The 473,194-nt window shown below is 45.3% G+C and overlaps 4 protein-coding genes across 10 annotated transcripts; 3 read left to right on the top strand and 1 right to left on the bottom strand.

Annotated features, from left to right (window-relative positions):
* The first annotated feature begins 36,799 nt into the window (after positions 1–36,799).
* Positions 36,800–459,561, top strand: LOC143353350 (uncharacterized). Of its 5 annotated transcripts, XM_076786599.1 has the most exons (14): positions 36,800–37,443; positions 38,059–38,504; positions 117,189–117,276; positions 300,622–300,658; positions 334,265–334,378; positions 446,349–450,479; positions 451,051–451,365; positions 451,458–451,530; positions 451,765–452,177; positions 452,576–454,546; positions 454,631–454,753; positions 455,072–455,238; positions 455,321–455,535; positions 455,673–459,561. In XM_076786599.1, exons 6-14 carry the CDS (start codon positions 446,367–446,369, stop codon positions 456,092–456,094), a joined length of 7,812 nt encoding a protein of 2,603 aa, XP_076642714.1. In that variant the 5' UTR covers positions 36,800–37,443; positions 38,059–38,504; positions 117,189–117,276; positions 300,622–300,658; positions 334,265–334,378; positions 446,349–446,366; the 3' UTR covers positions 456,095–459,561. The 5 variants fall into 5 exon arrangements, with proteins under 5 accessions (XP_076642714.1, XP_076642709.1, XP_076642710.1 ...); XM_076786594.1 differs by lacking the exon at positions 300,622–300,658; XM_076786595.1 differs by lacking the exon at positions 300,622–300,658 and having other exon boundaries at positions 36,800–37,447.
* Positions 459,562–461,897: 2,336 nt separating this feature from the next.
* On the top strand, positions 461,898–465,489 carry LOC143353341 (ribitol 5-phosphate transferase FKRP). Its single transcript, XM_076786582.1, has 3 exons — positions 461,898–462,519; positions 462,603–462,860; positions 463,203–465,489. The coding sequence occupies exons 1-3, from the start codon at positions 462,055–462,057 to the stop codon at positions 463,968–463,970; spliced, it is 1,491 nt and encodes a 496-aa protein (XP_076642697.1). The 5' UTR covers positions 461,898–462,054; the 3' UTR covers positions 463,971–465,489.
* On the bottom strand, positions 464,553–469,065 carry LOC143353342 (dynein intermediate chain 2, ciliary). The gene is made up of 14 exons (XM_076786583.1): positions 468,771–469,065; positions 468,585–468,695; positions 468,278–468,479; positions 468,070–468,192; positions 467,854–468,005; positions 467,703–467,786; positions 467,445–467,631; positions 467,223–467,384; positions 467,011–467,154; positions 466,839–466,945; positions 466,587–466,764; positions 466,220–466,451; positions 465,911–466,144; positions 464,553–465,847 (listed from the first exon to the last, which is right to left on the bottom strand). Exons 1-14 carry the CDS (start codon positions 468,819–468,821, stop codon positions 465,670–465,672), a joined length of 2,145 nt encoding a protein of 714 aa, XP_076642698.1. The 5' UTR covers positions 468,822–469,065; the 3' UTR covers positions 464,553–465,669.
* Positions 469,066–469,234: 169 nt separating this feature from the next.
* LOC143353889 (uncharacterized) lies at positions 469,235–470,823 on the top strand. Of its 3 annotated transcripts, XM_076787495.1 has the most exons (6): positions 469,236–469,534; positions 469,643–469,734; positions 469,837–469,954; positions 470,063–470,144; positions 470,236–470,422; positions 470,561–470,823. In XM_076787495.1, the coding sequence occupies exons 3-6, from the start codon at positions 469,886–469,888 to the stop codon at positions 470,772–470,774; spliced, it is 552 nt and encodes a 183-aa protein (XP_076643610.1). In that variant the 5' UTR covers positions 469,236–469,534; positions 469,643–469,734; positions 469,837–469,885; the 3' UTR covers positions 470,775–470,823. The 3 variants fall into 3 exon arrangements, with proteins under 3 accessions (XP_076643611.1, XP_076643610.1, XP_076643609.1); XM_076787496.1 differs by lacking the exon at positions 469,643–469,734 and having other exon boundaries at positions 469,235–469,534; XM_076787494.1 differs by having other exon boundaries at positions 469,236–469,734.
* The last annotated feature ends 2,371 nt before the right edge of the window (positions 470,824–473,194 follow it).

Raw genomic sequence — 473,194 nt, 5'->3', positions numbered from 1 at the left:
AAGAAATTGTTATAAACATTAAACAGTCAGAAATAATAAATTTATCAGTGAAATGTGTTCGATAAATTAATACGTGCGAATATTCATGGTTCAAAAGTTACTCTGTATCTCGAGATCTATTAGGTATTTTTATTAAAAAATTAGATGGCAAGATGGTCAAGGGATTGCTTGTTGATACCATTACCAAAAGAAATTGTTATAAACATTAAGCAGCCAGAAATAACAAATTTATCAATAATTACTATCGCGGCGATCGAAGTCTGGTGAAGTTAGTTTGGGGTGGGGGAGTTGCGCACCGCGCACCGCGCACCCCACCACGGCGTCCGCGCTCAGTCAGTCAGTCGTGGTGCGCACTCAGGACGGAACGGGAGGGCTCCGGGACCAGAAGGACGAAGGTCCTTGGAGTTGACCAGAGGTTCTCCAGAGCTGCCCTGGCCCACCCTGACCACCCTGGCCTACCCTCACCTACCTTCGAGTGGACCAGGGATCCTCCAGAGCTGCAGTGGACATCACTGGTCAACCCTGGTCCACCTTAAGCTGGTTCGCGGTCGGACAGCGGTTCCTGGAAGCCGTCTCCGCTCACCTTGGTCAACTTTCAACAGCTGGTAAGTGACAATACAAATATACATTTTCTATTTTGGTATATGTGTTTATTCAACGAAAGCCGTCAATTACACTGTCCAACACCAAAAAAATTTTGCAATACCTGTTGGGTGATTCTTATACACTTTGTCATCCTAAAACCGAATCTGAAAGTAGAATTGCTCCATCACGCAACGTTTTCGAAAAATTTTGGTTTTTGTAAAAATGCCCGATTTTGATACGAAACGACGTGTTACGCAAAAACTAAATACGCGAGAAAGTTCAAATTTGAGTCAAGAGATAGAGGGGACTCTCCTCTACATATTCATATAGTCAATTATATTTTTATGTACTTCCTAATAGTTGTAAATGGTTGTTAAAGTTTGAAAATGTGCCGACGCGGGTACTTTGTACGCTCTATTTTTGTATTTATGTGAAAAATCCTTTATCTAGCAGGAATTTACTATACAGGAATGCATTCTACAGACTTTTCTGGTAAAGAAACCATTCACGAAAAGTATTTGGTTCCCTTAATGTACGAGAAGGATCAGAAAATGTTAATTGACAGCGTGTGCGCGACGCGTTCGCGCCAGACGGCCATTGCAGCCTTTTCGCGACTCGCCAGGGCCGTCGCTATGCGTAGTCGACGTTGGTACCACTCAAGTATGTCTTTGCTTACTATGCTTAATTAAATACATTTTTTTTTGTCTTTTTGGGTGCCAATCATTACAAAAGATTATAAAAATACGAGTTATATTCACATTTCATTGTGGAAATGCTTAATAAAGAAACTTGAATACAAAAACTTACCTGTTTCTGATGTAAACAAATCAAAAATGTTTCCGCCTTGTTTGACGTTTGTTCCTGGTATCCCGATTTTCAATAATAAGTGTCCAGCAGTAATCAGCAAGCATCCGCACATAAGTCTTTTCCTTTGTAACGTTTTTCCACTGTTGAAATATCTTGATGAAAGATTAATGCTGGAATTGTATTCCTTGTTTTGATTTTAAAATAATTTCGTCATGAATATAACAAAAACAGTCCGGCTGATTTATACACTTCCGCGAGATTTTATCGATTTAATATAGAGCGATTTATGTCTTAATTATGTACTTCGATCACTAAGATCGATAAAAATAGTCCCATTTACATAGTGTTTGGACTTATTTTAATCGGAAGAATCTTGAATGTCCATTGGTATTACAATTATAAAGATAAGACAACAATTACTGAAAATAAAATTGCTGCGGTCAATTTTCTTTATTAAGCATTTCCACAATGAAATGTGAATATAACTCGTATTTTTATAATCTTTTGTAATGATTGGCACCCAAAAAGACAAAAAAAAAATGTATTTAATTAAGCATAGTAAGCAAAGACATACTTGAGTGGTACGAACGTCGACTACGCATAGCGACGGCACTGGCGAGTCGCGAAAAGGCTGCAATGGCCGTCTGGCGCGAACGCGTCGCGCACACGCTGTCAATTAACATTTTCTGGTCCTTCTCGTACATTAAGGGAACCCAATACTTTTCGTGAATGGTTTCTTTACCAGAAATGTCTGTAGAATGCATTCCTGTATAGTAAATTCCTGCTAGATAAAGGATTTTTCACATAAATACAAAAATAGAGCGTACAAAGTACCCGCGTCGGCACATTTTCAAACTTTAACAACCATTTACAACTATTAGGAAGTACATAAAAATATAATTGACTACATGAATATGTAGAGGAGAGTCCCCTCTATCTCTTGACTCAAATTTGAACTTTCTCGCGTATTTAGTTTTTGCGTAACACGTCGTTTCGTATCAAAATCGGGCATTTTTACAAAAACCAAAATTTTTCGAAAACGTTGCGTGATGAAGCAATTCTACTTTCAGATTCGGTTTTAGGATGACAAAGTGTATAAGAATCACCCAACAGGTATTGCAAAACTCGAAAAAAGTTTAATTTTGTTGGACAGTGTTATTATTTCTGTATTTTTAATTCGAATTTGCTTCGGAATTTTTCACAAGTTTCTTTTCTTGAAATTACATTATATTATATTTTTGACATAAAATTGGTATTTTGAAATTTTATTATATTATATTATAATTTTGACATAAAATTGGTATTTTGAAATTTTATTATATTATATTATATTTTTGACATAAAATTGGTATTTTGAAATTTTATTATATTATATTATATTTTTGAAATAAATTTGGTATTTTGAAATTATATTATATTTTTTACATAAACTTCGTACTCTGAAATATTATATTTTTAACATAAAATTGGTATTCCTCCGAACGGAGGTCCCTAAGGGGCTCACTCACGGGCCGGGCCCGTGGGTGAGTACGGGTATTAACGAACTCGGGGCGACCCGAGCTTGTAGGTCGTTGCGTCCCAATTTCGTTCGATTTATTTTTGCTTCGGATTGTCCATCTTTTCGATCGAATATTTATTTCTAAACTTTCGAAAGTCCTCCTTGTAAAATTTGTGTTTATGGTTTAAAATTGGTATTCCTCCGAACGGAGGTCCCTCAGGGGGCTCACTCACGGATGGGGCCGTGGGTGAGTACGGGTATTGGCAAACCCGGGGCGACCCTAGCCTTTATGTTGTTGCGTCCCAATTTCGTTTGATTTATTTAGGATTGGAATTGTTCATCTTTCCAATTGAAATTTATTTCTGAACTTTTTAAAAGTTCTGTTTCTTAAAATTGCTATGACCCTAACCTTTATGTCGTTGCGTCCCCATTTCGTTTGATTTATTTCCTATTGGAATTGTTCATCTTTCCAATTGAAATTTATTTCTGAACTTTCAAAAGTTCTTATTCTAAAATTTATATATCTGGTTTTAAATTGGTATTCCTCCGAACGGAGGTCCCTCAGGGACTCACTGCTGTGGGTGAGTACGGGTATTGGCGAACCCGGGGCGCCCCGAAGCGCCACCTCAGTAGATGGAAGTTCTGACTTCATCTACTCTTAGTTTGTTGTCGGTTAGGCCGTACTCGTGTACGGGGTTGTTATGGCTCTCGTGAGCCGGTTAGATTCGCACTCTCGTGCATATTAGGTAGGCCGTACTCGTGTACGGGGTTATTTTGGCTCGCGTGAGCCGATTAGATTCGCACTCTTGTGCATATTAGGTAGGCCGTACTCGTGTACGGGGTTAGCTTGGCTCTCGTGAGCTGGTGTTAGGTTTGGCTCTCGTGAGCTGGTTAGATTTCGCACTCTTGTGCATATTAGGTAGGCCGTACTCGTGTACGGGGTTAGCTTGGCTCTCGTGAGCTGGTGTTAGGTTTGGCTCTCGTGAGCTGGTTAGATTTCGCACTCTTGTGCGTGTTAGGTAGGCCGTACTCGTGTACGGGGTCATCGTTTGTTCTTTATTTCGTCGTCTTCTATTACTTCGATTCCTCCGTTGTGTCTTGCCTAATTATTATTAGTCTGTTTCAGAGCGAGTACAACAGATGAGAAATTTTATCGTCGAACGAAGACAACACGTGGTACGAAGACGTCATATTATTTATAAGTTAGTATTAGTTATCGAGCAATTATTGTGTTAGATTCACTTTGTCAAATTCGCTTGCTTTTATTTTGTCTCGCATTGTTCAGAGACTTGTCTGATTCAGTTTCCTTCTTTTGTCCACAATAATTGCTCGACTTGCGTGCGTACGTTAGTTTTTGAGATTTGTTTATCGTCGTTGTAATAATGTCGAGTAATTTTTGCCATAATTTCACTTTGCTCGGTTCGATTTTTGACTCCGACACAGCCTTAGGCTGTGTCGGCCTTGCTTGTATGTACCAGACCGGTTGGTACCGGTACTCGGCGAAGAAACATTGAGAGGGATGTACGAGAGACCTGTTCACTCGTGTAAAATCCTCCCTGCCGTAAGTCCACCCGAGTCGCCTCAACGCTAGTCGTTGCCTGGCGACAGGTGGGTGGGGGAAACTTAGGGTATCGTTTGAACGCTTCTCTCGGCCATCGTTCTTCGTGTGGACACGACGGGTATCGGTACTGGCTGGAGTTGGGCTGCAAGCATTGTACGCGTCGCGTCACCCTCGAACCAGAGCCTTCTGCTCTGGTTCGGTTTTGTTTCTCTCATTGAAAGAATCAGAGCCTTCTGCCTGATTCGTTCTTGATCCCTCGTGGATCGGAGACTTCTTCTCCGATTCACACCTTTTGCCCCGCAACAATTACTCGACATACGCTAAATGGTAAAGTGACCTTTTCCGTCTGTGGAAAAGTAATCTTTCCCATTTAGCGAACTGCGAAATTTAGTTAATAAGTTTGAAATCATCGTTGTAAGAAAGGGAGTCAGAAGGAAGCGTGTTGAATTCGTTCTGGCTTCCTTTCGGGTCTCTTGTGCGGCAACCTCCTCGTGGTGAGACCCGGGCAATCGGTATTATTCTCTATTTGTAACAACTTCAAGTATCTTACAAATAGAGAATAATATCGAGCTAATAGCTGCTCATTTATAATTTGCGATAGCATTGTGAAATAGAATTTAAAACTTACAAATTATAAAAACTTGTGGATTTAATCGAATTGTGTCTGAATTTACTTTCCTTGTTTACCCTTGGCCCACATTCACCTTCTCGGTAAGCCCCTTTCAATTGTTAACCGAAACACTCAGTTTTTGTTTCGGATTACCTTCGGGTTACGGATTACCTCATTCAATGAACATCGTAAATTTTTTTGTTTATTTCTCATCGAAATTTACCCCTGAACTTACAAAAGTTCCTATTATAAAATTTATATATTTGGATTTAAATTGGTATTCCTCCGAACGGAGGTCCTTCGAGGGGCTCACTCACGGTCGGGCCCGTGGGTGAGTACGGGTATTGGCAAACCCGGGGCTACCCTAGCCTTAAGTCGTTGCGTCCCTATCTCGTTAGATTTATTTTCGATTGGAATTGTTATTCTTTCCAATTGAAATTTACCCCTGAACTTACAAAAGTTCCTATTATAAAATTTATATATTTGGTTTTAAATTGGTATTCCTCCGAACGGAGGTCCCTCGAGGGGCTCACTCACGGTCGGGCCCGTGGGTGAGTACGGGTATTGGCAAATCCGGGGCGACCCTAGCCTTAGGTCGTTGCGTCCCTATCTCGTTAGATTTATTTTCGAATGGAACTGTTCATCTTTCCAATTGAAATTTACTCCTGAACTTTCAAAAGTTCCTCTTTTAAAATTTATCTATCTGATTTAAAATTGGTATTCCTCCGAACGGAGGTCCCTCAGGGACTCACTGCTGTGGGTGAGTACGGGTATTGGCGAACCCGGGGCGCCCCGAAGCGCCACCTCAGTAGATTGAAGTTCTGTCTTCATCTACTCTTAGTTTGTTGTCGGTTAGGCCGTACTCGTGTACGGGGTTGTTATGGCTCTCGTGAGCCGGTTAGATTCGCACTCTTGTGCATATTAGGTAGGCCGTACTCGTGTACGGGGTTAGTTTGGCTCTCGTGAGCTGGTGTTAGGTTTGGCTCTCGTGAGCTGGTAGATTTGCACTCTTGTGCATGTTAGGTAGGCCGTACTCGTGTACGGGGTTAGTTTGGCTCTCGTGAGCTGGTTAGATTTGCAGTCTTGTGCATGTAGGTAGGCCGTACTCGTGTACGGGGTTAGTTTGGCTCTCGTGAGCTGGTAGATTGGCACTCTTGTGCATATTAGGTAGGCCGTACTCGTAGACGGGGTCATCATTTCTTCATCGAATACTTCGGTGTTCCTTCATTTTGTGTCTAATTATTATTAGTCTGTTTTAGTTGAATTACAACAGTTCAGCCTGTTCATCGTCGAACGAAAAAAAGGAATCGTATGAAGACTCCTCGTTATTAATAAGTTAGTATTAGTTGTCGAGCAATTATTGTGTTCGATTTATTTTGTTAGTTTCGCTTGTTGATTTGGGTCACAGCCTTCTGCTGTGACCAGTTGGTAGCGTCACTCTCGAACCAGAGGCTACTACTCTGGTTCGCTTCTTTCATTTTTCTTTCTCGTAAATCTGAGCCTTCTGCTCCATTTTTATTTTCTCTGGAATTGTTCAGAGACTTGTCAGATTTAGTTTTTTTTTTGGCTCACAATAATTGCTCGATTCGATTGCGTGCGTTAGTTATTAAGCTTGTTTATCAGTATTGTATAAATGTCGAGTAATTATTGCCGTAACTTCACTTTGCTCGGTTCGATTTTTGATTCCGACACAGCCTTCAGCTGTGTCGGACCTTGCTTGTATGTACCAGACCGGTTGGTACCGGTGCTCGGCGTAGATCCATTGAGAGGGATGTTCGAGAGACCTGTTCACTCGTGTAAAATCCTCCCTGCCGTAAGTCCACCCGAGTCGCCTCAACGCTAGTCGTTGCCTGGCGACAGGTGGGTGGGGGAAACTTAGGGTATCGTTTGAACGCTTTTCTCGGCCATCGCTCTTCGTGAGGACACGTCGGGTACCGGTGCTGGCTGGAGTTGGTTCTGCAAGCATTGTACGCGTCGCGTCACCCTCGATCCAGAGCCTTTTGCTCTGGTTCGGTTTTGTTTCTCTCTTTGGAAGAATCAGAGCCTTCTGCCTGATTCGTTTTTAATCTCCCGTGAATCGGAGACTTCTTCTCCGACTCACACCTTTTTCTCCGCAATAATTACTCGACATACGCTGCGAAATTTAGTTTGTAAAACTCGAAAGCGTCGTTGTAAGAAAGGGAGTCAGAAGGAAGCGTATTGAATTCCTTCTGGCTTCCTTTCGGGTCTCTTGTGCAGCAACCTCCTCGTGGTGAGACCCGGGCAATCGATAATATTCTCTATTTGTTAGATCTTCTATTATCTTACAAATAATGAATAAAATCGAGCTAATAGCTGCTCATTTGTAATTTGCGATAACATTGTGAAATAAAATTTAAGACGTACTGATAATAAAAACTTGTGTATTTAATTGAATTGTGTCTGAATTTATTTTAAACTTGCATGGGATGGGCCAAGGGTCTTTCCTGCCTTCCTTCTCGCTTTCCTTGTTTACCCTTGGCCCACCTACGCCTTCTTGGCAGCTCCTTTTAATTATTAACCGAAACACACACTTCTTGTTTCGGAATACTTTTTCATTCAATATACATCGTACATTTTTTCTGGATTTCTAATTGAAATTTGCTTCTGAACTTTTTAAAAGTTCCGTTTCTTAAAATTGCTATGACCCTAGCCTTTATGTCGTTGCGTCCCAATTCCGTTTGATTTATTTTCGATTGGAATTGTTCATCTTTCCAATTGAAATTTATTTCTGAACTTTCAAAAGTTCTTATTCTAAAATTTATATGTCTGGTTTTAAATTGGTATTCCTCCGAACGGAGGTCCCTCAGGGACTCACTGCTGTGGGTGAGTACGGGTATTGGCGAACCCGGGGCGCCCCGAAGCGCCACCTCAGTAGATGGAAGTTCTGACTTCATCTACTCTTAGTTTCTTGTCGGTTAGGCCGTACTCGTGTACGGGGTTAGTTTGGTTCTCGTGAGCCGTTAGATTTGCACTCTTGTGCATGTTAGGTAGGCCGTACTCGTGTACGGGGTTAGCTTGGCTCTCGTGAGCTGGTCGTAGGTTGGCTCTCGTGAGCTGGTAGATTTGCACTCGTGTGCATGTTAGGTAGGCCGTACTCGTGTACGGGGTCATCGTTTTGTCTTTATTTCATCGTCTTCTTATCCTTCGTTGTTCCTCCATTGTTTTGTGTCTAATCATTACTAATCTGTTTCAGATTGAGTACAACAGTTGCAGAAATTTATCATCGAACGAAGACAACGCATCGTACGAAGACTCGTTTCTTCTTCGATTACTTCTGTGTTCCTCCATTTTGTGTCTAATTATTATTAGTCTGTTTCAGTTAAATCACAACAGTTCAACATGATCATCGTCGAACGAAGACAACGAATAGTAAGAAGACTTCACAGTATTTATAAGTTCGTATTAGTTCTCGAGCAATTATTGTGTTAGATTCACTTTGTTAGTTTCGCTTGTTGATTTGGGTCACAGCCTTCTGCTGTGACCAGTTGGTAGCGTCACCCTCGAACCAGAGGCTACTACTCTGGTTCGCTTCTTTCATTTTTCTTTCTCGTAAATCTGAGCCTTCTGCTCCATTTTTATTTTCTCTGGAATTGTTCAGAGACTTGTCAGATTTAGTTTTTTTTTGGCTCACAATAATTGCTCGATTCGAGTGCGTGCGTTAGTTATTAAGCTTGTTTATTAGTATTGTATAAATGTCGAGTAATTATTGCCGTAACTTCACTTTGCTCGGTTCGATTTTTGATTCCGACACAGCCTTCAGCTGTGTCGGACCTTGCTTGTATGTACCAGACCGGTTGGTACCGGTGCTCGGCGTAGATCCATTGAGAGGGATGTTCGAGAGACCTGTTCACTCGTGTAAAATCCTCCCTGCCGTAAGTCCACCCGAGTCGCCTCAACGCTAGTCGTTGCCTGGCGACAGGTGGGTGGGGGAAACTTAGGGTATCGTTTGAACGCTTCTCTCGACCATCGCTCTTCGTGAGGACACGTTGGGTATCGATGCTGGCCGGAGTTGGGCTGCAAGCATTGTACGCGTCGCGTCACCCTCGATCTAGAGCCTTCTGCTCTGGTTCGGTTTTGTTTCTCTCTTTGAAAGAATCAGAGCCTTCTGCCTGGTTCGTTTTTAATCTCCCGTGAATCGGAGACTTCTTCTCCGACTCACTCCATTTGCTCCGCAATAATTACTCGACATACTCTGCGAAATTTAGTTTGTAAAACTCGAAAGCGTCGTTGTAAGAAAGGGAGTCAGAAGGAAGCGTATTGAATTCCTTCTGGCTTCCTTTCGGGTCTCCTGTGCAGCAACCTCCTCGTGGTGAGACCCGGGCAATCGGTATTATTCTCTATTTGTAAGAACTTCTAGTAATCTTACAAATAGGGAATAATATCGAGCTAATAGCTGCTTATTTGTAATTTGCGATAACATTGTGAAATAAAATTTAAGACGTACTGATAATAAAAACTTGTGTGTTTAATTGAATTGTGTGTGTCTGAATTTATTTTAAACTTGCATGGGGTGGGCCAAAGGTCCTTCCTGCTTTCCTTCGCGCTTTCCTTGTTTACCTTTGGCCCACCTACGACTTCTTGCCAGCTCCTTTTAATTATTAACCGAAACACACACTTCTTGTTTCGGAATACTTTTTCAATCAATAAACATCGTACATTTTTTCTGGATTTCTAATTGAAATTTGCTTCTGAACTTTTTAAAAGTTCCGTTTCTTAAAATTGCTATGACCCTAGCCTTTATGTCGTTGCGTCCCAATTCCGTTTGATTTATTTTCCATTGGAATTGTTCATCTTTCCAATTAAAATTTATTTCTGAACTTTCAAAAGTTCTTATTCTAAAATTTATATGTCTGGTTTTAAATTGGTATTCCTCCGAACGGAGGTCCCTCAGGGACTCACTGCTGTGGGTGAGTACGGGTATTGGCGAACCCGGGGCGCCCCGAAGCGCCACCTCAGTAGATGGAAGTTCTGACTTCATCTACTCTTAGTTTCTTGTCGGTTAGGCCGTACTTGTGTACGGGGTTAGTTTGGCTCTCGTGAGCCTTTTAGATTTGCACTCTTGTGCATGTTAGGTAGGCCGTACTCGTTTACGGGGTTAGTTTGGCTCTCGTGAGCCTTTTAGATTTGCACTCTTGTGCATATTAGGTAGGCCGTACTCGTGTACGGGGTTAGTTTGGCTCTCGTGAGCCTGTTAGATTTGCACTCTTGTGTATATTAGGTAGGCCGTACTCGTGTACGGGGTTAGCTTGGCTCTCGTGAGCTGGTCGTAGGTTGGCTCTCGTGAGCCGGTTAGATTCGCACTCTTGTGCATATTAGGTAGGCCGTACTCGTGTACGGGGTTAGCTTGGCTCTTGTGAGCTGGTAGATTTGCACTAAGGATGCATGTCAGGTAGGCCGTACTCGTGTACGGGGTCATCGTTTTGTCTTTATTTCATCGTCTTCTTATACTTCGTTGTTCCTCAATTGTTTTGTGTCTAATCATTACTAATCTGTTTCAGATTGAGTACAACAGTTGCAGAAATTTATCATCGAACGAAGACAACGCATCGTACGAAGACTCGTTTCTTCTTCGATTACTTCTGTGTTCCTCCATTTTGTGTCTAATTATTATTAGTCTGTTTCAGTTAAATCACAACAGTTCAACATGATCATCGTCGAACGAAGACAACGAATAGTTAGAAGACTTCACAGTATTTATAAGTTCGTATTAGTTCTCGAGCAATTATTGTGTTAGATTCACTTTGTTAGTTTCGCTTGTTGATTTGGGTCACAGCCTTCTGCTGTGACCAGTTGGTAGCGTCACCCTCGAACCAGAGGCTACTACTCTGGTTCGCTTCTTTCATTTTTCTTTCTCGTAAATCTGAGCCTTCTGCTCCATTTTTATTTTCTCTGGAATTGTTCAGAGACTTGTCAGATTTAGTTTTTTTTTTGGCTCACAATAATTGCTCGATTCGAGTGCGTGCGTTAGTTATTAAGCTTGTTTATTAGTATTGTATAAATGTCGAGTAATTATTGCCGTAACTTCACTTTGCTCGGTTCGATTTTTGATTCCGACACAGCCTTCAGCTGTGTCGGACCTTGCTTGTATGTACCAGACCGGTTGGTACCGGTGCTCGGCGTAGATCCATTGAGAGGGATGTTCGAGAGACCTGTTCACTCGTGTAAAATCCTCCCTGCCGTAAGTCCACCCGAGTCGCCTCAACGCTAGTCGTTGCCTGGCGACAGGTGGGTGGGGGAAACTTAGGGTATCGTTTGAACGCTTCTCTCGGCCATCGCTCTTCGTGAGGACACGTCGGGTACCGGTGCTGGCTGGAGTTGGTTCTGCAAGCATTGTACGCGTCGCGTCACCCTCGAACCAGAGCCTTCTGCTCTGGTTCGGTTTTGTTTCTCTCTTTGGAAGAATCAGAGCCTTCTGCCTGATTCGTTTTTAATCTCCCGTGAATCGGAGACTTCTTCTCCGACTCACACCTTTTTCTCCGCAATAATTACTCGACATACGCTGCGAAATTTAGTTTGTAAAACTCGAAAGCGTCGTTGTAAGAAAGGGAGTCAGAAGGAAGCGTATTGAATTCCTTCTGGCTTCCTTTCGGGTCTCTTGTGCAGCAACCTCCTCGTGGTGAGACCCGGGCAATCGGTATTATTGTCTATTTGTAAGAACTTCTAGTAATCTTACAAATAGGGAATAATATCGAGCTAATAGCTGCTTATTTATAACTTTGCGATAACATTTTAAAATAAAATTTAAGACGTACTAATAATAAAAACTTGTGTATTTAATTGAATTGTGTCTGAATTTACTTTAGGCTACCTCGGGATGAGCCGAAGGTCCTTCAATGCACTCCTTGTTTACTCTTGGCCCATCTTCACCTTCGAGGCAGCTCTCTTTCAATTATTAATCAAAACACGCTGTTTTTGTTTCTGAATACCTTTCTATTCAATGAAAAAGGGTTAGCTTGTCCCTGTTGAGCAAGTGTTAGGTTAGTGTTAGGTTTGCTGTCCTCAGCGGGTTAGATTTACACCTGTTTTCACCCGTGTGCGTGAACGGTCGTGTATTGGGTTCAGAGTCGTATCTTCATCATTTATCATAGGTATATGGGCTAAAGTTCTCGTCGATCTAGTTACAAGATTTATCGTTCGTCAGAGTAGAGGGCGTAAGAAATCTAGTTGTTGTTAACGCTGTCGGTATTTCAGATCGTGAGACGCGAAACCCCATATGGTGATTGGTCTACTCCTATACCTCGTCTGTGGTCGCACGAAGCAATTTCTGATGCATGGTAATGTCACATGAAGGTTTGGTTGCAGGTAGTTCTGATTCACGCCGGAGGCTAAAGATGATGCAGGTTCTGTTCCAGACCAAAAAAATGATGCAGGTTTTGTTCCAGACTAAAAAAATGATGCAAGAAATAGTGGGGACACAAAAACCCCGGGCATGAGCTCTCTCATTTCCTCTCTGGTGACAAGTTTAGTCACGCTGTGTGGCGTACGGACGTCGCCCCCCCCCCCGCGCTATCGTGACCTACATTATCGGCTTCGATGAAAGATAGCTTGGTTATCAGCCGAAGTTGTGGAATAACTTTGTTGTGGGATCCCTCCTGCAACACGGAGTTACCGACCGAGTGAGGCGGTTGGTGCAGCCGCACTGGAATTCATGCGCGCGAAAACCTAATCAATCCCCCTATACATAATTTAACAGGAAGAAGTTATTTCAAATAACTAATTATCTCCAATTACGAATATTACTTTCATTCTCTTTAGGAATAATTTAATTCTCAGCTTCGTTAATCTTTTTAACCATTCAATATTCACTTACTTTACTTTTTATTACTTTCAGAAAATTATAATTATTATCTAAAAGTGCTGTTAGAACCCTAGAAATAATAACAATTATAGGAATAATAAATGCGTAATAAACAAAAGTCATGTATAAAATTGATAGCTAAACTTTTGTATTATTATTATTATTTTTTATTATTAATGATAAAAGATGAGTTGGTTGATGAAATTATTTATCATATTCGTGTATTTACGGCTAAACTTGTTCTGTTGAAGTCATTTTGTTTTAAAAAACGGCAAAGTAATTAATAATCGTATAAACTTGGTTTCCTCTAAGTATTAATCGCAATTAAGTCGCGTGGATGGACAGACAGACACTTTACGGTAGAAATTGCAGAAGGCAGAAATGTCGAAGTTGCAGGTTACTATGGATACCAGCTTATCCCATATAGAACCTTGAATCTCGTATCCTTGGACGGGGCGACCGTTTTTCCTTCTCCCTTCGATTCACGTCGCACTGCAACTCCCTTGCCCCAATAACCCAGTTATCAGTATGATTGCGAATCGAGATTTCCATTTCGCGTTTCATCGATTCGTTTTCGCAAAGTTAAAAATGATTCATCGTTGTAGCACGATCAGCTCTCTTTTCCACTTTTATGTAATTCTATTTACCAAACACACGGATCGGCTTGAAAGATTCATCGAATTTCCTTTCGCCGCGCCGAAAAGTTGTTCGTTCGAAACTCAGCCGATGAAAATTCATAGAAGCTTGTTCGTCCGCTATGAAAATGTTCATCGATCGTTCGTGTGAATGCTGTTTATGTTACTCGGACACCTCTTTACTGGCGTTAACGTGAAAATACTTCGTGCGGTCACGAATATTGCGTAGAATACGTTCATTAAAAGTTTGTTACCTTGTTACTGCGGAGAAGGCTACCACTCTGTACACGTGAAACGAGTTTCGCTGCCTGGAGAGTTACACACGTGGACTTACGTAAATACGTTCGAGCACGTTTACACAGACGCTGATCACTATCTGTGCCTCCGAGCTTCGTCACTTCGGAGGGTAGGCGGTCATTTTGGTTAGATTAGTTGGTAACCTACCGGAAAGTAGGTCTTTTCGAACTCGCACCTCGATTTTGTAAATACATCTCGCTTTCGAATAACTATTAGTGACGTTCTCAATAGACTACGCTGCAAATGGCGAATGTGCTTATCGTACAACGGGTGTTTTATTACAATTATACGCATACTACATCCACATTACTACCCTGAATTTCTTCTTTTTAAGTTAGTGGAGCAACGGTGAACTAAAATTCGTAAAAGCTAGATCTTCACTAGGAAACAGTTTAATATTGTATGATTTCTTTATTAACGTCCACATTTGCTTTGAATGTATAAATTAGTATAGACACATGCGAGTCATTCACATAAGTCCGCTAAGTTACTGTACGACTATTCGACAAAGATCGACGGAGCAGAACATTGATTTCTAGGATTCAGTGTAACCGACTGACAAGGGCCTTGGAGTTTTTAATTAAACGTAGGCGTGAACTGCTCGTATAGTCAGCAATCCTAACAGTTCTGCAGAGGAATGGGCACAAACGCGATCGGCACACATAAGGGTAGAACGTGCACACTGCTGCGTTAAAACACGGACAGACAGAACCTGTATGGCGAACACGATCATGTGCCTATGACAGACAATTAGACGCTACGCACCGACACGGGTAATATCGATTTGCATATCTCTACGCGAGCACGTGCACATGCCGATGTGGGAACCGGGTACATTTATAGTTCTCCCAAAGCACAGGTGAAACATGGTCCCGAAGAAAAAGGACGACCTGTTCGAGTCGCTGGTTAAACATGTTGTTTATTTCTATTCAAGTTCAAAAACAAGCAAGACGTGGTCTCAGAGTTCTCTGTGGAAGTTTTGACACCAATACTAATTCGCCTGCAGCTATTACGAATAGAAGTATAACAGTGCTGTCGAATGTCGACTCTGAAAAGTAACGAAAGATTACCATACTGAAAAGTAAGCTTTACGTTATTAAGTAAGAGTAAATATGCTCAAAATACAGTTTGTCGATTACGGATAAAATTTGGAGTTTTATCGATCCTTATTTCTAGTGTCATCTAGTGTCTGTGATTTATTGCGTAGGGTCCAAAAAGCACTAGCTATTGGACAAACGATTGGAATGTTCGGTGTTCTCATTGGAGAAACGGTCCCCTTTGATCCAGGACTTCTTTCAAGCAATGTTAAACCGCATGCACTAATGCTCATCGAGCGGCGAGCAGGATGCGAGGAGTGTTTACAACGGACACGGTAAATACGCGTCGTTGTAAACGACTTAACGCACCGTGATCGGTTCTGGATCAGCGGCGGGGGTCTATTTCTGTACGCCGCGGCGTACGCGTCAGTTTCGCAGCTTTTCGCGCGACTGTCTTCGCTATCGGTGTGCACGACGGGTGTCGTCGCAGCGAGGTCAGTGGAACGCCGACAATATAAATCGAGCGCTCGTTAAAACGTGACTTACGGCACTTTCACGAGCGACCGAAGTTAGCGGCGTGCTTGCAGCATTCCCCGTTATCCCCTCTCGTCGTTCGATTCCCGCTCTACCCGCTGTATTCTCTCTCCCTCTCTCCTTGGCGACGAGTCCTCGTACGAGGGTCGCGAAGAAAGTTCGAATTTCGAACTGTATCGCCCGTAATTATCTGACCTCTTATCGAAAACCATCGACCCGTGTTTTTGAAATTCTGTTTACTAGCTCGCGGGCTCTGTCAATATAAAGGCTTATCAATATTATCACGCAGCTATCAAAAATGAAAACTGCAAAAGGTATTGGACGTAGTGAGATAATCCAAACCTGTGTTTTAAAGCCCATACGTGAAGTAATGGACTTTTTTCATAGCTTTCTTTCTCCTATGGACAACGTGAAACTTTTCTTTTTATTTCATCTTCTCCATAACACATAAAACGGGCGAATTTTCGCCCGAAGAGCGTGCAAGGTAAAACTGGTTTGTCGCGTATAGAGATAGCTGTGACGAAATTATGAACCGTCTTAAAAGCTGTTAGGCGTTACTCTTTCGGCTTTGGCGAACAATATCCCCCTTAGTCCTTCCCTCCTCGTTACAGAAGTGTTTTCTCTCTCAAAGGGAAACGTATGTCATCGCAGACGCAGTGCACGCTATCCTACTAACACATCGGCTAACAGCGCACAAGGAAGGTCAGTCTATTAATAGAGCAACATGGGATCATCGGGCTCTCGACCATCGAGAGCTCTATCGTTGTCTTACATAATGAAATATTGCGCTCGTTCATTTAAGGCGCAGCTATCCGGATTACCGGGGAATCCTTGCCAATGTCCACGGCGAAAGTGCAGGGACCATTTGACCCTAGACTCATAGCAAACGACGCGGGTATAAAACTGTATTTTCAAAATCATTCAGAAACCTGAATATGCTCCGATTTCATGGACAACGGCGATGAAAGTAGTAGGAATTTGATTCCCCGGGCTCTGACAGAATTAAACGGCATCCGGTTGCTCACATATTATTCTTTCTCCGTCTCTTTCAATTATTTCACTTATCTCCATTTGGCACATCTATTTCTCCTTCATATTTCTTCCTACTCTGTCTCTTATTTCCTCCCCTCGTTTTCCTTATATTTTTTCTTATTCGTTTTCTTATTTGTATACAACGAAGAGAATTCGACCCGTCGCGCGTCGTCGCCACGTGAACGGACCCGACGCACTCGTTCGTCGTTTGCATTCGGTACGTATGTCCTTCGAGAGCGAAACGCAACACCGTAGAAGGAGGAAGTTAGAGTAAGGACTAGAGAGGGGACGGCGGCGGGGGCGTAGCAGTGGGAACAAGAAGGGAAATTGTGTAATTTATTCAGCCGAGCAAGGGGCCAGCGCAGTTCGGTGTGCACGCGTAGGTGAATCGGATGATGTAAGAGAAGGGTGGCGCCAGCGTTTATACCGCGAATAAAACTTCGCGTGCTTTCGAAAATTGCGGCAACCGGCGAAACAACAAAACCGAACGCAATCGCCGCTCCGCCCTGGCTCGCAATCCCGACGCTTTACGGTGCACGAGGGGGAATCGTCAGATTGAGGCTTTTCAATTTTTACGTGGCCCGTACATTTTCCGATCCACTTACAGAATTGAATCACTCTGAATTATTCCCGCGGATCGGAGACTTGATTATTCCGGCCCGAAAAAAGTTATCTTCGTTTACTCCGTCTCGCTGTCACGTTTCGGGGATCGATCGCTGGCGAATGTAGGTCGGAAATCCTCCACCGTCGCTTCTAACCACAATTTTCTACATTATTCAATGAGAATGAATTCGTCGAAGTTGTCGCTGTTAACGTAAGCTGATTGTCTTGTCCGAAATGGATCGATTTCGAGGCATCGGGCGGACATGTATTAGGGGGACCCATAAGTAATCAATTATTTTGAAATCTAAAACAAACTTTGTAGTAAATTCAGGTTTTTATTTCCTAATTTATTATATAATTTTCGTCCTTATCAAGGACAGTTTGCCATCTTTCCTGCAAATTTTCAATCCCTCTCTTATAGAAATCCAGGGTTCATAAAGCAAAATATGACTCAAGGTGCCTCCAGAAGTGAATGTTTTATTTCTTAAATAATGCTCCAGAGATCTGAAATGATGATAATCAGGGGGGGCAATATCCGGTGAGTACGGGGGGTGCAGTAAAACTTCCCTTTGTAATTCTTTGATTTTTTCCTGTGTGAGTTTCGCTGTATGGGGCCGGGCATTGTCAATTTGCAGTATTACACCTTTTCTCTGGACTAAAGATGCCCTCTTTTTCAATAGTTCTGAATACGGCCGTTGTAATTGCTGACAATACAACTCAGCAGTAACTGTTTCTCCAGGTTTCAACAACTCAAAGTGAATTATGCCATGACAGGTTGTAAAAAAAAATTATACTTTTTAGAATATTTCGAAGACGATCGGTACAGAACTAAAGGCAAAACAAATTCTTTGCAAATAATTAATTACTCATGGGTACCCGTAATAGTTTACCGATGGCTGCTCGAACCTATTCTAATTTCTGTATGTCTGGTAATAACAGAGGACAGCTTTACGGACACTTGGCTCTCGCATATCCGGAGCAGCAAATGGTTCCACTTTCTATCGCAGGATGACTCGGTCAAGCCAACGTTCAATATAAGGCTAGGATCGCGTAATCAGCGATACCTTCGGACTATATTTAGATGTTGATCCTTTAAACAAGGACAGTCTCGGGAACAGACTATCCTTGCGGGGGGAAAATCGATCCTTCGTAAAAGAAGCGTAAAGCTTCCTCGTCCCGGGGTTTACCAATACTCTGGCCGGTACACGAGAGATTGTCGTGGTTGTTAATCTACGATAGTTCGACCGGTTCATTGTTATCGACGCGTCGTCGTCTCGGTGCAAACGATATCCGCTTAAGAATCGAGTTACGAGACCGCAAAGTAGCGAGACGAGTACCACTTCTGATACCAAGTACTCGCGATCCCTGTGTGTGGGATCCGTGCGCGCGTGTGTATGCGGTGTGTGTGTGCCGTGCGTGTGTGCATCGTTCCTTCTTTTTCCGCTTTGCTCTTTCTCCCGACGTAGCGAGCAGTCGATCGGTCGGTCGGTCGGTCACTGAACCGCCCGCGCCGCCTTGTAACTCCGTGCCATTCCATCCCATCCTGCCGCGATCGAGCCGGTACCGTTAGAATCTTGTCCCAGTCTACCTGGAAACCAATTCGTCGACCACGGCCGCACCGACTGCTCGTCGTCGGGATCGTTCCTAACGACTCCGAACCCGTCGAATCCGAGCCAGACCAGACGACGAGCTTTAGGCATCTCTGCCGGTACACGCCGGACAACCTTGAAACTATGGCAACGAAAGTAGCCGTTCCACGAGTCTGCGTTTCCGACATGCACGGTGTAGAAAAATCATGCTGCGACCGGCACCAGATTTGGCCCTGCGGTTCTGTCTTCTCGTAACTTTTACGCTTTCAAACGCTTACGTTCGAATATAAAAAGAGAATGATTAATGTTTACATTCGCCGTGTAACCAACTCTGAAAAGCTTCGTCAACTGATGTTCACTGAAGTCAAACAGTGAAAGTGAACTGTTAGGTTGCTGCATAGAAAATGTACAATTTTTAACAGTTACGTTAGACGAACACAACTTTCTTCGAAGCAAAACTTGTTGGTCAAGATAGACGCTATTATAATCAATCGATTGTATCAACGAATTACAGGTTTCTTGATTGTATTATGATGGAAAGTGAATTTTTTTGGTCGTTCACGTTCATCAATCGTAAAACTATCGTCTTTACTTTTGAGTTTATTCTAGCATCTAGTGCGTTCATTTGCCATTAGATTTTGACCAGAAATCACATACGTCAATAACTTCACTTGTCCACTTATATGCAAGGAATACGTAACAATCAGATTAACATTGAAATAAATTATATCGGAAATTGAAATTAAATATCGGAATAAATACTGGATACAGTACCTTTCAGCTTTGTACTTTAAAACAGTGTATAATAAATCTGTAGCCTGTATTACTAGGTCAAGAGACTTCGTTCTACATATTTGCATTCTAAAATCATACATTTCATATGCATCAACCTAATACAAAGAATCACTTTGCACGGTTCGTAATGCGACGGCCTGGCGATCTGCCTCGAATGAAATATGCAATACAGTGCTTCAATAACAAATTCGCTTCGCGATTCTGGAATTAAATTTTCCTTGTAGCCGTTTCGTTCGTAATTATGCGTCGGAACTTTCGCGTAAACTTTCTTGCTCACATCTCGTTCTCTCCCTCTCTTTCTCTCTTTATCTTCTCCCTTTCTCTCTGTTTCCCTCCCTCGTTTTGTTTCCCCTACTCAACTTCTTATTAACTGACCTGGTTAGTTCGGCCTCACTTGCGGCAGATACAAAGTTTGCGGAGTCTAACGAGGAAATCTCTTGGAAATTCTAATCGGACGGAAACGGTGGATCCGCGCGGGGACATTTTATTCCGTGATCTAGAATTTTTTCCCAGTGCGAACCTGCAATTTCGGTTTAATAACGAAACGCGGAGCGTCGGCTACCGCGCTCGGTATTAGAATTCCGATTCGAATTACGTTCCATTCGGCGGGAACGATCTCGGTTCTCCCGTCGATCATCAGATTCAACGCGCGCGCGCGCACACGCGCCGCATTTTATTCGTCGCGCGTAAAAGTTGGCACAATGGCGCAACGGAAATCGTTACAGACGCGGGATACGCGTGCGTGCCAGAAAACCGTAACCTTTAAGCGTTCTTGCTAATTGGCGGGAAAACGTTGAAGTTTCCTCACCTCTTTCCAATTAAGCGCACCTTGCTTACAAACTAGCTCCGCAAACCCGAATTACTCGAACGGTCCTCCAGGCCGTTCCGCCGAATCGTTACCGCTACGTTGTACGACACATTCGTTTGACATTCCACTAAATAACGTTCGATTAAATTTGCCTTCCTTTAACCCTTAAGTGGTACAGTGTTCACTCGGTTTACAAAGTACCATACCGGGATCTGTTTAAAATTCTGTGTAAAGTTTCTCGGACACCTCTAAGCGGATACATAATTGAAGATGTGATATTTGCAAGTATAGAAATTTTTCGGTGTCATCGACCTCCGGTATACGAGTTAAAGGTTAAAGTGCACCGGCAATTGTTTACTTACCCATAAAGCTAGGATGCAAAACAAAAATTCGCAAACCACACACTGGTCGCGCGAATGCGAACAGTGGAGCTGGAACGATTTTATTTTTCGAAGATCCCCTGTGCTAGATTCTTTTGAAAGCGTATCGGTCTATGAATTTCATCGCGAAGATTGTAAAGAGACGCGCGAGAAACAAGGAGAGACAGCGCGACCGCAAAGGAAACGCGTGAAGTGCGTCGGCAACTGCATCGAGGCCGCGTAAAAAGTTTCGGAACGGCCGGATAAAATCTAAAATTCAACCGTCGCAATTTCCGCGAAGCGATGCGAAAGCTCGTGGAAGTTCGCGGGGATGCTTAGGCGGGACACCGTGTATTACGGAGAAACTGTGGTTCGGGCGTGGAAATCATCATCAATCAGATAGGAAGGAATAATTGATCGTGAAGCAATCGATACCGTAAATTGATACAGGCCGATCGTCGAGTGATACCGCGAGCCCGAGGAGGGATGAAAAATGAAAAAGACGGTTAAAAGGGGTGTGGGGGAGGAAAACACGATGGTAGGGGATGGACATCGGTGGTGGTGGTGATGGTGGTGGTGGTAGTGGTGGTGGTGGCGGCGATGCTGATGGCGGTAGTGTGGGCGTCGGCAGAGCAAGGGGTGGAAAATGGGCTACGGAGGGTTGCACGAGGCAAGTAGGAAGAGGGGTATGGACGCGGTCACCATGGCAACCATGGCTGGGTTTCAGGGCCCCGGCCGATGGTTTGGGTAATGTTCCGCGCCTTGGAATGGATTTCTCTCGCTTCGCTACCAAATGGGGTTAGTCAGTGCTAAGCAGACGCCTGTTCTCTCTTTTCCCTCTTTCCGTTCTCTTCCTTATTCCTTCCTCCTCCTCCTCCTTCAGTCTCCTCTCTACCCGGCTCCTCGCGCGGCAGATAAATCACGCGAAACAGAACACATAAATATCTCCGCTAGTTTTGATAATGCAAACGCAGTTTGAGACCGACGTCACAGCGTCCCGAAACGGGAATGCGATCAACATAAGTTCCTCTTCTCCGAATCCTTTTTCGATATAGTGGAGTCTCTGGGCAACAGGAAATCCCATAAACTACGCGTACTTTTTTATTTCGTTAACTCCTCGGCGGGACAAAGGTCTCCTTTCAAAAAAAGCCAATAAAAAGAACGAAATAATGTTCAGAAAGTGAATTTACCACATTGTCCGATATGTGGTGAAAGTGTTGAATTTACATTGAAGAGCACTTTGTTCGCGTTGATCAAAGCCTTTTTCATCCGTGTCACCGCTAAACTGCTTTCTGTGCGTTTATAGCTTTCAAAAAAGTTCGATGCTAATAAAAAGCAGACTTACTGTTGGTCTCTTGTAAAATAAGAATGAACGTTTGCATAAGCTCCGGCAATGGTAGTCATCATACTGCTCTAGACATTAAAGCGCCCCGTTGAAAAATGAGTATTTTATTTTCAATTTAAACTCCAGATGACGGAGGTTCGATTAATCAACGTTTCGCTGTGTACTCGTTAAATTTGTAGAACACGAGTTACATGAAAATCAATTTTATCGTGACGCGATCTCGTTAAAAACTTATGGACGTCCATAGAGGAATCAAAAGCGTGCGGGGTACGGCGATGAAAGCCGATCACGCGTAGAAATCCATAATTTATCGCAACGGCGAATACCAAAGCGTTCCAATCTCGAATTTCTCGCGGAAGATGGCGCGATCGAGGCTCGCGCCGATAACCGTTGACTTTGCCGCGATAAGGTCAAGATTGTCAGACGTTGAAACTTGTTGATTAATTTCCAACACGACGTCGTAAAGAGTCCTTTGAGAGGCCGACACAAATGGGCTCTGTCCAGAGTCCCTTAATTACCCCGCGTACCAACGCGACGGAACGCGATATACATAAACAGAAAAATATGACGGTCTGTTTATTTTTCCGGGAGTCCCGGCGATCGACGCATTTCACGCCGTGTCGTTTCTCTTCAATTCGTTCCGGAGCAAATACACAATTTCCTGTGATTACTTTAATGGGGCTTTGTCTTCGGAGTGGCGAGTGACAGCGGGCGCATTGCAATCATTTTTTACGGTGTGATTCTTGGTGACAATGGCGTGTTGATCTTATCTCGCCGACGTCTTGTCGTCTCGTCGTCCGAACTAGTGCGCAACATGTCACCGAGAACGTAAATAAGAACAAACACGAGCCGTTTAAAACGAGAGCCAATAAAATACAGTCGAAACAATCGATAGAGAAAAGAATATTAAAATTTGAATTGAACACCGACAGGCGGCTGAGTGCCGCGTCAACGCCTTCATTACGTGCCGCTAATTAATTCTTCCCATTACGTGCCAATTTGATACAGTACTGTGTCACCCGAAAGAGAAAGCCGTACGCGCTTTGACGCGGTATCGCGTCATCCATCCTTAAGGTGTTAATAAACATTGGAACGCGGATCTTTATGTAACGTAGCAGTATAAACGAAGTTTAAGAACATTTCTACTTTGCTTTCACGCGAAGAGTCGTGAAGAGACTTCAGAAGAGTATCCTGTGACCGGTGGTATGAAATTGTCTCTTTTTTTGTTGTCCATGAAATAGTAAAACTGGTAATTTGCATAAAAATCCGCAATCTAATAATCACAGTGCGTTCGATATTGAGACTGTTGTGAATCATAATACTGTTTTATTTCGTGGAGAACGTTTAGAAAGTGGGAAATATTTGATCTTGAATTCCGAAGTTGGTAAAACGATTATGGTTTCAGGCAAGGTTCTTTAAACGAGCGTCCGCTTCCGGGGTTGCATAAATCGGCTGTGAAAGCCTCGGAGGAATTTTTGCTGGCGACAGGTATTCGGTTCGCGACACAGTTTCGCCTAGTCCGTCGACTCGCTTTATTGGATAATTACTCGCGAGTAATAACAATAAGACGCCTAAGTATGGGTCATTGAGGCGGTTTCTCGGGCCGCGGGTCGTATTGTTAATTCCACGCGGAGGATTGCGGCAGCACGTTGCGCTGGCATAACGAAATCAGCCGGCGGTGCGGTGCGGTGTGGCTGATATACCGGTGTAGTCATGTACTTGATGGGCTTCCCGCTAACGAGAGTTAATTGCAGCATAAATATGCCCGTTATGAATGGGTGAAGTGATTACGATAAGCTGGAGAATTGTAACACCGTGCCGCAACGAAGGAAACGCTCGTAAAATCATGTGGGCAAATAATGAAAACCGATACGCGCCGCGTCGCGTCGCGTCGAGTCGCGTCGTTGTTGCGCACCGAAAATCTATAAACCGGCAAAACGATTTATTTGTTTCCTATCGAGTGACCGCGATCGTTACTTTATCACGCTCTGCCATTCGACACGTGTCCACGGGCTCCATATAACCCGCCATTTTTGCTCGGAATATTCTTGGACAAATTAATCGGCAGAAAATACGACCAAATCCTTTCGGGATGCAATTATCTTCAATAGATACAAGAAGAATTTATTTAAACCTTTCATCTATTTCGAGGCAGTTAAATCTTCTTCGGGATCCGATCGTTAAAAAGGTTCGCGCGCGCAGTAACAAGCGTTAACTGCCTCTCATGTTTTATTAAACAAATACTGGGAGAATGTTCTGTATCGGGTGTAACATTACATTATTGATGGCCACATAACTGAATTTTATCGTTCGTTTATAAGGACTGATCGATAGTTCCCAAGTATGAAACTTGAACAGCTTCCCACCGCTTTTGGGGAAGGTTCGGAAATTGTTATTCACCGTTCATAACATTTTGTACGAGCCTGAATTCATTAGACACTGGCTATCGGTGCATTGATAAGTACACGTGAAAGAAATACTTGTTCACTTTGCCAGGCATTTGACCTGAATACCTACGGCCTGTTTTCAGCTCACCCTCTCTCACTCTCTCTCTTTCTCTCTCCAACGGGCGCGTTTCCTCTCCTTGTCCCTCGGTCTCCGTCTCTTTCTACCTCCTTTTCTCTTCTCCCTTCTCGCACCGTCGCGCGTCCCGTCGCTCTGTCTTTTCTCTCCACCCTTTCGTATACCTTTTTTCCTTTAGCAGCTCGTGCACACGGGAAGCTTCTGGCCACTTTACATAAATAACACGGCTCATTTGTTTGCCACATGAAATGTTAACGATAAAACTACGCCCGTGTCTTGGCAAAACGATCGGTTCCGATCTACGGCGCACAGTGGTCTAAAACGCGAAATTTAGTAACATTTTGGTATAATTTCTAAACTATTAAAGATATCGAAGTGATATTTGGGGTGTAGAATATTAACAAGTAATCTTTTTTAATGGCGCATAACTGTACCATACTTTTTGTTTATTTAATAGCTTTTTTTACTATGTTTTAAGTATATTTTTCAAATCTAACGAATTTTAAAAACACATTCAGCTTAGAAAAATCGCTGTTTAAATAAAATTTGCTTTAGTGCCTAAAGTGTTTTTTAGTCGTCAAAGAGTCCCGAAGAAGAACCCGAGAACCTATACGCATAGCCGCACGGACGCGGGTGACTTTAAACAATAATATAGAAGAAAGTGTGATGAACATATTCCATTTTATAAAATTCCATGATCTCTTCTGTCTTAGAAGATATACTGAACTAACGGATATGGGACGAAATTGGAAATAATTCTTGCATGATTGTGTAGAAGAAAGTATGCTGAAAATCCTCCATTTTGTAAATTCTTAATCCATTTTTTAAAATTCTTTGTAGAAGTCTTAAGAATTTTGAAAATTTTCAAATGTTTAATACATTATTAATAGTAGTTTTTAATCGACAATGGTAATTTACAGCTTAAAGATAAACCTTTCATTAAAAAAAAAAATTGGAAGGAAAATATTAAAAGGGATCGTCAGAGCATCTCACAGAAGAAAAGCAATTTTTTCCGTGAGAAAGGCTGTCTTCAAAACTTCCAACCTTGACCGTTTATTACAGTAATGGTATTTATTACATTTTATTAATTTTTTCATTTTCAAGATTGATGGATGGCAACATAAGTCAATACGAGACAGTTGATTTTTTGGCAAAATGTCACTAAATTTCGCGTTTTAAACCACTGTGCGGCGGCGCGTTCGTAATTTCATCAGATTGTATTCGGTCTGCGCTAAAATACGCGCGGTTTTAAAACCGTTAACCTTTAGCGGCATATTAAGTTGGCAAAGCGACATCTTTCTATAGCGAAACTGCGAAAATGAAGCAAATTGTACAGATCAATGAAGCGTAGTTTGCGTCTTAAAATAGCCCAATTGCACGAAATATGTATTAGCGCTTTGAGTTTCAAATGCGAGAAGGTTGAGAGAGTGCTCGTTATTAATTGCGTGGAATTTTCGACGCTGCTGGATTGTCGGACAAAATGTTAAACGATTATTCTGAAATAGGCGCGACGATTTAAAATAACCGCGGTTACTAATGCACGGGAACGATCGATCCTCTCGCGGTACAGTTAGATTTTCTATGGAGGCAACTTCTGTTCGGCTCGTCCAGGAAACGAAACGGAAAGCAAACAATCAAGAGGCTCGGCGGAGGAGGAGCGGAGGTCTCGTGAAACAGCTCCGAGGATCTTGTTGTCAGGCGTCTTGCTGGCCGCGGCACGCGGTTTCACTTTCACGTATCGTAACAGCAGCCGATGAATCGTACCACGGCCAAGTAAACCCAACCGATCGTCGTCGGAGGGAATAGCCTTTCATGCTTTCGTCCGCGCATCAAATATAACGTTGACGTTCGTGCACACGTGACGACTATCGGGATATAATAGGGGACGCGGCGCGGAGAAACGTTTTCTTCTACCGAGAAACTTCTCACAATACAACGGGCGGCCCGGAGTTTGTCGAGGGAACATTTCAAAGTCTTGACTCCTTTCAACTTTCGATATTCAAGCGGCGTTCGCGGCGGCTGGGACCTTGACCATTTTTCATCCGGGACGACCGAGCTAAAGTAAGAGTGGGAGGAAGAGAGAGAGAGAGAGAGAGAGAAGGGAGGAAAAAACATATTCGGGGCTTGTATTTTTCTTACGGTTCCGCGGGAGACTTGGTTCTCTAAAAGATTGCCCCCGAAATTGCATCCGCTGCTCGGACGCCATTTTCTTGCTCCGATTCAATTCCATTTCCGCGTCAGACGCACGGCTAACATGCGGACCCCGCGTTCGTGAGAGCGCCGGATGCTCGGTTGCGTTTCTTTCCGCAGAAACGGAGCCGATCAAGGAAGCGGGAACCGCCGTGGAAAGCGGAGAAGTGGCACGTGGAATCGCGAGCACAAGCTCCCGGAAACACCGGTGGAAACACACCGGGATAATCCGTATCCCCTGTTTCGATAAAGTCACGGCCGTGCCGGCTGGTTCAAGGCCACGTGTTCTCCTACGTCCTCCACGACTCGAGACGATCTCCTCCTTGAATTGCAGTCGCGATCAGAGTGTCGGGTTTAGACGTGACTTGACCTGCCTTGACCAAGTATTACTTGACTCGCATTGACGCCACGCCGCGACAGCTTTCCTCTTTCCCCTACCATTTCATCAGACACGAGCACTACGAGGATACGTTTCCCGTTAGGAGTGCCATTCCTGAATGAGAGCCCATCATCTTCGCCAACTATCAACACGTTTCATCCCTGCCTGGAGAAATAGCACTTAGCACTCCTACTTTTACCGATGCCGTCTGCATTCTGGGTCGTTTGAGCCTGTGCAATTTTTCATAGCGTTTGTATATCGTGAAACTCCCTACAAACTTCTCGAGTAGTCTTTCATCTTTTTAGAATATCGTCCGACTTTCTTTTCGAAGTGAAATTTAACCCTCGACTACTATAGCAGACCTGCGAGACCATTCTAAATTTTCATTCATTAATATCTCCCTTTCTGCATAACTTATGACTAGACTAGACTAGTTTCACTAATTTATGACTGGATTAGTTTTAAATTTCGAGTACCAATTTTTGCCATGAATACGTAAAGTTCTCAGTCCACTTATGACCTTCTCACGCTACATTATTTATAAAATTACTTATATGTTTGCAATTGTTAGTAAGATTTTTTAATCTTAGGGTCCTCAAGCAAAGAAACATTTGGATCTGACCTTCCGGATTTGTAAATTACTAGCCATGAGAAAAATTCCACGGCAGCTTCGAGAATTAAGAGTTTGTAATTTCCTGGAATCGTTAGCGTGTCAGATAATAAATGTTAAATGATTACGTGACACCGAAAATAAGACGTGGTATGAATAATAGATCTCCCCGTTCAATTATTCAGCGGTGTGTTGCGAGGAAGGCGAGCACTTGTTTCTACTATTTCACGGTCAAGGTGTTAAGATAATGTAGGGTCTTTGCAAATAGTTTGCTGCTCTGCGTGCAACTTAACCTCTGCGCTGGTGCTACGTACAACAGCAGACTTTATGCAAACGTCGCGAGCACAGCAGCAGGTGTTCTAATTTTTGCGAACGGGAGTGTGTACCGTTCTTAAGCCGAGCTATATAATTAAGCAGGAACGTGTGACGCGTTGAGAGGGGCGGATAAGCATGTGCGTTTACGTCGGACCTCTTGCTCGGTGTACTGACCTACCCTCGGTTAGTCTTCGAGGCAATTTTCTGGTTTATCCCATGATTTTTTGGATTCTTTCTCGTCTGGAAGATCTGAACGATTTTTATCGAAGCACATCTCCGTGTTTAATCTTGTCGGTCCCGAGTCGTAAAATCGCGTTGCTAAATTTATTGAACGCAGAGACCTGTCCGACGGCTCGTTCAAACCAGTCTTTTATCATGTTTAAGTACAGGTTTCTCGATTTAATTTTAGCCACGTGCGCGAGGCACACAATGTTGCTGCGAGAAACTTTTTCCCGAAAATTGCACGAAATCGTAAATATTGCGGCTTCGTGAAACGCTCACAGTAGTTTGATCTACTTTTACCGCGAATCACGACGCGGGGCACGGTAGACGGAAGAATAGTCAAGCGAAGGAAACAAATCGGAATACACCGTTACGAAAGTTATTACAGTTACAGGTATATTTAGCACAGTTGACTGCCGCAACCGTGGCCCTCGACAGTGGACTCAAACTGGCATTCAGCCACTATTCCCACGTGCCGTCACATCGTCAAACCGCATTATCCAATCTGTCGTGCCATAGCGCATTATTTATTTTGCTAGTGTCGCCCGTTTACACGGTTTTAACAGGTTTCCGAAATTCCGAAATCGTTAGAATACCGAGGCAACGAAACTCAAAGAATGGAACTCTAAAAACTTAGAGTAAGTAATTGCTTAGTAAGTAATTCCCAATTTTTAGCAAATTAACTACAGCTCGCTAGTCTGATCTACTAGGGGGTAGTGGGAGTTTGGACGAGTCCAGTAGGAATTCTTAGATGTTACTAAGGGTTGATGAGTAAGAGGTTCAAAGGCATGACTCAGGATCGGTAATATGCGAAAGATAGGAGAGAGTTTTGGAACTACTTAAACTAAATCCTAAATATTATCTAGGTTAGAGCGGTACTATTGTGAAAAGAAAGCCTATTAGATACATCTTCCGGTAGACAAAGTACAATCGATATTCCCGTGACAAAGGTATTGTACTCGATTTCGTAATGTCCGAACGAGAGTGCCGAAGTGAGGTACGCGTTTCACATGTCATCGCACCGCTATCGTCGTCCGCATTCATTAACCTGTACACGGTAAATAAAAATCGCTATGAATCTGAACGACGAGATCGAAGTACGAAATTTCAGTGGCTATGAAATAACGAGGAGTGTAACAGGAAGGAAAATGCATTGAACGATTGGTCGGGCCTCGTTGACGCGAAGTTCGAAGGCTAAATAAATACGCGTGGTGCCCGTGGTTGTATGGGAATGCCGGCGAACCGAGGGCTTGGCAACAACGCGCTCGGTGCAACGGTGCACCCGCTCGCCACGGGAGGCAACGTTGCAGTCGTCCGATGCACGGGCAGCGTGCACACGTGGATCGTTGCCGCGTGCGTGCGTTGCGTGCGTGTGCGTGAACGCGAACGCGAACGCGAACGCATACGCGGCCGGCAGTCGACGAGAGATCGAAAGAGCGGCCGACCGAGCTGAACGACTGACGGAACGTTTCTGAACGCATCGACGACGAGAGCGTTCTCGCGTGTTGCCTTGCGCTTACGGGGCACGCGCTCTCGCGAATCAAGTGCACTCTCAAGGCTGCCGGCAGAAATTTCCTCTGGCCTCGTTTGAAAAACTCCCAGAGACACGTGTTTCCGCTTGAATCGCTTCGTACGGGAAATAGTTTTCAGTGCGTGCACACCGACCAAAGCCCCGGCACTCTAATTAATACTTTCCATCGAGCTTCCACAGTACGCGCAACAAACTTGTTACCCCGACATTTTGTGTCATCAAAAAACGACGCAAACGAGCCCTCGATCCGTGCGCCATCGTGCCGTGTCAAGCGCGCCTTCCCGAATAAACAGCCTCGAGGTCGCAGCGGTGAATGAATTTCCGCTAATTATGACTACTATCGAACCGTTCCCCGAACCCGGTGCAACGCGAACAACTCGGCAGTCGTAAGAAACCGCTCGTCTAAGCAGCTCCGCCGCTTACTGCGAAGATATGAACAACGTTTCATGCGCCGCATGAAATATCTATGCTTAAGTACCTGACAAGGTATATATAGATAGGTAACGTGTACGTATGCCCGGATCGGTCTCACTCGAGACCAACTCGAGATTCAATCGGAGGAAACGAGGGAAGCTCACGGAAAGCAAAACAGTGTATTTGGCCGAGCGAGGGGCTTTCGAAACGCTTTGGGCACTTTCGTGCATTGCGAAAGATCCAAACGGAGGCCGGAGAAGAATGATTTGGGTCGTGACCCAGATTTGCCATTCTGTTTCGCGCTCTTTCTCGCTCTTTCCCGACGTTTTTGCATCGTCTTCGTCTCGCGCACCGTGCTTCTCGCTCGCCGCGCATTGCTACATCGTCGAACGCCGTAATTGGCCCCGCTTGATCGGCCGTCTGTCGAACAGGGATTGCCGACGATATAGCAGCGTCGCGAAGTCGAACGCAAACTGTCGAAACGCTACAACGGGTGCATCATACACGGAACCGGCGCGGCGCAATTAATTTTAGCAGTAAACGGGGCCAAAGATCCTATTAGCGCGACGCTGCGCGCTGTCGAGTTCGATGGGAGGTAGTTTGCCCCTTATAGTTCATTAGTGTGTACCGTTTGCCAGTAACAGTAGAACATTGCTACAATCACACAGACCCTTGCCATCAAATTGGGACCACTCAACAGCATCTGCATTTTTCACGGTTCGACGACTCGATGGAACTTCAGCGACGAAGGTGTTGCCACAGTCTTCGTGTCTTCATTGCACGTTCATGCTTTCAAAACGGGTGCTTAAATGATACGAGTAGAATGAAAACTCTCTCAACAGGATTCGAGTTATTCGAGTCACTGCAGCCTGATTGTTTGGGAATGAATCAAATAAGTTTCACCATTTTTTACATAAATGTATATTGCAATTTTTCTTGTGTCATAGTTAGAAAGTTGTATAAAAATGGACTCCATCAATGGACATTGGAAAGAGAGGTTTGTCAACCTATTATGTGCTATCACCTATTTAACACTAAACCTACCAACCACAAGACATATGAAAGTGAAACGTCTTATAGAAAGGAGAAAATTGAATTTACTTAAACTTTGTATGATTTTCATTATAATATGTGCTTACATAGAGAAGTCAATTCAGCAATTTCCTATGAAAACATTTTTATAATTTCAATAATTGCGAAATAGAAAACCGGCCATTTTGACCGTGGTAGGTTTAGTGTTAAAAAAAATAGTAGAACAATTAACCTTTGTTGGCATCCAACTCACAATTTTGTCAATTTTGCCCTTGAACTTGTTTTCTATCTTGACCAATTTTAGCAACAACGTCTTGCAAAATAATTCTGTTTTTCAATAGAATACTTGTTTCGTTCTATTACACGTGTTACACTTCGGACATTTATTTGCAGAATATTCACTCATTTAATGAAATATTTCGATGCAAACGACACGAACGGCAAAAACGGGCCGGGAAACATTTTAAACGAGGATCGATGTAAGTTACTTCGATATCCGTCAGACGGAAAGAGTGAACTAGGCACATCAAGAGCTAAAGCAAACGAGGTGGAGAACTAAACGATGAAAATGTTGCGAAAGGCTACGCTAACGTTTATCCGGGGGTGAAATCGTTGCGCTAATCCGGGGCTCCCTTTAAATCAACGAATCACTACTTACTCGAAAAGCTCCAGGGCTCCTTCCAACTTCTGATTAGTGAAATACGTATATAGGCATGATCAGTACATTCTACTAATTGGAAAGTCTGGCGGTTTCCTGCAGCTATGATAGGGTAGATAAGTTCACGAGTTAATTCAGCCTTGACTTTGGCATCGCACTACTGAAATATTGGCAACGGAAAAATCGCAGTAGCGCGACGAATAACAATATTTTAATATTAGTATCGTAATAGGGAAAAGTCTCCTAATTTAGACCGATTTTTTAAATCGGACCGTTGTCAAGGTTTGGAAAATATGGTTTTCAACCAGTTACATGATGTTTTGGTCAATTTTTTTAAGTTTATATACATTCATGATGCTACGATTGTTCTTCATTTTTTCTGCTCAAAAATATTAAATACAGTCAAACCTGCTTTTGTGCGATAGATAGGGAGGACCGCATAAAAGAAACCACACAAAAATAATATTCAGAAACTTTATAAATAGCTATAACAAATAATTTGTTACAATATATTAAAGAAAATTTTTTTGTGCGGTGGAGAGGGACCATAATCAACAACACCGTTGGCACTCATATACCGCACAAAAAAAATTGCATAGGAAAGGACCGTACAAAATCAGGTTTGACTGTATTAAATATTATAGCTCGAAGTAGCTTAATTAAAATAACGTAGAAGATATAAGCGAGAACCTTCCGAATCGATGGCTGAACAGTTGCAGATTTGTAGTAGGTATTATGATGGCGGTTGCAGCAAAGGACACGACCTGAATCCCGAACGTAAGATTCCGTTCACGTCGTTTGTCATTGCACTTGCTCCGTCTTCGGTCACGGGGAAGACTTACGAGTGTCTTCTTCGGAAGAGATGAGTCAGAATTTAAACGGCGCTGCTTGTTCTCGCTTCCGGAAATCCGCACGCGAAATTGGCGCTTTGGAGGGACGCCAGTTCGTCCGTGCGTGTCCGGAGCGCGAGTGATCTCTTCAGAATCGACAGCGACGTCATCCGCGGGATCGAAGATGAGGCGGATCACGTCTGTTCCGAGTGATTAATGTCGTGCAGTCTCCCGGATCGGTTGCCGTGTTTACCGGCGCGATGTCTACAACTTGTTGGACATCGCCGCGAGTCGTGACTAGACACGTACGAAAGTTACTCAACACCTTTGGTAAGTCGGCAAGGTTTCGCGGGACCGTATTATGCAGCCGGTCGCGGCCGTGCCTCGCCTCCGATGCCGACTGAAAAAGTCGCGCACGCGCGCAACCTGCAATTTGCCGATCCGCGACGCGATTATCGCGCGGAAACAAAACGGGATTGCACGGTATCATAATGACCGTGTGTGACTTTAACTTTGAATAATGCAAGGACACCTATCTATACTCCTATGCACAAGGATGCTCTCGCCTATTCCCCTTATTATTACATCCTCGTGGACGAGCTGGCAGATTTTATAGAATAGCGGTTCTAATTATAACCTTATGAATGAAAATGACCGACGAAGGTTATTATTTATGCACGTGGGCTTCTACAAAGTGCTCCGTCGTTTACAGGAAACCTGCTTACATGTTATTCGTGTTATTTTCAGATTTTCTCACCTACAATTCGCGAAGTTGTAGACATGTTTTATTGAGAAATTTTTTTATTTACTTCTGTATTCAAGTACATGTTACGATAAAAATTCTATTTAATCTTGTTATTATTATAAACGAGTGTGCATCAGCCTCATTTAGGGCTCGGTAGTTCCAGTGTTAATTCTTAAGAGAAAGTTCGTAATTCTAATCGAAAATTTGTAATGGCATGCTTTGCGCATTTCATGATCGGAAGAAATTGTTGGTTTCCCCAACGGAACGAATATGTTTGAGTTTTATTTCGGCGTTTTGAAAAACAGACCTTCGACGGTATTACACGAAGAGTCAATGCTATATATCTTCTGGAGAGCTTCCAGGGGCAGCCAGGAGCCACGGCAAAGTAATGATCTCTTTTTTTGGAAACATTCCAATGTTTCTCGATTCGATAGTTCTTACATTTCCCAGAACCTGCGATATTTTACGTACAGAGGAACTCCGGCTTGTATTGTTTCATAATACATCTGTAGACCCGGGTTCTCGTAATGATACGCTCTTCGGGCGTTACCTAAAATACAGCCAGCACCCTTAAAAGTTATTACTAAAATTTCTTCAGACTGCGGATTTTTATGGAAAATAAAAATTGTTTGTCTCGTTTGCAAGACACACGAGCTACACACACATGTGTATCCTTTCTGAATAATTGTAATGAGTTTGTATCTCTGTATTGTTTTTCACTCGATCCACTCATTTTTCTCAAAAATGCGTAAAATCCACAGTCTACGCACGATGTACAATCCATTCTACTTTGACGTCGAAGCACAGTGCTCACCGAGATAGGCATTGTTTTCATGAATATATTCGCAATTATTCTGATTCGATTTCCTTTGTCCAATCCGTGTCAATCTAAAACACGTATAGCATGCGTAGCCAATTACCTGTGCGCATTCCAGGAGAATTCATGTAGAAAAAAAGTAAATACCCAGGGCGACCGGTAAAATTGTGTTCATTTGATCTTTGATTCTCGGCGTTACTGCTTTAATTACGTATCGGATGTTGGCTCACCCACGTGCAGCTAATTCCATAGCAGATATTTTTAAGCGCGTATATTAGCACATTCTTTTTAGGGAAGAACGCACAACTTCCTTTCCCGGTTCTGCGTTTCAATTAATTAACGTAATCCGATACGTTATGGCGACCATGTAGAAGCACCACGGACCCGTGCACGAGTATTCGGCAAAATTGCGCCGGTTCACGTGCGGATAGGTCGCGTGATATTTATAATTTAATAAGCACGCGTGTATACTTGTTCAGCCGGCGATATGTAGTCGCACATTCGCTCGGCTTTTGTCAGCCCCGTTAGTCACTTTTCTTCTCCTCTTCGCTGTTACGTATTGTATCTCATAACAGAGCCGTGTAATAACCTATCTCCGCCTTGTATCGTTCATCGTATCATTCCTGCGCAAACGGGACGCGGAGAGAGCGAGCGAGAGAGGGAGAGACAGGGAGAGAGAGAGAGAGAGAGAGAGAGAGAGAGAGAGAGAGAACAAGAGAGGAGAGATAGCGAGAGGCACGAGTGTACAACCCGGTGCGCCATTAGTATTTGTGGCTAAACCTCCTTACCTATTCTCCCGACAACAGTTTCCTCAGCAAGCGTCAAACAACACGATGGCTTTTCACGGTAATCTCTCGACCGAGAACGATACCACGCCAATTATCGAATAGAGCTTACCGGTGTTCTCGAAATCCGAGTCTGGCGAAAGTCGTTACAATGAACCGAGTCGAGTATTCGATTATTCAAGCCGACAGAGAAGAAACCAGGCAGCTGGGTCACTGAATATTCGAATAATCGGATAGCTTTATACAAACTGAATTATATTGCGGTCCGTTCTGCAACATTTATTACGAAAAATCCTGCGGGCGTTTGCGCGCATTAAAACTTTGAAACAGACATGCAATTTGTACCCCGTGCGAAATAATAGGGCATTCTATAGGTATCGCGAATTTACTTCCATGTTTTTCGAAAGCGAAACGCGAAAACATAATCATTACCGTTGGTCTTCTACATCGTTCTACAGGCCGTCGATACGAAGAAAAATATACAGGGTGTATGTAACTATTAACTGGGCCGATTTGAAACTCGGTTGTTGCCGAAGATACAGAAAAATTGTAGAGTGAAGTTTTGTCCGTTCGCTTTGTACAGAAGTGAATCGGCGCAGTTGCAAAGTGCAATTGTCAAAATATATTTCTTTTTCCAGCATCTAAGACCTCCGGTTCAAAACCGCAGTGTGCAATTTACAATTGAAAAAAACACAACTAAACAATTGCCTACGATACCTATGAATGAAGAATGTAAATTTATTGCAATCGTGCAAAATAATTTCACTCGCAAAAAGGCCGGCGTCGAAATGTGCGAGGGAAGCAAGGATTTCCCGCGTCGGACGCGGCGCACATGGTTCGAGATACATAATGCTAAAAAGTCCAATTTTCGAAGTATCACCTTTAAACAAATGCCTATCGTAAGACATTAGTAATATAATGTAGTATGCAATACTACCCGTAAACAAATATTAAAAAAAAAGAAGTTGGTCAGTAATTATAATCAATTGCAATAAAAAAAAAAAATGAGCAAAACCGTTTTCACTTGATAAAAAAGAAATAAAGATCACTTCAATTTTTATAGCATAATTGTATCTTTTTTCATTAATCGACGTACCTTCGTGTCATCTTGAAAAAAGTAGTAGCGGTCTAGGGTCAGAAACGGATCAGCTTGGAAGTTATTAATTTTCCGCCGACTCCCATAAGAGTCCGGAGACGCTGTGCGGCGATCGGATCGCGCGGCGAGCGGGGCTCCGTTCGTTCCGCAATTAATTACCGAGCGCGCCGCACGATCGACAACGTCTCGGGAACCGAAACCAACACCCAATTACCGTATCCTGTACGGGATCGGCGGATACGATACTTTCTTCGTCGATTTCTTGAATCCATCGTTGCGCGGTGCGGTTTCCCGTATCCCGATATTCCCGTGCGCGTAGCAGCAACAGCAGCAGCAGCATTAACGTGGCGCACGCGGTCGCTCACGAATTCGGAGTAACGAGTAAATTCCGATAAGTTACCGGTGTGTCGGAAACTTTGGTGGGACGCGGCGAGGAAGAGGGTGGGCGACGCGGGCGAAGCGTGGAGCGGGTTGGCGGGCGGGAGGGGGGTTGGTGTGGAGCGGTGAAGCACGACGGCTTGTTTCAGAGGGGAAAGAGCGGGAACGCGAGACTACGAGAGCGGGTGGACTATCGTGAAGCGCGGGGCGAGGAAGGTGAGCCCGTGTGTTCGTGAGAGGGAAGAGCAAGAGGCAAGAGGGTGGCGGCTGCGAAGCATTGGCTTGGCGAGGGCGTGCGGGACGGTGCGGAGGGCGAGGGCTGCGGGGGCCCGGGGCGGGGGGTGTAGGGGGAGGGAAGGAGCGCGCTATCGGCGAGCGCCTCGGTTCGGCCGAGTCGGTCGAGTCGGCCGACGTCGGCCTCGATCAGCCGCTCGGCGCTCAGTTCGAGTCGGACCTCCGTCGTAGTCGGATCGTGTCATACTGCCGCGCTGTCTCTCTCTCTTTCTCTCTTTTCTCCTTCTCTCTTTCTCTCATTCCCTCCCGCGGGCAGCACGCGCGCGCGAGCGAGCGCGTCTCACAGTGTGTATATGTGTGTTCCCTGTTCTCCCTCTGTGTTCTCCCCTCCCCCCTCCCCTAACCCCCGCGACGACAACGAGTTCCGCCCAGTGAGAAAAGAGTCGAGCGGAGCTTTCCTGCAAACAAGACGCGTCCTCGACACGGCAGTTGTTTGTTTTCTGGTTTCGCGGTGTCGCGGTTGACACAAACAGCGAAGCCGAACGAGAAAAGGGTCCCGTGCCGACGCGCGTCGCGAGGAGAGGAGGAGAAACAACGAGGAGAGCCCGCGCGTGTACGTTACCGTCGTGTGCGGCCACTTGGTCCGTGGTCTTTGTCGTCGTCGTCGTCGTCGTCGTCGTGTTCGTCACCCGGCGACGTTTGTCGTCGTCGACGTGGTCGTCATCGTTGTTGCTGGTCAGAAGTGTTTCCCAGTCGACGAAAGGAGAGAAGTAGGTTAGCACACCGGCGGCAGCTTTCGCGTCCGCGGTAAAACATCTATGCCTCGGTACACCGCTTCTCTAAGACTTTTACCGGGCCAGTCCCGCGCGAGTGTGTACACCGTTCTGATCTCTGATGATGTTCAACCAACGCGCACTTCTTTTACGTAACGAAAGCGCGTTAGAACGCGCGCGTGCGCTCTATATGGAGTCCGTCTCGGTTTCTGTCCTTCTCGTTTCTCCGTTGCGAGCGAGAATCTTCGATCATCGTTAGTACATCGCGTTCCTCGTACCCGTTCGTGTTCCATCGGATCGGCCGATCGGTCGTTTTCGTCTCGTTACAGCCCAGTGTCTCTTGTGAAGTTTCTCGGTGCCGCGAGATCGCTAGTCGTTAACAACCGCTCTCCGATTCCCCCCCACCGGTGCGTTTCGATTTTCCCGCTGTCTTTTCTCCCCCCACCCCCCGCGCGGTTCGTTACTCCGATATAATCGAGACCGTTCGATTTCTTTCGATTCTCGAAGCGTAGCCGATGACGGAACGAAGCGCGCGTCGACTGTCCCGCGTACGCGTCAGTTCCTGCCGAGTATCTGTCGAGTGCGGTCGCGAGTAACGTTCGTGCTTTTCAGTAAAGGAGTATTCCTCGCCCCGGATACAATAGCCTAGACGATTTATGTACACACGCGCAGAGACGTTGGAAACCCGGCGCTATTCAATCAACGACTCGTCTGCCGCATCGAGTACTCTTCTCATTGATGCCCCAGCCAGCCTTGTATTGTTTGTGGTGGTTCTCTCTTCGTGAAAGGTGTGCTTCGTTTAAACCTGCAATGGTGGTGCGACTGTTTCTCTCAATGTGCGTGATTTGAATCAGTGATTCGAGAGAAATAGCCGATATAAAAAAAAAAGAAAAGGAAAAAGTAAGATGGTAATATAAAAAGAAAAAGAAAGTGAGAGTTTTATTGTAAAGTGTGCAGTACTACGTTTGTCGTTCACTGTGGATTATTGGATATACTTTACGCTCTCGTCCCAGCGACCTGCCGACGGAGCGCAACGTATCGCCCGCCGCACGATTTATGTAAGTAACGAAATACTTTATATATTATCTTAAACGTTCATTTTCGCGATTGCGATCGATACCGGTACCTACACGGTCTGTCGCGAGTGATATTCGGTCTACGGTCTTCGGTAGACGGGGCGCTATCGTTCCCGGGATGCTTTCCCGGAAACTCTGATCCGTGTTTGCGTTTTCGTAAACTGCGTTCTCCTCGTCTCCGTCGTTGTTTACCTTTTTCTATCGGATCCGGAGAACCTCGTCGGAAGACGAGGATAACCGAGCGTGTAGAGCCACGAATGAAAAGAACCTTCGAGCGGTTGCGTCATCGACAAAGTCGTACGTCGCGAACAGGTTCGTATTTCGAGCGCAATATTCGTTACCAACCTTCGAACATTGTCGCTTCGGGTGACACGATCAGAACGACTACCGACACGATCGTTCGCGTTACATTGTGTCGGGTCGATCGGAAAGTTTTGTCTCTTTTGATCGAGACATAACCATGTTTCAGGATTTCCATAAATTGTAGCGAGTCTAGTGCTTCTTTCAACCGTCGATGCGTAAACTACAAAATGGCGGTATAATCTTGTTAGGAGAATCGTTTGCTATCGAGAACGAGAACCGTAAACACAGAATCCTATTGCATTTTGTATGAGAAATCGGCAACGGAGACTGTTGAACATTTCTGCTGACATTTCGAAACTGATATTGACGGTACAGGTAGCCGATAACAATTACTATACTGCGAACATTCGCGCATTTATAGCGTGCACTCCTTTCTCGAAAAGTTATAACGCTTCTTTTCGATTCTTGAGTATAGTTTCGAAAAAACAGTTTCGTTTTGTATTGAATATTATTAATTAGGATTCGAGGAATATTAATGGCCATTTCTGTTGAGCGGAAACAACTGCCACACAAATGCCTCCTGGAATTATTTTTATAATATCATAACCTTCGTGATCTACTAATGAACTGTAAAAAAAAGTATGCAAAATTTCCGATTAACCTAATATCTTGAAACCGTGGAATGTTTGAAAATCGTTTTTAACCGTTCGCGGGATATCGATGCCGTGGGAATAATGATTAGGTTAGGGCCAGTTTCTGGTACTAGTAGAGAAATTGAATTGGCTTGGTTACTGCTCTTGGCAACAATCATGGCAGTCGAATATAATCCGCAACCACTATAAATTCTCCGTTCGGGTGACTAGAATCTCGCGGGCCCACCGAAAACTGTATTTGTAAACAAATTTTTCTGCAGTTTTGGACACGAAATATTTTTCCACGCCACGCTGACTTCATTTTGTTTCTTTTTTTGCTTGTTCCGGATGAAGTTGATAACGACAACCTTTTGTTGAAACTCGTATCGGTTCGCTACACGTAAAATGTCATTTTTAATGTCATTTTGGCGAGAGAGCACGTTACTGTTTTAACGGATCACTTGTAAACAGAGAGAGAGGGTACACGTGGTTCTCAGAGTATTAAATGATAATTATTTAAAGAACGGGAATACATGTGTTATCGTACAACAAGATCAGCATTTATTTAATTCATTAAATTTAAAATACGCGCGCCGCGAGTCCTTTCTCTTTCGTACAAGAATGTACGAATGAATATCGCCGTAATCTGATTCACAACTAAATGAGAAACTACACATGTTTACAGTTCATACAAACGCCGGAAGTATACAACAAAACTATCGTGGAAAGTGTACCAACCTCTTTTTATTTTTACTGAAACAACGGAGGTCAGCGATGGCCGCAATTTATTTAAATAATATGTACAGCAAATGACATCGGTATTTATATACAAAAAGCGAGATTGTACTCTAATGCAAATGATTCATTTCAGCGAATAAGAATTCGCATAACGTTGGTTTTCCAGTGGATCGCAAAATTTAAAAAAATGGAGGTTACGTTTCCCGCGCGACGACCTAGTAAATAATATCCAGTGCTCCCGCGAACAATGCGGATATTTTCCAACAAATTAAATTTCTTTCGTTTACAGTGCTCCCTCCGAACAACGCGGTTTCTATTATACGCCAATTTTTTGTATGGTCATTTTTTTAATATGTTTGTTATAGCACACGAGGAAGATGAAATGCGAAATTCCTTAAAAAAATGCCCAAACAAGGCGACCCAAAGATCATTTTTGTGCGGGGGTGAGGGGAAGTTGTTCGAGGCGGCATTGTAGTTCCTTTTTTCGCTCGGCTGGGTGGAAATTGTTCGCAGAGTTTCTAATCGGTTACATCCGACGCTGTAGGAGTGGTTTTAATGATTTCGCGCGTTTGGGGAACGTCGATCGCCGTTCGACGATCTATTTAAGATTCTTCGCACGGAAGCGTTATCTTATCGGGGAAACGAATGTTCCCGGGAAACGATACTCGCCTCGAAAAGTCGCGTCGCCAGCCGCCGCGTCTCGATCTCTTTTATTCCCCCATTGTTTACGTTCTGTATCCCGCCGTTGCCAGAGTATTATTACGAATAAGTGCAATGTCATCGGTGTCGAAGTCGCGCGGCGCGCGTGTTTTTCGGCCAATCAAATTTCTGACTTCGACGAAATAAAAAACCGTACCGAAATGAATTTTTATCATGGTGAAACGAAATAGTAATAAAGTTCATTTCGCTCTGCGATTGATACTTGGAACTGCGAATATTCTACTGTTGGTTGAACAATATATTTTTCTGCTCCATTTGAGATGTAAAAAAATACTCGGGTTTCGTTAGTATTTATTTGATTTATCGTACTAACGCAATACAGTTTCCATCAATTTCAACAGCCTAGAAAAACCATCCACTTTCACGGATGAAAATTTTGAAGCTCACTGCATGAATTTTTAGAACTGGAATGCAGTAGAATCGCAATTAACTTTGATTGAAGTCGAAAGTCGTACTTTCTGTTTAATTAAATTGATACGTGCATTTTTGCGAGCGTCACGCGATTTCAACTGGAAATGTTTATAGAGTAGCATAACATCTTTGGGCGTACGAGCCACCGATTTATATGGCATATAGAGGAAAAAGTCACGCGAAAACGCCTGGGCACGGAACGCGTTGAGTAACACAATCGAACCACGCGTACAGGTTAAATTAATTTTCATTAGCCTGCTTACACGAGGAGGAACGTTGTTTGAATAATAAACGATCGAGAGACTCGTAATATTCTTCGACACGGGAGATTGTGATAAAACGGAGAAGAGAGAAACGCATGAAAAATAAAAGGTAGGCCGGTGAATGGGGTCGTGCTCGCGTGGATGTTTGAAGAGCCTGCATGGAAATGAGATTAAATTGAAAGGTCCCCACGATACGAGACGAAATTCCAGAAAGTGTAATTAAATATGAAAGGAACTTTTAATACGTAACCGCTTCACACACAGAGGGGATATCTCGCGAATCCCGTTCGAGTTTATTCTTTTTTCTCTCTCTCTCTCTCTCTCTCTCTCTCTCTCTCTACATCCCCTCCACCACCCTCTCCGCGTGTCACTATTTCTATCTCTCTGTCATGGTGAACGTTTTCGCGTAATCGGACAAAATTTTAACGACGCGTTCGAACAGCTGCAATCACGGGGCGGCGGGCCTCCTTTTTAATTGAATTTTAATGATGCTCGCGCTCGCTTTAATTGACATCTATTGACTGTCGAGTTTATCGAACCGGCCGGCTACAAAAAGCACCGATTGTAGGGTTACAGCCCGAAAGAAAATACTCTTTATCATTCCGATAATTGTCAGTAAACCGTGCACGTTTACGCGGAATCGCGTCTCTTTCAGAAGTTTACAAAACCAATTTCATTTATTTGCTCGGCATCTCCGGCGAGTTAAAGTCACTCGGGAAATTTAATAAACTTGATTAACGGTGTTTCGCTTCTTCACAGTTTTTCGTTCAACTTGTTCTACCATTTTTATTTACCGCCGACTCTCTTCAGCGCGCGGTTGAAGCGATCGTTGCGTAAAGTGTAAAATTGTCGAAAATATGGGATTCCAAAGTAATTTCAGGCACGAATTCGAAATCGGTTGCCGACACGAAAATGAGAATAAAATTCCAATTATCGAAACGCATTGTTTCGTACGTGGCCAGTAACACGGCGCTAATTATTCGTATCAAATTTACCTGCTCATTGTTCGATACAAAGCATCGTAGAAAATGCGCGTCTCGTTCACAATCATATCGGAGGCTGGAACAATAGACAGCCGCTAATTGTTCGTACGCGAGCGTAGATGTTCGAAAAGTTCGCTAGTTAACAAGTGAACGGGGATCGTCTATCGCGTTTCATTCGAATTTCGAGAACTTTTTTTTTTATTCCGACTGGCTCGTCTATCAATTTACGCCGGGGCCTTTCTGGCGAAACCGTCCAGTGTACTGCCATGTGGTCCTGTGATTTCTTTTATGGCAAGTTGCCGCGTTTTAATGCGATATCGTCGATGCGTCGTCGTCCCAACCCCCCTGAGTGGCTGCACTTTGCACTGGCGGAAGCTAGAACTTTGAATAATTATTCGCAAAGCGTAACCGTTTGCAAGCAAATTAATTGTGGGATGTCCGGGTAACCTCGTTACTTGTTCACCGCGTTCCTCTGCCTTCTTCTTCCTCCGCCGCTCTCTGCTCCGCTCCGCTCCGCGCTGCGTCGGGAGGATACGCGCGCGTGCGGACGGATCGAGCACCGGGCCGGCCGTAAAACGACGCCCTATTACACGGTCCCTGCAAAATTATCGAATTATTAACTACACCGTTTCTTCGTAGCGGGTGCTGGTGCTTTCGACGCTTATTACTTTACGGCGAATCGAATGGCCTAATTTTGGCCCTTCGATGCTTCGTCCCGGCAGAATGGCGTGCAATTTATTGCTCGAAATATTGGGTCGTTTCGCTTGCTGCTCTTTTTCACTTTAACGCTTCCGCGACCCGTGACTTAGGATCCAATCATTTATTCCCTCGGTAACACGATTTTCCTGGAAACGAAGCTTCCCATCTGCACAGTCATTTGCGGGAAATTCTAGACTATAGTTCGCAAAACGTTGAAACATAAAGCCAAGGCAAAGGTCGAGAATAAGTTGTACACAATTCGCTTTCGTTTCGTTGATGAATGAAGCTTGCTCAGATGCTAATTTTCTAGATAGTTATCGAGGTTCACAAATGATCTGTTTACAGATATCACTTTTTGTTCGAGAAGAATGACATGCAAAAATTTACGCGATCCTTCTCTACGGCGCGAGTCTCGCGAAAATGGCGGGAAAGTGTTCTGTCCACGGTTACGCGCGGTTAAGTAATTCTGAATATAATTAAAGATAGTCTCCAGCCGCGGCGCTCGATTGCACGAGACATGGCAACGATGCGTCCGGTGCTTATTGTTCTCGCACACGAGTGACGTGTTAACCTTGTATTTTTATCTGGCCTGCTCGGCGATCAACGTTCTCGCAACGAAACAGGTATGATAGCGTTTACAAGTATGGTTTACTTTTGACGTTTCTTAATCGAACACAATTAGTGCTCCAACTACGGTACGAAACGGGTTTTAACGTTATCTAATTTACTCGATTTGGAACCGTTTCCGGTCGATGTTGTCCTCGATGTTAATGTATTGCTAGACCCGTCCTGTTTAGATGCTTTATTTGTTCGATGATGTTTCACTTAACCTCAGTGTCCTGTATTTTTGCCCTATTTCTTGCTGCCTTTAACTTTTCGGGCTACTTAACGGCCGTGTTAACAACCATTTTTACTTCGAACAATTACCTGAACTCGGCAAAACGGATTCGAATATTTGGTGTAATGTCAAATTTCTAAAGACCAATATTAAATTAACTAGAGTTGTTAGTCTGGTTAAAGTTTAACGTTGATCTGTGAAAGTTCGGTTTCAAAATCGGGAAATCGCGTATAAATCCTTAACCCATCCGTAACACTTGCGCAAGTTGATTTTACTAGGAATTTCAATGATTCACGTTGAACGATGATCTGTACGCGTCGGCCGGGCAGCGGTAGCATAAATCTTTCGTGCACAATGTAGTATTTTGTGGGAATACACGCATCGCGGAGGCAGGTTCCTGGAAAATGATTTGGTTAGGGGGTAATTTATCGATTCGTTTTCACGCGACCGGCAATTGGCCGCAATTTACGCGGTCTGTAATTTGACACGTCGCGCTTACGCGGCTCCAAGATATTTGGCGGGAAAATACTCTCGAGCGCATAGAATTCCGGGAACGAGGTTTTTCGAGGAGTGGGAGGAGGAGGAGGAGAAGAAGAAGTTCGACTGAGATGTTGGGAACAAGGTTTCTAGGAATGCAGGCGTCGGAGTGGCTGAGTGGCCGCTCGAGTGTATGCTTGTGTGCGAGTGCGGGGTTGAGAGTTCTTCAGGATGGCCGGTGCGTGGTGAGAAATGTGCAGTCGGGTCAGATCTTGTGAAAAGAATACGAAAAGCCGTTAATCTACGCGACCCGATCCTTCTATATTATTATTCACCTCCGACAATCACCGGTTAAATCCCTCGGCCACGTATTAATCAAAGGAAACCGCGACTTAAATCACGACCTAAATTCTCAAAACTTCGGACGCTTCGCTGCACAACATTTTTTATGAAGCCTGATGAAACTTTTTCAGCATGTACATTGGATTGAATGCATTTATTTCTGAAATTGTTTTAACACACCATTGGACTACAGATCCTTATGCAAATATTTTTATACGGAGATTTGCATGTCAAAAGCGTGATCCTCTTGATTATCCCGATGGTAGTTACGAGCACAAAATAGTGACATTGTATTTACATAAATTCTGTGGTAATGACTCGTGGTTCGCTTAGGCGGGTCGCCATCTTAAACGTATACGTACCTCCCAATGGCAATCTGGACTCAGGTCGGATCGTGAAGGGTCATCGAGTCAAGGACACGATGCTCTCGACAAATGGGTCCATGGATTCTTAAGTAGAACGGTGGACCGGCGTAAGAATGATGGGGACGGTAAACGCGTTAACCCAGTGCCTCGTTCAACGACCGAAACACAGTTCCCTTTTATAGTAATACGAAAACTTTCCTCTTTCGCTTGAATTCTGCGGCGGCCGCGCGGAAGGCGCAGAGGTCGTCAACTTTCCTTTTTCACTCGCAAATTTACCAAGAATCCCAGCGTGGTTTGTGCACTCGGAGCGTTGCGGCTCGTACGTACCGTCGAGAAATAAGTATGAGAATGAAGATATACGCTCCGGCGTGCGCTTACACACATTCGAAAAAGGATTCTCCGGTCGCGTGTTCAGCATTGCTTCGCCTAAGCCGACGAGATTTATGCGGTAAGCTTCGAGGCGACTTCGTCATAAGGACGCGCGTCTTCCTCTCTCTCTCTCTCTCTCTCTCTCTCTCTCTCTCTCTCTCTCTCTCTCTCTCTCTCTCTCTCTCTCTCCTGCTCACCTCGAAATCGATATAGGCCCTTACGATGTGTCCCGCTACGTATCCTCGGCTCCCTTTCGAGGGTTTTATCTTCGGTGTAATAAATAGGCCTAACGCCACAGTTTTCTCCCTTTTACGATCATCCATCTTATACCGGGTGTTCCATCTAACAGCCTGAACGTTTCTCCTGTTCCCGATGATGACGAAAAAACGTTGGCTCGAAGCATGATCAGGTTCGAGGCTTTATCGGGATTTCAAGGTCAACGGTATTTACCTCGAATGTCGCGAATATAGCAAACTTGTCTCGCCGAATTCATTTAACTTACCGTTAAGTAAACTTTTTCGAGTTGATACGTGCTCATCGGAGCATTTGTTACAATAAATTGTCTTAATCTCCGTTTTGGAAGTTTTTATAATCGAGGTGTCGATGAATTGGTGTTGATTTAGACTAAGTAATCAAAAATAATACAGAAGGAACGTTGACCTTGAATCTCGAATGGTACGACCTTGAAGAAAATTCTTTGCTCTTCTGCTTGAACGGAAAGAGAATCTCGCAACGAGCATCGTCTTCCAAACGATAAAATGATCCGCGTCTGCTGGATCGTCCGGCTAACGACCAATTACAGGGAAAGAATTCCGTAATTTCTTCCGGGAGAATCCTCGCCGTTGAAAAGTGTTGCATCGCCGAGGCGAATTCGAACGATGAATCGCGGCGTTTCCTTTGACGATTCTCGAGAAGTTCCGCGCGGCTGATAACGACCTGGAAATAATTGGAATAATGAGATCGAGAGTAGGCGAGTCGAACGGTAACAGATTTAAAGGTCAAACAAGCGATCTCGTGGGGAAACGGATGGGTTGGGAGAGGGCGATACACGTAATTTTCCGTCATCTCGACGTAGAAGACGGTGTAGGGAGGGGGGGGGGATGTTCGTGTCGTGGCATTTTCCGGAAATGCGAAAAGACTGCTTTTATGATAAAAATTCAGCCCGATAGAAAACGCCATTAACGTTCGTCGTTCCGGGAAGCTCGGTGCTCTTTTTTCTCTTTCTCTCTTCTTCTTCTTTGTTCGACTTTACGGGGATACTCGCGTCGGCGAGCGAGGAACCGTTCCATTGTGCGACCGTGTACGTATAATAAAAGGTTACAAAGGTCAGCGAACATTCGAGAAACCCGGCCCTGCCCCGTCCCTCTTTGGGAATGAAAGCGGCGAGCAGGGAAATTTTCCAAACGCCAGAAAAATGTCCTAGCGATCTGTGAGCAGGTGTCGAGAATGAGGCCCTAACCAAAACCCTGTTCCACCCTTCTCAAACCAACTCTCTGCGACGCGTACGGGCCTATGTCAAATCGTTCGCATCCTGTATCACGTGGCAAGTGCATTTTCTATGGAACGAAACAATTGGAACGCTCTTCGACGTCCGCATTGCACGATAATATAAGTTGTAGCTCGAAAGTAATTCGATTGTCTTCTAAATACTTGGAAAATGCTACATTACGATCTAAATTTGTATCCATTTTATCTTAAAGATCTATTCAGGTTATTCTTTAAAGGAGCAATATAATTTACCAATTGTCTACCAATTTCATGTTTGAAGTTTCAACTTTCTTTTTTCCTTCGTTTCTGTGGATCAGCATGAATACAATCTCAGATTTAACGTTACAAGAAAGTGTGGTAGTGGATCGATATACGTCGTTGTTAGTTCTAGAACGAAAGACAGGAAGAGTTACGCAATATGTTAATGCAATGACTAAGTTTGTTTGCATAACAAGCATATGTCAGGTTAGGTAAAAGTAAGACATTACAAATTTCGAAGGTCGAGAATTAATTTCTTTCTGTTCCACTCGGATAGATAGGTATTGAAGTGAAAACGCCAGTAATCTATATATGTATAATTAGCGCAGGCACTATGAGATGCACGAAGCCCCACCATTCCGTTGATAACAAACGTATTTCACAATTGAGTAACTAAGCCTCGCGAAAGTGTAACTCCGAAGCCGGAAATAGTCTTTCGTAACGCTTGATCTCAATTATTTGCAAGTCCGTAAGCCCGACACAATTCCATAAATCAATTTTAAAAATCTCAAAAAACAAGCATTTTTAAAAAACAAATCAAAAATCAATACAATTTTTCGTAAAAACTGCGTTCTAAAGCCGTCGTCAACTTTGAACTTTAGCCCGCAGGACTTGCATTCCACATGAGGCTAATATTGTTTGTATCATCGAAGGACGCGATGCGTGTGAATCATAGGTCTCGGAGCCATTCGATTATGCACAAATCGAGAAAGGAATCTCACGAGAAAGGTGTACACGAGTCCTTGCCAGGTATCAGAAGTTTAATCGAACCACCGGCCGGTACTCGAACAATACATGTGTATTCGCGTGTCGAGGAGAGGATGGTAGGGGGCGGTTCTTCTTTGTCGTATCCACTAGCCTTGAGTAACTGTCGGGGCTCTCGAAGGTTACCCGATCGGTTCGGCGTAAATGAATCCAGCTAATCCGCCCCGAGCCAGTGCAGGCTGCTTCAATCGCGGACTTCCATCGTCCAGGTACCGAAAAAGTGCGTCCCATCGTGCAGATATCGGATCCTCCTCTCGAACCTTGAAGCTCGAAGTGTCCTGGATCGACATGGATATCAGGAACACCTCTGCTAACTTTATTCGACCCGAATTTCTTGCACTCTGTACTTTCAAATTAAATTGCTTGCACTCACGTTGGTACAATCAAAATTTGTTTAAGTCTCCATCAAATTACAAATACACACATTCAACCTGAATCTTGTCAGTTTAAAGGTTCATGATATAGGGAAGAGCACTGAACACCACGTTAATAAATCACATGCAAACTGAATTTTGTCAGTTTAAGGGTTCATTACACAAGGAAGAGTACGGAGTACCTCGTTAATAGATCAGATACATATTCAAGCTGAATTTTGTCAGTTTAAGGGTTCATTACACAAGGAAGAGTACAGGATACCTCGTTAATAGATCCCATACACATCCAAGCTGAATTTTGTCAGTTCAACGGCTTATCACAGAAGAAAAAGTACAGAATACCTCGTTAATAGATCACAGCGTCAAACTCGAATAACATTTCTCGTGCGAATAAAATCTTGCGCTCGGACAGAACCACATAAACATCGGTGATCCGTGATTGAAACTCCAGAGGGTACAACCAGTGAAGTATTACAGCCCGCGGTAACTCGTCAGGGAACTAATACGGGGCGTCTGGCTGACGAGCGGACAAAGGGCGTAGAAGCGTGGAGATTTGAAAATACAGTCGGACGCTCATTTTTTACAGCCTTTATAGGATAGCAGGCGGATTATCATAATGGTAGCCAGTTCCGCGAAACTTCTTTTGATCGTACTCACGAGAGACGGAGGCTCTCCATTGTTGAGCGTGGAGCAGATTTATGATGCGATCCACTTTGCCCTCGCTTCTCGCTTCCGGTTATTACGCGAAAGTCGGGCAAGAAAAGCCCAACTAGGATACGCGCCGGTAGTTGGCCGGAGGTGGTGCGATGCCCGGGGGTGTGGGGAAGGGAGGGCTTCTTAAAAGAAGGAACTGCAGTGAACAGATCCAATCTGGGAAGATTCGTTTCGTGTTCGGCGTGCTCTACGCCCCCCCCCCCCTCTGCCCGAACGATCCAGTAAAGGAAAACCGAGGGTGAATTCCCGCGAATCAACCGGGCTTCCTTCGACGATATTCGTCGGTTTAATCGTGTGATATCCTTTGACGGTGATAAATACCGCCTCCGAGAGCCCGTTCACGTTCTTCAAAAGCGTTCGACGGAGCTCGTTCCCCTCCTTCATTGCGACCATTCGTCATCTCCTTGCACCAAATTATAATAATGACTTCGCCAGATAGTGTCTACAACAAATGCTGAATTAATAGAAAGAAGAAAAGTTTTTAAAACGAGTATACAATTTTCAAGAGTACGAGACAAAAAATTGCAGGTTGAGAATGGAAGCAAAGCATTTGTTATCAGCGGCGAAGCGACTCGAAGGGCGGAATTGAAAAAACACTCGGAATGTGAAATCCCGGTACACCGCTATCTCCACTTTCAACGGATTCTTCGTTCTCGAAGTATTCCAATTATCCATCACTATAGAAAGTATTCCCAAATTAAGGATTCCGTTCCCCTTCTGGCCTTCGGAAGTTTTTATTGCGGAACTTCCGAGATCTTCGCGGGCACGGTGCCGCCATTTTAGTCTCGGAGAGACCGCGTTTCAGTTCGCCTTGTACTTGTTGTGATCGGACAAGGTGAGACCAGCCTACGAGCACGGAAATTCGACGGGAAGAATAACGGACCGGGAGATTCGTGTCCAGGAAATGGCCAATTGAACGTGTTCACAGTAAACGTACTGTTCGGTGAGTTTTGCCGGCCTCCTCGAAACATCTGCTACGCAGAGTGCTTTCGAACGTCTAGCGACACTCGCCGAAGAAGTGCCGTTCGTTTTTGCGATTGAATAGCCAAGGACGGTTCCCCAGTGCACGGCATAAAACAGAGAAAAAAGCGCAGAGCACGCGGCCCGCGGTGCATGATTATTTCGGACGCGCAGCTTATTCTAGACAATGTATTTCCATCGTTTAATCTTTATTCGAATTGTTTGCGTTGAATACCGACGGGCACTGCGCCCACCACATCGGTTCGCATTAACAGAATTCGTATCCTGATATTTATAAACCATTCCAGCCGGCAGAAATAATCCAGAAATAGCGTTCGACCGTTAACTTAATTGCAATCCACCGTGTCAATCCATTAACCGTTTCTCTCTGCCGTTCTATTTCCGTTCCTCTTTCGACCTACCTTTCTCTCGCTCTGTTTCCATCGGCTTTCTCTCTCTCTCTCTCTCTCTCTCTCTCCCCTTTCTTTCTCCGTCTCTCTATCTCGCCGTTACCACGCAGAACGTTCTCCATGCAAATTCGCTGGAACACCGTAACAGACGTTCCTCCGGTGAATCGTTTCTCCCGAAGCGAACGCTACCAGGACATAAGCTCGCGCGTCCCGCTATCAGTTCCGAAGGATAGAGCATATAATGGTGAAATAAAATGAACACGAGCGAATAGAACGCCGCCAGAAATGGAGACATCGAACTACCAGATTTATCGTCGGGACGGGGACGCGTACACGCGTCCTTCCTCCTTTATATGCGCGCCTACATATAACGTGCGTCGTATGGATAGCGATGGGATCAAACGTCTCGTAAGTGTTGTCGAGATGTAACCGTTCGAGTTCTCGAGAGACGAAACTCGTGCTTGGTACTTTCGTTCTCGCCTCCTTAGTGTCGCGAACTAACGACGGAAACATGACTGATTTACAGTCGGTCACAGAAGTTTACGTACACCTGTTGAAGTTTACATACACCTGTTGAAGTCTACATATGTAGAAGAGAAAGGGAAAAAATACTGCACATCGGTACATCTGATCACGCAATTAAATCGATAACCCAGAGTCCTCACTCTGAATAACGTGAAGAAATTTTATTTGCTCGAATAAATCCGTGACGATATTATCGCAGACTTTTCCGTGTTCCTGTTTTCAGCTGAACCGATAAAGTAACCCTCCGTGTGCTATAATATTGCGGAGTCATTTGTGACCCTTTGCGGTGGTGGGGATAAGCTCGAGCGGTCGCGTCAATATTAGTGAAATATTTGCGCGGGTCAGAAATGACTCCGGCATAGGCCCGGAACTCGCAGAAGCCCGAGGGCTAATCAATGGCCACAGATAGTTAAAATATTTCTATGCTCGGTATATTCGAAAGGCGAGCGCAGACTTTTGCGACCGGCTGTATATTTAAAACAGTTGCTTACCTTGATACATGGTTGTCTCTATACGGTCCGAGCTCGGCGCCAACTAAAATGGCAGCGTTTTACAAGAAGCGACGAGCTGGAGAGGAGATGGTTCGCATTAGATTACATTGTAGCAATTCTCGGGAAGTTTCCGAAGTGTGTTTCTCGGCGTTACGTGTGTACAGGGTGTTCCAGGTCGAAACGTGCTAAAAAATGCCTGGCCCGACACCATTGTCGACCTCTCACGCACTTACGAGCAGGGAGAAGGGGTCGCTACGGAAGGGACACCGTGTACGTCCCTCGTATTCCCCTCGGGAAGGCAGGATGTTGGGTCGGTGGATGTTTGACGTTGAACAATGCTTGCTCAGCCGCGCTATCCGCGCCGTGATATATTCGTAGTCTATCGTCGGAGGTGCGAGAGGGAGAGAGAGAGAGGGAGAGGGAGAGAATGTCCGTGAAAAATCGTTCCGTGAGCGTTTCGCCTCACGCGACGAGCAACAGAGACGTCGACGCGACGAGAAACGAGGTCTCGCCCGTGTACCGGTGACGCCAACCACCCCCGCACTCCCTCGAATATACATATTTACCGGGAACCGAGCCGTTTATCGAACGAATTGAAAAGAGTTTGCGTAAAGGAGCGTCGGCCCGAACGATTAGATAGCAACTTGAAATTGATAGTTCCCGTTCGGCTTTTCAGGGCCAGAAACTGGTATATCAGCCCTTCGGTTGTTTCAAGCCGACGGTTGACGACCTTTTCTGCTACTATGCGCCATTACAAAAGCATGTATCATTGATTGCGGTGGCTGCTTAATCATTTAGACTGTTCTAGTGCTAGCATGATTATGGCCCTCTGGAGCATTGTCCTAACTCCTCCAAATTCAGCTGCAACGAAATTGCATCTGCCTAGAACAGACAGAGGAAGAATGGGAGAGCATGTTTCTTTGATTAGGACGGTTATTGTAATTATCTTGACCGTTTCGGTGCAGGCTTGTTCATAGATTGCCTTCCGGAGCACCGTTCTCTGATTCCCTAAAATTCGACGGCAACCAAATTGTGTCTGCTCAGGCTCTGTGCAGGGAAAAAAAAAATAGAAAGCAAAATTGTCTATTCTCAATTCACAAGATCAAAGATTTTTTCTTTGTCTGGCGTCCATTAACCCTTTGAAGATGAGGATTTTTAAAAAATACTAATAATCTTCCTCGGAGAACTAAATAACGATAATTGTCGATAATATCCACTTTTGGGGTCTCGCGTAGTAGTTTTATTATTTTATGATAGTCAGGTCTCCGGAAGAGAGTTGCGGAGTTTCATTGTGTTTTTATTAGGATGATTTCAGGGAATGTGGACAGGCAATAATAAGTACGATGATGACTGGTTGTACAGTTTAAATTATCGGAGTAAATTGGTGTTTAAGAAAAGGAGAATCAGATACGGATCCGATATTAATTTTTGAGGATGCCGACTCTGCGGTCAACGTGCTAAGGACGAAGTCCTTGCGGTTGTTTTCGTTGAGACTTTTTGGTTGGACACGATCGAAACGGTGATAGGATGCCGCAGAACCTTTTGCGGCAGATACAGTGACGAAGCTTTTTCAACCCTCGGCTCGAGGCGGAGTCGAAATGATTCACTGTGTCCTTTTGGGTGTCGTCTCCGCTCGGTTATAAAAATCGTCTGGCTGAAGACATTGTTCAAGAAGGTCCGTCGGAGATTACCCAAACGGTTGACTCATTTTTCCAAATTGAATCTCCGTTGTAGTTCCCTCGCTTGAAACCACCGTGTACCGAACAAAAACTTGTCGAGAATTGGTTGCAGCGTTACGCCACCACGGGTCGAACGGGGCGAATTCTTTTCCACCGAATCGGTTTTCTTGTCTGTAATTGCGCAATTACGTTTAGCACCGTCGAAATATCGTTATTGTTCGCCTGCCGGTCGGAAAGTGAAGGTCGATCGGAGTTTAATGACCACAGAAGCATTGGTGTTTGGTACATCGTCGTGAACGCGGAAGTTTGCGCTCGCATCCAATCTCCAATCTTCCGGCGAATTTTCTGCAGGAAAGTTAAGCAGCCAATAAACAATCGAATGAGAATTTAAGTTTACTGCTTCGTAATGAGTTAACGTCAATTTTGCATATTTTTTCAGACGGGTTCCATTTTCTCGCCCCCCCCCCCGGAATCATTTGAATTTCCCAAGTCGTTTGCAATCTCAGCGATGTAATATTACGTCCGAATTTATCCTATTACCTGGATAATCGAACGGAAAGTTGTTTAGCGTGGAAAGAATTAAAAAGCAATAAGACAAGAGTTTCGCATGCATAATGTCCACTGTTAAACTTCGTACACGTGGAATTGAAGAATGTTTATGGTCAAGAAAATTGGTTAACATTCTTTTGCGTTTCCGTTTTTATCTTTTATTCCGACAGATTAACGCGGCCGGCATTGCGGGTCTTCTATTCCCGGGCTTAAATTTTTGTTATTCCAGGCTGCAAAATTCTGAAATACTTATCGAAGCCTCTAATTTCACGCATAAGTGTAAGTTAAACGAGCTGTTTAATCGTAATTATTCGATTAAGAATTATTCGTCAGAGAGGCAATCTATGTTGCAGCTCGTATTGTCCTTTGTAGCAAACCGCATTATGATTCGCAGAATTTTTAACGAGCGTAATTCCATTAAGCTCCCCGGAAAGGAGAAAAAACGTACAGGTGCTCGCCGGGATAGGATAAAAGAGAGGCCATTGATATTTCCGGCGGTATAATCCTGCTTGTCGGACGATTCCGAGAGTGGTAGGGAAGGGTCGGTGCGGTCTGGGCAGGGACAAACCATCGCAATAAAGGATTCGTCGACCCTGGAAAACCTTCCCAACGGAGCGACAAGCGAGCCTCGGAAAGGAAACGAATAGGGGAAGGGAGAAAGAGAGAAAGGGAGGGGCGGGAGGGAGAAGGAGAGAGAAAGACGAAAAAAAGAAATGTCGAGCACCTCGCGACTGACACTAACCGCGGAAAATAATTCTCCCGGAAACTAATTTCAATTTATGATTCCGTTATCAGGGGGCCGGTGGCGCGCGAGCGTACAACCGCGACCCGGTTGGTTTTACTTCGTTTCACCTAATTAGGGACCGCGTTTCTCGGTGTAACCTCCGCATATTGTATTCCTCAAGTGCTTTCGGGCGTGCTGCGTGCGCGACCTCGCCGTATAGCGGCTCGGAAAAAACGGTGCCGCACAATCGTATGATTCTCTTAACAGCACGCTCGATCTCCCCGTTCGCTGAACACATTTCGTAGGAAGTTTTAATAAACGCGCTAATATTCTCCACCACGACCGCTCGAGAGTGGCACAGTATGTCATACTGTGTTTAACCTTCGGCTACTCGACGCCGCCGCCGTTTCTTCCGTGCTTGTCTGGGGTTCCACGCGGCCCTGAGATAGTTCTCGATCAAATAAGGCAACTGTCTTAATCCAATTGAAAGATTTGGTGACGCGGCAATTTTGTACACCGTCGTGTTTCATTCTCTGTTTTATTTGCAATCGTTACAAATACAGTGAATTCTCGTTACGAGTCAGTTCCGCGGTTCTGGCGACAGACTCTTAGACGAAATCCCAGGTTTTCGCCGAGCGTCGCATTTCAAATACACAGGGCACGCTGGAAACCTAAGAGTCACATCCTATGACTACTAACCGATACTGACAAGCAGACTGAGGAAATGTCTTTCTCCGATACAATGTTGCCCCTCACCGCGGTGGTGTGGTCACCACTGACTCCAAATCGTAAGGTTGGCACTGACTCGTAACGAGAATCCACTGTAGAACGTGTTGAATAGTATAGGATGGTAGAGTATCTTTGTCCATCTTGATTCAGTCCATTAAGAGAATAGTTGCCCGACTCGAGTCGTACCTCGAGTTTTGCGATCAATCCGGCCGAAGAAGGCAACAATCGGCCGCGAGCCGGGGATCGATTAAAATTTCAGCGGAGTTGAACAAATGTCAAGAACTCTCGACTCGATTTAATGAAAATCGAGCGGAATCGGTGGATATCGATCAACCTATCCGCAACTCTCCGCGTTGCGGCGTTCTCGCGCGACTCTCTCTCTCTCTCTCTCTCTCTCTCTCTCTCTCTCTCTCTGCCGATGCATTTCGCAGAAAAACTTTCCCCTCTGGCCTGTCACGGGGAAAATCGATCGATAATACATGACCGTACGCTGCGGCGATTCGGAACGGTGGCGAAAGTCGGGGAAAGACTCGACGGGGACTTAACGAGTAGAGGGAAAAGAGGAGGTGTAGGGGGACGGGCTATCCGCGTGCGATTGATCGATTGCGTGTCCCGCGAGAAGTGACCGACGAATAGAATTCGGGAAAGAAAACGTGGCCCGGGGGTGGCCGAAGGGGGCATAAAAGCGAACCCGACCGTTCTCGGATGGGAGAAAGCACAGAGATTTGTTTATACGGCCGTGATACTACGGCAATTTATCACCGCGATTACGGAGAGCAAGAGGAACGGGTGGAAAAGGATAAGAGCGCAACCATGGCGAGGGACCTGGAGGGGAAGAGAGGATAATCGCGGGTCCTTTGGTAAATAAGGTTATTCCTCCGCCGAGTCGGCACCCATTCCATTCTGCTCCGCCACTATCTCGACCCATCTTCTCGGGCTCTCCCCGCTTTTCTCCTCTCTCTCTCGCTCTTTCCCTTCCCGTTTTCTCGTCCATATTCACACTCGGCCACGAGCGGAAACGATTTGTTGGAATTAAGCGGTATTTCAGCGGACCGCGACCACTCATGACTTCCCGACAAGGAGTCTTTCTTAAATTCTAATAATCGCTCGGTCCATTTGGCCGACGAGAAGTTTCAAGGGTAGTCGCCCCGGAGAGCGTCTTTATTAAGAAAATCCGATCCAGATCGATGTTATTAAACTTTGGAGGGAACGAATCCCAAAATTTTCATTTGTTCCCGACGGATTTTACCTATCGTCGTTTTATTTCGTGGCTCCCTGATTTCCTGCTTCCGCGTCGAACGAATATATTTCCGTTCAATAGAAACTAATAAAGAATCTTCGAACGCTGCGCGGCCAACTTATTTTCTTTGCCGAACGTCCAATTTAATTAAATTCAAACTACGTATTCGGCGGACATTTGGAAATCGATAACAATCTTCTTATTCGGCCCTGTGTTGCGTCAGTTTAAAAATGAGTTGCAGGTTCAATATATTTTTCATACTTATTCGCTTGAATTGCCAGTGACACGTCCGCTTTTGATTGATACCGTGACACATTTAGGACACGAGACTGTCGACATTTCGAGAGAAATGCGGCCAATGTCCGTAGAGCTGCTCGACATAATTAATATCACATAAATAGTTAGGAAAATAGATGGTACGGCGCGGAGGCAATAGAAATCAATGACCAGAGTACGAACAGAGCAGAAGCACAGGACCAATCGATAAAACAAAAGATCGTATCGCCTGTCCTCTGAAATTTCGTTACCCCGCGTATCCCCGAGCGGTGCAACCGGGACCGACTATAGCGAAGCTATGCCCCTGCCGGCGCAGGTATTACAGTGAAAGCTTTCGGTACTTTTATTGCCCCCTTTTCGACAAACAAACGACAGCTTCAGAAATTTCTTTTTAAACTTCATTGTACTCGAAATTCAAGTTGTTCGGTCGTTTCAACGTCCGATCGACGAATCGTTGTTGCACCGGCACGCGAGGCACCGGATAAAAGCCCCCCCCCCCGTGTACACACCTGAGCGTACGTTTCGGTTTTTCTGTCCGTCCAGGCCCGTGAGGCTCGAGCCTCGTCCTGACCAGTCCTCGGCAGTTTGTTTTCCGGTTTAACGAGCAGTCCTTGCCACACGATCGGGTCCTTTGACTCACCGTTTTTTGCCTGCTTTTCACTGTCTCTCCACCCCCGCTCGCTCGGTCCCTTTTCTCGCCCCACCCCCTCACCCCCTTGCCAGTCGCGTCGCTCTTTCATCGATCCTTTCGTCCCTTTCTGTTCCCATGCAATTGCCTTAACGAACTGTTACTCGCTCTATTAGCGCGTTTTCGATTATTCCAGTTACGTCGTTCCGCTGCTCGCGAGAATCGCCCGCTCGACGATCGGTCGATCGATATCGCGGGACCTCGGTTCGTTTACAAAATTTTTCCGCCGAGTTGCTTCGTTTCAAAAAAATATTTGATTTCGACCCGACGAAAAACCGTACGCGCGGCGATCAAAGTTTTCGGCATTGTTGTATCGAGAATCTCGAAATAACCTACGTGAAAAATTGAATTTTTGTTGATTCAAATTCGTGATGTTTGACTCGATTCATTTGTCCGATCTCAACATTTCAGAATTCGGGCGTTTCGTATAACCTTGAACGTTTACCGATTTATTAAACGCAAAGTCATCTAGTAATGTAGGAATTGTTTTGAATTACAGTGTAAATCATTTTTAGTGGTGCCTCAGAGAGAACAGTCGAGTGCAAAGAGTGAAAATACTGTGTTACTAAACTAGGGATGTTTAGGAAAAATGAAAATATAATAAAATTAACAATAAATTACCCAATAAAGATGAGAATATGTATACTATTTCTCGTCATTTTATATGTTTCTTCAAAATCGGAATTTTTATCTCCGATCTCCCCTACTTCTAAATTCAATGTTTTTACTGCTTCGCATTCGACCTAGCCATTTTTGTCATAAATGCATAAAATCCGCAGTCTATATGCTACAAATCAATACCACAACTATCTTTGCGCGGGCCTAATATGCTCCTAACGAAACTTTAACGGAAGTTTCGGAAGGTAACAAGTTCCTTAGCTCGACGGGCCATCAGGCGCGCATAATTCGAATCCCCGAATATTCTCCGCTCTCTCGAATGATACTAATTAGTCTCGTCGAAGTTCCAGCGTTGCTGTTTATCCGCGTTGCAAGCCGGAAACGGAGTCTAATAATCGGCCGTGAATTCGCGTCGTTAACGTTCCGCGGGTCTCGCCGAGGGGAAACAGAAACGGCTCGCGGCCATTAGGCGAAGAAGAGCTGATAACTCGGTTATCAGCGATTCGTATCGCCCTGGCACGATAACTATATCGGCCATTGTCTGCTCGGCCCGATTCACCGAGCGAGAAACGATCACGCGATGCCGAGAGGTCGACATTCCGTTCGGTTATTTAAATGTTCCGGCGAAGGTTACTCAACTATCGTCCAATATTATCATTCTGCCGCCGCATTGGTTAATAAGATATCGCCTGTAATCGTATTGTCGCGCAATAATGAGATCAGCGGACCGGCGATCGATCGTACACGTGCTCCGGCGAAAGCGACGCTCGGTGGCGAGCGGTTTTCTCTCGGGCGTCGCGACGCAAAGCGTGTGGAACGCCTGCGAAAACTTTAAAACCGTTGTTCGCTGTTCAACGGGCATGTTTTCAGAATTTCGCACCGTTGCCGAGCGCCAAATGCGAAAATTCGCGAAAGCACGGTCAGCCATTGAACATGACACAGTTGGGATTATTGTTTGCAAAAAGGATTAGACAAGTTACGCGCTTATTTCGAAGCGCATTGCATAAAAAATGCATGGATTACGATTATCACAACAAACTGGGGCTTGTAGATTTATCAGTGTATTAATTATAGTTTCATTTGCGTGTCTTGAACTTCAAACTCCTTAACTTCTTCAACACGTTTGAAAACTTCTCCGAACATCTCCTGGATCTTCTTAATGCATGAAATCGAATTTTTCCCAGCATGCTACCTCTTTAGCAAGTCATTTCTGACCCTGCCAGGACATGGTTTATGTATTGCTGCGTCACTTTTCTGGCTTGTGAGACGTCAATCGCTGTGGAACCGGGACGCTGAAAGCACGTGCTAGTCGAAACGTGTAGCAATAAGTTCTCGGTCCGAGCTCGAATGTTAATAAGTCGCCGCTAGAAAAACACCTCTTATCTATATTCTGTAAACCGGCGCAGTCTATCTCGAACTGGTATCAAACGCACAAAGTTGTATCTAATAAATACAAGTCTTCAGGAACACTGATTGCTCCATCCTCGCGTCAAGGATAAAGTCATTCGACGATTAAGGCCGCGTCGGACACGAAGGGGCACGGTTACCGTTGCCAATGAGTTTCTCCGATTTCGTAAGCGTTCTACGATCAAGAGAAGTTTTCACGGCAGGTATTATCCCGCGAAAGATCGAGCACAAGAACTCAATCGGGAGAAGGCAGAAATATTAAACAGAAGGTATCAAACTAAATTTAAGGTTCGTTGATTTGCAAGCGCTGGCGAGCGGGACGAAACTGTGACTCCGGTAAAAAGTCACCGGTCGGATGCAATTATCCCGCGGGGCCGAGCGACCGGCCATGCACAAACAATTAAACGATTTACTCGATTAACCGCTTAACCGTGTCTGGGAAAAGATAAACGATTTAGCAGCGAACGGGCTAGAGGACGGTCGACGGCCTAGGATCGCCTAGGATCACCGCAGAGAGAAATGAATGGTCGGGAGAGAGGGACTGTGTTTCAATTTCCGCTTTCGCTTTTAATTTCACTACCCGGTTTTCCGGCTGGCTCTCGACGGCTGCCTGGCTGCGCACCTCCGCCCCCGCACCTTCCATCCTCTCGCAGTCTGAGCCTAGGATCTCTCTCTCTCTCTCTCTCTCTCTCTCTCCCTCTCTTTATTTGTCCCGTGTTTCGAGGGAACCGTAACCGCTTCTTTTCCATTCCCAGGTTTTCTCGTTTCCCGTCTCCGTCCCGCGCGACGATTCCCCCCGCAATAATGGCGGCAGGAGCAGCCCGGGACTCTGGCGGCTTCGTTGTTGGTTCCCTAAACGCATACGTTCTCTCCTCTCTCCCCGGCTGGCTCTCCTCCTTCGTCGGTCGGCTCGTCCACCGAGACAGACTCGCTGGTTTCTTTTCACCCTTCATATCCGCCCGTTGCTCTCTTTGTCAAGAAGCTTCGTTTCTTGTTCTACCGGACTCGCCGCGGAAGTCTTTTACTTACGTTCCCGAGAATATTCTGTTCGAGAGTGATTTTAGCGAAATGTGGTTGAAATTGAAGTGGAATCCTCGGGGTTTCTTCCTACCCTCCCCGCACCGTCCTCCCCCCCCATTGTTGTTTCTCTGATACGCGTTTGGCTTCGTGTTTGCGACTGCTTCTTTTTTTATAAGCGTCGCGTAGGCTTTCGTTTAGAGCGCGACGTTGAAACGCGAACTTTAATTATCCCCTTCTGAACGTGATGGAATAGTCCTGAATACGATTAATTACTTTCCCTTTGTACCGCACTATTCCCCACTCTTTCGCCGTGGCTCGGTCGCGTGACGCAAGAGGGTAACTTTTTCCTCTCAGTTCGTGCTCCCTCCCCTCATCTGGTGACACTGAATTTATGTCATAGCACGGGCCGAGGATTGGGCATGGATCAAGACTTTACTGTAGTTGTGATTGGTCACCAAATTGTTGAAAGTCACTTTACGAAGATTCGCCAGAAGATCTGCAGTTTATCGGCAACGGTGAATAAAGAAACGGTGAATATAGTAGATCTTGTTAGAAAGAATCGACTGGCGGCGAACAGTTCCTCGATTCGTTATTTCGTAAACGTATTTATACATATTTTCGATTGGCGGACGCGCCGGGATAGGAGGGGTGGATGGGAAATCGATTTCACGGCGTGATAAAGTTCTTTTCCCGGGTACCTGGTTGCTTCCTTTATTCCAGGCTCTCCTTCCCGACGATTTGAGCGCGCCAATGTAAATGCAAATACGTCTCCTCTGTAGCCCGTCGTCATCGTCTCCGTTGGTCCTCTTTAAATTCCTCCGTGCTGAAGGACCGTCTGCCTTTTCTTCCAGCTTCGTGCTTCCCTTTGGGAATTATTACCGCGGCTGACACGTCGCTGACTGGGAACGAAGGTAACGCGTTCATCGCGCCAATAATTTCATCCGCTGTCACGTCTCCGTTTTCCGCACTGTATTCTTTCGTTTCGCCGTGCGACGAGTGCTGGCACTCGCTAACGGATTCCCGTGTAATCCTTCCTCCATGGAAAAATCAACCGGAAACTTCCAGTAAAGTATTCTCTCGCCTACCTTCCAAGACAAATACCCGGACGTATCGATAATGGTGAGGAAAGAGTCGAACAAATCAAATGGTAAACCAGTCTTCCAAATTGGAGCATCATTTCTGGAAAAAATTGGGCTTGAAAGTGTTCCGTCGCTATTTAATCAAACGGCAGGGGTATGCTTCGGATATGTTCAAATTGGATTTCCTCGAAAACGAAGTTTCCGCATAGAGCAACCTCCTCGCGTTTATGCCTCCCGTATCCCATTTAAACCAGCTGCTCTTCCATTCGAGGACTCGATCTTTTGAGAAAAATTTTATTCGTACGCATAGAATAAATTCTCCGTAGAATATTCAGCAGTAATCAAATATTTTCCCGAATAATCATCCGAATCGTATTTTTTTTTTTTCTACACCGCCTGGCAAATCCTGGTAGCTGCCGCTTACTCTTTTCACTCGCGTCGATCGATATCTCGCCGACAGACGCGTGTCGCATCGATAAATAAAACTCCCGCTGTAAAATGTAATCCGAGCCACGACACCGTTCGAAAAGAAATAAATAGATATCACTCGACGAGAGAGTGAAGGAGAAAGAGAGGGGGAGAGAGAAAACCCGACCGATCGAACGAAAAAAAGAGGAAAATATCGCGCGGAAAATCCACGAGGCGCGGCGAAACGAAATCGATTGCAAAGATAGAATTCGAGGCACGAACATCGAATTTACGGAAAGTTTTTATCAAACTGCGCGGCATATTCTTTTGTGTTTTGTCATGGTCGCGCCGCGCCGCCGCTATTAACGTGGAAGCGAGCGTTACACGACGGATCATTGACCCGATGTCGGAATATTTTTCGTTCGATTAATAATACATTATCGATGGAAAATGTTCTGGCCGCGGCTGATCGGCAACCGCCGCGTTATCGTTTTTATTACTTCGTCGATTATTCATGACCTTCGATCAATTTCAACGACTCCAGAAGCAATATGCATTTCGAAAATAGACACCTTCCTCGCGGCGAACCAAGGCATCTCCATTATATGTAGAACTCCAAACATTTAGACAGCCAACAAGATTTGCAATTCCATTCGTTCGGAATCGGGTATATTTGGATTGCCGTTAACGTCCGACTATTTTGATCTAGGTAAAACCGACCCTGAAAACGTATGTACGTTGTCTATCTCGTAATACAGTTATTGTTCGTTCTAAAGTTCAGTTCTATTCGAGCGAGATTAAAAAAAGGTTGATTAAATGTCTTCTATTAATGAACTGCGGATCTTTGGTGTTAAATAAAAACGTTCAACCGCGAGAAGCGAGACCCAATTCATTCGTTTAATCGATTGAAAATAACATCTTCATCATCCCAATTCTGTCGTAAATGCATCGTAATCCGCATAGTGTATTAGCCGTGTCACTTCAGCTAGAGAGTAATCTTTGCAACGAGAGAGCTTCCTTGGAGAATAGTGTACATAATTCATAATTGGAATGAATAATTCTGCGCCGTCGTGTACGATTGTACGTGGACCGCGATTGAGAGAGAAACGGCGAATTCGCAGTCGATAGGAGCGGTTTTCGTACAGTTTTAATACACATGAAATTTCCAATGAGTCGAAACAACCTCGGGGATCGTTGAACGACGAGCGATCGCGGGATCGTACACGCGAGAAGGCACGAGCGATTATCGTAACAGCGGGGTTGCTTCGATCGCCCATTACCGTGGACGTAGCTTTTGAAACCCGGCATTCATCGGAGTCCACAAACTATCCGCAAACTGCATACAAATGGGAACGTGTTCCTTTGCCGTTGGCTGAGAAGTCACAGCTTCAAAGGAAAACTCGAGAACCAGCTACTCGAGCCGCTTCTTTCACGAAACTCGCCTGTACTTTCTGCCATCGTAATCCTCTTACCCTACGATCGCGATGGCCTAACTATTAAACAGCACATTCTGATGGTGAACTACTTTACCAGCGGAGTTTCTACAAACAGTAAGAAACACAGTGAATTCTCGATATATGTCAACAACACGGGTCTTGCCAGCGACATGTATCGAACAGGAGACCTCTCGAGCTTCCCGACCCCTGACGGAGTATACCCCGCGGTAGTGGGAATAATTCCGCGACGTTTATCACCCAGGCCTTGGCGACATATATAGAGAAATCACTGTGGATATCTTCATTCTCGATTGCTTAAATTATTTGTGCCTGTCCTCAGATCCGTCTATTATCAATGATTGTCTCATAGTCAAAACACTGAGACATCGAAAATTTGATTCAACCGTCCAGCCAATTGAAAAGGTTCATAGGCTCGGAATTGTAATCTCGGTTGCAGGAACATCGAACGCAAACGCGAGACGAGCACGAAGAGCGTTTTGGAGCGACCGATGAATAACAGGACGACAGGAATTTTTAAAAAGACAAATCACATTCGAGGAATGAATGTTTCAACCGAGAAAGCAGCCGCGTTACATTGTAATATATGAACTGTTTCGTTCACGTTCCACAGGGAGTAGCGTCTAGCAATTATTCAAGGAGAATAGCTCGGGCATTCTGCAAATCATATTTCACGAACAAATTATCCGCACAATGTTTGGACCGAGAAAGCGATTGCATTCGATCACGTGTTAATCGTTTCGTCCCGAATTCATGCGAGAACGGTGGCTTCCACACGCATTCCAACAAGAGTCCAGCAATTATTCAGGGAAACGGGGCTTGGCCAATCTTTCGCTATCATTGAATCATCCCGGGCCGAGCGTGGCAGCCTCGAGGATTCCTGGGGAAAGGAAGGAGAGACGACGGGATAGAGAAAACGCGTAGGAACGTGGACACGGGTACGATTCAAGGTGGAACTCGGACGGCAGCGAAACCCGTTCCATCGGATACCGAAGAGTAGACTGTGCACGAGAGAAAGAGAGAGAGAGAGAGAGAGAGAGAGAGTGAGAGAGAGAGAGTGAGAGGGGTGGGGGGCGAGGACGGAGCCGCGTGCCAAGAGTGACGATGTAAACGACATATATCTAGAGGGAAGGGAAGGATATTTCGATCTCAATGGGTGGGCCCGGCTTGTCCCACGGCGTATCCGCGCGCGGTCCTCCACGAATTCCTGCGTATCGGCCTCTGCGCCGTCCGCTGAATCGGGAAAGACGCAGGGTTGCATCCTTTGGCGAACCGGGAGCGATGCAACCGTGTCGAGGATCGATGTGTTTCCTCGTTCTCCTCGATCACACAAAAAGCAACCCGTGGAGGATCGAAGGGTTGCAACGTGAACCCGGATCGATGAAACGCGAGGAGAATTGCAAGGTTTCGTCGTCTTTCCGATTCAAGGGAAAGCGGCGAGTCCTCTCCCCCTCTTCTTCTCTCTCTAAGAGGCAGAACGCCCGAGGATCGAGGGACTGCGTCGTTTTTCGGCGCACGATACCGAGGATCAAAGACTCTCCCCGTCTTTCTGGCTTGGAAAAATGAGGAGGAGGACCGAAGGATTACGTCGTTTATTTTGGATGGGAAAGGGTGCGAGTTGTTGACGGGGTTGAGACGACTCTGGGATTCGAGGGTGTGTAACATGTGGAGGAGGATTGCATCGTTCCGTCGGATCGAAGGATCGGAGCGTTTTAGAAACCCGGGAGGAGATGCAACGCTAGAGAGAAGCGAGGGATTGTATCGGTTTTTGGGTGAGGAATCTCGCAGGTCGTGGAAGATTGAAGAGTTGCGCACCGTCTCGATCGGATCGTGTACGATCAAATGAGGATCGAAGGGTGTGTCCGCTTGAGCTTGATCGAAGAAAATGGAACACGCCCGGGAGGATCGAGGGATTACACGACTTCGGGAGGAAGGAAGCATGTGGGTTTGCCGAAGATCGAAACGGGTTGCGGAGTGTCTTCGGGATCGAGGAGGGGGTGTAACGCACGGTGGATCGAAGGGGTACAACGCGTCGTAAATCGAAAGAACACGTCGCGTCGCTCGATTCCGCGGAAACGGCGGATCGCGGCTTCCGCCGGCGATCGATCCTAGAGCGTCGCGAGGTTCCGAGACCCGGGCGGGCCGTAAACGAGGAATCCGCGGGGTTGAAAGTTCGCCGGGTAGCGTGGCGGCAAGCAGCAGCGGGGAACGCAAATTGCCTGGCCGAGAGAAAGTCGTTTCAATTTTCGCGGTTTCGAGGTAATGAAATTTACCGGCGGCTTGATTCCGTTGACGAGCGCGAATCGAGTTTGCCGCCGTAAGTGGGACGAGTAACGGCGTAACGGTGTCTCGCGACTATCATCGCTGCGCCGCGCGCGAGCACTTCCATCGAAGCCTGTTTTCCTGGGATTTCGACGATTCCGAGTGGCCTGTTTTTGTCGCGCGGCTCTCTCCGCTTCCGGGACTCGAGGACAAGACCGAGCTGGCACGTGTCGACTCCGCTCGCGTTACAGAAAAACGTTGTCACTCCTCGGCGTATAATGCTAGTTCGCTTTGCTCTTCTCTTTTTTCGTCCCTGCTCGGTGTAGGTTCGCTCTAGACGTGCGATGAAGAAATCGGACTTCTCCGTCAGTTATCAGATAAACTTTGATGACTTTGCTGATCACTTCTCGGTACCTTTGTGTATCAGTTTTTAACCCCTTCCCGTGCTATTTACCTCGACGAAATCCGGGCCCAAGCGGTAGGGGTCAACGCGCGGTAAACAGACCAGAGTGAAGCTCGAGAACGGTCACAATACGAGCCAAAATGTAAATACCTGTGATATCTGTGACTCCTGATGTTTACGTTTGGCAGATTTTCACTTCACGAGTCCTACTCGTGATGTTTACGTTTGTGTCATAATCTTCATCACGAGCCAGACTCGTTAAAATACGGGAAGGGGTTAAGCTAGTCCTTACGTATCAATCCTCTTCTAGACATTTTCGAATCTACCCGTTAGCTACGCTTTAATTTACTCTCCTAAATAGCTAACAGTCTTCAGGCTGGTTGCTAGAAAATCAAAATTTATACGATGTTCGCAAAGATAGGAGTCATCGTTTGCCCGCTTAACAAAGTAAAAAATAATTCGAGTATTTTGTACCCTGCTGCTTACCAGAATTTTGTATCAATCAGATGCCATAACGTGTTCTCATACAAGATTATTTCCGATTCTGCATGATTCTGAATGGTCTACAATTGATTTTGTCTTTACAAAATCTGATGTGAAGTTAGAATTGCAGAAGTTGAATAGAAATAGAAATGTTTTAGATTTGGAATTGAGATTTTAATCTTAATCTTCGTGGAACATTAATTATAAAGAATTTGCCGTGTTGCGTCACGAGCGTTATTAAGAACGACGTATAGCCGAAGATATATCGCTGAATTTGTGGTGTGAGTTCGGTCACCCGTGAAAGATGCAACGGGCCTGAATTTAAAGAGAGGTGGCGCGGCGTTTACGGGAAAAATGCCGTAAAGAATACGGGGCATTTTTATTATTTCCGTGACCGTTTCCGAAGATCCGCCACTTTTCTAAAATACGGTCGCGACGGAGGCATTTTCAAGGGGCAGGATGATATATATTTTTTTATTGCACGATGACGTAGCGTCCTGGTTTTACGTGACCGGGAATCGCCGTACAGTCTGCGAGGACCGTGTGTGTTTACGACGAGTAACGTGACGCGCGTTAAACGAGTTCCACCGGCGGAGCACCGTGAGGACGAGTTTCGAATAGTCCTCGATAAGAGAACGTCCTGTAATTACAGTATACAGAGAGAATTGCATGTCGGTCGGAGGAGCGATCACTCTAGCGAATCTACGTGCGAGCACGGGTTATTGTTTCGATCTCGATTAGTGCTCCTTGAAAATGGGGCTGAATCACATTTTTACCGAGTATTCGCGAGAGTAATCTCCACCTGACAACTTCTGTTGAAAACTTAGTCACTATGAATCCGTAAGAGGTGCTAGATAAATCTAGCACGGAGCAACGTCTGAAAGGGGATAACTGCTCCTAAACTGCTAAACCATAACGCCCCGATGGCCTCGACGGTCGTTACAGCGTTAACGAGGTTAGAATTTACGCACAACGTCCTTGCGACTTCAAGTCTAAGTAAATTCGAACTAAATTGAAATTTATTGAAGGCGAACGAAATATTCGAACGATTTGATTTTTCTAGCACCAGTTGGAACTAGTATTATTCATTAGGGGGAGAGCAGATGTAAACCAGTTTCTCCGGTCGATACGGAACAGAGCTTTATAACATCGTTCCGAATTTTCTATATGCGTACAGCATCGACCGTATCGATCGAAGTGTCGTGTGTGATCGATAGCTTCTCGCGCGCCTTAACCGTGCCTCGTAAAGCACGCGCAAGTGCACGTAACACCCTTGTGCATCCTCGTGCGTAAAATTACAGAGTCGAGCTGCATCGGCGTGTTTCCCTTGTTTTTGCGTTCTCCTGTGTTCCCGGTGTTTTTTCCGCCGTTCTTCCCCTCCAGAACCAGCTCGAGACTGAAACTTTAATTGGGGGACGTTTGGGTATTTCGCCCTGCGTGAAATTATTCCGCAAATGGACGAACGTGAAACTTTAAATGTTGGACCTCGTTGCCTGGCTACTGTGCATCCGCGCAGATCGTGTTCCCTTCGTAATTATGCGCGTAGCGCGGTTTGTCGGGCAGGTTTTAATCATTTGTTAACCAACCGGCCAGAGCAAGAGAAAGTGTGCGTGCATATATAGTGTTTGTCGTGCTGGAGGAATTTAATCTACCCACGCGGATACATTTAGTTTATCGATTAACCACTTTTCGAAAGAAAGCTCTATTGGAAAGTACAGTTCGAAGGACCGAGATATACAATGCGATAAGATAGCAGTCGGACAGCTCCAGCTTTTGTTCGACTGTCAAACGCTTTGCAGTCTGACGGCGAGCGATATTTCTCTCCGGTATTATAGGTGAATGTCGTGTTACGAATTCCGTGGTGCTTAGTGTTCCTCGGATCTAATTTAGGCTGGGATTTTTGAGTCCCAGTGAGATGTCAAACTAGGGTCGTCGGGTTTGAGGTGTTTTCAGCCAAGACAGTAGGGCTTGATCAATGTCAATGGTAAAATCCTTAGACCGAGGAGTCTCGAAATTGGATCCTCGAGTCTGAAGCGTCTTAGGCTTTGATCCTTGGGTCCCTGTTGTCCTGGGTTAATGAATTAGAGGATCCTCTTGGTTAGAGCCCGAAATTTGGCTCTGAGACACCGATTGTTGAACGGGATCAGAGTTACGATCTCTTGTCGTCGAACGTGTCGCCGCAGCTACTCTTAAATTTCAATTGAGAGCGCGAAATAACGGCGTTTTAAATTACCACACGACATATTAAAGCACGCGTTCGCGTACAGGCATTGTCGGGCCGGTATAAAGGACGCGGGTTCCTGTGCTATACTCATTTTTCAGACATCACAGTCACACTTATATTTGCTCCTTGTACGAACGGTTTCCAGATGCAGCGAGGAAAATACTCACCGAAATCCCGTTTTTCCTCTGGCAGCGTTCCGCGCGCGAGTTTCTTTCGTTGCTCGTAAATCAGCGACGTAAATAGCACGCTCGAGGTCGCGTGCACATCGGTTCTCGTGACTCTCGCGGCCATCGGGAAAATCGCCTTAATTAGAAAAACGCGGCGACAATCGACGCGTGCGCCCAGCACGTGCGAGTTCGCGCCTCGGAAACCGGGAAAACGCTTCCGCTCTGTTTACGCGTTGTATTCGATCGCGGCCGGCCCGGATCGTTCTGCGCGTAATTAACGCGAACGGAATCTCCGCTCGACCGAACCATACTTGCTTGATTAATGCACTTTAGAACCTGTCCCCTCCCCTCCCGCTGCTCCCCCCGCTTCCCTTCCCCCCGCACCACGTACCGGAATTCGCGTCGATACGAATTTGCGGAACGATCGTGCAAAACGTGCGCTGCATCCGGGGAATTAAGCGCTCTTGTTTCGAAAACTAATTCGGAGTTTCGGCCCCGTGCATAACTTCCCACCTGAATGTGTCGGATCATTTTGTGCGTCGAGGTTTTGTCTCGTCCCAGTTAATTTTATTTAATCAATGGATGTATGTGCCCGCACGACGCACGGATTTCCTGTTTATTGAGTGCCCGCGTTTTTTTCATTCCCGCGAACGGATTAATTGGCCGTTACCGGACTGCAGATTTCGCGCGTTCGCGCGACGCAGTTCAGAAAGTAAGCGCCGCCAACTAGTATATATTGTTACTGCTACAATACAGCGTTTCACATTTTTAAGAAAGTCCAGCGAAATTGCATCTTCTATTCGGTTCCGTATTTTCTGTTTTACAATCACTCGATTTACAAAGATGCTATCGTGGGAATTAATTAAATAGACTTAATAAATAGTGCACAGTCGAAAAAATTCGATCTTGTCTTCAATCTTATTTTTCCAGTCGCTTTCAAGGCTTGACCACTGAATGCAGGTGAAATTTCGTTCATCTTGTATAGCCAATTTGTAGTTATGTTCTGGATACCTCTTGTATTGCACACGAAGTTTTTGGTTTGTTTTGAATCCGACGGAAAGCATAGCACAGTGAATAAATTACAATTCTAGCCTTCGCCTGCACGTACTATATTTGCATGGGTTCACAGTCCAGCGCTTAACATGGTATCATCCAGTACGCATTCGTGGAAAAATAGTTTTCCATGTATCGTATGTTTCCTTTACCAATCATTACGGATGTCTAGTTTGCAATTATAAAAGTCGAGAATTCGATAGAAAGCCGTTGCGAAACGAGATCTTGCGAGTTCAAACGTCGACCGTTACGCAGACGATGCATTTTTGCATTTCTCGAGTTGCGATGCTCGAGCGAAGAGCAGTATCGGGGGAGGGGGGGGGGTTTGAACATTGTTGAGATGGGATCAAGAATGTATCACATTTTTTAGTACTAACGATTATGAATTAGCAATCCGATAGAAAGCCGTCGCGAGACGAGATGTCGGGTTCGAGCGTCGATCGTTATGCAGACGATGCATTTTTGCATTTCTCGAGTTGCCGATGCTCGAGCGATGAGCCAGGGGGACTCGAAGGGGTGGGACTAGTCAACATTGTTGAAATGCGAGTCAAAAGAGAAAGTCGATGGCCGTGCACGCTCGTCGGCCAGACGTCCGCGGGTATAAACGCATTTATAATTGTATGCGGCGCGCCGCGCACGACTGTATGCATTAGCGCATGCCAACTAAACTCGAAGCAACTCGAGCCCCGGTGACAAGTGCCCTCGTGGCCGGCGCAACTGCGACGCGGGGGACCAGTTATTACTGTCATAGACACGCGCGCCCCGCCCTTCCTGTTCCGTCCACCCCCGCGTTCTGCTTCCCATGCTTCCCGTTCCGCTGAAGCTCCTGGCCGGAGCACTGAATCAACGGGGTGTTCGCCGCCCACCCCTCGCCCCACGATCAAACATTTTATTAGAATAATCGGTACGTTCGATAAGCCGGACGGTAACCGCGTGAACCGTTCCGCAGTCGCCGACAAGAAACAATTTTCCACGGATGCAGATATTACGTCGCAAAGACGCCGCCCGACCTTCGGTAGATCCAAGCACGATCTTGACAAAAATTTTTCAATCTTGATAAGATCGTCGATATCGAGGCGATGGAAGCAACCCTGAAATTTCCGGATTAGAAAATATTTCTTTCAATACTTTGCGTTATAGGGGGTGTGTTTCATAACAGGTGCTTAGGAATAGAGGGAGAGCCCTTTGAAAACCCAGCTGATTTTGTTGCTCACAACGTGTGCTACTTCGAGAAACGAAGAGGCCCGAAGAGACGTTTCTTTGTAAATTCCTAAGGAGCTGTGAGAGGGCTGAAACACTCGAACATGCCGAACAGAATTCAGCTTTCGTCGTGTGGGACTTGCAGAGGGAAAGCGGTGGATACTTAAGGGTGCCATAAATTAGTCGTTGGTGTACTGCGTGGTAAAGTCGGGGTGAAAGGTCTGTTTTATGTCACAGATATAGTGTTCATTCGTTTCGTTGCACGCTTGTGGCCCACATGTGGTTCTAATGGACTCGATCCGTAAGTCTGATGTTTCTCCAAATTTTGTACACTCTTATATTTTCTAAAACTAAAGGACAACGAGTAAGTTGCACAATAAATCGCGTTGTATGTGGATCGTCTTATACTGAACTATTTGCAAATGCATTGTAGACAACGAAGGTTCGGAAAATCGAGATTCTACTGTAAACATAGCGTGTGCGAACACTGATTTCTGAATGAATCTGAACACTGATTTCCAATGATTGTGTTGTACCGAAAGGAGACTGAAAAATCTTCGTTTACATAACAATACCAGACGAAATTACTAGACTACGTTACTGGAGGTGAGTTATTGGTTTGCTGTAGAAGTTGCTGTTGCTATTGAGGGATCTATTAAAAAGTCCTTAGCCATGAACCTTTAGCTTTCAAAGGCGTTACGAAATAATCGTCGGCGGATAATGTGTTAATCTCGTACAGCTCATGTTCCAAGGTATCAATTAGAGTTACGGGTCGACGAACACCGGGTGTTTCGGTCGGAGTTTGTTGTGACAGTGCGGATGAGTAATGTGGCGAAAGTTGCGCGGAAACATAGTCTTAGTCACGAGTATGAGTTTTCGGAACTATCGCGGCAGACGATCTAAGATCGATCCGTATTAGCAACGTTTTTTCTCTCGGTAAATTCCCATTTGCAATGAAAATGTCGATGAGAGGACCGATAAGCGAAACAACATGGCCAGCCAACGAATTGGAAAAACATATGCGGAGGGGGGAGAGGTGTGCAGCGACCGGTGCTAAGGTTTTCAGGTGGTTCGCTCGAAGGAAGAGAAGCAGCGTGGCCTTGAAGGCAGGACGTGAAAGGAGTCGAGCTCTGGAAACGCGCATCGAGGGCTAACGGTAAAGTTACGATCCGCCGTGCGAGACAAGAACAATCGGAAACGGCCCGGTGTTATGGATTGTCCCACCTGGCAGACACTTCGCACGGAAAAACCTACAAGAAAACAATGACACAACCGCCTATTATTCGCCTGGAGCACACGCACACGTCCGCGCGCGCGCGCTCCAACGATCCGCCGGTCCGAGAAAAACGAAAGTATCGCGGGCAGCTGGAACGAGAAGCAAGCAGTGACAACAATTTTTTATTTTTCATCATTTGCGAAGCGGTGAGAGATCAGCTCGAGCGATTCCTAGACCACCTGGTTACTCGGATAAGTGAACCCGCGACACTTCAGCGGACAATACTGGTTCTCGGTGTACCTGGTCGTTGATCGTTGGGGCCGGACACACCAGACCCTTTGGAGGTTTATGTTTATGGCGTGCAATTAGAGATTCAGAGGCGACTAGTAATAATGGATTACGGACATTTATTTCCTCAAAAACTGCTGCACTGGCTTGCGCGTCATAAACGCGCATCTGTGTACCAGGTGTGGCCGACGCTGACCGCAGTGTATCGTGGAAATCGACGCAACGGAACAAGATGCTTAAATTCATTTCGATAGAGTCCGATCACGTTGGAAAGCATACCGATCAATCGTTGGATATAGTTAATAGAATACGGGCGGATCCGAGCGTTTTCCATCGGCGCTGTTTCGGGCAATAAAAGTCACTCGGTGTCCCTGCTTCGAGTTTCCACGAGCGCGCTGTTACTCCGGAAAAAATACAGCGACGCGAAAGAATGTATGTAGGAGCCGTCGGGGGCTGATCGGAACAAAGATGAGAGGACGCGAGCGTGGCAGGAGATGAAAGACAGAGGGCCAAGGGTTTCCCCGACCTTTCTCGGGTTTTCTTCTGTTCTTTTTCGATCCCTTGTCTTCTCCACGCTCGTCTCGCGGCGGATGTACGCGTGTGTTGTCGTTCGCAGAACTTAGGTCGAGTGCACAATGCTTCTCTCGTTTATGAGAGGGATCCTGAGGTGGGTTTACGACTTCAGGTCGGCCCGAAGACCTGGCGCTGTGGGACGAGGGGCGGTCGTATACGGTCGGCCTGATTGGTCCGGACGAACGGGGGAAAAAGCGATCTTCGAAATTTCCTGACCGGAGTCGTCTCTTCTCGGAGCGATATTCCAAAAATCCTGAAGCTTAATTGCCCTGCGCCCGACCAGGTTGATACCCTGTTTTCTCCCCCCAATTTTTATCGGCGTCCTCTCGGCAGGGGGTGGAATCGAGTTCCCAAAGGGTCCGCGGAGAAATTTCTCCCGTCGGCGCAGGATCGATCGCTCGACCGTGAGGAAGGATTTCATAAGTTTGCCTTTTGAGGAATAATAATCGCGTCGATCGATCGCTTCCCCGGTGTCATCCGTCTCTCCGGCGGGTCGCCTATCTCTCTTTTTGGAAAAACGTAACTCCGAGCAGCGGAAGTTCGGATTTAGAGTTTCGTCGTTGCCCCGGAGGGTGAACGCAACCAATCGAAAGTAAAACTCTCTCCGCCAACTAGTCTGCTCTCTTACTCTTTCACTCTCTTTCTCCATCTCGTTCTCTCTCTCTCTCTCTCTCTCTCTCTCTCTGTCGCTCTTTTACTCTCTGTCTCTCGCGTCGAGTACAAGTGGTTCGCACCACTGGGTTCTCTCCTTGCACACGCTCGGAGAGACAGTTTCCTCGTTAGGACGATTTCCTCATCGGCCGCCGATCGAGGCCTGGATCGTCGCCGCGTACCATGAAGAATCCTTGTCGTGCGTTCGTCTGATTGCTCCGACGGGTTACGTAACCGATACGTAATTTTCTGTTGGCTGCGGTGTCGAGTTCCGGCCGCATCGTGTGCGGTTATCGTTGAATCATACCTCAACGAATATACATTCTGTGATTAAGTGTCGATCGGAGACTCGAAAAGTGTTGCTATTTGAAACATTTGGAGATAAGACTTTGGCGTACGTTTTCGAAGAGTTTTACAATCCCAGTGGCCGAAGATAGATCATAGTTAATTAGCACCTCTGGCAACACTACAAGTATTTTTCTTTCTGAATATACGTGGCGTACAACCTAGGTGATGGTTAAAATTTCAATGGTACAGAAAGCGGTTTATATCAGCTGTAGTAGTTCTCGCAGTATTCTCACTGAACAGTTCAAAATTGAAAAGTGTAAAAAAATTCGAGTGTTTGAAAAATTTGAATATTCGATTTGGAACTTATCAGATCTTGTAAACCTTGTTTCGGAAATGGTAAAAGAATTAGAGAGAAGAGATGGAGAAATATTGGAATATTAAACTCGTAGTTTGAAGACGCGAAAGTTATTGGGTTTCGTAAAGTTTGCATGGGAGTTTTAGCGGAGTGCAGAAGAGTGCGACGCGGTAAGCGAATTAGAAGTATGAGAAGTTAATGTGTTTCCCGGGTTCAGCCAGTTGTATATCCGCCACCTTTCTGTATTATATTCTTAGGGAAAGGAATATATCGTCCTTCGGGGACGCATCTGTTGCGGGGTCATAAATTTTCACCCCCGTTTTCGCAGCGCACCACCTTTCATGCTCTCCCCTCGGTCCGGGGCAGCGCGACCGTTCGTCCGCGACTCGTAAATCATCCTGATCACAATTTTTCTAATTTGATCCCTCCCTCCCTCCTCTCCCCGTCTGGTCGGTCGGTCGGATTATCGGTCCACGTCACGATCCGACGGCCGCATAAATGTTACTAGACCGCCGGCAAATTGCTTCGGACCTTCGGAGGCCGACGGGTTCTCCCTCGGAACCCGAGAACGCGCGAGCCCGCGGTAATAGTAGTTATCGTTCCGAGGAGAAAAAGCGACGAGAAACATTGAATTTGTAATACGCCCGGGATGAAATAAGAAATTCAATTTCGATTTTAATCGGAGATAAAGAATCGGACGAGATTTCTCTGGAAACGACGAGAAGAGACGCGGACGGATACGCGAAGATAATTTCAGCATTGATCTCTCTCTCTCTCTCTCTCTCTCTCTCTCTCTCTCTCTCTCTCGCTCTCTCTCTCTCTTCCGCTCCTCGGGATCCAACCGGCTACGTCGGAAATGATGTCTATTCTCAGACCCGTAACGAGATTCGCGTCGTTATAACCGAATGTTTTATTTATAACCGATGATCCCGCAGCCTGCATTCGTAATCCGATGCACTTAAACGATCAATGATATTCGAGTTCGAATCGGCTCCGCGGTGCAACGGTCCTGCCGGTACTTCCGTTGCAATCGAGACCCCGGAAAAATTCGTTAAACCTTCAAAACCGTCTCATTACTCCCATGACGATCACGTTACTTTGAAATTGTTGTATTTAATGCGGTAAAGAATAGTTATATATTTATACGATATACTTATATTTAACAAAAGAATATAACTTAAGACTATTTATGAGCTATCTTCTCTACGACTACGGAACGAATCTAATTATGTGTTTATCTCTTGACGATTTCGGAGCGACTGCCGAATTACGCCGGGCGTCGGTATGACCATCCCCACTCTAACTACGGTGCTCATCCTAATACTTATTACATGTGCGTATGTACGTGTAATTGCCTACAGAAATATCGATAGCCGGTTGATCGCATCGCTTATTTACCGCGTATTCGATCATACACGGTTCCCGTGGCCAGTCCGTTAGTCATCGAGCAACAGAGGAAATGACATACTAACGCGTTAACCCACGACATTCTCTCCATCTTTTATACTGTCAGAAAATTCAACGAATTCGCTTCTATAGCGAAGCTTCGTTCCAAAAAGAGAAAATTAGAAATGTCTGCGAATTTCTTTACGTTTTCTGCATCTTTCTTCTATCTGTGTAAAAATCTTCTAAAAGTTCTAATATACGGTGTTTAGTGGGAATTGATAGGCTTCGCTTTGCGCGCATAAACTTTGCACAGTCTCGTCGCGACAGGCAGGCACTCTCGCAGACATCTCTATAGCAGAAATAATAACTGGACAACCGCAGTAAATTCTAACGGAAGCCCGAGAGAGCTCCCTGTTCACCCAGTTCATCGAGGTAATCGGTTTCCATTCGACGGCGGCGCTCGTAAAATGAGTCTTCAAGGAAGCGAGTTTACATAAACATCAGCTGTTTAATAGCGCCACGTAACCGGTAGCACGTTGATAGCGTGACAGCGGATTTGTCCCGTTCGTCAAACGTGTCGGGGGCAGACCGTTCTGGGAAGGGGTGAGATTTTATCGACGCAAGGGGGTGAAGCGAGAGACAGGCGGGGGGAGGAATTAATGATAATCGACGGAGGCAGAGAGAGAGAGAGAGGAGGGGGAGAGGGAAAGAGAGTGAGAGAGCAAGCCGGCCGGTATCCTTCGAAGGTCTGGTTCAGGGCTGGCCTTCTGGAAGGATACATACAACGGTGTGCCGGCGGCGATGGCGATGGGCGATGGTAATATCGATTTAGCAAAGGTTCTTCTTCGCCTCCTCTGCCTCCTTACCTCTTGTATATACTACGTGCTCCGTAACCGAGATAAACTTCCACCGTACTTCTCCAACCTCCGCCGCCCCCCACTCATCGTTCCCCCACCCTCTACCTCCCCCCTCCGTCCCCATCCTCGCGCCGGTACTCCCTCGTTTTATCTGGTTATTTATTTCTCGTTGCTCGGTTCTTTACCCGTTACGCGTTCCCAGCTTCTTTCGCGAGACCAGCTCGCTTTTAATGCGCGCCGTTCGTAAAGAGCATGAACCAGCGGACCGGAGGGTGAACAATAATTAGGGTCTGTCGAGACCATTTTCGGTTCATTAAAAAGTCATGAACGGTCCTCTCTTCACCTGACTCTGTGTCTCTCTCACTCTCTGTCTCTCTTTCTCGTCCTTTTTTCCCGTCGTGTCGGGACCCCTCTTCTCTGCCACCTAGGAAGATGTTCCACGCGATTAGCGTACCCGGCGGATGCCCTCGGCCGCTACGCGCGGGGCAAATCGATACGTTGTTTATCGTGTCGTACGCGGCTGCAGACTCGCGTGCTACGTGTTGCTCGATTGTTGATCGAATCTGTGCTAACGTTTGCCCTGCACCGACTACGGGCACACGCTTGTTCGTCAGCGTCGACTTCTCTCCGCAGCTTTGGAGCTTCTTATCGCTTCGCGGAATTGCTCGATGAAACAATTACCGCGGCTTCATTATACTGTACGGTAGACACTCGTTGCACCCCCGTATCGAAGCCATTCGTTGCCGTTTCACCAGTAACGATCGAGTTTCTCGATTAACGCTAAACCTACCACCACCGGTCAAAATTACCGGTTCCAGATTTTTGATTTTACAGTTATTGAAATGATAAATATTATTTCATAAGAAATGCATAGACACCTTTAGTGGAGCATGTATTACAGTAGGAGCCGCACAAACGCTAAATCTTGTCATTTTTATAAGGGAACATGCAACAGTTACTCTTAAGGCTCGGTAGGTCTAGTGTTAATCGCGGCAACCTACCACCACTGGTCAGAATTACCGGTTCCAGATTTTTGATTATACAATTATTGAAATAATCAAAATTATTTCATAAGAAATGCATAGACACCTTTAGTGAGCATGTATTACAGTAGGAGCCGCACAAAGTTTACTTGAAATCAATCTGGTCAGTTTTATAAGGGAACATGCACCAGTTACTTTCAAGGCTCGGCAGGTTTAGTGTTAAACGAATATGAACGAGCAAGTAATACCTTCGTTACGATTGTACAAGCAAACCAATCTACCATGTAATTAACTCGGAAATTCGATAGAAAAGAAATGTACACATAGCAGCGAACCGATCAAATAAAACGATTTACGAACGCGTCCACGGAGGAGCAGTTTCGCGAGGCAACCGGATAACGTACGGCGGTAGAAAATTGCAATAGCCCCGGACGATTCTGCCGCTAATAAAGGTTTGTCCGAGGGGGTTAATAGAATTATCCAGTGAAATCTTCTCGGAGGAATCGGTCCCGATCCGGCGTTTCCTCTTCATTTCATTAGGTCGGTTAAAACGGCTCCCGCGGAAATTCATCGATCGCCATCGAGCCGGATTCGAGAGTTTAGGGGATCAGGGGCGGCTCGATCGATTTTCGTTAGGTTCGAGCCGCGGCGAATTCTCCGGCCGAAGGATAACGAGAAGTTACTGCTCCGGGTGTCGCCCGTGGAAATAGCGGGCTGCCGTTTCGGTGTCGTTTTATCCCGTGTCGGAGTCGGTAAAGTCCGCGGAAGCCCTCCGCAGCGTCGCGTTGAAATATCAGCGCCGTTTCGGCGCACCGTTTCGTTTCATAACTCAAACCGCGCCTTCTCCCAGAGCCCGGCCGGCAGCGCTGCTGTATTTCTTGCGGGTATCGCGGGATTATTGATACGTTTCCCGGCGAGGCCGACGTGTCGACGATTCGTCGAGCACGATCGTGCCGAGAAATCGACGGGTTTTTTCGCTCGGCGATCGCGGATCGCTGTGATTTCGCGAACTTTCCTGCCCGGCTGCGAACCATACCGAGAGTTATGCTTCTTGCTCTCCGAGGCTCTCGCGTCCACTCGCTAAACAGGTTCTCATTAAATGATTGATGACCGGAGCCGATCTTTGAAAGTCGATTACCCCGTAGATTACATCGTTATTAATGCGAGTGTCTTTATCGCGGATCGATGTTTCCTACTTTACTTCGACCTTCTTTTTTCTTTCGGTCGAAACTTGGCATTAGAATGTACGCGTTCGTCGTGTTCCTGCGATCGAACGCCGAAATTTATTTTGTACAAATAATGACACGATGTTCTTGGTATGTACACTTTTCAGTCGGAGGATAAACGAAACTTAGCGGAAATGCCTCCGGGCATGACCTCAATCAGTTTCTTTTTCCAGACAAAACGGACCGCGGAAAAACATATCAACCTTGACAAATGTTTACGTGGAAAATATTGAGAAATTATGCGGTGATCAAAATAAACATGGAGTTCCCTTCCGCGAAACACGAATTCAGTGTTGTGCACCATTGTTTCCTAGGTCCATACTCGTAGTTGAAAATGTTCAAAGATTGCAAATTTGATTCCGAAATTTCACGGTACTCGCGGTACTCGAAGTCTCGGTAATCCCGACATTATGTGGCGGGAATGCTTTCGGGAATCCAGAGGAGTTCGATTCCGGGAAGCGTTTCCCAGATTTTCGGGTTCCCGAAAGTTTCGGTACTGTCACCCGAAGTCTTGCTGAATCGGAGGAGAACGTTGAATAACGACGCAAAAGACGTTTCTCAGGCTGGGGAGCGTCCTCGTCGAAAGCCGAATCGCGCGGAGTCATCGAGCGGAGTCATCGAGCGCGGTCCTGTAAGGAGGATAAAACATGTTGCGAGGGTGAACGATAAACTTGTTCCGTCGGTGCATCGTCGGAACGCAGCGACTCGTGCAACAATTTGCTTAGGATAGCGACAGGAATAGAGACAGGAAGGAGGAGATCCCGAGGGAGAGGCAGGAGTAAATGGGAAAGAGAAAATTACGTCTGGTGGCGGACGAGCTCTGGAGAGAAACGAAGAATAAAGAGAGAGAGACAGAGAGAGGGGGGAGAAGGGGGAAGACTGCCGTCTTTCCTCCCATCCCCCGCTATTGTCCCCTTCGCGACTCTCTCTCTTCGGCAAAATCGTACTAGTAATGAGGAAGCAAGTCCTCGTCTCGGGAATTAGAACCTTTACCATCTCTCTCTCTCTCTTCCCCTCTCCTGTTCCATTTGTGCAAACCATAACGTTTCGTTGATTTTCAAACTGTGCTCTCTTGGCTGCAATTGTTTACGCGGATGCGTACCTTCGGGTTAATCTCATTCGAGAGTGAGACTTTCCGATTTCTCGTGATACTTTGTCGAATTTTTCCTCGGTATTAAGCTAGTAAAAAATCAATGTGGGACAGAATAGATTTAATGTGGAATTAAAAGACGCGTAGAACACATCGGTCTTTGAGGGACAGTATGTTTGTTCAGCTGCGGTATTTTTAGTATGCAAATGAATGATTGAAAATAACATTGTTGATGCAGTTTATGGCTGCGTTCGCAACCGAACGTTCGACCTACATTCTCCGAAAATAAAATGATTTTATGCGAACGTTTTTGTTGTTCGCGATTCGAATAATTCATTTCGCTGTCGGGAGTCGCGAGAAGCGCAATCATTTTCAAAAGCGACGATTAACGATTGGTAACAGTTGGATAAGGAGGTGCTCTTGGCGAGCAGCGCGAACTGAACGGAGCAGAAATACGTTTTTCGACGATTCATGGAACGATCTTCGTGTTTTCATCACCGATTCGCTCATTGTCGCGTTTAACCTTAGACCTTTAAACCCTATCTGAGCGCGCGCAACGGCGCGAGCGAAGTTTCAACACTTTAACGACGTTATAACCGTTGTGTTTTATCACGGCCACGCGTTCCTAAACTGTTCCCGTAACAAATTTAGTGCCTCTGCTCAGTTCACCCTCTGCTCGTTGCGAACGGGAAACTCGCCCGATCTAGAAGAATACTACCCGCGTATTTATTTCTCGCGATAAAATAATCCGCCTCGAAATAACAAGTGAAATTACTCGAATTTTTACGTATGCAAGTTTTTACGTTTATCGCCTGACTTCTAGAACCCCTGCAACCATTATCCATTCCCTGGATCAATTAATTAGCCTACCCGTCCAGATTTGTTTAAATCCTCCGCCTGTAAAGCGAAATTGAATTATTCTCCATTTCAATTTCATTTTGTTTTGTATATTCACAGTATCATTCGATTGCACGCAGTGAAAAATGACTGTGTTCGTTAAAGATAAAATTAAGTTAGTCAAATTGGTTTTTACATCGCTTCCATTTGAATTAGGCATAAGTTGCAACATTTTTACATCTTTATGCGTTCGCGGCGTATGTAAATCTTGAAAACTTGTAAAACACTAGATGGGAATCGGAATTTGCATAAAGTTCCGCAGTAAAACATTTCTGAAGTGCGTCTCGTGGACTCGGATTGTTCGTTGAAAATCTGTCCGGCGTAGAATCTTCGCGAGAAAACGGTAGCGCTCGGTTCTTCGAGTACACAGCATTGTTATCGTCGCCCGGATACTATCACTCCTGACGTCATCGTTACTCCGTGAACGCTGTTGTGATCCGTCGTCGACGAGGCTACAAAGAAACGAACAGTGCCACTTGTATGTTCCGCACGATAGCCGGTTGTGTATCGAAGTCCCGGCGATATCACCGTGTTTCCAGCACGGAACGCGATAATCCGTTGATAAAACGGCGTACGATTACGGCGGTGACGAACGCGCGCGCATAGTCGGTTCACGAGCAAACCCGAGTCCGGGTTCGACGCACAGAAACTCCCGCGGGAGAGCCCGATTTTTTGGCAGCCGTAAAATAATAAAAATAGTTCCGCCGTGGTAATGGAATCTCCGGCTGCTGGCAACGGGATCGAACGTATTAATAGCCGCTGTATTTTTGGCCGGCGAAAAATACGAGCCGGTGCGACTCTTGGTTTTTGTTTGAAAATTCGCCGGAGTTAGGTCGGACAAATCGAATCGCCGCGAATTTGTTGCTGTTCCTCCATCGAGAAATTTACCGTCGATCCACTCTTCCCCGACCCACGCTTGCGTCGGCGATTCTTCGCGTGACTATTGTTTCGAAATTATCGAGGAAAAAATTCTACTCTGAATTTCTGTCGCGGAAATTCTCGAGAAATTTATCGACTATGTTTTGCATAATTACACTCGAGTTAACATCGTTGCGAATCGGCATGTAAATTGTTAGACTTTAATTCCGCACTATTTACCGCACCCGGTAGCTTTTTATTTTATGTATCATATTATTTATTTACAGTGAACGCGTGTGGTACATTAAATGTACATATACTTAGTATATTAAATTAGTATATAAATACTTAGTATATAAATATTGTTGACATTTCGCTTCGGCACAATGTTTTTAACACTAAACCTACCAAGCATTAACAGTATCTGGTAAACATTGCCTTATAAAAATGGCAACCCTAAATTTATTGAAATTGTTTTAATTTTAAATATAATAAATACTTGAACAAAGAAATTTATTCCACTATTTTCCATAGGTGAATTTTTATAGTTTCAATCATTGTAAAATATAAAACCGGTCATTTTGATCGTGGTAGGTTTAGTGTTAATAAGATTGATTTCTCTATTCTCTGAAGCTGTTTGTTTCGATTGATCTCGATGGAACAAGTTTTAGCAGAATGAGGAATGAAAAACGTTCCTTCGAAAATCAGTAGTATGTTCGAACGATTGGTGAGTTATATATTTCGGTGATTTGAACGCGTGGCGCGAAGCTAGCTCTGGTAGCATGAAATAAATCGAGTTTGAAAATTCAGCGAATACGCGCGCTATTCGATAGGATTCACGACCCACCGGTTCTACTTCCTGCAAACTACTGGAGCACGTGAATTCGTTTTTCTCGAAAACGTGGCGTCAAACAAAAAACTGTTATTCCTTCTTTTTGACATTGTTTTTCAATGTAGAATCACCGGTTGTCCGCTGGTAGCACGATTTCGAAAGCAGATACGTATTCTCAAAATAGGAAGGTGTAGAATAACGAAATCGATAAACTTTCCCGCGCATACGTTTCCGAAGCGTTAAAATGGAGTTGGAGAAGAAGGTAACGACATAAATTGTGTTTTTTTTTTTTCTTTTCGTCGCGCGTATTTCAGCTGGACCGAAAAGTTGGTCGCGTCTGAATAAATTGCGAGGGCAACTCGTGACCATTTAGAGAGATCGCGGCGGCACGGAGCACCGGCGGAAAGTCTGCAGCAGTGCGCCGGTCGTTCCAGCTTTTGCTAACTCATTCTCGCGGTCGCGATAACTTCTAACCGTCCATTCTTTCTCCGGCAGCGGCGGATATCGTTCCCCGGCATCGTATCGAGGCGTGCTCGAGCGCGCGTCCATGAATAAGAACCTGCACGCTCGCCGTCGCCGAGTGTGTTTCGCTGTTTACGAGCCGTTGGGTAATTAGTTTCAAGGTTACGCTAGTCATGCATACAGAAACTCGATCGAGATCGGAGCGGCTTTATCGCCGAACCACTCGAATCAGCTGTGCGGCCTACTATGTCAGAGATAAAGATGTCGAATCGAGGGGGACCGTGGCCGCGCGGCGAGCCTCCATTATTTATTTATTCCATCGAAATACCGAAGAAGGGCGAAGACGACGACATGGTCGACGTAACGAAGCGAATCGATTCGCGTGTTTGCTGCGTTTAATTAGAGGAGAAAGGAATTCCGTGTTTTGCGTGTGGCCCGCGTTTGATCGCCGGGCTTAAACGTCGACGACAGAACGATGTCGGCTTAAAGAAAAGAATATTAGTTACGTCGATTATGCACGGTTCGAATTCTTCGCAATCTTGATCGCAAAAAATATCGGCTACGGGTATCGGGTCGTGTCGTGCGGAGCACACGATTTCATTTCTATTTGCGAAACAAGAAATTGTTGTGCTTCGAGGCAGCAATTAGTCAAGCACAGTCTTCGACTCGGCTTTTTGTCTAATCCTAAGGACACCGGCTGCTGTTCTTCAAAACAAACATTCCGGGTTCAACAATTGTTCGCGCGATTCTACACCCGGCAACGGCTCGTCAGCCGTGTATATAGAATGGTTTTTCTGATCTAATGTCAGCCTTGTCTACACAAACGCGTCCCAATATTTGTCTGCTCGGAGTGCTCCGTATCTCCGGCCATTCATTTCAACACGATGTTCGACGCGTTTCTCCAGACAATGCCGTTCCGCGTACAAAGACCTTCGTCGGCTGTTTATTATTGTGCTCTCTCGAAGAGAGACTGATAAGCTATTGTGTCACGGATTTCACACGCCTCGCTGGAGTATAATTCGAAGTCGATTAGCTTCGCGAGGCTTCGCTTTTTCGCCGGGACGCGCAACCCGAGTTCGGTGTTAAACATTAACCTTCGCGGCACTGGGTCCGTTCTGCGCCAAGCTTATGTCAACACGTGAAAAATCTATACAGACTACACGAAATTAAGAAATGAATAATCTGTACGCTAGAAAATTTCTTGTTTGAAACTCGCAAACATGCGTAACACAGCCCGTTGCAGAAATATGATTTTAACAAAATTAAATTTGTGATCCGCTGCCGTTGGAATAAAATTCTTCAAGAAAATTTTACAGTGGAGAATGACACTTCTCGGTGATAGCGCGAAGATTACAGAGTTGTAATGACTCCTCGCGCGAGTAATTGAAGATTAAATACGCGGTATTCCGTTATGAATAAAAAGGTGAGATCTGATGTTAGACTGACATTAATATTCTCGAACCTCTTTTACCTCCGCTTTCCATGGGTTCATTTATAAAACAGTAGACCGGCCATTTCTCGGCACGGTTCTCTGCGAAAATAAATCATTCAAGGATACAATCTACATATTGAATTTGTCCCTTCCATTCACGATTCCACAATAGACGAGGAATTTTACTGGGGAACCATTGACAAGATGCCAGAACGGTGAAATATACCTCCGTATCGAATTAATATAAATCCATCTAACTAGATGTCGAATAAAGGACACACAAAGAAGCAACAAAACCACCGAACAGATCAGACAATGCCACGAAGACCTGCTATACCGGGCTCCCGCGGGATCTTTTCATAAATCACGGGCCACCATTGCCGGAGTTTCCTGCACCGGAGCCGAACGATGCACCGCGTCGCAGATAAAGATACCGAACGATCGCCCGGACACGCATTCGAGATCCTTCAGCGGCGCGTTAGGCTCGCAGCACTCTTGCCCGTTCTCTCGCTCTCTTTCTCTCTCTATTTCTCTTTTACCCTCTCCTACCCCCGACCCCCGTCACGGAGAGTCGTTATTGGATTCCAGTTTCCCGACAAATTAACAAGCGTGCTCGCCCATGGTGTACATAAAGTCCGTTTCGCCGGGCTTTATCGTAAGCGCACGGTAATTACACGAGAGGCCGGCTCGTAGCCTGTCGAGGTTTGCACGCTGGTTCGTGACGGTGTTGGATAACCATCCTCTGTCAACCGTGAATCATAAAAACCTCCAGCGACAAGAGATCTCCCTCCAAAAACGCGTTACTCATCGCCACACTGATTTTCGGTCAACCGAATTTTCTTCTCGACCGTCTCCCAGACCCGCTCATCGAAAAACAGGGCTGAGTCATCGTCCAACCCTATTTCCGAGGCCGCCAGACAAAGCGAAGTGAGTCATTTTTTAACCCTTCCGCCGATAAGTATAACTTTCTTCGATGTCCAATTATACCCTCCCTGTTTAGTCTTGCAACTGTAGGTAACCCCCTTTTGCGGCCTAATTTTAATTACTGCGTTGCAAGAGAATTTTTTAGACTCGAACTAGATATTTAATGGTATTTTATTAAATTTTTGGAAAAGGACGAACCTCGTACTTGTACCTGTCACTCGATGTATGAGCAGCTATCCGGAGAAGGAGGATCCAAGATAGCAATCGATCACTGGCGTAAAGGTTAGGAGTCGTTTAACTTTATTTAACAGAAACTTATTTCCTACATGTTTCGTCGGAAGAAACTTGAAGCAGCAGCTGTAAACACTTTCGAAATAACGTGACGGGAAGAGGACGCTTCAAAGGAACTCTTCTCGAGATAACACAACAAGTAGATCGAAGTCGATAGCCTAGAATAGTCACTGCGAACTTCAAAACAGTAATATCATAGTTGAGAACTGTACAACAGTCAACTCCAATCTAACGGAGCTATTTTCGTAAGACACAGTCCGGTTGTACCAACTTGTCGTGCACCTCGGTTTTGCTCTTCAGCCACGCGATCTCTGTCGGCTCAAGTTCAATCAGGTAATCGGTGCCTTTAAAAATGTCGCGTTAATCTACATAAGCCTCATATCCGTTTGAAGTCGCATTTTCTCAACAGCGGCGCTTGATATTCGAGATCACGAGTGTATGAAAGTTATACCAACGCATATCAAGTAATTGAAGATACGCGTTCTTAATATATAGTCCCCTTTTCCACCGGTACGCGTCAAATTAAGGAATTCCCGTTTTAATTAAAAATTTCTATTTCGCGTGTGTGTAACACGAGAAACGCGGACCTTAAATACTCGAATAACCGCGCACTAAAAATGAAATGAATAGCAGAACGTTTTATGCACACACGTGCACACTCACGCGTGAAATAAGGATCGCTTGACATTCGTTGAACCTCTTTTCACGACCTTTGTTCCGTATCATTTTATTCTTGCTCGATCTCCAGAGTTGTTATTCATTCGCGCGTTACACGCGTTTCTGTGCTTTTTATTCCGACTTACGAACTTCTCATACCCTTTTAAGCTAATTTTCATTTGCAAGAGATCTGCTTGAAAATTCCTTGGTTGACGCACTCGCATGAGCAGCAGCACTCTATTGTTATTACGTAACTCGCGTCTCGCCTTGCCCTACACCCACGAACCAAAGTCGCAACCATTCGTTCGAGGGCAGAAAACGTAACCGCGAGAGCTTCTCTCGGCGACGAACGATCTCCGTTTCCAGGAACACGGGGTATAATTTCCGATTACGCCAACTCGTTCGTATCCTCGCGGACCGTGAAATCGTGTATCCGTCGGCGCAAGACTGAAACAATAAAGTCCGCCGATACAAATCACCGGTGAATTTCATCCGGACATCCAACACCGGTCATTGTGTTGGGTACGCTCGGTGTACGTACGCGAAGTTATTTTGCAGCGTGTTCGCACGCGCGCGCGAAATAACGCTCGAGCGCGGTTCGCGAGACCCGCGTGGGCCGCGAAGGACGACGACGCGGCGAGAGCAACGACTTCGTTCGTTATCGGCTTCATAGAAAAGGTTCGCGGACCTCCGAGACCGCTCGTTTCTCACCGCGGCGTCCATTTTCGGTATTGCGAGCCGCTATCCGATACCTCAAGGGGAACTGGTTGCCACGCTGGAACGCGAAACTCGATTTTTCGGTCGGCCGATAGAGCCGCTCGGCGCTCGGCCACTGTCCCGTCGCGGAACAATGCGAATTGTGCGTACAATGCACCGATAATGGTCCCCACCGATTTCATCCGAGTCAATCGTACTTTTAATCCCGAGTGAACAAAATTGGCGGCTACGTTTCGGAAAAATGAAAACATCTATAACGAAGCACGTTCTTCAAGATTCTTCAACCATTCTTACAGCACTTTATCCGGAATATAATTGTCATCTCAGGAATTATTTTTTGAAGAGGTTTCTGCAGGATCTGCATATTAGGTTGCTTTAGAAGTAACGCGAGCTTCCTTTCGTATTTTCAGAAGGGGAAACACGGAAAGATCGTAACAAACATTTTATGCTTTGTTCGTAAAATCGTTTCAAAAGAATCGTCAGGTTCCCATGGTTTACTATTCACGAGAAGTAGAATCGATCGCTCATGATCAGACCAGCCGTTCCTATTCAACAGCACGCGTACTTGCTTGCTGCAAAATAGAAAATGTGTGTCTTGCAGTGCAAGGAACATACAACTTAGACAGCAAAAGTATTCATACCCGAAGCATTAGATATCTTTTAAAAAATTACAAAAATTGTAAACAGTAAATACCAACAGTGCAATATGTTATTAACGCTAACTGTAACACTAAAACTATAATATAAATCCAGGTGATTTATATGTGCATTGCATAAGAACAAATCCTGCAAATCCTCCTGTGCAAATCTTGCAAAAATCCGAAAAGTCCGATCAGCCTGTTATCGTTACATTTCCCGAGAACATGAACTTATCTCGTAATTTTGAAAAAGACTCGTGTTCTCCCCGGTCGGAGCTGCTCCCTCGTAAGTCGACAGCCTCGTATCCGGCAATCCCGCGCGATCTATCGGAAAGCGTAAATCACGAATCGAATTATCGCGCGATCGCCGCTCTACCGTTTTAATTCAATTGTCGGGGATTAATTCGCTGGGAATAATCGTGACTCGCGAGTCGGTTTCGTAGCACGCCAGAGGTCGAAGCTGGGATTTACGAGGCCCCCGGAGTGGATTTAAAAGAAAATCCGCGGAGCGATCGCGCACGCAACAGCCGCCGTAAACGTTTCCCGAATGGAAAGCCTTTATCGGCGTTGCACGGCTCCAGATTCCTGGCGTCGATAAGAACGCTGCGATATTTGCAGCGCAAGAGAGAGAGAGAGAGAGGGAGAGAAAGAGAGAGAGATCGGTAGCAAGGTGGCGGAGGGTGGACCCGTCGCGAGAACACGGCGACAAGTGAAACGACCGAAATTCCTTTTGATCGAGGTTTCAGAGGCCGGGGCGGACAGACTCGAGAGGACGAAAGCTTTCGAGAGCACGACTCTCTCGGCGCTCGTTGCTTTGTCGCCGGTCTTTTGTGTACCTCCGCCTGCTCAATCTACTCGGGCAACCGGTCGCCAATTGTATCGGAGCGTACAATAGCGGAAAAATGAACGCGCCCTGTACACGGATTTTAATTTCCTCGCAGAGGTTAACTTTGCACGCTGTCGCCAACCTGCTCGAATTCAGCGAACAATTTTCTGCCGTCTATGGCGAATTTGAGACGCGTTGGTTTACGCTGTTTCGTTCGACGAAATAACCGAGCTGAATAAACGAGTGACGATGTATTTTTTAAATGTTTTTACTGTTCGATCTACACGCTTCTTGTCGTAAATGCATAAAATCCTCGGCCTAATGTGAATGCAATTTCTATCAGGAACCTTCGAGTTTGAGTCTAGAAAGTTACGATATCGGTAAATGTTACTACAGCCGACGCAAACCTGAGAAAATACCACAAAGACTTCCGTGTTCTTCAAATCCATTTTGTCTTAATAATTCGCTGCAAAAGATAATTCTACGCTAGCCCGCGTTTATTCCGCACGATCGAATAATAATACCCACCGGAAAGTATTTGAGTTGCGTTTCGGAAGTAGAAGCTCGGTTAGTAATTCCGTGAAGATTGCAAATTTCCAGAAATATCGGAAACGGCCAGCGAGAAACACTGGGTACAGAATCACGGACAGCGGCCCTCGGAACCGTAACAATACGATCGAACACGGTATAAACGTGCTATCGAGCCGGGGAATCGAGTCGCTCGCGTCTATTCGGTCGTGAACAAGATATACGCGCTGGTGTGTACCTGCTATTCGTGTACCTGGAAGTCGGGAAGAGAGTGGCGGCGCGGCGTCTCGAGGATGAGGACGGCGGGAAGAAGGTGCGAGGCGGGACGAAGACAGAAAGAGAAACAGAGGGCGGGAACGAACACGGAGAGGGGAACCACCTGTAACCGCTTATCCGCCGGTACTTATCTCCCGGTGTTTACAGATCGGGGATAAGATTACATGTTCGAGATAACGCGTCGGGAAACGAACGCATCAACGGAGTATCGTTCCTGACCGCACGCGGATCGAACGCGGCCCGGTCGCCGTCTCTCGGAAACTCCGACAAAACGGGAAAAATTCTCCCGCCGAGTGTTTGTAAATAGTCGAGATTCGTAAATAGAATGACCGTGCGGCAAGTGTATGCATATCGGTATCAACAGTGGATTTATATTAATTACAGAACGACGGTAACTTACTGTAATTATTCATCGCGACTCCAGAATTATTAGAGCAAGCAGGAGCACGTGCCTCTTCTTTCGATCCTTGAAATTCATATTCTGCAGACATATTCTCCAAAATATGAGAGTTGTTTCGTTTAACCTTTACAGATAGCTGAAACCGTCGAGCACCGCGCAGCGGTAAAAAAAAGCGCAGGATTTAAAAACAAACAGAAGAGACTTCGAAGCCTTTTGCACCTGCCGCTACCCGCGCAAACGAAATACATACCTGCATGACTATGCGTTCCGTTCCGTATCGTCGTTTTTGCATAAAACAGCTTCCACGAGGTCATAAATAACAAAAATATTCAGGACGGACAAAGCGATTGCTTCGCTCGAACGATTTGCCAGCCGAAGATTCCGTTTCTCGAGAAACCGTCATAATAGACGTCTTCGTTGATAAAGCGCGTCTAATTGAGTCTGCACAAAGGCATCGAATTCCCCACGGAACGTAATAAACAAATATAATTGATTTACTGCTCGGAGTAGATACGGGAGCGGTTCTCGATAAGATAATCCCCAGCCGTCGCTCGTATTTTACGATAAGCTTGTGCATTGGTTTCACCAGTCCGCATAAATTGATCTACTCGATTCCCCGGTGCAACTGCGCAGCTTCTCTTTTTTTTTTGTTTCTGTGTCGATTGCTATGATAATGATCTTGGCAGGTTCGTAGCACAGTTTACAAATAATTGAACTGGAACTGTCCGATGGTGAATTTTGATTTTACTGGAAATCTTCTCAGGAATTACCTCCTTCTGAAGTACAGTGAATTCTTGATATATGTCAACAACATGGGTCTTGCCCGGGACATACCCGAGCCATGTTATGTTTACACTCCTCGGCGTCCGAGGCCACTCGAACTTCGTGCCCGCTACGAGGTATACCCCGCTGAGGTATACGTAATCGGTAATACAGGTAATTGGCGACATATATAGAGAAATCACTGTATTATCATTTTCTTCGGAATCTCTAAGAATTCTTGCAGTAAGACACAACCTCGTAACATTATAGTGGATTCTGAATGTTTGGGACTGATCAGGTCCTTCGGTCCGATTGAGCAAACAGAACTAGGGCCCTCTGATTAGGTACCTTCTTAGCACCATGCGCCAACTAAACGGTGGCTCGAACAAGCGGAATTAACTGTATTAGTGAACCTCGCGTTCCGATGCGTTAAAATAAACGGTCTTGCGCTTTATTGCGCGGTGGATGCACGGATTTTACAGTGGCGCGTTTAAGGAAGGACGAAAGAAGAAAATGGCTGGAGGATCGAGGCCTCGAAGCATGAAAGCCGGTGCGCGCAGGTGATCATCGAATTTATTATTCCTCGAGCATCAGAGACAGTTGGTCGCAGATCGCCGGGGGCACGTGGAAAACAACGATATTTTCGTTGGTATAAACGGGCGCGTTCGGGCCTAATCTTAGAAAGTCGTTCAGCGGCGGACAGCGGCGAGGACACGCGCGCGGAGCTCGCGAGATACGGCGCAACGGTATTTCAAAAAGAACAACATTCGGGCGGCGCAGCGAGGATTTAACCGCGCGCGCTGCATCGAAACTGCATCGCGACGGCATGGCACGGTTCCTCCCTCCTCGCCCCGCCGTCGCGGCCGCTCCGCACGAGTGCAAGCGTCGAAACAACCGGCGCTCTAGCGGCTCGACCACGCTCGAAACAGCCTCTAGTAGACGCGCTGCACCGAGGACAGAGCGTGGTAGTGGTGAACGCGCTACTTTAGGGTCAACGCATTGCCAAGGTGGCGGCCATGTGGCACGTTCTGGCGCATGGCAGAGCGCTTGCGTGCACACTCGACCCGGCTTATCCTCGATTGGCCGCCTCTGTGCATACAACAACGCACCCAGCGTGCTGCGGTTCTGCACTCACCGCTATTATTAAGCCCGTTCCGGGGGACCGGCTACCCTCAAATCCCAGAAAAGTGCGCTTCTTCATTCAGTAATCGGTCTCCACTACAATCATCAATCCAGGCGACTTCAGGCCTCCATGCGAATTCACGTTTTCCAATGCCTTACAGCTGTTACGCCCCGCTCGCTCTAACTACACTGCGGATCTCTCTGTGCAAAAATCTCCTCCGCCAATTGAACACCTCGCTGCGGAAGTCCTGATTTTGAGAATTGTGTATAATTCTTGTGGCAACACGGTCGGGAATGTGCAGAAATATGTGAAACCTTCGACAAACGGAATTTGACTAATGAGTGAACTTTCTCGGTTTTCACATCGAGGTCTTCAGTCGCAGAATAGAAGCTTTACCCCTTTACCCTCTTCATATACAATCATTTTGCTATTTGTAACGAGAATAAAGCAATTTCATTTTTCAAGACTTTCTAACACAATTTAGCAAACCTACAACCTTGCACCTAACTAAACAAACTCAGAAAATTGACCTTCATAATATTGAAGCCAATACAGTAGACCTGATTCTGTTGCTCCGGTATATAAACAAATAGGAAGCTTCGGTATTGAAGGTTTGCTGCAAAAAGTTACGAAATAACTTTTACTTTGAGAACGTACCTTCGCAAGAATATGAATTCTTTGTAAATGTTTCTGAGGAACAGCGGCTGTTAACAAAGTCTTGCAATAAAGGACGCTTGCTTCTTTATCGTTAAAGAAAAATGCCTTGCTAGCGCAGCAGGAGGCGACATCAAAGACGTATCGAGCCGAGGTTGAAATCGGGGCAAACGTCGGCGAGAATCTGGCCAGCGAAAGGATTAAGAGCATCGAGGCCATCGCATAAGTAGCGCATAAACGATGCGACGGTCACAATGCGACGTAACACGCGCAGGATCTTTATTGCTTCTCTCCGCTAGAATCCGGAATGACCGTCCGCGACCGCGACGATGGTGACGCGACTCTTAATCGCGCGGTATCGCGTCGTAAACGCAACACCGAGACAGACACTCCTCGGCGGTCGGTGCCTGTAACGCATCGATCGTAAAAGATAAATGATAGAAAAGTGCTTTCACAGAATCGACGCGCGATCCCTCAATTACCGCTCGAGCGATTTATTTTATTGTTATCTACGATCTCATCCGTTGCCTCGCGAAAAACGCTATCAGAGAATCGACGACGATTTTCGCTCTAACTGCGGAGATTCGTGTAAAATTGATATTAATACGACATCGCACAATTCTCGCAAATGCGCTTCCTCTATTACGCCTTCTATGAAGCTGAAAGTAGTATGATACGAGCAATATGCGTTACACATTCATGTTTCTTTTTGTTGGGTTCTCCAGCCTGTGACCCGCAACGATCTTTCGCGTATCTCAGCCATACTTTTGAAAGGGTGCTCTTCGACGCAAGATCCCGGTGCACGTGTTCTTCGTGGAAGCGACTTTCTAAAATAGTTGGCGAATAAATACGCGTGCCAAATCGAGTATTGTGCCCGGTTGCTCGTGTGCTGTTATCTAAGCCCCCCCCCGAGAATGAAAGTCGAGAATGGCGCGGCTCGGTTTACTCTCGGCTGCATTCTTGAACGTATTCCAGGGGAAAGGGGATGTTTCGGAACTTTTGGACCCCTCTTGCTGATTTATTGACGGCGTTTAACACCCGGCCGTCCTTTCTTGCGCGTTAGTTAACGGGTCGCCTTTTTTCACTCCCTTTCTGGAGCAAACAGCCATTAACACCTGACAATGAAACCCGACGGACCATTTCCTAACAGTTTGTCTCACGGATCTAACAAATTCAGTTGCCCTCGAGTGCTGACCAGTTTGCTGCTACTGACTCATAACGTCCCGCATAGGCTACATTATTAACCAGTGTAACTGTAGCAAACACAAACTATCAATTCGACTGAATGGATATTCTCTTGCTGGAAATTTACCATTATCTCCAGCATCGGAGACAACAATTATCATTCGACTGTTAAACGCGTAACGCTTCCAACGATAATGAAAACTTTTCTTCAAGATTTCCGAAGCTGTCGTCATTTTTTGTCTCGACCGTGCGCACGCAAGGTGACAAATTATAAGAAATGAGGTCCTCTTCGGCATACGTGGGCAGTTAATCGCTCGAAAATTGAAAATTGTTTTATCAGATTTCTCGTTTCCCGTCACCTGGGAAGAAACGATCGACGCAGAAAACACGGGAACAATTACCATTTTTACGGTTGTTTCATTAAACAGGATCGAGGGGCTCGTCACCGAGACAGTTCCCTCATTAACGATGTGGCATGGCCGTTTCGCAACCGGCGTTCCGCTGCAACACCTCGTGAATAGATCAAATTAAATTCGTTTAAACGGAGAATCGCGTGAAAAAGATTATTTTTCTCGGTCCCGTTTGTTTTATTGCGTGCCGCAATAAATTCCGGTAGAAACGACGACGTTACGGCTGCCGAGCTGCGAGAAATCTCGTTCGAGATAGCCGACGAACGGTCGGCTGAATTAAATTTAAAGCCGTTTTTTTTTCTCCCCCTGGACCGGGAAGCGTATTAATTAACTGGAGCTCCTATTGGCGTGAACGCGGTTACGGTGTTTTTCGCGATTTATGAATGAATGCGATTTCAACCACGGGAAAAACGGACACGATTTACTCCGTTTGCTAATTACGATAGTCAGCTGTAGCAACGCAACTTTCATTCGTAATCTGACTCGTTTCGAACTTAAGGAGATGGAGTCTCTTGCAGTTGGAACACAGTAAAATGTTTAATAATTCCATGCCAGCTACGAAGGCTTCCATAATCTCGGAGAAAGTTTCCAGACTGTTGTTTCCATAGCACAAAGTGAAACTTTTGTGTCAAAGCGTTTGATTCTTTTGTGCAAAGCATCAGTTTGTGACCAATGTACGATACTCTACAAGGCGAACCCGAATTTGCACGTCAGACGGATATAGCAAATCAATCATTGGGAAAGTGCGTATTCTCGTTCGAAAAGTCTTGTTACTCGATGGATATAATTTTGACGCAATCATCTTCACCGCGCCGTTCTGATCGGAGGTGTCGCAACATTGGTGAACAGATGCGAACAAGGTTCGACCGGTGCACCGGGCGTATTGTCGAGCGGAAAGAAACAGAGGTAGAGTCCGGATTTGCGTACCGTTACGCGGAATCGTTCTGACAATAGGGTCGTGCGAAAGCGGCCGCCGCAAGTCGAATTGTTACCTGTAAACTGGTACATACCCTCTGTCGTAACGGAGTGTACCCACAGTGCACGTGGCTCCGACGTTCATTCTACGCGCATAAAAGCGATTTAAAGTGGTCATTTAGTTTTATCTCGTGATCGCTGCCTCGGCGATGCGGATTTCCCCTTACAAGGCCTTCCTATGAATCGGGGGCGTATCTTTCAGCGTTGCCTCGTTCCATCTCGCTTTTCCTGCCTTCGAAACGGCTGCCTCTCCAACAGAACGGAGCAATCTATTTTATCCGTAGTCCACCGGCCGTAAATTTCTTCGGGAAACTTTGCAAATACCTTCAGAAACGTTCGGAGAGGTTTCTTCTTCAAAAAATTGTTAGTTTTTGGGAAAACGCAGAAACCTGCTCAATATTTGCCTGCTCGCTTCAACGCGACATTTCTAAGGTAACGTTCTTCGATGTTATTGTGTTTTATAAAAGTTAATTCCTCGTATTGGAATATGGGTAAATATTATAAAACCATACTCTATTATAAAATACGAAATAGAATTTATATTTTAATAGCTTCTCTAAAAGCACGTTGTCAGACACGTCTTCACACTTCGAAAGAAACGCAAGAGATCGAAAACAGAGGAGCAACAGTCCAATATGAACAACTGAAGATCGAGGGTCCCATGCCGGGGACAACATACAATGTATATTAACTGTAGATACAATATACAGGTCAAGATGCATATACAGGTCAAGAGCCGATTCAAACGATCCTTCCTTCTAAAGAAATAATAGATTAATTTTGTTCTATATTTATGAAGTAAATTCCAACACCTAAATTCCAATTCAACGATTGTGTTAGCTCGCATAATTTTTGCATTAAACGGCTCGCACTCGTCTGTACGTAATTTATTTTCTGCGCCAGTCTAAGGCATTTCCAGTGCCTTTTGCCAGCTGTACAATGGGAACGGCATCGAATCGGCCAACGCGCGTCATTATCCGTCATCACAGTCGCCGTCGCAGCATGCGACGCACTTGGCATTGTTCTCATTCCATTTTTTTCCCATGCCGGCCGGATCGGCGCGCTGCTTTTCGTCCTTCGACTCCATTTCCGCGTCTCTAATCAACGATTTACCGAAGCGGAACGCGATGTACCGTCGCTTAATCACCCGACGATTTCGCTCTCGGCGCTTTCTTCCTCCGGTCGGTGCCTCGTTGCTCGTTTCGACGCTCTCTCTCCCCCCCCCCCCTCTCTCTTTCTCTCTCTGTCTCTTTCTCTCCTTCTCGACGGTTTTTCCGTCCAGCCCCCGCAACCCCTTCAAAGTTTTCTCTTCAGCGGCAAGGACTCGACTAACTGGATGTTGGCTCCTTAGCCTTAGCTTCTGACGCGGAACTTCCATTTAATTAACCGGCAACTCGCGTCGCGATACTTGACTATCGTCTGCCGCCCGCTTATCCTCGTTCGTCGTGACGTCGTCGCCGACGGGAAAGTTCGACGAGAGCGCTCCGAGCTCCTTTTTCCACCGTCTCCGGGAACTAGCATAGTTTCCACGGTTAAACGCGTTCCCGCGACTGTCGTCGAAAATGGGTCCGCGCAATTGAAACGCTCCCACGAACTTCGCGCGCGTACGACGGCCAACGACGGAAACACCCGGTTATCCTGAACACGACCGTGCATTTCGACAACGTTTACGCAAACCACTGACAATTTTCCACGGTGTTTTCAACGCAGTTGCAGAGTCCTCGTGCTCGGAAACTTTCGGTGGATGTTTTCAGCTGAAAATCAATGGAAAAGAATAAGGGGAATAAGGAGAATTAGACATACGCCCGTTATCATTCGGACTGCTATTAAAATTGTTCGAGCGATGCAAATGATATTAAGAATTACCGTTACGAAACAGAGAAATGCATTCTTCAATTTTTCCACGGACACGATAAATTTGAAATGTTTCAGGCTATTAACTTTCTCCTTCACCGTGGAGAAAATGATTTTACCGCCTTAGCGAACGGTTTAAAAATCAAATTATTAAACGCTGAAAGCAGGAGCGCAATCGCCACGGGTGTTCCAGAGAAAGAATAGTCTGGCGGTAAGCGGGATTCGTTATAAATTCGTTCATAAACGCTTAATCCCCCGAAGTGGTATCTACAGCTCGGCGCGTAACAGAGATTTGTTCGTGCGCAGCCTTTCTTTTTTCTCTCTCGCGATAACAATACCGCGGGCAACACGTAAACGCCCGCGAAGTGTGTTTCTGTGTTACAGCCGGTACACATGGCGGAATCGAGCCCGCGGATAAATTTACCGCGACCCCACGGTTTCGAGCAGAGCGACGCGTCCGTTTTGTTTCTCCAGCTCGCGCTTATTTCGTTTGGGATTGCCCGCCGCGCGGGAACCGTTCCGCGATTTACGCTCGGTTTGCGTTCCGTGTGCACACCGTTTCCCGATGGTTCCGGATCGAGCGCGGCCCTCTCGAATGTTACCTTTTTAATCCATTAAGCGTGCGATCCCGTTCCGAGTGTCGTCATTAAATTATGCCAACGGAGATATCGAACGGTCCCGGGGGCGAGGTCACGGCATCTCGTCGGAAGCTCGACCGACGAACCAGTGAAATCTTTTCCGGAGTTTCTTCCCGATTCGGGTTACGGTTCAACGACATTGCCCGGAGAGGTGATTACGAGCAATTATGCTCGGAATTAGAAAGTGCGGAGCTGTCAGACCGAACGCCAAGATCCCTTGCCTGTATCTCCGCAAATTGTTCAACGGTGATGCAAATGGGCACTTTTAGCGACTGACGGAAATTGCGAGCTCGGGCTAAGCTGTTCGAGCCGTGTAAACAGATCGAGGAGCGACGGATGATTTGTAGGAAATCTTTAATTGCTCGGATATGGGTAACTACTGTCTTACTCCGAGTCAAACAAGCCGGAGAAAGTGGATTCAAATCAGCCAATACATATTCATTTATTCGCCGCGGATTATGCTAGCTCTGCGAAACCTACTTTCCACGATCTTGGGATCAAGCTCCTGGACTAGTCTCGGATCTACTACGGTGTATCGGGTCCGAATCCTTGGATCATAGAAGAAAACTTGGAACAGTCTTGAATGAGTGCTCGTTTACTTGAGAATAGATGAATTAGTCTCTAATAGCGAGTCTCAGGAAAGTTTCAGGCTCAACGTCAAAGCGCGGAGAATTTCCTGACGCGTCCGCATTATCAGGATTAGCGGTACGCGCGTATTCTGTGATATTTGTTTATTAACGCCGCGTATTAGTTGATTTTGTGAAAATGGCTACACGAATTATTAATGATGATCGCGGCGCTCGGTGAACGTTCGTTAATTCCACCAATTTACGAGAGATATTTATTCCATTAATTAATCGCTCGACGTTCGGCCGGCATGCTCGTGAAACGATTAAAAATCTTTCATCGTCGATACACGCCCGGGGTCTCGTTCCCGCGAGTGCGAGACAGATATCGAAATCCGTTTGATTCGGTCGGAGGCGGGCCGGCGCAGAGTGTATTAACGATTCCTCACGGTCGGATGGCGGGATAACGAGGAAACCGGGATGCAACGGTGCCGCCGTAGCCCGGCAACGGGACACACAAACGTTCCCCTCCTGTTCTCCCTTTTCTTTTTCCCGTTCGCTCGAAATCTGTCACCATTAACCTTCCTCGCCCCCTATCTCCTCTTGAATTGTTAATGTCACGTCTTTCGCGTTTCCCCAATCCGTTCGGAATCTTGATTTATCTTTCGTCGTCGCCGGCGCATCATCGTTTCGTCGACTTTTCTTGGATCTCGACTTGGAAATCCTCTGCCTCCGCTTCGCCCGGAGTTTACGCTCCACTCGGTTTCTGCTTTACGAACGAAGCCGCGCGGACGATCGAGTCTTTGTCCGTCACGAATCGCACAATGAAATTGAACAATCGGCCATTGCCGCTGGTAACGTTATAAACAGTTGGTCTTTGACAGCGAAACTCGGGGGAACGTTTGAATACAATGTAAATAATCGCCGTCGACCCGGGATCGTTGTTATCTACAACACGGTCGCGGTGCACCTGAGCTACTTTCCCGATTGCCCGTTTGTCCCGATGACCGTTCGTTCTCCGTGGATACAACGTTGCGTCGAGAAATGCGAGACAACAACATTATTCTATTACCTATATTCAACGAAACACGTGCTTCTCGATTTTAACTCGAGGCAATCCTCGACCCTGTTTACCGTCCGGTTAAACAATCCAACGATAAGAAACAGACTTGATTCTACGTTTTTCTAGTCGAACGTTCTAATCGATTTTTCTGGTGGCAAACTTTTACAGTTTCCGAGACGTGAAAAACCACTTTCTGGCAAAGTTGCAGCGAAGCGCCAAATTTGCAGACGAGGTGAATGTTTCTGGTGACAGCGGCGCTTCCTTCGAGCACGAGCAGAAATAAAATTACACAACGAGCAAAGAAAATACAAATCGGCGGACGGGGCACGTAGCCTCGTCGGTGTCCGAGAATCGACTGGGAACGGCGCGCTAATGCCGCCGTCGGTAATGTTCGCTCTTACGCAATCCACTTCTTCCTCGTTTTTCTGCGGCGGCCGTTTCCTCGTGCTGCCTCGTCTCCGCTGCGCTGCTGGTCGGCCTAGCGAGCAGGAACGGCCTGGCTACGTTCAAACAGTGGATAAATATAGACCAATCGCGGACTGCCTCACGAACGACGTTGACGTCGTCGACGACGACGGTGGCGGCGAACAGACTCCCTGGCTGCGCGCGTACCGTAATTACACGACAATTAGAAAGCAAGGACATGCTTCGCACCGACGTCGCCGACGACGACGGATCGGCGGTAGACGGGCCGGAGGTGCGTCCCGTGTGTCCCCTCGGAACCCCTCTCTTCCGGGAGCCCACCACACACATCTCTCCCATCGGGTCTCTGTTTAACGAGACTCGCCCGTTGGAATTCAAGGGGAACCGTTTACCGGCAAACAGTACCGCTAATGCTATCAAAAGTACACGGACAACGGCCTTTGCCGGGCACGGTAATGGTCCGTGGTCGTAACTTTGACGATGGTATCGTTAATGCAGTCGAAACGATGATTACATCAAGAGGCTCCAGCCGCGACCTACATGGTACACACCCCGGCAACAACATCGTGATATCTTTTAAATACAGTCACGTCCAGATATACATATACGGCCACGAGCTATCCCCACCAATTGCTGGGAGCCTTCGCTTGAGGCCTGCTATGATACCAGCCGACCTATTGTGCCCCCCCCCTCTCTCTCGCACGGCCTACTTCTCATTCTTACCAGTACCAAACAAATTTCTGGAAAATCACCTCTCCGGATATATGGCCACCGACCGGCAGTAACAAGGACTGAAATATTTATTAGGGGCACCCATAAGTAATCAATTATTTTGAAATCTAAAACAAACTTTGTAGTAAATTCAGGTTTTTATTGCATCATTAGCGTATATATACGCTCAATTTTCCTGGTCACTATCACCGGAGCCGTATGCACACGCTCAACTTTGTTGGTCACTATCATGGTTCGTTAGCTAAAAAATAGAAATGGAGGGTGTTGTTGGAGATGAAAGTAGTAATTCTGATTTTTTTTTATAATGCTGAAATATGAAGTTCTTTTACTTGTAGTCATTTTTGTACTTAAATATAATAATAAAAAAAAAAAACAGTTTGGTGATAAAGGACTTCTTTTCATATTTCCTTATGATGCAAACGGGTTAAGGTACACTGAATAAGACCCAATTATCCCACAGTATGGAGATCAATGCCTGGAGAATATTGGAAAATTTTACAAATTGTGTCAATGCATTCCCAACTTTCTCCTTCTGGCATTGTGTCGAGTGTTTCGCCGCCTAAAAAATGTCATATTGACAGAATATTAATTTGACTGGCTGTGTTAATCGACCGACGCAATAAAATTGTTCGTCTCGACTTTTGTCCAGCCGGATTGTCAATCCGTCACGCCGGTGCGTCGTTTTGCCGCAGAACTCCATACAAGCACCGTTTCCACCGTCACGACCACTTTCTCCTTGAAATTTATCGACTGTCGCGACCAACCCGGTCCCATACGCAGCGTCTCGCGAGTCCCGAACAGGTTTTCGGCATCATCCCGCCGGGCCCGTTTCGTTCCAGCTCACGGGATACTTGGGAATAAGTAGCGGCGGAAGCTGGGCCCCTCGTCGTTAGCCTTGTTCCGTGGACCTTTCGGTTTAATAGACTCGTGATCGTTGGATCCCCGCGATTTTTATCGGCGCCTCGCCTCCTAGCCTTGTTTATCGCCGTTATGATGGGAACGGTTACTGCCTTGTAAATCTCTTTCAACGAGTGCGGCTCGATCGTGTTCGTGCTTGCATGGCAAATCGATTCGAATTTGCCGGTCGGTTACAAATCTCCTCCCGAGCTGTGTGCAACGTGATATTGCTGTGCGAAGTTGCAATTATTGCGATATGGCCGCGTGGTGTTCGACTCTGGGGTTGTGCCAAGAAAAGCAATTTGGATAGTATTCGCGTATTTCAAAACAAAGCCTTGAGGACTGCGGCGGGTTCCCCGTGGTGTATTTCGGTGGCAATGTTCCTCGCGAGTATCGAAGTTCGTAAGAGAACGAATAAAAGTGGCAACGGAAGGAAACGTCTAAATGAGCTGGCTAAAAATATTAACATAAACTTCATGCGTTAACCCCTGGTTGAATTTCCGCCTCAATTCAAAGCCTACATGCTCCTGGATTATATGCTATTAAGGTTAAGCAATATTTTACATCAATGTGTGCAATGTCATGAAAAGCACATGAGAGGTCTGAGACACATCTGGGGTTAACACTGAAATAGCTAAGGAAGTTCTAAATAGTAGAGGAATGATAAAATGTAAATATACCGCTGATTGGCTTAATGAAACTACATGCAACGGTGGTATAAATAAAAAGGGAAAGAGTACACAGATCTTGGATGAAAATGTTAAAATAGGTTTCCTGCTACTAATTCATGATTCTCACGACAAGCAGCGCGATGTTCGAGATAGTTGACGTCCAGCTGTTTAAATATGGGACAGACGAGCGTGTGTTTGTTCTTGCGATTCCTGGGTAGATACGGTTTTAATATTTCATAATTATTGATTGACTTCTATGTTGAATAATTCTAGAGTTATTGTGGCATGTTGCCCGTAGATAATCCCGCGCCCATTGAATGTTAATGAGTTTATTTTATTAATTGGATTAGCGAAATGCCTACTGCACCAACTACTACGTATACGTTTCATCGTGCATCCTTCTTTTTATCGTAACGCAATTGTAAATTTAATGATGCGCCAACGGTATAAAATTACATCGCGATCTAATGGGCTGCGCTCGATTCGCATAAATTCTCTATGGAAATTTCGTATAACCGATTCGAAAGATATTAAAGGTCTGGCAGTCATGGAAAAGAGGACAAGAATTGTTAAATAACAAAAATACTCGTAACGTAAAATGATAAAGTAAGGAACGTTTACTCTGTCGTTTTTTGAAACCGGGCGAAACGTTCCAGACTCGATAAAAATAAGCAGAGCAGAGCAGAGCAGAGCAGGGCACGGGCAGGGCAGGGACGAGAGAGAGAGAGAGAGAGAGAGAGAGAGCTGTATAAATATTTGTGATGAATAGTTGTGACATGAATTTTGCGTGGATTGCGCTCGCTGAAAAAGAAGAGCGAGTCCGGCGAATTCAGCAAATCCAGCAAATCCAGCAAATCTTACGCACGGTCATCAAGTTCGCCTATCGCATCGTCGAATTCGCGTTTCGCTCCCGACAAGCCCAGCGGCTCGTTACGGTGTCCTGAAGTGACAAAATTACAATCGATCGTGCCCGGTTGCTGCGACACTAGTCACGTTCGCTCGCGAAATAAATATCTCGAATTGAATATGTCCGTGAATCGTGCTCGCTGCCTGGTTAATTGCGTTCGCATCGATATCGTATAGTATTGATGCGCGGGTGATTACCGAAAACGGAATTACCGGGCAAAACAGGTCTCGTACGTTCCGCGGCCAGTTTATCGGTGGGAATCAATGACGGTGAAATTTTAATACCCCGCTGCGAAAGAAACCATATCGGCCCGCCCCTGCAAAAACGTCGGGTTAATCGATTTTTAAAAGTCCTGACGGAGCAACGAATATCCAAAGCGCATACGCGCGTCGGAGAACCGTACAGCGAACGATTTACGATGGCGCTGTGAAATAATATTATGGTAGCCGACCCGTGGACGTCGATATGCTAAATTCCTCGACTATCCGATTAAACTAAACGGTTATACGGCGACTTCTTCGCATCGTATTTTAAATCTCTGTTGTAAACTCCATTAAATAAAGGTACCGACGACAACAACAGCTCGGCGGCGGTCTTCAACGAAGAATTCCGCTAGAATTGGATTCACAAACTAATTACGACCAAGAGTCGTAAGTCGTAAGAGACAAAGATTAAACAATGGTACACGGCGGCAATTTTATTATTTTTATGGGCCGAATTCGCTTCGAGAAGCGTACACTGTTCAGTGAATAACTTGCCGGGCGTATCCGAGCGTTCAAATATTTACCGATATCTCGCTGCTTCGTCGCGTTTTTCGTATCCCACAATATTTTCACGGAAAGCGATTAGAGTGCTGACGTACTGCAACCGCTACAAAGGGTTGGTTAGCGCGTGTCGGGGCTGCAAACAGAACGGGTACGGAGAGAGGAGGAGAGAGAGAGAGAGAGAGGGAGAGAAAACGAGAGAGTTTTCACAGATGTTCCGAGTCAGCCAGCAGCGAAGGGAAATAATCGGTTGAGCGGAATCTCTGGCAGAAATTGCTAAAAGCGGCGCGAAGAGAGTCGTCGGTTCGCGTTTCTCTCTCTCTCTCTCTCTCTTTCTTTCTCCCTCTCTTTGGTTTCCTTTCCTCTCGGTCCCTCTCTTTGAACGAAGCGGCGAGATAGCGATCCTTCCGCGGTACCCTAATTAAATTGAATCACGAAATACCTCGGGGCAGGAAATACCCAATGAAGACGTACATTAACAAATTAAAGCGCCTTCTCGTTCGAGAGATCCTTGGACACTTGCCAGTCTTCGCTTTAAACGCTCCGCGAGAACCGTCTCGACGGGATCGCTGTTCGACTCGGCGGAATGTCGCGCGGCCCGACGTAGCCGGTTCTTGAAAACACCATGAACCGGAGGTGTTTTTGCGGACAACGGTGTCGGCCTAATTGCCGAAATAATTGTTTGCCGTTCTGGTCGCGTGGTCGCGAGACAATCGACAAGAATCATTTCGGTTTCGCGCGCGCGCGCGATGTCGGTCAACGAATCGCGTTGTTACTGGAGCGGAACGCATGAAAAATCGATCGTGTTACGTGGATGTTGCTCCGTCGTGTTTTACGCGACGTATTTACATATTGATCGCGCACCGCTCGAATTGTCATATGTTAATCGGACCCAGTAGCGGCTCGATTAATTGTTGCACAGTGCACTTGATTCGACGTATCGATTGCCCCGTGCTCGACACGGGATACTTCGTATGTACATGTGTAACTCGGTAACCCGCAATCAATTTTCCGTCACTTCGTCTTGCGAATTAGCGTGACACAACAACTAGACCTCGGACTTTATACTCGTCGCAGTATAGCTTCGCGAATTGAGACAGAACGCGAGCATGGAAATCGGTAGTCGCGGTTCCCACATTCTCGGAGCTCGTAACGAGGTCAGCGCGAATGAACTATCGCGCGAAGGAACTGATCAACTTTAATAGAATACGGTTGTGAGTTTAATGCTCAAGCTAAAAGGAAATTCACACAATTTTTATCGATTGTCTGGCGAGGTTCGACGGAGAAGTTAATTGTTACTTTCATCGTTGCGTTCGCTGCCGAGATTTTGCGCTAGATTCCTACGGTCTTCGATAAACGTCTGCAGAAGCGGAGCAGCTTGGTCGCATTGGCGCAGCAGCGCGGAGAAATTGCCACGTTTTTAGCACGCTTTCTACAAATTCCGTTCTCCCTTCTCTCCGCGGCGCTCTCTGTCTCTCTTTCGCTCTCCGTTTTGGCGGACGGAGTCGTCGCCGGTTAAATTTGGTCCGGCGTTACCTCTGTTTCTGCGTCGCGCGAACTCTGATTCTGACCTGTTTCCAACGGATGTTATCCTGCCTGCTCGGGGTTATGCTCGGCACGCGTATCGATCGGTTTCGCCCCACCGTTACCGGTCTTGTCCAGTGATTTCCCCGATACCGGAGATCCCGGTGAAATTTGAATAAAATATGCGAGCGATCTTTCGCCGTTCAATGAGCGAGACCGCACGCCGTTCAATTCTCCCTGTCGCAGAGTCTGCAGTTTCTTTATGTGCCGCAGTTTCTCGAGATTGGACGTCGTCACCGTCCACAGAATCGGAATCCACCGAAACTATTAGCGGACCTCGTTCCGTTGTAATAGTATACCATTCGGAAGCATCGAACGATAATAATATCGGGTCAACTAGTTAAACCCCTTCGATGCATCGAATGCTTTCTATTCGCCTCGACGAATTCAAAATCGATTAAATAAATCTTATCCTCGGATCTTCGGTATCTTGAGATCAAATTTTGAACGTGTACTCCGAAAACTGAAGTGTAACCTCGACGATTCCCTGCGCTATAGTCGTCGATCTTTGTGCGGAACTTTCACGGTTAATTTTATAAATACAGTGATTTCTCTGTATGTGTCGCCAAGGCCTGGGTGATAAGCGTCGCGGAATTATCCCCACTACCGCGCGGTATTCCCCGAAGCTCGAGAGGTCTCGGACACCGAGGAGTGTAAACATAACACGGTAGTGTTGTTGACATACATCGAGAATTCATTGTATCAAGATAAGGCACAAGCTCAATTTCTCGATTAGAAAATTCCTTCCGGTAAGCGTAGAGTACAGATGTTATCAACACGTTGACTGCCACGGTACTTTCCAGGATTCCGGTGTAAAAATCCAACCTAATTTAATCATCGTCGCGAAAGACTGTTCTTCTTAAATAATGTATCATTCTACACGCGAATGTCATTGCTTAATGGAAAAATATTATTAATCATATCATGGCTAGTAAACAAACTACGAGATAACTCGTAGTTGGCGTGCCAGGCAATAACGCAAACTACGAGTTATCTCGTAGTTGGCAGTCGGCGTGTTAATGTCTGCTACTATATTTGTTTTCTTGTCTTTTAAACACGTACTGTAAATGCAAAAAGATTCACAGACTATTCGTCGAATTCCAGTTAGCATGTCGATTACCGAATCATCAGCTACGCGAGCTACCGCAAATCTGCGAACTTCGGAACGAAATGGAACCCGGTGCGAGCTTCCCATGAATTTTTCGCGAAATTGTTTGCGATTCATTAGAATCATTGGTATGCCATCAGATGCATCCACGCGAGAAATAACGGGAATGGATCGTTACGAGCCATTCGTCGAACGTTGCATGCAACACGTCCAGGTGTGGTAATCGATTATATCACATGTAACATTGCGGCGATGTGGACGCAACCGTCTTTGTGTTACCGAATTGGGCCCAACAAGAGACATGTAACGAGGGAGGCATCGTTCCTGTTCCCACAATCATTTTACACTTCATTGATGGGTCATGCGTCATGTCGATAAATCGCTCTTTACGTGTTGTGCACAATCAACGCCAGCTCGTTCGACTATATCGCTTGGTTATCAGCGTGCTCCGATGACCACGTTTTAACAATCTTCTGCGTGTCCGTCTTCCGTACTGCGAAGAAACTTTCGCTCCCTATTCCCATTGTTGATCGGATAATAATTGAAGTTTGAAACATATAGGCGGAGAACTTCTGGTAAAAAAAAAAAAAAATAAATATTGCGCCACACTTTCATTTTACAAGCGTACTTCTATGAAATGCCAAGATTTGTTCCATATGTTTTTCAGACAAGTGGTTTATTAGTGGATCCGTGTACATGCATTTATAATGCCTTGAAAATTTGTTGGACCCAAGGAGACGCGTATTTCAACGAAGACGAAGAGCATCTTCATTTTATTTTCAAGATACATCCAACATAGTCAATGAAACAACTTTTTCCTCAGCTTTATATGATAAGTAAAAGATGTTATACATCGTTTTCAAGAAACAAGAGCTAAATAGACAATTTTTTCATTCTTTAACAATTGTACTAAATCAAAAGCAGTATATCGACATTCTTAAACTCACTGTTTTAAGTTTCACCGTCTCATTTTTGTCATAAACGTATAAAATCCGCAGCCTAATGATAAATAATAAAAGCTTGAATTTGCGTACAGATCCACGATCTACCGATTGCGAACGTCGCGAGCGTAGATCAACGTCCGCGTGACATCACTTGATGTTGATAGCCGCGAGAAGGGAGGGGGGAGATCGTCGAGCATTTATCGAGGCGTGCTAAACTTTTCCGCCTCGACGCCTCAATTTCTTTCATATCTCGTTTCCTTTTATGGAACACCACTAAATTTCGGTCTCTCGATCGCTATCGACGATCCAGCAACCAAGGAGCTGGAATAGTTTTTCAGCTATCGATCGGTGTCCGTCGACGTTTCCGGAGAGTACGAGGCGAGCCCGAACGGACGCCTGGGAAACGCAAATCACGAGACGGCCGGGGCCGCGAATACGTCGGGCGATGGGATAAACGGACATCGTCGGCGGGACGAAATGAATCAATAAACCACGACATCGCGATCGCCGGGGCTGTCGAGCGTTTACGCGCGACGCGACGCGGCTCGGCTCGGCTCCGCTCCGCTCTCTCTCTTTCTTTCTCTCTCTCCCTCTCTCGGTTCAGCGTCCCGCCCGCTTTATCGTTTATTTTCCCTCCCCGAAAAACTCTAGGAAAATACACTCGGCCCTAAAACCCTCCGGGCGGCCGACGCGCGTTGCTTTTCAGTCGATCCACTTTTTACGGTATCCGTTCGTCCTTTTCCACCCCGAAACGACGTCCTTCTACGTCCTCTTCGCTTTCACTGGCATCAGCAAGGTGACTGCTGTTCGAAGCCCACTGTTTCTTCACTAGAACCAAGAGACTTTAGTTGCTTCATTCTGGGGTAACTGTTCCACTGGTCGGTCTTCTTAAGCGTTATTATAATTGCCGTTTCTGAAATGTTTTATTTGGGGAAGCTACATCTTGGGAGTGAAGTAACTGTCATTTTTAAGTAAATCGTTTTCAGAAAGGTCGACTGAAATAGGGCGCGTTTATCTTGAACTATTTACTCTTTCCATAAATTGCACCGACGGTATATCTCCCCGTATAAATATATTACGAAGAGACTGACAAAGGGTGTTATCCAAGTAGCCCCTGGCTTTTTAGCGCCCATTATTCACAACCATGGGGCGAAAGCAGCCCCTAAGGAGGGATTAGTAACCATATTTGGTAGTTTATCTTGGCGGCTGTTAATCTTCGAGAAAAATTACACGATTATCGATGCTAAATTGATAAACAGATTTTTAGAAGATTAATTCCTCTAGATTACAATCAACCCCGAATTTGAATAGCTACTTTCATCCCCTGAATAACCATGGAAGCGGCTAACCAAAATATTTCTTCAGGTTCGAATGGCAGGAGGTTGCGGAATAACACCTCTTGTTCGAAATCTTTTCCGATCCACTGGAAAATAAACTTGGCTCCGTTTTCGCGTTCCGCGCGCGAAGTGGTGTTTTGTCGCTGATTCAAAGATTCGTCTGTTTGCAGAATGTGTTACTGCCACGGTTGCAAGGTCAGCCATTAGCGTCCCAATAGGTTTGCCGGTTACTTACGATTTTACGATTCGACCCACCGTCGAGTTGCGTCGCCTTGCGTAATCCGTTCAGCATCGGCATCCATTCAAGGCCGGTGACGCGTTGCGAACGCGCGTATGCCAATAAAAGCTGTGCAATCAGTCGAACCCGAACATCCTGTAGTCCTCTGTGTAGTATGTACCTGTCTTGGTCGCAGGATCCGCGAAACGGGTCGTAGGTGGACACACGAGAGAGCCGTTCCTACCTGTAGGTATACGTGGGAAACCGAAGTTCAGAGTTCGCCGGTGTTCGTCCGGTAAATGTCAGAGGTTGATTCGCCACGGAACTTCGCCGGTGTTTGTTCAGTTCTGCCGATTGTCCGTGCAGTCTCTAAACTCGCCTAAACTGGTTAGGAATTCCGCAAAGAGAATCCTCTGGCACGATTTTGGTACGTAGCTCTGCGCCGGCTATCTGAAACAATAAGCCGGCCAGTCTGGAACGATGGAGAAGTAAATATTAGGTCGTCCCATGAGTTCGTGCCGTGGATGTGTTTATATTATTCACCATTGAAAAGTATTTTAATGAAAAACTGCAGAAATTTCATATCGGTATGATGTCTTTGCCAAAAAGGTCAGAAGAGGTTGTGGAATGAAAGGGTGATTACATATTTTATTTTTAGAATTTAAATGGTACAAGAGTAAACGGCACGAACTTATGGGACGACCTAATACGTACGATGTTCCTCTGTACGTCCAGTAAGATTTTCAGGCGAGTTTGAGGACATAAGTTGGTCGTACCTGACGATATTTATCCTGAAAAAGTGTGCGACAAAGGAGGTTTGCACACGATGATCAGATGTCCGAGGAAGTTCGCGACCGTACGACGGTCGTAACGCAACGGCTATGGAAATCTAAGGAGATTACCATCGCCGGGACGATCTGGCTTTTTACTCCGGCAGTTGCGAGCGATTCGAAAGTCAACGATCGAACATGTTCGGTTCCCGTGTCTTCTCGCGGCTCGCCGGAGTAACCGGTTGCGCCCCATCAAACTTACATCTATAAAGCAAACTCCGGCGGACGTAGGTCTCCGTCGTGACCCATTTTGCTTAAAATTTCCGCGGTCGTTCCTCCGGGGCGGGACGGCGAAGACACCGGAGATCAGGCGAGAGAGAGAGAGAGAGCCATTAAAGGGTGCTTTGAAAGTATCCTCGTCGTCAAAGACGATGACGCCGGTAAGGGAAGAAGATTCGCGACGGAATCGTTCTCGGACGCGTTTTACAGCTTTCGCCGGCTCGCCGTGGCCCCGTAAGGCGTCCTCGTGGGCGGAAAAGAAGCAGCAGCGAGAGCCCGTAAACTTCTACGTTGGCTGGCACGTCGGCGACCTTTTCGAGTGCGCCTGCAGTTTTCAGCTTTGCTACGGATTTTATCTCTCCGCTCGTCGCTAATCTCCTCTGTCGCGACGACGCTGGGAAACACGACGCTTGTTGTTTGAACAATTATGTGCCCACCCACACAACGCTGGATACGATTCATCGTCCGACACGCAATGTACCATTACGGAACGTCAAGATTCAATTCCGACGTCCGAAATGAAATTGTACGCGGAACTGCGGACCGCTAATTGCTAGTGCTATCGGGTTGTAACATAAATTCGTTTGGTTGCAATGCTGCGGATACAGGGTGTCGTCGAACCGGTGGTACGAGCCCCAATGAGGGGCGAGTCTGCGCGAACAATTAGTTGAAAAAGAATGCGTAATCAACTGAACCGAAATTGTCTACGTCACGACTTAGTAGGATAAATAGTGTCCAATTAGTATTGATATCAGTACACGGTACACGCTGTGCTGGTGACCTCGGCGATGCAGGTCGCGTCGCATTATTCTACACGCGGACGTATGCAGGAGATTTACGTACTCCGAAAAATTGTTTCACCGTTCCAGCCGCTGCGAACATGTAAATTCCACTAATTTTACGAATGTTAGAATGATAGAAATTGTTTAGGTTCAAGGGAAATGACGACAGTATTATAATAAGGATATACAGAGACTTGGAGACACATGATTTACTGAACAGACATGAATGTGACAGAGGCGTGCAAAGATAAGATTAGAAGAAATCTAGTCCCTACATCGTACGGAGCTGATTTGAGCACTAACGATGTTAGAGGAAGGTTCAAATTGAATAATGTTGGATTAGGACCCCGCACGCGTTGGAGATTAGAAAAAGTCCCCTAGTTCCCCTTTTTCCCTTTTTCCCTACGATAAAAAAAAAACTATCGTGCGACTACATATTGTGGAGTAAATTGCAGGCGTGCGTGAGAAACATCAAATAAACAACACGGAGGGAAGGGTTTCCGCAATTTCAGAAATTGTCAGGGATAACGGTGAGTCGATTAAGGGGACAAAATACGTTTATTAAGCGGATATTACTATAGTTCGAGAGCCTGATTACAGGCTAGTGTGTTTCCTCGCCTCGTCGTGCCCCGAATCGATAATCCCGTCGATGACGGAAACGGTATGGAACCACGATCTATACCTACCTTCTTTTCGTCGGGAGTTTTCCACCGACGTCAGCTGCACACGCAGCCGCTGGTCGCCGGAAACACTCGATGTAACGCGTGGATTATTCCGCTAAGTGTGTACACAGGGGACTACGCGGTTAATTGGCTTTGGTTCGCGAGGAAACGTACGTGGTAAATGGCACTGCTAACACGTAGCTCGAATGCGCTCGATGAAATGTTGCGGAAATATTGTTCCAACTATCGAGATAAAACATTACCGTGTCTTGGCAGGAGAAAATCGGCAATGAATTCAGGCCGAGTCAAATTGTGTTTGACATCTGCGAATTAACGTGGTCAGAAAGGTGCTTATTAGGCGGGGAAGCTTAAGCAGCTAATATTTACATTAATTCGTGAAGCGTATTTACGACAAAAGTGAATACGCCAAACACTGAATTGAAAATTCGAGGAACTTAAGCAAATTGCTACGCACTATTGTCGATTTTTTACCAAGAGAAAATACATTTTTAACTTTCAGTTCCTCGCAATTGACTCGGGCAAGTTTTATTTTGCACACAGATCCGCAAACTTTCTTTTCCACTTCAACGCACGTTCCGTTCTGTCCTGTCCAGAAGGAAACAGCGACAACCTGTTCGCGGTGAGCAATTTCTATGCCCCTGACGATAAGGATACATGAAAATTCACAAGTGTGGTTTGAACACGCGTAGTTAGCCGAACAAAATTCTACCAAAATACAGTGTTTAGTCTGGTATACTAAGATATGATAAATATGCATACGCAGTATGTGCTATGAGATATGTAAAATATGTAAAAAGCAGGCAGATAAAAGTACGAAACGAATAGTAAACCTATAGGCAAAGAAATGTAGCAACGAAGCAGTTGATGTTAGCGGGTCGTGACTGTTGGAAAGGGGGGAGGAAGGAGAAGATGATCGCGGCACGCTAAGTGTATATTGAAGAGTAAGCCGGTATCTTGAAAACACTTTGGAGAAATGGAGATTGCCGAGCGCAGGACAGTCGCGGATAGCCGCGCGGGCATGACGATAGCGTTCGTCGAGGCATGTTCGTTGCGATACCGGGGATCGATAATAGCCAGCAGCGTGCGGCACACGCACGTAGCCGCGGATGCGCCGGGCCTTCGTGCGTGTGTGTGTGTGTGTGTCGCCGTGTGCACGCTCGTGTATTGGATCGCGTACGTGTCGCTACGTAGGCAGACAACCGAGAACGGCGGATGGAGAGAGAGAGAGAGAGAGAGAAAGAGAGATAGCACGACAGAGGGAGGGAGACGGTAGAAAGTGTACGAGGCTGGTCGCATTGGTTTTACACTCTTCCTCTATTTCCCTCCCTCTCTGTTTTTACAGTTCGTGACTCGTTCCTTCGTTTCCCGGGTGTTTCGCGACATGATCCGTCGCGTGTTCCGCGGGATCCAGGCCGTTGAAAGTTAATCGTCACACGCCGTGACGCGCCGCGCCGACAACTATTCGAAATACTATATGAGCTGGGATTAATGCACCGTCCCGGACCGTTCTCGCTTTTAATATCGAGAACGGTAATTAGGCTGGCGGCTCGGCGCGCGCTCGTTCTCGAAAGAGCGTCCAGTAACGAGATCGGCCGATTTTAATGACTTTCCACCGATCCCGACACCCGAGATCCCTTTCATCGATAGCCGCGCCGCTGTTTAATGCATCCAATTTGCGAGGAAATGCACTTTTACTTTCCGATCGATCCTCCGTGCTGATTGCTGCCCGCGTATCTCCGGCTCCGGTTCGGGCATTGTTCGTAGATCCTGGTATCCCGATCATATTTACGATGCGAATAGCAACGATAGTCTTTTCCCGTCGGGAACGTTGTTTTCGTAATAGGGCCTTGGCCGGAAAGTAAGAACAGATTGCGCATGCGGCCGTGCAGGCAACCTCAAGTGCACCCTGGTCACGTGAAGTCGTCTGTTTTGCGTCTAGCGAAACACATGTGCGAACAGCATAGTTCTTATTGATCTACAGGCTAGTTCAGTTATTCCTGATTCGGTGGAAGTCGATTTGAAGAATACTCGAGAGGATTTAGAACTAGTATCGTTAACTATTATTTGCCGCCGCGCTGTGCGCTAAATACGTTTCAAAAAATCCTTTGTACACCGAGACATGTATTTTCTCTGCTCCCCTACTTTCCAGCTAATATTCATAACGCTCGTTGACCCCTTAATGACAAAGTGGTTCAAAAAGTCGATATTATTGGTAGAAAATAGCTTTTTCTTTGGAGAAAGTAAATGAAGGGCGTGCAAAACGTACGAATGTAATTTATTATATTTTTTCCAATATGTGTAGGTATTAAAAATTTGCCGGCATGCGTTACGCGAGCTCGTGACTGCCACGGGTTAGTCGCTTAAGGGGCTTTACAGTATTCATGCGAAACGTAGTTTAAACCGAACCAGGACACTGGCGCATCATCGTTGTGAAAGCAGAAATCCCTGCACGTAAAATCGCGATCCCACGCGAAACTTGGTCTCCTCGCCGGGAATAACAGAATTTTTGGCTGCGGGCTCGTAATCGCATATTTAAATTTGCCAGCTCGGACGGTTTCGCATTAGCGAGTCGCGGGACGGCTGGCCCGGGCTGTTCCGTTCAGTTTACCGAAATGGATGTTAATTTTCGCCATAAACCCCGAGTAACGATCTGTAATTTCAGGTGGCGCAGCCAGTGTGCCGCAATTCGACGTTGGTCCGCGCGTGCACTGTCTCTCCCTGTTCTCTCTCTCTCTCTCTCTCTCTCTCTCTCTCTCTCTCTCTTTCTCTCTCTGCCTCTCCTTCTGTCTACGGCGTGTGTTTCAGCCTCTTCCTCTGTCCGTCTGGGTCTGTCCTTTCCCCCCTTCACGCCCCCGCGTTCTCTCTTGCCGCGCGTGCTCGTCCCTATTCATCTTGATTATTATACTCGGCGCGCGGCCGACGAACCGGGATTTCATAAAAGCCTCGGCGCGCACCGAACGCTGCGCGCCAGCTGAACCGCTTTCATTATTTCCTTCGCTCCTCCCTCTTTTTGCCCGGAGCCGCGCGTTTCGTTGTTAATTGTCCAGAGCAACAGGTTTGTCTAGGAGACACGCGGTCACTACGACCGACCTCCGATCCTAGATCGATCCCGATCAACGCGGACCTGATCCTGAACTGTTCAGTTCCTATCCTGAATCGTATGATCGCTTCTGAAAACCATACGCGGATCGCTCATGTTACACAATTCTCTAGTATTCACAATCGAAATTCCATTATTGAAGCATGCAGGCCCGAGGAGATCGTGGAATTAAGAAATTAAAAATCTGCGTGATTAATACGGGTTTCCATTTCACAGGTGCACGCGAATTTGAAGTATTTTAATTAGAGACCCCCATTTCGTGCGTGTGTGTGTGTGTGTAGCTAGCGCAGTACTACACGCGTAGTTAATAGGTATACGCACGGAATACAGATCGTTAAATGCACGGGTTTCTGTGTACTAAAAATTATGTGAATTTCAGTGCGGGTACACATTTTATACGCTGCTCCGTGTTGTGTACGCGTGAAATGGAGATACATACTTTGTACGCTTTTGCTTAAAAATAAATGAGCAGCTAGCTCGTAAAAATAGCCGGCCGGTTGATAAAGATCTGAATACACGGCTCGGTCGTAATTAAAGTGTGGATCGTTGTGCATTTATGGCACGCGCGAGATTATAAAACACCAGGAATCGTGTGCATTAATAAAAATTTATGCTACCTTTATTCAGTCCTGGCTGCAAGCTACTTTGCGAGAGACCCTCTTCCTTATTTAATATTTGCACGATCTTCGGAATAATAGTTGAACGAAAACTCCTCGGGTCATCTGTTTTTGCTCGACGGTTTAAAATGAAAAACCGTGGGTCGTTTATAATCTTACAATTTAACGCTGCTCGGTAATAAATGCGACTGATGAATATTGCCTTGTGGAAAACGACCTTGAACTCTGAGGAGCGTACGGGAGTTAAAAGCATCTTGTGAAGCATCGAATTTACTTCGAGCGAAGTGTGCAAAGCGGTTGATATAATTCCGCTGAGCAATCAATATCGAGATCGCGACCAATGATCATTCCGAGTTCGTTTCTCCGCGCGGGACAGAGTTTTCACCAGGATTTCCGGGGCTGTACCGCGACGCTGTGCTTCTCTCTCTCTCTCTCTCTCTCTCTCTCTCTCTCTCTCTCTCTCTCTCTCTCTCTCTCTCTCTTCATGGTTCGATTGGGATCGGCGAGACGTGCTCGCTCGATCGACCGGCTGCTGGAAAAGCACGGATAACGAAGCCGGTAACTGGAAGTCGATTGCGAAAGCCTGGTTAACGAGTGCGTGGTTGCGTCGACGAGAGCCTCGCGGTGACTTCTCGCTTCGCGCCGCGCCGCGCCGCGCCGGTTTCTCCGATCATGATCGAGACCTCGATGATGCCCACTATCGTTTTCTTGCGCGTTTCCAACAAGAAAACGCGATTTCTATCCCCGCAATCGATTATTTCGCGTGCAATTAATTCTGCAAGTAGGCTGGGATCAATTACGAGGTATCTGGGTCATTTATGCAGATCGTTGCGCATCGAGAACAGCGTTTCCTCGGTAGCGTCGTGCCTTGGTGACGCGCGCGTAGCGTTTCTACCCCCACCATCTGGCAGCTGAGCCAATAGCGCCGAGGATACAATAGGTTCCGCTACCCTCGAGCGTCCCGTGTCTCCTTGAACCCCGCGACGTTACGGGAGAAATATATTGAGCACTAAAAGCGGCCGATCCCCGTAGAAATGAATGTATGCGTACAATTTTCTTTTTTGTAATTATTCTCATGAAATACACCTGTCTTTCCGGCTGTTTGCAAATTGATTGCAGAAACAGTTTGCCACGATGAGACGAATCGGCAAACCGTGGTATTTTATAACTACACCGGGAGAAAAAAAAAACCGGACGAAACAACGTGTGCCGGGCAAAAAATGAATTCTTTTCTTCGGTGATCGATTCTGTTGCGTTTTGTCTACCCGCTGGTCCGTTCTGCCTGTACCAATTAATTCTTCGGCCGTGTATAACTCTCTGTATCTCTCTTGTTAAACTACGCGCAGCTCGATCCAAATCGCATTAAAGATTCATCCCGTTATCCGTACCACCCATGTTCACCCTCTCTCCCTCTTCCTCTCTCTCTCTCTCTCTCTCTCTCTCTCTCTCTCTCTCTCTCTCTCTCTCTCTCTCTCTCTCTCTCTCTGCGTTATTCGAGCCGATCTCCGAGAGATAGAAACTCGCCGGAGCCGATAATCAGTTCGACAGAGACTATTCGAAGTTCCGTCGATTACAAACACCAGCTTACCTCGCCGCGCTACCTGTACTGTTTCGCTCTCGAAAACTCGTCAACTCCGTCGCGTCGACGGGAAGGCACGACGAAAAGTTTTTCCTCCGGCCCGTCGAACTTCTCGGGGAATCAATTTATACGTTAACGAATAGAAATTTTGATTTGTTTTCTTTGCGCTCCGCGACGGACGCGGAAAGTGTTTAAAACCCCGTTTCGTTGATCACGTGCTTATGGTACGGGATAGAAGAACAAGATTCCACGAATCGAAAACTCGAACCGTTATATGTAATCGTTAAACTTAAAAAGATTTATTTAAGAAACGTTCGCGTACAGTCGGACAGATTACGGACCGGATCGGCATAAAGAACAGTTAATTTGATATTACGTGACACTGATAAGCAACTTGCTGACATTTAATTAAAACGAATATACGATCTCTATGTGCGTTAAACTCATTTTAAAAAGTCGCCTTTCATGCGCATAAATTTAGTACTGGTGTAAGATCGAGACCAGAGATAGACACAGCCGTGGAGGTGATAAGGTTGAATATTATTTGTTGTAGAATATTATTTTACTGGTACGCTAACTCGCGCTTGTACGTTTCTGTTGCAGACGGAAGGTCGAGACCTGTCCCATTCTGGAACATTACTGTGTTACCAGTCGTTAGCAACAGTGCTACAACGGAGCAGCGTTAAATGAGGTAAGAGTCTCGCCGCGCGCATCGAATCTTGTCAGTTATTATACTTTCTCTCTGCCGAGGTTCCTCTCGCAATCTCTTATCGAAAAGACCGATGCGTCGTTACGGAACGTCACATCATCCGCTTACTTGAACGCGTAGTTTACAATATCGTACCTGTTGCTCAAATGAAAGTAGAGAAAGTGCGTCGACTCAAGATCCACGCGCTGGTACTCATCGAACGAAAAGGAATGATGAAAAATTTTATACAAATTTTCCCCGACGAGGACATCGAAGCTAAACTCGAGATACCCCTAACAATATTTCTCGAACATGTGTTCCATCCCTATAATCGCGTTTCGCCGATTTCTTCGTAATTGAATCGGCAGTCGTATGTATTAGGGGGGACCAATGAGTAATAAATTATTTTGAAATCTAAAACAATCTTTGTAGAAAATTCAGGTTTTTATTCCTTAATTTCCTGCAAATTTCCAACCCCCTCTTATAGAAATCCAGGGTTCGTGAAGCAAAATATGACTCAAGGTGCCTCCTTGCATCTTCTGCAGAAGTGAATGTTTTATTTCTGAAATAATGCTCCAAAGATCTCAAAAGATGATAGTCAGAGGGAGCAATATCCGGTGAACTAAAAGAATACGTGTTTCCTCTTCAACGGTCGGTACAGAACTAAAGACAAAACAAATTCTTTGCAAATAATTGATTACTCATGGATACACCTAATATATCACGGTCTTGCATCAGTCTTCGGTTCCGAAATCAGGCAACAGCCAACGAAACCATAGTATCGTGTCCGCTGTGCTCTATAATCGCGTTACCGGTCCCCAGCGATACGATTATAGAGACGGAACACCCGCTAAGTTCAACACGCACCGTCAAGGATACGAGCAACGTAACAGCGATAATCGTTCTCTGCCTACAAACCGGGGAATTAGCTCTCCCGAGGAAAATGTCCGACACGTGGCAGCATTTCGAACTATCAAGACAAACGGGGGATCGATTCTGACCAGCACGAGCTGGCTACCGCGATCTTTGACGACGCTTGCGTACTGTCTCATCAGCATTGTACATCCAGTGTTGTACACAGTGAATTCTCGGTATATGTCAACAACACAGGTCTTGCCAGGAGACATACCCGAGCTGTGTTATGTTTACGGCATCCGAGGAGCATACCCCGCTGTAGTGGGGATAATTTCGTGACGTTTATCATCTAGGCCTTGGCGACATGCACGGAGAAATCACTGTACTCTCTCTCTTAACACTAAACCCATCGAGCCTCAAATGTAGCTAATACATCTTGTCTTATAAAAATGACGAGATTCAATTTATTTGGGTTTTTGCGGTTCATTTCATTTCTTTGGGTTTTTCCCGCGAAAGCATCTTTATAACTTCAGTAATTGTAAAATAAAAAATTTGGAACCGGTGGTGGTAGGTTTAGTGTTAAATATTCTAGTATACTATCGGACTCTGCTGGCTCCAATTATTTTAATTACAATAGTGCTCGATTGAATTTACACGAGCCCGGCCCCACTCTACTCCCACAATTCACTTGACAGTGTCTTGACCAGGATAGAGAATGGATACGATGTAAAGAAAGGAGACGAGGAAAATGTAGTCGAGCACTACTGCAGTTGCTGTATTTCATGGGAGAAATTAGGCTGCGTGGATGAAGATCAGCCGAACGTTTTTCAAACGGAATGATCTGTTTTTTCGTAGCGAGAAGAGGGCGGCTGACATAGGAATCCTTTCAATAATGTATCGCACAACTTTGCGTAGAAAATTCCACGAGCGAGTAATCGCTGCGGTAGCTCGACAAGGATGAATGGTAGCAAATTGAGTACAGCATGATCAGCAGAATGTAGCGCGGAGCGCGTGAGATAGGGGGAGGGGGGGATCGCTTACAGTCGGTTTGGTACTTTTCGGCCGAGTGGAAATTGACCCAGGCGGAGATTAAAGCGAGCGAAGCCGGGGATCGCGTTCGAAACAGCGGCGGACAGGAAGAATCCGGGAATAATGAAGGTGTTCCGCGTGACATTGCCCGCGATCATTGGGCTCTCGAATAATCAAGGAAATTAAATCGTAATTAGCGGGGGCCCGGTGTTCCGAAAATCGTCCGACTGGATTTTCGTGACGCAATCGACAATGATGGGAAATCGATTGCCTCAATTTGTCCGATTGAAACTATCCCGAGACTATGCTCGGAATTCCTATTAACCTTTCTCCGGGTCTCCGTTCCGTCCCCCTCCCGTAGCCGCGCGCCGCCACCCTGCGCTCGCCCATTGGTCGCGGCCGTTTCCACAGGCTCGTTGTATCCCCATGTCCATCCCTACCGAGAGAACCAGTTCGGGGTCTAGGCGGCGCGATATTTCATTTGGAATGCCGAGAGGGGAGAATCCTTAGGCCGATCCTTTAGGGTCCTCCCGCGTCCCTTCGTTACTTGCATTTATACACGTCGCTTTTACTTCTGCCACCGGTCTTCTTCTTGTTGCGTCTTCTGCTGTTACTGCTGCTGCTGTTGCCCCTCCACCCACCACTCAGCAGCATCCCCTTCATCTTCGACCCCACGGAATACCGGCGATTTTTTAAACGGCAACGCGTCCCCCGCCACCTCGAGCTTGATATTTCCTTCCGGGTGGAATTAGGCTTACCGGGGGCTGATTTATGCGTCGCGCCTTCGGCCGAGATGATATCGCGATTAAACGCGAACACACCGGATTGAGAAATCGTTTCTTCGTGGGTGTTAACGCGATCTCCGGGCGAAACTAGTCGCCCGTTGAAGCAATCATTTTTCATCTCGGGTTACCGGCTCCAACGGAAGTCACCTCGGCCCGGTGATTTTAATCGAAAGTGGACGCCAATTCGAACGGCTGCCGCGCCACCGGTTTAATACGTTCCCGCTGTCGTTGATAGGCAGTCCGCCGGGGCACTAATAAATGGTGCTGTTTCGAGTAATTCCCGATTAAACGTCGTTTATTAAGTTCAACATTAATCGTACCTCTCGGAAGCCCAGGCGCTTGTAATCGCTGCCCCAACTGTATATTTTTCTGTTCGCTTTCATCGGTGTACCGCAATGCGGTATAGACCGCGATTGAACTCTACATCGAGCTCTGATAAAAGAAGAAAAAGTAGGATTAATCGTTGAACAACACGGCGAACGTGAAATAGCAAGCATCGCGCGAAGTTTCTCGAGCAACAATCCCAGTATTGGGTTGCAGCGAGGTTGTTTCTTGAGTCGAACGCAAGTAAATTGCCGGAGAATTAATAATTCCTCTCGTGGGATTGGTTTAGCATGTCCAGCAAGATTGAAAGCCTGGTTACAATGTTGCCGACCATTTATAACGATGGACGTCAACGGTATAACGTATTAATCGTCGAACGGCTCGGCTAGAAATCAGTTCGGATCGATCTTGGCGTGATATTTCAGCTGGAAGACAGTCTCGCTGGCCCCTCGAAGGCGTTCGCATTTATTACGAGCTTTATTCCGTCGAGCTTCCCGTGATCGGCTATATAACCGGCGCAAACACAGCCCAGCCAGCCCGCCTCGCTTTCATTCACGGCCCGGAAATCAATTATTCATGCAGGATTCCCTTCTCCGTATTCTCGACGGCCGCTTCTTCTTCCACGGCCGCGTTTCTCCACGGCACGATTGGATTCGAATCGCTGGGAAGATGTGCGAAAAAAATCAAAATACGACGGAAGAGAAAGGTAGGAGCTGCACGGGGGAGAATCAGTAATTAATATTCGATGAAAGGCCGCCGCCGCCGCTGTCCTCGCGCGTTCTCGAAACCCCGATCATTTCCTCCGGAATGTATTCTTTCCACGTAATTTGTACGGGCGAAGGGAAATTAGCTTAGAATGTCAAGATGAAAGCGATACTCGCAAAATTGATGGCTGGCGAGCTCGAGGTCTGGGCAATCTTCAGAGAACGTTGATTTATCTACCAGAGTTTCGGAGTACTTTCTACGGTTTTGGAAGTTGCCATTTTCCATCTTATATTTGCACCATTTTTGTTTCGTCGATGAAGGCTCGATTTTCCGTGTTACCTACGAACTGTCTCCACTTTTCATTTATTTTTCTCAAAATTAGAACTATCAGGATGATTAAATCGTACACGCCTTTGTGGGAAATTCATGAGCGCGGTCATCTATTGCACCACACGTTGAAACGAAAGTCTTGGTAATTACGAATCTTGCGAAACGTTTGTTTAACCGTTTGTAGAAAGCGGAAACTACACCAAATATATTAAAAGAGCATTTTTATTTCCCGAATCGTCGGCGAAATCGTTTTAATTTCATACGAATTTCACATTGTGTTACCTTTCAATAAACGAAGTTAGTACATAGAAGACCAGCGCTCTCTTCGCTTCCTTCTTTGATCCTTTCGCGTGCAGGATCTTTGCGCGAATAGACAAAGGCTCGTCCCGCGAAAAGAGATGTAATCAGTAGTCGGCATTCGGCGGAGAAACGTCGCAGCAGCCTGGAACGTTTTCCCTGAATTGCACCGGGGGTGAGCAACGTTGGCTGCTGGGAACATTCTTAGTATTCATTAACGACGCGAGGGTTTCTCCGAGGGTCCAGGGTCCGCTTTGTTCGCCCGGAGGGTTTCGGACACATAAGAGCGGCGTTTGTACGTCAGCATAACGGATGACTCTGCTCGGTAATCCGTTCGGGCTCGTCCCTGCCAGCCGATGACAAGGCAATGCCAGTAAGACTCGACAAGGGATAGAGAGGCGAAAGAGAATCGTGAGAGAGAGAGAAGCGAGGCCAGAAGAAGAGCGAGCTCTCACGGGTCATTGGTTTTCGCGAGAGTGCCGACCTAACGCGCGGATTATTGTTGCGCACGTGTTCGTTTCACGGACAAATTGCCTCCTAACGAATCCGCTCGACTCGGCTGAATTGAACCTCTTGTCGTCGCCTTTCGGATTTGATTCGACGAATCGACGTTACCTTGTAACGATCGGAGTGAAAAAATCATTAGCAGAATGCTCTCGAACTTCGATCGACTAGTTCGCATGAAGCGACGACGAATTGAAAATTGCGTGTGTGCCACGTCGGGTATTTTTATAGGTCCGCGCGTAGAAAAACAGCTCAACGGAAAGTGCAATTTATTAGAAGTTTTATCGTGCCGACGAAGCAGTAAAAGTATTCTTGAAATACTTCTGCGAATAAAGTTGTTGCTTTATTGCATCCTGCACGGGTAAAACTTGCCATTCGCTAACGAGTTACATTTACTTCTGCTTCCAGACGGTACACCGTCCTCTTTCTACAATGTTTATTGCTCTCGCGCGCTGGTATGCTTTTTAAAGTCATTTGTCACTTTAAAAAACCTACGATTAGTATTAGGAAATACGCAAATTATTTTCAGCTGTTAGACACCGTTCTAACCTAGATTATATTTAGGATTTAGTTTAAGAGAAATAATTACTCATCGCTCCCGAACCATACTCTTGGACCCCTCACCCACCGATCCCGAATCGTGCCTCTGAACCTATTATCGATCAACCCTTACTAACCCCCCACGACCTCGTAGATCAGACTTCCGAATTTTCGTTAATGAGAAGCTACGTAATAAGATCAAGGTGCTCGACACATAGAAATTTGTAAGATTTCGTGTATATACTTCCAATAAAATAATTGTTTTATAAAATACTAACCATCGGCATCCAACGCAGGTGCATTCTATGCATTCAGCGGGCGTCGCAGCCTTAACCGTTCGGAACAGCCCGGAAATATAAGAGGACATTTGCAGAGTGTCACGTGGCGCTCAAGGTGCGCGCGTCCCGCTCCGATTTCCATCATTTCGTGGACAATCGCGCTCGTTTTCGGGTCCAGTCGACGAATCAATTAACCCGAATTCAACTGGTGTAACGATTCCGCAGCGGTGGGCGGAGATTTATCGCGTCCTCGGGCGAGCTGCAATTTTTCATTATTGATACATTGCCCGGGCAGCGCCGCGACAGAGTACAGGATGTTCCCTCCTCGGACAGGCCGCGCGCCCGTAGGATAGATTTCGGGATCGTGTGGCCGTGTTGCTCCTTTTTCCCTGCGAACTCGCTGCCCCGGGCATTAATCACGAAAGTTTTCAAGGTTGCGCCCGGATTTCTGGCAGTCGAACCCCCGGCGGCCAGAGGAATCCGTAAAACCTTCTACGGCTTCTAAAGACTCTTCTTTTCGCTGCTTCTTCGCATTAGCTCGGCCCCCGTCCCTTCGTATCCCGTGTTATAATATTTTGTATGTTGATCTGTATCTACCTGACCTGTTCGATCCTCGAAAACAATTGTCCGAAAGATCCTTCCGCGATTTTTCGTCGATTTTACTGTTACACTCCTATTTTAGTATTCAGAAATTAATTTAGAATTTCCGAAATGCGAACTAGGGTTCAGAAAGTTTTCGTATTGCGAAGAAAATATGATTTGCAAATTTATTACCACAGCCGCGAGCAGTTTATAGTTTCCGCGTGACTATGATTGTCCCGTGAAAAATAGTTCCAGTAGTTTTCGAGCATTGAATATTGAACAGCCATATATAATCATGCTTATGAAAAAACTTGGTTGTAGCGCATGTAAATTCTTTCTCTGTTATTATCGTTCGCTTTCACGTGTTCACTGTTTATTCTTATCGGTGCTATTTATTCGCGCAGCGAATTAATAAGGGTCAAGCTAATTCCGGAGTGTATTGCGCAACGTTCGAAGAATAATAGCTAGCGATGCTCCGGCTAGTGTTTAGCGTTAGATTGTATGGCAAATTGTCGCGTTTGCGGTCGTGGGAAAATCTCGGTTGAGATTATGCGATGCCGGCAGCCTTGACCAATTCGTGAATTGATCGGAAGTTATTCCGACTGTGATCGGTACTGTTATATAATTGAAGGAATAATATTGTGGATATAGTTAACGGAGTGTGCTTGAAGTTTCCACAATTTTCGAACGTTCTTGAAAGTTTGGGGAATCCCACAATATTAAATGTAAAACAGTAATTGCGAAGAATGTATAATTATAATAGTCCCTGAAGTTGAATCATTCAACTGAAACTCCTCCAAATGACCCCTATAAAACTGCCCGAATAATTGCTCTTCACTCTCCAACTCTCTCAAACTCCGGCTGCGCTCTTCGATCGCTACCAGTTCATTCATACCGGCGTTCACGCCTCGCACACGTCATTAAAAGCTCAGTGTAGATTTCGGTAGAAGTATTTTTACCTGCTACAGAAATTCCCTGAAAATGTTGGTCGACGAACCCCGTCGAAGTGCGCCGCGTTTTCGATCGATAACGCACAGAACATCCAAGAATAATACGGTAAACAGGCGGAATAGCGTTCTACAATTTCTACGGATCGATTTACCAGCGATAGCATAAAATTTCAATGAATTGCAATAACATCGATAAACCGTGTGCCCTCCGGGGTGGGGGAAGGATGTCTGGCTCGAGCGCGGGATGGAAAACATGTGAAAACAACACGTTTATCGACCGATAAATACGTGTCCTCCATACCTGACCACCTGGTAATTTATAGTCGCTTACGCGGGGCCGAAATTAATTATCGGCTCCCTTCCCGGCTCGAACTTACCAATTCATTTCGCGTGCGCGCGCGTAACTAATTTAAAGCCGCCATTATTAATGGTCCACCGAAACACAATGTAATATTAATAACATTGATTCGAACCCGCGCTCAATAATTCGAAAACAAAATTCGCAGAAAAAAAAACCGTTCGCGCCATCTGTTCGCCAGACGGAGATTAGAAAGGCCCGACATAGTGCCGAAGCGAAAATTAGAGTACACGCGACCAGCGATCGGCGATTACATGCTCGGATAACAATTTTATACCTCTCGCTTCCGGTATTAGAAATTCCTTTTTAGAAGAAAAGAGAATAGGTCGAACGAGGTCTTTAACGGGAAAATGGTGGCGTAGAGAACGGAACGGAAGACAACAGGTTTCACGCACGTCGGAACATACTATAGACCTATAGAAATTGGAACAATCTCGGAATAAATTATGGAAATTGTTATGTTATACCTCCTACGGTAAGCCTGTGTACAGACAGAATTGCTCATAAATACGTAATCGTCCGTGGACTATGCAAATAGAAAAAGATGATAATCAACTTATAATAATGTTAATATTATTTCACGATAGCGTATTTGTTATTCCGATAAGAAAAATGACAATGATGTAGGACAAATCGTGGGAAAAATAATGTCTAATTATCTGTATTCGAATTGAAGACGTACGGAACTGTCTATGATAAATGCGGTATCGTTAGACGCGTCGAATATGACGATACAAACGATTTTTTTATTTGAAGGTTAGATTAACGGTTAATAACATAGAAGGGAAATATTCTAGGTTGGAGGAAATGTTTCGTTTTGGAGTTAAAATAGTTTCGAGTGTAAAGGGTTAATATGGTTACACGTAGAATTAATAAACTAACACAGCATAACAGTTGTAACACAGTTGCGTAAATCGAATTTTTAAAATATTTGTAGGATCTATAAGTGTCAACACTCGAATGGCGGTCCATTTGGTCCAGCATTTAAAAGCCATCGTCTAGCTGCTCAGCTCCTGGCGATTAATTTTGACAAGAAGAGAAGTATAAAACATATACAGAAAAAAAAAAGAAAATAAACGACAACTTCTGAAATGAAGCTGAACATGATCGCCGGTACAGCCAACAAAAGTCCGTCTGTCGTCCGAGCGATAAAGAAGCAATTACTGCGACGAACTTTGCAGTCTCGGTCTCGCGGACTAAATTACTTTGACTTTGCAGGACCTTTCTCGCAGCATGTGCCGCGGTAAAGGTGTCATTTTCGTCCAATTGCAATACGCCCACACGGGAGTCCTGATTCTTTCGACCCGGCGGATCACAGCCCCGGCGTTAACCGGATAAAGATACAAAAGGCTGGGAGTTGATCGAGCGTTGGGTACCCGAGGCGGATCGATTTTCCCGCGTATTCGAGGAGGGCTTTCGCGCGTCCCGTCGCCGGTCGGGCTTCCAGAGGCCGACGGACGGACTTTCTCGGGATCTTTTATCACGGCGTTTACACCGGAAAGGCCTCTCGGGGAACGGCTTCTCGGAAGGTTGAATCTCGTACATGTGTTTCGGCCTCGTCGTATTCTCCGCTCCAACGAGCCTCTGGCTCACGCTGCCTCCTCCGCCCGGTGCACTCTGCGCCCTCTCCCTCTCTTCTCTCTCGTCTACCGCTCTCTCTCTCTCTCTCTCTCTCTCTCTCTCTCTCTCTCTCTCTCTCTCTCTCTCTCTCTCTCTCTTTGTCTCTCCCGTATCCTGCCAGCTCCGGATAGTGGTATCCTTCCAATTACTGGATGCAAATATTGCCGGGGACGTTGCCTGAAAAGGCTCCCCGTCCGCGCACTCGAAGGCTTTTCTCCGGCTCGCTCTATCCTCCCGGCGATTACGCGGCAATTAACCGATTCGCTCGATTTCGCGATCCATCGCCGTCCGGGGCTCGTTCGCTCGGTCTGCTCGTTTGCTCGCTCGATCAGGGTCATTAGTCCGCGCGATTTATTCTTAGCGCGGCGTCATCGTGGCTCGAATTCTTGGCACGGCCGGCCGAGATGATAAAACTTTCGATCCGCTTTCGGCGCTGATAAATCTGTTATATCGGCTCTGGACGGGGGGGGGGGAGGAGAGATCGGCTCTCCCCGGACGACCCGTTCCGTCGCCTCGTGGATTTTCGACTCGGCCCTCTCTCTCTCTCTCTCTCTCTCTCTCTTTCTGCCCGCGCTCGCAAGCCGTGCCAGTGTTTCGTAATGGGTTTCGGCGGCTTTCAGCGTTCCCGACTCAAATAATTTCTGTGTATTCTTGCGCACGCGGAAAGGTCGCAGCGCGCCGCGGCAAGGCCGTTTCGTCGCCGATCAACGGGACTTTTGTTCCTCGAAGCGGATAGAGAACCATTGTGCCCACCTGGCTTTCGTTACCGATAGGTTTTTTCTTTAATTGCGAACACGCATTGAAAAATCACGTTCGAGACCACCTTTTCGTCGGTGGTCCTGCCAACGCTGAATTCAATACTTTTCCTGTTTGCGCGTACGATGCGGTTACGAAAATATTCTGATTAAAACGATTGGCAAAGTGTTCCCGATATTTCTCGCTCAGAACTTCTGCCAGCCTCACTTAATTCGTGCACTAGTACGTCAATATGCACGCGCATTTATCAGTTCGGTTCCAATGTTTATTGTGCGCGGAGATCGTGGTTACATCATTATCGCTCCAAGTAAATAAAACAGACTGACTAACATACACTGTCGCGTATATCCACTGCTATTTGTATTGATATGTCAAATGCGTCATAGAGACAGTCTAATAAAAACGGTAGAATTTAGCGTTTTTAAAAAGTTAATAATATAACCTTCTTTTAGTTTGTATCACATTTTCGAATAGTACGTCTAAGATTAACCATCGAAGTGTCGAACCATGTTCTGTCGCAGAACATAATAATGAACAGAAAATAATAATAAACGAACAGTATAAGGAAAAATTTCTCTCTATTATTTTTAGCATTCTCACGGTTCGATACACTATAAAATATCCAAAAAGATTAGATACATGAATCGGCTGGAAAGGTTACGAGTCAGTTGCGCGGTTCTGGTGACTGGGTTTTGGACGAAATCTGAGGTTGTCGCCGAGCGTCGCATTTGAAATACACAGGGCACGCTGGACACCTAAGAGTCACGTCCGTCTACAAGTCATAAAAGCCTATGACTACTAAGCGATAGTGACAAGAAGACTGAGAAAATGTCTTTCTCCGATACAATGTTGCACGTAGCTCGAGAGACGGCTCCTGAGCTTCCGGCCCCTCACCGCGGTGGTGTGGGTAGTTCCACCGACTCCAAATTGTAAGGTTGGCACTGACTCGTAATGAGAATTCACTGTAGTATCTTCTCTAAAATACCACAACATTGCGAACCGTTAAGAATTCGCTTAGGTGTTGGAAACGACGAGGTGCCAAGGTGTTAAGGAGCGTCCTCGAAGAGTGATTTTTCGATTTTCCCAGGGTCGCGGTCTATCGGGCGAGTTTCGTAACGCGGTATCGCGGAACAAAGAGCGCGATATGATCGCGCAGCGACGCGGGGTCTCGCGAAGGAGCGCGTAAAGATTTCGAGAAACCAAGGTCTCCGGCGCGGTTGTTTGGAAAGTTTTCGAGCCGGCGAATTTACTCGGCAGCGTCGAGCAAATGTTAGCCCGTGGTGTGCTGTAACCGTTACGAACTACCGGTTTCTCGCGTAATAACGCGGAACGAAGGTTTAACTTTATCGCGAATCGATCCTAAACAGCAGCGGCGCGCGGCGATCGGCGTCGGCGGGTACGGAGCCGTGTGCGGTTCCCTTATCGCGATGTCAAGTCCCGCGCGTAAGACACGAAACCTTACTCGGATCGTAAAACTGCTAACGATTCCGGAGACGGGGCACAATCCGCGTGCGCCCGTGAAAAATTGGCGAATAAAATTTTAATACTCTCTGCCGGCTGATTCTCGTATCCGCGAGTGAGTGAAAGAGAAATAGAGAGGGAGAGAGAGAAAGGGGGAGAGAATATGCGAGTCTTTCATCCGGCGCCGGCGGCGTGCACGGAATTCATATTGTGCCCGTTATTTTCGCGATACTCGTGTTCCCGGTAATGCTAACATTAGTTGAGACACGTATCAAAAGCGTTCTGTGTATCACGGACGGCGAATCACCGTAGGAATCGTGCCGGGAAATCGTTGGAACGCGGCCAATCCACCGCGTCGGCCCTTTTAGAAGCGAATCCGTCGCGTGCTACGGAAATCGATAGACACTCCGCTCTTCCCCGGGCCAAACATTGATTTCGTCTCATTCGTGTAATTTGCTTCGCTACGGGTAAACGCGCCGCGCCACGCCGCGCGACGCGACGCGAGATACGCCTCGTCGAGCGCTTCCTCGATCTCTCCTCCCTCTGCAAAATTCTCTTCCCCTTTATGCCCGATCGTTCGCCCGCACGGCTATAGCAGAAACGAATATTGCATTCCCTTTCTATAGTTGCCGCGCTCGGCTCCGCTCTGACACGATTATAGAGAACGGCTAGATCCTATTCCGACCACCTATAGCCGTTGTTCAAAGATTTATCTCACTATAGAAAATAAAATGTCTGGCTAATGCGCGGCACGGAAAAAATGCGATCTATTTTTATAGCCGCTGCACCAAATGAAATATTTTGGGAAGCGCTTATAGGAAATTCCGCGAGTTGCTGGCGCGCGAAAAATTCTCGGCCTTGACAGTTTATTAGAAACAGTAACACGTTGGTAACAAATGTTCGTCCGGCCTCCCTCTGACTCGTGAAAATCCGCAACAAGTCACACGATCCTGTTAAAAATTAACGAATTCTCAAAGACACTTATGTCGAAATCTGTTTTAATTTCTACAAGAAGATGTACTACTCTCGTGGTACTGCACGCTCAGCCAGTGTTGCATTAAGTGTCACCTAAAAATGCACCGACTATTTGTAAAATGTTCTGAATAGTCTAGTACAGTTACCCATGGAAATATAGTTGAATTATTTAAGAAAACAAATTCTCGGCCTTGACAGTTTATTAGAAGCAGTAACACGTTGGTAACAAATGCTGGTCCGGCCTCCCTCTGACTCGTGAAAATCCGCAACAAGTCACACGATCCTGTTAAAAATTAACGAATTCTCAAAGACACTTATGTCGAAATCTGTTTTAATTTCTACAAGAAGAGGTACTACAGTTGAATTATTTTCTAGCTAAGGGTTAATCGATTCGGAAAGCCCGCCGCAGGTTTTCGGAATTCCGTTTCGCACCTGGAGGATCGAGCATTCTTGTTCGTTATCTTCCTCTAAGCATCGTGGAAGCTTGTACCCCGGAGACCGGTGTCCCGATAAATCCGTTTCCCCCGGTAGAGCGTGTCGCGCACCTATAGAGGAGGGGGGCAGAGTACTGTTACGACGAGATTCCATCGCGGCGGAGTTCGTCGACGCGAGCGAGCGTAATTTCACGGTGAAAAGTCGCGGGACAGGCGGAGGAACGGCGGAGAAGTTCGACCAGTCGGCTAGCTGGCCAGCGAAGCTCTTGTAGAAGGGGAAACGGAACTCGGCAGAAGTCGGTCGTAACGACAAATCATAGAGCCGAGCCGGTGCTTATCCTCGGACTGGTCAGCCAGCGGGTCTGTGGCACACAGCCGCCGGCGTAAACGCGGTTCGCCGCACTCGTGGATGCCACCCAGATCACCCGGAGAAAGAGACACTCTAACACCTAACTCTCGCGGCTGATCCGTGTCGCTGATCCCTCCGCGGCGAATCCAGCCGCCGGTGATCTCATCTCGACACGCCGTGACTTGGTCAAAAACTTTGCAACGTCTTAACGATTCCCACACTTTTCCTAATTTATCACGAAGAGATCACACTCGCTGATCAGCGAATTTACTAGTTGGTAGTACCAGCGCAGGGAAACGATTTTGAAAGTCCACCTCGCTCATCGTTCAATAATAGCTCGAGTACCCTAACAACCTCGGTTTTATCCGTTAATGCTCGATCAGAGCCACCGAATGGATCGCAACAATTTTAATTATCGAGCGACCGGCTCCGCAACGTGCAACTTTCACTGACGTTCGTTAGCCTCGCCGAGAGTCCATCTTCTTCTATTACGGCCAGTTCGTCACGGAGATGGTTTTCAAGGATAACTAAGATCGCGTATTCCACGGAGAATCGTTATCGCGGCTCGTTTCACCGCCTCCGGGGGTTTCTGGATTTTTCAGCGGATGGGTTATCAGGGTTTCGAAAAATTCCGAGACGCTCCTGGCTCTCCCGCGCGCAGGCAAATTGCTCGAAAATTTGGCGAGGGGGAGAAAAGTTGGAAGAATGTCGATGATTAACTGGCCGGGGATCCGAGTGTGGGAGCATCCGCGCTCAGCCGCTGGAGAACGGGAAGGCGAAGAGAATCAGCCGACCATTCCAGGCATACTTTACGTCCGGCTTGATTTGCGACGAGCCCACGATATTAATAGCTGATTCGAGGCGGGAATTGGAGCGAGCATTGCCAGCCTGCCGGTTGGATCGCGCTTGCCCGTGTGCTCTAGCTCGCTGTCCTACCCAGTCGGTTTGCTCCCTGCCAGCTCGCGTCATCCTTTGCTTGTTTACATCGCTCTTTTCCACGCCGGCCACGCCGCCTCTTCATTGTTTAGCGATGCCATCTGCAAATCGCTCCTTCGCAGCTGCGCTTCGAACCCCTTCTCCCCTCTAGAACACTTTTCATCCCGCCAACTAAAATTTCACGAAACCAACAATTTTTCTAGATTCATTTCGTTCATCGAGGCGTTCTTTATTCGAACATGAAACGGGACTCTATAGTTTGGCCAAATCAGTCTGTTAGATTCTGTACGGAAAGATCGACAAATTTTAATCAATTGTAATAAGTCTCTAGAACAATTTCGTAGAACTCCGATTTTCTAGATCTGGTCAGCTTAATTTAAGAGAGTTGTGTCGGAGCTTGTTAGCTTGTTCGAACTGCTCGTTATTTTCTCGAAAGTGTGGCACACGTCGCCCGGATCCTTCAGGTGCACGCACACCCGGTCGCATCGGTTCGCACTTATTCAGCGGCCGGCTACTTCGCCCTTCGTTACGCTGCGCGAGCCTCTTCTGCATAGCTGCATCGCGTTGCACTTCATCGCACCGCACACTAACCAGTGTTACACGACAGGCTTGGTCCTCCTCCGTTTCCGCTAACGACCGCCGTCGCCCTCTCAAAAGCGGCGTTTCTCACCCTTCGAAGTTGCATTCGCAAGTGAAATCGAGCACGCCTTTCGCCACGCTTCGAACTTCGAAACGTCCTCTACCCTGTTCCCCCACCCTTCTAACCTCGCTTTCTTTTTATTCTGTTAACGACTTCGACTCCGGACGGCTTCGTTATTCTACCCCTTCCTGATCTTGTACTGCATTTGTTGACTAATTCCCGCGGCGGCGTGTTAAACACGCAACTCCTCGGCGACGCTCGGAGCATCGTTCACTAAATCATTTTTTTTATTCGTTAGACCGTGGAACTTGCCGGTTCAGTTGTGAGTACGAGCTTTGATAATTCTTTACTGTCAGATTGGAACAGCACCCTTCGCGAAAGAAGACGTGCTCCGCTGAATTTTCCGATAGGTTGAACACGCGTCCATTTTTCCACAGATCAGGAATGTGTACTGATAATGATGCCGCGTTTGATAAAAACTTGATATCATTTCTTTATCGCCAATAAGAGCTGACACTCGGTCCGCGTAGAGTCAATGTGGGACTTTTGCCAGGACGGGCTTTGTTTTCGGTTTAGAGACGCGCGTAAATGTTGTAGGCAGTGCAAAACATAAAATTGTTCTAAAACGGTCAGGTGCGAAAGTAGAAGTCGATTTTTTCGAAGTTTCATGTTCGAGTAATAAGATGAACGCGTGCGACGCGAGCTCCGCTCGGTTCCCGTTGGATCTCAAGCCGGCGCATACGTTTCTTCAGCACTTACGAAAATGAACGGGCGAAATTGTGCCGGGTACGCGGGAAACGTTAACGCGGTGATTCCGTAATATCTGCGGGAGAGCAGGTAGGAGGAGGACGAGGAGGAAGAGGTGTTCAGCTCTCTCCCAACACAGTCGCCGGTGGTTTCCGTTCGGAGCGGCGAAATTGCCGGGGAACAACGTAGACGCGGTAAACTGCATCTGCGGTTTTACGGAATTGCTCGTGGATCATTCGCGCAATGAAAAGTTCCAGCCGTAATCCCGTGAGAATCGTAATGCTTATTCGCGACAAATTGAGCGGCCACCGTGCACATTTCCGCGAGCGGTTTTAAAACCGATGACAGGGAAAGACAGAGAGAGAGAGAGAGAGAGAGAGAGAGAGAGAGAGAGAGAGAGAGAGAGAGAGAGAGAGAAAACACTGCACGAAGATGACGTTACCGATTTTTAAACGAGTAACGAGTTCTCCCGGCATTCAAGTGGGAATTCCGCTCGGCGAATTGAAGCGAACGCGGTATATCCGCGTCGAAATGTAGTCGGCAACGCTCTTATCGGCCCGACGACTTCGTAATCGTCGAGTCGAGGAGTTCAAGGTCTTGGGAGAGGATTGCCAAGTGGTCGTACGTACCACTTCCCGACGCCAGGATCGTAGCTTCCGGCGGAAATGACGTTAAGCCGAGGGCTGCTGGTCGACATTGGAAATCGATGGTCGCGCTGACGGCCGAACCGTAGACAAGACTCGACGCGAGGCGACGCGATCGTCCAATTCTTCGGCGAACGACGACATCCGGACGCTTAGACACTGCTCTCTGTTAGATTCCTTCTCGGATTGACGCCTCCCGACACCATTTTACGCGTGACCGACGACCCCGTGATATTCTTTGATGCGATCCGGACTCGGAGCTTCGCTCGCGAACGGTAATGCTCCACGGGTAGATCGTTCACCGAACTATTCGATTGCGAATCCATTTGCCCGCTGACCGGGGAAACGGATTGCCGCGTTATTTGTCCATGAATAGATTTCCCGATCAGTTTCTTCCCAAACTTCGTCCCTCTCTCGAGTATTTTCTACTGTATTTTATCGTAACGCGGTGCCAATTTCTAACATATCTCAGAATTTTGTCCGTTGTACGATAATAGACAGCGGATTTTTCCGTACAATAAAAATTGTCCGCATTCATTCAATACAGAAGAGCTGTACAGGCATATTTCTCTTTTGTTAACCCTTAACGGTCCGGAAGTATTTCAAGCTTACTTCATACGAGGAGAAACAGTGGACTCAAGATTTTTGTATCAAGTATAGAAAGGAAAATATTTATATTTTATTTCTTTTTTTTTTTTTATTTTTGCCGCCATACACGCGGCATTGGACCCAGTAAGTAATAGTGCCATGTCGCTTATACGGCGGCATTGGTCCGTTAAGGGTTAATCGTTTAACACTACGGGAATTCGGTGCACGAACGCCGTGCATCATCGATGAAAAGTGTTGAGGGGTTATGTGGAAATAATTATACGGGAAGACGGTGGAAGAAATATATTTAAACGGAAGAAGCCGTTGTCGGAGGTGTCTACAAGACGAGCGCACAGTTAGAACTAAAGCCCAAACGCGAGGGCGGCGATGCGTACCTTCATACCTGAAGTGAGGACGACCTTCAATAAAATAACGGGGAATCAGGTATTTCCCAATAACCATAGGATGTGGGGTTTTCCACAGGGTACGGTAAAAGGCCTAACGTTTTACTTTAACAAAAAGGTGCGGTGGAACTCGTGCCGTTGCGTAACAAAGTAATTTCACAGTTATCGCGGCCGCGGTAGAGGCGGCCAGGCTCGGAGTCACCGGCGTTCCCACCCAATTAGCCCTCCGTCGGATTAATCCGGTTCGATCGCATCTCCTCGGAACTCATTCGCGGTGCTCGCGTGAAATTGACTCACGATGACGCGGGAACGGTTTCGAGATCGGAATATCGCGTCGTCTCCGTGGACTGGAATCAATAGGGTATTCTGTGATCCTATTCTGTCCGGGATGGGGCGCTGGCACGCTGTGTCCCTGTGTGCACGGCGAGAGGAGGATCCGTGTGCGTCGGCTCGCTCGTGTGTACACGGCCGGCATCGCATCGGTGTCGTCGACTCGAGTTATCGGCCGACGATAATGGAGGCACATTATCTCTTGTTACTTTACCACGGTTGTTATTCGCCCTCGTGTATGTGGGTCACTCATTGTTCCTCGTCCCCGCGTTTCCACCTTGTCCGTTCCGCCGATGTTCCCTCGTGTCCCGAGTTCCCCGACCCCCGCGAGCTGTGTGTGGCCCGCAACGCACACACCGGTTCGCCGTCTACTTTCTACGTTACCCCTTTCTGCGTTCCTTTCCTCTGTCCGTCTCTGTCTCGGTCGCGTCTGTCCGCGCTATCGGCCAAGTTTCGTGGCCCGTTTAGATGCGGTTTAGCTTAGGTATATATTTAGCTGCATTTGTGGAGCGGATGCTGTCGTTGGCCCGAGTCCAGCGCCGGTCGCGGGGATTGCACAGAACGGCCGTAGACCGGCCCTCTCTCCTCACCTTTCTTCGCTCCACCTTCCGTTTCCCTTTGTCACGGACATCGCGGCACCGCACACACACACACACACACACGCACAGGGCCCCCCCGTGCCCCATAGCTTCGACGTTCCCGTAACTCTTGTCGCCCGGCGATCCTCCAGCCTCCCCAGTTCCACGCGCGTTCCGCGGTCTATTGTCCACCGTCTCTCTACCCACACGACGATGAAACTTAAGTGATAACGGACGGAGATAATGCTTTTATCCGCTGTGCACGTGCTGGTCTTTTCCGCCCCTGCTTCGAACACCCGGGGATTTTCGTCCCGGAGGCTGCGCCACGCTGATGGACAACGTAGACAGTCGCCATCGCTGTCACGGGCATCCGAGATACCCCTATCGGTCAAGTTTCTTTGCCTCCGCCAATTCATCTGCTATGCGATTTCGACGTGGTCGAGGTGCTGCTAACTGGATTATCACAAGGTTGTACGGTAGAACCTCGTTCGTTACACCTCTGGATCCTTAAAAGTCCTGGAACTCGTGACAGGGATTGTGATGTCTATCGCGTGATAGGTCACCCCTTTCGCAACCTCGAATTTTGCAAGCATTCTCGGGCCCGTTACGCGCAACCAGCGAGGCTCTACCGTGATATTGTAGCTATGCAATTCGCGAGCCCGCGTCTTCCCACGTTTTCGCTGAAAGATACTTTGAACCGTGGAAAATCGTTTGTCGAGAATCTACGGTGTAAAATCTTGTCACCGCAGGCCGCGTGTGCATTCAACGTAAAAAAGACATCAACGGTCGGTCGCTTAGCAGAATTTACGTCGTCACGTTTGGCAACCAGACGTTTTCCTACGCCAGAGAAATTGCTGTGCCCAAAACTAGTGACAGTTTCCAGACTTTTAGCTCGTAAATCGTCGTTGCAACTGCGACTTTCACTTTCTCACTTTGGTCGCCGGGGTTTTCTCGCGTCTCAATATTCACGTTCTATAAGTCTCTTAATCAGCATTTCCGCGGACAGCCAGCTCTTCCAGTACCGTATCGCGAACAAGGAATGCGAGATTGTGTCAAGTGGCTTACACTCGCGGACCGAGTGTAGCTGCATGCTTCAGGTGACGTTGAAAAAGTTGGAACATGAATATCGGCAATATCCTCTTGTATCATTCTCGAACACGTAGAAAGCCACCTTTGTGTACGGCCGAGTCCAAAAACATTACCGACAGCCTTAAATAAAAATGTGTTTCGGCGATCAACTCTTATCTATCGGATCTGAAAATGAAAATCCCTTATCACTAGGTTTGCGGAGCACTAAAAGTGACCATTCTAAATTACTTTCTAAAAATAACAAAACTGAGTCCACCCAAATTTTTAGCCATCTTTTAAATTACATACACCTTGAACAATTCCTCATGCATCTCTGCAATTTCAACAATCCTAAATTAAAAATATTTCCGCTCCGAAAATAAATCTTTTAATCGTCCCCGTAGACCCAGTGTATGTTTAGATGTAAAATGAAGCAAAATTTGTACCGTCGCAGCACTTTAACTTCGACTAACAATGCATGCGACTAGATGAAACGGCGTATGTCACGAAGCTACCTCGAAACTTGAAACGATAAATCCTCGAGATCGAGAGCAAACGCGGCAAGGTTTACATCCCCATCAGCGTGTTCGACTTCCGTGCATATCCGGCGATCGTTGCGTATCCCAGGTCAATCGACATGGCTGCGCGCGCCAAACCACCGGGTCCCCGTTTGTTCGCATTCAGAGTTTGAAGCGCAGGATCAAAGCTGAGAGATCAAAGTTAGGGGATTCAGCCGCGCGAGATCGGTCATTTGAATCCGTGGAACGCGACGAGCCGCATTCATGGAGCAGTGCGGCTCGGTACCAGCTGGAATTAGACTCGTAGGCTCGACGATACTCGTTCCATTAACGATTGCAGTTTTATTAATTCGCCCGTAATATCCTCGTGCAAGCGGCGGCGCGTTCTGCTCGTCGATAACAGGGTCCCGCGAGCTTATCTCTCTATCTCGGTGCATCGATACCCCCGGCGCCGGCCGACGGGCGTCTTATCAGTGTCTTATCATCGGAAACGGGTCCTGCGACGCCTGGGTCCTCGATCCTCTGCCAGACGGTTTCCGAGATACAGAAATCGGCGTGCATCGCGCGCAGCAATGGCCGCGTTTCGTAATCGACCGGCATAAATCATGAGCCCGGCTGGAGAGAGAGAACGTCGTCGTCCGGTTTCGAACGCGTCCGCGAGGTCGACGAGTTGTTTCGCGGTCGTTGGTATTTCGGTACTGTCCGTCTTTCCGTCTGTCTGTTGTTTCTCCTTCGTTAACCCTGCTGCTCCTCGTATAGTTCGTAAAAGTTCATTATAGTCAAAAAAAAAAAAAAAAAAAAAAATGAAACTTTTTCGTTGATTTTGAACGTCGTACAGCCTCGAGAATGGAACTATACTGTTGGAAACTATCGAGTTGAATATACAGACTACTATGACTCATGTGGCAATTCCTGCCTCCTTTTTAAACTTGGTCCTACTGATAGCTGCAATTAGTGTGTAGACGCTATTATACATTCTTTCGTACACTCTTTCGAACACTTCTCTGTTAAAACATGTCCTTCATGCATCAAAGGATCGCGCCAGTCTTGCGTCATTAAGGATCCTTAGTCTACTTATAATGTACCGGAAAGGATGCTTCGAAGTCGATTGCTGATCGAGTTAAAATTGTTCTCCAGTTGAAAAGATAACCTACATTTTATATGGAGTGTATCGTTCGAAGTAAATGCTCCGCATCTCGATCTTAGTCTTCTTCGCTTTTCACACATCCCTAAAGCTACATTAGTAATTAAAAGTGGTTCTCCCAGGACTTTCGTAGGCAATTTTCTTAGAAGCGTTCTACAAAAGAAAGAATAACTCGAAGATCCGAACCAGGAAAAAGGAACTATTATTCCCACAACGCGAAGGAATACCATGTAAATTGCGGTAAACTCGTCGCGAAAGCTTGACATCTGATTTTGTCTCCGAACCTGCTCCGCCGACTTGGTCTTCAAGTCGCTCGCAGCTTCGTTGTGCCGTTCCTCTGGCTTTTTTATTTTTTCCGAGCTTCATCGAGGGATTCGAAGGGGAGAATTAGAGGAAGAGAGACAGTCGAGCAGGGGTGGGATGGGGAGGAAGGGAAAGAGCTGTGCGAGGAGAGAGCTGCGTTTCTGGTTGACCATGAGTACAGTCGGCCATAATCTGCAGGTAGATCCAGCGCCAGAGAGAACGTCTTTGCCACGGTCCCCTCTCGCTCCCCGAGTATTTTTCTCTCTCCGTTTCTCTCCTCTATCTGTTCGAATCGCCTTGCCCCGTACTTTGTACCATCTTCTCGGAGTCCCCGTCCTTCTCCGTCGTTCGGCTGACGAAGCAACGCAGTCGGTGTTGCCGTAGCACGCGGGCCACCGCCGCTCGATATAGCGGCACGAAAAAAGGATCAGATTAGAATCCTCCGGAGAGAACATAAATCTACGCTTGGCAATCCCAGCGACGTTCGTCGGTGGCGTCGTTTTCGTCGTGCTTGCTCGCCCGTCGGACCGGGCCGGGCCGGGCCAGGCCGGACGAGAGTCGGGCCGGGATCGGGCTGAGACGACTTCCCCGGCAGCGCCCACGTATTGTGCAGCAACCAGCGAAATTACGTCACTGCCCGATTCGTTATCGACTCGACGACGCCGCAGCCGCCGCGGCCGCGCCGGTTCGTTGCATTGTGCCGAACCAGAGTCGTTAGAGGATGATCGCGAAACCGCTGCGATCGTCTTATGCACCGCGATGTCGCGCCGATAAGCGGCCGCGTGTCCGACTATGCTCGAAATGCAGCCGGAATCTCGATTAAGAAACACCGCGACTAACGAACCCGCCTGATTGGCCGTGGCTAATGAATCACCCGGGAACGATTATGGGTCTTGTCGTACCACGTAAAGAAACTTCGCCGTGCAATTCTGCGGTTCTTTGGACGATAACTAACAATATTTTTGCGATCGCACACGAAATTTTTGCAAACCACTTCGGAAGCTCGCCGAGTGCACGCGCACTTGAACTTCGCTTCGATGCGTAGTGGAGTAGATCAGCTTTCTTCGTGTTCGTAAATCTTTTTCGATGTTTACAAACGCATCGGACGGTGTTTCAATGCTTCTCTAAGCACGCACGACTTGAGTTTAGATAAAGCTTAGAGTCTGCTGAATTGAAGCACGATCAAGTGCACGTGTACTCTATAAACAAAGTCGATTTTCTCTGAAACCCAGACGCCCATCGATACATTTCTGTCGAACCTTCCCATTTGAAATATTCCTCGAAACGATTTCCACTAATCTTGGAAGCCGTACTACTGAACATACGTATATTCCCATTTGTTTAGAAAAATTTGCGAGAGAACCCGCTTCTTAAGGTTAGGTCTTAAAAAATTATTTTAAAGACATTAAGGGTTATTCATTTCCCGGGCTAAATTTGTATTGTTCCAGGCTGTAACAAGATCTGAACAAATTCCCAGACACTTATCGAAGTCTCTGATTTAATGTGTATACGAGTGTCAGTTAAAAGAAATGTATAATCAATTTTCCAACAAAGATAAAAATAAAAAGTAATACCGGCGGTTGAATAAATTTGTTGGAAAACAACTAGACTGCGTTTCGCGAAGTTGTTGGAACAACAAACAATCGATGCCAACGATAACAAGGCGGGAATAAAAAGTGCACGGGCGAAAGGATTTTCTTACGACTTTCGTGGCCGAGATAGGATTCAGCAACGAACGCAGAGAGCTGCGAGCAATCAAAACAGCCCCGGATTAAAAATACAGCTCGGTACGTGCATGAGAAGCGTAAACTCGGCGGGCGCTCGTTAAAAACGCGAGTTTACGTTCCCGTGTATCGCCTTGGCTCGACCCACGATTATCGAAGCGACGCTATAAATAATCCAGCCCGCGATTACAAAGGTTAGCGGGCGCGTAGAGCTCCGGAGTGCACTCGATCCGCGACCGTCGCCATGTACAGATCTATTTCGTCGGGAACAATATTCCCCGGGGAGCCGTTGCGCCGCGCAGACTCGCGCAACTTTGATGAAACAACTGAGATCTCGCCGGATTAACTTTTTAATTCTTTCTTCAATTCATTTGGCTTGGATTTGCTTTGACATTCCGCCTCTGAGACGCCTCGTCGGAATAATTTGTTGCCTGCGATCCTCATTCCTCATTTTTTTCTGAAAATCTAATCGATTATACTCATTTCTATTCTAACGAGTAATTACTGTTCCTCAAATTTGTAGAATATGTTCGTCTTTCTAATGAACATTTATGAAACAGCAGACACTACCTCTGCTAAGCCATTTTGTTAGGGTATTAAATTACTTACGGTATGTAACTGTAATTCAAACTACTACTGCGTAAACAGTCATCATAATGCAAATTAAGTCTCCGGTTATAAAACGAACCATCCATAATAACAGAACTAATTACACAGCGTTCATTGTTTGCTGCGTCAGCAATTCGCTATTCTATAAATTCGATACCGCATCGTGTTTGCGGAAGATAGCAGAATGCCCTCCGCTGCGGAATGCTGATCGCGTCTCTTTTCAGTCTATCCTCTTGCTCTTAGAGTTTGTCTGTGTTTTTGATGCTGTACTTTCTTTTTATCAGCATCTAATAAAACAATTTCAGCAAGTCATCGTTCAACATCGAGCTCGGTGGTAGAATAAACATTGTCTCTCTTTGAAAAACAGATGGTAGGTCGGTAAATAGACCGCGGAACCTCGTACATATTGATTTATAAAATACGATACAACTTTGCCGATTCACTTGACAGCACACTTACAAAAGAGCAAGCTACTCACAGAGTCTCATGATCCAGTTAGCCAAGAAAATGGGAAATTAACTCAATATTACAAACGTTCCACTTAAGATTAAAAGAAAGAAAGAGTACGAAACAAAATGATTTAAAGATTCAGACTAGAAAACTGTTTTAGAGTGTCCTTGAACGTCAGTTTAAAATTTAGGCTCGAAACCGATGACTATTCTCTGCTACAGTTGCACAGCTGACCCTCTGAACTTTCACGCAATACGGAACTTCGTTTGTGGCCTCTCAAGCGTTTTTCTCTTCCCGCAGCTCGGGATGACAGGCCAGCCGATTACTATTGACAGAGGAATTTTTAAGTAATCTTACGCTAAATTCGTAGTGATTACGCCTTTCTAAATTTTTTAGTAGTCATTTTGAGACTGTAGGCGGTCCGTTTTCTTGAAAGACGCGATCGGAAGCGGGGTTACGTTGGTACGCAGTCGGCGAAAAGTGTCGGTTGCGAAACGAGCGCGGTTGCGACGATGAAACACAGCGGCGTGTCAGCGTATGATATACCGGTCGGGCGGCTGGCTGGGCTGTCGGCCGGGATGTCAAGGCCGCATACATTTACATGGAAATACACACGGTGCACGAGCCGATCGCGCGACTTCGCGCTCGCTCGATTCGTTCTTGTCCGCAAACTTGATGATCCGTCTTACACGGATCCGAATACAGTTCACAGATACATGTGTCTCCGTAACTGTCGCACCGTCGGGCCTGCCGAGCGACAGTCCTAGTGGAGATGCTACATTCTTTGAAGTGTGCCGAACGTATTGAAAAATTCTGCTTCTCTCTCTTTTCGTGGGGAATTCTGACGGTTACGGTGGAGACCTTAGCGACAGTTACGGAGATAATAGAAAGGTTCCCTGGGAAAACGGAATGCTTTGTTATTGGTGGAAATATTCGTGTCAGTGAATTGCTAATCACTTAGTCTATATGGACTCGAAACTTTCCTTAACGATAATAATTATTAATAAACCCTGCCGAGTTAAGGCACAACGAAAAATGTGTGTAATAGATAGCAATAGCATCGAAATAATGTTCAGTCCATAACCACGTCAGGACCAAACGCGTCGATAAAGTTGATTAAACTCCGTCGCAACGTGGTGCTCAAGATGAACCAGAATTTAAGTCCGAAACTGCGAGTTCAGTCCCTTCATGGTAGACTGGAATGACTTCCAAACGGTCGCAGGTGCACAGAAGTGTATTTCAAAGTTCATACGTACACCAACGGCCAAAATAGTTGTTCACCGAAATGCAATTACACCGGGATTATGACTTTTAGTTTGTCGGAGCGATACGGCGGCTTACTGTCTTGACTGTCGACGTGCCAGTTTCAAAAACCGCACAACTTTCCCCGCAGATTTCAAACCACCGGCGCGAAAGAAATATAAATCTGTGCGACTGTAAACCGAAGGTACATGTATACGCTGCTGCTAGCAAATATTTGTTCGCTAGCAGACTATGCGCGGTTTCGTAGAGAAATAACTTGTGCTTTTAGCGTACCGCTTCTCGAAAAATAAGTTCTGCACATTTCTAAATTTTTATTGTTCGTAGAATTGTTTCCTACTCGATCGTTCTACAGGTCACTTTGTATTAAACATCTCCGACATGTTGGAGAGTATCCGCCAAGAATCGTCAGCCTCGGCTCATAAGAAAATGAAATATCGACAGCCGGGAACCTTGCCGACCCGAATTGTGGTATTTCATCGGAATATCGTTCGATCTATTCCGCAAATATTTCCATCCGCCATAGGCATGTTTCCTAATGTATTAATTCCCGATTGTTCGCGTACATATTTCGATACTCCGACGTGGAACCAAAATAATCCCGGGCGAGTGTTTTCCATTAATCGATCCCGCAAATACAGTCGAACCTCTATGATTCGAGAACCTCCGTTCCACCGTAATTTCGTTCACCCCCTTCCACTCCAGCTTGAAAACCTTCGCGAATCCAAATACAAATTCAAATCGAATTATTCACCTCTCGTTTAACCACGTTATTTCTCTGTATCTCGAACTTGGGGACACTCGACCTTTGCAAGTCAGCTCTACCTCTATTAATCAATGGTTTATCGCAGCTGCTCCGAAATAGTAACTGCCGCATACTAATAATAGTCCAGATACAGAATAGGAAACTGCAATTTATGTCGTTTAAAATTGGTCCCACAATTCGTGCTACCAAATTCTATGTAGCTATCCAACTCTACTATTTTTATTTTCTTACAGACTGTTAGTTGTGTCGGAAGTTGGTCACCGAAAAACTCCCTTAAAGAGATCACACGATCTCACAAAAGGGTCCCCACTCTGAGCACGAATCGCGACGTCACTTTTTGGGTTAGACTACACTATAGCTTCGTGACGTCACTCTAACTATAGCATTTGTCCCAGAAATCCCTCGATCTGGTCACGCATCGCGACAACGTCATGCTTCCAGGAAAAGCTCAGGCTACTTGATGGTGCAATAAAGTTGCGTTAGTATTTTCTTTAACTTCTGTTTTAATCGGTAGTTTTACATCACATCTCGGCGAGGTCATTAATTCATTGAGTATTGTTGTTTTTTTTTTTATGAAACCAAGTTGATTACGCATTTCGCCGTTACTGGAGTATCCTTGAAGTTAGGGTTCCAATTTGCTGGATTTTTATTCATTCCCACACGAGAACCGTTTTATAATAATGCGGTGGCGCGAGCGGAAGTGGATTTCAGCGTTTTACGGAGAGGCAGAGCCGCGTTTAGAAGAGCTGGAATTTATTTCACGGTACGGGTACAATTGTATGTGGGGGGAACGAGGTGGCGGGTTGTCGAGGCGTGTTCGGGTCGGCCGTTCTTCAGGAACGATAAAAGGAGCTCGACGAGAGACCCCGGTATATCCGCGACCATACGAGAAGCTGATGGAGCGATCCGGAGGAACGTGGCCAGGCTTCCGTGCGTCGGATTGCCGTTATTTCAAACGCGCCACGTTTCTCGTGACAATTCGCCGAGGCCGTGGCCCGCGGGCGAATAACCCGATAAAAATCGTTCGTGAGCGGAACAGTTGATTATTCTTTCGATTAAAACGGTACGCAAGAGCCCCCTCTAGCTCCTTATGGCGATCCACGATAGCCCGGAACCGTTATTTAGAAGCTCGCTAGAATGGACCCTTGTCGAATTTCTCTTTTTGCGAAAGAGGCGCCAGTATCTTGACTGTCTTACGCGGAAATAATTAAACTGGCTGTTATTCCTTCGGTTTTATGGCGTTCATTAATTCGAGAGAGTTTGTGGTAACTCCGTATCCGTTGACGTTACCGCGATGCTAATTGCTTCGTTGTCTCGTTCGTGTGTGCACAGGCGTTAGGTTTTATTTGTCTAGTAGCGAGAAGCTGCATGTTCATGCGGTCTGATCTGTTCAGCAATATTTCGAGACAGTGTTTGTTCTTTATTTATGCGTTGACGCTAAACCTACAGAGCATCAAAATTAGTATGTATTGTCGTATAAAAATAACAAGATTGTGTTTATTTAAAGTTTGTATGATTTTTATTAGAATATATCAGAATCAATTACCTTGAAGCCTATAACTTCAATAATTGTAAAATAAAGGATTTAATAATTGTAGAATTTGACCGGTCGTAGGCTTAGCGTTAAAGAAGGAAAAGTAGCTTTGATTTTTGTCTCCGGATGATTTCTTAAACGTTTTCTCTGCAGATTTAAGCTTGATACTAATCAATATTCCGTATGCATCTCGCGTTTCTGCAAAACTAGCAAAATGAAGACAATGTCGAGAAAATGTCGTACAGAAAATATCTTTACAAATCGTTTCTCCTTGAAATAAATAATTGACCTTGTAGACATTTTTGTTCATCTTCAGTTCGAGGGACAGAAATTTATCCGCAATACTTTCGTCATCTTTTCGTGGTAGATTATTACCATTTCAAAAGAGCACGCCGTCGGAAGATAAAGATTGTACGAACGTACGGCTTCTTTGACTCGATTCGGAAAATCCGAGAGCGCAAACACATCGCGGGCTGCGCGCGGTCCGAAAGAAGCTCGAATGACGCACGTTTTCGGATCCATTGTATTTACGCGGCCGCCAAAGGCATAGCCGATGAGTTAGCTGTTTAGCATCGTTGCCGGTCGAACGTATCGAAACGTATGCCTAGCTTGGTCGTAGCGAGGCACCGGCTCAAGGCCGAGTTTGATCCGTGACAAAACGAGAGACCGGCGAACAAGCTGGCTTCGGGAATAATTGGTCCGAATGCAGTGACAATCGTGGGCAATCGCGTTTCTCTGTTAACGAGGATCATTGTCAACGCGCGGCCGACCTGAATCCATCTGGCTCTCGCGCGGCACGGTGTCCGTCAGTGTGTCAAGGTCTTCCACCGCGAAGGATGCGCGAGATTGCATCGGGATGCACACGCTCGTGGCGTATTTAGCGGTGAAGGTGAGCTAACGTTTCATTACCCGTAACGGCGAGCATGTGCTTTTTTAACGACGACGCGACACGGCTGCTTCGGCTTCGGTTCCTCGTTTGCGACGCGACGCGACGTCGCACGCACCTTTGACCTTCGCGTCGCCGCCGCGCCGCCTGGAATCGCGATACAGGAGCAATCGAACGCTTGCGTAATCATCCGAGGACACTTGCCAACTTGCTTCGGTTTTTGCATTATTCCTCGCTCGCGCCTCGGAAATACTGCGGGAAACAATAGCGCCCGGAGATCCTACGATAAGACTTTACCATTTCCTGCTTTACATTCTGAAATTTGGTATTGTAAACGAAATTCATTGATTCGAAGAAACACGCCTTAGAACTCGAACAGAAAGAAATATTACAGTGCGGAATATGATTTGCATCGACTAGACATAGGAAATAGCTGAATGTTTACTCTGGGCAACGACCGAGGGTTGAACATCTAGAAATTCATTCATATGAAATTCTTAATACATTAGTTTAGCGGAGGCTGTTTAATGGATTTCAAACGTTTATCATTCACAGTTGAGGATTTTTTAAACATTTATTCAACAGCAATGGCACCCCCTGGAACGCAATGCAATCATTTCTTTTGGGATGTTTCTTCTGAAAGAAGATTTTTCAATATTTTTGATATTGTACAGTCATTCAGGTGATCACAGTCTAGCACCGGGATTGGACAGTGATCATGTTAATGTGTGTTGATTGTTTAATGATTTACTACGTTTTTAATTCTGTTAAGTGGATTTCGTTCATAAATTTAATGGGAATCAATATTCAATGAATTAATTCAATTCAATGCGGAAACTCCATTTAAGGGCATGATAAACTATGCATGTTGTAAACTATAGAAATACTAATATGTAACGATAATACTAAACAATACAATAAATAATTTAAATTCCATTGTTACTTTGTAAAACGGGGCGAAACTAGAAAATCAGTAAAACTGTCCGAGCGCTACTAACAACACATTTCTGACAGAAAATAATTCTGTACAAAATTGTGAAAAGTGTAAGAACTAGAGGGGGTAGCAATCCTTTAATCCTTCGACGACGGGCCCCGGGTCTTTTTCGACCCGAGGTATTAAAATCGTCACTCAATTACTCAGCCTCTGGCGATTCCAAAGAATGAATACAGTTTTAAGAAGAAGAGAAAAACTAATGGGTCTGTAAGAAATATCTTCACAAGTACGTTTAGAAAAATTGATAAATAAAGTTGAGCAGCATCCTAAGCAATATCAGACGGGTTGAAAACAGTATCTCCGAGTCAGACATTTCGAAAGAAGCAATGTATCAAAACAGTCGCAGAGTTATTAGAGGGAAGGCGTCCCGGAAAAAGGGTAGCGGTCTTAATCGATTCTCGATTGGAGTCGTCGATTCGCGAGCGTATTATTGAATTAGCCGATAACGATGCAACCAGGATCCACTCCGGACAAATCTGTCGTTCGGTCTATTTGACCGTAATCACCGTAGGGTAGGAGAGAGAGAGAGAGAGAGAGAGAGAGAGAGAGAGAGAGAGAGAGAGAGAGAGAGAGAGAGAGAGAGAGAGGGAGCGGGAGAGAGAGAGAGGAGGCTCGACAAAAAGGATGACGCAGATGTAATCTTTTTACCGCGGTTGCTTTTACCCGGGTTATTATCGGTCGGCGTTCGGGGTGGGTCGACGCACGGGGGCGAAAAAGGTCAGGGGTGATGTAGAGCAGCATTGTGGGCGGCCCCGGGGTCGCTGTAACAGAGTTCATTAACGATATTAAGCAGGAGACCGCGACGTTATAAAGCGCCGGGGATACTCACTCTGTCACTTTTATTATTCACCGTGTTATTGGCCAAACGGGGCTCGTTGCGAAACGTCTCCGGCAGCGCGGAATACTTTCCGTGCGGCATGAATCGCGACGCCGCGCTGCGGCACGCCGCCGTGAAGTTGTAAACTCAAGTATGTTGCCGGGGCCATAGAAAATGGGAAACTTTTGCCTGGTATTTTTGTGGGCGCCGATGAATTCTGGATGCCGCGCGGTATCTCGCAGTAAACTACGCCGCTCGAAATACCGGTACAGTGTCGTTTACAATTTAACGCCCCGAGCTTAATAGATCATTGTACTTTTATGTGCTTTCTTTTAATGATGTTCGATCAGCTCGTGCGGATATCGAGCTGCGAAATGTTGTGCAACTCTTTCGTTGCCAGTGATCGATAAACATGTTTTCAGTCTTCAGCAGTGTTTATCAAGAATAACAAACGATCAAGAATCAAAATTTGCAAATACGATTTTCTAGAGGACGAAGCTTCCTCCGGATAAATTGAATTATTTTTGCGCGCCGACCCCTTCCCGCCTTGTATGAGTAATCAAGGGACACCTTGAATATTCAATGTACAATGCCCCTCGATTTATGCGAGTCGGATAAATGTAGAAGGGGGAGCCGAGTAATGTGGTGGGGAAGGATAGCCCAGTGGCCTTGAGAGACCAATTAATTCTGTTCCTCCGTAAAGGACCTTCTAAGAGGTTCCTGGATAGAGCTCTCCCGTTTTAATATCTCACTTTTAGGAGGGTCCTAAAACGCGTCGGAGTTTAACCTTTTTAACATTAATTTCACCCGTTCGTACACAGTCGGTGCAGCTTGAGGACACCTTATCTATAATGCATACATTACCGTGGCGTCTTTTGTTAAGTTTATTACAGTCACATTCTCGCTACAATACTCGACAATGGCTCTCCGGGGAATCGTGTCCATTGTTCTTTACAGCTGCCAGTTCCCAGTGCTCTATATTTTAACTAATTAAAATTAACGCGTCGATGCGATACCCGCAAATTTCCTCAGTCGTATCGGCTTTGTTTACTCCTCGCAGCGTTTGGCTATCGGGCCAATTAAATGAGAAATTCATTAATGCGATCACTGGTTCTCTCTTTCTCTCTCGAAGAGTATACACTTTTCTACAGTTATTTGCAAATGAAGTCGATCGTTCAAATGGGTAGAATTTTTAAATACATCTTGGACTGTGGGATGCTTCTGTGTAATTGAATGGATAACCTTGTGCAGTTAGTATGGATGAGCAATTTTTTTTTTGTTAAGCCGCGCAACGAAAATCCTCCGATTGGTGATCATTGAACCGAAACATGAGCAGGGTACTCTTTAATGGTGAAACACTATATGACCGACCGCTAGTATCGGCGTGTCTTTCGACCCGTGATGAAGCTAATTTTAATGTTGGCATAACGTTGTCAGAATTTTTGTAAAATGATACGTCTTGCGTCAGGACGGTGATAACTGTACGATGCCAGGCTGAGATAGCCTTAAATCTCTAATGAAACATGCACTGCTGGAAATATTTATTGCATCACCCCAACATTTCCGTGGGATGCACGCTGTACGTAGAAATGCCATTGACAATACACAATCACGCGGCTTCGATGCTTCGTCGAGTAACAAGCACTGAAACTTGGTCGAAAATTACAAAAGATGTCTTCCTAATAGGCTTGGTCAAAACACTTTTATTAAATCAATTCAAGACTTGGTAAAATTGACTGCAATATCATTTCACTTCTAATCATCTTGTTATTCACGTTAGTTTTCATTCAAGGTCTATCGACGACGCGACACTCTATCGTAATTTATCTTTTCTTTTTAATATGGAAACGCAGATTGTAAAAATCCACAGCCTATTTTAGTAACTTGTGCCACTGGTAAACTTGTACAGTCTTTTCTCGATATATGTCGCAAATACCTGAGTGATAAAAGTCACAGAACTATCCCCACTACCGGGGGGGATATACCCCGTGAGTGGCCTCGCAGCTCGAAAGATCTCGGACGCCGAGGAGTGTAAACATAATCGGGTACTACGTTCAGCGTGGATTAATAGTATCTGCTGGACGATATATGTCGCTGGCAAGACCCGTGTTGCTGACGTATATCGTGAAACCACTGTAGATGAAAGAATGAATATATACAATTTAAAACAGCAGAAAAATGAAAAGAATTGTCAGTGTTACTGTCGGCCTGCTGCAATTCTTAAAGAAAGAAATTCTTAAGTTGCTTGTACCTCTTGGAACAGACGCGGAACATTGTTTTACCGTCGTCAACGAACGTTTCACTTTTGTATCGATTGCGATGCAATTGTGGAAGATCGACTCTTACGTACTGGCATGGCGTACGCAATACGGAAACGCTTTCTCGAACGAGTGACAAGCTCCTAAGGGTTATCCAGTGTTTTGGTGGCGAAGCCAGTGGCCCGTTTCGGTCACGGCACCGCGTGCAACCGAAACTCGGGCACGAAGGCATCCCGTGGCATCGCGCACATACGCACACCAGCAAATTCCCCTGGTCGCTGGATCGTTGCCAGCCTCGACGACGCAAGTGAAACCAATCTGCTGGATTTAAGTCACTCCCGTGTCTCGGCTACGGAAGCTGAAGCCGCGCGCGAACATCACGCGCCTCAAAATTAATTCCTCGAACTCTCCTTTTTTTTTCTCTCGCGGCATAACACGCAAGCGATATTTGCTTAATCACTCGCGATCGCGACTTCTCCGTTCCCAGGGTGGTGAACCCCCGAGAGAATATTCCGAGAGATTCTTCTGCTCTCCCAACTAAACCTGCTACATCGCGCGGAAATATTAGCTCTCGCAGTTATTGCAATTGTTGCGAGCGTTGCACGGCCTTTTCCGAGCAAATTCTTACGCTTCAGAATTCCCGAGCATAACCGAGGATTTTGTATCTCGTAGAAATTGCAATTAAATAATCGGTACGACGTGCAGGTATATTATGATGTATGTCACGCGAAGCGCGTGAAGTGCGTCCTGGTTTTGTAGCCAGTTGTTGTCCTGATATCGCAATGTAAAGACATCCGTCGTTTCGTGTATCGATTTCGTGTTACCGTTATTATATTAAATTCATTTAACGATTTTGCTCTCCATTCGAGAAAGAACAGCTCAAGAACTTCGTGTTTTAATTCATACGTCGCTCATATTTCGAATGAATGGAGGTATAAAGAAATATATAAATAAATGGAAAATAAAGCTTCGCCGTATTATTAAGTTTACATATGAACGATTGGAGGATAGTGACAACTGTTGCAACGGGTAACGCGAAAAAAGATTGATATCTTTCAATCGGTCGTTCATTTTCCAGTAATTTGATACACGCGTCGCTGGGCGATGATGCGATCAAATTGGCATTGGTCCGCCGCGTTTCGAAAGGGAATTTATGATGCGGCGAGTTAATGATACTTCTCGATCAACGTTATTTTTATGAATGGAATGATACGACTGTCGGATATCGCGATACTCGAACTCCGGTTATACAATACGCGATGAGTTTTGCGGGATGTGTTGCGCGCTTCATCCGTCACGGAGATACATGTACGACGAGCTCGTAACACGACGCTACTTGATATCCCCATGCCGATCGGTGCGGACCGATTGCCGATTTTGTAAATACAAATATTTCGATCAGGACCGGGGCCCGCGAGAATGAAAATTAATCGCGTCACGGTTGATGTTCAATCGGGAAATGCGCAACATGAAAATGCCGGTGGAAGTACGGCCGGAAAAGCTCGGAAATAAAATATGCCGGAATGAAATTCCTCCGTCTGTTCGAATCTAATTCGCGGCAGAATTCAGCTGGCTCGTTCAATTATATACCCTACAATTAATAGGACATTTCGCTAATGCCTTTAGAACTGATTCCGTAGAATTAAACGTTCCCTATATATAAAATTCAATCTTGGCAGATTTTATTACTTTCTCTTTGCACCCTACGGCTTTCGACATATAGTTAACCAAAAGATTATGTAAAAATGACTATTCCTACTACCAATGACTATTCTATCTATACCTACGCGAAGCTAACAGCGGGAGATCGGATTTTATGCATTCGTAATTTGAAAGAGTAGAAAGATTGCAGGAATTTACGAGTATCAATGTATTGTTCTCCCTTTTTCGAAGTTATTAACTGGACGGCTAGTAGCTTGCATGCAGACAATTTTTATTTTGCGTAAAGATAGAAATAACAACTAATGAAAACCGCATTCGGTCTAAATTTTCTCACATTTGAATTGAAAAAACGAGGACGCTAATATTTGTCGCCGTCGGAGAGTACACCGGGACGCGAGTTTAATTTTCATTCATAGTCGACGAACACGACGGAAGATAGGAAAACAGCGTGTCCCGAGGTCAGGCGAGCGGGCACGAGAAATAAAACTAGAGAGCCGAACGGCAACGGAAGAGAGAACTGGCTGCGGAACAACAGTTAAAGCGCAGCTGGAAACATTTCGGAACAATTTCAATTGAACGGGGGACGAGTCCGCTCGGTTTGCCGCGCGGAAGTCGGTCCGGGCCGGGCCGGGAGCAGCAGCGTTTCTTCGGCGTACGTGCGCGATACGCGTCGTTAGAAAAACTTCTTAACCGTCGTTTCCCGTGGGTAATTTTCTGCGGTAAATTAGCCCAGCGGGGCGAGCCACCGCGATTTCTCGCTTCCGTTCCCGTCGGCGGCGTTCCTTTTTCCGTCCCCGTTCCTCCGACAATCTTCCGGAAGTTCTCGCCAAAGACAACATCCGCGAGAGAGAGAGAGAGAGAGACCCGCCCTCTCCCCCTCGGGGCTTCCTGGACCCAGGAATTTTTCCGTCCCGAGGAACAGCGGCACGCGTGCGTCGGTAATCGATGCTGAAACTTAAATCAGTTCGCCGAGTTCCGCGACGCAAATCGACCGGCGACACGGCGGATGAAGTATTAATGTTCTTTCTCAGATATATGGGCTAGGGTCGCCCGGGGGGATGCCGATGGGATGGGGGCGCGTTCGCCAGGTTATTGGATTTCGATACTCGTCGGCCGTATTATTCCCCGGCCTGCGAATTTGTCGGCTGCTTTGGAAAATTTCCGTGCCGGTTACAGCGCGAAAGTTTTTCTTGCCTTGCTGTCTTTTTACGCTGCCGAGCACGTTACGATCGATTTTCGACGACGACGGTGGTGTCGCGTTACCGGAAAAGATAGGAATTCGACGGAATATTAGCTGCGCTTCTCTAGGACGTTCCCGAGCGGTTTCATTCTGCTCGAACACGTAAATATCTGCTTCGCGCAAAGAGGACGGTGTGGAAACTGGTATGAAATAGTTTATGTTGTAGATTGCAGGTTTTACGCAGTGACTAAGAACTCCTTTTAGTGGTCTATAGATATATATATTTTGTACGTTACGCTTCGAACCGGACTGAGTAAACATAAATGACTTTCTTCGCACACGGCTACACACAGAGTGAGGGATTCGCACGCTTTGCTACATATGTTGTTCCTTACTACAAACGGAGATGTCGCGATTACGATTATGATCGGTAACGCAGAATCCTGGTTTCCAACAGTTTATGATAAGATATCGGCCCAAACAACGAAAACTACTAATAAACTAATGAAAACAATTTCATCCTTCGTGACAGAGATCGCCAGTCTTTGTGCTGCTCAAGATTTATGCGCCCGGGAAGTTTTACGTGTCACTCTACCTCGGTTACCCTACATACTTTGAGAGTGTTCGCATTTTCACGGAAATGCAGGCGCGAAGAACATCCGTTGCATTCATAATGACGCAAGTTCGTGGCACTTAAAGAATCACTTGTTTCTCCGGCAATTCATTTACGTCTTCTCAAGGAGACAGTTCTTACAGAAATGTTCAAAACACAGTATAGTACGGGAGATTCGATAAAATTTCGTACGATTTAAATGTAATTTAATCGAATGTAAATTACAGCCACTTCTACATTATTTAATTATGTAAAGACAAAGATAGTACCTGGGCGATCTAACTTTTGTAACTATTTCTGACTTCGATGAAACGGTTGAAGAGTAGGGTTTCAGTGAAATTTGTCGATCACAATCGAGCGTGTGCGCAGCTATCCGACTGAAAGTTCGATCTTCGGAGCAGGAATTCTCAAACTTTCCGGAAGCATCAGGATTCGTCGAGAATTGTCCCGCATATTGAAATCGGGGCTGATCCGATCGTTTGACGAAGCCCGATAGCGGGGCGGGCTTTATTCCCCGTTCGCGGTACTCCGTTTTAACAGTCGGCACGGAGCTACTACCCTCGACAGTCTGCGCCGTTTGTTTGCACACTGTAACTCGTTGTACCGCGACGTTGCAGCACGCTTTCGTCCATTGGGATCTGTCTGCATCCTACGCTTCGGTTACCCAACCTCGTTTCGCCGTATCGGGAAACTTCGAGCAATGCTTCCCAGCTGAACATCGTTAGCAGCAATTAGACCGACGTCGGGGCACTTAATAATGAGACAACGAACGGCGATCGTTTCAGCTGTCCCGATCTCGGGGATTAAAGGTCGCCGAGTATCGTTTTCCAGTTCACGGATATTTACATATTAATCGACGACGAAACCAATTTATTATATTGTATTAGGGGGACCCATAAGTAATCAATTACTTTGAAATCTAAAACAAACTTTGTAGTAAATTCAGGTTTTTATTTCTTAATTTATTATATAATCTCCATCATTATCGAGGATAGTTTGCCATCTTTCCTGCAAATTTTCAATCCCCCTCACCCCCCTCAACTGGTCGTCCACTTCGAGGCCTGTCAGAGAGATCATAATCACTAGCAGCAAATCTTCCGAACCAACGGTGATACTTGTTGACCTTCAATGCATCTCCATAGACATCGCAAATTTTCTTCGTTGTTACCGTTGCATTAAATCCCGCATGAAAATGAAGATGTATGCAATAACGAATACATATGATCCTCGGAAGGTACGGACGGCCGTCATTTTATTACAGGGTTGTAAAAAAAATTATACTGTTTAGAATATTGTGAACACAGGCTGCTTTTTCCCTCTTCAACGATCGGTACAGAACTAAAGGCAAAACAAATTTTTTGCAAATTTTTAATTACTTATGGATACCCCCAATATTATGTATTTTCGGATCCGAACGTCGGATCCGAATCGATACAGAAATATAAAATTAATATACCCAATTTCATTTCAGATCGCGCAGAGGCATTAATCCCGTTAATATTTCAGTGGATAAACCTTTGAAGCTCCGTGCGAGCTGTGTCACGGCGTCATGTTCGAGACACGATATGGATCGCGTATCGATCGTTCCATTGAAAAATTCCAATCACTTTTCCACCGTGTCGGGAACGCCCAGGCAGCCCGAACGCGCATAATTAGCCAGCGAGATCGGTCCTCGTGTCGGGCATTATTCATCGGTTAGGTAACCCACGGTTGTCGATCGTTGAAAAACGCGCGTACAATGTGTCGCGCACGCCTAACGGCCGTGCGGATTCGATTGTCGCGTGCATCGACGAGGCATTCGATTTTCTCTCCGGGGCGACGATTCACGCCTCGCGTTCTCGAGCCGTATCAAATGAACCGTGCGAACGTCGAGCAGGGAGCAACGCCCGAAGATCAAATCGCGGAAGTTCCAGAGGAAAAAAGACGCGGCGTGCAATCGAAACTGGCAATCAATCGGGCGCGTTCAGCAATTCGGAAGCGAAGCGGCGGAGAGCGATGCCTCCTCTGCTCGAATTTCGACGGTACATTAAAACGGAGCGGTGCTCGCACCGTTTTCATTCACCGCCGGTAACGGGATATCAATGTTATCGTTGTATCAAAGGGGCCTCTCTCTTATCCGCGTTCTCCCCGTGTCCCAGGAAAAGGCTGCGATCCTGAATGATTTAGCTCGCATAAATACCGGCCGAAATACCTGTTAGCGGCAGCGTGTAATTACAGTTGCCGAGTGCGGTCGTATTGGCACACGGGTTAGCCGAGGTGTGCGGTGAACGCAAACCGGTGCGAGCCTCGTCCTCCCGGCGAGAGTCGTCGAGCCCGCTTCTCGCTCGTGCGTGTGCACGAACACCTGCGCACAGGTATATCCGGTAACCAGCGACCAGTGGGAATCTCCATATGCTGGAATCCGTCAACGCTCTCCCAGGCGTCGCCGCCACCGACGCTTCTTCGTTGAAGGAGCTCTGATAGATTAGATCGTTATCAGCCCGGAATGCAAACGACACGCGTGTCATTGCGGATCCCTCGACACCCGGTGATTCATTGGTTATAACGGGCCCGAGGTTTCACTCGTTTAGGCGAACGCTCGCCCGCTGAGAAATCCACCGTATTTCGCTAATTTATAGACTTCTTTATGCTGGAAGGTGACCAGCAGTTATACCGTTCGGAATAGAAATATACAGTCTACTAAATCAGCAAAGAGTGCTTTAAATTCTCTAGCAACGGTGTATCGCTTAACAAACAGAAGTATATCTCTGTCGTGCATAAATACAGCCCTGAACTGTTTGCGTGGGGAAGAATGTGGAACTTTCCTGGTCGACCCTGTTAAACAACGGCTATCTTTGGAGTTGGCGGGCCGAGGTTTCGTATAGAGTCGGATCCGGTTGAGCCGGCTGAATATTTCACCGTTGTGCGATACATAGATCTCCGAGGCGAGCGGTGCGCGAATGTTCGCGGGTTAGAGGGCGCACCGCGAGCGGGCAGGAAAGCGGCGCGCGCCGAGATCTTCCGGTGGGCAATTTTCCTGCGGGTTAGCATTATCAGCGAGGTAATTACCCGTTCGCTACCGTTACCGGATCCTCGTCGAGCCGCAGCCTCGACCAGCCAGGGAATCGCGGTTGGCAAAAATTACTGGTCAATTAGCGGCTCGACTCCTCTCCCTTCCCTTTCTTTTTTCCTCCTCCGTTTCGCCTCGAATTGCGTGCTAAAGGATATCTAGAGTTGTCTACGCGGCTGCACCTAACCCGATTACGGGAGAAAAAACAGCTCTGGAACTCGTTGCACTCTCTCTCTCTCTCTCTCTCTCCTCTCTCGTTCTCTTCCCCTTCCCGATCTACTCGTCCGAGCCGGTTCATTAAAATTAATCAATGGTAATTTTACGCTTTCGGTTAACGAGCGTCTATTTAATGAATCCTCGCTCCGCCGCCGCGCGCCGGGAACGATCGATTTCGATCGGACAGATCGAATCTACGGCGAATGATATGTATAGGATACCGAGAATGGGACAGCGGCTCGAAAACTCGAACGACAAGAAAGATAACGAGATTTTATCCGTGAAAGATATGTATGTGCGTATCAGAAATCCGAGCTTCTTGCAACCCGATACAAATAGAGATTGCTGCTATCTATCTGCCATATTTTAATCTGACTTTTATGTGCACCGAGGCAATCAAAGATGCGGTACTCTGCAAAAACATTTCAATTGCCTCGAATGATAGCCATTACTCGAGCTATGCCGGAATTTTTTAGATGCGTTGCTTGCCAGCATTACCAACCGGTAGAATCATTAATACGTTTACAAAAACATGAATCAGTTGTTGGTTTTATTTGGAGAGGATTTCACTGTCTACTAATTCTCGCAAAAATTAATATCAATGTATCGAAGTTTTGTTGTAAATACTCCGACGATGTTACCAGAACGTGTACGGTACAACTGTGTTGATAGTCTCCGATGTAGATCACAGTATGTGGCACGACGTATCGAGATAACAACTGAAAAGAATAGTTGCACAATGAAGGACAAGAACTAAAGATACAAATTCGGAAACTCTTACGTACAGAATTACATCAATATTTCCAAGATGTCGCCAAGATGTAAAACAAAAATTTTACCAACAAGTATAACGCTATTCCAAAGTGAAAGGCATCGAGTAATCTGCCACCCAGTGCTAAATCTACAGGAAAAACTCGTCGGTGAACAGTTGCTATAATCTCTTTGACGATTCCTCGTGCTGGCAAAGAGAAAACGTCCGTCGTGGCGACGAGCGACATAAAACAATAACCACTCCTCCGCCGTCAAGATTGTCTTTCTCCCGAGTCATCTCGGCTGAATCGAGAGTCCGCGGAGACAACGTATGCGAGCGAGCGGGCGAGCCGAGCCGAACCGAGCCGAGCCGAGCGGAGCGGAGCAGGAACGAGTCTTTGCGCAGCGGCGCAAAGTGGCGAGGAGAAAGCGACCTACTTCGCGGGCCGAGTAATTATAAGCCTTGAACCGAGTAAACGAGTCGTTGAGGCGAGTAGCGGCGTCGCGGCGGCGCGGGCAACATCGCCGACGCCGACGCCGACGCGACGTCGTTTCACGGGGGATGTAAACCGACGAAAATAAATGAACCTTTAGGAATTTTTTGGTGCCGATGGATTCGACCGATCGTGTAAAAATTTTTGCAACTATTTTACCACACTATTTATGTAACTGGAAATATTTTTTTAGATCAAAAGCGCTAAGCGTACAAGAGTTACAATAAATTTTACCTCATAAGTATGCCCATAAGTGAAAAATTGAAGGAAATTCGTGTCTCTTAAAAATTTCGCAATGAGAAATGAATTATTTCAACAACACTGACTAAAAAGCTAGGTTAACGCTGAGGGGAGAATATTAACGAATACATGTACAACAAATCAAATTAATTGAATTAAACTTGAATACCGCTCGGTACCAAAAGACAAACCATTTTTCTAAATTTCATTAAACGTTTTTGGGAGAGTATTCGCGTAGGGTTATACTGTCAATTTATGCAAACAGAAATCAATTTTTCGAGCCGCTACATTCGATAATCTCGGGTGCTCGTCGACAGGCATCGAGCGCTGTTCGAAACGTCACCGTTTTGTTTTCGCGCGTTCGCTCTCAGCTGTCGGCGCGCGATACAATTTTGCACAGTGTCGTCGCCGATTGATTTATCGGCCGGTGTGGATCAGGCCTGTCGCTGTTGCGCCGCGCGACGCGCGACGCGGAAACTCGTTCCGTTTCATAAACGCCATAATAACACGGAGGATGTCGGAAACGTTCCTAAATTATAGCTAGACACGGAATAGGAGCAGGGAGGACTCCATGAAACGGGAATTATGTGAGTCACGGGACCGTGGCTACGCCCACGTAAGAGTTGACAAACTATTGGCAACGCAGGAATCGGTGCGGTTGTCTGGCACGGAGTTTAATAGATCCGAATAGATCCGAGGAACACTGCAATACCGTCTTCCTGGTGCTTTGACATTTTGATTGAAAGCATTGTTTTCGACTCGATCAAATTATCAAGAAAAGAAGTAAATATCTGCGTAGCTCCCTGTACCTTGCATTTGATACAGACAATTTTTATTCTGCACAAAAATCTGCAGTCTAGTTGTTACATTCGTCAATAATGCCACGGTTACATGGCACACGCAGTTCTCAATCTTTTTAAAACCAGAGCAACTGAACTTTCTTCTAACTTAAATTGTAGAAATTATAAGCATATTAGAATAAACAAGCACATATTAGAATAAACATTGTACGAAGTCTAATTGAGTATGTACAAATATAATTTTCGAGCTTGGTACACTAAATACATCAGTAGAACATTTTTAAATCTGGACAAACGGTTGCGTTCCCCATTTGTGAGATACACAACAGTATGGAAACTGTTAAATGCCTAGTGTAGTCATCAAACGCGATCTCCGGTTGCGTGGAAACGGTAAGCAGCTTGATCCCGGATTCAATAAATCCCTGTGCAGTAAATGCACCGAGATACATACTTTGAGCTTTGTGTTTCGATCTACGCCGTCTTGCGCGGGTAGAAATTCGAGGTATCAACCTGGCATCAAGATTATCTAGAATTACAGAAGCTTTGTTGCTTGAAGCAACGTTCGAGAGAGACTTTCGAGGCTTTTGAACAGTCCCAAGGGAATTAACGGCGCCTCCGGAGTTCTAAGAGTTCCGGGAGAGCTCTGCGAGCCCGTGGACTTCACGGTGTCAGGAGTCCCAAAGAGTGCTGAGGGTTCGCATTTTACAACCATGAAACCCGAAACCCATAGGTCCTCTAGATCTTCGGGATCCCCGGCTCTGCGGAGACCAGTCGCGCACTTGGAACCTTTGAGATCTTCCAAAACCACGACTCGGGACGCTCAAAGACCTCAATACCCTTGGCATCCCCTAAATCTCCTAAAACGACCGACGTTGGTGTAATCCTTCAAGTCCACAAAGGCGCGTCTCGTGTGTGGTATTATTATGCGATTCGAAAATATTAGCACGCATTGCATATTGCACACGGAAATGATTAGATACAAAAAAAAAATGTAACTAATTTAGATGATCTCGAGCTAAATCACTTCTACCACTCTTCAGTCCAGGGTACATTGATTTTGGACGACGCTCACTTTCTAAATTCGAATCTCCATCTCAGAATTTCACAAACCGTCGCTGACATGTTCTATCCTAGCTGGCATCTTCGCCAAACACAGGGTGTACATTTTCCTTTGCTTATGCTGAAATTCGTGTAATATGCAGCGCTGCAAGTGCACCTTGTTAACCGTCATTTTCACCGTGTTACTCCTGCCAGCAGACTCTCTCCGGCCCTTTCGTGTAGCCTGGTGTAGATTAAGTATCGTAGATCAAGCTATACACAGAGGAATATTAATCAAAACGTATTATCGATATTATCTTCTATCATTATAGCATCAGTTATGAAAGGTATAAATAAAAAGTAAGATATTGTAACGACTTTTCGTTAATTATTTAAACAAACTGGAAATTTTGAATGGGGGTTCATTACGCGTTTCGGTCAAAGTTAAATTATTAACAAAGTACCTTTGTTATGCAGCCCTTGTTGGTCGTTTCAGTGCACACAAGTTGCAGACGATGTAATTTTCGACACAAAAGCACGTTGCGGTTTGAAAGTTATGGTAGAAAGATCCAGAGATTGTTTCAATGAAGTAAGGATCTAACATAGATTAGGTAAATTAAATACCGCTTTACCAAACACGTGCCGAGCCATCTCGTCCCCAAACAAGAATATTCCTTTTACTTTGTCCCTAATTAGGAGACGGTTCGATGTTTCCAGTAGATCCAATAAAATGAAATCTCGAGTCGACAGGACCTCGAAGGATTAATGTCGGTTGGTTAATCGAAGAATGTTCCTCCGATGAGAACAAGAGGGGAGGGGCGCGCACGCGTGTGCGATTATGCTCGTGCTCGTATGGCAACGCGGACCGCAGAACCGAATTAAAAGTTAACCGGGTATAAAACCGAGCTCGCCGGCTATGAAGTATCAGCGCTTGCTCAACGATGCGTCCTTCCACGGTTGTTTAACCGTAGAAAGGTCGACGCTCGGACGTATTACTGACCCGTAGGAGATTGTCGCGGTTGTGCCAGGTCCGGGCCCCGAGGCTTGTTGCCCCGGAACACCTTGCTAAACCGGAAGCGAACGCTTTCCCCCGGCAGCGTATCCGGTAGCTTCGCGCGCGCGTCTGTTCTTACTTTAATGCGTCTGAGCTTACGCAAGCTCTTATACCGTGTACCCAACCTCTAACGGCCGTGCGAGTACACGCAGTAATTTATGCTCGAACGTGCACGCGCGTCGGTGTAAATTACATCACGTCCCCGCGAGAAAAGCGGCAGGATTAGCTTCGTGCTTCGCTCTTAATCAGAGTCGGAGTGCATTTTCAGCGGCGGAATTGAATGGAATTAAATTATATTCCGTGGCCGGATGCTACGGGTACGTGTACCGTATCGCTTGCGGATCTACGGATCCAACGTGCTCGGCAGAGTCCCGCTTGATAAACAATCGCCGATCGACTGTATGGGACGTTTCGATATCTAAGCTCGTGGAACTTCGGACCAGAAACACAATGATAGGTCTTTTCGACAATAATCCTGCCAAATTTCATTGTTCAAGCACGTGTTGTAAAAACCGTACCAAATCTGAGGAAATCCAATCTTCTGATTTTCACTCCTTTCTCTTTAATTACGACATTCTCTATGACATTCAATTATGTTGCGCTTTATAGTTTCCACGTACATTTCTTTTTGCTCAAATGTAAATAAGTATACGGTAATCTTGCTGTTGGTAAAAAAAAAAACATTAAAGTTTCAAAATCGAAAGTGGGCTTATTTACGTAAGTGTTAAAGAAGATCGATAGCATTCCAGCACTTCCGACAGGGAAGTTTTTCGCTTATTGGTTATGTGTCGCTGAATAACAAAATCTGTTGAGGGTTTATGTGAAAATAATTATACAGGGTGGCCCACATAACCCTTAACAGCTCAATATCTCGAAAACTATGCCATCGATTTTAAAGTTCTTGATCTTAAATTGCATAGATCTGAAGCGCTTCAAGTAAGTACCTACAACTCGAAACTTCAAACTGTTATATCTCATCATGGAAGTATCTGACAAAAAAATGTTTCAGACAAAATTTACTTGCATTTTCCTGTAGAATCAAAATATGTAACGCTTTGTAGGGGGTTCCATTTAAAATTATAAAGGTACCCCGGCCCCATTTAAAGGGAAAGGGGGGCACCACTTCACGCTTATGTAATTAGAAAGGCCCTTCAGATCCATGCAATTTAAGATCAAGAACTTTAAAATCGATGGCATAGTTTTCGAGATATTAAGCTGTTAAGGGTCACGTGGGCCGCCCTGTATATGAAGACGGTGGAAGAAATTTGATTATAAGAAGACATTGTCGGAGGTGTCTACAAGACGGGCTCACACAATTAGAACTGATGCCCAAACGCGAGGGCGGCGGTACGTACCTTCATACCTGAAGGGAGAGGACGGCCTTCAATAAAACGAAGGGGAATCAAGTATTTCCCAATAATCCTTCCCAATAATACAGTAAAAAGCCCAAAGGTTTACTTTGACAAAATCGTTGCCGTGAATTAGAGGATTGTTGTTCAAAGTTCGTCGAAAAATGGAGTTCCTCTGTTTGTTTTCGTTTCATTGTAATTCCCGCTTAGGTGGCCGGTCATTACCACGTGTCCTAAGACAGGCCGCATAAGCGCGCCCTTGGTGGCTGGTTGCGAGGAAGGAGGCCGGTAACGAGACGGAGGATCCATAAAAATTGGCGTGACGCGACGGTGAGAACCATCGGAATCGAGATATCCTCATCGGCGGGTGGGCAGGCTCTCCATCGGCTATCGGATGTTCGGAGCAGCCCGCGTCCGATATGGTATCGCGTAAACCGAGCTTAAAGGTGACGCGTGTGTCTGCCTGCGGGGTACCTAACTATCCCCGTCGGCGTTCACCGGCGGCGCCTCCCCCTTTCCATTCCGGCCACGATTCGAGCACAGGGAGTCGAGCGGTGGCGCTTGGGGCTGCGGGGGCGGACAGGGGTCGGTATGGGTCGGGAAGGGGGTGGATGAACCCTCCCGATCAATGCAGCAGCCCTGACGCTCGACGATCCCGACGGGGGATCCGCTATCCGACCACCGTGCCGTGGAGAGACAAAGACCGCGGCCACGGGGGTGCGAGGGGGCGAGGGGGCGAGAGGTGAACCAGAGGAGGACCGGGACGGCTCGCCGGAACCGGCGAAAGGGAAACGAAGAGAGAAACACTCGCGTTAACACGTGCATGCACACGCGTTTACGAGGTGATGCGCGATGCGTGAGTGCATCGTCTGCATATTGCCCGGATCTCTTTCTCTCTCTCTCTCTCTCTCTCCCTGTGTCTACGTGCCAGAGCCAACCCTCGCGAAATCATGGCACGGTGTGTTCCCTCTGCATTGATGCCCTGGGGAACTACCAAGGAAAAACGATCGGACCGGTGAAATTTGTTTATTTATTAGCGTACTACTCCCCGTCGGGCACGATGGACGGTCTGGAAAAATATTTTTTTACTGTGGCTTCACCGTTCACAGCGAAGAGCCGTTCAGCGAAATTCTGTTTAAACCTTAACACGTTGAACGGCCATGGTGGTCACCGGAGACCGGCACCATTCTATTGGTTGAAAATGGTTCTCATAAAATTAACGGCATTGAAGAGGAAAGGCGGAAACCCTGAGGGGAATCAATAAAGTATCTATCTATCTATCATTAATTTAACCCTTAACGGACCAATGCCGCCATAGAAGCGGCATATGGCACTTTTACTTACTGGGTCCAATGCCGCGTATATGGCGGCAAAAATTAAATTTAAATCATCTTGTTATCCTATCACTCTGTATATATATTAATAAATTTTCACTAAGATATAAATATTCTTCTTTCTATACTCGATATAAAAATGTTGAGTCCGCAGTTTCTGTTCGTATGAAAAATAGCTTGGACATGGTGGGAATTAATTAATTAGTTAAGGGTTAATACGGCCGAGATTAACTAGATTATAGTGTGAAGTGAGAACTTCGTTATCCAGTAACTAACAATTGTCCTTAATAACACTAAATAGACGAGAAATAAATGCGACTTGTGTGAAGCAGACGAAATTCGCGCGGTATTCAGAGTGTCAATTGATCGCGCCATTTGTGGCTTGTCCCTTTAGGATCCAAAGAAGCCTCTCGGAATTTGTTACATTTACCTTCGGCTAATTAATACCCTGCTATCAATACATCAAAGAGCATCGGACTAGTACGTATCAAACGGTATCGGTTGTCGATTGGGATCCAGTGGGTGCATAGTTCGCTCTGGAAACAGGAGAGGGTAGACAAGAGGGGCGGTGGTTGTGAGCGATACAGAGGCTATTAAAGAAAATTGTTCTAACGAAACAAGGGGGAAGGGAAGCATTCCGTAGATTGGGTCGAAGGAGCCCGGAACAGGATTTGGGTGTTAGGGTCGGGATGCTGTAATAAGGGCTGAATCGTAAGGGGGCCCGTGATGAAGTGGTTATGGCTGTAGAAATGGTTCCGTAAAGTCTAGCTTGATTCAACTTCCTCAAGTTTCGAGCAACAAAGCCTGACTGGATTGCTGATGTACGATTAAATTAGAAACCTCTCCAACTCATCAGAGAACTTCTGAACGTAAAGGAGACGATCGTTTCACCTTTTTCTTTTTTTACATCGCCAGTGTGCGAAAGACGTGAACGCGTATAAAGGCTCGCAGTCTATTCAGGAACGATTATATTCCGTCGAACTACGTTCCGGTAACAATGGACCTATTTACACGCGAAACAGTGGCGACAGTGTTCTCCGGTCGGCGCGGGCGGGCCCAGTCTAGGAAATCGATTTGCCGCGGCGAAATTTTTGGAAAACCGATTGTAACCAAACACAGCTGCGTGCCTCTCGTTTCATCAATCTTCAATTGAATACGGTTTCCGTCGCGAGGATCAAAAAACTGCAATCGAACGGCGACTGTTTGACAACGTTCCCCATTGTCCCCGACGGTCTCGCGGCGCCGCCGATATTCGGGCGCTCGCTGATAACAGGTTGCCGAGCGCCGTGGCACCGCCGATCGAAATTTATAATCCCGGGTCTCCGAGGACACGGAACCCACGTTACAGAATGTTGAGCAGGTCCAGGACAGTAGGCTACGGTGAGAGCCTATATCGATCGCGAGCTCCCTAGTTTCCATGGTCTCCGTCTCCATGGGGTTGCTGCACCCACGTCTCTCGTTGCCCCGTCCCCGAGTGGAATTGCCAGCAGCTTCCGCGTAACACGATCGTCCAGCCGTCCCGACGTTCCTTGCGAATCTTGGATCGTCGTTTTTGCGTTCCCCGATGAAACGGGACGCTTGCCTCGGTATTTATTTCCCCCGACTCACCGCACTGCACCAGCAAACGTTTTCACTGTGAAAGCTTCGTCTACACGATGCTTTTTGTCTCTGTAAATTGGCATTTACAATAATTTTACCGTATCTTCCGAATTGTAGACAGTAGAAATTGTTCCTTGAAACTTGAGATGACCTTGGACTGGGAATTTCAGGTTCAATCAACAAAAGCCACTGTAATCGCGTAATCCGTTATCTTAAGACACCAGATTTGATCGATCAATTATCAGGAGATTACAGGCACGTACAATCAGTTGTTCCTACACATGTGTTCGCAGCTGTTTGCCAAGGTCGTTTCAAGGTTACAATGAACTAGATCGATAAACCGGTTTCGATATCGGTTGCGACACTCCGCTCGAATAACTTTGTTTAACCGTTCTGTTTTTCACATTTCACATCCGAGCTACGGAGCAGTACATTGAAATCGATTCGTCACGACGAGCCCTCGATCGAACGATCAACACGCGATCACGCTCGCCGTCGTCCCGAAACTAATTACTCGTCCGTTGGTTCGTGACAGAAGCCCGGGTGTCGTCGTAAAAGAGCGCCGGTGAAATTTCGCGGAGGAAACGCTCGGTCCGTGCCGGTTAGCTATAGTCTGAAGCGACTGTTTTCTGCTCGCGGCGTCAACCGAGAATTTCGTGAAAACGAAGGCGACGCGAACTTCGCGGAGCCAAAGAATTGGAAGTTTTCCTGGGCCTCCGCTGGGACAGCCGCGGCACGGACGAACAATAGAGGGAAAAGGAGAAAAAGGGAAACGCCGGCTCCCGGGATGGAAATTTGATGAAAATTGGGGACGAACGGCGGCGAGAGAGAGAGAGAGAGAGAGAAAAACAGGTTTTCCAGTGGATTACGTAAACCAGTAATTACCTGTTACGCCGACTTCTTTTAATTGTGAAACGCGCGAGCCGTATTCGCCGTGATCTATGGATTAGATAAGACGCTCCTCGACATTCTTCCAAGCTGTTGATATCAACGCTGTAATAAATGCAACGGTAAATCGATATATTCCAAATATCGGCGTTACAGTGCAGAAAGACAATTTCTCGAAATAAGCTTCGTCAATCGTAGTATCAGAACATGAGTTATAGTGTAACGATTAATAAATATTCAAACGATTTGAAGGTATCTAAATTTCATTTACAGTGATTTCTCCATATATGTCGCCAAGGCCTGGATGATAAACGTCGCCGAATTATCCCCACTACCGCGGGGTATAACCCGTGAGAACCCTCGGACGCCTCGGACTGTAAACAAAACGACGCAGACAAGATCCATGTTGTTGACATATATCGAGAATTCATTGTACTGCGATAGCATGAGTACTAGAATCGATCCTATTTATACAAATGTACAAAAGGTATAGGTAAGAAAAATGTATAATTAAAAGTTAGATTCTGCGAAGATATGGCCGTGCAATATATGTCATGGCCAGTCCAACAATTCGTTCTAATTATGAAAATATAATTGTCCCACGGGCAGCAGTTAAATTTGTTTCCCTAACGTGGATATTAACGATTTCGATTGACCACGTGGTATTGAAGAGCGGAAGACGTTAATAGCGGAACAGTTCGAAAGCTCGTGCTCTAGCGAGTCGAAAGAGAAATTATGGTAACGATCCCGGTGAACAATTTGCGTTCGCGGTTGTGTTTCACCGGGACCCACCGAAATACTCGGGCCGCTCCACGTGGAAGCCGCAGAGCGCGATGAATATTTCACGAGACGCGACGAAATCCATGGAGAAATACGTGTATTTTTAAACGTGCGCCGCGGAAGAGCTTAATGATAACAGCGACGACGAGAATTGTTTGCCGGCCGTTCTACGAGAGGATCGCGGCAATTAAACGCGGAGCGTAGAAAGCCGCCCGGGATCTTCGCCGGTCGCGCGTTCATCCTTCTCGTTTGACGTCAGTTCCTCGACCGAGAGAGCTATTGTCGTCGAGGACAGAGGGACCCGGCCGCGAGAGCAGTCTCGGAAACCCCGGGAACGGACACGGAATCGAAGAATTCGAACGATAAGCCGTGGCGACGCGCGAATTCTCATGTAAATTGCACGAGCCCGTCCGACAACCGTACCCGGATCACCCGGCGATTTATTAAAATTTATTCTTCTTTGATCTACTCCAAAGGATGACACGGTAGCTCCACGTTCTTCACCCGGTCGTGCTCGGTTTCTAAGAATTCGGATCTTTGTGCGGGCACAGCGTGCGCGGAAAATTAACGGTCCTGTTATTCCAGTTTCGTCTGAAAGATTTCTTTGGTTGACGAAGGATTCGTTCCGAGGACAAAGGTGCCGTATCTCTACGTTATTATTAGGTATTATAGTTATTAGGTATTGTCTTGAGAAATATTTCTTTGTGTTTGACCTAAAATGTAATTTTTGCTTGATTATTCTTGGATATATCTGCTACGAAGGATTTCTTAAAAAGCTCAAGATCTCTTCTATGGAATAAGTCAATAAATAAACAAGTAGACACAGGTATACACTTGTACTAAAAAAAAAACTATACATTATAAATAGACTACGGATCTTGTTGCAACAAATTTTCTTCATCAATTGCAACGAATGGAAACCAAACGGAAAGTTCTGCTACTGTTTGATAATTTGAATAGATAGAAAATAGCGTGTATTGACGTACTTCAATCCGTTTAACCTCCTCGCTATTTTAAACTTCGTCTATCCAATTTTCTCATAAATGCATATTTAGATTTTATGCATTTATGACAAAAATGGGTAAGCACAATTTGAAGCAGTGGACATATTAAAAATATTTAAAGCCACCAGCGTATTGGTTCCAGCTTAATAAAATAATTAAAAGAATGGAGAAATTTTTATTTCGCTCCTGTGTCTTGTAATCAATGCAAATATTTTTTATGTCTACCAATTATACAACACGATTGTGTACAACTGAATACAGTCAGATACAGTACATTCTTTTCAACGAACTGTGCTAGAAAAAGAGCAAGCATTTTCAGAAACAATTTTCCCGAGATCGTGCCGTGTTTGTTCGACGAACGAAACGATTTTTAACCGGATGCCATAGTTTTGGCGTGCAAGAATCAAGCAGGTCGGCCGAGGACGTGGTGTAAACTTTCGAAAAACCGAGCGCGCGAAGCGTCGCGCGTCGGCTAGCCGGACACACGTCGGTGTTCGTGTGCACGACAAAGATGCAACTGCAGTTGTTACGGGCGCGTGCAAGCGCAAGGGCCGTCGAAATAAAAGGGCTCTCGAGCGGTGACGGCGGCGACGGCGGCGGTGGCGGAGGCGGCGGACAAAACCTGAAACCGACGAAGGCGACGAAACAAAGGGAGGAGGGAAAACGTCCGCTTTGAAATGAAAATTCCATTTCGGCCGGTCTCGCGCGGCGGTTCGCGTCACGACAGCCGCGAAAATGCCGCAGGTGCCCGGGAATCTCGTTGGCCCGGTTTTCGGTCCCATCCCCCTTCCCCTCCCCTCCCCTCCCCGTGTATCCGACCCGACCCGACCCGACCGCGCGGAAACGTCTCGCGTTCTCCGGGAACAAATGTTTGCGCCGACGTTTGACGAAACCGGGGAAACGCTCCGGAAAGAAGAAATTCTGTCGCTCTCGGAATTAAACCGTCCGGCCCGCGGAGCCGGTTTGTCACCGGGAATTTTATAAACCGGAGAAACGCGACCGCCGAGACGAGATCAGGTGCGCGCGCTTGACCCCGCTAATTTTTTCATATCCTCCAGCGAATCTCAAAGACTGCCGGGATAATGCACTGCGACTGCTAAAGGAACATTGGAACTTCATTTGCTCGTTTATCTCAGCAGGTGTCCCGCGGAGCCCCTCCTCTTTTTACCTATAAACCTGTCCACCGTATTCCGTTAACGATGCGGTTACACCGATTCTAATCTTTAATACTAAACCTATCACCAATAATTAAATGGTTTTATTCAAGCATTCTGCGGGTTTGATTATGTCAGACCGACAAAACAACACGTGCTCGGTAGGTTCACGACTATTGTAATAATAATATTAAGCTTTATTTATTCTGTTCACGACTGACAATCGGGCTTGGTTTTACAATAGATCTAACTTAACCTACGTACACATTCATCCACTTCTTCTTTCTCCCCATTCTTTCTATTCCTGATTACCTTGTCTAACCTGCCTTCAAAAAGAAATAAAACAACTTGTGGTTAATACGTTAACTGCCACGTCGATCACATATGACTGACAGTGATTTTTGACTAGGTTTAGACATTCATTTTAGAATTATTCTTTAGAATTATGAAAAATAAAAATATCTATAGAATTCTAAAGGGTTAAAACAGCATCCCGTGTAGTACATTTAAAATTCCTAGTTTCGCATTCATTAATTAAATTACTCTGATTTTGTAAGAATTTCTAGGAACGATATTTGCCCCTTAACGTGTTGAAGCTTCGTGTCACAAATTAGACAGATAATGTCAGAACTGGAAAGGGCTTTAACCTTCGAATGGCGGTACTCGAATCAACTGGTTCTCTACAATATTTTTCTGCAATCGAGCCTAAGCACGTTTACACGTTTGTTTACACTTATAAGAAAATTGATGACCGAAATAAACACACCTAAATCTGGTCACGTTTGAAGCCTGAAAAATGCAGGGATTAATCTCCCCACCGGCAGCTACGAAGGTAGAATAGAAATGTTTTTCTAATACTGTAGACAAGACGTTAGCGATCAAAATTCTAACAGCTGGGACGAAATGCTTAAATATGCGCCCTCGAGCAAGTCGCGATCGCTCCCTTAAGCGCCCTTGAACGAACTCGATCCAAACCCTCGTCACGAAGTCTAATAATCTATGGTTCGACGATTCCGAGGAAAATACCCATAGTACCGGGGAACGTCTTCCGCTCGATGGAACAGGCGAGTAAAAGAGGGGGAGGGGTGGATCGTGGAAAACTAAGATCAGGTAACGGGTAACGACATTAATAATCTTTTATTCGGAACAAGGAGACGCGGCCCTCGAACGAATCCAGTATTCGCGTCCTTTTCAAGCCGCCTCTCGCGGCCGTAATCCTTATTCGAAAGTTACTCGAGGCTCCCAGGCCCGTAGTATTCCAGCATCGGGGCGGGTAGTCGAGACAGAAGAGGGTTTATATGACGAGGGACGATATTCCCGGGAAGACTGCGGGAGCGCATAGTGGGTGGCTGCTCGAAATTTCCGTGCAAGACCGAACTACGGTTCGCGCTCCGCTGAACCTGATTTACTTCGCTCGACATTCTTGAAGGCGAATGCCGCGCCGAGCATCCGAAAACAGCCTGTTCCCGCTATTTATGTTTGAAACGCCTTATTGATACACCGCAGACGTCTCGGCTACCGGGCGGAATCCGCGTCCATTAGCGCGTCGTTCGATTTTACAAAGAGATCTTTATCTGCGGGACGAATTGGGACTAAAACGAAACCAATCGACGCACAAATTCCAAACTTTGCGGACGCGATTTAAAAAAATTTTCCATTCACGCATAAAATTATTGTCCCAATAATTAGCTATTGTAGTATTTTGTGAAGCGAGGGAACAAAGAATGTTATTTATTATATAAATGGGGGGTAATGAAAAAAAGATTTTTCAGCTTACAAATATTGAATTGTGTGAACATTGCTCTAGCTCTTAGTGTGGACAAAAAAGTTTCAAGTGAATTAGACTATTATAAAATTTACCAGACACGTTCACCAGTATATTTTGAAATTGTATTCTCGTGTGCAGTGTACGTCCCGCCAGGACGAAGTTTCACGTAAATAATATTTCGAGTTTGGAGAACGGAGCGCTCGCACGGAGACGTTGCCGTGCTTGAAGGACCGGTGGAGCATAGTGTTTCCGGAGATCGTACGACCGACTTTCCGCGGGAGCGGCCTCCGTTAACGAGGAAAATCGTTCTGGTAATTGTCGAAGAGGAAGGAAAACTTTCTTCCCTCCTCCGTGTCTGGTCTCTCCTCCGGCTTTCTCTCTCGTCGTTGCGTTGGTCCGCTGTCACCTCGCGGAGGAAAGTTGGGACGAGGCTCCGGCAACAAGTCCGGGAAAAGAAGGACACCCCGCGAGCTTCTGGGTAGGGTTGGCGAGCTTCACGGTATCCGGAGATTCGTATAATTCTCGTGCTAACGGGGATCCGTAGTTAACGCGACACGCTTTCGAAAGAGCGAACTTTTTCTCGCTCGAAATATCGCCAGGCTGGAAGACCTAATTACGGAACGAGCGATCCCGCGAGGGAGGACGGGGGAGAGTTTGTTTTTCCACCGCGGAACTCGAGGACCGAGTAAACGGGGGAAACCTTCCCGTTCGAGGAAAGTTTTTAATGCTTCTGTCCTCCCTCTTGCTCGCTCGCTCTCCCCCCACCCCCTCTCTCTTCCCCTCTTTCAACTTCGCCGGAAATTTTCAATCGGCAGCGTAACGTTAATCTGTTGCGACCGTGGCTGGAAATATTTTCCAGCGGCGCTCGACCCCGAAGTTTGGGATTAACTGCGCTTTGCGGTGAATTACTATGATCGTTGACCAGTTTTTCAGAATAACGCGATACCAGGCGAGAGTTCTGGTTAACGCTACAACCGCCGGTGCGATATAACGCGAACACGAATTGTTTTCAAGGCTGGGTCTCTGCTGTTGTTACAGGTTGCATATGAAGTATCCGATTTGCAACGGTAATGCATAACTTTTGCCGAAACAAAACCTATCGATCAAAGTAAGCCCTATTTTAACCGACATATTTCCACAACGAAGAAATAGTTTCAAACTGAATTTTTTGGTCGTTCACGTTGTTTATCTACAAGACGTCCAGTTTCATATTGTATTTATTTACCGCTGCGTTCAGATTAAACATCGCGCAATGCTCTCGTGAATATATTTGTTTTTCTGCTGATATGAAAAACATGCGCGACAATCACATTCAACGAGATTGAAATAAACATTCATTACAACCAGAGGAAACAACATTTATTAATGAAAATGTAGGTGAAAGATTTTCTGTCCAGACAGTGTGAGGCGTTATTTACCCGTGCACTAACACTTTACAATTGTCAAGTCTTGTTCAATTTTATCCCTGGAAGTTAGTGCAACATTTTCGAATTTAGTATGACATCGCCTCGTTGTAACCAACAGATTTTTGTTTTATTATGCTTTCGCAGTGCTGTTTTAGCTGCAACCATTTTATACATTTTCCAAACCATTTTTCACGTTAAGTGCAGGTTGTTTAGATTTGAAAAATGGAGGTATAGGGGGCTTAAAATAATTGTTGACCGTTAGTAGAACATACATAGATAACATCGCTGTGTGCAAACTAAAAATCTTGATTGATTCGCTGTTGGTGCTACACTCGGATTCTTTCGTACGCAATTTTATAATTTTATTATTTGAATATTCCGTTGCTCGAAGTCTCGGAACGAACGTGTTCGTTCATCCTTTAATATTGTACCAGTCATACTGCTCGCGAGATACGGCTTTTTATTAATGTTTGCTTGATTGATGGTGTGCTCCGTGGAAGTTTGACGTTTGCACGGAATGGAAATTTTCGGTTGCTCGGTCTGCGAGTGTTGTTTGCGATCCCGGAAGTTTGCCGATGAAAATTTAATTAACATTATGACCGGACGGGCGGAATATTGCGGCGGGCGTAAAATCGCTAATGGACAGCCGCGGCACAGTTAAGATCTCCTCCGAGGTATTCGAGAGAGTGAACATTGCAAACGCGGAGCAAATGAATCATGTGCATGATTCATCCGGATGCTGCCGCTTCTAATTTCTACTGTCGAATTTGCTGTTGAGTGGACTAGCAGTACGATTAAAAACAAAGTACGGGACGCTCCAAAATTTCCTTGTTATTATTATGTTATTAATTATTTTATGCCGATATTGGGCAACGAAGCAGCGTTTCTGAAATTTAAGCAAATTGTCTGATTTAATCGTACCAGCAGGAAAAATCGACAGTTTATACCGGCGGTAGTTTTGCTACGTTTTAAAAAGTAGTTTCGACTTTAATAACATTCGTTCACGCTACCGTGGGAGACTAAGAAGGTGATAAAGGAACGACATAAGTGAAAAGTTCCGTGTTAATATGCGGCACGGACCAGTGCGGCGGCGAGGGATGCTTAATAGCCAGCCAACACTCAATCCCCTGTACCCCGGCTTTTTTCTCTTCCTCTTTGCCTGACCTTCGTTCCACTTCCACCTCCGGTATGATAAATCTGGGGTACCGTAAAAACCGGTAATTATCATAGGCAAACAATTCCCCGGAATCCCCCCCCCCCCCTCCTCCCGACCTTTCTGTCCCGAATACCCGCTACGAATTCTGACGATTTCGCCATAGAAAACCGTTCACGGACACCCACGCACTCTAATTTATTCTTTTTATACTTGCGAAACTTTCTGTTTGACTTTAAACCTGCACCAAAATTCGGGCGATTCTTCTGGGATTATGAGGTCGGCAAAAACTTAATTGACCGCGATTTCAACGTGGATGTATTGAATCACGCGCGTCATTCACTCTACAATGAAACAATGGGATAATAAAACATTCGTACAAACTGCAGGAATGCAATTATATTCCTTTGCGACTCTTCTATTGAAATAAATGCACACAGCTCTACCAACACTAAACCAACCAAGAATTTACAGTAAAAGTGCCTTATAAAAATGGCAATATTTACCAGATACTGAAAATTCTTTGTTGGTTTAGTCTTAGTATTAGAATTTACGGTATCTGGTACATATTGCCTTATAGAAATGGCAACTCTAAATTTATTCAGATTGTCCGTACTTTTCAATAGAATAAATGCTTGGACAAGGAAATTTATTCCACTGTTTTCCATAAATGAATTTTTATAGTTTCAATAATTGTAAAATATGAAACCGGTTTGGTTTTGATTTTATTTTGACCGTTTAGTGTTAACGAGAAGAATACGGGACTATCGTAGCTCGTAAGTGACTAGGATAAAAACAAATCGCATAACTGTGCACCGCTGCACAGAATTTTCATAGAGACATTTTTTCCACATCTATTACAGCAAAGATAACGGTCGATTTACGTTCGAGCTCGGGTGCGCAGCGTGATCGCTTAAATAACATTCAAGTAGCAGCGTGCGAAAACAGTGGAAAAAAATTCGCGGCGCGTTGATACACAGGGGATATCGCGGAATAAACGGGATCAACGATTTCCGAAATGATATTCGACGCGGGCGTATCTGGAAATGCGCGTGCAAACACGGTCCCGCGAACGACGATTTTCTCTCGGCGCGTGAAATTCAGCCCAGCCAGCGAGAGGTTTCTTTTTCTCTCTCTCTCTCTCTCTCTCTCTCTCTCTCTCTCTCTCTCTCTCTCGTTGCTTCGTAGGGCTGCCGTCGCTCGAAAAATATTTGTCGACGCGACGGTGCACCCCTATATGTCCCCTCCCGTGCGCTACGCACCCCTTCGATCCAGACGAATTTCGCGAATATTCGCGGTCGAATATACGCAGGATATTTAAACGATGACGTTCGGTTTAACGGACCGTCCCGATCCCCGGCGTTTATTTCGTACAAATGAATGTTGCGCGGTTTCGCGTACAACGTGATCTACATCCGCTCGTTAATTTCGCTCGGGAGTAATCCGAGCGAGATCGTTGCCACCGTTCACCGAGGCCGGGATCGTTCCATCGATCGTTCCCATTCACCCGGCATCGTAAAGACGCGCCAGGACAGCTGCGAGCCATGTAGACACGCCGATCGAGTAATTGTCAGTAGGGTATACTGGTATTCTAGCGCCATAATCGCGGTTTGTTGACCGATGCGCGATCGCATTACCGTACCCGGTGCAGTCGAGGCAGCTAACAGCCTGATTTAGGATGGCCCAGCTATTATTGGGAGCTGAAAAGAAGTCACCTTCGCTCGGCACGCCTGACCCCACCATCGGTGCTTCCGTACTCCCAATGTTTACGCTCTCACGGCACACGCTACGTAAGACGTATGTAAGTGTGGCCAATGTTTCGCTAGAGCTGAAAGCACGTGTGACTCGGCTCGTGCTCTTTCTGCATTCCTTCCAAATAAACTTCTTTTCAGGTCCCAATAATGCCTGCTAGAAATTCTGTGGCAGGGGTCACCCTGACCTCACCGACACGATTTCATCAACACAGCCGAGAACCAGGCAATGTTTTCATCGGCACCGAGTTTCGTCGACAATGTCAACGTCGGGTAGTCGACTTGTACCGTGTATAATGAAAATACCGTCGCGGGCACTTGGTGTCGATGAAAACGTTGTCGGTGAAATGTTTGATGGAAAGGATTGTCGGTGAGGTCAGGGTAACCCCTCTGGCGCCCCTTAGGCGAGAATTTTGAACACCTTAAGCCCCGCCTTCTCGAGGGAGCGCGCGTGCGATTGGCCGCTCGATAAGTGCGACTACTGCCTCGAAAGTCCCGAGTCTCTTGTTTATCGAGCGGCCGCCGTACTCCTCCTTTTCTTTGAGAATATTAATGCTTTATGTGTAGTATTATCGGTATGAGTAGCGCGTAGTAATAACAAAGCGCTCGATCTAAAACCGTACCGGTTTGTTCGAAATTTTTTATTCGTTTACTGGCTTCTGTAAAAAATTGTAGAAAGTGATGATTGAAATCTAAGCATTTTAGATCTTTGCAGTCGTTGTTTCTGCATCTCCGTCTCGATTAAGCTCGAGCGAAGTTAAAAGTCGATAACGATCGAACGCGATTGAAATTCATTTGACGCGATCAAACTAACTTTGTCCGTTCTCTTCTGTTTCAGGTAAGTTCTCCAGCCAAATTGTTCTTGGATCGATCCTGGTCCGTCTCCATTGTGAATTTCGATGCGGGATGCATTGCTGTCACGGCACAGGTATTTCGAGTATCGCAGCTTTCCGATATGACACAGAGCTATTGTGCTAATTGGGTCGAAATTCGGCAATACGGCTTCATAGCGTTGCAATTTTCCGATATATTTTTACGCTAACTGTTTGCACCGCGCGCCGCGAAGCCGCTTAGTTAATTTGTGGCCGGAATGTGCAATAACTTCATATTAATCACAGGAAATGTGTGTCGCTGTGAAATATTGCAGACACACACACACACACATACACGTGCATCTGTCTCGGCTATTTTTTTTCCTGAAATTTATCGACTACCGGGAATAACGTTTTTATTATCTGCAACCCGTTTGAACAGTTATCACGTCGCGGGTACAAATTCGCGGAGATATAGAAAAAAAAAGTTTAAATATTTCCCAACAAAACCCCATCGTGCGTCGACGGGAATGTAATGGGTCAGAAATAAATGTGAATATAAATACGTGGGTCACTGCGGTTCAACGTGTTGACCATTAAATGATTTTTCATTCTATTTGCAATATTAATGCCTTCTTCACCTATTTCTGCTGGATCGTCGAGTAAAACGCCTGCGATTCACTCGATCGCGATAAGAAATTTCTACACACAGAAAACACTTGTTCACACAAGACAGACGTATTTGTTCTGCCACCGATGCCTAACATCTTCGTTCGCGAATTGAAAATTTGTTAATGCCTGGCCGCACGAAGGCTACAGGAAAAAGCTATTTCTGTCTCCGACCGACAGCTACAGCGTAAAAAATTTTCGAAATTTCTTTGTCAGCTTCGGAACAAGTTAGCATGGCCAAAAGTTCTAAATACAGTGAATTCTGGATATATGTCAACAAGCCATACCCGAGCCGTGTTATGTTTACACTCCTCGGCGTCCGAGGCTTCTAGAGCTTCGCGACCCCTCGCAGGGTATACCCCGCGGTAGTGGGGATAATTCCGCGACGTTTATCATCCAGGCCTCGACGACATATACAGAGAAATCACTGTACCTTAACTTTTTATCAGCGATTTTCGATAAGTGAAGGATGGATGTAAGTGTCTGCAAAGCCGCGGCATTGTAACTTTTTATTTTATTCACCGACCAGGGAAAAGTACACCGAGCCGAGTGAAAAATCGACAGGGTGAATCAGAATACTCGACGGGACCCGGGCGATCGGTGCGATAGGAGACCCCATAGACAAACGATTCCCCCCCATTCCCTGTTCGTTATTCATCCCCTATCGGCGCCGTTCCCGATTCATCGGAAACAACAGCCGGCCGGCAAATCGAATTCATAGATTCGGGCTGCGGGGGCGGTGATGCGCCGGCATGGTTCCTGAATATTTGAAAACGGCCGCGTTACAAGTTTCTTGAAATCGCGTTGCACGGGGGTTGGTGGGGCGGGTGGTGGGGAGGAACGACGGGCAATAGGTCCTTAGACCGTTGTCGGCGAGTCGCGTTCGCTCGAAGTCGAGTGCACGGCACGATGCATTATGCAACCGAGCGGAGCTGCCGCCGGCGACGGAGATTCCCAGCTGTGGACTATCTCGTCCACGAGAACCACGGCCATCTCTCGAACCGGGAAATTTCGGGCCGGCTGGCTTCTCGTCCCTCCTGCTGACACACCGACAAAATTTTTTTTTTTATTTAGCATTAGGAGGTTGCACCCGTTCCGCTGGGAATAGACGGTTCAGAATTTTACTGCAATTCGTGACATAGCCGTTAGAGATTGTATCGTTGGTTATTATTTTTAACCAACATCAACAGACTTCAAACAGTCTGCTTGGTTATCTCTTTCGTTGCGCTACCACGATTCCCGTTTTCGGTCCCGTTTCGTGCAACCAGCGAGGTTCTACCCGTATAAAAAGCAGACCCGGACGAATTCCATTTGAAATGAAAATAAAAAACAAATATTTCTTTACTTCAAGTTTGTCGAAATAATCCTCGAAATCATATTCAGCTAATATAAATATTCAGTCGACATAATTCTGGAGAATAATTTCACCGTTATCTCAAACGGTTATAACATAGACTAATATGCTATTTGAAATAGTATTTGAGGTGATGTCACTTCAAAAGCGATCACAGGCATGGAACAGATCATAAAATAAAATAACATGTGCCCAGGCCTGGAGGAAAGAGATTATAAGAGATTAAGTGTTTTTCCAATGTGTGCTCCGTTATTACATTGATATGAAAAAAGGACAGCTTATCAATTAGTTATGGACGCTTGTGGCGAAGCTGCTCCTTCGGTAAGGGCGTGCAGGAAATTGATGCAACGGTTTAAGGAAAGTGAAGTTCATGGAAAAAGATATGCATTCGGCGAGATATAGAAAGCGTAGTGTATCATGAGCTTAATGCAAAAAAACGAGGACGGCTGAGATTATATCCCGTGAACTATTGTTCGGTCGGAACACTTGGCACGCTCCGTCTCGTAATCAGAGCTCGTGAATATTATAAGGATTCGTAGAGCGAGTCGCGAAAGGGACTCGTTAGTCGAAAAGATACTTCCATTGTTGGGAATTTGATCGGATTCCAAGAGAGGTATTAGCGATAAACAGTCGATGAATATTTATGGACGATCTTGCGGACGCCGGGCTCGCTCCTGTTTGTTGTAAATACATCCGGCACAGTAACATTTCGCGAACACGAGCTCGTCATTGTGGAAATTCATAGGGAGTTCGTTGAAAGGAAATTGGTGCTTGCGTCTTTCTTGTTTATCGTGTATCTGAATTTCAGACGAGTTTCAATTCGGACGAATGCTCGCTGTGCCCCGGAACGAATTCAATTTGTGGTTGAATGTATGACATTTTTAAAGCGACCATTCACATTGAACGAATCTGCGCAGCAGAATTTCACGTAGGGTTAATAGAATATTAATAAATAGAATTTGGCGAATCTGTATTGTTTAGAGTGAAGTGGATCGTTGTTTTTTTAAAATTCTATTTAGGAAATGGTTGCCCCTCGATTTTTACTTCTTGGTCCTTTCGTAACAATCGAAAGAATTGAACGTCCACGCTTACACGGACGACCACGGCAACCAGGTAAAGTTTTAAAACCACTCGAATCTTCCGAGCCAGTTAACTACTCTATCCACTCTAAATATTTGATCGCCTACTTAACCGAGTTTAATTTCTCCTTCCTAAGTGTATTTAAACTTCGTAAAGTGATATACACATCATTCCTCCGACAGACTCGGCTCTAACCGTTCCACATTTGTGTATTCCATTCTCCTTACAGTTTAAATTCCGTTATGCATATACCGTTTAGGCATTTCTAAAGGCAAATATTTCTTGGGCAAATTTAGTACCTAAAACAAAATACTATGCTCTCGAGATACCAAAATCCTCATGGTTTTAAAAACTCGTCTGACATAGAAAAATTGTTTAGCAAACACACTACCGAGTAAGTTTCAAAAGTTCATCAAAATTCTCAAGGGTAAAAATTAGCAGGAGCGCAGACAAAACTAGAAATCAATTTTTCCTATTCAGAAAGCCCCTTTAGCGGCGATCAGTCTCCCGATTTACCCCCTCGTAGCGAAATCGACACGGCTCCGGTTTCGTGGCGACCTCGAACATCGGCCTAGAAGAAACGCAAAAAGGATGATCGAATCCCGAATCGGAGGAGCGGACGGTCCTGGATGTCTGGACAATTCCGAGGCAGTTCTCGATTGAAACCCGCCCCACGGGGGCGAGGGAGCCGGTAGAAATACGCGGGTTCCGAAGTATGCCGCGTTGTATGGCCAATTAATCGTCGGATATACAGCGACCCGGGCCGGGCCGGGTCGGGCCGCTGTTGGCCCTTGTGCGTGCGTTCGCATGGAAAATCGATATGCCGGCTGTCGCGTTTACGCGGGCTGTGTGCGAGCGTTTCGCGCGTTCCGCCGCCGCCGCCACCGCCCAAACCCCGTCGAAACCCCGTCGAAACCCCATTGTCGCCGACGAGACGACGCTGGGACGACGGCGCCGTATCGATAGCCCCAGCACACCGTCATCGGGACGCTCGTATCGCCGCTTTCCATCGGGTTCCGGGACAAGAGGGAAACGAGACGGTCTCGAGACGCTACCTAACCGCCCAGCCTCTGTCGGCCCATTCTCCGTTCCTCCTCTTCTCCTCTCCTCCTCTCCTCCTCTCCTCCTCTCCTCCTCTCCACCTTCGTCGAACCCTCGTCTCCTCGTGTTTTCTCTGTCGGTCTTTCTTTCTTTTTGCCTCCACCCTTCGTCGTCGTTTTTACTCGTTTTAGTCAACGATCTCGTCCCGTCCCTACGGGAGGCAAAGTCGGTCGGAGGAACGGAAGATTACGACGAGAAACGCTGCGCGCTGCGACGGAATGCTGGGAAAACGGGCCCCATATATCGGCCCGGCCCGGCCCGACCCGGTTGCGACGTCGTCGTCGAGTTCCGGCAAATATTTACTGTTACGATAATCGCCGCGCCGCCGCGGGCAAACTTAATCGTTTTAGCTAGCGGAGCTTGTTCGACGGTCTTTTCGAGATCAATGACTGACCTATTGTATTCTGTTGAACTTCGTTGTTATGTTTAACAAGTCACGGAATTTTATTCTGCAACTTCAAGAAGAAACCTGATTCTTCTACCTAATATGAGTTACTGCAGATGTGCAAAAAGTTTTTCGTATGGACTTAATTTCTCGTAACATGTTATGATCAGGATTTCATGCATTCCTGACAAAAATGGGTAACCACAATTCAAAGCAGTGGACATATTAACCCTTTGCACTCGGCGCTATTTTCATTCTAAAACTACATTTTTCTTCCGTCTTAGAATATTTTCATTTTATTCATACGAAACTGATCCGATTTCCACATATAATATTTAAATGTTTAGTAATCTATTAAATACAAATTTTGTACTGTAACACATATTTTGTAATATTTCTAGTAATTTCTTTGAAATAATGCCACAACAATTTCTAGTAGTGCTTCAGAGTCACCACTCGAGTGCAAAGGGTTAGAAAGATTTAAGGATATCAGCGTATCGGTTTCAACTTATTAAAATAATTAAAAGAAGAAATAAATTTTTATTTCACTCCTGCGTCTTGCAGTCGATGCAGACATGTTCTATTTTGCATAAAGATACGCAGTCTAGTTATCATAGACGAGGATAAATTGTTGCAAGTTGTTAAAGATATTGATAAATTTCCTAGAGAAAATAATAATGGACTTTGTAAAGTGAGGACGCAGCCGTCGAATCTTACCTTTAAAGGGTTTCGGCACGCACAAAATGGTGATCTTAATTTTGGCTCACTCCGGATACGTAATCGCTTGGGGACCAGGTTTCGAGGTTTCAAGTTCCTTTCGTGGACGTTCCGTGGGTTCAGATCGTCGACGCGGTGACTGGGTCAAGGCTGCAGTTGTTTCACTGCCTTCGTTCTTATTTTCGTCCGAATGCTTGTGGATCGATGCATCGGAGACTGAATTCCGCGAGAACTGAAATCAACAAGAATTTTCTTCGTCCAGACAATATTTCACTAACCATTCACATAATACTTGTTTCTAGCGACTATCATTCAAATTCAGGAATTCAAAATAATAATCCATAAATTTCGATTTATGCGTTACGTTGACGACTTCGCCTTAGCACATTGACCACCAGTAGATATTTTTTAAAACTCTACTATTCGCAACTGTAGATTGTTTAGCCGGTTTCAGTAACGTTATCTAACAAATTTTTGCAGGATCGTTATTTAGAAGATTATTCGTAAGCTTCTTCCGATTCATCGAGAATTTTATGAACGCGTTAAGTGCCAAAAATCAATCCCAGCGATTCTCACAAAATCAGTGTAACTTAATTCACCCATTTGCATCATTAGCGTATATAGACGCTCAATTTATTTTGTCTTATAATGCTGAAATTGAAGTTCTTTTACTTGTAGTCATTTTTGTACTTAAATATGATAAAAAAATAAGTTTGGTGATTAAAAATAAGTTCTTTTACTTGTAGTCATTTTTGTACTTAAATATGATAAAAAAATAAGTTTGGTGATAAAGGCCTTCTTTTCATATTTCGTTATGATGCAAATGGGTTAATGAAACCGAAACTAGAAATCTAAAATGTATTATAGGCGATGCAGTCTTAACCCTTCCGGATTCTAAAGATCCTAATAAAATTCGATTTATCTGGACATTAACTTAATACTTAACGTGCAGTTAACGTGTTAATAGGTTTCCGATCACTAAAGTGCTAATGATTAAAAGACAAGCGAATAAATATCAAAGGTCTTTTCAGAACGTTTCGATACGATTCTCTACGGTACTCGATGTTCGTACGAGACATTACATTTTATTCGAAATGAAACTTAATCGCGCGGGTCACCGACGACCACGGTCGAGGATAAATAAACTCCGATCAACGGAACGACCACCACGGCCGAAGTGGACGTGTTAAAACGACGGATTGCGCGGCAACCAGAGGAATTGTGTCCGTTTCAAATTCGTTCTTTGTTACTCCAGCCGGCGCGGCGATTCGGTATCAAAATAAAAGCGTTCGTTGCCAGTGAAACACGAGACGCTCGGTTGCTTTATGCGAGCGCTTCGATCCCGACACGAGGAGAGCAGCCCTGCTTTATCGAACGGCTGTTTCGCGAACGTAAAAATAGCCCCGGCTAACACAGTCCGTGGCCAGGATCGACGGCATATCGCGACCGATTGAATTACGCGGCCCCTGCAGAAATTCGCGTCGCATCCCGTCCTCGTAATTCCGCTTCTTGCTGGGCGACCTTTTCCGATCGATCACCCACCGGTCCCGGCGTATTTTCACGCTGTTGTTTCGATTAATAACAGCCTCGGAAAGAACGGAACCCGATCTCCGCCGTCTGCGAGTAATGAAAGTTTCGTCCGCTGACTCGACTGCTCGCCGCGTCCTCTCTCCCTCGATTTCTCTCTTTTATTCATCCTCGTCCTCATCCACGGGCTCCTTTGTTCCCGGGCGCGCGCGCGCGCTCGCGCGGCCGCGATCGGCCGAGGTGAAGAATCCCGAGACGTTCTCGAAACAAAAAGGCGAGAACGAAGAAACGAGCGAACGACCGAAGCGAGTCCTAGGGGCCCCGCGCCGCGCCGCCGGCCTGCTGGACGCTAGGCGAACGCTAGAATAAATTTGCCGAAGGATCTCCCGTATAACGACTCTCCTCCGGTAATTCAATGTGAGAGATCTCCCGGCTTTCCGCGTCTCGCGGTCGATCCGCCCCTGTAACTCGATCGTGAGAATCGTCGACCCGTTTCCGGAATCCGATTGCAAAACCTGGATCAGGAAGTTCGACGCTGCCGTCGCACACGCTCTTCCGGCTTCGGCCTCGTTATCGTCTCTACTTACGCTGGCCATCTAACTTGACGACCTTAAATCGCTCGTGAGTTGCCCACTCTTCCGAAGAATTTCACCGTTTCGGACGGAACTCGCATCGAACGGGACAGGGAATGTCCTGCGGTTAAATTTTTAATTTAATACGTCCGCTATCAGGATTTGTTTCAATAACAACCAGCCCAGTCGCAATATTTTATCAAACGCATTCCGTTGTAAGATATGCACGAAGATGTTGTCATAGAAAAGCTATTCAGTTTTGAACGACTAGGGGTGTGTGAGAACCCGAAATATCGGGTCGGGTCGGGAACACGAAAATTTCGAGATTCTCGAAATAATCGGGATTTCCTAAAGGGAAATCGAAATTTTCGGGAAACTCGATTCTTTCGCGAATTTCGACATTTTCGGAAACCCGACCCGACCCGACCTGACCTCTTCCCGACTCGCCCTGACCATCGGGTTCTCGCACACCTCTATTAACGACATATGCAAAATTATTTTGACTTTCTGTGCTTCGCTGTGCCAACGAAGTTGGCGAACTTTTCAACTTGGTTACGAAGAACCCATTTTGGGAAGCTGTCCGTTCGTACCGAATCTTGAGGGGAATTGTGAAAATGCTCCTGCGAAATGATCTTCTGCCGTTCTTGTCTCGTCGATGTTAACGAACAGCATTCCTTTTTGTTTTCATTTTATCTCAGGGATCTGAAACATGGCATTAGGACCAGATACAGTCGGTAGAGGGAGTGTTCCAACACAATTGTTCTTTTAGAAACAAGCTGCTCGCTAGAAACTCCTTTACAAATTCATAATTTGTTGGTGAAAAGTTAGCTGCTGTGTAGAAGAGAGTTTCCAGTCGGTGAAAAGTTTACTACGTTGAAACTCCGCTATCTTTCATTAGACTGTGGATCTTAACGTATCTATAGCTAATGAACATTTTTAAAGACCAGTAAATTACAGAGTTCAACTACGTATCATGCGCCTTGTGGTTGGCTTCCTCTTTTAAAATACATTCGGTAAAGTTGCACCTTGAGAACTTCTTTCTCGTTCATCACTTCTTAGAAAAAAAAAAGAAAATTTACGTCTATTGTATATCTATGTGTTCTCTAAAGACCACGGGTACTAAAACAAAAAAAAAAAAAAACAACAAGAACGTGTCTATCCAAAATTTTCGTAATTTTTGTTACAATACATACCCGATACATTTGTTAAATAATTCCTCGTGGATGCGTCTTTACAATCTCAATAATCGTAAATTAAAAATAGAACCTAAACCTGTAAACCTAAAGGACATTAATAATACATTTTTATTTGGTCGATTCTGTTTGAAGTCTTCCTCGCGAGTCGCAGTGCCAGAGGTTAACACGTTGACTGCCAACCACGAGTCATCTCGTAGTTTGTTCACTTGCCGTAATACGATTAATAATATTTGTGCATCAACACGTTAAGTACCATATTGAATTCGAAAGACTCCAATAAAATTCGGTTCGTCTGGATATCTTATGATAAAAATGAATTTCTAAACCCAGTCAAAAATCACTGTCAGTCATATGTGACTGACGTGGCAGTTAGCGTGTTAAGAAACGACGTTCGCGTACAAAATGATAAATTATTTAAGAAGAACAGTCCTCTGCGATGATGATGAAATGAAATTGGATTTTTACACAGGAATCCGGAAAAGTACCGGCGGCAGTGAACGTGCTAATAACGATTCACCTAGCGACGTGCTACATTTCAATTTTTCATCGTAAAGTGGAAGCACTGTGTGAAATGTGCTCGCAGACCAGCATTCCCAAGCCGAGCTAGGTTACAACACCTTTCTTTATTCCCCTATCTGCTCGCCGTTATCCGAAATCCCTTATCGGCGTGAGTTCGAAGTTCGGTGCTCACGGCGATTAGAGCTACGTGAAACGATTCCCTTCAGCCCTGAATGAGGGCTACAGATCATTGTACCGTCGGAGAGTTTTACGAGCACGAGTCCTCTGGTCCTCGAGACCCTATCTGGGGATCTCCAGCGAGGACGAATCCGGATCCGGCGCGGCGTTCACCTTATTACCCAGTGCTTAATAACGACGGCATTTTCGCCATTGTGCCGGGCCATTGTTTCCCGCGAAACTGCGGCTTCTATTCGATCGTAGTTGCATAACGAGTCCCGACGATTCACGACTTCTCTCTTCCTCTATGCTGCGCCGCTCCGCACCGCGCCGGCCGTCGACGCAGTCTCTCGATGGATTGTTGTCCGGGAGACGACCAATTACCGGCGAGTTTCCTCTCATCTGGCTCGATCGATAGCTTTTTGTCTCGGGAATTCGTCGAGTCGCGTTCCACCGGCGCAGCGCGGACTGGCGTGGCTGGACGAAGCGCGTCACGACGCGTCGCGCCGCGTCGCTTCGGCATCCGGCCGAGCGCGGCTTCAGAAATTTGCGAAATGAGGAGCGCTCTGCGATCGCGATCTTTTCGTCGTTTAATCCCCGCCGTGCTCTTGTCCCACAAATTTATTTACACTTTACGGATACGATAGACCCCCCTCCTCTCCCTCCGAAATATAGGAAAACCCTCGAGGAATGCACGCGAACTGCACGCTGCGAATGCTAGACTTCTCGTTCTTTGCTGATCTATTTTTCCGAGTCTGGACGTTCTTCTTGTAAGTCGATCCGAAGGATTTATCCGGTCTATTTTGGTGTGAAATATTAGGGATAATTCTTGCAGGAATTACAAGAGATTTCTTATTTAACACGTCGACTGCCGCGCGATTTTTGTGCGTTTCACACAAGTCTTGTCTATTTTATTCCCACAAACAGTCAGAGTTACTAACAATTATTAATTATTACTAGTCATTTGACAATGAAGTGCGCACCGTCTAAATCTCGTCCCTTGTTCTTGGATATTCCAGAAACCCGCAAAGTTCCTTGAAATCGACAAAACACGATTGCATAATGTTCCTCGTCGGATCAGCATTTTGCCAAACAAAATTCGTCTTGTTTTCATTTGGAATTATAGCTGGGCTGATGGTTGTTGCCGATAGAAAAATGGTTGAGCTCTCATCCCCGCAAATAAAAGAACACGTTCTTGTTCTTGCACCTTCTACTCTCCTCTCTCATTATTGAATCTTCAACAAATTTGCAGACTTTCGTGAAAATCGACGAGGAAGGGTTGCATCATCAGTGAAGTTTCTCGAGCTCTATCCACCGCGTTTCCAACGCGCGGATCCGTCCGCCGCGCCGCGAGCGAAATTCGTCTTGTTTTCATCTGGAATGACGGCCGGTCTGACGGGTATTGTCGGTTCGATTCGCGCTTAATGAGACGTACAGTCTACCGTGCCGCCTCTAAACTTAGATCTGGGTCGTCGGTTTTATTGGCGCGATTGAACTTGAACGTGTTCCCGTTTTCGCGACACACGGGGCCACCGGCTAGGCGAGCGCGCGCCCGCGCGCGTCGCGATCAACCAGACGCGGATCCGGAGAGGATTCGATCTTTTCGCGTCGCTCGGTCGCCGCGCCGGAGCTTATCGCCGCGGAATTATCGGCCGTGGGAGCGGAACCGCTCGATGTTAATCTCCGCTCGCAAGTCACGATAACTTCGGGCTGGAAATCGTTCGAAAGTAACGGCCGATTAATGCGGATCGATCGGCTTCCTAGAAATTTCGCCGCGCCGCGCCGAGGCTGGCGAACGCGCGGCTGAAACAATTACGAAAAGATAACTTTCGACACCCCGAGCTTCCGTCGGCCCGTTAACAAATGTGGGATCTAAAAGTGTCCCGAGCTCGTATCGATCGGGAACGGAATGCACTTTCCCAGTTTAATCGGCGCGAGCCCGGCCTCCTATTGTCGATAACAATTTGTCCGTTTCGTTGTTACCGCTGGTTGGTTCGGCTGGCTCGTTACAATACGAGATAGTCGCTAATTTTTCGGAAATCGAGACTAAAGTGCAGGTTTTCAAGCTTCTTTTTTCTCACATATTGACTTATGAGTAGATCTTCACGCATTTGTAATAAAATTGAGTAGATAAAATTTGAGATAGTAGGAAGATTTAAAATATTTCGAATGTTAATATACTATTTCTCATCCATTATAATTAGCAAACGAAGAAATGACATTCTACTTGATTTAGATTTCTTCTAATCGATGCAGACAATTTTTATTTTGCGTAAAGATCCACAGTCTACTTATGAGATTAATCTCAAGCTTTCTCTGAGATTTCCATACTCCTTAAAACACTGTTGATTCTTCAACGTCAATGTAAGCCTCTTAATCCCACTGATGCACCACCTCTCTGATAAATCACGAGTTTTTTATAACTGGGCTGCCCACCTTTTTATAAAATCAATAAATCAAAATCATAAAATTTTCTCAGTTAATTGACAGAAACAGAAGTTCAGAAAATACATTATCAAGCTTACAAAAACGACAAGTCCAACAAAATAAATGATATATCTTCGGTCGCATCGAACTTTATTTCACCTCTATGCGAAGGGGCTAGAGATTCAATTTCCCCGGGATTGAAATTTTTGTAAACCATTGCGGAAGATCTATATTTGCACAAACATCCGCAGTGTGCTCGTTAGCGAAATCTTGCCGTTCTCCAGTTCAAGGGCATTGAGATGATGATGCAGCAAGTATGGGGTCGCTAAAGCACAATTACGAGGAGAGAATAGCACGGCTCAAGGATGTCAGCGAATTCGCTAAGAGATTGCGAGGTTCTGCGCGTTCAACAACAACAACGCCTCCATTCTTTTTTCATTATAGGAGTTCAATGGAAACCAGCATCCGCGAGGCTCGTACGGATCTCCGCGATAAGAGTTTCCCCGATGTTTCAATCTCGTCGGGAGAAAAACGCGTCGGTGGTTGTGTATCCGACGGAAACCGTGAACCGACGCACACACTCTCTCTCTCTCTCTCTCTCTCTCTCTCTCTCTCTCTCTCTTTCTCCCTCTCTCTTTGCTGTGTGCGTTACCCTTCTCCGGGAACGGGAACGCGAAAATAATCTCATTCGCTATTCACGCTTGCAGCTCGTCCCATTGACTCGCTGACGCGGCTGCGAGCACGATGATGAAACGAGGGAGGAGAAGGAGGAGACTATAACTGCGCGTACACGCGGAAGAGATCGTTTATTACTTGAAGGTTTTCACTGCGCCAACTGGGAGACGCGCTAATGTCGCCAAGGAGAACCCGCGCGAAACTGTCCGTCGAACACCTCGCGTTAAATATATTAGGGGGGCCCATGAGTAATCAATTATTTTGAAATCTAAAGCAAACTTTGTAGTAAATTCAGGTTTTTATTTCTTAATTATTTATATAATCTAATCTTAATTTATTATATAATCTCCATCATTATCAAGGACAGTTTGCCATCTTTCCTGCAAATTTCCATCCCCCTCTTATAGAAATCCAGGGTTCGTCAAGCAAAATATGACTCAAGCTGCCTCCTTACATCTTCTACAGAAGTGAATATTTTATTTCTTAAATAGTGCTCCAGAGATCTGAAAAGATGATAGTCAGAGGGAGCAATATCCGGTGAGTACGGTGGGTGCGGTAAAACTTCCCATTGCAATTCTTTGATTTTTTCCTGAGTGAGTTTCGCTGTATGAGGCTGGGCATTGTCAATTTGCAGTATTACACCTTTTCTGTGGACTAAAGATGCCCTCTTTTGCAATAATTCTGAATACAGCCGTTGTAATTGCTGACAATACAACTCAGCAGTAACTGTTTCTCCAGGTTTCAACAACTCGAAGTGCACAATTCTTTGCAAATAATGGATTACTTATGGGTACCCCTAATATCATACCTTCGATCGTTAAATATCACTTATTCCGCGCTCGCGCCCCGTATGTTTGTACTCTTCCATTCCGGGTGACTCCGAAGTGCCCATTAATTTTCGGGAAACAGACTGCACTCCAAAACGCTATGCTAATACAGTCGTCCTGCACACATCTCTGTACAACACCCACGTGTTTATCACTTTCCAATCGTGTTCTGTATTTTTGAAAAATATTTCCCTCTCGAAAGCCACTATGTGAAATGAAATCGAAGAACAGTTTGAAAGGAGGTTCGATGAAATAGTCGGAACACGCGTATTCTGTAGTAGTGGTGCGTCATGCTGCGTTTTAACGGTTCTTTTAAGGACATCCTGTACTTGAACGTAAACGTTGTTAGCTGCACAGGTTTTAACCGAGCGGTAAACATTCTACTGTTAAAGGAGACCGCACCGGTTCAATGTTTGACGGACGAGCGAAATAAATTATTCACCGTATCCGACTTTTTCGAAATAATCCCCAGAATTGGAGTTTTTTTTTTTTATAACAGAAACTTATGAAAACATGTAAAACGCGATCCGCTACACGCGCGCGACGTAGTTACACGAAGAAAAAGTTTTCGAAAACTGCATTCCATATATTCAATCCATTTTTTGTGAACGTATTTTCTGCTTTTGTTTCACCTATTCCACCCTATCTGCGGACTGAAAGGATACAGCCAGTGTACCGATCGAGAACATGGAAATGTTTTTGAGAATTTTCTAAAAATAATAGATTACAAATGCTGTTATTTCAAAGAGCATGAAAATAACGAATTGCTGGAAAAAATTCAATTTTTCTAGTTGCACCACGCGAAAGTGAGCCTTTAATTAACACTGGCTTCACGAAGTACTAAAACTGACCATTTCACATTACTTTATAAAAATAACAAGAATGTGCTGCCCAAATTTTTAGCCATATTCGTTCAATAACACATATCCGAGGAGATAAATTTATTGAATAATTCCTTATGGATGTATCTTTAGAATCTTGGTAATAGTAAATTAAAAATATTAGAACCCGTCATTTCGACTGGCCTCGTGAACCTAGTGTGAAAAAGCCGCTGGTATAGTATTGATTTCTTTTACCCGTGTGCTATCAGCTGTTGGAGAATATTTGACAAACCTATAAATAAAAGAGTTAAATATAACCACGAACCATATTCGCCGTGAACTGCCTGCGCAAACGGAACGATGTGTGCGCACAAGTTAATTACGCGACACGTCCCGAAATCTGTTTGACAGATGCCGATTAGCGCGACCGTTGTCAACCAAGATTTCACCGATTAGTCAAGGTTACCGAAACGGCAGTGTTATCATACTCGGGGCGCGTTCGATGTCGATGGCACGATTAGGATAACACGGTCGACGGGTCGGAAGACATTTTTGTCGGGTGCGAGAGATTTCAATTACGGGGCGCGGATCAATCACGACAGGTGAAACGTGCACGTGAATGGAATCGAATAGGGCTTGACGAACAATTCACGAGACGGCATCCGAGGGATATTAATCGACGTTGCGCGGTCTCCCTTACATCCGTCTCTGTCAGTCTTTCCGGTGGTTCGGTCGCTGCTAGTATGCTAATGGGATTACCAGGAAACCCGTACTCATCCTGAATATCCATACGACTGAACGATTGTTCTCGCTTTATTTCCTATGGGCGTCCAAGGCACGTTCGCGTTGACCCAGATGCGTACCATCCTCGACTTCCCCCGGTATATTAGATTGTTGCGTATGCAGCGATCGATCCCACTGATTGCTATATTATACCGCTCGCTATTTGTATACTGACCTTTCATTATTCCCATATTAACGCGATATCTGCTGACACGCGCATTGTTTTCGGTGTGCGGCTGAAACTCGCGAGATATTTTTACCTTTGATAGACACGGCGCAATGAAACAGTTGTTCGCATCATTATTACAGGCGAAAAAGTAATTGATTTTTATCAAATTTTATAACATGTTTGGTTTTCGATACGCGTGTTTTAAATCTCATTCAATTAAAACACAACTGTTTGGAATTTCACCTACTCAATTTTGTCCTAAATTCATAAAATCCGCAGTTGTCCGGATAGAGGAGGATACATCTACAACACTGAGCACAATCGAATATCAAGCATCAAGGAACATCAAGTGCCGGAGCTCTTAAGGTAATCTGGGGGTCCGATTGATAAGGTGTCGACTAATCGATAATTAATATCCACCAACACGGGGCAGTCGTTTGACCGATCATCTCGGAGGCGATTGTCCACCACGAGATACCAAGATCGACGTGCGGTAGTCCCCTAAACGTCGAAGGTCTTGTTAGCAGATCCACCAGACACTGGTAGGACTTCGAGACACAGTTGGCACGCATCGACCGAGCGAAAGTGATTTTCGCCGGCCGGAGAAATGCCAGGAAATCCTGGAGGACGCGTCGAGTTGCTCGGCGACGTTTCGCAACGTCCGCGCGAGTGATGGCGGCGGCGTCGAGAAGAAAAATGTTGTCCGCGGTCATCCCGTCCCCGTGTCGTAAACAAGCGAGTTTACACGGGTCCGAGGAAATTTATTTAAAACTCGTCGGATTCGCTGGTTTTTATCCGGCGCGGCGCACTCTCTCATTCTTCCCGCGTGTAATTTACACGCGCCCCGATCGTAAACTGGTTCTGGCAGAACCGGAACGCTCGAAACGAAACGCGGAATGCAGAAAACGGAGCGGCACGCTTTTTCCAAGCGACGCCGGTCCGGGCCGGGCCGGTTATTAATCCCCTAACTTCGGAGAATCTGATCCCGGAGCGGTCGGGCCGTTGAAATTTCAATTTTCTGTCGTTTGCTTCGCGAGTTGTTCGAGGTGAAGGATAATTATCGAGAACAAGAGAGATAAGATCGCAATTTGTACGAATGTCCTCTTGGAGATTACAGGATTTCTTGCGAGCGTAAACTGGCCGTTGACGTTTCTCGAACGATGTCGACCTAGTGAGATGCTGCTTAGTTTGTTCGCTTTGTGTACGAGGTCCCGCGAGTAGGCGTGGCTTCGTTGCTCTTGGCTCCAAGGCTGCGCCCTATAGGGCGACCTCGTGCTTGGCGTAGGTAGTCTAGTTGTATGGCTTCTAAACATTCAAATACATAACAGAAGGAAAACAAATTTTATTCGTCCGAATGAAACACGGTTTTACATAGATAAATATTAATGACATCCCTCTGTTATTTGCTCCAAGGTTTCCGTTATGTTGATTTATGTAAAATCACCTACCAACATCGGATTTTATCCGAGCATGTACACACTATTGTCTTATGCCTGTTACGCAATTTCTATGTAGTGTCACAAGCTCCCAATTCATTAGTGCTCAAGCATTAATTTGTGTCCTTTTCATTGTAGATGAGGGGACCATTGTTCGGTACAATTAATCCAGTATTTGTGATCGGCAGACTGTGTTTACTACAAACTAGTATTAGAATAGAATCGGAACAATGCTTCTACTGATCAGCTTCCTATAATAATTCATGTAAAGTCTCTTAACCCTTCATTGGCAAAATGGTTTTCTTACTAACGCAGCCAGCATTACGGGTCTTAAATATTCATCGAAGTCTGCGATTCAATGTACAAGTGTGCTGTTATTTTTCAGAAAAGTATAGTTGCTATTATTTTTGGGAGATTGCTTCGCGCAGAACGCAACTCCGGTAGCATCGGTGCTATTAATCTTACGGCTGATTATTTCGAGACGAACAGACCCATCGGAGATTAAACTTGGTAAACAATGTTTCAAACCGGACGACGGGGCCGGGATCGTGGAAGCAGCCGAGTGGCGAAGGGGTTAACTGGTAAGGGGGAAGATCCGCGAACCCCTAGAAGCGCGAAAGTTGCCGCTCCTTCTTCCCGTCTTTCCTATCGATTTCCCCGGCTGGCCGGCGCCCAGACTAACATTTTTGGTTCGAACGATCCGCGGCGAGCCCGGCTTATATTCCAATTAAAAGTTTCCCGAGGCTTGCCGACCGTGGATATCTGGCAAAGCCCGGCGAGCGGTGTTCGTGATTTAAAGCGATGCTTTTTCGCGATCGTTATCGCTCCATTCCGCTTTTACGCCGCGTTACGTTGCCACGCGCGAATAAGGACACGTCCGGACCGGGTTGTTTTCAATCGAGCCCGTGGGCCCGCTCGATACCCGCTTATTCTGCCCGGGTCGCATTGTTTGACGCTTTGCCCGTTTCATTAAACCCGATATTCGACGTGAACCGGCGATCCGCGCTCGTCCGAAATGCGAAAAACCCGCCGCCTGCCTGCTTGGAACCATTTTTTCTCCCAGGGACACGATCTTACGACCTTTTTCTGCGATAAAAGTGTGAACAGTGGATTTTAACAACTTGTCGACAAGGTCCTAATTAATACATTGAGAGGAATTTGATCGTGATAGGGTGTACACACAGAATTAAAAATACCTACAAATTGGTACAGGTCTGAAAAACGAATTTCATGGAGGTTGATTGATTTGTTGGGTAAAATTGAATTCTGGGAAAAATTACGTGTGTTTGCTCCGTGCGTTTGCCTACGAATCAGAAACATACAATTCTTTTGGTACGATTGGTACCGCCCTTGCAACGATGAATTCAAATTCGTGTCAATGTATTCGTCATAATCGAGCCTTTTGTGGTTACGGTAAAAATGTCCAAGAAAAATACAAAATAGTGGAAGCATTGAAAAAACTTGAAAATATTTGTATTATTATTTTTAGAATCGTTTTCTATTTCAAGCTTATTTGTTGCAATCATGGTACAACATTTTTATGCCGTATAAAGACCCACAGGATAGTTGACACCTGTTTACAGATTTGCAATCTTTCATATTTTCTGAAACAAGCTCCTTTCTTCTTGACAAGCAAATGGATCAGCGTCCATAAAACGTGCGAATTCGTTTCAGAATGTCAGGCACACTAAATTCGTCGAGTGTACGTAGACATTAACGACCGCCTGCATAATGTATCGAACACACACACAGCCGAATGTACTCTGAACGTCATTACACGATGCGCACCGAATGTTTGTGCAACGTCTTCGGCTGCTTGGGCTCGATCGTTCCTTATCATGGGCGTTCAAAGGTCGTCGGAATCAACCGATCAAACACTTTCACCTTAATTAATTATTCAAGAAGCGCCGATATCCGCGATAACGTATAAACCGTACCTCTGTATGCAATAATTAAAACGAATGGGATACAAGCGAGCGCAGTGATGTCATCGATCCGCTTCAATGTCCATTATTTGTACAACTTGAAAAATGAAATATCAGCGACTGCAGTGATAACGTCGATCGACTTCAATGACTAACGCGTCGATTGCTCGTATGTGAGCGTTAACATTATTTGCACAGCTTAAAAAATGAATTTCTCCGCCAATATACATCGATCCTGAGAAGTTCGTACATTTTTCGATTTTTCTTTCATTAACACTAGGTTCACGGGAGCCGTCAAAATGGCGGGTTCTAGTATCCTTAATTGTAAATACGCGCCAATGAGAAATTATACAACAAATTTATTTCTTTGGGTATACATTGTGAGAGAAATGGCTAAAAATTTGGATAGATACATTTTCGGTATTTTTCTAAAGTACTGTAGAATATTTAGTGACCCGCAGACCTATTATTAACCTTTTGACTTAAAAGCCCGAGAATACTGGGGTATTATACACACTTTTACGAAATAATTGTTAAGTTAAGAGGTTAAGTAAATTCCTTTGATTCCATGGGATATTTGAAGTTGCCGGTGTGGCAGTCGGTAGTGTTAATAAAAAAAGAAACGAGCATGCCGAGCGAAGTCAATCGGGCAACGGCTAATCCACCCGGCTCTCCGGATAACCTTGAACTCGTTCAGCGTCGCTCGGCGCCGGTCTCGAAGGACTGATCGAACGTCACGAATAATTTTTGATCGGGCATCGACGGATATCGGGCCGCCCTCGCGTGTCGGCCTATCTTTTCAATCCCAGCGTGGCACAAAAAAAAAAGAAAAGCGGTGCCGTTCGAAATGAACTCTTTCTGCATCGCGGTGCACACGCAGGCACACTCCGCGAGCTCGATCCATTGTGCAACACCTGTTGAATCGTTAGCCTGTCTAGCCTTAACGAGGATGCAGGTAAGTCGGTGAATGACACGAATAACACACGGTTCTGAACGCACTAATTGTTAGTTGCTGTTAAACCGTCGCGACGCTCCGTTCCGTCTCCGTTCGACAATCTTGTCTTCCTGCTATCGAAGAATGCAAGTCGAAGATTCGTAGACTATCCCTGCTACAATCTTTTTTTTGCAATAGAAAGAAGGGCTGTAGATGCGCAAACAATGTGAAAGTGAAATTAAAAGAGGTTATAGATGCGATCTGTGACTTTAAATTGATTAAAATTTTTAAAGTAGAAAACTTTATAACGATCCTCTAAGTTTTACAAAATATCATTCGAACATTTTTCAAATGAAATATTTTTTATTTTTGGGTTTGGCAATTACAGTAGAACGACACATGGTTCGTGACATGTTTCATCAATAAAAGTGGAAGCTGAATTTTTCTCATTCGAACACTGAATTTTTAACAATTTGTTTGGACACTTTTGTGGGCTATAAAAAGTAATTAAACTTTTATTCCGACGGATTTCCTGTACGGAAAAAACGAAGAATGCGTTTTGTAGATGTTTTGATGAAATTTTCAGGTGAATTAGTTTAAGAGGCAGACTTTTATTTTCAGAAAACTTATCGTTTCACCACAGTGGATGAAGAGAGTCCTCGAGTGTAACCCTGCATTGGGGTAGCAGCATCCTCTGTTGACAAACACTTGGCGTCATAATTTTTTTCTGTATTCCCCACGGAAGCGTGCCTCCTGTATTTTCCATTCGCTGGGAGAATAATCGCGAGATAAGTGGGAACGAGCTGTAATCACCGCGGCGCACGCTTTATCTATCGTCGGACGTTATCGGACGTCGTTAAGGTTTAACTGGCTTCGCCCACGTAACTCGACGCGCGCCTACAGCCGCGAGTAATTATCGGACAATAAAGCGCAAGGTGAACAGGAATCGCAGCCGCCCGTGAGCGTCCCGTTTCCCGCGAGTGTAAACTCGTTCTTTAACACTCTAACGACCGCGGACGCCGCGACTTACCCATGTTTATTCGCCGGTTTCTCTTTCTCAGAATTCAGTACTTTCTCAATTTTTATCGATTCGTAGCCGCTGCATTTTTTTTTATATAAGGTGCAGTGGGGTAAATCCGTACACGGGGCAAATCCGCACCAGGCCCTTATTTATTCGAATATACGTTGAATTGTACCAACTGTAAGTTGTGATTTCTAATCACAATTGCATGAACTGGGTTTGTGGAAACTGCAGCGAAGGATAAAAAAAAAACAATATGAATGTGAGAGATGTCTTGACTAATAATTCGTTAATTCCTAAATCCTCGACGATAATTCCGCTTTTGCCCCCTAATATAAGGAAATAAGATTCAATAATTTTTAAACAGGTAGGTGCAATTTTGCCCCAGTTCCGGGGAAGTCCGCCCTAGCAGCACTGTTTTTCATTTATTAAGAAAATCATAAGTTTCAGAAGATATTTTTAATCCAAATTAATGCAACTTAAAGAATAAACCATGCGCTAAATAAAACCACTAAGATTATTAGGTTTTAGTGGAATAGATAGAAAATACATCAGTCTAAAGTAAACTTTACAATTTCTGAGTCGGTTTTACCCCACTCCACCTTAGCTAAACTGGCTTTTAGGAAACTCTTGACAGAAATTGCCAGCTCCCGGTGGAAATGACGTCACAGTGGTGTCCCGCGAATTTCGTTTTTCTCTGCCCGCTGACGCCGCAACTTGCCGATCACCATGTATATTCGCCAGTTTCGCTCTCCAAGAATTCAGTGCGTTCACCGCCTCAATTTTTACCGATTCACTGCGTTTTCTTACGTAGCTAAACTCGCTTTTAGCAAATTCTTGACAGAGATTGCCAGCGCCCGGTGGAAATGACTCTCGGAAGTCGTTACACTGTTAACGAGCGGCGCATTGTGCTCGCCGATCGTCTCTGGCAACGGAACCTCCGAGCCGAGGAAATTGATTCCGGCTCGCTCCATAATATCCGACGCTGCTCTTCTTTTCGAGCGCGGCTCTCCTCGGCCACGCTGTTTCGTCCGACGGCGAGAAACTTGTACGCGTTACTTGATCCCGAGTGATCGATGAGAAGCGTACCACCTCTGTCCGACTATACATTGATTCCGACGCTGTACTTCTCTTCCTTCGAAACGATCGATGGCTCTGTCACCTCCTACGCGCGGGAAACTTTTCAAGCGTACTTCTGCCTGGATCGGGCCGAACGTGTTTCCCGAATACAAAGGGGAATCGTGCGCCGAAGTGTCAGGCACGTGGTACGTATCAACGGACAACAGTTTTAAGGCCGCCAGACCGAGGATTTATTATTCGTACCGTGGTGACGGCGGCGCGTGTTGTCGCCCGACGTTATAGTTTATTTACGAGGTGTTATGATTATATGGCTACAAACGAAGTCGAAGATAGAAGTGAAAATTTGGCACCGGTACAACAATCCTGCCGAACCACGGGTCTATGACCAGCTCGCGTCTTTACGCGTGTGTATTAGAACCGGGCAAATTCGTTATCTGGACGTGCGATCTCAGATTTACATTTCTGCGGACAGGCCGGGACTAATCGGTGTCAAACGGTATCTCGTTTTCCGTGATAGACCCGACAAATTGAAAATAATATTATCTACTTTATCATAGACTGAAGGATAAAAATTTAAAGGAATTAAGAATGTCGATATGATACTTTCAATTTTTTGAATTTATTACTAATGGCTTGTTAAATTATTAAAATTTAGATCAGTGCTTCACAAAGTGGGCGATACCGATCCCTTGTGGGCGCTAGAATAGCCTATTATAGGGGATCATTAAAATTCAGCGAATACGCGTGCTATAACATGGGAATCGGCTGGCGCGTCTGTTCATGACCCACAGATTCTACTTACTGCAGACGCCATAGCTCGCCAACCTAACCGACCTGCGAACCGGTGTCGCCAGATCGAGACTCGTGCCCCCACTCTAACTTCCCCTTCTACCGCGCTTCCTCCGCGGCCAAGTCACGTGACGCGTTCCGTCTCTATCATGCATACTTCGGTACTAGGAGAGAGAGGGTAACACTTTCCCCTCAATTCGTGCTCCCTCCCCTCAGCTGACGACACTGCTTCGAACTGACTTTTCACGAAAACGAAGCCTCAAACGAAAAAACATCGATATTTATTTTGTCATGTAGATTCACCACCTCTGTGTACTCTAAAGAATACCGTGTCACTGTGCGACCGTAACTGTAGGAGGCTTGAATATTTTTCGAGTGGTTGCGCAGCATTGCTACTATTATGCGGCATTAGCTTGAATAAGCGCCCGTAGTCGCAGATTATCCACGCAACACGGACTCATCTCCGCACGCCGGCGAATCGAAAACACGCTAACGAGCTGTCGTAAGCACCAAACAAGCGTGGCTGTTCTGCTCGCCAGGCTGGCGCAAGCGCGCGGGCACGGAGCCCCGAATAAAATTACAAGGCGAAATTTTACGTGGAAACGATCGACTTCACGGTGGCGTGCCGGCAGAGAAATTACAAGGAGCGGGCGGATAAGTAAGATAAACGGGCCGGGAGGGTAGACGACGACGGCGGCAAGAAACCTCGAGCAATTCGTAGGAGCCGGAGCTGCGGGTGGCACGAATCAACAGTTTATTCGGGGCTCCGTGACGATCTCGCCACGTCTGATCGTAATGTTTGCTGAAAGTTCACCAGCCGCCCGAGGGTTGTTAGAGGATCGAGTCAGGCAAGTTTCGCGACCGGGAGCGAGAGGGAAAATGAACGATGAGAGTTTCAGCGACGGAACTTCTGCCGCGCTCTCTCCCGGATAATCCACTGCCGGCCGCCGCAAAAATATTCCCTTCTTGCGTTTGTCCCCACCGCCAGGCAACTTTCCTCCGACACCACACATACCTGGAAACGGTAGTCGTGATACGCTTCTGCTCGTTAGCGAGATCTTGTTAGCCTCTAAATGGCCCAGCATACATTCGGGATTACACGAACGGCTTAGCCGCGTCTTCTGGACACCCCTGGCGTCTTGTCCGGGTGTTTCAGGGTCTCAGACAATCGATTTCGTCCTTTCATCGTCAGATACATATTCGGAAAGCCTATCGACCATCGCAGGAAGGTTTCTAATCGCTGCTACGATTATTAGATGTTTGGGAATTACACAAGTAGCTTAACCGTGTCTTCTTTCGCATCCCTGGCGTCTTGTCCGGTTATTTCAGGCTTTCTTACCGCCATATAATGGCAGCATAGCACTTTTACTTACTGGGTCCAATGCCGCGTATATGGCGGCAAAAATCAAATATAAATCATCTTGTTATCCTATTACTCTGAATATATATTAATAAATTTTCACTAAAATATAAATATTCTTTTTTCTATACTTGATATAAAAATGTTGAGTCCACAGTTTCTCTTCGTATGAAAACTATCTTGGACCTGGTGGGAAGTAAACTTGAAATACTTCCGGACCGTTAAGGGTTAATCTGGCGACACCGCGCAGCGCTGCTCGTGCCATCGCATCGGAAACGTCCTGCACGCGAAAACTGTAAAAATCATCACCTTCCGCGGCGAACCCGTCAGCGAAGGAACCGTCATGCGTCAGCTGCGTAAAGCAGACCATCAGTCACCGGGATGACAGACCCTAGCCGCCGATCCGCGACGAGTGCAACAAAGAAGCGTGGATTCCGACGATGTCGCGAAACCTTTGACACCGTTGCGGGCTGCGTGTCGCTTGTCGTGGCTCGTCAGCCGCGAAACCAAACCCGTATTCAAGCCGGTGGATCCCGTTCCCGGAGCTGTTTCTGTATCTGTTTCTGCTGGCAGCGTGTCGCAGCTGCCGCGCCGCGTCGCGCCGCACCGTGGCCGGTAATTTTTCCGGGGACACGAAGATTCGCGGGGACGATAAAAGGCGAAGCGTGAATGCGAGGCGATGCGTCGAGCGAAGGACGAGGCAGACTCGCCGGAGGAGATAAAATCACACGACACGCACGAACCAAGCGCCGCACCGCACCGCACCGCGCCGCCACGTGAAATCACATTCGTGGAAACGAAAACGAGGCAGGCGCTTGTCACTGCCAGTCTTGTAATTTTCTCGTGGGACGGGCACCGCACCGTCTGCGATGTCCTCCGTTTCGCTCGCACGACCAGCGAAACGGCTCGCTCGCTCGCTCGCACGCGGCCGCGATCCGCGCGAGGCATCGCTATTTCCGAGCACGCTACACGGCCCCGCGTCCCGTCCGCTCGTTCGAGGAAACTCTATATGACCGAGCGTGTTATTTAGCGACCAGTCGGGGAAACTCTCGCCGACCGCTGGAATCGGGAATGCGAAGCCGAGGTCGGCCGTTGTCCGCCGGCGGAACAGGGTTGCAAAATACGGTTGCCCGCGGTACAATTTATCGCGGGATCCCTGCAGTAAACACAACCGTTATTGTTAATAACTTTGCCCGGCGTTTGTTTCGGCCAACGCCGGCGCAACCTGTCCTCCAGCGGGCCCTGCCCTTCGACGCCACGCCGATGATCGACGCGATAAGCTTCTCATTTCGCTGCCGCCGGATCTGGCAAAGTCGTTTCAAGGGGCTTGCATTTATCCTTCGATGAAATAAAAAGTATCGATCTCTCCAAAATGATAGATTCTGTCGTACCTTGTGAAATACTCTCTCGAAGCTTTATTTCGACGTTCGTGAAAGTGGCTCCGAAAGTGCAGACGCATTCGGACCGTTCCACGCGAAATCGTACACCTTTCGGAGTACTGTTTCGGATTTTGTTCCAATTCGTTTCTGTTGTAGTACTCTAGCGATATACAAACGCATCTCGAAGGATTTTTCGAAATTTGAGAAATCGCCGTATCCCACTGCTAAGGTATACTCGTTATGAGTGGAACAATCATTAGACTGGGGTTCTGTGTGCAAAATCAAAATAGTTGTGTTAAGTCGTAACCATTTTCCACTACTTTCTACCGGAAATAGCGTCCATCCATTTTTGTCACAAATGCACAAAATCCGCAGTCTAACAATCATTTTACAAACACATTTTACGGAATTCTGTGAACAGCCCCTTATCGGGAGCAGCATTATCTGCTGGTCATTCTTCATGCGTCGTGCAAACTTGCACTTGCAGCCAAAATTGCGGCCATTTTGTCGGGTCAGACTCGGCTGCCCTTCTGGTTTTCTTTTGAAGCTAAAATTGCTGTTGAACGGAAGCGATCGCAAAAAAACTGCGCGGAGTGTTTTGGAACGTTGCGCGGACAAGTGCGCGCGGTCCCGAGGAGAATGATTCGACGGGGATTCTGAGGCCGTTGTCCCGTGTAAGTTACTTTTTTGTCCCCCGGTAGTATTAAGTGGCCGGATACTTTTCGAACAGGGCTCGTGTTATCGCCTTCTCGTTGGACTTTTTGCTGGTTTCGAACAGAGTTGCATCCGAGTCCTCTCAAGCGGTAAATAGCCTCTAACACGGTTCGGGTTGCAAGAGATCTTTGTCGATGTTTTCTTTCGTCGAGCTGCTGCCCTGCTATCGCGTGTAGATCTACAATGGTGTTGGGATACGGTGTAATTTAATAAAGTCCTGTTGTTACTGCAACCGGTGGCTGCCCGTTGATTCGATTAAATCGCGTTAAGGACGCTTCGCTTCACGACTCGAACAGATAATTAATTAATCATGTCCTTGTTTTGCCGGGGTCATAATTACGCTTCCAAATGAAACAAAAATCATACAAGTTTAAAAACATGAATATTGCTCCCAGATTTCTCTATTAATTTCCGTGTGACGATGTGATTCCACTGTTAACCACTAGCCCTTAAACGACGTCTCAGCGACGTCTAATATTTTTAACTTTCATCCGTAGTTTATATTCAATACTTAGTTCATAGTCAATACATGCGTCGACAACGGAATTTTACTTCGATGTCAAGACAATTTACACGTTTAGCAGATTCTGTTCGAAATCTTCATCGCTGACTTAATGTTCCAATGCAAGGGGTTAAAATCGAGTTGAACGAGCGAGCTATACTTTTTCTTGCTGTTTTTTTTCGTGCAATCGGTAGGTATTGCGAGTACATTAATCAGGAACAAAACGGGATAAAAAGGTGGCGGTGACGCGGGTGACCTCCGGAGAGCCGGCGCAAATGAAAAGCGATTGTTCGGCCGGAGATCTCGCGTAGTCGAAAGTCCACAGGTTGCCCCAGACTGCCGAGCGACACTTTAATTAATATTACGATAATTTACGATACGAATTTATCAGGAGAGCAGCGATGCATCGCGAGAAAGGTCATCATTCATTGTGTCTCCGAGCGAATGCAACAAGTCCTCCTTCGCCAGCGCGGTGGTACTTAACCATCCGGCGGCGGCGGCGGCTGTGCCCCCTTCGATCGGCCTCCGAAAGTGTGAGAAATAGAGCCGCAGAAACCAGACGATCAAACGTTAGCGAACGATTGAGATCCTATTCAGATTCTATCGCGACGCTCGATGCACCGTGACTTCGCAATTTCCCATAATTTCCGATCGATCGCCGTTGCGTCCGCGAGACGAGATTGTTCTATTTCGAGGCGATATTTTAGTCGAGAAAAAGTAAATCTGCTCGGTGTCTACTTAACGCTAGGCTTACCGAGCACTGAAAGCGACTATTTTATACTATTTTATAAAAATAACAAGAATATATTTACTCAAACTTCTAGCCTTTTTTTAAATAATATTATATATAGTACCCAAGGAGATAAATGTACCATTTTTGGGTCCCGGAAACCCAGTGTCAAGGAATGAAGCATTCGAAAATGTGTTCCACAAAACTGTGTTCTTAAACTCACAAACTTGAGATCGTGCTTCATTCTTTTCGCATCTGATCGTTTTCAACAATCTTGATTTCGTCGAAAAATTTGCTATTTTCTATTTTTGCGATGAAAGGTCTAGAAGTCGGGCTAAAATATTACAGCGCAGACTATAATATCTCCTCGAGGAAGGTACCTAGATCGTCGATGATCGAGATGGATGCGTGATCGCGCGGAGTTATGCGCCCGCTCCTTTCGTCTGACTGGTGTACAAACGAGCGCCGCACCATAATTTGCGTGTATCCGTTCATCTAATGACACCCACCAGCTGACTCGGCGTGCCTCTCTTCCTGCTTCCGCCAAGAATTGAATACCAATCGGGTTAGTCAGCTTAATCCTTCTTTTCTTTGATGAAACCTGACTACGACATCACACTACTACATTTAACGGAAACCCCGAATTTTCGCTTGTTGTCAATAAACTTTCATCCTCGTGTATAATAGATTGCGAAAACCGCAATACTGTGAACATTATACAAATCTGTTTGGATAACATACTAGAGCGTTAATTTGCATGAGCATCTGCGGATACGTCGATGATTCATTGGCAGTGATCGAATCGAGTAAGGAATGATCTCACGAGGTCGCTGTTATGTTCTGGAGGCACGTCGCTTCGCTTATTATCTTCTACAGCTTCCCTTAGACAACTATGAAATTCTAGTATAGAGTTCGTTCGTCTATAATTCTTGACTCGAACAAGCCCAAACGCAAAGTCCTCTTTCCACTCGTTTCGCGGTGTGAATTCTCGTTACGAGTCAGTTGCGCCGTTCTGGCGACTGACTCTTAGACGAAATCTGAGGTTGTCGCCAGTTTGACTCCAAATTGTAAGGTTGGCAGTGACTCGTAATGAGTCACAAAACCATCTAAAACCGAGCACAAACATAGATTTTCCTCGCAATCGATCAGTGAGCAGACATTTGAAAAATTTGGCTTCTAGGAAATTACTTCAAATTAAACCAGCCCACACCAACGTGAATATAAATTGTTCTACTAATCTTTTCACGAACGGACATCTTCGACAACTGCTTCATCCTCGGCTCTGAACTCGAAACCGACCGAGCGTAAATCTTCGAACGGTTCCACAGGCCGGAAACTTTCGCTAAACGTTCCCGGATTAATTGCTAAAAAAGCAAAGGAGACGTGTATGCGCGGAGAGTCGAACGCGGGTTCGGAAAATCGAGCGAAAATCACGTTCTCGGGCTGGTCGGCCCGTCGGCTCGTCGATCACTTTCGGGACAATGTGCCAGGCCGCGCTCCAGAAACGCGGTAATCCAATTAAGAGCAACACCGAGGGGCGGTTGAATTAATCGCGGCAGATAAATCGCGCGAAACGTCCGCCCGGCGAATCGGGTGCTCTCCCCTCTTTTGTGCGGGCTTTAACAGACCCCCCCGTCGGATGTCCCGGGTGTCGCCTTTTCAGAAGCAAACGGGCCGGGCTGTGCCGAGTCACAAATAGCGGGCGGGCGGGCGGGCTTCCGCGCGAGGAACGGCTCGCATTACGCTCGTCGCGATAGTAATTGCCGAAGCGGCTTCAGAAAGGACGAGCAGACACGCCGCGGATCGAACGAGACGCGGGAGACGCAGGAAGGAAGACTGTTCTCAAACGAGAGACACCTCGTTACCAGCTCGGATCCGCCTGACGTCGCTCCGCACCGGCTCGTTTCGCTTGCGCGCACGTTCTCCGTCTTTCTCTCGTTCTCTCTATTCGTTCATGCGAGAGAGCCAGCCCGTGTATGCAACCGAGCGGTGCATGCCTCGCCTCGTCCGGTACGTTGCCGCGGGTGCATCGCGAAATCCCGGCGGGATCGACGACATTAGAGCTCGGGTCACGACAATGGTCGTGCGGTTCAGGAGCAACGGCGATGATGCGATACACGTGTTCAAGGACGCCGCTTCCGCTGCAATCCGCGCACGCCGGTGCACACGGTCAAGGCTGCGACCTTGTCAACTTGCACCGCGCACTAGTTTTTCCATGCACCGGCACGTGCCGGTCCGACGCCGTTCTCCGCGGCCCGAATTCAATTTTAATGTCCCCGGAAAATTTGATTTCTCTTTCAATCACGTACGTTCCTTCGGACGAAACTCTTATCACGGATGTATGCTTATCACATCCTACCTTACTTCCGAAGAAGGAATTTTTTGTCTTTTCAGCATATTGATTCTTTACTGTCGCGTCAATTTGATGCCAAGAGCGAAATTAAATTGGAAAGTTGAGAAGCAGGTGGGGGAATTAAAGTGTCGTGTCTTCGAAGTATCGAAATTGGATTGTACCAAGTACTTCCAGAAACGAAGTTACGAAGATCTAAGTGAATTGATTTATTGAATGAATTCGACAACGTGCACCGTGGCAGTCTTCCAAAACGGGACGCCGCGAGAAATAACTTTGTTAATACAAATAACGCTTGCATGAGAATCGTTCTGTCCGTTCTGCATACATCAATCAAATCATAAGTAAATTCTCCAAGTTCATCAATTCTTAACCTAGTCTTCATAATCTTTCAGATGGGATCTAATAATTAATTGATCAGCCTTCGTAATGTTCTGCCTACTTAGCACCTTCGTTACGCCGATTATTGTTTCCTGCAAATTCATATATTCGTAATAAGCGTATTGTGTCAAGCTTAACAATGAGTTATTTTTCTCCAGAGCTACATACTTGGCTATTATCAAATTTAACAGTCACCGTAAAATTTAATTACTGTCGTCATTATTCGCGAAATTTTCACCGTCTGCTCCGGATAACTATTTCCGACTCGACCTAATTTCTACGCCGGCGTTCGCTGCTTTAGGAGCGGAGCGCGTTGATTATCGTACTGCGGATTTTATGCGCTTATGGCATTCACCGAGCGTGTAAAGCTTAAAGAAAAGTTAGCATAGTTTCGCGGAGTTTATCTTTTACTTCTATACTCGCTCCTCGAAGACGAAATGAATTTCCGAATGAACTTCCGGCGTCTCGGACTAGTCCGTAACAGTTCTGTGTTACCCAAAGAACAGTTTAATAACTACATCCACCGAGTACAAGAATTAGTTCATTCAATAATGAATTATCTCGCATAGTACTTCCGTATGAAACGGACGAAACGGAGCTTAAATTTTCTCTGTTGAAATTCATCGCTTCATTTCCTTGCACTCGTTCTCATCGTAATGTTTTACTCCATAAATTATGGAAATTTGATGGAAAAATCTATGGGAGTTTCATAATTTTTGAACATTTACTATTCATAGCTAACCACTTCTTAAAGGATTTCGCAATTTTTAATCGCGAACCCATGAATCCTTGTCGGCAACGTGATCCTCTATTTTATTTCGATATTGTTACTTAAAAGAAGATTTCCGAACGCCTTTTTAAAATAGTACAATTATCGAGGGTCCATCAATAGGTTTCTGATAAAGTGTTCAATGAGATAACAATTTTCAAATATTCTGTCCACGCATGCTAAATTATATCTTCAATAAACAAATTCGGCGCACTTGTGTCGGGGGTGTAAAAGTTCTGCGATTTTCGCACAGAGAATATCCCGACTCGGGGTACGCGGGGTGGATCGTATTATACACGAAGGCGTCCCACTTGTTTCTTTTATTTCGTTCGTTAGGGGCGATCCCCCGTTTCGTTTGAGCCTCGATCAAAGGAGGGATCGCTCTTGATCGCTCCTTTATGTCCCGTAAATTGCGTGGCAGCACCTGATCCGGATATCGTCTAGCAGGTTTCACGATCCACTCGCTCGTCAGGGGAAAAAAAAAACGCTTGCACCACTTGCTCCACACTTATCAAACTTTCCACGGGCCGTAACCCCGAGGCAAACATCTTATCTCCCTCTTTCTCGCGACGGAATTCCCAAAGAATAATTTGGACGATATTTAAATCCCGTTTATCGCGATTTCAACAGACTCCGTAGCTACAAGACATCATTAATCGTTTAGCTTGCAATCGGAACACAGATCTAAGTGGTATAGCATTTTCTCAGACCACAAAGTATCGTACTAGGATGTCTTTGAAAGTCTGTACAAATTTTCTGTAAGACGCCACTAAAAATTGCTGTATCATTATTCAAAATATTTTTTACATTATTGAATTTGTTTGTATTTAACCCATTAGCTGCCACGATCCCCATTTGGGGATTTTGGAATTTTTCGTACATCACTCGGCGCCAGAAATATATTTGGTACACCTGACAGTTTCGTTTCATTCTTTCATTCTAAAATTTGGCAGTTAATGGGTTAATAAATTACTAAACATTTCAGTATTGCACGAGTAAATTGGGCCATTTTCTTATGTATAACATGAAAACAAAAAATATATAGAAGGGTAATATTCTAGGTCGGAAGAAATGTTTTGTTTTCGAGTTAAAGTAGCTTCGACTGCAAAGGGTTAATATTTGCAATTGTCGTGTGATACAGCAGCGGAAGAGTTTATCCGTAATGAGTGTTTAAAGCTCTTTAATTAAGAAGAAGTTGTCGAGTTTGGTCGGCCGGCGGTTACGTGTCTATTTCGAGTGTTCGATCAAGATTGCAGGGTGGTTGATAAAAATTCAGTGAACGTGTGTCGCATTTCCGTTCGGGCGAGCCTCCCTCGTCACGGCATCGCTTACTGTGAAACAGGTTGGTACAGTTTCCACGGTTACATTTATTATCCGTGAGGCCAGTATTTATGGAAACACGCGAACGATTCCAATTACGTGAATCACGTGCTTTCGATCGTTCTAACTCCTCCTTCGGGCTCGGCAGCGCTCTAAATCGTCCTCGGAGCATCCGCCAGCATCCGTCGGGAGACCACCGCGAGAAAACGATCCAGCTCTCGGAACGGAACGACGACGTTTCTTTGCCCGGCGAATTCCCGGGAGAGCTACGCCTCCTCGAAGAATTCGCGAAATTGGCTCCCGGTATTGGAACAGTATACATGCATGCATTATCCCGCCCGTGAGATTAATATTCTCTACGCTGATCGGACAGCAAATATTTTAATCGCGAAGTCATCAAACATGTAAGCGCTAATTGGAGCAGTCCGGAATTGAATAGGAATTTTCTCACGGCAGGAAATTGACGTGTCTCCAATAATTGATTGCGATCTGGCGCATTAGCTATTTATCAGAGATGTAATTAATAGCTGCTCAAGACGGCTGAATAATGGCACTCTTGGCTGCCATAGTGCTTCCAAGAAATCGGTTTGTGGATAGAAAATTCAACCGTGTGTTAGCCAATTTTGTGACATATTTTGACTTTTACGTGTAACGATCAATTTATTTCAGTCTCGGAATATTTTCCACGGGACGTTAACGTTTGATAAAATAGTTGTAGAAAAATTTGTAAAACTCGTGTGTGCAATTTTTTAAAAGTGTGAGTCGCTTTCACTATCGGATACGAGGTTGAAGAAACCGTCGTAGAATTATTTAGCGCTCCCGGAAAATAGCTCGATCAACAATCTCGGAAGCGAACCAACAACAACATTTGTCGGTACCGCTACCCGGGACTTGACAGCTGGCGTGGTCTTACAATTATTCGGGCCCGCAAGCTTTCGAATCCGCCAGCGTCCATTATTCATCGCTAACGGTTCATTATTCGCAATTTATACTTGTAATAAATATTGATGAATACGCGGTTATTATCCGGCGTCCATCGATCCGTTCGCCAGCGACCAATTAATTTATATCAAATTATCGTGGAAAATTATACCGCATCACCGCCACGATTTACAGCAGAAATAACAGAAGCTAGATCAGCCAATAATAGTCGGACAGGGGTCCGAAGAGCTAAGCTGTAAACCAACGCAGGCCGGATAAATTTACTCCATTACCGGAGGACGAACGCTAAAGATAATCGGGCGTCCACACTCGGCGAGACCAGTCACGTGACCTTCGCAAACAATCTGAGAAACGTAAGGAAGAAATGTCTTTAAAAAAGCTGTATCCACGAAATATCATTGGAGTTGTGTAATATAAAATCCTGACGATAACACAATAGCTTTCTAGTAGAAATAGCACTCAATATAAACAAACATGCAGTGTTCACTGGACAGGCGACCCCCGGCGGTGTTCATCTTCCGCATTCATCATGGATGACAAGTGTTCGCCTTCGCTGACTCGACTCGTCGGACGACGAGCAGGTTCGTCGGAGGACCTCCTTGCCCAGCAAAAATCAAAAAACGAGCTCTCGCCCTCGTTCCGCGTCAAGCGTTTTCGAAAATTCTCCCCTCGGGAGGTCGCGGGCCACCCTTACGGTGGTCGGCCAGCCCCGCAATCAGTGTAGGAAAAGATTGCTCGGCGAGGGTCGACGAAATACGGGATAACCGGCGCGGCGCGGCGCGGCGCGGCTGTGTGTGCGTGTCCCGTTCGAGAGCGGAGCGCGGGAGAGAGACGGAGCGAGGAAGAGAGGCCTCGTGTCAGTGGGGTGCACGGTTTGTCCTCGTGTGCGTGCGCGTGTGCGTGTCGACGAGGGGGAGGCGAAGGGAGACGCAAGGGTGAACGCACTCGGTGCACCGCGCGCGACGAGCAAAGCGAGAAAGAGAGCCGGAGAGGAGCGAGAGAGGCAGCCAGGGAGAAGCCACCGATGCGAAGCGGAGAGAAAGGGAGAGAGAGCGAGAGAGTAAGATGGAGGGAGCGATCGGGGACAAAATGGTGGGAAAGGGAGAGAGGCGGTCGGAGGGAGAGCCAGCGATCGTGAAAGTGAGGTGCAGCCATCGATCCGGCTGCGCTCGTGCGCCGAAACGGTAAATGGCCGTTCGGCAACTCTCCACCCTCCTCGGCTTTCGACTTCTCGATCCTCTCCGCGTTCCGCCGGTTTCGGGGAAACTTCGCGTTCTCTGTCGCCTGGACGTTTGATGCGGTAACGCGCCACATGGCCCGCTTTCGCCTTAAACAAGACCCGAGGGACCGTCATTAGTTTTATTCTTCCCGCCTTTCCCTGCACCACTAAGGTCCGACCGCGTCGCCACGCCGAGTCGCGAACCGTCTTTTGTCCCGGCGTTCCTGGAAATGTCTTCTGAAACCTTAATACAGTGAGTTCTCTATATATGTCGCCGAGGCATGGCTGATAAATGTCGCGGAATTATCCCCACTACCGCGGAGTACACCCCAAGAAGCTCGACAGACCTCGGTCGCCGAGGAGTGGATCAAAGAATAGCCTCTCCTGGACGATAAACGACATCAGGACCCGTGTTGCTGACAAATATCGAGAATTCACTGTGTTGCATCTTCTTCTAGTCGTCTGGCCCGCTAATGAATTGGATGATGAATTGCACCCTTTTGGTCTGTTTCGACAAGTTTCGGAACAGTGGTATTTCCCAATCCACGTTGATACAACAGGTAACGGAAATGTTAGAGTCACTTGCATCGAAACAGTCAGTCGTTCAGTGAAAACATTGCTGCACAGATTAGAATTAACGTGGTTAAACTCGATGCTGGAATCCGAGCGAAAGATAAACCTAAATAGGTGGTTTGTAGTCTGTAACCAGACAGGCGGAATTCCGGTTCGACAGTCAAAATTATAATCTTGACTCCAGGCAGTTTTGAGAAACGAAATCTAATTGTGGGAGTTAGCATGAGGTAGCGAACGATTATTAACTGAGCGAAAACACAACAGTTAACCGAACACCGCGGTGTACATATTTCGACCGTTGTATCGTAAAGCTGGCTTTCGAGAAGAGAAACCTGACACACAACGTTGGCCCGTAATAACTGTCTACCCCACTACAATCATTCCGGGCCCATAACACGTGGGTAATAGTAGTGGGGTGAAGTGGTACGGGTGAACAGGTACTGTGACTCTCAGGTGTATCTTAGGTGCTTCCTTTCTATTTCATTTCAGGACCTTTAAAAACATGATCACAGACTTGAAGAAATCGAAATGCTTTGTTGAAGATGTTGCATATTCTCCTTTTGTTGCACGAATGAAAATAATTCTAAAAATACTTAAATTGACTTGTTTTAGCTTTCCAATAAAAATGACAGAAGTGCGTTCGTTGAGATCGTGTGCGACTTTTATTATGGTAACTAATTCAATTTCAAATTATAGGATAAAAGACATGCAACATTTTTTCCTGCCAGTTAATGTTCCATTTCTCGCGATTCGAACCTCGACCATTAAGCAATCGATGCTAATCCGTGTTAAATTATTTGATTGGGTATTCATTTATGCATATCGTATTCCGAAAACGTTTTACTCTTTTGTGCATTTTTTAAATTCCCGGTCTAGACGGACGCAGAGAAATTCGATGGCGATTCGATAAAGTAGACGAATCCGGATTATTTCCCTTCCGTCTATGGGGATCCCGATTTAGGCTGCTCCTTCCGTAGCGATCTCCCGATCCAGGGTAATTTATACTCGCTGGTTTTTCTTAAGTTAATATCACGTTCGACTGCATGCCGACCGGAAGTAAACCCCGAGGCATGCGCTTTCCTCGGCAAATGTTTGCCCGATGGAGTGGCAGTTATCGTGCAGCTTCGCGTTACGCTAGAACAGGCGGTATGAATAAAGTGAAATATTTACTTTCGGCCGTCGCAGAGGCGCGCGCTATTGCTTATCGTGTATCTCGCATTCTACGCGTCGTGCTCCTAGGCACAGTCGAGTAGTTTCGCGAATCGTTTCTGTTTGCGAACTGCTCCCGAACGACTTCCATCGTTTCCAGAAATTAATTGCACATCTGTTGAACCTTGCCGTTGAATTAACACGCCGACGGAATCCGGTACAATTGCAAAGATAAACAATTAAATTTGCAAATCCTTTCGGCGAATCTAACGAAACGAGATCGGGCGATATTAAATCCTAGAAGTCCTAAAAATTATCGTCTGAACGTGATAAAATGATTGCGGATACACGACCGAAAAACCATTAAAAGAATTCAAGCAGTTGGATAACTTTCGACTTTCCAAGCTGATTAAAATAATGATTCATTTAACTCCAGGTTTCGCGTAAAGATCCGCAGTCCAAACACGACAATCGTAATTGTCACGAGCTGGTCACGGCCGGTCAAATTGATCCCCGGGAAAATAGATAAAAATAACCATCGTTTGGAAACGCACAGTCGATCAGAATTTTTCATTTGGAAACGCTGCCGGAACGTTTCGATGTACTCTGTCGATGTTATTTAATCGATATTACGGGCTTCTGTTTACGAATGCTCACGATAAACCTCGAATTCATATTCCAGCCGCGTTTACGGGATCAAAGCTGTTCGTTATTATTTCGCCCGGTATTGTTGATCGTTTACGGTAAAATGATATGTTGCCGAACAAAGTATCGTCTACCTAAATGTTCGATAACTCAAATTACATGGTCAATAACCGCGTGCACTCGAAATGATGCCCGTTAATCCGAATCGTTCGTGTGTGTCGAACTGCGTTGTAGCCGGAGGATAGAAAAATGAAATAAAACGAATCCGGGGGTCAAAGAACTTGTTCCGGCATTGCCGACAACAATTTTTCGCGTGAATGTACTTGTTCACAATCAGCCAGAGAGGTTCCGTCGCATCGGCACTAATCCGCGGCAGAGGGACGGGATCGTCTCGCTAATCCTAATTCTTAACTTATCGCCCTCCTAGATCTACAAAATATGACGAAAACTACAACTCAGGGTCAATTAACCCCTTGGCTACTGTGGGCCCCTATAGGCGCTTAGAAATTTTCCGTTTGTGACACTGAGAGCGCCTACAGGCGCTCGACACAGTTTGGCTTTATTATTTACATTAATATTAAATTCGCAATATTTGTTTTTTCATTATTGAAATATGTTTTCACAAAAATGCATCCCTACCCAAAAGTTCGCCGTTCTCGGCGCACATCGTAACTCAATTCCTGCCGTATGGCACGGCCGGTGCGTATCAAAGTCTGCCGTAGTGAAGGTGTTAAAAAGGCCTCTAAAATTACGCCTGCATGCGCGCAAGTAAATAAGCTTCTGGTACGCAACAAGTCCACGAAACAGTTCATTTACAAGAAATTGGACACGTTAACGGTTAGGTTCAACCGCAGCCGAACCGGTCCTAATCCGTGGCAGAGGAGAGGGTCTAATCCGAAGCCTGGGCGCATTCTGCCGCGTAACAATTTGTCGTTGTGTGAGCTTGGTGGCGTCGAGGCGACGGAAACCTGGGAATTTCGAGCGGCGGGGGTCGCCTGTGCGCGGCTCGCAATAAACGGAAGCGTTTTCAGTTGAATGTTTTAACGACGGACGCGGGCACGGCACGGCTCCGGAGCCGCTTGTTATTATTCCGGCGGTATCTCGCGAACGATAAATCTTCGGGGGTGTAGCGTCGGCCCGTGTAAAAACGGTTTTCACGTTCGGCCGCGGCGCAAACGTTCCTCAAGCGGGACACAAAGGAAGAAGGGAGGAGGGAGCCGGCCCGGTGGCGTCCAGCCTCGCTGGGTAAACGGCTCCTCGCCCGACCGGCCCCGTGATTAAAGGGAATGGAATCGAGAAACGGCCACGTAAGTTCCGAGTTCCAAACCGACCACCACCCTCATCCCCCTTGCCTCCCCCTCTCTCGCTTCTCTCCCTCTCTCTCTCTCTTTCTCTCTCGTGCTCACCCTAGCCGGCTACTAACTCTTTTGATTCCTGTGCTCGAGTTTCTGCTGGTAATTAAATCCCGAGCTCCATCACTGCCTCGCCTCGCGCGGAACTCCCAGAGCTTTGAGCTCGCAAAGTCCGCGAACTATTGAACGCGAACCAATTACCGTAACTAATTAGCCATTCGAGCTTTCGAGCTTTCGAGTTCTCGCTAAACCCCGTTAGTGTTGCCGGAAGGATCGGCCGGGCTACGCCGCGAGCTTGCACGCTCTTTATCTCTTTCCGTTGCCAGACCCCCGACGACGGAACATACCCCACGTTCATTACCGTAGGAAAAAAGCCCGTAACCTTCGCCCGATCCTCGAGACCTTGATCGAGAACCGACACTTGTCTCCACGATCGAAATACCGCGCGATTACCTTCCTTGCTCTGCCAACGAGGTTCGTTATTTCTTTGTTGGCTTTAACTCGCCATGGCGAACATGAAATTGGTAATTTTGATGGGGCAGAGTTGACCGAGTTGGACAAAGTTAGCGGTGCATCCCATTCGAGAAAGTGCAATACTTTTGGGACACCCCGTAGAATAGAATCTTAACTTTCCTCCGTTCAGCGAACCAAAGAGTTTCGACAAGCTTGAAAAGAAAAGGAAAGTGCCGGTTGAACAATTTCTAATAAAATGTAGTACAAGCGTGATTGCTCGCGTAAAAACATCGAGAACCGTTTTGCAACGTGCAACCCGTCTACGTTCAGGTGTGATAGTTGAATTAAATACGGCCGGTGACGATTTCATTCGCGGCGGCACGGCAGGGGAAAAAAGAGAGCGGTGATGTATGGACGTTATGCTCCCCAATTCTCAGATAGGTCGTCGATCAAGCGTATCGGTAATTTAGCTCGGCGAGCTTCGATGTTCACCGCTGACCGCGTCGCAATCGATACGATCGATTGAATCCGGTAATCGGGCCGCTCGAATAACCAAGTTAATTTCATTTCTTTTTGCTCGTTGCAGGTAAGTTTCATCGGCGTGCACATTGATTCGTTACCGATTTCGCTCGAGGAAGAACATGATCGTGGGAACCTCGAACGCGCACTCCGGCAGGCGGTTGGTTGATCCTTCAAGGTATCTCTGTTGGCTCGAATTAAACAAGGTAATGAAAATCTACGATCGGATGGTTTAATGGTCCACAATTTGCTCGCGAAATCGTGCCCGATATCTGGTCCGCCATCTTTACGCAAATATAAGCATTCGGGAATGAATTTGCGAAAGCTGCAATCGAAAATTAATCATATTTGACCGTTTCAAACATTCTATTGTACGGTTAGGTGGCTGACGAACACTGTAAGCACGGATTGCACGTTGTTTGGAAATTAGCGGGACCATTTGTTAATTTCGGTTAAGAGAAACTGGTATATATATATATAATTGTTACCTGGGCGCGAGAATGCAAGTGAAGAATAAGATATATCTCTTCTTGAAAAATAGTTTGCGACCTTGAAGCGCCTTTGACGCTTTCACTGAAAATAAAAAATGGCACCGCGCCATGACCCCGTCGGAACGAAGCAGCTTCTCTCTGAAACATTCTTTTCTGCCTCTAAAAATAAAGAAGTCATTCAAGTGGTATTTTGCATCTTCTTGCATAAGATACTTGTTTGCCATTCTTTCCCTGCGATTCTTTTCGCAGTCTCACGCTTCTTTCCACTTGATGGATAACGATGACGAATTGAAGTTGCACGAACAGGTTCAAGAACAAGAATCTTGATTTTTGCGCATTCAATTATCAGAGATGGGAAGATCGTGCTGCAAATCTCTGTTGCTTCGAGCAGATTTTTCTGGCTGACTATGTCTTTCAGAAATTCGCAAGATTTATCAACCTTCGCGCGTTTTACCATTCCCGGTGTCTGTCACTTGACGGGGTTCAATTTCACGCACGATCAAAAGTATCATAAAGCCATGCGAACAGAAAAATCTTGTAGGTTTCCTGGACCTACAGGATGTCTCACTGTTTCTTCAAACTTTGGTTCGATCCTGTGTCTTGCAAATACTGTTCGATTCGTTCCCGATCGTGCTGCATATTGGTGTACCTTTTTAAAATAATAAATCACGTGTACAATCGTTTTATTTTGCATGAAGATCCGGTTGCGACACAAATTAGCAAAACCGTAAGCATTATACTTTGAATATTCATGAATCGAATTCAATACTTTCAACGTCCGTTTGTAACACAAAAATTTCACATTTAAATCTATAAAAGATAACGTGTCAATAATGAGTACAGGGTCATCAAGAACGTCAGTCACATATGACTGACAGTGATTTTTGACTAGGTTCAGAAATTCATTTTTATCGCGACATATCCAGATAAACCGAATTTTATTAGGATTTTTAGAATTCAGAAGGGCGAAGACAGCATTCCCTATAATACATTTTAAATTTCTATTTTCGGTTTCATGAATTAAATTACACTGATTTTGTGAGAATCTCTCGGATTGACTTTTGCCACTGAACGCGTTAATTGGGTGGTTAAACTTACAAACGAAACCGCGTTACCGGGGACCAGGTTGTTCGAGGGAGCACTGTACGGGGAGGATCTTCGGTGTAATTGCCTCTAATGAAGGAACAGCTTATCCCCGGTGGCACGGGTCACCCTGTATAGCAGCCGGGTCGTAGCTAGTCCAGAAGAAAAGAAGTAGTTTCACGAGGAAGCTGCCGGCTGCATAAAGTAGCGCCGGAAACGGTGCGAGGGAGGGAAGGGGTAGGGGGCGGAGAAACGAAGAGAAGAAGAAGGCGGAGGTGAAGAGGCGAAGCCGTGGCAATAAAGTGTGTCAGAACTCGGCGGCGCGGCTATCCGCGTTTTCTTCTTTCCTCCGTGCCGCTATAAAGTCGCCGGTACCTCCAGGTACGCCTTTTAGCGTGCGCCGCGGTGGGCATTCGACCGAAAAAAGCTTATTATATCGTTGGATTATGGCCGGAGCCGGACGCTGTTGCGCGAAATTGCGACAGAGAAAAGGGACCGAGCGTTATCGACAACGTTTCATCGAGGATTTCGAGGAAATCTCGAGGACAGAGCTCGCCGGTCGACGCCGCGATCAGCTTTTTCGCGCGGGCCGCTCGGATGGAAACGTTAAACATTTTTATCTCGCGCAAAAAGCACACTGCGTCCTAACTGCGCTCGTCGGTATTTAACGAGCCACTATACCGGACGATTGCGAAATTATGGCACGGCCGGTCGAGCGGCGATTCTGTACACGAGAACAAGTCGAGAAAGAAGTCGCAACGTTTTCTCGTTCGACGATTCGTTGTCGAGAAAATCGAGTTTGAAAATTTGCTCCTGACCCAATCAATATTCTACTTATTGGAAACACTTTTCAATCTCATTCCGGCGACACCGTGGACGGCTCGCGCGTTAATTTATAATTAAACGTAATTGTATAATTAAACTGCGAGGCTCGGGCACAAACGAGAGCGGATATGCCGAGCATCGTCGTGTTTTCTGGTAGTGAAAATTCATTCTGCTAATGAATGTGTACAAAAGGATAAAAAATAGTGATGCGCTTTGGTAGAGATACAGTGGGAACTGAAGTGTTTATATTTAACGTTCGTTAGATAGAAATATAAAAGTTGCAGCGAATGGGATAGTGCTAAACGAGAAATAGCGAGTCGACGGGCAAAAATGAGACGAAAAGCGAGATAAAATTGTTTCCCGGCAGCATTTCGATTCGAAAAAATTGGGTTTGAATATCCGGCAGGCACGCGCGCTATTCGACCGCGCTCGGTCAACGAGTCTGTTCATTATTTGCCGTTTCTATATGCTGTAAGCACTCGTACATGCGCATCGGATAAATGCCCGGCATCGATTTATCGGAACACGAAATGCTTTCATTCGAAAGAATTCCGCGAATAGATTTTTCTCCTGTAATTACACGCTTTTTTCCGGATTGCAACGATTCGCTGACATTTCGCGTACTCGATCGCGTTCTCTTAAATGAAAAAACGATCGAATTTGTTTCGATGGAGCGCGTCGATCGAATTGCGGTTGTCGAATTTTCCGTTGTTGGAGCGGGAGGAATGAGATATTGTTGTACGCGATCGAGGAAAATAATATTTAACAGGAGAAGCATGTAGCATGGGTTTCCGCGCTTAAGGGCCCGGTCTTCGTAGATTCGCGATAAGGTAGAGTGACTACATTACCGTCAAAAAATCGTTTTACGTGCCTTTTCATCCTTATATAAGAATATTTTGTCGCTGGTAAAGGGCACATTCGAAAGAGGAAGGTTCAATCTAGTGCGCGCTGGTCAGTAGCTGCTGAGATTATGCAGATATTTGGTAATATAAGCGTTAGAAGTAGGCCAAAAATTGACGATGTGCATGCCGTGGAATCCAAGCATTTTTATGCCATTGAATGAGTTTTCTGGATGAAATCGAGAGTAGCGCGCGCTAGAAAATATCTCCAGCTACAAAATAAAGCGAAATCTTGAAGCACGTTTCTGGCGTCAGAATTCATAATATCGATAATACAGAGGAAAAAATGTGACAAGTTTAGTCACAGACTTAAGACCCGTCGGATCAAGACCAAGACGGATCTTAAGTCTGTGAATGAAAATTATTAATTAAAAAGTCACGTGACTATCCCGGGCCCTTAATAGCCGGTGTTGGCCGGTGGCCGCGTCTAAACAACGATAAGCTGATATCGAAGCGATTGATAGTCATTATCGAAATAATGACAGAGCTGAATATTCATAATGAATGCCGTCGGCCTGCAACGTGGCCAGATGAATATACATACGTGTTCGGGGCAGAATAATGCTCGATGAGTGGTCGAGTCTCAATAAAGCAGTAGTTATCCAATTTGTACGGCACGGAAGATCTAGGATCAGCGTGTCCGTTTGCGTGTACCCGAATTACATTCGGACCCGGCCGCATTATAAAATCTGAATTAATGTTGTATTTAATTTCGAATTAATTGGTATCGGATAGCGTCGCGGCGTCTCGCCCAGGGTTATCCATTGTTCCGCTGTCGAATTTTCCGAGCACACCTTTCCCGACCGGCGTGCATATCCGGGGTGGTTTTCCCTTCAATTTTAAAACGATATTACTGCCGGAAATGATCTCCATCGGGAGCCGGGAAACGTTCCCAGGAAAACTGAAAGCGTAGCTGGCGAAAGGACGCGCGCGCGCAACCTGCTCGATAATTAGTTTTGCTCGAGGATCGTAGATCCCGCCGATAGAGGAAAACCGGGCAATGGGAATCGTTTAAGGGAGCATCCCAGTTTCCGGCGTGCAAAAAATTCATTTTCCCCCTTAGCTCTTCCTGGTCTTCGTAGTCTGCAGGATCGTCCATGTCTGGCAAATGATTTGTCGAAATTGAACATGTTACCGGACAAGAAACAAAATGCCCGTGATTCTTGTTTCTCTTTCTTTTGGTGCATTGTGTCTGGGACATCTGTTGTCTATCGTCTCTGCTGGAATCAAGTCGGTGTTTTTTTTAAATAAATCTATTCAAAGGGACGGACACATTTTTGGGTTCAACCGACTGCTAATTTGTAATGAAATTTTCTAAATTCGTCGCCTTAGTAAGGAGTATCTTTAGTTTTACTCCGACTAATAACTAGACTGCGGATCTTTATGCATTTATGGCTTATGGAAATTTTCAGAAAATGCTATACCATAAAATTCGAGAGAATTTGCTACGATTTTTATTTGTTTTGGATCTACATAGGCTGTTCCCATTGAAAATTGGATTTTATTTCATTCTACTTTCTTAAAATTTGTCCATAAAAATTGAAAATTGCATAAACATCAGCCAGCAGCCATGAGAAAAGCCACGCAAAATGTTCTGTTCGGATAATCGAGGTTCTATTGTATTGTGGCTTAAACAATTAAATATAGTTCGAGTTGAGCCATGTTGGGTGTCGTTTTAATCGGAAAAATGACACGAATATATTAGCAAAAGTTGCGTTAAGAAATAATAAAAGCCGCACAAGTTTTGTCACTGCATTAGTGTTGTCTTGCCGATACGTCAAATGTTTCTTTTTACTTATTTTACGCTATTTAGGAACAGTGTCTGCACATGATGCACAAGACACTGTTGCGTTGCAAGCATGTGTAACTTCTATTAACCTGTTTGAAGGGAAAGCTGAAGAAAAGCATGTATAGGGCGTCAGCATAACTTTCTTCAGATAATTAGCCAATCGGAAGTAATGCGTGCAGGTATTATCTCCTTGCCATGAATTAATAATTTTTTAATGGAGGCTGGCATATAATACCACCCGTAGTGGTCAATACAATATTTTGGTGGCATCCGTGTCTATTTCATATGAGGAAATTGTTTGAAGTATTACGTGAAATTTTTTAAGAATTATTTAATGAATTAATTAATTTGTTAAGAGTTCTCGGGTTGCCTCGCGCTTCACAACGACCAACGCGCGGCGACCGTACTCGCCGCAACATTGTCACCTTTAAACAACTATAAATTGTAAAGTAGGACGAAGTGGGAAATGATTCTTGTACGGTTATTTAAACGAAGTTCTACCGAAAATATTCCTCTTTGTTAGAGCCTGGGAAGTTTTGGGAAAAAAAAGATATCCTTTGACAAATATACAAAATTAAAACTAAGAGAAAGTATGGGACAGAACGATGAGGACATCGCAAAGAACTTAAGCAATTTTGCCTGGTGAAATATGCTACTTTCAAAACGCTCAACTTTAAATGATCGTAGTAACTAAAATATTTATTAAATTTCATTAATAACTTCTATAGCGATACAAATTGATTAGTTTTCAATGTCGAAAAGTCGACTTTTTGGTGGAATGTCCCTAAATTCCTCGATCCGGACCACTGTGCGTCGCCCGGGAGAAAAATCGCGGAGCCAATTGAAAAATCGGAATGGCGCGGCGGAAGTCGTGAGCGCAGTTAAGAAAAATCGTCGCGGCCGGTTTTCATTCCGGCGTTACCACGGCCCGAAACCGAGTTCCTCTTTATTCGAGGCGGCGCGCGTTCGCCGGCAACGATTTTTCCGCCGGTATCCGTTCGTTTCCTCGTTACTCTCCGTTTCATTCTTCTCCTAGCCCGGGAACCCGAGGGGTATATTTCTGCTCGGGAGTTTTTCCCGTTTTATTTTTCGTCCCTGCCATTCCGCCGGGCCGGCTACCCTCGCCGTTTCATCGCGGCCGTCTGTCTCTCCGTTTCTCCTTTCCTCGGTTTCCTTTCCTTCTCCTCTCGTTCGTTCCCCCGGTGCTTCTTGTTTCTGTTACTGGAACCTCTTTCCCATTCGCGTGTAAAACGTACGTTTATATAGAGTCGGACGTAGTTTAACCAGGTGTCAGTGTGTAACGTGTATGGTATACGAGCGAGCAACTGGGCGAACCATAAGATCCACTCGGCCGGACCATATTTTTCGCCGGAAATGCGACGGGGTTCCCATCCCCCTAACTGCCGACCTACCCCCGGACTACATCCTCCGGCATCCCGTAGCTGCTGAAACTCGCCGGCAAATTATTAACGTTCCCATCGGAGAACGATCTCTCTCCTTTTTCTCTCTCTCTCTCTCCGACCCCGACTCTTTTTGACTACATCCGACTCGCTAGTTGTTCGACTACGTAAAATTCCCGGAGTTGAAAGCGATTTGAAAAGGACGACAAGTTTGCAGCACCCCCCGGAATAGGGTTTAATCTTTCAGGAAGTTTCACGGATTAAAGCGTCGGCCGGAGGAGATCCCGTTTTCTCCCCTTTTCTTTCAGCTGGGCAAACACTCAACCCCCAAACGTGGAATTCCTGCGTGGCCGCTTCCGGATCGTTTTCTGCAACTTCCTAACGCAATAATCCCGGCCCGAGGAACCATCCATCGAGCAATCTCCACTTCCGGAGAACCCGCGGCGAAGCTCCAATTGGTCGGGGATCGCGGAATTCGCGGTGATCAATTTATAGTGAAACATCGCGTGCGAGATTTCATTTTTACGCTTACCTTTTCTCTTTTGATCTTCTTACTTGCCCGAACATCCTTCGCGAACGTATCAATTCGATGTGGAAACTGAAACGAACGTTAATTAGTCTTGATAATTACACGCTTCGGTCTCGAACCTGTAGCAATTACTGCTTTCAAACAAGCAGCGAGGAATCTGTGTTGCATTCACCTTTGCACAATCACTTCTCACGCGTTTAACGCGAAGATGTACAACTTCTGAATCCGCTAATTGCACCCGAGCATAATTACGACCGAGAGTAGAATCTGAAATTGAAATTGTTCAAAAAGTGACCATAAAATCAGAGTTTAAGAATCGGGGAATCAGCCTCTCGGTTGCTTGTGATTGCGAAGAGATTCCTGAAGAAAGGTGTTAAAACGTTCTTCATTTGTATCTTCTTCTTCCACGTAGATTGATTCTACGTTTTTCGCGTCTCCTGTTTTCGCTTCGGTCGCGATCGTCTCGTCCCGCTAATCGTCGCCGATTTAACGGAAATATGCGTCGGTAATCGTCGCGTGAGCGATGACAATGGCCCGGGAAAATTCAGTTTCCCCAGGACGAATATGGCAGCGGGTTACAGGCCGTGCGGCGCTTCATTAGCGGAATTTAATTAAGTCGCAGAGCCGAGCCGACGAGCCGCGGGGCACAGGACCGGGTAACAACGTTTCCTTGTAAATGTCACGATTTTGCGGCAGCCTCGAAAATATGCGGGTCAAACGGAGCAATTAAATTTTAGGGGACGATGCGGGCCGAGTTACGCGTCCGTTTATCGACTTCGGTTATCGATCGCGAGCGATCACAACCGGGATCGTGCACGCGCGAGGCCTCCCGTTAATTGACGAGTTCATTAGCGATTGCTGCCGCTCGAAATAAAAAAAAAAAGAATATATTCTCCATATTAGTTGCGCAGCGGCGATGTTACAACGGATCGTGAGAACTTGACGAACGCTCGAAGGTGAAATTGCTGAACGAACGGGGTTCGGTGACTGTAATTGCAGAAATTGGTGCGTAAAGTACAGTATTACGATATCACTTTGATCCGTGCACGCGTGCGGTTGTCGAATGAAAAACCGCCCGACGCCTCCGGAACGTTTCATCAAAATAATCGAACTCGCTCGAGGCTCGATTTGCTACGCTCGAACCTCGGCCATCGTCGCCGCTTACAGCTGACGCCTTTCAATGGGAGAACAATTAACTTTAAACGTCGATACTGCTATGATGTATTACGCCTTAATCCCTGGGCAGACTATCCTCCAGCTGTTTCTCGATTTCTGTCGGCACATCTTTTGATAAGCTTCTGAAAACAGCACAAAATTTCTCAGATTTTCTTAGGTTTTCTTAGATATTTCTTGGGTTGTCTAAGACTAAAAAGCTACAAGCTCTGTACATTTTGGTTGTTTTCGGAGCATTAAGTATGGACGCATCATCATCTGTTAGAACACAATTTAAATCATTCGATTACCACTTGTGCAGACACGAACAATAAATTAGGAACCTGAAGTTGTTCACTTGACCCTTACGACGATGGATAGTCAGTTTGCCTCTGTATGATCGAGGTTACACGATGTTACAGATGTCAAAATCATTTCTGGATGATACAGATTTTTCGATATTTTCCTACACATCTTTAACCCTTTGCACTCGGAACTATTATAACACGGAAACCATACGTTTCTACCTACCTAGATAATTTTTTTTCCATTTTATGCGTACGAAACTGATGCAAAAAATATTTTTACATCATAATTTTTAGTGTCCACTCGGGTCCTAAGGGTTTTAAATTCTAGAAAGCACCTCTTAATCTGACCTACTGTAATCAATTTCGAAATATTCCTCGAACTCGGTACGAGGTATCGTCGTCGTTCCAGGTGGTTAAATAAATTTCTGTTTGCAGCTTTCCGAAGCTGTTGAACGTGTCTGTTAGCACTGACAGTAACAAAATTTCGTTCCATGTTCCCCGTACTCGTCATTGAAAGGGACAAAACTTTATACTGCAATATTTGTTTCCCCAAGTTCGTGCTGTAACATGAACTTCTATGGAATCGAATTAAAGATGCCTAATTAAAAATGCCGACGTCCTAGCAGTTCACGGCAACTGGGGCATCCTGTGTATCCCGCTTTCTAACCGGAGTCGCCGGAGAAACAGAGTCGGTGACTTTCGAAACGAAAGAAATGTCAGAAATAATTCCTGCACGGCGACGCGACAAAAAGGCGGCCGAACGAGAGGCGTTAATTGGCAGGGATTCGAGTCGCATGATACCGCGTTTCCGATTCGCGGCAGAGTTTCCCGCGCCGCGCCGACACGGGCAATACTTCATGATATACTCCCGAAGAAAAATGCGGTCCGAGCGGCGTTATAACGTGCGCCGTGTTGTAACCGACTTACACGATCTATCGTAGCAGCCGGCGGGCACGATGGCGCTTAAGCATCGATTTTCCGTCAGAAACTCACTTATACTGTACGTCAGCGTGGCCGACTGCGACGACCGGGGTCAGGCCACGACACCGAGACGCCGCCGTCGAGGCAAGAAAATCACCGTAAACAATGCCGATGCGGCGTGGATCGCGATCAGGATGCTTACGGCGCACCAATCCGGAGAATCTCATGGCGGTCTGCCAAAAATCGACTCCCCACCATCGGCACCCAACAAATTTTTATCGCTTCCTAAACGCTCGGCTGTCTAGAAAGCGCAGGAATTAATGAAACGCGCGCAATAGTCGTAATTAGACTGGGCAATTTTTGGGCAGGACCAGAATTGTCCTAATCTACTGTCAGACACGGGAATTATCAAAGTTTAACGTCAAAATGACGGGTTCTAATATTTTCTCGATTATTTAGATTGTGAAGATGCATCAGAAATTGTTCAATCATTTTATTCTTTTGGGTATATATTATTTTAGAAATGGCTAAGTAATTGGATAGACACATTTTTATTGTTTCAATAAAGTGAAAAATGGCCACTCTTAGTGCTCCGTAAACCTAGTGTTAATAAGTTGAATATAATGTAAGAATGTTCTTAAATTTTTCTGTGGTTACATTTTTGTACTTCATTCAACTATTTCCATCAAAAATACATAAAATCCGCTGTCATGTCTTTGCTCTTATGTTGTCAACCTGAACTAATAGGAATGATATGGACAGTTGTTACGTCTCTAGCTATCTACTTTCGAAAAACAGACTATAGTAACAATTGTAACTACCGCGTACACTGAAAGTTCCGTGTTTTACAAGCAGTGTTTTCCCCTGGAAAAATTGTTGCTTTCTGTAAGATGCTCCAGCAATCTCATTAAACATCTCTACGTTCATTTATAAATTATACCTTTATTGTATATTAAACAAGTGAAATTAAATGGGATACAGAAAATTGTCGACATTCTTCACAAATTCGCGGGGTGTATTTTTTTGTTGGGCAATGTTTTGCAACAGATATTCTGTAAGATTATGCAAGCATGATTTTCCACTTTGTTTTATCTGGTAAATTCCTTCGGAAACCTGTCAGCAATGCTACTTTCTTCCAACGTGTAATTTGTTGCGGCTACCAGGGTTTGCAAGATATTCGTTAAGAGCGCAATGTTTTCGGAAAGATCGTTTTCTAAACATTATGCAGGATATTCAAAATGCCTTTCTAAGAGCACAACGCGTTGCGGCGGTAATTTTGTTTGAAAGCGCCGTAATTCGTCGTCTATGATGTTTCGTCGGGCGTCGGGCGTCGCGCCACTAACGATTTTCAGTGGCATTAAACGTCGTCGCAGAATTATTGTCGAGACAGTCGAGAGTTAATTAACGATTCGTGGAACGCGGTTTGCGGTGCTTGACGATCGAGCGAGCGCCGCTTGAACGGAACCGTAGCCGGGGTCTTAAGTAAAATTAATGAAAAATCGATGAAGACTACGGTTGCCGGGTCAGGAGGGAGGATTCCGTCGGCGATTAGGCGCTATATGGTCGCCATTGTTTCGGCGAGCTCGTCGTGTTACTTTCGCGCGCCGCTAAGGATTGCCATTGGGACTTTAAGTACTCGTTAGTGCAAATTGTTTCTCCGATTTATTCTGAAACTTTCCTACGAAATATATGTGCACCGTTTCGTACACAAATGAAATATTAGTCTTCTTTACGGAGCTGCGAGAGAGAAAAGGAACTCTGAGAATTATGAAGAAAATAAAGCAGTATGCATACCCCTTTGCAGTTTACGATTTCTTCCTTTGAAAGCGTTCAACTTTTCATGGGAATTACTTTTTAACGTGTTTACAGTGGGAATAGAAATTTCAGCTCAAAAATGGCAATGGTTTTTCCTAGTTTTGTAATACCAACTTTTCATCTAATCACATTTTCACCCTGTATCTTCATTTTGTGAAACGCGATTCTATATTGGAGAGAACTATAAAAATGTTGTTACGAAAGCATTGTTCTGGTTAAAGAAGAAACAAGGTAGGTTCGAGCAAAGACGTAATTTTTACAGTTAGACTTTCACCAGCGAAATACAGGTTCACCGTCGCGAATTTCGAGGAGCATTTGATCGTCGCAGTACGAAATAGTCGTTCCACCGATTCTAAATGCGCTCAATAATACAGATAATCCCGGGAAGCGTGTAACTCGCTGAATATTCTGTGTATTGTCTCAGAATCTCGGTACTCTGCACTTTCTCTCGCAAGAAACTCGAACTTCGTCCCGTGCCAGTGTTCCATTGTGAACTCGAGAACTGGGAAGTCGAGGGTTCGGCGGCCTACAACTCAAACTTCCGGAACGAACAGCGTAAAGTCGATAAACCGCGACGTCCGTATTAAAATGTCGCGCGGGGCTGCGGAATTCAAACAGAAACGTTTATCGATAACGAGTGACAAGAGGGAGAGAGAGAGAGGGAGAGAGGGAGAGAATTGGAAAGCAAAACGCAGACGAACGCGACGCGAGGGAAAAAAAGGCGGTGTTCGTTATTCACCGATATCCAGCGAGCCGAGTACCGATAAATAAAACAAAGAGCCCCGGCGGTGCACGGATTCCGCGTGCATTAAAAATCCGTCACAATTCAATAAATAATTCGAGAGTCCCGGCCCCGTACATTGTTACCGATGTGCCCCGTGTGCTTCCACCGTTATCGATCCCGAATGCCTCGTGCCGATGCACGCCGTGCACCTTCTATAGAAAGCTGTCTGACCCACTGCTCTATTCGAAGCTACCGCTCTAAATATTTATCTACGATCCTCGAGCCGAACGTTCATTTGTTAACTTAATAATAGCGAGATGAACAGGCGATAGACATCGATACCAGAACGTTTCGTTAAAGATGGGTAATTTTTAGAAATATTTCTAGTTCGGTCGAGCAACAGAAGGCAGGTGTAATTTTGCAGATTAGCACCATCCAATATATATATTCCACTTGGAAATATTGTAATTACCAGACAGGAAAGAATGTTTCAAATTATTTGTTTTTTATCTGTCAGCATGCTACGACAGAGGTCACTTGGATAATAATTAATTCAATCGCTTTCCTCGAATCAATTGGAAAATTAGTTTAGATTTACATTTTCTCTGGCAATTTTCGGATTTTGGAGACTAGACTGCGGATTTTGTACGTTTATGATAAAAATTACTGAAATACTAAGCTGTGCAGATGTTAGAAGAAATTGAGGACACTGTTACGTTATTTACGAGAAGTATTAAAAGGCGGAATAAATTTTAATTTAACCTCTATTTGTCGCAACTGATGTAAATCGTCTTGCAGAATGTTTTTCTCTATCCTCTAGCAATCGAAGGAATTCATTTCCAATGATCCACGCGCCACGCAGGATAGTTCAGAGGACAGTTTAGCCTAGTTTACAGAATAGACAATAATGCCTTCGGCCAGTCGACTCGGTAGCTGTAAACAAATGCACGTGATGGCCATTTCGGTGGGACAATTTAGGCGCGATCATTTAGGTAGGACAGGATCGGATTAGTCGGTTAGAGGCAATAGCTAGTCCCGGTGCATCTATCACGTGCTTAGCACACAGATGTTTCGTTTATCTGTGCCGGCTCCATTCGTTGAATAGACCGAACAGTGATATCGCACTCGACCGTATCGAAACGCGAACTGAAATACTGTTGGAGAAAATAGAAAAACGGAGCTGATGCTCGCTCGCGTCCAATTATTATTGAAATCTGAACCGTAGGCATCGCAGAGAGTCAGATGTGTACGGATTCATTTCGATGCAGTTGAATCAAAATTTGTTCCTTTCATTGTACGCTTCATTAATGCGATACCGACGAGCAAATTATTTTTCAGTAACATTGCCCATTTCGTTCTGTTTTAGACGTTTCCCTTTTAATAATTGCGAGGTTTTCATTTACGCTTTGCAAATTGAATGCAATGAATAGACAGTCTGAAATTCTTTTAATTTTTCTACTGCATAAATGCAGAAAATACGGAGTCTAGCTTTAACTCTGCAGCTTTCATTAGAATGGCTAAATTACTAACGTGTTGGAAAACCTATCAAGAGTCGTTTCCTGTAAAGAGTCGATTTTACGTTCCTATTAAAGTTCCCGGTCCCAGATTATTTACAAGTTTGACGGCAGTCGCAGTAGTTGGTGAGTGAATAGAAACTGCAGTCCAGTGATAACGGTAACTGAACGCCGAGCGCCAATTAACGCGATTTTTCGAGCGCGCAGATACGTCGGGCCCGGTCAAGAAGAAGCGGGGCGAATTGCGCGATTTCCGGTTCGACATGGCCGAGAAGAATGGCGGAGGGGGCAGCGGCGGATAGAGAACGAGGTCGAAAGGTAGAACGAGGAGAGGAGAAAACGGGAGAGGACGGAGGCAATTGAGACGAGCGACCGCTAATGGGAAGATTAATTCGCTGTCTTCTGGCTCCTCTTCTCCTTTCATCGTAGCCTCCTTGCCAATCCCTCCTTCCTCCTTCTCGTTTTCCCATTTGCGTGACAGGCGGTGTGCAATAATGCTCGGTTAAGTGTCGCGGATCTGGGGTTTTATGGCGACACTTACATCCGCAGCGTGCCGCGTGCTCCTACGTCGACCTGGACAATTTTTATTCTACATAATGATGCGCGCAGTCTATAAAGAACGGCAGCAATAAAGACCGTCATAATAATATACAAAGTTTTAAATATGTAAACTTATTGAACACTTAATCTTTAACGCGATCCTATTATTATGTACAATTTTACGGTACATCATAAAAATCAAATAAAAATAATAATGACCCTGACAAATAATTCTCTTAAATATTATGGACGGGAGAGAGGATTTTCTAGACTTAAGAAGACTTAAGAAATGGCGAGTTGTAGTCGCGCAGGGTTCATCCCAGATTTGTGAAGTAGAAAGCGAGTTCGCGGGAAGCGTTTGTAGATCTTCGAGGCGGCTCGATCGCGAGACGGCTGGTCGTTTACCATGTGGATCGGGTTACAGGTAATTCCGTGTTACGCGTTCCCCGAGGCAGGAATTTCGCAGTTCGAGAAGGGTTAATTGATTCCCGATTAAATCCAAAAGGTTACGCGTCTGGATCGACTCGAGTGAGCAGCAGCAGCAGCTCGCCTATTGTATCGCGGAGAGAAAAAATCTGATCGCGCTTGTTCGTCCCGCGTGTTTTATTCCACCGTAACGAGCTCTCGGGCCGTCTCGTGTATCTGATAAGCAGCGAGGATAATTAGTTTGGTGCATGCCTGTTTACTGTAATTAGGAGCGCCGGCCAATTTGACAAATCTTATTAGCCGTAACAATGTTGTAGCGGAAGATTGATTGTTCCTCGCTGCTTTCTCTCCGGCTCGTCGGCGATGTTCGTCCCGGCTCGCCAATCTTTATGTTTTAATTGAATCGCGCGTGTGCTCGCCAAGGAATTGATGCGCTGCCTTCGATGACCAATTAAGCGGCTCTTCCGGGTGAAATGTAATTAGCAAAACGGCCTCGGAACGAGCTGCGTACGAAGATTAATTGGGCACCCTCCAATTTCTTACGGACAAAAGGAACTGCACGAGTTCGCTGTATACTGAACGAGATTCCTTGAGGTTTCGCTAATTAACTATTCGATGCCAGAAGAATTTTCAACCCTGTCGCGTTCGATTCTTGTTGTTACATTTTTCTTTAGACATTTTGATGACATGTGTACAAGTTATGTCTGTACGTACCATACTATCTAACATATCTAAAATCTAAACACCTAAAATCCTCGTATGCGTGGAACGCGACGCAGTATCGATCTGCTGTTGATTTTAACTGATCCCTTAGAAATGGAAAATGAATCGAAAATAATTCTGGAACGTCAATTTTAAAGAAATATACTCTATTTTTGAAGTTTTGCTGGCCACTAAAAATCTTCGTATCGTCGCAGTAGCGGCAGTCGCGCAATTAAATTACCTTCTGACACAGATTTTCATGCTTCGCCGTTTCCCGGCGAGCGCCAATGGAGAAATGAAAATTTCCGGTTGCAGTTCCGGGGCCAAAAACCGGGCAGAAAAAAAATTCGGAAGCAACACAGCCCGGTCGGTGGAAACGGAAAGCTGTTCGCGCTGGGTCCCCGTCGACCAGAATGGATATGTAAAAGGCTCCCGCGCCGTTCCCGGAAAATAACTTCCGGCGGGGATCGTGATTCGTTTCGGGGAATCCTCGGAATGGAATTGCGAGAGCGCCGCCGAGAGAGGACGTAGCTCGATTTCACCTTCGAGATGATTTGTATCTTCGCGATCTCTGCCCGGCCGTGGTCTCGGAACAAGCGAGTCCCGGGGTGAGAGCTGTCTCGATAACAGTCGTTCGATCCTTCTCGAACCGTCTTTCCCCGAGAGAAATCGTTTTTAATTGTACCGGATGCTCGCGAGCACACCTGGTCACGCGATCGAGCGCCTTAAATTCGTTTCACCTTTGCCCGACCGGGACCGTATCGTTTTTGTGCCAATCATCTGTTTTCAATTTTTCTTTTCAGTCTCTTTTCGAAGTGATCCTTCGTGCCGTTTGGTTACAAAGTCTGTGCATTTTTCTTTTCAGTCTGTCGATAGTGTCATTTGCAAGGATAAGTGTTGGACGGAGGACCTTCACGCATTTATGACAAGAATGATCAAACACAAGACAGAGCGAAAACATTTGAAGAAAGACAATGTCGCCACGTGTTGAAAGGTTTAGCAACAGCGGCTCAGCACGATGACACAACCACGTGTCATTTCGATTATCGGGGACACTTAAATAGGACTTAGTCTTCGTTAAAAGTGACCGTCATCGCAGCTGTAAATTGTTTTCTACTGAGAACGATGTGTTCGCTCGTTGCTGTTCAACAAAGCAGCTTAACAAACTATTATAGTGTCAATCGTACGTCGTCTGCTGCAGCCTCCTTTGTCGTCATAGGCGAGCACGTAATGCTGTGCAATCGTTTACTGATTCTTGTCTCTGTGGCGTTGAAGTTACTTATTTTGAATAATGATACAAAAGTTTCTTTCGTGGGCCTCGTCTAGTTTCGTTTCACTCAATTTTGAGTTGAGTTCATACACAAGAACGCATGTATAAATTCCACGATTACTCCACAATTGTTCCGCAATTAGCACGCAATTTCTAAACATTTTTTGGAAACCTGCCGAATTATTTTTAGAGGATCGCTCACTAGACGATTTCTAATCGAACACAATTCTCAGTAGAAGAATCGAATTGTCACATTCCATTTGACTCATTAAAATGATCAAAAGAGGAAATTCGCTTTCACTTGATCTCTGTTTCTCACAATTGACATGGACAATGTTTAGTTTGCATAGAGATCCGCAGATCAGCTACGAGACTTTCCAGACACTTCTGGGAAGCTGGATGGAAGTTTTTAGGGGATGACCGATTAGCAAAGTGTTTGTTGTTTCTGGAGACGATCTGTCGCGATGGACAATGTTGTCGCCTCTCCTGAAGGACCGAAACTTTCTTAACCGGTAAAAATCACGGCTGTTAGGTGGTTTTTGTCGACGGATTCCAGACGCTTCGCGGGGAGTCTCTCCCCGGCGAAGTTTGCTCCAGTTTTGCAGCGTCTGGGCGCGAGCCCGTTCTCTTCTTGTTAGCCTAGCTGCCGCCGTCGAAGCACGTCGTTACGGTTTCAACCTCGGCCGGTTCTAACCGCGGGAATTGAACGTTATCCGGCGTCGAACCGGTTCTCTTATCCGCGGCCGTAAGCGATCGGCGTTACGAGGCTGATCGCGAGTTCCCCGGGAATAACGAGCACTCGCGAGAGAGGGAGAGAGAGAGAGAGAGAGAGAGAGAGAGAGAGAGAGAGATCTGCTCAGACGTTTCGATCCACTCGAGCCGGGTCCTGCAACTTCCGGGCGATAGATTGTTCCGGGGTGAGTCTGTGAAAATTTCATCGGGCCCGTTTGCATCGAAATGCCCGCGATTATCCGCAGGTGCGAGCTCCTCGTGTTACGAAAGGGACTCGCGCAATAGACGGAGTCTATCCCCGAAGGGGGCATTCTACTCGATAAATTGGAAAAATCGTTTATCGCATTTTCTTAAAAAGCTGAGTCCCGATAATTGGTTCGTGAGATTCAATCGAATCATAACTCTTGTTCGGATTTCATGGTCAGTGAAACTTCGAGCGAGAAATCGACACAGTGTTCAAATATGTGCGCGCGTTTAAATTTTTATTGTATATTCGATTGTGTAGCACTGGCTGTACTCGGATTTATATTGTACCCGAGATTCAATTCATTTTTTAAATCATGTACCACAGAAAAAGTGAGCGTTCCATCACAGGTTTGCTAATTGAACTCGTTAGAGAGGTTACACAGCAGAGCCTGCCTTGAATGTCTATGATATTATACAGAAATTAATAGACTGTGGATTTTATAAAACTGGATATAGTAAAATTGGCTGGTAGCTAAAGAGAGTAAAAATGGTTTGGCAGGCATTAGTAGATATCCTTAAAACGCGAATAAAGATGCGTACACAAATCTCCGATGGTTTGAAAAGGTCTTTGGTGAAAAAATGTCGAAGGTTAGGCTGAAGCGCAGCGTTGCGAAAGCGAGTGCGGCTTAAACGTCTCGTTCAGCGGCGAGTTACGCGACGAGAGGTGCGCGACCGCAAGGGGTACGAGACGCCTCCCATAAGACGCTCGTTTTCCTCATTATCATACAACTGCATTCCGGTTATTGTGTTGCCGTAATTACGGTCAGTTGCTCCGGGCCCGGAGCGCGTAAATGATTGCGCAATTACGAGCCGGGAACGCCGGTTTTACGGATCCCTTTCTTCGCGCATGCGAGTGGGAGCGCGAGCGCGAGAGAGCGCACACTGTGAATTGCGATCTCTCCGAACGGGGCGGACAATTAAAAGTAACGAGACGCGTGCGAGAATATGAATGCAGGCGAAATACCCGGCCCGGGAGGGTTGTTTCAGGAGTATGACGGGTCCGTTCCGACGATTGCTCGTGGCATCGACGCGATAATATTGATCGCCCGGCGAAAATGTGCATGCGGCCCGGCGATTCAATGGGGAGGAGAGAGAGTGCTCTGTGCGCGGATTTTCGAGTACCGGGAACCTGCAGAGATTGTTTTTAGTCGTCTGCATCGGACGAGTGATTATTCATTTCGACAAAAGAATAGTGTGGCTTTGGGATCATTTTCCCTATAGACGCGGCCCGTTCAAGCGTGCGCTATACGCTCGTTCAAGTCTCCGGAAAATTCGTTTGAAAGGAACTGATTTTATCGGCGGCGGTTCGGAAACGACGAAAGTTTTAACAAATGTTGCTAGCTGAACTGAACGAAGCCGATAAAAGCTGCTTAAATTTTTGTTCGTTTGGTGAAGATAATTTGCACGAGTCTTAGTGAAAAGTGAATTTACTTTCTTTATTTTGAATGTCTGTCAATCCATTAACAGCAGCGATGCATAATAAAGTCCGAAGCAGTTTTCCATTTTTAGGAAATGTTTTATGGAGATTCTTTGGTAATAATCTTTATGTTAAGTTGCGCGAAACGAAAGTTTTAACAAATGTTGCTAGTTGAACTGAACCAGGCTGATAAAAACGAGGCTGATAATTTGCAAAAGTCTTGATGTAAGAGTTGAATATTGTTCGAAAAGTGAATACACCTTCTTTATTTTTAATGTCTATCAATCTATTAACCGTAGCGATGCATAATAAAATCCGAAGCAGTTTTCAATTTTTAAGAAACGTTTTATGGAGATTCTTTGGTAATAATCTTTATGTTAAGCTACGCCCAAGCAGTTTTCTTTAATTACCTGGCGTTTATATTCAGATAAGTATTAAAACCTTCGTTTATTAGGTGGAACGTTCAGCAGGAAGTAGTTTATTCATAATGGTATGTCCATACCTCGCAGATTACCGTTACGAAGGAAATAGCTTGAGATTAGTTTTTGTCAGCGTCCAAAAGGAGTAAGAGCAAGTGACGTTGTAAAATGGTAAAATTATAAAACATACAGAGGGATCTCGAATTTTAATTTAGACGCGGTGAAACTGACACGGAAACGTTGGGAATAATTAGACAATCTAATCTGCCACGTGTTCACTTCTCCGAGCCTTTCTATTAAAATATGTAGAACCGATTCCGAGGAACGAAGAACAGGATTCTGGAGTAAAAATATTCTACCGTGTTTCAAAGAATCTGTGAACGTTCCAAAATGTGCGTGCACGGTAAACAATTGCGTCTTGAACGCCGAATGGTAAAACTTCACGCACACACGAGTCCCTATTTTATCCAGCTTTTGGACTGCACGGTGCACGCTGCTGGGACAGAGCGTGCAGCGCGAGTGAAAAGCCACGAATGCAAAACGCACCGAGCGTAACGGGATTTACGAGTCTGCGAAATTAGAAGGAACGAATTGCGGGTGTTGCGGGACGTAACAGATCCCTCGCAATAAACAGCGTGTACCTCGGCTCTCGGTGAAATCTCCGTCCATTCATCATCGGGGGCTCTCGGGCCCGGGTATCGATAATGTCAGCCGATCCATCCGCTCGTTTCCGGTTACGTCACCGAGGTGGAATCACGGGAAGACGCCGGGCGTCCCGCGTCTCGGTAAAGAGCGGTTTGGCTAGGAGGCCTTAATTAGCGTTCCCGACAGGTACCTAACTGTAGATTTAAAGGCGGACCCCGCTGATCCCAGTCCTGGGTAATGAACTCGGTTGCGAGGCGAGCGGACGATGAGCGCGAAAGGGAGAGGAAACCGAGAGAGGGATGATCGTTCGGCGGGCGCGACGGAGGAAGCAGAAGCGTGGGCGGGACAAGGGCGGGAAGAGGAACTTGCCGGAAGCGGATCTTGCGATAGGGTTAACGGTATTAAGTCGTCGCTCACTGTCGCCGCGTGACCCGCTTAATAGCTAGGTCACACGTCGAACGACTCATTTTGGCGACCCGCTCGACCCGAACCCCGTCCCGCCCCGTCTACCACGCTGCCTCTCTCGTTCGGGTCCCTCGCGTTATTGGGTCAAGGCCAAGGCCATCTCACCCACGGCGATGTCCGATCCTCGTCCCGACCACTGCGGTCGCTACAGTGAATCCGCGGTTCGCTTTTTACTCAAACTTCCCAGTTCCGACGCACACCTGCTCCAACTGTACTCGATACTGCCATTTTTAATTATGTTGCCCAATGCAAACTTCTCCGTTGCTCTGCTAGTAGCTGGATCTATCAAAAGATGCTCATCTTTTGACACCACACACACAACGAAGAGGTTTTTTAAACGTGAAGGCACTGAAGTTTTGTTTCTTGTATTTAAACAGTTCTTTTTATTGACTGGGATCGATGGAAACTTCTCCAAGTACAGTGAATTCTCGATATGTGTCAACGTGGCCCCTCACGGGATATATCCCGCGGCAGTGGGAATAATTCCGCGACGTTTATCATCCAGGCCTTGGCGACGTATATAGAGAAATCACTGTATGTCATAAATGTTTCATGTAGTATTTATAGTGTTTACAATTACAGAAAGGTGATACTGGTCATGGATCATTTTCGATAGTTTCTTAAACAATTCAGCTCTCGCATAGATTCATTTTTATTCTGAATATTAACCAACCGTCCACGAGATTGGGCGTATGGATATTCTTTTAAAGAATAATCCCGAATGAAATGATCATACGTACGTCCCCTAGGGTGTCTGTTGGTTGACGATTAAAATTGCCGTTGCTTTGAAACAATTCTTCAAGAAATTCTCGCCCGCGAATCATAACGTCTGAAATCCATTAAACAGCCGTCGTTAATTAATTCGTTCGAAATCACAGCTCCGAGTGTTTTAAATATTGTACCTTTTATTACCATCGAGACGGAAATTACTTGGAAAAAGGTTCTCGACACCGGCCGTCTAATCCAGAAAACAACATTAACAACACTAACTTTGCGCGTTTGACGCGAGCAGCAAAGCAAGCGGTTATCGCGTCGGTTTAAGCTAGAGCGCTTCCGATCTCTCACTTTTCATTTTCTTCCGGCTCATGAGCGTTCCGAGATCGTTGATACAGAAAACTTTCGAGTTTGAACGTTCGGGCCGCGGTAGATTCCCCGAGACGATGCTTAATTTAGATAAACAGCGTGCTTGTAATTCGTTTTGCTGAAAGGACGCGGGCCCACGGCGAAAAGTTTCGCGCGGTGGTTTCTTTGCGCGCCGTCGCTTGTTCCGCGCGCAGTAGCGAAGGCTAATCCTGGCATCGCGATAAAGCGCAGGGAACAACGATGCCTTCGATCGTTTTTCCTGGTTCGTGCGCGCAGCTTGTCTATTTATTAGCTCCCGGGATCTTTCAACAATGGTAAGACGGGAGAAAAGAGAAGGCGTAATTGTAACGGCGAGGGAAACTGCGAGGGGACAATGGTGAGGTATCGTGCGTGCGCAACGTAAAGAAAGACAATCGAGCCGATTGGAGAGTCCTATTAAAACGGAGTCTTCTCGATGGGTGTCCCGGGTAGAGGCTCGACTGGATTGTAAATAAAAATTTATAATTGAATAGACGTAATTCCCGGGAGGGGAAACGGGAACGCAGAAATCCCGGACGCTCGAAAAAGAATGTCTTGTTCCTGGCCGCCGTCGGCCCTCCGCAATGTTCAGCAACTGAAAACGAACAAATGGAATAAGATCCGACGATTATATCGAGTGTATACCGTTCCCCTCCCGCTCCTCTTTCGACGCTGCCGGGGTCGTAATAAATCCTGCACGAAGTTCCGCGTGTACTAGCCCGCTTGAATTTATGTTCGGCCGAACCGGGTCGATGTGTAATTATTAATCCCAGAAAGCATGAAGTTTCTGGAGCTTCTCCGGTCCTGTAATATAGACTCTCCGAGATATTGGATTAACGCTCCACGTTCTGTTCCTTCTTCTCGCGGCACCGCGCGCGCTAATATATTCCCCATCGATCCGGTTAATGTCTGATACCTCCAGACTGCAGATAATTACGGTTTCAGTGGCACAGCAACGCCGTCCGCGTGTGTGCAATCGCGTTCTCGCGATCAATCCGACGCGATATGCACGGACCAACCGTTTTGGAAGAGTAATCTTCCGGGGTACTGTGCCAAACCGACTCCAAAGATGTGTGTCTCATTGTGATTGGCGATATGCCGTCCGATTGAATTCAGATTTGTGGAAATGGAGGCAGTTTTAAGTTGTTTTATTTGATCTGTTCGCAATTTAGTTTCTTTACATCCACACGAAATGTTAATCCTTTAAGGGTCCGGGATGGTCACGTGACTTTTTGATTAATAATTTCCATTCACAGCCTTCAGACACAGACTTAAGATCCGTCTTGGTCTTGATCCGACGGGTCTTAAGTCTGTGACTAAACTTGTCACATTTTTTCCTCTGTATTATCGATATTATGAATTCTGACGCCAAAAACGTGCTTCAAGTTTTTCGCTTTATTTTGCAGAGAATCAAGGCAAAATATAGCTCAATTTCTAGATGGAGATATTTTCTAGCGCGCGCTACTCTCGATTTCATCCAGAAACCTCATCCAATGGCATAAAAATGCTTGGATTCCACGGCATGCGCATCGTCAATTTTTGGCCTACTTCTAACGCTTATATTACCAAATATCTGCATAATCTCGGCAGCTCCTGACCAGCGCGCACTAGATTGAATCATCCTCTTTCAAATGAGCCCTATACCAGCGACAACATATTTTTATATAAGGATGAAACCTTGAGGCACGTAAAACCATTTTTTGACGGTAATGTAGTCACTCTACCTTATCGCGAATTTGCGAAGGCCGGGCCCTTAAGGACGGGGATTTCTATTCGTTTAGGTTACTATTAGGTAGCTCAACTAATTTAGTATACGGCGAAAGGTAGAAATCAGTAATACAAACCCCGCCCACTTATGTTTCAGACCAATCATATATCGTGCTTCGATAAGCGTCACCGGTATCCCGGAGAAAGACTATACTGTCGTTTATCGATGACGCCCGTCCTTAAAGGGTTAATCATAGGAGTGGTTTATTTAAAGAGGAACTGTGGAAAAGTGAAGCAGTAAAGTTTTGGTATACTATGGTCCGGACTCTAACCTTTATAGGGTAGTAAATGTAATGTGATTACAGCGTTCGTTGTTCGATGTCTCGTCTCTGGTTTTCTGTTACACATCGCCTCTTCGCGACAAAGTATCTATTGAACCTCAACCTGAAGGAACAACTACCGCAAACAATTCTACAAGATCCAAAACTGAAACTATAATCATTACAACGTCAGAAATTAATTTTTAAACCCGGACAAAGAATTATCTGACACGCGCAGACCCGACGCGATATACTCGGCCCGCTAATGAATGCTAATTGCCTGCCAATGTTACCTCGGCTAGGCGCGTCCCATTGCGCGCCGAAAAAAAGAACGTTAATTATTCCAGAACCGTTTGCTCGGCCAATAAAACGGGGCACTCGCCATCCGAAAGTGGGACAAAGTATAAAATCTCCTTCGTTCCGAATAACGATGAGCGGTACACCGGTCCCGAAGACGTGGAGGCGAACCGACTGAAACTTCGCCGTTCGCAGGATCTTCAGGGTTGCCGTGAAGCCCCGGTTCCATGGGAGAAGTCCCTCAAAATTGGCGACTCGGTCGGACAAGCCGAGTCGGGTTCGTTCCAGCGGAACGTAAATACGCGAGAAAGCTGTTCCAGAGGATCGAAATCGATGCGAGGGATCATTTCCCGCCGCGTGGATCTTATTCAACCGAGTTCCACGGTCGAGCGACTATACCTAGCAAATGAGAGAGAGAGAAAGTGAGAGGCAGAGAAAGAGGGGTTGAAAGAGAGAGGGAAGGGGAGGGGATAGGGGCTATCTATCCGGGACAGTTAACCCTCCGACGAGGATCCTGGAAACTTTTCTACCGGAGGGCAATCTTGGTAGAGACCGAAAGTCGATCGGGTTCCCGACTTTTCGAGAGTTCCGTCGCGGCGTTCGCGTCCATTGAATTAGGGGCGGCGGAGGGTTCGACGGGCCTTCTCGTGGGAGGGTTTAGGAGGTCGGGAATCCGGGGGTGGGATTCGAAGTAACTTCGCTCGGCATGCAGGCACGTAAGGTAATAACGCGAGCGTCGGCGGCAGCAGTTTCGCCACGGTATTGTGGTGACGGGTAAGGTTAGCGACGGTATCGGTGCCGGGGCTATGGTGGTGATAGTGGTGTGACGGCGCAGAGTGTTCTCCGCAGAGGAGGTCTCTCCGGCTAACCCACCCCTCCGCCGCCCCTTTCTATTCTCGGGTTCCGCGCGCTGAAACGCTGTGATATTGTAGCTCGTCGGCGTCCTCCCGTCATTTTCTTCCTCTTTACACCCTTCGATCTTCCCCCCTTTTCTCTTTCAACCTGTCCCGTTGTAACCACCCCCTCCCCCCACCCCCGCGACACGGGACAGCGACTCCTCTCGAAAACGCCGGCACGCTTCTTCTTTTCGTTTTCTCCCCGGTTCCCGCGCGCGAACACTTTGTCCGCGTCTGTCGGATTATTGCGGTCACGGAAACACGAGGGTAGGGAAGCACCCTTCTGTCTTCGAGCGTCTACCCTTCCGCCCTTTCCGCTCGTGCCCGACGCACCCGCGCGCTGACATCCGCCTCGGCATCGGGACCCCGGCGACGCCCGTTCGGCTGTCGATACTCCTCCGGTATCGGTGTCCAATTATTTTCTCTTTTTCGAGCACGTCACCGTTCGAGCGTCCCAAACGTTTCTACAATCTTTGTTTCCTTTTGTTTCAGGTGAGTGCCCCCTCGACGACCATTCTCTGCCCTGGCTGTCCCTGCCATCGGGAAACAGTGAGTTGGACGATGGTCACTTTGTTTCAGCTATTCTGTCGAGCTCGGTTAACCCTTTCGCTCCGAATTTTTAAAGTCGCACCGCTGGCCCATAATAAGAATTTCATATTAAAAATTTTATAAAAGAACTGCGAGATGTGTTAAAATGACGGTATAGTCTTGCCAATAGCACATCTTTCTTAGTGGTGGTCACTACCTGTGTCCAAATGAAAAGACAATCGCCGGTCCCGTGGGACCGCCGTGGCTGCGAAAGGGTTAATCGACCCTTAACCGGTATGCTAGGATCGCTAACCAGAGGGTCTAGTAACAGATACGGAAAAATTGATCCAGTCAAATTTCTGCGTCAGTTATTGTAGAAAATTGTGGTCGTGCACTTTGTGTTGCCTCCACGTATTTTTATTGTTACAGTGAACTCTCATTACGAGTCAGTGCCAACCTTACAATTTGGAGTCAGTGGATATACCCACACCACCGCGGTGAGGGGAACGTGCAATATTGTATCGGAGAAAGACATTTTCTCAGTCTTCTTGTCACTATCGCTTAGTAGTCATAGGCTTTTATGACTTGTAGACGGATATGACTCTTAGGTTTCCAGCGTGCCCTGTGTATTTCGTCTAAGAGTCAGTCATCAGAACGGCGCAACTGACTCGTAACGAGAATTCACTGTATAGTGCTCCCTATTTTTAGGGTGCATCCACTGGTTTCGCGTGCTGTAGAATAATGGGATTCCACTAGTTAAATTTAGTGGTTTATTCACACAATCAGTAAGCGCACAGAATATTGTTTCTTCCTTGGTTGTCATAGAATAATTCAAATCGCTTTGTCACTTTAAGCAATTGGTTTTCGGGAACGCTGACTATTGGGCAAAAGCTGAAAGCTAATCTATCTACCTAATTCCAGATATGCAACTTTTCTCGTCCTTTTCATGTAATTTCTGCAATAACCCCGATCTCGTTTCCGAAGAGACATTAAAGCAATTAGTGGTTAAAAACGCAGTCGTTCACTTTCAGTTTTATGCGACAACGTTCGGCGCAGAGAACAAATGATCAGAAATATAGTAACGACTGCACTGTCTCCCTTGGGCAATAAAACTTGTTTATCAAGGTGACGAGTCTGCGCCTCGTTCCTGTGCTTGTAAAAATTCATCCCACAGGCTATAATCGTTCAAATTACCCAATAAAATGCGAATTAGCATAGCCATTTACAACCCGAGGGTATCTTATCTAGATCCTTGATCTTTATACTCGATATTCGTTCACGATACAAATATACACCGACATTATTACCCAGTAAATTAGTTCCGTACAGTACTCTACAGATTGCCTCACCTAACTCGCACATCTTGGATATCTTCCTTATGACCGGTGAATGTGAAATGTCAAACATGACTTGACGCGAGGAGGCGGGGCGCATGATTACCAAATGTTTTTCTTAATCTTCGTCACGGCTTTCCTGCGAGTTTGAGGAAAGAAAATGTGGAACATCACTTTCTCGAATAATATGTAAAATATGTAGTCACGCGTTCTAGCATGACTAGACAGCTTCGTGCAAATTCCAGCTTGTGAGTTCAACTTGATTCTTGATTTCGTATTCTGTACAAATTTTTCTCCTATTTGTAATCTTTGTGTTGTCTTCTTCGTCATGTTGAAATAAATGAGATTTCGTATGAGATTTTCTATAAGCAAATAATAAAAAATACATGATCTGTTGTATTCCAAAAATGCGTAAACTCTACAAACGCGTTTTCGAGAGGTTCTCGAGTAGAACGGGCAGGTTTCGGTCAGGCGAGCACCAGAATGCGAATGAAATTCAAGCGCCCCGTGTTTTCTACGTATGTCCCAGATAACAGATAGGATCGACTTTCCCAAAGATCAGGTTAGTCTCGCGATTAAGATACGCTCGCGAACGGCGCGAGAAAGCGATGGGAACGCGAACGAAAGTCACCGGCTGTCTGCTATTACGTCAGGCGCGCAGCATTCGTAAGTGAAGCACGCGAGGGCCGGTAATAGAGAGATGTTTCGCGGCGCACACTATTGTTTCGCACGCACACGTTACACGCCCCCGCGTCGCGAGATTAACAAAGGTCCCTGACGAGCTACGGTTTACGCCCCTGTTCGCTTTCGCCTCGCTTTCTCCTCGTCGCTCATCTTCCCGCGGATCTGTTGTCCACGTGGTCGTTTATCTCCCTCTCCCCCTCCCTCCCCTCCTGTACCGTTTACCAACGTCGAAAAGAAACGGACTGTGTCAAACGAAATCCGACACGACACGACAAACCGGGCCTTTTTCGGCTGACAGTGACGTACAGGCCGATTCCAGCGTTTTTACTCGGTGAATACGTCATCTTCTTCTGCTGTCTTTCGAGTCCTGTGAATCGTTATTACCAAAACACGTGGTCTTTAGAATTGCTCGAACCAATGACGGTTTCGTAATGTGGTCATTACAAATAGAATTTTACCGGTGTTGTTATTTAATGTATATAAGCTAAATTGCTGCAATAAATAAAATTTGGTACGCGCGAAAATCAATTGTAAGTCAACTTTAATCCTTAACGGACCAATGCCGCCATTTCAGCGGCATGGCACTTCTACTTACTGGGTCCAATGCCGCGTATATGCCGGCAAAAATAAAAAGAAAATAAAATATAAATATTTTCCTTTCTATACTGCATATCCACGGTTTCCCTTTGTACGAAAACAACTTGGACCTGGTGGGAAGTAAACTGGAAATACTTCCGGGCCGTTAAGGGTCAACCTTGAGGGTGAATTGTCAAGTAACTTTTTAAAGAGGAAACACATCGGTGCGCGTTTTCTAAAACCAATAAAAACGTTAACAGTGTCAGAATTATTAACTTGCCTCTGCAGTGTTCTCGAGCCTGCACCATTCCATATGAAACTTCAGTTTCAAGTCAACATCGTACACTAGATCAACGCCCGTCTTCTCGTGTCCAATAAAAAACGATAGAAATCCGATTTAAATTTGTACAATATTACTGGCGTATTTTTGCGCATCAGGTCGGCGCAGCTGAAAAATCTGTGAAATAGTTAAGGAAGGTTGAACGAGTCTAGCGGGAAGAAGAAGAAGGTATTCGATCGGAGAAATGAATTATCATATAGATGGAGTGGAAGCAGTTAACAGCACGTAAAGCGGAACTGTCGAGAGGTTTCGTACGACCCTAAAAGAATCCGAGTGAAACGCGGCACGAGCCCGGGGCGAGAGACACCTGTGCCTCGTTGGAAACGTCCGCGGTTACACCTCGATTCTGTGGAAGGTGTTCCCGTTTTTGCGACCGATCGTCGACGGCCTTCGATTTCGGATAACCATTGGACCGCGTCCGCGGCATGGTTCTTTCGCCGAGAGTGTCCTTCGGCCGGGATAGATCGCGCGGGCGCGTGCAATTTTTCCCCCCTTTATTCCCTGCGACGTCCCGATAGGCGGAGAACAAACGAAAACTCGTGGTACGTGAGCGGAATACATTCTCGGGGGAGTTCGTGTCGAAAATCACGTTTAGCCCGAGATATCGTCCCGTTCGACGGATATATCGTACTGATTCCTTCCCCTCCTGCGAACCGCGCGTACGTGTGTTCTCATTCATTGGCCGTCTCTCCGTTCCACGATCGTCCTTCGTCGACGATAAGGATCGCGAGGTCTCGACCGCGGATACACGAGAAACCAGCAGGACTGCTAGGATGACGACCGTTAAGGACGAGGACATTGAACCTCGTCGCGGCGCGAGCAGCAACGAGGAGGCTCCCCCTTCCATGCCCGGCCGAGGTTCTCATTCTTTTCTCTCTCCTAGACCGTGAAACGATTGCTCAATCTTCCCGCCGAACACTCTCGAAACGTGAAACTCGCCGAAGCACACGGTGCTCCGAGATCGTTGTTGCTATGGCCGTCGATCGCTACCGATCATGCCGGTCCTTCGATCTTTAACCCTGCAACTACCGAGCCTGTTAAAATCACCGATTTCAGATCTGTTCTTTTACAGTTGGTGAGGTTATAGACATTTTTTAGTACACTTTTTTAGTCAAGTACATGTGAACATAAAAATTCTATGAAATCTGAGTAAATTGAACCCTGTACTGTAAAGGAATATACATATATCAGTGTGTCGTTTAGGGCTCTCGGTAGTTGCAGTGTTAGACTGCAGAATTTCGCAGTATTTTCAGCTCCTTAAAATCATTAAAAGGAGAACTAAACAATTTTTATTTTGCATAAAAGCGCCTGTGTGATATCTGATATGTAGACTGCGGATTTTATGAATTTATGGTAAAAATGGGTAGGCGTATTTTGGAACAGTAGAAACGTTAGAAAAATTTTGAAATGCTGTTACATTATTTTCAACCTATTAAACATATTCAGAAAGAAAATAAATTTCTATTTCACTCCAGTTTGTTGCAATTCAGGTAGATAATTTTTATTTTGCACAAAGATCGGCAGTCTACTTGCTAATATGAATGTGAGAAAAATGTTAATTCCATGCAACCATGCTAATTCGGTAAGGAGATCGTTGTAAGGAGCGGAATTCTCGATCACCAAATCCAGGGTGTACCAACTCGTAAAAGCATATTTCAAAGTTCGCAGGACCGCTTGAATTCATAAAACTTTCGAGACCGACTGAAAAAGGACTTCCTCTTAATAGGCCCCCCTCTGATATCATGATTTTTTCATTTATTACTTTCAGAAACTTTTTGAACTCAACTCTCCCTGCCTGAAATTTCAATTTTCGCACCCGGCAAACACGGTTCTTGCGAAGACTGCGGGTCTTTTATGTAAAATAAAAAGTTTGTGCTTCAATTGCAAGCCACAAGAGTGAAATAGAAAGGTGTATCTTTCGTGAGGCGTCGGCGCCTTTGAATCTTTCTACCGTTTTAAATCGCAACCGCTCATTTCTGTCGTAAACGTATAAAATCCGCAGTCCAATTATCAGAGGGTGCAGGACCTAGAGCTCGGGGACTACGGCGACTTCTCTATATATGTCGCCGAGGCCTGGATGATAAACGTCATGGAATTATCCCCACTACCGCGGGGTATATCCCGTGAGGGGCCGCGAAGTTTCAGAGACGGCTCTCCTATGTAGTATGTCTCCTAGACGATACATGACGCTGGCAAGACCCGTGTTGTTGACATACATCGAAAATTCACTGTATCTGCTTATCGCCAGGTTGGTTCCCGGTTTTGCAGAAGAGTCTCATGTGGACCGCATGACGTGGTATACCGAATTACACGATACTTTCCGCGTGAGCCATTCTCCTCTTACAGAGATCGGTGCACGATCTTGGCCCGCTTCGCCGGTAACGCGATACGCATTACGGCGTGCGGCGTGCCGGGGCGTCAAAAAGAAGAAGCAGCCACGGTAGGAGAGGTGAGAGAAGGTGTGCAGGGTGTGAGCCGAGCGAGAAGCTCTGCCCTCGAGGCGCGCGTATCGTGTTCGAGCGCACGCAAATATCCCGCGTCCGTGTCTAGTTATTGTGTCGCATGAACCCCTCGCGACTGTGTTGTCCGATGGGGTTTCAAGCGCCCCACGTACCATTCGAGCTCCACTCCCCCCTCTCCCTCTTTCTCCTTTCCCCGTTTGCCTCTCTTTCTCTGTACCCGTTGCTCGCCGAGGGTCGTTTCTTCGTCTTCTTCTCGGCGCGTCCGCAAACTTGTCCCGGCGGCGATCGATGCGCGACAGGTCTCTGTCACGTGCTCGAACATGTAACGCTCGTACCCGTCGTCGGTCGTCGAATGAATTTACGGCGAACGCCGTTACCCTTTACTCCCGTATACGGGCCGGCCGCATACCGCGAATAGATCGATTAAACGATTTCTCGGTAAGTTTTCCGAGCGACGCGCCGGCCGGGAAGAAGAACCAATCGGACCGGTCTTAATTGCTGCGCCGGGATTAGACGCAGTCACTCTGTTCCGGGATTGTGAATTATTTATTGGAAAGTGCTCCGGGCGGCGACAAATTGCTTTTCTTAGTCTCGGAAGACAGAGCGCGCCGATTAACCGATCGCGATCGCTTATTATCGAAGGAACGACCGTCCAAGATTCGGGAACAAGAGCGCACTCTTTTGGGTTTCAGGAAAAATTCGAGAAACGTCCGTGGCTTGCCGGGACTTTTTTTTTCTAGACACTTCCATCCAAGAGTTGTAGAATTAATCTGACGATATTTTACTTAGAGTGGAAAGAATCTTTGTACGGGGGTATAGAAAATGGATTAGGGTACGTCAGACTGCATTTCAGCAGTTCAGGGTCAACCCTTTTCTGGCGAGATAAATTGAGCCTGTTACCATGGGTGAGAGTCTTGCTAAAGAACTTCGTTCAACACGGTGTTGCCTTGTAAAACTGGCAAGCTTGAGTTTGTTTAAGTTTTGCACGGTTCCTATTGTAACACGTGTCCGAATGAAGAAATTCATTCTCTCGTGAGAACATCTTGACGATTTCAATAGTAGGTGGGAGTAGTTAGCGAGCCTTTATTATTCGAACGGCCTTGTGCCCCGACGTGTTCGTACGAACGAGGTTCTACTGTAATCGATTGAGCCGAGGTCGTTGAAAAGAGCTTTACACCGAAGAAGACCTGAAAAATGAGATGTGCGTGCAGTCGGATATTTAATATCGAGTGTATTGTCCCATAGGTACGTAGCTAGATCCGTTCAGAAAGCATTCACGAAAACACTAATTTGCCGAAAGATAGACAGCTACTCGCAGCTGAAAAGGAAAACTAATAATCCACAGCGACGTCGTAAGCTCGGGTGGTTGCAAAACAGTTTTACTGGAAGCAACGGAACCTTATTAAACAAATCGTGTTCGGAAACATCAATTCGTATAAAGATAAGCAGCCTACTTACAGCTGAAAAGAACACTGTAATAATCGATTGCACGACGACGTGGGAAGCCGAGGTCGTCGAGGAGAGGGAGCATCGTTGAATAGACGCGTAACCGGCCTCTCGTCACCGTCGACATGCCGGTGTCCGCGTCTCGGCAAGCCCTCGAGTACTTTGCAAGTAGCTCGAAACTCGACGTCGCGTCGTCGGACGGAAAGAGAACCGAAACCTGGGAAGGGCCACGAGCGGGGAAGCAAGATTAATTAGATGCCGATGACAAAGCGGGAGCGTGTCTTCGCGTCCCGGCTCGAGCCGATGTTCACGGCCCGATAAACTTTGAAATTTTGACGACGTTCAAACGGCCGTCAATGGAACCCCGCTCGTCTTCTTCGAGGCCCGGCAACAACAGCGACAAGGCTATCGATTCGTCGCCGATTCTGCGGGGGAAATTTGAACCCTGCTGCCTTATTAAATTCTCCAATCACCCAACGATCTAATTGCCGTGCGTTCGATCGAACCTCCGATGACTGACGGATCGCTGAGATGCTGGAGGCACGAGTCTTAAAGGACGCACACAAGGTGTTCCACAGTTTCGTTTTCAAGTCACCTAAGCTTTTCGGAAGCTTGAAAAGTGAAAGCGATATTCTAGTTTAGATGTCTTCAAAGACTTTTTCTAGGTAATGGAAAAAGTTACAATTCTGTTTATCTTTAGGCTCGCTGAAGTCATAAAAAGTTAATAATACGAAAAGTGTCTGTTAACTTATCGCACGTAATTCGACGGTGTTCCTACAGGTAGAAGAAATTTCTAGCGAGATTATAAATGTAGAAAATTGTTTTAGAAAATCGCAGTCGAGAGTATTAGGGGGGCCCATAAGTAATCAATTATTTTGAAATCTAAATCCTCTGACGAGGAGTTCCTCTTCAACGATCGGTACCGAACTAAAGGCAAAACAATGTTTTTGCAAATAATTGATTACTTATGGGTACCTCTAACAATTCGAACGGGCGATACTCTCAATCAATTTGGGGCAACGAGATCGTTTGGCGATCACCACTTCCGAATATTCTCCGAGGATTCCGAGAGCGATTGAGGCTGTTGCATGGGCGAATAGGATAGCGCTTAGCTTTCTCGTCTTTCCGTCGGGGCTAGACGAGGACGACGCGAGAACTAACGAAATTACTCAGCCTGATACCGGGAGAAACCGGTTTCAGTGGTCGACTCTCACTAGATACGCTCGGCCTCCACGTGAACCCACACGGATGATTGCCGATGTGCAGTTTATAGCGCGAATTAGATGGTACATCGATTAGGTATGCGTGAAACTCGCGAGAGGTATCCCATTCGGGACGATCAGCTCCGTGCTGTTTCCGTGGCCGGATACGTTGTCGAGAGAATGCGAGTCTTTGACTTTGACCGAAGTTAATTGTACCGCTTCGTATCAACGTTGATGCCCGGCTATTTAAATAGAACGCGAAACTCAATTAGACGTCCGATCGAACAAGCCTCGGGACCCGTTGCTTGTCTTCGCAATTCTGCGACAATGTTTCGCAGTTTGCCTTTCGTCTCGTTTCTGTCCTTTGAATTTTATACTGCGTGTTTTTCTTAGCGAGCATCATCCATTAACAGTAGCTAAGAACGGCGACAGGACGGTGCGCGGAATTCTGTTGCCAGAGACACTTGGAACAGCGGACGTCATCGCTACTATAAATTATTCTCCACTCAGTGGATGATTTATTCGTTCCTCGATGCCGTTTAACCAAGTAGCATTATACCATCGTCACTTAGCAAACTAATTATAGTATTTATCTTACGTGCTGTTTGCCCCGGTGTCTCTTACCTTCCTCGACAACATTATAACGCAAATGAAAACACGATGATCGTTTATAACGCACTGTTCGGGCAGATGATACTTTCCTTACAAGTACAGTCGCTGGGAAAATAAAAATACAAACGTTTAGTTAAAATTATCGATACATGAACACGATCGTGATTACAACTAAAACTCCGTTTGAAACCACCTAGATCGCTTTATTCAACTCCCACTTACGTTCTTCTTGCGGGTCGGGAAAAAAAAAAGAATTTTATTGTTCGCAATCAACGTCAAGAAAGCGACGCGACCGAATAATTCCGAAGCCAGTCGGGATTTAGTCGAAAACGAATTCGGAACCCTTTTCTCGTTTCCCCTAGCCGCGGGAACGGCGAGCTAGCGCGTAACGAGCGTTAATTCCTGACGAATAATGAAGGGCAATGCACAGGGTAACGAGTATTTGCCGGGACAAAGGAACCACTTTTAAATGGCCCCCTAATGGATTGCCCGCGCCTCACTTTCGACGTCGCGGCGTGCCGGCGAGGGTGGATAGCGCCGCTCGCCGATTGCCCCTATAAATATACCTCGAAGTGGCTGCCATGTTGTTATAGTGAGTCGTCTGGAGCTGAACCCGGGGGACCCGCGAAGACAATTTATTGTTTATTGACTTTTTATCGGAACGCTTCCGCGGGCGGGTAAAGCTGAAAATATTTGAAACGGCGATTTAAAACAGTCAAGCGAAAATAGCATTTTCTGCATAGTTCAATTAAAATACTATTTCCTGTAGAACTCCAATAAAACAGTATTTTCTGTATTCCTCAAATGAAACGCTATTGAGCACATCCAACGGCACGTTTTAAAACAAAACGAAGTACTATTTGACATAGTGTTTCGACTATTTTTCGCGGTGGAGTCGATCGTGTTTGCGTCGAATTTCACGCTTGATATCCAATCCATTGAGTCGACACGGTCATTGGAAACGCGAATCAAATGATCAGCTTGCGTTCGGCTGGCAGAAAAGTTTTAGTGACTCTAACCAGATCTTGAAACATCAATAAAATTGTCCACGGTTGTACAAATTTGGACAAAGTGCGAGGTGGATATTTATTTCAAAAGCACGTGAGAATCTTTTCGATCATTCACTGAACCGTCAATATTTATGATATTCAGTTCCTTTATTTTCGAGACAGAAAACAGTTTAATAAATCAAACAGTTGGAATCCGGACGAATTCCTTAATATTTCCTAAAAATTATGCGGAATTATTAACTTGTTAAATGGACCGGGTACCTGGTTGCCACAGCAGAGGTTAATGAAATCGAAAAGCACACTTAATAACTGCATAAATTGATGTGAGAGCCAGCCTGGGTAGTCGGAAAACTATCTCGAAAGCAAAATGAAGGAACAAAGAGCTTCCCGTTTCCTGTTCGGGCTAGTTACCGGAGCCATTGTGCCCCGGCGCGAGTATTATAATCGCCTAATCGAATGCAGCAACCTTGGAGCGGCTCCGAAAGAAGGTCTGAAGCGAGCCTGGAGGTATATCTCGATGGAATGGGGTCGACGAGCGTGCACGTACATACTACGTACACGTGAAATCGTGCCTTCGTCTGCTGGTTCGCGGTCGGACTTTCTACGAGTATTGCTCGAGCGCTCTACTAGAAAAAGGTGGTTCGTTAAAATTGCACGGGTCCCGGCATTTTTGTCGTTGAACGGGGAAAACGGCTGGGCTGCCGCGCGGGTGGACGGGGGGCCCGACGGTTTCCGTTCGAATTTCACCCGTTCGCGGGCCGGACGTGTTTGTTTGAAAAATGTGTCTGCCCGGAACGGGATGGTCTGTAGAATTTTATTTATAATTCAGCGCGCCGCCGCTGGTTGGCCTGCTGAATCGAGCGCCCAATTTCGGCCCGGGCCGGCCCGACACGGACCGCAGGAAATATGGGGACGCCATAAAACGTACGTTACCTGCGGGATAAATTATAGGAATTGTATAACTGAGTATACATCCCGAAAATAGAAACGTATCGACGGAATATGTTCAATTATTCGAACGGTGTTCGTAAAAGGCTCGGCCAAAGAGAACTCGAGAAATCAGTTTCCTTTAACGAACAGACACTTGCAGACTTCGGAGTCATTCATTCACTGACTCGGTTCCACCGAGTTAACGCTTCAGCACAGGTGCAGTCCAGATCGAGATGGTTAAGTTTAACTCCGTTTATATGAACCTGTAATTACTGTAACCGTGGAATAAATCGTAATGCAAGAGGGTTAATAGACGGATTTTGGAATTAAATTTTGTTGGTGTTCGGCGTAAAAATTCAACCCTAAGAAAAATATGTATTTCTTTTGTTAGATGTTTGCATCTGTTGACGATCGGTTAGGGGAGTTGCTTCAATCTCGACAAGTATTCTCTGGAGCGCATACTTTGCTAGCTACTGCAACAATGCCGTTGGTAAACCTTGGTTGCAGAGCGCTTATAACGGCTCCTAACTGCGTTGCTTGTTCAGAGGAACTCCGTTCGAGAGTTGTTAACAGGATAAGACGTTTTAATTCCTTGATAGTGGCAGATTAAGCTTTTCAAGGACGTGCAGAATGTAATATGGATGCTCCCTTAGGGAGCATCAAGCAATAGTTACCGGGGACGTTAAAGTGATGACTGAACTACGGGTTTATTTATAGTAAAAGTTGGCGAGTGTGATTTCATACAGTGGAAAGATTGAATGAGTTTAAGCATATTTGAAAGACATAGTAAAACCACTGAAGAGAGAAATAAATAGCTACGTCTTACAGCTAATGGAAACAATTTTGATTTTGGTCAGGCCTTATAATGAAAGATTTGTCTTAAAGGTATTCAGCAATCGATGGACCAGCGAGGACGTAACAGAGTAACATTGTCGGCAACTTCTTCGGTTGCCTGAGAAAAAAAGATCTCTGGCCCGGGCCAGAAACTTTCTCGGGAGGATCAGCGCGAGTTTCGAAACCGGAGACGAAATTCCAGTCGCGTCGCGAAGGAAATTGAACAAAAAGATTCCGTGGAGATATCAAAGGGGCTGGAAACGATAGAAGTCGATCGAGGGTAGGCGGACAGTCGGCGGGAGGTCGAGCGTTGATTGTATCCCGCCTGTAAATAAGAGTCGACGTAATTGGATTCATGCCCCCGCGCTCGAAGATGCCCGCCCGATGGTTCTCCGGGCTCCTAGAGAGACCGTTCGCTCTAATTTCACGGGGACGAGTGTTCCCCGGGGACGATGAACCGTGAAGCGTCGAACCCCCGAATCTGTGCTTTGCACTTCCGCCCGCGAATCTTGTTTGCGCCTTCCACCGGAAACTCAGAGATTTTCGGCTGCTAACGATGTTTACCTAGAAACTTCGCCCGGAGGACCGCGCAGGGAACGTTGCCGGACACCGGCTCCCCGAAAAGGAACCCATTCGCTAATTAACTGGACCAATTAGACGCCGGGACCGATATTAATTCGACAGTCCTTTTACACTGGGACGATGCACGTTTTGTATCGACAAAAGTCTTTTTAAACGATTTTTAGTGTTTTATACTGCTGGATGGGAGGTCTGAAATTAAAAACTCGATCAGGATCGATACGGTGCAGAAGGGAATGAATTTTTTTGGCCGTGGAGACCGGAAATCCTCGTTAATTGGGACGGGAAAGTAGTTAGACGTGCGCCGTCGCCGCGCAGGCTCGAGCGGAATCCAGGCGTAAGAAGCAGAGAAGAAGCCGAATGTTGACTGTGGTATGCACGGAACGAGCACCGGCTGCCGTAGTTTACCGTTATATTTCCGTGAGAGACTCTGGTTCTTCAAGGAAGACCGTCTTTGATGCGCGACCCCTCCCCTCCTCCTCATCGGCTTCTTTTCCGTCGTCGGGCCGTTCGATTATTGCAATTTTCTTTTCGGAATTTCGCGACTTTCCGCGCCGCGAGCGGAACACGCACGCGTTACCACGACGGGAAATAACATGTAATTCTTGTTCCGTCTGGCCTAACCCCGTTTTTCAGAATTCCGCAGGCTCCTGCTGTGGATGGCGCACTCGCTTGGAGCCGTGAATACGAATGAATCGGATGGAATACGAATGGAATCGTGTTGAACCAAGGACATAACTCTGCTCGAAGGAGCGCTTGCATTTATCATCGCACGTTGCTTTCGCTGAATAAATTATACCCGCCGCCTCTTTACTGTCCCTGCGCTCCGGCGCGGCGACGCGATTTTAAAGGGAACCGGTCGCCGATCTGTTTCGTTCGACCTTGTTAATCATTTTTTCCTTCAGCAGGATTTTCGATCCGAAGCCACGCAATTAAACAGAAACTTTTGCTGTTTGAAACCTTCATGCGAAACCGTACAATTTAAAAAAGCAGTTGTTTCTGTATTTTCGCGTCTTCGTCGCAAACGAATTCTAACAAGAAAAGATATATACTTTCTAGGAACTGAGAAATATTACAATTTACAATTCATCGGAGGAACATATATCTTCCATATAACGAGCGCACACTTAATTGTCACCTTAGACTTACTCCGCCGTAATTGTTGCGCCGGGACACGTTCCCCTATAAATTCGAGTGTTCGTTATGCACGACCGTGAAGCAATCGGTCCACGAAATACCCGTGATTGCCATCTTAAAACAGTATATTTCCGAGTGAAATTTTCTCTAGACCCGATGGAGCCAGCAAAGGTATTTCATTTTCGACTGTATCTCGGGCCGACATTTGTCACGGAAACTCTTATGCCTATGAATATTAATGAGGCGTGCATTTCCGCTCGGTCAAAGGGACTCCTCTCTCCCAATTTTTCTTTTTTTTTTTTTTTTGAGCCATCGTGTACACGGTCTTGTGGAGCGACGACCGCGAGGGTACCGTTTGATACCTTTTATCGGATTTTCTTCAGCGGTCCCTCCTCCTCGTCTCTGTTTTTCACCGTTTCCTCGTACCTCCGCCGCGATTCATGAATATTCTAGCGTCGATTACCGTGGAACAGCGTTGCGGCTCTCTCTACCATTGTCGTTTACCAGAGTATAGCGATGTCGTTGCATCATTCGCGTCACAGTCGTTCGGGCCGGTGCCTGAGCGGGCCCCGGCTTCTCGAAAGCTTCCGCGGAGAAATGTAAAACGTGACTGGTTGCCCGATGAGAGACCAACAAGATTGTTCGCCGTCGAAAACCGGAGGTAATGAAAACTAGCCCGAAACAGTCCCGCCCGTAAAACGTCCCGCGCCTCCGTCGAATATCCGGATCGAACGTCCCGAAAATATGCCGGCAACTGCGCTCGCGCTCGCGGGCGGGATAAAAAACTGAAAATTTGACAATCGTTTCGCGGATCGCCTCTGTCGACCGGAATAATTCGCGAAGAGAAGCACCGTCGATCCTAATACTCGCGAACGTGTGAATTCGGCTTGACGTTGAAATCGAAATTGTCCCGTTCGATCGCAACCGGTTCGAAGAAATCGTCCCGTCAAAAAGTCGGCGGAAAGTCACAGTTTCTCGATCAAGTTGGAAGAGAGTTTTCTTACGATAATGAATGCGAATTTATGCATGCACCGTTGAAAGACGACGCCGACTTTCGAAGTTTTCAGGTCATAAATCATTCCGCGCCGAATCGATCACGTTTCGAGGTCGATGTCGGGGGGTTTGTTCGCGTATAACGCGGCACACGCGAAATTAGGGGGAGTTTAAGTCATCGTTTTGCTGGTTTCGAATTTGTTTGTGAGACACGCCCCTCGGAATTCGGCGATCTTGCGAATTTTATCTTTATCTATCAGGAGGACTTCTTCCCATTAATCGGAAAATAATTTTTGTAACATTGAAAATTATATTCTCATTCTAAAATTAAATTCTCATTCTATAAATGTAACGTTAAAGCGCTTGCGAGAAACAAAGTTATAATATTCTTTCGCAAGAGCAAATTTATGCAAGATCGTAAGGTCCGCGATATTTTCTTCAATGAGAACACACATGTAATTCTACAGAAGATATATGTTCTCATTTAAACACTCCACCGCGTACAATTACTTTACGCGAACATAACAAGTTTACAGACATTTTAATCACTCGATTTTCTTTGATCTCACCGGCGAGGTTTTAATTAATTCCGTCGAACTTGACGCATGCGAGGGAAATCTTCTCCATCCACGCGCGGACAGACGTTTCATTCGATCGTAATTGCACTTTAATCGAATACATAGTTTCCCGACAACGTAATCGTTTGAATCGCTTCATCCTCGAACTATCCTCCCAATATTGAAAAATTACGATTTAAAGCTCCGATGATAGAATTAGGATGTTCCAAAAGTTAAGTTAGAGGAAGCATGGAAAACAATAAGTTATTCGGGAACGTTGTTTCTCTATGCTCGTGTTGTTTATTCATTTTAAACGCACACATTGCGAGAGAAACTTTTGCGACAGTTTACTCGGGGAGGACGATGACTGAACAAAACTTTGAACTGAATTAGAAACTGTCGGGCAACTATAATGCAAATTTATGTCTCGGCCGAGAGTTTTTATCCGTCGTTAATCGGGAAGATATTCAAGTAAGGAGCGGAGAAGATTTACGGTACGCTACAGTGTATCGCGACGAGGTATCGGTAGTGAGTTCGCGGTTCCCGATACCGATCTCGTCGCCTCGTTTCGCGGAACGAAAAAGAAGTCCGCGTTCTCCGCAGTCAAAGTACGGTTCGCCAAACGAGACGGTTTTTTTTTTTTTATTTTTCGCGTATCGATAAAACCCGTCCCGTAGGCCGCACGCGTTTCTGAGTCGACTTATCGCGGGTAACCCGGCGCACTGATAATATTTAATCTGCCCGAGCGAAATCTAATTGGCCGCGTTGCGTGTCCAGTTCCAGTATTCGAAACTTTCACCGCGACAAGGTGAAACACCTCCTTTTCACAGGCTGCGTTATTCTTTTTATTTCGCCGACGATAAAAGTCACGATTCAACCTGTCGCACGGAAAATAGAGAAATATCGCTGGAACCCATACCCGGCCGGCGACACGCCGACTTTATTGCACTCGCGAATTCTGATACACACGAGATTAACGAGGAAACAGATTCGCGTCGGGGCACGGAGTCGGCGAATACAGCGCCTTATCGATCACGGGTTTAAGAAGACATAACTCGGAGAAGCACATGGTTGCTTGGTTCAGGCTGTTTTCAAAGCAAAGATTTGCATTGTGTCTAGACTGCGGACCCGTGTGCCAAAATTGTTCAAGTCACAGAATTTTAGCAAGTCAAGGTTATTAAATTCTTCCAATGCCCTCGTTGTATTTAATTAAATCTGCAGTCTAGTTGAGACATTTTTCAATTGAAAGCATAACATCTGGTTTATAAATCTCCAACAAATAATGTACGATCGTTCAAAGTGCCATAGAACCGTTTCCCAGATAGATCTTACAATATTCCCCAATCGAAAATAAACACTCGTATTTTTTAGGACTGTCGGATTGTCAGGGGAACGTTATTACTACCTGCAAATCGCGATCTTCAAACTTTCGTACGTGGCAATTAAAGGAGCAGTAAAATTATTCTCCGACGTTATCTTACATTTTGCCCAACCGGAAATAGAGAATCGCGATCACGAAGAGTCACGCGCCACGTTTTCAAGGGCCATGAAAACATAAAAATGGTCATTACTATTTTAATTTGGACATTTCCCGGGACATGGAGATTCTCTGTCTGAACCAGCTGAAAATAGAAAATCTGGTGGGTCGCCGCGAGGAGCCATGAAATAATTTTCGAAGCGGATCGAACGACGATTTTCTTATGGTGTTCTCCCCTTGAATACAGACTATCGCGGCTTTGAGGTAGAACGAAAGGGGGCGCGAGTTACGAGCGCGTTTGATAGTGCTCCGAGGTGCAGCAGGCCACCTCTTGTATGACGTAAACGTTATACGAGCGACTCCCATATAAACTGCACCCGTAGACTTAGCGGTGTAGTTGTCACGGTATATACTGCAGCGCGATATAGTTACCCGCGTAGTTACAACCGGGGATTATCATTGCCGTGGCACGTAATTGCTTCTCGGCCGTGTACGGTTGCACGCACGGGCTACGCTGCGCGTCTGCTACGGCCGCACACGTGAATGCGAGGAGATCCTGCGCGCATTATGCACGCGTTGTCAAAGACACGGCGCCGTTAGCTCGTTGCCACGATATTTCGCGCGCTGCGATCCCCCTTGCATAAACTAATTTCTTGACAATTACCGGCACAGTCGTCGCCCGAACGAAATTCTTCTTTCGCCTCGGCGCTTCTGCCGTCAAATTGAAATTATTAGGATGAAACATTAACGCTAGGCTTGCGGGACCCGTCAAATCGACGGGTTCTATAACTCTTAATTATCGAAATTGTGAAGATGCACGAAGGAGAAATTATTCAACAAATTTATTTCTTTGGGCATTAATTGTAAAAGAAATGGCTACAAATTTGGATAGATACATTTTCGTTGTTTTTATACAGTAATGTAGAATAGGCGTATTTAGTGTGAACATAGTGTTAAGATAATATAATGTATAATATCGCACAATAATGGCAAGATTTTTTGGAGACTTTTGGGGACTTTTTTAAGGAACTCTCTCTTGTTGTACATTTTGGATTCTGTTCCATCGAACTTTCTATTTCATTACAAGATTTTCGGGACCGTGAGAATACAAATTCTAAAAACTAGTTTTTAAATGTAACGAGATGTTGAAGGCCACTCTGGCTGCACATCTTGGATTTTGTTCTTTCAGTTTTGTTGTTTTGTCAACGCTGATCCTCGTTAGTTTCGCTGTTCCGTTTTACGGTTTCCGTCAATTTCCAGGGTGAAATATTGTTCAAAATATTTTCAACGAATCTTGTACGGTACCGTTTTTTGGTCGTCATGGGGCGTTGGCAGGGAGGAATGGATTGAATCAGGGAAAACGAGGGACGAATGAGGTTTAATGATCAGCGATTCCGGTTGTAGTCGAGGAGTTTTCTCAGAGAGAGAGAGAGAGAGAGAGAGAGAGAGAGAGGGGGGGGGAGAGAGACGGAAATTGACCTCGGGACGGATCGCGTTACCGCGATCCAGGGTAGATCGTTACCGTGCGCGTCTCCGTTAAGTAACGATGCCGTATCTTTGGCGTGGGTGTGTTGCATCGGCCGGTATACTACACGCGGTGGGTACAGTGTACACCATGTGCGCGGAAGTACATGGCCGATTGCGCATGAATCCATTCACGCGAGGGAGGCGCAATTCGGTCTTGCGGCAACGTTAAATCGTACAAGCGCGCGGCCCGATGCCACGGATAACGGAGCCACGATCATTTCCATTCGAACGAAAACGAGCGATCACGGGAAAAAGAGAAAGTTACGTCCTCCGCCTAGTAACCCCGGCATTATTGCGCGTTGCGCACCGGGTTCCAGCATCCTGAATCTTTCCGATGTTTTCGAAAACCACGGGACTCCCGCGCTCGATTGATTCCGGAAAAGGGAAGCATGCGAAATTGAGTGGCGTAAGTTCTTTCGATTCTCCCGAAGTGGGGTAGCTTCTACGGGGCAGGGAAGCTTCGTGAAATCATAAATTCTCCGCCATCTGATGAAACGACTTAATCGTGATTTACACCGCTATATAAACAAGATAACCTAGATTATCGTAAAGCAGCAACAATCCGAGCAATTAAAATCGGCTTAACTTGCGGAACGAATCCGCCTCGTTGCATGATTCGAACCGTGCAAGAAACCTCGCCGTATTCGACAAGGCTTCAAAAAGCAGCCGTATAACAACGCATACAATCAGAATCAGCTTAAAACTCGCCGTTCACATTTTGCAACTTCTCCGAACGCATAAGTCTCGTTCTTGATTCGAGGTTCAAGCAAGCACACAAGAACCAATGTGTTCCTTCACGGTGGCAATTTCTCAGATTGATATAGGGGGTGCGGAGTTTAAACAGCCGCGCGATAACGATCCGCGCAATTAAAATCGTCTTAACGCGGCGGAGTAATTTTTCGGGACTTCGCGGGAACGAACGTGTCGCGTTGGTGATTTAGGGCTTAATAAGCCGCCGAGCAAAAATGTGGTACACCGGGTCTTTGACCGTCGCGGCGGGTCTAACGGCGGTCCGAAGGAAACAGATATTGCATAAAGCGTTCCTTGTTTTTCCTTTTCACAGCTGAGCGCTGACTCGTGGATTTCCTCTTGCGTGTCAAATTATTACTCATTACGACCGGTCGTTATACCCTTATCGGGGAATATCTTATGAAACTTGCGTTTCACCCTTTCCGTTCTCCTTTCATGAATTCCTCCCTTGTCGCGCTAACGCTTATTTTACCGGCTCTTCAGTTACGGGTCTCGTTTCGCTTCGTTTCGTTCGATTCGATTCGATTCGATTCGATTCGATTCGATCCGAGCGTCGCGTCATCGAGCCACAATTCGAGAAGCCCGGCTCCGGTTACTCGGTCGTCGGCTCGCTTTCTCTCATCCACGGATTATTTCCCGTCGCGAGGTCCTTGCATATTTTATTTGCCAGTCCGGAGCCATGTAAATCGCCGACGACTGCGGCTCCCCGTCGCGCACTGCCCCGTCGTCTTTGCGTTTCTTGTCCGTTTTCCGCTCGGCTACGAGACGCGATTTCTCGATTCAGGCGTGCTTCAGGAAGACTCTGAAAAGGTCGCTCGATTTTAGCGGACTCGATACGTCTGGCACAATTCGCGGTGTCAATCTTCGAAATGATGTCACTTGTTTATTATTTAATTATTAAATTTCGACTCGGTCGTGGAAGCAACGTTCCAGCGAAAATTCTGCCAGGGAGAGTGCTGTGCATTATGCGATGTCGTCCAGGCGAATGTATCGACGGTTTCGCACGGTTGCACGCACACAAACGACACGATCGAGAGGTTACACTCGAGCGGCGAGACAAACCACATTTTTACGCGAAGCCAGAAGCCTCGGGCCGGCAACCGATCAATTATAGTCCGGGCTCGGTCGTTTATTTGCCTGCCGCTCGGCGGATTTTCATCGTGGCTGAATGGCTGCTAGTCTTCGATCCAGTTTTACCGCGTGTTTCCTTTTTTCTTTTTGATTTCTTCTTCTTCTTCTTCTTTTTTCTGCCGGACGGTAACCCGACCTGCTCGCCGAACACACGCGTACAATTTTCCCGTTCTATTTAAGTGCATCGCCGCGTTTGCACGCCGCCTACCGTGCAGGCTGCCTTCGCTTAACGGTATCGGTTTGCCCATTGTGGATGAAAGGAACGGTGCATCGGAGATCTGCCACCACGTTGTCCCGACTTGCTACCTTGTCGAAGGTCAATCACGGAGTTATATCGGTCGCGCATCTTTGTCTGGACTTGTGTGTGGCGACCGCTAGCAACTGGCGAAGCGAATTGTTGGGTCTGCTGGAACCTTACAATCCTTTTTTTTTCAACAGCAGCGCCTTCGTTTTTATAGTGTTGAACCACTTGTCGTCTGAAAGTAGATTCTGTCCGAAATGGCCAGACAGTTCAGGCTGTTCCTCGATCTCCTTCGTTCATAATTTTTGAAATTCTACGGTCCATGGCTGAGAATTTTTTAATAGAACTTTCAACAGCAACAATTTAATTCGACTGTAATTGTCACGTTTGGGATTATTATGTGAAAGAAGATTTTTAAACTTCCTTTTACTACAGCGCAATTATTGAAAAGCCTTCTGGTAGGTAAAGTGCTAAGAGTGTGACATTTTATTCATATCGAACCTATCACTCGTTTAAATATTCATGCGGAGTTAGAGACGTTCCATGCATTCGATCGAAGTATCAATTTCATAAAAATGGTGCTACATGTAACATTCGACTACGTGCATTTCCGATGTTTAAAGAAACTTGAAATATCTCTAGGTTCTTCTCTCTCTCTCCTCCATTGCGTTTTTCTTTCTCTGAGGATTGGTGTAAATCGCGAGCGACTATAACAGAGTTGTCGTTTACATATCGATTTCCCGTCCCCCGAGCATTTATGTTAAATATACTTGCTCTAACTGGCTGCGGCGTGGGCGATAGCGAAGTTAAGATTAGGAGGATTTGATTGTGGCTTAAGCAGAATCCGGGGCTAGCGTCACCAATTAGCTTGTTCGTTGATCTGGGATGATGTGATGGTAGCCAAAGCGTCTTCTATAATCCACGGAGAACAAACATGAAACAGAGTATTCTGCTAAAAACTTTTCGATTACGTTATCTCCGGGTTATTAAACAAGTCACAATCAGCTCTCGCGAAATTATATTCTACGTAATAAGAACAACGTTGTAGCAGCTTCGTTTAGCCGAACAATTTTCCGCTTTTCGTCGAAAACATTTTACAGAAGACTACCTTGGGATAAAGTGAAGATTGGAGTCACGTCATAAACACTCTTCGGAAGATGAAGGTTTAAAAGAACCTGTTAAAGTAGTACGAACAGGTTCTCTGCGAACCTATTCGAAAGAAAGCTCCCGCCGTTTGACGCCGGGGATAATTCATAGATTCGTTTGAACGTTAATGGAATTCGGGATGGCGCGCGGTTCGGAGAGTCCCGGGGAAAGTCGTCGAATATTTAGCGTCTCATTGTGTTCTAAATATAGCGTCGCGAACTATCGTTTTCACGGAACAAAGGGCGCGAATTATTCAGCCGGGCCGGTATCATCGGATCGCGCCCGCCGCCGTTGCCTTCAGATTTTCCCCGGAACATTTCCTACACGGTTCTAATCTCTTCCTACACGAGATTCCGTGTACCTCCGGGGCACGATATAATTCTCCGTGTACTCCAGTGACGCGAGCAACCTGCGCGGCACACAATCGCAATCCTCGCGATTCGACGGTGCGCGATGCACTCGGCGCGCGCACACACGCAGATCTCTGTACGACGTGCACGCGTCACTCGGCCGGCGCGTAGATGCTATTTATGCGCGGATCTATGCTAACGAACCGCAAACGGGATCGTGGCGACGTTACGGAACGCGACGACAATCTGCGAGCCCATTGTCCCTGACGGGCCCGAGACGTCTCGATTCTGGCCACCCGAAACAGACCAGATGTCTTCGGACGATCACAGACGCTTGGCACTCGGCCCCTCGCATAAAATCGTTCGATGATTCATTTTACAAGCCGCGAAATCGCTACTATATCCACCGCGTCACCTGTGTTTCAACGGAACCGTTTCAATTGCCGTTTCTCACCTGACGCACCTTTTATTCGACAGCCAGATACTTGCAGAGTAAGCCGGTAAAATTAGGAGATCGTAGCTATTGAGCTCGGCATAATAAAAGAATGACAATGGAAATATATTTGCGAAACAAGTGACTTCAGATTCCATATATAATTAAAAAATTCAAGTGTTGCCAACTCTTCAGAGAATAAAACTCTAGTTTACAAAATATTTTGAAATCGTTTAAACCAACGGGGTGTGAAATGTTCACCGTTTATTCATAAAAAGAGATACGGTAACAGCAGATATTTACGTCAACACGGAACGAGAACAATAGGTTTGCTTTTTACTGGACAGTTTTATTGGAAAGATTCGCCGGCGCTGTTTGTCTTACACGTTCCGCACCAGGCAAAAACTGTCCAAACACATCGTGTACAACGGCCCGACCAAACTGTTCGCCGAAAATGTTGGTCGGTGTGTTTTCGGGGGTGCGTTGCGGACGATAGAAATTGAAACGGCGCGCGGAAATTGAACCGGGCCGGCGAAACCTTTCCCGGCCGGTGTGTTGGTCGGCTCGCGCGCGGAAATGGGAACGGAGCTCGTAAACGCGGATCCCCAGCAAATCCACCGAGCGATTTTTCGTCGCAACGTTACGGAACGCGCAATGCGTTTAACGTTTTCCGCCGCGCGGAGGCTCTCGAGCCGCGTTCCGCGCGAAGATATTTCCGTTCGAATGGTCGATACTCCCACCCTCGCATAATGCGTGGAAGGTGAAACGCGAGGGGCGGCTCGATCGTGTCGGCTGTCCCGAGCCACGTCGTCAGCTCTTTCGCTCATAAAAATTCAGCCTTAGTGCCGCTGCGAGTGATCGATAGCGCCGAGGGAAGTTTCCGCTGCGACCGTCCGCGAGGAACCCTCGCAATCCGACATCTCGAGTGATTAGGCCAACGGTTGACGCGTTAAGCTCCGAATATGAAATGTCCACGTTATCAGGAAAATTCAATTGTTCCGAGTGAAACTAGAAAGTTTGTGATTTATTCGAAATTTAATTTAGACCGGGTTAAAGCTTGACGTCACCCACGAGCAGCCGAGATATGGCACTCAACGCGTTAATTCCATGACGCTCCGGCGCGAACGCGTAAACCGCTCGTAAAAGTACTGTTTGCCGGTCTGGAAGGTGGTAAACGCGTTTGAAGACGGTTTACGATTTTTGTCTTAGCTTTGCTGCACTGTGAATTCCCCTTGCCGTTTCCTTGTTTCGAGAAATTGTAATATCGCGGTGCTCTTCAAGATCGAGATGTTTATTACATGGCTCCTTATTCGCCGGACGCTCGTTAATAATTCAATAATACCGCGGAGCTACGCGGAAATAGGTGTTTGACGTTGCGTGATTAAGATTGGTGCTGTTTGTTAACACAAATGTAAACTTTATTTAGCTTTTGGAAAGTGAGTTGTATCCGTGCAAATGTTCGCGGAAGCTTACGGTGTTTGTGTTGTCATAGCTTGTTGCGCGTTGGTGATGGTTGTATGCTTTTCTAGGATTCCTAAATATCGACTATTAAATAAAATATCTACGATGTTCGAGCAATCTGGAATGTCCACGATAGCGAGCAACATAGTTCAGAAATTAGAAATCAACAATATTTTCTACTTTTACACTCTATCAAAAATTAAACAGAAATTCCTTCTAATTGCAATCTCTCTTGAATACCGCAGTTTGTAGGTTGCAGTTAGCATGCTAGAAATTAGTCGATCTTATTTACACGCTCCCTAATAGAATTTCTCTCCTACGTAAGACGCAGGTAGACGTTACATATTCTCGTCGATCCACCGGTTTGAAAGAGACAGATGAAACTTTGCTGCACACACACTCACACGCGAAACTATTCACACGCGAAGCGCCCATCAAACCGTTCAGACTTTCATACTGTGTAGAGGCTCGAACGAGTAATCACTCGGGCGGCTACTAAATTCCAGACTAAAGCCAAACCATTGAATGTTAATCAGAGTTTATCCCAGCGCTTAAAAAGTAAACTTTCATCCACAATGTAGTCCGTAATAAGAACCGTTTCAGCGGCGTGCTGCCATTCATCCGACGCACATTCTAAGTAGAATATCGCATTTCACATGAATCTTGAAAGGAAGTCAGACTTGGGTAGACCTTGGAATTCCATTGGACGAAGTTCCTCGGGAAAACTTCTCCTAAATAACTTTCCAAACTTTATCGTTCTGCGAGAAGCCGTTGGTTCAATCCGAAATTTAGAAGAACTGATTTTCTTCCAGAGTCGTAAATTAATTGTACACACAACCATGTTACGCAAACTTTCGCAGTTCATGCCCTGACCATTACAGTCCACCCCGGTTTTCTAAAGGTTAAAAGGTTCGCGAGTTCTGCAAGGAGTATTTCGCAAGAGTCTCGTTCCTGTCCACCTGTCGCTATCGCGAGAGCTCGAGGACCGGCGGCAGGTGAGACGTCGACGTGACCTTCGACACGGCCGTCGAGAGCAGGTTGCAGGTTGCGGATCGATGGCGGGTGGATGCCGGTCGATCGGCGAAATCGAGCTTGAAACGGCGGACGTTAATGAGAGACGGTGAACCGAGGGAATGTGTCGCAAGTGGCAAACTGTTGAGGGGGCCCTGTGTCGGCCGCGAAGGAAGGTGGGGCGGAGAAGCATAGAGTCGTCCTTGGCGCGGTAACGACTAGCATTATATTCAAACGAGCTCTTCCCGCTGGTTAACTCGCCTCGCTACGACGCGCGGCCAGTGATCCGCTCCAACCACGGCCAGACGGAAAGGGAGAGCGAAAGCGAATCGGATGGAGAAGGAACGAGCGAGGATCCGCGTATGGAAGAGGACCGAGAGAGAGATAGGGGAGGGGGGGGAGAGAGAGAGAGCAGGAGAATGCCCGAGGAAGAAAGAAGAACGGGAGAAAGATGAGAGAGGAGCGAGGAGAGGGGATATCTGTGGGAACTCGAGGATAACCGGGAACTCTGGCTCCTAGCTTTCCGGGAAACGCAGCGGCGCTTAATTGGTTTCTGCTCTCGAGACTCGCCAGTCGAATGCGCTTCCTACCGGGAACACCTTGATAGGAATCTCGCTGGGCGCGGCATGAAAGCTTTCCAGTTACCGATCTTTGTTCCCCTGACCTTTACGCCCGTGTCCGAACCGGACCGCCCATTACGGGCCAAGCTTGTTTTCAAAAGCGTCGCCGTTCGCGGGAACTTTTGAGAGGATTATGGACGTCTGCGAGCTCTCTCGCCGTGAATGCGGAAAGGTCGTTTGACGAGTTGCTTCTTGATATCGACCTGCCGCCCGGCAACCGTTCAAAGCGGCCAAATATTTATGATGGACCTTCTCGGGCTGTTACACCTGGGGCTTCAAATCTCGTTAATCGAACCAGAAGAGATCATTTCAAAACGTTTTTTGGGTCGCTTAACCTGTCCGAACGATGTCGAACCTAAGAAATTATATACAGTACTTCTTCAGGTCGTACATATTTTTATCTGTACTTCAATTTCAATCTTTTCGCCAAAGATATTGAATATTTCTTCAAATGTTCCCGAGTTGACGGAAAAGCCAGGATTTATTACACCACGGAAAATAAGAATACACACGGAAACTAGTCATGAAAGATTACTAGACTACCGGATCTGTATGCGAAATAAAAATTCTACAAAACAGGAGCCAAATAAAAATTTCATTCTTTGTCGAATGATTTTAGTCAGCTCGGACCAGCACAAATTCCTTTGATCCGTCCACTGCATTAAATTGCACTCGATAATTCTCGTCGTAAACGCATAAAATTCGTAGCCTACTCGTTAGACTGGATTAAAAATTGAATCGTAATCGTAGCTACAAATTTTCTAACTTTCTAAGCACGAGTGCAAGTTTCCGAGATTTGTAACGATCGAAGAAAAGCGATCGCTGGATAGTTGGAGTGCACGGTGACGTCCGAAGGATCGACTGGTAGAATTCGTTCTACTTTCGCGATGAATGGAGCAGCAAAAGGAAGCCAAGGTCCCGTCATTACCTTCAATTACGATCAAAACGAATCAGGATTGTTACGGCGCAGCTGCAACGTTGTAATCGCCGGTGCATCGGCTTTCGTGCGTTGCACCTGCGTGCTGCACTAGACCAGCGTGCCTCCTTAGTGGGTCGCCGGTCTACGATCGATATATTCACCTTGTTCAGACGTTGAATTCGCCCCAGTGACCTAGCGTCGTCGTTCGCCAAGTGGGAGGATGCACTTTCTCTGCGAACCGTGTGCACCGTTCCCCGGTTTACGGTTCGGTCGATCGATCGTACGAAACTTTATAACGATCTTTTACGATCCGGCCATATACCGCCGACTGGGACTCCTGTAATCTTTTAAAACCGAGAGACTTCGGCACATAAAATACTGATTTTTCTGCTCTGGAAAGTTGAAATTTCCAGACGACTTTAGGTATAAAACGATCGATAAGCAGTAAATTAATCGGTACGGGACAAAACGTTCGATAATTAAAAGCTGATTGGGAATTTTAAAATCCTGTGCAGGTATACCAGGTTTTTGTAAACGACCGGAGAGTTTTTATGCAATCACAAATTCTTATGTCACCGGTTCGTAAGAGCTGGAATTGGTACTATAAAATGGTTGATGTAGCGTGAATAATTGTTTCATTAAAGTGTACGCGACAAATGGGAGATCGAAAGAGTTTATCGTGTAACTATTTCTGAAGCATGAGGCTATCAATTTTCACGTATAAAAATACTCCTTGTCACCGGCTGGCAGCTTCGCCTTCGCTCCCCGTACACGAAGATCGTTTTCGCCGTGACTAAGAGAGTCGTAAACTGTCATAAGTTTCGTTCATTACAAAATGAAATTGTCATGAAATCTCTCTCTCTCTCTCTCTCTCTCTCTCTCTCTGTCTCTCTCTCTTTCTCTCTCTCTCTCTGGCACATTCCTCTAAGTAAATCTGAGGCAACTTCAGAGCACTGTTACCGCGGTGATGAAATTCCAGCTGCAGTTCGCCAACTATCTCTCGCCGGCGAAAGAACCATCTGTCACGCTGCACGAGTGATTTATACCTGTCCCAATTTATCGACATTTTATCGTATCTTTTACGAGGCCGATTATTTACCACTAGCTCTCGAGCGCGAGCAACAAACATGCGTGTAAACGAAACTGTTTTGGTTCCTTTCGTCGGCTCCGAACCTCCTACCGGGTGATTCAAAAACAGTGTGCGTATATTCGTCATCACGCTTCGCTACAATTTAATGATAAACTTTTTAGACGTTTAAAGATATCTAACAGCCGAAGAAAATTCGACGTCTCTCGTTACATCATAAACTCAAAATATTTATTCTCGACGTGTTCACAATGATTTGTCCACTGCTAAATATTTATCACGGATTACACGCGAACAGAGCATCGTTAAGTAAAAATAATCAGTTTCCGATTGCTGCTTGAAATAGCGATTGCGTTTAACATGAGATTACATTTGTGCGCGCGTGTCGCAATTAAAACGGTGCGAAATCTCGAATAACACGGTCGGGTAATTTGCATGGCATTGCGAACCGGGCAGATTTACAGCCCGGTACTTCTGGCGTTGCCGGAGTATGCCGATGTTTAGGATACCGACGAGCAACGTTACATCACACCGGACTAACTTTGTAAACCAATCGATCGGCCGTCCGGGGGGCACGATTGATCTCGGAGTCGATGCACGTTCGCAAATTTACTGGAGGATGCGCGCGGCCAAATCGGCCGCCTGTTCTCTTATTACCCGCAATTACACCGTATCCGCAAACAGACGGTGGAGCCGCGTTCACAGGCGGAGTAGTTGCCCATTAAAACACCGCTCTGCGCCGCTCCGCTCGAAACGGGCCGGTCCCGCTGCTCGCTCAATGGAATCGCTGCTGAAATTTTCCAAAAACGCCAATCACTTATTTGTCTGTGCATATTCCACTGCATTCTACAAATTATTGCCACAGAACTCGCAATTTTTCAACTCTCCGCGGGTCGTTCAAGTTCGGAGCAAAATTTCGGTATTAAACTTCTTTCCCATATTTATTCTTTTCCTATGAAATCCTTAAAAATACAATTTCAATATTAACCCTTTGCGTTCAAGTGGTGACTCTGAAGCGCCACTAGAAATTGTTGTGGACGTGACACTTCAAAGAAATTACAAAGAATATTACAAAATTTGTATTTAATAGATTACTAAGCATTTAAATATTATTTGTGGAAATCGGATCAGTTTCGTACGAATAAAATGAAAATATTCTAAGACGGAAGAAAAATTTAGTTTTAGAATGAAAATAGCGCCGAGTGCAGAGGGTTAAAACAGGGACTTGAATGCGTATTCCAGAATTTGTTTTCTCATTGAAACAATCGATTTCCAAATGAAAATCCAGCTACACTTTGTTCTTGTTCTGCGATCCGCCGAAAGAGACCAACAGTCGTCAATTCGGAACGGTTGATGTTCGGACCGACGCTGGCCGAAACGCCGAGCGGGTTCTCGCGGAGCGTACGGAGCGGGTCGTTGAGCGGCCCGCAAACCGGTACCAAATTACAATGTAACTGGGCGCGGCGTCTCGTGGTAGACCGCAGCAACACGCCGAGCCATCCCGGAAGCGTGGACGCGTCCGCTCGCACGCGAAATCGTCCCGACACGCTCGTTCGTGTCTTGGGCCCGTGCCCGACCGAGAGTGCCGCCCACCACGAAGAAGCAATCCCGAGGATGACGAGGCTCTCGATCGTAGCCGGACCCGTTCGCGACAATCGTCCCGAAGGACACAGGGCCTTGTTGTGCCGCTCGGACAACAAGCTCTTGCCGAGCTGTGGTTAAGAACGCGACGCCCCGGAAGGAGGATCGCTGTCGCGTGCAACAAGACCGCCCGCTTCCGCATTGCGCAGTGCGGATATTTCCGAAGGGATCCTCTCTCTCTCTCTCTCTCTCTCTCTTTCTCTTTCTCTGCTTCTCTGTCCCTCTGTGGTTTATCCGATTGCACGGGTATCGGCATCGTGAAAAGAATCGATTGGTCGGAACGGGCACCGGACGCTCGCTGCTGAATCTTTGATGCGAGATGAGCAAATCTGGAAGCGGATCGCCCGCTCACGGAGCTTCTCGAGAGCTGCTCTCTACAGTAGAGTCTCCGGACATAAAATGGAGACCTTGTGGAAACGGTTCGTTCTTCTGGATCGACCATCGTGCCCGTAAAGAGCAAACTGTCATCGGTTATTCGTCTCGTGATTAACTTTGTTACCTTCCTCAAAAATGGTTGCACAAGCGGACCTAGGACAACACTTCGTCCACATTCTAACGCTAGATTTACGGCATCTTAAAAGTACCAGCACTGTAACATTAGAAACGAGAACACTCTATGATGCTCGCCAGACTGCGAACTTTATGACAAGAGTGAGTCGCTTCAATTTAAAACCTTAGAAAGATCCAAAAGATTGAAGGAAATCAATATAGTATCTTCAGTCTATCAAAATCGTTAAAAGACATTTTTATTTCGCTCCTATCTCTTTCAATTAAGCCAAATGATCTTTTATCTTGCACACAGATCCGCAGTCTGGTAATCACCTCAGCTTATTCTTCAATTCACATCCGATTGGCGTGCAAAATCGCAGACCTTCTGAATCAAAAATGTTCGAGAACCATTGCGAGCAACAAGAGCCGAGTGCAAATGTATTTGTTTTACACAGCTGAGTTTCCCAACTTGGAAATGAATCGAAACTATCGTCATCCACTTTCATCCCTCAGTTCCAACAACCCGCGAGATGCTCTATAGCCGACATAATGCTTGCCCAGCCAGACGACATTCATCTCCGAAGAACAAGTAGCTTGGAAAGTTTGCGCGATACAGGGAAAATTGGCCGTTCAAGGTCAGCCTCCCTCTACCAATCATTCGAGGCACGCCTCCGCTCCGCCAGCGCGTTACGCTAGTTTGGCCCGGGATCTCTCAGCGTAATAGCCGGAGCGAAGAGGCGAGCCAAGTGGGCGGCACGGTGGGAGTGGCTACAAATATTGACCTTGACCGGGAATATTTTCCGATCGTAATAGGCCTGGCCCCGTAGCTTCAAAGCTGGCCCGACGCACGATGGGTAACAGGATCGGGGACAAACGGATCGAACGTGTTTTGTTTGTTCTATTCTCGCGGAAATATCTTTCACGGCTTTACGGGCATCGTTTGTGATGCAGCCTGTACATCACGGAGACGTTCGGAGACTAATAACTCGCGCGGACGCACGAATGCACTATAAACGCGCGAGGAATTTACGGTTCGGCTCGGTTTGTAGGGAAACGGGTCGGGCCGGGACACCGGGGAAGGTGCGTTCTGACGTCTTTTCGTGGACTCCTAGTTTTTCGTTTTTCCGTCTCTGGTGATTTACAAGTGACCTGGAACGCAGCATGTTTGTGTCGGAGATAGGCGCCAGGATCTCCTTCGACTCCCTTATTCTCAAAATAATTGGGCAGCGTCTGATTCCTTAAACTTTTTCCAGGGATTGCATTAAGAAGAAAACGTTCGTTTGCGTCACGAGCTTTTAACGTTCCTCTATTTTCAAAGAGGAAATTGTCAAATCAGATTGATTTCTACCATGTCAGATTTAATTCTGGACTCGAGCTTCTATCCATAATCGAATTACAAATATTTATATCTGCTCGGAAGTCTTCCGCTTGATCACATTAAACTGCGAACCGAATAAGGAGACTTCGTTTAGCCCAGACCTCATGTAGCCCCGAAACTAATTTAGCCAGAATTTTACGGGATTCTCGTTCTAAGTACAACCAACGAAGTTTGAAAATCGTCGGAAAATATTTTCTCTAACGAACCGAACCGTTTATGTTACAGGTAGGTCGAAATGGGTGAAGCTTTAAAGAAATTTCTCCGATGGAGGTAACCGATGTGCGAAGAAAACGGGCGCTTTGGAAAACAAGGTAAACGCAATTTGCGAAATATATTGATGGTCTCTGTCGGAAGATTCATGTGCGCGGAGTAACAGCCTAGTTGCGCGAGTGTTGCGCGTGTTTCCAACGACCGGTGAAAGATTATTCGACTCTTGTCGATCTGTCGGTCTTGATTCCGCCCGGGGAACAAGCGGGTGCGTGTTTTTTTGAACGGGACATCGTCGATGATAAACTGCGGGGGACGACAGTGGAACAGCCGATCCCATTTTTCAGAACGAAAAAAATACATCGGAAGCGCGCGTCGTTAACGCCGGGAATCGATGACATCGTCGCAACTTTATTTTTCCACTTAGCGCGCCGTGCATCACTGTCCCGGATAAATATATCCAGCAGATTTCTCGGCACCGTGCTTTTGCTTTTGCTGCTACCTACAAAACGAAGCTCGTCCTTCTTCCGCGAAGCTTACACGAGACTCTGTATCCGAGCCGCCGGGACGCAGAAAATTGGAAAAGCGAATTTGGCACGAATTCTGCTCGCGATAATAACCGAATTCCGCGAACGACTGAATAACGGCGTGAAGCGTCAGCGCTGATCACGAATGAAAGTACGGAGCAGACTCGTTGAATGCCCGCTGTTAACGGCGACGAGCATTTAACGAGACCTTGGCAAGCTTCTCTTCAAGACTCCCTGCCGAAGTAAACGTGCCGCGTGCGGATAATAAGGGGACGAGCGCCGGGACCTGCGGTTTTCGAATTTCATTCAGGAATATAGTCCTGCGACTTACAGTCGAGGTGTCATTCGATTCAGACGTTCGTCTTCCGTCGCGTGCACGATGACTTTAATTACGCGGGTAAATCGCGCGCAATTCGGGAGAAGCGTAAACAGAATTTGCTTGGAAAGCGTCTTGAAGAGAACAACGGTTGTCTAATTTTTAAAGAAGAAGCCAGCTAGACTGTGAAGGCGTTGACACTAATCTGCTTAGCTTTTCAAAGGGTCCATTAACCTGCTGGAAGTACCAGCGCGTCAATTATTCATGCACGTGAAGAGAGCTTATTGAGCTCGGAATACAACCGAACTTATTTATGTTACGACCTATGAATTCTCAGACTGTGGATTTGAAAAATATGTCTGGGAACTTTATAGGTCGTAAGTTCGGTTGTATTCTATATTTTTGTTCGTTCGTTAATAAAGCGTAGATAGAGATTCCGTCAACCACATGATCTCTATTAGGATTTACGACGTATTTCAATTTGTTGGTGCAGCGAGTCACAATGAAATTCTTCGAATTAGAACTTTTGTTTGATCTTTCCGTCGATGTTTCCCGGCATAAATATAAATTTGAATTTTAAAATTGAACTCTATGAACAGAGAATTGGTTGGGCATCAGGAGCTGCTTTACCCGCGACGAAAGTTTCATAATTTCTCGGGGTCCCCCAACGTGGCTCTGTTATCCACGTGATTAAAAGAAAAACTCGTCGTTGGATTGGATCGTTAGCGTCGATCCTGGCGAAATGTTTCCACGGCCGCACCGCGGAACATTGGCAAAGTTTGTCTGGGAACGGTAACGGGAGTTAACGCGACATCGATCGCAGGTTACCCTTGGTCGTTCCGGTTCCCTCGACCTCGTGGTCCCCAGCTTCGAAGAGCTTCTATAAACGGAGTCAACCGTTCGAGCCCCGCGGAGAGGTTCTACCGGTTTACCTGCATTATTGAATACTCTTTATCGCGGTTGTCCACGAACAATTTCTGCACAGCAAGATTACACGTGAATATTCAAGCGGCGTTTGTCGCGGTTTTCTCGTCTCGGCGCCGGGCTCAACGCCCGTTGATCCTTCGGAAACAGCTGTGCGATCCTCGAAATCCAGCGACAATAGCTGCACCTGTTGTCTGTTGACTGATTTACTTGAAATTTTACTTGAATCGAAATACAACATTTTTGGGACACCCTGTATTTAAACGCAAAACGTTCCTTTTCTATACAGTCGTGAACTTTATTTAGACATTCGTTTGAATATACATAATTCTATTTAGTCACTCGCGGTGTTGACGGTTTTAACAATTCCAACAATTCCCTGACAGATTAAGATGTTCGGACACCATCTTTTAACACTGTTCTCCATGTTCTCTTTGGTCACTCGTTTTCACAATTGTCTGAAAGAATAAGATCTTCAGACATCTTGTACCACAGTTCTCCGTGTCCACTATTTCTGGTTCCAATTATTAAATATGTCACTGCAGAAGTTTCCACATTCCGCTCTCGCATTTTTACGAGCGCGACAGCTTAAGACAGAGGCTTTTCAACTAACCATCTTAATTCACTTTACAAATGACCGGGGGGGGGGGGCAGAGGGGGATTAGACGGAAAGACTCTTGTATTTGCAAAAACTTGCCATTTCCAGCGAGGTAATGAATCCCGACGATCTCGGCGACTCTATTAAAGAATTCTTCGAAGTTCCAACGAGCTAAACTTTGATCTAAGAGCATTTAAGGAAGCCCTTTCTTTAATTGAATTTTACAGCGGCGGCGGAAGACGGGACCGGGTCGAATCCGCGGAAACTGATTATTCGTTCGGCTAATTCGTGAGTGCGTTTCGCCGTTACCCTCGCGATTTTATTGCATATGCGTTTTACGTTCGATCCACGCCGAGGCTCGGACTCCGGTCGTCGCGTAAATCAGCTTTATGCCAGGCGATTTGCATACGATTCGGCCGAATCACGTCGGCCCCGCGTTTTATACGGTTTTGCACGGGCGGTCGCTCGCGCGCGCACATTGCTTAGTTGCACAATTATAGGGAGGCGAATAGAGCGAAATTATAGGGGGCCGGGACCGCGCGCCCAGGTAAAACGAGGGATTTAAGAAATTACTGTTTCCACCGGATCGCTTCGGGCCACCCACTTCAAACCCGTGCAGGAGGAAATCATTTTTCGAACTGATCTCGCGGAACCTCTTGTCTTTCGTTTTCGGTCGTCGACTTGGAAATTTATCATTCTACATTTTTGTCTTTTTCTGTTTCAAGTATCTTAAGCCTTAGGCCTGCATATTATCTTCGACAAATTTAAACCATTTTCTGCAATCCTTCTCTTTCATCTTTAGCTTCTGGAAATGTAAAAGAACCACAAACTTTTTGACCGTTGACTGAGAAAGTCAATTATGAAACACAGAGAAGAAACAAAAGTGATTGTTTTCTTTTCTCAATTTCGACGAGTCCAAAGTAATGTCATCAAATCTTTAAAGTGTTCGAAAGTCTTCACAATTTTGTATTCCACTAATTCATTTTTGTCATGAATACATACAATCCAAAATCTCATTATACACACTCTTAAGGTGTCCGAATATTTCTTGCATCTTTTAAGGGCTGTTCGTGGCTAACCTCTCTGAACTCTTATTCATCTGAAGTTTCGTTTTCCTGATAAACCATATTCTCAACGACGGCAAAACAAACAATCTCAGCAAGAAAAAAAAAACCACTTTCGGTACGAGTCTTTCTAAAATTATTTCTGAAAGAAGTGTACAGCATCGAATGAAATCCGTCGGTCTGCTTCAATTAGCAACTATCAAAAAATCTGTGACAGAGCGCGGAGTCCGCGAAATTCGATTTCCAATTCCAAACCGTGTGACCCGGTTTCTCAAGCTTCGCGGCCGCGTCAACGTCTACGACAATTATCCCCATTTCACCTTACACTTTCCAAATCCCTGCCACGAGTCAACGGTCAGTTATGGTTCTCGAATTCCATCAATTTTCTCATCCACGTTTATCCCCGGCGGGGTGAGCGGCGAAAATGAATCGGGCTCGTGTAATTCATCCGGTCAGAATTAAACGTCCGCTTGGAAAGTCTTTGAAACCGGCGGTGCATCGAGCGGCGTGCTGCACCCGCGCGCGTGTTCCACAACAGGGGCGAGGAGCAGAAATTCGGACACGCCCGAGTCCGGGCTATTAGGTCGGAGACCGCGTTTTCCACGAGGCGGGCCACGGTAAAACTGTTCCCGTTTATTAATTTATCAGTGTAAGGCTGCAAGCCATCGAACCCCGGCGCCGCAATTCGGTTCCGGACGAAAGTCAATTAACGGGCGGGCCACTCGCGAATCTGGAACCAGTTGCGTTGCCGGGCCGCCCGGAAATTCGCTGTGTCGCGCGATCGATCCCCCCATCGATCGATTTTACAGCGAGGTAATACACAATGGACACGCGATTCGGTCGAAGCTCGATCTTGTAGCGTTTTACTTGCGACAGGCCGTTGCTAGATCACAAAATTCGATTACCTTACTTTGTTAAACAATTTTTTGCTCCATTGTACTTTTTAGCTCGAGTATTGACTCAAACATTTTTTCAAGCCTTTTTCAACTGTTCTTATTTTTGCTTCATTCGCAACGCTACAGAGATGTTGGCTTGAAGAGAATGCTGATAGGCACAGTGCTAAAAATTGGTTTAATAATACAATGATAACGGGAGAAATAATAAGAATTGGTGGAAAAATTCTAAAAAGATTGAACACTAAACCTACCAAGGTCAAAATGACTGGTTTTATATTTTACAATTATTGAAACTATAAAAATTCAGTTATGAACAATAGTGGAACAAATTTCCTTCACCAAGCATCTCAATAAATTTAGGGTTTCCATTTCTATTTTGTATTTTGTATGTATTTTATTTTGTAGCAAATGACAAATTTGGAATGTACATGCAGAAGGACGAGATTCCAAAATTCCAAAAATTCATAGAGTCTGCCTAGATCGTCCCGAAGCCGATTTTTGTAGCGCCAGACTGGATCTGCAACGTCCTGCAGGATCCGCCTCGCCGATTTCGCGATTTTCCGCCTGAGTGGGGCGGTTATTCGCGGGAATCCGCTCGGATACGCCGAGCACGTTGGAAAAGCAACGTTTTCAATGAGTATTGTGGCCCGGCCGCGATAAGACGTGTACACAAAGCTGGCCGCGGTGTAACGAAAGGCAAACGCGTTATCGGATCGGGAACGTTTAATTGAATACCCACGTCGGTTTTTCTTTTTTCTCCCCCCCCCCCCTGCCTTCCCGACTGTTTTCTCCTCTTTCTGTTTCTTTCTTGTTCTATTCTGGTCGATCGAATGTTTGAACGAGGCCCGTTTATCGAACGCGACGATTTAAAACCGGGTGAAAGCTTCGGCTTCGGCGGTTCTCGTCGTGTGGTTTATAACGCTCGTAAGTGGACGCGCGCGGGCCGCGACGATACTCGCGTGACGCTTTGGATAATTAAAAGCGGTTTAATTAACCACCGGCCGGGGCGATCGAAGGGCAAACTGCTTTCTGGAGACGAGCCAATTCATCGGGAATTCCATATTCATCGCGCGCTCCATTAAACCGCTACTCGTGCCACCGGCCTCGGCCAATTCCAGCCGCAAACTTTGAAAAGCTGACGCTCCCGCGCGTCGTCCCATTTATTTCAATGCCAGCCGAGATTATCGATGTTCGATCCCGACCCTCGCCGGCCTATCATCATCCCCCTACCCCCATTAATATTTACAGCCGCGATATTTACAAGCGTCGCGACTCATTTTCAACGATCGAGCAATCGTCTTTTATCGTTTACCATGTTTCTCTTCACTTTCTCTGCGACTAGAGAAGCGCAACGATTCTGGTAACTGTTGCGTTTTTGGTACCTATTGATAGGCTTCCGAATGACTATTCTACTCCAAAAAGCTTCAAGATCCATCTTTCAAATGATAATTTCAGAAGCAATTAAAGGAAACGCTCAAAAATCATATTCGTGAAGCATTTCTAAAAATTGTTAAATGAAAACGTCGGTTGATAATATATACAATTACAAAAAATGACTTGGATTAGAGGACGTCGAAGAATGTTTGAAAAGTACGAGTGACAATGCAGAATAATCGACAGATAAATCATCACAAAATATATTTTTAAAAAAGTCTACAGTCTGCAAAAAGCCCGGATGCGATATATCGAATATAAATCGAATCTAGAAACAATACGCTTGTGTATTCCTCGAACAAGCTCGGACATTTGACGTTCAAGTTTTAAATCGATTAGTATCGAATAAATCTGATTGTAGCTGAGTGTACCGTCCACGTTTCGAGCGAAGAGTACAAACACGACTGTTTACCGACCAGAACACAATGCTTAGTCCGCGGGGCCGCAGCGCACACATTTCGTAGCCGGGGAAAAAAACGTAATGTTTGAATCGGCAATTCGCCGATAAAACCAATAGGAAGATAGTTTTATCGAGTCGGAACCAATTTTTCTGAATATTCGATGGCGCGCGCGCACCGTTCGAACGGAGATAGTGAAAAGAATTTTCATCGGTCTCGCCTCTCGACGCGATACGTTGAATTTTTTATTTTCCCAAATTTACGATCGCGCGCGTCTCGCCACCTGTGGAGCAACTCGGGTTTCGATCACGCCCTGCTGTTCCCTTCCCATCCCCCTCGCCCTCTACGTCGGATTTACGTTCTCGACCGTTTGCAGAAAATAATTACGCGCCGACCTTTTACCGGGATACCAGTTTTCCCCGCGAATCTCGTTAGTCACTGCTTTCCGCCAACGTTGAAACATTTTCCGGGCCGAGCGAGCGTCAAGCCTCACAAAAGAGGGTTTCCGAGCTGAATGAAAAAATTTCTCACTTCTTCCACAATCGCGAAACTTTAAACGGAGCAAAAAAGATTCGCCCCGCGCGTTAATTCGATACGGGGCGGACGTTTAAATTCTTCGAAACTCCTTCGTGTCGTGGAAATTTTCAAACCAAACTGTGCGCAATTCTCGTGCATTTTAATGTAAGTGGATTATCGTTGTGCAAGAAAATATATGGCTGACGGAGTTATTAAATGGTTGCGATCTGAAAGCGTAATCGATGTTTTCGGCAAGGTGCAACTGATTCCCGGCGAGGAGGTTCGCGGGCGAGATAAATTTCGCGAATAAAACTCGAGACAGAAATCTCGGCCCTGCACGGAACGAATTTATACTTCCCGCGAGTTTCCGGGGGCAAGCCAAACACCCCATAAATTCGGCGGGGCAATAAAAGTTGTACGTGAATCTGTCGGTGAGAGGCACGAAACGGGGTCCCCGACAGGTTACGCGAAGTGGAAAGGATGAACCGTAGGATCATCCTTCCTTTTCCTTCCCGGCGCGGCGCGGCGACGAAAAAGTCGAACGCTGGTACAGCCACGGCCACGGAATTCGCGAGAACTTCGCCTGCGAAAACTGCCGCGCAAGTTTCCCTTCCGGCGTCGATCCTCGCCGGCAAAATATGACTCGGCCAATTACTCGGACCCCCACCAGACCCCCCCTCTCTCTCTCTCTGTTTTACTTCACTCCAAGTCCGACTGAATTTTAACCTGGAACTCGCTCTTCAATCTCCATCTTTCCAATATTTATTTTTTCTTATTGAAAGTGAATTTAAACATTTTATTTTGATTTTTTGAAAGCCGAGAACCGTAAAAAACTTAGTGGTGCACATAAATACGACTCAGGTTGTCCACGAAGTCGTTTAATTATTTACTTACGGGAAAGTTTCGTAGCATGCCGAGGAATATTGAAAGTACGAGAAAATATTCGTATGGAAATTAATATTGAAACCACCTATTAATATATATGTATCGCTTAATAACATTTTCTCACAGAAATATTTTTACGAGATCGGTAGCCAATTGCCACGCCTGGTACTTCCGGTGTTAAATGATGCGAGGAAGCAAACTTTTCGATGTTCTTTTGCAATGCTACTTAAAAAGTGCTGGAAACAAGTTTCAGATTTGGAAACTTGACTTTTGGTGTCTTTTCGCTGTTGCGCGTCATCGGGGACTGGTTTTATGGAGTGGATTTGATTCGGTAAGCGTTGAAGTTAAACGAACTAGTAAAAAGTAGCCGATCGTGTTCGCAACGGAAAATAACAGATTTTCAGTATCAAACAGCGAATTGATACTATCGCGTGACATTTCACTGTGAAAGACTACTCTATTCATGTTCCGGATCATAGGTCGCCAACCGGAGATTTTAATAGGTTATTTGAAAAGCCTGACCGTGAATGCCCGGAATCTCCGGGGATGTTTATCGCGTTTTAAAAAGTCCAGCTCGCGTTGAATTTCGATCCTAATCTGATATGCAGATCCTCTGCGAGCGCGCAGGAACAGCATCAATGATCGGACACGGCGAAATGATTCTCCGAACAAGCGGGATAATGGGGAACGATTAGATCACGAGTTTGTGAAACTCGGCGTTCGGTCGTGTTGAAAATCGGCGCGCCGGTTTCGGGCCGGGCCGGGTGCGGGCCGGGCGAGCGACTCGCCTATAAATAAGTTAAATTAACTGGAGTATCGGCCGCGCAGCCCCCGAGTAATAGTTAGGTGCGATTTCGGGCTTAATTCGATCTGTACGGTTTTCCATCATGGTCGGTGTCCCAGAAACCAAGCAAACTGCAAACACCGGCAAGGTTGGCGGACCAATTAGCTCCGACCTTCGTAGCGTCTCGAAACGAACCAGCCCGTTTACAAACGCTTCCTGTTTGCCCCGACTGAAATTTCCCGAAACCGAGATCGAGGCAACGCCGAGAGACCTCGCCTTTCCGCCGTTTGCGCCGGAACGCGCGGAAACATTTGCAGTTCGTGGATCATTAAGCGCTCGCCTGCAATTAATAGCGCACGCACCCAGACCTTCGACTCTCCGTGCCCGGCAGAGATTCAATTTTCCTATCGTTTCGTCACGATCTGCATATTTCATGCAAACGCCACCGCGATTCTCTCTTATTTTACCGCGTGTAATTAAACCTTTAATTGTCCACCGACGATTGAGCCGTTCGAATCGAAATCGTTTCACCGCCGAAGCACTGCATTTACGCTCAACTTTTCGTAACAATTTCTTTTGAATACCCTCAGCTTTTCCCGCGCGATCCTATTGTTGCTATATCGCAGAAAACTACTCCTAGAAAAACAAGAATGCTTTGAGGAGTTCCAAGATAATCCAAAGAAAATTGAAACAGTATCAATTCAATCTCACACATTGCATTCAACGATTCACAAAAGTTGTTGTCCGATTTTCAGAGGCCCGAGGACCTACTTAAAACAAAAATGACAGAGTTTTTCGACCAGCTCCTCAATTAGAAGACAATCGTACAAAACATATATATTGCTTGCTTGCCTCGTGTTTTATTTTCGAATCAGGATGTCCGACAGTCGTCTGATATGTCATGAATTTGATAAGGTTACGTAGACAGTGCGATCGTCCATTAGGAATTTGTTTCACGTAGCCGATGGAATCGTCGCAGTCGTAAACATCGGTGCGCGTAACGTCGGGAGTTGATCGGTCGGTTCGCGTTCCGGACAGATCCCGTCGTCGTCGTAGGATCGATGGAGCGTTTCCCGTCAACAATTTTATCCCCGCGTTCGCGGCATATTTATACCCCCTCACAAGTTTAATACAAATCGTACGGCCGGGGATCTTTATTTTACGCGCGTAGACGGTAGACGGTACCGATTAACTCGATACACCCTCTCGGCTCGGCTCGGCTCGGCGACGCTCGTAAAAGTTTGTCGACGGCTGAGAGTGCGCGAGAGTGCACGGGTATTTGCAATATCCCGTGTAGAAACGTGTCATCCGTGTCGGCGTCAAAGTGGCTTCATCGATCTTACACACAGCCTCTTACCACCTCCTCGAAGCCTGAACGAGCGTGCCCGACGCCGAACTGCTTATAGAAGCCGTCTGCTGGCCTCTCTCTCTCTCTATCTTGCTCCCTCCATCTTTCTCTCCCCCCTCCTCTCTCTCTCTTTCTCTCTGTGTTCCTATTTGCTCGGCCGAGTCAGCGATTTCATCGGATAATCTCTTCTATCGAACTGGACGGGCCTCTTCTTTTCGCAACCACCCTTCCCGAGGAGCTGACGGAGAGACCGCGGATTATACGGACGATGAAATTTCTGTATAAATTTTCCATCCCCCTCGGACAGCCTTCAGTCGCTCCCGTAAGCCCTGTTTTCTCCGCCGAAGACTCCGCTTCGCACTTCGTTTAATTGTTTATTCGGCGCCGGCGACTTATTGGCTAATCTCCCACGGCGAACTGAACCACTCTTCCACGGCGAACCGATGGGAACGCCGGGAAAGGATTATCGGAGGCTGTATAAGTTTTTCATTTGCCTCCGTCGTTAAGAGATCCGCGGGCAATTCACTTCTTTCTGCGATCGACTTAGCAGTTCGCGTCTCCTTTGTCGAGTCTCTCCTTTCTGGCGTCTCCGAGTCACGAACGCCAAGAAAGGTATTCCTGTTATTTTGTATCGCTTTGAAAATTTTTCCATTTACTTATCCCTTTAGTGCGCGAGCGAAAAGAATACCTACATCTGCATATGACTCAATCTTTAGCGTACGTGTGCATTGTGTGTAGAGTAACCCTTTCGCTCAGTACAGAATATATGGCTGTCATTTAAAACAGGAGGAAGATTAATAGAATTTGAAATTATTAAAATTGTTAGAGGAGGAAAATATTGCTAAGTGGCTATAGTTTCTTGCTATATTTATTTTGATATATTTCTGATACTATGCATATATTTTATAGTTTTTTTATATTTTTCTTTATGCAAATTCTCAGTTTTATAGGTTACTCGAGAAAAATCAAAATTAGGGAATTAGCCGATCAGAGGTTTGATCAGAGAAACATTTCGTTTTGTGAAATGGGGAAAAAAGATCGTCGGTATCTGCACAAAAGTTTTTAATTGCTTTGCTGTCGCGGTGAACAGTTTTGCGGGCGGGCACTATTTTCGCAACTGCCTCGATTGTTCATTTCGACCGGCCTGTGCGGCCCGTGTATAATTGTTCGTCGGTTCGACTGCAATTACATCGCAAACACAATATTTACGTATTATAATTCGCGACACAGAGTAATTTTACACCGGCGGGCGCGGCGCGGCGTATTGACAGCGTTCCGTCGACGTCAAATTACAGCTGACTCTCTGTGACCGAGTAATAAGCCGTCAACGTTGTTCGTCGCGCGGCGTTCATTAAACATAGTTAACAGTGTTTTACGCGAAACGCGGCACGTCGATGAATTAAATTCGGTTGAAAATAATTACGCGGCGGGCTCGGTAGGCAGAAGTTGCAATATAAATACTGTTAAAATTGGATGCGTTGCTGACACCGATCAATAATTTATCGTCAAATAATTACGTTTCCAGCGGATCGCGTGCCCCCGACGTGCCGGGGCAAAAAGAAAGAATTAATTCGCGAGCTGCAAATTAATTAACTGCTGATAAATATAGTCCGATTGAAACCATTATCGGCGAGGTATCTACAGTCGGGTCCGGAAGTAAGTGAACGACTGGTGTAAAATCATTGGCGAATGACTATGGACACGTATAATACATACATGTTTACTGACATATTCGTTTATCTACTTACACCATCTAGATAAAAATAATTTCATTCGTCTTATTCATTTGCCTGCATATCACCAATCGTTCACTTACTTTCCGACTCGACTGTAGCTTCGGCCCCATCCGATTAAAGTGAATGGTTAAATTTTGGTAATTAATTAATTGGATTGTCCAACGCCAGTTAGCTGAATCGTGGATTTCTCAATTATTTAGAGCATAGAGTTATAGCTGTACAATAGGTACAAATCAACCTGTGGATTCGTCAAAGTTAATCATACATTTATGTTGTCATCACGAGGAATCTTTTAGTGAACGAAAGAAGTACTTTCCTTATTTTAACTTTCATGAAATTTAGTATGAATATGTAAACTTTGCATGCAGATTTATGGACTAATTATCACCTCGAGAGTTTCTTGAAGAAATCACTTATGCTAGTTTTAAGAGCGTAAGAAAATATTATAAGACGGACAAGATATCGGTTATGAACCCTGATAATCACTGGAACAGTCATTTAGATCGCTGAATGGTGTTGTTCATCTCTGTAACAAGCGTGACTAGCGTAACCTTGCCTGGTGGGGGGTGAGGGGCGTGGTTTCCGACGGCGCCCGAGTAGTGCCCCACGCAATCCGAGCTGACGCCTGAAGTATACTACTTTTTTACAAACTTGGAAGCACAGCGGGGATGACTACGGACAATTATCGAGGCAGAGAACTTTATAACCAGTTTACGCACTATTACAGACTTCATTCGCGTCGATCATTGCTCAAACTTCGCTTCACGCGTATCAATTACCTTTTATAGACACTTCGGTCTATACTGTCTTTACCTCGACATAAATTCTCATGAATTCCGTCACACTCGACGACAACTAACTCGACAGTCTCCCGTTGAAACTTCAATTAACGCGCGCTTCCCGTCCCTCTCCCGGAATTTCCATGAGCGGCGGAAAGTTCCGAGGATCAAAACCGCTGATCGAATTCGCCGGGCTATTTCATACCCCTTTTTTTTTCTCTCTTTTTCCTTTTTCCGTTTGCAAGCTCGACACAGGGACGACGGTAGCGTGTACGTCTGGCAGGGAGCGAGGAGTATTATAGGGCGAGAATGCGAATCACAGGGAAGTGGAATCACGTGGAAAATCGCGCGGTGACATTGCTGCAGCAATTCCATTATCGTCGGCTCGTCAATTCGATGCGCCGTCTCTTCCCGTTCCGCTTCCAGTCCGCGCGGTCTCGTGAATTTTATGAATAGCCAATAAATAACCCCCGCTAATCGAAACGTAATCAACGGGGTCGGGATTCTCTTTTTCCCGGTTTTTTTTTTCAACGTCTCCGCGGCCGTTGCCTCGCGGTTCGTCTTCCGCCTCGTTGCACCGTATTAGCGGAATTATTTCATGGGCGTTATTTCGAGCGAAGGGCGAGGGTCGCTCGAAACCGATCGGCGTTATAGGATTTTCTGACGGGGACTCGTGATGAGAACGATTCAACTGTAATTTTGTTGTTTTAACGAGGCCTTCTCCGTTGATCCTCCTTTCGAAACAGCTGCGATTATTTATTCGTATTTCAATAGGTTTAATGACGCATGCGATGTACATGCCTCGTATAAGTGTGCCTACTACAGTCCAGGCCTTTCAAAGTTTACCTAACACTCGGGTAAAAATGATATGTGTACCTTTTCTAAAGCAGAGCATCTTTATCTGTACTTTTTCCGACGACATAAGCTGTAACTTTTAGACTTCTCTCGACTAAACGAGAACATTCTTGCAGTACTCTTTTCTAGGAAAAATTGTAACAAATCCAGAGATCATAGAACTGTACAGAGAAAACACAAAGAATATTAAGGATTTGCACTTACTCTGAAAACGTGTTTAACAATCAAAAAGGGTTAAATATTAACACAGAACAAAAAGAGGGAAACGGTAAAGTGTCATTTTCAATAAGAAAGATAATCACTGTGTTATCCTTTTACTGAAAAATTCGGGACTTGACAATTAGTGACGTTTTATTATGATCAGGATTTCACGAGCATTCGCAGCGTCGGATCTCGTGCATAAACGCCGACCATGAACACCGAAACGCTTCGTCTGGTAATAAGAAAGATTGAAAGCTCTCTGTAACAGCGTGCGAACGACGGGTTTACAGTTCATCGATTCGTATCAGCTGATTCGACGTCCGTCGGCGCGGGAGCTTTGATCCGAATGCCTCGGCAAGTAGCTGGTTGCAAAATTACCGGAGGAGTCTTGGGCATGCATAATGGCAACCCGGAAGCCTCTTTCGGCCGTGTCGATCGGGTGTGAGTGCGCACGGATGGCCCCGGTACCGTACGTACACACACGCCGCCCGGCTAATAATGTACCGAATAAGCGCTATATTACGTCGAGCACTTCGCCGGGGCGAACGTTTATTAATATTGGAAAATATCCATCTCGGCGATCGTGACGATCGAGGTTATCCATAAATTTCAACAACGGCGGAACTGCCTGATGCAAGCGCCGCCCGCCGCTTTCTACGACCGCCTTCGTCCGACGTATAAACCCCGAACGTTACGACGGCTCATACCGAAATATCGGATTTTCCCGCGCTTTCGTTCTGCCCCGGCAGCCCCAAGAAAATTAACTGCAGACTTATCCGGGGTTCCGTCTAATTTAACGACGGCGACGATTTTAAACGGAGCATTGAAAACTCGCCGAGATTGCCGCAACCGGGGACCGTCGCAATTTCAGGCGTTTAGGGTCGTCTGACGGGCGAGCTGTTGCTATTGTTTCCCCGTATCTTTTCAAACGACGATTTTCACGGCGCTAAAAAATTCCGCACGGAATCAGACCTTGTACGTAATTTCATAAAAATATGTTAAGGATCTAAAATCGGATAAGCTTGGATTTCCCGCAGGTTTGAATTTACTAAAAAGTGAGCTTTACGTTTCGCCATTTTCTTTTTGAACATTTCCGCGCTGGAGCTGCAGAAGGATGCGCAGATTAACGAGCGCATCGAAAGGGACAAATTCTTCGACGGAACCGTGTGCGCGACACCGTGGCAGAATTGTTAACGTCCGCGATAAAACGGATTGGCTCTATTCGAGCCGCGTGCCAGCTCTCGTGAATCTATATTTTCCGCCCCTGAGCTCCCCCCACGGATCTCTGTTCGAGCATGCGAAAAGCCAGGAGGGTGGAGGGTGGGACATCGCCGGAATCCGGGGTTGATTTTCCGTGCTTCCTGAAAAGAAACGGGCAACGTACACGGAAAGGGGAAAGTTCCAACTTCTGCTCCGTCGGAGACATCTGAACCTCGAAGCACCGTAAACCTGATATACGAGGGCCCCCGAAGCCTTTTAACGTTTCACATCGCCGTAAACACGTTTCGTCCCCGTTAATTGGCCCGATTAATTACGTATGTCCTAGCGGCACCACCCGCTTCATTATTTCTCGGGGTGTTTAACGTGTCAACTCAAACGAGACGTGCAACTTTCATGTCGACGACTCGCCGTTCCATCCGGCAATCGCTGCTACAATTTATGGTCCTTTGCGTCTGACCGCTGACGGCTCTTTCTACTGATCCTAATATTTGCAAGCTGACTGCGGACCTTGCGGAATCTTCGACACAGTTTCGCGAGGTTTTCATTTTATTTTCGCCCTGATAGAAGATATTCGTTAACCCTTAAGTGGTACAATGTTTAATCAGATTACGAAGTATGCTGGGACCTTTTAAAATTACAATTTTCCGAGATACTTTAAAGTATATGAGACTAACCGAATGTTCTACAGAAGTTAGAGAAGGTTAGTATACAACAATTCCGTTGGAGTCACGAGAGATCCTAGAATACCATTGCAGGATTAATGGAAGAACCAGATTTGCAGTTTCAATTTTCGCGAGTGAGATTCACAGAAATTTCACGATCTCCGACGTGATTAATAACTTCTGATTGATCAATTACTGTGACAGTAAAATCAATCAGGGACGCGAGGTTCGCGTAAGACTAGAATCTTCGATTTTATTTTATAGGCTGCCCGTAAGAGGTCATACCAGATTCTGTCTGCGAAAAGAGGAGATAAATCGTTTTTGATCCCCTCGCACGTGGGACATGCCAATGTCCTTCACATTCGTTTCCCAGGGAAACGGATCCAATCGCGAAGAATAATGTCCGGGGCAACCCATTAACCGACGGCCCACCTCCGCAGTATAATCTTGCGTACATAGGTGCGCACTTATTGTTTCTTTAATCGTCGTAGTTCGCACGGAATTACCTTTGCAGAGCCGTAAACGGCCGACTAATGAACGGGCCCGGTTACCGTGGCACGATCGTTCGCGCTCAAATTACAATCGGAACTCGTTCGAGGAAGAACCCGAACGACCCCGCTTCTCCACGACTTAATTCGAGAGTGATTTACGCCCCATAATAAAATACTCGTCCTATATACCTCTATTAAGCAGACATGCTCGGCTAACAATCCGAAAAACGGGGTTACCTTTTCGAATTTTTCCCGCGAAAACTAGTAAAGCATTTTCCTAAACGAGTACCTTTCTTAACACTGGGTTCACGGTGACTATTTTACATTACTTTATAAAAGTACCAAGAATTTATCCAAATTTTTAGCCATTCCTTGACACGTTGAATGTCACAGAGGTCACCGGTGACAACAGTGGCAACTAACGTGTTAAACATGGTTACACATTGTAATTTATTTGTAGTTGTAATATTTCAACATTACATGTATCGTATAATAGAAAATTCATCGTGGCGCCACGGGCAAACCCTGTAAAACTGGCGTGGCATTCAACGTGTTAAATAGTGTATAACCAAAGAAATAAATTAAATAAATAGTCGAAAATTAAAAATATTAGAAGCCTGAACAACTCTCCTTCGCAGAAGTTGTTAATGTCGCTGTTGCTCAAACGATTTTAAAGATTGTTCCGATTAAGTTTCTTCGGAAAAAATTGTCTGAATGTCACGTTTTTTTTCAGATTGTTAACTCCGACATGGCCGTTTAGAGGAAATACGGCTTCCCGCGCGGAAACGCCGGGTAACGACGGTGACGGGCTTATTAAAATACCGATCCGCGGAAACACAGCTGGCCGCCGGCCAATTCTCGAAATAATGTCGATTTGTAGCACCGGCTAGCTACCAGCCGCGTACCTCGAATGGCCAGCAACGACATTAACTGCGATCCGAGTGCCGAGGAATCGGGGCCCCTCCTTGTTGCTCTCCTTGCTGCGTCTGCTTTATAGCCCGCAAATAGCTACCTCCGTTTCTATTCAACGTATTCTTGAAAAGAGAATTTTTCGTACCGATCGCCTGAATAAACCTCCCACAATGAAATTTAAATGCCCGCTCCGTTATGGCCTGCTGTTTTTTTTTTCATCGCTTCGGCAAAGTTTCGAGAATCCTTGGGAGAGCGGACTGTAGAGTCCTCGAACGATCGCGAGCCAGAGTTGTTTAAATTGGCCGGTATTAACGGGACGCAATATAATAATCCATTGGTACGTACGTTTACTCTGCGGTATTAAATGTATCGTTGTCGAAAATGTAAGTAACTCTCACGGTTTAGATTCTGGTTCATTGTTTTCGGATGAATATTGTGAATTATGGAGTATGCCCTTCAGCTTTATTGATTTCGTGGTGAAATTAGACCGGGTGTACTGTGTAAATATAAATTATGTATTGTAATAACGTTGGGAGCGTTAAAAAACAGCTTTTAAAACGTAGATGAAGGATCGTTATTTACATTTCAATGAGCTGTCTTAAAGAGAAGACGCCAATCTTCGAATCCTTACTAATTTATGTTGCCTCGAAAAATGTTTGAACTGTGTAGAGATGTGTGCGTGTGTGTCACATGTTCGAGGAAAAAAAACAATGAGATACAATTGCTTGAGGAAGTGAAAGTAGAAGCGTTGTTTAAGACGAGCCTAGTTGCTATACGATGTTTCTTTACTGAGTTACACTAGGCTAAAGGTCGGTAATTTTTCAATTAATATTTAGTGGTTCTTTGAATATTTAAAGAAAATACAGAAGGTTATATTTTTTTGTATTACCGCTACTTTTCATTTTACAGTCAGAGTATTTTCCGCGTCAGAGAGTGAAAACTATGGGGGTCAGAAGAGCGATCGGTACTGATGATTTAATTAAAGTAGCTCTCAGCTAAGCGGAGACCGGATACTCCAGTTTCTACTCTACTAACTTCGCCGAGCAAAAACCGTTGCTTCTTTCGACAGTGTTTCGTTTTACGGTTCATCGGCGATTAGCAAACCAGGAAGATATCGGCGTCGGCACAGTTTCGATCACGCGTGCACGTCGAACACGCGTAACCGGGAACGAGCCGGTCTCATAATCTCCCGGAGCACGCGACATCCAATCAAATAACGGGCGGGATTTTCATTCCGTGGTGGCCGTTTTGCGGCGAGCGTTGCCGGTTACCGAGCGAGCCGAACGCCGGAGCCCTGGTTTCTCGCATTCCGACAGGGTATTTTATCGCGTTCAAGAATTCCGCGTCGTTCCTCCTCCTCCTCCTCCCCCGATACCGTTTTCGCTTTTTCCCTACCCGTCGCCGTCGCATCGCGCCCCTTTGCGATAAACTTCGCAACATTGTGGCCGTTCTTACGTGGGACCCGCGCCAGACCGGTTACGCTCGGAAAACGGACGCGAGTTGAACAAAAGCGCCCCGGCGCATTACCAATTCTAATTTTACGTCCGCGGATGGGAAACTGGTTAACAGAGAATCAGTAGACTGAGGCATGAATAGAACATGCAAAGAGTTAATGAGAAATTCTTGGTAATAAAAGCGCCTTTCGCGACCCGTTCCGAAAGTGTTTGCGCTTGTAATACCTTGGCGCCAATTTATACGTCGAACCAAGTAAATCCGAGTAAAAGGGAAACGATTAAAACTTGCGAGCACAAAGACACGAACCTCCGGCCAAAGGATACTCGGGGAATTAACCTTCGGTCAATTGAATCATTGGAATCGAGAAGAAAGTTTTTCACCGAACGAAGGATGACCGCGACTTACGCAACGATCTTGATGAATAACGCATGAGTTTCGGATAGCCGGGTAATCTGTTCGAGGTATGTAATTCCAGTCGACATGTATACATACACTGTACTATACATATTCCCAGATAGGAAATTATATTCGTGTTTCCAGAAAGGTAGACAAAAATGGCACTATTTCGTATTTCTTAAAACCCTGATATTTTCGGTGACCCCGCATCAATATGAGCTTCGAATGCCCGATTGTAGGAGACACGGGAAAGACGCGCGCAAACGAAACTCAGATAAGATAATGTTAAGATAAGATAATATTTTTCTCGCGATTCACTAGGCACCTCCGGCGACGACGATGCTCGCTGCCTGTCGCTCGTTGGCCAAGCCTGACCCGCTTTGACAATTGCTTGCGGTGCTCTCGCAACTTCTCGAAGACCGTTCACGGTTGAACCGGAAACGGTCGGGGCCATTTCATCTTCGGCCGGCCGAGCTGTTTGCGCGCGCTCACTCGGAACAAGTGTTTGTAGCTGAAGCGCCGCGTTCTCCCGGGGACGTGGAAAGCTCGTAAGTTGCAGTTTCCTTCGCGCGAAAACTGCACCGGGACGGAGGGGAACGCGGGGGGCAGGATTGCACTTTCGCTTCGACACGTAGGCGGTCTCGTCGCCGCGGTGGAAACAGCCCGGGAAAGCCGAGGGAAAAAGAGAGGAGCGGAACAGAGTTGGAACAGAGTGGAACAGAGTGGAACAGAGCGGAACAGAGTGGGACAGAGCGAGACAATGAGAAAGAGACGAAGGAACCCGCCTCGAATGGAACGTTTACATCGTGGAAATTCTGGATAGCGTTCCGCCGGGGGCCGATAAAGCATTTCCGGAGCACGAATACATTCCGGAACTCCGTATCGACCGATCGACCGAATCGAAGGAAGTTGATGGAACAGTCGTTGAATTTATTACGCGCTCCGCATCGCGCAGCTGATCCTTCTCGATGATTAATTACCGCGACACTTTCGGCAACTTTCGTTCCTCCGCGAACTCTTTTTAGTTTTTGAAGGAAACTCAAACGCGGCACATTTAAATTTCGATATACATTTATTGAATTATTATAAGTGCCATTTTGTTGCGCAATGTTTCTCCATCTTTCACGCAACTTGCGTTTTTCGGCGAAAAACTTTTAAATATGATTTTTCGTGTCGACCAAAGAGTTAAAGTTTTTGTCATTATAGGAATTTTGTATTTACCCAAAGAGATGAAACTCTGAGGGTGTAATGTCTGGTTAATAGCTTTTGGAAGAAAAAAGCATCAAATGCCTATAATTCGCTCTGTTTCCTTCCATATTTAAGAGCGTATAAAACTAACAATAATTAATGTATCCTAATCAAACTTTTTTCTAAAAATGCCTGAAAGATCACCTTTTTAGACTATGTACACATTTGTTTTCAATCATTCTGACTTACTTAGACCTATCCTAATGTCACCTACAGAAAAACGGCACGAACTTTCCGAACAACCCAATACATGTCAGGTTGTTTGAAGCGAACTTTCAAAGTGTAAGAGTATAGCTTATTTAACGCTAGGTTTACGGGAGCACTGAAAATCACTATTTTACATTACTTTATAAAAATAATATGAATGTATCTGTCAAATTTTGTAGCCATTTTTTAAATAATATATACCCAAAGAAATCAATTTGTTAAATAATTCCTCATGAATGCATCTGTACAATCTCAATAATCGTAAATTAAAGATATCAGAATCCGCCATTTTGATCGGTCCCGTGAATCTAGTGTTGATGGCGGTTCTCACTAGTACATATTCCATATTAGAGAATCACTTGGAACCGGGGAAGGATTCGGTCTAAGAGACCTAGGGACTAGAGAGGTATCGGATCTAGGGAAGAATTGGAACTAGGGAAGTGTTGGGACCTAGGGACCAGAGAAGGTTTCGGGACTAGGGATTACAAGCAAGAGTCTAGAAATACAGTGATTTCTCCATATATGTCGCCAAGGCCTGGATGATAAACGTCGCGGAATTATCCCCAGAACCGCTACCACTACCGTGAGGGGTCACGAACCTCGAGAGGCCTCGAGTAAATATGACACGGCTCAGGTGTACTTCCTGGACGATACGTGTCGCTGGCAAGACCCGTGTTGTTGACATATATCGAGAATTCGCGCGGTTCACGAGCGGCGAAAGAAATGTTCGAACGTGCTGGTGAATTCGTTCGCGTGGACAATGACGGCCGAGCAGTTTTCGTTCATTACTCAGTGCCGATCGTCGACCCGATCGCTCCTAGTTACCGTTAACCCGCTCGCCGCGCGGCGGCGATTTCCAGGCATCGCGTGCGACGTCACGCGCGAACGTTAATGACTCTCATTATTGACACATCGCGTGTCGGCCGCGACGCTTCCACCTGTGAAATACGGGACACCGTGGCATTATTTTGTGTCCCGTTTCCATCGGGGTCCTGCCGGCAATTACGCCGGGGTTTCGCCTTCCGCGAGCTGAATAAAACATCGCCGATTCGGCGTTCCCGGCGTCTTCGGGGTTTTCGACGCTGCCTCTCGATATAACGCCGGCCCCGATAATCATCTGACATTTACCGGCGAGCTCGTTAATTGCCATTGTTTCCCCATGGGAAAAGTCCGGGAAAAATGCGCCGGTGCCGCGTTATAGAAGTTTATAGAGCGAAAGCCAAACCAAGGTTGAAGAACGATTAATTGACAGTACCTGCCTGGCGTTTCTGCCAGCTTTTCGCTTCTTCGTTAACACTGTTCGAAGACCTTTTCCTCTCGGATGCTCCGTCGCAATTAATTCGCTGCGACGCAAGTCAAAATATTATATTACGAAACACGATTCCGCGAATGCTCGCCGGAGATACTCGAGACGCCGGCCGCTCCGAGGGACATGGTTCTGTGTGCTCGATGTTTTCTTAAAAGTATTATCTATCTTTCCCGCGATTTTGTAGAATTTCTCGTGCGTGGCGCAGGTAAGCGCTTCTTTTTGCTCGGCAATTTCTCGTTAAACGTAGCCGCTGTTTAATCCGAACGCCTTTCACTCTCCGTTCTGAGCGAATCACTCGAACGACAGCCGCGTCAAAGAAAACTATGGATTCCGGGAACAAAAGCGCGTCCCGTTCGCCTGTACAAGAACCCAGGTTACGTCGCGCACTCGAACAGGCAACTTCTAATGAGGCGTTGCCGTTCGAGAACTTTCACAGAAGGGTATAAATACAAATTGTACTATTCATTAGTTCGCTGTCACGTCGGAGCCAGCCTTCATTAAAGAGAAAGGCTGTATTAGCTTTATTTGCACCGAAGAACTTGCTCGATCCCTATGCATTTTATTTGTATCTCTCCGATAAATTTGGCACACAGATTGTTACAAAGGGGTCACGTATGCATCGCTTTTTCAATCGAATACATTTTTTGTCCTCGCAACTCTCGAATAGTGTATAAATCGATTGTTTCTATCCTTCTCTCACGAGTTTAACCCACGAATATTTAAATCGCGTAAAATACAACTAACCAGAATCTACTGTCCGTTTCTCCTAATAAATTCGTTCTGGAAAGTATAATACCGTAAATTTAATTAATTCGTAAGTGGGTCAGTATAATATCGTCCATTTGCTTCGTTCTATCATTTAGAACTGGCATTTCCAATATAAAAGATTCCTAGTTCGAGGATATAAGTTAACGATGAAAGAGTATCGATGGCAATTAAAGAGATCTAACCTTCTAGGATTAACAGACCGTATCTGTAGGCTGTTCGGTTAGGGTCCAAGCTGATAGAACTCATCCCGCTAATGCAGCGGAGCGTCGAAACGGCCGATCCCCGTAAAACGATGAAATCGTCGGCTGTAACACTTGGGTCAGCTCACGGTGCAGCCGCGCCGCGCTGCATAAATAGCAAGGATGCAGTTTCAAGCGCGCGTTTGTATAGATTGGCACGTGTCCGTGTTCCGTCGCGTCCTTGTCCCCCGTGGCCGTTCAGCCTCTCGTTTCCACCCGACGGTTCGGTACGCTGGTTAGCCGTGTCGAACAAATTGAAATCGCCGACTGGAAAGCGCGTCTGGATCGCAATTAACGCGGTTAACAGCGGCCCGCTCCGTGAATTCCAAGCTTAATCGTTCGGCGATCGTCGCTCGAGGACGATCGGGAGCCGCTCCGGAGTGCAGCCCGTTTTCAAGAGCCTTCTTCGCCACGTCGATATCGATCCCGCGTTCTTCGCGATTTATTCCGACCCAGAACCATTCTACGAATCTCCCGGAAAGCGGTTCATAAACCGTTGTTGCGTAACGATTGCCACTTTCAAAAACTCTAGTCCTAAAGGGCGGTTCACTTCCCATTAGGTATCAGGCGCTTTTGCGAGTCAGTCGCGCAGAAGCAGTCAAAAACCCACATTGTCATGCTCAGTTTTTAGTTATACGGTTATATTAGGGGGACCAATAAGTAATCAATTATTTTGAAATCTAAAACAAATTTTGTAGTAAATTCAAGTTTTTATTTCTTAATTTATTATATAATCTCCATTATTATCAAGGACAGTTTGCCATCTTTCCTACAAATATGACATCTTCTACAGAAGTGAATGATTTATTTCTTAAATGTCCACTTTGTAGAGTAAAATCGAAATTCCCGCGCATCGGTCTTCCGAAGTTGCAATTTACCACAGGCAGATGAGACTCGCAAGGTTTCTCCGCGGTTTCAGGTCAAACGGGATTCAACAGTTCCAGAATGCAAACACTCTAAGAATTCGAGCTGTTACCTGCTACCAATTACTTGTTAATTCACGCGCGCCACGGTTTGTTCTATTTGTCGAGTTAGTTGGATCATTCATAACACCGATTCGTTGATCTCGCGATATTGAGTTATCAGATGTCCGTCACGAACAAGCGATTGGATTCACGATCACGACCCACACATTTCAGGTCGGATCCGAGTGAATCGTTTGAGAAACCTCATTCGAGGTTCATTCAGAGTAGATTCACGGCGAGTGCAGAATCGATGTTCTCTAAATGTCAGGCCCGAGTCGTGCCGACTAGTTACAGATGTAAGTCAAGGTTCTGGAGCAAAGATCAACGGGAAAGAACGGGAGACGAGTCTATTACAAGAGATCGTGAATCGCTTGGTTGTGCATTATTCGATATTTTATCTTCGTTTTACTCGTCTCGTAGAATCGCGAAGCATATGGAGATCTGTTCGAAAGGAAAGCTAAACAATTCGACCGGGTACATCCACCGGCTAATGACAATGGATAATCGAGAACTCCAGTTTATGGTCGTTTAGCCAAGATATCGTGACAAGGATTACCACGGACTCGAAGTAAACCGAACGAGGTTTCGCGTCGTCGGACGTCCGCGCTCCAAAATCCGCTCCGTTTGGGGGCCCGTGATCTATGGCCTGGTCCAAACAGCGAGCAGTTACCGGGGAGTCCGCGCGGGCCGCATTATCGACAGAAGAAGCCTTGACTCGCAAAGCTCGTTAACAACTATAGCCGATCCATAATTCTCGGCCGGTGATCCTAGGCTCGCCAAGCGTGATCTCCGTGTTTCTCGGGCCCCGGCTAATACACGAGAATGGCCGCCGCCTACATTACAGATTCCACGGAAGAACATTCTGCTTACACGACGTAACGCAGCGCGTCGTTAGGCGTGTTTATCGAAGCGGAAAACGCGTCGATCAAACGCGTATATACTCCGCGCGCAGCACGTTCCGCCGCGTGTTTTCCCCGTTTACACGTGCACCGTCGACGGTGCGTCGTTCGTTCGCGCACATGCACGCGCACACGTGAACGAGGCGCACACACTCGTCACGTATACACGCACATATATATATATGCATTAGTGGAATGTGTCGGATCTGTGCACGGGACGGTGAAAACGGGGCTGGCAGGCGAGCGAATTCAAACTGCAACGCGTCACGCGCCGGATAGGAGTAGGAAATGTTTGCCCGCGGATCTGCAGATTGCGTGAGTTTATTGCGTATAGCGTAGCCGCTCTCTCGCGGAGAAGCACAATCGATATCGTGTCCGACCGTGTTCTCTCTATCTCCCTCTTCCACCCTCGCTCCTCCCCCCCTCTCTCTCTCTCTCTTCGCTTTGCGGAGGTCGAGCCAGGCGAGCGCGCAGCCTACGATAAATGCAGCTCCGAGCTAAACGCCGTGGCGAGATCGATATTCACGGTTTCGCGGGATGAACGGGATAATGGACCGGACGACGATCGACTTATTTGCGAGTTACGATCTCGTTAAGAACGATTTAAGAACTTCTGCTCGAGCAGATCTTTCTGCACCGCTCGCTCTCTTTTCGCTTTCCTGCGAGCGCCGTGAATCTATGTTAGTGCGAGCTCGGCGCACAGTGTTTCTGTTAATGATCGAGTTCGTTTACTCCTTCGTACAGAATCTCTCTCGCTGTGTCCACTATTCCGGAACTTGAAATCCATTTTTCACATTTTTCTCTTCACTTTATTCTATTTTCACGAAACAGAAACAGAATCTTGAGCTGAAAGCAGCACACGAAGTCGAGCACTGTTTGATTCTTATACGACTCGGAATGTAATTTTCGTCGTGGTTGTGCGTCGAATAAAAATGTCACGGCATCGAAGTTGCTTGTCTAATGGAACAAAAATTGAGGTTCGAACCCTCTTGCAGTACACTGATCGAATGCATGCTCGACACAAGTAATTACTACAACCGCGCGACAATTCACGCGACAGTCAACGTGCCTGTTATTGTTCGAAGGAAATCCGTTCGGTAATGCTTTTTTCGCGGGACAACGTTTTATTCTCGCCGAAACGAAACGTTCAAACTGATTTAACAGGCACGGCGAAACAAGCAACGGCGGCGGAATTTTATTCGCGATAAATCTAACCACAATACCGTTCGTTTATAAAGATTCATGGCGTGCCAGAGACACCTATTCATAGAGGATAGAGTTTCCCGCGGCAGATGGAAAGCGAGCGAGGGAGACGGACGAAGAGCAAAAGTATGTTTATACGTTTTCGATATTATTGAGCCGGCTGTGAATAAAAGAATCGATCAAACTTGCTGAAAGAGTTCCGCGATAGAATTCAGCCGGGAATATGAAGCGCGTTCTCCGGGCAGTGTTTCTTCTTTTTAACAGTTATACCGGAACTTCGGTTTTACGAGTCCCTCCTTCGTTTTATAGTTCACCGTTCCCCCCCCCCCCCCACCCCTCTCGTTCGAAAACTGTGCCGTGTTACACGTCTGGTTTGCTGTCATTTAAGTTAGCGCATGCTGTGTCGGAACGTAGTATCGGTTTTCTTACTTTCGGGTTTGTGGAGACTACTATTGCATCCCCGTGGCAGCCTGGACATGCGTTTCGTGGCAAACTTGCTTTAACCGTGTTTATGATTGCATGTAGTCGCAAGCTTTCTTGCGGAAATTTTCCATTGTCTTTGTACGCACAGATTATCCATTCTTTTGCATCGTTGGAACACATTGCTATAATATTTTCTATTTTTCTATACCAGTTTATTCCAGTTTCTTGTGACCGAAGTAAAACATCTTCACAGATTTGTCGCATAGTTATCCCGCATTTCGGTATGTTCCGAAGAATAAACCTTTGCTTCTTATATCCTAAACAATTATATGGATTATAATCTAGTCGAAGATTTTAGACCGTAAACGTTTTAAAATTATTTCCAATAATTGGGAGTCGTATCATATCCCGTAGTCACGTTACAACGCACGGAAGCTATCTTTCAGAAATGGCAATAAAATGTTAGACCATTATAACGACGAAAGAAGAGTGAAAAATGGAAATGCGAAGAAGACAGGTGGACAAAGACTAGTTTGACGAAGAATAATACATGGAATCAATTTGTCGAGAGCTCGAGAAAAACGCTGGGAACCGGCAGAGGTTTGTTCATTGATATTCGCGTTATCAGTGGTAGTGTCTGGTATTAGTCAGACCCGACGGGAAATTATCCCGTCGCACGACAGACAGGTTCATTGCCTCGTCACGGAACGCGGCCTCGAAGGAACTTAGTTTCCGGTGGAAGTTCCGCGAGCGGTCCCACACTCCCGAGGAACTTTCCGCTGAAATCTTACGTGGCCGCTCGTTCTCCGGGAGTTTTCGGGCCGAAGATAAATGGCCCTGGCCCCCGGATAAATTAATCGGAAAGTCACGCGGCCGGTTTACGTGTCCGCGCTCTATTCTATCGGCCAGTGAATTGCCTTATCGAATTAATTGCCACTTTGCGCGCACCAGCTCGTGACATTTCGGTGACTTCTTTATCGGCTCCGAGCGCTTGTTGTCAAGCGACTGCCGTTGCTTCCAAGAAACAATCGGCATTCGAAACACGCAGATCAGAAAATAATTTCAATCGTGCGTTCATCGCTCGACAATCTAAACGTTCAATTCTGTTCTCTAAGCATTTCTGGACAAAATCATCTCGACTTTCGTTTGCAAATTCATCATCCGACGATGTTAAACGTTGGCATTGAGTTTAGGAATTTAGAAATTTAGTAGTCTCTTCTCTGCAGGTTTTCAGAAAGGCACACCGACGAAAAGTATCGCCTCGAGGTTCGGCGCGTCTAGCGAATCCGGGAGAGATCGAGGATAGAGCGAAAGAGGAATATAAAACGGTTCCCGATCCCGCGGCGATGTTATTTCGAAGCGAAACGGACAGACCGCGGCCCGTGGAATGTTTTTTCCGCGAGAAAAACAAACGGCGCGGCCCGCTAAAAAGACGGCGCAGAAGTTTTCGCGGTCGGCCGCGACGATAGCGTTTTAAAGTTCACGCGGTGTTTACGAGGTCGGCGGCTTAAAATCCTCGACTTTTTCCGGCGCTGGGCTCCGCGGCCGGAATCCCGCCGCGTGGAAAGGGAAAAACTGCGCGCGGATGAATATTTTTGCCACGAGCCCGTTCGCAAATAACTGTCTCTGTGTGACGTCAGAGCACTCGGTAGACGATCAATTTCGTGTTTTCCGCGAAATCTGCGCACACGGGAACACAACTCCCTCTTTTTCATCCTACCTTCTCAGTCGTATTTTCACGGTTTTCTTGCTCTCCCTCTTTTTCATACCATTTTTCTTCTGCACAGTCTCTCTTGATCTCCCATTTCCTTGCTCTTCCTGCCAATCTGTTGCTCTGTCTGTCTCCCTCTTTGAATATCCTTGATCTCTCACTTTTCGTCAATGTTTTATGTACGTTTGTTTCTTCTTTATTATTTTTGTATGTTTATTTCATTCTGTTTTATTTCTCCATTTTCCTTGCTCTTTCCGCGGATCTGCACCGTCCCTTATTCTTTCAGAATTTTCCCGACCTCTCAGTTTCTCACTGGCTCGCTTTTTCTCCCTTAATTTCCTGCTTTCTCGCTCTTTCCCTTCCAAACTCCCAGTCTCCTACTTTTTTTCTCCGTGTATTCTTTCGCATTTTTGCAATTTCTCAGTTTCTCGCTCGCTCTTTGCCCGCAACTTTCTCAGTTCCCTAAGCATTCCGCTCTCTATCTTTCTCTTTGTCCCCTCTGAAGTTTAACCGGGAAACTTCGGTCCCAATATCGTGGACGCCGAGTTCCCAAGTATTTTGTACTCCGATACGGTTCGCGCGTCTACAAACTCCCCGCCGCGTCGCGTCGCTTTGACGAACAGATTTTCTTGCACGCCCCCGCGCGCGCGCGCGTTCCTTTGCCAACCCCCTTCTTCTGCCTGTTCTCTCTTGCGTGTTCCGGCCCGATACGCGCGACGATTCTTTTTCGGAGAAAGCGAGAGACAATATTATATGTTTGTTACGTCGCAAGCATTTGATAGATCGCTCGGGGCAGATTCTATTCGAGCAACGCTCCGCGAAAGAAAACGTCCGAGCAAGACCCGTATCTCCATGTTCCCATTGTTATGTTCTCCCAAAAGGTAACTCCAGACATTTTGTTCGCTGTTTGCAGTCGTTTTCTAGTTGACGGGAATTTTTATAAATACAAACACGTATACAAAGATAATTCTAAAAACGTCCATACACAGACATGCTTTGACGATGTAGATTTCCATGTTCTGCAATTTTATTCCTCAGACAGTTGTTATATTCCATTCGAGGCAAAGAATGAAAGATAGTAATACGAATGTTTTCGTGATAGTGTATGCCATAGCCGGTAAAACACGGTCGCCGTCTAACGAAAATACGTCCGAACTAACAGGCTCTCCTGGAAAACCATCATCAAAGCAGAAATCTTTTTCCAATTTGATTTGCAAATAGTTAGAAAGCTCGTCCAGACTTTCCGTTGGCATAAGAAAACGTTTATGCATTTTCATGATAGTGTATGCCATAGCTAGTACTATGAATGTTTCATACGCAATTAATTAAAGAAACACGAAGATTACGTAATTTTTGGACGAAATTGTATATTCGTTTCTCGATCACTATACGTTCCGGCACACATGGGAACAACTCCCAACGCAGCAGCGCACAGAGGGTTACCCGCGCAAGAAGATCGATTGATCACCGAAGTATGATCTACGACGAGTCGAATTAGATTATCCGCGACAGGTGGCGTCCCGTTGGCGTGTCTCTTATTCCCGTGGCATCCCGATGCGAATCTCGGCGCATCATAAATATTGTCAGGAAATTAAAGCGCGAAAATATCGCTGAAGGTGTAATTCGTATTCCAGCGGCGCTCGAGATATCCGTCGGTTTCTCTCGCTCCGCCGCAAGATTGTACACCTCTGCGTGTCCTCCGGGCTCCTCTCCTCTTCTCTTTCGTGGCTGGTTCGAACAGGAAGATTTATGCGGAGAAGTTGCACGCGAGATCGGCACAGCCGCGAGTACAAGCACGTACGCGGGCCCCGTGCCGAATCGATGGAACGCACAAGTTCCGGGGACGCAGCTTGCAGCCGAGTCGTTGCGGACGTTCCGCGGTTCCGAATTATCGGCCGCAACAGCGACGAGGATACTCCCTACTCTCGCGACACCAATATCGAGGCCGGATATTGCTCGATCGTATTGGCGATCCGCCTTCCCGCCGTTGCTACCCGGTTTGCCGAGTCAGTAAACTCCGGGCGTTACCCCTCTCCGGCAAAGCTGCTCCTGAAAATTAACCTTCCGCATTGTTTCACCGGGACCCGATCGATCGAACTTCCACCGGTTTCTCGATCTCCTCCGAACGTCGATGATATTATACTACGATAGGTTTGTCAGGGACGAGGAATAATTCAACAACGTGTACAATTAGCGCATAGTGCAAAAGACAAACATTGTCTACCATTTCAAGACATAGGAACCAAATAGAAATTTCCTTCCCTTCCATCTTGAAGAAGTTGAAAATTTAATCTCATTTTTTCGTAAACGCATAAAACATAGTCTACACATAATAAGTCTCGACTACTTGTGTTTCACACTTGTGTCAAACCCGAGCGAATACAAAGAAGACAGCTGTCCCTTCAAGGGGTCGGCGGAAAAACAAAATAGCGAGGAACCATAATGGAATGGTCGGGACATCAATCGCTCCGCTGGACACCGTGCGAGGCCACTGAACAAAGGCAAACCACCCGCGAAGAAGAACCCCGTTCCACTAGACGCCGTCGAACATCCGTTCCCGAACACCGAAAAAACGGGTTCATTGTTCGAGCGTCCTACTTCCGCCGCGTCAGCCCTCGAGAACTTATTTCGAGAAGGTCGGCAAGAAGTTACCTAAGACGGTAGCGCGCGCGCGCGCGTCAGCGATCGTGTTTTTGGTGCCGGTTGCTTTCGACCGAGAATCAAAGCTCCGACATTTTTGCGGATCCAACGCGACGGAACAAAGGGTCGACGGTTAATAACCGACGCATCGGCGCAAACTGCGCAAACAGATAACGAGGAAAATAAACCGGAAGACGCGGTGGCGAAATACCGCCGGGGGAAGATTGGATTGGTTGCGCGGAAACGGAGATACGGAGCACGATATCCATAAGAAACGCGGAGGGGGGGGGGATTCTAGGGATTCCGAAGACGGCGGCGAGCGGATTCTGCTTCGCTCGAAAATCGAGAAACACGCGTCCGCCGGAGCTCATTAATTTTCAACCCCCGCGGAATCCAGTCGCGAGCGACGGAACAACGCTCGCAGCTCGGTCACGGATCCGGGGGAAAACGAAACGGCAAAACCGCGGCATTGGAAATTCATACTTCTTCCCTGCAAGGTCGACTGCGCAGCGAGACGCCCATTAATCGGGCGGAGGGGCAGGGAAACGAGCGTCGCCTGATTGACTCGTCGATAAGCTTCTTATTTTGACTATGGCAACATAGAATTGCTATGAAACAGAATTTTTCGTGAATCATCGTTTCTAATATCTGTTCTCTTTTCTGTTTCAGGTACGTCCTTCATTGACGTCGCGACACGTATCCGAGAGTAAGTAAAACAGGCGGACGCATTTTGAAGTTACTTTTGAAATTAAATAGTACAGATTGTCTCTCGCGGCGGACATGAGCTGATTCTTCCGGCAAAAATAAATGAAAAGGGAGCCGGTAACATTTTTTTGATATTTTGCTCAATGAGCCACACAACTGTATAGAAAAATGAAATTTCTAATAATTTTTAAATAACATAGATATTTAGTAGATTCTGTTCGAAATGTCCACGCCGAGTCTGACACTGTTGACACCGATTTTTCTCGGCGAGGATTAAAGATTCGAAAATCTTGGACGAGGACTAACGTTGAGGAATTGTGGCGAGCGGTACGTGTTGACAAGTGTCGAAAGCAGAGTAAAGCGGTCGGGAGGGGGGGAATCAAAAGCAGTTTAACAAGTATTCGCGCAAGTTTCGTCCCGGCAAGATGCACGGCGGCGATCTATCTGTGAACAAGTTGCCTTTATTACCGCAATAGCCGTGCGGAGCATGAACGACGGGACGATAATACGTTTATGGCGGCATTAAACTTGCTACCGCGATGCCGTTACCAACTTTCTTCGGCGAAACTTCCAGCGGCCGGCGAAGGAAACAAGCGTCGCCGCGGCCGCGCGGCTCGTTAACAATATTTTGACGATCGTCATCGATGACGTCGCGCCGGTCTGTTCCCTCGAATCGGGCCAGTTAATTCCTTAATTGAAATTCGACATTGCGCAGCCTCGGGCAGCCGAATTGGTCGCAACAACTTTCCAATTTCGCGGAGAACTCGCAGCCGTGCCGGTCGCGCGAGGGTGTTTTCTGGCCGATTTCCTCTTTGTTGTTCGATACAATTGCTGTCGGGACAGGGGATTGACACCGAATCGTCCATTCTGTTTCCTATCCGTTGCCCGATGCATGGATGAGTTGCTAAAATTGTTGGACAACGGGGAGACAGTTGAAATTCAACGGGCCGGAATGTAATCTGACCCAGTTCGCTCGGAGGGAAGAATGTTCGAGGGTGGAACGTCGGCGATGTTAATCTCCTTCGGCGGGCAAAGTGCGAACACGCCTCAGACCGCGAGGTTACGAACTTTTTCCCATTATTTCGCTCGCTGTCGCCCGACAGAGTCAATTCGCTAATAACTAGACTGCGGATCTTTATGCATTTATGGCTTCTGAGCATTTTCAAAAAATGTTATCATATAAAATTCTACAGAATTTAGTACGATTTTTATTTATTCCAGATCTACAAACGCTACCACCACTAAAAACGTCATTTGTTTCCACTTTCCTAAAATTTTCCTACAAAAATTGAAAATTGCATAAACATTCGCAGTCTACTAATAGCCTCTGTTTTCGCAATTCCAACTTGGCAAAATGTGTCGTTCTGCTCATAAGACATTCGGGCGATATTTCGTAGGGTTTTTCTCCAGAGTATAACGATTACCCGTAGCTATTTCACAGATTTCAAACGATTACGATGTACGATTCACAGCTGAGAATTTCTAAAAAAAGTTATTCAACGGCAATGGCAATTTTGGGCATAATCCACTCTGAGGGATTCCAGTCAACCTTTTCAGGAATATCACGTCAGTCGACTCGTAAACATTTAAACACTTAATTTCTTTTCCTATGAATATTCCTAATTCGTTTAGCTCTTTTGCTACGACAGAGAACAACTTTCCAACGTGAACCTTGTACGCAAAGAAAACTTGTAATGTAAAAACACAACTGAAAGATCAGATGCGCAGAAGGGATAGACATAAACGGTAAACGGATCGAATCAAAGCAAGTTTGCGTTTCTATTTCCGAAGCATTTCGAAATGAAGCAGAGAGGAATGATGCTAAACGGTAATAAAATCAGCGTGGCAGGAAAAAATAACGGAGCGCGGCTGGGAAAAAAAAACTAAGACCGGAGGCGATCGATCCGATCCTTTGAACGGTTGACGTGCATCGAGCGCAACCGTTTCACAATTTATCTTCTGTCGCGCAGTTGATTTTGACTCGGCGCCGCGCCGGCCCTTCCGCGACCGATCCCAATTACTAAAATGGTCGAAAGTCATTTTTTCCCTTTCGCGGGACAGGTTTGATAAAATCGGCGCCGGGACGAAAAAAGAGAACGAGAGAGAGAGAGAGAGAGAGAAAGGGGGGGAAAAAGAAAGCAACAAACGCGAGCGAGTCTGCTCGCTGTTAAAACGCGACGGGACCCGCTTCCGCGAGCCACGAGCGCAAAAGGGGTTTGAACGCGGGCACGGTAAAAGCGGCAAAGCGAAGCGTACGCTCGGTAGCTCTATTATCGGAGCCAGCGCGGAATTTTCGTGCCGCTTTGTACGCGTTCGATGTTGTTTTTTTTTTCTCTCCTTTAACCACCCCGCCCGCACAACCCTCGACGAAGTTTCGCGACGACGCGCGGCCGTTGGTCATCGATTGCAAACAGTTTCCATCGGCGTCGCTCTTTGAGTCGGTACGCACGTTTTGCGCCGTTCCCGCAACACACGATAAAACACTCGCGCGCAATTGCTGCCTCGCGGATTCCCATTCTCCATCTGCGCGGTGGATCGAACCGCTCCGACGAAATGTTACCTTTCGACGAACCTTGATTTTCCCTCATGCGAAATCTCCAGGTCTCCAATTCCCTTAGAAGTTTGCGGATTTGGCGCGAATTCCCATGGAACGGGCCGATTCCTTTGTTCCTTGTCGTCGTTTTTATATTCCTCGGAACGAAAACCTCCGGTGAGGTTCATTTCTGATCCTTCTATCTCGTTTCGAGACTGCAATAAATAATAGAACTTCGCGTCGTTCGAACATGGTCAAACTGCCTCAAACGAAGTTGGATTCGAGCACTGTACACGTTCAGACTGAAACATCATGACTGGACTGCGGATGTTTATGCGATTTCTAATTTTTCTAGGCAATTTTTAAGAAAATAGAATGATATAAAATCCTGTTTTTCGTGGGAACAGTTTCTGTAGATCCAAAACAAATAAAAATCGTACCGAATTTTGGCGAATTTTGTATTGTAGCATTTTTTGAAAATTTTACTATTTATAATAGCAATGTAAATTTGTGTAAAATTCACAAGTAGTTCAGGTACTAATAGGCAGCGGATATACTTTTGTAGCACATCAGAATAATAATAATCGAATAACATTCAAACTTCAACTCACTCAAACCGCTCGCAAAGGAAATACAATTTGATCACAATACAGATTCTATAGATGCTCGGTGTATTTATTAGTCACATCTAACGAAATACAAAAAGTTATTACTTGAGCGCAGTTAGGTTGCAAAACTCTCTTGCCCGAAAATAAGTAGCCAGCTGGTAGGTAAACAAGGTTCCCGTTAGCGTCACGAGTATGCTCGCGAACAGGAAAACGGCGTTCTGTCGTTCTTATAGCCTATCCCATGATCGTGTTAAACGATCCAGTTTATCGACGATCGTGGATCGTCCCGTTTCTCCATCACGAACCGCATTTTTCCAGAACCGGATTGTATATCCGATCTATTGGCGAGGAGATCGTTCGCAATCGGTCCGCCATCTCTTTAACCTTTAATCCACCGGCTCGGCGCTATCTGCCCGATCGTTAATTACCTGTTCTTTCTGCTCGATCGAAAGGAGGGATCGGCATCGATCCATGGGTTATTAAGCGCTCAACGCAACTCGACGCGACGCGATGCAACGCAGTGCAACGGGGTGCAACGCGGCGCGATGCACCGATCGGCGCGCGAAAAACAGGGAGCAGGTTCCCGAAGCTTTCAACGTAATTTACATCTTCGTTCGCCTCTCGTTTTTTTTTCTTGCGCGCGCGGAGCTCACAATATTTACACCTCCGTCGAACGGGAAACCGGCGGCCCGATCGTTCCAGACGCGAGTCGGATTGGAAACAGTATTTTTCCAGAATTTATCGCGTAGAATTCCCGTTCGCGAGGCCTGCTCGTTGCTGGAGTGAAAATCTTAACGAAGGTGAATTTAATAGAAGGATCCGCTCGGTTACGGAAACGCTCGGAATTTTTGTTATCTGTTCCAGCACGGCTCTCCGTGGTTATTTTCATTGTGTACCGGTTGATGTGCGCGTTTAGATATCCACCGTTTATAAACTCATCCGGCATTCCATGAAAATTTGAACGCGTCCGCTTCGGCTGACGAATCGCTTCCTCTTTCACAGATCTCTCTTTTACAAGATCTGACAGATTAATTGCATGCAAGTTTAAAAAAAAACCGCCGCTTTATTTGATCGAATTAATTCTTGTTTCTGATTTTACGTTATCGCAAGCGTACCAATTGGTTCGGTTTCATATTTTCGTTGAATTTGAACTATTCTCGGCTTTAGATGTGACGGACGCACTTCTGAAGTTTTTATTGCATCCGACCGAGAATTAACATTTGCTTCGGACCACCAGAGCTTTTTTCGCTTCGCGGGTTTAATTTCGAACTACTAGATATTTCTTTCACGAGGTTACCTAAAATTAACGGGAAGAAGGGAAATGCCAACAGTTAGCACGTTGGTGATGTATTTGGTCGAAATTTCTATTACCGGGGTTTATTTTCTCCTCTTCGCGATAATTAATCCTGCATTTCAAACGCTATTTAAATATAGAACCAAAGAGAAATTAGAAGAACTTAGGAAAACGTATTAGTTGCGGATATTAACCCCTTGCACTCGAAGCTATTTTAACTCCAAAACGAAACATTTCTTCCGACCTAGAATATTTCCCTTCTGTATATTTTGTTTTTCATGTTATACACACGAAAATGGTGCAATTTACTCGTACAATACTGAAATGTTCAGTAATTTATTAAATACAAACAAATTTACTAATTTGAAAAATATTTTGAATACTGATACAGAAATTCTTAGCGGCACCTTACAGTCACCCTTCGAGTGCTAAAGGTTAACACTAGTTAATCACACTTGCACTTACATTACTTTATAAATATAACAAGAATGTGTCTATCCAAATTATCAGACGTTTTTTAAATATCATAATATGTACCCAAAGAAATAAATTTGTTGAATAATTCCTCATGGACGTATCAGTGCAATAATCGTAAATTAATAATAGTAGAATCCGTCATTTTGACGGGTCCCGTAGTGTTAAACCTTATTTTATTCAGAAAAGCTCGCGGAATAATTTACATAAAAAGCGACTGCACAGCTGTCGTCATTACACGGAGCTTCCGGTATTTTGTGGCGCGCGCGGCCGCCAATAAACGCATGCAGCGACTTCCCACAAGACAAGAAATCCGACGTCCGTCATTTCGCCGGATCCGGTGGTTCCAGGGTAAAAATTAGTCGAGCAGTTTTTCCTGGCGCATTAGCAATTTAAAGTGGCAGGAGCCGTCGGGTCATTCGTCAGACCTAAACACCAAAAAAGCGTTAATATCATTATATTCAGCCGTGGAATTTCTTGGTCGCATGTTCGTCGGTTCATCAAGGAGTGCGGTGCCCGCTCGCGGAGTGATCGATGTGGCCGAACAAAAACCGTCCCACGATTCTAAAGGTGTTTACATGAGAATTCGCGCGCACGCGCACCAGCGAGCGAGCGCCGTTCGTGATTTCTTCCCGGCCGTAATACCTCAGCGGGGGAGACGATAGAGACGATATAAGAACCGTCGCTCGTGAATTTCCAGGCCAGCAACACTGTTCAACGAGAAACGCATTGTCGTCCGTGGGATCGAAGGTAAAAACCATAATCCACGCGGAACAAGAGTCAACGAGTCGACGTGGGTGGCACGGGGCCCGGCTCTTTATACCGGCGGTCGTTTACTCGCGGAACCAGTCGTGGATTATCCCCCCGGCTGACACATACTAGACAGGTTTCTTCTCTGTCTTTCGTCCCCAGGCTTCTTCCGTCGATTCCTGTTTTTCGGCGAGAGACCCGTCACTCGACGCCGTCAAGCACCCCGATACCATTCGAACTGTCGAAATCCGTCAAACACAGCCTTCCAGCTTTCTGAATTAACAGACACACGCTCTTCACTTCTACGAAACTGTCTCCAAAATATTAGGGGGACCTATAAGTAATCAATTATTTTGAAATCTAAAACAAACTTTGTAGTGAATTGAAGTTTCTATTTCTTAATTTATTATATAATCTCCATCATTATCAAGGACAGTTTGCCATCTTTCCTGCAAATTTTCAATCCCCCTCTTATTCGTGAAGCAAAATATGCCTCAAGGTGCCTCCTCACATCTTCTACAGAAGTGAATGTTTTATTTCTTATATAATGCTCCAGAGATCTGAAAAGATGATAGTCAGAGGGAGCAATATTCGGTGAGTACGGGGGTGCAGTAAAACTTCCCATTGCAATTATTTGATTTTTCCCTGAGTGAGTTTCGCTGTATTGGGCATTGTCAATTTGCAGTATTACTCCTTTTCTGTGGACCAGAGATGCCCTCTTTTTCAATAGTTCTGAATACAGCCGTTGTAATTGCTGACAATACAACTCAGCAAATTTTCTTTGTTGTCACCGTTGCATTAAATCCCGCATGAAAATGAAAAAGTATGCAATGACGAATATGATCCTCGGAAGGTACGGACGCCGTCATTTTATTACAGGGTTGTAAAAAAAATTATACTTTTTAGAATATTTTGAACGCAGGCTGCTTTACCGAAAACTATTAAAGGATGCGTGTTTCCTCTTCAACGATCGGTACAGAACTAAAGGTAAAACAAATCCTTTGCAAATAATTGATTACTTACGGGTACCCCTAATAAATGCTCTTCTGGGAAAATTGATCAATCGACCTTGCACAGTTTTAGAATGAATTTAAAAACTCGTATACAGCTTATAAAATATTTGCTGTTGGTACAGATTTAATTCCCTGCTGAATAAATTCACGAGAATTCCCACAGACTAGTCGTACCACTTTGAAGGAATTATTTTCCGAGAAAATTATGTCGAATTTTCGGAGAGCAGGTTTGCGGCAACGATGGGAGTCCTTTGAATTTTGATTCGGTTGCAGATCCGGACATATTTTCCTGACAAGCACACGCAGCTTTGTGGTTCGTTGGCTGAATATTTGGGGATTGAATTTCGGTTGATTATACGGACGTTCGACCGAGTTTTATTCCGCAATAAAACTAACGGATCACCGCGGGTTCAAGCGATTTTGGAAGGGGCACCGTCGGAATGATCGCCGAGGAGTTCCAACTTCACTTTTACTGCTCAATTAACGTATTTACGCGCCACCCAGTGAGTAAAACGGTCCCTTAAATGGCCAGCATCGTTAACCTGATTTAGGAAATTAGACTTGCTGCTTTGATCCGAGAGAAGTTATGATCCTACTGTTCTTTGGTGGCGATTTTGTTGGCTCTTCAAACTCTGTGGATATTTCGAAGAAACTTACTGAACAAACAAATTTGACTGACTGGTAATTCAAATGCGGAGTTTATGCGTTTGTACTCTGTTGGTGTACGCGTACGTAACTCTCGAAACAAAAAGGTCAATACGTTTTAATAAAACCCGTTCACTCCATTTAACCTAAAAATCTATTATCGAACCGTATAAACCGTTATTTAATCCCACTTTTAGCAGTGTCAGCCATTAAAATTTAAATTCTCGTGAATGTGTCCGTTTACCAATAACTTTCAATCAAAATCTATAATTCAATCTACGATTACATTAATGTGTCAAAAGTGCACGAAAATCTGTCGCATCTGCCGTTACGTGCAGCATCATCTCTGACGTAAGCGCAATCGATTGCAACCTTTACTTACGGAATACAGTGAATTCTCGTTACGAGTCAGTGTCAACCTTACAATTTGGTGTCAATGGAACTACCCACGTAGGTAGTGCAACAGTGTCAGTGCAACATTTTATCGGAAAGACATTTTCTCAGTTTTCTTGTCACTATCCTTAGTAGTCATAGGCTCTTATGACTTGTAGACGGATATGAATCTTAGGTTTCCAGCGTGCCCTGTGTATTTCAAATGCGACGCTCGGCGACAACCTCAGCTTTCGTCTAAGAGTCAGTCACCAGTACGGGGCAACTGACTCGTAACGAGAATGTCGGAATCTTTTGACCGCCTGTGTTAAATTTAGTCGTCCTTACGAATACAGTCCGCGACGAATCTTCGGGTCAAAATCGACCCAGGTCCCGCGGTCTGAACGTCCACCAAGAGTTTCCCGCGCGATCCACCGGCATGGAGTCGGCGTCGAGCCACGTCGAAGACGGTACAATCGTCGAAAGCGCAAACTGCGGAAACCCTCGAATGGCCAGCGAGCGTTGAATGGCGGGACGGTCGATCGATGGCCGTTTCGCGAAGAAACGAAATTACTTCGACCATCAGCGGGCGCAATGATTCCGGCCCGCGGTGTTCCCGCCTCGTCTGACGTCAAACAATTTCAGCGAACTTTTTCCGGCTTTCATCTCGCTGTCGTGATTTTCCGCGTTCCGCCATTAAAGCCGACGCGCGGTGCAGTCTGGGCCGATCGATTTCGCGACGTGCCAGGTGTTGTACAGTACAGCACTCGCCGAAAGAACATTCTTCCCTCCGCCGCCACCCCCCCCCCCGGAGGGAGGTAGAGACTTTTGCCTCGCGAAAAACGGGAACGCGCCCGGGTAGAGGACGGTTTGACGCTTATTATATTTGACTTCCCCCGAATAGGAGTTCCGTCTGCCTGTGAGCCGGTGTCTATCTTATCGCGCCTGTCGGAATTTATTTTCGTATTTCAGCCAGACCGACCCGAGACGTTCCACTTCGCCCATGAAACTGTTTTACGAGCTCGTACCCGGAGAAACGATTTCCAAAATTCCAACCGTCCCCGACCCCGGGAACTGTCGTCGCAGCTTTGCCCCGTTCATTCTTTCGATGGCTCACCGTGTCAACCGCGGACGCGCGACATCCACCGGATTAGGCGGTATTCGATTATTGTGGTCGGAGTGATTGCTCTCGCCGATGGAAGAATCAAAATTTTTTAATTCGACACGTGCAAGCACCCCTGTAGTCTCCGAAACGCGTAAATAAAATGGCTCGCCGTTCGCGAACTAACGCTTTTGTCGCGACATAAAGTATTCGCGAATAGATGTTCGTTTTCGGTTTCGAGCCGAAAAACAAACACGCTGTAGGGGGGAAAAAAAGGCTTTACACGGCGCAAAAGGCGTTTAGAAATTGTAGCATTCTGTATCCGTTTTGCAGTGCTATCTGTCAATTTTTAACGTCAAAACTGTTCCCCCTCCGGGACGTTCCTCGCTGAATTCTCGACGCTCCAGCTCGGAAGCAAATTTTCCGAGCGTCGCGGCGCAACGCGGGCGCACGACGGACAGAATATCCACAGATTTTTCATGAACCGAGCGAAAAGCCGGCCGTGAAAATTCCCGGGGAAATTAAAGCGTTGCAAATATGCCCGGGCAATACACGGCCGGGGACCCGGTTGGTCGCGGGCGAGCCGGGAGAAATATCGTGCGATAAATGTCAAACGTAAACCAGGCACAAGCGCGAAATCATGACGAACGCGGAACAGTGTCATTTACTTTGATGGCCGAACTACGATTATTTCGACTGCGTCGTTGTTCGGACGCGGGGGCCGTTCAACGAACCCCTAATGGACCATGATTAACGAGCACAGTCGCTGAAATCCTTGGCTTTACGGCTATTGCCATGTTCTACAGGGTTGTTTCGCCGGCTCTGTAATTCATGGCGGTCGCTCGCGGCCGACATAAGTGTCTTCAACAAATCGATAATGTTCCGTCTCTCCTATTACGTTCCGGTTAGCCAAGTAATTACTTGTCTCTCTCCCTCTCGCTCTCTCTCTTCCAGTTTTGTTCGAGTTGCCGTGCCCGGACTCGAAACTTCTGCGAACCTTCTTCTATTATAGCTAAAGGGTGAAAGCACAAAGAGAGAGAGAGGGGGAGGGGAGTTTACATAAGTTTCGAACAACTTCCTGATCGTTATTGAAACTTTTCCCCGCCAGAAGATTAGCAGTCTGAATCGTGTATCCCCTACGGTTCTTAACGCGTTTACTGTTTACTGTCCGTGTGTCCGTCACACATCGCATTCGGAATTGATACAACTGATTATTATCGACGCCGAGAGCCGGAATACCCGACGCAGTCGTGAGCTATGAAACGTTTTATGGTTCACTTGTTAACCGGCGCGGCGCCCGTCAACTGTGGGAACGCGAAAACAAATGCGATTCATTCGGCGAGGATTTTATCGCCGATGAAAGCTGCCGCCACCGTAATTGATTCGAGCTATCTTAATAAGCAGATCCGTAAAATAAAGCGATCGATTTTTCGGATGATTAAAACTCTTAAAATAGAGGATACCACACACGCGTGTTCTGGTCGATAATGAACAGTGTGGATAAGGAACTTGTTTCCTACGATAAGAAATTGGATTCATTTCTGGATAAGAATTTTGATTCATTTCGGCCACGAGTCAAAATTACGCCTTAATAGTTTCTCATAAACGAAATTCAAATTGTGGTCATTATTTCGGAATACGAGGAACAAAGCGCACGCCAGAGTCCGCCGCGTTAATGAAACCAGCTGTGAAATTCGCAACGATAATTTGACGAGTTCTGAACTTTTGACGGAGGCGTTTTTATTTTCAACGAGCGTAGGTTTTCCAAGATTGAACGCCCACGCGGTAATAGCACCGCGAGCATGCGTCGGGGAGAAACAATTATGTATTCGTAAGCAACAGGACTCAGCGGCTAAACACCGTGTGCAGTTAGCGTTTCCGTGGCTGAATGTTCTCGTTGCACAAGCCCCGAGGAAAGAATAGAGAGCCGCGTGCCCACGAACTTGATGGAACATCGAACGCGTGACGTCATTCGACCTCGCACCTACCGCTCTATTCTCGACCACACACCCACGCGGTTAGGTAATATTTAATAGCAACCAGCGATTCGTGTAGCAAGGGTGACGACGCCGATTCGCGAGGGAAAGAGAAAGCGGAACACGTTCGCGCCATTTCTCCATGGCTTCCCGAACGTCGAATTGCTTACAAACAGCGCGACACTAGTTCCGTAATCGGGCAACCGCTAATGCGTTCATGACAAAGATTTGTACATCAAATGTTAGTAGTAGTAGTAGTTCTTTATTTTGTTCCCCTCAGGGTTACAATTAATCTATCCTCACCCTTCCTTCCTCGCGCCGCTCTTACCCTAACCTTACTTCCATCTTAAAATTATCTTATTTTTCTAACTCCTATTTCGGACGCTCTTAAAAATCGCATAACCTTGTCAATATTGAACTATACTACCTGATTTTTTTTAGAAGTTAGAACAATTGGTTCGCTACATAACATGAAAAAAATGTTTGATTAAAATTGCAGAGAAGGTACTAAAAGTTGTATTTTACAACTTTTTAATGCGGGCTTATATCAAAAATTTAAAAAGTACGTTTTTGCACATCTGTATCAATTATACATATTCTGAATATTTCGTCTAAATCGGTCAACGTTGCAATGAGCTACAAACGCTGAACGATGAAAGCTTAAGGGTGAAAATCGCAGAATGTTGGCCTTGTCAGGGAATTTCGCCCTTACGTGATCATTTCGAAACATCTGTAGCTCATTGCAACGTTGACCGATTTTGATGAAATTCTCAGAATATGTATAATTTATACAGATCTACAAATCGTATTTTCTAAATTTTCAATATAAGTCCACATCAAAAAGTTGCAAAATACAACTTTTAGTATTTTCTCTGCAATTTCGACCAATTGAAATTCTTGTAAAAATTTTTTTTTTACTTCACGTAGCAAACCAATTGTGCTAACTTCTTAAAAAAAAATCCGAGTCGTATGATCCAATATTAACAAAGTTATACGATTTTTAAGAGCGTCCGAATGGGAGTCACTGTACATCATAAAGATCCGTAAAAACTATTGCACTATTTTCAACCCATGAGACCGTTAAGAAATCAAACGAACGTAGCTTCTGTATCCGGCATTTAATGCAGGCAATTTTTATTTTGAGATTCGCGTGTGTCGTTTCGTGAAAAGTTAGAATAAATCCTTGCGCAGAAAATAAAGTACAAACACCGGTAACGCTTCTGTGTACACAGGCGTTCGACCGCGCTTTATAAATTGGCAAAGGCGTTAAACGGATAAAAATCCGCAGTGTAGCGACGGTGGCCGCGTTTCACAATGGATCGGGGGTACGGCAGAGAGGCTCGATAAACCAAAGAAATTTCGTCGACACGATGAAAACCTGTTTTCTATCGATGATTTAACGAGCCCCGCTGGAAATCACGTTATCGTCGCGCACTCGACGGGTCGAGACGAATATAAATTTATTGAAATGCGCCGCGACCTCGATCCCCCTCTCATCGTCCATTTTCTTCTCCCTCTCTCTTTCTCTCTCGTCGTTTCAACGAGAGTGTAACGCCGTCGGCCACGCTTTATTTATCGACGAAGTCCAGACGTTATACATCGAGCGTTAATTAAGCGTTGGAAATTACCGATTAAAAGCCGATCGCCGACCGAAGCGCGCGCGAGCGAGCGGGCTTTGATACGCGATGCCCGCCGGCGAGAAACGCGTAAGTGCTTTTGTAAAGTCACTTTTGCCATTGTAATTGAATCCCGTTTGTTTTACCGGCCGCGGAAACGGCGACTCGAACGTTGCCCGCACTCGATCGGTCGGAAACGTCGATTTTTAATCCGGCGCCCTTCTGCATTTCGGACCGCGAGATACTAATAACAATACCGGTGCTAATTATTCGACGCTCCTGTAATCGATAATATCCGGCGAAATGCTGCGCCGTGACGGCAACGAATTACGTTCGACTCGCGAAGAGCCGTTTAATCTGAACAAACATGATCTGTCCGAAATGTTAGAGATATAATTTTTATATAAATACACTAGATAGTTTTGTATTTATTTTTTTTTATTTGTATTTAAATTGTTTCCAACAACCTTGCCGTTTATCCGACTAAAATACGCGACAAAGGATTACGTTGGAAAAATATCCGCGACCTTAAAGTGACCTTGGCCATGACACAGAGACTTCCGTCATCGACCAATCACCAGTACAAGGATAGAATTATGAACTTCCTTGAAGCTCGTACATATCTTGGTATAATATCGTTTGATTAAAGAGGGAGTTGATAATAAGGACGTCGACCATGACACAGAGAGACAACTATCGTCGTACCAGCTGACCATAGAAAAATTCAATTATGAATTCCAACGAAATTGCAGACATTTCCCGCATGAACGGCACGACGGCGACAATTGGACCAATTGAATCAGCGATTCGCGCATTCCGCATCGAACTTCATACGGTTAGCTCAACTGAATCATATCATTAGGAACGTAAACAAATGCTACAGACTTGTTCATCGAATAGGTTATGAATGAAAAAGTAGTAAAAAGCAAGCTTCAAAATTTCTTCCACGATTCTGGGAAACTAATCCTAGCTATACGAAAAAATTAACGTGGTCTGGTCCAATCTTGAGAAAGTTGTTGTCTTTTCAAAAATCTGTGAATATTATTCTGAGAGACTGTACGTTGAAGCAGAAGTTTTTTCCGCCCCATTTTCAGGAAAGGTCGGATCAGTGTATTTAGGTTATCGCGTCATACAGAGTCCCCGTTGTAGTCGAAACCAGCGGGACGGGGATCAAGAACGGGGCCAATAAATAACACTTAACATACCATTAATAAAATGATTTTTAGCTGGGCTGGCGGGCAGACGGCGGGCTTAGCCGGGCCTTCTAACGCGCCCGGCCGGATGATAATTTCCAGTATAATTTTGGAGCATCGTTGAGCACCGATCGCGCGGTTTCTGGCGTGGATTGGCCCCGGCGCGGTTCCATCGACGGGCATTTTGATATATGACCCGGCCAAATCGTATTCAACATTAACGTCGAACACCGTTCCAACGGGCCGGCCCGCGCGCCTATCGTCCGTCCCGATGATAGAACGGCGTCGCTCGTGGATATGCGCCCGCGTCCCGTTAATTCCGCATTACGCGTAATTAGACCGACCGTCGATTCGCCGATAGATCGCACCGGTGAACTCGACTTGACGTCGTTTTGCTCGCCCGTCGCTTATCCCCAACAGCTTAACTCCCTTTTTTAAACGGTTCCCTATCCCTCTGTTCCCACCGCGGATCAAACGAGCACACGTACACGCTGCTTTTTCCGATACGAATTAGTTGAAATTACTATTTACAGCTTGAAAGTCATGAAAAAATATATATTAATTTTTTGGTCAAAAATGTACTTCCATGTTGCTCATTCGTCAAGCTGTAACAATTTTATCCAATCATAGTACAGTTTTTTCTCGATATATGTCGCAAATACGTGGCTGTTAAAAGTCGCAGAATTATCCCCGTTACTGAAGCTCATCGTCGTGTAAGACGTTCACGTGAATCAATAGTATAGTAATAGTATCTCCTGGACGATATATGTCGCTGGAAAGACCCGTGTTGTTGACACATATCGAGAAAACACTGTACATGTTCTGTACTTCTATTAATTTTCTATGCTTCTACGGTAACTCAGGAAGAATGATTTAATTTGACGCATTGTCTGTTGAAACTGCGCGAAAATTTAAATAATGTAAGCGAAATTCAAGATTTTGTAAAAAAAAAAAGAGGGAACAAAGTAATCTTTACGAAATGCTTCTACTTTCTCTGTTAGAGTTGGTATGCAATCAATTGTTAATTTTATATTGCTGTTATCCTCACTGAATAATTTTATAATTGACGTAGGATACGCATATACATTTTCATGAAGGGTAACTGAAAATTCACGAGCCACAGAGGTACGTTTAACCGCCTCTAATTAAGCATTGTTAATTCTGCATGTGTTCGTGACGTACATTTCTTGTATTTTTATTCTTTAATAAATTCCACCGTGTACATTATTTTACTTCGATCCGCGACTTAAAATTATTTGAAAAGTTTCATCATGAGAACGGAAAGGTATTGTTGAGGAGTTTTTGATTGAATATATTTTAAATGTTTGTAATCGCGTGCGCGGTATTTATTTATCGTTGTTTTATCAATTAAAGTTAATGAAGTTTGATTCTTTCCGTTCCCACATTTTTGTCAGTCTTGTAGCGGAGTTTAAAGATGAATATCAATTTCCTCAGAAAGCTAAATACTGTATCCAAGTATATACTATACTTTTTAAATTATTTTGTTTGCAGCTATAAGAATCGAATACGTTTGTCCTGGAAGATTGAAATATTTTGTAGCCTACGTACAGTGGATCCAAAAAGTATTTAAGCAGTACATTTTCGATTCTCGACGAATTGTCGATATTTAGATTGTGAAAATTTTGTAAAAAGAAACAGTGCAACCATGAGCCTAGACAAGTTTTAAAGCTTGAAGATTTTACTTTTACAAAGTACTGTTCAGTTTCCTTTAAGATATTTGTATATACGATTTAAACTGTGATAATTTTTACAAAATTATCACAGTTTAAAGACAGGCAATTTTTTTAGAATGTATAGTGTTCAAATACTTCTTGGATCCACTGTGTTTGTTGCTGATCTATGCAGACGGATGAAACAAGACGCAAAGTTTTGATTACAATTCGGCGGAAAGTAGTCGCAGTAAAATTTGATGTAGCTCATTTAGGATACTGTTTGACCGTCGAAAGAATAGAGCACAGTCGTTCCAGATTTCCGTAAAACTGGGCAATGGTGCAGCAAACGGTCAGACGAGTGGCTATTGGAGTTCCCGTATGGGCTAACCAGCTGCATTATAGGGCAGTAGTTATCGTTAACCCCCGACGTTAAGCCCTTGCTGTGTAATCACGTCGCCTAGACGTCGGGACACTCCCAAAGATTATTAAACAATAACTTTTGTATTCGTTTCGATAATGCGACCGCTCGAGAAACACATCACATTGGTTTACGATCGATTGATTGCTATCTTCGAGGGAATTAAATTGCTGTATGCAGGAAACCTGCTTCACCACTCTGTCGAAGATAAAATAAAGTCCGTATGCTTCGTCCACCGATCCTCTGAACAAGGGACGTCATTTACTATATTATACACGCGAGAAGGACGACTCAATCATTTGCATTATCAACGCGATACACCTATCATTATACTTTGGACACTTATTTGATTCCTGTCGTACACACGGTTAATTCTTACGTCACACGGTTAATAGCTTGATCGTCTTTACGATGGGATTCCCAGACACCGGTACATCTTTTTTGTGATGTGTGCTTGTATAGAGATAGTTGCAGACATATACTTGAAACTAGCGGACCGGGTTTTGATATAGCCTAACTCCACCGTTTGGACGTTGGAATTCTTTTGTTTTGTTTCAGGAAACAATTCGATGAGAAATAAATACAATATGGCGCGATTGTTTCATTAAAAAAGTCGAGCGAATCTTCTCAAAGCTTCATAATTGGAACATATTAAAATATTCAATGACTTCAGTCAGTAAATTCCTAGGTCAAAAGTATTCCTAAAATCCAAACACAGTTTATCAAATATATGTTCCTAATGAATATCAATTTTCTTTCTCCGATAGGAAATAATTAACGACAGAGAAGTTCTAGTCAGCATAGCTGTTAACACAAATTAATATCTGTCACTTGTTAAAATTGTTAGAGGATTTCAGAGTCTCTAGACGACAGTTAAGGTTCAAGCTACACGATACCAGTAAAGAGAAAGATGTGTTCTCCCTGATTTGAAAGTTTCGAACGTCGGAGGCTGTTTCAGCATGCGAACCGCAGAACTAAGGGCTCGTAGGGCTAGTTCGTCCTTATACCGAGGTTTTCTCGGGCAGAATTACGTGCCGGATCACGGTGCGCGATTATGCACGGGTAAACGGGCTATGCAAATCGAGGGTAGAACGCCTCCGCTCCGTACGAAGAGGAAACGCAGCGGAGGAGAATTTTCAAGGCTGCCGCGCGAAGATTTATCGAGTGTCCCGATCGACGGACAAGTTGTTGCTCGAGGTATCGTCCCCGATAGCGGACCTCACGCAATGACAGAAACGTTTTCACCTTCCGCGCGAGTCCGCAGATAAATCTCGTCGACGTTACACGTCGAAGCGACGGAGTTCGGTGTCCCTCCACGGCTGTGCCGCTCAGCGATGAATTAATGGCGAACCATCCTTCAGTCAACACTCCGCCATCGCGCACATATTTCTAGGGATCCGACGGCGCGGTCTCTTCTCGCTTGCCGGAGCCATTACCAAATGTCAATGGATTCCTACGAGCTTGCTAATTAGCATCAGATCATTAATGTACAACCTTGTTTAACCGTCCCGCTGTGTTTGGTTTTCGTTTGTTTGAGCTGCGAGGCTTGCGCGTGCTGATTTTTCTATCGTTGCTAGCGCAGAGTTTAGAATTTTGCTTAGAGTTGTTGATTTCACAGTTTATTTCTAACGCTCGCAATATTCTGACTGAATGGAATGGTTGTCAGGCCGTTAGCAATCTATTTGCTTTCAGTCTGAATAGAAATGTCTTGATTGACCCGATAGTCTGACTATAAGTGTCCCGATTAGCACCGTAACTGAACTGGAAATGTCCTAATTGACGTTGTGTCTCTTGTCGAGCGAAATAATGACTATCTATTATCTAACCGAATCCTGAATGAGACTCTACTAGACTGCGGGCGTGTCCTGATTGACACTGTCTCGAGCAAATTGAACAGCTCCGCTAACCGATTCTGTGGATCGCTGCAGCTCGGAATTTTGAAGACAAAGATATTCTGTAGAACGTGTTTGTTTAATTCTCGAGCGACATCGCAGCTCCGCGAGCGAGCGCATCGTCGCGGCGACGATAAATGTAAATCAAGGACAAAACGGAGCTCGGGCCGGCTTTCGGCGGAACCAATTAGCGCGGAACTTAAGCGGAGCAGTTCGTTATCGTCGAGTCAAGTCCGCGTAAAGTCCTCCGAGCTAAAGAGCGAGATGAACGCCCGGCAAGTGGACAGCCCCGGTGCTCGCCGAAGGAAAACCGTGCGCCGACGCCAATTAGCGGGAGGATCCAGACGTTAAACAACGTAACGTCGGCTCGATAATTAATGAAAACTCGGCGTGGCCGCTCCGGAACCCCGGTACTATTTACGGAAAAGTTTTTCGCATTCGTTTCGCCGGACCGGGCCGGCCGGATGACAACGGTTTCCCCGCGAGCGACCAACTTCGACGCGCGCCCGCGCCCGCTCCCCGGAAGCACGGCGGAAGTATTGCTTTTTGATGAGGCCGGCCACTCGAAACAAACGGGAACTTGCCGAGTTTGAATCTAAAAAGGTTTGCTGAAACGAGCCGGCCACGGTAAACTCCCCGGCAAGGCGGTTTTGTATTCTCCGCGGAGCAAATATAGAGACTTTCTTGAGGACCTCCCCGGAGACTTGCTAAGCGATACTCTTATTTCATAGAAACCGTCAAGCGCGCTTCTTTCTCTTTCTTTTTTTTTTTTTTCCTTTCAATAACCGCACGTTTCGCCCTGTACTCCCGTAATTAGTGAAGTTTGCTTAGGTATCTTGAATAGCGTCTTTCATCTATTTCGCCCGCTAATTAACCCGCAACCGGTGTTGTCCCACTTCGGTCGCATAAACAGTGAACGCGGAGACGACTCCGAGGTTCGTGGATTACTTCATATCGCCCGGCCGAAATTCGTTTCTAATGTTAACCGCGGTTGCCGTACAGTTTTCGAGAGATACTTCTACTGTTTAGCCGTGAGCATATCGCCAAACAAGTTCGAGGAAGAGAAAGGAAAATTTCAGTTTGAAGATTTCTTTTGTTCACGAGGCTCTCGTGAGATACTGACAGAGTATTTAATAATCACTTCGGAGAAAAACCCAAACAGTATAAATTGTTTTGTAGCAAATGTCTGCGAAAGATTCTGGCGTTACCTTCTTTCTCTCTCTCTGCATGTGTGTAATCAAGTTGTCAACTAGATCTGTATGTAAGATTGTAATGTGCAACATTCGTATATGATTTACAAATTTGCTGTGGAAGTGTCCAATAATTGCTATGTTATAAATAGACTGCGGATGTTTATGCAATTTTTGTAGGCAAATTTTAGGAAAGTGGAAACAAATAAAATTTAATTTTTAGCGGCAGTAGCCTTTGTGGATCTGGAATAAATAAAAATCGTATTAAATTCTTGTGGAATTTCATATTATAACAGTTTTTGAACATTTTCAGAGGCCATAAATACATACAGATCCGCAGTCTAGTTATAGGGACAATTTGATCCGAATCTAGGCGACAGTGATGAGGAAGTACTGTTACGTTCGTTTTTACAATTTGAACTGCTCAATCACAAGTTTCCCGATGCGCTCTCTCGTTCAGCACAGTTTTCTACTTAACAATTTCATTTAAACTTCCGTTGCGTGAAGAAAAAGCGTTTTCAGATGTCGTTCTCGTTCGCGCGCATGATTTCTAGAAGTCCTCGAAATTCTCAACTACTTCGGAGTTAATTTGTAACTCCGAGGGAACTTTCGAGGTAAGTACAACTCGGTATGGCGTAAAACTTCCAAGGTCTGGCGAGATTGAAACTGTTAGGAATGATTTAAGGATTTACCGTCATACACGAAGAGCTCTCTGTCTTTTTTTTTCTATATAGAGCAGCCGCTTTGTATGGCTCGAAAACAACTAGTGTAGCACCGAATATGGCGCAGGAATGTTCAAGGTCCGACACGGTTCGTTATTAGAGAAATACTTTAATCTGGAAAAACATGCTGTAGTCTTTACATTTCTAAATCTGCTGGAAAAATTCTATGCAAGAACACAAAATTAGTTATTATTACACTGCGGATAAGAACACTGGATTTACACTGCATTCTGTAAAATAAACATTTTCCACCTGTAATGCGACAAACTTGAGTGAAATAGAAAGATATTATTCTTTTAATGTATTAAATTCTACAAATGTCTTTACTGTTCAAAGTTACGCCTTCTGATTTCGGTCATAAATGCATAAAATCTAATTGTTATAGCACGCAAAATTTGATTTTTTTATCCATTTGATATTTCGTTCTTTCCTACTTCTTTTTGTGCCATTATATTTAATGGTTTAAGAACCTTCGAGTTCGCGTGACAAAGTATTCCTAACAAGTAGAATCGGTTGGTCATGATCAGACACGTCAGGCGATTACTATTCATCAGCCCGCTTAGCTGTCGAATTTTTCGACTCTATTTTCTGGAAAACGAAGGTTTGACCACGAAAACATTATCTTATCACATGTTACTAATTTTTGTGAATATTAGGTTGTTCTTAAAGTTCGTTTCGTTTTCGATTAACGGAGTGCAAATTCGACCTAGTTTATTACGAATGGCTTAACGATCAAACGGGCATCGACAAGGTTGTTGATCAGGCCGGAATAATTTTTCTAACAGAAGAATCTAGTGAGTCAAGCTCACCAAGTAGGAGGAAACAAATTTTCCGTGTAGAATGGCGTTCGCTGATGGGTCGTTCGGCCCGTCAACAAAGTTCATTTCGCGTTTCACCGTATAATGTTCTTCGATTAGTCAATGCGATCCGTATTTTGATCGACGATCGTCGTTCCGGCGAGCGTTCCCCGGCAGCGTAAGAGTCTCGGGTGATAAATCGAGCGCGAAAGGCAAGCCGAAAGGGAGAACCGCGCGGCGGCCTGGTGATCGATCGTACGCGGAACGAGGAACGCGTACCCTAGAAAAGGAGAGCCAGTCCGAAGGCAGCCATGACCGTTTTCTTTCGTTGCGCCTGACCTCTGCCCCCTGACCTATTTCCGCGATCTTCCCGCCCATTCCCCCTCGCCCTTTAACATCCCGAGGAGTCGCCTATCGACGACGACGACGACGACGACGACGACGACGACGTCGACTCTCCTCTTCGGTATCGCGCTGTGATCTTCGCTCGGAATCACTTTGGCGCTTCCTTTTCTCGCGCTGACTTTTCCCCGTCGCGTCTGCGAACAATTGTTTCCCCGACTGTCGCGTTAAAAGCTCGGACAAATTGTATTCGTTCGCCGGCCGAGACCCGGATCGCCCGCGTGTCGTTCGTTCTTTCTTTTTTTGTTTCGTTTCCTTGTTTCTCGCCAATCGATTCGATTCTTCGCCCTTCCGCCGCTCGTAAACCCCCGTTTGACCGCAACCGCGGACCGGAAAACGCGATCCGGCCGAACACGAAGATTCACCGGAGCAGTTTCGCCGGTTACGATCCACCGGATCCAGCTCGATCCCGCTCGACAACGACAAAGCGACCGCTGCCCGCCGTCTCGGATATTGGATCGCGTCCGGTGATTCGTTTAAGGAATTAACTCCGGACAGGAGTGGCCTGCGTCTGTTTATTTCTCGTTGTTTTGCCTGCGGTCGCCAGACGCGAGGCTGAACGAGAAACGCTTGAAACTGACCGCCTTTGATCCCCCCCGTTGCGACGAAAAATCCGTGCGAAACTTTATGTAGAAACGCTCATCTTCCTCGGATAATGGTCCATCTTCGATTTTAAAGGAAATCTGAGAGGCAACGATGATTGAAATTGACCGAGTACTGTTCGATCTAAAAGTACAATTAATGTAACGTAGACAGCCAGGACTTTTCCCCTTTGTTGTATGTCTTCAAGTTAACAGTATCTCACTTCATTGCGATTTTTGGAGCATTTTATAGTAGCTTTGAATACAAATATTGTACACCTAACGAAGTCGTAGCTACTTCTAACGCGTTCGCTACCAGGATTCGTTTTGTCGCTCACCTATAACGTTAAAATATTTTATTTGAATACGACGTAACTCTTCCGTGAAATATTGAAACAACTTGCCAGAAGAAAGTCTTTGAATGTCCAGTAGGGATCGATAATTCCAGCGTTGAAAAAGTTTGGCGCATTAATTTCGATCTGCTAAACTCACGGAAACAAAGAAATACGTTTCTGAGCGATTCCCAGCATATCTGTGAGAGGGAACTTCTATCTCGCATAAAGATCGGCGATCCGTTTACAGTATATTTTATCTGATTACAATACCTTATCTCTTGACGCTTTGAAAAATATATTTCCACGCGGGAGCAAGAATCTCGCCTGCTCCTATCTTCTTTAAATATCCCGGTCTCGCTCGGTGAATCACGTCGATGCGATTCCGCGAAAGGACGACGAACTTTGTTTTCGCCCCTGGTTAAAAAAGAAAGAACACCGAGATCGGCGACCACGTTCCTGGAAGAACATGTCGTACATCCTCGCTAGGCACCGCGCAGGCGAACTAAATAAAGATCGCGTCGAGAGAATATAAACTAGAAACACTGATAAGAAATACATTCGATGCACCGTCCTCCTTGCATCCGATATCGTTCCGCTTCAGTCTTCGAATTTCATTTCCTGCATACAGGTTGCTATTTTTCAGCACAGCTTTTCGAAATGTTTCCCCCGGAATCTGGAAACGCCGGATTTTCATTCGATTTTTTGCATTCGTCGAATTCTGCTCCGAGATATGAACGTGTAATACGCTATTGTTGTAAAATGTAGAACGAAAACACTGCACGGGAATGCCTGTTGTTTGGAAACAAGGCCGTATCGAACATGTGTTTACATGGACCCCTTTTCTCTTATTTTTGGAGGTCGAACGCTCCGGAACTGTTTACGTCAAACCCGATGCTACCGAAAGTCACGAGAAGCAATACTACAGCCTGGAAATAATCAAAATATTCGGGACATTATTTATTTTCGTCCGTTCCAACGAGTACTGCATTAAATTCGCAATTCGATACAACCGAAATCCTTCTGAACAATGAATGAGGAATAGGGTATTTTATGTTTTGCTAATTATTTCATTGCTGATCCCGGCTACTGAATATATGGGTCTAATTGTCTTATTGATCCTCATACGTTCTTCAGGGTCAATTATTTATTTTTATATATTTTTATTATTTCTGGATTTATTTCTGGATAGAGTAAACTGTTCAATCTCTTCCTGTGTCGTAGTTCTTCTTCAGAACGAGAAATTGTGGATGAAACACAATTTGCTGACGCAAGTACGAAGAGAAGAGTGAAATTCTAAGACCTTTCGTGCACACGTTTCAAGTGTCGGACCATGTTTACGGCAAAGTGGCAGAGTTAGGCGACTCGGTCGGGTGTTGTGAAAAGGGGGGAACGGCGAATAAATTTGTTAAAAGTTTTTATTCAAGAGTGGATCGTTCCGGCCGGCGAATTTCTCTGGCGAAATGGAATTTAATGGCGGCGCGTTACCGTTAACGGTGCAGCCAGCTGATACTCCCCCTCCCCCTCCCCCCAGTGAAACAAGGACGAACTTTCATTTTTTTCCTCCGTTGACCGCGAAGTGTGGTGGCGGCGGTACGTTCTGCGGCGCGGTGCGACGGCCTGTTCAGATAATTCCTCGCGTAAAGACAATGGAGATTACGCTGCCGTAATAATCCTCGGTTGCTCGTTGCCTTCCTCCCCCCCCTACCCTCCTTCCGACGGTAATCAGCATCGTCCCCGGGTCGGTTCTCGGGGAGAAAGTAGTTGCGGTCGTTTATTGTCCGGCCTCGGACCGCTCGGAATGCCCGGGACTACTTGATAATCGACCTCGGTCAACCAGTTGCCGGGAGAGGAACTCTGTTAGGGGAATCTTTGACGTGGAATGCTCGGCGAACCGGTGTTAGTAATCAGAAATGCCGATGGGAAACCGGTCATTAGTAATTACGGTGAAATATGCCCATAATCCTGGCGTTATTCGAGACGGATCTATACATACCGCCGCTGCCTCCTGATTTAGGTTATACTTGGTCCGAAGGATCGCGCGCCATTTTTTGGCCTGCAATCACCGGCCGAATCGTTCATGGATTTACATTGTGTTATGCCATTCTACGCATATCGTTACGCATTTTCACTGTGACACATTTCACGCAAGTTTATTATTAGGAGTTTGAAACATGAACACTGTATTTTAAAAAATGAGGATTTGATAAGGTCAAACGGTAGGTATTACACAGTCATAACAGTAACAGAAATAAAAATGTAAATGGGTCAAGCAGATTCAAGGAATGCGGCATGGTTAAAACGTTGCCGCAAAGTATGATTAAGAGATAACCCCCGATTATTTAATTGTAGAAGCGACTGTTTTAAATGTGCACACGCTCGGAATGTTTCAGCGCAGCGGTTCCTGAATTGATTTTATTTTGTTCTGATAATTTGTGCCAAAGGAACAATAGGCATACTTTTTGGAGACGACCAACATACTTTTGGATCCTTAACACTAAAATTACATGCTCCTAATTTTTTTGTTTTAGAAATATTGAAATTATAAATATGTTTTCGTGAGAACATTTCTTAATAAACTTCTCTATCGAGGTAGACATCTAAGCAAAAGTGGTACGAAATCTAAACAAATGCAATTTTGTTGTTATTATCAGGCAATGTATTCCAGTTGCATCTAGTGCTTGGTAATTCCAGTGTTAAAACGTAATAATTATCTACCAATCACGATTTAAGTGCATGCAGAATCTCATCGAACTACAAAAATAAAACAATCCTAGAAAATACTGCGATCAAACTGTACATAAAAATGTGGCCGCTAATGACCTGCATCAGTGACGGGCACGGTAGGGGCCCCTCAAACGCCTGCTTCTCCCACCAGCCACTCTTTCATGCATCGCGCACGCAATGGTTGGGATGACCTTGTCTTAATTGAGACAGAAATGCCCATCCCTGACATACATATTAATGCAACCTTCCCAGGGGCCGTTTAATGCAAAACTGGTGCAAGTTAAAACGGTTAATCATTCGCCAATAACGAATTAAGTAAAAGTTCTATGAACCCCAATAATACCGTGGGATTAAGCGTCGCTAAAATTATATTAAAATTATTCCATTTAATGACGATTAAACCCTCCAGATGTGGTATTAAACCAAACAGAGAACTATTGGCTTACGCCAGTTTTGCATTAAACGGCTCATAAAGAAACAATGCTAGAAAGAAGTACGTAGAAACGATCGCACAGAAAGATGAATTACAATGCAGCCAGTGACCGCGGAACCGCATCCATCATTTTGGAAAAATCCGGCAACGAGCGCGCTCTGTTCCTAAATCATCGCGCGCGGTTCGATGCATCAAATGTTCCTCTGGAAATCGAAAAAACGCATAACGATCCGACAGAAATAATTGCTGCGATTCCGTTGCGGTAACGGTGCATTAATCCGCGCGCACGGAGCATCTATTTCTCGGTGGGAACACGCGCTCGGCTACATAACCGGCACGGCGCGGCGGGCGTGCGGGCCGCACGGTTAAACGTAAACGTAGTCGGGGCGGTGTCCGTTCTCGTTTCCGAAAACAACAAGCATTATCTCTGTCACTGGCACGGTTGATTACCTCGTCATAGCGTCACGCTCGTTGAGCAAACACGCGTCGCTTTGCCCGCCGCCGCGCGACGCTAACCGGCGGAATCTAGATCTCGATCAAAGTTTCCAGAGAAACGAGTTTCCTCGCCGTAAGCGTCCTCGTTACTCGCCGCTCGCCGATTCCGTGGAATCGTTTACGTCGCCCCGTGCCGGATTGAAATATATTTTCAGCGGCATGACAAAAGTTCCCGCGGACGAAGATAAATTGCGCGAAGTTCGCCGGCTCGAGCGCTCCTTCCTTTCCGCGAGACAAACTCGGAATTGGAAATGAAGATTTACAGTTGCCCGCCGTTTAACTATAAATCACCGGCGATTCTTCTTTTTTTTTCTTTCTATTTCCCCGGCCCCGCAAATAAGTTGTTCGCCGGGTCATCGGAGCCCCGAGGTCCGAGGGACAGAGAGGAGTCGAGGACGCACTCTGGTACTCGCTGATCCGGGAGTATCAGGAATATTGATAGCGCCAGTTCTGAAGAATCCGAGGCTACCAATGGCATCGGGGAGGTCTTGGAGACCTGAGGGTATCGAGGACACTCGAGTGTATCGAGAGGGTGGAGGATACCAGAGGTAATCGAGGACGTCGTCCAGGCTGCTGTAACGGTGCGAGTAGTTTGAGGATGCTGGGAGGGTATGACAAATTTTGAAAAATTGGTGAAAGCTGCTAAGGGTGTGTCAAGAGTTTAAGGATTGTTGGATAAGTACCGCAGGCTCTTCTGACATGAACAGCACTCTGACATATCGCTCGTGTAGAATCCTACAGCTCCAGGTACACGTAGATTTAATCTGGTAGCGTTGAATCGAATCCCAAGAGTTCAATGTCCACCATATCGGTAACTGGAATATCGAACTCGTCCGAAAGCTAAACACGTCTACAGTCCTCGACGAGCTCTTCGAATTACTCCTGCGGCTTCTACTTATTCTATCATAGCTTCTATTAACCTCAGCAAATTGCCGCGATCCTACCCGACCGATTCACGACGAATTAATAAGTAAGCGGTGACTAGATTGTTAACAGTTTCGCGTAACGCTCGTGAGAATCGTTCCCAGGCCACGCAGCAATAAAAAAAAGAAAACACGCACGAGAGAGCAGTAAACACGCGTGTTACTCATTCGGAAGCGAATTAACGACCGGCTTTCGATTCTCACGTTTATCCCAGTCAATCACTGCTGCAGATTGGAAGACTGTAGATCGGGAACGCGATAAATGTCCGAGACGTGTACTTGAACGATCGAGAGGCGGTCTCATCGCGAAACGACCGGATCGCTCTGTGGTAGACGGTCCGTTTCCAGGAATCCTTAGAGACGTTAGCATACCGAACGATTAGCGTGCCCGTCTGTATCGCGGTTTCGAGGGACGATTAAAAAGTATATAACCTAGAGAGACGAACGGGACACAGGATAATGCCAGGAATTCCGGTGTCTAAGCTGCTTGTTACGCGACGAACGGCGCTCGCGAAACCGCTAATGATACGGCGCTGGTCAATTTCCAGTGCTTACACAGAGTATCAACATCCTATCAACGAAGACATCGATCACAACCTCTTCCACGACGCCCAGGATCAAGTCGCAAACACGTTTAACGTCCTGTCGAACGTCCTCTCTGCCGGTTTGTTCCTTGAACAAGGTGGATTCACCTAAAGCTACAATTACTGTCGGGGTGGCACATGTTCATTCACGTTATTTATTGGGTTGTCCGGAAAGTTCGTGCCGTTTTTCTGTAGGTGGCATTAGGATAGGTCTGAACATGTCAGAAAAAAGTTTGATTAGGATACATTAATTTTTGTTAGTTTTATACGCTCTTAAATATGGAAGGAAACAGAGTGCATTATAGGCATTTGATGCTTTTTTCTTCCAAATGCTGTTCGAGCTTGGTTGGAATGTGCTACCCCATTCACCCTATTAACCAGACATTACACCCTCAGATTTTCATCTCTTTAGGTCAATACAAAATTCCTATGATGACAAAAACTTTAACTCTTTGGTCGACATGTTTTTCGCCGAAAAACGCAAGTTGCATGAAAGATGGAGAAAGATTGTGCAACAAAATGGCACTTATAATAATTCAATAAATGTAGATCGAAATGTAAATGCACTGCGTTTGAGTTTCTATTAAAAACCGGCAGGAACTTTCCGGACAACCAAATATTAATTCCCAATTTAGAAACGTCTCCACAGGTGCTAGCACTGGTCCTCAAGCGACGAATCCTGTGATAAAACTGTTTTATAATTTTATCATTTTTTAGTGCAACTTACATCGACGTATTCGTGACATTTTTCTGGCCGAAATGACACCAAACACGGCATAATTCGGATCATATTTACTTGTTTAATTGTGCATATAGCAGAATCTCACGCGACGAATCCTATGATAAAACAGTTTTATTTTTTATCAGTTTTTAGTGTAACTTACATCGACGTATTCGTGACATTTTGAATCGTATTGATACAATTTGAATCGTATTTACTTGTTTAATTGAGGATATAACAGAACCTCGATTATCCGAACTGATTGGTGAAGCGTTCTGGATAATAAAACAGTAGCCTAGTGTGTTACACAATAAATCGTGTGAAACATGTGGTTAATCGAGGTTTTATTATCTGAACTGTGCTGCAAATCACTTTGGACCGATTTTAATCAGGAAAACGTCACAAACGTGTCGACGAAAGTTCCCTAAAAAAATCATTCAAAGCGAAAAAGGGTTTTAATTATTTTTGTAGGCCTTCCGGGCCACGGAGGTTGCAAAGTGTAGCGCGGAAACATTTTTTTCGAGGCGTTACGGTAATTGTAAAACGGGGACCGGACGATTCGAGGATGGTAGGTTTAGCGTTAAGCACTTTTATCGGCGCTCGAAGTGTTTACCAACGGCACCGCGGTTTTTACGAGCGTTCGCCGGGCGCGGACCTCCGGCTCTGCATATTATGGACCCTTAAAAGTTCCCGTTCAGCGCGATATCGGAGATCCTGCGCCGCGGACGAGTTAACATCCCAGAAACTCGGTAGCGCGGCGGAGCACTTGGCGTCATCGGGGATCGTATATTCAGCGTCAGCGGGCATCTGCGTCAGGGGATGCGGGTTCTATTACGTCAAACGCCTGCCCGACGGAATGGCCGATGCGTTATTACGCTCGAGAAGAGGGCGCGGACCGGCTCGTTAAATTACCATGAAACGTTTTTCACCGCGGGAGGGGGAAAAAAAAAAGAGGGACTTCTTCCATCAATTTCGCGGATGAATCTCACGATGAAAGAACGATCGTTTAAATGCTCCAACGTTTTATGATTAACGGACTCAAGGTCGATCGGAGAGCTCCCGACCGAGATGAATACGAACCCTTCGGAAACTCCAAGTCGATTATAATTGGGCCCCGTTAGCTGAGCGAGACGGGATTCAAATGAAGCTTACTTTTAAATTCAACTTTTAAGTCGCGCAATTTACTGTAGATTGCGTTACCTCTAAACTGCAGTCTCTGAGCATTTACGCCAAGTTTGTACCAATTAGGAAGTTCGCATTAATTCTCGTTCGTTCTCTGTGTCACTTGTCCACTGTCTTCTCGTGTTCCTCGTTTCAATTGTACTGATTTCTCACCACCGTGTCAACGTGATAGACACAAATTCATTCAGTATTTGAGGAACGTGCAAAATTAACAATGATCGACGATATTTCTCTTTCACCAGTGCCGCAGGGAACCTTTGAGTTACCATGACAACTATTTTGATTCTGGATTCCAAGCTAATAAATCAAAATTCGCAGAAACGCGTGTCGGCAAAGACAAACATCGCGAAAGAGTGAGGGTAAACCGAGATTCAACTTTGTTTGATGTTTTCGCTCTAGGCCGAAGCTCGGAACCTCGAACAGCAAACGTTTGAACGCTAGAGCGAGCAGATGCCGTACAAATGGGGTTCCCGGACCAATTAGTTCGCTCTAGCGTACCTTCCGAGCATATCGCACTTGTTGGCTCTCGACGTTGTGTTTTTCAGCGGAACTGTCGCCCGAGGTCTTCTTGCGCTATCGTTCCGCTGCAAAGTCCGCGAGTGAAACAATTTTCGCGGACACGGTATCGGACGCGACCGTCGCGCGGTAAAACGGATCGGGTTTGATCCGTGTCATTTAACGTCATTCCATGGGTCCTATCGAGTCAGCAAGATTTCATCGTAAACGCCCCCGAGGATCGACGGCGTTCGCACGGTTCAGGGCTTATCGGGACCTCTCAACGGTCATCCCCCGTTTTTCCCTTCTCATCCTTCCATCTCTATCTCTCCCTCTCTTTCTCTCTCTTTCCCCTTCTCTCATACTCTCCCTGTCGGAAGACAGAGAGAAAGGATCCCGACATAAATAATTTATCCGAGAGGAGGCAGGCATCGCGGCGGCAACGGTGTATGTTGCATTAAATATGAAATCCAATATAAAGTTCCGCGCGAAGAGCAGCTTCCCGGCCCTTCCCGAGCCCATTACGCGGCTCCTATGCGGAAGTTTACGCGCGTGAAACGCTCCGCGTGCGCTGAAACTGTTAATTACGACAGAAATCGGGAAACTAACAAATTCAGAAAATTGTTTGGTCTGCGTTCCATCGAATCTCATTTTTATATTTATTTTCCTTTCACAGTGTGGTGGATCGTGTGTTTCTTTTTCGAGAAGTCTCGTGTCGCCGAATAACGGCTTTTATGTAATAAATCTGCAAAAGTCCCGAGGCTACATTTTGCGTTTCAGACCATAATCGAGAAAGGGAGATCAGAATGATGCGATTTGCAGTTATCTCTATTACGTGCAAGAGAGCCGCCGGTTACAATGTGTAACGACATAATGGAGCCACTAGTTTACATTCCGTCGAGTCGTTGTGAATATTTTAGAACTTTTATAGTGTCGGACGCAGACAATCTTCTTAGCGCAGCTGAAGACCGGTAATCGTCAATTATACATAATTAAAATACCCAACATAGATAAGTCCGTTTCTAAATTGTTTTCTGAATAAATAATTGGGGGGAAACACCCGGTATACGACTTGCGCCTCTTTCGTAATTACCGAGGCACAAGTGTAGTTAGCAATTAATCGCAATCTTCGCGCGCCGATACAACGGCTGTCGGTGTACGGTAGAAATGTGTTTAACCGTGATAATTTTATATTATCGGCCGCTGGGAGTCCCTCGCGGCGCCGGCGTAGCGGTTTGATTTGTTCAACGCCAGAGAATTCGTTCGCGAAACAATTAAACGCTCGCAGTTTCATATTACCGTTTTCCCTGGATATTTCAAAGTATTTCGAACGGGGAAACATTTTATCCGTGATCGGGGATAGCTAATAACGTAAGAGCCGCCGTAAAGAATTTAAAGAATCCCTCGTCGGTGCGGAGGAAATAACGTGTTCGTTTATTACACCGTGAAGAAAATTATGCGATTAGACGATTCTTATTGTTCCGATGCTCGTTACCGGCGACGAAAACGCACACGTACCCGGTGTAGACCGATTTTATTACATTAGCTAATTACGGGGTTTCGGAATACTATGTACCGCGGCGCGATGAGCTATGATAATATTTAATTAAGAAGCTTATGAACTTTTTATGAACCCTCGCTTTGACGCAGCGGCTTTTATGGATCGTGGAGTATTTAATTTTCTTCTCGCTTGTATACTAAACTGTTTCCCCGGGAGATCGGTAAGTGTGAATTTCATAGTGATAAAACAAACGAAATCAGGTAAAGTAAAAACTGAATAGCGAAAAGCCGGATGTATATAGTAAACGAACGGTTTTAAAATCAATTCCACGGTCGTATCACTTGGAAGTTTTACCGCACCCCCTGTACTCACCGAATATTGCTCCCTCTGACTATCAACTTTTCAGATCTCTGGAGCATTATATAAGAAATAAAACATTCACTTCTGTAGAAGATGCGAGGAGGCAGCTTGAGCCATATTCTGCTTCACGAACCCTGGATTTCTATAAGAGGGGGATTAAAAATTTGCAGGAAAGATGTGCAAACTGACCTTGATAATGATTGAGATTATGTAATAAATTAAGAAATAAAAACTTGAATTTATTACAAAGTTTGTTTTAGATTTCAAAATAATGGATTACTTATGGACCCCCCTAATAAATGTTTTTCGTGGAAAGAGGGCAACGGGACCCGTTATAGAAAATACTTTTCGGTTGCTGGCGCATCGGTGGCTGCCGAAACCGACGTCAATAACTGCATACTGGTCGTGGTTCTTCAACGTAACGGGCAGCAGACGGGAGTAAAGCGTGCATCGACGTTCAATCGTACACGCTGCTCGAATATCGATGCAGCATCGTCGAACCCCCATGGGTGCAGCCGCGCCGGTTGCCGCGCGTTTCCATCAATCCTCGGCCAACTGCGTTCATTTTATATATATATTGTTTTAATATCAAACTTTCACCTTGTATCCAAAAGCGATACTGTAACAGAGGGGAAGTCTGTTCGACAGAATTTCAAAGCGGGACGGCCGCGAAATTTTTCATCGCCGTCGACTGTTATTGAAACAACCATGCGCGCACCCCGAGTTTTCGTCGAACACGTCGGCCAGAAATTAGAGGAGCAAGATTTCGCGAAAATTTCACCGACAATGCGGACGAAATAAGCTTTACAAGATGCAATATGTGTGCCCCGATTTCCGCCGCGACCCCAATGCCTCGAAAAAGGGTCGAGTCAACAGAGATCCCAGCCGAGGCCAAGTAGTTCAACCTACACCGCGGGGCCGTTCCTATCGTCTGTACGGAACAATGCTTCGATTAGGCCTCAAAAGACCCACCACTCTCGCCCCCCCCCCCAACAGTTCCCAAAACAATGGAAATCTCCAGAAAGAAGGTAATTCTCCTTTAATCCGTTGACCGAATTAGCGTTTTAAAGATCTCGCTGTTCGTCCATCGATTAATCCCTAACAAACAATACAAGTTTATTCGAGTAAGTGGACCATGGTGCTCCACCGGTTGGAAAATAAAAATTCTGAGAAACGATACACATTTTTGAAAAATTGATATCATAGTGTGTAGCGCAGACAATTGTCTAGTAAACTAAACTGAATCCAAATTTACTAAAAATTCTGAAAAATAAAAATTCCAAGAGTTCTTACACCTTTTCTCTGTTTTAATTGCTGTTATCCAGCACAGAAGATTGCATAGAAGGGCTGCCTTAAGGATTTTATTCGATCTTGACGCTTTAAAAGTGTTCCACTTCGGCGCTCAAACTACATTCCCTGAAAATTTGATTTAAAAATTCAGGAAATTAACGAAGTTGTGGCCTGCTGCGAACACTTACTTCAGCGTTGCTTGTAACAGAATTGCGAACTTCAAACGCGTTTTTCTACAAAACTGCTTTTTTAAAAACCGGGTGAAAGGTAACTCAAAAACCGTTTTAGCGACATAATAAACGCCGAAAGTGCTTCGTGAAAGTTTCCCTTTTTCGAGCGTGACAATTCGTACAATTTGCCGTTGTTTGTCCGGAAAATGATTGAAGTATGTAACGCACAAACCAATGAAACGTCAATGTTATTACGAGTTTCAAACCGACGGACAACTACGACATCGACACGCGAAACAGATATTTTGATTTCAACAATAACGTTCCCGCTGTCAAAAAATTGAGTTACTTCGATCGAACAATGAAGTTCGTCGAAAATTTCCAAACAACTGTGCAGTATCTCCATAACAAGATTTTTGACGGATCCTCTTTGCAAGTCGTAATGAACGAAGCAACATCGAGCAACTTTTTATTGGCCCTTGTTGCTTCCTTCTTTTTTCCAGAAATAAAATCACAAACCGAACCAGTACACCTGGCAACTTCCTCATTTTTTTCGTTCGCAATTATTGAGATTACAAAAACGTTTTCATCCGAAAATTTCGAATGAACGTGTTTATTAAAATACTTATTACGATAAAGATTGTACGAAGCCTGAACAGACGCAGTCCTGTCGTTGTCACAAAGCAATACGCCTAGTAGTCACAAGAAGTAGAATTGGTTGACCATGATCAGACAGAAATTAGATTAGAAATACCTCATGGCCGCTTGTATCGTATCGAGGCAGCCTGTATAAAGCCGGCTAAAACAGTCAAGAGAAAATTGATTGCTATGTATCCCCTGCTGTTTGCAATCGATGCGGACAATTTTTATATTTCCCAAAGATCGCTATTGATTAAATTAACCTGCCTTGCCAGTGGTCCAGCGGTGAATTGAAAAAGAATCCAATTTATCCGCGCTAGATATCATCGGTTCTCTTCCGGTGTTTTGGATTCAATGAAAATTACACCGTATTTTCGCCGCTATTACCGAGTATTAGCAGGGACGGGACGGGGGGTGGAACGGTGGTCTCGTTGCCCCGCGCCGCGTTTACTTAAGCGACGCTCTCGACGGCGTAAAACTCATTCCGCTTATTTCTCGGTTTTTCAGGATGCAGAGACAAAGCCGGAGTAGCTCGGAGGTGGAGGTTGCGCTTATGCGCCCCGTAAGCACCGCTGGCTAATAGCACCACGGCCCATCCCCGACACCCTGCAGCCACACCAGGTAGGATACACCTCTTTATGCATGTCTTTTATGCGTCCGCCGTTCCATGCGTCATTTTACGCGGCCCGGCTTCCCGCACGCCGCTTTTACGCCGAATATTATACGGCCGACAACTTTGACCGCGGACAAAGCCGAAATCGCCCCGTTATATTTCCGTTTCGCGTCTCTATTTTTTGGCCGGGCCTTCCTCTCTTTCTTGGGACGCGACAGTTAGGCTATTTCGACGCGAAACGGGCGAGCGCTGCGTGCGACCCGTGGCGCAGACTCGCGCGCCCGGCAGGATGAAATCGGGCCGAATCGCGTGTTTTACGATCCTTCGCGGCGTCGTTTCAAAGTTTCATTAACCGGGCCCGCGGGCTGCAACGTTCGGGGATGCTAAAATATGTTTACCACCGAGGACTCGGAGGATTCTTCTCTTGACGAGATCATCGAAGGTTTACGAAGCTACGCGCCTGTAATGTTTGTAAATAAGCAGCAAGTCCATTTAAATAGTAAGTAAGTTAACAGTGAACGGTTTGCTGCGAACAAAGTCTGACAAAAGGAGAAGCCATTTCTTCTTCGTCTTCAATTTTGTATGATACGTTTTTGTACACTCCCGCAGGCACAGACACAAGCATTGAAACCCGTTTATCGCCGGAAATGATTAAAATTCGATTCTAGTGCTTTTAATGAAATTGCCGACAATTATACGAAAATTAACATCGCAGCACGCCTTATACGGTTTCCATTGAATGCTGAATCGAATATTCGTTCGAAAATAAATTCTCAAGCTCAATGGAAACACGCACGAAGGAGGAATATTTTCGTCGCTCGTGCCAAGCAGCTTGCTATAACCACTACTGTCAAGATGCTACCGTAGAATGTGAGAAAAGCTGCGAGTTTTCGCAAGAAATATCAATGAAGAGATAGGCACGTTTGACCCGCGCAGCGGAGGATTAAAGGTTCCTCTGAAAGCGGGCAATTTATGCATAGAGGATCGCAAGGGGAGTCTCGGCGACAGAAATCGGAGCAGGAGCCTCCGCGGAACTGAATTACCGTGTTCGAGAGTCGTTCCCAGTCTTTAAAAGGCTCTGTTTTCTCTCCGCCTTCGAATCGGGAAGAGCGAAAGCGCGCGCCGGGCTATCGAGTTACCGGTTCCGTTCGTATGATGAAACGTTTCCACGAGGAAACGCCGAGAAGAGGATACGCGGGAGTCTGCGGTAATTGAAACGCGTGTACGGGAGAAACGGAGCAAGGACTGCTCTAGAGAAGATCTAGATCCTCGAACGATTTGTGGGTCCGCGGGGAACGGGGCGAAAACCGCAGCATAATTTCGAGCGGCGGCACGTGCAATCCTGCGTTCCACCGAACCAAACAATCCAGCGACGTCTTCTTGCGATCTTCAAACGGAAAAACACACGCGAAGCGCAATTTTCCCTGAAAAATTTAAAATAATTAGTCATTTTCCAAGAGTACATGACTACAATGTACTTTATGTTTGCTTTATCGAGCTCTCATTCGATTCTCCCTTTCGAAGCGCTTCGAGGTGATGTGAATAAAGTTAGAAGGAAATATTATTTTTTATTTTTTTTTAAGTAATTGAAGTCTTAAACTGAGGGGATTTTCGCAAAATTGACCTTGTTGCCTAAGGATGTCCAATACAATGTGTATTTATGTCTGTTTTATTTTACAATATTTCTCTTAACCCATTTGCATCATAAGGAAATATGAGAAGAAGGCCTTTATCACCAAACTTTCTTTTTTTAATTATATTTAAGTACAAAAATTACTACAAGTAAAAGAACTTCGTATTTCAACATTATAAGGGAAAATCAGAATTACTACTTTCATCTCCAACAACACCCTCAACAAAATGTCCATCTAGTGTCGCATCCGAAGTTTTTGAGGTAATTTATACAGTTCTTCGATTGAAGAAAAAGGTGTGGAGAAAATATTGAATAAAGTTCGGAGTAAATAATTTTTAAGATATATAAACTTAGTGCTTGTATTTGCGGAGTGTTAACGCGTTCAGAGTGGTTAGAAAACGGACGGGCATTCGAGCATCATTAGAAATGTATTGGATGTCGATGGAGAGGCGACTTTTTAGCAAAATGTCGGCGAATCCTCCGACCCGTGGGCCGCGCCTGCGTTCCAATGGCGGCCGATACCGAGGATAGAAGCCCGTGTCCCGTCCCGATTAAACTTCCACCGTCGTTCCAGACTAATTCATACACGCCGTGCGATATTCATGAATCCCGACATTCCGAGCGCTTCGAATATTTCATGCGACCGCTCCGAGACGAACCTCGTCTCGGTCGAATCACGTTCCCGTAATTACGCGGCCCGCAAAGAAATCGAAGACACAAGCTAAACGTCGTGTTCCGCTTGGATTACGCGGCGAACGATGCGCTCTCGACCGAATAACATTATAATTATTCTGTCGAGATGGAATTTGTAAGTGGAACGTGCTCTGTCGAATCTACGAGCGCCGACCAAGTTCGAAATCTTGTTAGCTGTACGTTCGAGAAACCGGCGGGAAGTTCGGAACACTTTTTACATTAGCCCATGATCACGCAAACGTGAAAATTGTTACGACAGAATTCATCCGCGGGCCGGGGATTTCTCTGTAAAACAGAAATTGTGCGACCTAATCGCGAGGCATGGTGCTAGGCACGTAGACATTTGTTTAATTCTTTCATGTTTTTCATCTGATCTACTCATATTTGTCATGAAAATGTCAAATCCACGAGCTATCCATTAGTACGTCTGCTATTCTGAAAATAGTGCAATTATAAATGGTATCATTACATTTATTGCGTGTGTAGCACAAAAACTTGTTATGCAACCTATGAAAATGAGGATCCCCTTAAAAATCCACGCCTAATAATTAGTCTCAGCGTCCAAGAGTGTAATTAGAACGTTTTCTTAACGGGATAAAATTTATGAACATAGTGAAAGAAATTTTTGCATAATGCTGTCTGGAAAATTAACGAAGCGACGTCTGAAAGCGCACTTTGATCGGTGATTACGGGTTAAGTGGCTGGAATTCGTTTACCCGTGACATTTTGGAGTCCTAAAAATATTACGACAGCATCGTGAAACTCGCTGAAGTTTTAACATATTTAACATTCACGAAGACACTGCATCGGAGATCGGGTTTGATCGGATCGCACGTTAATTCCGAAAACGGTGAATCGTCTGGGATCGCGGGCTCCGTATTTGGCCCCCGCGGCCGCCCGCGACAGATAAACGCGACTGGTGAATTATTCCCGGCCGGGATAGGCTGTTTACGATAATAGTCGACCCGTCGATTTACAGTAATTTTACACGCGACTAATTAGCAATTCCGATCGAGGCCGGCTCGTCCGTACGTTCGACTGCACGCGTTCCCCGACCGGTCCGATCAGCCAATAACGCAGTCCAACACATATTTTGTGTGCAAATAACCGATCCGCCATTCTTGCGGATCAGTCATGCTGTCCGCTAATCTTGAATCCAGTTTGCAATCTTTATGGAATCGAATTCGAAAGAAAAACTTCTGTTTACGACTTCGAACATTCTCTGCTGTGCGATCCAGAAACTTTTGCAAATAAAACGGCGTATCTTTTTAGAAGATCGCGAACGAAGATTTATCCAACAGATGCATCTAATATTTTAAATAATAGATCGTCGGTAGACGGCGAATTAATTTGCAATTACATTGGCGAGTAGATGAAATATAAAATAGTAGAAGCACTGAAAGAATTCGAGGAGGTTTTCAGATTGTGATATTATCACAGTGGGCACACGGGGTTTAATATAAGTTGGCCAATTAAGCAGCTTCCCTTTAGAGCGGTGCTTGTTAACCAGGGGGTGCGAGAGAAGTTTCCAAATTTTCGATGGAAAATTGATTTCTCAAAAAATAAATTCTGTTGCGATAGACGTAATCTTCTAAATGAGGAAATAGAAACACATTTTTCCAGGATTGGTGCGAGAACTTATTTTTAGATTCAGGAGGGTGGAAAAGGTTAACAACCACTGTGTTACATTGTACCACGAACACGTGAAAAACTGTGAAGCTTCGTTTGGACAAGTGTAATCCGCGTTTCGGTCCTCCGATGCGGATTCCCGGTTCCCGGCGCGGTATAGTGAACGGAGTAAAATGAGGCGGAATAGAATAAAGTCTTTATTCCGGGGTCCGGGACGAGAGCATCGCGGGTAGCCTGGGCGCATAAAGGATTATTCGAAACGCAAATACGCGGTAACCGAGTGGAAAGAGGCCGAGCAGCGTCGAGCAAAATGTAAACTGCTCGCGCGAGAGAAGGGGCCGGGGACGCCGGGGAAAATTAAATAATACAGAAAGACTGGGATTACGCGAATGCCTCGTTTATAAGGCAACGACGGGAACCGTCCGGGGGGAGAAAAAAAAAAAGCGGGAACGGTCGCGAAAAGCGCATTCTCCCGGCGAATCGGCTCCCGGGAAGGGCCCGAGCGACCAGCGCGAGAGTATTTACGCCGGATACAAGCGGATTCGTGCTCCCGAGCTATTGTCGCGAGCGTCGCGGCGGATTGTTCTGAATACACGCCTGTCGGGGGACGTGTAATTGTTTCTGAAGTAATAAACGGCCGCGGCTGCCAGGAACAACTTAATTGACAGTCAAAGTAATGGCTCGCGCTGCGCCCGGTTCGCGGGGACAATTAGCCGCAACGCATACTTGCAACCTCGCCGTTCCGTACGCGGCAATCTCTATTCGATGCCGTTCGTTCTTAATCTGATTCATTTAAGAAGCTAAACTGGTATTTATGGTAATGCGAATCGTACTCTGATGCGATTTTCATTCGTTTCGGTCCCCTTTGCGGCGGACTCGTTGCTTTTATTCTATAAATCAAGATAGAGTGATATACTGATCAACGTTATCATAAAATTAACCCTTCAGGAACGATGTCTGCGTACCGTAATTTAACGAGCGTCTCGCCATTTATTGCACGAGGTCAGGCTGCCAAGTACGATACAGTTTCGTTCGTTATTACTTACTTTCTCGAAGGAGTTTAATTAATTAATATATCATAGTAACACCTGCTACGCCGGACGATCCTACAGAAAGAAACCGAGAATCGAGCGTCGTTCCTGGTGAGTTAAATAAATATTAAACCTTGGTATTTTATGCGTTTTTGACAAAAATGTATGGTACAATGTACTGATAATCACTGGTATAATTTAAAATAGTAGACTGATTCAACAGAATTTAAGAAAATCGATACATTATTTCCAATCCTATTAAGATTATTAAAGAAAGACAGAGGCTTCTATATGACAACTGTTTCTTGCAATTAATGCAGTCTAGTGACAAGTACACAACGAATTCTATGAACTGAGATACCGTTAATATCGAAGCAGGTTTGTTTCTGCGGTAGTGATATTATTCTTTGTCACAAAGGCGCCACTTCCGGCCGAGAAAAAGGCTCCGAGGCGTAATTCGAATTTTTCCGGGAAATTTGTCCCCATTACGGGCCGCGTTAACGGCGATTCACGAGGATCCATTAATTATTGAGGCAGTAAAACGTTCGCGACGCACTTCCGTTAAGGAGTCTTTACGATCCCGGGCCGTTCCGCGTGCTTAATACCACTTCAGAACCGTAGATCCGACGATTTGAATCTGAAATATGCTCGGCTCCCTTCCATAACGGAGGATCGCCGAAGGGATTCCATTCGAGACCTCCGTTGTGTCGCGACAATAAGCGATAAAGTTTCACCGGTCGCGGGTAGAGTAACAGCAGCGTCCGCCGGTGCTATTTTTCACACCGTTACCCGCCGAGACGGGTCGTCGCGTCGGCTCGGACCAAGAAATTTATTCGCGTAGATCATCGGCTCCCGACACCGGCCATAGCGTTCACCGCCGATCGAGAAATCGATTCGATTCACCGTCGCGACGCTTTCTTATTTCCGATATCGACGCGCGCCGGGACGCCTATACGTTTAGCGTCGGTTCGGGATATAATAGACCGCGGGGTACCTTAATCCTTCGCCTTATTGTTGGAAATAGACTGTAAAATATTAGATCGGCCAGATAAATTGCATTATCCACTGTAAATCATTCGGCTAAGGGAACATTGTCGTTTAGGTTTACTCCAACTAGAACCAATACTAGGAACCTGAACCGTTGCATCAGGAAAAAATTAAAACTAGGATTTGAAACAATTTAAATCGCAAGATGGTAGTTTCTAGAAATCTAAAATCTGTACACCGTACGGTTTTCAGATACTGACATGTCAAAATTTTTCATCTCATTAATTTTTTAGATCAAACGGAATGCTAGATTATAACGATTATGAAATATCCAGGAATGTGAAATCGATGATGACCTCAGAGACCGAGGTATCCTGTTAAGATAGCTCGACACGTCGGGTCGCAAAGTTTGCTCATTATTGGCCGCGAGGATATGAGAAAATCCATTAGCAGAACTGCGCCCGTAGATATACTAATACGGGCGATGCGCATCTGCCGACAGCGATCAGCCCGATCCGTGAATGGAAAATGTCGCGTTATTTCATGGGAGTGGCGGATTGTTGCACGCTATCTAACGGCGTCGAGTCTTTATTAGCGACGCGTTGGTATTTATACTGCGGTGACTCGTGAGGCAACGGTTCGCTGTGCGGCTTTCTGTGTCAGTAGTTTACTGAGTGGTAGCGACGACTCCACCCGAAGGCCTAAGTCCACTTATACTTAAATTGAGATATTTAAGGGTTTCTGTTTCGATAAAATTAAAAATATACGTATAGGATACCAACGTGTCATACTGCTTAAGTGTATCTAAAAGAGTTAAATTTACAGTTCTTATTAAAATAATAGCAATTATCAAGTGAATAATATGTGTTTCCTTACCAAGAATGGAGTTATGCCACTTTCGAAGTTAACAACCAGATTCGTTATAAAATTTGAAAGAGCCCCAGTCCATTCGACATTATTTAAAATGCTTCAAATTGAAAAAACAATCTTTACAACAGTTCAAAAACAAAATTTATGCAATTCAGGACATCTTCTAACTACATAAATTACATAACATTTCCGTGTTCTCATCGAACAACACTGCGAAGGTTATACATTTACAACATGACGCTCAACTTTTATAGAAAATTGCTACGATCACGCATTATTTACAAAAATGAATAGCCTCGTAAATACAGAAAATCTTGAACAAAATTCGAAGTGATTCATAACTCATGGACGTATAACTTGACATACATTATTAACATTGGGACCCGTTTAAAATTTCCGGTATTATATAAGATCATAAAATTCAGCCAATTTATTTGTACAATTAAAATCAATCGAAATCTCAAGTATGGTTGATATTTACACAATAAATGAAACCCTAGTCGCTTTGATCGATTGGTACTCGTAGAAGGTACTGCGATAGCTTTAGCATAATTATTATTTCTTGGAAATGAGCAGAAACGGGTACGCACACAGGCCCAGAAGAAGTCATTTTCCTCGATTAGCTGATTACCGGAGCGAAAACGGCTCGTTACACAGAAAGAAAAACTGCGACTGCAATTCACGCGAAACGTCGAGAGATGAACTACGCGAACATACTTGGCTCTTAAGTGGAGCTTCCGCGAATCATGGATGCGTTCATGCACCGTTTCCCTGCCCCCGGCTTCGCGTTCCAAACGTCTTGAAAACCGGCGTAAAAGTCGACGTGGCACCACTCTTGAATTCATGTGTACGTCCTGTTTGAGGGTCACCGGTAGTATACGACGGTCGCGCGGATCCGATAAAACGAGATCGTAAAAAGACACTCGAGTCCCTCCTCGCTCGTCCCTCCTCGCCACGCTTTCGACTTTGAACAAGATGGACGCGTAACCTGCGGATGACCCGTGTAACAGTTTGATAGGTGGCTTTAAAAGTCCGCGAAAACAACGATAGTCCCCGTAATCCTCTTACCTGCGCCGGCCGAAGCTTCCGACCTGTGCGCGTTCGCGAGTCGATTTCCTCAAAATTCGAAATCTTCGCACATTTTCAAAATACTTGAGGTGCGAACCCTTGTCAGTCGTCGAACGAATGTCAGAGATTCGCGTTCCCAGCTCGTTCAGTATTTTTACGTCCGCTTTTTACAGCAATTGAAAATATAAAATGCAAAGTATTAGAACATTGATCGTCGAAGGGTAGCATTAAAAAGATCGAAGCTTTCAACGTGACCGCTCAGGTGTGTAAATGCTCTTTTTACTAGAGTTTCGTCACACCGGCCCCTTTGAAACCGAGATCTCCTTCTTGCTCCATCTTTGTCGCTTTCTTTATATTCCGCAAGGTGAATAAGAGACTGCACCGTTGCTTGACATAATACAATTAATCAGACTTATCCGCAAGGATCTACGTTGCACGCTATGATTTGTACTACATCTGGATTAGATTTAATAACAGCGTTCGGTCGTCGCAGCTCGCAACGCTGCACGCGACATTGTCATTGCTGTTTCATTTATTCAACCGTTCGATGTTACGCTAATGCACTTTCACTCGATCTTGGTTTCTTCACGAACGAGATTTTTTAACTATTTCTACCAGTAGAATAATTCTGTAATAATTCTAGTGTTTCAGAAATCGTGGTACAAGCCGGAAAGAAGAAGTGACATTTTTTTGTTTAGCGTCTCGTTTTCTAGGAAAATAAGTTTAAACATCCCTGAAGCTCGCATGCCTTAGTACTCGAAATAAGCAGAAACGGTGAGTCATGATCAGACGAAATGTCAAATGGAGAAAGTGTTACTCCCTTTTTTTCGACTTGGACACCCTGTGTTTGAATGATCGATCGTCTTCCAGCACGCACGATTTCCGATAGATCGTGTAGAGGAGGATCCAAGTTTGCTAATCACGGGGCGCAACGTGCCCGGTCGTAACGAGAACGCGCGCCTCTCGTTTTGCAACAGAGTTGTCACCCACCCGGAGCGTTTTATGGCGAAACAAGGAAGTTATTATGTTTGTGCCATCAAGAATACGACTCGGCGAGCGTGCAGGAAAACGTCGCGCGGCTTTCCGAGAGCGTAGCGAGCGAGTTCTTTCCGTTTCGCGGCGGTTTACCCGGGGGCCATGATGATGTGTTGGTTCAGCGGCATTGAGCGAATGCGGCACACGGAACGCTAACGCAATTACGCTACGTTCAAGCTTAATGAAAAGCGTCACGGCCCGACCGGCGGCGTCGCCCAGGGTTTATTATTGCGGCCCGCCACGCTTTTCGGGGAAAGGAATGGACGCGGGAACAACGAGTTTCGTCGGAGCTGTTAATTGTGGTCGCCGCTTCAAGTTGAATCCTCGGAAACCCCTTCGTATGTCAGTGGCGCGAATCCTCCGACACGTTAAGTGCCAAACGTCAACCCTAAAATTCCCCACAGAATCAAAGTAATTAAATTAATCAACCCCGTAACTAGAAAATTGACATTTATAGCGGATGCTGCTTTCAAACCTTTCGCGCTCTAAAAGTTCTAATAAAATTCAATTCGTTCGAATATATTACGGCAAAAATGACTTGTTCAACTGGATGAAAAGATTAGTGTCACTCACGTGCAACCGACGTGACAGTTCACATGTTAAGCGATTCCTGAACGAGCCGCGTTAAATTGTTCAAACTTCGTTCGAAGTTTCACGCCGGATTTGGGCAAAGCTTGGAAATGAAAATAATACGGTGAATTCTCGATATATGTCAGTAACAGGGGTCTTGACAGCGTCATGTATCGTCCAGGAGACATCCTCGGCGTCCGAGGCCTCTCGAACTTCGTCGTCCCTCACGGGGTATTCCCCGCGGTAGTGGGGATAATTCCGCGACGTTTATCATCCAAGCCCTGGCGACATGTATAGAGAAATCACTGTACTTAGATATTCCGCCTCTTTTCTTCGATCGTGAAATAGGATAATCGAAATATGCAGGCGAAAGTTTTTCTGGAAGAAGTTACGCGGAGATCGGTGTCGAGAACCGTTCGAAAGGCCGATACGGATTTTCTATATTTATCGGCTCTACTTGCCGTTATTTGCGAGTTTGAAGGTTACGAGCAACGTAAATATCCGACAAGATAACACGGTTTTATTCCGCGAACGAGAACACGGCTCGAAACGACGTCCCGAGCGAGGCGGCAGTTTTAAAGCTTCTTTTTCCATCCTTTCCCTGCCTTTCCAACTCTTTCGCGGCGTTCTCCCTGCGAACCGCGTAAACGTGTTATGTGCCATTTGACTTTGAAACAACAAACTCTTACTTTCCCGCTAATACGCTCGCGGACACGGTTGTTTGCATCTCGCGGCGATAAAACCGGACGAATACCGACAGTCTCTACAACTCTAACCGGCGCAGAAGGAAATCTGAACGGAATTTTCTGCTTCCATGACAATCGTACGAAAGTTCACTGTCTTGGAAAAAAAAGGTACCATTCACTCTCGGAAAAGTCGGACACCTTTTAACCTTTCAAAACTTGCGGCGACCGAGTCATTTTTCTACTGCTTTTCTACTGTCAACAATTTTTTTCTCTTCGTTAAAATACAAGAATGGCACGGTACCAATCGTACAAAAATTGAGTACCCTTCTAAAAACAAATGTACCACTTATTCTCAGCAAAAATCATCTTTCGATCTTTAAGACATTCACTTCGTAGAAACAGAAGAAGATCTACACAGCACGAATCACTATGATTGGTCACCTCTTTCGTTCCACGACCTCGATTTTTCCACGCATTTTCGGTCCCGTTTCGTGCAACCAGCGGGGCTCTACTGTACTAGTAAATGTTACGGTAACGTTTCTAAATGTGTAACATTAGGAGAATGTTTAAATCTGAATTAGTAACGAACTCTGCGTATAAAGGGGCCGTGAATGAATTTTTCCAATTGATGATCTCCGATAGAATTTGAAGAGGCGAAAATGTCCGAATTACCAGTCTAGCCAGCGAGAGATCATTGTGTTGCAAAGGAACATTGTAAAAATGAATTATCAGGTGCGCCATTATTTTTCAAGTTACTTGTTCGTTTCAAGGGAACGATATTCTCGGCAGAGGGTAAGTCGAACGTGAAATTGCGAGGTCGGGGGGGAGGGGGTGTATCGGTCGTAACAGTTTGGCAAAAGCAGAGTCTCGCTGGGCGAGCAAAGGGCTCCCAGTTTCCGCGAGGACAGCCGGTAGAACGAAGCGAGTCTAGCCGCCCATCCGCTGTTTCATCTCTGCCCTTTTTCACCCTCTTGTCTCTCGCAGACTTTTGACTCGCGGTGGCCCTGTTTGATGAAAGCAGCGTTACTCCCCTTTTCGAGATCGCGCAGCCGGGCGGACCTCTTTCTCGCCTGGCGCGCGGCTGGCTGCTTCTCCTCGTCCGTGTACCGACGATCACAGGGGATTAGACCACGGGGCTGAGATTCCCTCAGCCTCGGCTGCCTTCGCGCTTTATCGCGCCAGAAATTAATAAAACCACGTATCCTCCTTGTTAAACTTTGTTCTCGTGCCTCGCACCCGACCTCCTATTTACTCACCGTGGATCTACCCGAGCCTTGTTCCCAACAGGCACGCTATTACCATTTTTCAAATCTAATTGCACACTTTCATCGCGAGCAAAAGTCTGGTTTCGTTCTAATAATCCACCACGAGTTTCAAGATGTGCATAGTGATGGAAATTATTTTAGCTTCACAACGCTCTGTTCTCCCTGAAGGGTTCATAACGACGTAAAATTGCTTCGCGGTTCTATTGAGATCTAACTTGCAAATTTTCGAAATGTTACCACACTTTCATCAACTATAAAGCCACAAAGATCTACTATTCCATCTGGATCAGTTTTCTGATTTTTCGAGCACACACCTCCGACGAAAAGTGTCGTCCATGTATTTGACGTGGTAAATATTTTCATTAACACGTTAATTGCCATGTCAGTCACATACGACTGACAGTGATTTTTGGCTAGGTTTAGACGTTCATTTTTATTGCGACATATTCGGACAAACCGAATTTTATTCAGATCTTTAGAATTCAAAAGGGTTAAAATATATTTAAAATTTCTAGTTTCGCTTTCATTAATTAAGTTACTCTGATTTTGTACGAATCTCTGGAAATGATGTTTGGCACTTAACGAAAATATTAAGATAAAAGTGAATAGGTATGTGTATTGCTACTTTTGCCATTTTTTACGCACCCCCGTTATTCTTGATCGAACATTTGCCGGCAGGAGTTGTAAAGGAGACTTCAAATTCAAGCCGGTCGGTGCGGTTAGGGACTAACCTCGCTCGCAGAGTAAACACCGCATTCCCAGACAAGATGTTTATGATGTCGAAATTCGGTCCAGGTGTTCGTGTTCGCGTGGATCGCGGCGAATTTCGGGAATTCTTTCTTAATGAAAGCCCGGCAGACGGAACAGCCAGCGGACGATACGGCGATGCGGGAAATTTATTCGTCGCATTCGTACCGCGTGTTACGTAAACCTCTCGCGAAACGGTCGCTCCGCAGTTTTCCTTCTGCCTGCGCGAATTTACTTAGCGAATACCTGACGTCCGCCGGCGCGGTTGCCTTCAAATGCTAATGCGTTTATGGGACGGTCCGAGCTGCGCTGCCGAGCGCGTTTTTATTAAAGACTGCGCGATGAAACGCTCGAGTTAAACTCCGCGAAGAATCGTCGGACGTAACGCTGGTTGTTGTTGCGGAAACTTTGAACGAACGAGAGAAATATTCTGTAATGCAACTTCGTCTGATATCGTGAATCCTTAAATTGAAACTCCTTAAATTGTTTATATCAGGGCAGAGAGAGCCTTAATCCTTCGAGAGAGAGACAGGGAGTGTATTTGATTATTTATGAATAGCTAGATCCATTTAAGTCGGTATGTGTCAATTTTATTTTACATATTTTTGAAAATTTATTTGGGACCAAGTTAATCCTGCTATTGGACTTGATAGATAGTCTTGATCTAAGCCCGATCCTCGGGTTCGTGACATAGATCGTGTAGGACTACAGGTTTCCAGTAGTTACAGTGTTAATAGCAACAGTTTACAGTTTATTTACTAGAAAGTTTCATAAAATAAATCACAGTCGATTTAGAAATACAAGTAAGAGACTTAGCAGTGTGTTATCTTTTTAGTAATTTCTAGTAATGGTTCGAGTACACGTTCATATATTTTCTGCTATGGAAGTAGAGATCATTCTTTGCCGAGCAGGTGATCAAATAATTCCGAGAGATAGCGTACATTACAATTTCCGGTAACAAAGCCGAACAGTGTAAAATTTAACGCCAGCGTTTCCTTGTATTTGCATTTAAGCGCGGCGAAATGCCGGCGGCCGTGAACGGGCGCGCTAAACGACTGGTCGTTTCAGCGTTAATTTAAAAATCTTAATTTCGCGTCTATAAAATCCTACGGTGTCTACAAACTGCCGGGCAATCTGCTACAATGATCTGGCCGCTTCACTGCAGCCGCTTTATTTTAACCTAACTTCGGATCCTTTATACTCGGGCTCGTACGCTTGCACTAATGCTTCAACAGTCTGCACACAATTTTCCACAAAGCCAAACGCAAAATCCAATCTGTCATAAACAAAGCAGTTTCATTTGAAAAAAAAAAGAAAAAATGTAATCAAATCGAATTATTCGTTCGTTTAGCACGAGTCTGGTTACAAAGTGCATTACAAAGAAAATTAAAAATTTAAAGAATAAATTTGTTCACCCTTTTTTCAAATTTTACAGTCATGTAAATTTATGTGTTTGTTACTGTCAATCATTGAAGTTGAAAAGATTCTTTCGTGGATTAATCAATTTCTTTGCACATATTACAAAATAGCGTGGCATCGGAACGAAATCGAGCTTGTAATTTTCATTGTGATCCATATTAATCGCTCTCAAGCTAAACAGGTTTAACGGAAAATATTGAGTTTTCCCGTTTGATCGTACTTAAGAGTGCAATTATTGCTCTCGCCTCGCCAACAATCCGATCACGAATTATCTCAGCGTTACCGATTGTCGCGCTTGAGATCGCGGGCTCGGAATACAGATGTTGTCGAGTTGGAACACATCAGAGCGAAAGGATTAAGGCGGTTCACATTCGTGTGCCACCCTCGTCGTACTGTCGCGCGTTTTCGTACGTTGCTCACGCGGCGGGACAATTTCCAGCGTGAAATCGTTCCGACGCCTCCCTCGGAAAGAATTACTCCGTGGAAGCGTCGTCAGCTCCTCGGGGAGTTTTCGACTCGCTAGTAAACGGAACGAGCATGAGTCAGAGACGATAATCGAAAACCGTTTAAACAGCACCGGTACATTAGCCGCGCGTTCGTCCACGCGGTCATGAATCCTGCGACTCGTTTCTGGGATTTGCACAGTGGCTCAGGAACAAGAAAGAATAGGCACAAACAATTTATTTATTCTAATATCTGCTCAAAGAAACGAATCTATCGAACAATTCTTCGCAAGTGCGTCCTTGCACTCTTAACCCCTTCCCGTACTTTAACGAGTCTGATTCATGATGAAGATTTTGGCACACACGTAAACATCACGAGTACGACTCGTGGACTGAAAATCTGTCAAACGTAAACATCACGAGTCCGAGTCGTGGAATGATTTACGAAGGGCTGTATCGCAGGTATTTACTGGTCTGTTTACCGCGCATTGACCCCTACCGTTGGGTCTCGGATTTCGTCGAACTAAATGGCACGGGAAGGCGTTAATAATTGCAAATTTCAAAATTTCAAGTCTGTCATTGTGACGGGTCCCGTAAGTCTAGTGTTAAAGACAAATTGCGTATTCATTTACTTTCTTAAGCTCTGTCCACACAAGGATTATCGATTGACGTACACAAAAATTTGGCCAACGTGTGAAGCTTAACAAATTTTGCCCACGAAGAATGGGTTTCCAGCCCACTGTGTAGTGGGTCACCGTGCGTAGGTCGAGCCGGAAGAGCCGTTGTTCCTCGGATGTGAGAAGTGGCGAAGAAGAGCGGCGGTCGCGCGAGCATGAGCGCGAGGCCGTGGAACGGAACTTGGCGACCTTTCAAGCCGGAATTCCGGGTCTCCCGGCGGGGCTTAAACGACGAAACGAGTCCTCTCCTGCTCGTATCCAGAAAGACGACGCGAATCCCCCGGGGTCGAGCCCCGCAACTCCCACTTCCGAATTCGTGGCACGAAAACCGGCGGAGCCAGCCCCGCTCCCGGGGCTGAAATTCTCGCACGGTCCCGCGAAAATACGAGGCCGCGCGCGCGTTTTACGGCTGGCTTTAAAGCGGACTCGAAGGAGCCGAGAAATATTTTAATGGGACGTCCCGCGAGGCGCCGTCGCGCCGTCTTCCAACCCCCTGCCCCTACTCCTTCCCAGCGAAATATGAATGTCAGAGATCGCGTGAAAACGCCCGGCTGCTCGATCGGTTCGGATTCATTGCTCCCCTTCTGCCGCGATGTCCCGTTGAAATGGAAATCCAGCCGGATTCAACGCGCTCCGGGGTTCCTTCAATTTGCTACCGCACGAGCGTCCTTTCACTGTTCCCATCCTTAACCCTCCGACCATTTTTATAACTAGACTGCGGATTTTTATGCGAAATCAAAATTGCATTAATTGCCAGACGTAGACATTCCTTCCTTTACTGAATAATTTCAAAATAATAGTCAAATATTACTGTACTTCAGATGAAAGTAGTTTGCGAGTTATTCAAGTCAACAGAAGAGAGACATTTTCACAGTCTTTTCTCGATATATGTCGCAAATATTTGGCTGATAAAAATCGTACAACTATCCTCACTACCGCCGGGTATACCCCGTGAGGGGCCTCAGACGTGGATCGAAGAATAATAGTGTCTCTTGGACGATATATGTCGCTGACAATTTTTCTCGCACAGGTTAATTATCAAATACCTATCCTTCGTTGATGAACGAAGCACCGGTCTAATTCTCTTCATTGAGCCGAAGTACGTTCGTGTGATCGCGACTTGTGCCAGCGTGACATACCGGTTGCACGAATACAGTGATTCCTGTCCGGGCCGCGTACCCTCCAGCCACCGAAACCGTCGAAACTATGTAAATTGTCGACGAAAAGCCAACTAAAAATTGTAGAATCAAATTGCTTTCGTAGCCCGTTTAGTTTCCAACGAAATTGAATTTGCGACCGTGTTCGCACGCCGGCCGATGGATCCATCTGTTACACGTCGTTTCTGTTTATTGTACGAAACGCCCTGCATCGGATTAATTTCCAATATCAATTTCCTCGAAAAAAAGGCCGTGTCCAAACAACTGTTATACTTTTAACAGAATGTTTTTCGCTTTTTGTCTGCTTTCCCGCGCGGAATCCAATTGCGGGCCATCCTGCGCAAAAGCAATTTTCGCTGGAGCGAAAAAAAGACTGTCTTTTAACGATCAGAAGGATTAGGAAAAAATCTTTGTGTACACAACCGAAGTACACAAGCATATTGTTTGCGATAAATGTACTGCGGAGCAAAATAAAAATGTTCCGTGTCAATAACACGGTATTGGAACCGAATAAAAATACGCTTCTCCCTTTAATAATTTTGTATCTGTTTTATTTGTCGTCTGTTTCATATTTCATCTGCTCATTTTTGTCAGAAGTGCACAAAATCCGCTGTCCAGCGATAAGTTACAACAAAAATAATTCGCCTTATTCATTTTCACGTCCCCACATTTCATGCTTCTTTTCGGCGGATTTTTATGCAATTTCCAATTTTCATAGACAAATTGTCTATTTTGAATCTATTTTTAATTATCCTATTTTTAATAGGAACAGCCTTGGTAGATCCAAAACAACTAAAAATCGTACCAAATTCTCTCGAACTTTATATTATAGCATTTTTTGAAAATTTCCATAAGTCATAAACGCATAAAGATCCGCAGTCTATTAATAAGCTACAATTTGTTCACGCACGTTGATAGAGAATAAAAACCGCGGTACACATAGGAATATAAAAATGTTGAAGTAGCAACATTGAAAACACATTCGGCACCACGAGAAACAGCCGTTTTACGCTGGAGGGAGAGCGTTAACGACATTTAAACGATATTGTCGACGTATCGTTAAGTGTCAATAAGATATCGATGATTTACCGATAATCGATAGTCACACTGCTCGGGTGAAAGCTGGTTAGAAAAGTGGCGTTAGCCGCGACGATGAGTTTCCGGAGTCGTTCGACTATCGCGGTGGAGATCGCTCGGAGATGTTGTTATACTTTGTAAACAGAATGCTGAGAGGATCAGCGTTCAGGATGATCGACGCCCTCGGGGTGGGTGAACGTCGGGACACGTCCCGTTCTTGGAGAGGGAGAGAGAGAGAGAGAGAGAGAGAGAGATCCTTGATAAAGCGTTCCACGAGGCGCAACGCGGAGCCCGTATCAGGTGCCAACGTCAGGATTCAAGCGAGCTCCGTGTCGAGCAGACTGTTGGAAACGGGGCTGAGGGAAAAGAGAGGGTGAACAGAGAAGTAGATGGTGGGAGAGGGGACAGAGGAAAGGCGAGGGAAATACTCCTCTCCGCATGAATATTCAATCGCCTTCCAGTTTGATTTCGCAACGACGACCGTTCCACTCGTAGCAGGGACTTTCTCAACGAGCCCGACATCGTTGATAACCATTTGCGAAAGAATACTTTCTGGCGTGGCTGGTAACGACGAGCTTCGTGTGCGTCGTGCAATTTCACGAACGATAGGAAACACGTCCCTCCCCGACAGAGAACCAGCCGGTAATCGTTTAACCACGCCCACGGAGTGTCGTATGGTATTTAACGTCACGCTAATGCCGCTTTTCTGTTCGTATTTTCTTCCAGCCGCCGCCGCCCCCCCCCCTGCCCCCCGTACCTTTTTTCCCTCGTTTTCCTTTTATATCGTCGCGGCTAGCCTCTCTTCTCCACCACCAGCCTCCGTCTGTGTATCCGATAACACGAATTACGAGATTGTTCCGGCGAGAGTTATTATTCCCCTGTAACCGATACACCGCGACCGGCCCGTCGAACGTTTTATCGAGTTGCTAATGCCGTTTTTATTATGGCTTTGATAGAAGCTGTTCGACGCGGCCCTCGTGGCCAATGGGTTCGGAGTGGGTTATTCGATTCACACTTCACCTATCGGCGGCTGGATGTACAGTCTTTTCGAACGCTGATAAATAATCGAGCAGCCTCGCGGAACTCGTTTACCGATAATCATTTCATTCGGGCTATCTCGAGCAGTAAAATCTAACGACTCCTTGCGAGATTGTTATTCTGAACGAAGTTGTCTCACTTTTTGCAGGCGTAGCGTGGGTATTGGAAAGCCTATTAACAGCCTTCCGCTGGCTAAAGTGTTAAGAGGGATAGAATGAAATTAAACAATAATTATTATCCGACGGAGCAACCCAAGTTTGCACATCGGAGGTGCTCTAAGTTGATATCTAACATTCTAGAATATAGTAATATATTCGAGTTTATATTGAAACTAGAATTTCTGCCGCCTACGAAGTAGTATATTTCATTTATTTTTAGGTTAGAAGTTTTAAAGATTAACGGGGATAGCGTGCAATCACTAACCAAGCCTGAAAAGCGAGCACTCAGCATGCACCGCTGCACGTATAAATGCTTTAACATTTCGATATCGAATGTATTGTACATCCACCGGGAGGTCATCGCTGTGAATTCTGAAAATGAAACTCACTGACCTTTGGGGTCTCCAACAACGAAATGATCAAACTAGCTACTACAGTTGACCTTTAATCTTTCGAAAAGTTGACAGATTTAAATTTTTGAAAAGGGTGCTATTTTAGTTCAGCAAAAATGGAGAGGTTAGACGATGCCCTGAAATTGCGGGTCAAAACACACCCGGTCGCCGCGTCGCCAGGAGTAAATAATTTCGTGGAAATTGCTCGCGTCCAGTTCTGGTCGACTATTTGTTTCCTTCGGGCCGACGATATCGAAAAATCGAGAAGGCCATTTGTTTTCCAGCGGCGGCGAGGCGGCATGGCGGGTGGAGGGGGGAAAATTATTCATGGGTCGCGGAAAGCCAGTTTGGCAAATTTGAATCCCATCGGAAACTCCGACTGGGAAGTTTTTTGCACATCTTCCCGCGGTTCCGTGGCCGCGTCAGCTGCAGCTACGCTGTGTTTTTTTTTTACCGGAAACTGCATGGTAATAAGGTACGTGCCAATCGCTCGCGGCGAGGATGCGATTTACAAGCGGGGAAGGGTGGTCGATCGAGAGGTTTCCGGTGCCGGGGTGGGTTCGGCCGCCGGGGGTGGAACGGACGAGCCCGCTCCGTGTTCGGTGTGGAGCGTGTGCCCGATATTGACAATAACAGTCGGCGATAACGGTGACGATAAACGGCCGTTAAACGATGCAGCGAGCGTATCGCGCTAATGAAACAGTTTTCGTCGAAATAATGAAATAATGCAGCCGGTGCACGCGCGCGTGATTTAAATTACTCTTTCCGGCGTGCATGTTGAACCCCCCCGCTGGTCTAGCTCTGCCCGTTACATGTTTAATTATCGGGACAACGGCCGCGGCGAGGAAAATGGTGAACGATGTTGCCCACGGCTGCGTATTTTCCAGTTTGACTTCCGGCAGCCGTCGTTATCGCGGAAATTTACGCGACGGAAAGATTAGGGAGATACGTTTTCCAGCGGATTCAATGAAGCGGCCGCCTCGCGTTATTATCTCCGCGCTATCCGCCTCGATGTGTGTAATACAATATTCAATTTTTCACCGTGATTGTTCGCTCCTCCACGACACGGTAATGAGCTCCTGCTGGATTTTGTCGGGCGTGAAATCGCATCAACCGGGGCCACTAATACAAATCACAGTGACACAATTCGAGTTTTAAATAGAACAAAACGCTACAGATTATTCTTCGTTTGAAACGGTAATGGTGACGGATAGAGGTCGCTGGTAATTAGAATTTATATAGGTGTATTTAAATTCGATGATTGTCTTGTGGCAGCGCAGTTTTACGCAGCCAAGCGTGTTCCATACACTTTTTGCTGGTCGTTAAGTGCCTCATAACTGGGCAATATAACTCACTCACTATCTGTTTTTGTATTCATGCTAGGCAAACTCGGATAACAGCTTGGATAAAGTGTAAAAACCGGGGAACTTTCAACTATTACAATAGCGGAATTGCGATCTCATTTTTAAGTTTTTTTATAGTTTTACTATAAATTAAATTCTTTAAGACTACACACTCCTACAATTAGATACAATTACCAGACTACGAAAGCTTATGCAAAATTGCATTCTTCAAGGTTAATTGACGGAACAAGAAGTCAGGTAAGAACATATATCTCCATCAATGAATTTTACGACGAACATTCATTTTATAGTTTCCTGTCCCGAAGAAAACAGTCATTGATATGAGCACTGCGGTTTCATGCGTTTATGACAGAAATTAACAAATTAAACGAAATTCAGCTCAGCAAAGTTTAGTTATCCACAAAGTGGTGGTGGGGAGTTTATGTCGCCGTTTTTATCACAATTAGATTTTATCATAATAAGAACTTCCATTTTTATCGCATCGGTGAATAATTAATACAACTAATCTGTGTCTTTCGCAAGTAATAAAATGACGTGCATCGGATGCGATTTAATCAGAATCCTAAAAACTACGTCAAATTGACACGAAACACGGACGATGGTTAAAGGGCGGTACGGATGTTTCTCTGATTGACTGTACGTGTGCCCGCGGTCTAATAATATCCAATTATCATCCATCGAAACACATCAATATCCGCTGTCGAGCGCGTTCCGGTTGACCCGGTCACCGTCAACGAACGTGTCCCGGCAGCGTATCGCTAGATCGGATTGTAGGACGGACGGCGGGCGGGGGTGGACGTCGAGTTACGATGAAAACCGTTCGGAGAAATTATGAAGTCGGGTAGGGTGGGAAGGGAGGGGGGAACCGTTTACAGGGGGTTCGACGGCGTAAATAATTACCGCGTGTCAACGACGCGTAGCCGTATTTGCCCGTGGCAAATGCATCATCGATAACCGTGACAGGGCCGGTTCTAACCGCGATAGACCACCTGTGCTCTCGTGCGCCGAACGTGTCCGGAGTTATCGTGCGTCCATCGATTCGTCGCTGGATTAGCAGCGAATGTCCATTAACCGTTCGCGTGCGCTCGCGGCGCGGCTCGGCTCGGCTCGTTAGCGGGCCGGGGCGGGTCGAAGCGGGTCGGAGCGGGCCGAGGCCGAGGCCGACTCGGCTTGCCTAGAAAATTTATTATCCCTCGACCGCTCGCAATAACGCCGGGGGCTCGCGAATTTGCAATCGGAATTTCGACGATACGCGGAAATTGCGACGGCGTCGCACGCGTTGTTTAAAGCGAGAGCCGGACCCGCGCCGCGCCGGTAGCCGGCGTGTGCCACTCAGCAAACAGATATGACAAACGAATTCCGTCGCCCTCCCCCACCCCGTATTTATATGCGCGCGCGAGTCCACCGCCGCCACGGCAAACAGAATTTTTTCCTCCGTGAAAAATTCATACGGCCAGCGACAACCACCCTCCGGGCTGAATGGAGATCCAGATCGATGATAGGAGCTGCTCGGCCGGATCAACTTCCGAGGATTCACGGGTCTCGCGTTTCGCTCCGAAACCGGATTCCGCGGGCACCGGCCGAGAGCGCGCTCCGCGTCATACAAATTGACGCGATTAGTTTGAAAGATGTTGTCGGCTTCGCGCTTTGCTGAACGATGACGCGGAACAACGTCGCTTGAAAGGTGACGCTGGTCGTGGACGTCAGGCTACGCCAGCGATTACGCTCGGTTTTAATAGTTTAACGAGAACGCGCGCAGGAGGATTTCTATTCTTGAAAAATGCGGCTCGACTTTTCCGTGTTGTTCTGGAGCGTCACGTTGGTGTTTTGTGAATTAGAATAAATCATAGTTGATGCACAGTTGTAAGCAACACGACTCTTCATGAAAAGATACGTGGAATGTGTAGGAATAATATTCGAGCGATTCTTTTCATGAAAAATCACATTTTTCACAGTTGATCACAGTAGATCATATCGTGTATTAATTTGAAAAGAATTCACAATTTATTTTGATTTTACACAATTCTTTATGTTCTCGACTTCGCGTAACTATCTCTTAAAAACAAAGATTGTCTTTCGAATCAAATAAAACAGACGTTGTACAAGGACTAGAGAAGAGCTACATAAACGATCTAGAGCATTGAAGAATGTCCGATAAATCTGCTAACACCATCACGACCGTTGACGCCACCCTGGCGTCGTTGTGCGATCAGTTCTCTGTTATTAAGGTTTCCTTTCGAATTAAATAATCTGGACGTTGTACAAGGATTGGAACGTACTAGATAAACGATCTTGAACTTTATGAATTCTCCAACGGGTCGACGAACACCGTGACGACCGTTGACGTCAGGATGGCGTCATGTAATAGATAGTAATAGACACATCGTGGCATTCTGAGATGAGTTCACTGTTCTTAGACGTGAACGTGTGTTCAATTTATGTAGTCATACTTATAGCTCTTTACGAATATGAATTCTTAAACCATGAGGATTGTAACCATGAGGTTGCAGATTTTTCTTATACGAAAAGTAAAGTGAGATTTCGTAAGTTTTAAACAGAAATCGTTTCCCAGAGAGAATTGCTTCGGAAAGTATGCGTTCGATGTATCGCCGATGTACGCGCGATGGGTCGGTATCCGAATTCCGGCAGAATTGCGAAACAAACCGTTTAGGAAAAGTACGTATAATCCTGGCGGCGTATAAATTCAAATGACTGGTCGCGCTGCAAAGCGAGCCGTGAATATTCATTGGCCTTGGGCATGGCCTCCCCACAGCCCTTCGGACACACACTCGTCCTCTCCGCTTCGAGGGGGACACACGTAGAAAACGAGGGGAACAGCTCTGTGCCGCGGCGGGTCCGCGGGGCTTTACTTTGTCGCTTGTAGAGATACGTATCTCGAGACTTTCGAACTGTTTGCGGGACAGGCCGATCGCCGAAAAAGGATTTAATTGGAAGACATTGAAATTAGCCGGCGCGGCCACCGGTCACAATAAATAATTATGAGCGCCGCTGCTCAAACGTTAATCGACTTAATTGGTATTTAATGTAACACGGAATTAGTTGGGAAATATTTATCGCTCGAATTGAAACCCTCCGCGTTTAATTGCGCGCGGTGTATCGTGTTCCCGGCCACCCGCGCGCGTGAGTTCGTATATGAGCGCGCCCGCGCGCGCCTGTTTGATTTTAGTTTAAATTGGATACGTTCTACCGCGTGCAAACTGTTTGCGTTCAACTGGCGTATTACGCGATGAATCTCTTATGACTTTTGAACGACGTGTTCGCTCCATGTTAAACGACACTCTATTCGGTCCGCGTTATTTGTTCGCAGTGCCATGTCAAAAGCATTTTTCTTTTTTCAAGGACATCCTTCACAACCGCTAGTTGAATGTTCAAAATTAGACCAAATAAACTCGAATAAAAATGGGCGCGTATTTCACTGGGGAAATGAACGAAAATTATTTTTATACTCGTTACATTCTGCCGAACAAGAATCGCGTTTCTGTGGTCACGTTACAGTGGTTTGTCATTCGTAATTTCTTAAGGAAGTTTATATCTATCGCATGCCTGTGCGTTCTGCAACGGCTATATATTGACAACAACAAAATTGAATTTTATTTCGGTTTAAAGAAAATTAGTAGCATACCAATAAACTCGATGTTATTGCACGCTGTGTACCGTAGCATTTGGGCACATTTGCGGACGTAGAATCTAATCAAACGTACCTTAACAATTTCAAAATGGTTTGTCGTTTTGATGCTGTAGAAGACACTTCATTCGGACAGTAAGAAAGAATTGCTTGGTTTATTCGAATATTTTTGGAGCACTTGCGAATTTCCAAACACTTACGGACAGGTACCGTACGTTTCTTATAATCGTGTTTTGCTTTCGGGAATAATCGGCGATTACTCACTGAAGTAGCGATCCGTTGCGCACCCTCTGTCCAATGGAAACGCATATCAGGCGAAAGGAGGTTATCCCGAGCATACATATGTTTGCCTGTTTTCATTCTCCGGGTAAACAGAGCAAAGTTGTCGACCGGTGGACCTTTTATTTCTGAAGCGCCCTCGACCGGTCCGCGCAAATAAAACGAGAAAAGCGAGAGAAACGATGTGGGAATTTAATGTAGATAAAAATTGCCCGGATTCGACGTATGCGCGCGAGCGTGACAAAAGTTCGCGGAATTGGCGACAGTAGCGCGGCTTGTCGGTGGAATTCCTTTGAAACGGCCGGATAATTGAGCGCGGCATAATACAGGCCGGCGTTAGCGGGAGCGGAGGCGGGCCGGTTGAAAGCTCGATTTCACCGTTCAAAACGGAGCGAAATTAGTCGGTAGTTTGACGCTGTCACGAGAAATATGCGGCGCGCGGAGTCGCGCTGCGTGTCTGATAATTAATTTTCCGGCGAGCGAGTTCGCTAATGCACAGGACCCCGAAACCGGCCTCGCAAATATTGTTTGTGCATCGGAAAGTCTCGAGGGCGTGCACACGGGGGTTGGTCGAACACGCGCGGGGCTACGGGCGTATGCGGGCCGCGCGAACGTTCTCCCGCACCGGATGGAATTCGCCCGAAGTAGTCCCGCGGAGTTAAAATTTCATTGTTTCCACCGCAAGCAGCTTCCGCTTCCGCTGAGATACGTATTAAATTTCCTTCCATTTCGCCTTGCCATGCCGGGAGAGCGAAGAGGAGCAACGTGTGCTATACCTCGGGAAAAGCTCCGGCGAGCGAACGAGGAAAATCAACACTGCCCGCCGCCGCTCGAGGATCAGTATAACCGGGCTCGCGAAACGGAGCGGGGGGGAAAATTTAATAACGAATACACCCCGCGTCCCACGATTGTCCGGTTCTCGAGCTTACTGGTCCCCGGTTATTGATCAGCGGAATTAATACGCGGGGATCGGGTTTAATTGGCCGACCCGGAGAGGCACTCTCGGCCGTATGCCGCGCTTGGAAAAATTTCTCGAACAAAAACGATACGTTTCCTTCCCCTTTTAGCTCGCTAATTGCCCTAGAGCTTTTTGATCCACCGGCGCGGCGTACGAGATTTTATAATTGAATCGGCCAGACTGTTTTATTCGCCTACTGCCGGCGAACGCAACGTCTGCACCTTTCAAAGTGACAAATAAGCGGATCTAATATCATGCTCTTCCCTTATCCTCTGCAGCAGGTGTAGATGTGTTGGCTGCACTACGAAGAAATCTGGGAAACGTTAACATTTTGGTTATTTTCATTTATTTACACTCAATCTTTTTCAGAAAGTCTCTGGACAGAGGTCATTCGAAATTGGGACAATGAAACAAGATGGTTGACCAACTATGATACAGGCTCCATATGCAATATTATTAGACTCCGGATTTTATGCATTTAAAATCTTAAAAAATTTGTTAAGACATATTAAAAAGATTTAAGGACATCAGCCTATTGGTCTCAGCTTAATAAACTAATTAAAAGAAGAAAAAAGATTTTGTTCCGCTTCTGTGTGTTGCAATTAATGCAAACATTTTTTATTTTGCATACAGATCCGCAGTCTATACATTATACATAATTTTACAACCTGTTCCGCGTTCAAATGAGTCTGGCCAAACGAATTTTCTTTTCTCCTCGATACGTCGATTTCATTCGCACGTAACAAAATTTCCTGAGGTCCGATCTCGCTAAAATTCGCGTCTCGCATACTCGCAAATCGCGCATTTCAGAATGGAGCAGTTGACGCATAGTTGGTGCGAAGTGAACCGGTTCTCCCGCTACGCAGACCGCTTTGCGTGTTCGCCGCGCGAACGGAAGTCTATGAAAGTTCGTGGCGGGGGAGTTAGGATCGCGATTCGATGGAAAGGAGAGGAGGGAAGGGAGCGGTAGCCGCCTACTTGAGAATTGGCACGAGACCGGCGCAAACACGTGCGTCCCATTTACCGGGATTCTACGGTCGCGAGTGCGCGAAGCGCGTTCGTGCGGTCGCCGCCGCTGTCCGCCTGTTAATACCCTCGATTAACCTCTCGTTGCTAACGAACTACGAGCGACGTTTAATTCGATCATCGGTTTTACGCCGGAAATTCATTAAGCTGCGTGCGCGCGCGACCCTCGGAACGCTCCCGTTCGGAAAAGGTTCGGTTGCGAAACGTGTCGGCGGGACGATCCTAATGCTGTTCGGTGAAACGAACCTGATCTCAAAGGAGCCCCCGATGAATGGGCTCCGTTAGAGGAAACTGCGACGCCGGAGAACGAACAGCTGTTCCTTCGAACGCGATCGTTGCGAAAGTGAATTGTCGCCCCTCTTTGGAAAACAATTGTGAACGAAAAACGATTATTGTAAAGTGATCTTTTATTCTGGTGGATTCTCTCTGTTGACGATATGTTGCTCCAATTTCTACAGCATAGTATGGTGTTGGCAAATTTTTGAAATTAGAGAGGGCGCTGATTTCGATCAAATTTGCGCGAACGAATATATATATTCTTTTTATCCGCAATTGTCCATGTCGAAGGGGCGACATAGAGCTATATTTTTCAAAATGGCAATCTAAACTGATCAATTGAATTTGTGACTTGCTCCTTTTAAAATGATAACGCACTATGTTTTCGCCGAACGGATGTTGAGAATTAATTAAGAGTTCGAGCGTGTAGGAAATGCGTTAAAATTTGAAGCATCAATTCGTTATAGAAGTTGACAGATGAAATCAAGTAGAAACGTCGTGATTAGATCGTTTCGGGAGACACAGGATTGATATCCCTGCCCTGTATCGTCGCCTACATTAAGAGATCCCTAACAGCGATTCAGCCGTGATTTTTGCGAGAGTTTACCTTCCGCATTAGCCACCCTCGAGCGTTGCTTAATTAGTTGAAAGGGGCCGTTATCGTTAGGATCGACGAACAGTTAGGTCGGCTTTCATCCCCTCGTTATGGGATTTACCGTAATCGATGCTCGGTATGCGCATCGGTATCCGCATTCCGGGCGCAGCTTACAATTAACTTATTATTGTAAATTATTATCGTGTTACGAATATTCACCAGTAATTTCGTCTGTACAGATACATACTTACCTAACCGCCGGCGCAAGCTATCGGATTAATTTCAATCCAGCAGCGCAAACGATAATTACATATCCGTCCCCATCAAAGAATCCGTTTGAAATTCGACAGGCTCGTCTCAAAAATCCATGAAAACACGCAACCGATCGGGGGGTGTGTTTAACGATATTTAACGGCCGAATGACAGGCCGGAGATCACCGGGAAGAGAACGAGACGAGCAACAGAAATCTGCCGGGCGATCGAATCTGTTTTACGCGAAAGTAAAATTCATGAACATTAAAATCGCCGGTTCGACTGGAGAGAGGGGCGAGCGATATTCGACGAGGGGAAAACAATTCGTCTTCTTTATCGTCCGCGGGCCGTGGTAAAACAGGAACGAAAGAGGTCCGGCCCCGGCAAACGAGGCCAGGAAAAAACCCATAGTCAATTACGCGTTTCGGTCAGTCGGCCCGGACAGATGTGGAGCGGCCATCACCGGTTTTACGTGCAGTTCGGCCCTCTCGTTATTACTTATTCGATAGATTTACGAGCTGGCCGGCCGTTTCGTCACGATCGACCGACATAAATACACGCGGGTCGAGGCACCGGCCAGTTCGTTTCCACGGTGCCCCCCCCCCCCCCGAAACTCGATAAATTATTTCGCACTGAAGCCACATTATATTCGTGGCCCGTAACCTGCCGCCGATGGCAGCCGACATATCTGCGGCCGATAGCGACGCCAGAAAAATGGAAACGAAAGCGACGCATCCCTCAAAATTTGTGGCCATTCGTAAACACTCTGTTCGCGAAAAAGAAATCTTCCTGAACCAGTTCTTGCATATCTATCACTGCTTTGCAAACATTCCTTTCAGCCGTGATTCCTTCGGCGATTTATCCTGCGAATAATTTTTAGACATTTATTCGAGCGAAACGAAATTATATACAAACTTTTAATGTAGTAACTTTTAAAGTATGTAACTTACCTCTATCTTAAAAATTGTCTAATAAAAGGAAAATTAGAATTCTTCAGGTTTTCAAGATTGTTCATGAGCTATCGAATCGCTCGGACAATCCGTGAGGACATCCACGAATTTCAGAGAAGTCGCCCAGAGCCCTCGTAAGCATCATCAAAGGACCTTTGAAACTATTTAATAATTTCCAGGATATAAGAAACATCCTTTGAAGCTCTAGAAATCCCAGACACGTCCTCCACGGATCTCTCAAGCGGCTCACCGTTGTGAAAGTCCTGTTCACTGAAGTCCAAAATGAAGGTCCCCCAAATGTTACCTGAAGTTCGTGCAAAGGTCCTCGAAGGATCCTCGAAGTTCTTGCCGAGGTCCTCCAAGGAACCTCTATGCCGACGTAGACGGTTCCACCTACGTAGATGGAAGGTCCTTCAAAAACATCGAACGATTATCAACATCCTTGGTCGGAAGACTTACAAGAATTCCCAAGGTCCTTAGTAAAGCCCTTTAAGTACCCGCGAAGGCCTCGAACATACTTCCCAAGGACGTCCGACGGTGGAAGTCGGCCAAGGGACTCCAGGGACTCCGCTAAAGGAAACTCTGTCGAGCATAGAATGGCAATGTTAGGCTCGAGTTGTTGTATTAATACCTTTCAAAGGATCACAAACGATGTCCTTTAACCTTTCAACTCTTGGCGACGGCTGTATGTGCTTTCCGGACGTTTGACGCCATCGCCGGGTGTCCTTTGTAAATGGGTCTCGAATGTGGAAAGTGTATAATGCTGTTATTATTATTAGAAGAACCTATAACGTTCCAAAGATAGGAGGGTTGGAAAATAAATGAACCAGACTGGAATAAAATAGCACTCGGTGAAAAGATTAGCCGGTAACGCTCGTCTAATTGAGTCTAACTTAACTTAATGAAAACTGACTGTATCACACATTTTCGTCCTCTCTGGAATCATTCGGATGAGCTGAAAATAATGGATTCATCCTTCAAATTCTTCATTTCTTTTTAAACCATATCTGACCGTTCGTGTTTTGTCCTTGTCGTGGCACTTACTCGAATTGAGGTAGGTTAGACAATCATAATACCTGGATTTGATGTGTTCGCGACAAAACTGATCAGGTGAAAATTAAAATAGTAGAAGGATCAAAAGGATGTTAACACTAAACGTACCACCACCGATCAAATGACCGGTACTAGATTTTTCATTTGACAATTTTCGAAATTATAAAGATGCTTTCATGAGCAATGATTCAATAAATAACTTTAGTAGAGCACGCATTGCAATAAGAACCGCGCAATTGTCATTTTTATAAGGCAACATGTACCTGTTACATTTGTGGCTCGGTACGTTCAGTGTTAAAATATTCAGATAGGAAATTTCTGTTTCCAGCAATTGACACAGAAATTTTTTACCATGGACGGCACCGTGCTTTTCCGTGTTCGAAAAGCAATCCGAGGATTTTAGCGCAGCGGCGCAAGTAACGGCGAGAAGAGAGATCGTTTTTTCTTTTTTAATGAAAACATGCTGATAGCATCTCCGTGCAAGGAAAGAAGGAGAGAAAAAAGGGAAGGGCCGACGGGCCGTCAGAACGTCAGCGACGTAATTGATCGTTCCGTCCCACGGTCTCGTGCGTGCGCGCAGTCTTCATGAATTCGAACGTCCACGATCGGCGATTCTATTTGCGTGTACCGTCGGAGGTCCTCGGCGCCCACTAAATTCGTGGTTAATTATGTACGCGGCCGGCGCCAGAAATTCGATACGCACGCGACCGTGAGCGCGACGAATAATTTCATCGCGCGCAGTTGGGATATCCCCGTCCCTCCTACACAATTCTCGTTCTTCTTTCCGTTCCTGTTCGCCGTTTCGTCGAGATTCCGGGGTAACGAGGCCGTTCCCGTCGAGAAGGGTCGCAAACACAATTTTTTCCAATTTTCAGTCCCTTAAGACAAATCATTCGAGAAATGTGTACCGTCGACTTTACGTTGAAGCTCTGTAGATTCAAACGGCTAGAGCGATTTAGGAGAATCTGCGAATCCCATCAGTGAACCGGTTTAAATTTTTAGGCACTTTCGTAGACACTGGAAGTGCCGTCAGAAGAGCGATGTTACGTTTTTACGTGACAATCATTTCACCAGGATATATTCTTATTTTTTAATTTATCGTATTGATCTTTAAATTGAAAATAACGTGGAACGTGCTGTCCAGTCTAATTTTAAATTGAAAATTGCTGGGAAAAAAGGGAACGGACGGGGATAGAGTTTGGAATTGAAAGGTTCCGTTTTCCGAGCCGATGTGAAACGCGTCGCGTGGGTTCTGCACAGCGGGTTGGAACCACGGGGCTGATTGTTGGCCGACACGACGCGTCACCAAGCTCGCGATTAAAATCTCGATTACAGCGTTCTGCCAGCGGTGCCGAATAGCTTTGACAACGAACGCTCAAAACTTCGGTGGTTCTCGAACGCGCGCGTGCCCGGCTGGTATCGTAGCAAATTGATGGCCGATCGTGTTTCCCAGTCGCGAATGTTTCCCGATCGCCGTCGCATCGGTCGAACGTAAAATTACACCGTGCGCTGCCCGGGGAAAGCAATCCGCGGACGTCGGAATTGCAACAATTCCGCCGGAATCGGCTCGTACTTCCGTAAAATTGGCAAACAGGCTCGCGTCACGGGTATTAACAGGCCCGTATGGTCGCGGTGCCGCGCCGCGACGTTCGTTCCAATCGCCGATCGTCGATCACTTTGTCGAACGATGAAAATCACGAATTGATGAAGTACAAATGTTACGCCGTTGCTGTTACGCTCGGTCTCGCGCGTACGCCGGTGCCCGGGTCCTTGCGAGTTTTCACGCGAAATCGTTCCGCGAGACGCAATATTTGTCAATAAGTCCCTGTGAGTGACGTAAAACAAATTAATACTCGCCCGGCGACGCGCGTTCAATCGAATACAAAAGCGGCAACGGCGCGGCCGTGTTCGCGCTCGAATTATCGAGCGGATATGGACGCGAGCTCGGCCAATATGACGCGTAATCGAATTCCCATCGGAACGTTAACCCCCACCCCGTCGACGCGTGAACTGCTTCCTTAAAATATATTTACTGTTCAAACAGAAGATAATGCCGCGCAATAATTTCTTTCGATTCCCCGCGAACTTTCTGTCACCGATTTCCAATATCGAGGATCCGATGCAGTGCGTTTCCCGCGTCCACCGCAATCAATTTGTTCGCACGTTTCGCAAACTCGCGTAGAGTTCAGACAGATATGCCGAAATACAACCATAAATACGCACAATAAAATACTTTATGTCCACGATTCTGAACACTTAAACAAAACTTGAATAGCCGCGTAACTTTTTAATATCACGTACCAGGATCGGCAATATAATTTTAGATAAAACATATTATCCTTTTAACGGCCACAATTCTCAGATGGAAAATATAAAACAGTTATTTCGGAGATATATACAGTGACTCAGACTAATATTCGGAAGCTTTTAAAAATTAATATAACTTCAATGTTGGACCATACATGGACTTGGACTTTTTTAAAGAAGTTAGCACAATTGGCTTGCTACATAGAGTGAAAACATTTTTTTAGAGAAATTGCAATTACTCGAAATTGCGGAGGAAATACTAAAAGTTGCATTTTGCAACTTTTTTATGTGGGCTGACATTGAAAATTTAGAAAGTACGATTTGTAGATCTGTTTCAATTATACATATTCTGAGAATTTTATCAAGAACGAGTTACAGATGTTTCAAAATGATCACATAAGGGCGAAATTCCCCGACAAGGCCAAAATTATGCGACTGCGACTTCTGTTTGTAGCTCATTGCAACGTGGACCGATTTAGATGCAATATTCAGAATATGTATAATTGATACAGATGTACAAAACGTACTTTTGAAATTTTTAATGTAAGCCCGTATAAAAAAGTTGCAAAATACAAGTTTTAGTACTTTCTCTGTAATTTTAATCAAACATTCTTTTCACGTTATGTAGCGACCCAATTGTTCTAACTTCTCAAAAAAATTCAAGTAGCATAGTCCAGTATTGACAAAGTTATGCGATTTTTAATAGCGTCCGAATATTAGTGGGAGTCACTGTATATTGAAAAATGGAGTAACAATGTGCGGCGATTACTTTTCCGAATTTCACGCCGGCACATAGAATTTTGGCACGAAAAATTGTGGAGTCTTCTCGGGCAACGCTTCTCCGCGTCCCAGAACCATTAATTAAAGCATCCTCGAAGTTTCCAGATCGATCGAGCAGCTTCTATCGCGTCTAAGAGGAAAATAGCAGCTCGTTGTGTTCGTAGCTCCGTGAACAGCTTTGATAGGAAGTGAATGGAATCATCAATGACTGCCGTCGCGCGAGTCGACAACTTCGGAGTAAACAGAGTATTCTTCGGCGAGGCGATTCATTAAAAACCTAAGAACACGGCGAGAAAGACCGGAAGTTTACGAAAGTTTCTCCTGGCGAGTGGCTCGCGACGAATAGCGAAGTTTGGAAATGCGACCGACTGTCTCCCTCTCCCCTCTCTCTCTCTCTCTCTCTCTCTCTCTCTCTCTCTCTCTCTCGCTCTGTTACTCGCAACGTTTCCCTCCCGAAGTAAAATAAGACGACGAACGGTCCTGCAGCCGCGGGTAGCTTACCCAGTTCCTCGAACCATCCTCGATGCGAACTTCATTAAAGATTGCTGCGGAAGTTGGATCTCTTAAACTTCTATTCATATAGATTTAAAGCTCGTCCAGGGATTCGCCGTGCAAACATTTGCCTCGTTCTCAAAATGCACGATCCTCTACCCGCCGTTCTTAGTCACCGATTCCAATAAAATTCCATTTCCGTGGGAAAGTTATCCCCGTTCAAGATGGTAATGTACAGCGCGGTTAGAAAGTAACGGGATTACATCCGAACCGCTTCCTCCGAGATGGTCGCGATTTACGATTTAAATTTATCTTCCACGATCTTCTTCCTTCCGCGGGAACGTGTCAACATTGTAGCGCCGATCAACAACCTTCCACCGGTTTCTCTACGCGAAAAACTCATTACGAACTATCCTCGGGAACTCGGTCAAGTTTGCTGGTTTCCCCGGTGCCTGGCAAATAAACACGAAAGGACCCGCGTCGCGTCGCGGCAAACACGGTCGCCTCTTGCCCCTCGCGTCATTAATTTCTTGCCGTGCCGTGTGCTCGGCATCTCTCAAATCGCAAACTCGGAATGGGGTCAACGTAACGCTCCGTGGTAAATCAATCATCCTGCTTTTGCATATTATCGCCCTTCGAAGTTGCCGTAAAAGGCTCGTAAAGCAACGTTCCCCGTCCTAGAACCGGCCCGTCGACCCGTTGTTTGCGGAACAGTTTCCCGCGATCGATTCACCGCGTGGAATCGGCCAGCGATGGCCAATCGAGCTGCTCGAGTCTCTTTCGAACCGCCCCGACCACTTCAGACTAGCGTTTGTTCGAGCAGATTCGGTCGAAAAATGCGCCAAGTAGATACAGCTCAAATACCAATCAATTCGAGTATAAGGCATATCGAGCATTACCACTAGGTTCACGGGACCCGTCACAATCACCGGTTCTAGTATTCTTAATTCACGAATGAGAAACTATTAAACAAATTTACTTCTCTGGGTATATATTGGAAAAAAATGCCTAAAAATTTGGATAGACACATTCTCGTTATCCTTACAAAGTAACGTAGAATAGGCATATTTAGTGCCCCGTAAACCTAGTAATTATTCACGAAGGAGAAATTATTCATCAAATTTATTTCTCCGGGTATATATTGGAAAAGAAATGCTTAAAAATTTGGATAGATACATTCTCGTTATCTTTAGAAAGTAATGTAGACTAGGCATATTTAGTGCCCCGTAAACCTAGTGCTAAGCAACTCAAATATTGCAATGTTGATTTCTGTAAACAAGCAGCGACAAACGTCGATACAAATGAGAGAAAAAAAATGGATTGTACGCCGTCGTTCTATGATCGTTGCGTAGTATAAACAATAATCCGGACGTAAAAATTGTCAAGAATATCGTCACCGTCAGCGACGACTTGACGAGGGTGGACGGACAACGGGACACGTCGACGAAAAGGGGAACGTTTGGAGCCCAGGTTCCCGTGTCAGCCTAATTCCAGGGCGATTTCAATCATGCTCTCTTGAAGGATCGCATTCTTCTACGGCCCCGTCGCGGAGGACGCAGCAAGCCGCCAGTTTCTTTGACTTGCGAATTATTAAACCGACTGCGACGTCGGCCGACGTCGGGGCGCTCCTTTAAAGATGCATAACGCCCGCGCAGCCGGGAAGAATTGGAAGGAGGGAGCGTAGCGCGAGGAAATTCGAGGGAATTTCTGAGCGGCCGGATTTTATCCCCGATATGTTCTTTGTGTCCCGGGATCGGCCATTGTTCCTTCGTCGTGCGCGACGTAGACGCGGAATTGAACGGGAATTCAGCGAGGAACGAATGGCCGAGATACGAACACGGTGATCGACTAAACCATTTTGGGGTTCGCTCCGACGTTATTGGACTGCGGACCTTTGTGCGTTCGTACCCTCCGAATCCTTTCTGTTGTAGAAACAGTAAAACATTGTACGAAATTCTATAAAAAACCTTCCGGTAAATCTACGTTCCACAATTGTGGAAACTGAAGCGGAGACTACCATTTTCCCACTAAAAAAGACAGGATCTTCAAAGGAATTACCATATTTTATTACCAAATGAATTTTTCGAACTGAAAATTTCTCGATGCATTATCCAAACCAATATTTAAAATTTGAAAATTAATTTTAGGTGAAAATTAATTTTTTCAACTGTACATTTCTCTAGACATCCGCTAAACCAGTATTTTAATATGTATAGAAAATCTAGTGACATTTTCGAGCGGATACCGAGCTATCAGGTAGATCAGGTGTTTAACAGGTTAACTGCACGACACTCACATATGACTGACATTGATTTTTGACTGAGTTTCGAAATTCATTTTTATTATGAGATATTCAGATAAACCGAATTTTATTGGAGTCTTTCGAATTCAGAAGGATTAAGACAGCATACCCTATAATACATTTTAAATTTCTAGTTGCGGTTTCATTAATTAAATTACTCTGATTTTGTAAGAATCTCTGGGGTTGATATTTGGCACTTAACGTGTTAAAGTTTTATTAGGTACCTTACAGGAAGATTACGGGTGTGCCTAATGCTAATTGATCTAATAGTCACTAGAGCAAATCTGTCTAGTCTGGTTCGGTGAAAATCGGTGTCGGATGTAACGGAACGTGGCGTTCAATGAAAAAGAAATTGTAGATCCCGCGAGAGGATTCCAGCTGAGATTGAAGTAAAATGTTTTATTAAAATTCCAGTTTCGTTTGAGACAGTTAAATGCGGGCGCCCAGACGCCCGGTCGATTTTTCACGCTTCCGGGCACCTCTGTTCCGTTTCGTGGTTCTTATGCGCGATCTTGAACAAACTTTCGTCTCCGTTTTCCCCCCGGCCGGCCCCCTTTTGTCGTTGTCGACCTTCCGTCTAGCCTGTTATCGAACGGCACGAACTTCTCGGCGAACTTTATAACCGGGGTCATTCTGGATAACGAATTTCCATGGTTACCACCCTCTCTCTCTCTCTCGCTCTCGCTCTCCCTCTATCTCTCCTTCTTCCTTTTATTTCTCACTCGCTCCCCCACTCTTTGTTCGTTCCGCCTTTCCGTTTCTGGATTCTTTATGATTCCATTTCTGGCGAAGCGGTAATCGAGCAACGAATCCTTCCAAGTTGGTTCTCGCGTTTAAAAGGCTCGTTCCGATGCAACTTTCCGCCAGCACGCTCTGCTGTCGTCCTTTACTCCTCCGAATTCGTCCAGCGAGTCGAATAAACGGTAAGAGAAAGCGACGGCGCATTAATCGTCGAATGTAATTCGTTCTTTATCGAGTCCAGAGTCCGTGCGCGCCCGGCAGCTGGCCCTCGGCGCAGCGATCCCATTCATTATTCATTCATAATGGCTTATTATTTAAGACGCCGTTATCACGGGTCAAGACCCGAGACTCTCCGGGATGCGATTATAAAATTTCAATCGGTCGATTTAAATCCGGATCGGCCAATTAATTCTCAGATTCCTTCCCGCCGACGGCCGGGACGGGCAGGGGCGGAGCGGGCGCGCTCGAGTTTCCTTTTCACTCTTTCTATCAATAATTATGATCGAGTTTGAAAGTTCTTCAAGGCTTCCGACTGGCGGGGATGCCGGCGCGGAAGACCGGGGAGGGTTAGCAGCGATTCTTCTGGGCGGTGTCTGGCATCGAGCCGATTACCACGGCAATTCCTTGCAGATTTAGTTTCCTAAGGGCTTAATTACGTATCGGTAAGCCGATCCGCGGGCTAACGATGTTTGCCGGCTTTCATTGAACTTCGAAACTGCAAGCTCGCCAGCCCGGAAGTCGAGGATCGGGCGCAGCATCGCGGAAACGCTCTTTAACGGGTTACAGTTCCGATTCAGAAACGAGCCGGGGCTTCCCGCAGCTCGCGCCCGCCGTCCCTTCGCAACCTTCTCTCCAACTCCGGTTGTTCCGTTTGTTTTCCCTCCCTCCTTTCATATTTCTCGCTTTCCCCATGAATCTCCCGCTTCCGTCGCGCCCTGTCACCGTGAAAGCACGTCGACCGTGATTTAAATCGCTTTTAACCCCCGCCGCGGAACAAGCCGCGAACTCTGCTCGAGCCTCCTCCCAACGAGGATGTTCTTTAAATTGAATCGGTGGAACGGGCCCCGACACGAGATTATGCTACCACGTTTGCTCTCACGTAAGGTCGTTCGGGCCGGGATGCATCGGATTTCTTATTAACGCAACGCCGGCGGCTGGCCCTCGGATGCTGATAACCTGAACGCCGTTGTTCACGTTGCTTGTTTACGTTGTACATTTTGGCATATATATTATATTTTCTGCCGTTACTGTGCGGAAAAACGTTACATTTAAATTTATTTTGCACGCGCATTCTAATAAGAGGCGAACGTGTTTAACCAAATCAAAATTGCAAGGAAACAGGAGCCACTCCGAAATCGAATTTCAAACCGTATAGGGATTGCGTAACTTTTCTGCGAAAAGGTTTGCAAAAACTCTGGTGCATTCTATTTATTTAGTACGCTATTGGCAGAGTGCTCAGACGATATTTGTGATTGAAACCACTAGATTCGGGTCTATGTATAAACCAGACGAACCTCTTTCGCTGAAGCGAACAGAGGCTTACACAATGAGACACAAAATCACATTGTTTGCGAATCACCCGTTGCAAAATATTAGTTTGCGCTTTCGCTCGACGCGTTCGTTCGTCGCGGCAGATCACGCGGAGACAGAGTTCCGACCCCTCAGAGTTTCGACAGGGCCGAAAAATGGGGAAACTGTTCCGCGGAGCCGATGTTTAATATTTAAATACGGTGAGACGCCGTTCTAAATATTTAGACTTCTGGCTCCCTTTCTCGGCGGGAAGGCAAGCTGACGTTTCACGTTCAGCGTCGTTTTTCTTCCCTCTTGTTCCTCCTTCGTCCACTTCCTTCCATCCTGGCCCCGCTCCGTCCCGGGACCCTCCGCCACGGTACCGTTTGTGGTTCATAATGAAATGGCCAGGTAGAGAAGAAGATCTCTCCCCTTCCCTCTCTCTCTCTTTCTCTTTCTCTTTTCTCTCCGCGTTTACGTGTCCATCTCCTCTCCTTCCCGCCGTTCTTCTCCGGTACACCCCCGCCACCCGGTCACGCCTGTTTATTTTTACGCCGCACCGGTTGCCCGCCTTAACGCTGGTTCCTCTTTTGTCCGTTTAGAATCTGCGGAAGGTGCCGGTGGCTCTTCTTCCCCCTGTAATATCCCGTCGTCCCGCGGAAACCGTGTCTTCGGCAACAACGCGCGGTCCAAGCGCGATTTGCATGCGCCACGAGTCGCCGAATCCGCGTTTAGCCGCCCTTTATGAAACGCCGCCGCGCTTTTTCATCCGACCGTACCCCTACATAATGAATATCGTTCTTTTGCGTTAGCCAGATTACACCGCGTTCCCAGAATTCTCCGGGCGCCCGTCCGACCGAGACCGGGATTTTCGGCGCGCGTACCCGAGCTCCTGGATTTCCAGCGTCTGAGATCTGCGGTCTCAGCCTCTGCTCTCGAAATGCTACGATGCGGTTTGCTTATCCACTATCGCGGACGTCCCGAACACTTGCGCAAGTTTCACCCATGTCCGCCATTGAAATTCTTTCAGGCATCTCCGATCCTCAAGCTTGCATTTGTTTTGTTGACATTGGAACCACGGAGCCGGTCGACGCGACGGGTCTCAGATTTATTTTACAATTATTAACCCTTTGCACTCGAAGCTATTTTAACTCCAAAACGAAACATTTTTTCGAACCTAGAATATTTCCATTCTATATACTTTTTTTCGTGTTATACATATGAAAATGGTCCAATTTGCTCGTGCAATACTGAAGCGTTTAGTAATTTATTAAATACAAACAAATGTAATAACGTATAAAGTATTTTGAATAATGATACAGAAATTTCTAGTGGCGCCTTACACTCGCCATTCGAGTGCTAAGGGTTAACACGTTGACTGCCGTGGCACCCATATGTGGGTGACGGAATTATTTGTCCAGGTTTTCAAATGAATTTTTACGTTAATATATTCATTCTACCAAATTTGATCAGGATTTGTAAAATGCAAGACAGTAGGAGGACTCAATATACTCAATATAGTAAATTTAATTTTTTTAGATTTTTATTTTATTAAATAACTTGTTTTGATTTTAGGGAATTTTGGAGGTTTCTAGTTTCGCAGTCAAGGTGTTAAGAGTATGAAAATGACTTCAGAATTGTTGTTAAAAGGTTTTCTAAAAACTCCAATCTACTTGTAGACGAGGCACTGTCGATTGTCGACAGTTTTACTTCGTCGGGCCCGAGTATAGTGGAACAAGGAGAACAGGTGCGCGTAAATGGTCCCGCGAACAGGTTAGTCGAATTGTATATTGTGGGAAAAGTTGATCGTTTTCCCGGGACAAGCAATATTTTCCATCCCCAGCAGGTAGAATCAAGGATCGTGCCAAGGGTTTATAAACTGCCTCAAGGCCGAGCATTAGCTTCCTAATGGAGTGGGTTAGGAAGGCAGGATCGATTGGTTTAGTTTGCCGAACCAATCACGTAGGAAGTTCGTCTTGCTAAAGCAGATGGCCCGTTTGCGAGTCCGCTCGATTCATCAGATTTCCTTCGGACCAGATCGAAACTTGGATCTGGGGAATTCTTTGCTCCAAACTGGAACTTTGAAATAACACGATTGCAGAGTAATCCTTGTTGTCCGAAAACAATTGCCACGTTGCGGACAACGAGACAGGTGTTGACGGTGGGTCATCCAACACTGTGACACGATGTGTTGAACGAGATCATCGCTATTAAAAATCGTGTAAAAAAAAAGTTTGGTGTATACAGTGATTTCTCCGTGAAGTATCCGTGTATGTGTTACATAAATATATTATATAAATATGTGTTATATAAACGTTATTTCAGTGCCTAAAATAGTGACTAAAATCGATTTTCATTAGTTCCTTATGAAATATCTGACGTTTTAAATTAAAAATTATATATGTGGAACTCACCAATACTACACTAAAATTAAATACGAAATTCGTCGACTTTTGAGCTTTTGGATACTTTTGAGCGGTAGTATATGTAACCAAGACCCGGATGATAAATGTCGCGGAATTATCCCCACTACCGCTGGGTATACGATAAACGACCCTGGAAAGACCCGTGTTGTTGACATGTATCGAGAATTCCCTGTTTTTCACGGATGACGCGCAAAATCTTCATTTCGCACGAGGAAGGGTGGTCTAATTATTACCGTGTCGTGCTGGCAATCGCGTTTGTTTTTCGGGATGGCAAGACGCGAGCGGAACAGTGGCGGCGGAGGACGCGTTTCTGCCGCGCGGGTTTACGGTTGTTCGAGAGTGGGCGGATTTCGAGCGGGTCACCGAATTACCGATAACCGGGATGGGCCCTTCCACGGTAATGCGATCGATATTCACCGAGGACGAGACACGTCGACCGCGAATAACGAGTTTATCGGCTGGAGACCCAGATTCCTGGTAAACCTGTCCGTGGGAAAATCCAGGTCGACCGAGAAAGCGAATTCCGAATGCGAGACGCAGAATTCGCTCGCGGCTCGCCGTTCTCGCTGGCTTGTTCGCTTGCTGGTTCGCTGGTTCGCTTGCTTGCTCGCTCGCTCGCTCGCTCGCTCGCTCGTGACACGAGGAAACGTGACGGCGGAATTATTATCGTCTCGCTCGAGACCTTCGAAAGAGCCGAAAGCGAGCGAGCGAGCGAGCGAGCTTTCCACATCGATCGTGACTCACGTCCGGCCGCCTCTCCACCACGCCGACGCCGTTTACGATTGATCGTTGCACCGATCGACTGCGACCAGATGTTCCGCCGTCGACTCGACGACTTAATTAGCGTTTATCGTCCTGTAATCCTTTATGCATCGTCTATCGATCAGATTTCCCTTTAACCGTTACCCGGACCGTTCTCCCGTCGGAGCTGTCCATCTATCCCGATTGCCGATCACCATTCCTACCCCTTTGTCGATCAGGGATGGGCAACCCGTCTCTCCAGGACTCCTTCGTAATACAATTTATTATTCGATCGTACATTTTGTTCTTATCAAAATTTTCACCTGTCTTATAAAGATAAGAACCAAGGTAGTCACGTGAATTTTGCAGAGTCAGCAGGTCGGTAACTGCTGTATAATTTCCGTTCACAGCCTTCAGCCACTGACTTAAGATCCGTCTTGGTCCTGATCCGACGGGTCTTAAGTCTGTGACTAAACTTGTCACATTTTCTGCTCTGTATTATCGATATTATGAATTCTTACCAAATATCCGCATAATCCGTCAGCTCATGACCAGCGCGCGCCATATTGAACCTTCCTCTTTCGAATGAGCCCTTTCCCAGCGAAAAATATTCTCACATAAGAACGAAAACTTGAGGCACGTGAAACCATTTTTCGCCTATTTTTGTCGGTAACCTGGTCAGTCTATCTTATCGCGAATCTGCGGAGTCTTGGCTCTATAGTCCGCGTAACTTCAGATTTTCAGACCTAAATTTTAAACCAAACCCCATGCTAATGAAGAAATTGAAGATTACCATTTCTCTAATATCTGCTGCATTCAACATAGGTACACAATCAACGTTCGAAAACCTAATGTTAAATGAAACGCTTATGTAGCCGGTACCTATTTCTATTATACAGTCCAAGGCCGTCGGTATATTATTTTCAATCGGTTAAAATCATTCAAGAAGAAAAGAAATTTTATTTTTAATTTTTATATCGCATAAAGATCCGCAGTCTACAAGCCTCGAGTTTAATTCCGTCGTTGCGAGATATGTCAATATTTGCATCGTTGCAGACGATGATGCGTCGCAAGGATTTCGAAAGAGGCTGCTGGTGCGAGCATCGATGACGTAACGGCGCGGAAGAAATCGAGCATCGTGATTCCCGTCGATTCGAGGAACACCGGAGAGAACGGTTGGCTGCGATTCTGCAGCTCGAAATTGAGGATCGAAAGGAATTTCCGCGTAGGAATGCCGATAGAAATCCGAAGTATCGCGAACAGGGGAACGTCGTAATCGGCGGCCCCCTAATCAAGCTGCGTATCACGGTGTATATCCGCCGGATAGAATACAGGATTACGCGGCCGGGATGCCCGGCGACGGATTGATTCATAATGGGCTGCTAAATATTAAATAGCGTTTCGGATTCAACTGCGAACGCGGCGTGTAATGTTGTGCAAGCGGCCCTGTAACCGTCCGCGGATGCGCCGGCCGCTCGCTGGGATGCATTCATCGCGACGCAGCGCGATAACGACTCGTTGCATTTACATATTTCAGAATCAGCCGGTAATTATGTAAAGCAGAGCATTAACGAGCCACGGGACAGACTGCGTTTGATTCTGTTCGACGAGGACCGATGTAAAACGCTGTCTTGAATACCGAATCACCCCTCCGGCCCTGGAAAAACTGTAATCAACGACGCCGCGACATTACCGGCACTTTTCACGGGGCTAAACTTTCATTCTATTGCGATGCTTCGTGCACACCTTCGAGCTGTCACTCGAGGTTACAGGTATCCTGGATACAGGTGCGCAAAAGACCCCAGGATAACGCCGCGTTTATTTCCTCTTACCATCCTGAGGCAACAGATTCTGATTCAATTGTGATTTTACAATTTAGAGAAATCTATGCCTTCGAACTCTGACACGAGATTGCACCTCCATACAGTTCTTAAAAATTGTTGCGCAAGACCCCAGGATAACGCTGCGTTTATTTCCTCTTAACATCCTCAGGCAACAGATTCTGGTTTAATTGTAATTTTACAATTTAGAGAAATCTGTGCCTTCGAACTCTGACACGAGATTGCATCTCCATACAGTTCTTAAAAATTGTTGCACAAAAAATCTTAGGAAAATGCCTAATTCATTATTATTGGACACCTTAAGACAACAGTACTGTCCTGGCACTGCATCTAGAGACAGAAAATGGAAAAATTTCCATCCTGAAGAACTTACTACGGCTACAATCATGGATTTCACGCCGTAGGTCGTTAAGCATCATCTCGATCGAGAAGAATTCATCGAAACCAGTATTTATCTCCAGACTGCGGATCTTTATGCAAAATGAAAACGCTCTATCTCAATTGCAACAAACAGGTTTGAAATAAGAATTTATTCCCCTTCTTAATAAGGGTAATGGGCTGGAATTAGTGTAACAGCATTTTAGCTCGGAATATCTTCGTTGCTGGATCCATATTTTCTGCAAGGAACTGCGAAGACACTGAAGTATCGATCGCTATAGTCAGACTATCGATTTTGTGCGTTACAATCCTGATGTTCTAAACGACGGGGTTCTACATTCCTTAATTCGCGATTATTGTGATTGTAAAGATGCATTTATAGGAAATTTATTTAACACATTTATTCTTTGGAACACGTATTACGGTAAAAGCTGCTAAAAATCAGGCTGGATATATTCTTGACATTTTTATAAAATAATCCAAACCGGTCACTTTTAGTAGTCCTAAATCTTCATTTTCACCATCCGCAAATTGATACACAAAAATACGTATCAGCTTAAAAATCAACAAGTTTGTTGGCTCTGTTCGCTCGGTTCCTCAAAGACTGTAATCTCTGAGCTCCGGTAAGCCAGCTTAAGCAGCCATCAACTTTTATCAGCTTTTAATGAGGAGATCGGGGCGTATCACAAAAAGAAAAGTACATAATAACAATGTAGGACACGAGTAAGTTCATGCGTCGGTCGCGAGCCGGTGCAAGATGGAAATTCGGAAATTCCGCCGGCCGAAGACACAGTCGGATAATATTAATTCCTTCCTGCGCAGTTTGCACTGTTATGTCAGCAAGAACGAGCCCGGGGGATCGTGATCGCGATTTAAATTCGCCGGTCAGCATCTGGGATTGGTCGGACGATCGCTCGGTCCCGGACGATCGCTCGCAGACCGTAATCGATGGCAAATTACAAGGAGAAGTTACCGGACGGGGTCAGATGCTCGAATCGCGTCGCGATACCGCCAGATCCGATGCCGGCAGCATGCTACGAAGATTAGGGCAACCGGTGGAAGAAGCGCCGCCGCAATTCAGGAGCTTGTATATTCCGGCGGAGATTATCGTGCATAGATTAGGGACGATTACGTTGTCCCGAAACGACGCGGCGCGGCGTCTCGGCGCTGCTGCAACGACGCCCCCGGATTCCATTCGTGGAAACGAACCACGGGAGGAATATGTCCGCAATCCCGCGAAACTTCCGGCGCCGGCCCGTGATTCTTAATTAGTCGACCTCAACCCAGATACATTTCTTTAACACGATACTCTTTTACGTATCTTCGTTCGGGACGGTCTCCGTACACGCTTTATGGTGTACGGTATATAATACCTATTTTCAAAGCATAATGAATATTAAAAGGGGATATTAAATTTTGTTCGTTAAAATCGGTTAATATTCGTTATGCTTCAAAAGCGAGTATGATTAACACTACACCTACCACGGTCAAAATAGCCGGTTTTAAATTTTACAATTATTGAAACTATAAAAATGATTTATGGGAAATAGTGGAATAGATTTCCTTGTCCAAGCATTTTCCAAGTAATCCAAGCAATCTTAATGAATTTAGGGTTGCCATTTTTACAAGGAAATATTTACCGGATACTGTTAATGCTTGGTAGCTTTAGTGTTAATGTAGGCACAGTAATTGGTACCCTCACAGTCATTTGGTCCCACACCCTATTAACTTGCCTCTTTCGCAATGTGCGTTTTGAGCACCGATCAAATTTATTGGAGTATTATATTATTATACTTAACGGGTTTCGTGTCTGTGCGGGCAGTATAAATCGACCTTAACACCAATTTTCGATTAATTTCGCAATGGGTCGCATACGGCCCGCGCTAACTTTTTGTTCGGGCCAAAAGGAATTTTCGCAATGAGCATAAACCAAGAACGCTATCATTTGTTATCAGTAATCTTTTATTTTTTCCCAGGTTCCTTCCATTTCTTTCCATGTCATATGGCTTATTAAAAAGCTGGTCTGTATTCCTATAGAAATCGATAACGGTGTTCCGACGAGAAATAACAAGAATTAAAAATTGTCGTTTGTTAAGGGCGCAGGATGTTTGTAAAAAATCGACGGAGTCGCATTGAAAGATGGCTCTCGTACGCCACAAATTGCGACGTTACCGCGGTGAATGGCGCAACGAGATAATTTTAATAGATCCCGGGTTTCAACGGGCAATTTAAACTCCGCGCGGCTATTAATTAACAGCGGCAGTTTCTTTTTTTTTTTTTTATCGGCACGGTTTCGCCCGTGACAGAAGCCGGTGCGGCGAGAACGTCGGTGGCAACGTTGAAATATTTTTGGTACGTCTGAATTTCACGAAATTGCGCGAAATCAAGGACGCCCCGGCATTAAGCGTAATTTCACGTCGTATAGAAAGTAATGCCGCGCGTTAATGGGTTTATGGACGTTTAAATGTAAATTTATGGTATCCCGGCGAATCGTCGGCACCGCCACAATGTACACCCGACCCCGAAATTACGGTCATTAAATTAATTCCGCCAATGCTAAAAATACACAAAATTTAATTTCGTGTCGGGGTAAGTATTTTTAACGATTATCGCCGGTTCCACGGAGATACGGGCAAGCCTTGGCCCGTAATTGTTTTATTTTTACACGCCCGGCGAAATAAAGTTCAGTAATCATCGTTCCCTGGACGTACAGAGGTGAAGGAGAGGAGGGGGGGGGCGTGATATTATACGGTACGATAAATGTTATGTTAAAGACGCAAAAGGATCGCTGGAATAACTCGGACAGGATGTAGCATATTTCGCAGACGTACGGACGCAACGTCTTTCGCCTTTTTCGTCGAGCTCTACCCGTCGACGTTGCTGTTTATCAATTTTTTACGCTCGCTGTACGTTCTACACTCGCTGCTCAATAATTTACACGCGCGGCAACTTTAAACCTGTACTGCAAACAAATTACTCCGCGATATTTATCTTCCCGCGTGTTTAAAATTTAAATCGGTTCCATAAATTCCGGAACGTCGACGATTTTTCTGTTGCTGGAAAGCGTTTCGAAAACCGATCAAAAGTCATGTTTGTATTTTACACTTGTTCCACGATCATTCTACACGGTAATTTTAAATCTGTACTACAAACAATTTACATATCGAATTTCTCTGCCTTCATTTTCCGTAGCCGCTGCTGAATAGCATTTTAGTAGATAATCAAAAATACATTTTGTATTTCAATGTTTTATGCACGGTAACGTTATACGTGCATTAAAAATAAATGTTTTTCTGCTTACGTGCTTCAGATTTACATTGATCTCGTGCTGTTCAATCATTTTCCCTGTCGAAGGGGATTTTAAATAAACGATTAAATATTCTTTTTATTAAGCCTGTGTTACGAGTAATCATTAGTAATTGATACGTAATGTTTCTAGTGGGTATAATTGTTTTAAAAATCGGAAAAACGTAATTTTCGTTCGACGCGCTGCTGGGCGAGCTATTGTCTGAGAGTCTCGGTGGCCGAATTGCCGGTGATCGATACCCCGGCACTTAAACCGTTCGCGTGGATCGCGTTACTAATAATCCTTTTCAAGAACTAATACATGGCCCGTGACGCGTAGACCGCGTTCAAATTAACAAGATCATCCCCGGCCGGCCATAAATCCGTGAACAACCGTCGCGCGAGTGTCCGATCGGCAGCGTCCCGACGCGCGTGTGCACCCGCATACACACAAACGCTCCTCGCAAACGCACACGCTCGCGTCAGTATCGCTCGTAACACGCTGGAAGCTCTAAGTAATTACGTTAGCCGGCGAATTAATTAACCGTCAGGCGACGGTTATCGGTGCACGCTCGAAGGTGCCGGACAGTGACGCAACTATCGATCCAGCACGATCGAGAGGACACGCCGGAAGCGTCTTCGGTAATCCCTGAGGATCATCGATCGTGGGATCGTTCACTGTCATCGACCATGCGACTCCTCCGACGGCTATCTAATCGGTGATCGTAGTTATCAATGATTCGAGCCTTCTGAATCGACCCGCGAGATTAGATATATTATTAAACCTAACTTTTATAATTTCGTCGGATCATGCGTTTGTTAGAGCTACTTCAGTATTGTTACTTTTATTTCTCTTTCCTCTTATTGACACCATCTCGGCGTGAAACGTTTTATTTTATTCAAGGACATCCCTACTGCGTTTTGCGTGTCGTTCATTTCACTAATTTTTTTATGCAGTTATTGAAATTATAGTTATTAAAATCACAGAAATTTTGACATGTTTAATCCAGTAGTTTTGATATGGTAAATGTATTTCAATGCTCGGTGGCTTAATGTTAATTTAGTAACAACGATCTCTGTGTGTCAACTGTCAACAACTATCTATATTACAAGCATTTTTGTTTTATGGCCAACGAGCTTGTTGCAATGTAATTTACAAAATTTACAAAATTACAGGAATTAAACACGTCAATTGATATTAAGAGGGACGGGGAACTAATATTGCCCACTTTTTGCGAGAAATTACGGTAATCAGTGCCCATTCACAGTTTCGCGGATCAATCTGCAAAAACTTGTGAAATTCCATACATGATTGCTGTTTTATTGTAGTTTTTTTGTGTGTGCACAGAAAACACGTAAGTAGCCTTAGCGGAATGATAATCGAGGCAAATTGCTGCGATCATATACTCGACGATCAATATGGAACTCCCGTGCTATCGCGGACAGCCAAGGTCAATTACTCTTCGAACTTCTAATGCATCCTCTAAGTAATGACTGCGTTTAATGTAGCTAGTTGTTCAAGATTATATACCGCCGAGCGACAGTTTGAAGTCACTCTACAGTTAAGGGATGCGAAGACGCCTACGTCAAACAGTAAATAATTGTATCTGGAAAGACGTGAAAGTTACAAGTCGTTATTAACCGAAGTTACGGAAGCGTATTTTGCAGTATCGATATTCATCCTAGAACTTAGATGATCAATTCATATTACATTCTTTAAACATATTATTCAATTCTTTATATTCTTTATTCTTTAAACTTGTCATTCCGTATTCCATTGTATTAAGAAAATAACCATCTGTATGTCCAAAAAGTCGTTTTCATTAATCCTGTTGTCGCAAACGACAAGCAACAACCTAACGCTTATTTAAAACCGTGTGCGAGATATTTCATAAATTGAACGCCGAAAAATAATGAAGAATCCTAGAAAAAATCATGCTGATAGTTCCCTACTCCATAAATTGCTTCGGCACTGGAAAACAACGGGGAAAAATCTTTTAAAAACAAACTCCTCGTTAAAAAACTACGGAGAAAGTTCGTACAGTCTGTTGCGGGTCACACATAGTTAAACAGCGGATCTTAAATCAAAATGAATTTCTTTATTTTTGATAAATAATTTTATCAAGTGGCGTAGCGATATTTCGAAACAAGCTGAAACTTTGAAAATGACTCGAACCGATCGCAGTAATTCGGAATATCTTCTCGAAATCCCTGTTCAGTGACAGCATCTGATGGGAACAGAATGAATCAGACAGCGGGGTCCCAGGGTCCGAAATGAAATTCAAAGAAGCGATCCAGGTGAGGCGTCGTGATTTATCGGCTACACGAAGTGGCGCGACCCCGTATCTCGGATCTGTAGTTCCAAAGTTCCCGGGGGCGTAACGGGGGCGGCTGGTGGTGGTGCTGCCGCTGCATCCGGCTGAAAGCAAAAGGTCCCGCTGTTTCCCCGAGGCAAGAAAATAAGGATGGTCTGGTTCCAGCGGCGAGGAAAGTGCCGGCTGGATGGAAGCTCGAGCATCGATCCTTGCCATCCCCGGTTTTCGAGATAAGACCATCTTCCCCGTCCGCCCCAAGAATTGCATTCGCGCGCGCGGCCCGTATTACTTCTTGCATTTACGATCGGCCCACCGCCTCCGGGCACCAGTCGGCCGGAGTTCATCTTCCGGTGAAATATTGGCCGCTCTCTCTCTCTCTCTCACTCTCAGTGTCCAGATTTAATCACGAGCGTGTATCAGCTCGATAGATCATGCTCCGCGAGTTGCCGCGGCCCCGGCAAACTAACTCGAGTTTGTTTTCTAACAGAGATTAATCGCCGTTCGATGGCCCTGATCCGTCTTCGTTCGCCCTCCGCTCGTTCCGATTTCATGAGCACGGTCCTGTTCGTTTGCGAACTCTTCCCCGTGAACGCTGATTAGCAAACCAAACAATTTTTCTAATAAACAAATCACAACGGTCCGGAAGTATTTCAAGTTTACTTCCCACCAGGTCCAAGCTATTTTTCGTACGAAGAGAAACCGTGGACTCAACATTTTTATATCGAGTATAGAAGGGGAAATATTTATATATTTTTTTTTTAATTTTTGCCGTCATATACGCGACATTCGACACAGTAAGTAAAAGTGCCATGCCGCTTATATGGCGGCATTGGTCCGTTAGGGGTTAATAATTGTGAAATAAATCTGAGACCCGTCGCGTTGACCGGCTCCGTGGTTCCAATGTCAAGAAACAAATGCAAACCTGAGGATCTAATGATAAACCAATGATGCAAATGGGTTAAGGGCTAACGAACAAATGAGAAAAAAGTGAGAAATAGTAGACGCTTGGAACGTTGCCACCTCGCCCAGCCGTCACATTCTCGCAAACAAACGCGCCGAAAATAATGCGAGAAAGATTCCGAGAGCTTAGGAGCTCTCGACACGATCGATCCGCATTGACTCATCGATAGGCGGGATCGGAATCCAGAGCCATGACCGACTTCGATTGTTGTCTTCGAAGTGGGAACGGTCGTGGAAAACCGAGTGATTCTGATCGTTTCGGACGCGATTTACGGGCGTATCTGTTGCTATTTAGAACGTAACAGACCGAACAACGAAACACGTTTTATCCTGAGGTACGTGTTTTCTCGAGCGTAGTCTAAAACGAAACGTTCGCGGAAAAGAGAGAGAGAGAGAGAGAGACCGTTCTCGCGAACGGTCAGTCGTAAAATTTTTTGGCCACAAAAGGTCCACTCCGAAGCGGCAATCTCGTGTCGTTAAACCAGCGATTGCTCCCAATCGGTGACACAAGAAACGACAGAAATTCCCGTCGCTTTAACCAAAGACGTTTCGTATCTGGGTAACAGGTGGCCCGAAAGTATCGTAAATAAAGATTCCTCTAACCCCGGTTTCCCCCCTCCCCCGGATAGCATGTACCAATTAAACTATCTGACTGGGTCTAATTAAGAACGGTCAGACAGTTCCGGATCGAGATTATTCAGCTCGCCCCTAAATTTAACCCGGATTGAATCGGGAAGCGGCGGCGAACGAAATTTAATCGGCGAAATCAATTAAAATGGAAACGGGGCTGAAAAGAATATTTCCGTGGAAAACCCTGCGTCCACCGGTGCACCTCTTCGTACCTTCTTTCCCGATCGATGTGGCGACAATCGAGTAACAACGATCGCAAACATCTTCGCTGTCGATCCCATCGAACGTATTTAAATCATCTTCGTAACCATCCTTCGATCTTTATTGCCCACAGATTTAACCCTTTGCACTCGGCGCTATTCCAATTCTAAAACTAAATTCCGTCTTAGAATATTTTCATTTTATTCGTACGAGACTGATCCGATTTCCACATACAATATTTAAATGTTTAGTAATCTATTAAATACAAATTTCGTAATGTGACAAATATTTTGTAATATTCTTTGTAATTTCCTAGAAATAATGCCACAACAATTTTTAGTGGCTATTCACTTTGAAATGTTAATGACCACTTTATTATTTTTTTAGATGTAGTCAACGCGTGACCGGCGTGGTCCCGAGCGAAAAATCCGAGATTTCGGTTCGCTTGTTTGACGCGTCGGTTCGCGGAGTTTGTGGGTCGTATTGAATAAGGAGGACGATTCACGAAAACGCGATCCTCCGGCGAGCAAAAGCGCAAGAACCGTGAAGCATCCAGCTAATTGAAAAGCAGAGATACTCCGGCGGACGAGTAACGAGCACATAAACACAGATCCTCTGTCGCAGACGTTGTTTTCTTCTTCGACGAGCTAGAACGGGATAAGCCTGTAATACGTTTTTCGAAACATCGTATTGCTCGAGTCGTTCCGCCGGTGCTCCGGGATCCGTGGACAAAGGAGAGACGGCGGACGGGGTAAAGGGGGTGAGAGGGGAGATGGTTGAGAGACGGGGGTTGGACGAGATATTGCCGGTGCCAAGACGCCGGATGTGTAAGCTCGCGAACCACCGAAGAAAAATACTGCGATGACGGTATACGACTTTATTTCATCCCTTTTCGCTCGTACCGATACCGTTCCGCCGAGCCCCTGAAACTATTGATATTTTCATCTCCGATCTTCTAGAAACATTCGCTTCCGCTCCCCGGAGGACTTCCACTCCCGGAGAACTATCTTATAAATCCGGAAGATTCTCCGGAATTCCTATCCACTGATCATTCCTTTGCTAAAGGAACGACTAAGCGTGTCTCGGTACTTTATCGCGCTAATTATTCCTGGACTGTCTTTATGCGGAACAAAATTGATTTCTACCCTTGATAACATTTGGGAATAGCTGCTTGAATGCTTTTACTATTGCACTGCTATTTATTTGTCTTGTGAAACGTCACAAAGTGAGATGGAGCTTTGCGCTTTCTTCGAAATATTTTCTAACTGCTTGAAAAGTCTAAATTTAATATCTGCAGCTAGTTTTACCGTAGTCAAGTGTGCGACGCAGAATTATTCAGAGTAAAGAGACTCGCGTCAGTACAGCTTAAAGCCAAGAGGCTGTAGGTGAAGTCACCAAGGACGTCGAGATCCAAATCGGATCAAATCGGAACTTCGATATTAAAGCTGATCTAATTCATTAGAGATACTGGAATAAAGTGTCAGAACTGCAGATCTGGGTCATTTGGAGGCGAGAACCGAAGCTAGAAATTTTTCCGATAGGAAGATATAACACAGAGGATCTATAGAGGCTAGACTTCAACAACTTCTGCGTAACGCTGTACCTATTGTAAACTTACTAATACATTGTTCAGCGATCGTAGAATGTCTAAAAGAAGCTCCACAGTGTCTTCCTCAAGGAAACGACTAGACTATTTCTGAAAGAACCAGTGAGATTACGAATGAAATTTCTGTAGTCGTTGAAAAATAGATTGGGAAGCTCCAGGTTATTAATTTTCCATTTTTATTAAAAGACTGCTCGTCACTGTCAGATGAAACTGAGACCTAAAGTTTTCCGCACCGATGGTCCCAAGTCTGGGAACTTCGGAACCCAGGCTTTCTCGATTTAGAGTGATTAAAACTAGCTCCTTAGGTGAAGTTCAGCCAAGACAAATTTCGACTAAAATGTCAAATAATTGCGAAGATAATCGCTGCTCTTCTTCCGGTAAAAAGAAATCTGCAATTTTTCTCCAGATAAGAGGTTAGCCCGGGTCTAATTTGTCGATTTTCTTCGATTTCTTGTCGAATTCAAAGGGACAAGTCTATTGGGGATTCTGTTTATGTTTCGGTGCAACGATTCCACGGCGGAATGATTCGCGGAAAGAGACGGAGGCGCGTTCGGCACGCCGGTTACGACCTTGCCCTGATTGTAACTCGTGCTTTCGAAGCTCGCTCCTTTGCAGACACTCGAGCACGTTCTCATTTCACGCTTCAACCGCGCCGGGCTTCGCGTCGCGTCGCGCCGATTCCGATTCCGATTTCTCGTCCGTTTCTATTCTCTCAGATTCCGATCGTTCCCGGACGCGAATTTTTCCGCGGGACAGCCGCCCGATCGAGGCGGAGGAATTCGTTGCTCGCGAAGCTCTTTCCACTTCGCCGAGACGAATCGAAACTCTTAATCATTACCCCATTGTCTGCAGCGACGTGTCCGGCTCGCTTCTCTCTTTCTTCGGCTCGCTTGTTCATTCTTCGGCTCAACGGTTCTATCTTTTTTTCAGGTCATTTCCATATCAGCGCTACGCCAGTCTCTGCTGCTTCCTTAAAGCGTTATCTGTGTTCCGATTACTTAGTCACCTGTCCGCTCTATATTTCGCTGCGCTGCTGGGATTCACTTTTCAATTTTATAGTTCGTATAGAATTTCCGACTTTCTTAGACGAAATGAAAAGCGAAATGAATGCGTTTCTATCCGAATTCGTTTTCCTTGATTAAAGGTTTCAATATATCTGGATTAATTTGTTTTGTCTCGCTTTGGATAAGAGGACACGTTGTTACCGCATACTGTGCGGGTACTTGTCCTCGTGTTGATGGATTGTTAATCCTAGATTGCAGATTTTATGCACTTATCATAACATGGATTGGTCGAATACAAACCTGTAGAAATATTAGAAGAGTTTAATGATATTGCATAATTTCTATTTTGCATAAAGATCCGCAGTCTAGATATTACCATTTCTCAGGCACCTTTATGATCTGACGTGCCTGAAAACGGGTTTCTAACGTGCAAGGTAATTGGCCCAAGGATTGAAAAAAATTGTTTGGCTTGCAATCAAACAGAGTGAAATATTTGAAATTGAAGATATAAAGAACTCTATGACTATTGTCTAAGGGATGCTTTCACCGTGTAGAGCCAAAGGGTAGCAAAGGAAAATTGTCGGACATTTTCGCTGAATTTCTCAGTTGGAATTGAAAAAGAATTTGCTGAGCGACCAAGACGGTGTTGGGGCGGTAAGGGCAGCTAATTGTGATATTGAAACATAGAATCCCGTTCTCGAATGGCCAGCAGACAGGGCGTGGAATCGATTATCGTCCGGTTGCCCGTTCTCTTTCGGTAATTCGTGTTCGGGTCGCGGGCCAACGAACGAATAACAGGCGGCACGGCGTGGGGCACGAGAATCGGGGAAAAAACAAAAGAATAAGACCAGGAACGTGGCTCATAACGGGGGTGGGGATTGTGAAGGGGGTTTGCGAGGACGAGAACGCAGAGAAAGCGAGGGAACTGCATCGGGAGACTACCGAATGCAATATGATTCCCACCTCGACGTCGAGTCCGCTCCTCATAGAATATGCATGACATGCTAATGCGACTTGTACCTAATCTAATTATACAGTTCCACGCGAGCCGTCATCTAACCCCTTTAGCCTATCCTATCGTTTCTTCGAGCATACGCACACGCGCGTTCCCGGCCGCTGTCGCCCATCAAAACTTCGTGTTTCCTATCCCTCGTTCCTTCCCGCCATCCTCCCACCCGGGTTTGCGCGAGTTCAAACGTAATCGCCGGGAATACAGGGCAATTTCATCGTTGATCGATCATCAATCGTTCCCCTTGGATCTCCGAGTCCCGGCGTAATGGGGTTCCGATCTGATCGGGAATCTTTTACGACGGCGCGGCGCGGGCTTGCACGATGGCTCGCTATTGTTGGTACAAACGAAATGGAACGTAGCTTGCGATACCGTCAGCTTGATAGTCTGTTGCGTTCGGGGACAAACATAAATGAAAGACAAACAGATCGCTATTTCTCTATGGGCAGCACTGCGAGTAACATGGAAACAATAGGCGCACAATTTCACTTTCTGCAAATTACTGATCTCAATTTCTTTTAATTTGGGATTTGGTCTGTAAGACGACGGATGTATCTTAAACGTTCCGTTATGTGCGTACAGTGGCCCAAAAAATATTTAACTCGAAGCACTCGAAGTTATTTTAACTCCAAAACGAAACATTTCTGCCGATCTAAAATATTTCCCTTTTATATATATATTTTTCATGTTATACATACGAATATGGTGCGATTTATTGGTACAATACTGAAGTGTTTAGTAATGTATTAAATACAAACAAATTGAATAATGTAAAAAATATTTTGAATAATGATACAGCAATTTTTAGTCGCGCCTTACAGTCGCCATTCGAGTGCTAAGGGTTAAACAGTTCCTTTCTTGAGAAATTGTCAATATTCGAGCTATTATAATTTCGTTAAAAAGAATAGTTCAATAATGAATTTGGACTAATTCTGAAGCTCGAAGCCTCCACTTTCGCAGACCATCGTACGTTTTTGTCTACAATATTTGTGCGTCATGTAGCAGGTGAAAAACTGAGGACACATTTTCGGTGGAGAATGTTACAAATTGGATCGTCCGTAAAGGCATCAATAAAAATATCTAGGAAAATATCAGTGGCCTAAAAATGTCCAGAAGAAAGTCTCAAGACAGTTTTCCTCCGGAAAGATTTATTTTCATACAACGAAAACTACAGAAACTTGTATTTTTGTACTGCTTTGTATAATGCCTGTACGCAGGCATTCGTTGGCTTGAGATAATTTGACCATATTTTCGAAATGAATTTTCATAGAAGCAATTACACGGCGCGAGAATCAATTTCGTCGGGCGTTCCCCAGACAAACTCGGATCGACGGCGAGGAGGCGCCGTGAATTCCCATGCGAGTCGTTCACGGTGGAAACTTCGAATTCGAGTAGCAATCTCCCTGGGCAGGAAGCTGTTCGTGTTCTTTCCGTCCTACTGTCTTTCTTCCGTTTACGTGCTCGCTGGGAGGCGGCGCGGGTAATGAGGGTGTGCTCGTGAAGTGTTGCACGGAAGCGCAGTTACCGTGCTTCCGATGGCGTTTTCCAGCGGGCTGTGCACACGAGGTTTACGTAGCCGGTGGCCCCTTCGCTTCGGGGGATGAGAGAGAGAGAGAGAGAAAGAGAGAGAGAGAGAGAGAGAGAGAGAGAGAGAGAGAGAGAGAGAGAGAGAGAGAAAGGGAAAGAACAGACGACAGCCGTTCGCCGGAACGAGTGGATAGATAAAGCAATTACGCCTCGGTTCCCCTCTTTTCTCGCGCCTTGGCTTTCCCGTCAAACCGCCTCCGCGTTACGTTCGAGCTACCCGTGACACAGATCTGCCCCGGAGAACAACGATTTCTTGCGGTCTTATCTGCCCGGCTCCTTTGTCTCGACCAAGTCCGAGAAGGCTCGGGTCGTCGCCGCCCTTTTCTTCTCCCTCGATTACACGGTGCAACATTCACCGCGACTCTGTATTGTCCCCTTTTCTGCCCGCCGACGCCTTCGCGGATCATCCGTGTCGTTCCATCTCCCCCGTAGAGTCTCAAAGCGTTCCTCTTGATTCCTCTTCTCTCTGATGCCGCCGCGCCGAGCCGCGCCGAGCCGCGCCGACCGGATGAAACGCATCGCTGAAGTTCAGAGCTCGTATTAGACCAACATGATTTATGCCTGTCGAGCTACTTCGTTTCTTACGCTACCTCGTTCCGGAACACCCTCGCGAACGTATTTATGCAGTGTTCGGGAATTTTGTTTAGTTTGTACTATATGCACCTTGCTAGAGGGCTTATTCTAGAAAAATTAATGGACACGTTCTTCGAGCATCATAAATATATCGCTGGTCTAGAACGTTTTAGAAAATCATTTATTACGGTCTGTCTTCGGGCTAGCATCGAAGAATTCTAGCTTTTCTCTCGGGAGATATTTTGTTTAGAGCAAGTTCAGTTTCATTAGGAGCCTCGAGAAAATGTCATCTTTGCCATGAATCTCGATGATCTTGATAACGTTCGACAAATCGACAAATCTGAAGAGACACTCACTTCTTTCAACCCTTAACGGTCCGGAAGTATTTCAAGTTTACTTCCCGCCAGGTCCAAGCTATTTTTCATACGAAGAGTAACTGTGGACTAGGCATTTTTATATCAAGTATAGAAAGGAAAATATTTATATTATTAATTAATTTGATTTTTGCCGCCATATACGCGGCATTGGACCCAGTAAGTAAAAGTGCCATGCCGCTTATATGGCGGCATTGGTCCGTTAAGGGTTAGGACTAGGTTTACGGAGCACTAAAAGTGACTATTTTACACATCATTTTATAGGAAGAACAAGAATGTGCTACCCAAATTTTCAGCTACTTTTCTTTTTAATAACACATACCGAAAGAAAGAAATTTGTTGTGTAATCTCTCATGGCTGTATCTTTGGAATCTTAATAATTGTAAATTAAAAATATTAGAACCCGTCATTTTGACAGGTCCCGTAAACCTAGTGTTAATACCTTTCCCAAAAATGGTAATTTTATTCAACTAAATACGATTAGAAAACTGTACTTTTCACTGGCGATTTCTCCGGAGTTTCAATAAAAGGGTCAAGATCGTAAAACGAAGGTTAAGTATCACCGTCTGGAAAGTTGGAAAATCCGGGTCAGGTATTAAACGAACGATCGATCAAGTGCCGATCGTCGAGTTAAGGATCGGAGGTGTTAATACAGCCCCGGGTTGCGCGTGATCGAAGTTTCAAGTGTTCCGATTATTCGCGTGATCGATCCCGCTCTCTCCGGGCGGTTCGTACCGATCGCGGAATCTCGTCGGGACGAACTTTCGATAAAGCTTTGGTCGTTGAGGTCGCCGTTATATATCGATCCCGACCGGGATCGGGTGGAACGGTGGTGGAGCGACGACGGGATGCGACTGCATACGGCGTGCAACGGGGTGAACGCACTCGCGGAACGTATGGTGCAATTCGGCCTGTTGCACCGCGTGCACCAGCGCCCGAGAGCTCGCGTTACTTTAACGGGCCGCGGCTGGCAATTGTCGGCCCGTCGAGATTATGCTGCACGCTCCTTATGCTACCTGCTCCTCGTGCTACCTGCCGGCTTGAAAGCGCTGCTCGGGACGCTAATGGCCGCGCGCACCTGAACAATCAGAGATTTTCAGATCAACAATCGCGACTCGGGAATCATTGATCTTGAGGATCTGTGTACACTTTCGAGAGCTGACGAAGGCATTTATCGTTTCTCAACAGGTTCTTCGGGGTTTAAAGAGGTAGGGAACTGGTTAAACAGATAGGAAATTAGGTTAATGTACCGTGGATTTTATTAAGCCTTTTGCATTGTTTAGGAAGACGTTCGTATTGTGAGAATTAAATTGGATCATAGCTGGCCATCAATTGTGGAAACATTTAATTCTTATTTGCAATATTAAATTATTGATGTTAAGGTAGTGCATACATTGCGGCAAGACAAATTACAATTTAAAAAAAAGGTTCGCTTCCGTGTCGAATTGATCCGAGCAGTGCGCGAGAGTTAAAAATGACCAAGTTAAAGATGATGAAGAGTGAAAGCGTTTTATTGGGGCGAGTTATAAAGGGCATCCGTTTCTGAGAATAAATTGTAATGATACATTTATCATCGTACTCGGGCAGCCTGATCAACGACATCGAATCATAGCAAGTAATGGCGAACATACAATTGTCGTTTATTTTATGGCTAAATAAAATTGATGTAAACGGGAATTATTCGCGACTCAAATTAGTAAATTGTGAATTATAATACTGTGATTTTGCAATAAATATAGAGGAACTGCTTTTAGCGATGGAGCTTTCACAAAGTACGTACCCAAAAGCATAAACGTTTCAGAATTAAGACCGAATTTCTATTCTCTATCGACGTTTTTTATAAGACCCATTTCTGACTCTTCTTCAGAGACTCTATTCACGTAGAATAATTTGATGATTCTGCGATGAGTCCACCTTCGGTCCACGTCGTGCCTCCGTGTGGACACGCAGTGTTACAGCCCCGCCGTTCAGACCAGGGACGGAATCTTTGTGAGCGATCTCAAGGTCAGCCGGGGGTAAGGTCGGGGGTCAACGATCCTCACGCTTTCCCGATCGAGACCAGTGCGAGACGCACGTGGACGCTCAAGTTTCTCTGTAGGAGAGCGACCCTTCTTCGTCTGTTGCCGACCCACGGCGACGGTTAGGTTCATTGACTGCTCCCGTTGGAAGGGGGAGCCCTCTAGGGGTTGATGAGAGTTCGATTTGGGCTACTTGTTGGGGGAACTTGAAATATTGTTCGCAGCCGGGCCTCGCTTTTACTGCGGTCTTCGAAATTCGAGTTGGCCTGCAGTCCGCTCCATTTAACTGGGTTCTCGGTTACTGGCATGAATTTGTAGGCTGATCACTAGACAGCGGATCTTTACGCAAAATAAACATTGTCTGCATCGATTGTGAGAAACAGGAGCCAAATCAAATTGTCATTCTTTCTTTAATAATTTCAACACGATGAAAATACAGTGATTTCCCGATATAAGTCACTTGCGCGGTTCTGGCGAGTGACATTTAGACGAAATCTGTGGTTCTCGCCGAACTTTGCATTTGAAATACACAGTGCACGCTGGAGATGTAAAAGTCATTAACCGTGGTGGTATGAGTAGTCCCAGTAACCTTTAAACGCGAGACTCGCAGTGACTTATATCGGGAATACACTGTAATACGCCGATATTTTTAAATTATTTTAATTCTTATAAATTCATGACATCTACAGTCTAGTAACGATGCAGACGGTTACTGCACACACGACCAGGACACCAGAAGACAATACTGTGCAATTGCTATGCCCAATTATGTACAGTGAATTCTCGGTATATGTCAACAACACGGGCCTTGTCGTGTATCGTCCAGGAGACGTACCCGAGCCGTATTATGTTTACATTCCTCGGCGTCCGAGGCCTAGGTATACCCTGCGGCAGTGGGGATAATTCCGCGATGTTTATCGTCCAGACCTTGGCGACATATAGAGAGAAAACACTGTATGTCTGACAGCACTTCTTTTGCAGTTTTGATGCTATTCTCTAAACTTAATAAAATGCATCACTGTCTAAAGCCGTGAATATTTACTAATGCAACAGTAGATCATCTTCTGCAGTTCCTGATTAAATTAAATTTACAGTGTCTTCCACACTGATCCATTTGATTTACGCTCCGACATAAATTTGCGTTCCCGCCGTCTGTTCTCTATTTTTCCCTGAAAGCAGCTCGACTTTGCGCGCCGTCCTCATCCGCGGCGCCTCGGCGTTTTCTTCCCATCGCCAAAAAGAGTCGTGTGCTAAAATAATCCGCACGGAACGGTCTCACGTGCACGGTGTTATTAGCGGCGTAGAGTTTCGTTTACAATGTAGTAAAACACGAAACTCGCGAGGAAATTAATCTGTAAACTCGAGACCACTTCCGTAAACGATAAACGCGAGCTTGTTGCGGTTAACACGATCACGCCACGGAATGCTTATTAACGCGAATCTTCCAGGGGAAGCTGGTCGGTTACGACGCAGCCTTCGATTTTTATCGACCACGATCTCCTCCGAGATCCTCGCGCCGTTCGACGTTCCTCCGACGTGTGTCGGGGGTGCTGACTGTGGCTGGCATGCTCGTTTTTGCTGGAACCCCCCGTTGCGTCGCATGCGCTCACCCGCGGAAAGATCGTCCCGTACGTTTCGACGTGGCGGGAATTCGTGGCCACGAGAACCCGATATAAAAATAATTCAAGGCTCGATTTTATTTATCGACCGTACCCCTGCTTCGCCGTTCGCGATTCCGCCCCGAAAATAAACCTCGGCCGCCGCGTGAACGAACCGGCAAATTTTTATTCACAGCCCGTTCAGTAAAATTCTTTTTAAACTCGAGCGACTTTATCGCAAAGCGCTATCCTCCGCGTTCAATTCAAGCTCACTGAAGTTCGAAAATTCGTGTGGGAACACGTTCCAAAATCGAGTAAATTTTGCCCGAATTCGACAAAGCTCTTCCTTCTTCAAATCAGTCTGCAATAACTAATACAGTTCTGATGCTAAGAACGCACAAAAATTCATGGAAGTAGCTCAAGTATGTACCAAAAGAACCTGGGAAGTTTTATTAAAATAGAATGTTTACTTTTCGAAGAAAAACAGAAGATTCTAAATATGTACCCTTTGGAAGCAGATTGAAAAATGAAGTTCCAAAAGACCACCCTTTGAGAACGGAAAAATGGGAGAGTCGTCGAACAATTGTATCTTTCTTCCATACGGAGGAGTCGATAAGCCAGTTGGTTAATCGTGGAAGAAATTGCATCGCGATAACCGTGAAGTCGGTCGTAGCCGCGTCCCTCGGCGTTCGAGCGATTGCCATTGAAAATCGCTTGTCGCTTAGCGCTGCTGTAGGTCGCGATGACTGGGTGACGCTAAAAATAGTCGGCGGGAACGATGCCGCGGCTATTATTATGCTCCGATCGATGCCGAGGCAGTCGTGGCTAGTTATTTCAGACTGGGTGTCGCGAGCAACAGAAGGAAAATGGCCCGCGACCACGGTACGGGCCGACGACGTCGGAAAAATCAGTTTCCCTCCGGTGCGCGGACGTGTGTCCTTGACGAGGCCGCGTGTCCCGCGAGAATGGCAAATGGTTGCTACGCGAGCCTCAAGTGCGACTTAGGCTGCCGTTATACCGGTTTTACGATTTTCGATCGGGTAGGACACACACACCTGTCGTCGTCTCGCCTACTCCCACGCGCTTTTAACGCGTTCAAAACGCCACAAATTTCACGTTTAGGCCACGCCCTTAGGGACCGGTCTTCTCAAATTTAACACCAGGTTCACGGAGCACTAAAAGTGGCCATTTCTCGTTTTAATAACATATACCCAAAGAAATAAATTTGTTGGATAATTCCTCGTGGATGTATCGTTCGAATCTTAACCTTTACGGACCAATGCCGCCATATAAGCGTCATGGCACTTTTACTTACTGGGTCCAATGCCGCGTATATGGCGGCAAAAATCATTTTATTATCTTTGTCACTCTTATTGTTGTCATATTTACATAATGAACGCGTTAAGCATTGTGCCGGTCGCTTCTGTGAATTTGTTTCAGCTTGGACCTCGTGGGAAGTAAACTTGAAATACTTCTGGACCGTGAAGGGTCAATAATTGTGAATTAAAAATGTTAGAACCCGTCGTTTTGACGGGTCCGGTGAGCCTAGTGTTAGTAAATATTTCCATCTACTTCTAATTAGGACGAAAGTCGCGTAAAGTGTGATCGTTGCTTGAATCGATTTCGATCGAGTTAAGGGCGAAGCCGAGGAGAACCAGAATCGACGATAAAAGGATGATTAGCGGCTCGGAAATGAATCCTCGACGACTTCATGGAATCTGAATAAAATTCAAGATTCATGGCGACCGTTTATTCAGCGGCCTCGGGAGGCCGCCGGAGAATAATCGCGCGTCTTCGAAGAAACGCGGACTCGCCTCTCTGGTAGCCCCAGGTGGCAATTAATCGGGCCAGGTGAAAAAGAGACAGAGCCCCACCTCAGACCTGCCCCGAGCCCGAGCTGAATTTGCTGCGGTTTCATAATCGTAACGAACAGATATATTTCATAACATTGTTATCGGTGTATCTTCTCGTCTGAATGAATGTCTTTGCGGGTGGCTTTATTCTCTTGATTACTCGCGCGTTCCTTTTTTGCCATTTTCGGTGCTGTCCTTGGTTATTCTTCAAAACATCTGATATTAATTGTCTATCGATTGTACTGCTATTTTCTCCTATGAAATTAAAATCGGCAAGGAAGTACAATAAATCGCTGTTCGCACCTCATAGATGTTAATAAAATTTCAAAGGGAACATGGAGGACAGAATGAACCGAACTTAACCCTTAACGGATCAATGCCGCCATATAAGCCGCATGGGACTTTTACTTACTGCGTCTAATGCCGCGTATTTGGCGGCAAAAATCATTTCATTATTTTTATCACTCTTATTGTTGTCATATTTACATAATGAACGCGATAAGCATTGTGCCAGGTCACTTCTGTGAACTTGTTTCCGCTAGCTATCTACGTTCCGCTTCGACCTGGTGGGAAGTAAACTTGAACTACTTCCGGACCGTTAACTCCGGAAGAATAAAAGCCGCAACAACGGTAAAGTCTCCAATCGCAAGAAGACAATTGCGACCTTGACAGAAATATGAGTCCACCTAGTAAATCTCATTGAATAATGCTTTTGATTTCCACGATAAACCGATAATTAGCCTGGAACGAAGTGTTACAATGGCATGGGCGAATCGCACGGGTGAGTGGGCGCGTATCGCCGGCGCAGGAAGAAGATCGCGGCTGGGCAGACAGTTTTAATACGTCGATTGAATAAAGTGGCGGTGATTTATCGGGAAAGCGTGTTAGTCGGTCCCGGGGGGTGGCCTCTTCCTCGTCTACGAGCGTTCCACACGATATCCACGCGTGCGGCACCAGGCCGAGGCTGCTACAGCCGCTGGACGCCCGCCCGTATATTTCCGCGTGCGATTTCCTGGCTAAATATGGCGCCGATAAATCCCGCGGCCGGTTTATCGGGTCCCGTTCCATTGTGTCCCGTGGCCTCTCTCGAACGCGGAGCCCACGGGCCGAGCGAACCTTCAACCCCGTCGCTCTGCGACCTCTCCGGTCGCGCGGCCTGCCTGTGAATACTGCGAATCCGATACGCCACGGTAAATAAGCCCGCCGATACCCGTCGCCATTATCTATTATGGGATACCGACCGATACGGACCGGGTTTATTCCTTCTACGCCGAAATAACTTTAAACCGGGCCACTTCCGGGCTCGGCGCTGCCGCGCCACCCACTCGCATTTTTCGGATAGCTCTACGCATAAAGAAGGACGGCGACTTTATTTCTGATCTTTATGCAAAATAACAATTTTCTACCTGAATTGCAACAAACTGGAGTAAAATGGAAATTGATTTTCTCTCTTAACCATTAGCACTCGAATGGTAAGGCGCCACTCAATTCAAAATTCAATTCAAAAGGTATCATTCAAAAAAAATTTTTGACATTAGATTTGTTTATATTTAATAAATTACTAAACATTTCAGCATTGTACGAGTAAATTGCACCATTTTCGTGTGTATAACAAGGAAAAAATATATATATAGAAGGGAAATATTCTAGGTCGGAAGAAATGTTTCGTTTTGGAGTTAAAATAGCTTCGAGTGCAAAGGGTTAATATGTTTAACAGGTTGAAAATCGTATAACAGTCGTTTAAAATTTTAATGTTCAATATTTTACTGTTTTAAAATACGCCCACCCACTTTTGTCATAAATGCATAAGATCCGCAGTCTAGTTATAACGATTCCTGAATTTGAGAAATTGAATTTCTCCGAGGACGTCCATAGGTGCTGCGCTTCTCAAAAAATAGTTGTTTACCTTTATTGTCCCGCTCTAGTTAAAATCGATTTTCTAGAAATCGAAGAACAATTCTTTGCGATGGAATCGTTTGAAATCCGACATTTTATGTGACCCAAGTGTATGCGGTGATTCAGTATGCTAGGAACGAGTGTCGCGATTAAACCGGAAGGACACGCATTCTATGAAACGATGAATTCTATGAACGAGCAACGGCAAATGAAGCGGGAGATTGCTCGACAGGGTCGCGTTTTGCGAAGATTCATAAATCGCGGGCGCCAAGAGCAGTTGTCGCGAGACCGCACAATAATTTTTTCGCTCGGGAACACCGAGTCTCGAGATAACGTTCTGAAATCAATGCCACGCACATCCTCTCGCTATAAACACCCCCCCCCCCTCCAACGACTCGGGATGATATTGAATCCGGAGCCGGAAGAACTGGAAGTCGGCCAATACCGTAAACTATGCGCAAGAGAGCCAGATGCAGAGGGGAATCTCTAGTTAGTTTTAACTACCTGCGAACTGCATTGTAGTCGGTTCAAGTGCTTCCAACTGCTTCCCCAAGAGTTATCCTCGTTCCTGCCGTCGCCGCTCGCAGGGAAAGCTCTGGATACGGCCGCCGATCCCTTAATCGCGATTGCACCGCAAATCCCGCCGATTATTTCGACCTTTCCGTCCGTGCGCGTGTACAAGGTGTCCTGGAACTATTCGCACCGAGCTCCGTCGAGTGGAACTTCGTCGAAACGGCTGGCAAACTCCCAGTCTTCAAAAACACTCCACGCGTTAGGAATATTGTCCTCGGATAACCTAAAGTGTGCACTGAAATTTTGATACGCCGAACGTTCAACAGATTTCCAATGATATGCACCGCTGATAGTTGGAAACGGAAATAAGCGAAACCGAGGAAAAGTGGAACACAGTTGCGATACCAAAAGTTAACAAATTTCAGCACTATTTAACTCCTTACACTACTATTTATTTTGTGAATATAATGATTAGAAATTCTTCATCGTTCAGAGTTTCATAGAAAAGAAAAGAAAAGACCTATGTTCTCATCAAGGGATATATATCAATAACAAGAAAATAGAATTTTATTTCGGTTTAAAGGAAATTAATGACATCTCAATTAGACTCTGTTCATAATCTTCATCACGAATCTGACTCGATATTGTAAGGCAAGGGGTTAATCCCTCTTCCCCTTATCTCTACGGAAATCTGCGCAAAGTGTACCGACAAGCCTGCACCAGAAAGAAACATAGTTGATATTCTACTACAGATACGAGTCCGTAAAGAATCGTAAAACTTGAGAAATTAAAATTTTCATTTAAATTTAAATTTCTATTTAAATTCTCAAAGTAGGAATTTTAATATTTGAGAAACGATTGGTGTAGTGATCGTGACGTATTGATCGTCTGGCTTTTTCACAGCTCGGGCAACCGATTGAGAAGCAGCCTGCTCGATTGATTGAAATCGATCGGTATCGGTGGACAGGTCGAGTTTCGAGGATTCGTACGCAATCACCCGGTACACGGGCGCACCGGTTATTCGCGCTCGTAAAGAATCGGACGGGTATCGCGATGGCGCGGTGTAATATCGAGCCGATAATAAAAATCGCGGGGTGAAAGTGGTCGCTTCGGAAGCCTGACGGCAGAGAGCTGTCCCTCGAAAATAGCCGACTCGATAAACGCATGCACGTGGATCGTTAGGTCGAACGGACGATAATGCGGGATAACGGGTGTGGCGTATAATGCCGGAACGTATCACGAGGCTTATTTGCCACGGTGGTGGCGTGTCCGTGGACGCACGCAAACACTTCACGCCCCGATGTTCGGTGGCTCCGAACGCAGCCTTCGCCACCAGGCACAATGGAACGTGGCCGATAAACAGCCTGCCGAGATTTATCGTTCTCGGTCCTTTGCCAGGAAATGCTGGCCCGATGTAAATACGTTTACAAGCACGGGCGCGCGCGCGCGTGCACGATCCTGCTGCCGAAGGTACCTGCGAAGGAACGGCCTCTCCCCCCCCCCTCCTCTCTCTCTCGCAGCTAATTACACCCACGAGGTCGCACGATTCGATTCTCGGCTAACGAAAGGAACCTCAAAACACCGAACGCCGATCTCGACGCAAAACAGGCCCAAGCGTTCGGAAACTTTTCCTCGTTGGAACGCAAGATCGAAGACTGTTTGATCTATCGAAATGGCTGGACTCGAGTGCAGTTTGAATGAGAAATTACAAACGTCCAATTAAATTTTAATTTTCTAGCGCTCAATACAAATCTTTGGCCACTTAATCAGATCCAATAAGAAGATCAACGCTGATCTCAAAGAAATTGAATCCACCAAATGACGAACGTCGTCGTATAGGCGGGTCCACGTATTTAATTCTTAACATTGCAGAAAAGTAATTTAATTATTGCAGTCAAAAAAGAACGGTATATATATTGATTTTGTGCCAGAACCGAAGACTTTGGTGTAAGATTTAAATTCCTTTACACGTGAACTGCCACGTCAGTCACATATGACTGACAGTGATTTTTGACTGGGTTTAGAAATTCATTTTTATTATGAGTAAACTGCGGACGTTTATGCAAAATCAAAATTTTCTTCCTGAATTGCAACGAACTGGATTGAAATAGAAATTGATTTTATTTCGTAATATGTTTAGTATACTTGAAATAATATAACAGTATTTTTAAATTCTTCTAATGTTTTTACTGTTTCAAACTACAGCTACTCTTTTTGTCATAAATGCATAAAATCTAGTTTCTAGTTTTCTAGTTTTGGTTTCATTAATTAAATTATTCTGATTATGTAAGAATCTCTGGGGTTGATGTTTGGCAGTTAACGTGTTGACACTAGGTTTAAAAATATTTGGTACTACTTTATAAAAATAACCATGCTACCCACATTTTTAGCAATATTTTAAAAATAATCCATACCCAAAGAAATAAATTTGCTAAATAATTTCTCATGTATACATCCTTAGAATCTTAATAATTTCAAATTAAAAATATTGAACCTATAAGAAAACATTTGAAGTATTTACAAAAATCCGCATTAATCTCTCGTCGAATGTAATCGTCAGAGTAAATAACAGTGTATCTTGCAAGCACGCTAATTAAGTCGATATCGTTCTCGATGGCAGTCGAGGGGTCTCGCTCGCCGAACACCGCGGCAGGAATAATCTGTTCGGCTTCCGATAGATTCATCAGCTCAATCATCGGTATTTAATTCGTCGGGAAAACGAGCAAGAAGAAACCGGTTGGAGGAACGTTCGGCTCTCGAGCGAGAGGAACCGAGTCGAGTCGTGGTGCAATGAAATTTATCGTTGTCAGTGGGTCTATAATGATCGGCGCGATCAACGGGTGCTCGTCGCGGCACCTAAAGATTGCCTCCGGTTCCCGGGAGCGTTAATGTTCCATTCGGTGGACGCGCAGAAGCGTCGAGGACCCGGCAGAAGAAGCCGAACCCGAAGAACCCTATCGCGCTTAATTATTTTCCAATGGTGGCTGCTCGTTTAATCGGATCTCGACTAATCGTACCCTCGTTCTTCTCGTCCGGGGCTGTTCTTCTTTACGGTGTAACACCGTTCGCCCGTCACGGGGCTAAGAGCAAAAGCAGTCGTTCCGTTCGATCGTGAAAGCCCATTCAGGAATTCCGATCTATCCGCTCGAAGGAAGCGCGAGAAAATTGCCGGACTCCGGTCCGATCGAGATGAATGCCACGCTTCCGATTTGATATCGAACCTGTTAATGATCGCCGACGGCCTTGTTTCGTACGCACCATTTTTCTCTATTTCGTATTCCTGTCTGAGATTATCGAACAAGTTTCGAAGACTCCTGCTCGGGATAAATGATCTATTTAGATCAGCGACAACATTCTTTCCTGTTCGGCACTGAAGAGAGAATTCCTGTTACATGTTAACCATCTGTGGAGGTAAATATTTGAGGCTGAATATATTCTTGATGTTTTCATAAAACGATCCAAACTGGCCACTTTTAGTGCCTTTTAGTAAACCTAATGTCAACGAACTAAAGTTTCGAATTTTCCCGCGAGGGTGCAGCCGGCTAATTATCCTCCGCTTATGAATTTGAATGTCGTAAATTTCTAAACTCGACGATCCTGCCCCTCGCGCAATTAATTGGAACGATACGTTACCATCGTCGCCGGCCAGAGTTAAAAACCGAAGGCGGGGGCGGAAGGTTTCGGGGGTTGGGGGCGACGGGAGGAGTTGGAGTTACTAACGACGGCTTTTGTGAGCCGGCCTCGCTTGTAGCCGGAAATCGGGGGACTCAGGGATTAAACGACACCCACGCATCGTTTATCATCCCTCTCGCACACACGTTCCACCGGGCGCACGCATCTCCACCCCCGCGATTCCGATAAACGAGCCTGGATTTTATCGACGGTATCTTCTCCCATTTGGGGAACTGCGGATTTCGTCTGTTGCTCTCGAACTTCTAGATTTACGGTCCTCTCGGACACAGAGAGCGAAACGATCTCTTCGGCTCATCTGGATCAATTAGAATGTAATTTCGAAAAGACTATTTTGAAATTTATCGACGTGTTCGATCGGTGACAAGGTACTCGAACGCTTGTAAGGGTTGACTTTTCAAGAACCTGATTATCTTTCAAGCTTGATTCGTTGGAGTTCATTGCACCATGACTTCTGCTGATGCATTAAAATAATTTACGAATCATTTAATTGATCGATTAAAATGATTTACGAGAGACCGATAAAGCGAATGAAGTTGAAAGTGGCGAAAGCGGGACAAAGAAAAGACTGTGCCGTTAACACTGGCGATTAAAGAGCGGCCGAGTTGCGTTGCAAAAAGTATTGGAATGGCGACCACGGCGGTAGGAAGTGCACACGCGTGCACGGCCGCTGCATTTTCGTTCGTGTTTCTACGTACGGATAGAGTGCATTGACCGACCTTGCGATCTTCAACCCGCCTTTCCGGCTCGCCGGCGTGCTGTCCAGAATATTCATTGCTGTCGTCGCTCCTCCGGCCCATGAATTTCCACGAAAATTGATGCGCGGCGTCGGTAAACAAAGAACCACTATTCCCGCCAACGACTGCTGAGTAGGCTGGTCAGGTGGACGTTCCAATAAAACTTAATCGGTAACTCAATCTTTTTTAACATTTCATCATCCGTTGCTAGACTGACATCAAACTATCACACCTGTCGCACAAACTTGACCTGAAAATTCATCTCTGAAAAGAAACCTACCGGTGGCAATATTTTATGTACGTGACTTTGAGTTGTATATCATCTTAAATGCAAAATGTATCATTTTCTTCAAAAGATTTCTTCCGTTTTCGGTCTTCTATCGGAGACAAAACCTCTGAAGCCAGCCACTTTTTTCGCAAAAGGACTATTGCATTCGAAACTGTTGCATTTATTCAATGTATTCATCGCTGAAAAACTAGTCAGACTACGAGAGTGCTAATAAAATAGAAGGCGTTCCCATGTTAAATCAGCGATTTCAATGAACGGGTTGGCAAACATCAAGGGCCAGGTTTCTCGATGACACCCATCGAAGGCCGCGAGCTTCAATTAATTATATGCGTCCGCGGAAGAATCGCGAAAGTTCTCCTCGAGGAACAATGTACCCCCGAGAAGTAATTAAAACTCGCCGGGATTCATGACGGCACTCGAGCTCCAACGAAACAATCCGACCGAACATCGACCAAAGCTCTGTCAACACGATCCCTCTTCTCGTCGACGATTCTCCACCGGGAGATCCTGGTTGCGCTGCGGGCGGGGGAGGGCGGGGGCAGAGTAAGAACGGGGTGGAAGGGTCGTCTTGTCTGGAGGGGGTGTAAACCCGGTGTTCCGTGGAACGGTGAAAAAAGAACAAGACAATCCCATTCCAGCCTCGTCTCGTGCCCGCTCCTGTTCACTCGCGAAACGAGTAACCCGCTTTACGACGATATTCCCGTGGAGCGGAATCTGCGATACGCTCGAAGAAAATTTCGCAACGGTCTCTATCTTGGCCCGTTTTCAGCTTCGAGTTCTCCTGCCGCTTCCTCGGTCCTACGTATCGTACTTCACCTCCTTTCACCGGCCCCCGACGAGTCCCTTTGAATATTATTCCCGCGACCTATCCCCGAAAACTATCCCCGGCGCACATCCGTCTTCCGTTAGCGAAGACACTCCGAATTTTGGCAACCTGGCCGCCCTCGCCGGAACATGAATGGACCGTTGACCTCGGGATCCGCTCGAATGCGCGAGCGTTTTGTTGATGAAGTCGCCGCGCGGCTCGGTGGAACACTTCAGGTTTCGCAGTGGCGGAGCTCCCGCCGCGAATTCGGCACAGTTGCCGCATTTTTCCGCGCCTCGGTGACTTTAAATCGCTACGGTTTGTGTGGCTCTCGCCGCGCGAAACTTTGGCTCCTTCCGGCTTCGGAGTTTATGGGAAGTTTGGTTTAAGACGCGCCGCATTGTTTTCGGAATTTCCTGAAACGCGTCCGACTTTAAATTACCGGCGACGGGAGCTGCGCAATCTTCTTTGTCCCGTTTCACGCCTTCGTCAAGCACCACATTTTTGTTTACTACAGATAATGTCAAAGTTGAACTCTACAGAATTACACGAACGTTGCTTTTGGAACACGCTCATTGTACTGATTCTTGATTGGGACCACCTTTTTGTTCACTATAAAGAATGTTAAAGTTCAACTTTATAGGAACGCTTACAATAATGTTGTTTTTGGAAGGTGTTCGTTATAGCGATCCTTGTTTAAAGACCAAATTTTCAATAAGTACATACGATTTTAAATTGAATAGACTCCGCCCTTGTGAACACTTATCACGTGTCGTGCATTTTTGTAGAACAATTTTGTGGGCCACCGTATGTGCACCGACCGATAATAGCATTTTTATTTCATCTTGACCCGAAGAAGTCTTGCAGCAGAGGAATGAAATTTCGTTCTCATTCCATCTTTTATGAACCACTATGGAAACACGAAGTTGCATACAAACGATCCACAATCTATTCATCAGCGACGTTTCTCGAGAACAATAACGTTAGAGTCACTGTTCAGTTGTAGAAAATCTACCATAATTCCATGTAGGTAAAAAAATTTGAATTCTACCGATATGAAAATTTGTTGCGAAAGTTCGCGAGTAGTGTTCCCTGCTGAAGTATAAAAGCCCGCAACACAAATCTCCGGCAATCTTACAAATCCACCGGTTTTCCCCAAGAAGCGCGGCCGTACATTAAAGAAGTAAAGGCGCCCTAGTAATTGCACGCTGTCATCCGGAGACCCATCAGAACTCTCATTCCCTCCAAAATAGCCTATTCGCTGGCAGCGAGGCCAGATTCCTTGCCGAGCCCTTATCGCGTTGAAAAACAAAAGCGACGGGGGGTTAAGCCCCGGTGACCCACATTACACCCCGTCACGCGAGAAAGAAAAAAGAAAAGGTCCCAAGAGCGATCGCGGGAGAGGTTGCCTCTCGCGGAATGAGAAAAAGAAAAAGGAACAAAAAAAAAAAATAAACGATGCAGAAAATAGCGACAAGAGTGGCAAGCAATTTCGAAGCACGACTAATTGCCGCCGCCGTTTGAGGACCGCTGACGCGCGATGGTCGCGTGGCGCGGATATTCTCGAGCTGGCGCAGCCTCGTAACAATGTTACACGCTCCCAGGCTTTCTTATCTGGTGCTGTCCGTGTAAACTCGTCGGGTAACGTACGCAGCGTCGCGACGCTACGTTTCAACGGCTCCGACGGAATACCAAACATCGCCGCGAACGAAATTGCTATGCAGAGTTTATCTTAGGCGTCCCCCGTAACGATCGTTCCTTATTTCCTACGCGCGAAGCGGTTTCAAAGTCGACGACGCGCGCCGGATGATTTCCTTGGGGCTCGTCCCTGCTCGCTGTTACGCGATCGCTCGACTTTCTGCGATCTCCTCGCCGAGAGATCGCTCCACCGATCCTCGCGGATCAAGTTCAAACTTGACGACGAGCGTCGAGATTCTTTTGAAGCAGCTATCACCAGCACAGGTAGTTGCGGTTATTGATACCTCGGCCTGTTCAAACATGGTCAAACATCTACAAACATGAGGTTTCCTGAAGTTCACGTGCGAGTTCAATTTCTTGGTTGTTAAAGCAATATTAACCCTTTGCACTCGAAGCTATTTTAACTCCAAAACGAAACATTTCTTCCAACCTAGAATATTTCCCTTTCATATATATATATTTTTTTCATGTTATACATACGAATATGGTATATACTTCAGTACAATACAGAACTGTTTAGTAATTTATTAAATACAAACAAATTTAATAATGTAAAAAATAATTTGAATAATGACAGAGCAACCTTTAGTGGCGCCTTACAGTCGCCATTCGAGTGCTATGGGTTAAATTTCAGTTGTATACATGTCCATTTCTGTTACTGAAAATTGTTCAGATCAATTCAGATCGGGGCGACGCTAGACCAGATGAAGCAAAACAATTTTTGCGGTAGCATGACTACGATACAATCACTGTATCGAGCTTGTAGCGTCGCATGGACTTAATCCCACCGAGAAGAAGCGCTTACGTCTCGCTTCGGTAATAAATTACCGTTGCTCAAGTACGCAAGAGTGTTCATGCTACGGGGGCTTCGCGAAGTTCGCTAAAATCAATATTGACATCGGACCGGTTTCGTGTTGTCAAAGCTGTCTGTGCTACGCGAACGGCGGTCCGGCTGTTCGCCAGGTAATTTAAACGCATAAATAGACGATTTATTCGCGGGATCGAAATTTCCACGTACCCGTTCGAAAATAGAACAGCCATGGCAAATTTCATCCCGGCTCGAGAATATTTTAAGATCAACGGTAATCGTGAAACCGCTTCTCAGGAACGTGTCACGTTCGCAGGAAGGATTTGCCGCAGCATTTTTCCGTAAGCGTCGGACAAAGTTCATAGTTTTCGGGAACCGTTTTCAGAACGCTGGAGCTCCACGCCGACTTTATGATCGTCTATTTTCTTTCTCTCTTTTCTCCCCCCGTACGCGTTCGCCGTGCACAATCTAAATTCCCAACGACCGGAATCCTAATTACTCCCGGCACTAACGCAGTCACTTGGCGAGCGTTCTTTCACGGTGCTCGCGCCTCGGGCCAATGTTGCATGCATATCAACGTCGTTATCTTTCCCCGGTTTTTGGACCACGCTGACGGCACGCGAAACACCCCCGACCGTTTCTCATTACGACAACTTTCCTCGTGCCAAATTACGTTTCACCGTTTTCATTCGCGGCGAGACGCGAGAGAGAGAGAGAGAGAGAGAGAGAGAGAGAGAGAGAGCGCACCCCCCCCCCCCCGACCTTCTCTACATCAGCCGCCATTGAATTCGTTGCAACCAATTACCGTCTATTATCGCTTTAATAGCTGTCCTTGTTGGAAATCGTCTGCTTAAAAAACGAGCAGTGTCTAAATTAATTAATACGGCGGTTGTGCATTCTCTTTCTCGTCGGTCGAGATATTCGAACGGAACCGCGAAATTCTGTTGCACATTGTTTTACACTGACGACATTTTATTATCAAAAGAAATCGAGTTCTCGTTGTAAAGGTCAGGCCTCATTCTTCAAATCTACGGTAGATTCATTTGTGAAAAACATTTGGTGTATCTACAGATATTTCAATTGCAAACGTGCAAATTTTTCTAGGAAAAAAGGGAATAATAGATGGACAAAATCGAGCTTTAGAATGACTCCAAGTTTTGTCGTTGTACTATCCTCTTTTAGCGAAATTGTTGTCGTTTGAATGTCCACAATTTTTCGGGAGCGGGAAATTTAATGGTCAAATACTTTCTGTATCCGCCGGTGTCTCGTTTAATTGAGAATAGACTGTGGCAAGTTGAACTGCATTCGAATGAAAATGATTTCGTGAAAGTGGGAAGTGCAGGAGGCGCAGCAGCGGAGCGGATGCACCGGGGAGAGGAATCAATCGCGCGTTACAATTCTTCCACGAGCTAGAAGTAGATAGCTTATGCACGCGGTGCACCGACCGCAATGTGTTAACCTTTTGTGGTCGAAGGCCGGGATATTCCTGGCAAAGTGCTGCTTCCACAAGGCAGCGTCTTCGGCCCCGCTTTTGCATTCATTATTTATGATTTCTTGACGAAAATAAATGACGTGTACAGGCTGGTCTATGGACCCGGGACTAGTTGCAGACGGAGGATCGCATCCTAAAACAGAATTTCTATGTTCTCCGCTCCTTCGTGACGACTAGATTGCGGATCTTTATGCAAAATGAAAAATATTTATATTGATTGCAATACATAGGGGCGAAGTAAAAATTTCTTTCTTCTGTTAATTATTTTATTAAGCTAAAATCAATAAGCTGGTGCCCTTAAATCTTTTTAATATGTGCACTGCTTTAAATTGTGCTTACCCATTTTTGTCGTGAATGCATAAAATCCGCAGTCTGGTGACGACACACTCTCCCAGAAAACACTCCACGAGACAGGAAATTCGGTTTATCTTGTCACCAGCAGCATCGAATAATTCTGCGTAGCGTTTTGTCTTCAAAAAAGATTGATTAAACTTCCCCTCTCTTTGTATCTATTTCTCTCGAAGTGAATAAAATTTCTGTTTACGAATCTAGTAAAGACAGTTCGCAAACAGAAAATATCGTTAATCGAACCTTCCCGTCGTCGGAATTCATTTTACCAAACACGAGATTCTCTTTCGACGCTAATTAACACACTGTCCCAGGAAAGACCGTACAAACAGAAAATTCAGTTCACCGTGTCACCAGCAGCTATCAAATAATTCCGCAAAGCGTTTTGTCTCCAACAAAAAATTAATTGGCCTCCCTTTTGCGTCGCGCAAGAAAACATCGAAGCCCTTCAGCCACCGAATTCGCTTTGCGAGGCAGCAGTTTCTGTTTCTGAATCCAATTACACGCAGCCGTAAATTTCGCGGGTACAAAAGGCCGCGCGTGTCTATTCATACACGTCTCTCCGCAGACCACACGTAATTTCGTTAATTTTCGTTCGCGAAGCACGACTATTAATTAATTAACAAATTAATGTCTTTGTTCATTCTGCCGCCACCGATCGATATCGAACGATACTGTATTCTATTAAACACTTTTCCCGGGGGAGGGGGGAGAGAAGACTGAATCGAGTTAATTAATGGCTCTTGAAATTTCGTTGCGTTCGTTTCACCGTTCGCTTGACCAACATTATCGAGCCCGAATCGCTTCTAATTACCCTACGGTCGTGCTCTTTTAAGCCGTTCCGCGGCCGAGGCGAGCGCCGACCGTAGTAAAACAATATCGGCAATCTCGTAATTGAACTTCTCTGCGGTTCGCGAGCTATTATTCCGTCATAATAGATTACATTAAGCCGACGCATCCAGGTTAATCTAGCGAAAAGTTGTATATCCAGAGCCCATCGCTCGGATTAGTTTAAACATCTCTCTCTCACTCTCTCTCTCTTTCTCTCCCTCTGTCTCTCTCTCTCTCTCTCTCTCTCTCTCTCTCTCTCTCTCTCTCTCTCTCTTTCTTTCTCTTTCTCTTTCGTGCTTCCGCAGGTGAAATCGTGTTCGAAGGAAATCCGCCTGCCTCGCAACGAATCGAACTTTCTTTTCTTCATTTTCGCGGGACACGATCGATTCTGCTAAATCGAACCGCTGTACCGGAAAATCTTCTTAACGAGTCGATGGAAGAACGACTTCTACAATTTTTCCTCGCTCCTCGAATATAATTATTGTCGCGGGATATTACATCCTGAACTACTAGGTTCAGAAAATTGTTCCCCTATACACCCGTGTAGATGATACTGAGAATTATATTAGATTGAGTCGCGCGATGTAATCGATTTAATACGTCTAGGGTGAGGGACCCAATTACTGTGCCTATATTAATTATACTTACAATAACATATATAACAACTGATTTCAAGGGAAAAAATGTAGTATCCCTTTATTTAATATTCGCTTTAAAAATAAGTATAATTAATATGGATATAGTAACTGGTACCCCCAGAGTAATTGGGTCCCTTACCCTATTAACTACTTTTCCCTCCCTCCATTATTCCTTCTCTTCATACCTCCAAGCTCTTATTCCGGTATTGCCACTCAGTTTCATCGTTTTTATCGATTTGATACCATGCTACTTTAATACTTCTTGAAACAAATACTCATACGACATCCTGAAAAGGAACTGTATTCTAACGGAGAATATTTTTTATGTTTCAGGTAAATCCATTCAGGGTTATGAGCTGCCACTTACGAGATAAAAACGCAGGTTAGACGATGATTCAAACTTTCTATGCTGTTTAAACCATTTAATGTTGTATTGATGACTAATTTATCGGAATCTTCAGTAGTAAGACAAGAAGTAACATTACAGAAAGTAACAATGTCCTAGAACTGCTCCGAACAGCATAGAAAGTAGAAAATCCGTAGAACTAAACGATAAAAAGCAAGAAATCAGAGTTGCAAAATTCCCGAACGCTATGTTCGCAAGTGAAATTCGCACGTCCGCGTTCGCTCGGTTGCGTCAAGAGTCCAAACGCTGGTCATGCTGATTGATACAATCAATCTGGTTAATAGAATTATATCAGAAATCCAATCGCACGCGGCCCAATCGATTGGTATAATTAATACTATTAACAGTGTTAGACATCGACGCGGCTGTGTTCATCGGTATAATTAATTCTACGACTCGATAAACGGGCAACGCAAACAGGTGGAAGAACCAGGATAGTTCCTCGAACATCGGGGCGTTGCTCGGAGCTCGATTTTCGTCGGTCACAGAACTCGTTCCGAGGAACTCGATTTCCGGTTTCGTGTTTTGAATGAACGTTGAAGGGGTTGACAGAATACGTGCCGCTAATGATTTCGATGCAAATTGTCTGAAATTGCTTATCCCCCGACGGAAAGAGAAGTTCCGCCGAGAACGGGCATGGCGCAGGCGAAACGGGAAGGCGGCGAAGAAGAAGGAACGATGGGAGGCGAGATTAAACCGAGTGCAAATATTTAATTAAATCCGACGAGCGCGCATGCCCGCCGGTGGCAGTTTGCCGGCGTCGCTCTGCAATTTCTTCCCGTGGCGCGGCAGTGAAAGTGGATGCGCCTCGGTGCAGCCGCTGCATACGCGCCCCGACTGCTTTCGAGGTAATCGAGAGTGCGTAAGAAACCCTGCAGCCATTCTTGCTCGATTCTCCCCGATGATTCCGGCCACGTCTCCGAAATTCCATTTTGTGCTCACAACTATTCGTATTTCAAACCGATCCTCTCTCAGAATACATTCTGTATTTTTTCTTTCAACTGTTAGTGTTCTTTTAATTGTTCTAAACGGAGGAAAAATCAAAGTCAATCTTAGGGTACTGTTTTGCGAATGATCCAAAGGTGCTGCTTTCTTATATAAAGATCCCTAATCTACATTCAATGAAAGAGAATTTTTCCTGTTACGTGGCTTAAACCCATTCGCCGCTTCAATTAAAATTTCTGTGAAAACTGGAACGTATTGATAAACTGCAGACATTTTAGAATATTTTCGGAGAAAAACGGAAATTGCAGTGAAAAAAATAAAAAATGTAATCCAAATAATCTGGTCATCGTGTGATGGATAAAGTACAGTAGAGCCTCGATTATAGGTACTAATCGCTGGAACATGAATAGAAAAGTGTCAGTGTCAAACAAAATTCTTCCTGAATTGTGTAAAGGAGTAAATTGCATGTATGTAGATCGTTTTAAAAAATATTCAGACAATAATGAATTCGGACATCAGAGGACCGGACAATCGAGGTTCTACGGTACGCACGAATTTTTCCGACGCAACATGGCGCACGCTTTGTAATCTAGGAGCGAAGAGGTTAAATCCAATATTTAGAGCGTCCACGGAGTCACGTTTTTGCCCGTGATTATTCCTGTTTCTTTTATGGCCGACCGCGTTGCGGAATAAAGCGAGGTGGTGGGAGGGGAGAGATTATAACTGGCACAGACAGCCACGTAGAAATTTCCTCGCGGGCGGATCTTCAAAGTAGGCGGCTCTGTGAAAGACGCGAGTAGAATCTGCTCGATTAGAGTAGAGCACGCTGGAATTTTCAGTCTGTAACAAGACAATGGCCGAGGAAGCTCCGGTGAACTTTCCGGGCGAGCATCGGCCACGAAGAAGTTTCCGCGATCCAGGGGTGAAATCGCCGCTTTTAAATCAGCCCGCCCCGCGAACGTTCGGCGGCTCGTGCAATTTGAAAGTTAGATTGCTTAAGGAGCGCCGTTTGACGGTCGTCAAGAGATGACAAAGATATTTTCCTGCCGGGAACGTATTGTCTTGCGTCCCGGATCGTTTTCAGAGCGTTCCAAGAATCTGTTTATGTCGCCGGATTCTCTTAAAGCGCGCGCGCGCGCGCGGACACTCCGATGCTTTGGCGTTCTGCGAACGACAGTTGGGATCTTTATGCTCGTATTAATTCGCGTATGTTAGCTCCCATCTTTCGTGTCGATTTGATACACTTTTCATTGACACTGGACAAACAGTACGTTCTATACTTCGTTTTATTAATCCTGATATAGTTTCCTCGGACGGGCAATCTGTCTAACTCGATAGAAAACTTAAGTTAAATATTCATCTTTTCACCGCCCCGACTTTTTAACCATTCCGTAAATTTGTTACCGAGGTATCGAGACGGATCAGGGTTAATTGACTTGAAGAGAAACGTTTGTTATAAATACACTGATGTATTAATACTAATATATACATACTACAATTTCATTAATTTAAATTTGATATACGTTACTCGATTGTTTTGCGCTACGAAAGCATAAAACCCGCAGTCTAGTAATTACGAAGCGTTGCCCCTGTAATTGTGCTTAACGCGAGAGCGCAACCACACATAACTATAGAAGCACGTACGAATTTTACTGCACGTAATTACTCGATCAACCCTAAACTTGGAGGGTGCTTCACGCGGCAAACTCGTGGACTAGATTACAGTTTAATAATACCAAACAATTGTTCATAATCCTTGAAAAAAAAAAGAATCAGCAGTGAGTCTGTAGCTCGATCATCATACAGTTTCACTGTGATTTTTCGTTTGAACGCTCCTCAAATATTCTCATTACTATGTTTGACCGTGTTTCAATTGAGAAGTACGATATTCTTCGGCAACGGAATCGCTCGTTATCGATCGCCGCAAACCGGTCGGGAATAACAAAATTAACAACGCGTCGGAATCGCCGGGCGAAATGTTCTTCGGGCGAATGTTATTTAAGATTCACGGTTCGACCACGGTAAATCTCCGAAACGAGATGGATCGACGGGAAATCAATATCCCCGGCGAATAATATAATACTTTCACGAGCTCATCGATCGACTTCCGACAGACCGAGGGCAGGTACGTTTCTCCGGTAATCCCTGGTAGGATTCTAATATCCATTAGTCCACTCGACGTCTGGCTAATCTATCTCACGGTCGTTTTCTCGATTTGCATAGCTTCCTGGCTTTCTTCCACCGGGGCCGGCTCGTTTGTCTCGCAACGAGAAAACTGGAGGTCCGATCGTATATCACGTTCGCGCCGCGGATACACCTCGATATTCCTAATGCCTGGGGAACACGTAGATGCCTCGATAACCGGCACAAATTGCCTTTTGAGAGGTGTGCATCGTGCCCGGAGAGAAATATATATATCTGCCTTGTTACAGCCTCGTTCCCCGTCGACCGCTCCTCCGCAACCCTTTTCGCACTTTGTTACCGTTCAATCCTCGAGCACCGATAAGTCGAAGATACTCGTGCCACGGTGCCCATTACCGACCAATTCAGGGACCTCTCCCTCTTTTATTAAACCCTCCGTCGACCATAATATTGATATATATTATACATACCGTCGAATGTATCAAAACGATCCAACAATCGTCATCCATTTTCCAGAAATTTCTCATCCCTTAACCGAACTATTAGGGAAGATGCAGCCCCCCTCGAATTTATGCTAATAATTATTTCTAGTAATCATTACTTTCAGTAATCACTATTTTCCTGTTTACCATTTCGATACAATATTGAATATAATTTGATTGAATCGTTGCGCTTTTGAAGCACATTTTTAAGGTCCACTTAACGGTCATTTGTACAATATATTGTAATTATATTTTGGTTCTCGATGTTCGTCGGAATACACCAATTTTAATCAACTACGGTAAAATAAGTGCGATTAATGAGCAGCAAACACAGCGCTCGCAGAACGCGAAATAAAATCGCCCGACGGGTATCGATACATATTTGCGTATCCGCGATCGACAGAAGGTTAATAGCGTGTTACGCGATTGATGCTGGCGTGCCAGCAGGCTTACAGGGCATTACCGGTAATCTGAATCTGATTTTCGTCCGTTTTATTTAGCTTTTTGCCCGCTGCTGATATGACAGAGACTCGAACTCGTTATTTACGCATGTTTCAACGATTTGTTTATCGTTCAGGTATCCGAAGCTCGCGAGCAGAAATGCTTTCAGTAGGCGCGCGACAGTGTACTGTGACTGTACGGCTGTCAGCGGGACAAGCCGACACGTCGAAGCGGCAATCGCGAAGATACGATAATAGACGCGTTCGCGTACTCGCCGATGACGCGGCGGAGCCGTTATCAGCGGAGAAATTTATCGGTAGTTCTGATAATGCTCTCCGGCGACTGTGATGTGCGCGTAATTGCACTCGGTGGTGAAATCTCCGTTTCGGAGACTCTGCGATGTTTCCACGAGGATCGATTATTTAAAAGTGCATTGGACTTTTTCGAGTATTAATTGTTCGTGTCTTGGGAACCTCGCTTCGGATTGTATGTAATTATTGCAACAATGTTTTATGAATCCCAGTGTTGATGTCTGACGAGTTACTGATGACTGATTGGAACCAGCTGTATAATTGAACGATTTTTATTCCTCATTCGTGTATCGTTTCTACAGTTTAATCTGTACCTTATTGTTAAATCGACACAATGCTCGAAGAACAATACGGTGGAAACAGAAATAATCGAGATTGTAAATTCATTCTGCAAAAAAATTACCAAACGCATAGAACGTGTTACGGTGAAGTCCTGATCTAAGCCCAATCCTCGGGCCCATGCTGTGACAAAGATCGTGTAGGGCTGCTATTTTCTTGTGACCGCGTCGACCGCGCCGAACACAAGTCAATTAGACCACTAAATACAGCTCAAATTATATGGTGTTTAGTGTCATTTTTATAAGGAGAATGCCGCAAATAAGTTGGTGAAAGTCCTATAAGAAAATAATGAAAAATAAAGAAGTTGATCTTCTATATACAATCCCGTGGATTGTAGAAAATGGAGGAAAATTAGTAGTTGTACTTCGTCTTCCGAAGATATGGAAAGTGTCGCATTATTTACGGGATGACGTTTATTCAATATTCGCGAAGACTGTGCCAAATTGACAGGAAAGACAGAGGATGGTTGAATGAAAGTTTCAACTATTAGGACCTTGAATAAGTTCTCGCTGTTTCTTCAAAAATGGCAGTAGCAGTACCCCGTTCGTGGAATTTCGAATGGTAACACACATGCAAGGCAGTAGTGTATCTAACCTTAAATTTCAGTGTATGGTAGTTCACTTTAGTGTAAACAAAGTAATTTTTTCTTAGTTCTGAAAATGTCTACTTTTGTGCCAAATAAAGTGTATTTGCGGGGAATTTTATTGCACTACTTTATTCAAAAGAAATCTGCAGCTGAAGCACATAGAATTCTTGTTGAGACTTATGGGGACAATGCTTTGTCGGATACGACATGCAGAGACTGGTTTCGACGCTTCAAAAATAATGATTTTGAACTTGAGGATAAAGAACGTTCTGGCGCACCGAAAAAATTTGAAGACGAAAAGTTGGAGGAATTACTCGATCAAGACCGATGTCAGACGCTAGCAGAACTTGGAAAAACATTACAAGTAGATGAGTCAACTGTTTCATAACGTTTAAAAATTTTAGGAATGATCCAGAAGCAAGGACATTGGGAAAAGCTTTTATTTTGTAAAAGAAACAGCGAGAACTTATTCAAGGTCCTAATAGATTGTTATTATTTCTCACAAAGTATTGGTGCTTGCTAAACGAAGACACTCGTTTAGCAACACGGAGCACATCCACTGTGCACGCAAGAAGCGTCGATAGCAACCGTGTTCGCGTCGAAATGGCATGATCGAAGCGGAGAGCCTCTATCGAACGGCGAGTGGAGGTTTGAGTAGGTCAGTAAACGTGGAAGAAAGTGTTTGCGAGGGCGTGAATGCGAGCGAGAGAGCGACAGGGACGTACTGGATGAACCTGCGAGCGGCAGAGAATAAGAAACGCTCGGAGAGCCTCAATTTCGCCGGGAATTACGAGCACTAGGAATCACGGCGATAAATTGTCTGCCGTGCTCCGCGGATGCCAGGATGTAGCAGGGTGTCCGGGCGTTTTCTATTATTCCCTTAAAAATTGTCTTGGGAGGTATTACGCAGTTGGAGCCAGCTAGGACTCGGAGACGAAACTTGCGAAATTCTCGACGGTCGATGACTCCCACCGGGGCGCTCGGGGCACTCATATTTGTCGGTGATTCGATCGGATTCTCCTCTCTCTTCTCTCTGCCATGCTTGCTTGCCTTTGCGCCGGCTGTGTCCCTCTCGCCCTCTCCTCGCCCCTGTTCCGAGCTGTTTGCTACAATTGTGTTCGCCAGCCGGCCGGAATTTCGCGTACACAGCACCGTCACCGGAAAAGAATAGACGGAGCCAGGGGAAACGAGACACGGGGGATGGCGGAGACTGTTTTAAATAGCGACGGGCAAATTAAGCTGGAAAGATTTCGCGTTACCGAGTGATTCCGTGCTCTCGTACCTCCCCGGGTTCGTTTCGTCTATTTTTTTTTTCTTTTTTCTTTTAATACTGAACATCGAGGGTGCACATTTGACAGGCGAAACGTGGCTGGCTTTTATCTGGATTTTCCTATCAAACCTGTTTCTAATTTGAACCAAATTTATTGGATGTCTTCTTTTCGTTTATTAGCAAAGTAGAGAATTGGAATTGGTAGCTTTTCCACCCTCTATTTCTCTTTTCCACACATATCGTTATACTGTTTTCAAAGAATAAGTTCGTTTTAACAATTTGACAAAGACAAATTGTACGTTAATTGTCAGAAATGTTTAGAGCAGGATCAAAATAGACCCAACCGCCGTTGTCAGACGGTCATAAACGTTGTAGGACGAGTACATTCAGCAGGTATTGTACGTTATAGGTGTTGCTGTCCCGGCGGAATGTGAACATCTTGAAGCGTTCAAACTTTTCCACAAACTCGCAAGCTTCCCCGAGTTCGATGGTCGTTCGAACCTGTTCAAACTTTCCGAAACGCGTAGAGTTACATTTTACAACAGCCCTACCGCTGAAACTTGCTTCCTCGATTATGTACTATTTTACATTATGATTGCGAATACTATCCAAATAACGGCTGGCGCGAAAACTTTTTCTTCCAATAGGGACTCGGTTAACTGTCGTTCGTTGTTGCTGTATATAAAAATACGAAGCTTTATAATAGTTTGAAAACGCTCTACATAATCATTGCTTGATCGACAATGATGCTACGAAATTTTAGGGCTCTGGAAAAGAGCTTAGCTGTTCTTGAGTATAGATGGCAATGCTTGGGTCTGCTCAGACAGTTGTAAATCAATTTTTTAACCTTCAATTTTTCAATGGTTGCATGTACACTGCGAACTTTTATGCAAAGTAAAGTAATCGCAAACAGAAATTGAATAAAAATGTGTTCCTTCTTCCAATGAATTCTTTTAATTGTCTTTACAATTTCGAATTTCGCCATAAATGCATAAAATCTACGGTTTACAAGCTAAGAGTAGTTGGATGATATCTTTGACACACAGGGTCAAAGTGCACCGTTCCATCCAATCACATTGAAACACCACTACATTAGTACACTGATTTCTTTATATATATATGTCTTTATAAATGTCGTGGAATTGCCACGAAGTTCGAAAGGCCTCGGGCACCGGGGAGTGTAAACACAACACGGCTCGGGTATGTCTCCTGGACGATACATGTCGCTGACAAGACCCGTGTTTGTTGACAAATATCGAGAATTCGTTGTATATGACAGACCAATATTTTCGGTGTAACGCTTACCCGTTCCGGAACATCGAAATGAATTGGTTGCGCAATTGCAGTGTAAATTGCACAGAAACACAACAAAGCCGTCGCCGCGTAATTGCGAAAGGTGAGAGAGCATGGTGGGTCGTCGTGCTAGCTTCTAATTCTCCAGCGGTGAATTAGAAGGTCAGAACAGTGAACACGATTCCGCCAATTATTCCGCGTTTTCCGTAAAGAATGGAGGACAGGGAGCGTGTAGCATCTGGGCGCGAGGTCGGTGATGCATAAAGTAAAACAACGCGCTTTGCAGCGCAACGGGGCAAAACTCGCGGCGGTGTTAAGTGGGCGAGGCATTGTTCCGCGCGGCCTTGAATCTAATTATTCCGGTGGAAACGGTTCTCGCGATATCTGCTGTTACTCTTGCGTCGCGTCGCGTCGCGTCGTCTCTGCGCGTCTGCGTAGGAGTACGAGTTGGCCGCGTTCGCAGGAAATTGAACGAACGTGTACACAAAAGCGCGCGGGGATGCTCGGAGACTTTCGGATCGAGCCAACTGCGCAACAATGTTCGGCTGAACCCTCCCCCTTGTTAACGCCGTCACGACCGCTGACGCCACCTCGGCGTCATGAGAATTTCAGGGTTACCCGCCTCCATTGTTTGACGTCATAGTTCTTCGGACGTAGATACGCGCCACTCTCGATCCCTAGTGGAAATTATTCTCGATGCAGCTGATAGTGTTAAATAAATTAACCGTTTGAGGGTTTCTCAAAATTGTCCTTAAAGAGTCCAGGTAAAATCTAACATACTGGGAGAAATGGAAATTGTGCGTCGATTTTATGTTATTTAAATAATTCGTCCTGAAAGAATTAAAGTATAGCAGTGAGTTTTATCCAGTTTGGGAATGCGATCAAAATTCTTCCTTCGAACGATAGAAAATTCAGTCGGTCCCTCATGAATCTTTTTTCTCTGAGCGTTTCCGTGAAAGCTTTTTCCCAAATGGAATTTGTCTCTGGGACTTTCGTTTATTTTCAGACTCCTTTCAAACTTTAGTTCACAAAGTAGGATTTTTATCTGTTCTAATTCTTAGACAATCGTGCTAGATTGGCTACTTCTTTCTAGTCTATTCCATGATATTATTTGCAAGAGCGACCGAATGTTTTCGAATAGAGTACATAACACTTGTATTTTATTAGTACACAGCGGATTTTATGCATTTATGACAAAAATGAGTGGGTGTAATTTAGAACAGTGAGAACATTAGCAAAAATTTAAAAATACTGTTATATTATTCTCAATCTATTAAACGTATCAGGAAAGAAAATAAATTTCTATTTCGTTCCGATTTGTTGCAATTTAGGTAGAAAATTTTTATTTTGCATAAAAATCCACTGCCTATTAGTATGTACATACTGGAATAGGTCTTACCTGTCAACATTAAAACAAGACTGCTTCTGATCAACCTAATATTTTCGTACGTTAGAACAAAAGCCTCGAAGTTCAGCTACAGAATCGAAACAATTAAGATCGCCGAAACTGTCGGTACAACAACTAAAAATAAATTAGTACTGGCTTAGAAAGTTGCACAGAATCTGGAATGCCTCGTCTTAGCGGATGGTGGTTAAATCTGCGATAGTTACCTTCCTACTTTTTGTCCGTGCTTTTTATAAACTCGTTTAAAAACTTTGCTCGGACCACGAATAACTTTTCTCATAACTCCCACCACGTTTTCGCAACTTTCGATGTTGACGCCTTCAAGACTCGGCGTCGCGTCAACGCGAATACTTTTGTTACAGATATAAATTTCTATTAAAATAATAAAGAATTTCGGCGAACCCGAAATATTTCGGAGATTTTCGACGAAGAACCAGGTGGTGTTCAGCACTGGACTTAAGTTTTCATTACGGCGGGCGCTGTTCGTTAACGTTTTCACGACGCAATGATAACTATTTCATTGCCTCCGATGATCTGATTGCGAGTTTATCGCCGGAAAAGTTTCCGATACACAGTCTTAACAGCGAGTCGTAAGAAGCGCGCCCGATGCTGACGACGTTCGTCGTTTCGAGTAAGATTTACACGGTGTTTCACGATCCACATTTTACGACAGCCGGCCGCAGTAAACGACCTCGAAGGCCGCCGCTGCTACAATGAGATTCCCCCCTTTTCAGAAACGGGACATTTATCAAGGGAGCTTCGAGAATCGCTCCCGCCGGAGACCTCATTATTTATCGCGAATTTCGTCCGCGAATGAATAAAATGAATGGAACGGCTCCGCCCGCATTAATCTCGCGAGCCCTCGAACGCCCGGTGCGAAAGTTACACCGCCAATCTATTTGTTGCTATTGTTCCCGGTGCTTTCGGCGCTTCTAACAACACTTTCGCTCGTCCCGAATGCTCTCGCGAATATTCTCCTCAACACCTCGACAATCGGATCAAGCTGGTTAAATTCAAATCGCGTCGCACTTCTCGGAGTTTTCATAAGATTTTTCCTCCACTTTCCCGATTTTCAATATGCTTCGATAAACGATCAGCGAGAAAGTCTGCGGTTCGACGAATATTTTCGCGAAATTTAATTATTATCGGATTCATTTATTCCTCATTTTCTCTTTATTTCATATTCAAGGAAACGAATTTTCGTATTTCGCAAGATTGCGTTTTAATAGAATGTTGCAAGCGTGAATGCTTGAACTAAGAAAAGAAAATTGTGTGAAATTGTTTCAAGTGTGAAACAAGGATTAAACGAGCGAGTGTAGGGTTAGCTAGGAATTTTGCGGTCGGGGAAGAGAGAGAGAGAGAGAGAGAGTAGAGGAGGATTAGATTAGGGGGATTATCGTTTTTGGCGCGGCGGGTTTCGAATTTTGCGAAATCTGTAAGCGCCGCGCCGGCCCGTAATTCTTCCCGCGATTACGTTTATTTGTCCGCTCGTAATAACCGTAAATTTTCCCTCATTCTTGGAAGAAGCCGGCCGGGATCTCCATAACGGGGACCCGGGCTCTCCGCGGGGTTTGCGCAGTCAGCAACGAACGCCGCTCGTGCGAATCGAGCATGCGAAATGCAAGCTCTTAAGTAATAGTACGTCAGCCGGCGGAATTTATTATCGACTTACCGACGACGAGAAAGTCGCAATACTTTTACCGCTACGTCCCGCCTGGCCTTCAAATTGTGCAGATTCACGACCGGCGGTTCGCATCCGACAGCAAATTTTGAAATATCCCCCGCGACTCGAACAAAGGCAATTCTTCGACTAACTGGAGAATCTTGTATTGCGATGGAACGCGGTGTTATTAATTCACTGCTCGCCGGGAATTGGTTATTAAGCGGAACGCATTAAGACAGGTACCGACAACGAACAGAATAATAATAAATCGGACTGGCCATCTGCATGCAAAACAAAAACTTTCTCCGTCAATTTGTGGAAATTGAACTTGAACCACTTCGGAATAACATTCTTTTTTTTACATTCTTCTGCGGCTTCTCGTAAAATCCGCTCTAAAATCTAAGTAATCAAAAAATCAAAATCTACGTAAAATCCGCAGTCGAGTAATTTATCCTTAGAACGGGAGAAAATATTCGAGCAAGAATATAAACTCGTTTGTGGCAGTTACGTAAAATTAATGTGATTGACTTTTAACGAAAGAAGGGGATGAATAATCTTGGCAGGAACGGTCGATTATAAAATGTGATTGAAATTTAATATGTAGAGCATGTAATGTAGTAACATTTGCGGGAAAGCAAGCGCAGTCTGCAGTTTATGGAAATTTCATGCAGCAGCAGCATCGCGAGTGAAAAACGTGCTGCGGCAAAATCTTCAAGAGAGTTTAACACATTTTTCTTCTTTGCTTTTGTGTTCGCCGAATCCGCGATGCAGTGAATGAATTTCAGTTTAACATCAACCGTTGTAAATACGTCTTTAGAAACGCAGAATTTGCATAAAGATCCATGGACGGATTATTATTATGCGCCTTATGGTTCCCGAGTAGCCAGCGACCATAAACAGGTCTTTTACAACAGTGGCCTACTTTCACCATGTAGTCTTTTTAATTCCGTATGGAAGTTTCATCGTTGATCTGAATACACTTCTAATTTAGTTGTTATAGATTACATTGCAAGATGTCACGAGACCCCTATACATGAATTATAACTTATATTCCCGGGCGAAAATTGTTACATTACTGTTCACATTGAATTATTTGACAATTGGTAAACTTCTAGAAAAGAAATAAAAATTGGATTAAACTGTAATGTAAGGTTATCCGTGGCAGGAATTAATTTAGAAAAACAGAGAAAATATACAACACGCCAGGGACTGATATTTCGTGTTTGTATGTAGTACCGTAACGACCGCTGACGCCACGTTAGCGTCACATGAATTTCAGCGCTGACTGGCCGCTGACGCCACGATGTCGTCAATGTTTTACCGCCACGTTCGTTTACGTATACATTTATTTATCCATCTGCCCGTCTGTTTATTTATTTGGCATTTCCAGCTTGTCACATTTACGTATTCATAGCTATCAAATTTTCCGCGTGCACAGCGGCCTCACATTTTTAAACCTTTAACAGACGTTCACCTTCATGAAAATGATCACGTTCCTCGTTTCCTGTAGTTAATTTTTCCCTCGACGTCAAAATGCTATGTTAAAAATCAAGGTGAAAAAACTTCATTATCGAGCAACTAAAATTAATATCGCCGATGTTATGGCTTCTATATACGAAACAAATAAAAGTCGTACGAAATACACAAAATCAGATGGGAAAAAATGCAAACAATAAAGCACCAATTCAGACGATACTATTTTTCAAGAAGCAAAGAAACGACATTTGCAGGGCAATGAGCGAATCCCAAGCAGAAAACACGAAACGAATGTGTGATACTAAACCATGGCGGTTGGGCGCGAAAGAAAAGGCGTGCAGAACGCCGAAAACCCATTTTCCCGGGTCGCCTAAGTCCCCGGCGCGGCGGTCCGCGTCGTCGCGTCGCACTAAGTAACCCTTAGGAAAGATTTGCTCGGCGCGGCGAGCAACTTTAAAACCAAGAAGTTACCGTAGTTAGGAGTTTTCATTACGATATCATCCGCGTGCGGTCGGAAGCGCGACGTAATTTTCCCTCGCCGCGACCGTTTCTATTCAGCCCGGGTGTCCAAGTTTTGCGGGCGGCAATGTTCCCGCGTTCCGCTTTAATTCCATTTGGCCGACCCCCTTCCGTCCCATCACCGAACCCATCCTCCAGGCTCCCCCGCGTTTTCACGCGACGCGACGCGACGCGACGCCTGGAGAGGCGTCCGTGCACAGAAAATTTGCCAGTTTGACAAACCCGCTTGTACGGCCACCTGTGCGTTCAAACTTCATTCGCCCGTTTACGCGACCCGTCCATTTGCCGCTCGCCCGCGCCACTTTCCTCCTCAAGACGCGCGCACACCGTCTCCGTTTTCTCGCGCGGAAACGCGGCAGTAAAATGACATAATGATCACCGTCGAGGGCCGACAACATTACCGGGGCGAGCGTCTGACGTCGAAACGATCCGCGGAGTGCTCTTATCGCTCGGACAACAGAGATCGCACTCCGATTATCGGAAATCACCAGCACTCCTCCGAGCACGCGGCCGCAAGTATTTGCACGCTCGCTTCCGCCTCGGAAAATACGAAATACGGCAGTACTTGTTTAATACGTCTCCCTCCTCCCATTTTTCCATCTTCATTTACCCTTTACAATTAGATTGACGGGGTGCTACAAAAACGTAACGTATAACCGGAACAAAGTTCGGAAAACAATCGTTTCGAATCTTTTCTATTCGACGAACCGCACGAACGATTGTTTTAATACCTCCATCGTACCATTAAAATGGTGAAAAGAATTTTTTTTTTTTTTTTGGAGACAGATATTTATTTTTTAAAGAAATACGCAGTTCGTCCGACTCGCCGGCATTAAAACTGGAATTCGAAAGCGATTTTATACGAATTTATGCATTGCTTTATTACTGGAAAGCATGGAAACATATGTTGCGGACATCAAAGTGATTGTTTCAATCGTTTCGTGCGATATCGTTCACGTTGTTGTTTTAGACGATTCCCCGTTTTCATTCTGCAGCGTCATTAAATATCATTCGGTGACTCTGCAGGAAGACTGCTGCAACGGGAATGCAATTACTGGACTGCGGAACTTTATGCAAATCCACGTTCGTAAGGACTAACTGATGGGGCCAGAAATTAGATAACCGCTGACTGCCTCTATAAACATTTCTGCTGGATAAAGAATATTATCAATTTCACCGTTTGTTTAAACTTTTATTGGTCTCTCTCCGGTAACAAATCATCCATAATCTACCAATTAACGAATTGATTGCATTCGAGGTTGAAGGGATCCAAGGAAAGCAAAGGTTCGTTGACAAAAAGTTGACATTAACCCAAAAGTGGGTCTTTTTCGCAGGAGAGCGTGCAACTTCCGGTCAACAGAAAACAGACTAACATTCCAAATTTCTCGAAGGACGGGCCATTTTTCAATTCCGGATCTGAACACCGTCCGTGTTCCTTTATCTATCCCGGAGTTCCCCGGCACGAAAACATCGGGGAAACAGAACGAGAAGAAGCCGGCTGGCTCTTCTTGGTCCTGTTTTTCGTTTCGATCGAATCAATTTAAACGTCCCGGGTCTCGCGCGCGATATCCTCGACAAAAAAAAAGAAAAAACAACTGCTCCTCGACCCGTGAGTCTGTTAGCTGTATAAGCGGATCGAACGAACATTAACGAGCTTCTGTTTACCCACCCTCTTCCCTCTACTTATTCATTTTCTCTCCTCCCTCGGCGGCCGTGACTCCGTCGAACGACAAACTGATAGAAAAATTGTTCGAGGCACTCGGGTGAAGCGAACGAACTTTGCCACGGTCTAAACGATGGTAAACGGATCTTTGATGGCAGAGTGCTCCGCTGATGTTTTAGGGGAGAGCTTTGCCTTCTTCCAAGGGACCGTGTTTACTTATTCGTGTCCCTTTGTATTTGGGGATGCTCGCGATGCAAAGATGTCCTCGCGCGACGTCTACGCTAATGGCCTCTGATCCGATCAAGAATACATTAATACTGCGCTCGGCTAATCTATTGAATCTCGACTTTGAGAATGCATGCTGTAAGGAAACATCGGAGGCGAATTGTTCAGCTCCTCTTTGAGAAGCAGCGGGCTAATTTTCACCAAGAACTCTGAACCTTCTCAAAAGATATGGTTACTTCTGACGACAAGCTTTTTTTACTCGAAATGCAATAAAATCTTAAATGAAATATTAATCTCTGAATCCATGACAGTTGAATGTTTTGAAAAACATTTTTCAAAATTAACACGCTGAACAGTCGGGTCACCGGCATCGTTCAATTGTTTCACCAGTTCACTGCGGATTTTAATTTTCAAAAGCCCTGACGGGCGCGGATTTGAAACCAGGCAATGACGAGTATACACGTCGAACGCAGGCCAAATGCCGCTATTATAAATCTTACGAAAAAAGTAAAGAAAATGAGGAAGAATTACATTTTTATTCGATAAGAAACTAACAATTCTTTAACGACAATCGCACCGCAATAGAGATTTGGTCCGACGTGTGTACAAGTTAAACGCGGTTAACTGGTTAAAAACGATTGACAATTCCGCCGAATATTAATCTATTAGAAATCAATTCACTAGATGATAGCGGAAAGTGAAAGCTTCGTTATCCAGCAACTAGCAATTGTTACTAATAACATCGAACGCTTTCGACAACTTTTCATAGTGACTGTTTAATTTCGATTGTCAGCCTGTTTACTACAAGCCCAAGCGGCGTTACTAATTATTTTTGTCGAACCGGAAAACAATTCCGCGAAACATGTGGCGCAATCGATTTCGCCGTCCGTTAACAGCATAGAACAAACTCCGTTTGACCTTATCTTCCCCATGGATCCGATTTAAACCCGGAATCTCCGAGTTTATGCTACCTGCGAGAGCCTCGGAGCTCGCATTTTTACGATTCCAACCGAAAATCGATTCGACACCGAGAGAGCCAGTCTTTTCTCAATTTCTATCGCCCCTGTGATTTAAGTCGCGCGCCGTGCGTCCCGCAGGTGATCTGGCCTGCCTGCGGGAGCAGATAGCAAATCGCGCGATCCGTTCCGCCATAATTGATTCATCGTGATTCGGACTCCGTCGTCGAATATAAATCCGATCGGTTCCACGTAGTCAGCAATTATTAGGTGGACCCATAAGTAATCAATTATTTTGAAATCTAAAACAAACTTTGTAGTACATTAAAGTTTTTATTTCTTAATTTATTATATAATCTCCATCATTATCAAGGACAGTTGCAATGTCTATGCAATGACGAATATGATCCTCGGAAGGTACGGACACCGTCATTTTATTACAGGGTTGTAAAAAGATTATAGTTTTTAGAATATTTTGAACACAGGCTGCTTTATCGAAAACTGTAAAAAAATACGTGTTTCCTCTTCAACGATCGGTACAGAACTAAAGGCAAAACAAATTCTTTGCAAATAATTGATTACTTATGGGTACCCCTAATAATTTGCCCGCGCCGGTCGGATTCCCCGGTATTCCCAGCCGTGTCTGTGTCTAAAACCGACTGTGGGGGAAAAAGAAACGAATGAAAAATTCTTTAACCTCTGTCGACATTTATAAACCACCTCAACCGTTTTTCCCATCCTTTTTAGCCCGTATTCTGTCCTCCGGTTGGATTTCGTTAACGTTCGCCGCTGTCGTGTCTCTTTAACTGTCTTGTCCATCATTGTTTCTTGTTCGTTACTGGTCCTTGTTGTCACTGTGCAAATCAGAGTCGCCAGATCAGGGGAATTGTGACGTGACATTGTGACACACGCTGTGGTGGAAGCGTGGGGTTATAGTGACGTAGAAGGGGGAGATAAAGTGGGGAGACAAGTCTTAATCTGGCGATACTGGTGCAAATGTTTATACGTTCTTGGTGACCATGAAAAGCGGCGATCACAGTTTGTGTCGTTGATGTCGTAAAGTCGTCAGTAGGGGCGAAAGGTCGTCGGTCGCAGAATGCCTTCGAGGAGGAGAGGCGTTTTATTGTTTTATCGGTTTACAAGGTCCGCCATTTAGTTTGGCTTAGGTGTTTCAGCTGCTTTGAACAAAAGGTTTCGAGTTGGCTGTTTCATTGTGTAACAAGAGAAATAAAAGAAAGAACTTTCGTTCGGAGATGGGACAATTTGTACCAGTTTATATAACTGTCCAGACTGCTTGATTGACTCGATTGTTTTGATCGTTTCAACGGCCGACGCGGGAGGTGTGGTAGTTTTATAGCTTTTAGCGATGAAAACAACGCGCGAGGCGATTTATGCTTAGGCGTGTGAAAAATTGTGAGGGGATACTGTCGCGATGCATTTTTCGGCAGAGAACGGGAAAAGGAAGAACGGGAGAAGAAAACGAAAGCAATTAGGGCCGCGCGAAAAATGTTCCGGATACGATGGGAACGATTTACGGTGAGCTCGTGCCTGCAACAATTTATCACGACGACGGACTCGAGATAATCTCCAATGACCCTGTTACGCTACAAATTAAATTAAAAATGATTAAAGTCCGCTTCGGCGACTCCGTTAAAATGTGTGTGCGTGCCTCGAACGTCCTCCGGTCTCGTTCAAACGAGAATAATTCCGCGAGATAAATCATATTTCACGATGTTTACGCGAGAGATGAACGACGGCTAACGACTCGCAGTGACCCGCGTTAATTTATCACTGCGACGAATTCGATAGAACTCGAAATTAACCTGTTACCTCAGGGCCCCGATCAATAATCTCTTTAATTAGGTCGTTGAATCGTCGTTCAGCCGTCTGGAGTCCTTCTAATTTGCGTAACAGTCATTTCATTGCTGTATTAGAGAAAGGAGCTCGCCGAACGATATACAAAACACGTGAAAATACTGCATCGGAATATTTTTCCGTTTCGCACGCAAATACAATTAAATTGCTTCTCGTTGAAACTGAATTACGCCCGAGGTGGAAAATGTTGATTCACGAGTCTTCGTTTTTACGCGCAGCCGGTAAATTACAATAATGAAGGAAGATCGGGAGGGGCGAATTCAAAGAACGAGCTAATTCGTCATCGCTCGGTTAACAGGTGGTTCATAATGTAACGGTATCTCCATTTTTCATTACTGCATTGTCCATTTTCATTCATTTATTCCGCGGCAGAAGAAACAACCGGCGAAAGTGAAAATATTATTCTGTATATTTCTACATTTATAACGAACGCGGCCTGATAAAAACCAGCGGAATAAACGGTCATACACAAACCAACGAAGTCTTTTTTACCACATCGCGAACGCGACCGGCTGTCGATGGTGTGAACGAGCAGCTATTCAAATCTGTTTTCTGACTCGTCAAACATCGACCAAACGAACAAGTTCTCTGAAACAGGCAAGCAAAAAATCACCGTCTGCTATCGAAGGATATTGTTCTTTCTGTCACTTCTCATACAAGAGATATTCTTATCGCAAAAATATACGTTAAACAAAAAAGTTAAGAACCACGATATCAACCACTTTCCTTCAATATTTGTTTACCAGCAAATAATTGATACTTTCTAGAAAACTATAGTTCACCGCCGTTATTTTACGGCCCGATTACAGTCTCAGTGATGCAATCTAATGATTTATTTTGAGATAAAAAATGTCGAGGAAAAATATGGGCGTAGGTTTAAGGGCGTCGAAACGACTGAAGCTATGAACTTTTGAATCTCTGTAATAAAAATTGAAAAACGAGCAGACAGTGGGGAAAGTGAGTTTGAGCAACACAGCAATTCCAGCATCGCCTATAGCGATTCAGGAACCGTTCCTTGGAGCGATTCTGCTCGCGAAGGTCAGTGACGCGACGCGGCGCGACGCGCTCTCCGAAATAATCCCGCGGCTCTCATTACGAGCGTCGTTAATCTCCGCCGCGAGGAACGCGAAACGAGCCAATTAATCTTGTCGGCGAGAGCAGGCGAACGCGCTCGTAAGTAGCGGCCCGACGCGGATGAATAATTAAATCTGTCCCCGGGCCCGATGACTGGGTCGCGGTGTTTTCGCCGTGGAATTCTCCTGGATCGGTGGTTCCTCTCGGCGAGAGAGGGATGGGGGTGCTGAGAGAAGGGGTTGGTTTCTTGTTACGATCATCGGGCGTAGTGTACCGCCACGGGAAATGCCGAGAGAACGGTCGGCTAGTTGCTCGAAACCGTAAAAACCCGAACTAAATCTAAATCCTCGACGTCCTCGACGATCCTTCAAATTTTCCGGAGCCTGTCAACGAAGCTTCGACGTGCCATAAGTTTCTGTCTGCCTCGCGAGAAGCCCATGTCCGTTATAAGTATGTTTTTATCTGAAGCCTTGGAATTAAATTGTAAGACAAGGCGTTAATAATATTAATAAGCTTAACATAACCCCACAGTATTTTTAAATTCTTTAAATGTTTTTACTGTCTTGTATTTGACCTGCCTGTTTTCGTCATAAATGTGTATGCAGTCCGCAGGCTCATAACGATATCGTAGCAATTTTTTAACCCCAACATGTGAACATATTTGTGTGAACATAAAGCAGTGGATATTACCGGTATAAATTGGAAGTATTTCAAGCGAAACACAGAAACCCAATTCCTTTAAAAACATCACAAACATAAATCTTTTAATTTGAATCACTTTTATGCGCGAGATGAAGAAGTCGCCCCGGGGGTGTGCGTTAAAACATGTGAATCCGTTTCAGCATTTAGCCGCGCAACGCGTAGAGACGTTTATGCCGTAAAAATATTAGAAAAGTTTCAGGAAGGTTATTCATACGGGTAGTTTCTCAACCTGCTAAAAGAATAATATCAAAATCAGCTAAAACCGTTCCGTTCGTAATGAATGACGTAGAATTTAAAATTTCGTTCGCGTTTTTCCGGTTCCGGGTGCACGGGCGAGAGGTCCCGTTTCCAGTTGCGGGGGCGGCAGAGCTCGATCCTCTTTGCTCGCAGTTTGCCCGCGATCGTCGAATAAAAAGCGACGACAATAAAGGCATTATTAATGGCCGCAATAACGGCAATTACGGGGATGAATATTGAGGTCGCCGCGAAAGTTCTGTCCCGGCCGGCTCCGTCGAGATGGATCGGACCATCTTTCCCCTCTGAAAGCCCCTTTCATCGGGATCGGCGAAGTTAAAGCGTAGATTTCCTAGCGTTATTTACCCAGCGTCCTCTTTTTGCCAGAGCCCGATATCGTTTCGAGGTGTATTATGCGAAAGCGAAATACCGGTCGCGTTCATAAGCTTCGAGCGTGCTTCAGCCTTCGAGGAACTCGCTTCCCCGGGAAACGTTCGCCGGTGATTGCGACTTCCGTTCCGCGATGCGCAACCGAGATAACAATAACAACGAAGGTACCAGTAATATTTCTTTGTGACGCATTCTATGTACTCTCGGTAATCCAATGGGGCGTTCATCTTGAGCGGTCTTCGCGCGCGGGTGGCGATCCCTCTGTGCAATACTTTCGCGAACGTTGGCGTCTTTCTGCTGGACTTAGAGGGTTACTTCTAAAAATAAACGTATCTCATATTTTTAAGTAAATAAGGGCTGGAGTAGGTTTCCGCAGAATATTTCCTTCGTTACTTCAACTCTGAAATGGTATCCTGGGGTCCCTGAAGATTCTTCGCTTAAATTATATATCTAAAGGTATCCCAGAAAATTTCTACGGAATTTAAAATGACCTCATTATGATACTTCATGGTCTGAATAAATGAGATACCGCACATGGGTTGAGATTGTACTTTATTGTGTGCACTGGAATACTTTCACGATACTTGTAGAAATATTTTCTCCCGTTTTCAATTACAAAGGGACTGGAATGGAAAGATGGGTCGGAAGTAGCAGGATTGAATTGAAAGGGACAAAATAAATAAACGAAAAATCGGTCCAAGCTTTTCGTCGACCGTACACCGCAGTATTAGCTACGCAACGATAGTGCGGACTGTAATGAAAACGAACGCAATTAATCAATTGGTAATTATTTCGTCGGGGAACGTCTCGTATGAAAACGAGGTAATATTCGCGTTCGAGCCTTCGTCAGCCAATACGAGATAACCGAGCATGAAGACGTCAACAAACGACACTGTTCATGCGAACACGAGCAAGTAGAACGAATCGGTAAGCGACGATTTTACGTCCGTCGAAATCGTAGAGCGCCGTTCCCGCAGAGTATTAAGGGATCGGCAAAAAAAAATTCCGCAGTGATTCGAAAGCGTTCCTCGACGTCGACGGAAGCGTCGAGGGGCGTATCGAATAACGTTCAAGCATTCAACAAGGCGATACGTACGGAGAGCCCGCTCGCGCGCCGGCCAAACGGATCCGAAAATGTTCCGGGCGTTCTCTCTCGCGAGCTCCGCTTTTGTTCTGGATCCGGACGAAATGGCTTTACCGTGGAGGAAGGGAGACGGAGAGAAAAAAAAAGAGAGGAAGGAACACAGCGCGAGAAACAAAAGAGGTAGCGGAGAAAGGAGGAGGGGCAGGAGAGGGGGCGAAAAAAAGAAGAGTCGCGAAAACGAAAACTCCGTCGGGGCTGGTACGTAATTAAAAGTCCCCCGCGAACGCGTCGAAAAAGCTTCGAGCGTGTTGCTGTTTGATTCCGGGCGCTCACAAAGCACTCGAAAATGCTCCTTATACGGTGGCAGCGCGCGCGCGCGAGCGAGCGAGCGAGCGGGCGATCCCGTTTGCGGGACAGAGAAACGCGGGAGGAGAAACGTGACCTCCATAAAAGGGAGTTTTATGCGAGCGGTTCGCATTTGTTCGGAGTTTAAAGCCGTTTCTGCAGGTGCTCCCATGCCGGTAAATTGCATGTAAACCCTTCCAGGCGAATTGCGCGACGATGGAAACGAGAATGCCGTCACGGCTCTCCATGATACATTCATTCCTTTTCGGCTGCCCCATCGATCCGTACGATTTTTATCGATTCCTACTTCTAGATGTGTTACGATCACACGCTTTGCACCTATTGAAAAATTATCGTCGACGCTCGATCGCCGAAATTTCCCACTTTCTTTCCCCTTCGAACCGATTCCGGCGAACGTGCACTCCCAACACCATCGATTTTCTATTCGTATCAGAAAAACTGTCGTCCGTGGAATGCGTGTGATTTTATCACACTCATAACAAAAACGAGTACAGTGAATTCTCGATGTATGTCAACAGCACGGGTCTCGCCAGCGTCGCGTATCGTGTATGTGAGGAGACATACCCGAGCCGTGTTATGTTTACACTCCTCGGCGTCCGAGGCCTCTCGAGCTGCGTGTGGTGGGGATACTTCCGCGATGTTTATCATCCAGGCCTTGGCAACGTATATACAGAAATCACTGTAGATACAGTACGGAATCGAGCCGTTTAACACGTTAAGTGCCAAATATCAACACCAGAGATTCTTACAAAATCAGAGTAATTTAATTAATGAAACCGAAACTAAGAAATTTAAAATGTATTATAGTGGATATGCTGTCTTAACCCTTTTGAATTCGAAAGACTCCAATAAAATTCAGTTTATCTCATAATATGCGGATCTTTATGCAAAATAACAGATATTTGCATCGACTGCAAGACACAGGAGCGAAATAAAAATTTCTTTCTTCCTTTAATTATTTTATTAAGCTGAAACCAATACGCTGGTGCCTTTAAACCTTTTTAATATGTGCTTTAAATTGTCCTTACCCATTTTTGTCATAAATGCGTAAAATCTGCGGTCTACTCATAATAAAAATGAATTTCTGAACCCAGTCAAAAATCACTGTCGGTCATATGTGACTGACGTGGTAGTTAACGTGTTAATGCAAAAGTGGTGTAAGTTTGTCTGTTTGATGTAACAACACGTCTCAACATTAAATAAAATAATTGTAATATAATTTCACCTGCATAAACATAACATTCTTCGATATTATTGCTTTTTTTCTAATTTTTTTACTCGATTCCTGATCATCCAGCGATTAACTGTTTTGACTCGTGCCATTTTTACATTAAACGCCCCAATTGTGAAGACACTCGAAAAATTTTGAGAACGTTGTTACATTACATATGATTTATTGAAAGTTAGAAACATTTTCGCTGAACGTCTGCATCCTACAATTAGCTTGGAACATTTTTATATTGCACAAAGATTCCCAATCTAGTGATCTGTTCATTACAAAATCATGCTGCTTCAACTTTTCCATTATTAACTGAAAATGTTTTTAGCTTGAAATTTACAGAGATTATTTATTCTGTCAAATTTATGTAGCACATGCAACGTTCGTCACAGTATGATCGATAAAATGTCTCGTGTCCCGTTTATTTTCGATGAGATGGTAGATTACACACGTTTAAAACATTAAACAATGCGCACTATTTGAACAATATAATCAGTTTCCAGTATTTTATTCTCTAGAAAAATGTTCTCCGATTTATTAATTTTAAATTCCCATCCACGGGACGCTGATATACGATTCGTGACAATATTTTCTGTTAAAAGCACTGAACTTCCATTAATATTTTCGGAAACTCTAATTGACATGTATATATTCTACTAGTTACGAAAAGGTGGAATAAAAATACTCTGAAGCAATCAAAAGAATTAATGAAAAGGCGGAACCGAAGCATTCCAAGTTCATGCATTCGTTCTTCATGAATAGAAGAACGTTTCACTCTGCGTTCCGTCACAATCCGCCCGTCGATAATTAAATGAAACGCGATCCTCAGCCACATTGCGCCGAAGTGGAAGCTGAAATTAGGTGAAATACTGCCGACCAGATTTTCCTGTAGGAAATCAAATTATCGAGATTACGTTATTCGTTTGAACGTACACTAAGAGCCGCGTTATACTTTAATGCTTGCTGAACATTCTCGGGTACGACCAACTGTCACTCGGGGTTTTTAAAATGAAATAATTATTAATCGATAAAATCTCGTGCATCGACTGCGACAAACAGAAGTTACATAAAAATTGATTTTCTACTCCTAATTATTTTTGTAAGTTAACAATGTTGATATGACATTCTTAAATTCTTTTAATGTGTTCACTGTTTTAAATTTAGACTACTACTTTTTGTTATAAATTCATAAAATCCGCAATCTGTTAACCCATTTGAGTCATTAGCGTATATATACGCTCAATTTTCCTGGTCACTATCATCGGAGCCGTAGGCATACGCTCAACTTTGTCGGTCACTATCATTATTCGTTAGCTAAAAAATAGCAACAGAGGGTGTTGTTGGAGATGAAAGTAGTAATTCTGATTTTTTCTTATAATGCTGAAATACGAAGTTCTGAAGTTCTGTGGAGTGCTGAAAAAAGTTTGGTGATAAAGGCCTTCTTTTCATATTTCCTTATGATGCGAATGGGTTAATCAGCATGGGTCGACAACACTGAAATGCAACAGTGAACAATTGTTTGTTCGCGTTGACTGGACATGTTGGATCGATTCCACATTCGCCTCCAGATTTTTTCGCTTTTTCTTTTTTTTTTCGAGCTACGATGTTACCGGTCGTGCAGTGTCTGAGGAAAACTGATTTTCCCCGGGCCGGTGCGTTTGTCCACGGGAGCGTGCCGTCGAACGTATCGTTTTTCTCACGAGCAGCGCGCAACAAAATAATCCATTTAACGGATTCCTGTTTCCAGGTTGCTGCCCACGCATCGATTCCCATGATATCGGCGTCCGATAGGGCTTCCTACGCGCGTACGCGTAAATTAGTTGGGGCTCGATTAGCCACGATCGACTGGCTCTGAAACCGAGTCGACATTTAACGTCCGTGACATATGCGGAGAATTATCGGCGAAGATATTTCACCGATAGCATCTGCGCCCGCGGCTTCGAAAGGATTCAATGATTCTCGCAAGTTCCTGGCATTGTTAAAAAAAAGGGGCGCGTTGCCGTCATTCTTCCGAAATGTATAGCATTGCGAGCTTTAACATTCCCGCGCATGCTTAATTCCGTAAAATTCTTATGCAATTGCGATTCGTATTGCCGAAGACACCAATTCAACTTTAAACTCCAGACAAGAATCTTAATTTATGCGACTACACTTATCTTCCGTTCTGAAATGACTCACGGCGAAGCGTATTTCGCGAAAATGCCGAGCGATAAAGCGAGAATTATCTGAGGCATTAGCGTGACTTTAAAGCGGAGAGCGAGAGGTCATTTGGTTTACATATTTTTCAAATTTCAGGGCAATCGTTTCGAAAAATATGGCTCCGAAGATAACGCGTTTAAAGCTGTTCCGCGCAGTTTCAACGTGCACATACAACGCGACATTGTCATATTGCCAGATTTTTCGAATGAAACGCACTGAAGTTTTTTGACCTGCCAGAACGAGGTCAGTCTAATAGGAGTTTCGAAGTTCCATTGAAGACGGTTCAGGTCTCGGAAGTTGAAGACGGTTACAGTTCTTGCGCGTCGGAGAGTATCAAGCTCGGTCGCGTTCATAAGACACTTCTGTTCCTCAAATTCCATTTCCCATGATTCGATTGGTCCGTTCCAAGTTCCCAGTGGTTCGCTCGCTTTGATCACCGGCTTTTTTCCCGTGTTTGGCTTCCCTGACCTTATTCCGGCTTGCCGGTCGAACGGACCGGCGGCGATATCTATCTATCTGCTCGCTTGCGCCTCGTTTTTACCGCCCCCGGGAAAATTGTTTACAACTGGCCGGATTATGAAATATTACCGTTGTCGTGGGGCTAGGAAAGTCGTTGCGAAAGTCCGTTACGGAACACTGCCGGCCTGGGTTTAATGGGCAACCAGTGATCTTGAATAATGATTGCGATACTCCGGCTTTCCATCGTCGAGGTTCGAGCACCGATCGAAGATGTTCGACTCGTTTCCCGTGCAAAACACAGTCTATCTGAATTTTCTCCTCAAATCGGAAGTTCATTTTTTACTCGAGTCCATCGATTCTCAACTTTTCCTGGTGTCTCGAGAACGCCTTCCGCGATCGGATCGACAACCAGTCGTCGATGGTGACCGATCTCGCTTAGAACACGGCGAAACTCATTTGTCATAACCCTGCATGAGAGCCAGACTGGCATTTTCGTCTTCGTCACCTCGCGGTCTGCTCGGCAATCAAACCGCGCGTTACGTTCGTCCGGTTGTCGCGGTTTCGGTTCATTTGCTCGCGAACCTAGTCGTACTTAGCGTGTTTGACGCGATCGTTGGTACGTGATCGTTAAAGATCTCCGATAGACACCCGAGCACTTTCGCTGCTCGTGTCTGAAACTACAATGGACTCGGAAGTCGAGCAAACTGAAAAGTACCGATCGATTTTTAAATCCGATTCGAAACTTTCTTCGACGACCATCGGGCCAATGTCGGTCTAAGCAGATTTCTGTTCAAGTTTGCGAGTTTCCCTCAAGGTTTGTTGCATTATGGAAACGCCGCTCTGTACATTATGTTCTACTTTCTGCAATTTTGATTTTGAAACTCGGCGCGATTCAAAACTTCCGACAACTATCGAGGCGCTATCGTATAAGCCGGGTCCTCGCGAGTTCTGTTTGTCGGCGTTATGGAGACGCTACTGTGAATTAGGTTCCTACAGTTTCGTGCGCTGCTACGAACAAGTTCGAGCGAACGATTAAAAACTGGATGGTGAATTTCGACAGGCGTGATAAATTTCGGCGAATAACCCGTCCGCGAACGATTCGGGAAAAACACGCGAAGAATTATGATCGAGGATATCGTATCGCTGGGAAATATAATCTCATACAAACTACGAGTGACACGAATGCGCAAGATCGATGGGCATAAATCTCGCGAGTTTTCCGCGTTCGGACGAGATCCTCTACCGGCGCTTTTTCCTCCGTACATCCTTAAGCTTTCATGGCTCGAGATTTATCAAATTAAATGCCGAAGAGAATCCGTTCTTCATTTTTCGCCGCGCCCTGCCCGCGCTTCCGTTTCTCCTAGCCGCTATAGGTCAAACTCTATTACGGCTTTGCTGCGAGCGTTTTCCAATCGATTCTTGCCCCCTCGGTCTTTGTTACCGCCACGTGTACCTTGCAAGGTAACCCATCATTAACTTACTGCTTTCGAACTTTGACGGGGATACTAAATGCGGGTTCATTCTCGCTCTATTTTTTATCATCTCGAGACGACGTGCGTCTGTACCGGAAGCTAGAAACGGATGTCGATTCACGAGTATTATACGAACAGTTCTAATTTTGGTATCGGCACTGTACCGCTAATTCGTTTCCCGATCAATTCACCCGTGACCCCCGTGGTATTACATTTGTGGTACAACAAGAACATATCCAAGAACACAGTGTGTCGCTAACTGGGTGAAAACCCAGTGACGTTTCCGGTACCAATTACATTTTGTCGGAATTCAATCGGATCCGTATGAAAACACCTCGGACCGGTCTAGTGTGTAAAATCCGGGAATTTCCTGATACATGATCAGCATTAGCTCAATCGAGCTCGTTCTAGCAATCAAAGCGGTTCGCGCGGTGCGGCGCGTCGTCGTCAAAGGGACGAGTAGTCGCGGCCATGAGAGCCCGAAGAAGCCTCGGATCTTTGATCATGCTAACAACGCTTTTTCAGACTGTTCGTAGTTCAAACCTCAGCCCGCCCCCTCGCGAGCAATAAAACTAATGCGGGCGGGGACCAGCGTGCACCACCGGCTCGCTTGTGTACGTGTGTACCGATGTAGAAAGGGGCTGAACCCTGTCCGACGTGAAAGTGGAAACGAGCGGGTGGGGCGGTGAGGGTGGGGGAGGAAGAGGGACGAGAAGATAGAGGGACGAGCACGACTGACCCACTCCACCTTGGCATCCACTCTCATCCGTTCTCGCAACAAACGCATCCGTACCTCAAACAAGCGGCCACCATGGCCGACGACGACACCCTCTCCGCCACTTCACGGTCGTTCGCACCGCACTCTCCGACTCTCACACCTTCCATCGACTGACGACCCCCAACCATCCCCCTTTTCTGTCGCCTAACCACCCTAACGGGCCCGGTTCGATCCCACGCTTTTATGGAACCGCCGACAACCCTCGTCGGCGAAATGTTAATCCTCGAACTGTCTTCGTGCCCGGGAGGAGAAGAAGCGTAGTCGACGGTTCCCGGGGATTTGCGATTTTTATCGAGGGCTCGACGCGGCGCGTGTTCGCCGCCAGATACCCGGCGAAATTCCCGCAAGACTCGTTCCTCTTTTTCGACAAAATGCAGATCGGCCGGATTAACTCTTTGCTCCGCCGACGTCGCGGGTATCCTGTGTTTGCGATCCACGGCGGCGGGAATCGGGACTGAATCGACTGTAGAGAATCTTCGGCGTAGAGATCGATTTAATCGAAATTTAAAACTAACGGTGCCGCTCTGTGCGGTCATTAATAGATATGGCAGAGTGAGCCGTTTCTGCAATATAGGTGGAAGTAGTTGAAAAATTTGTATGCAACCGAATTGATTTTTATGTAACGAATTTTTTTAAATTATGAGTTTTCGTAAGCTAACGCTACAAACAAAAGGTGTACGAACAATTAGTTTTTGAGAAATCGCCCAGGATTTAGGAATCGTTATAACAAGACTGCGGGTTTTATGCATTTATGACAAAAATTAGTAGGTGTAATTTTAAGTAGCACAATGATTATATTATTTTCAATCTGTTAAACATATTAAGAACGAAAATAAATTTCTATTTGACTTCAGTTCGTCGCAATTCAGGTAAAAAGTTTTTACTTTGCATAAAGATCCGCAGTCTTGTTATAACCGATCTCGCTTGTTAAATAAGTAATAGCCAAGTTAGTAACACCAGAATTAGATTGTGCAAGCCCGGGAACTTCTAAAACCGTTCCGCTTCTAATTAATAATGTATAATTAACAGAAACATGAACTTCGTCCCGCTTTTTGCAATTCTGGACCACTGTGCGCCCGACTTCTAGATCTATTTTTACTCGGTGCATTGAAATCCCCAAAACTACTCGGTGTCTAGCGACTGGTTTGAATCGGTAGCTGATCTATTAAAATTAATAGGATAATTAATTGTAATACAACCGCGTTTAAATAATTGAGAAAATAAAGCTGTGAATGTTCCTAACAAACTCGTAGTTGCCAGAAAGGTCCGAGATTCAACTCCAGGTTAACGGGACCCGTCAAAATGACGGGTTCTAATATTTTTAATGTACGACCATTGAGATTGCAAAGATGCATTCACAAGGAATTATTCAACAAACTTATTTCTTCGGCTGTATACTATTTAAATTCCTGTTATTGTGATAAAGTAAAACAGTCGCTTTAGTGATCAGTAGAGTGCGGATTTGATGCATTTATGACAAAAATGGGTAACCACAATTTCATATCAGCGTATTGGTTTCAACTGAATAAAATAATTGAAGGAAGAAGTAAGTTGTTATTTCGCTCCTGCGTCTTGCAATCGATGCAAACATTTTTTATTTTGCATAAAGATCCGCAGTCTAGTGACCAATAAACCTAGTGTTAAAAGGAGTCTCATTCAAGTTTTAATAAAAGTCTGATTGCTTCGCTGAAACACGGGCGGTACCAAACCCCGAAGAGAGCCCACGCAATATGGAGATGCAAATTCAAATTTCCTTGAAAATACAAGTTCGTTAGATCCATCCTGTTCCGCTGTGACGGCAGAAAAGCGCCATCGTCGATTATCAGCTTTGGATTTAAAAAGCCGCTGCGGTCGAGAAAGTGAAAAAAGAAATGTCCCTTTCTCCGTTTTCCCGAACGATGGGGACGACCGATGGTATCCGAGTAGAATACGAGAGCGGGGACGTAAAGGAAATGTATTTCGGTTCAAACCAGCGCGGCGACGGCTGTTCATTGGATTCGGGGCATGCAGCATGGGCAAAAAGTTTCCCCGAAGACGTATGTTCGTCGCGCGGCTCGGCGTCTACCGGGTGAACCAGTTCTCCAGCAGCCATTTAAGCCTCGGCTTAACCCGGCTTACAGCATTGCCCGGTCCCGTCTCATACTTCCGCGACGCTCCGTTGCCTGACCGTTGCACCGCGACTTTTAATCGAGCCCTACCGGATTATCTCGACTCGCGATCCTCGGATCAACCTCCAAAGCACTCGACATTTATATTCCGTGTTCGAACGATACGTCGGGAGGAGCCGTCCCTTCTTTCCCGATCCTTGAAACGCGGCGATCCTGCAGGAACGCTGTCCTCGCGACTCGTCGGTTCTCCGAACGTATTACGCTGCTCTAGATCTCGAGGACTTCCGGTTAACCATTTGCGCTCGAAGCTATTTTAACTCCAAAACGATACATTTCTTCCGACCTAGGATATTTCCCTTCTATATATTTCTTTTCTTCGTGTTGTACATACGAAAATGGTACAATTTACTCGTACAATACTCAAACAAATTTAATAATGTAAACAATATTTTGAATAATGATACAGCAATTTTTAGTGGCGCCTTACAGTCGCCAGTCGGGTGCTAATACAAATTTTAGGAATATTGGACTGTGAAATTTTGTACATTTATATAGTACGAGTAACCGACGAGTTCGAACGATGGAGGCTCGCTAACGTCACTCTTGTTTTTACAATCGATAACATTTTCATTTTCCGTCAAGATTTGCAGCCCAGTAATAACAATTTTCTGTAGCTAACAATTCTCTTTCGTCCCTCGTAAAAGTGGTCGACACAGCCAAAATCGCTTTAGAAAGTCCTACAAACCAGCTCTCTTTCAAAGAAGACGAACTAGAATAATTATCCACGCGACGAACGCACTAAAGAAGCAGTGAAATTAAACGCGCGTAAAAAGTTACGCACTATCTACAGCTAAATTAAAACTAATGGCGAGAAGCACGGCTTGTTTAAACGAGTCCCGGGGCACGATTCGAGACAGTGTTTGCACACATATTTCTGCCTCCCGTTGAAATGGAAAACAACAGAACGTCGGCGGAGAAAGTTTCATCAGCTTAGTTGCAAAAGTGTGTGCATTCACGCTGCCAACGGTGTCCGCAATCATGTGTGTTTGTGGAACATAAAAATTACACGACATGGCGGAAGGTGCAACAGAAGGTGTGTACTTTTACCTCCGTTTGCTTCTTTAACGTCTTTCGCGACAATAAGGAACTTTTGAAACACCTTTTCTTCGTTTACCGGTCTTCGGGACAATATTTGACGCCCGGGACTCGCTCGACGCGAAGATTCCTGGATCGTAACCGACGTTTCCGGGATTTTTCGTATTACTGCCGAGATCCTGGATCGTCTTTGGCTACGAGCATTCGAATCGCCCAAGGTTTCCGGGGAGCCGCACGCGCGCCGAAGATTTGGTTAGCAGGAAGATTTCCTGTTTAACTTACTCGACATAATATTTGGCTTCCCCAGACTTCCTGGTTCCAAAGATTTTGAACTTTCCCGGAAGTTTCGGCACTCGCGATATCCTCCAAGTTCCTGGAACTCCGGGAATTCAGCCTCCTCCAAGGATTTCGCTGTTTTTGAGGTCACGATTAACAAATTTGATGATCTCCGAACTAATTTCAGCCGAGTTTATCGTCCCGCCAAATTGCGAACAATGTAAACATTCTACAGTGCTCGAAATGTTGTACTTCATCAAAGTAATTTATTAGAAATAAAATTGGTTGACAGTGTCTTCAAAAGACTCGAAGGAAACTAGAAAAATATTAATTACCGAACTGCTTGAATACTCCACGTTTCTATATAATATCTATGCAAATATCTAGATAGCCGCTAGAATGATTAAATAACTTGGGGTCCAGAACGCGAATAAAACTTTTCAACTTTTTCCATTTATTTCCCCGCGGAAGCCGTACAAAAATGGCGAAGGAACCAGGCAGGTTGAGACTTCGTGGGGCCGTGTCCGGATTCATAAATTAAAAATAAATCTTATATAACTTCAATTCCATAATTTCAGTATAATTATCCGAATTCGGTATTCGAACGATGATGAATTATAATGGAATCTCCTATCTTTCAATATTCTGGGACGAAGAATGAATAGGTATATTGCAGGTCTGATGGATTTCCAGAGACCCTTTATCGAATTCAACAAGCGAGAATTCCCGGAAGGTCTGATTTCTCCAGAGACCAGCCGGGAAGAGAGGAGATCAGATTGACCGAGGAGATCGTCCGAGAATTGGGAGGGTCTGATACCCTTACTTTTGAGCACCCTCCTTTAATTGTCGTAGACTTGTCCAATTACCGGTCAATACCTTCTCCCGTCGGGCACAGAACCGTCCGGAGCAAACTAAATCGTTCGGGCGATAATATTAATTAACATTAACATGCGGAACAGGTTCGTCCCAGTCTTAGACAATTTATTTAATTACTCGTACTCGGATTGAACGAATCAGGGATTAGGTAACTGACAATGGAGACTAAACGAGGCACTGAAATAGAGCAAACAACGTCAGATGTACAGACGCTGGTGCAGCATAAGCCACAATTTCCTCCAGAACAATATTTGGTTTTATACCCTTCGTCCTCGTAGATCAGGAACGAGAACACAGCATTTTCCAGGAGCAATTCCAGAAGGACGTCGCCCGGCGATCCTTAAAGGCATTACAGTTTCCACGGTCGAATACCTCGCGATCCGCAACAAGCCCGGCCCATCGAATCAGCCCCGGTTCTCGGTCGCGACCACTAAAATAGCAATATTTATCGCGAATCTTATCGGCGTGCCCTTTCGCATTTCGCCGTCCCGAATCCAGCCATAAAACGTGATTCCTCGCGTTTCTATCCGATCGAATCCCCGGCCCCCCTAATCCAGAGACACATCGGCCACTGCTTTAGCCCGGATATTTATTACCGGGAGCGTTATCGAATGGCTGGCCATACCCGAAACCGTGAGAATTCCAGTTAACCGTTCCACCCGGTCGTACGGCACACCATCATTCCGTTGACTCTGTGTCGGGTGTGCGTACGCGGGTATTAATTCGTGTCGTTATTTGACTTAGAATATTCATTATTCCCATAATCGGACAGCAATTCAAAGAATTTCCACTGTTTCCGACTGCTTTTTGACATCTTTCTGGTAAAAGTTGTATCCCTCGTCCAAAGAAGGGCCTCGCTTTAAAGGCGACTCAATGATCGACCAATTTTCCGGAATTCCTCGGAAACGATGAAAATCAGAGGATGCTATGAACACAAATAAAATCTGAGATTCGAGGCTTTCACAGCCCGACGTCGCACAGTGTCCTAGAGGAATTATTTTCCCAACATTTCAATTACTTTCTCAACATTCCCCAACATTTCATCACGGTTCGGAGATACAGCGACACTGGATGGAATCTGTTGGTTGGACGTTGGTCACAAAAACGAAACGATACATTCTCGGAAACCGGCGGCACGAGTTGAAGCAAAATTTCGAGCCATCTATTCTCAGAATTGATGCAACCTCTTAATACGTGCGTGCGAAACGGGGCGGAGAGCATGAAAGGGAATGGAATAGTTCGGGAACGATACGAACGGGGAGAAGAAGGACCAGTGGATCGTGGAAGAAGGACGGAGGAAAGAGGGGCTGATTTGAGAAGGAAGGGCCTTTGACTCGCTCACGAAGGGGACCGAAGCAACCCCTTGGCCTCGGTCTGCAAGGGTGAGCGCGATATTGATTCTCGCCTGGCGCTCGAAACCGACGCTCGTCGTCGTCGTCGTCGTCTAATATCTACCTGTATGCCACCACCATGATGGAGCCTGGTTGTCTACTGTGCGTCGTTTTACCACGGTGCACACGCAGGCTCGTTGCACGTCTCAATGAGCCACGACACGATCGAGCCATCGCGACGCGGCTCAGGAACCGCCGCTGTCTCTCCTCTTCCTTATCCGCCCGTGATAACCGATAACGATCGCCGCTCGAGTGCCTGCTCGCCGCGAGGATAAGCATCTTCGGCGCCCTTCGATATCCGGACACCGACCTGCAAACCATTTGATAGGGACCCGGTGTCGAGATCCCCGTGACAACGGTGAATCACGATAACCGACGAGATCCACCTTCCTCCGGATTCCTATAAAGCGGTGCTCCGGCCTCGAACTCTGTTAATGATCGATCCTTGAGTGATTTATACAGTTCGAGGTCGGTTTCACTGGCGTTCCTCGGTTTAGCGGAGCGGCGGAGGGCCTCTGGGAACCGCTAATCCGAGGGAACGCTATTTCTGGTCTTCAGATTGATTCGTTACTAGAATACAGTTTATTTTGTTCCTGTATAGTAGGGGAGGGATGATTTTAAATGCACTAGCTTGGTGTAAATCTGCGTTATTTTTTAATTGTGAGCCTTGAGAAACCACCTCTTCCTCTTTCATACTAATTTCAACCAGGCTTAACCAGGCTTATTTTATTGTCCTCATCTCACTTCATTCATAAAGTATGCCGTATACAAAATTTAACTTTATCAATCTTGGACAGCTGTCCTTCCGAAAAATGGCAATTGGAACATTGAAAACTCAAATTTATTATCTATAAAATTCCGTCATAGCTGGCGCTGTTAATGTAATTATGACAGATGGAAGAGCAATAGTAAAGGGGATAGTTTCGGTTTCATCTTGGACTTGATCGAGACGAACCGTTTAGTCCGTGATTCTTTGAGTTAGTCGGCGGAATTCGCATAAACATCGGCGCAACCACCGTAATTCGTAATATTTCACCGGTGGTCCTCGGAGGTATTCGGGAAGTTGCGTTTAATTGAGCTACGACGAGGGGGTTTCTCTATCAATCTCGGCCATTTAGAGCCGTAACTGGACGTCATCGGAGTCGCTGAACAATCCCGCTTTGTTCCTCTCGGCAGGTTGCTTCGCCGCTTCTCGGGATGATCTTATCTTTCACGGTGCATCGTGGCCCAACGAGATTAATAACGCGAGATCGCACCGCCTCGCAGTTCAAGTCGCTCGCTCGAGAAAATAGGAGCAATAAAAGGGTGGAGGAGCGAGAGGGAACGAGAGGGAGAGAGAGAGAGAGAGAGAGAGAGAGAGATAGAGAGAGAAAGAGAGGGAAGCTGGCTCGCAACAGACAAATACAAGACAATGAAGATTAATGCTTCGCCCCGGTTCCATGGCCGACGCGGTAGCCAACAGCGCCGTGTGAACCGGGTTTTCGGTACTCTACACTGATGCTTGTCCGTGTTCCTGCGGTTTCGCCGGGGATTCTCGTGTTTGAGCAGTTTTACCGACGTTTTCAATAAACAATTTGCGATTCAAGCCCGAGACGCGCCCCCCGCGAAAGATTTCGACGGGACCAGTCTAATCGCCAGAAGATGATCAATTTCTTGACCCGAATGTGCAAAATAAGAACGATGATAGTATGTGTTAATGAGTCGCGGTCAATGCAGCGAACGAACAAGGGTCGTAAATCCTTGCTTCGACCATATCGCGCTGCGCTGTGAGGGTTTCTCTATCTTATCGCAGGTAGGGTAGTAGTTTTGTTGTAAGTGGACGAGTATGTGAATCATTTCAAAGTTGAACAATAACAGGTATGTCGGCGAGTGACGTGGAACGATGATATTTATTGTACTCTGGAGTTTCCGGTTAACAAATTTATTACCTTGTATAGGACTGACCTACTCGTGTGCCCTAAGCGCACTCGGTGTTGACTAGTCAGTGCCGCTGTGTGAGGGAGGGGGAGGGGGGAGCGTCGCTGTAACGGAAGCACACAATGTGACCTGACTCATCGCCAGATCTGGTTTTCGGTATACCTGATCGTTGACCTTTGGGCCCGGACTCCACACACCTTGGGGGTTTATGTTTACGACGTTCTTATGAATTGGTTGTCGAGGGCGAGCAGAGATTGAAAAGCGACGAATATCGACGGATTATGGTGGTTAATTTCCTAAAACGGCTGTGCTGGCTTGCACGTCGTAAACATTCCCAACATTCGCGCACCAGCTATAGCAGACGCTGACAGCTTTGGATTTTATGTGGGCCAGTGTGCCCGCGGCAAGAGTTTCAGACGGTACGCGACGGAACAGTGCGACTAACACTTTGGACGACAGCTGAGGAATTTCGTAGACCTCCAGAAATTTATATTTAATTGTTGCGTTAAATATTAGGACATTAAGGATTTTAGGATATTAAGACATACCCGTTTCCTTGTAGGTAGTACAACTTTTACATTAGCATTTATTCTGTCTCGCGAGAATCCTATAGAATTGAAACGTGTCGTTTGAGATTCAGGGGTTGAGCATTGAGAATCATTTACATGAACGGTAATATAGACCCTACACATAAAGAGCCCAGAAACCAATTAGTGCAAGTCCACTCGTATTAACCCTTAACTGTCCGCAAGTATTTCAAGTTTACTTCCCACCAGGTCCAAGCTATTTTTCACACGGATAGAAACTGTGGACTCAAGATTTTTATACCAAGTATAGAAAGGAAAATATTTATATTATTAATTAATTTGATTTTCGCCGCCACATACGCGGTATTGGACCCAGTAATTAAAAGTGCCATGCCGCATTGGTCCGTTAAGGGTTAATTTATTTAAATCCGACTTGCAGTGATTGGCTTTTGAGGCCTCTACGTGTAGCGCTTGCTGCTTAGAATAACGAGTTTTAAGGTTATCGTGTAAGCGACGATAATATATGTGGATCGCTTTGGTTGACAAGAGACGTTTCTAATTGCAGATCAGCAGTCGGCGTGACATGGATGTGAGCTTCACGAACGTATTAGAGGGGGCTCGCCAGTTCTTCCAGGGACTGCCCGTACCGAGTACAGGTGGTGCGGCCGCGTCAGCGGATCACAATCTCGCGACATCAACGAGTACCACCTCGTCCACGTCGGCGTCGCACGATCATGGCACCGCTTCTCCGTCGCCAGCAGCACCGCCAGCCCCGCCAGCACCACCGCCACTATCGTTACCGTCGCAATCGGCTCCGGGCAGCAGTAGCAGCAACAGCAGCAGCAGCAATAGCAACAGTAGCAGCAACACCGGCAACGACCCGGAAACAAATCGATACCCGAACAGCGACGTCCGGCCGTCCTCCGCGGAGACCGGCGGCGCGTCCAGTTCCAACAGTTTCTGGAGCCCGTCGGTGGAGCCGTATCCCCCGCAACCGACGAGGGTCGAAGTCCCAGACACGAGGCCGGGCGACGATGGATCCTCTATGGAGGCCAGCTCGTCGTCCTCGAACACGATCACGTTAACCGAGATGCAGCCGTCGAGCAACCGATCCTCCGCGTCGAACTTCCCCCCGAATAAGTCGTCCTCGTCGTCGTCGTCGTCGTCGTCGTCGTCGTCGTTGTCGAAGGAACATCCGCAATCGACGACGACGACGAGTACCGACACGAGTTCGCCGCACCTCCACCAGATGCAACCGCCCCAGCAGCCGACGTCCCCCGGTCCAGTGTACCAGCAGCTGAACACCGTCTCTAGAACGTCCTTCTCCACTGCGGAAATACTCGCCTCGTCGCACCAGACGAGCTACCAGACTGCCAACGAGCGACAACCGCAACCAAACGCATCCGTCGTGGCGCAGAGAACTCAGTACTATCCCCGCTACCATCACCCGGACATCACGAAGAGCGCGCCGGTCCCGTTCAGCCAGAACTCGATCTATCAGTCGGCCAGCGTGCCTGCGGTGACGTCCTTGGGGAACGTCCAGCCGGCTACGAGGCCAACGCCGATGGAGCAACCCCACGTGTCCAGCGTGACCGGCCAAGGACACGGTATGGAGCAAAGGGTGCCGAGCTCGTACGGCAACCCCGCGGCGCCGACGAGCGTGGCCTCGATCTACGGATCGGCCTCGACCCAGAACTATCGTCCGTTGCAACATCAGCCGCAGAATCGGTCGAGCTCGTCGAGTAATCCGGTGGACAGGCCGTTGCACGCGGATAGATCGCACTCGTCCCGCGTGTCCTCGTCACCGTCTTGCTCGTCGGCGAACCCGTGCAGCCCGCGGCACGGCGGTAGCTTGAGTCACATTCCTTCGCCGTCGTCGTCGGCGCCGTCGTCCTCGTCGTCGCAGAATCTTCCGACGCACATTCCATCGTCGCATCTGCCGTCCGCGGCTGGCAACGCAGCGGCCCACCGTACTCAACAGCAACAACCGCAGCAATCGTCCACCCAGATGCAACATCAGCAGCAGCTCCAGCAACACCAACAGCAACAGCAACAGCTTTCTAGTCGAATAAACGCGTCCCCGCATTCGATCGGCGCCAGCGCATACCGGATGGTCGTTCACGGGACACCAGCGTCCTCGTCCTCCATCTCCTCCTCCTCCGCCTCCTCGTCCTCTAATCAAATGCCACCGCCGCCAGCGTTGAGCGGTTATCATCCTGTTGCTTCTCCCCATGACGCTCCTCATCATGCCGCCCCGTCACCGCACAGACAATCTCCTCACGTGTCCACCCTGCACAATCCTCACGCCTCTCCTCATCACGCTCCATCTCCCCACAGCAGCTTCCAGCCCCATTCGCCGACGTATCCGCCGCCGCCGCCACCCCCAGCCACGTCCACTCCTCACTCGTACAGCCTTCCAATTACGTCGCAACACTACCAACCGAACACGGGTTACGCCGGTAATCTGTACGCGCTGCCGCCACAGTCTTCGTATCATTCCTTCCAAAAGAATCCCCAACCGCCGCCGCCGCCGCCGCCGCAGCAACAGCAACAACCGCCGCAACCGACGCCGCACTCGCAAGCGAGCTATTACCCGCAATCGAGTCGATCTCAAGGACAAACGTACGTGCAACCGATGCCGATACCCGGCCCAGCCCAATCGATCTGCTCCGGAACCGGAAACACCAACGGCCCCGGCTACCATCAGAGCAAACCGGTGACGTACAACGGCGTCGATCCGAAAAGGACCTCGATGGAGGTTCCGTATGCCACCTATCGTTCCCCGTTGACGTCCATACAAAGGACCAACACGCACAACCTTCCTCCGATCGCCGCGCTCTCGTCCTATCATTCCAACAGAAGGGAGCAAACGGCGAGCAAAGCTCAGCCGATGCAAAGACCTCGCGGGTACCAAGCGGGAGCGCCGATCAAAGTCGCGGTAGTCACGAATCTCACCTCCTCGATGGCGGCGCCTCAACGAGTCGCCGAATATCCGACGACGGTGCCCAGCATGAATCACGCGATCCCGGTGAACGGACGAACCACCACGATCCCGAATTCCTCGTACAGCAGGTACGCGAGCCAACACGGCTACCCGACCTACGCCACCACAACGGCGCCCAGTCATCAAGGCAGCAATTCCTCGAGCACCACGGTCACCTCGATCGGGGTCGCCGCGAGATCTTCCGTTCCGCCGGTCAGCACGATGCACGCCTATCAAACGGCCGACGCGAGTCGCACGGGATCCTCCTACCACCATCAGCCCGCCAGGGCTACCGACGACTACGGGTACAAGGAGTATTCCTATCAGAACACCTCCACGTCGACGGCTCAGTCCAGCGTAGCCTCCAACATAATCACTCCGTCGCCACAAACGAACGGTGTCCGAAAGAGGGAGTCACCGTTGGACCTGTCCGTGAAGACCGTGAAGACGTCCGCCGATTCAACCGCTCAAGACGACATCGAGACGGCCACGGAGAAGCACGTGAGCAGCTCGACGGTGATCTCGTCGAGGAGCAACGGGTCTAGAAGCATGCTACCACCGCCTGTCCAAACCACGCCACAACCGACCTCGTATCCCACGTTCGACAATCGGTTGTCGAGCAACAGCGGCAGGGGTATCCAAGCGACCAGCGGGCAGATCCGCGCGTCCACGCCGCAAACGGTTTGCGCGCCGAAGGTCGACTTCCTGCCGGACTTCAATTCCGCGCCGCTGCGTCACCACCACGGGCAACCGCACGAGAATACTTTTCAGCGAAGGAGCTCGGCGCAACAGCTGTACGCTCCGCCCCCGCAGTCTCTCTCCTCGCAGCATCCTAATAATACCGCTCCACTGCCCCACATGTCCTCGTTCAAGAAGTCTTCACTGCCCACCGCGCAGGTGTACGATGCCGTGACAGCGGCAGCACCACCGCCACCGCCACCGCCGGTACCATCGTCCTCTTACCTAGCGGCGAACGAGTCCAGGTCCTCGAGGTATCCTCCGCCGATGGTGGACCCGGCCAGGATGGGACACGCCGGCCTGCCGATCCACGACTACCCAGCCGAGGCCAAGTACTACATGGACAGCAGGAACAAATTCGGGCAACTGCCGCCTCCTCAGAGGGACCGGACGCCGACGAAGAGGTCCGGGGACGCGATCTACGGAGCCGCGGTGCCGCACAAGCAACCCAGGCTCGACGATTGGTTCCACAAGAGACTGTCCACCGCGAAGGCGATCCACGAGCAACAGAAGAGGCAAGAGATGAACCTGCCGGTTCCCCTGCCCAACGGAACCCTGATCGCGCCTAACACCTACGAGCAAAGGTCGGACAACGGCTACTCGTCGTCCGAGTCGTCGCGGTACCAGCAAGCCTACTGTGATAAGAGGAGCTACGCCGAGCCTAAGGTCACCCATAGTTCGTTACCGTACAGTCATCCATCTGTCGCGAAACCCGTCAACGTGCACTCTCTGTCGCAACAACTGAACGCCAGCCAGTCCGCGTACTCCAGCTATCGACAGGCCCAAAAGATGGGTCCACCCCCAGGTGGAACCTCCACCGGACAACCCGCCGAGCCGCCCAGCAACACCGGGGCCGACAAACGGGTGCTCAGCTTGCTGAGGAACAGCCTGGAGAACAAACAGCAGAGGGAGGAACAGATGAACAGTCAACAGCCTATCCTGGCGAACCATAGTCAACAGAGTTTCCAGAATAAGGTATGGCTCGTCCATTGTCTACGCTTTATTACCAGCTTCGCGACGATCTACTTTTATCGTTTGATTATTCCTGGATGATCATCGGTAATGTTACAAAATGGTAGAACACGTTAATTCAAACATATTCTTACTATAATGCTCTGATGTTTTCTTCTGGAAAATATACAGTTATGCATTTTTTAGTTAGTTTTATTCAGGAACAAAAAATAGGAAAACTAATATAACAAAACTCTTTATAGACCATTAGATTGAGGTAACTTGAAGCAAACGAACAATCTCGATTGACTATCTTATACAACATAATTGAGTTAGATAAAATGAAATTGTAGAGAAACATAGTTTGAAACGTGGAGAACAAGAAGGGTCGGTGATCGTGCGTGTCATGGTTGCCTAACTCCTTTGATGCACCCTGTTGCGCTTTTATAAGTCGTCTGCACGCTTCGATCGTATCTCGTCTCGAGTACGCGCGAGATGAACGTGTAGAATTTGGCAGTGCTTCGGTGGAAGATATTAGAGACGTCGAAAAGGCCGGTAACTATCGGACTAACAGTTAGGTTCTCTATTCCCGAAGGTGGTCGCGCCGGTCGAGCCGAAAACAAACATCGGACGACACAACCTGTCACCGTTCACGGCGGCGAGCCTGCTGGAACGGAATAGCAACACGCCGCCCCATTACAAGTTCCATGTGCCGAGAGCCGTAGACTCGATCACTCAGGAGGCGCCCCGCAGCTTATACGCTTCGAGAGTAAATTCATCCGCGACGCTGCCTGGCAAGGAGGCACTCCTGGGACCTCGGGGAGCCGAGAATCAGATTCACCGTGACAAAGACGACGGGCTTGCCGCCATATTAGCCGCGAAGATCCGAACCAAAGCGGAACTTAAGCAGGTGAATAGGAGTGACACGTTCTCCCACCTGTGACTCAATACTTGACACGCCGGCTTCTTCGTCGTCTGACAACCTGCTTTCGTCTGTTCCAGGTGGGAACCGGCCAATTCGCGAGCAAACCAACCGCTGTACCCGCAGCTCAGGAACCGTCGTCCACACCTAAAGGTATACTTCACTTTCTTTAAACTCAAGTACATATTCTTCCTCGTTTTCAATACCTTCCATTCTCTAGTTTACGATTCGCTTCTTCTTCTTCTTCATTCTATACTAAAACATCCTGTTTGCTCGAACGAACTCTTATGGAAAGTTCTGGTAGTACCGGATACACGAGGACCCACCTGAAAATGTGTAAAATTATATGTGCATGTTTTTTTAGACTTTCTGTGTTTTCATTCGCAGAAACATTAGACAGCTCCGCTTCAACATCCGGTCCCCAGTCATCGGCGGGAAGTCCGCCGAAGTTGACGCGCGAGAAAGTAGCCTGTTTACCACCTCGAAGACGGTTGTTCTCGAGGACCGAAGAGGAGAACATGTCGGTGGCTGCGACGGTACCTGTGCAAGCTCCTGCACCAGCGATCGCGTCCACGGTGCCAGCGCGTGCCAGCGGTTTCAGAAGTTCCTCCGAGACGTCGGTGTTCGATTTCAGAGAGAGCGACTCCGAGGGCGAGATGCCGGTCCTCGAGCGGCAAACGCTGGAGGAGATGAGGAGGGACAGGAAACAGCTGTCCAAAGTACAACCACCGGTACCTCTGAACGACGCTATGTGCATGGGCATGACGTCCTCGTCGGATCTAGTGAAGATAGAATTGAGGGTAGGTAGACCTTTAGCTTTCGATCTCAGCAATCCAGAGACTGAAGTCGAAGAATGAAATTGAAACGGACATATCTATATTGTCAGGAAGAATGAGAAACTTCGTATTTCAGTACCTTATACATCTGAGGAGGCAGTACGCTTTGTTAATGACGCGAGTGGGTTAATAGATCGTTTCCAGCAGTGATCCTCAAACTTTGTCAACTCATGAAGCTCTTGAGGCTCTATCATGAGCGTATTTCTATATTTTGCTCTAGCGAATACAACTTTATTACGCTATCATACATCTCTTCTATACTAGATACAGTGTTTGTTTGAATTTTCTAGAAATTAATGTCAAATTTAGATAGGCGTGCACAGTTGTTACAGCGCACTAATGACCCCAAAACCTTCCCTCAGGAGAACGAAAAGATCACGGAGGTGGACAGCCTATGGTCCAGCGCCTGCGACAAGTTTATGGAACAGCTGCGTACCGGTGACGCCATGAAGAAACGTGGTCGCAAGAAGAAGACCAGCTGCACGATGACCTCGAAGCTCGACGAGACGGAGACCGACAACGACAAAGAGGCCGACTCTAACACGTCCACGCAGATCAAGGCCGAGGACATCAAGCAGGAGCTGCAGGATATCGAGTCGTCCTCGGACGTCAAAGAAGAGTTCCCGGAAACCAGTAAAGAGGACGAAACCTCGGAATCGAAGGACATCAAAGTGGAGGTGAAGGAGGAGCCGGATGTCAGCAAGGATTCCGATAAGAACTTGAGCGACGACTCCGACGAGGTGCCGCTGATTCGAAGAACGACGAAGAAGATGAAGAAGGAGGACAGCGATTGCGAGGAGGAGATAATATGCAGAAAGAGACGAGTCGGTCGCGGCAGCAGGATAAAGTTGCAATCGTCCAGCGGTAGCGACTCTTCGAGCGAAGAGAGCGACGCTAGCACGGAGTTTGGTCATGGTTCCTCGGTTGCTGACAGGTTACGAGCGAGGAAGCGGTCGTCCAACAACGGCGCAGAGTCCGAGGGAATGAAGCTGCGATCGAGGGACACGACACCGCACAAGGCCAAGGGAGAGAAGGAATCAAAATCGTCCAGCTCGAAGAGCAGCTCCGGATCCAAGAAGAGCAAACCGAAGCCTCTTTTTGGAGACGGCAGCGACTTCAGGCCCGGCTGGGAGGAGGAGGTTTACGTGTACAAAAAGTCCTTGAGGATGCCACCTAGGTTGATCACAGTATCGAAGCCGCCGAGGTTTCACAGGTTATCCACCTCGCTACCGGACTTGGATCCCGACTCCCCGGCTTTGTCCGTGTCCATGGACAGCTCCGACCTGTGTCTCAGCAGGAAGAAGATCGTGGACAGCGACATGGAATCAAACTACAGCTTCAGCACCACGGGGCTTGGCGCGGGAAGCAAGATCGACGACGAGGAGGCCACCTCTTCCACGACGATCTCGTGTCCTGCGAAGACCACGAAGTGCAGCAAGTCGGAGAGCAGCTCCATCGTCGATGTCCTGGCTCAGAAAGTCGGTACCAGTAAGAAGGAGCAGAAGAAGAAGCAAAAGGAGAAGGCGGAGAAAGGAAGCAACAAGCTGTTGCCGAAAGGTAGCAACGAACCGGAACTGCTGCCGACTCCGAGCCTGACGCCGTTGCTGGAGACGACGAAGTTGTCGAAAGGCAAGTCCCCGAAGAAGGACTCGAAGTCTCTGAAGTCTTCGCCCATCAAGGTGACCGACTCGTTCCTCTTGGGCTACTTCCGCAAAGAAACGGTGAACAACTTCCGGGACACGTTCAAGAACAACCACGCCATGCCGAACGAGTTTTCCACACTGGTGTTGAAGAGCAGAACGAGAACGGAGACGCGGGTGCTGAAGAAACAAGCGACCATCAGGGAAGTATTCGGCGAAGAAAGACCCGCTTCGGCACCGCCGATGCAGAACCACGACGACACATCGCAAGACGACGACTCGCAAACGGAAACGCCGGACAACACGTTGAGCAAGGCGAGGACTTTGAAACAGAAGGTGGTCTCGCGGCTGAAGAGCGCCGGGATCCTGAGGAGTCACAAGGCGATCCTGAACTCGAAACGAGATCTGTTGATCGCAAAGAAGAGGAAGGACCTGCTGAAGTCGTTGGCGGAGAAGAACCTGCAGAGTCTGAAGACGGAAGCGGAAGAGGAAGCGGCGCAGGAGGAGACGAACGACGCGAAAGAGGCGGAGAACAACGAGCTGGACGACGAGATCAATGAGTCGGAAGTGTCTAACAAAAAGAAGCACAAACTGCGGACCAGTCGACGAAAGTTCCGCTCCGGATTCGACTACGTTCGCAAGAAAAAGAAACCGTTGAAGAAGGACGAGACGCTGCCTAAAGAAAGAAAGAGGGTACGTGTTTATCACTGTGATGATTCAGTGTAAGTCTTTCGCTTGTATGAGTTGCTGATGTTTCACGGGATATTTGTATTGCAGCCAGTATTGACGAGGCCCAGTCCAGAATGTGTCGCGGACATCCAGTCGGAGATCAGAACTTGGGTGATCAAGAAGGGCGTCGGTGAAACGCTGTTGCACAGAGCTGCTAGACTCGGCTACACGGTAAGACGTCCTCTTGGTCATAGTTCTACAAGTCTAATCCTAATTGTAGTTTTATAAGACCGTGGATGCTCTGTGAAAATAAAGACTTTCTGTCAAAAATTGTTCATAATTCGGAAGCACATCTGAAAACTGAATGTGCACTTAATTACTAGTGTGCCCACTAAACAAGGCATGTACGAGACAAATTGAGACTTCCATAATTTTCTAATGCATTCTCTCTTCATTGTATGTAGAGTTTCACCTCTTGTGAAACAGGCTAAGGCCTGAAATCCCAGAGGAAGAGCTGATTTGAAAAATTTATTTGCATTTTGCTTGCAGGATGTCACAGCTTACTGCTTGGAGAAGCTCAATAATGCACCAAGTCCCAAGGACAACGCAGGGTACACGCCTCTTCACGAAGCATGCTCGAAGGGCCATCTCGAGATCGCGAAATTATTGCTCGCGTACGGAGCAAACGCCAGCGAAAGTGCGAATGGAGGAATAAGGTAAATTGTTGACTAATGTTTCCATTGATATTCGTCGAGTTTTGCGAACATAACCAAATTACAACATCTTCTCTGGTTACAGGCCACTTCACGAGGCGGCGGAGAATGGTGCTACCGAATTAGTACGACTATTACTTTCATACGGCGCTGATCCCCTACTCGCTACGTATTCAGGCCAGACTCCTCTGATGTTGGCTGCAGACACGGATGCTTATTCGATACTGGAACAACATTTGGATGACATTCAGGGTCGGACGAGCACGCCATGGTCTTTCGGTGGACCGTCTTCTATTTTCGGTAATTATCCTGATCACTATCCCTGGCAGAAAGTGTTTGATCGGGTGTGCGATGAGCGAGAACCAACTGTAGAACAATACGCGATATAAATTTCACAATAAACACTAATAAAGACGATATGAATGATTTTATTTCAGACCCCGAAGAAACCGGTTACAACCCCCTCGACGATCCTCCAATGGACGGTCCGGAGCCCGAGGTAGACGAGATCGAGATGGAAGTGAGCGACGTGAACCTGCCGGTTCTGTTCTCCTTGGTCAACGATCCCGACAAATGGGTGCTGCTGCAAGACCTGATGACGGCTCTGAAGATAAAGAGCAGGGACGCTTTATTGCGTCAGGTGAACCCTAAAGCCCACGCTGGACCGCCGGCGGTTGCTCACCGTGACGTGATGAGGGAGTTAAAGCTCCAAGATTTTTTGGAGCAATCGAGGTGCTGTCATCTGCTAAGCGGCGGCGAGAGGATCAACGTACGAGCCTCGAAGGTGGCGCTGATCAAGTACAACGACAAAGTGAGGTCCCTGTTGAACGTCGAGAAGGTGGTGATCAGCCTCAGGTGACAGGAGACGTCTCTGGGGCAGTCGTCACCCCAGGCAAAACCGTCAACCTCCGCTGCGAAGGATGTCCCGAAGAAGGCGAAGACCCCGAGCTGCTCCCCGAAGAGGCAAGGTAGAACGCGTCAGGGTAACAAGACGTCCGATTGAACACAGTCGTGGAACCGACCTGTACAGGCGTAGAGATTCGAACGAGTTTCGTCGATTGTTTAACCCTCTAGTGATCAACCGGAACACACACCTGAGACAGCCGAGGGACCCGTATCACAGTGTGAAGAGCACGGGGTGGACATACGTAGCCGAGATCGAACAATGCGGTCGACTAACAGCGAACTGTGACGCACTATTATTAGCAGTATTTATTGGAGAATATTCTATTCGTGTCTATTCGCAAGAACAGTGATATTTTATTAACTAGAGCCAAGCGCGATCGGGTCTGTAATTGTAACGCTTCTAGAGTTGAGGATTTTCGCTGTCGCCGCAGAGATAGAAGCACGATATATCGTTCCTGTCCGAAGATTGTACGATACTATTGAATATTTAAGCGTTTAATCTCGAGTTAAGAGACCGTGAACAGTCCTCGCGAGGAGTCAGGGCCGGAAGTAGCCGGGGCCGGTCACGGGTAAAGAGACGACGCGTCGTCTAGAAATATTTTTTATCGCAACACGGATCCAGTGTGTATGTATGTGTGTGCGTGTGTGTGTACATGTCCACACGCTTCTTTTACCAAGCACGATCCATCTGATCGGGGAGGATCGCGCGATTCGTTGTTAGGCCAGCAGGAAAGAGGACGACGACCGTCGGAACGCAAACGTCGACTTGTCCATCGGCTTTCACGTGTTACCACTTTGTTAGGTTTATTTTTTTTTGTTTCTTCCTCTTCTCCTTCTCTGTCCCTTTTTGTACTGGGTAGTCGAGCGAGTTGATTAGCGAGTAAATCCGGTTATCTATGAAATCTTTACGTTCGCCTAGGCTTAAGTAAGTGTTGATTAGTCGTTCGAAAGTGGAGCATTTATTTTCCTGTTTCTCGTTTATCTTTCTCTCTTCTTCTTCTTCTTCTTTTTTCTTTTTGTATCTTTGGGATGTGCAATCTTGTTAGACGATCCTACGAACGCGATCGGTCGTCAATCCCGGGCTGGATAGAGAACGTGAACGGATTAGGGAGAACTACAATATCGGACCGATTTGGTCGCGGCAACGTGTCCATTGTGTGCAATAACTTTCGTCCAACTCGCGATTGACTATTGAATCGGCAATTTCCGTTCGGTTGAAATTGTTTTGGAACTGACAGATACGGTTCAGAACGCGTTCACTGTTGCTTGAGTTTGCTAATTAGCACCACCGCGTTGTTGATCCATCGCTCGCAAAATGGCGGGAGTGTTTCTGTTGCTTCGAAAAAATTTCTCACGGGAGTTAGCGAATTTCGTTATCTAGTTTTCAATTTTATCGATCGGTTAATTTTTAAACGTAATTTCGGTATAATAGCGAATATGTTGATTAAATGTGGCGGAAAGGTGCGAACACGTCGAGCAGTGAACGCGTTGAATGGATCATCGACAGGAAGAACGATTTAGGAAATTTTCGCAAAACATGGACTTCCTGTTCCGGTGACCGTTTCTCGATGTGGATGAACGAATTAACAGCGTACTTAGACGTTCGTGTCTCGACGGAAGGGCGCGTCGAAATCGAGGGGGAACGAGAGCTCCGTGTGCCGCAAGCTTCTACGATTGTTGTTCGGTGAAAAGGCAAGTTTGCGCGTTTGATTTCACTCTGTATACAGATTTCAATTGTTATAATCAGTCTCAGGGAAACTATCTCTATGCGTATTTTCGATATTCTGTGCGTTGTATAAATTGGACCAGGGACGGGCGACCAGGCATCGTCGATCAACAACGACGCGTTCACCCTCTCGATCAATTTTTGTAACGCGACGATAAACGGTTCGCCGATGGGAAAACATGAACGACACACAATTCTCCGATGCAACGATGTGTCGCCAGAGTGAAAACAAAACATTCACTGTAATCCCCGGCTGGAGAAAACGAATCAACTCGGGCACGGGGAGATATCGATGCCTGGCCGCTCGCTCTGGCGATTTAATTTTATTTAGCTGACGATACGAGGGAATCTTGAAGTGGACAGTGCAGTTTACATGTACATATACCTATTTTCGAACGAAACGATTCCGCGAACGTGTGTGACTCTACGCCGAAACCCGGTTATCGTTGCAGCTCGTCGCCTCTGTGCGATTCTCTCGCGCGCGACGATCGGCCAGGTCGATCGGAGACTTTGCGCGGCGTCGGTGGAAAATTGGAAGGGACTAACTTGTGCGTACTGTGCGTAATTGTACCTTTTTCGAAATGTAAAGTAGATGCATATACGATGTAAGTAGCGGAAGAACGCACTGCAACACTAGTTCATATTAGCGTATGAATAACACGTACACACTCCTGTGTAATTATAATATATGGCGTACGGAAGGGAAACCGCGTTTAGAAGGACTTGAAATTGTAATTTCAGTGAAACCGATTGAACAATAGATACGTGGAGACACGTATGTACATACTTCTCGCAATCTAGGGGCTATCGCAATTATTACCGCTACTGATTACTATTATTATTATTACGATTATTGTTATGATGATGATTATTATTATAATTATTATATTATTATTATTATATCATTATTATTATTATTATTATTATTATTATTATTATTATTACTATTTAACACTACCGTCACATTAACTACGAGTACATACAAACTACCGCTGATGACTATTACTATCGCCACCAACAACTATTGCCACTACTGTCACCGAGCATCCGCTTTTTTTATTGTACGATATATACATAATAGCGAACTATTAATGTACATTTTCTTAGCTGTAACGTCTCCTCCATCGCCAACACAACCACCACGACAATTTTCCTCTCCCCCCGATCCCCTCTTGTAATTTATATATATTCGAGATACTTCTAAATGTGTTAAACTGCTGCTGCTTTACGAGAAAGAAAAAAGAATTATATGTGAGGAAAAGAACAAATATATATGTATATACACGTACATATATATATATATTTTATTTCAGAAGTTTAGTTTAATGGATATATAATGTTAAAAACAAACGCGAGGAAGATAACAAATTGAATTCTCTCTCTCTCACTCTCACTCTCTCTCTCTCTCTCTCTCTCTCTCTCTCTCTGTGATTCGTCTAAAAGAAAAATGGAACTAAGGAAAGATGATAGAAAAAAAAGGAAATCAATTGAAGAGTTACGATTATTAATTAATTAAGTATTATTATTGTCATCGTCTCATTATCATTGCTCCGTACCGTCAGGTTATATCGAACAAGCCACAATGGACCGACAAACACAGTTTTCGTAATGAACTTGACTCGTGATCTTTTCTTTTCGCTAATAACAGTAACGAGTTATCCTATCGATGTAATAAAAACAAGTATTTTTACCGATATGCCCTTGTTTTATTTTCCTTGCCTGTATGCATTCATTTCTCAGCAAAAATGAATTCTTTTCGAGAATTTAAACTTTTAATAAGAACATTCCTAAAGTTAGTATAATAAAGTTATGTTCTATTGAATTTTAAAATCAAAAACATGAGTGTAAATAATCTAAAATACGAATAATACAGCACCTACAGCACCAAGTTCAATAGCAATTCGAATCAACCGCCATAATATTCACAGGGTTTTTTGAACCACAGAGCGTAGTTGACGAGCATGAATTTGCATAGGTTGGTACACGGCAAAGAAAGATCACAGAGGAAATGAGAGTGCTCTCGCCCGGGATTTTCTGATAAATTTATTGTCTCTGCTTGTTTAACGACTGCAAGAATTCCTCTTACCAATGATGCTGTCGAATATCCTCTTGGCTATCTTACCACCTAATCTTTTTGGTAAAAATGGCTAATAGTACTCGAGATACAGAGTAACTTTTAAAGCATGTCTTGAGCATGTCTTAAAGCATGTCAAAGTAAATTTTATGCATGATTATTCGAAGTATACAAGATACTCGATTCTCATTAAGATTTCTAATTAAGATTACTCGGTATTTCATATCGTGCGACACGAAACAGTATAATGTGACTGGCGTACTTCTACATCTCGTTTTTGATATTGGTTCCACAATATTAGTTCCGACCGATACGGTAGGATGTGACACAAAAATGGTAAGGGGGCTCTAAAGCCCCGCGGCATCGACGAAAAATAAAAAATGCATTATAAATTTTTTATAAAATTTTTTTATTATAATAATAATAAATCTTCGAATAACTTTTGCCGAGCGCCGATCTTCAAATACCCAGCGACGACAAACGACATACAATGTAAGCGGATGGAGAATCGCGCACGAATGAAAATTTAAACTTTTAGATTGATCAATATATCCTCATAAAATTGTGACGAACGAATGGAGGGGATTTTTCTGATGAAAATGTGGTCAAATTCGAGTGTAATCGAACAAGTTTCATTGATACGTAATGTTACGATACAAATTACAATTTCATTAAAGACAGTCCAAATGATGTCGTGTTTGGACTCATTTTGATCGGGATAAGCTCTAATACTCATTCGTATTAACAATATTGTTCTGATTAAAAACATAAAAGCATAAATTGCTAATAATGCTCGATCCTCCATCCGTTTACATTGTATGCCATATGGCAGTAGCTTGGTCTTCGACGTTCGTCGCTCGTCGGCCCTCGTCGAGCGTCGTCGCCGTTTATTCGTCGAGCTGGCAAAAGTTATCCGAAAATATAGAGCCCGCGGGCACCCCGGGCAGAAGCTCGGAGTCCAACTCTGTTCGGAGAATATAACATTTGATAATCGATATGGGTCCGTGATGAATCACCTTCTCACCGACGAGAATTTCCTTAGTGGGCTTCTGCTCCGACGAAATACCGTCGTTAGCCTTCTGTTTCTTACTCCAGCCAAAATCTATCCTAGAGGGCAGTAGAAAACACCGTATGTGGGGATTTTGGAGGCGATGGTCCACCACGTCTCCCACGACTCCCAACATCACGGGTCGCCAATGTGGGGATTTTAATGGTGGTGGAGGCGTACAGGCGTACGCCCTGCCAAGTTCCGACAGTCCTCCACGCACGTGGGGGACTAGGAACATAGATCTCGTAACACACGAGAGATTGGGGTCACCAGTGGCCAGAGGCCACGCGTTCTCTGGCGAGAACGCACGAAATATGCGTCCAGACGGACTGTGTTCACTGCGGACACGCCACGTGTCCGCGGCAAGGAGGAACGAGGTTATGCACGCGAGGCCCACTCCTCGCGAGTAATAAAACACGTCGGGTAGTAACAAGAGATAACGACGTTTATTTCAGCAGGCTCGAAAAAGAGCTCGCGACACTCGATAACGGGTCGCGACAACAACATCCGGAAAACCCGGCACGGTCCTGCGGCAGTAAGCCGCAGGATACACTTAACGTAGAGGAGACGCTATATGCCAGCGGTGTTCTCTCAACGAAGACTCGGAGCAGAAGCAGAAGGCAGAGTCGGCAACGCGCTCGTTGCCGCTATCGCCCGGCCGCGCAGGCGCATAAGCGCTTAACTGCGCGGCTGTGTCGCCGGCCCCACACGTATTTTTCGAGCGACACGTTCTCCCGTAAGGCTGGCAGTCTTTATATATATCTCGTCGGTGCCCGCGGATGTGAGACAAAAAAATACATTGGGTGTTTTGTCTACTCCTGTACCTCGTCTGTGCTAAAGTCTCGGGCGTGTGCACTCTCATTTCTACTCTGCTCTCATCGCCTCTCTGTTGGCAGAGAGAAAATTCTCTCTCTGATGTTGGTATTACTTGATAAAAATAAATGGAAGTGCAGAAAGTGTCGTGTCGTGAAGTAATATTGAAAACGATATAGGAAAGTGTTATGATATGAATATTAATTGGTAGAAAATTGGACATACGATGATATTACAGAACACACGATAACGATGCGTCTTAAGTTTGTCAAAACATTGTTAGTGCTTACACTATTAGGTAATATTATTATATGGCACAGAATATGGAGGTTATTTGCAGCGCAAAACACATTGAGATTGTTGACACCAAACGCGGTGACAACTGATCCCCCGCAAAAACTTCATCGCCGTTTAGCGCGTCTTGTTACTGTGGTTATACGACAGTTTGAAAACTTCGAGAATGATGTAGCTTCCACAGTGGAATCTGTTTTAGAGTTTTTTCCTACTATTCCAATTTTAATAGTATCTAACGAATTACCATACCCTCCATTAGAATTGGATTTTGCCAATGACAGTATGCAAAATGTGAAACTAATAAATTTACAACCAGATTTCAATGCATCTTACGATGAAAGAAATCCACTTTTCTATGTGCGTACGAAATACGCATTATTTTTACCTGATGCAAGCCGATTTACTAATAAACAAGTCGTGCAGGTGAGGATCTTTGTGTCTGCGTCGTTAAGATACATAATTTTAATCAGCTTAATTAACATTTGAGCAAAATTACTTTGTTACAGGAGACTGTATCACATGCAGCGAAACTAGGTATAGTAATTGTACCAATAGGAAAAGCAACTTTGAATTGCATTAGTATAGATTTAAAAGTAAGAGAATGGAGCCTCAAGTTTTCACGAATTGATGGCAATGTTTGCGACAGTGTAACTGGAAAACATGCTACTATTATTGAGACAAGATTACTGAGGAAATTAACTGATCCTTTCCTGTTACCTTTCACGGATGCATTGTACATTCAGACTACTGCAATAAGTTCGAAGGTTGGTAATTTCTATTTAATTTTACTCTCAAATATTTTATATATTTATACTGTATTTTATTATTTATATAATAGTAATGAAAAAATTATTGGGTCATTGCAGTAATTTTGTGTACCTTTTTATTACTTTGAAATTATATTAATATGTTTACAGTTATTATTATCACAGAGTTTTAACATACTTTAAAGATATACAGTCATTTAAATTCTCTATTTTCAAATGTGTAATAAGTAGAGGTGTGCGAGAATCCCAAAATTTTCCCCCAACATTTTCAGATTCTCGCATACGTCTTGTAATATTGTGTATATATGTATATTCCATTGGATTATTTCTTGTCACTAGGTTCATATACTCTCAAATTATCAAATGAACGAAGGAAAGATATTATACAGAAATCAACAGTCACAATGGAAGTTACAGCAGTTACATCTAAATCGTGAGCGAATAATGTTTGAGAAGTTGGGGATTAAAAAAGTTGTAAGGGAATCGGATACTATAGAATGGTATGGTTGTTCAAGGGAAACCAGTAGATGTTTTGGATCAATTATAAATGGTGTACCATCATATCTTTATCAAAAACGATATACACCACCTTGTTGCCTCTCAGGATTAAGAAAAGTTGCTCACCACGTGTTTGATAAATTAGAAGAAGTTGGTGTCAGATTTTGGTTAGAGGGAGGATCTTTACTTGGTGCTATGAAAAATGGTGATATTTTACCATGGGATTATGAAGTACAAATAGGTGTAAATCGTGATGACCTTGAACGATCGCCATGGTTAATCAAGGCCATGAGTAAACCCATTATTGATAATGACGGTTTTGTCTGGGAAAAAGCAACAGAAGGGGAGTTTTTTAAAGTGCAATATTCAAAGATCAATCATTTGAATGTGAACATTCTTCCATTTTATTCGAAAAATGGTTCTATGATCAAGGCTGCATGGTTTTTAAACCAAAGAAATTTCCCGGAACAGTTTCTTCATCCAATGTCAAGTATTGAATTTGCTGGTAGGCAAGTGCCATGTCCGAACAATATTAGGGACTTTTTAGAATTGAAGTATTTTAAAGGTGTGATAGAAAATCCAGAACTTCCTGGAAAAATTTCTTTTTAGACTTTATACTTAAATAAATTCACTTTCTAGGAAAAGCTACAGTTAGAAGCAGAAAATATTTCTGTGTTAAGGTATAATTTTAATTACATATTTAATAACTATTTCTATACTTAATCAGATTTTACATTTTTTATTACCATCTTAAATATCGGAACTAATATCTTCTAATAAGAATGTAAATTAGGTCTCGCATCGTAGAATTTCCACTTGAGATATATTATTTTCCGACGATTTATAAAAGTTAATAAATGGTGTCGTAAAATAAGAATGATTGCTAATTTCGATAGTTCATCAGTATAAGAATAAAAGAAACGTTTTACAAAATATACTTAAAAATGTAGATCTTACATATTTTCTTAGTTTCATAAAAAGTTATGAAGGTATTTAATTACGCTTTTAATTACTTTGACATAATTATTCATTCTTGATATGAAAATTAATTTATTTTTAAATTTATTATTAATAAATTGTCGTATGTTCACAAGTTCCTAAAACAAATTTTGAAACTTGTTACATTTTGTGTATTTACAATTTTTAAAAATGAATTTTTGAGTGTTGTTAAGTGTAATGATAAAAATGGTGGATTTTTATTTAATTCCATAAAATGAATTGATGTGCCAAAGATTTGAAGCAGTTTCTGTTTCAATAATTTTCTCTGCTTTTTGTATCATTTTATACCATTTGGTTAAACCTGTAGTACAAATTATCATTTACAATTTCATCAGTATTATTTTATCTTATATATTTTGAAAGTATTCATATGGATTATGAATCTCATTGACTAATGTTACTGTGATATATAATCTTTCTATATATGCGTTTACAAAACATTTAATTTAAAGACATATCTTAATTGTATATCAAATACTTTAATATTTAAGATTTTATTATAAAATATTGTAGATTATTTCAGTAATATTTATTTTAAAAATTAAAAGTAGACAAAAGACACTGTGATAACCAGTGCTTACTATGATACTTAATGTATCAGTAAATAATTAAACTTACTGTTATTATTCTGCTTTTGCAGTTTCCTTTTTCTGCTTTTGCAATTTACAGAAGATTTTACATGCAACCTATTACATGTAAAACTTACTTATGTAAACCAATTTTGTAAAATTATTCCATTATTCTTTAAGGGAATTTATGAATAATCTTTTATTGAAAAAAAGTCAGTGCTGTTATGTGTATGGAATTGCAAAAAATTTAACATAAATAATGCTATTTATAGAACAGTATATTAAAGTAGTTTCATAATCGTTAATATTTGCTTCTAGTCTAGAACACATATGTTGTAGCAAGTCTGTATACCAACATTATACTTGTAAGTTATAGTAATATTTTTAATGTATTCTAAATTTAGTGCCAATTCATTTATAAAGACATAGATATTGTAGGATTTTTAATAACGTTTATTTTTAAAAACGCACAATGTAAGAATCTATTACTCCCTACAATATTAATATGTATTTTCTGTTATAGCAAATATTAATAAAATGTTACTGTTTATAAAACAAAATGTCATACCTTTTTGCTACATCTTAATGTAGATACATGAACGAGCTTATAATTAAATATTTAGGAATTTTATAAAATCGATTCCTTACTGTATTTACATACATAAGTTACATTAAGGAAGTAATACGAACACGTTTTTGTAAGGAATAAGGTTTTTTTATTTGATAGAAATATAATTTTACTATGTTACTACCCGTACATCCTGCGGTGGTATTAACACGGACGGTTCACGTACAAAGCTTAGTAGCTTTTCTAATTTCATAATTTCTAAGTCTCTGTGCGTTAAATGCATTTGCCTCTTCGTTGGTTTCACTTTTATTCTAAGATTTGGCGAGAGTTTTAAAGTAGTGACCGTACCTCTATAGAAAATGTAAAAATCAAATTATTTAAATGGGAGTCTCACATGTTTGTTTAATACTTACTTATCATCACCAACAATAATAAACGGCAGTTGGTTATTAAATGCTAGACGAGTTAATTTATTCTTCTTTTTACTAACAACTGCTTGACTACATATTGGTCTATATTTGTTTACATTTAAATCAAACACTGTGACTTTTCCATCATTCGAAACACAAGCCAATACTGTTGAACTGTATGGTGCCCATTCAACATCTCCAATTGGAACACCAAGATCAAACATAAACAAAGGTTCCCTATAACGAATTAAATATATAACCAGTGTTGCAATACTAGCTGTTTATATATAATACTGGTTGCACGAATCTTACATTCTATTATCCTCCCATATTTTTATTCTCCAGTCACCCGAACAACTTGCAAAAATGCTAGAATTAAATTTATTGAATACTATTCGGTACACTGGCATATTGTGTGCTTCATTATAAGTTTTCATATAAACGCTACTATATGCTGTGTTACATTTGTAAATTGTTCCTTCTTCTGTTCCTACTAAGAATACATTTGGATCTGCAGGATGAAATGCTAGACATGTTCCACATCCTAAGAAAATAGAAACATTGTTTTTTTAATATGCAACATGATTTCAATATTGTTAGAGGTGTCCAATTCCCGAAATTTTTAGAAAACCTCACCCTTCACGCACATCTTTACATATTATGCATTAAGATTGATTACCTTTAAGGGTAATCATAGTACCATCTGGACCCGGTATTGGAGGTCGGTCTAGGATAAGTGTCATCACAGTTGTCAATCCAAGATCATTTTGATGTAATATCCAGTAATTTATTTTTCCATCAATACTGACACTGTAGAATGCCAAATTACCCTCTTCCGTATCGGGTGCCCAACATACCTTAATAAATAAACATCAAATTACTGATGAAATTGCTGATTTGCATGTTAACATGATTTTAAAATTTAACAAACCTCCCAGACTATTCCTCCATGCTTTTGACCAACATCATTACTTTTATATTGCGGAGCTGTCGGTGGCAACATGACATTATACACAGCAACAGCACCATCCATAGTACCTTAATTATAAAGATGAAGATCAATATTATTGTCATACACTGTTACATAAATTTTACTTATTTACCAATGACTAAAAGATGTGGATGTTGTTCACTGAAGGCTAAAGACATTACTGGGGATTCTATTGGACAGATCCATTCTGGATACGATGGATTTTTTAAACTAAATAAGCAGACTTTTCCACTTGTTATTGGACTATTAAATGACACTGCAATTATACATATATGAGTATATGTATAAACACGAGATATCAAAAATTTAACATTTTGTATTAACTTGTTCCATAAGCTACTGCAAATAAGTCATAATATCTGCCATTAAAGCATAAATCCGTGACATCGTGTTTTTTAGTTCTTTCGAAACTGAATTTCCATAAAGGTAGTAACGATCCTTCTCCATCCTTAAATTCATCACTTGGATCATCCCAATATCTGTAATCTGAAAGTATTTGTCTATATATTTCATCGAGTACACTATTATTATGTAAATAGTAGTCACCTTGTGCTATATCATCGAAAATATTTTGATTCACCATTCGTTCCAACGTTTTTGCTGCTTGTAACATTCGACACGACATTGCCATGGATTGTGTTTGTGCTTGCTTTTTCATGTCATCCTTTTTTAGTTGTAAAATTGGAACTCTCTTTTCTTTTTCTTTTTCACGTTGTTGTTGCGCGAAGTCTTCCTAAAATGAAAGTGTACAAATCACTTATGTATTTTTAAGTCAACGAATTCAAAATAAAAATATATACCAACCTGATACTCATCAAAGATTGTCCATTGAAAAACGTGTGCATTAAATATTCCTGTTGGAGGTGGTACTGTTTGTGTACTCACTTCCTATAACATTATTATAAAATCAGGCGAATATTTTATCCAATTACAATTCAATGTTATGTTATCTTACTCGTAAAGGATTTGTATATGTTAGGGCAGCCCTTTCACAAAAATTAAATTGGTTTGGAATTTTTTTAGGTTTCGCTGTTTCTACTTCTTCTTCATCTGGTTCAACTTCAACCTCAGGTTCCTTTTGTTCCTCCTCAACATCTTTTGCATCATCTATAAAAATATATGTAGTGATCCATAAAACTTTTTAATATTACTACAACTGGTCATGTTATACCTTCCACTTCTTCTTCCGCCTTGTCTTCCCTTTCTTCTTCTTCTTCTTCTTCTTCATCTTCACCTTCTTCATCCTCGTCTTCATCATCACCTAACATTTGAGTCACATCGTGAAGACTTTCCACTATAAAAAGAGAGCTGTATAATTTCATTTAAATATTACAGTGACTATAAACATGATAAATAAATTTGCTTTTATGGAGTCTCACCAATAAGTCCACCAGCTAATTGTACTTTTGCTTCTTCAGAATCCTTGTGTAATATAGTTCCTGGCACACTTAAGAGCGTTACTAAATGTGGAGGAGGAGGCAATTTTATGAATTCTTTCAATTTCCACGACCATTCCACTAGAGAATCTGGTATTCTTGTATTGTGAATAGTGAGGACTCTTGCAATCTCCTCTTGCAGTTCCTACAAATTTAACACACATTGTGATGCAAATGGATATTTCTAAGAAATATATAATTGAAATATATAGTGTATTAATGTTTTTTAGCAATGAACGTAGGCTTGTACTTCTTCTGTCAATTGCAGCTGATCGTCTGGCTTGAGAAGAACTTTTCCACGCATCCAATCCATATCACCAGCTCCAACAAAATCTACACGACTCCGTGCAACACTCATGTGCTGTGTACATAAAATAAATTTCAATAAATAACATTTATACAATTTAATTTCGTGTTCCAACTATGAACTACTAACTCTTACATCCCGATCTGACACCTTCGATACTGATCTCCTTGCGTGTGACATTGTATCAGCTTCTCAATTTATTATGTAACTGCATATAAAAATATAATACAATAATTGTGTATTCTAATTTATTTTACACTTTAATTACAGTAATCATCAAAAAAGTATTCACCCAAAATTTTTACAATATGTCAAAGAATATTAAATTTTTTTTTTATATAAGCGATGTATAAAATTTTTGGTTGTTTTATATAAACTAAATTTCTGAATATATTCTATAAATAGCAAACACTATTTTAATGTAATAAACATACATTAGAAAAAGATCTGAAGTTCTCTAGATTCAATTTGCCTGTGCAAGACTAGAGAAAGTTTTAGTTGCTTAGGAAACATGTTATATTGTTGTATACATATATGTAGTACCATTCAAATAATATTCCATGTACATCCCAAGAATTGTTATACCGTATTTTAGATCAATTTATTAAATTTGTAATATTATAATATTGGTATCAAAAATGTATAAAGTTTAATGTAATTTCTTAATTCAGAAAATATTTTATTTTTATTTGAAATTACAGAATGTATATTTATACATTTAAGTAGAAGTACAGCATATATATTTGTGTAAAAGTTTATCTCTATTTCATTCAAATAACTGGTAATAATCTCTGTGGTTATATACATGAAAGAAAATCAATAACAGAACATACCATGATAATGCAAGCATGCTTGGTACTTATAGATAAAGTCAGACTCATACACAAATACTTGTGAGTAAATATTAAAAAATCGTACGCTTCTAAGTATATTTACGTGCAACTCAACATATATTATTTGTGCATTATGTTATATTCAAGAATAAATAATTATTTTTCAAGTACCTGTTCAAAGTACCTGTGTACAAACAATGACTGTGTGTATATTATAAATGGATTTTGTGCATTACTATTATATGTTTAAATAAAAAGAGGTATATTCTTAGTTATTTCATGAGAAATTCATACATATGCATGTATGGTTATGTAAGAAACATGTTTGATTTTTAGTCTGAAAAAGTGTTGTTTTCTTCCAGATGAGGTAAGAATATAAATGTTTGATGTAGTATAACATTTTATTTTGTCATGGAAGATAGTGGAATTGACAGTGACCCAAAAAACACTGGACGCATAGAAGATGAAAGGCTTTTCTTGGTAAATATATAATATACCACATTTCACTTTACCCTTTAAGTTTGTTAGGTAGACATAACATTGAATGAAAGTATATCATTCTATAATGTAACATTGAATACTTTTTAGGGAAGCGATAGTAGCTGCAGCAGCAATCAGACACAAACATCTCAACACAACTCTACTACTAAGCAGCTACAAAAGAAGCTAGGTACTTGTTAATTTATCTTATATCATGTTTGTGTAATAATATTAATATCCTGTGTTGGAGCACTCATTTCAATATTTTGCACACTGCATAGAGGCACGGATTGAACAAGCAAAACGTATTCAGCGAAGCTCAGACTACATAAAGTTACCAAAATTCGATAAAGGAGGTAATAGTGGTAGCAGTACTGCTGGTTTGATCTCGATTCAAAGACTTCCCATACCAACTAAAAACAAAGAGCATCTTCCTCTTGTGGAGTATTGGCATAGCGACAGTGAAAGGTAAAGAAAAATCTCAATGAATATGAATTTTTTGAGAATTCAACTATACCTTTTTTGTATAACTGTGTTATAATTGTGAATGTATATAAATGTAATAATTGTGAAATATTGTATAATTAATGTTTCACAATTTTATAGTGAAGGTGAAATGACTCTGTTCCCAACATCGAAGTCGAAAGAGTTATCTAAGCACAAACAAGATTTGACTGATACTTTTAGTATTGAAGAGCTAAGCGAAGAAAGTGAAGATTCTCTGAATTTAGGACCAACTCAACCATCTCCGGATTTAAAGTTTATGCAGTATCATGGATGTACTGAGGATTGCCTTCGTTGTCAGTGCCACATATTGTAATTTATTGTTATATACATATATGCTTTAAGTATATGGAAGATTAATTATTTTTTATGTGTTGTTGAATATTAATTTATTATTTTGAAAGTTTATATAACTATGCGATCGAAAATTTTATATATATATATACATATATATATATATATATATATATATATATATATATATATATATATATATATATATATATATATGTGCGATGAGGACCCCCCAGACCTATGAGACAACCAGAAAATGTTGTATGGCTCCTTGGCAATGATTGTTAAGGCGTGTTGACTGGCCAGTTCTAAATTAGGACCCCTAGTCAATCCTAATCTCGAGAACTCGGATTTCTGTCCCGTTTGTCCGGTTCCTTTTTTTCTTACTAATCTACAAAGGTATCAGAATTGGGACGGGGGTTGGGGGGGGGGGGTCGGTGAGCACTGATTATCGTCGCAGGAGAGGACGAAGACGACGATGTATGCGCTGAGTGCACGAAGATAAGAAGTACGATGATGTATGTGCTAATGAAGTATGATGTATGACGTGTGCGTTAAGATAAAAATACATGGAGATGGGTGCGTTATAAATGCAAGAAAAGACACTGTGATGGACATTTGAAGACGAATGTCATTTGCAGAATGTGAGATTATGACCTTGCAAATCTTCAAGAAGCGTAAGACGACTAGAAAAAGTTGGAGGACCCTGAATGTACCATTGACATAGATTAAGAATAATTAACAATAACGTAGATAACAAGATTCCTTACTTTCTCGGAATCATTTACATCATTTAACTCTTGGATGGCGGTGCTTGAGTTTATTTTGACCCAATATTTTGAAAATATAAACTAGACACTCAGATCCTAGTGATAAATTTTAATTGAAGGCACTTTAATTGGACGCAATAAGAAGATCCAGATAAAGCACCTTTAAAAATATGTTTAACAAAATGGTTAAAAAACTGCCCAAATGGATCTAAATAATATAATAATAATCGCATTGGTTGACTCAATATTGAATAAATTCGATACTGTTGCCATCCAGAAGTTACGCCTTGACCATCATCATCGCTCTCATAGAGGAAAATGCTTTTCTCTTGTCAAGAGAAACGTTCGTCGTCGGAAGAATGATTTTTCCTTCGCTCATATCTCGTCTACCAATATTGTGAATCTCCCTAACAACGTCGTCTTCGATTTCGCTCTTGACGCAAGCCAAATATATTAAGTATTTACATCATGTGATTCAAGAGATGTTGATTTTTTCTATTAGTTAGAAGTCCACCAATAGAATATCAGCAAATTACAAATATTTAAAACGAATAATTGTGTTACATGTTACATATCATTTCATTTCCTTGATTCTGTGAACATATGCCAATTATATTTAAATTCCCAGAAATTAATGTTTTTTATCGTAGATATTTATAAATCTTATACAACGTATAAATAATCTTATTCTGCCCATAGTCGAAGCGTTTGATGTAATTTTGAAAATATATTTATTAGAAACTATTTGTCTTTTTATCCTTACCGATTTGAATAATAAAAAAAAAAAAATAATAAAAAAATCGAACTGTCTGTTTCTATTCCTTAAACCTTGATCAACGATTAAAGAAACGGGGGACATAGTTCATGGAACACAGGGTCGTATATCTCGAAAACGTATTTCGCGTACTATTCTTGCAATTTTTATTACCCGATGCGAGCTACCGAGGTACGAACAAATTGTCTCACTTATAAGATCATTTTGCTCTTAATCTTTTTTCGTCGGGGCAAACCTTACGTGAGCTCCCGTGTTGTACAACAAGAATGTTCGCGAATGGGATGCTAATTAATCGTTCCTACGTGGTAAATTTATTCTTCCCTCCGATACTCCGACAAGCTCGATTTTTAATTAAACCTGCTGGAAAGGGGCGCGCGGAGAGAAAGTAACAACCTGCTGGGAGGGAGAAAATGTTTGTTGCATGTAACATCCACATATAGGGTGGAACTTTTAAATACCACAACAATTCTATAGTTATCCAATTCCATTATACGAGTCGACGAGGCGTTTACAAAATATACCGAATTGCTCGGTTACAAGATATGTTCGGATCAAAATCTTTGTAGAATACAATTAAATCGTTACTGGTCCAAATTTGCAACAGGATGATGAAAGAAGGAGAAGTTCACAAAAGTATGGTATATTGGACAGTATAGAGCATAACAAATTCTTTTTAATTTCAGTAAATAATCGAGTCCATATTCTTTCGAATTATATTAGCAAAAAGGATTTTGGTGCTTTTACGGAACATGTAATTTTAGACATTATTGTTAAACTATACATCAGTGTTCATATTTGATGCGTAGAATGACCATGTAGGCAAACGTGATGCATGCGTATGAATATTTAAATGCACCGGCCTCACGTATTGCCCTCGTACATATGATATTGCGCGAA

The sequence above is a fragment of the Halictus rubicundus genome, chromosome 4 (assembly GCF_050948215.1).
Source record: "Halictus rubicundus isolate RS-2024b chromosome 4, iyHalRubi1_principal, whole genome shotgun sequence".
Lineage (NCBI taxonomy): Eukaryota > Metazoa > Arthropoda > Insecta > Hymenoptera > Halictidae > Halictus > Halictus rubicundus.
This window is presented reverse-complemented; position numbering and strand designations above follow the sequence as displayed.

What these genes read in the sequence shown, in the direction of transcription:
- LOC143353350 (XM_076786594.1), top strand. Translation starts at nt 446,367, where the DNA reads ATGGATGTGAGCTTCACGAACGTATTAGAGGGGGCTCGCCAGTTCTTC. An exon ending in AGTGCGAATGGAGGAATAAG is followed by an intron (nt 455,239 to 455,320) that starts GTAAATTGTTGA and finishes CTCTGGTTACAG; the next exon opens with GCCACTTCACGAGGCGGCGG. An exon ending in TGGACCGTCTTCTATTTTCG is followed by an intron (nt 455,536 to 455,672) that starts GTAATTATCCTG and finishes ATTTTATTTCAG; the next exon opens with ACCCCGAAGAAACCGGTTAC.
- LOC143353341 (XM_076786582.1), top strand. Translation starts at nt 462,055, where the DNA reads ATGCGTCTTAAGTTTGTCAAAACATTGTTAGTGCTTACACTATTAGGT. An exon ending in CTAATAAACAAGTCGTGCAG is followed by an intron (nt 462,520 to 462,602) that starts GTGAGGATCTTT and finishes ACTTTGTTACAG; the next exon opens with GAGACTGTATCACATGCAGC. An exon ending in CTACTGCAATAAGTTCGAAG is followed by an intron (nt 462,861 to 463,202) that starts GTTGGTAATTTC and finishes TCTTGTCACTAG; the next exon opens with GTTCATATACTCTCAAATTA.
- LOC143353342 (XM_076786583.1), bottom strand. Translation starts at nt 468,821, where the DNA reads ATGTCACACGCAAGGAGATCAGTATCGAAGGTGTCAGATCGGGATGTA. An exon ending in GGCGGAAGAAGAAGTGGAAG is followed by an intron (nt 468,006 to 468,069) that starts GTATAACATGAC and finishes ATATTTTTATAG; the next exon opens with ATGATGCAAAAGATGTTGAG. An exon ending in TGCAGTAGCTTATGGAACAA is followed by an intron (nt 467,155 to 467,222) that starts GTTAATACAAAA and finishes GTATAATTGCAG; the next exon opens with TGTCATTTAATAGTCCAATA.
- LOC143353889 (XM_076787496.1), top strand. Translation starts at nt 469,886, where the DNA reads ATGGAAGATAGTGGAATTGACAGTGACCCAAAAAACACTGGACGCATA. An exon ending in AAGATGAAAGGCTTTTCTTG is followed by an intron (nt 469,955 to 470,062) that starts GTAAATATATAA and finishes AATACTTTTTAG; the next exon opens with GGAAGCGATAGTAGCTGCAG. An exon ending in GCAGCTACAAAAGAAGCTAG is followed by an intron (nt 470,145 to 470,235) that starts GTACTTGTTAAT and finishes CACACTGCATAG; the next exon opens with AGGCACGGATTGAACAAGCA.